Source organism: Meleagris gallopavo, chromosome 10 (assembly GCF_905368555.1).
Source record: "Meleagris gallopavo chromosome 10, MGAL_WU_HG_1.1, whole genome shotgun sequence".
Taxonomy (NCBI): Eukaryota; Metazoa; Chordata; class Aves; order Galliformes; family Phasianidae; genus Meleagris; species Meleagris gallopavo.
Genome location: NC_139413.1, coordinates 25,037,201 through 25,613,916, shown reverse-complemented (window position 1 = coordinate 25,613,916; position 576,716 = coordinate 25,037,201). Strand labels below are relative to the sequence as shown.

General features: G+C 43.1%; 6 protein-coding genes and 2 long non-coding RNA genes across 23 annotated transcripts; 5 read left to right on the top strand and 3 right to left on the bottom strand.

Annotated features, from left to right (window-relative positions):
- Positions 1–127,207: 127,207 nt before the first annotated feature.
- Positions 127,208–255,501, top strand: DAB1 (DAB adaptor protein 1). 5 transcript variants are annotated; one of them, XM_085231316.1, is made up of 15 exons: positions 127,208–127,612; positions 145,223–145,335; positions 162,874–163,073; positions 204,340–204,479; positions 206,285–206,383; positions 222,460–222,591; positions 223,339–223,458; positions 229,716–229,775; positions 236,532–236,588; positions 238,990–239,052; positions 240,155–240,263; positions 241,476–242,024; positions 242,839–242,966; positions 243,736–243,807; positions 252,147–255,501. In XM_085231316.1, the coding sequence occupies exons 3-15, from the start codon at positions 163,007–163,009 to the stop codon at positions 252,189–252,191; spliced, it is 1,641 nt and encodes a 546-aa protein (XP_085087442.1). In that variant the 5' UTR covers positions 127,208–127,612; positions 145,223–145,335; positions 162,874–163,006; the 3' UTR covers positions 252,192–255,501. The 5 variants fall into 5 exon arrangements, with proteins under 5 accessions (XP_085087442.1, XP_085087441.1, XP_085087444.1 ...); XM_085231315.1 differs by lacking the exon at positions 145,223–145,335; XM_085231318.1 differs by lacking the exon at positions 145,223–145,335 and having other exon boundaries at positions 127,209–127,612; positions 243,736–243,834.
- Positions 255,502–260,225: 4,724 nt separating this feature from the next.
- Positions 260,226–275,716, top strand: C8B (complement C8 beta chain). Its single transcript, XM_010716076.4, has 12 exons — positions 260,226–260,386; positions 261,576–261,714; positions 262,486–262,627; positions 262,993–263,134; positions 264,301–264,433; positions 265,048–265,245; positions 266,927–267,167; positions 268,367–268,495; positions 268,792–268,955; positions 270,600–270,753; positions 271,935–272,003; positions 273,464–275,716. The coding sequence occupies exons 1-12, from the start codon at positions 260,292–260,294 to the stop codon at positions 273,613–273,615; spliced, it is 1,758 nt and encodes a 585-aa protein (XP_010714378.2). The 5' UTR covers positions 260,226–260,291; the 3' UTR covers positions 273,616–275,716.
- A 3,200-nt stretch (positions 275,717–278,916) lies between these two features.
- Positions 278,917–297,091, bottom strand: C8A (complement C8 alpha chain). 2 transcript variants are annotated; one of them, XM_085231314.1, is made up of 12 exons: positions 296,872–297,091; positions 294,935–295,031; positions 294,162–294,306; positions 293,454–293,598; positions 291,737–291,926; positions 290,377–290,577; positions 288,885–289,125; positions 284,870–284,998; positions 283,935–284,104; positions 281,503–281,725; positions 279,982–280,181; positions 278,917–279,197 (listed from the first exon to the last, which is right to left on the bottom strand). In XM_085231314.1, the coding sequence occupies exons 1-11, from the start codon at positions 296,988–296,990 to the stop codon at positions 280,030–280,032; spliced, it is 1,812 nt and encodes a 603-aa protein (XP_085087440.1). In that variant the 5' UTR covers positions 296,991–297,091; the 3' UTR covers positions 278,917–279,197; positions 279,982–280,029. The 2 variants fall into 2 exon arrangements, with proteins under 2 accessions (XP_085087440.1, XP_010714379.2); XM_010716077.4 differs by lacking the exon at positions 278,917–279,197 and having other exon boundaries at positions 279,893–280,181; positions 296,872–297,090.
- Positions 297,092–302,325: 5,234 nt separating this feature from the next.
- Positions 302,326–322,754, top strand: FYB2 (FYN binding protein 2). 3 transcript variants are annotated; one of them, XM_085231853.1, is made up of 20 exons: positions 302,326–302,482; positions 305,181–305,850; positions 306,478–306,672; positions 308,002–308,035; positions 309,741–309,829; positions 310,587–310,615; positions 311,833–311,864; positions 312,756–312,831; positions 313,168–313,300; positions 315,183–315,300; positions 315,401–315,444; positions 315,743–315,806; positions 317,511–317,594; positions 318,019–318,047; positions 318,721–318,781; positions 319,311–319,403; positions 321,198–321,279; positions 321,851–322,007; positions 322,167–322,200; positions 322,639–322,754. In XM_085231853.1, exons 1-20 carry the CDS (start codon positions 302,474–302,476, stop codon positions 322,646–322,648), a joined length of 2,043 nt encoding a protein of 680 aa, XP_085087979.1. In that variant the 5' UTR covers positions 302,326–302,473; the 3' UTR covers positions 322,649–322,754. The 3 variants fall into 3 exon arrangements, with proteins under 3 accessions (XP_085087979.1, XP_010714382.2, XP_085087978.1); XM_010716080.4 differs by having other exon boundaries at positions 306,475–306,672; positions 315,404–315,444; XM_085231852.1 differs by having other exon boundaries at positions 306,475–306,672.
- A 5,901-nt stretch (positions 322,755–328,655) lies between these two features.
- Positions 328,656–346,615, bottom strand: PRKAA2 (protein kinase AMP-activated catalytic subunit alpha 2). The gene is given in 9 exon segments (NM_001303204.1): positions 328,656–330,270; positions 330,565–330,691; positions 332,296–332,797; positions 334,115–334,339; positions 336,435–336,522; positions 337,301–337,445; positions 338,853–338,946; positions 340,987–341,128; positions 346,486–346,615. Coding segments are annotated over 9 exon segments (1,659 nt in total). The 5' UTR covers positions 346,583–346,615; the 3' UTR covers positions 328,656–330,031.
- Positions 346,206–364,831, top strand: LOC104912434 (uncharacterized). 7 transcript variants are annotated; one of them, XR_014885280.1, is made up of 9 exons: positions 346,206–346,310; positions 346,503–346,625; positions 348,304–348,382; positions 348,602–348,662; positions 349,284–349,423; positions 350,176–358,929; positions 359,037–359,103; positions 361,922–363,027; positions 364,240–364,831. It is a non-coding gene; the product is annotated as an uncharacterized LOC104912434 (long non-coding RNA). The 7 variants fall into 7 exon arrangements; XR_014885279.1 differs by lacking the exon at positions 350,176–358,929; XR_014885282.1 differs by lacking the exons at positions 349,284–349,423; positions 350,176–358,929.
- A 1,861-nt stretch (positions 364,832–366,692) lies between these two features.
- PLPP3 (phospholipid phosphatase 3) lies at positions 366,693–410,026 on the top strand. The gene is made up of 6 exons (XM_085231854.1): positions 366,693–367,476; positions 390,126–390,283; positions 395,486–395,769; positions 396,513–396,570; positions 404,129–404,305; positions 408,255–410,026. The coding sequence occupies exons 1-6, from the start codon at positions 367,338–367,340 to the stop codon at positions 408,378–408,380; spliced, it is 942 nt and encodes a 313-aa protein (XP_085087980.1). The 5' UTR covers positions 366,693–367,337; the 3' UTR covers positions 408,381–410,026.
- On the bottom strand, positions 401,539–561,314 carry LOC104912435 (uncharacterized). 3 transcript variants are annotated; one of them, XR_014885285.1, is made up of 9 exons: positions 561,119–561,296; positions 517,099–517,177; positions 471,664–471,824; positions 464,322–464,434; positions 462,055–464,017; positions 456,427–456,509; positions 404,382–405,731; positions 403,106–403,139; positions 401,539–401,612 (listed from the first exon to the last, which is right to left on the bottom strand). It is a non-coding gene; the product is annotated as an uncharacterized LOC104912435 (long non-coding RNA). The 3 variants fall into 3 exon arrangements; XR_014885286.1 differs by lacking the exons at positions 401,539–401,612; positions 403,106–403,139; positions 404,382–405,731 and adding an exon at positions 450,985–455,667 and having other exon boundaries at positions 462,055–463,529; positions 561,119–561,314; XR_014885287.1 differs by lacking the exons at positions 401,539–401,612; positions 403,106–403,139; positions 404,382–405,731; ... (1 more) ...; positions 517,099–517,177; positions 561,119–561,296 and adding exons at positions 450,985–455,667; positions 469,809–470,133 and having other exon boundaries at positions 462,055–463,529.
- Between the last annotated feature and the right edge of the window lie 15,402 nt (positions 561,315–576,716).

Here is a 576,716-nt window from a genome sequence, read left to right as displayed (position 1 = left end):
TGTTGCCCAATGGTCAAAAAGTCATAGCCCTTGTTATTTTTCATTAACTGAAAGGGAAAACAAAATTTTAGGAAAAAAGATGTAAGTTCAACCTGTTCTCATAATAATTTGCATGTACATCTAAATGATGATTAATTTGAAACTAGTCATAATGATTTTTAATTGTTAGTATTAACTGCTTATTTTTTTTTCAAAATTGATTCACAAATAAATTTCAACAGATTTTTTCCTTCAAAAACCATTTTAATAAATCCCTCATTTTCCAAATGCATTCAAAATTTCCCCAAATTCCTGTTTTCCACAGCAGTTCTGCATTATTCTGTGGTATGTTTTCTGGGTCAGTATAGTCCCAATTGCTGCTAGGAGAGAAAAACATGACAGCCAACAGTCGTAGGCAATTTGGGCAATCTAACTCAAGCTTGTAAGTATAGGGAAGAGAAGCACTCTGCTAAATCAGAGTGAAAACATTCAATTATAAGGTTTGCTTCTGAATCTGCAGCTCCTGCTTCCTTCCTAAGGGGAAGGGCCTCTTTATTACAAGCTTCTTCCTCCTGCCTTCAGCCCACTGGCAATAGGAGCTGGATTTCTTTCTGTTTCAAAGTCCACTCTTGACAATGGGTGAGCTCAGGATACTTAGTGATTAATGACCCTTGTTAAGGCTTTGTTACTGACTGAGAGTTCAATTCATCTCTCTTCGCTGGAGCATTACATACCGTGCACTACCACTGGTGAAGATAGAGTCTTTTGCAATGAGGGTAAGTAGGTAAATTCTAGCTTTCAGACTACAGGTGGTAGATCCTTCCTTAGTATCTCTCAAGGGCAGAGCTGTGATATAGTCCTAGCTGTCTTGTCTGAGAAATAGCCCACCTAGGTTTGGTTCTGCTCAAGTACATGACTTCTGTGAGTAGCAAGTCTTGCTGTGATACTTCATATTTAGAACTTTGGAGGGACAAGAAAAAGGATTAGGCAGTTGCTGTGTAAAACTTCAAAAAATAAGAGAATAGCAACCCTTATTTCTTAGTTTTTATTCTATCTCTCTGCATCTTTATTGGTGTACAATTAATGAATATACTGATATTATGGTATAGCAGTGTACAATTAACAAATATACAGATGTTATGGTATAACAGAGAGCTTGGCTATGATGTTATTACACCAAAGCAGGAAACAGAAATGATAGATACACTCACCCATAACCTGGGCTCACATGGGAAACTCCAGAGAAGTGGATCTCCAGAAGAGATCCTTCTCCACTGGCAGTCAGCTCTTAAATGGGTGTAGGAGAGGTGCAGCCAGGCTCCACCCCTTCCAGCAGCACAGGTGAGTTGCCTTCACCTGTGCTCCCGTGGCTGACTTACTGCTTGCCTCAGGTGATCAGTCAGAGGCTCAGGCTGTGATTCAGCAGTCTCCATACAATGGGGTTACAATATTCAATGCTTGTATCTGCCTGGAGAGAGTTGAAATAAATAAAAAGAATCAGCAGCACTACAGCTACTTTTTTGCAGTAGAAAAATGGACTTCCCCGACTACTGAAAGTTATTCCTGGAGCAGTTTACTTACTATCCCTACAGACACAACTGCAGGAAGCGTGAGGTGGAATAGGAAAGAAAAGAAACTAGCGTGAAATGTGAGCCTTGCAGCAGGACAGGGTCACTGCTTTTCCTTTGCCATCTCTGCAAATGGGACAGCAGCTCCATCCGTCTGTTCAGCAGCTCATGTATGTATCCCAGGTTAGGCACTGGATGCCTTGAGAGCTTTTCATAGGTAACTCTTCCAGCAGCTATGCAATTTCTATACGGTTCCATGTGCAGAATTAACAACATTAACACTTACAGCCCTTCTTTCTTTAGAGCTTATGGCAACCGTGGGCTGCCCAAGGGAGGAACCAGTTTGATGAGGAGTCTGTGCTTCAGGTTAGCAGATTATCTGGGATGGCTTTAGTAAGATAACTTATGGGTTGCATGGCTTCCTGATAGCGTTGCCTGGCATGGCCTATGCGTGTTGCCACCCAGTAGATGTGAGTGACATCCTCCTGCCACAACACATCCCAGTCCTCATCACTTCTAGGTTTCTACCCCTCGTAGCTCAACTAGCAGCATGAGCTCCAGCTCGAGAAAAACAGTTTATGAGCTATTTTATTTGAGATATCGCCTAAAGTTACTTTTGAAAATGGCTGTTAGTCACCTTGTCACTTTGATGCTTCTCAAGACTGTGTTTCCTGTTCAATTTCTCACTTTGTCAGACAGTAGTAATTAAAGTTTAGCGTGCAGAATTTGAGCCAGAAAGGACTCTCTGCAAAAGATGTATGTGGGCACGGGGGATTAAATTTAGCAGCCTCGTACTTGTAAATATTTTATCACTTTATCTGTGAGATTATGGCCATGATACACAATGGGAGTTGGAGATGTGACTGAAGATGGAAATGTCTCTGTCTGCTGCTGAAGGTGTGCATTCACTGATGGGCAGAGGAAAGGAAGTTTTAACAGTTCAATAGCTAACGCTATTGAAAAAATTATCCCCAGAAACACTCAGCACTGGTCATAGCTCTTTTCTACCTCTCTCTTTTCTAAGTCTTAGGTCTTCAAGTACTACAGATACCTTGGTGTGCGAAGGGAGGGAAGGAAGAATCACTGGGCTTGCAATGGCTTTGGCAAACTGTACCAAAGCTTGATGAGCAGCTAGCCCTATAACGCTTGCCTGGTCCACGGGTTGTTCTGTGTGCATCATCAGGAGCAGATGTGAGTGAGCAGTGATGGAGAAATAACACAAAGTAATTTTTCCTACAATTTTACTGTTCTGAGAATGAGACAAGAAGCAGATCCAAAAATTGCTATCCAGTCCTGGGCTCATACAAGCCAGTGATGCTGTAGGTTGGTTGGATCAAGGGCCCAATCTGTCATATTGCACAGAAGAGGAATTTATGCTTACCAAAGCCTGCACTGCATTTAGAGAGCAAATTCTCTTCTGGATAGGTCCAGCATTATATGGAGAGCTGAATAAATGCAAAAGACTATGTATTTGGATTTCAGCATGCTTGTAGTTGAAGCTTTAGTTTGGGTAAATCTCTAATTAAAGCTAAAGGATGGAAGTACTTCTTCAGTAAGGATTTACACTCTTAATTCCGTTACTCATTCAATTGCATGATAGAAATGATAGATTAAGCTACCAGATAGTTTAGACTTCTGGCATATGGGTTGTTTGCTTTTTGCAGCTGAGCAGAGCGACAGCTCTGGGCTTGCCACTGTGCTGAGTGTTATAGATTGCATTTACAATTCCTCCATCATTCCGTATTTGCATGGATATTTCAGTGCCTCTGGACCTTTGCAGTTATCTCCCAGGATTGTCAATGGAGTCCCAAAACATTAACACATCCAATCAAGGTAATTGAAAGAGAGAGGCTTTATTAAAAAGAAATCTTGGCAAGGCCTGTAGCTTACATAAAAAGATTGGTCTACAGAATCTCTACATCTGATGCAAAGAAAAAGCCTCTTAGGTGCAATACAATGCAACTGTACAAAAAAATAGCTACTGCAACCAAGATCCTGCTCTGTCTGGTTAATCTGTGGCTTTACAGCAAATAGCAAGAATGTCTTGAATTGTTTAATTTTCTCCTCATTTTAAAGCATAAGTTCTGTGTAGAGTACAAAGTTATGCAGTACCATTCATAGGGCATATTTCTAGCAGCTTTCAGGGTCTTCACTTTGCATTTATACCATTTGTTTCTATTCAACATGAATCAATGGTTGCAAGAGCTGCATTAATGATACATAGCAACTATCTGAGTGAGTCAGTGAAAGCCAGTGAATTTATTCACCATAGATTTGCTAGTTGAAGTGTAGGTAATACAACTACATCTCTGATTCTGGTTCAGAGCAGTACAGCTGTGAAGCAAGTCCTCTCATTGTCCCCCTGATCCTGTGCTGATTCAATTCACACCAACTGCCCCAGGCATGCACCAAGCATCCCAGCCTCTAATGGGGAGAAAAGGTCTGAAACAGTGATAGGTTTTGAGCTATGTGCATGGTGGGCATGTTTGGTTGAGGGGAGCAGATTAAATTTAGTCTCAGCAAATGACTGAAAAAACCCCAACATATATCTATATATATAAATACATGTGCAATCTGCAGTATCTACATGTCTACTTAGTATATATTGTGTACAAATGGTGTAGACACAGAAGTGTCAGCACCCATTAAATCCCATTATTTGCTTCTGCTATATGTAATGACTTGCTAAATGGGGATATAGTCCTAAAATTATGCTGAGGATACCATCTGCTGTGGCTCTGGATAGCTAAGCCATGGTTACTTGAGGTTTCCAAGGACATTTACCATTTTGTTGGTGTGTTGGACTGAACTGGTGAGTAATGGCCACATCAGCTGCTGTATCTGTGTATCTCCTTTCTTCTCTTGAGGGCTTGTAAAAGATTCGGTAGGACAAAAACTGGACAAAATTGTGCTTTCAGTATTCTGTGCTGCAAAAGTCAAGAGCAGTGCACAGATAAGTGTGAAGTATGAGTATTGCCTCTCCTGCATCTCAACACCAACAGCTGTCCTCCAGTGGTTTTCTTGTATGTAGAACAACAGTTACAATTGTCCTGTGTCTTCCCTAGGATTTTAAAGGTTGTGAGATTGTATTTGTATTGAGGACCAAAGTAAGCAGACTTAGAAAAAGCAGCAGCTGGGGATCTTCCCCTGCTGAACATATCTGATGGGGTATCAGTGGGTGGAAAATCCAGGTCTGAAGCTTCCCACGAACTCCAGCTGTTTCCAGTCTTCAGTGTCTTGATGCCACATCCCATGGTAATGCTCATTGCCTTAGCAAAAAGAAGTCTGTCTTAACCTCTCAAATAAGACACATTCCCTTGTATTTACTACATCTTTCCAAAACATGTCACAAACTAATTTTCACTCTTCAGTGGTTGTACTAGCTTGTGTATCTAAGTGGTCACGCTTTCCAGTAATGGCTGGAAGATAAGCTGGTTGTTGCAGCTCTTGCAATGGGTCTTTGAGCTTAGCGGTGTGAACAATGTGTGTATGCATACCCACGTACATCATTAACCATGCTTTTTGCTGGCTGTGGTCAGTGGATAGGCTCTTTGCCAAAATACAGCTTGGAGATAATTGGGTGGTAGATGGAGAACAAAGCAGGGAAAGTAAGTATTACTGATGTAAACCTGTCCTTATCTTCTACCTAGGAGACATTAATGAGAACCTAACCAAAGTCTACCAGGTTACAAATGATACTGAGCAATGGATGAGCAGAAATGAAAACATTCTCACCTCTTTATTCACTGGTTTATATTACTAATGCCAGAAGGATATTTTAAGATTGTTTTATTTTTTTGCCACTTGTGCCTTTCCCTGTTTGTCTTTAAGGCTGATTACATAATTCACAGATTTCACATCCCATTTCTCATGTCTCAGTGCCTTGCTGCAGTGACATGTCTATCCAACAATCCAGAAAATTTTGTATAGGGAAGGTTTTTTTTCTAAGTATAGCACTTGCTTCTGACCATTCCTTTACCTTTTAAAACTTGTGCTTAAAATCTAAGCTTCAGACCCAAATGACTTGGAATTATACATTTAAAAACAGAAAAAAGCCCCAAACCTTTATTAAAGTTACCCTGGTGCTGCTGTGTCAGCATCAGCATGATTAACCTGCCATACCATAGAATGTGGGTGCTATAAAATGAACTTGCTCCAAGGCAGCTTTGATTTGCATGCTCAACACTTTCCAAGTGTTGCATTCATAAATCAGTATTTTTTGTGTGTGTCTGTTCTGGGGAGGTGTTTTTCCTTCATCCTCCCTTCTGTCCTACAGCCCACCATGCTTCTCGTGACTGTGGGAGAGCTGCACAGCGTGTAGGTTTGCACTCAGTGATACTGATTTCATTTCTTAGGTGCAAAGGAAGACTGACCTATTCCCAAGGCTTTCTAAAATTAATATGCACGTCAGTAATTGTTTGATGGAAAGAAAAAAAAAGGGGAAAAACCATAGAAAAGTGACCTGTCAGTACATTAGCAGAAGTGCAGTATGACAAAAGGGTTTCTGTCCATTGCAGCGTGCTGCATTCGTTGCACCTGAGTTCATATAAACAGAGCCGCTGGCAGAATACTTCTAAATTCCCTTTTCTTTCAAATGTGGCATTTCTTCCAGAGAGGTTGAGCTGCTGACATTTCAAACAGCCTTGCACTCCCTGATCTGCTTTCCAGCAAATGCTTTGCAGTGCTGGTTGTTTGGGGAGGGGAGTTTCGCTTTGCCCAAACACTGTTGATGCCAAGTTCGTTAAGCTTGCATACAGTTAATTGACTCATCGTTGGGGAATGGTGTTTCATTCTTCCCTTATTACAAGTGCTATGGCCTCATTGGGTGAGAAATAGATTTTCAGTTCCTGCAGACTTTCTCTGTGTCCCACAGGCAGACCCCAAACTTCAAGGGGGTTCTGAGTCTAAGAAAGTTGAATCAGGATCTTCTGTCTCCTTCACTGGGGATGGATGTGGAGCTTGGGGAACTGGTGGGCACGTGATCCTGAGCCAGAAGCCCAATGCATTTCATGCTCCTGCAAATGGGAGGAGACAGGAGAGGTGTCAGGCAATATGCAACTGATGAAAGAGTTGATGATATTTTAATATGTGGAATTTATTTTTAGCTTTAAGTACGGATTATGTATAACGCATATTTAAACCATTTCTCTTTGATTTCCCTCTGCAGCTGACAAGGTAAATAATTAAAAAGTGAAGCTGGCTATGGCTGACGAGACCTGGCTGATGCCACGTGGTTGTCTTGTGCAGAGAAAATTACATTAAGGAAAGACAGGTGTTAGATCTAATGTCAGCTTGTTGGAGTAAGGGCAGCTATGGCACCAAGGCAAATTGGGAAAAGGCTAAGGAAGGAGAGCAGGGCCAGAGGTGAAATAGGTGTAGAAGCCGTCACCTACATCATAGAAGATGATTGCAGCACACCCATCCTGATGAGTGCAGTGCACAGCGCTGAGCTGCATGTCCTGCATGGGATCAGGCTTGGAAACAGGGAGAAAAATGCCAGCCAGAGTCACTTCCCATCATCAGATGTAGATTTCAATAATAGTTCCATGTCAAATGATTTTCAATATTGTTATTTATAGAAGTACAAGAGAAGAGAGATTGGATAAGATGGCCTGATCAGGCTTGAAATAGGGTGTTTGGGTTTTTTTTCTTTCATTTTTTGATATTTCACTGGAGTTTCCCTTCGATTTTACTGCTTTTGCTGCCTTAATTCTTCACAGCAAAAGTTCCTCCACAGGATCTGCAGCTCTGCATATCAATACCAAAAGCACAGCATGGGAAACAGTCAGATAGTGCCAATATTTATTGCACAAAATATATGGATTTGCTTTGTTGTTTTTTTGTGAGTTTTTTTGGTTGTTCTAATATTACTCTCTTTTCTCCAGGCAAGAAAACAGTTCTCCCTTTGCCTCAGAAATGTGTGGAAACTCCTTGTCTTGCTGGTAGGGGATTTAAAACAGCCTCTATAATTTACATGATAATTATGTCATATTTTTTTACTTCCTGTGCAAGTTCCTCCTTGTTTGAGATTGTTCTGTCCTTTAGCAAATAGCACGCTTACCTTTTGCTCTATAGGGAGCTCTCTGCAGTCTTGAATAAGGAATCTAAGAGAAAAATGGCTCATCTGATGATTTCAAGGGATTACAGATCCAGGGGAAAAAAGCCTGGGGATGGGGCAAGGAGGAGAATTCCACATAGTGCTACAGGAGTTCAGATGTACTGCAGATATGCTGCCTTGTTCCCACACTTAAGCTGTGGTAGATGCAGATTTTGCTAAGAGCTGCAGTGTTTGTCCTGGCTGTGGATGAGATGGATCGCTCTGGCCTTTGCACAGCTCTGCTCTTCAACATCCAGCTTTTCCTGCTTGAAATACAAATGATAGAAATTAGTATATTAGCAGGAGACTGCAGAATGTAATTGTACGTTGAGTGAAATGTTTCTGATGGATGGACCGGGTGAAGTGACATCTCTTATTTATGGAGGGGAGAACACAGGTAGTTGATAGATTTGACAAGAGCGTAGTGGCAAACAAAATAACAGTAAGCCAGAATGAGAATGTATTTCCTAATGGCCTCCCTCGCAGCTGTATACACTGATTTAATCTCTCCAAAGCACTCTGTTGTTTATGAGGCCTGTGGGTACAATTTTATGCCTGACTGAAGAGGTTGCTAATAGCTGCCATATTTGTGTTTAAGGACCTGCAAAGGATTAAACTAAGTATTTTAAAGCAATGAGCCATAATAAAGTAATAATATATTGAAAATAATAAACAGCTTTTTATTCAATAATTGGCTGCAAAACTGGTGAACTTTAAATGACAAAACTACTAATTATAAATGCAATTGCTAATCATATATTCATTAGGGAATGCAAATTAGAACCATGGCATAAAGTCTCTATATGTGCCAGAGGCAACAAGTCACCGAGCAGAACTGTAGCCTCCTTTAAAAAAATGTATTACAAAATGGAAAACAAAATATTCACGTAGGAAAAAGTTGTGGCGATGACTCAGGATTGCTTTGTCAGGGGGTAAAGATCTTCTGAGAGAAGAGTCAGTGCCAAGGTGTGATGCTCCATGTTGGGGTGTTTTGTGTCTCGGTCCAAATGAAATGATGGCTCACAGTTAAGTGCACAGTTAAGAGCCCTGGGGAGGGCCTTTTCCAGTTTCCCATTCCATCCCAGTAAACACCTTCTCTTCTTTTCTCAGGATTAGGGTTAGGAAGGATTAGGAAGCACAGTTCTTATAGCACATAACGGTGATCAAGGTTCCCTCTCTTCTTGAAGCCTTTTTAATAGAGGAGGTCTGGTAGAGGTGATTTGAATAGATGATGAGAAGGAGGAGGGTTCTGAAATCCTCACCGATAGGTGAGGTGCTTTTCTTACAAAATGAAGTTGAAGCTTACAGGGGTCTGGACCAAGAAGATTCCTCAATGTATGCTCAGTAGGACCAGCCCACGTGAAGGTGTTAGGGAGCTATGTGGCTGAAAGATGGGCAGGCACACCCGGGTCTGAGTCTCCACTAGTAATTCTTGTCTCCCATTTCCACTAGTATCTGTATACACGGCTGGGCAGGCGTAAGTTCCTTTCTCAATGAAGACATAAAATACATAGGTAGGTTAATTAACTCTTAGGAGCCTTCAGCTTTCCTTAAATGATTTGTGTTCCTCAAGGAGCTCGCAGTGCCAAATCTATAAAGAGATGACAAAGACACAAAGGTTTTCTCTTCAGTAAACCACAGGTGCAAGAACAGCCCCAAAGGTGGCAGGATGCTGGATGCTGGCAGGTTTCAGAGCTGAGGGATTCACATCTGCCTGTAGATCTACAGGAGGGCTGAGCAGATTTTACAGTCATGAGCTGTGGGTGTTGAGCTCCCAGGGAAAATGGATTAGCTACTTAGGCACTCACATATAAATTTAAGGTCTTCTAACTTAAATATCCACATTAGAAATTCCTTAGGGGGAAAAACATTTTTCAAGCAAGACATGGTTGGAAGTAATCATTTTTATTCTGCATTCTATAGATTCTATCTGGGTTTTATTTTTTTATTTCTCTTACATCAGCAGGCTGTATTACATAGGCCTTTCCAGACAAGAGGGCAGTTACCAATTGAACAGCTTCTCCCCAGGTTTAGTGGAATCCCAATCCCTTTGCAGCCCCAGAACTGAGATCGGGCAGCCTTCAAAAACACACAGTCAGAAATCAGGCACAGTGCAGATGTTCCCGGATGAACTTTGGGCACAGATTCATGTGGGAGATTATATGAGATAATAGGAAAAATCTGTCTTGAAGATGTTTCCAGGGCAGCCTCTGTGTATCCATATTGCATGAGCGACAGCAGGAGCGGGTGGGTGGGAGGCTGTGGGGTCACCCATGTCCTCCTTGGGGGGGGAAGGCAGCCAGATGGAGCTGCTGAGAGACGGAGCTGCAGGAAGTTAATTTTTCATTAACCACAGGAGAAACCCAATTCTGCTTTATTTTTCAGTGTTTCTCTTTAGCTTTCAGAGAACCGGAAGAGAAACATGCAATTTGCTTGAGCACAGCATCAATTAATAGAGCTCAGCTGCGCTGAATTGCTTGGGAAGAATTTTCAGACATGGAGAAAAAAAAAACCAACACAACAACAAGTGAATAAAAAGTAACAATAACTTTATGAACATTGTGACTCACTAAAAGGCAGCTTACGGAGAGTGAAGGGCTGAAGTCTTTGAAGAAATTATTACTGCTGAAATTATTCAGCCCTGTTTATAAACTATAGAAAATGTCACTAGGTTGTTGTCTCAAGCCATCTTGCACTCTTCACTTGATCTTCTGAGACCTCTTATATCAAAGGGAACTCTTGGCTGAGTCTGTTAGCATGCTTAACCTCCCCCAAAAGCAGATAGAAGGGCTGGGTTTTCTTGCACCCAGTCGGGCTGAGGGATGAATTCTTGTAGCATACAGGAGTTGTTCATCTTTCCCATCACGTAACAATGGGGAATGTAAATTCTGAGCCTTCTGCAGTCACAGGGTTTGGTCTAGCAGGGTGGATCTGGATGGGTGCACCTTCTTGAACTTCTGTGCAGGAATCAGGATCAGTGCTTCTCCAAGAAGCAAGATTTGCTCAGTCTGTGCAGCTACAGAGAGGACAATGCTCCTCTGGGATTCCACCATCATCATCAAAGTATTTGAGAGGACAGGTGTTGCCTTAAAAGGATCACCCTTAGTTACAAAGCAGGAGCAAAACCCTGGTTCCCTGCTCACCAAGAGAATCACAGGCTAGGGAGCTGCTTGTTGGTTGAAGGGTTAATAGTGAATAGCTTGGGTAAGGGTACAGGCGCCATCAATCATGTGTCCTTGGCAAGAAAAGCAAGGAGCCATGTACACCTAACGACCCCCAGCCTTCCCCACCTTTTTTGGGAGGAGAAGGGGGGCATGGAGTCAGTTTTGGGCTGTGGGAAGTATGCAGTGCCCTGGATAATAGGGTTTGCATCAGCTGTGAGTGCTCAGCCACACCTGGGCAGCTCAAATGAGGAGGGAGGAACAGCTTTTAGGGAGGAAGGGCTTTCCCAGGTGCTCCTGGTGGTTTGATTTGGGGTGAGCGAGGTAGAAGAAACTGAGCTGTTGCTGCCTAATATTTGGGCAACAGACATTTCTTATTCTCTCTGACTAAATTAAGTAGATTGAATGTTGAGAGAGGGAGTAACTGCAATGGAAAAAGGTATGTTTCTCTTTGATTATGTACTCCTGTAGAGTGTAATTATATAGAAATACAAATGGAGAAAACAAGGTGAGATGTGTAATTCTGTTTATCTGGAGGAATTGTGGTGGTGTTTGCACTATGTGCCTGCATGGATCAGTTCTGCAACAGAAGCATTTACATCAGCAGCAGTTCAGTTGCTTTTTGGATATTGAGAGTTAAGTCCAGGAATAACAGATAACTTTCTTGTCCTGTAGTTGGGCTAGGTTTGGTGGTGATTTGGGGGTATCTTCACAATGAGACACAAAGCTGGGAGGTGAGGATCAAAATCCTATATTGTGGGGGTTAAAACTGCTGAAATTGGACAACCCAGCTCCACAGATTCTTCAGATTATTTTGTTCTGTATGTGTTATAACTCTCATCATGTGTTTTCTAAGGAGAGCATGTGGTTGCATTGGCCTTGGGTTGTGGCACATGGAGCTTGCTTCTGGTTTCTAGTTGTGCTGTTCCTTTCTGCTTTGCCCTACCGCCCCGTGGTGGTTCAGTGTCCCCAGGGAAGTGGATGTAGATGTCACCAAATGGCTCCCGTGCTCCTCAGCTGTGTGGCTTAACTTTTACTACAGTTATTTTAGTGATCGCTTGCCAAAATGTACAGACAAATGTGGTGGGAGTGTCACAGAAAGGATGGGCTCAATAACTGCTTGTAGAGAAAATGAAAGCAAATCCAGAGGCAGCCCTAGCAGTTCCCACCTCTATTTTTGCTGGCAGAGGGAACAAGAATGAAAACAAAGCAGGTTTATATGTGTTGATGTATAAGCAGTGGAGGTGTCCTGAAGGAAATGCCACCAATTAGCGTGAAAGCTGTTACCAATTTAAGACAAGATTTGGCCGTGCAAATCATGAGGTTTGAAGATGAAGCTATGAGTTCTTCTCCCAAATGGTTTTCCTGTCAAATACCCCTGGGATTTGTGAGATGGCTCAGACAGACCTGCAGTGGGCAACTGGGGTCTGCCAAAGCTGTTCCCTTTAGGCCAGTTTTGCTTCCAGCACGTGGTTACTGGGAATGAAGGAATGAGCAGTGCTGAGGGAAAAACACACTCACGTATGTGAAATAATGGGACGGTGCTGAAAAAACTCCTTCTGGGAGTGGAGCAGTGTGTGGCTGGGGCAGTTTTCCCTGTGTGCTGGGACAGCCAGGGATGGGTTTGAGGTCCTTTGCTTTGCATAAGCTGCACAATTCCCCCTCTCCCCATTCCTAATCTGAAACTGGAAGGGAGAAAAAGAAAGGGGGGGGATTGCCACACCATTGGTTAAAAGCTGCCACAACAATTCATGCTGCCTTAAAATCCTTCCCCTGAAGCGATGCTTTAATAAGATTCCTAGTTGGAAGTCAAACTCTGTCCAGTAATTCATTCTAAACTCTCATAATGCATTTATTAGTGTGGAAACCACAGAAGTGAAGTGGCTGAATTTGAGGTCCGTACTTAAAATTAGCAAAAATTCAATGCCATTCTGAGTTAATAAGGGAGGAAAATGAGCGCTGTAACATGCAGAGTGGTATCTTTTGTATTAGCAGAGCGCTAAATGAGCATTGTTTGAAATAACATTTTATTAAGTTTCCTTATAGTGGACACTCAGTCTGATTGAGGTTTTTTTTTAATCTCAGCTAAAGTTACTGAAATGAGGGATGTTCCATTATAAATTTCTTTAAAGATGGGGGTGTGATTTATCATATTACAGCTCTTGCATCAGATTAAATGCAACTTATGTCTTTTATTGAAATCTGGACTTCTTGTTTAGCATTTTTGCTTCAACAATACAAAAGCTCCTGATTCACAACCTTTTGCATAATAGATATATTAATGGGTTTCTGCATATTTTATTGCTTTGTATTATTATAAAAGCCATTAATCTATTTTCTTGATTATCAGTTATGGTAAAGACATCATAATTTTTCTCTGAATTGCATTGCTACCGATGGAGTTCAGGACTTTCCACACTGATTTCTCCAGCTGGACTCATTACACCTTCTTTTCTTCCCTTTTTGTGTTGAAAATTGTATTCAGCTGGAGACCTGGATTTATATAAAAACAGGAGGATAAATTCTGCTTTGGCATGCTTGCATCTTTTTTTCATTCAAGTAGATTAGAACTATGCGTGTGAATCTCAGGCCCTAATTGGGTTTCTAATAATAGAAACTTGCTATAAATACATGGCTCATGCAAATGATTCCTGCATGTTTGCACTGCAGATGTGACTTCTGCATACTTATTAATCTCTGGTGCTCCACGTGAGACATGTTTGATGATCAGTGGAGCGCCTGCTAGGAGGACTCAGGGTGTTCCCAGGAGTGATGCCAAGCTCCCAAATTGTCTTTGCTTTCGGGAACTGTTTTGGAGCTCTCTAAGACCTCGAGGAAACTTTATCCTGGAGAGATTTCAGGAGTGAGACCATCTCCTATGGCTGCCTCCAGTGGTGTGGTTTTAACTATACATAAAGCTTCATGTTCTGTCTTCTGTTATCTTTAAATTGACATGGTTCCCTTACTGAAGGGGAAAAACAGTATCTATGAGTATACATTTACTTACTTTTCTATTTGCTGTAAATCATATCAAGTCATATAACCTGGATATCTAAGCTGTTTGGTTTCTGGTTTATTTGTGGACAAGCTTGATGTTTCTTAGAGGGCTGTGAGGTTTCTGTGTGTGCGTTGGGGAATTCGTGCACGTATTGCAGCCTGATGTAAGTCACAGAGAACATGGCTTTGAGAAGGATCACTGTACTGGTTTGAGCAGTGGTTTGCATGAGAATGGAAAAACAGCTGTGGTACATACAGTGTGCTGCATTTGATGTCTACATCATGACTACATCATCAAGTGTTTCCATTTAGTCCTCAGTGGCTTTAGTTACTTTCACCACAAGATATTAGTGATTAGATATAAAGACTGCTGTTCTTGCACGTAAAAATGGATGGCAGAGACCTAATTTCTATGGTGCGGCAGCAAATGTTGGACCACAAACCACTAAAATCCCCTTTCAGCCTGCTCTGTGGGACCAAGTGATGCTCAGATCTTCCAGGGGCCCATGTCACTGCAGGGAGCAACCACGTTTCCAACTGTAAGTGCAGCCCTTAACAGCATGGCTTTAATTAACAAATCAGATAAATGTGATCTGGTGGAGTGGGCTTTTGTGGTACTCTGGTAGTTATTGATTTATGTTCCTGCAGTGACAGACAGCATTTTGATTTTTATGATCAGCAACAAGTTGTTGCCATGGTGACTTCATCACTGGGCGACATTCCCATAGCCTTCGTCCCAAAGAAAAACCCAGCAGGTTTGGAAACTCTTTAAAAATGATTACAGTAATAAATTTTTAAAGATAAGTTTTAGTTCTTGTCTACCTTCCTAGGGGGAATAATTTATGTTCCAGGAAGGTAATGCATGAATTTATCGAATCTTCTGTGGCAACTATCTCTACTGGGCTAAGTCTGATATTGCTGGACTTGCCTACTAAAGGAACTAGAAAGCTTCATTTTTGCTCTTTCCAACCCTTTGCTTACTCCTTTCATCTTACTTTCTTTCAAGGAGGAAAAAAAAAAAGTCCTACATGAAAACCCCACATCCAGCACTGCCCTCAACTGCACGCTTGCAAAACTATTTTTGAAGTCTGCAGGCTGCTTCTGCCACACATGAAGCCAGCAGCAGAGCTTGCAGAGTCAAGCTTTTGTCTTTATATGGTAAAAAGACAGGCACGTGTAATCTTTTCTATTTGCTGAGTACAGCTTGGTTACCTTGCTGTGTGGGAGATCTCCCCAAATCCAGATGAGAGGTGAGAAGGCTTATTCCAATAGCCCTACAAATTTTCTTAAACTCTGGTGGCTGCTTCTGTCTTTGCTATTGAATTTCCAGGTTATGCTCTCTTGCAGCAGCCATTTTTTATGCTGTGACCAAGATTGGGCTCCTTTTTTCCTAAATGTATTGAGTTTTACAGCATACCCATACTGCTGCTCTGTGGGGCTTACTTGGCCCCTATTTCCTGCCATAGACGTTGCTACAAGAATGTACAATTGGACCATGCACTTAATGCTTATTTTCTCCCCAGAGTGCTAAAATATGTTTTCATGAGCAAAGGGGGAAAACCTAAATGGCATACCTTCTTATTGTGAGGTTGGTTGGATTCTAGGCCAGGTTCTGGAGCCTCCATCATTGGAGCTGTGTAGGGAGGCATGGAGTTGTCACAGTTCCAACAGTCTCCTGTCATCCTGGGGTGCCCCATAAGGGCTGCTGAGCTCCTGGCTTGCCTTGCTTAGGTGGAAAGAACAAGTATCAGAACTGCTTCTTCAGAATTGGTTCAAAGGAGAGGCAGCGAGGAGAAGCCCATGCTGCTTACACCCAAGTGGTATCATTTACCATCAGTAGAGCATCAGCAGGTATCTGAACAATCTTCCTATTTTTCCTTCATCTAGCAAGATTTAAATATAATTAAAAGGGGACTGAGTGAAAACCAAGTTTGGTTTATCTGTGGGTGACCCAGGAAACCACATCTTTTTAATTTCATGCATCAGTGAGATGATACGTCATGCTTTGTACAGTGCGACAGCTTGCTACATTGCATAACTCAACGTGCTGATGCAACCAGGCATGCTAAATTAACCTGATAGTCAAACCAAGGGAATTCAAGACAACAAGCAGCTTCTTCTGCAGCTTGCATTGTTCAACAGACCTCAGTGCCCATCCTTCCTCCCAACTCTGTTCTCATCAGATTTATGCAAGAGGAGTATTTTGATGGCTATCATGGGGTAACAGTTATAAAACATGAATAACTCCAGAGTGGGCTGGGATGAACTGACACTGTTTCTCTGTGAGGGGCAGCTCAAACTGATGTGTTTTGCTTTGGCTTATGGGTTAGATTGGGAAGGTTCCCAGCTTGCTGGGCTTCTTGCAGGCACAGCTTTGCTGGACCTCCTATGGTCACCCCAGAAGCTGCTGGCAAGAGGCACATGGTCTCGCTGTGTCCAGATATAGTGCAGTGAGGAACTGCAGAGAGAACAAAAGGCTGATGCTGAGCTTGGATATCTTTAGAGTCAAAGGCCATGGCACGCCACAGGTAGGCTTGCACATCCAGTGCTTTGCTTGGGGCAAAATTTCTGTTTAATATCTGACATCTGTCAGCAGCTCCTTGCATGTTTGTGGGGGAAGTGAAATAGGAATTCTGCACAAGTTTCTCACATGGCTGTGAAAATGGGAAGCCCTGAGAAACTGTTCTTCCTGGCCGTGCTTGAAAACGTGTAAAACGGGGTGGGTTTTCTGTGCAGTCTTACTATCTGCTTGTGCTCATCATTGCAGTGTCTGAGAGCAGCTCAGGAAAGCCCTTGGCCACAGCCATGAGAGGCTTGTACCCACCTAAAGTGCAAGTCCAATACACTGGTGTTGAGTGACCTCTGTGAGGATTGGGTGAGGGATGGGATTATTGCAGTGCCTGGTATGGATTTTGCTAAGAGTGGTGTGATTTGAACTGCAGCAACTAGAATGTGATGTTGGATGCTGGATGCTTCTGTGTGATGAGCGGTGCACAAATGCTGCTGTTCTGCTTTGGAAGAAATCTCTTTGGAGCAGGAGCTGCTGCATGTTTGCGTAGCACCTGGTGCTCGGTGTTCAGTTCCTTCAGCTCTCCCTCTGATTTCCCTGTTTATTAAAAAAGAAAACGAACTGCCTGCAATCCATTTCTCACCTTCATCCCCATAGCAGCAAATAGGCTCCTCTGAAATAACAAGGATTAGTGCCTCTTGAAGAAGTAGAAGAGGGCCGTGACAGTTTGGAGTCCTTAGATATTGTTCTTGCTTGAGTTGCTTTGTGGTTCCTCAAAGTGTACGGTGCCCTCTGGCACAATATACATCTACACTGCATCACTAAGTGCTGAAACTTCACGTCTTAATTCTATGTGAGTGGCTTTCTCTCCAGGCTGTGATGGCTCTGTGGAGAGGGAGCCCGATAGCAGCACTCAGAAGGTTACTCATTATGCAGGAAAACGTTGATGGCATTTTAACAAATATCTTCACTAATGTCTCTTTATTTTTATTTTTGTCGTGTAGGATCACGTTTGAAGTAGATGCACTTTGAGGTTCAGTGAGGAAAAGCCTGTTTATTTGAAGCTGATGGAGATACTTGACTAGAGGATAACTGGGACGTAGGGCTCTGAGATAAATTACTCCACTTGTATTTTCTGTTTCTTTTTTTTTTTCTTTTTAATCTGGAGTGCACACAAACCATACAGCAATATTATCAACACTTTGCACTTTCCTTTGGATGTGTCTTAATATTATATAATCCTCTTTGCTACAGAATGGGGACTGAGCTAAGATGGAATTATATTTTAATATTTTAATGTAATTCCTTGTGAAACAAAAGGGGACTGTGTTCAGTAGCTGGCTGGATATATGGCAAATGGGAACTAGACAAGCTGTGTAACATCATGGCCAGTTTCTATGGCAACAAAAATGTCAGCTATCCTTTTGACTGATTCTATTAATCTGTGGTAGAGGCACTGATACTGACACATTCGGAATTTATTTAAACAAGAAGGTGAAAAGATAACCTCAGTGTAGCTTATAAACAAGGGGGAAGTTAAGTCACTAACATAATGCTATCTGACATGTATATAACAGTGTAACAGGCGAGCAAGACATTTCCAAGCCAGCCATTCTGCATTTTATCAGAGAAGTGATTAAGCTATTTACCAGGAGGAGTTGCCCACTATTGTTTTGTCTTCTGACAAAATTCCACATGTCCCTCCAGGGTGTGCAAAGCAGCATTTGCTGCACCCAAAAATGCTATCTTGTGTTAGTGCCAGCGCTGCTGAACCGTGTGGCCCTAAACCCACCAACCACATCAGTAGCCTCGGGAGTAGCAACTAATTTTTGGCCTGTTTTTGTGGGTTCCCCATTTCCATTTTATGGCTTCGGTCCCTGTTTCGTTCTTGTAGTCAGCTGCCTGATGGAGGATAACGTAGGTGCTCACAGCTTCAAAATGCACGTTCTGGGCACTGCAAAATGGAAAAAGCAGTAGTAAGGAAACAAGCTCCCTTCTCTGTTTGCTCTATGTGGGTCAAATATTTTCCTAGGGATACTTGGAAATGATTGTGCAGTGCTATTTCCCCTCAGTACTTTATCCTTTATTCTCTTGCTATTGAAATGGCTAAATGTTTTCCTACTTTTCAATGTACCATGACAATACAAACTGTACGGTGATGTTGGTGCACAAAATAAATACGGAAGCAGATACTTGTCATTATGATAAAACAACATCTTTTCATCTTTATCTTGGAATTACAGGCTCCTCAGGAAGATGACAGTGTCTTGTTATGGAAAATGAATTTTCGGTGGTAGAAAGATATCTCTTAACTTATTTTTGAATTCTTCCTGAATTGCCAGAGGCATATAGAAAAATTAGCTTCTTTCCCAATTCTTTTACTAGTTGTATTAAAATTCATAGTACAAAAAGCACCGTACAAAAATGCTGGTGTGTGACTGAAAAAGAAAAGCTGGAAAATGCATAGCCGAAGTTATTATAAGATTATTAGCTGTCTGCATTTTTTTAAAAAATAATAATAAAAAATAAAGTAAGCCCTCAACATCTTCATTGATTTCTTTTTACGCTTGTAATGTACTGAAAATAATTGAAAACAGTAAGGTTTTATATATATCTTTTTTCTGGTTTAAAAAAATAAATTGTCAAATTTTCTAATTAAAAAAAGTCCCATACAACACACCTCCTGGAAACTGAGTTTATGCAAAGCTTTTCAAATTTGGAAAAGCTTTCTGATGGCAGCAAGAACTCTCAGCCTTATGCCATGCTTCTGCTAAGCACAATCCTGTCCTTTCTGTTCCTATACCCTGTAGAGCTGCCTCTTGTACCCTGTGTGACCGCTGGCTTTGTTGAGCAGGTGTTGTATTAGATCGTTATCCTCAGCAGTTTAAGAACTGCAGAATTGCATAAATGCATTATGTTTTGAGCTTCTACTATGTGGGAGTGTAATCTTAAAAATATAATGAACTTAAAAAGATAAACGGGTAGTGATGGCATCTAATACACATCAAATAAGGCTTCTTCTACTTTCCAGTCTAAGAACAGCCATTAAGTGAAAGATGAGTTTAGTACCAACCTATGTATTTAGTGTCATCCAATTTGTAGAGTTCTGCTTCTGCAGCTCCCACAGGAATTCTTGCCTTTGCTGGTATTTCAGACTGCTGCAATGATACCAAGATAGGAAGAAGAGGTGAGATACGTAGGTCACGTCACTTGGTAGTACAGGAAATAAAGCAGATTTTCAGAATAAGACTGAATCTGGGAACTTGAAGCCTTATTGCTGTGCCCTCATACAGGGAATGCTAGGGCAGAGCAGCTTATAGAAATGCATCTCGCTCCCAAATGTTTTTTGTTTTTGAAAATCAGTTTGATTTTTTTTGTTACCCCCACCCTGATGTTTTATGAGATACTTAATTCCTCAAATGGATTGCACTAAAAAAAAACAAAAAACATTATTGGTGCTTTAATAGAGAAAGGTACTTAACATGGAGAAGCTAACACACTAGCAGTCCTGTGGAGCTTGGCCAAACCAGGCCTTTTCCAACAGCTACCTTGATTATTTTGCTTTTCTTTCCATTCTACGGGAAAGTTTAGCAAACTTTAGTTGGGAAGGTTTCTCTATTCCTGATGAAAGCCAAAGAGTGTGCCAAAGAGGTTTCTTTTCTCTCTTGGCACCCTCTCCCCTACTGGAGATCTTCCTTTGTATGCTTCAGAAAGCAGTCACTGGGACTCCAGCAGCCTTGGTGGTATCCAACCCCTGGGAATCCTCCTAGTTTACTTCTACAGGGAAGAATGTTACTTTGGACCTAAAAGTAGCCAAGAACAAAATTCTAAACCTCATAAACAAATCAGGTATACCTGATTTTCATCCTGTGTTGCTACAGCAAAAAAAAAGACTTCAAACAAAGTGAAATCTCATATGAGGGGAGAAGGTGAGAGAAGAAGAAAGTTCTAATTGCTAATGACTCTTGAGCAGGACTGACATCCCATAGGCCACAAACATACCACCTCATTCAGGTTGAAAGTCATGCCAGGGACAATTGCAAGAGGAATGCAATCTTTCCTTCTGAAGCCATTGACTTGGAAAACTTGCACGCACAAGAAGGCTGACCTTTTGAGAAGTCACAGGCATTAACTTTTGATTAAGTACTGTATTTAATTTCACTGAGCATCTAACCTGAGGGCAGGCTCTAGCTTAGTGTGCTTTGAAGTCAAATGCTTGGCTGGGCCTACCGTGATCAAAACACATTTTTGAGTCCTAGGTATTAGCAAGGGAAATATCTCTGGTGCAAAAGTAGATATATATTGAATTGTTTTAAGTCTTTTCTCTATGGGCTTGAAGGCCTTCTTTAGGATGTATCTCTTAGTGCTATAAAAATAAGGACATCTTGTTTTTCTTTGCCATCTTTTGTTTAACGATCCCATTTGTTATCTGGCAGAGAAGAGTGACCATCTCTGTATGCTGTGCTTGAACTGGTTCTGTGTTGGTGCATCTATATTTCCCTGGCTGCTTTGCCTTCTGCCCTCCAAAGATGAGTGTGGGTTTCACATGTTTATATATGTATGTGTGTGTGCATATTTATAATGATATATTTTAAGTATCTAGCATTGTACATGAAATCCAGGCATTCTTCATCAATAATGTAGTGGTGGCCTGCCAGATATCTGTCTGATGAACCAGATGTTCCTGGAGGAGCTGTTCAATAGAGCATGCCAAAGGACTGGAAATTGTGTTTCTGGCTCTTGGCAGACTTTGATGTGTGCCAAAAGTAGAGCCCTCAGGTATATTACAGCAAAAGGACTGATGTTTTTGGGGTCGTGGCAAAGCAGGATAGATCAGAGGTGAAAGGTAGTTCAAGCTGGTTGGATTAGCAGAGGGTTGGCCTGGTGTTATTAGCACGCTTCATACCTAATTAAGTGCTTTATTTGACACTTGAAAAAATTACAGATGCATAGATGGCTTGGTATGTACGCTCACCTCTACAGTCAGAACCACTTCATTGTGGGATGAAAGTTTGCTATCTGCTATTAACCACAGTTGGTTCCACATCTACTTATGCAACATCTGTTGGGTAAGCAAAATGGTATTTAGGAAGCTGAGACAGGGCTCTCTTGTCTTTTTCCCCATCCTTCTTTCTTGCTCACAGCTTTTTCTTCCCTAATGCTACCCAGCCGTTAAAAGCAATGTGAAAGAAGTTGTAGCTATGCCAGGCTGGAGACCTGCTTGAGTCCTGAGCTTCAGTTGACAGTGTTGGCATGGCCTCAGCACACAGGAAGATAAACCACATTGGTGTTATGGCTTGTAGCAGCCTAATCCTGCCTTGGAGGAAGAAATCCATTTTCTTCTTTTAAAAAAAAAAAAAAAAAAAAAAAAAATCCTGGTGCATAAGGGGAATGATTTAATGACCACGAAGCCTGCCTCAGTTGTTCTGTGCTGAAGTTCCCTCAGCCATTTGCATGTTCCTCTGGCTGCAGAGATCCCAGAGGCTGCATGCCATGAGTGGAGCCTGACGGGCTGCATTTCTATCAGCAACATATACATCCTAGCTAATGTGTGAGTTGAAGGAAGTCTTATTCTTGTGCAATATTTAGGAATGAAGGTACCATTGTGAGAGGATATTGGCTTTAGTTAGGCTGGACGTGCTGAATTCCTATCAGAAGTGTCTATTTGATATTAAATCATGCTGTACTATAGCCTCAACTAGTGCAAGCCATTGGGGCCATGTTGCAGACGTGCTGATTCACCCATCACTACGTGCAGCATTAATGTTCATCCTTGGTACCAGAATAAAACCATCCAGGACGACATAAGACTGCGATGCTGAACATTTCTAGGCAATTGCTGTTTTTGTCAAAACTGTCTGTAGCTTTTCTTCCTCAGCACAAGATGGTGAGTAATGAGCTATTGGAATAATGTCTGCCTGAGACATCCGTGGCCATATGGCAGTGTGGGAGGCGAGGATAAAACAGGGAGCAGTCACAAGTGTTTACTTTTGAAACATGGTTTAAAAAAAAAAAAAGGCAAGTTTTGTGCTGCAGCTTGGTTACACGTTGGACCAGGTACTGGAAACAGTAGTTTGTCATTATTTTTTCTATTTATTGAACATTAAAATCCCAGGCACATCAATATGTTTCGTATTAGTCTGCCTGATTGCTCTCTTTAGACCCATACCAGGAAACAATGGGACAAACTGGTATTTTCTTTTGGTGCAACCAGAATAAGTTCATCCACATCTACATTATTTTTGTGTGTACATCACTTTCAGTTGTAATGTAAGCTGGGTTTTGTTGCACTGGTGAAAACGTTGGTTGGGGAGGTTTGTAAAAACGCAGGCCTGAACTTACAGAACAGCTTCAGAGGTTTTGAGGGGTTGCTTTGAGAGCACCTCAAGATCCCCTGGTAAGCACTTGCAAAAAATTAAACTATTCAGCCCAAAGAGCTGAACAACTTCCACTGCTTCCAGGGGCAAGACACAGCTGCAGGAAGCAGAGTCCTTTGGAAAAATAGATGGGTTATTTTGGTAACTAAAGTGGTTTTGGAAGTAACAGTGCCTAAAAAAGAAAAGTCTCCCTCCGGAGATGAATCCTCCTTAGGGCTCATAGGGGACATGCTGATTTTTTATTTTTATTTTTTTTTTTTTTGACAAGTCCCAGTGTTGTCTTGCTGTGCAGCTGCAGAGCTTGCACCCACTCTGTCCCAAAGCAGAAGCCCCACATCTCAGCATTGACCCGTTGTCTGGGGATTCCCACATGACAGACATCTCAGAGGTAATCAGAAAGTATCTGTCAGGGAGGTGTTTGGAAACGAGTGCTCCTTAGATGATGTTTTGCTTCAACAAAGAAAACCTTGCGTGCTCAAGAGCATTTCATGTTTAAAATACATCTGTAGATTAATTAGATTGATGATCCTGTTTGGTAGGATGAAGGTGAACCTGTAGGTGAAGAGGAAACTTGCTGTATCGATACGGTCTGGCAGATGCCTCTGGGAATACAATATTGGCTGCTGAACAACACAAAGGGTACTCATTTTTAACAGGAAAAAGCACAAACAGCCCCAAACCCTCCTAAATCTGTAGGTCCTGTGTGTGCTGCTAGCACCAGAAAGCTGAAATGATTTCCTCCTGACTAATTTTATGAAAATGAAGTATTTTCTTCATCTTTGCTAAGCAGAAGCGTAGAGGAGGGGAAAAAAGAGATCTCAAACTTTGCTCAGAATGTGTGGGCTTCTGATTAGAGAGCTTTCTGTATTCTAATTGAATGTTGTCTTCTATTAGCATAATCTTGGGGTTATGGCTGGTCAGTATTAATGATAAGTGACAGAGATGCATTTCACAAACCCTGTTTCATCAGATGGGAATTATATCCTGTAAATGCAAGCCCAGATCATAATATTTCATCTTTGTGTTGATTTATCCTAGCCTTAGACTACTTGTATTGATTTGCTACTAGAAAACATATCATCTTGTGTGATCTACTAATTGCATGCATACGATAGAGCCATTGTACACAGTCAAATGCATAAATATATACATTATGATGACTGCCTGAAGTGTACAGAACTGAATTCTAAAATCAGGTTAAGAATAAAATTGCTTTATGGAGCAACCATATTTTCTATGTGCTTATATGTATAACATGTACATATATTAAAACAAGTTAAAGTTTATAAACATATGTGCTTTAAACTTCCAGGAACATATTGCTTAGAAAGCTATGCTTGTAATTGTTTGGAGGAGGAGTGATTATAATTCCTGCTTTTTGTGCACTCAGTGTTAAGTAGCTATGAATCAAAATGAGCATTTAGAGGATAAACTGGCTTTTTCCATCTAACAAGGATTAAAAAATATATATAATATATATAGTTCCGAGAGGGTGGCTTTGTTCTACCACCAACTAGGTAACTTCACTAAAATTAAACAGAAACAAAACCAGCATCCAACCCATCAGCTTTAGTGCTACATACAAATGTCTTCACAGCTATTTGCACTTGCAATGCTTCATTTGCCAACTCAAATGTGGCATTTGCAAATGCAGATTAGTTATGGGAATGCTGTTGGCTGCTGCTGCTTCCTCCTTTGAGATGTGGCTCTGACTGGACATTTCCTGCCCAGACTTGTAGTCAGCAAGCATATGGCCTGATAGATAGTTTGTGGAATAACTTGCTGTGAGTACTGCAAGTGTTCCAGAAATCTCGCAGGCGGAGATGCATGATTTTCATCATAAAATTCATCTGAAATGCCAAAGTTAAGATATTCGTTTGCTCGCTCATATTGTTGCATTCTGTAATGGTAGCACAGACGGAGATGGATGGTGAATTGCATTAAGAGATGGAAATCTCTGCCTGTATTAGCTTTTTGTTTGAAATGCAAACGTTTGGAGGGCTCTGTGCTACAAGCAAAACTATCACAGAATCGCAGAATTGCCGGGGTTGGAAGGGATCTCAAGGATCATGAAACTCAAACCCCCCTGCCACATACAGGGCCACCAACCTCCCCATTTCATACCAGCCCAGGCTGCCCAGGGCCCCATCCAACCTGGCCTTGAACACCTCCAGGGATGGATGGGGCATCCACAGCCTCTCTGGGCAGCTGTTCCAACACCTCACCGCTCTCTCTGTAAAGAACTTCCCCCTGACATCCAACTTAAATCTTCTCTCCCTCAACTGAAAACTATTTCCCCTTGTCCTGCAGTTATCAACCCTTCAAAGAGTTGATTCCCCTCCTGTTTTGTAGGCTCAATTTAGGTACTGAAAGACTGCTATGTGGTATTAATAAGTGGATTCCACTGTGCTAGCAAGAGAAGAATTGTCTGTCCATCTGAGTGTACAGTCCCTCACTTTGCGCTGTATGACGCTTCTGTTTGATCAAATTAACTCAGTGCCTGCCTTCACTAAGGGAACTAATTCTTCTTTGTACTTCTGAGCTGTGTCAAGTATTCTGGGAATCGGGCTCTGTTCAGTTTTCCCTTTTTCCTAGCTTATAGTAAATGGTTGTAGTGCACTGACTTCATACTTGCATATTTCCTCTCAGATCTTTTCCATAAACACTGCTGTAACTGGGGGTAGAATTCATCTGATGTAAGTCACTCCAGCAAATAGGCTTTGATTTCAGTTGCATAGCAGTGTGTATTTATTTATATATTGGCTAATCTGAATTCAGACTCTGCCCAAATACGATGTGCAATACTACAAAATGTGATGCAGGTGTGTGCCTGCTGGAGTGATTCACCATGTTCTCCTCCACGTGGCATGTCTCTGCTTTGATCCATCACAGGGCTCAGCTCAATGCTGCCTGCACAGCTGTGGGGAGACCACATGGAAAGGAAAAGGTTATTACATAAAAAAACATGTATTTTTTTTTCTGTATTTGACTTATGCACTTGATTTTTTTTCATGTAATCTCTTTGTTTTTCTCACCATGCCTCTGAACTGCTTCAGTTGGTAGTCTTTTCTGACTAATGGTGTCTGCTTGTTTGATCAGCCCATGGTTGATTCCTACTGAATATTTTCAGATAATGACATAGCACGAGGTGAAAATTAACTCCAGCTTCAAGTGGTTCAGCAGTTTAAAGTTGAAAAGCACTTCTGTTCTTTTTGCTGGGTGACTTCCAGTGATTGAGCTCATGTGAGATGACCAAGAGAATGGCATTTTTGCCTACAAAAGATGTTGCAGAAAGGTGGATCTTCTAATTGTTGGCCTTCTTCCTTTCCCAAATGAATTGGGGCACCCATATGCCTGCTTCACAATGGTTTCAGAGCCAGGTTTTTGATACCATGGTATCTGGGGTCCTGGAGTCCACTGAGATAACAGGTATTTCTAAATTAAATCCTTCTAGTCCTAAACAAAGCATAGTCAAACTCTGCATTTCTTTTTCAATAATCATGTCACAGAGTAGGAAGGGAGGAAAATTAGAACCTATTCAGTATTGTAAATAGAGCAGATTGTTATCCTAAGATGTTATCTACCTATAACAAGCAAAATAATTCAGCACGCGTAGAAGTCTCTATTCAGATTGATGAGCTAAAATAAAATCTGTTGATTAAGCTAATTGCACACCTCCAAAGATGAATATTACTATTTTCTTTGTTTTTTTTTTCCAAATAGGGAAGATACCTGATAAATATCCAGTTCTTCATATAAGGCTTCTTTTATGTTATATTCCTTTGTTGTCTTACTGTTTTTTTTTTTAATTGTGATCACTTTAGACGTGTCTTGCAAAACTAGTTTTTCTATCAGAAGCTCGTGTGCTTATGATGGGCTTTATTTTTCATCCTACTTTACTCTTGGAGTTCAAGCATCACATGAAGAAAATCTAGACGTAGGAAGATGATAAAACACCATCAGCTTCTTGTATCTTCTTGAAGTATTTTGTAATTCAGAATAAAATGGTTTTGTTTGCCTTTTCTTCTGCTGACCTACCTGTTAACGATGCCAGGGTTTCTAGAAAATTCAGTATTATTATCACACAAACAGCAGGTCAGTAAGGAACGTGCCAGCTCTCCCCATGTGCTTGTGGAAGGGAAGAAGGCATCACAATACTGGCTTTATTTACTTCTCTGACAATGTTCTCAGACATGATTTAATTATTGGGTGGTCCTGTTTGGAACCAGGGTTTGTACACTGATCCTTCCAGCTTGAGGTATGCCGTGATTCTTCTAGACTTGAATGAAAAGCATTGACTGTGGCACGCTACCATTCAGACAGACTTCTCTGTGATACATAGGTGTTTTATGCACCAAGATCCTTATTCCAAAAAGTCCTGAGTGGCTGGAATCCAGATTTGGTCTCCTTGAAGCACTGTGGACAACAACAGCATAGATGTTTCCTTGGCAAGTGAGTTGTTCATATGTGGTAAACTAATGGCATGGTGCTGCTTCTGTTGAAATCAGTTGTCATTGTAGTTAACCCATGTTAATGATACGATGGAGTTCACCCCAATTAAAAAGCTGCAAAGTTCTGGGAGAGGCTCTACTCCCAGAAAAGACAACAGAAGAATTTTTAATCTTGCTATCAAGTAGTTAGGTAAATTTTTATGGTGTTTGTCTATGTTAGATAGCCAGTTGTTTATATTAAACATATAGATTTTCTTTTTTTTATTATATTATTTTTTTAAAAGTGATATAAATGCTTGAATTATGAAGCAGTCAGACTTTGATCCCAGTTTTCATTGTGGTGACTCTACCTATGGAGGTATTTCTGACTTACTCTTTTTCAGTCAAGTTCAGTTGGTCTTTCCTTCTCTGTCAGCACAGATACAGAAAAGCTGTTACAAAAATGATCCCTTTAATCCTGCTCCGTTTTTATCTGCCGATTAGAATCGGGGTAATTTCAGCCCGTGTTGAAGGAGTTAATCTTCCTGATGGAGATGTGAAAAGTAGGAGCCATTTTAAATCTCAATACCACATGCTGCCTTAGGGATCACACTGTGCTAAAACCCAAGATAAAAAGGCCTGACAAAGATTATTGACGGTTTACCTTTTAATGAGCAGCATGGATTGATTTTTATTTCCCTCTGGGGCTGCTTGCTTTGCCCTGTTTCCACCCGTGATGTCATGATTAACAAAAACAACAACAACAACAAAATTAAGGCTTCATATCTGAATAAGTGTGGAGAAATAAAGAGTAGCCATGGCATTAAAAGGAAATCTGTGCCAAATCCTGCTGAACCTCCTAGAAACAGCCAGAGCACTCAAGTCAATAGTTGGTATGTTCTTCTTTAGAGGGAATGCACCTCTCCTAATGAAAAAAAAAAAAAACAAACAACCCTAATTCTTCATTTCTATTACGCAGAATTATACATTATTTATAATGTAAATCACCAGAAAAAAATTACAAGCTATCTAAATAAAGGCGGAATGCCTTCAAATACACATCTTTCAATATTACTGTTGAGAAGAACAATGATTTCTCTTATTTTACCAAACCCCCACTCCTCTAAAGCCAGCACTGAACGAACTGCCTCTGGCTACGTTCCCATAATTTAGTTCAAATCCTTAAGCTTCAAAAGAGAGCAGCTCTACAGACACAAAACTATCATCCAGAAAGCTCTTAAGCTCTGACATCATCTATTCTGTTCAAGTCCTTGCATACAGACCTTGCCAGAAAATGGAAATCCCTTTTTCACATGGGAGAAAGGGCATGTGCTTAAAAATAAAAAAAATAAAAAGCCCATCCTATATCAGCATGAAACCTTTTCACTGGGAGTGGGGGGAATGGAGAAAAACAAAAGGAGAAAAATGTTTTTTCCAGGCGTGGTCTTCCAGAATGAAACCCTGTTTTTGAAGAAAGGGATTGAGCAAAGCCAAAGCCTTCCAGGCAGGCAGATGGGAAGCCGTCATCACAGAACCGTTCTGCAAAGAGGAAACCTTCCCATGGAAACTTCCATTTCTAAGAGCAGGAAGTGTTTGGGGCCAGCTTGGACAACGTGTGGTAGCCCCGAAGCTAGAGGGGTTGGAAAGCCAGTTTATGTGAATTGAAGGAGCCTGATGAGAGAGATATAGAGGTAGAGATAGATATGTTCCTCAGAGCAGTGTTGGTTGGAAGGGTAGTTGTAAGTATGGTGGTTTAGAGCTGCACTTGTGCAGAGCTAGATGCTATCTGTCATCATTCCTTAATGCCCTTAGCCTGATGCAGGAGAGATGCTGTTGGATGAAAAGGGAGAGAAAGGAAATGTGAAATGGGAGACTGCAGGTTAAATTGCTTTAAGTGTCTCTAAAATCCTCAAAGTGTTTTATTTTCCCTTTAGAAGAAGAGTATGTTGAATAACTGCAGGCTATTCTCAGCAGCGTAAAATTTCAGTGTAGATTTCAGTTCTTTAAACCACGTTCTTACCTATCAAATTGGCAGGCTTGAGGAGTAGCTATTCTGCTGCAACTTCAAATCACTGCTTCAAAAATTGATCTGGGCTTAGGTATGTCTTTGCATGTCCATGCTTATTAGCTTCATGTTGTGATTAACTTAATGGGCTATGGAATTTTACATGTACTCTATGCAAATGCAACTGAAAAACCAATTATTGAAAAGTGAAAAATGAACTGTAGGAGACAGTCATTAGACTATAAGAATCCCCAGTTCCTTTAGAAACTGTATTTGGGTAATACGTGGTTTTAATGTTGAATTTCAAACCTGGGAAAAGCAATTGGCAATTATGTTTTTTTTTTTTTTTTTTTTTTTTTTTTTTTTTAAGGCTGTATGAAAACATTTTGACAGCTCTGCCTGCATGGGCTACTAAGACCCACTGGGCTTTACGAGTTGGAAAATTAGTCACGGCTTCAATAAAATGTAGTCCACTTAGTACCCTATTTTCAGCCTTCTTAGATGTGCAAGCATCAGGGAATTCGGGATGGGTGACTGGTGTGTAATCTGTCGTAGCTGAGCTGGGTTCAGCTGCAGCATCCATCTGCAGAGCTGCTCCCCTGGCTGCTGCTTTGTGGGATTGACATCCAGTGAGCGTGTTTGGTGCTGGTAGATGGCAATGAAAACGCTCGGCCGATCGGGTAATTTATGTGCCTGAGCCCACGTGGGCAGCCTGTGGCAGCATCTCTTGAGACGAGGAGTACATTAACACTGCTGTCCTCCTGCTAGGAGGTTATGGCCCAGATGGCACTGCTCGCTGGAAAATGATGCTGATGATTTTCACCCCTCTGCAATATCTCTGGTTTTGAAATATTTCCTATTCACATGCTGGAGGTGCTGCAGGTGGCTGTTGGTTTGCTTTCTGGCACTCGCAGGCCGGTGGTCCCAGCTTTGATTTAAAGGCTTTCCCATGGGACCTGCTGGAGGCCTGGCTCACAAACCACCTGCTCAAGTGCGTGAAAACACGATGTCCTGATCCTACAGCACATTGCTGACCCTAGGGAGGGATGTTAATGCAAGCATTTCCTTTGAGATGTTCAAAGCCAAGTTGGATGGGACCTTGGACAATCAGCTCTAGTGCCTACTCTACTGGGTGACAATCCTGCCCACATCACAAGGGTTGGAACTAGATGATCTTGGAGGTCCCTTCCAACCCAAGCCATTTTGTGGTTCTGTCCATGATTCTGTGGTTCAAGCTGTAGCGTTTTGTGATGCTTCCTCAGAGGGTGGAACCCCCAGGAAAGCCAAAAAAAAACCTGGCACAGGGCATTTGTGGTATGAGTAGTCAGCCCTTAGCTGTGTGCAGGCCAGTGCCCTTGTGCCATCTTCCTTCTTAGCTGGTGAACTCCAGCTGAATACAGATAAAATACCCTCTGTGTAAGAGAACAGGGAGAGTAAGAATACTCAAAACATAGAGAAAACATGCACCAAGAGTAAAACACGGTGATAAGGGAGGTTATGAAGCAAAGAGAAAGAATAAATATCTTCTGGAAAGCAGATGTGGAGACTGAAGGGAATGTGCATAAAAGATAGATGTAAATAATAAGGCATTTGTCAAATCCTTGAATGTAAAATGTCATGGCTTCAAGAACTTGTAAAGGTTATTTACTAACTGAGGCTGCAATGAGGCAGTGTTTAAGTACACTGATGGACGGCAGACGTGTGTATATATGCTTTGCTGGATAGGATTGGTTTGATTACTTAGTGCCTAAATTAAAAAAAAAAAAAAAAAAGTAATTCTCTGTTGCCAGGGAAATGGAAGATAAATGCCATAAGAAATCAATGTAAATTCCTCAGCTTTTAAAGGAAAGTAGAAATGAAGAAAGGTTTTTCTTTAAAAAATAAAAATCACACCAGTAATGACAAAGGTTTCAATGCATTTCAAAGCATTACCAGAAAACTTCAGAATGAGAATTAACAAAAGGACTTGGGATTGAGGAAAGCCACAGAGCTGTGCTGTTTTAAATGAAGGAAGGCTCTGACAAGTTTCTAAAGACCCTTCAGGAATGCATTTACTAGAGTGAAGTTCTAGAAGATTCTGCATTATATCTGACTTTGGAACAGGAGAGCCCAAGTAGTTCTCTAAGAGCCTAAATAAATCTCTTAAATCAGGATAGGTAGTATTCATTCAAAATTACACAGTTGCGTGTAGCATCCAATGCATTCTTCTTAGGAACTGATGTCAGTAGCTGAAAGGAAAACTTAAAATATATTAGGAGTGTGATGAAGAGATCTTCTGACCACGCAGCATTCACTGCCTCCTCCTCTGTTAGCAGAGGAGTCTTTGAGCTCTATTTCAGAGACTAGGACTTCTCTGTGGAGACTAGAAGTAATTTTGAGTTGTCAGCATAGAAACCACAGAAGGCATTGTAATGCCTCGTATGCTAATAACCTGGGAAAGGGAATTTGCAGCAGGTAGAAAAATATACATGTGTTCAGTGATACAGAAGTGGGAAACAAAGGCTTGGAGCAGAGAAGGCAGGCGACCTTTAGTACTTCTGAATACATCACATAAATTAGGAGTACAGGCAGATAAGCAGGCTGCACAATTTATGGTAAAGCAAGATAAGCCTATGGACAGATAAAGCATGAAATATACAAAGACGCAGGAAAAGAACCTCAGTGACTGTAAACTGACAAGACAGAAAAGAATCGGATGAGAAAGGCAGCTGGATGATGTTGCCTTCATCACAAACGCTATCATCAGCGCATTACGGTACGTTAAAGCAAACAGTGTGTTAAAGCACATAAAATGACATTTGAATCAGGTGGAATAATCTGACACTGAACAAATGACCAGGGACCACCTCAGCAGTCACACACACAGCTTTACTTGGCTCCCTTCAGCTCTCTGCCTAGGCAGCGTATGGAAGAAGGCAGCCAAGTTTTTCTTCTGAACTCCTGAACCATTTATATGTAGTGTCCTCGTGTTTACGTACGCTATATTGTTAGACATTGGTTTGAGCATGTTCATTAAAATTAACCAATTTGTTGTAATGGTGTTTGGTTACTTGCACGCAGCTGCTGCCATAGTCCTGCAAAGGGAGATGGTATCAAGAAGAAATGCTGTAATTACGCTCAAGACCTCTAGAATGAGATTCCTGCACTCGCTAAATGTAAATTCATCCCCTAGATAGTTTCTCTCAGCTATTTATCCTCTGAGAATCTATTAGCTGTTGCTATTTCTGTGCGAGTAGTAGGATGACTGTTTATAAAGAGCAGTGTGGATAAATCAATAACATTTGCAAATCTGATGAGCTAGGACGTGCTGCAGGTTGCTGCGACTGGGCTGCCACGTAGCATAGAAACAACTTGCTTTCCTCAGAATCTATTCACAAGTGCAAAGGTAATGTGACTTCTGCTCTTCTCAGGTGACGTTCTTTGTGCCTTTTGGTCAATCAGCTGCATATGATGGCACAACTTTGAGTAGGTTGAATTCCCCTCGTGGGTCTTCTCTCCTCTGTCCTTCTCTTCTGACAGATGATAAGGAGGCAGAGTCTTGGGCATGCAGAGGAGGTGGTTGCTGCATTGCTCTTGCTAGACATCTGCCTTGGGGCTTACTTGCCATGTGCTTCAGATCCTGAAAGCTGAATTGCTTTGGTTGATCAGTGATATGCAGCAGCTGCAAACTTGTCTGCATCTTGCCTTTCTTACTGGCTGGAAGCCATAGGTGCATGGGTGCATCCTTCAAACAGATTGTCCTTCTGTTTCCTTTGTGCAGGTGGTTTTTTTGGGAATCGTGACATAGTTACACAATGAGCTGGGTTCACATCTTTGCCAAGTTCTACTCACTACAAGAAAGTAGCATGCCCACAGAAGGGCAACAAAGCTAGTGGGGGATCTGGAGCTCAGGCCTTATAAGGAGCAGCTGAGGGAATTTTAGTCTGGGGAAGAGGAGGCTCAGGGGAGACATTATTGCTCTCTTCAACTTCCTGAAAGGACGTTGTGGTGAGATGGAGGTTGGACTCTTCTCCCAGGTAGCTAGTGATAGAATAAGAGTGAATGGCTTCAAGTTGTGCCAAGGGAGGTTCAGATTGAATATTAGGAACAAATTCTTCTCTGAAAGAGTGGTTAGGCACTGGAATGGGCTGCCCACGGAGGTGGTTGTGTCACCATCCCTGGGGGCGTTCAAGAAACGTTTAGCTGTTGTACTAAGTGACATGGTTTAGTGGGGAAATATTGGTGGTAGGTGGATGGTTGGAATAGATGAACTTGGAGGGCATTTCTTTCCTTAATGATTCCGTGATCTTAGAAGTGAATCAACCCCATTCAATTTTAAGCATGTGGATTAAACGATCAGATCTGTAAATTTTATTTCTGTAGGCAGCAATCCTTTTTTTTTTTTTTCTCTTTTTTCTTTTTTTCTTTTTTTGGATGCCTGACAATGTGGGTTAGTGGGAGAAGGTTGCTCACTGAAACAGAGATGGCATATGGATCTGATGTGACCCATGTTGTCTGTGCTGCTTTCAAATCTAAATCCAGTAGTTATGGGTTGTTTGAGACTTGGGCTGTGTTGCACTGAGGGTGAAGAGCACAGCAGCTGATTCCTAAATCCTTTATATGTGTGACGTAGCACATCTAAAATAACAACAGAACGTGCTCTGTAGCTCCTCTTTGTCACATACTTGGGATTTAATGACAGCTCCTAATCTCAGTGCATTGTAGGTGTTTGCTGGGTTAGAGCAGCAGTGGCTGTGTGCACTGCACTGGTTGCATTCGCCTCTGTGGCAACAGGAAGGGAGAAAGCTCTTTATTCACCAGAACATTAATGATTAGTTCCAAGCTGTAGAATTTGGAGCTGATCCAGCCTAGAACATCTCCAATATTTATAGTGTTTAGCAGCAGGATTTTCCAATTTATGAGTTTCTTGAGTCCACATTAGGGTTATGAAGTGTTGAAAGGAATTCTCAAACACTTACCTTGCCTTAAGAGGAATAATCAGTGCAGTACACAAAGAGGTTTTAATCTATGCACTTTGAGTAGTGGTTCGATAGTCCCTGAAGACGTCCCATTTAATTTGGAGTTAATTCCACCTTCATTGCTCCATGGATGTACTTGAGGTGCTCTGTGGTGTTTAATTTGGATTCTTTTGAATGCCAGATGCAGGGAATTAGAGTAATTATAGTGTGTAACTCAGCTTTTAAAGGCTGTTTCCTTTTTAGAGAGTAGACAGAGTATATAAACTGTTTTAAACATTTCAGTGAGTATTGATGTTCTGGTAGATTATCCAGCTGGAAATAGAATGCAAGGTCTTTGTGTTTCTCTATCCAAAGATAACATCACTTTTTCTGGCTATACTCCTAAGGAAAAAAATAAATAAATTCAAAGCTCTGCCTGGGAAAGAAAGAAAGAAAACAAACAAAAAAAAGCATGCATCTACACTTTGGGGGAAAATACAATCACCTTGATGGCAAAAATCATCATGTGGCAGTACCTGTTGTGCATTACCTTTGCTGTAGGGTCTAGAAACTTAATCGTGGACTTGCAGTCTGCTGTGATAAATACTTTTCAGGCAGAAACATAATGCTGGTGTCTGTTTTCAAGGAACCGTTCTATGCTACCTCCTATGAGCTGTTGGTAATGCATAGGGAGGAAACTGTTGCGTGCATATGCAAAAGAAAAACAACAACAGCAAAGAAAAAAACCCAAAAAAAACCAACAAACCCTTTTTCTTCTGAAAAATGACCTCTCTTTTTATGCTTACAAAAGCTCTATGTTAATTTTCCTCTGTGCTAGTGACTACCGTGGATGTTACCGCACTGTTTCCACTGGCTTGTTTCTGTGTCTACCCTGAAATTGTGCACTGTTTTCTATGGTACTGTCATTCCTGGTACCATCTAGCTCATAAAAATCCAAGGAAAGAAACAAACAAAACAAAACAAAAAAAAAAACAACAAGACAAACCCAAACGAACTACCACTGACTCAGAGTTGATTCAATTCTTGAGCCTTTCTGTAACTAAAGCGAGATGCAGAGCCTGGAGTTGTTGGCTGGGAGCATCCCAGAGCTTTCTGCACACTTAGTCAGCTCTCCCAGTGAGGAGCTAAAATAAAAGGAATATATGTACCACTAAACTTAAATTCCCTGTCAAAATGTGAAGCTGACCTCACGTGTGACTTACTTCAGAGCACCATGATTCACCGAGGCCAAGTATGGTAGTAGAGTTGCCTCCCACGAGGCACAGGCTGTGCTGAGCACCATCTCTGATGGGGGCTTCCTGTGCAGTGGCAGCAGTGGGAATTGTGTCTGACAGCTTAATATTTCAGTTTCAACTGGCCATACTTACAGTAATGAGGTTGTAATATGCTTTTTTTTTTTTTTTTTTTAACCTTGATTAATGAAATAATGAAACAAACATATGGTCTTGCAGTTTGCATCAGAAATTATTTTGGGTAGCAATCTTTAAATATTTTTTGGCAATAAAACAGCTTTCCCAAGGGAAAATGTGGAACTTCCCATAAAAGCACCACACTGCCAAGTCCTTCTTTCTGCTCTTCTACCCCCAAACAAGACATACCTCCTCTCATTCTCCATTTGGCTGCAAGCCTGGCTGATATTGCCACTGCTGGTCATGCTTGCTGTTACCCAAAGTGAAGGGTTGTACAGTAGAATCTCTCCTCTTCCTTGTTGTGTGAAGAGCTGATGTGTTGAGGTAGTCATTCTAGTTTTGATATATTTCTATATTTTTTAATTTTTATTATTCTTTGGATTTCCTGCAGTCATCAGTGATGCAAAAGGAAGAGGCTGATTTTTGAGCATCAGTTTTATACCAATTTAACTAGACTGAATAAACAACCAGCCGTTTCCCAAACATGGATGCTTATAGTAAAGCATGCAGCTACTGCACATTGGAGCTTGAGACTGTGGTGCTCATGAGTGTCTGTATGGTACTTTGGTCATCCCCATGGCCAGGGCTTTGTGCAGTGCAATATGCAGCCCTCATTTCCTCTTCCTGTAGAAATAGGATGTTCCAGTTAAGGAATGCAGTAATGAGCCTGTGGTCTGCGTCTGTATGTCCTTAAGGCAGGTTCCACATATGCTGCTTCCTCATTAGCATGTGAAACTCTGCCAAGGGGAGCGAGTGCGTGCCTGGGATCCTGAGTTCTGCATAGTGGCTGATTCCTCCTTCTCTTTCTTGCTCACAAAATCATTTCTGTAGCAACTCTGACGTGGACAATAGTGTTTGATGCGTGAGGCAACGGGTGGGTTTGTGTCCTGCTGTATCTGAAGGGGTTGTTTTCTTCAGAAGCAGGAGATCTACTATCAGGTGAAGAAACAAAGTCCAGTGATCTCAAATAATATCTTTGGCAACATTTCTGGAGCTGTATGTATATCATCTAAACCTTGAATGTGTCTTTGTGAGGGAAAACAAATCTAGCTTGAGTGCACCTCCAGCTAACCTTATTTTCTCTTGATGGAATTCCCTTGCTGGGAATTTTGCAGTATTTTCAGTGTAAAAGGTGTGCTTTGAAAATGGGACCTCTGACCCTGCTCTGTAATGCAGTGATTCCTGGAAGCTGTGTTTTGCTGAAAGCTTTTGCTTTTAGAGGAGAAAAAGAACAAGCAAGGGTGCTCTGTGGAGTCAATGAAAGAAAGAATTCCTTCAGTTTAGTGTTTTTTCTCACAGAGGAGAGAGAAGAATTTAGGGCTCAAAATCAGGGGGTAGAGTTGGAACTTGTGTGCAAGGGTGTAAGTTAGAAAAGCAGACCGTTGGTTCAGAAATTGATGCTTTATTTTGCACTAAGGGCTCAGCATACCAAAAACAAGCGTGGAGTCAGGAAGGTGTGCGGGGCACAGGCAGGCACCTCCATCTGCTTCCTTGGAAGAGGTGGTGTCAGAATGTCACCTGCAAAGACACCATAGGGAGCTGCTGTGCTCAGGGCTGGGATGATGGACGAGTCCCTTGGAAGAGCAGGGAGCTCCTTCAGGCTTCATGCAGTGGGAATGATGCAGGCTCTGGGCTTTCCTCCTCACAGAGCACTGGTTATTATGCCCTCAGCTTACAGTGCTAATGAGGAGAAAAAGCTACAGAGCACAGCCAGGTTGGCTGATGGCTTTGCCGGGAGTTAGAGGGCCACAGAGACGAGTCAGGTATCAAAGTTGCTTTGATTTTTCTAACTCATGCAAATGACAAAAGGCTTTTTCTTTGCTAATAATTGACTTCAGGTTTGGTTTTCTTTCAAGCAAGGAGCGTGCCTTTTCTTTCTCTTTGAGGATAACAAAGCAGCAGTGGAATTGCTTGGTCTATGGCAGCAAAGTGAAACAGAGCAGCAGGGTGAGAAAACCCCAATATTGGAGTTTCCATCTTTTAGCCAATGCTGCTTGACTTTGACTAAGAAGCCTTCTCATAAATCCCCATGTTTTTGTTTTGAATCCATTCTGTGGAAAGACTACATGATAAATTGGATGTAACAATTAAAAAAAGTCATCTCTGCCTCTGAAGTGATTTGTTTGTGCTACTGTTGCAGGAAAATTACTCTAAGTGCCTACAGCTGTATGTGAGGACTTATTCTAGAAGAGCCTGGTTTTCCCTTGGCTTCCAAGGATGGCCCCAGTGGTGCAGGACATGTGCAACCCCAGCAGTGTGGTGCTCTGGGGGGAGTGGGATCCAACGTCAGCAAGCGTGGAGTATCTTGAGTATTTAGGGAAAAAAGGGATTTGAGATTGGAGAGGTGGGGAAAAAACCACTCCCACAGTCTACCCAGTGCCCAGGCATTAAGTTCATCATGTACGGTGATTGCGAGAACAGGCTTCATTTAGATTATTAACATCTCTCAGAATGAAAAAAGCCTCTTCCATCAGTCACAGCTCCCGAAATATCACTAATTAGCGTCTGAGGAATACAGACTGCGTGGGAAGTTTGACATTCACCAGCCTGTTCAGCTGGGAGCCGTCTGAGGAGCCGCTCTTCCATGCCGGACATATGCAAGATTACCAGAAGAAAAAAAAAAAAAAAGAGAAAGACACAGTTAATTAACCAACAACAACATTACCGTAAAGCAACTGGGAGAGTTAATCACTGCCACTAAATCTTACTCTGTTTACCATCAATTAATATTTAGCCTTCTGGACTTGGAGCTCTTTTGTTCGTGTTCTTCGTGTCACGCAGCGCTGCTGTAAGTTGGGAGCTGTGGCTGGTGATGGTTTGCATCAGAACGCCCCATGGGATGTGGTGCTCAGCCTTCAGGGTGCTGCTCTACTAAAGAGATAATAGTACAGATTGGAGAGCTTTGGCTGAGTAATTAAATGCAAACACAAGATAATACAGTCCCTTTCAGAGGACTCGGAGACCTTCTCCTAAGTCGGTTCAACCTTGACCTGAGTGCTTGTATAAAAGATTAGAGATAAAGAGAGAGAGAATGGACTTGCCTTGTTTTTAAACTGTATTCTTTACAGGTGTGTAGAGATCTTTTTCACCAGGCATATGTGTCTGAATTTGACAAGGAATTTTGTATTTGCAAATGAAGTGGGATGTTAGGGTGGCATGTCCAAGGATAAAAGATAAGGGAAAGACTTCCTGCCATTTTGTGTAGCACACCAGTAAGAGCCAAGCATGACACAAACTGTATTTCTCATAAAGGGACCTCTAGCAATGGAATTACTGGCTTTATAACTCTGCTGGTGGCATGCACATCAAAGTCCCTCCAGCCCTGGGGTGTTGGAACCGTAGATCCTCTGCATCTTGAATTACAACTACTATGCAAGTGTACCTGGGCATGATGTGAGTGGCACATGTGGTGGATTGTAGTGGTGCTGTGGTTTTTCAGCCTCACCCACTTGGCTGAAAGCTGAGCTGCAAGATGCTCTCAGTGTCTCCAGGCTATGAGAATCAGAGAATTCCAAGGGTTCCCTTCTTGAAGAGGTCAACACACTGTAACCAGTCTTCAAGGATGCTGAAATCAGGGGCTGTGCCTGGGCTGTTGGAAACCAGCAGCTGCACGCCTTGCTATCTGGGAAGCACATTTCTATCCTATTTGTTAGGGTGGGAATTTAATTTGGGAAAAGACTTTCTTAAAATCATTTGAACTTTTTTGAGGTCACGAAGAGCAGAATGTTATGGGAAATACTGAGGGATTTGTGGGTTCTTGAGTCAGGACTGCATTCTTGTTTTGCTGTTTAGTTCTGGTTGTACTTCTCCTGAAGGGCTGAGCTGTGTGTTTAGCATTTGCTGAGCAGCGTGGAAACTTGTGATGTATGTGACTACACGTCTTGAGGAGAAATAGTGCTGTGGACATCATAAATTACCTCCTTTCAGTTATATTTCTGAAGCTCTCAGAACAACTGAGACTTGATCTTTTCTGACTGGAATTGAACCTTATGAATTGCAGATTACTATTATTTTTTTATCAGAACAAAAAAGGTTTCCATTTTCAGGACACTTGCATAGCTTTCTCACAGCTATTTCCTAATCTGTGGCTGTTGTCACCCTCGGACTGTTTAATTGGATGTTGCCAGCGAATGCACAGAATTATAGTGTTACCAACCATTGTAGCACATTACAAAGCTGAGTTCATCCAAGTGTCCAATGTTTTTTTCTCAGTAAGTTTGTCCCTGCAGAATTCTCTTTAAAGTTACATTTGTCCTTGACAGCGTGAGTGTAACAGAAGCAGTAGAAAGGACCAGATGTAGTGTTATGGAGCTTCTTTGTTCTTCCCTTCATGATAAAGCACAAAAATCCGATACAGTTTAACAAAACTCTAGTATCTGCTCCTAATTGCTGTAAGTAAAGCACGTGTGATCTAAATGTTAATCAGATTTCTGCATTTAATGAGGGAAAAAGCAGCTATTATATGAGAGATGTTCAGGAGCAGGAGCTGCTGGTTCGTGTTCCAATCAGGTGATTGTGCATTTGAATAGTATTTCCATTTAAATAGCTTTATCGCCCTGCTGATTCCTAAGCACTGAGTCAAAACAAAAACTAACAGCTAAATTGATATTATTACTAAGGAGGAATGAATAATAGGCAGTAAATCCATACCTGCTGGGAATCGTCAATGTGCTCATGGACTGTGGAGGTGTCAGGGTTTGCACCAACTTTATGAAACTGTTATATTTTACAGAGGTGCATTGCGGGGTTGTAATTCTGTCCTACTGAGTTCAAGTTGCGTTTCCATTAAATTCTCCTTCTGCTCATTTTACTATTGATTCTCATGAAAATGCTTGGTCATGCAGTGGGCTCCCGTCCCAATTCCCAGCGTTGGAAAGAGCCAACCCTTTCAAGCAGATGCAGTGAAATCCACAGAGGTCCTGCAGGACACACACTCATTTCCCCAAATCCCATTTGCAGTTAGAGCATTTCCTGGGACAACAGTGTGACTCTATTGCTTTGGCCACCCTGGAACCACCGTATCTCCTAATGCTCCTGAAAGGATTATACATAATCTTATCCTGTGAATGCAACAGCTGTAAGCCCAGATAAATTGCATTTCTCTAGGGATCGTGAGTTGGGACTCATTTTAACTGCAACCCAGTGAAATTACATCATCTATAACCTTAAATGGTATTTGTCTGACTGTGATTGGAGTTGATTCAATGGAAGAGCGACCTTAGGATGTACTGGCCTCTCTCTGTGTGTATGAAACAGGCATAAAACAGGCTGGTACATCATGATGCTGAAACCGAGCCACAAGTACTGATGTATTTGCAGTGGGACTGCTCTCCAAATGATGGTCATTGGGTGACTGTCGTGAAATACATGTTTTATTTTAAATTTGGCTGTTCTTCTAACGTGTGCAACTGTCATGCCAGGTTGGGTACAGATACAATTAGACATTATGAATGTTCAGAAATGCTCGTTCTGTCAGGCTGTGCTTTGCAGATGTCAAAAGCTAGATGAGGTTATATTATGATCACCAAGGCGTGCCTTCTGCGCAGCCTGGACCAGGGGATGTCACCCAGCCATCCTTCCACCAGGCTCAGAGCTCTCTGCCCCAGCCTTCAGAATTGCATTCAGACTTCCCTGGGGTGATGGAGAACACCCTGCTTACTGAAAATAAAATGGGGGAAACCAAATGGGAGCCCTTGGATAACATCCAGTTGTCAAGTGTAGTGTCTTAAAAAATAATGGTCAAAGAACAAGTGTTTCTTAGCCAGTTTCAAGTTTGTTGTCAGCAAAAGAGGTTTTTTTTTTTTTTTTTTTTTGCATTTTTCAGCTATTTTTTTTTCTAGTCAAAAGTCACAAAGGAGAAAGTAATGCCTGTGCTTTGTTAACAGTGTAGCCTCTAAGCATTGAAGGTGGGGACGATGCTCTTCATAAGTTGAGCAGGAAAGGATGCAGTGATTTCTGTAAGAAAAAGGCTGTGCCCCAGTGCTGCAATATGCCCTATACAATGCAGATAGACAGCTGCTATCTGTTGGGCAGTCTTCTATGAAATACCTTCTTGTCCTGTATGTATGTATATATATGTATGTATTCATGGAAAGGTCCAAGTGCAGAGCATGTAGGTTTAATAGAATCTCAGTTTATGGATGTGAAGGTGATGCTCAAAGAGGGTAAGTGCTTTGTATGAGGAAAAAGGTTCCCAAATTGGCTAAGTACTGATTCAATGTTTTTAATTAAAAAAAAAAATAAAATTCATCCTTCCTTTCTACTGCGCATATAATTATAATCATTACATGACAAATAGCAGACAGCCCTTTGAATGTTGGCTCCTAATGAATAAGGTTCTGTTCTTGAGAATGTGGTTGAAGTTGAAGGTTGCCCAAGGAGGCTGTGGATGCCCCATCCGTGGAGGCATTCAAGGCCAGGCTGAATGTGGCTCTGGGCAGCCTGGTCTGCTGGTTGGCGACCCTGCACATAGCACAGGGGGTGAAACTAGATGATCATTGTGGTCCTTTTCAACCCAGGCCATTCTGTGATTCAATGAGAGAGATATAGAGTGATGGGGCAAAAGTATTTTGACCATGTGCGTTGGGCTGTTTTTGCCACTGTGTATTTGGATTTCCATTTGAGTTACCGTTGGACTTGGTAGAGAGATGCACTTAGTTTCAACTTTACAACTTAACACCTGGAAATCAATTCTTATACACAGCTTCTTTCAAAATGTTAAGTGGAAAATATTTCTCTGACATCTACAGAAGCTATACTTTCAATGATGAAGATTGGAAATGTTTGCTAGAGATTAAATCAATGGTAAATCTAGATGAGATCTGATTGCAGGTTTGAAATCTGGGATAGGTGCTTTGTTATTCTCCCATTACTAATGATTGTATAAGTAAAGAAAGAAATCAATGGTGTGACCATACTGGGAAAGTGGAATAAAATGACTGAATGATTGACAAAAAGGACTTCAGAATACATCATCTGCAGGGATGCTGTGAGATGAGCATCTCAGAGTGAGGAACAATTGAAATGCTTGTATGACAGCTCTGCAGAATTCCCAAGCTGGGGATTTTCTACAGGTCTCACCCAGTTTGTCTGTGGGAATACTAGAATTTCCCCCTTCTGGTGTCAGGCTTAGAAAGGAAAAACCCCACACATAGAGTCGATAGTGCTGAATTGCTCTTAGTTTTATGTTGAAGTGACAATTTCTGCATGGTTTTAATGAGAGGCAACCCTGGGCCAGAAACTTCATTCTGGGGTGATTATTGAGCTCTGTGCTATTTTGTGTTGTGTTGGTCTTAAACCGTTTTCATTGCTGGCATCTGAGTGCTGTCCTGTAGTGCATTAGGCAGCAAGACCTGCATCTGTATTATAGTGTTTACCCTGTCGTCTTTCCCCAGGAAGAGAAATGTGAGCGATGGAGTGTTTTATTTTAATAGTGTTTTTGTTTGGTTGGTTTTGTTCTTGTGGAAGTTTGGTTTGTTTGTTTGTTTTTTCCTGAAGCAGGAGAAAGAGTTCTTAATGCATCAATTGCTGCTTATTTTCACTAAAGCAGGGAGAATTGAAAACAGTATCCTGCGTTTGAAGTGAATGGGTGTGAGTTCTCACCCAAGCTCTGCAGTTTTATTCCACAGCCTTATGCTTGCCTTCAAGAACATCTGCCTCCTGCCTGGATAAGCTTTAACTCATCATGCAGAAAGAGTTCCCAAAGGATGGCCCGTGGGCACAGTCAGACTGCAAAGTCATTCTCTGTAACTCACAGGAAGACTTTATAAATGAGATAGGGAGTTATGGCTCAGTTTTGGAAGACAGACACCAGCACAGCATTCCTGCTTCAGCCCAGGCTTTGAGGGTGGTCTGACTTATACCGTGGGTCAAATCAGGGGGTGCTGTGATAGGCAAGGACAAAATTATCCAAGGGTGATTTGCTATTTGCCATGGATATTCCTGGTTGGCATTTCACATTATTGTCCTAAAAGGATGGAGCTGAAGGAAAGCTCTGCCAACAGGTGATGAAGTAAGAGCCCATCACCATACAAGACCAAGAAAAATGGTACCTTGCGTCAGGAATAGAACACATTGACCTCTGTGGGTATGAATATTTGGCTGAAATGTGTTTCTCCATGATGTTGTGCTCTCTGGAGTGTGGTCTGGATGCAAGCTGTTGCTTCATCTATAAAATTATTTTGTTGTTTTGCCCATTTCTATACCGCTGTTGGAGAGCAGACCTTTGTGTGCTGCAAAAGCTGTGCCAGGTCAAAAACAACAACAACAACAACAACAAAAAAACAGCTTCACAAATCATTTCAAACATTGTGGTGCTAAAATTAAACAACTCAAGGGGTATTCAGGCACAAAAATGGGAAAAGGAGAGTTGAAAGGAATAAAGGAGAGGAGAGGAAGGAGTAAGCACATCCACTTATGTTCTTTGGTGCTGGTGGGGAAGGAAGAATTTGGGAATACAGTGTTTGTTTCTAAGTTTGCACGCTTGCCTACAAAGTTAATGTGTCTGGGTTTTATATTATTGGGCAGTAAGGTTCATTGCAGCTGGATATGAAGTTGAGAGGAGAGCGAACTAATTAATAGGATGTGGGAAAACACTAAAAATGAATTACTGAGCAAAAACCAGCTTGATATTTGATAGGGAGATGACTGGTCACTCTTCTGTTAACAAACTCAACCCATCAAGTAAAAAAAAGGATACAACTTCAGTATGTGAGGATAAGAGAGATTATTTATTTATTTGCACTTTGTAGAATGCCTGAAAGATGAACACAATAATAATGCTGTGATTATTGCTGAACACCAAGAGAACTCTTTAGTCCCACACAAAACCTTTAGCCAACCCAAATGGCTGGGTCAGTAGAAATTAAATCAGCCCTGAGCTCCAGATAATATCTGATTGTGGGTTGCTGGCTCGCTGGCTGGTTTATTTCTTGTTTCCTCATTATGACTGATTGCAGCCACTGCAGAAATCAATAGTCTGGACTTGTCTGGGAACTGAAACAGTATTAAGCAGACAGGCAGCGTCCTGCGAGAGCTTTCTTGGAGGCTTCACAAATCCTGGTGCCAGTACCTTCCAGGGGGAACTGAAGGGAGAAGGTGGAAAGCTCTGGTCAGTTAGGCAAAATAGTTCTTCGTAGGTTTGCAAATGGCATATATTTCATCATGGCCCTGTAATTCCTCCTTGGATGTCAGACAAAGCACATGGAAGTACAGCTGGGTGGAGGGAAATGCTCTTTGGTGACTCTGAGTTAGGGACAGCAACCCAAAGCTTGCTGAAAAGTTCAGTGCTATAGTTAAGCAGAGAAAAGAATCAATGATGATTTTTACTGAGAGGGAAGAGGCAGCTAGAAGATTTGAGTCTTTGTGTCTTTACTCTTTCTTCCGAGAGCAACAACCAAAATAAAGGACAAAACCTTGCTATGGTTCTCCAGTAAACTTTAAGAATCCAAATGTAGATCTTAAAAGGTTGTTTCATCCACCACATTCACAGTTTTAGTGTTTCTTTGTTCTTGTATCTTCTTTGATTTTGTGTGGGTGTGTGTGTGTGTGTGTGTGTGTGGTATTTGTGAATAGCAGCAAAGATGTTAAATTCTGTTAAAATGAAGAAGTAAAATCCACTCTAGAGAAAGTGTCTTATCATATGTTAGTTGATCACTAGCATATGCTTGAATAGATTTCGGTTTGTAATTCACAGATCTGCATATCCATAGATTTTTGGGCAGTGCTCACTATATCTCAACGTTTAACAACTTTCCAGACTGGGATGAGTGGAGGCTTCGTTTGTTCCAAATGATTTTCCACCCTCTTTCCTATTGCTTATTATTTATTCTGCTTTAATTTATGAACAAGATTAAGTGGGTAAACAACATCAGAACTACTTATTGCTGCACAGTCCAGTAAGCACAACGATGCCAGTTTCATATGCCAAGCAGTGCTGATTAGAGTTGTTATGCTAATATTCATTTGTTTGTTTTACCTTTACCACTTTGCTCACATACTTCACAAATTAGAGCATTATCTTTTTTTTTTCCTTAGTGTTTTTATCATCAAATGAAGGTAATTTACCATTTTTCCATTTGAATTGTAAAGCTAATTGAACTTAATGGCTTTAGAAAAATCAATAATTTCCTACTGTTATTGATATAATGAAGCACATGTAAGAGATTAGCCAATAAAGACACAAACCACTTAAATGAAGAATTCAACTCCACACTGAACTATTTAAATTCTCTGGGTGGACAATAGAGGGGAGATCCTTCTATGTGGGATAACAACAAGAATTTTGGTACATTAAAGTTATGATGCAAACAGTGCAAATCGTAGGCTGCTGCTGGGGGTTGCAGTGAAAAGGCTTTTGGGGAGGCTGGAGGAGAAAGAAATGAGAGAGAGTGCCCTTGGCCCCCAGTTTAAAAATGTGTATTTTATTGGAAGCCAGTGAGATAATCATATAGATCAGAAAGGACCATCAAGATCTCCACGTTCAACCACTAACCTGTCCTACCAAGTCCCACCGATAACCATGTTCTTCAGTGCCATATCTGTGCATTTTATAAACACCTTCGGGGGCAGGGATTCCAGCATCTCTGTGGACTGCCCATTCCCATTTTTGAGCTGCCCATTGCTGTGCTTGGCTGCCTCTTCCACAACAAAGTTCTTCTAACCCTAAACCCAACTGCAGACTGCAGTTTGTGTCCTCGTTCTGGCCACAGTTCAATGGCTCCTAGGAGAGCATAATAGAAACTCCAAACAAAATATTTTAAACCTTTAAAACTGGCACAAAACCATTAAATCTCCAAATGACAGAGGAGACATTAAGGACCCTGATTTAGGGTTCAGTGTAGTAAAAAGAGAATGGTAAATATGAAAGTAATGGCATTTAAATTACTGATTCATTAGAAAACAATTTTGTCACAGGATTTTACTGAATTTAGGATACTCAGGGATCAATAGCAATTCCCTTTATTTAAGACACTTCTGATGCTTACTGTGTGATTTAGTTATTCTTTTGGAAAGAGGTTGCTGTTTGTGAAAACGTTCTTTCTGAAATATTAGTGGAATTAAATGCATTTTTAATTACCCTGTAAAGCTCTGTTAGTTTGGCACTTGAAACTTCTGCATTAATTCATATGACAAATGGATATTTGAGTAAATAGAATAGAAAGCTTCAGTTGGATTTGTGAAACGGGAAAGGTAGAATGGAGTTTTTTTTATCTCCCAGTGTTAGGGGATGAAGAAGAGTGTGGGCTACCTAATGGGCTTCTTTAACTCAAAGAAGTCCTGAAAACTGGCAAATTTCAAATTATCCTGCTTCAGAATTCTGGCAGATAGGTGCCTTGGTGATGCTTCTGAGCAGCAGCCGGTTGTCCATGCTATGTCCAGTCCATTCTGCATGCCAGAACTGTCCTCCCACAGGGTGTGGGATCAGAGAAGCTACATCCCAGTATATTTAGATTGAACAGGAAAATATTCCCCATGAAGTAATCCAATTAAAGCCCCAGTGGCACTCGGGAGGATGGCTGTAGAAACACCAATTCAGGAGACAACAGATTTTATTGCAAACACCTGAAAGGTTCCAAGGAGTGTGAATGTATTTGTGGATATTTCCAGTCCTCAAACCTACATGTAGAGACAAAAAAATAAATTTAAATGAGTTGTTGACAATCAACAATAATCGCCTGAAGGTTGTATGTGTTGACCATATGATGTTGGGTAATTTTACCTCCAGGGTGTATGGTGAAGGATGTGATGTCCTGCCATGCAAAGTGCCTTTGTCTCAGATGGCAGCTGAGGTGCTCCTCCTCCATTGCTGCCCATACCAGTCACAGGTTGATGCTTACGGGTGTGGAAAAAAAATGAAAAAGAGCAGCAGGAGCAAACCCCTCCCCTTGAACGCTGTGAAAATTGTGGCTATTACCTTCCCAGCATCCTCTCAGCTAATGGCCTGAAACAGGACCAATATTTGATTTCTACTTGCTGTATTTACTTTATAAATAGATACTTCATGGGTCTCATTCTTTACTGAGATTGAATTAGTGGGTTAAATAGACAGGAATATTTCTTACCATGGCATACTGATCTCTTAGCATCTTGCACTGACCTGATAACAGGCTAGCAGCAGAGTAAACTTAATTATTTTTTTAAGCGAGAGACCGACAATAGAGGACACTGAATATTTCTGAAACCCAGATCTTCTTTTCTGTCATCAAAAAGCCTGGAAAATCTGAGAGGAGCGTGAATCCAAGGCGTATATCACTGCAATTATTGAAGGGTTTTCAGAGTGGCTTATCACCTCCCAGGCCTATTTACCTGATAAACTAAAGCCTTGTGCTTCAGAAGCCCCCCGCTCCCTTTCCCAGCACTGGAGCCACCTCTTAGCAAGGATGAATGGAGCATTAGGGCAGTGGCAGGAGGATTGTCCCCTTGGTCCTGTTGTTGCAATTTGCACATTAAAAAAAGAAAAAAGAAAAAAATCATCTTGATTTCATTATAAGCAATAACTGCATTTAAAAAAAAAAAAAAAAAAATCTTGAAAAGATGTCTGGAAGCTCTGCCTCCCCTGTTCTGCTCTCTGATCCCGGCTTCTCTGTGAATAAAGGGGATGGAGCCTCCGAAGCGTTCGTGGGTCAGGAGGATGCACTGTGCTAAAAGGACTGAGGCTGATCTTTGCCAGCCACCAAGGCACGAGATCGAGAACTAATTTCAGATGGCCTTTACCAGCCTTGGTGCAAACAGCAGTAAACTACAAGCGCAATAAATCCCCTTTTGGCTGTTGTTCACCACACAGTGCGGCAACAAAAAGCCATCTCTCACGAGAAGTATTTCTGCAGTGCTGTGATTTCCCTGTGCATCCTTCAGAGCCCACCATCCTGCCCACCAATGGGGCCTCAGTGCCCAAATCTGATCCCAAAACATCCTACAGATGCCACGTGCAAACGGAGCGAGTGATTCCAATCGGTTTGCTCCGGTTTTGTAAATGTTGTGTTCTGTGATTGCCCAGGGGCACTTCTAACACATGCTCTTTGATATCTGACAATTGCAAGCAAGGAAAGAGAATGCTTGTAGCACATGTAGCACAGCATTGGTTGTGCTGCACTGTCCATCCTGCTGTGTGCACCACAGTGCCTGCCCTGTTTGTGAGGGGATTCGGGTCTCTAAAAGAAAGGTTCTTTTTCAGAGGGATTTGGGAGACAGGGACGAATGGCAGGATGCAAATTCACAATGCTGTAAGTAGAAAAGCCCCACTGCATTCCCAGAAATTCAGTTACAGCAAAGTCTATCATTCAGGAGGTTTGTGTACAGATAGCATTACTTATCTCCCTCCTTAGATCAGCTCTGCAGTGCTCCGCTTCCTACAGCCCTCAACCCACAGTGGGGAGAGCCTCGTGCTGCTCTGTGTGCAGTGGGTCAGGCAGAGCCTTCTGCTGCCCTTTTCTCACCTAACCTCACTTTCTGATAACCCGTGCCTGCTCAGCGTGGTGTGTCCAGGCTGTGGTGGTGCCGGGATGGAGCTCTAAAGCTCATTGCCAGGCTTCGGGCACAGCTTTTATCACTAATTCCTCCTGCTGAAGGGGAATGAATGCCCTCATGGTTCACAGCAAGAATTAAAATTCACGTTAGCTTTCTTTAAGCTCAGAAGGCTCTGTTGTCAGCACATCCAGAGGTCCTGGTTTAGCTACTTCTTACTTCGTTAAATGAACCAGAAGTAGAGATATTCCTTTTAATGTTGATGTGCAAGGTTTAGAATTAAATGTCCCTGCTGGTTGCTGGGTACTTTCTGCGACTGCCAACCCCATGAACTCTTTAAACGTATGCTAATGAGCCCGGCTTGTTCCCATTCCTTCTGTATAATCCATGAAGGAAGAAAAGTCAATCTTAGTCTTACTGCCTAATGGCCTCTATATGTTGTAGTTAGCACAAAAACACTGCGAAGTGATGGAGATCAAGAGTTAAATGCATGAATTAAGCAGAGTCCCTCCAATGGCACTCCATTAGGAGAGAAACTGTCTCTAGGGAGACAAAACAAGATTTCTCTTTATATATACATTATGAGAGTCGCCCACTGATCCTCCAGGCATTCTGAAACATTACTGGCACCCTAGTGATGTGGACAGAATATAATTTATCAATATTGCTACAAGTTCCTACCTGCGATGTTGCTGGAATACAGATGGGCTGAAAGGAGCCTGCTTGTGGTATGGACCGTGTTTTCTATCCCATTGCCTGACTGCTCGGTGCTGGTAGAAGTCTAAAAGCTTTATTAATAGTAATTGTATTTATTTCAGCAAGTACTGTACTGCTTTTTATCTTCAACATTGCTTTTGAACGCTGCAGAAAGCCGCCTGCACTCCAGCTTTGTGATGATATTCCTACTGCTGTTGTGACGGATCACGGTGTCTTACGCAGCCATTGTGTAAAAGGAAGAGATTCACAGAGCTTGTCTCTTGCCTCAGGTCCCTTCAGCTCCATTTGGAATGTAGCAGCCAAAATCAGCTTCTTACCTGAAAGGCTTGGGCAGGATGTGGGCTGGTCTTCTCTGCTGCTTTGGACACGATCATCTGATCTCTGGCTAAAGCCTGTCACAGTTTATTTCTCTGTATTTATAGAGCTCTGATCTTCCTCCTCCTTCTCCTCTCACTTCAGGCATTTCTCCCATCATTGTCCATTGCTCTCTAGATGTGTTGCTCCTGTCACCCTGTGCCATCCCCAGTGCAGGCTGCGAGCTGCTGCTGATTGTGATGGGAAGCTGCACCACTTCCAGCCCGTCCCAGCTGGACCACTCCTGTACCTAACATATCCCCGGCAAAAGCACTTCTGCAGTGGTCTCTTGATTCCTCTTGCTGTAAAGAAGCACGACAAGTTTATTTTAGCATGTTTTATATATTGTTGACTGATATTATGCATCTTATGTCATTGTGCTCTTGTACAAATGACAGCAACGTTTCCAGCAGCATTGGTACCCACTGCGCTGTTTCACGGTGCCCAAATGATTGGCTTCAGTGTTTGTGCTCTTCTAGTTTTAGTGTGAGCAAAGAGATATGGATCCGGGACAGAAGGAAAGGTGTTTTTTTTGTTGTTGGAACTGTGTTTTACCATTTGAGTTGTTTGGATTGCATCTTGTTAGCATCCCTCAGTGGGTACTGTGTCATCTTTCAAGAAGGGCTCTACCATCAGCTGTGCTCTTCAGTAGTGTTTGCTGCCACTACCAAAACTGCGGAGTATCCTTTGGAGTGAGAAACATAAAGAATAAAAATACAGAGGGGGTAACCTTGGCAAATATTTCTTTTTCAAAGAAATCTGGAATTATGAGTCCGGACAGCCACAGTGATCTGGGCAGACATTTGTTTCTGTCACTCTTTCATGTTCCCCAGAAGCTTTCTCTGAGTTCTCTCATCTTCCACAGAACATTTTAGGATGTTTTAGCTCCTCTAATACATTATTCAGAAGAGATCTCTTCATTTGTATTCAGAGACCCATTTCACGTTCTTTGTCTTCCTTTATACACCTTAATATTTGCAAAGTTCTGCAGAATTGAGTGTGGATGTTTAGGATGGAGATGATAAATTGGCTTCAGGAATTACATGCTGTGGTTGCCTGTGATGGCTTTTCAAACAGGAAAAAATCCTTCCTCAGGTGCTATTTTTATCAGTAATTCCTTACCACAGGATCTAAATACTAGAGGGGATGAATCAGGAAAAGGTAAATTAAGTGTATATACCTTTCCTACCTGATACCACTCATTGGCCTGAGTCCATCCAACTCCAGCATCAGCTTTGTGAAGTTCTGAATTGCAGAAGACACCATGTTTGATTGTTCCTGAGGTTTTGTATAGGGTACATGGCCTATCTTTAAGCTTTAGGGTACCTATACCAGGAGTTGAGCTTCCAGATCCCATTGCTTTTACCCTGAAAATGTGCATACAGGTAGATTCACGTGGGGTGTCACTTCTGGTGCTCTCACACTGTGACTCCGCAAATGCATTTGTTCTGCAAGACGTGGGCCCTGATTTAATTTTGCAGTATTACCACGTTTCTGGGTTTTGCTCTGATATTAGTTCTTCATGTTCTGCTCTCCCACATCTTACATTGGTTTGATGCGAGCTTCATAATGGAAAAGCAATTGCTTAGGGAAATACGATGCCTATCAACTGTCCAATCATGGCTATCAGTTTATGGAATTAAACTAAGACTCTATCAGTATAAAGGCTCCATGAAGAATATGCGCTTCATAAAATTCATCTTGCAGAACGTGACTCATTTTGTCCGTAGCTCATTCTTCCTTCCTCGTGATGTGCTGAATAATAACAGTTAGCACTTGCGTCTGCAAATCAATACTCAGTGAGCTTTAGCTCACTACGTGGTGAAAGGTGTGTTACTGTATTAAACAGTAACCATTACCTTTCATGCCTACAAGTGATCGTCGTGTTCTGTATTTCTGTCAGATTTGACAATGATCACCTCCTGAAGCTTTAACAAAAGCCAAAAGTTCCCATGGTGCCTCTGGCAATTGCGCATTAGTCCGCATGGAAGCAGAAGATTACTTGCTGATTCCTGTTTGCTGATTCCATTATGTATGCTCCAGTACTTAACGTTTTCTTAATCCTTTAAAACAACATAGTTGGAAATATTCTTTCAAAACCATGCTATTTTGGTTCTATAAATACAAACAAACAAACAAAAAGCACCAACAAATTCCATGGAGTCTTTTGTAACCACAGGGGGTTCAAGATGAATGCTATCAGGAAACTTATTCTGGATTCTGGGCCGAGTGCTCCATGGTGAGCTGTTCCCTTCTGAGGGCATTCATTTTTCCTTCCATCAGTTTGAAGGGGTATGCTTGCAGTCTGGCCCTGCGAGAGTAATAGAGGTGATGAAGACAGCTTGGTGTTTTATTGTGCTCTAAAATCATTCCATTAAGATCTAGTCTCTTTTCCTGAGATGAATTTCTGTTTTTCTTTGCTGGGTTTGCAATCACTCAGCTGCAGGCTTCACCCGTCCCCATCCCAACAGCAGCCTGTGTTGTATCTTGGCCCTGTTAACATCAGGTTTCAGCCTCTTGTTAGGTGCAGCAAGGTTGGACTTCATCCTTGCTTGCAGAAGTGTGCATAGTACCACACTCTGTGCAACAGGTTTGTGAGAGTGGTGCTGTTCCGTGGCAGGTTGTGTCTCAGTGCAGAGCATTAGCAGGTCCCACTCCAATCCAACCCATGTATCTATCATGGGTATTGTCCCTACCAGCTACAGAACCTCGTCCCATCCCTGTGTAGCTCAAGGTGAGATGGGGACTGCAAGGCACAGAGCATTATTGCTCTTCAATGGCAGATGGGGAAAAGAAGAGCTGAGAGATTCAGCCCAAGGTTGCCCAGGAGGTCCCTGGGTCCAGGGACTGAATTCAGCTCTCTGAGGGCTGTGCCTTCATCACAAAACCCACCCTTACCTCCCTGCTTTTCTATTCTTTAATCGGCTGGGAAAATAAAATGCAAATTGATTTAATTAAAGGAGAGAGTAAATGTCTAATTTAAGCCTGGATTCATCCTATGGTTATGGAAATTTTTGAAGAATGGATAATAAACATCTGTAATTTCTTTTTCTCGACAGATGTGTTTGCATTTACACAGCTGTGCAAAAAATGATATTTATATATGTTGTGATGTATAATTTCAGCCTAGAAACAGATCTCATGTTGGACAACCGAGAGGTGCCATTTTCTGGCTCGTGAAATAATCCTATTCCTGGCAAAAAGTCGGTCATTCTTCTTCCCACAGACATGGTTTCTTCCTTTAAAGTGTCTCTGAACATTTTATACTTGATGAAGCAAATCCTCCAAAGGCTTCATTATTCTGATGGTAGCATCATCTGATTGAATATTTCAATCATAACCTCCTTTGGAGAATGTTAGCAGTTTACACTTGGGATTTTGGCAGCTTGTATTTGTGTGTGTTCCCGAGGTTTTGAGGAATGGGTGTGGGAAACTCAGATAATTTCAGATGCACAGAGTTCATTTGGGAGGTAGATGTTAATGTTTACTCTAGCTATTGATTGGAATACATTAGATTCCTTCCTTCCAATGTGAAAGAACAAATGTGGCCACCTCCAGCTCAGCAAAACAGGTAAGCATGTGCTTATTTCAAGCACATGAGCACTGCTGAGCAATGTTCCTACCATACACTACTAGTAAACTGCAAAGGCTCATGCAACAAAGTGGAACTTGCCACATCTTACTGCTTGAGATGCAGTCAAGACAATGCATGCTTACTGCTGCCAGAAGAGGTTTAGATTTATTAGTATTTTTGTGCTTGGCAGCAGCCTTGGCAGTCAAACTCCTAAAAGGATGCTGATTTTAGAGCCTTCAGAAGGACAACAACAGCATTCTGTAGCCCACAGCCTCCTCTCTGTGCCTTGCATCCCCTGGAGAGTGTATGGGAGATCTTGATACCCAGTTGTTGATTTGCAGAGGAGATCCCCAGGCTTACGTTGTTATGTCTGAGCTGCTGTGTAGCTGAAGATGTCTTGTTAAGGTTGTTCTGCTTATTTCAGGCTCACGTTAGGTTTTATGGACTTTAATGAATAGCAAGTAATAAATTTGCTGAAGAAATTGGGTTAGCCTGTGATTAACATTCAGAGTGATGCAGATGAGTGTACCAATGATGGGAACATGTGCTCACATCATGATGAAATGCAGATGAGAGGCCCTGGAGCAAGCCCAAGGATGTGGGCCAGCACAGTTTCATCTCTGTCAGCTTTAATCTGATCTAAAGTGAGTGTGCTACCGGCCTGCAAAAGGAATCTCAAACCCTGGAAAGACCTAAATCCAACTTTTGTTTTCTAATAGAGGCTATTAAGACATTTTCTTTACAATCAAAGCTCTACACCATAAAAAAGCAAGAGCACAGTATCTAAAAACAATATTTCTAGCAGTGGGGAAGAGAGGGGAAAGTGGTTGGTAGATCCCTCTTGATTGGGTTTAGCTTTTGTAGCATGCTGCTTTAGTGAGCAGGCATTTTTGTCAATTGAAACCCAGCTGAGCCCCATCGTCTCGTGGCATCGCCCTTGTAGAGAACAGAGGAAAACACCAACCCCCCCTTTTAAATGAAGTGCAAAATAACGCTAGAAAGGAAAGGAATAAATCAATTGTAAGTGGTAATCTATGAAGTTGGACAGAAAATGATGAGAAATGAAGCAACTGGTCATAGGAAATTGACCTTGAAAATGGTGTTTATCTTTCGGCCACGGTGGCAAGGCTGGGCTGCTTGTGGAGCTTTGTGCCTGGGGGGCAGGGTTGAGGGGGAAATGGAAAGGGGTATTTCTTTGCTTTGGGTCTCAGCTGGGTTTGGGGGAGTTTCTTTCAAGATCCCGTGCTCTGACAGGCTCAGCAGCAGCGTGACAGCATCTGGCAGGTTCCAGTTGTCCCTTTGTGCCAGTCTCATATTTTGCTGCCTTGAAAAACTGTGTATGTTTGGGACTGCTATTGCCAAGGAGAATGGTCGTGGCCATGTGATGGATGCATACGCAAAGAAAAGAGATGTTATTTTTACCTGGCTTTAATTTCCATATAAATAAACACGTTAGAGCAAGCAAAAGGACAAATGAGTAATATAAGTTCACCTCAGCTATTTTAAACTGTAACACCTACTTATACTAGAAGAGTGGTTATTGCAGTATTAGATATCTATCTTCTTTTTTCAGTAAAGGAACAGTAAAGTAAGGGTGTGGGATACAGAATATACTCCATTTTAACTGATACTCATCCATAAGATATCAGCGGGCAGGCTGAGGTTACAGTGCTTTGTATCCCCAAGCTGGGGCGGAGGGCCCACAGCCCTACAGATCAGAACAGAGTGGGTTGAAATGGGCTCATTTTGCCTCGGTCACTGTTGACACAGCCTGTCACACAGCTGTCTGCAGCTGGCCATGCTGTGGCCACTCCTGCAGTCAGGCAGCTGAATGTCTCCATGTCCCCAGCTGAAAAGTAGGGCTACAAGTCAGTAGGGACGGTGAGCAAAATAACCTGATAATAACAACTACTGTTTGTGCCACTCACACAGAAGTTTTCATTTTTCTGGAACGCTGCACACTTTGGCCAGTGTCAGTTTAAATCTGCACCATGTGAGCGGGCTATCTGGTTTGCTCAGCTGGTAATGGGATGGGTGACCCCCATCGCCAACCCAGATTCTGTTTAAGTCAGAAAGCAAATACACATAGAAAGGTCGGTGGGACACATGGGTGTAAGCGAGACCAGGCAGAAGCCCTGAGCTCCCTGTATTTTGTGTGTTGTGTGTTTTGACTTACAGATAGCATCTGCCTTGGCTCTATGTACATAAGGACTTACTTCCCAGGTGGGGCTGTGTGAGGTCTGGAAGTGCTCCAGCACATAGCCCAAGGCATTGCCCTTGGTTGTGAGCGATTCCTGATCTGTTTGGGGCAGGCTGGGGTTGGAAGAAGCGATGAGGGAAGCAGGGAGCCCAGCAGCCCTCAATGGGGAGCCTGTGTTGATCAAGGCCTGGTGACAATGAGCTGACTGTGTTACCACAGCACTCAATGGAAAATAACAAATAATAAATCTAGGCTGTGTTATCAGACTGTGCAAAAATTAAGTGTTTGGAAGTAAAGCCTCCTCCAGATATTTAAAATTCAGCAAGATTTTTTTTGTCCCGGGTCTTGAGATGTTAATGACTTTGACTAATTGTCAACACCACCAATTACTATGACTGATACCTTATCATTTCCCACAATGAGTAATGCTAATTAAAATTGATTGTGCTGCTGTTCTGGCACAGCAGCAAGTTTCCTTTTCATTTTTTTGTTTAAACATGAGCTCATTGTGCCGATTTGGTGAATTAAATAAGGAAAGCTCATTATTCTGATGTTTATTTTTGAGCAGGGGTTTTAAGCCACTTTGGAAGCCTTTTACAAGTGTCAAAGAAACAGAAGAGCTTGAATAAATTGTGTTTCTGGGGTACCAAAACATACACCTAATAATAATATTTAGCACTCTTATACCACAGTGCTTTCTACGTGATCCCATTTCTGTACAAACGGAACTACTCCTATTATCTCTGTAAGGTGGGTAAACACTATTACTTCTGTTTCGCAGATATTGAAGCTGAGACACAGGAGCTTTGATTCTCTAATAGCACTGCACTTCAAGCTATTCAATTAGATTACAGATAGCTGTCTTCCAGGAATCAAGAGACTGGTTATGTTGTAATTTCCAAGGCTGACTTCGTTGGATTTTGTACTGAATTGGCCTTTTATTTCATGCTCGTTTTTTGAGCGTGTGATATTCGTTCTTTCTCAAAGATAGGATCAGCTCTTCCTTGCTGCCAGCCTGCCCTATTCTGGCTTCTGCCCACCAGTTTGGCTTAACCATACACAGTGTGCAGCCAGGGGCAGGGACTGGATTTGTCCTCTTCCCTCATGAATTTGCTTCATCAGCTGGATCTCCCCATATGAGCAAGAGAGGTCACAGGCAGGAGGGATGGCTGACTTACAGCATGGGGTGGCACCTTGCAGGTTGTTGCATATTCTTGTGGAGTGCTGCAATTGTGCTTCGAGTTCAGTTCTTTATTTCATGTGAGATTTTCCATGGGGAATGTTTATGGGATAGGTTACCAATGGAAGATGCACTTGCTTTTTGAACTGTTTTACTGCTGTCTTCTTCTTAAGTGGCTGATTGCAGCAGCACAAGTCTATGACTTTATCCTTCTGGAGATCGATTTAATTGGAGCAATTGATCCTTGCCATGATCAGTAAGGAGTGAGTTAATGTGTGGCGGATATAAATGCATAGAATTGCCTCAGATATTCCTTACTTCCTCCCATGTAGTCTAGAAAATGCATCAACTACTTTATGGTCTTTTTTTTTTTTTTTTTTTTTAAGTTGTATATAAATATGCAGAACTATTTTAAAATAAGATATCCCTGAGGTTTTGACAGCACAGGAACTCATGTTTGCTTCCACAGAATCTTGTATGGTCAATTACAGAGCAGTATGTCAATCAAAATTGTTTATATTTATTGAGAAAAAGCTTGTAAATATCTGATGTTTGAAAGCAAGATAAAAAATACTTATATTACAAAAACATCAATAGCAAACAATTATATTTTAAAGGTATTTCTGTTCTGAATACCATTCTTCCTTATTTTCAGTGATATGACTTTCCTTTGAGCATTGGTTTCTCTTCTGATCTCTCTCCTGATAAGAGCTAGGAGCAACCTTATAAGTTTGCAGCACTCCTTATGCCACAACACTGTGATTGACTCCACTGCAAATCCTCCTTGCTGCAAAAAGAGGGGTGGTCCTGCCTTCCCCACATGGTTTGATTCTCCTTCCCCATCAGGCGAGGTAAAAAAAAATAGTGTTCTCAGCAATTTTTTCTATATGGTTATGAGAAAGATAACGTGACAGCATGTAGCAGGGGCTGAGTCGGGCCTTGTGCTTGGAGTCATGAGACAGGACCAGCCCCACAGCATCACAAGTGGATGCCAAGTTGAGCTGGCCCTTCAGCAAGGCCTCCTGCTGGGTCTCTAATGGAGCTCTCCTGAGTGTTTCACCTGAGTGATTTTTTTTGTTTTTAGTACTGGGAAAGCGCTAGGAAACAGAGCTGGAGAAGTGCAGAGTGTTCTCATTGGATGTAAGACCTCCTTTTTCTTTTTTTATTTTTAGCAATGAAAGAGCTGGGAAGAGTACCGGGTGTATTCAGCCCCCCGTTGCCATTGGCAGGAGAAGCTGTGAAATAACACACCAAATATGTCTTTTTGAAGCACATTGAACCTAATTCTCCTCTCATTTGTATTGATGTCTCTCTGTGGACTGCTCTCTGGTGTAGAAAAGAAAAGAGGAATCATGGCTGACTGCCTTCCGCAGTGCAACGAGGCGGACGTGGGGATGGGAGATTTTCCTTTCTCTTCTGTATCCAAATGTCCCCTGGAGTTTTGTTGCGGAAAGTTGGTTATAAAAATTGAGAGGGTGAGGAGAGGGGGAATATGTCATTTGGGTTGTGATTTGCTGTTAATTAAACTTCAGTGTGACACATCCTTTATGTCAGGGGATTCCTGATTCTCATCTCAGTGGCCTGGTAGAACGGAGGAGCATCTCCATTGAGATCAATGCTCATTATTATTTCCCTCATTATCATCATGATCCTCATCAGTATTTGTTCTACAACACTGGCTGTGGAACAGAAGCATAGGGAGAGATGACCCTTGCCTGTTCCTGTTGAAAATCTTTCATTTTTAACAGACACGAGGCTGGCAGGGAGAAGCAGCAGTGAATTCTTCACAGAGAATTAGATGCAACTACATGGAAGTCAAAAATCAACCTTTCTCTCCACCGTAAATGACATGATGAGATAATCACATTTCATTATCCTCGTCACAGTACAAGCACTCATACACAGGTTGAAAGCTACGGCACACAGGAGGGTGTTGGGTGTTATGAGACAGGTTTTGGGTGCGTGAGCAAGGATGGAGCTTAGAAGTAGATGGGGATGGAGTCTCCCCAAACAATAGGCAAGACACCAGGGGAGGTCAAATTGGAGTTGTTTCCTAGAGACTGCAGATAGCATGGGAGGTAAAGGCTGCAGTCTTGACCTGTTTCTGTTTGGTACCATAAATGGAGGAACTGTTCTTTCCCCTCAGCTGTAAAGGTGTTACTGTGAGGAAAACGTCAGTCCCAAGGGTTATGTGGAGGGGTGTGATTTTTGAGGATCACTCAGACAAGCAGCTGATAATCCCACAAACAACCTGTTCATGCCAGGACTTTCTCTAGTCTGGGATTAGGGAGCAAATGGAGCTGTTACTGTTTCTTGTATGGGTTACAAACACCTTGTTATATGCTGTCTATAGGAAAGCTACAGCTATCTCTTTGGGGAAGGCCACAGCTTAGAATGTAATGACTATTGAAAGCTTTGGGGGTTCCTGTGCATGATCAAAACTAGTCAGGATCAGCTTTGCTTCCAGCTTGATGAAAGAGGTGTTAATCCTGCAGCTCATAAAGAATTTAAGATTATAAATGTATGAACCGCAGCCTGGAAGATTAGAAGAACACTTAAATAAATGATAGAGGCTGGATTGACAGGAAGGGCATCATGCTGGGAGCAACTTTGCCCTCTTCTGGGCCCACCAGTTTCCAATTCATGAGCTCTCAGCTACTGCAAAGCACTGTGGTGATGATGGCTGCCAGAATCCAGTGGTACCCTTGGTGTCTCTGTCTGTGGACCGTGCCCAGAGGCCCTTGTTGCATCATTCAGGCAGTGTGCATGTAGCTCTCTATGGGATGCTGGTTTGACAGCAACCTTCAAAATACACCATTGGGCTGACAGGGATGTGCCAGGCAGGGGCAGAAATGAAATAACTGATGTTGGGGAGAGTGAGGGGAATGCTGGGCTTGTGTGTCCTTATGGAAAAGAGGTGGTTTTGATGTGTTTTCATGGCAATTCCAGAACACCAGCTGTGCCATGTGCTTTTTGTGTGGCAGTGGTTACCTTCCTTTCTAGGATTGCAGGAAGTTGCAAGCGTTTCTTAAGTAATGCTTTTTGTTAAGTGCTTGTGTAAGGGATAAGCTGTATTTCTGACTATCAAAGTATAGATGGGATCAGTTTAGAGAACAGAGAACAGTACTCATTTGTTTCAGGAAAAAAGCAGAATAGTTGTGTTTAGGGAGAGATTTGGGGCCGTTCTGGACCTGGGGAGGGTGGCAAGCTGCCTTCTCTCATGTGAGCATTCTAACCTGGTGTGTTTGCCTGGCACATGGGTTATGGGCCATGGCTCGGCCTTGCCAGAAACTGCCCATGACCATAGCAGTCATGTTTGATGTCTTCTGGCCCCAGGCCAGAGCATTGTCCCCTTTGGGGGAGATCTCAGCTGCTCTTTGCAGAGAGTTACATCTGAAGCTTTTTGTGCGTTCTCCCCAGCAGCCATTTTAAATGCACAAAGTATTTTCCTCTCGTGGAAAACCCTTTCACAGTGGTAGGTATATGTTGCATATTTTGTTGAAAGGCAGAGTGTTTCTGCATGTGCTGAGCAACTACTGGCACACGGCACTGGGTGTCAGGCTGGCTGCAAGACTTGTGTGCTCTAATTTGCCACTCTTAAGCCTTGCTCATAAGCACAGTCCTTCCTCTCAGACCTAGACACTCATTACAACTGATCAGAAGCAGCCACTGCTAGCCAGACTCATGAAAAAAAGCATATTTCTTACAAGGCAAATAACAGGATGTTGCATATTTTTCATGATTGACTCTGAATTCATAGTTAAATATATATATATATGGTTATCTCCTAAAAGATACGGATCCATCTCTCAACCTTTCTAATAAATTAGGAATTTGCATTGTTTCACTGGTTTGTCTGTGCCTTCCAGAATGTGCATTCACAGCACATTCTGCATGGGCATCAGCTCTGCTGTCCTGTTGCCTTCTCTTCCTTCCACCAAAAGTGCATCTCTTTCTTCCCCTTCCTACGGGCGATGAGGAATGTCTGCTCGATGGATAGAAAGAACAAAAATGCCTTCCTGTGACACCAGAAAGAAAATGATCCAGTGAGTTATAGACCGCCGAGCCTTTCATTTGTACCTGGTAAACTGGTTGAAATGATAAGAAAAAAGAAAACATTTGGAAGATGCTGATAAGATCAGGCTTATCCAGTAGAAAGGTTCTGTAGGATGTGGTTGGAAGTGATAGGAAAAGCCTAGACATGATGACCCAGCAGGTCACTTACAGGCTTTCACTCTTAATCTCTTAGAAGTCTTTGAACTTGTCAATAAGAAACGAAGAGAGAGGAACTGGTTTATCTCACTTATTTATGATATTGAAAGGTCCTTTGCAAAGCCTCTCGTAAAAATCAGTCGAAAATACAAGGCAGGTAGGTGAAAGGGAGAAAGTATAGCCATGAATCAAAAAGTGAAACAAAGATAGATATAACTGGGTAATTTTCGCCATGGCAGAGGGTTAAACCAGGGGTTCCTTGTGTGTTCCCAAGCCCTGTACCAGGTCTTTGGTCTGGGGAAAGGTATCCAGTGGGCAGCAAAAAGCCAATGAGGTTGGTCAAGTCTAGCGAAGACAAAGAGGAAGCTCAGAATGATCTGATCAAGCTGGTACATGTGACACAGTATCCAAAAAATGTTCAGTGTTAATGGATGGCATTACCCCAAATTGTGGTTTCTGCTTCAATTTTCAAACCAGAAACAAAACACAGTCTTCAGTACTGCAGTCCCGGTGGGAGAAGATCTTGTTGGGGCTGCTAATGGGATAAGTTATGACCTGTTTCTTTCACTGATAACCTCCCCATGAGGGTCTGCATTTCAAGAAAAACTGTACCAGTGGCTTCAGGCTTCGATTAATGATCCTGTTGCAGAAGTACAGAAGGGTGAAGCAAACACATATACAGCACTATCTGAAAAACAGCAGTGATCTGTGTCAGGGTAGTCCTATCAGTGAGGGAACCCAAATTAAGAGGCTTCACAAGCCAGCATGAATAATTTCACAAATTGCCACTGGGACTTAAGTTGGCTTTTCTCACTCCTTTTAGGCACTACATCTTATTTTTAATAGCCATGCCTGTGTCTTTGTCCCACAGAGAAATTTTGCATAGGAACTAAAAGAAAACCAAACACGTGGTCTGTTTGCTTTGCCTGCTGCTCTGACTGTTCCCCGTGCCATGGATTTAAAAGACCTCTGAACCTTTGAATTGCTGCATCCTCCTGGCTTCCTCACCCCTTCCTCCCTCCCCATTTTCCAGCCAGGTAAGAGACACAAGATGTCCCTGTCAAAGTAGAGGACAGAAGCTTGGCTGTTGGTAATTAGCAGGGAGAGCCTTTTAAGGAATTGAAATGTTGTGTTGTTATGATTTGGGAAACAAAAGCTGAATAAGAACTGCAACATTTAACTATGGAATTTTGCTTTATTTTTCTCTAATGCAGGCTAAGCTGCCTTACAGCAATCTTTTAAATGTAATGATTGAGACTATTATAGGAAATACTATACAAAGCAGCATTTTTTTTTCAGCCTAAATAATAAGTAGGGCAAGGTTTTAAATGAGGCTAGAGTAATGAATGCTGTACAATAATTTTGATGATAAATTTCCCCGGAGGATAAAGTGGAAGAACAGAAACAGGCTGTATTTAATCATGCAAAGTTAAAGGAATACAGACCAACAAATGTTTAGAGACGTGCAGATTTTCTAACCTTTTCTGAGATGCTCTTGACCCTTTTTACATGAGAATGTCAGAGATGTGTGTAATAATTTGGAGGAGGAGCTGATCACATGGGGTCAAGTGTGTTTATGACATGGTGCACAGAAATTCCTGCTTTTTTGCATTCTGGAGGGCTCAGAAAAGAGGACACTTGCTTTTCACAGCTGTCTCATCCCTCAGTGAACCTGACAAGCTTGCTTTGGGCAGATACAGCTGTTTGCTCTGCACAGACCCCCGTGCTGATGCTAGGGCTGGGCAGTCATTTTGTATGGTACAGGTTGGGATGTTTCACAGCATCACAGGGTTGGAAAGGACCTCAAGAATCATGAAGCTCCAACCCCCCTGCCACATGCAACCTCCACATTTAATACTAGACCAGGCTGCTCAGGGCCTCATCCAACCTGGCCTTGAACACTTCCAGGGATGGATGGGGCATCCACAGCCTCTCTGGGCAGCTGTTCCAACACCTCACCACTCTCTCTGTAAAGAACTTCCCCCTGACATCCAACCTAAATCTTCCCTCCCTCAACTTAACCACTTCCCCTTGTCCTGCAGTTATCAACCCTTTCAAAGAGTTGGTTCCCCTCCTGTTTGTCAGCTCCCTTTAGGTGCTGAAAGGCTACAATCAGGTCACCCCACAGCCTTCTTTTCTCCAGGCTAAACAGCCCAGCTCCCTCAGCCTGTCCTTGAAGGGGAGGTGCTCCAGCCCTCCGATCATCTTCTTGTACTGGGTGTCCCAGGCCTGGACACAGTACTCCAGGAGGAGCCTCAGGAGGGCAGTTTCGTTTTATGCATCTCAAAACGATGGCTCTTTTTGTGTTCTTTAGCTCAAACCTGTAGCACTATTCACTCTGCAGAGGAAAAAAGATTTCTGCCTGTCTGATCAATACGTAAAGCATATATTGATTTCCAGTTTAGGTGTTAACTTTTTAGCTCTTAGAAGCGCTCTTGGTATCAATTTTCACCTTGCCTGACGTTCATTATGTGCCGAACACTATGACAGTGAGTGAGGTAGGATCTGCTCTGGCAGGGCAACTCGTTTAGTGACTCCGGGACTGAGATGTGCAAAGATTTACTTGTCTTGTGTAAGCATTACGGGACATGAAATATCTGCATTTAAGGCAATGGCCTGAGAAGTGCGTTCATTCTGGCACGGCACTCGCTTCCTTTAGAGTTTCTTCACCTACCTAGTCTGTCCCTGAAATGATATCATAAACTAATTAATAGCACTGTTTATCACCTTCGTGTTGTTGTCTCGTCATAATTCACAGAAAATGAGCCAGAGGTCCGCAGCTCGGGTTGCTGGATGGCTGGGCTTTATTTAAGCAGTAAGACACACATGACAAGCGGTGCATTCCTATGTGATTATGCCTCCAGTAGCGTTAGGAGGCACAAGGTCAAAAGGCTCAGTGACTTTAACTACCTGAGAAGTGCCATGTAATCCTCTGCAAATGGGCTGTCTACAGTGTCTTATTGCTGTATTGGAGAGGGAATTATTTCTTTTTAGAGGCAGGCAGATGAATTACCTCTGTAATTGGCACAGGTGTGACATCACTGCCTGCCAATCAGAAATCTTTGTTCTCTTGGGTTTTAGCACCTTAATTTCAGGCTCGGGTCATGTGAAAAGAAATAAAATCATTAAAATGGTGTTTTATCCTCTGTGCTCTTGAGTCCCATCTGCTTGCTCCAGCGTGGGGAGCACCAGTAGTGCATGTGTTGTGCTGTGAGTGGCTCTGCATAGCACCACCAGGCACTGAGCAGTGACTGCCATGTCTTTGAGCTGATGGCACTGCCAGCACCACCAGACTTCTTGTGCCTGAACAGCTGCGGGGAGGACAGGGCAGGACTGAAGCAGGGTCTGGATGGCATCCAGCCTGAAGGCTCTTTTAGGGGGCAGAGAGCTCTCTACTTAGCCCTAAACTCCATATGTGTTGCTTAAGCTTATTGCAAGTGCATGTTTGTGTCTGAGAAAAAGCATCCTGAACACTGTTAAAACTCAGGAAGGTGAGCAATCAAGGAAGCATGGGGAGGGCAGACAGCAAGGTAAGCACTTCAGCCTGGCTGTGATCCCAAAATCAATGCGTAGCCATCAAATTCTTCCAGTCTAGCACCATCTTTTCCTTTCTTTTTATTGACAAACATAACCCCAAAATAATAAAATTCACCCTGATTTACAATTGCTGTTGATAATATAAGCGCATACGGCTTGCAGCTTTGCTAGACTGAGCAGATGAGGAGCAGACCAGGAGGAGGAGGATGTTTACTGTGGGGTTTTGGGAAGGGCTGCTGGCAGCTGCTGTCATTTTGCAGCTGCCTGTGGATGGTGCTGCAGTGCTCAGCCGCTCAGCCCCTTCAGCTTCAGCACAGATCTCAGGAAGGAATCTTTGGATGTGGCTCTGGGCAGCCTGGTCTGGTGGTTGGAGACCCTGCACATAGCAGGGGGGTTGAAACTCGATGATCATTGTGGTCCTTTTCAACCCAGGCCATGCTATGATTCTATGATAAGGGTCAGGGGTTTGCTGCAGCATCTTCATTTGGGGCCGTGAAGAGTCGCTGTTCAGCCATGGAGGGTTTTGGGGGCAAGGCAAAAGGAATCATCATCCTGTCAGAGGGCAAAAATTTAACAAATAGTTTTAAGGGCTTAAAATAAATCTGTCTTCATAACCCGACTGCAGTGCTTTTTTCCTTTGGTGTGTTATAGAGGTAATGATACCTTTACAGTGAACTCAATTAACCTTCTGTAGCGTTCCGTGTGACAGGGAATCCTAAATCTTCTTTTTTTATGAGTGCATGTGCAAGATTTGAGGCCACTTTGAACTTAGCATTAATAAATGCCATTTCCTAATTGGTGCCCATTTGTTTGTTTTGTTTTTTTTGTTTTGTTTTTTTTTTTACAGTGAGAAAGACATGGTGGTTGTGAGCAGAATCTAGCATTCATGGTTGGAAAGAGCTTTCCACACAGAAGTGAGGTAATTTTACTTCTTTTTTAATTATTAACCATGCAAATCTGTTGCTCATCTGTTGCCATTTGGGAGTTTCTGTTGCTTAATGATGTTATGAGATGATCTTAAGAGACTGAGCCCTGTCTTTCTGGGTGTAAATGGATGCTACCCATGAGAACCAGGTGACTCTGCTCTGCCTGAGAAATGATGCACACTGAGAACCCTTTGGAAATACCATAGAAAGAGGACCAGGTAGGAAAAGTGGTGTTCACAGCTCAGTTTTCCTGTAGAAAACTGTTCTTCTATTCCATGATACATCCTAGTAGGTGTGTGTCGCATCAGTGTACATTCCTGCCTTGCCTCTGAGATCTTAAACTGAAGGCATCCTGCACAGAGCAGAATGTTTTGTCTGGGGGAGGGGGGAATGTCAGCAAGAAATGAGAAAACAAGAGAAATGGATGATCCCCTGTAATGCATACCCTATAATATAATCATTGTTGTTTGATAAAAGAGACAATTCCAGCACCTCTCAGTGCCCCGCTAGGTATGTTTGGATTTATTATTCAAAAAGGCACAATCAGATCTCTTCATTCAGTTGACAAATGGGAGCTATTCAATTCAGTATCTGCCTCTTATTTATAGCGTGTGGTGGGGTGATTTATACGCTAGCTGCAGATCTTCCAAACAGTTTTAATTAGCAGCACTGGCTATTAGAGTTGAGAGTCCCGGAGCTTCTCAGTCAGATGTGTCCCCTTAATCCTGAATAGAAATCCTACTTTTTGCCGGGCAGTGCTTTTCTCTTTTCTTGTACTGCCTGCACAGGAGCATACCTGTGCTGCAGCAGCTGGGGGGATGCACTCATGCATGCAGCTCTGAGGTCGAGGGAGGTAATGCCATTTGTTGCCGTGCCCTGGGGAAACAGGGCGGTCCATAGGGCATTGCCACCAACATCACGCAGGGGTTGCAAAGGTCACCAGTGACTTCTGTTCTGAGAGCAAAGGAAGCATGGAAGATGCCTCAGCCTGAGGCTGCCTGTATGGGTGATGCTGGATCCTGCTCTGCATTTTTGGATGATGATGGAGCGGAGGAGGCAGGAACCCTCATCTGAGCACATCTTGTGGTTGGAGCAGCCGCTGCGCCAGTTTTCCTCTGTGTGTTGTCTGATGATATAAGTATTTCCCTCTGCTGTTTCCTTATCCTCAGAGCTGCTCTGATTTGTGGTCTAATTGGTACCCAGAGGTAGGAGCAGCGTGAGGTGAGCTAGGAAAGGCACGAGCTGGAGTCTCTATTATTTTCACGCATCTGGTAAGAATGTAATCCCTTTGAGACCTCTCCCTATCTGTCAAACCTGAGATGAACCAACAGGTTCAGAAGTTATTTGGGGAAGCAATGACTGACAGAACAATTGCACTGCTCTTGTGTTTTTTGTTTTTTGTTTTTTGTTTTTTGTTTTTTCCTGGGAAACCAGGCTAGAAAAGCACACAAAACAAAAAGAGCACTTTTGGTGTTTTGTGCGCTGCACGTAGCATGCAGAATGGCCTGTTGTTACACTTCCACTGATTCTTCTCTGGCATGAGCAATGCAGTCATCCTGTCTTTGGATGAAATAAGCCTTTGTACTGCTTGTCACCATTGCACTGTCTGTGTGTGTGTGTAACCTTGGTGTTTGCCACATCCCCAGTGCTGATGCAGGTGGGCAGTTCTGCTCAGGCACATTGGATTTTCTCCAGCAGCTCGATGCCAGGCAATGATACTTAGTCTGGTACACCTTAGGAAAATCCAAAATTCGAAGGAGATAAGGCTGAGAAAAGGTCTTTGTTGTCTGGTCAGCCCTATGTGGTGGTTAGGAGACTGATGGGAAACAAGGAAATAGGAGGTGAGGACATGAACTTCTGTAGAGAAGTGTTTCAGGAGAAGCTGAAAATGAGTGAGGTCAGGAGGAAGAGCAACCAGTGCATGGAGCAGCAGGTGAATGGCAATGGATCCTGCATCTGATGGGCTTTGCAGCCAGAACAGGAAAACAGCCCCAAATTATTCACGGGCCAACTTGCTATGCTGTGAAAAAGTCAAGGCCCTCTGGGTGAACACAACTAGAGTTTTATTTTTATTATTAATCTAGGATTGTCCCATTTAGGTATTTTTACTTCCTTTTCTGATGAAGCACGTTGTTTAAGGAAGCTTTCACGTTATTAAGATGTTTGGTCTTGTCTTTGAGCCAAATGAGTAGTAGTTGTTAAGCTGTCTTTGGATATTACGCTAAGTGCTTTTCTACTGCAATCTTCTTCATAGAGTGTAGAACTGAATGTGGTGGTGTAACCTCCTGGTGATCAGAAAGTGAAGAGCTTTCTGTGCATCTGTACTGTAGAATTGGCTTTGATGGATAGATTGGCCATTATACATTTCATCGTGTTTAAATTAAGCCTTAAATTAGTGAGATTTTTCTCTTAAAATTCCTCTTTCCCCAACACTTTGAAAACGATTTTTAGACATGAATTGAGAAGGAAAAGGAAAGAGAGAAGTTCTGTTCATAAACACTTAAATATTAAATAATGCATCAGTCAGTGGTACAGCCTGAACTCTGCCTGGGAAAGGTACTTTGAAATTACCAAAATATTAACATTGCAATTATTGAGCATGGATAATGGTCATGAATTATGGATCAGTCAGGTTAACACAGTCACAGCCGGCTGACAGAGAGAAGCACGATGGCCACGTGAGGGAAGATGACTGAGGATTTTAGTATTTCCATAGCTCCTCTCTGTGAAGGAGGTTTCTGGGAGCTGTGAGAGCCCACTGAGAGTTCATAGAATCATAGAATGGCCTGAGTTGAAAAGGATCACAATGGTCATCTAGTTTCAACCCCCCCTGCTATGTGCAGGTCACCAACCAGCAGACCAGGCTGCCCAGAGCCACATCCAGCCTGGCCTTGGATGCCTCCAGGGATGGAGCATCCACAACCTCCTTGGGCAACCTGTTCCAGTGACTCACCACTCTCTGTTGGTCCCCATGTCACTGGGGCCTCTCCATGTGCCAGCTCAGCTGGAAAATCAGTTTTGCTTTTCCTTCTTTACTTTGTCAGGGAGGGTTGTAGCATGTGTTTGACTTTCTTTTTCGAGTAAAATTTTGAGATTCGATGACCTTTGTTAATCAGGGAGGGTGTTGGTTTTTTGTATTTTTGTTTTTTTTTTTTTTTTTCTGAGGTTGAGGTCTGCAGGAAGATTTAATTGTATGTATACTGTTTACTTTTAGAAGTCTCTTAGTGAATTTGGGATTTCCCAGTTACCCTGGAAAGGTCGGAGTGGGGAGGCGGGAGCTGGGAGCAGCTGGGGGATGCAGAGCTGTGGGACAAACCATCTCAGAGCAGTTTCAGGAGGAGGGAGAAACCCATAGGAACACATAGCACTGGGGGATTGGGGCTTGCATTTGAGAGACTGGCCTCAAGCAATGCTGTAGACAGGACTGGAGCAGCTAAAGAGACAGCCTGCTGACTAACAGCATGCCATTGTACTATGCTCCCTTTTCCTTGCAGCGTTTTGCTGTTGCAAAAGCAGGTTTTTGTACTTTCAACAAAAAATCCCTTGGCCCTAAAATCATCTGAAGTCATACGTGGCTCTAAGGGGGCTGATACAGACCCCACAGGGAGGGAGAGGGCTCCCCATGCAGGTCTGCTTTATGTCACTGATAAATATGCTGGGTGGGGGATTTCACAGAGTAGCAAACCCCTGTGGGGATCTTTTCTCCTTGCAGCCTCTATAGCAATCATTGTGAGGACCTCATCGCTCAGAGTTCAACCCACAGAGGAAAAAGAGTTCATTGAGGAAAGGGCAGATGTCAGAAGGCAGGGACAGTGGATGTCACTGATGTCCTAAAGGCTGCAGTGTTTTGCTATAAAGAGTCCTCACCGAGGAAGGAAGGTCTTTCTCGAGATTTTTGCATGTTTTAGCCAGTCCCTTTCATGCTGGTTTAATGCCTTTTGCTGTATTCAGGAGTGGTTTTCACCTATGAGCCCTGGCATGCTGCATCTCAATGAAGATAACTCGGGTAGATGTCTCACAAATTAGTTTCAGTGCAGTGAAGTCTTTCGTTTCCTACTGTGCAGCTCTATTGTTCACCCCACTTAGTGTCTTCAGATGATGCAGCAGAGCCTGTTCTCAAACTTACTTTCAAATTTATATCAGGTTCTCGAGTGTAACTGCATTACTTGTTACAGGGGGGCACGTTTGGAGATGCTGAGTCACAGAGGCACATTGCGTGGCAGGTGTAAGTTTGCACAGCTTTTTTAGTGCTTATAAGGGGCAGAATCTTGAGCACTGTTAACCCTTCCTTGCATCATGCGTAGCTCACTTGGGATGTGAATTCAGATTTCAGTCTGGGGTCTGACTTCAGCCCAGGAGCTGCTAGGGCTTGTTTTGAGGCAGCAAAGTGCTGCTGATGTTCCTTCTCCCTGTGATTAAAGAAGAGAGCTTTCTCTTTAGCGAGTTCATCCCTCAAAAATTAATGGCAAAGTTATGGGCTAGAAACATTTCTGTCCAATTCAGAACACACAGAAAGTCTGAATATGAATGATTTAAAGACTTACAGGAAAGCATAAAGATGTAGAGGTGAATTTACTGCTTTGTTCAGTGCCACAGATGTGTGAGGGCTCTTCAGCATGAATTAAAGAAAGGTTCCAGTCATGAGATATTCAGTTTAATTCAGACCTTAGAACAGCTGGGGAGAAGACAGTAATGTATTTTTACCACCAGATAGAATTTTCCATACTGGATCACAGTTGTGATGAGTCTGGTCCAGTTCCTGTCTGGGCAGAGCTGTGTGATATGGGATAACAGGCAGCTTCGTAAGGGTTCACCTGGAGCAAACTCTGCTGGCAGTTGGCTCATATCCCAACCTGACTGTGAGAGCTGATAGTGAAAAAGCCCTGTTGGATGTGAACGAGGATGTTCTTCTGCCCTTCATCAGCCTCCAGGCATTAATGAATCACTGATGCCCACACCTTGCTCATGTCCACCAGCAGTGCGGTGTGTGTTTGCCAGCATCATTCATCCCCCCATCATGTCTTATTCATCCCCTCTATAGCTGAAGATGGTACCAATTCTCCTTTACAGCTAGCATTTAATCCATTTGGCTTCTTTTTTCTTTCATCTTCTTGAGGTTGAGTGTGTCTGCTTTTGGTCAAGGTTGTGGATACGCTTCCTGCCTCAGTGCTTGAAGTGTCATTTCTTGTTCCAGTCTCTCCAGATCTTCGCTTTGACTTTCCGACCACTTCTGTTTACAGACCTGCCACTTGCCTGGAGCTTTTGATTCTCATGGAAAATGCAGAGGAAATGAAGGTGACTGAGGAGAAGCTATTTCTGTGTTGGGTTTGTTGTAGGCTTCCGGGGGCTTTCTTCCTTGCTTACCTTTTTATCAGTTTAAGAACTTTCAGAAATGGTTCTGAAATAACCCCATTATGCAGCCAGTGATTCACACAGGCATCATTTACCAGAAGCTGGAGAACTGAAAGCTCTGGAAAGCAGGGCAAGCTGGGGTGGGACTGCCACAGAGCCAACAACCTCTGTGTCATTGGTCATTTGATGAGCAATAGGGGAAAGGCTCGGAGATCTAGCGTATAGCTTTGTGAAAAATGATGGAAAATTCAGCTTTTGGGGATCAAAAGAGAGCGCAGAAATGTCAGGTGGGGTTGAGCCACTCTTCCAGCTCTGGCTCTGCAGTGTGGTCATGCTGAGATGAAGATCCCATTTCCCAGGTGTTGTGTCCTGCCACTTATTCCCTGAAAAAGCAAGTAAACAGTAAGAAACGTGTAAGAAAGACGTTAAAAAATGCATTAAGCTCAAACAAGTGGAAAGGTCCAGAAGTCCCAGGGTGGTGTTACATTGGACAAATGACCAGATTGCATTGCACCTTCCTTCAAGAAGGGGAAGGTGATGTTTTTCCTTGTCTGCTTGTTGCACTGTGAGCAAAGTGTGGTTCTTAAAAAGCCTGGAGAGACAAAACTCAGGTTTTAGCCAAAGAAATTGTTCAAAAGCTTTGGGGTTTGGCCTCTGTGACAATGGGGTGAGGACTGCAGGAGTCCTCAGTAGCTGCTGCCTCGGTTGCTGTTAAAGATATGGAAATGTTTGGCAATGCTTTACTCAGAGGAATATCGGAAATGTCAGTTGGCAGAAGTCTTGGAACGGGAACATGCAGGGTGGGAATGATTTTGTTTATTTATAGTAAAATCCATAAGGAATAAAGGGGAAATTGTTATCTCTGACTTACTCTGTGGGTTTGCAAGTGCATGATTGATGGCACGTTAATATATTTAAGCTCCCTGCTTCAACAGTACCGCTGGGGAATCTGGCTGAGAAGTATTTGCCTGTCTAATCCCAAGTTTTATGCAGGCAAAGCACATTGTATCCACCACCATCATGTGGAGCGGGGTCCTGTGCCTGCAGGAGAGGGTTTGCTGGGCAGCACGTCTCTGTGCTGGGGAGAAGACGGAAGACACTTCAGCTTTGAATTCAGCACAACGTTGAATTTAAAACGTATAAAGAGGCCAAAAATCTGTCCCCATAGACTAGGGATTTTTATTTTTATTGTAATTTATTTTTTTCCACGCTCATACCTGGCCCAGCTGGCAGTGTAACCTTTCCCATAGGTGCTCAGGCTGCAGGCAGACAGATGTTGCAGCATCGTTGGCTGCAGATCCCGCGCTCCGTGCCCACACGCTGTGCCCAGATGGTCCTTTGTAGAAACTGCCTCCTAATGCCCATCCCACCTGTTGACACATACAGTCTGTCTCAGAAGAACAGCCGAGTTGCTGGGGAGAGGGAGACAAAAAGATGCAGCAGCACTTCTGGCTGTGAAACATGGCAAGCTGTGTTGTAGCGCATGGCAAGGAAGCCAACAATTACGGATCTCTCCAAAGCAGAAGGCTTTATATAAATAATACATTCTGGTAATTTACCAGATTGCAACGTGTGTGGAAATACACAGGATTTTCTTTCTTTCTTTCTTTTAAAGAAAAGAAGCTTCTGTCTTGAGGAAAAAACAAGTCAACGCCGCATTGGATTGGGTTGTCTTCCCACATGCTCAGCTTTAGGCAGAGAATAAAAAAGGGCAAAGAGAACAAATTGACTCTGGAAGCCTCCTCTGATGAGTCTGGCTTCAGTCCTTCCTTCCAGTGAATGTGGAGGTGAAATGGTGAGCTTCACGGCCCGCTGATTGCCAGCAATGGAAACTCCTGTAACGTAAAGCGCTTGTTACAGCTTTGTAAGAGGCTGTAATGTGCAGTTACAAAGCTAAGTGCTAGCTGAAGTTGACAGTCAGTTTGTGTGGTTCTTGTCAATGTGGAGCTGGAGAGCTGTGTGTGCATCAAAGAGTTTGTTAACTGATACATCACACGGACCTTTGAAGCTCTGTATGGAATAATACTGTTTCATGGAAAATATTTTGAAGCCAAGTGTTTTCCAAGCTCCAGAACGTGTTTTACTGGCTCTTCTGCAAAGGAAGTTGTCATTCAGTTGCATGGTTTATTTATTTTAGTTGGTTATTCGGTTTATTAAACATGTTTTATTTATAGAGCATGCTTTCTAGAGAGCCATTTTCAGGAAACCATGTGGGATGGTGCGTTTGCAGATGCTGGGCTGCCATTTGCATGCACCCTGGGTGAGGCCAAGGTGTGCTTCGTCCTCTTCCTCTGGACAGAGTGAGAGCTTGGAGATGGGCAGAAGGACAGAGCTCCCCTCTCCAGTGGTGCAACTGCAGCCAAGGTGCATGCCAGCACCTAAAACACATCTGCCAGAGCTAGAAGTCATGGTGATGTGAGCCGTGACAAGCTTACCAGCCTCTGCTGAGGGATAACTGGGCTGTATGCAGTGACATGGCTCACTGGGTTTGTAGGGATGGGTGGAGCAGGGCATAGGAAGCATTCAGCATCACCTGGAGAGATGAGTTTAGTGGCTGGAACAACTAACTCCAGCCATCATCCTTTTGAGCATAAGCACGGAAGGATCTCGCCAGTAACCTCGTGTCGTAAAAAAAGTGTGAATTCGTGTGTATGTGAATTTCTGCACCATCTGTTCCCTTTCCTCCAGCACTGAGTGAGATTTTTTTCTTCTTTGCTCAGTTCTGAGCAGGTATGTGTGATAGCAGTGTCTGCTATGACATAGTATACAGATTGCACATTTATTTCCATTAGAACATGTCACTATACAGTCGTAGGTGTTATCAGCGCAATGTAGGTAGAAATCTGCTATGACGATAAACAACCTCTTGCCTTTATCTCTTAATTAAATTGAAATCCCTAAGATGTCTGCATAGAATCATGGGCTCATGAAACCATTAATGGGATGGAAAAACCACCAAGATCATTTAGTCCAATCATCATTTCACTCAGAGGACGGTGTCACGCTGGAACAGGTTGCCTAAGGAGGTTGTGGATGCCCCATCCCTGGAGGCATTCAAGGCCAGGCTGGATGTGGCTCTGGCAGCGTGGTCTGGTGGTTGGTGACCCTGCATATAGCAGGGGAGTTGAAACTCAATGATCACAATGGTCCAAAGGCCATTATGGTACCAAGGCCATTCTGTAATTCTATGATTCTATAATCAACCCATGACTGCTCTAGGCCATGTCCTTCAGTGCCACATCCAAACTTTCCTTGAACATCTTTAGGGACGGTGACTCCACCACCTTTTTGGGCAGCCCATGCTGGTACCTCACCATGGTTGGAGGCACCAGAGGCCATCAGCAGCGTGCGTGGCTTCAGGATGGTCTGGTTTGTTCTGCAACTTGCTTTTTGTAAGCCTTGCTTGACAATTTCTCATCTTTCAGTTGCATTGCTTTCCCAGTCATTGCAACTGTGAACAGGAGCCCAAATGCCTCTTAATGTAATCATTGATCAAATCAGGATGCAAATGAGGTCCTAAAAATATATATAAAAAAGGGGAAAAAAAAATGCACGTATAGATGAAAACCTTTCAAATTAGAAAATTTTCGTAGCTCGGGCAATCATAGTTTATTAAAATCAGCTGTAAATTTTGTATGGCAGCATAATTCTGAGTTTCATGTCTTGGTGTTTGGAATAATTTTAATTAAGCAATAGATTTACAGTTTATTCCACCAGTAATACAATCTGCTTAGATTATGCACATTTTCTGTAGTTTTTCTGTTTATTACAGTATTCATTTAGCTGAGCAAATTTATAAAACTAATTCAAACAAGTACTTTTTTTGGTTCAAATTGTAAATGAAGAACAATGATCAACTGCAAAATGCTTGCAGAGAAAATAAGATCAGTTACAATGCTCTAGGTATTTTATAACTTAGTCTTTAAACTAAAAGCAATTATTTTTATAGCAGATTCTTGGCACAGTCTTACGTGTTTTCATATTTTGAGATGCCAAGAGATGAGGATTTGATTCATCAACGCATTCAAACATGTCTGACCTGAATGGTACAGTCAGTCCTCTGTAGATTCCTTGGGCTCATGTTTCAGAAATGGCTGGACCCCATGCTGACGCATTCAGTAGGGATTACAGATCTGGGTGTGATGGGGTCAGGCTTAGCCCTCCTCTTTGGCATCCTCCTGTCCCCAGGTTTGGCTGGCAGTCAAGCATTGGTACAATGCAGAGAGCTGGGGGTGCACACCATGGTTTGAGATCATTTGGTGACACATCAGTGCAGGTTTGAGCACCAATTACTGCATTTCAAGTGACAAATCTAGGGGGGAAAAAAGATGAACATTTAATACATTCCAGTACTTGAAAGGAGCTTACAAGCAGGAGGGGAACTGACTTTTTACACCTTCTGATAGTGATAGGACAAGGCAGAATGGCTTTAAAGTAAAAGAGGGGACATTTAGATTAGGTGTTAGGATAAATGCTTTACTCAGTGGGTGGTAAGGCACTGGAATGAATTACCCTGAGAGGTTGTGGATGCCCCACCTCTGGAGGCATTCAGAGCCAGGCTGGATGGGGCCCTGGGCAGCCTGATCTGGTGGCTGGCAATTGAACCCATGGCAAGGGGTTGGAGCTGGATGATTTTTAAGGTTCCCTCCAACCTAAGCCATTCTGTGATTCTATGATTATGAAGGCAAATGACTTATCCATAAATCAAACTGCTTCATTAAGGGAGAAACTCAGTCAGCTAAATACAGAGGTGAGACAGGTTAACTCGGCAGTCGTGCCACGAGATTTAGTGTCACGTATGATGGGACCTCAGCATGAGTCATTGTTACGGCTGCTGCTGCCCTCTCTCTTCTGGCAAGAATGGCATTTTTTGTTTCACCTTTCATGGCACTGACAGCAGTCTAAATGTTAGGAGAAATTCTCAGTCCCTGCTTTTGACAAAGATGCAATTAAAAACTTTTCTCAGTGTGTCTGCGATGCGTGGCTGCACCCTTTGCAGTAATAACCCCCCTGCACCTCTCTCTGTGTGTGACTCGTAGCAGCTAATACACAGGTAGGGATGTCGGGGTGCTCCTGGGACTGGCGAGCCATCCCCATTCCATTTCTGTCAGCTTGTTCACAGCTGCCAGCTTATTCTTTCCTTCCCCAGTGCTCTGGGAGCCTGTAAGTAACAGTGGTGATAAGCTGTGGCACAGCTGCAATGAGAGCTGAAAAAAAGTGCAGAAAGGTTTTGGTTGGCACGAAGTGCGATAGTTTTGGGGTTTTTTTTTTATGCCTTTGGATCTTATAAAATTGATGAAGACGTGGCAAAGATTTTAAATAACCATGGTGAAGGGTTCATGTGTTCTTCCAACTCCATATGGACTTAGTCTGTCTTGTGGTCTGTTCCCATGTGCAGACTCACCATGAGCAGAAACAGAGTGGTCAGTGAAAGGCAGCACGAACACCACTCCATTGTGTGTTTTTCTGACCGTTTGGAATGGTAGATGTGAGCACTGGTCTTCCAGTTCTTCCCCAAGGCCAGGGGGTGTGGCATTGCAGCTGCTATGCTTTTATTTCCCTCCTCTCCAACACTGATGAAAGCCACAGCCAGGGCATCCAGGTGCTGTTGTTGCCATACACTTTTGCATACAGCTCTTCTGCAAGGGTGGAATTGCCCCCAAGTGTATACTCCAGAGATAATACAGCCCAGGACCACAGCCAAGTGGCAGGAACACTGCTGCACATTTGGGATTTTGGGTTCCTGCAGCCTCCAGCTCTAAGTACTTTTGTTCTCATTCATGCAGCCAAATCCATCCCAGTCCCCTGCCTTTGGGTAGGTCACAGTGCACTGCTGCTTTTACACACCAATATGTTGCCACGTAGCGCCTAAAACCAGCCATCAAAACAGACAGTGGAGTCATGTCACTGTTCTATTAGTTCATATTTTTATAAAGCAGCAGGAATTCAGAATATAGCTCCTTTAATGTCTCATTCAAGCAGACAGTAACATTGAAATGTATTTTATTTGATGCCCAAGAGACGCATGCTAGCTTTTATAGTGACAATAGAAATCTACTTGTATTCCTAACTCTTCATGAGAAACATTGATAGCTTAATTCAAAGTAATGGCATTTGGGATTTCTGAATAGTACTCCCATCACGCCTCTCCTGGAGGAAATTCAGTGCCATGTGAAGATGGTGGTGCTGTCATTGTGGTCAAATTGCTAAGAGTTGTATTTGTGGTGGTCGTATGGCCAAAATCAGAGCTGGAGCGAGATCTGTGTGCCTTCTGGTTGGTACCATGGGGAGGGGATGAGCCATAGGTCCTGAGCAGGGGTGTGCTTTGGGAATGGCCACCACCCCATCCTCTCCCATTTGCATGGAGAGATGTTGTCACCCACCACGAGTCAGGGGATTGCGTGAGTTAGGCTGGCGAGGATGCTTAATAAGAAGAAATAAGGCTAGTTGTCCATTGAGTATGCTTTATCCATCTGACAGACCAAGTTTATTTGTTACATTTCTCGCTACGGTGGTGAATTACCCCACAGTAGTGAAGCCTTGGGCACAGGTGACCTTGTAGTCAATCTTGGCTGTTTCATTTTGCGAAGGGTTAAAGGGAAGCTCGTTTCATTTTTATAGGAGAACTCCGAGGTCTCTGTATTAGCTCTATAAGAAGTGGCAAGATTCTGCTATTACATTAAATATAAGACCTGCTATGTGTTAAAATAAAGTGGAAGGCTGTGTTAAATTGGCACAAGGCAGAAATTACCCTCATATTCTGAAAGTGGCACTGATACCGCACAGAAAATAGTCTATTTAGAGATCGTTCTGCTGATATTTTCCTGCACTGTATCTTTTTCTTGGAGGAAAACAAGCTCTTGGTGGCTGAGGAGTTCATTTTCTCCTGCTGCTGCTTTTTCCATTGAAGCCATCATAATCCTCCATTTGTGACATCAGAGTTCCTCGCTGGTGAGATAATTATGATTTCACAAACTGAAGATTATGACCTTCAAATGAGGAAGGCACAGCGGGGAGGACCAATTCCTAAGCAACAGCCATCAGATATTTGTGAAATATTTGCAAAAATGTCCTTGCAGCTTAAAAAAAAAAAAAACAAAACATGAGGGAAAGAGGGCAGGAGGGAAACATCCAAAAAATATTATTAGCAGAATGATTTGTCAGCCAGCTCTTTTTTTTTTTTTTCTTTTCTTTTTTTCCAAGAGTTTTCCATTTGGTGCCTATGATTCTCTAACCTGTCTCATTTAGCCTTAATGAACACGAGACATTTTTTTAGCGTGCCATATGTGCTGTGGTCCTTAAGAAAAACAAAATGCATCCAAATAACTTCTCCTTTGTGTTCCGGCTCTACCAATTTACATTTTGCACAGTCTGATGCCCATCTGCAATGTCTTTACTATCAGAAAAGGTAATAAGAAAGGGAAGGAAAAAATATAGGAGCACATTGAATGGCTGACACAAGATAACCTGGCTGGGAGAAAATCATTTTTGTCCCTGTGTGAATAAGCAGCACTGAAATAGATCCTGTGCCGTGGTCCAGCTGTCCAGAAATCTGATGGACCCGTGTGCTACGTCTGGGTGTGGGGCATGGCTGCTCTTGTTGGTAAGAGGCAGGTGAGGGGCCTGGGGCAGGGGAACCAGGAGCAGAGACACATCTGGAAGATGAGCGTGGTCTCTTAGCTTGGAATTCTGGCCATATGGGGGAGTTGTGCCTTGGCTGGATCCGTCTTTGTAGTTACAAGGTATTAAGCAACCCCAAAATCTCCCTTCTTCACATTTTGCTTAATCCTGGAAAGGTGGAGGGCCTTTAAAGGACATCTCTCTCAGTTTCCTCATCACATGTAAAGTCTATTTTTCACTGTAGTAGCCCAAGTCAGGTAATGCCCTGTATCTCTTCTCTGTAGTGGTACCCATTTAGAAACGTTTCATTTTGCTACTGGGAGCTGAAGGGGCTGTTGTAGCCCTGTAAGATCTGCAGTTACTTCATCCCAGATTTTATAGATTTGGAATTAACAAATTGGCTGCAGCAGTCAGAGTAGAACTTAAAAAGCACTTTCCAGCTTTTGTGGAAGACTGGACATGGATTTGACTAACAGACTTTACGTATAGCAAGTGATTTGAATGCCCCCCAAAGAAAACAATTCATCCAACCAACATTTTTTGTTTATGTGACACACCAAGGAGAAATTCTTGCTATTAATATTAATTTTCAATGGAGCCCTGAACACAAGCAGAGGTGGGAGGCAGGGGACAGCCACCTGCCTGGGGGCACAGACACATGGTTGTTTGGTTAGGGGTGACTCATAGAATCACAGAATGGCCTGGGTTAGAAAGGACCTCAAGGATCATAAAGCTCCAACCCCCCTGCAACATGCAGGGCCACCAACCTCCACTTTTAATACTAGACCAGGCTGCCCAGGGCCCCATCCAACCTGGCCTTGAACACCTCCAGGGATGGACGGGGCATCCACAGCCTCTCTGTTCCAGCATCTCACCACTCTCTCTGTAACGAACTTCCCCGACATCCAACCTAAATCTTCCCTCCTTGAAATCATTTCCCCTTGTCCTGCTATTATCTACCCCTTCAAAGAGTTGAATGGGGACAGCCTTAACATCGGATTTCATGTCAAGACGTCCTCTACATGGCCAAAGCCACCTTTCACTCTCTTCTCCTTCCCCTAAAATAGGGAAGTGCTATTTGTACACAGCTCTGAGATGCAGAGTAGGAGGCACTCCCAGTAGGGTTGGCGTATTGTGGTTATATGAGAGCGATCACAGCTCATGGCTGAGGCCTCAGATCCCCAAGTGTTTCATGAGGTCTGTTCTGAGAGGCACAGTAAGAAAGCTGTCTCCAGGAGCAAGATGGAGCCAATTTACAGTCAGAAACACAACTCCAGTCCAAATCTAGCAGTCCCACTCAGATCGGCAGTGAACTGCTTGTGAACGAGATACGCACTAATAACTATTCGTATAAAATATTTAGCAACTAATTTCTCGTTACAGATGCTTTGGGGAACACTGTAAGTTGCTTGCAGACAATTGAAAAATTAAAAAAAAAAAAAAAAAAAAAAGTATTGAATATATTATTCAGTGCACATGATTTGACCAGCTTTAGGAAATGCAGCGTTTAAACACAAGGACCCCGCCAAGCATCTGCAGAATGAAGTAACAGCAGCAGCATGCCAGATACTGCAGGAATGAGTATGTATATTGAAAAACAGAATTCACTTAGAATTACAGCTTGAAAACTTTGTGGTTTGGGTGAGAACTGAATGCAGAAGGTTTCCCTCCTGGAGCCCTCCCCTTATGATTTGCACTGCTCAGAGCAATGGAGCATGATTGGTTTTTTTCCTACTTAATGAGTAAAAACACAGTTTTCTCTTTCCATTTCAGTTTTGCTGAATGTGGATCTGTGGCAATGAACTGAAAAAAAAAAAAACATACAAAAGCAGCAGAACAAATAAGTACAGACAAATACATGGAGGAGTTCAATTATCATTTTCCCCGATTGGAACTGCCTTTTAACAACTACATCTTCTGACTGACAGCTTATTAATACTAATTACATTAGATATATGCAACATAACTAATGCGCTGGTACTTTCAATTATCTTCCCTTGTCTTCATCTTTTCCCCTGTTCTCCCACCCTCCCTTCCCATGCCCTGTGACTGCCACCTCTGGCTATGATTGGGGGCACATGGGTCAGGTTGTGCACAAGCACGAACCTTTCATGTCTCACACTGGGGAAAACAGCCCTAGCCCATGGCATGTGTTTGAGTGCACACCGGGGTGCAGCAAGATGGGTGCAGGCAGCCCTTGCTGCAGTGCTGGGTATAGGAGGAATTACCTGTGGATGTCTCGTCCCATCCAAGGATGGCATGACACCTTGGTCTGACTTCCACAGCCATTCTCATAGCTATTCTTGAGTGCAGTGCAAACCTAGTACTAGTCCCACTGAATATGCACTAGGTGTTCTGGTGGTCTGAGGCTGGAGCCACACTGATGGGACCCTTTCTGATGGACAGTGATTCTGTGCCCAGGTCTTTTCCTTGTACAAAGCCATGGCCACTTCCCCAGTTCCTTAATGAGACCAAAGTCCCCAACACTTGTCTCGCCTTTGTCTTTGTCTGGTGCTTTTTCATGTCTAATGAACTGTCAATCACTTATGCAAATGAGGGTAGAAGAGACTCTTAAAGGTTATTTATAATGCCTTAAAACATTATGAAATCAATCATTCTGGTTTTCACAGTTTCCCCTCTTTAGTGGCGTTTAGATCTCTAAATTTTACATTTTATTGTTGCAGCAGTTTATGTAAGAATACAAATAAGTTTTATTCCTATTATATACAATCTTACTGATGTCTAAAAAGTCTGTGGCAGTTGACATGGAAATCAAAGAGACTTTGATTAGGTTTTGCTGATCTGTAAATGAATGACATGCACATATGTCTTAAAAGATCCATTCAAAAAGCAGGCAGTAGTATCCTCTAGCAGTTACTCTTTAAAGAAAGAACCTGAGATGAACATTCATGTAATAACGTGTATTTAAAAGAACATCAAGAGTCATCATTGACTACTCTATGCAGAAAGTGAGTGGAAAGACCTCTCAGTGTTGGTTAAGTATTCACACTGAGCTATGGCTGGATATCCTGTAAAGGCTAAAAGATTGGGGCTGTATTCAGACACAAAATAAAATGGATGTCCTGGTAAGAAAGAAAAAGAAAAGAAAGATAAAATAGGAGTTGACAGTGATTTCCAATAGCAGGTCCTTGCCCAGCCATTGATAAGGTTTGCTCCAGTGATGGCAAGTGGTGAGTCAGACTTTGCCAAGCAAGCTTTGTGCTTGCTTTCTTTGAGGTGTCCTGAGTGGGGCTGGAAGACCATGCATGCAGACAGGATCCCAGCATCCCTACAGATTTATTTTAAAGATGTTTTCCAAAGGGCCATGTTACCATTGTGCTTTTACTGGTGCCTATAAGAAAGCAGTGATGGGTGTTTGAAGTACTTCAGACAATGGAAGGTGGCCCTGCTTGCATTCCTTCTGGCCCCACACTCCAGCACCTTGTGCTCACAGGTCTTCTCAGCAAGAAGGGAATCCAGATGGGCTCCAGGTAGTGACAAACCTAACACCTGTCCTGTGCAAGAAAAGCTTGTGATAGCTGGTTTAAATGAAGCTTTGGTGCTGTGGCCACAGAGGGCGGTGATGGCGTTTTCTGCAGGGTGGTACACAGCCCTTGAGCTTTTATACTGAGCTTAATTGATAGGTAGAGCTGTGCTTTTCCTGTGAGCTGAGATACTAGTTAAACGCAATAGTAGTTCTGCCCCAAAGAAGAAAGGTTAAAATTGAGCCTCCACTTTTTTTTTTTTTTTTTGTAATGTGTGGAGCTGGATGCTAATTAAAGATGAATCTTTTCCAGTCTCAGTGTTTTGAGCTCATTAAGCTTTTAGAGTGGTTTCCAGAGCATGAGCACCAGCCTGAACAGAGGAGTACAGTTCAGTGCTGAGGTCCTCGTTAGCTCTCCTTCCACTTTCAGCCTCAAAAAGCAAGCCTGATGTTTTCAATAGCAAGCCTGCTCATGTGGAGCTTCTGCGTTCTTCTGCACTTTTTGGATCAAAACGCTCACGGAAACCCAGTGTGTAGGAGATGATTGGCTCCAAAACTCCACAGCAGTGGGGAGGTGTGTTAGGAGGTTCTCATTGCTGGACCAGCAGCAACATTGGTCTTGCGTTTGCCTTGCCATGCTTTGTTAATTCACCTCCTTCCTTTCGTCTTTCAAAGTAAACGAGCGGCTATTTTAGCAATCTTGTGGTAAATCAGTAACGTTTATTGGAAAAAAAGCTCAGAAGATTACCTCGGTGCCCAGCTGTGATAATACTACCTACCTCACGAAATGCCGTAGGTGACTTTGGGAGATATAAAGCAAATTGAGGATTACATTAACTTCCTTCTGATTTGCTAAAATTATTAATCTGCTATCACCAACTCTCACGTAGTGAAGGGTTATTGCTTTGTTAAGGATAAATGCATAACTTTGATACGCATGCTAAGTGCTGCCTTCCAGTCAATAAACCGTGTTGTGATTGTATCTGTAGCAGAAGTTGGTAGGTGTCTCTTGTTTTTGACTGATGCTTTCTTTATCACAGTAACCTGCATTCATATTCAGCCGAAATAGTCAAAAGAGTTGGTTCTGCACACAATGTAATTTTGTAATATGACAGCTTTACCTTGAAGCTTCCTGATTTTATTTTGCTTTTTTTTATATTTTTTCTCCTTGCTGCGTGGCAGATCTCTGTTACAGCATCCAAAGCGAATCAGTGGCTGAGCTGCCAACACAGTCCCTCTTCCCAACGTTTTCTACTCTAGAAACTTGTTAGTAATTGCGGAGACCTAATGCTCTCTACTTGCAAATTGATGATTTTAGTGGTGTATCCATTTTATATAGCACTGATGTCAGTGTTGGAAAGTGGGGTGGTTGGCTCTGCTGCAGGCCTCTTTGAAAGGGTGCTGCTGGTTTAGTTTGCTCTGTTTTAAAGGAAACCATTTCCAGGGAAGTGCTCAAGCAGTTTCATTTGCAGTTGTTTCTGCCACTTCAGTGTTGGTTTCTGACTTTTCCCAGCACCCCCTGGTCCCAGGGCCTGTGTGAAGACTGCAGGGCTTGTCATTAGCAAGAGGGAAGCAGCCATATTTCTTCTTCTTGCAGTTCAGTGTGGTGTGTTGGTCTGCACCCACCTCTCATATCTGCTTTGTCCCAGTGAGGTCTGGTAGAAGACCTGCTACAGCCTGCTGTGTTGCAGCAGGACATGCCATCTGGAAAATTTAAGAGCTATAAAACTTAACAATAGAGGAGCTCTGATAATGAGTTTAACAAATAATCAGCTGTAGTACTTCTTTGTTTCATAAAAGGTCAACGGCTGATGAACTTGCTATGCCACAATTAGGAGCTCATTAGCAAGCAATACTGAAGGTTAACAAATACCTGAAGGGGAGGTTTGTAGGAGTACTTCATGAAATACTGAAATCAGAGGAATGAGAGTTGGGAAATGGAAGTTTGATTCCCTGATGGGCTGTATGTGTTCTGCAGACTGTGGGGACAAGGTAGAATCTGGTCAGGACTAAAGCTCACTTTATTTGCTATGGTTTGTGTCCACAACTGCTATGCTTCACTGTGTCAGTGAAAACGGTTCTTTTATTTTGCCAAGCTGCAGATCTGTATTTTTGGGAACATGAACATGTTCTCTTTGATTTTGCAAGAGGACTGCTTCTCAGAAGGTTACTTCTTTTGTTTTAGTCCTTTTAATTTCCAGTCTCTTTGGGGAAATAGTAATCCTAGAAAAGATGGCAAAAAGCATTTCCTTGCCTGCTCACAAAACAACAGGTGATGCCTTCTATGAAGTTAATTACTCCATCAGGAAAGGGTTTCTAGGAAATTTTTGATGTTTTATATATGCCTATTTGAAGATGTCATTTTCTGTGGTTAACTCTGCCTTGCCCCTTTAACTCTCTCTAACACATAAAACCGTAGGACAAAGAAAGGTGTTTTTACCCTTGTCCTGAGAAGAACCTGTTGGCAAATGCTAATGAGCTTCTAACAAATGAGAAGGCTGGTTATCATGGGGGAGAATTAATCTTTGACATGAGTAAGAGTACCTATGCCAAATTACAGGCTACGATATCCATCTGCTTGCTGTTAGCCAGCAATATGGATTTATGGTGACATTTTGGAGAAGGAGTAAGAAAGCATATGAACAACTGTCTTGGTTCATTAGCCCTTTATCGGTAAAACATGGTGCTCAGTGATACTACAGGTGTAGAAAAAGACAACCGTTCAGCTGAAATTGGAACAGCCATTGTGTTTACAAGGCTGTGTAGGGCAACCCCAAGGACAAGCTCACAGAGCAAGGGGCTACTGCTTTGTTCCTTAACCATGAGATTGTTATTCTGGTTGCTACTCAAGGGGCTCAGCCAGGAGTAGCTCTAGGAGCTGGTTGGGGATGCTGGGGTACATCTTTGAATGTTTGAATGCTGGGAAATTCATCTGTGTTTTTCTCATAAGTATTAATTTTTAATCCATTCTGTTGGGCTGTTCCATGGATATGGTCACATGGGCCTCTGACTGATTTGCAGTTAAGCATCTCAGAGTCAAAATCTTAAAGCCTTCTAAGCCTAACTCTTTTCACATGGGAGAACCTTTGGAAATGCACTTTAGGTTTATGACACTGGCTTTGCTTAATTTAATTTACTGTTTGCTTAGCCAATTATTAAGAATACCAGATGTAGGAGACAATAGCTTCAGCTGAAATATCATTTCACAGGCGTGTTAAACTTATGGAATATGCTCTTCATATGTGAAGGTGTGGAATGTCCCCCATCTACACCCAAAAAGAAAAGAGGCAGAAGAGAAGCAAACATCAGATGCCTATCATCACTGCTTCTGAGGTCGATCAGCTGTATTTCCTATGTGCTGGGGCAAGAACTACCTAGAATACTCATTTGGGCCTATATTATTAAAGAAAGATTAAAAATTAAACTTGCAGTAATGTAAGAACTTGAACTTCAAACTCCCAGGTGCTAGTGGAATGCTAATATGATCTTGGCAGTACCTGATAAAGTCAATCTGTCTTCCATTCCCTTGTTAATTTTTAATCATTTCTACAGTGGAGAGGAGCTGTAGTAGGTGAGAGTAGGTAAAGCCTGCCTTACCACAGATGCTAGTTCTCAGTATGGAATGGGGAACATCATGAACTAATCTTCTATTATTATTTATAATTCTGAATTATACCCTGTGTTTGTTTATCCAAGGTTTGGTATGTAGGTGTATTCTCTGAACTTACATCCATGGGTAATAGTACAGAAAAATATCTGCTGGTGTGTACATGTTCTCAGCACATCATCAAGCTTTGCTGTTAATGGAAACAAGATTTGCAGTGCTAACTGGGAAAAATGATTGATGTGATCAAGGACAGAAACACTTCCAGTTCCACTTTTGGAGTGATTCAGTGGTATATCTTGAGATATTTCCCTGATAAATTACATCAGTAAATTTTAACTTTAAAGACATTATTTTTAAGATTAAATTATATTTGTATTTTTCTTTTTTTTTTTTTTTAAATATTTCTGTTGCTCTGCACCAGCACTTATAAAGCATGGGAAGAGGTAAAGATTAATGCCCTGTGTCTGCACAGCACTTAACATTTGCTGAATTTTATCATCATTGTAAAGGGAGGGAACACAGAGGTTTTAAAGCATGTCTCTATTACGTGGACAGGCCTGAATGATAGTGCTGACATGATGACAAGCCCAGCTTCAAACTGTGTTTCAGAAAGGGCCATGTAGCAAAAACTAAACAAGATCTTCCTATGCTTGCTCTTGCCACCATCTCTGCTAGTTGCCAGCTGTAGCTGACTTTTAGTGCAGCGGTTACCTGGAAAAATGATGAATTCCAAGGTTTTTCCCAAGTCAGGGCGTGAAGGTAAATTCTGTCTGGTCTCTTCAACCACCCCACGTCTGTCTGCTCTGTGCCCTTTAGGGGAACCAATTCTGTCTGGCAGTTTTGGAGGTGACAGCTCTGTGCAAGCAATTAGCAGAAATGCAAATCGACATGAGGATGTTTCTTAATACTTTGTGCTTGGAGCTGTGCTAAACTTAGCAGCTATGAATAAACAGCATCCACCTTTCCCTCCATGAAAGGACAATGTGTCTGCTGCCTTTTGGGATTTACCTGCTGCATTTACTGTCTCAGTGCAGCCAACCCCAAGCGTTCAATAATGTGAGCAGGCCCTCAAAAATTGCTGAGATTAATAACTGTAGAATGTTTTTCATTCCTGAGCCTTGAAGGTGTACTTAGCTAATATCTTTAAGCTTTTCTTTGCAACTGAAAGGCTAGGAAATTACTCGTGGTTAATGAAAGTGAGATTCTCATGTAATCACCTTATTTCAGGAGTAAGGCTTTTAAATAAACTCCAAGTGGCTCATGATAAAATAGCAAGAACTGGCAACATTGAAATATGATCTCATATCATTAAACCATTCTCTCTTAATTAGTTTTTATTTGCAGTATTGACAGCTAATCTCCTCTATTACACGTGCATGACTTGCAGTGGATGGCATAGTGGAGGATGTGTATAGCTGGAGACATAATTTGGTCTTCTCTACATGAGATTTTCAAAGCGCCCAAGATTTTTTGGGTAAAATTAAGGTATCTTTATATAAGATGTGCGCGCAAAACCTGTAGTTCTAGAAGTGACCTGGATTTCTCCTGGTTAAGACATCAAGAGAGAATTATGGATCAGTGACTACATGCAGCCCAGTGGCCTTGGCTGAAAATGTGCAGGAGGTGAGATAATTGTGCCTGTCCTTCAACATATCCAATTTTTAAAACCAACAGAATATGTATGTGTGTATATATTTATATCTATATGTATATTAGATTCAATAATGTGACATTTGATGATGTTCACTAATTCAAGGGAGACTGATTTATGCGTGTTTAATCTTCACTAATGATGGCTCCAGGGCAAGAAATGAAAATAAGTTCAGTTAATAATATGTGTATATATTATTAACACCTTTACTGATGAAGGTGGTTCTCCTCCTGGTAGGCAAATGTACAAGCAAGATCCAGATGACTCAGGGCCTGTCAGAACCTCTCTCTAACTTCCCAACTGTAGAGAATAGGAATATGTCAACAGTAACAATTCTCAGATGATCAACTGTCATTCCAAACTGGTGTGAAAACTGTAAATAAATACAATAGGCAGCCCAATCCCATCTGGCTCACAGTGCTCTATAAAAACAAAATGATTTGCATTGCTGTTGTACCCTAATTGTAGCTGGCTTCTCTTCCTGCCATACAGATATTAAGAAGGATGCAATCCTTGAATTCAGTCTACGTGCTAACAGGCAAAACTTATTGTGAATATTAATGTGTCTGGTCTAATCATTCTGCTATTTTTTTGTGTAATTTACTCCATCAGGGAGTTGGAATTCCCTCCTAGCTCTTGCAGATTCAAGCATTTGTGCAAAATCCTCCAGTCCTGAGATTTACTGTGGATTACCTACAAATATTTGAATACATTAGTGCAGTCCTTTAAGTGCATTCCCCTTATTTACATACTGAACAAATAACAAGCAACTTGACTGACAGCAAGATAATTCCATCAAGGAGCTCGTGTCCTGAGAAACCACTGAAAGAAAGCATTACAAAGCCCGTGCTTTTGGTGGAGCTCCACACTGGAATTACAGCTCTATTACCCGTGTTTCATTCATTTTTAACATTTAAAAATAAAGTTGATCACTAGAAGCTGAGCAAACACTGGGTTCATCTAATGGAGACAAGGGAAGGCTTATTACAGTTGGGTTTATATTATGGAGACAAGGGAAAGCTTACTGCAGTTGGGTTTGTATTATGGGGACATGCTAAGGCTTACTGCCATTGCTGATGGAGGTCTTCAGAGCTTAGTTCAAACCAACAAATCTGGGCTCAGGACAGGCTGTTCTCTGTTGGGGGCTATGTCATGAGCCTTGCCTGCTGGCACTGATTTATGGGACTCCTGCACTTGTGCTCAATTGCAGATGATCGTGGTACACAGGCTGTGAATTGATGAAGACTAGCTTGGGCTTGGTTTCTGTTCTGAATCTTCCTCCCAGAATCAAGGGACACTCAGGAGATAATAAAATCAAAAACTCTAAGACTTGCAGACTTACCTCTGTAGTGAGAGAGATGGGTTCCTGCCGATCCCAGAGGAGAAGCCCTAACAGTTTCCACGGAATAGTCAATTATCTGTTTCATTGCACAAGCCAATACCTTTTCTCAAAAAGATGTATTAGACTGTTTAGCCATTCAAGTGATCCATCTGGCTGAGCATTCTTAGCTGCTCTTTAACTTGATTTATCAGGCCCAGAAGCTGTGTCCTTGATAGCTCCTGGGACTGGCTGGGGGCTGTCCATGCTTCCGTGTCGTGGTTGTAGGGTCTGATGACCTTCACTCACAAGCAGAAGCACACTCTGTGCCATCATACTGCTTGGTCAGGACAGCATTATTACATGATAACATGAGACTGTGCTGTGACAATGGGATTTAAAATTTGCCGTGCAGATGAGGCCAAAGCGCAACGCAAGGAAGATGCCGGGCAGCAGATAAGGCACAGGCATCTTCTCCAGTCCTAATGGAGTCTGGCTTAAACCCCACGGCACGGGATTGTACGTGCCCTTTAAATCTCTGTGTGTAAAATGCACATTACAACTGCAATATTCACACTATCCTCATTTCTTTTGGGTATCACCTCCAGCACAGTTAAAAGGTGTTGGTGATGGAGTAACTCGCTTTTCTGGGGTTCTCATTGTGCTTCCCCTGCCCTTCTTGTTTCAGCAGGGCACAGCTATAGGATGCCCATAATTAGGAACAGGACCCAGCTACGAGATGTCTGCATTCGTAAGCAGGACCCAGTTATAGGATACTCATATTTAGGAGCATGTTTACATCCTCAAAGTGCATTTCAAGGCAGAAAACATTTACTGTAACATAAGCACGTTAAATCAATGGTGTGAGATTTTAATTACTAAAAACTCCAGGCTAAATCCTACATATTTTCTTCTGGGCTATCATCCAGCTTTACAGCACAAGTGCTTTAAATGTGAATTATTAAATTAAGTAAAGCTTTGGTTCCCACTCGCTGTTTTTTAAAACTGAAAAATGCCACTTGGCAATGCTTTATTGTTCTTTTTCCTCTCTTTAAGATCGCAGCAAAGTTTATGTGTGAATGCAGTTTGGAGCAAGCGGAGTTATTTTTTATATATTTAATTTAATCCAAACCAGATTGTCTGCTCCACTACCATTCATTAAATGAACTGTCTACGAGTGTGATTTACAGTGCGACGCGGCCGTGTGAACGTCTGTGTATTTAATAACTGCACAGTAATAGCTTATTGGCAGGAGTGGTAATTTGATTGTGGAGTTTTATCTTATTTTTGAATTTCTGGACCGTGAAACCCTGCTGTCTGACACACTTTTCCATTGGTTAGTCTCCTGAGATGCGTGTACAACTTTGCTCCTTACTGGAGACCCAGTGTGTATTTTTTTCTTGGGCTCTGAACCACAGCACCAACTGTGCTGTGATTGGTATTGGCATGCCAAAGTATTGGCATTTAGGGAGCTCAGACCTTGGAGAAGATAAAGTCTTCTTGTATTGCATAAGGGCAAGAATTTTCAAGGATCATTTTAGGCGTAATCTGTTGTGTTCTGTATTTAACTTCCTGAGCTTTTCTATCGATTTGAAGTCAAAACTCTCTTAATTAACGCACTTAAGGAACAAAATCAGTAATTGTTATTCCACACAGAGATGTGTAAGTGTGCTCCACTGCTGGTGTGCAGGTTCAGCAGGTCAGCACCCACACCAGCCCTGCAGATAGGGCAGTCAGGTTTGCAGAAAGTATTGAGAGAGAGAGGTTCAGAACAAAGTGCTGCTGCTCAGAGAGGCCGCTCTGTGCCTGGCTGATGTGGTTATGGGTAGGGAGCCAGCAGTATTGTCTGATAGGAAATTAGCATTGAGCTACATTTTTATATCATCGTAGCTGCAGGGAGTGATGTCTGGCAGTAAGTTCAGCTCCTACCCACCCACCCTGTCTTTTCTTCCTGCTGAAAAATGTACGGCTTGATGGAACAAAATATTTTGAGTACCCCTAATCAGCTATAATACTGCCTTCAGAGTTAGTCATCAGTGTAACGGCTTCATAAGGGGTTCTGGGGCCCAAATAATAGCAAACCCCTCCTCTGATGTGACAACAGAGGCATCAGCTGTCATCTCCTCACATCAGTAAGGCAGGTTTTTTAATTCACTTGTCATTATTTTAGTGTCTCTCTGCCTAGTGCAATGCTTTTGTCCCCATAAATACATGTCTGAGTCAACCTATTATTCATCCTGGCTCAGAGCTGAAATCCTTGCCTTTAAGGCTGGCTCTGCTGCTGAAATCACACTGATTGAAGATTTTAATTGTTTTAAATCTTCTGTAAGTTGTTTCCTTTAAGCTTTTGATCCCGTTCGTTGTCTGACATGGTTGGGCAGCAGAAATCTGATGCTAAAATAATTTATTGTTTTTCTTCTGTAGAAAATAGATCTTTGGTAATTCCGGGGCCTTTAGGCAACTTGATATTACAAAGGGATGGTCACAAAGCAGTTACAAATGGGCAGTAAGGTGATGCATGAAGCTACCCAAAACTAGATTCCTATATGGGGAATTGCAGTTTAGAACAAAATGGTACAGTGAAGGGGACTCTTCTGTCCCTACAGCAGTGACAGCCAAAGTAAATGGGTCAATGCAACGACTTTGGAAATCAACAGATACCCTTCAGTTAACAGTGGATAACAATTACTTCTATTTTCATATTTTTCATAAGGGAAGAAAAAGTGGGAGAGATTTGCGTCAGCTTTTCCAGCAATAATGAGAATGGAGGGTCAGGGCTTGAGGAGTCATTGGAAGCATTTCAGTAAAAGAATGTTGAAGGAATGTTTGAAAAAATTCTGAATAGGAAATAACATTGAATAAGTGTGATTTTGCTTGCATGTCTTGCAACAATTTTCACATTGCTGTTTTGTTCAGATGCCTGTTAGTGCTTCAGATCATATTTAAACATTAATCCTCATATGTATTCATAGCACATTCTTATGTGATCTCTTTTTGTGATATTATGTGATCAAAATTATCTTTCATTGTCTGAAGCTGAAGCACTTCTGTGTTATTACTGCAAATCTTTTGATTACTTGACTTATTTCTCCATTTTAATTTCACTGCAAATGCTGAAATAGGAGTTTGGTACACAGGATGCAGGAGGCTCCTACCTGGAGCAGCTCTGAAGTTTTGCAAACAAAACAGTGGCAGAAGGTATGTCAGGAAAGTGCTCTCAAAGATGCTGTTTGCTTTAGCTTTAAAATCAAAGCCTCTGCTTTCCTTTTTGCTTCCTTGTCCTCACCTTTGAACAGCTGCTCTTTGGACTCAGAGAGGACCAGCAGCCTACAGATATGGTGTGCAGTGGGTTCCACTCAGCCTCTTCAGAATGGATTTTGGCATCCATGGTAGAGAGCAAAGCTATCTGCACAAGGCATAGTCATGATAGTGTATGCTCAGCTGTGTTGGCCATTGCCGGTGTTCACTTCTTCCCTACGCATCATCCAGCCCTTCAGAAACTGCTGAAATAGTTCATTTAGTCCTCATCTTTGAGCTGGCAAACACTCTTTTGTTGACACAGCTGGGAAGCCTAGACCTGCTTCTGCATGCGCTGCATGCTGTAGGTACCTGGTCCCAGCTCATATTTGGTATTTGTCCCCACCCTGGGCAGCATTTCCTTCTTCTGGCATGCAGGCATAGATCTGTAACTGGTCACACAATGAATCCATTGAAAAAAAAAAAAATAAAAAGGAGGAAAAGGACAAACTAAACACAGAGTGGATGGATGGGTTTTGCTCCTGTGCTGTTGATAAACGTGCTCTGTACTCACTCCGAAAGGCTGTTGTATATGCTTATGCTGTTGGTGCCAAAAGCCAAATCGTTCCTCCCCACTTCTCCATATCTCATCTGTTTAGGTCTCTCAGATGTTCTTATCTTAACAGAATTTTGCCTTACAACCCAGATATTGAACCGCAGGGCTCTTGCACAGGCTGGGCAATGCTTCAGTATGCATATTATGGTACTGCATTGTCATATGTTACTATAAATAGCTCTTACAAAGAGTCCATATTTCTGCAGAGATTTGCCTGTCAGCTCCTAACAATGGTAGTCGTTCACAATGGGAAAATAGAATACCAGCTCCATCAACCTTTGACAGACTAATAGGGGTTATTTGACTTTCAATTTTTCATTATCGCGTTTGGCAGCCACAGTCGTCATGCTGAGAAATGCAAACTGATCCTCACTGCAACAGGAGAGTGTGGAAGAAGCTTCTGCTCTTCCTCAAGTGCTTGCAGTGCTGTGAGATATGGCTGCTGATAAGACAGGACATAAACCCAGCCTGTAATGGTCAGAGATCCCAGCATCGGCCTTTTGTTCCTCGTGTCATAGATGGAGTAGAGCTGAATGCTCTTGTACTGCTGCCAGTCCCTCATACCTCCAAATATGATAGAAGGGCATAATGCAATGGAACGTACACCACTGATCAGGACTGTGGCATGATCTGATGCACATCACTTTCTTTTTGGCCATTGCAGCTCTTCAGTAAGTGCTTTTCGTTCACTTTCGTGGTGTGCTGTATGCTGGTGTAGAAATGGCTTCTTTGTGGAAGTGACACTGTCACAAGGCGATTGCTCTGGGCAAAAGGTGAATCACTCAATAAACATTTCAAATTCAGCTCAAATTTGCCTCCGGCAGAAAATTCCACATGGGAGTTGGGAGCACAAAAGCTTGCACTTTTTCTGTGCTGTGAAAGACATCTTTCTACACCAAGATAGCTGTCTGGGTGTAAAATCAAGCAGCAATGAAAGACGATGATCTATTCGAGGTCACTGCTTTTACCACAAAGCAATTAGTCAAGACCAGCTTTATAGCCCTTTGCAGAACCCAAACTGGCAGTTCAGAAGCAGAAATAAAACACCAACCTTCTTCCTGGGGATGGTGCAGGCTGTGTATCACACATTTCAGTGTGTGGGTGTCTAAGACCTACCAAGCAGTTGGTTGTCAAATCTGGAACAGAGGTTGAGCAAGGAAATATATCACAAGTAGAATTATCTAGCAGGCTTTGATCATGCAGTTGAAAAGGGGTTAAACTGGAAGCACACCTATAGTGTGGCTCCTGCAGAAGTTCTGTTTGTTGGTGATACCCAGAGTACAGATGCTCAGCAGCATTTGAACAAAAATATCTGAAAATGTATTTTCAAGTAGACAGTGCTCCTCTAATTGCTTAATGCTAAGCACCAGGGTTAGGAAGGTCTTCTTGCATGAATATCTGCATAACTCAGCAAAGCTCAGGGTGGCTGCTCCAAGGACCTTCATTCATCATTGTGCTCTAAACCCCAATACCTTTATATTGAAGGGCCATCCAACATATCTAAATATAAATGCCTGCACAAGTCTGTTAGTTCGGAGCGTGGCCCAGAACTGGCTTACACTGATTACTTTTCACACACTGGAACAGGTTGCCCAAGGAGGTTGTGGATGCTCCATCCCTGGAGGCATCCAAGGCCAGGCTGGATGTGGCTCTGGGCAGCCTGGTCTGGTTGTTGGCGACCTTGCACATAGCAGGGGCATTGACACTAGATGATCATTATGATCCTTTTCAACCCAGGCCATTCTACGGATCTATGACAAGATACAGGGATTATGCTTAAAAATCACAAATTACAGAAAAACAGCTTTAGTGGGGAGCCACAGTGTAAGGTGCTCAAAGGCCATGCTTGTATCCAGACAACAGTGGGGTAGCTTAGTCCCAAAGATTAGAAGATGAAAATTTCTTTGTTTCCTTCCGACTCAGACACAAAAGCTGTAAGAATTAATTGAACTCATGAAATCTATTGATTTTCTGTAGCTTTTATTAAAAAAAAAAAAAAAAAAAGTGCTTTTGTGCGCCGTGAAAGGTACAACTATCACTAAATTGTGTGCAATAAACCAACGAAACTCCACTCCATTGAGAAACCCATAGATGCATTAATCTCCTAATTCTGTTTTGGAGCACACAGACTTTTATTATGTTACTGAAACTTCTGAGATAGTTCTCCTGTGCCATCGTTATCATTTCAAGGAAGAGCTCCTCCATTGGCCCTGCAGAAAATGGCTCAGCAAGAGATGCTGGCCCATGGGAGGCAGCTGTTGGAGGACCCAGGCTCTCAGGAAGGAGGTTTTCACTTCTGCAGCTAAAATCTGCTCTGCATCAAGGCTGTCCATGCTTCATGATCAAATGCTGGAGGAATGAAAGTGACACTCTTGTTCTTCATCTCCATGTGAACACCCACGAGCACATCAGGAAAATGAATTTTGCTTGAGAAGATTTGAAGGATTCAGGTTGAGAATTGGCAGCATTCTACAGGAAGTTTTTTATCCCTGTCCTCCCTGCTGATAGTTCAGGGGAAGGAAAGCTGCTTTCACCAAAGCAATACTTAGTCCTCTCCACTTGGGCCTCAGATTCCAGTGTATTTACAACATCAGTTAATTACCACTGCTCATAATAGAAATGTAACCAAAGAGTTCACTCTGGGGCTCATTCTTCCATATTCCTTCAGATGGTATGTGGTAGATCTACAACACTTCTAACAGACTGGTACACAAGCCTTAGTTTTCATCTTTAAGCACAATTACATTTAATACAACACAAATTCTATTTTAACACCAGACCAAAATCCAAAGACAGCGATGTATGTTTTTTACCCGAGGTTATCAAATCTTAAAGTATTTTTCTTACGTGTATTGCCATCTGAAATGCAACGTTATGGTGATGGTGTCACTTAAACACTACTTGAAGGCACTCACGGTTCTTTCATTGATGAGGTTCTGGGCTGTGTTATATCTACTGAACGAATTGGTTGGTGACCCAGCCTACAGCAGGAGGGTTGGAACTGGATGATCTTTGAGTTCCCTTCCAACCCAGCCATTCTTTGATTCTAGGAAGACGGGTAAATATATCCCATTTGTACGAGCTGAAAACGTTTTTAGTCTTTAAGCAGTTGTGTGCATGATGATATATAATGATCAAATTCCTTCCTGTCTTTTGCTTTAATTAAAAAGGTTTTTAAAGCATAACAGCTAGATTTGGTTTTCCAGATCATCATGTGCACACCAGTTTTTGTTTTCTGCTTGTTGGTATTTGTTAGGTACCTTAGCTAATGATTGGAAAGTGCTTTGCAAATGAAAAGCACAAGAATACTTGGTTGCTTGGCTATGACATGATGAACCTCTTAAAAGCTACTTCCACAATGCATACTTGTCAGGCACAGAGAGGAGTTCCACAGGCAGTTTAGGTGTTGTGTAAAAAATAATTCAGCCTTTTATTTAAGGTTTTCCAGCTTGTATCTCCATTGCTCTTGGTCAAAGATTGCTCTTTCTTTCAATTTAATGTAAAATATCGGAAGGGCTTCAGTTGTATTATATTCTGTTCCATTCCCATTCCTGTCTCCATTCTTGCTAAGATTAACAGTATTTCTTCTGCAGTTCTCTAAAGACTCCTCTGAGTACAGACTTATCACTCTCATTACACGTAGTAAGAAATGTGCATTTCTATGAGGAGCAAACAGACTTCACTTATGTTTTACCACTCCTGAAGGGATATGGGGTGTGTGTGTGTATCCCCATCACAGGAAGCATCAGCCTTTCAGGACTGCAGTAATTGGAGTCTGTTTTTAAACATTCCCTCTTGGAGTCATTTAAACATATGGAGCCTTTCCCATTTCTCACTCTGCTGTTGGCAGCAGTGCTGTTGCAGTTTTCAAAAGTTGCCCCTTTTCAGGCATGGCAGGTTGTGTCATAGTTGAAAAGCATGACAATAGTGAGCAATTGTCTTGATTAGATGGATACCAGAGAGTCAAAGGCTTAATGAGGTGCTCTGGTGTGTAATCATCATCCCTAATGGATACTTGTTTAGAGTGCATTATTCAGCTAGGATATATAGCATTGTGCACTCTCTGCCTGTAAATAATATTTGCAGCAGTGAAGAATTTGTTGACCAGCTGAAAGAGCTTCCAATGGAAACCTTAAAAGTCTTGTTTGTTTTACATCAGAGCACGCATCAGTCCGTGCAGCACCAATGAACCAGAGGCATTTTCTGAGAGTATGAAGGCTCTTTCTGGTTTTTAGCTCCTGCTTTCCAAAACAGAGCTCCCCTGGCTGCAAAAGCACAGTGTTCTTTGCTCCTAGGATCCAGTTTATCCTTAATCCTAATTAGGATTTAGGACACATTCAATATCTCTACTGTGGAGCACATCATGTTTGCTTGTGTTGATCTTATCAGGTTGCTTTGAATCAATACCTTCTTCACTTCATTATTTACCATTCTCCTAATCTTTGTCAGTCATTTGACATTTTTATCAAATAATGTTTTCGTATTTTCTTCTGGCTTGTTGATAAAAATGTTGTATAGCTCGGGGTCAATTACAGAGGGTCCTTGCAGAATCTCATTAGAAACACACACCACTCGGTGATTCCTGTGCAGAGTGATTGAGAGGAAGTGAAATCAAATGAATTGATTAGCGAAGTGATATAGGAAACAGTGGCAATTAGGAAACTGCCACATTATACCGTGCTGTGATGATAGATTTTAATGGCAAACCATTTGGTGGCATTGTCTTTTAAAGAGAATTTTGACTATCTCAATAGAGAAAACAATGTCATGTTGTAATACGCATCCTCCAGGCTGCTAGTTTTAAGGTGTAATTTTTATGTTGAAGGAAATTTCAGTATTGACAAGGTGATAGTTTTTAAAAGGTCGTGGTTTCCTACTTTTCTTTCTGTCCTTGCTTTCACCCTGAAGAGCCATTGTGCCCACCTACCTGCAGCAGGAGGGGTACCTGGACAGCAGGTACATCCCCACGTGCCCTGTTCTTCCAATGCAGTTTGCAATGGGTGATGATGGTGAGTTACCTTCCTAGATATGGAGATGTCTTAGTGCTGCTCGTGGAGGGGGAAGCTCAGTGCACGCTGCTGGACGTGTGCTGAGCCCCTTTGTTCATGGAGGCTGGTGGGCTGCATCTGGGAAGGCCAACATCATTGCATTTACATCTAAAACTTTGCCTATTTCAGTCATGTAGATTATGGGATGTGATTTATCACGCTCTGTAGCGTCAAGCCAAACTCTACCAACAAAGCTTTGTCGCCTCAAGACTAATGAGGTTGTAAAACTCGATCCATAAAATCAGAATAATAGTATTCCCTTGCATTGCAAGATTGCTGCAAGCACGTGTATATTTTGCACTCATATGGTCTAGTGTTACTTGCTACACAGAGATCAAAACTTCATTTATTAACACAAAGAATCAGAATTTATACTGTACAAGGTTGCAGTTAAATCCCAAGATTTTCCAGCTGCATCTTGCTATGTAAATAGAGAAGAACTGTGATACAGTTCGTTACATACCGAGAATGATGTAACATCGGTTATTGGTGAAATCATTATTTGTCTTCTCATGTAGCTATCTGCTGTGGTTTCTTTCATATGTTCCCATTTGTTTAATTAAATTACATTTGTTCTTTTCTGAGCCCTTTCTGTCCCTGCTTGTTGCGGACATTTATTAATAGTGTCACTTGGTTGATAGTCTGCTAATTTTAATCTTGTCTGAATTTGATGATCTATTTACACTTCAGAGCCTTTTCCTTGGATTCAGAAGGACCTGCTCTTTCTTTGCACTGCCGCACAAGGCAAGTCATCATGTGTAGTGTGTGTAGGTGCCGTAGTGGCACTAATTAACTGGGAAGCAGCGCAGCAGAGGATGGCAAACCTTGCAGCCAAGCACAGCCCTTTTGTATGCAGAGTGCCGCAGCCAACCCATACAAGTGGTCTGAAAGGGGGAATTCCTTTCTCAAGGCATTATCCACTGAGCAAAAGGCAAGCAAGGGCACGCATCCACAATGCTGTAGGTTGCTTTAGGTTGCTTTAGGTTGCTTTAGGTTTTAAAGCATTGATCCCTAGTACTGTAGGTTTTGGAAATCCCATGATAATGCAGTGCAACTACTTGAGCCACGCAGCCACTTCTGGACATGTTCGGTGCACTTCAGTGTAACAGCATCATCTCAATGTTTGAATGGGTTCTGACAGCTCTCAGGTGCCTTCTGTTTTTCCAGGCATCAGCTCTCAGTCTCTCTTCTTGCTTTGGTGTTAATGTGGTTCTCTACAGTATGTGCTTCCTGGTGTTACTCTTAAAAATCTATTGTTCTTCCTGATCCCTACCTGAAAGGCACATACTTCACTCTCTCACCCAGACTCCTCTCTAGGGTCTTGGGATTTAAGTACCTTATAGCCCAAGGTATTGTTGTCCAATTAATAAAAATGTGGTTGTCACACTGTGCTGAACAGAGGGAGAAGAAAACAGATCTCTATAACCCTGTCTATTCAAAGAGATAATATGTAATTAATAAGAAACGCCCTTACAGCGTGGCTCCTTCTGTCTCACAATGGAAGCATGGGGTGAGGATCACACACAATCACCTTTCCTCATTTTCTCTAACGAGGGTGAAATTCTGCTGTCAGGCATATTTTCCAGTTTAAGCCATGATGTGCAGCAGATTGTTATGCGTGATTATAATGCCTAATAAATTTCCCACCATCCCATTTAGTTTCCTGGCTGGTAGAAGTCTGGGATTAAGCATAGTCCTGGAGGGTAGCAAGATGCTGTGCATCCCCCTTGAATTCTGTGTTAAGAATGGGGACATTACCTCATGCCAGGTAATGGGGTGGAGGCAGACTCCAGAATGGGAGCCCACATCCCACAGGCACATGGGTCACTGAGCTGGACTTGTGAGGCTGAAGCAGCCAAACTGGGAATCACTAAATGCTCTGCCCAGTTCAACACAAACTGGTTTGAGAGGGAGTTTCCAAATGCACTTTCTTGTCCAGCAGGTAATGCCAGCCTCCAGGGCTCTAAATTCTCACCTTGTGGTCATTCAAATGCATTTGGTTTGCTATAAACAAGGCAACTTTCTCTGTCTGCTTTGTTCCATGGTTCTCATTTTACTTAGGCATTTCAAAGAGTGTCAGCAGGACAAGGGAGGTTCTCCTCCCCTTTGCTTTGCCTAGTGAGGCCACAACTGTGTCCAGTTCTGGGCTTCCCAGTTCAAGAAAGGCAGGGAACTGCTGGAGAGAGTCCAGTGAAAGGCCATAGGAGGACTCGTCCTCTCTGGAGAGATTCAAACCCTCCTGGACATGTAGGGGTGTTGGACTGGGGGAGCTCAGGAGATCTGTTCCAACCCCTATGGATCTGTGACCTGATAAGCTGTTGAACGTCAGTGCATGTTCAAGTAGACATCTGCAGTATCTACTAGAGCTTTAGCCAGGGCCACATTACTCTCATATAATTAATCTGAAATGAATTCTCATAGCAAAATACATGACTTAAGACTTGTGGATGCTGTATTATCTGGCTTCTCCTTGAACAGTGTAATGTTGCTTTTCATCGTGTGGAATAAAATCTTTTGTGGTTATCAAAAAGGCTTCCTTGTATGAACAACCTATCTGCATTGGGTGTTTTGACTGCAGTCCTTGTGGGGACATCACTGTCAAGAAGGCGGTGACACAGTGATAATCTGAGGGAGCACATCTACCTGCTAAATGTGAAAGTTAAGGGAAAATTGTAAGAATAACAAGTATTTTGATATTTATACAACATAAACTCTTTCAAAGTCACTGCGGAGTTTTGGGCTTCTTTTAACTCCTTGACTTGTGAAAATGTTAATTGACTATCTCAGAGGGTGACTAATAAGTTTCTGGACGATAGCGTGTCGTTAAATTGCTTATCTTTGTTAAAGATAGGGATCCATAATGCTAACAAGGCACAGACCACAGCTGATATTTTTTCCTACAGCATTCTCAGTGTGGACATGCTGCTGTGTGCTACCTCAGTGGCACGGCGCTATCAGATTGTTTATCTCGAGGGACCCGTCGGCAAGACAGGCATTTTCCATTATTGCTTTCCTAGTGTTAAATTTGATTTGTTCTCTTACCCAGTTCTTGCTGTACAGACTAATCATGCCCTGATATATTTCTCTCTCTCTCTTTTTTTTTTTTTCTTTTGGTTGCACCACCGTTTGGAAACTCCATGTGATCTATCCAGAGACAGGCTGGCACAATGCCACTAAAAGGCTGCAGCCATTCAAACCACCATTTATCTTCTTCTCCCTCTGTCTTTCTTTTCAGATTGCTTAAAAGATCAGCAAAATCATAGAATCATAGAATGATCTGGGTTGAAAAGGACCACAATGATCATCTAGTTTCAACCCCCTGCTATGTGCAGGGTTGCCAACAACCAGACCAGGCTGCCCAGAGCCACATCCAGCCTGGCCCTGCAGGCATGGGGCATCCACAACCTCCTTGGGTAACTTGTTCCAGTGCTTCACCACCTTCCACATGAAAACCTTCCTCCTGTAGGGGAGGAATAGGAAAGCGTTGTGATAAGAATTACTGTTCAGTACAACAAGGAAAAAAATACAATTAACAAGTCCACGTGGCTGTATTTGTGGCCAGCACTCATGATCCACACGCTGATATCAGAGTAATTTGAATGACCCCCTTGGTACAAGGTCACTCTTCCCATGACTTTCTTGTGATTGCACGCTACATGTGAATTTCTGAAATACAATTTCTTATCTCTATATATACATTACTGAAACGTATCCTTCCTTATTATTTCATGTCCTTATTAGATTCAATCAGTTTCTGGTCCCTTTGTTCTTTTCTATACTGACATACCGTTTTCTTGTTGAGATGCATTAATCTTTTCTGAAAGATCGTAGTTAACACTGTGAATGCTGCTGAAATTGCTAAAATATAAACTCAGAAATGTGAACGTCCTGAAAGCATTATACAGAGCCTTTCGCGTGGGTCATTTTTGTTTTTAAGGGCTCAAGATGGACCAGGGTGCAGCTTAGGGCAAATCATGGAATGGCAACATCACTAACAGGGCTTCGATCTAACAAGTCTTCTTTTTGACAGAGAGAAGCTATTAGCTTTGAGACAGAGGGGAAGTAATCAAATATTGAGGTCTTTTGTTTTCATTAACAAGAACAGACGAATAAAAAATAGATAGTGGAATATTCCTTCTGATTTGCTTCAGGAGTAAGTGAGGCATAGCTATTCATCCTTCTTCATTTTCTTTAAAAGATGAAAATCAGGAGCAGTGCCGTCCTCCCGGAGCATGCTCCAGTTTGTTGTGCTAGGAACATTTCTCTGTCAGCTTGAAGTGCCCATACAAAGCACTTTGTCTCTCTCTGTCTCTCTTTTATTTATATGAATGGTTTTCCAGCAGAAATAAGTGCTTAAGTGCTAACTTTTTTCCCCCTCTTGAAGACAAGATGAACTGCGTGTCAGTACATACAAACAGTGGATGAGAAACAAACAGAATTTGTTTCAGAGGGGTTTTCATTTACACATTCTCAGAGCTCGATGTGCAAGTGCCTTTAAAAACAGCGTAGACACGCCGCCTTTTGTACTCCAAATGAAGACTGAAGTCCTTTGCTTTCCAGGAGAGCCATTTGAATGGGAGAAACGACAATTATACATTGATCCCGCTACAGGAGGGTGTTTGATGAAGATATCCTGATCCTGTCCTAGAGGTGGAGATACAGGGACAAGCAGAAAGGTTTTTGCAGGGCAGCGTGCCAGAGGGCAATGGAGAGCGAGGAGCCCAGCCCAGCCCTCCCATGCCACAGATGAGACAGCCACATTCTGTACAGCAGCCTGCACTACAGTGTAGGAATTTATTCAGGCTCTGCTGGGACATATATTGCAATATGATAACCATTTGCATGGACAATTGTCCCACAGGCTGTCATTGAATGATCCTAAAGTATGGCTTGTCTGCTCAGCAGAGAAACTGCAAATGAACTCTATTTTTTTTTTTACATCCCTTTTGTTCCAGAGACCTTTTTAAGTGGAGAAATCATCCTTATGATGTCAGTGGGGAAAGATTAACCCAGCACATTCTTTCCGAGGGTGAAAAAAAACACTGAAAATTGCCTCAAGAAAATTACATACTATGTCCTGTTAAAGAGCCGTTGATGTCTAGGGGGTTGGAAAAGAAATGCATTGAAATTTCAAACATATTGAACGATTTTTTCCCGGTGTTTAAAGGAATGAGTGTACACTAATTATTTTCTTACTCAGATTGGCTTTTCTAGGTTTGGTCCAAAATTTCTCGCTTGTGTGAAAATGTAAGCATTGCAGAAACATAGCATTATTTTTCTTTCTGCAAGATATCCCGGACAATTTCTCTTCTTGGTCACATGAATATTGCAGTGGCCAGAAGTTTCTAATAGAGCCAAAGTGTATTTCATATATGGCTTCACGATTCATATCAACACTGCCTTGCACTCAGAAGCAAATCGGATGCATTGCATTAGAAGACTGACCAGAATAAGCCATTATTGGCTTGGGCTATCTGGTAGAGGTTTTAAATCTACTATTCATGGGAAAGGGTGGGAGAAACCTTGGAATAAATGTATTTTAAATGTCTGCCACTGATGTTATTTTCTGATAAGCTGACCTTCATGCTAAGAAATGATGGAAGATTGGCAGCCCTTTGCTTTCTCTTGGACTGAAACAAATATCGCCAAGATAGAGCTTGGTACATTTGAAATGCATTTGACTAGAGAGTTGATGAAGAATGGGGTAATTTCTTTAAATTCCAAACCCTTGCACCATGAAAAATATGCTTCCCTCTGTGAGGAGCAGCGGCCTTTCCATAACGAGTAGCATGAGGATTGGATCTGCTCTTCATGGACCGAACTTACCAGGTTGGATCTTCATTGGCCCCGTTGGCTCTGGAGCAAGGACAACCAGATGCCAATGGAGCACTTCTGTTACTTTAAAAGGTGCTGTTCTGCAGCTGAGATACACCAACCGGTCTTGTGCATCCTTCTAGCCCTCTGCAAAGCCATGTGAAACAGATTTCTGGGCTGAAGTCTCTTGTACTTCATGTTGACATAGGCGAGGAGAGCGAGCATGGCTGCCTCTGCTGCTGCTTCCTTTGGATAAGGCAGTAACTTAAGCTGCACTAATTGCAGCTGACTTCTTTAAGCCAGTTTACACACGATTGTTACACAGTCGTTACAGATGTGATTCTAATCTTCTCTTCAGACCCTCCATGGCAAGTTCTCTAGTAAAGCAAGATGCTCTAGTGTAACAATCTAGATGTGGAGATAGTCAGTTACTGCCTTTAATTGTGTTAGTACAACCCATCCATTGAGTTCAGCAAATGCAGGGTGAGCTCTGCCCCAGCACATTTTGATGTGGGCTGCTGATTAGCCCACAATACATATTTCACTTTAGCACCAATAGCATCTTAACCTCACTTAAAAAGAGTAATGACAAAACAGCCCAATTATCTGCTTCCAGAGAAAAAGTCCATTACTGAGGGGGAACCAAAATTACCCTTTCTATTCAAACAGCCCAGTTCTCCATTACATTTGCATTAAAAAAGGCCCTGAGATTAGGTTGCCTTTGTGCTAGGCAGTGTACCAGCACATAACAAGAAATAGGTCCTGGCCCAAAGAGGTTACAGTGTAAATTAGTCAGAAGAGAAGAGAAAGGCAGTGCTTTTTTTTTTTTTTTTCTTTCTTTTTTCCCTAGGGGGAAATGAAGCATGGAATGAGTTACATAGCAGAAGTACATAGACTTAACTGTGAATGGGTTGGAAAAGTCCAGGTCCATGTGTTATGCTGCTGAAAGGAAAGCACTCAGTATTTTGCTTATTTTGCTTCTAAAAGCAGGATTCTGGCAGGCTCCAACGATAGGGGAACACAAGACTTACTTGAAGTCTGTTGAGGCTTCTACATGGAGGTAGCATTCTAATAAGCATAAGACCAGAATGTGGCACCCACAGTATTCTTCTAGCCCAGTTTCCCTTACTGGGAAGCCCCAAAACCCTGGGGTCCTGTGGGCTGGTCCTAGGAGTGCCCAAGGCAGTGGGTGCTGGAGGCACTGATTCCCAAGCAGGAGAGCTAATGAGCTTTTGGGAAACAAGAGCATTGAAGACATTGAAGACACCGAAGTAAGTGTTTAAGACAATAAACCAATGTTTTCCCGTGTGAATCTGTTTCGTCAGAAATTTTCTGATGGGCACTGCTAAAAGCAGCACCTCTGCCTCTGTTTATCAAGGGAAGGTCCTAAGGGGTAAGCAGTAAGGTGAAGATAGGGAGAAGATGGTGTTGGCCTTCCAGCTGTGCCCTGCTCCCAGAGCTTCTTCTGGGTCTTTTTGTGCTGGGCAGTTCAAAGGAGAGCTGCCTGCAGCTCCTGGCCCTTCCCTTCCTTTCTCTTTCTCCTTTTCTTTCATCTCCCCTTTTCCTCCACACCTCTTTTCTCTCCCTTCTTTTTTCTGGCTGAATTTTTCTGCCTTACATCAGCTTCCTCTTGCTGGGAGGATAATGAAGCCCTGAAGTAATCATTCATTTCAACACCTCCATATCTTTGTCTGTAGGTAGAGGTCATTTTTCTGACCCTCAAGAATGAATTCTACATCCTCATCAAATCTCACTTTTTTACTTAAAGTACAGCCGTTGGTCTCCTCTTTTATTTTCAGCTACTCATATATTTTTCCCCTGCAAAATCCATGGGTAGAATCTCGTTTCTATGAATTTATTGGCAAACAAGCCAACATCTCACCTCCCGTGTTAGGGAAGAGACCTTTCACCACTGCTGCAGGATGAACTGCCCTCCGCCAAGAGCTCTGAAGAGCTTGGAGCACAGCCAGATGGGGAAACAAGGTTGTTATTGGCATGATTTTAATCATAATAGACAATTAGCAAAGCTTAATTATACTGAGACAGAAAATCAGAGCAAGTGGCAGTAATGAATTTTCCCAGTAAATCTCCTGTGCTTCAAAATAAAACTAGCTGACCTATAAATACAATGAAATTAGAAGAGGTGCTTACCCGTACGGCTTAGCTCTGTGCCTCTCGCTGATGGTTCTGCTCTGAGTCCCTGCTTAAATATCTTTCTCTTGAGTAGTAATAATCCCAGGAACAGTATTACGTTCTAGCCATTTAGATGACAGCATTGTCATAAGTGGCAAGAGGAAGGTGCTTTTTTTTTTTCCCTATAGCTGAACTTGGTAGTATTAGAAGTTAATAGGATTACAGAGGCACGGATTTTTAACATGCTGCTCTGAGCTAAAATAAATATTATTTAGAATTTAAGAAGTGGGTTATTTTTTTTAAGGTTATGGAAATCTTGAGTATTTCCAGAGGAATTTCTTGTTAAAATGAAAATACTGAATTGAGTGCTGTCGGCCTTAGAAGATTTCAGAGAGGGTTTCTCTGTTGGTAGCCTATAGGTCTGGTGGTCAGTGGGGAGGGAAAGCATCTGGCTTAAATCAAGAGTGCAATTTAAATCATTAAAACTTTTCATAGCCCTGTAATAACGGAGCATATAAAACAAAGAAGCTTCTGGTGAAAGCCAAGGAGCCCCTGTGAGCAGTTTTATGTCTCACATCTGTACCTGGAAGCTGAGCTTTGTAGCAGTGTGAGTGGCTTTGCTCTTTACCTGGGGATCAGAATGCATCCCCTGACCACAGCCACAGTGAGTCGCAATGCTGTGAGCAGTGGACTCCAAGCTCTGCCCATGGCCAAGGGTAGGGCTCAGCCCTGCTTGTCACCCCGTGTGATTTTCTGGCAGTCCTGAGGATTTGCCAGTGCTTTTACCTCTGCAGATCAGCTTTTCTGTTGAGCTCGGATGCAGATCTCCATGGCAAGTCCCCTGCAATAAAGTCAGCACCAACTTACATTGAACTTTGGTATTCTGATGCAAGAATTCTCACACCCAGGGCTTTAGCGTGGAACTCTCCTCAATGTGCCTTTCCTCAGCCTCACATCCAGACCATTAAAACAGATGTGACTGAAGATCTGCTCATGCAGAGATCCTAATTTTGACTGGCAAATCATATTTCCCCAAACAGAGGAGGAAACCTGAGAAAGCATCGCTTTCCAAATCATCTTCAAAACCCAATTAGCTCACTGCATCATCTGTAACTATTCCTGTTAGGCACTCAGAGCCTAAGCCAGGATGCAGAGCGGGATTCTTTTTTTGGGGAAGGCTGCACTGTGAGTAGTGACAAACAACTCATTGCCTGTGGGAAAAATCCCTTAAAACTGAAAGAAAAACGCTTTAGCATTTCAAATAGCTAATGCTGTGAGATCAAGTGAAGTGCTTTGCTTTAGGAAGTGAAATGAATCTGTTTGACGGGATATTTCATTAATCGGTTTTAAGTTTTAGCAGTTGAGTTTTACATTTCCATTAATATTGTAGTATCATAGGAATTTGAGATAATATTATGGGGATTATTACACGCGAGTCACTAATAGCAGGGAAGATGTAAAAATTCATTACCACCATTGAATTTTAGAACGAAGTTAAGTCAACCCAGTTATGTGTGATTTGTGTGCAGAGCTGGATAAGGAGCTCGGGGCCTTTCATCTGCATGTTGTTGTGTTACCGAGCCAGCAGGGTTTCTGTTGTGACAGCATTCAACCAACTTTTGCTCCACGTTACACCACTGTAAATCCTATGGAGGTACCTTGGATTGAGAATGGTCTGGAAGCAGCCTTGTCTTATGCAGTGCATTGCAAGTGCTTCCCATCCGGAATTAAGAACACAGAGAAAATGAACCAAGTCCCAGTTTTATTACTTGCTTAGGGCAAAATCATGCAATTAGCAGAAGGGCAGGTTGATAGGTGAAAAGGAGCAGCTTGCATTGCTATCTTTTCTGTGATCCCTCTTCAGGGGTTGAATTTCTGGAACCAGAGTTAATGCTGAGATTATAACAGAAAGAGGCAAACATGTATTTGGCTCTGAACACCATGCTTACCTGGAATGTCACAGCCTCACTGATATCCATGCAGGCACATCGCTATTCCACCAGCAGAACAACTGCCCACCATTTGCTCTGTCTGCTAAATTCAGCCCCTCTGAATTAAAGTACTGTATAGGCACCAATTCCTTTTCTTTCTATTAAGTTTCCTTATCCATACAAAGCTGTTATGATATAGAATAGAATCACAGAATCATAGAATGGCCTGGGTTGAATAGGACCACAATGATCATCCAGTTCCAACCCCCTGCTGTGTGCAGGGTGACCAACCAGCAGACCAGGCTGCCCAGAGCCACATCCAGCCTGGCCTTGAATGCCTGCAGGGATGGGGCATCCACAGCCTCCTTGGGCAATTGTTCCAGTGCTTCACCACCCTCTGTGTGAAAAACTTCCTCCCAAAGAAAACATTTACTCACAGGGAAGCCCATGCCCTGGCCTTGCTGTTGTGTTGGTGAAGTGCTTTTCCCCTCTACAGACTCAATGATATGAGTGCTTGGAATCAATGCCCCCCCATACGCTGAGTGCTGTAGGTGTGCCTGCCTCCAGCTGGCTTTGTGCGGTGGGGAATTCTCAAGCAGCAGAGAGGCTTCTGTGGCAGCAGGAAAGTGGGAATATGGTTTTTTGTTTGTTTTGTAATAAGCATCCTAAAATCTTTATGACCTTTTCTTTGTAGACTCTAGCACCTTTGTGGTTTGGACTGCTTGCTTAGGAGCCAGGCACTGATTTTGAATGCCCGAGCTGACCTTTTTATTGGCTTTGTATCAATAAAATGGGATAACCCATTCTCTCTTCAGGCAGTTAACAAACACCTGTGGGAAACTCGTTCTCCGTAATGCTGAGTGCCTGCCTGCTAACCTTGATTTACACAAGTGCACACAGGGGGAGAGCACCCTACTACTTAGACGTGCTAAAAGTCATCCAGATGCTGCAGTAGAGGACAATTGACTGAGTGAGTGATCAGACACACAGCCGTGCAGGCAGCTCAGCACTGGGGCTGGAGGAAGGACTGATGGGGCTGAACAATGTCACTCAGCTTCTCTCAGAATCACATAGCCAAGGAAGAAGCAATGGCCAGAAGTGTTTCTGCAGCAGTAGATTTTGTGCAACGCATTCCTCCAAGCTGCACTGAGAGGTCTTAGCTTCAGTAAACCTTTCATCTGGGCGCAGGAGGGACTTTGTGCATCTGTAGTAGTTAAGGAAACGAATGCAAAAGCATCGCTGGGGTTAAAGGAAGATCAATGGGGGGATGCAGTGGACCATTTATTCTTTTTTTTTTTTTTCTTTTTTCTGTTTTTGTCAATGGTTAGTAACTTTAATTCACACAGAAGAAACTCACTGTGAAATACTGGTGCCTGTAAGTGCCAGACTCCTGTCAGGCTGTAGTTAGCACCTCAGGATTTCCATTTTTAGGAAAGAAAAGAACTCTAGCAAACATAAGAACAGTAGCAAACTCCTCCCGTGCTTTTATGTTTATTGGGGGCTGTGGGACAGAGAGTTCTGTGGGTTAATTATGCACTGCACAAAAAAAAAGGAATTTCCTTTCAAGTTTTTTCCTTTTTTTTTGGTCTGAATTCCACAGAACTGATTAAGGAAATGGCTAAATGCCTGTGCTGTACCATTCATTTCCTGCCCTCCCATTCCCCCTCTAAACCAAACAAGCTCAATAATATAAGCTCAACCATTTGGGAGCTGCATTGGGCTGTCCCTAAAGGTGGGCACATCTCATCCCAGCTCAGGTCAATGCCTGCTGCTGCACAGGGCTGTTATCTCTCCCCTTGGATGCAGTTCCCCTCTGCCATCCCTCCATTCTGCCAAAATAAACCCAGGTTAACACAGGTGGAACCATGCTGACCCACAACAGACATTGCAGCCACAGCCTGCGTGGGTCAGGGCTGCAAGCTGTGAAACCAGGCAGCTTATTTTTAGCATATTCCCAGGCTGACTTATCAGCGAAGCACTTTGAGGTAACAACTTTGTCGTGTTTGATGATTGTTCATTTTGAAAGATGTCATTTTCAGAATTTCTGGAAGTTTCAGAGCAGCCCCCTGGGAGATCCGTTCCATGCCAAAATGTCATTTCACATTCTGAACTACATACTCCCTCGTACTTTCGCTTTATAAATGTTTCACAGCACCTGCATTTTTTATCGTTGCACTTTTATGTGACCTATGAGTTCCTCGTAGCTAACCTCTGAGGGAAGTAAGTCATATTTTTTTTTAAATTGGCTTTTTCCTCTGTCAGGAGATAAAACCTCCACCCAATTATTTCTCCCCCGTGCATAGATATTTGTATTAATATTTTAGCATGTTTATGGAGTCACTCAAAGATCCGAGTTAAGATTAAAACAAGTGCGGCCTTAGAAATGAATGTTTTGTTTTCCTTTTTTCCTATTAGTCGTTGTAATCAGGCCTTATTTCTTCAGTAGTAGATCAATCTCCAGGTATTTTCTGCAAGTCATCAAACTTCATCCTCAGGCTGTAACTACGTGTGAAATTCTGCCTGATTGCTCTGCTGGCAGCCAACATAAAACAACCCAAGCTAATACTCGTGTTGCCATCCCATGTGCAACGAGCTCCACCGGATCATTAATGGGGTTTCCTTTCACAGAACTGTCATTAAGAGGAAGGGCAGTGAATTCTTTCAGCATTGGTTTAGTGGGGAAATATTGGTTGTAGGTGGATGAATCTGCAACCTTGGAGATTCTGTGATTCTGTGATTCCTACAAAGGCTTGTAGCATGGGTATGTAAACATCAAGTGCCAATACGAAGCTCTAAAAATAAAAATAATTATTAATCATGACACAAAATGAGATGAATAGCATGTAGACATAGGTAACATCTAGATGAAGCAGCTCGTTCCCCAGCCCTGGTGAGATGGGGTTGAGGATGGTCTGGGGTTGGGGCTGGAGCTCTAAGCTGCCCTCCTGCAGCCCTCATGAAGGAGGACTCAGTCATGGGCACAGATTTGCTCAGTTGCTTTTGATCTCTACTTTTTAAAGCTCTCCCATTTTGTAAGAATAAATATTTATGGAGCTAAAGGGGAGGGGAATGAGAGACCAAATGCTCAGACTGGAATGAGGACTGACTCAAACCTGGATTTCTCTTATCTTAGTCTCTTTCATGGATTTGATCAGAAATTTCACCCTAGGTGTATTAAATCTTTGCAAAAAAAAAAAAAAAAAAGTGTTTTAGGGCAAATTGATGTTTTTAATGGAACAGGTCGTGCTGGTCAGAGTGCAGTTGCAAACTGGGAAGGAGGGACTTTTCCCATTAATGTGCTGGTCACACAATGATGCTGAGGTCGTAAATTCTTGTTTTCAGGGGCTGTCTGTACTCTGCAGCTGGAAAGCCAAGCCTGCTAATTTCACCTGTTTGGGTTTTGCATTTTGTTTTCTCCGCAAATAACTTTTTCAGGATTTATTGATTCCCAGAGTTCTGTCTTGGGTTTCTGCTTCCTACCGAGTGGTGCATACGATGGTAATAATAAGATCTGATGGTTATGTCTTTTCTTACAGCTACAAAGTCATGAATTCCAGGGTAGTATTTCTACCTCACAGCAAGCTTCAGTGCAGCAGTGGTAATGCCTCTGGGCAGCCTTGGGCTGCTGTGTTAGGAGGAACGCTGGGTGCCCCCCGCAGTGCTGATTTAAGCTCTAAAGTTAAAATTATTTTTTAGGGCCAAAGATACAGAAAATCTCTAAGATTAACCCTCCCCACAGAGCTGACACGCAGGTGTCCCACCAAACTTTTTCAGGCAGCACTGGCTAAAAGGGTCCAAAAGAGCAAATAACCGATTGCTTCACATCAAAGATGAGTCCTGGAAGATATTTCTCCATAATTTAACTGTCAAGAGGAAGAGACTCTGGTCTCAGAGGCAAATAGGGCCTGTGGAAGAATATGTTATTTTTATGATGCTAATGGAAACTACAGCCCTGAACTGTCATCCTAGCTTCATTTCCCACTCTGGCTAGATGAGGGAGATGCGTGCTCCTGCCCACCGCTCCTTGCACAGTTCCCCTCTGCACTAAGGATGTTTCCATAACCAGCAATGCTGAATGATTTCCAAGATCATAGCACATGGCCAAGGAAATCAAGAAAAACATTTGTCAATGCCTGAAAAGTAGACTCCCAAGTGCTAGTGTAGTGGATAGTGATACACGAGAAAGGTGCATTATTTCCAACAGCACGCAAGGCTTTGTGTAAGGCTGTAGCAAGAGCCCTGACTGGAAAATGACAAAGTTGTCTTGATGATGTCTCTCCATCAAAAACAGATCTGAAATAACAAAAGGCAACAGGATTTGCTTTGAGTGAGCATTCTTGTTTACTTTAAGTTTAAACAACATCTTTGTAAACAGTGAAGAAATTTTGCAAGACACGAATACTGAAGGAAGTGAGAAATGGTTGTTTCTGTTGAAAAATTAATTTAATTTGCATTCTGTTTGAAAATGAATCGTTAAGTTAGCATATATGTTTAAAATGCAGTTACCAGGACCCAAATCAGAGGGTGTAGTTTACTATGTTTGTATGAAGTATTTATAATCTAAGAAATAATTCAGAGTATATAGCTCAAGAAAACTAACGAGAAACAGGCAACAGGAATCGGCAAAATTCATACAGAGTTTGCAGTGAACTTATGACTACAAGGGGAAGCTTGCGCATTTTGAGCAATTATTATATACATTTACCTAAAATTTATGCTTTCCTACAAATCCATTTACAGTCAAAGTTGGTTTAACCCACTTTAGCCTTTTGTTTTCACTTTTCAGAATGAAGTCTGCATAATGCTAGCAAGCCACAGGACTTAAGAGCCAATTAACTGTGTACCTCATAAATGTGGCCAGAATTTACCCAATGTTGGCTTTGTCTTGCTTGTTTTTACAGTTCGGTATGCATAAACCTGTAGGTACTAAAGCTGCCCTTGGAAGAGTCCATGCTCTTGCCCAACCATGGGCCGTGGTGGCTCCTGCATCCAGCCTTGCTCTAACTTCACCCCTAGGGCCCTGTATTGCCATTTCAGCTTTCTCACCATGCTTTTCTCGACTTCTCTACCCCATCTCCTTTTGTTTTCATCTCGTTAGGTTACCCAATAACACTCTTTTTCAACATTCAGAAAACATAAACTGGAATAAGAGTTGTTGCTATCACAACATGTATTCCAGGATCCCTTTCAGCCAAAGGCTGTATTGGCTGTGTATGGGATTGATGGGTTCCTCAGGATGCAGGGCCTCCTGACCTCCTTTTTTACTATATCTAATAGGACAAACTCCAATTTTTCCCACAGTGTATGGCCTGAGGGTTATGGGTTTAAAAAAGAAGAGTAGCACCAAATCTCTCAATGCCATCATTTACAAAGTGTGTAGACAGGTGGAGAACATCAGCCCAGAACCCATGCCTTTGATTTTATAGCAAATATTTGAGAATGCTAGTTAAAGACTTCCTTCCCAAATACTTAAAGGGATATAGAATATCTGAAGTGATGATTAATATGTATGAAAATACGTAATAAATCCAGCGCTAAAGATAAGGCTTTTTTTTCCCCCACTTGATCTTTTAATGGAGACATAAGTTAATAATTTCTGTTACTGAAATATAAACATACTTAGCAAGCTCTTATTCAGCAGGCTTTATAGCTTCAAACTTAATAGTTTTTTAAAATCTTCTAAGTACATTCAGATTCCATTCTTTATGAGCTGCAGCTTCTTGTGTCCTGAGAAGAAACCTAAAAAGACCACACAAATCACTCGTTCTGAAAGGATTCAGGTAGAAAAACTGAGCAAAGAGTAGTATGGCTCCCTTACGACTGCAGGAAATAATACCCATTTAATTTTCAAAGGCGGAAAAAAAAATTGGCAGACTTCACTAGAATACATCCTTTAGAAGCTATTACAGAGCTATCTCACCAAAGAGACTATTTTTAATTATGCTTATGGGATAAGAAATATAAACAAGAAAACAGTTTGATCAGACTGGGAGGACTCTTCCACAGTTGATTCTGTTGTGAGATAATCCAATGGGAACTCATTTTCCTGCTGTGTAAGTTATGTTTATTGTACATTATCCCCACGCTCTATCATGTACCTCATATATTTTGCTTTATGGGACAAATCAGATAACAGTTTAAGGCTGAGTGGTAGCTGACTATATATATTCCTAGCTAGTTAAACCGCTGGTTGTCAATAGGCATCTTTCATGTGAAAGGCAATTTCAAGGGGATGAGATTCCATCTAAGAGAAGTACTTCAAGTACAGTTTTATACTTGCTCACACGCAGTATTTCATAGCTATCTGTGCAGAAGATAGATGTGAAAAATACAATTACTGAAAATCCCTCTGCCTGTTTCTGTCCTGGGATTTTTTATTTATTTATTTATTTATTTGGCTCAGAGAAGGATTTCAAATGATTGCCCTTACACAAAAATGATAACATGAAATATATATATTTATAAAAGCAGTCTTGTCTACTCTTCATTTTCATGTTGCTGGGCAGGATTTTATAGTGCATGTGCAAATGTTTGTTTATATTTGACACCCCACAAGCAGTGCGATAATTACCAATTTTTGCTGGATCAATTCCAGCGAAGAGATAATAATAGATTTTGGTTACTTATGGCTTGTAAATTGAAAATAATTCATTGCAAGTCAAAAATATAAATCCAATATCCTTATGGCTTTTCTGCACGTGTTTAATTGGATGTTGAGAAACCAACAAATGTATTTACAGAATAAAAAGGTTGTCTCATAAAGAGAAAATTGGCTGAAAGAACTTAATCTTTTAATCCGTGCCTATAGTGACTTAGAAAATGCGAGACTGTGATGTTTCAAAACTGATTTTGTTTACTATACTGATATAAAATTATACTGATAGTATTAACTTTTGTTAATACTTCTCCCTCCTGGCTATTGGTATATGCAATGTCTTTCATTTCCTGTTCCTCTCATTAAGGGATGAAAACAGTGCAATGCCTATTCCAGTTCTACTGCCTTGAGACACAGAGTCATAGAATCACATGAATCACAGAATGGCCTGGGTTGGGAGGAACCTCAACGATCATGAAGCTGAAACCCTTCTGCCACACGCAGGGCCACCAACCTCCACATTCAATACCAAACCAGGCTGCCCAGGGCCCCATCCAACCTGGCCTTGAACACCTCCAGGGATGGACGGGGCATCCACAGCCTCTCTATGCAGCCTGCTCCAGCACCTCACCACTCTCCTGCCTTCCAGAACAATAGTAGTAACAAACTTGCCACCAGATCCATGAGAGGAAGCCACTTCAGAATTAACTGCACACTCCGTAGGGGTTCCTCTGTGTGCTCTACCACCACTGACTCATCCAAATCCAAGCTTATGGCATGCCTTGAGGTGGCTGGAAGCTCTCCCATACCCATCAGAGAAATGGAGATACAGGGCAATACAAGACAGAATTCTGTATTTAGGCTGTCAGAGCTGCCCAAGTATGAAAAAAGAGTCAATGAATTGCAAGCATGACATTCTCGTGTTTCCTTGGAAAAAGATTTTCTAGTAACATAACCAGTATCTATTTTTGTGCTGTTGGAAGGTGTTAGTTACGCTGGTCCATCAGCAATGTTTTGCAGCATGCATTTCCAGTACCACAGATATATTCTCCTTGTGAGCTTTTTCTATAACCCCATGTTGCTCTCTGCTCTATAATTGTACTGATCCATAGTATACTGGTTATTTTCCCCAGCTGACCTTTTCTTTCCACTGACATTTGCAAAACGTGACCGAAAATAGATTAAATAGATGTTAACCACAAAACTTTTTCACTGTTCTTCTATCAAAAATAAAAGACTACAACTACTTTCTGAACCTGCAGAATAGGAAGAAAAATGCAAAAAAGTTCAGTTATTTGCTTTTGCTAAGCTACCTCCAAATGCACTTAGAGGCATTGACCACTTGCTTAATTTTATGTGCTGATTTACACAAATCTATTCTAAGTAATGAGGAGCCCAGCTGGTACAAATCATTACCAAATGCCTTTCATAGCCACCTTTAGCTGGAGAACATTTGTTCTGTTTTAACAGAGAACAAATTGTTTCAAATCATACTGGAGTCTCTCCAAAGTATTGAACACAATTTTATCAACTGTTTGGAAAGGAGAAATTAATTTACACCCTCCTCTACTGCCAGATGTGTGCTCTGACAGGTTGTGGTACAGCAGATCCCAGTCTCCAACTGCCCCCCAGCTTTTGGGTGGAGAAGACATTTCCTTGCTGGGTAAAGCAACCTTGGCAGCAAAAGCTGCTCAACAACCTATTTATTAGTATCTGTACTCCTCCCCTGCTGTTATATTAATATAATGAATTGTTCACAGGTGCTTCAAATGAGGTTTAGATGATCACTGGGAGCTTTGTTACTCAAACAAGCCAAATTGAAAGGAGCAGATGCAGTAGGAACAGTTCCCTAGCAAAAGTATATGGTATAACTTAATGAAGGTCATTCTGCACATTTTGGCCTTGATGACCCCAAGAACAATAACACTTTCATTATTTTACTGTTTCTAGACAGAAAGGCGATTGCTTCCTGCCCACTTGCCTTGATTTTTTTGGATGCCTTTATTACATCATTGGGAGCCGTTAATTGCATTTAATCCTACTCCCTTTTAGCTGAAATTAGATAGTTCCCAAAAGATTGTTGTTAAACTGTGCTCTAAGTCATGTTTGAGCTTTAACATTCCTCTTTGTGGTGATGTTTAAATCACAGTGAGAATTCAAACATGAGCCTAGATGAATATAGAGTAAAATGGACATTCTTGGCTGGAAATGCAGACCACATATAAGAGAGGAGCTGGAGATCGTGTCAGATGTCTGGCTTGAGAGCTTCCTACAGCTAATATTTGTACTGTCCAAAACTCGTGTTTTTCTCCTCTTCACCTGCTTTGTGACAAACATGGAGAAACTAATAAAGTGCCATTTTTCCAAAACGGTGTGTGCACACAGTTAGCATTATGAACACTGATTAACTGGTCTGCAAGGTCTCTTCAAAGGTTGTGACCAATGCTAAAGAGCTGCAGTATCTGGAAAAGGAGCAGTGCACTATATAGGAGTGATTCTGAACTGAAGGCATCATACTCACATAGACAGAGGCCTGCATCCTTCCTGCTTGGCTTTGCATAGATTTCCCAGTGATTCCAGCAGAAAGCTCAATTATTCTAAAAGCCCCTGTACAATCAATGAATATACTGATGTTATGGAATAGTGGTGTACAATTAACAAATATACAGCTGCAAAGGTATAACAGAGAGCTTAGCTATGATGTTATTACACCAAAGCAGGAAACAGAAATAATAGGTACATTCACCCATAACCTGGGCTCACATAGAACACTTCAGTAGAGTGGATCTCCAGAAGAGATCCTTCCTAACTGGCAGTCAGCTCTTAAATGGGTGTAGGAGAGGTGCAGCCAGGCTCCACCCCTTCCAGCAGCACAGGTGAGTTGCCTTCACCTGTGCTCCCATGGCTGACTCACTGCTCGCCTTAGGTGATCAATCAGAGGTTCAGGCCATGATTCAGCAGCTCCATACAGACCCAAAGCTCCTTATTGTAGGGACAGGGAGAAAGATGTTTTCTTACCATGTTTTTTGTCTGTGTTTCATTTTTGCCTTTTTGACACAAGGCTATTCTCTTTCTTTATGTCATTCACTGCTCATCTTAAAGGGATTCCAGTCCCAGCTGAAGCTTCCAGAGGCTATAATAATTGCAATAAATGTGAAGGCTACTGTACCCAAATAGCTGCTTAACACCCCCTCCCCCAAACAGAAAAGAAAAGTGGCTTTCATTCCCTTGCTTATGATGTTTAAAGGGAATGCACTAAGGTCATCGTGGGCATCAAAGGCCCATCTTTGCATCGCTTGACTGTCTTCTTGCCAAGTCCTCTAACGTGTATGCTCTGATAGTTCAGTGACAGATATCACCAAGGAGAAAGGACAGCGTTTTTAACCTTGAGTACACATTGCAGGAGAAAATTACATAGAAAAACCATGTACAACACCTGTGCAATGAGCCGAAAAAAGGATCTTCATTGGGCTTTTCATCTAGAGGGAGCTTTGGAAGGAGCTGCCAAACGTGGTTGTTTTTTTAAGATGCAGTACAAGTGGGCAGTGATGGAAGTGCCAACGGGATGCCATTCTTGCCTGGAAGTATTACTGATGAGAGTTGAACTTATACTGTACAATGTGGGCACAATACTCTTTGCTCTTCTCAGAAAAGCCAGAATTTTTGTTCATTCTGCAGCAGTGTGCCTCCTTCCTTGCTCCTGCAAGATATAGTGCATTCATGGAGTTCAAGATTATATACATCCTAACTCCTGAGTGGGTTTTAATGTGGAAGATGCATATTTGGATGGTTTTCTGGCTTGTGCATCGCTAGTCATTGTTTATAAAGTTTACTCTGGGCTCCTGGGGTAGGTCTGTCTTTCATTTTATTGGGCTTTATGGCAGAGTCCACAGAGTGGAGCAAGAAGTAATTGTTGAATTCAACCGTGAAAACTACCATTGCTGTGTTTGCCTGTGACATCTGTTATATCCTGTTGTGCATGTGATGAGGGGTAGATTTTGTTTCATGTTGAAATCTGTTGGTGGGTTTGAATAGTATCTAAAATGGTTGATGGTTCATCAAAACGCATACAAAGCACTTGCTTCCTGGATCAGTGCAAAATGATCTTCTAAAGGTGTAACAAATTAGAGTTCCACAGAGAGGGGGGTTCAATTTCCAGTTGCTATTCTGGAGGCCAAGCAATGAGTAGCTGTGTCAGCTGTGTCAGCAAAAATCCCCATGGATTAGAAAAAGAAGATGTTAATAGACTAGGAAAAATGGGAAGACGGATTTATGGCTACTTGGATAAACATATTAGCAACTTTGACTGTTGTTTATTGGTACCATTTAATTTCAGCGTATTTTCTCATGAGCTTAACTTTCTCCAACCCAAGTCATTGTGCCCTCCTGGGAAATTCCATATTGCACATATATACAGACAATAACACGCAGGACTGGAGCATACGAGACTACAGATCTAAAGTTAGCAGAAGGGCACGAGGCTGAGGAAGCTGTATGCTTCCCTTCTCTCATCCAATATGCACCCTTGCATATGTGTTCCTGGTCATGCTGTGAGTTTTACAGCTCTTTCTTCCTCATCAACAGACCAGATGGATCTAGTCTAGCTTCCACCCACTCCTGAGCTGTATTATTTATTGACATTTCTCAGTCCCAAACACTTCTATTTCAGCAGACAAACTATTCAGTTGAATGCTATAGATTTTTAGTAATCCATTATCCATTTAATCAAATTTGGAAAGATTCTCTTCCTTGCAAAAGACCACATCTGCAGTGTATTCAAAGGCCAGAATGAACATGTTACAAGCTCAAAAGCCTTGCTTATTAAACAACATGGATTTTAATCTGCTCTGAAAGCTGACATACATCTTGGTGAGTTTCTTCAAATTTATGTTGAGGAAATAAACCCCAATGTATGGGAAGATATACATGAGAAATGAAGGAATCAGGAAGGAATGGGCTATTTGATTTAACAATAGCTTGCATTTCTTCTCATTCTTTTCATAACTGTGATTTGATGTAACTTCTCCGGATACCTATGCTTCTGTTTCTGTTGCTAGAGGTTGGCACACAGATTCAAATCTCTGATGCACAATATATGTAAAAGTAAGCCTTCTGAAAGTTGCAGCAGGGCCTCCTTAGCATCTAAAGTTGGAATTTGACCCTCAGATCAAGTATAAAAGGTGCCATGATATTTTTCTGATTTGAATGTTGCTCTGATTTGGAGAGATACCACCTTAAAAATTGCTTTGCTACATAAATGCCAGAGAAATGATAAATCTGAAAAACTGTTGCCCCTTCTCTGTGTATGCTGCATGGTCACAAACTGAGCCTTAAACATAGGTCTTTTTGAAATCCTGGTTGTTAATGATCTTTTAAAATGTCATATTTTTGTAGCAGTGGATGAAGAAGACTCCAAAACTGAGAGGTACAGGTTCTGTCTTGGCTCTGTCATAATTTCCTATTGAATATAAATAAGAAAAGTAGGAAATAAAAGTAAGGTAGGCATTTAGGAACATAAACTGTGCCACTACGCAGTTTTCTGATACCAATAAATAATGTGCGTTTGAGGTGAGCTGTTAAACCTGTGTTTTTTCTCAAGCTAATGTTATAATCTCTTTTAAGTGAAGGATTATATTTTGAGGCAAACAGTAAAAACCTGTTTAGAAATGAAGCCCTGATCTAGTTGACATCTATAAATTTATTATAAAATCTAAATGCTTCAAATATCCTTCACTTCAATTGTAATTTTAAGATTCATATTATTGCGCTGAGTTGCTAAGCTGGCACTTGCAATTTATATTTCTACCTGGAAAGCCTGAAGAGGAAAAAAAATACGAATACCAAATGTCAGAAAACATGATTTGTCAAGTTTTGAAATGCGTATGAAAACATCAGCTTAGGCAAATATGTTGGGATGAGCCCTGGCGTGCTGCCCAGACCTTTCGCAAACCTGTGCTGTGCAGTGCATGGGGATGGGGAGACCCAGGGTGTAGCATTTGCTGGACAAAGAGCAAACCAACATCCCAGGGACTACTTTTTACTTCTGCATTAACTCCTCGGTGTGTCGCAGGGGTACCAGAAGACAGGAGATCTTGTGTTTGAACTGCAGGCATTAGCCCTGCTGGTTGCTAACACCTGTGTCCTCGGGTTGTTGGTGAAGCAGCCTCATGTTCCTTAGTTCCTTAGGTGCAACACAGCCCGGAGCCTGCAGGGCTAGCTGGGTGTGGGGATGGACCTATTGGACTCAGTCCCATTGCTGCTCAGCACAAAGGAGCCATAGCCAAGCAGTCTGTAATTAGCAAAAGAGGGAATACATCTGCGTTTTGAAGTGCCAGTGTTGGTTCAGAGGTGGCAAAAGGAGATGTCTGTGATTTGGTACCCAGGAGGTGAGCTGGATGCTCAGAATGTAGTGAGAGGCTAAAAAGAAAAGTCAGAAATGTGGGCAGTAAAAGCAAATAAATATACCGGTTCCTATTTAAACAATAGATTTCTAAGTGTTTTATTCTTAAAAGGTAAATGATTAAGGATTGATTTCATAGTTTCAAAGGTAGTTGTACGTAGTAGTGGGTTCAACTGACTCGGAAAAGGGCAAAGCAGCTTTCAAAGGAAATTGTTAGGAATCTTTTCTAGCACCAAACAGAAATACCACATTAAATCTTATTTAAAGGTGCCTTGTTCAGCTATCACTCATAATACCATGCTGAGGGCATTTTTCTGGATGAGTCTGAGGTTAAGAAAAATACCTATTGAACAACTAATGCCTCTTACCTCAGCACTCGAGTTTTCCTCAGAGGTCTTCCATCCAATTACTGACCAGATCCAGTGATATTTAACTTATCAGATCTGACAAGAGCTGAACCCAGGGTAGAACGACTACTTAAACATTTATTTGTGTCAATGACACGTTTAAAACTCTCTGCTCTGTCTAAATATTTAAAGGAAAATATAAAGAGGAAAATGTAATGTGACATAGGAGGAAATGAAAAACAACCGTACTTGTTGAGGACATTCAGTGCACACAATTGCTGTCTTTTGAATAGCTGTTATTTTGGCAGAAATTGAGGGGAACGCAGCCCTAAATATCATGTTTATCTGTCTCTTTCTAACAAAAAAGATTTTTACAATGGGAAGCGAGTCTTTTGCTGTCAAATTCACAGAACATGACAACAGCCAAGATCTCTAGGAACCTCAAAGACTGAAGGTTTTGATTGTAAAGCTAACACCTGAAAATAAAGAAATGATGAAGATAAATGTATGCTTAGATAGAAGAAGTTTCAGTATTGCTCAAATTCAAGGAGTTTAAGTGTGTCGACTGGTTGTTCAAGTAGGCTATATAGAATCATAGAATGGGTTGGAAGGGACTCCAAGGATCGTCAAGTTCCAATCCCCCTGCTGCAGGCAGAGCAACCAACCTCCGTATCTACTACTAGATCAGGCTGCCCAGGGCCCCATCCAACCTGGACACCTGGAAATACGTATCTGTGTTGTTTATAGGCCGCACAAAGCATTTCATCACAGGGCCCTTTGGGGCATTGAGATCAAGCTGTGCGTGTGTGCGGTGATGGGGATCTCAGCAGTGTGTTATGGATCCTTTCCACATTCCCCCTTCCTGCCCAGATGGATGTCAGGGAGGGGGAAACTGCAAAGGGAAATGGTAGGCACCCAACGTTCTCTCTGTCACTGGATGATGTGGCAGACTCCTCGCTCCTCTACAGAAAATAGAAATCTTCTCAAGATGTGTATCACGATTAATAGAAATTTACTTGGGAGGGAAGGGAAAGATATCACAAATTACTAAAGTTGTTCGCTTCCTACCTTCCATTTTGTTTCAATTTTATATAAAGCAAAAAATAAATCTTAAGCAATGCAGCTGAAGGCACAGAGCAACACAAAAGGGAAAAAAGTATAGGAGAGAATTTCAAGCAAATCTTCAAAGCTGCCACCCCTCTGCCCCTTTTACTCTCTAATTCTGCATGAAGCCAAATTTCAAAGTTCTTTTTAAAGCATTTCTCATGGGTAGGTAAATTTTCCATAGGAGGTACAGATTTTCCATAGTAGATATCCTTTACTGTCAGTTTACACATACAAAACCATTGTTAGTGCTTTCTGAAGTAATACAGAACACGTGGGCTTTTAGCAGATAGAGGATGCTGAAAATTTTCTTCATACCCAAACTTTTCCTAGAAAGGAGATTAAATTCAGAGGTTTCTCTGTGTGGATCATCAGTGATGTCTGGAGGGGATGACAGAACAAAGGAAACTCGGAATGCATGCGTATATCATGTTCTTAGCGACAAGCTCTCTGTTGGAATCTGACACAATGTTTGCAAAAGCAAACCCATTCTAAATTAGTTTGCAGTTAATTGGCTGTGAAGGGAAATGCACCTTGCCAAAGAGGATTTGAAATATGAAGCAGTTTGGATTTGTGAAGAAGTAGATCTCTGTACTTGAAGAATCACAGGCTCTTTCATGGGCATCTCAGCAGTAATATGCTTCTTAATCTGCCGTGCCTCCACAAATTTCCTAATTTGGCAAGGTGGACATCTACTTATTGCCTTTTGCTTAGAGGCTGATTTTAGAGGGGTAGTTGTAAACCGTATGTTGGAGCTGTTCATTTGCAATTGAGGAAGGAGGTTTCATTATGGAGATTTCAGAGGTGTTTTCACAGAATCGTGTGAATCACAGAATGGCCTGGATTGGAAAGGACCTCAAGGATGATGAAGCTCCAACCCATTGCCACATGCAGGGACACCAACCTCCACATTTAATACCAGCCCAGGCTGCCCAGGGCCCCATCCAACTTGGCCTTGAACACCTCCAAGGATGGACAGGGCATCCACAGCCTCTCTGGGCAGCTGTTCCAACACCTCACCACTCTCAGAGCAAGGAACTTCCCCCTGACATCCAACCTAAATCTTCCCTCCTTCAACTTGAAATATTTTCAAGGGGAGTTTTCAAGAGCTTTTGAATATGTGGTGGAGAATGACAGGGTCTGGCAGATATAATGTAAAGATCTTTTTCCTATTTTCCTGTCTCAAAATCAAGTAGTCACATCTATAGCAGTGGTTAGTATGTTGTATGTCCCTTTCAGTCTCTGTGGTCTTTCCAAAACAAAAGTGGAGAAAGTCTCATGGTAGATATGGTATATAGGTGTGGTAGAGATTGACAGATAAAAAGCACTGGTTGACTTACCCAGGGTCACACAACTGGTCAGTGACAGGGCTGGAATTTGAACCAGGTCCCTGAAAACTTTTGGCATGTCTAACTATACCATCATGCAAGCTTTGTTGAAAAGTATGAGAGAAAGAACTCCTTCAGTGACCAGCCCATGATGCAGAAGGAGGGTGCAGAGTTCCATCTTCAGAAGCCAGTGGTGGGTGTCTGGCTCTTTCAAGACTTCAATTTCATTTGCAGTATTTCTGTGTGCTGGCTTTTAACAGATGTCTGTGACTTTTCAGGATCATACATCTGTTTCACCAGATTGCACTGTATGGTCAGGAATTATCATAACCATTCTCCGATATGAAAAACCTCACTGCCAGAAGATAGAGGGCTTCTTATTTTCTGTGAAGCAGCACTACCATTTTTCTGCATAGATCTTTTTGAAGAGCAAGAGCAGCATTCAGCAGTGTACTCTGTTCAGTGACCCATTAGCCTAGTAAGTATCTTTAAGAAAATATCCCTTACAGGAGATCTTTAATGGAATAAGAGAGCTGAAATAGAGAACTGTGTTTCCTTCCATTTGATAAAATGCAGGATGAATGCCAAATCACAGCTAATTCTGCTAAATGGCTAAGGAACTAACTGTGTGACTACAATGGTATGAGGGGCTACGTAACTACTGGTAACTACCATTACTACTGACAATGCAGCAGGTATTATTTTCTGCCACTGCCTAATTGCTTTAGAGGAATTTATTAAAACTGGAAGCACTATTGTGTCAGGAGCTATTCACATGGAGTATCTCGAGAGCCATCAAGATGATCCTGCTGTGGGCTACAACATGTATGAGTAAAAGCAAAGAGTGGTTTTGTGAGGAAGCTGTCATTTTGAAAACTCAGTTGGCAAGGGACGGTCTGTACATTGTTCTGTATCTTAATGAGACATTAACAACAGAAAGGATGGCAGATTCTCATCAGATATTTCAAAACTCACTGCAAGAATCACGCTTGGAAAAGTGCAACAAATATCTTTTGTTCCTTGAGCCTTTGCAAGCATGACCTACAGTTCCTTAACTAACATCTCCCTAAACTTATTTGTCATATTGTTCACTAGTCCCTTGTAATCACAACTCAAGATACGTGAATTAGTTTAATGAAAATAACCCCCCATTTTCTGTCTCAGAGAATGCCCAATTCTCATTAATACTAATGGCTGTTACACACACGTGCTGACAGTAACCTCACAGGTTTTATGGCTTAGTGATTTACCAATTATGCAGGCTGGTGTTAGCTTTATGGCGTGGATACTGCCTTAACGTTTCACATGATAAACACACAGGCTTGCATCTGGACAAAATGCAGTGGATTAAATAAAAGAAAACTTTCTCCTTGCCCAGCTTAAAATTTGCATAACTGGAGCAGATTTTAGGAAGGGAAACTATCTTTCACCAAATGCTCCTTATTTGAAACTGCTCTGAAAGGAAACCAGCTCCATTCTCAGTTTGTGTGGTGCTGATTAACCAACATGTGAGGTGGAAGCAAGAAGTGTTGTGAGCACCCTCTTCTTAGGGAGTCAGAAAACTCCCTAACTATGATATGATTCTATGATATGACTCCATTAGGAAGTTCTCTTGTGACTTCTCTCATCACCAGGCAGATGTTCTTGCCTAGTGCAGTACTCCTTACTGCAGCTTACTAGCAACCGCAGACCTTACTGTAAACTGGATAATAAACCAAATTACTTCAAATCCAGCTGTATGGGGATCAGTAGTTGGGATTTTGGATGTATTTTGAGATATTTCTTTGAATAATTTGCTCAATGCTCTCAGTTGTATCTTTGAACTCATATCTGTCTCCACTAATAAGTACTGGAACCCTTGGCTAGCTTGTGATCCTGTTAGCTCAAATCTCATCAAGAGCTAAGAAGGTGATACTACTTTCCTTTCAGTAAGTGCTAAGGGACTGAGTGCTGCTGAGGTTCCTGTTGGAAAATAGTCCAAGAGAACCACTTATTGTGGTTCCTATCTGTAGCTATTCCATGGTTCCTGAAAATGATGTGTTCATCCTACAGTAGGGGTTTTATCCCTCTGTTTGTGATGGTCTAGCAGTACCTCATCACACAGGAGAACATAGGAATGTTGTGTTTAAGTGTTAAGACAAAACAAAAGAAGTCTGTGGAAATCTCCACACCACATTTCTTGCTCTTGCTTATGTTTTTTTCAGTAGACAGGAGGAACTCTGACCACATAAATGTTCCCATATGAGAATCTGTGTTGCAAAGTTATGGCCTAAAAATATTGTACATCAAAACATAGCAGACTGCTTAACTCCTGCATAATGGAGGAACTCAATGAAGAACTGCAGCTCATATTACTTTTCAGGTCTGTTTTACTTTCATAGTTTTTTTTTTTGTTTTTTTTTCTTTCCTTTTTTTTTTAAAGCAGGAAATTGCATAGTATAATTACAAGTTCATTTGCATTCATATTACAAGCTGTGAGCAAGTACGTTCTTTTATATTTAAAAAATATTGTTAGCAAGTGTGACTTGCATCCACAAATTTCCAACATGGGAATGGAGTTTATGCTTACTGCAAGCCCCTTCTCTTGTTCACCAATAGCCAGCACCCTTCCTGTTAAAAGCAGGACATCAGGGAGGTCAGCAGCGTGAAAAATGCAACTTCGTTTTACAGTGCAACAGGCAAGGATGGAGAGCAGCTCAATGATTGCTTCCCCAACACAAAACGTGCCTTTTGAGAATTGAAGTTCACAAACATTTTGTCTGTCTTAATGCTTACAGACAAGCATGGCCAAATGTCATCCAGAGGATGCTGTTATTTCCTAATGGAAAACTGTCTTCTGTTTGTTGACTTCTTCTTCAGTCTCTTGTCTCTTTGAGATGACAAAATTCACTCCGGTGGAAAACATTGCTGCAACCATTTTACTCCAGGGACTTAGATTATTTAAATCCACATTAGAATAAGTGGATTCCATTGATAAGCTTGCCTTTCATTTCTTTAATGAATGGAATTGAAGAAAACAGTTCTATAGTAGAAGTCTTGACTCCACTACATGCTTCTATAAATGTGGTATGATTTCTGAAATGCATTTTTTTTTACATTTAAAGGTTGTTAGATGACTGTACCTGTTACGCTTAACGCCTAATGCGTTAAGGAAAAAATAACTGAGGAAAATAAATGGGAGTGCTCTCAGATCTGCGTGCGTTGAGCCTCATGGATGGGCATTCTGCCCTGCTAAGCAATTCGCCATGTCAGTGCAGACCTCTCACCTGCCAGCTGGAGGGAAGTCAGCCTGTAAGCATCTTTCTGCCTGGTGAGCATCGTGCTGATCACTGACTGATCATAGAATGGCTCGGATTGGAAGGGACTCCAAGGATCAGGAAGCTCCAACCCCCCTGCTGCAGGCAGGGCCACCAGCCTCCACATTTAATACTAGCCCAGGCTGCCAGGGCCCCATCCAACCTGGCCTTGAACACCTGATGGCCATCTCAAGGAGCAGTACTGGTGTACTCCTCATGATGTCTTGCTGGTACCTTCCAATGAAGTTGGAGCCATCTCCTCAACACCCAGGCCCTCGAGGTGAATCGCATCGATCTGGCAGCTACAAAAAGCTTTTCTTTCAGTAATTTACCTCAGTTAGCTGGAGTTGAGCAGCTTTTATGCCTCGATTGGAGATAATACTAGTGAAATAGCAATAACCAATGTACTTCTCTTCTGCATGTAAATCCTTTCAGGAAGTGCATGACAGCCTCCCTTTTCCATGGTCTCCGTTTGTAAAGAAGCTGTTATCACAGAATAAGTTTAATGGGTCGTGAATTTTGCGTTGAAAGGAGCGTCTCCCTCTGACTTCTGATCTGCCTGCAATAGACCTACTGGCTCGGCAGCAAGTGCGTTAGGCTAAATATGCTTCCTCCATTGACTCTGAAGGTAACAGCCCTAAATGCCTCATTAAATTTTCACGGGTGACTGAGAGAAGCCATGAGAAAAACACCACGCTAGCAGCGGGGTGACAGCGGGGCGTTCGGACCCCTCCCCACAGCGAACCCCACGGCCGGGGGCAAAGCGGCCGCGGAGCCCCGAGGGACGGCCGGGTTCCACGCGTGGGCAGGGGCCGCCCCCCGTCCCCAGCCCTGCGAGGGGGGGGAGGGGGAGGAGGAGGAGACCGACCCCCGGCAGCAGCCTTCCTCCGCCGCACGCCTTCCTATCCCCTCCCTCTGGCCTCAGCGCCGCGCTGGCGGGGCCGGAGAGGGCAGACGGCGCGGGAAGGCGGCTCTCCCAGCATGGATGAGCCATGTGTATCCTAAGGAATAACAGCAGCTGCTGCGCCCACGATGGGGAGCAGAGGAATGCGCGGAGGAGAGGGCTCGCTGGGGCAGGTGAGGAAGCGGCTCTCAGCGCGGATGCCGGGTGGGTCGTTCTCGGGGGCGAGAGCAGCCGGAGGGGCCCTTTCCCTGCCGGGGAAAGGCAGGGGCTCTCCGGTGGAAGTTTTTTTCGCCACCCGGAGGAGGAAAGGGGCTGAAATCTCTGCAAGTCGCGGCAACTTGAGGGTTTCCCCCGAGTCTCAGGGGCAGAAGCGGCTGTTTTCAGCTCCTCCAGCCCCGGACGCGCTGCGCTGCGATGCTGTGCGGGGTTCCCCACTCCGCTGCCACCCCCAGCCGGGTCGGGGCCGCTCCGCGGGTCGTTGCCGCCCCCCAGCTGGGAGCATCGATCTCGCTCCGCTGCTGGCTTCGCCCCGGCCCCGCGGGCTGTCAGCCCCCCGAGCACCGGGCACGGCTCCGCGGCGCTGTGCTCGGGCTGCGCCGTCGCTGCTCTCCCCGTGAAGGCGCAGTCGGGGTGGGAAACGCCGCTCTGAGGCGCGGAGGGGAAATGGCGCCTGGAGCTGAGGGGCCGCTGCCCCCCAGACCATCCCCAGAACCACCAGCTTTGCTCCCGGCAGCGGGCGGGCAGCGGAGCACGAAGGGCTTTAACCAGCGAGCAGACGGCTGCGGGGCTGGGACAGCCGCACGGGGAGCTGAGCGGCCGCTTCTCCTCTGGGTGCTGTCCGCGGTGGTCTTCTCAATCCTAAATACCCAAGGAATGGCCCGGCAGTGCGATGGAGAGCACCCGACAGAGCTTATTCCCACCCCTCCCCCAGGTGATGGGGTGCTTTTAATTCCACTGCCAACTTCTGTTGTGCTGTGCGGCTCCAAGTGAAGTTAGCATTGAGGTCTTTCCCCAAAAGTAGTTGTGAAAGCGGAGTCCTTGGAACTCTTTGCCGTTTGTCTGCGTTCTGAATGCACGTCTGAATCACTTAATCATGTTTATTGTTTTCAACCACTCAAACGGAATAAAAATTACTTATCGTTGATGGAGCTTGTCCCGCAAGCTGTCTCACAGTATGTTTCCGTTGCGAGATGCAGCACTGTGCAAACTACGGACCGTGGTATTGTTTATTGTTCTTCCTTTCTCCACCCCTACCCCCCACAGCGCCGGTATCAATCTGTTCCTCTCCGTTCCACTCAAAAATAATGGGAGTTTTCACCAGTAAGTTCAATATTCCGACTTTTGTCTGAGATTTTTATCTTTTGTATTCACTCCTCAGCTAATTTTCATCAAGCTGACGTATAAAGGAGTGAAGGCATTAAGCTAAAGGGCACTTTCCAACTCTTGAAATGGGGCTGTAGGTAGAATTAGTGCTGGCTTCACGGCCATTGTTTATTTCCATCCCAACCCCACCGTTCCCTGCCCCTTTGTCATTTTCACTTTGTTCATTACGCCTTCTAACACACCATTCACTTTGGTCTACAAGTTCAGATTTATGGTCTGTGGGGTTTGATATAGATGCTGCTCTTGGGCTGTGCCTCATAGGAGATTTTGCTGCACTTTAACAGTATCTCAGCACAGTGATGGAGGACACCATCATGTTTTCTTGTAGGATTACCTTCGGGACTTCGGAGCCTGCACACATCAGTGGTTTCATCTTAGGAGGATTGAAATTGATTTTTTTTTTTATTATTTTTAGTTCAGCCAGTGAAAGACCCCATGTGTATGTCCTTTGACCCGTGGCCTCACATGATGAAGTGACACCAACAGTGGAGGATGTTGAGTTGTGGTTCATGCTGTAGGGCCTCCCAAGTAGTGATACCAGCATGAACACACTGTGCTGGTGGTCAGCCTGCCTGGTACTGAGAGCAGAGCACCATTGTTAGGTATGCATTGGAAGATCCCTGTATGCATATATTGAAACAATTTTAAGCCATGAACCTCATGATTACTTATTAATCCTTTTGTAAGGCCCACCCGAGGTTCTTGCTTCAAGTACAATGCAGGAAGGTTGTCTTTCCTTCTGATCCCTAGTCCTGACAGGCCTCTTTGCTTTTAAATAATTTGGATTTCCAGTCCCGCAAGATGTTTGTATTGAATTAGAAGCAGCCAAGCTACTTGGTTAAATAGTGGTTTGATGAGAGAACTTCTGTTTTTACAACTGTGTTTACTTTTCAAAGTGATAGCAAATATAGGAAGGAAGACCAAGATTTTCTAGACTTTATAGTTCAAATAAACTTTCCCAGTCAATATTTAGACAAGGTCTTGATGGTTAAAGTTAACTGTGCAAGTCAATGTTTAGTCAAGGTAATGACTTGGTTTTTACAAACACTACCCAAGCATTCCTGCAAAATTAATCAGAGTTGCAGGATCACAGTACGTTTGATCAGCCAGTTACTTAAGAATAAAATACATTATGACTTGGTCTCAGGTGTCCTGTGCTAGCTAATATTTCAGCAGTGCTTGCCACCAACCCTTTGTGGCCTCATTCTTACAGCGCTAGTTCTACCTGTAAAGCATGTATGTCTGCACAGAGGATTTGTGGGATAAAATGAATCCTGTGCTATCTTCTTTTTATAGGCAGGGAAATAAGGCAGAGTTATGCTGACTACCGTCTCTTGAAAAGAACTGTAAAGCTGTGCAGTACAGCAGCAGCAGCCTTCATGTTTGTAGTTCCAAGCAGGTGTTTTGGGTGGTTTGCAGAATAAGGTGGGCATTGCTGATAACGAAGTCATTGGATAAAATCTGAAAATAGTTTTGGTGCCTGGGACAAAAATGATGTAATTAAATGCTGACCTTGGTATGCAGAATGCAATACTGAGGTGTATTGTGGTGTGGGAAAGAGCTGGAGGTCTCTGCTGCGATTCTTCCTTTCTTGAGGTTGAATGAAGATCTTCATTCTTCTTGCTTTGGTCTCTTCAGCTGACACTAAAACAACAGTCTGGACTTCATTTGTTCCAGATTTTTTTTCCTTCTCTCTTTCTTCCTTTTTTTTTTTTTTTTTCCCTTTTTTTATTAATTGAACTACTTGCAAATGCATTCCATGCAATTACATGGGTATTAGAGTAGATATTCATTAGGATTTTACTAATCTAAACCTCAAGTGCTGTTCTGCAAATTTGCCAGCTTTTGTAAGGGTGTGCTTGACTTCACCAGTAGCAGTGTTTTATTATGAGTATTTTGATACAGTAGAATGAAAAGCATATATTCCAAATCAAGTAATTAATCAGATTTAAATGTTTTCATTTGCATGCTTTGGCTTGATACATAGAGAAAATGCAACCCTGTACTTTGCACGTAACAGTGGGTTTTGCCCCAGTCTAGCCACAGTGGAATTATATTTCATGGCCCTGATTTAGGATTAAATCCACAAGTCAATCTTCTGTTCCTGTCTAAAAGCAGCAAAATTATTCCAACTTGAGAAAAGTTAGTAAACCCATTAGTGTGAACCAGACAAAAGCAGGGGATTTGCCTCAAGATGTGTACCCTTCTGAAGAATGGAAGCAGAGAGAGACTTGTTGGCTTTTCTTTTAATGTGTGTGTGACTTTAGGAGGTGTTGGGATGAAGCTGGTGCTCAGGATGACCAGCTGTGTGCCTGTGCAGGTGTGGGGTCTGTTGGCATCATGTCCCCAGCTGTGGGGATCTGGTTATCAAGTCCTTTAGACTCAGCTGCATGCTCTCACCAGATCTATCTGCAGCAGGACTGCTGAAGGGCTGTGTTGTGTCTTGCTCTTAGTCATAAAACCATAGAATGGCCTGGGTTGAAAAGGACCACAATGATCATCTAGTTGCTACTCCACTGCTGTGTGCAGGGTCATCAGCCAGCAGACCACGCTGCCCAGAGCCACATCCAGCCTGGCCTTGAATGCCTCCAGGGATGGGGCATCCACAACTTCCTTGGGCAACCTGTTCCAGTGCCTCACCACCCTCTGTATGAAAAACTTCCTCCTAATATCTAACCTAAATTTCCCCTGTCTCAGTTTAAAACCATTCCCCCTTGTCCTGTCAATATCAACACATGTAAGCAGTCATTCCCCCTCCTGTTTATTTAGAGTCACTGGCATGAACTGATGGCAGCACCTCGGAGGTGTGAAGGTTTAGTTAGGTTGCTCTTGGAATCAGAAAGCAGGGTAACCACAGCATGTCTTAGAAGCGCTGTGTTCTGGCACAGGAGGAGTGCCACAGGGCAAGCTTGGGCAGAGCTTCCAGCCTGTCATCCCTTATCCTTTCCATGGATGGTGCTTCTCCCATCATTCCATTATTGCTGGTGTAACGAGGATCCATAAACTGTTACTTTTCTTCAAGGTAAAAAAAAAATAAAAAAATTGAGCAGTGTAATACCTAAGTACACAAAAGCACTGTTACGTATTTTTTCCCTATATACACATATATTTTTCCTTATATACATATTATATATATACACACGCAAATATTTAATAACTGCTGCTTTTTACAGAGCTTGCTCAAGTCTTTGGATATTGCCAAGCAGTTGCAATGAGACACTGAGAGCTTTTTTTTTTCCCTAGCAAATTGTGATTACTCTTGTGAGTAGAAGAACATCAGTTTCTTGAGAGTCTTTGCAATTCCCCAAGCCCAAAGGCAAATGAATAGAAATTTAGTGGACCACCTAGTTCTTGACATCGAATTCTCCAAAGAGGACTCTGACCTAATTTATATTGTATTGAATCAAATAATCCTATCATGCATGTGTGCTTGCCATTTTGTTTTCCTTTAGCAGGCATATTGCTGTCTTGCAAAATGTTCAGATTTAGCAGTTAGGCAGCGTCCCTGTGGTTCTAGGAGGTGCTTTCAGGAGTAGCTACTGGAAAATTACACGTAGAGGACAGTTGTGAAAAAGCAGATCATCAAGATGTAACACTGAGACTGCTGGAATTATTCATACCTGAATGTGAGCGTATCATTGTGTAGTGCTGAGGGCAATCAGGATCCCTCCACTACAAAACCTTCCCATTACTATTAAGGATGGAGCCACAATCTCACCAGAGTGGTTTTTGTAGCAAAAAAAAAAAAAAACCAAAAAACACAATGTAAAGATCTTTGTCATCTGTGTGATAGGGCAACTGGCAGCGTGATTGCTGCATTTCTTCTTTGCAGAGCTGCTGCTGACAAGTGATACTGAGTGTTTGTTGAAGCCAGCATGCTTTGAAGTTAATTAGGAGCTGATTAGTATCCAGGCACTGGAGTTGTGGCCCGCTGAAGCAATTCCTTGTGTTTCAATTCCTTTTCTGGTGTTGTTCTCCAGGTAATAGGACCCATCAGTCTATCTGTGCTAAGTCCCAAGATATGCTTTTGAAGTTTATCAGGTATATTCATGCTGTAAAAAAAAAAAAAAAAAAAAAAAAAAGGCTTTTAAACCTATCCAGCTGTAGGAAAGCTGTGGCCCTGCAGAAATTGAAGATCATAGCAGTAGTTACCTGAAGACTGTTCTTTGCTTTCAGAGCAGGAATCCCAGCTGCAGGACTCTTTTATGCTTATTCAGTAGATTTCAGGGAGGTTTTCTGCTAAAAAGTCCATCTCCTCTCTTTTTAAATGCAGTGTTTAAAGCCTTCTGGCTTTCCAGTTAAGAGGTTTTTGCCCTCTGCTTTCATTTTGGGACAGCCGAGCTTTAACACTCTTTTAGAAGGAGTGAGTGATTAGCGAGTTAATAGCTTTGACAGTCACCAGATGACTCTCCTTGTTCTAGCTCCCTGTAAAATAAGAAAGGCCTTAATTCTTTTATTGCTGTGGAACAAATTGTATGATGTTACACTTCTCTTGAACAGTGTGTGGTCAACGTGGGTGAGAGAGAGAGCAGAATAATGCACTGTATGATGTTCTTAGTCCATGTAAATGATACTTGAAACCAAGAGAGGTTCTTCAACTGTTACTTTTAGAGCAGTTTTTTGCTAGGTTTTCCTTCCTGGCTATCTGCAAGACTCACAGCATGCTTAAGCAGGAAGAAAACTCACAGTCTGAAGGTTACAAAATGTAAAAATAATTTTAAAATGGGGAAAAAAATGCATATTGAAGAACAATGGGTGTTATGGTTATTAGTTGTTATCACTTTTAAGCAGTACTAAACAATTTGAAATGAATGCTACCGCTAAGCATGAGGAATTTCAAAGCTGCAGTGAATTCTGAGGTGTCACTGCACTGAAGTCATGGAATAATGTCTTTTTGCTTGTATTCGGTCATCTGGTGCCACATCTGCTCTCATGCCAACTGCTATTGGTTAAAGGTTCACTTGCTAATGCACAACATGGAGTAGTTTCTTAAACACGTCACTTTGTTGTACCTACAGAAAAGATGTCAGTGAGTCAGGACATCAACATGAGATTATTGAAACTTCTAGCTCTGCATTTAGAATTTGGAGATGGGGAGGCTTAAAATGTGCTCATTTGGGAAACCAGGCACGCTACTGTGCATCCAATTGGTGCAGTCAATATTTCTGATTGTTCTTTTACCCAATTGACTTCAAATCTGCTGAGAGATTGGTTACTTGAAGAGTAGCACCAATCATAGTGGACATTTCTCAACCTAGAGGATTATTGTTATTATTATTATCATTAATTTAGTATCGCTATCTTGTAGTACTTGAAGTGGCTGAGGAGAAAACCTGTAATTGATGGCTGGATGAAAAAAGTCTTATTTGTGTTCACAGCTACCTGAGATGCAGCAGTTAAACTATACAAAAGCAGAAAAGAAAGAGAGTTGATTAAACTTGATTAAACTTCATTGGGTGTATTCAGATGCCTTTTGTAGTTCCCAAGATCAGGGCAGAATGGAGCTATCCCAGCTGACAGGACTCTGCTCCTGCAGATGCAGACTGTGTTGGTAATTTGACAGCATTTACCAGCTCAGTTAAACATGTGTAGTTTGCTTGTGGCTGTGGTGATGTGGGAGACTCTTTGCTTCCTCTATCTGTTAGATTTTGAAGTTAACAGTGATGGGCTGCTGTACAGCATTAGCTTGCACTGCAGGATATTGCTGCCATTGAGGACTCAGGGCAGAAATTTCCAACTGAGCTATGTGATGAAGCCAAGCATAAGGGTAATTATGGAGGAATAAAAATAAAAAGTGAAAAAAAATATTAAAAAATTAAACTTCAATGCAACCCAGCTGATACGCATGGAATTGCATTGTTTAATCAACAGTCAATGCAGTGAATATTAATATTTCAATTAGCCCATTCATTCCTTTATGTAATAATATGCACAGTCAAGCTATTTCTTTGTTGCTGTCTTTTATGTCAGTTTTCTTCAAGCCTTAAAGCATATTAGCAGATTGAAACCTTCCAACAGCAAGAACAGATGATCTGATGGTGTTTCTGTCCCAGCTGTACCACCAACATCAAGGTTCTTACCATTTGGGGACTTTGCTCCTTTCTTTATAAAAAAAGTTCTCTCATTTTAGGGTTTTCATCCCTAAATGCACAAACACTTATAAATCTGGTCAGTGTGCACCAGTAATTCTGACGACTTCATTCAGAAATGCTCAAGGCTCTGGTTATGGTTTTTAAAGCACCTGGTAGTTGATTGCAATGCAGGCTCCCCTTTTAATTGTGCTGTAATTAATACAAAGCAAATCAACAGGAAGTGGTACTTCACACAGCGTGCTGGCAGTTGTGCTCAAGTTTAAAAGCAGTGGAATATGGCAGCAAATTTAATAAAGGTCATTTTATGAATGTTTTTTTTTGGCTGCTGAAGTAATCAGTTGGTGGCTTCAGGACAGTTTTTGCCCACCGTTCCTGTGTAACACCTTCCATGTATTCAATCCTGATTCTCTTCCTTCTGAAAACAAGAGAAATAAAATGTTTGAGGAGTCCTAAAAAGGATAACAAATTGAATTGACCACTTGCTGTTCCAGGCACTCAGATTTTATGACCCTTACTTCCCCAGCCATAGAGCTATTCACAAGCGTTATGTGACAGTTACAGCTGATGAAATTTGGTAAAGTTTCTTTTTAAATCAGAAGAGCTATACTGATTTACATCAGATGAGGGCTTGTCCACTGTTGCTATGTTACGTTTGTGGCAAATGCTAATTGATTTTGATGCATACAGATCCTCAAAGAAGTGAGAATTGTTATTGAATGAATCCCGCTGTGCCAGGCTCTAGTTTCTGGATTTTTAGTGCAGAGTGATCCTGGAGAGGACATGAAATCCTCTTTATGCCGTGAAACAAGAGTGGAAAAAAAAATCCTCCCAGCCTCAGCCATAGAGCAGTTCACAGGCATTGGCACTCCCAGTTTTGGGGCTGACAATGAACAGCAAGCGGTTTTCATAAGGAGCTCTGTGTGCAGCTCTGTTTCCTGCAGCAGGACTCCTGATCCAGCAAACTACTTCTGTGTGCTTGCCCTGAATGACTGTAACATTACTTGTGCTTTGTACGCTCCCTTCATTTCTTAATGTGCTGGGCTGGGCTCTTGGCTGAGATGGAGAGATGGCAGAGAGGGACTGTCCTCAGGATGGGTAGGTCCCTCACCATGCAGTGCAGAAGAAGCCTCATTTGTTAGCTTAAATGAGCCCACTCCTCGTGACTAAAATTTAGGTGAGAAAGGCCCACTTCTAGTTGATGAGGATCCTCCAGCTGCCTTGCTATTTCCAGATAGCAAAAATCCAGATTAGCAATCCTGTGCACTTAACATGAACCAGCAGTGTGCTCTTGCAGCTTGGAAAGCAAATGGTATCAGAAGAGGGGTGGCCAGCAGGGAGAGGGAGGTGATTGTTCCTTTCTACTCTTGTGAGGCCCCATCTGGAATACTGTGTCCAGGTCTGGAGCCGCCAGTACAAGAAAAACAGAGAGCTGTTGGAGAGGGTACAGAGATCACTAAGATGATCAGAGGGCTGGAGCACCTCCCCTATGAAGACAGGTTGAGGGAGCTGGGCTTGTTCAGCCTGGAGAAAAGAAGGCTGCGGGGTGACTTAACTGCAGCCTTTCAGTACCTAAAGGGAGCCTACAAACAGAAGGGGAGTCAACTATTTGAAAGGGTAGATAACAGCTGGACAAGGGGAAATGGTTTTAAGTTGAGGGAGGGAAGATTTAGATTGGATGTCAGGGGGAAATTCTTTATTATGAGAGTGGTGAGGTGCTGGAACAGCTGCCCAGAGAGGCTGTGGATGCCTCGTCCATCCCTGGAGGTGTTCAAGGCAAGGTTGGATGGGGCCCTGGGCAGCCTGGGCTGGTATCAAATGGGGAAGTTGGTGTCCCTGCATGTGGTGGGGGGTTGGAGCTTCATCATCCTTGAGGTCCCTTCCAACCCTGGCCATTCTGTGATTCTGTGCACCAGGCCCTGGTGCTACAGTTTTCCTCCGTTCAAAAGCAGCTTGGAAATGGCCTGCAAACACTGCAAGAGGCTGATTTTGCTAATCAGTAATTTAGATGGAACTTTTTGGCAGAGAAGTGGTACAGGTAGGCATCACAACAAATGAGGTGCAGACATTTGTTTTGCAGGTCCAGTGACACAATAAGAATTATCTTGATTAGTGCAGTGCTGATTTTCTTCATTGTGGCTGGAAACGTGTGCACAATTTGCGTGTAGACAATGAGCAGAGCAAATATAATATCAGTGGTAATGTCTGTAATGGACTTCTGCTGTGACTTTTTCCCCCTCCTCCTTTTGATGGATTAAATTGCATTACTGTAGTGATTTATTTTTCTTAGAGGAGTACTGTTCTGTTGAATGATGGCAGATGTATTTCATTTTCAAGTGTGGATGGATGTTTTTATGAGAGAGAGCAACATTGGATTTTTCCAAGGTTGTCCACGGTTTGATTTGTTAGGAGAAACAGGCAGCAAGAAAGCTGCAGGAATTGTGCTGGTTCTGTGAAATTAGGATATGTACTGCTTCTTTTCCCCCATAATCATTCAGAGGATCACTGTAGGATTACTGCTTATTCAGACAATTCTAGAAAAAACATACAAGCTGGAACAGTGATCTCAGAATTTCTTTCAATGCCAGACATGAATGTTAGAGGTGTTGGGGAAAGAGCACTTTCAATCTAAGTTATAAAGAACAGTAACAGAGGTCATTTGCAATAGCTCTCTAGTTCATAAAGTGCTCAAAAGTTCTGCCTGGAGCTAAGGAAGGTGGTGGTACAGGTCTCAAAATGGGCTGAAGGACTTCTGTTGGACTGCATCTTTAGCATTTGTGTTTCACTGCATGAGACAAGAGATTAATGTACAGTATGACATCTGCATCTGGAGCCCTTAGCAGAGTCCTGATTGTTCCTGTAAGAAGTTGGCTACACTGAATGCATTAGAGCACGGGGATAAAGAGAATGAATGGTGTATTCAGATGTACTTTAGTTTGCAAATGTGACAAAACTGCAAAAAGTGGGGAAAACATTGTCCGCTTAAATTGCAAGTAAGGATGCTGATGTCTAAAGGAACAGTTCCAATACTTGACAATTACTGATTACTGAGCGCTTTTAGGAGGAGCTTTTAGCAGAAGACAAGCACAGGAATTGCAAAGGAATACAGGGAACAGGGAGTAGAATTCTCATTTAGATGACAAACGTGTAACTAGCAGTGCTTCTTAATGCATCTCCATTGCAGTGAGGTAAGGGGAACTTCTCCATGTATTTGTATTACCAATGTCTGGTTTTATGGTTTCTTATTAATGTACCACATTTGGAAACTCTTTCCTTTGTCACCCAGCAGTAATCTTACCAACTCTCCCAGCTCCCCATAACATTTGTTGTAGCCTTAAAATCAATGCTACACTGTGACAGAATCACCCTACAGTATCAGTTACAGGGATAACGTTATTGCCAATGGCTTTAGTTTCTATTCACGATTAACTGTGTGTTTAGGAACTTGTGAAACAGTCTGATGGCTCCTTAAGGAGCTGCATCCTGTTTACAACACAAGAACTTCGATGTTTCTAGCATTCAAAAGCAAGACACAGTTCCGAGTTCCTGCCATTAGGATTCAGCTCTGTAGAGGAATCTGTTATGTTTAACATCAGAAATTACACTTGCCCTTAGTCTTTATGCCACAGAAAACTGACATTCTCCTGTTCTTGTTCAACACTTCACGCTGTTGTGTAGCTGTAAATCTCACAGGCGGGGATGTTGCACCCTGGGGATTTGGTTTTTCCTTGTACTGAGGCAAGCACTAAAAGCTCTCGCTCTGCACAGAAGCCTGCAGGTCTGCCAGCTCTGCATTTACTTCTGGCTTCGATGCTTTCTTATGTATAGCACGTGAATGGAAAAATTGAACTCCACTTTCCCAAATGGCCATCACAGCTTTCTAATTAGACTCTTGATTTATTTATTTTTTTTTCTTTTGTGACAGGTTTGAAGTGTCTCGCATTAGCATTAACACTTAAATTGATGAAGTGTAAAACTAGTGAAATAGTTTCCCAGTGAAATAGTTTCTTTCCTACGGATAAAGGTTGGGGGAACTGGAGAAGAAAAGGCTCTGGGGAGACCTCATTGTGGCCTTCCAATATTTAAAAGGAGCGTATAAACAGGAGGGGGAATGGCTGTTTATGAGGGTGGATAGTGGTAGGACAAGGCGGAATGGTCTTAAACTGAGACAGGAGGTTTAGCTTGGATATTAGGAGGAAGTTGTTCACTCAGAGGGTGGTGAAGCACTGGAACAGGTTGCCCAAGGAGGCTGTGGATGCCCCCATCCCTAGAGGCATTCAAGGCCAGGCTGGATGTGGCTCTGGGCAGCCTGGTCTGCTGGTTGGAGACCCTGCACATAGCAGGGGGTTGGAACTGGATGAGCACTGTGGTCCTTTTCAACCCAGGCCATTCTATGATTCTGTGAAATATGTCACAATGAAGGGAAGCGAATGCATTATCAACTTTATTTCCTAATTTATGCCTTCTTGGAAAATTTGCCGAATGAGATAGAACATCACTGTGTCATTTAAAGTCAGAGCAGTCATTACAGCCCATTTACTGGGACAACTTCTGTAGGAAGGGGTGTGCATGTCTCAGCTCCTCCTGCAGGAGAGATGGCACTGTAAAGTGATTTCAGTATAGAGGGGAGTCGACAAACAGTGCAAAATCTGCCACAGTTGTGCAATTTAGGTAGTTGTGTTCTTTTTTTTTTAGGATTAATGAATAAAAACATCCGAACAGATCCATGATGTGAAGGCTTTCTCCCACTTTCAAAACCCCGAATGCTTTTCAAGTGCAAGTTTGTAATGGTCTTTTAACATGGTAAAAACACAGTGTTTCCTTTTAGTCTAATTGTTGGAAGTGGTTCAACCCATTCCTCTTCCCTCATGTCCTGAAAACCACTCCAAAACCTAAACTGTCACAGTCTAGTGAAGTTGCAAGCAACTGCAAGAAGCCTTTGGGATTGGGAAGCACTCAGCAGCTTGAGCAGTGGTCACTTATTCCCAGACCTTGAGGTTGGAGATTGAAGAGGTAACTGGAAAAAAAGTACAGTGAACAAATTGTGTACACACCATGTACACTTTGTCTGATCATTTTGAAGATACATGAATAAAAACAGCATTACTCTTCTTGAGCCCTCAGTAGAGAATTCGAGACATGCAAAGACAAAGTTGATAAGCGGAGATGTAATTTGTGTTTTTAAGGATAATGTGCACAGAGGGTCACAGAAATGCTGTACATTTAGTGATATCCAGGTTACAAAGGAAGCTTGTAGTTCATGGAATTATATCTATGAGCCTTTTAATATACTTAGGTTGTTCTTTATCTCCTACAGAGCATTGCAGAATATGTTTCCCTGGAGGTGTCTGAAGTAAGGCTAGAAAAATCCTACCTGATCTTTAATAATCCCTCACACGCATGGTAATACTTCAGAATTGTACTATCATTGTATAATTTACACTTAAATCCTTTCGTCTCTGTGCTCCCGCCCTCACACACAAAAAAAATCCTTTGGTGTTATAGGGAGGCAATGATTGCATACTTGGAATGCCTTGGCCTTGTTGCTGGTGTAGACTCACCTGCTTTAATTGATTTATTATGTCGTAGTGTTTTTTTTTTCCAGGGAGTAGGACTGAAAAATGCATTTCTCCTACTGTAGTTAATAGATTCAGGAAGTAATTTGCAGATCAGGAAACAATGGATCTCATATAATAAAAGCACTGCCTAGGTAATTCATAAGGAAGATAAACTTGTATTGTTAAGCTTGCACGTTCTACCCTTTCTTGTAGGCCGTATATTGCCCTCCTGTGCTTTCCACCATTAAGCAATAATGCTGTTGCATTAGTGGAAAAGCACTGCTGCTTTGACTGGCTTTCATAACCATGCACAAAATCAAATAATGTGCTTTACTGAGTTATGAAGAGCTGTGTTATTTGTTTATAACCACTCACTTAGTTATTGCTCTCTGTGCTGCATGTTACAATTTAATCACTGCTCTGCATCTCTTGAGCTCATGCAGGCTGGCGTGAAGCAGCAAGGGGACAAAGCACAATGACTGGCAGCCAAGTGTTTCCATCAGTCAAGACGCTGATTTATTTCTTTGAGGAGGAGTGTAAAGGAAATGAGAATGGCTGTTTTTGTAACTGAGGCACTGAACAGTCATCAGTTAAGCTGCGGAGGTCATCTATAAGAGTTGAAATAGTTCTTGAGGAAGATAAAAACACTGGAGCGTGTCTTGTCGTCTGCACGCCACGCAGTCTTTGTGAAGCTTGGGATGTCCTGTAAGGGCAGCATAAAGGATAAGTCTGGAATCCGTTTAGTTACAGGGTTTTCATTGCAAAAGAAGTTATATGAAGAATTCAAATGCAGCGTGTTAGGAATTCTTCGTCACCTACCTAGCTAATATATGCAGCTGCAAAGTTTTTAGCTGTGTTCAGGGTGATTTATGTGCTGATATTGCAGAATGTTTAAAGTTGAATGCTCCTTGGCTAACAAATAAATCCTGTTTGGAATAGGGCAGGTAGTGTGAATGTCTGTGAGAAGTGATTGATTTTGGAATACAAATTATAAGTTCTAGAGCAAAAATGAGAACGAAAACATTGGTTGAATATTATATAAAAATATTCATGTGCATGTCTGAAATAGATACATTCAAGTTTTTGTGGCCAATTTTGACATAATAGAAATCACATAATTATACATTTCTTCTCTATTTTCGCCCTAGGCTTAACTTTGTCCTTTCATAACAATTTTTTTTCACTTACCTCGAAATTTTAATCTGAAAAATGTCCTTTTTTTTGCAGTCAAAGCGATATTCTGTAGCAAACTTGACAGCACTAGATGGTGTTTTTAGGGCATCTTTTGCCCAATTCTGTATTCCATCTGAATGCATATAGAATCAGAAAAAGCAAGGGGGAGCTTAGGATGATGTTAGATCTTTGTAAGCCTTTAAATCTCTGGAGACCACTGAAAATCTGTGCTCAACTGGAAGGTCTCCTACCTATCAAGAGATGGCTTAGGGAGGTATTCCCTAGAAAGCCTACCTTGTGTTTCATGTTCTTTTTCTAACTGAAATCTTAAGGTTTTCAAACAATTTCATTAAACGTAGTCACATTTTCCTCAGACTTGAGTGCATACATTAAAATAAAAATAGTCTACTTGAAGTAAAGCTTTTGGTGCTGACAGTAGAGAAACTTTTCTTGACCTCCAGGAAAACTGCATGGCTGAAGCTGCTATGGTGGGGAGAGGCAAGGCAATGAGCCTGCTGCTCAGAGCAGGAATGTTCCAACTTGCTGCAGGATGCACTCTAAGGAAGTTGTCTGTGGTATGAGGTGAGATGTGTCTGTGGTACGAGGTGATGAGCATGGTTCTTGTTGCAGTGGTTGGCTGGAAAATCTTGCGATGCAGATTTCTGGGTGATTTAGGCATGTTGCTGCATCCAGATCTACTTATGTTTATTTGGATGGCATTCATTAAGGCACCTCTTCGGTCTATTTGTGTCTTTTTTTTCCTCAAGAGCTTTGCAAAATGTGTTGGTGGATGTATGCTTGTGATAATCCTGGAAAAAGAAGGAAGGAATTGTGCTCTGGACAGGTAGCAGAGCTCCTGCAGTATTTCTTTTCCTCCTGTCCTTTTTCTGAGCTGACAGTCCGTTTAGTCTGAATACGGATTTGTTCTTAATGTGTTGAACTGTGTTATTTAGCCCACTGCTGCAAGCCAAATTGTTATCCCCAGGGATAAAATTGCTAACTTGATTTAACAGGGCTTTGTTAATCTGGAAATTCATTTCTATCTTCTGGATCTTTCCACTACAGGTTCTTTGTGTTTATTAAGTATGATTTTGACAAAAAGACACAAATGTACATTAATAGCAACTATTTAGCTAGCTCTTGTATGCCCAGGAGAAAGCTGTCGAGAAGAACCTTGTCTTATAAGATGCAGTTAGGACCTGCATTAAGCCCTGCAGTGCCTGTGTTTGCACTGCATCGATCCCTTCGAAGTGAGACTCTGAAGGAGCAGCTCTCTATTAGCACCTTGGCTGCGAGTAATTACTGAAATGTGGAACAGAATATCTGAGTGCTTTATTCATAATCTGCTTTGTGGCTGCATTCCTCGCTGCTGCACGTTTTGAATACTGTTTTCTAGAGTGACCAGTTGAATACACAACCAAGCACTGGCAAAAAGGATCTGCAGTGGTTAAAACTACTGCAAGGTGTGCTTGCCAGGGGAAACATCAGAACAGTCCCTGAAAGATTATGTGCAAGGATTATATGAAAGAGAGGATTTGCAAGTCTGGAATGTGCTTTTCCTACAGTATCTATTTCCATTTTCTTTCAGTTCTTGGTTATTTCACATTTTGTTATAATCTCAGAGATAGAGATCAGATTTGAGATTTGCAGTCTGTACTGCTTGAAGTGATTCTTGATGGTGTTTGGAGTATTTGCAAGGTTTTAGCAGCTGATGAAATGCAGATGAGTACATAAAACAAGTAGTAGCATTTATAATTTATATTGCAGAGCCATTCCCCAGAATTATAGAAGTAGATTGAGCCCCTCTATTTCCTTCAGTTTTCTCCAGTGGTGCTAGGGAGTGTATGAAACAGGAGAACATATCCTTGTTACAGAATGCTTAATAAAAGTGACAACAGATGTTTTCAGAAGTGGAAATATCAGAACAATGGGGACTCTTCGGTTATCAGCTGGTCGGTGGTGTCCATACTCAGATGTTGATATCTTCCATTTCTTTCTCCTTTTTTAGATCTCATCATAAGAGATGTATTTCAGATGAAACTTTAGCAGCAAAGAATCACTTCTGTAAGGATGTCTGGCACCCAGGAAGGGGTGTTGCTGTAGATAAGGAGAGTCAAAAAGTTTTGTAAGCACAAGTCATACAGGTGCTTTAAGAATATGATGTGATAAAATGGTTAATCCTGACGTTCTCCCACATTAACAAGAGATCTGATGGAAGGCGTCTCTAAACTAGCTTTTGAGGTTGAATTTTGGGTGGATTAGGAATGGAGGGAAGCTGAGATGTGCGCTAAGGAAAACATGACTGCTGTAGTGAAAGGACATGAGGTAGTCTGACCTATATTGCCATGTTTGCCCATAGTTCATCTGTTTCTTTTCTGTTAGTTTCAAAGGATGACTTTCTAGTCATGAGCTCAATGGATCCATTCAGTGTTTGTGTTTGCAAATGATCATTGTGCCACGACAGTTGCAACATTAAATAAATAAATAAAGCTGATATATTACGTGCCTTTGAGTACTAAATTGGTTGCAATTACCTGCATAAAAAGAGTTGTTTTATTAATTAATTGACTTGGAGAAAAAAAGGCTGGTGACCCTCTGAAGGAATATCAATAACTGAAACATTAATTATGCAAACAAGGACTCTCTTTACTCTTCATTATTCATGGCTTAACATGAAAATTGCCTTTTAAGAGAATGCTTCGTTTGTATATTTCCATGTGTTTGATTTGCCTGGACGTAGGCTTTGGGATGCGGCCTTATGGCAGCACTGGGGCAGGGCCGCGGCCTTCGTCCCCTCACAAAGCTCACTGAGTTTTGCTGATGCAATTACTGTGCTTCGTTGATGAAGGAGGAGGAGAAAGGAGCAGGAAGGCATCTGGGGAGGTTTTGGGGATTTTGTTGTGGTGCAGGTGATTTTTACAGACTAGGAGAATGCTTTCCCCACAAAGGGCTCTGCCTGCCTCCTTCTGAAGTTTCTGAGAGCATTGGCAAGTTCCGATTAAGGATTCCTGTTGCATTTTATTCCTTCTCATATCCTTTAAGACAAGCAGTCAAAAGTTGCCAGGGCTCCTTCTCACTCAGGTGTCCAACATTAACATGCCTGCAAGAGGACAGGGAGGAAGAGCTGCCCTTTCTTTTCCAGCAGCTGAAAGGCTGTGCTGCGAGTAATCGTCTTTCAGTTTTCAATATGCATACAAAAAGTAGTAGCTCCGCAGTGCCAGAAAATCCTTCACTCCCCAAAGATTCAATCGTACCTTTTTGTAAGTATCAGGCTTTAAGATATCCTCTTTTTAGTGCCTTGGAACTTGCTATGCCCACAGCAGGAAGGGCTGATGAAGAAATACATCCCCCCCTTCCCTTGTAGCGTGATGAATTGTGGAAGTCCTGATTGAAAATTCTAATCACAGCCTTGCAGTCCTTCAGATCACAACCCTTGACAGTTGATTCACTCCTTTTCATGCCTGCTGCCTCTCGCTGCTTCTGGTGCCTCTTATGCATGAGTCTATCATTAGCGCACAAAGCATGATGGATTGGTTGGGGTACCTCTATCCTTAGAACCTGGGAAATGCTTCTCTTTCAGAATCAAAGAACCTGTGTGTGACATCGTCATGAATGAGAGAAGAAAGTAATACAGTATTGGATGTGCCTGTTTGCTGCCACTATTTAGAGAGAAAATGATGCATTATGGGGAATGTAAGTATATGGCCTGTTGTGTTTTTTTTCTCTCTCCTGGCAAACGACGCAGAAAATCGTGGATCTTAATGTGTAAGCTGAGTCTGGCAAATGCATTGAAGTTGTAATGCTTCTCTGAAATAGTAACTGTAAACACAAAATTTTACTTAAAAATCAGCCTTTTCATGAAGCATTGGAACTTTTGGTGTGAACTGATGACCAAAATGGTTAGGAATAATTGGCTTTGATACTGGCCAAGGCCTCGCATCGTTTTTGTGGGTTCTTCTCCAGAGATGCCTTTGACAGGAAACTTCTGCAAATATTTGCATCTGCAAATACAAAAGTTCAATTTGCAAATGCTTTTATTTGTCTATGTGACTTGGCATTTAATGATTCAGTGAACAAGACAGTTAAGTTCTGGCTCCAGCGAGAGATTGATAGGAACAATTTTCAAATGTGGTATCAAAACAAAGTGAAAATATGTCATGTTCAACTACAGAGCTCTGATGCGTCATGTGGTCCTCTAATAAATGAAGTAGCTCTACAAAACTGACAGATCTGCAAGAGAATGTTTTTAAATCTATGATGATTAATTTTCAAGATGAACTCCAATAAAAAATACGTTAGTAGATACTTAAAGAAGGTGAGGAAAGGCAGCTTTCTGAAATGAAAACAAGCAGGTAATGATAAGGCTGCCTTCCCTTTTATATCACGCTTTCTAATATTTCTACAGTGTGTAAATTGATATTCTGACTGCTGCAGCTGGCAATAACAGCTACTCGTGGAAGTGTAACATCTCATGGAAGTTCCACTTCTTGGATTTGTACTGTTGCTTTCTACTGGCAATGCCAGAAAGCAAAGCTGAAGATTTTCTGCCAGAACTGATGATTCCCTCAGAGCCATCAAAGTAAAACAGAACTGAGCCCAGCGAGAAGGCAAAAGTAGCTCTGTGTTTCTAGAAAGAAAAACTAACTCAAGTTCGTTCATCTTGAGTATTTGCATTAAGGCATTTAGAATATTGTTCAATAATTAACTGGTGTATTTAAACATAGGTAGTATTGGGCTTAAATATGCCTTGATACCATTTATACTTAGCAAGAAGTCAACCATACCTGCCAAGTGCTTAAGTTTTATTTGTATTGATTCATGTTTATTTTTGGCTGCAGGGTTCCTTGCTTCACTTCTTCCCATTTCATTGTGTTTGCACAGATGCCTTGGCAATTGACAGGTGCAGAATAGCTTTAATGCACCCATTAGTACAAGGTAGTTGGTGGAAAACATGATTTAATGTAATGATGAAGGAATTATACACTGGGACAGATCCTGGGTTACTGTATGCAGTGCTATTCTGTAAAGTTTTGTTGCAGTTTTTAGCAGAGCTACATATCATGAACAAGGTCCCTGTTGGTCCCTGTCAGGTCCTTATCCTACTGTGCACAGAGAAAACAAGGTGGATCTGAAGAGCTTAAAGACCTAAATGTAAAATGGGAGGAGGAAAAAAGTACCAAAACAAATGAAACATACACACGTGTATGGTATATGTGCTTGTTGCCTCTAGTGTGCTTCAAAATGGCTTTCAAATGCAAGTTGGTTGTTTTGGTCTTCAGTCCTTAACACCAGGATTCAATTACGACCACTGAGGTCCCCAAAGAATAACCAACATCATGATGAAACTGCATGCTCTTTTCCTCCAGCTAATGCCAATATCTGTACTGGGGGAAAAAAAATTAATCTGTTCTTTGCAGCTGCTTACAGCTGTGTGTTTTATCAGTAGCCGTGGAAGGGGAATACCTGTATTTTGTGCTAGTCTAGAGTGCATGCAGCTTTTCAGATGGAATCAATACTTTTACAGGGAGTATCTTTCATCAGCACATGTTCAGTAGAGATCGGCGTTAATTAGTTTCTTGAAATTAAAATACGTATGGATTTCCAGAATGAGAAATACACTAGCTGAGATTGTCAAATGACCGTAAGAAATTCAGCTATGCATCTGTCATTTATGTGCTCTGTTCTCTATGTTGGAATCCCAGTGCCTACAATACGTGTCAGATTACGTACTGTACTTCACTGAACGACTGCATAGCCTATCTATGTAATGCTTACTAATGGCAGAGTATTGTGGAGTGTTATGCAGTGGTTCTACATGAACTTGTTTACACTTTGGGCCCACTGAGTGCTCTGTTCCTGCTTTGGGATTGCCAATTATAGCATTAGCTGTGTTAGGGGACACTGGCAAACTGGGGTACAAACTGGATCACAGACTCGTTTCATGCACTGTATGGCTGTTAGCTGGAACAAGGTACAGTCACTGCCAAGACAAAGCAATGAGATTAGTAACCTGTAGGTGAGTGGATCTAGAACACCTTGACCATTCATTCTCACCAAATCCAAGTTTCTTTCATAATCTTATTTGTTTAAGAAAAGATAATTTTCTGAAAGACTATCATGGTCATGACTAATCAGTTATACTGATTTACAGCAGCATTTACAGTTGGGGGAAATTCAAAGTTTCTTAGGTATAAATATTCACTTGCATATGATGTCTTGTGAATGTGTTGTTTAGTCATTCGGATGTCTGTTAGCGCCTGGCATGAAATGATCAGAAAAGTGTATTCATTACTGTCAATAACAGTTGGATTGTATCTCTTTAGCAGTTTCTGATGAGTTTAACTATGAAATAATCTGTATTTATTCATCATTTGAGCTGATAAAGCTGTATAAGTTTGGGAAGTTAGTTCTGAGAACACTTGGAAGAAGATGTTTCATAAAATTGAGCATCTTCTGAAAATACACTAGTTTGTGCATCGCATGTCTTGCCTTTTGGTGGTCCTATGGAGAGATTCTGCCAAGTGCTTGGTCGGGGGAAGTTCTTTACAGAGAGAGTGGTGAGGTGCTGGAACAGGCTGCATAGAGAGGTTGTGGATGCCCCGTCCCTGGAGGTGTTCAAGGCCAGGCTGGATGGGACCCTGGGAAGCCTGGGTTAGTATGAAATGTGGAGGTTGGTGTCCCTGCATGTGGCAGTGGGTTGGAGCTTCATGATCCTTGAGGTCCCTTCCAACCCGGGCCATTCTGTGATTCTGTAGGTTCTGTTTTGAGATTTAAGAAAGGTGCTATATATGTCCTTCTTACAAAATGAGATGCTGTTTGTGGTCATTGTAATGCAAGCATATAACTTGGAAGCACAGAGTAGAAAATGCCTTTAAAGCAAGGTTGGTATTTGAAATTAATTTTCTGGATCCTTTAAAGAAGTGCCTAATTTATGCCCGCCTCAGAGAATAGCATTTTGACATTTAGAAATGGGCTCTTGACTTATTCTGTTTTTCTAGCTGTGACCTGCATGTCCTGGATGTCAAATCTGGAACTTGAAGTTTGAAGCTGGAGTCCATCTGTGCATGCAAAAAATTTGTATTTAGTACTTTGGTAGCAATACCACTCACACTACAGAATAGTTCCCATCTGTGATGTGAGTAACTGTTATCCATACAGCTGTTAGGTTGTTAAATTAGATTGCATTTGTTGGTTAATAGCATATTAGAAAATATTCAGGTTAGAGTCGTTGTGAGTTACAGACCTTGTAAAATCTCCTGATGATAACAAAAATTAAGACTGAAATTACTTGGCTTGGTTTTGGCTGTATGTTTTTTCTTCGTAATGAAGGCTGTGGCTCATACATGCCTCTGTACTTTCTCAGATGGACATTTGCACTTGAAAGTCTTGTGAAGGGACTGTGCCTGCTGAGAAAGCTGACTGTGTAAGCTCAGTGCATGCACTTAGCTGTAATCGCTGGAAAAATGACAAGAGCCACGGAAACCAAATTCCTGTCCAGTTCTGCCATGTTGTCGGAGGTTGGACTGGATGGTCTTAGAGGTCTTTTCCAACCTTAATGATTCTATGATTCTGTGTGCTAATGAATCATTTTTGCAATAAACAGTTCAGTCTTCTGGCTTGCTTTTTAACTTCTATCTCAACAAATATGTGCAGACTGATCAGGAGTCAGACTGTATGCTAAACCATGATTTGTACTTTCCTGAGAGCATGGCTTTCTATGTTGGCCATTTTACAGTCCAATACTAGGTTGTATTAAATATTAAAAAAATGATAATATTTTAAGCAGTAATCAATTTGACTTGTCTGAAATGGTCTGGACTTCCATTTTAACATCTAGTGGCGAAGTGGAAAGGCTGTGCAAATGTTTGGTACTTTCATTAATGGGGTATTAAGCCTTGAAAGTCATCCGGAGCCTTTGTCTCTGTTAGAGCATTCTCTGTGCTGTGAATCTTCCCTAATAGTTGAACCAAATGAACTAAAATAGCCTTTGGACTATTTGTTGCACTGTGTTGTTGGGGGAAAAAAAATAAAAAATAAAAATTAATCCTGTGTCATTTTGCATTTGCTGTCTGTGAATCAAACTGTGAAAACTAATTTAAAAACTTTCACACTTGGCTTGAATGAGGACTGTCAGTGCTTGGAGAATGTTAAATTGAATGCAATTAGTTCGAAGTGGGCAAGCTTAGTATACCCATCAGCCTCGGAGTGCCCAGCTTTAATGACTGCTCTGAGAAACGAACACTGAAGTTACAGAAAAGAGTTTAAAGGCATTAAGTTGCTGTTAAAAAAGTAGCCTGTATAGAACAGAGGTTTGATAACAAAGCAGCTTGCACGCTGAGGGGTAAGGAGGTTGGGAGGCCCTGTGGAAAGTTAGATAGAACAGTGTGCTGCTTTGGTGAAACAACAGATAAACCTGCTTAAAAATTTTAAAGGCATTTCTCCTTTTTCTTTTCACATCTTCTCCCTCCAACAGCCTTTTATTTTTTGTTTTCTTCTTTCTTTTTGGAGGAGATCACCTGCAGAGTTTTATTTTCAGGTGCTGAGCGAGCTCTCAGCTCAAGTTGTTCCCTAAGGATTTTAGTAAAGTGACCACCGAATTTCCCAACAGAGCCCCTGATGGTAAATTGAAAAGAACCAAGTCTGCAAATTAGCATTTACGTGCCATCCATTCTTATGTGGGCGACGCAAGTTGTGTAGACAAAAGCAATATTTTCAGTTAATGAACCTCACCATAAGCACTGTTCACATTTAACATATTTACAGGGGGTAGCATCCAGTCAAAAATTCCCATTAATTCTTTTTGCATGAATTTTGCGTGCATGAGTGCATACATTTATGTGTGCATCTGTATATATCTGTAAACTATTAGAGCCACGCAGTGTTAAAGCATATATAGTAACTCAGAAGGAAGCACTGAAGAAGTTTCATTATGCATGCAAATATATTCAGCAGAAAACTTAAAATAACTATTTAATGGGGAGAAAAAGAAAAATTATACTGTTTGACATGAGGAATCTATTTTGAACTGTAGTGTATGCACAGTCTGTTTTCTGCCCTTCCTTTCTCGAAATTGTTGCCTGAAATATTATGGTGGAACGCAAAGGCTGTGCTTTAATCTTCATTTGCCTTTTTGCTGAATACTGCCAGGGTAGTTTTAAATAGAGAGTAAAATTGGAAGTTGGCAATATTTAGCACTGAATTCCTATAGAAATGGCAGTCAGGATATGACTTTGGAGTAATAAGTAGAATTAGATGAAATCACACATCTTAATGATGATTTTAAAATAATTTCACGAACACGTAAATGACATTTCTGCCTTAATTTGGTTATATATGGGCAGCAGGGGGAAGGTTTGTAATAGTCCTATAGATACAAAGCTGTGAATGAACTTCTTCAATCTGTTTACCCAAATGTTCTTTAATGGATAAGAGTAGAAAGAAATTAGCTGGGAGTTAATTATTGAGCTCTAAACAGAGTTGTTCTTCAAATAATGCTCTGAAAGCTCTGAACTGCCTTGTGTTTTAGTGCTGAATGGATGGGCAACGGGTTACTTTCTGCCATAAAACTGTGGGTCTCTGCTGGGGCCCTCAAGGTTCGCGTGTTCACAGAATCACTCAACTGTAGGAGTATGTAGAATTATAGAGTCGTTAGAGTTGAAAGGGACTCTTATAGGCTGTCTGGTCCCACTCCCTGCAATGAATAGGGACACCCCCAGCTCCATCAGGTGCTCAGGGCTCCATTCAGCCTGACCTTGAGTGTCTCCAGGGATGGGGCACCCACCAGCTCTCTGGGCAACCTGTGCCAGCACCTCATCACCCTTATTGTAAATAACTTCTTCCCTTATAACCAATTTAAATCAAAAGGGTTAGAGAGGACCTCTAGATTGTCTAGTCCAATCCTTTCAAATATCCTTTCAAAGTCATTAATCTGATGAAAATATCATGGGGGAAAACAACCTACAATTATCCAAAACACAGGTGGATACGCTTTCCTGTTCCTGGCTGTGTTTGCAGGTGTTCTTAACTTATCTTCTTGAGCCTTTTATCATCATCTCGGACAAAGTTAAGAGATTTTGAGCTATCCTCCTTACACGCAACTAAACTGGCTTGGAATTTGGGGTTTTGGAGTTTGGGACCAGCACTGTGCTGCTCTGCTGTCTTGGCATTGCTGCCTGTGCAGACCAACTCAGCAGTGTGTGGTTTGTGGAGAGGAGCTGAGAAAGCAAGACAGAAAGTTTTCTTGGCTGAATATCAGATCCCCTAATGAAAGTCTTTGGCTCAAAGATGTACCACTGTGTTTTTGTGTTTTAGTTTATTTAGTTTATTCAGCTGTTTATAATAACAGAAATTCTTTGAGCGCTCAGGGCCTCAGGACTGTTTTGTTTTGTTGGTTTTGTTTTTAATACTTTTTGATACTGCTGAGATACAAAGAGACCAGAAAGTCACAGCTAGAGCTGGATGTCCTCTTTTCTTTCCTATCCTTTTCTTCCAGAGTCTTGTTGAGAGATCCTCACCTCTGCTAAATACTTACCATGTATTGCTAAGTAACTTGCAGAGGGAAGTGCTGAAAGAATGCAGCTTGCAAGCCAAGTTTAAGAGGCACTGCAATATGGTTGTGGTACACCCACACGTCCTCTTTTTACTCTATGTTATAATACACATACATAAAGTGTAAATTACCATTGCATAGTCACATGCATCAGTGAAGAAATGCTGAAATTAATGTTGTTGATTGCAGAGTTGTGAGTGAGTGGTGGTGCAATCATGTGGTAACTTTTCTTTCCGCTTTGTGCAAAGGAACTGATCTATGCTTGGGATAAATCAGAACTGCATGGGAAAGGCAGCCACTGTCTGCAGGAAACTCTGTTGCATCCTGAGCGAAGTGGGAGGAGGAAGATATGATCTTTACGACAAGGAGGAATGGTTTTAAACTGAGACTGGAGAGGTGTAGGTTAGATATTAGGAAGAAGTTTTTCCCACAGAGGGTGGTGAGGCACTGGAACAGATTGCCCAAGGAGGCTGTGGATGCCCCATCCCTGCAGGCATTCAAGGCCAGGCTGGATGTGGCTCTGGGCAGCCTGGGCTGCTGGTTGGTCACCCTGCACATAGCATGGAGTTGGGACTGGATGATCATTGTGGTCCCTTTCAACCCAGGCTATTGTAGGATTGTATGATCTCATGCCTGAGGGCAGCAGAGTGTGGTGTTGGAGATTGAACTGTATGAGTGCATCTGCTATGCGGCATGAGAGATTGCAGCTCCAGTAGATACACTTTGATTTTGTCTTTGGCTTTATTACAAGGCACTAGACTGTTATTATTGTGGGTGTAGTGATTAATCTTTTTTTTTTTTTTTTTTTTTTTTTAAATTAAAGAATACGATGCATCATGGGCCTTTTAAAATCCAAGTAGGATGAAGAATTCACTGCAGATGATACTGTGGAAAAGCTTTGCAAGAGAAGAGCAATCAAGTAGGGGTAATTAGAGTTACTGTTTAAATATGCAGAATGGAAAAAGCGTATCTGGAAAAGCAGAGTGAAGTTTATAACAGCGGAAGACTAATGTAAGAATGATTTGTAAGCAATAAAATTACATCTCCCTGACTTTGTGAGTACAAAATAATAAGCATTATGGAATAATAGAAGCTGTAATAGGTTATAAACTTAGTGATATGTGATTTTACCATTAGATTTTACCTGAAGGGAATAGATTGTCTTAACGCTGATTGTAGCCGAGCTAAGTAAGAATTACAGGTATTTAGGATGTGTGCAGTAAGGGAGGAGAATGATTGCTCAGATAATCTGCTAGCGGCTAATTCAGAATAATGATGTGAAGCTGGACTTTGCTCACTGGTTTAACATCTTCCTTCTGTTCAGCCTGAGTGTTTGAAAGACTTTGGAGGGTGGAGATGTGAGTCCTACTGCTTGGTTTGGTGAAGAATGGAAGAATATACCCTTAAGCACAAACCTTCCTTGGGTGGTGGGTAGGATGGCCTTCAAGTTCTTCATCATCTCTAATTTCTGCAATGCTGTCACTACTGTCATTAATTAACCTCAGTTGGTGGTGCAAGCATTGCACATCTTCCAAAACTGCCATTGTTACTACCTGCTATTGAGTTGTGGAAGCAGAAAGAAACCAAAGCAAACTTTCACGTGAGTAGAGGTGCTTAACCCAAAGGTCCTGGCCAACTTCCAGGTGAAGTAATTAACTTCTACCTTCTTGAATTCCCTCCTCTTTTAATTGAATTAGATATTCTTCACCTTTTGGCTTTAAGCTCAGTTGCTAAAACAGCAAAGTTTTTCACTGCAGCAATCTTTATTTCATATTAAATTATATTATCCCTCTAGACTGTTTTAATTGTACCAGGTGTTTCAGGAAAGCAGTACACAAGGTCAGCCAAAATCTCACCTGCTTTTAATTGATTTTCTTTGCTGTGCTGAAAGGCACTCATTTGCTGGCACTCCTGATTGCTCTCTCGCCTTACAGGGCTTGTAGAGGCTGTGTAATCAAAGAGGGTTTAAAATTGTAGATTTCCACTGCATCCAGGAAGCCCTCTCTTTGCCTGCTTGTGACATCCATCTCCTGTGTGTTGTTGGTGAGCTCCAGGGCATCACTAGGAGGTTAGGCTTCATGTGTGCTCAGGTGCTCTGCTGGTCACTGAGGATGCTTCCTGCACTGCAGAAACAACTTGTAAACAAGGGGATCTGTGCTGCCTCTCCCCTGATTACAGCTTAGTTTGTAGTGTGCCAGGAACTTCTGTTCAGGCACTGGAGCCTAAATAATTGATTTCTTACCGTGTGCCATTGCACTGCATTTTGAAACCCAGGCTCTGTGGTTGATGTGTGCTGTAATTCTGCAGTGATTTTAATTAATGAGTGCAGATATCCTAAAGATGTATGAAATATAAGAGTGAATACATGGTTTAATTCCGAGAAGTTAATATGTGGACGATACAAATCTTTGATATGGATAAAATTCAGATTAGTTCACTTAACGGTTCACCTGGCCCTAATGATACCTAAATTTAGAACTTGCAAGCACCACTGCCTGTAATCAGAATATGTTTTACCCTGCATAAAATAGAATTACTTCAGTCAATTCGCATTAGCCAAGTCTGAATTTTGTGTCTGTTTGGATTTAGTTGCTCTCTGCTGATGACAGAGCTCTGTTTGGCTTTTTGTTTGACCTGGGCATGTGCATCTTTCTTAGTCCTATCAATCTTACGTTGTTCAGTGTACTCCAGATACTGAAAATCCAAGGTTCGTGGACCTTTATTAGGCTATAAAGTGCATTTCTTGTACCTCTAACATTTACTTCTGGGCATTAGGATTTTTTTTTTTTCCCCAAATGATAGCCTGGTACAGGATTTTGTTGGAGCTTCCTACTCTAACCTCTCTGAAAATTCTTGAAAGAAGAGAAGTAAAGCACAAGAAGATACGCAAGTATGTCTTTGTGGAAAAGTCCTGAAAAGAAGTAGTGTAATGAACAGATCTGAGTCTTTTTTCTTCTCCCAGCTGAAGAGTACATACCTTGCAAGCAATTGCACAGAAATCTTTTTAAAAAGGAGAATCCCACACATGCTATGGCCAATAAATGTGCTTTCTGCAGCAGCCTATCCCCTTTCTCTGTATTAATTCCACAGGATCTCAATGAACTGACATAAAGCTTTTATATCATGGGCTTGATTCTGTTGATACGCAAAGAGGGAGGGTAAAAACAGCATCCTGTCTTCCATCCTTCTGGATTAAGCATGATGACAGCTGCACAACGATGCAGACCACAGAAGAGGGACAGGGACAGGCAGCATGGAGAAGGAAGGATGCAAGAAGTGGATTCTTGGAAATTGTTTTCTTTCTATTGACTTAGTGCATCTCCTTGTATTTCAGTTCAGGCTTGCTGTCTGCCAGAGGAATTCCTTGAATTCATTTGCGCCATCCCTTACTATGGAATACAACACAGTAGTGTCTGCACTATACGAGACCAGTTCATGTTAGATAAAGGCATAGGTTTGCTGTTGCTCCAGCTTGGCTTTTTTCCTTTCTTTTTTTTTTTCTTTTTAGCTAATCTATTTTTCATGTGTCTTATGCTTTTTTTTTTCCTTGAATTGAGAAGAATGCATTCAATTTACCAGTAAGAGATGCATGGGTTTTGCACTGCATACTTGTTTTCTTGATGATGTATTAAGCAATGGATCCTGAAAAGCTGCTGGCGTGAAGGTTTGCAGTTTTACACCAGTGATTTTTACTGTGTTTTATGGATAGCCCTTAAATGCCTTGCAGGTCAACTGTTTTTGAAATGGATAAAAGTGTGCTAATTCCTTCAAGGTAAATCAGAAGGATTATGACATCTAGGAAGAAGAAACTGCCAGACGGTTCATGAGCAATAGAACCAGGGCTGACCCAATAGCATCTCTAAAGCTTCCAACAGAATTGCCTGAGGAGGCTGCCAAGAAGCCAGATGCTGCTGCTGGAAAAATACCTTCTGTAGCTTGGCATTTGTCCTGTAATTGCTTCCAAGAGAGAGTAAACTATAGCATGACAATGGAAGGTGAATGGCTCCTCTCTGCATGCGACTTGGGTAATTTTTAAAAATGTTTAAAAAATAAGCATGATACTCAAGTAGGTGTAGTTTACTCATCTAGCTACTTAACTCCCCCAGCTGAATAATAGCAAGAACATCTCTCATTTTTTAATATTTTCTTTTCCTTTTTTTTTTTCTTCCCCTGACATTTTAGCCTGGCAGTGGTTGATATTTCTTTTCAGTAATTCCTTTGGCAGGATCTCTAAATGATCACTTAGGCTTTGATTCTTCCAGTGTGTGATGTGGCCGTGCAGGCCACATACGTGAAATCATCGGGTTAGGGTTTTGTATTTTGTTCTATTTTTGTTCATTTGTATATTTTCCAGCAGTGAAACTTCTCCATTAAAACCTAGTAGCCGTCCTCAAGTACATTGGTCTGGAATTGCCTGTTGCCCACCTTAGCTGTCAAATGGAATTATCTTTGTGAACAACCCTGCTGGTATGAGGGCTTGAGCGTTTATATGGGATTGTCAAAAGTATTTCTGTAACTAAGGCTCATTTACTGGGATATTTATGATCCTGCTATCTTACAGTTGTTGAACATCAGCGTAACACCAATTTTTTGCCTGGATGTGCAAATTCATGCTCGCGGTCCCAGAAAGCTTTTTGCTTTTTCCCCTTTTCTCTGCAAGTGAACTTTGGTAGAAGTCTGGTCACTAGACCTGGTGTAATAAATCAGAAGTCCATTTATAGCGAGGTGAAGTCCTTTGATTAGTTTTCCTCTTACTTAACTGTCAGGGACAAGGGCTGAGTGCTGACAAATGGCAGTGAGGAAAGATTCTGGCAGAGGAGTTTTTGTTGCTGACAGAAAGGAAGTTTGCTTTACTGTGGTGTCATGTCAGGAAGCATTCAGGAAATTGAAGAACACGATGTATAGGTTAACTTATGGGACTGAGCAAATGTAAAAGGAACCTGGAAGAGTTGGTGTGAATTCATGTCCTCTAGGAGGGCCAGTGCAAAGCATTGCTTCAAGATCTGCTTTAGAGTTCAAAGTATAGCTTGACTTAGACCTTTGTTGTGTTATGTTTTTTTTTAAATGAACGAGGAGTTGGGTCCCGGTTTGGTATTCCTTGCAATAGTAAGAAAGTGATCTTGAAATTAAAAGAGAAAGCTAAATTAAGATATTCCTGTAAAGGACAGGAGATGAGTAAGCTGCCTTCAACTTACCGTGCAACTTTAAATCCTGCTGAGCTGTCCAGGATGTAAGGCATTTAATTCCGTAACCTTTTCTTCCAATTAGAAGCACGGATTCTGATTGCAAGGAATTTGCATTTAAATATAAAATGTGGTGTCTGTGACATTGCCGTTACCTTCTCCCTGGTGATGTTCCTGACTGCATACTTCCCAGCTTCCTTCGGTGTGATGATTGCACCACTGTGCTTTAGTAATCATTTAACAGCTCTAATTACAGAATACTGTGATCCCAACTGTGTACTTTGTCCTTTTTCCGTTCTCAGTCTTCACTCTGTTTCTTTGGTGTCGAGAGGATCACAAAAGAGCCGTTCTCCTGCTTTGCAAAAATAAACTCCAAAGACCCTGCTTTGGTAATGTACAGATTTGCATTTTCACGTTGCTTTAGAGCTAATGGCAGAATGGTTTAGACCAATAGGGGTTGGTTGGTTTGATGTCGTTTACATCAGTCACGCCAGCATAACTTCACTGACACTAATGCAGATCCACCAGTAGAAAATTGGTGTAACTCCAACTCCATTAAAACCCATGGAGTTACGCCAATAGAAATCAAATGCAATGCTATCGATTTTGTGCTGGTGTGGCTTTATGGGCTGTAATAGAGGCAAGGCAGCTTTCTGGTGGTGGAGGTCAGAATGCAGCCAGGCTATGCCTGGATGGTGTCTGAGCACTTACGAGCTTGGGTTCTTGCTTGCTCTTACCCAGTGTTATCAGAAATTCTTTATTTTCTCTGCTTCAGGGTCAACAAAGGAGTATGTGCGCAGAGGAAAGTCTGAATGAGGGGACAGCTGTTAGCAAACCCCATGGAAGGGGTGGTAGGTGCTGTGTCCTAGAGCTGAAGTTAGTGCTGGGCTGTTGGAAAGTCAGGCTGAGAGCAACTTTCAGTTTGAAAGTGCTGAAAGAAAAAGTACCAATATTTTTTTCTTGGTTTTCTTGGTGCAAATCTCTTTGGTGCCTTTTCTCTTTGCATCTTTAAAAGTATCTGAATATCCTTCCTTGGAGAAATGGTGAACTGACATTGTGTAGTTTGTTACGAGCACCAAAGTTTGAAAGCGTATCTCTCAAACTCTCTTACAGAAGTCTCTTTTGCTTTGCACTTATTTTCAAGAATGCTATCTGTGATATAAAATAGAAACTGTTATATTCGATGGAACTCCTAGTAATTTGCCATTCAAAATGTTTATGAAATCAGTTCATTCGTGTGAACAGTGTCTATTTCATCCAGTCAGCATTTTCTAAGAGAAGGAAATTTGCAGCACTTCTGGTGAATAAGCTGTGAAGTGAAGTGCGGTATTTGCCACTACAAGGAGTGATTTCCAGGAGGAATTTCAGTAATTATTCCTGCTGTCATTGGAATACTAATAAACATTTCACTTTGGAAATATGCTGTAGGTCACTTTTTTGGCAAGATGCTGTTCTTGTTGTAAATCAGTGGTGCTGCTCTCACCATCTGAGGAGTGCATAGCATGCCTGGAAGATGCCCTAGAGACAGAGTAATGAGGCATTGTAAACCACAAAGAGCATAATAAACTGATATGGGCCACACTTGCCAGAAGGTTATTTTGAAAACAGGGGTTTGAAGAACTGGAGATTTGAGGAACTCATCTTGTTGGGGGGGGAAACCCAAGGATGGAAAACCTCCTGCAGCAGCGCAGAGCTGGTATGGTGTGCCGTCCGTGGGCAGGTCTCCATGTGAGGCTCTGTGCTCAGATGCTGAGCCTTTGAGTAACAGTTCTGTCCCTGGATAGCAGTGCTTCACACTTCAGCTGTTTTCAGTTTCCAAGAGTCTTTTAAAAATAATTTCGTTACTTATATTTTGCCCTTTCAGTATTTCAACTTTTGCTTTACACTTGCAAAGTATGTGCGTTCATATTCCTTTCCAGGTGATTATAGGGATGCTTTAGAGGAAAGGAAAGGAATTTCAAAGCTGCAGGCGTCTGAAAGAGCTGAGGATGGCAGTAGGATTTCTGTCAAACCCTGTGTGGGAGGTGCCAACCTCTCGTGAAGGACCTGCTGGATCCCACTCTGGGGCCATGGAGAACCTAAATACCTAGAGAATGCCAGGGCTTAGTTACAAAACCTACCTAAGGCTGCTTTTCCTTTACATAAGCAGATTGAAGCTGCTTTTAGGAGGGGGAAATTCTGAAGTTTTGAAGCCCTGAAGCCAGAGGGAAGCATTCAGATCATGCTATGTGACCTCTTGTCCCTTGGGCCGGGGGAAGCCTAACCCAAAGGCTCTCTGGGAGCTCAGTGGAGCGTGGCCAAGAAGACAAAGAATTGTGCAGAAATTGTGGTTTTACACACACACACACACAGCTGAGGAATGGGAGGTTCAACCTGTGCTAATCCTGACTGCAAAGGGAATCCACAGAAGTATTTCTTCACTGAGGCTTTAGGTCTTACGTTGGCATAGGAGTAATACAGAATGAAGGCTTAAGACTTCTCTTGGAATTAAAAGCCAGTTAATTCCAAAATGCGCCGATTGTGTTCCTGCTGTATCCACTTAATAAGGGAATAGAGAATGTCAGTATTTTGTTAAAACGAAGAGCTTGGAATCCTCTTTAGGAAAAGCTGAGGCATGCACATAGCATTGTAGTAGCTGGAACAGGAGCGAGGCACACAAGAAGATCATTAAGGGTGACTACATTTAAGATTAGAGCTTTTTAATATTATTGTTATTATTATTAAAAATGCTGCTAACAAAATTTTGCCTTCAGAACAGGGAAATGTGGCAGAGCTGCCCGAAGCTTGTGGCATCTCGTTGCTAGAACACATGCTGCAGTACTCGCCACAGTTGGGAGGCTGTAGTATTTAACAGCAGTGACCTAGATTGGAGGAGACAATAAAAGCTGTTGCGATGAGGAGCAGATTGACTGCCGTTCTCATCTGGGTAATAAACAACTGAAATATGGACAGGGTATGGAAGTTTACTAACGTAGCTTACATAAAGGCCTATACTTTGGGAGGAATTGTCGCTGTAGCAAATTCAGTTTGAACTGTAGCTTGATCTGACAGATGTTTATGTGTTCCTGTTACAAAGATGTCTATTGCTTTATTCAAGGATCTCTGAGCCCGGGAGAGTATGACCTGATTAGGTTTTAAAGTAAATCAATATGTGAACCTGTCCAAAAATAGACACACATTTATTTTTTAAAATATTACTCAGTGGGAGAGCCTCGAGGGGGTATAGCTTTTCTGGAGAGTTTCAAATGAGATAGCACTCATACGTTGTTGTCTTAAAATATTCAGTGCCGTTCAGATATTATTGCTCCAGCTATTCTGTTGATAGCAGCTGACAAGAGGAGATGAAATTCTTGGTGCTTTGTACCGAAACACAGCCTCTAAGACTCTGAAACTTGCTTAACTCTTGACCCTGTGGGTAGTTTGTATTTCTTTTAAATTTTTTCTTTCTTCTGATTTTATTATAAAGGGACCTATTAGAAATATTTTCCTTTTGTCAGGCGGTTCCTCTTAGTGCTTCGTGCCAGCTAACCTTTAGGAAAACATAAAACCCAAACTCCAGAAAAATAAACTGTCAATCCAGCTGTGACTTGAGAGATGCTTTAAGTAAGTGCCACTGAGCTGGAAAGGCTGATGCATCCCTACTGTGCTGTAAAGCTGAAATGGGGTTGTGCAGGGGGAGGGGATGGGGATGTGGGCAGCAGGGGACATCTGTTCTCTCCCTGTTTGCTGGGGGATTGCAAGGATTGGTGCAGAGCTGGCTCCTGCAGAGGGGTCTCACAACCCCCTGCCTGGGGACTCATTGCCTTCCTCCATTTCTCCTCGGTCAACCTTCACTTGCATTTCCATTTCTGCTGTTTTCTTAACTAACAACACCAACAATAAATGTTTTTAGTTTATTAAAGCACTCTGAGAAGGTGTATATAGCAAGCACTCCAGCTTAGATTTGTATGTTGATTGGTTTTTTTCTTCCTCCTTTTTGCTCTTCTGTACTTCCTCAGACTCCACAGAGGAGAAATGCGGAATTTTGTATTTCGAAATCAGTTCAGCAGATTTGGAAAAGCTATCTCTGAATATTCTATAACAGGCATACAGATTTGAAGAGCTTATTAAAGAAAACCCCTGACACACTTCAGCTATATTAAATCACTTCACATAGTGCGTGGCAATGTAATGTTACTGAAGCATTTTAAAATGTGAAAAGAGGCTGGATTTGAAAGTACGAGTGGCTTCATGGCCCTTGCTGTGGAAAGTGATTTAAACTGTCCAAGTTATTTCAATTTTTAAGTGCATTACTTCCTTAAATTACTGAGAAGTGCCATTAGCAAATGTATTTAACTGCCGTTAATCTCTGGCCAGCTAACCAGCCGATATGCTGGGTTAATTTCTTTATTAAATGCTTATTTAATAACCGGGCACCTGTTCAGACAGTGCAGATGGACTTCACTGTAATTGCACTAATAATGGAGAATGTTTTCTCCAAAAGAAGGACAAGATGAAGTGTTCAATGAGGGAGCATCGTGAGAAATGGCTTTGGAACAGTGTGGTCTGCCCTGAGCAGGCTAACAGAGCAGGCAGCTCGTTGTTCTGAGCAGGAAGAGCTGGAGCAATGCTTTAGTCTTCACTGAGTTGTTTAACCCTTGCTTATTGCTTGCTGATGCAGCCTAAGCTTCCCCAGCACAAATCTGCAGTCACTGCTGGGGCTTCACGACCAAAGCATTTCTGCATCTCATCAACACTAAACATAGCTTTCCCCAAATGCTACCATTTCGCCCCTTGTAAGTAGTCCTATTGCATTTAAATAGTGTGTAAATTGTAATTTGAATTAACTGTCTTTTCAAAGATGCGTATTTACAGATAGGTATTTGAAGGAATAAGTGCTAGGAGAGTGTAAGGAATTTCAAGTTTGCTAAACAGAGGCAGATTCTTTCATATCTGAAACATGCACATTATCAGAAGCAAGATGTATTGTGTGTTCAGTACGACAGATGTGTACGTTTTTCATTTGACTTTGTTCAAGTAATAGAATGGAAGTATTGAAAGAGCATTTGAGGAGTACAGATGTGAGTTTAATATCTGGCAAGATGTTTTCACCTTGTAATTGCGGCGTTTAAGAATTGAGATGCAGAATTTGTTGCTGTTGGTGACATTGCCATTTACTTCCCGGAATGTAATCCTTGGCCTCCAGCTGCTGACTGGGAAGGATGGAGCTTTGTGTACCTCAGGTGTTATCTCTCACCCTTGGAGACATCTCCAACAGCTGTAAATGCCCATGTTTAATCATTTACTAATGCAGACTGTGGAATCAGGCATTCTCTGTCTGTAGATAGAGAATTTCTAGGTTGGAAAAGGCAACTGAGGTCATCAAGTCCAACCATCAACCCATCGTCATCATGCTTACTAACCATGTCCCTCAGTAAGCTTGCAATGCCTTTTTTATTATTACTATTATTCATGTTTTAAACTCAGAAAATGACTGTTACTTTTTGTTTCCTTTAACAGCACTCGAAGGGTCTGAATGAGATGAACTGTTTGGGTTATAGTATCTGAAAGGCTCAATTATTCTCTTGGAGACATATTCTAAATGAGCCTGACCGAGATACTGGATCTGTGTGAAGAGGACTAAGGATATAGGATGTCAACTGAGACAGAACTTCAAGTGGCTGTTAAAACCAGCACAAAGAAAGACTCCAAAAAGAAAGGTAGTGTCTGGTTTCTCTTTATCCTTATGTATCTCCTACCACCTTTTATGCATCTATGTTCTTCTGTTGTCTATGCACTCCATGGAAGTAAAAGTTGTTAAGTCGAGTGGAAGTCTTGCCTGGTCTGAGAACATAAAATGCCAGTGAATCAAATCCTATATTGCTAAAATATGTTTAAATTGTAAGAAGGAAATTCTGTGTTACCCTCCACTACTTTTTACTTCACTTGCAATTGTTTCACAAATGGAAACATGGCTAAAAAAATTACTTTTAGCAAACGATAGCTGTTTTTCTTTGTTGATAAATACATTTTCTTCTAAAGTCTTTGTTTCTACTTCGTTTTGAACTAACCAGAGCTTAAATGGGCTTTTTGTTGCTGAAGTTTCAGTCTTGCTGACATTCTGTGAAGTTACAGAAAACTCAGTAGCAGTCTATAGGGAGATCAGTCCAGTAAAGGAAATAGAAACAAGGAGAAGAAAGACCCAGAGAATTAAGGAGAAGATACGAATAAACGTGTGGCTGGGTGATTTCAGATTTATAACATAAATTTATATTAGATTCTAGGGCACTTATTTGGACTGATAAGCATGAGATGTGTGTTTGTATGAGCTCCTGAATAGGAGTTCTGTAAGACTTTGGTGGAGATTTTTATTCTTATATTTCTTATATTTCTGTTGGTGTTTTTATTGCTCTTCTTTTTTAAATACCACTGAACTTGGAAACCAAGGCCTTGGATTCCAGTGGCAATTTATGTTGTTTATTGTAGCTGTTCTTTATTTTTAACCTACAATGACGTTGAGATTGAAGCTGAATTTAATGTGCATTACTAAAGCTTAAAGGAAAAGTAGTAAAACAGCAAAACCAATTCAATAATCAAAAACAGTTTTCATACTTGAGATAAAAAGATTGAAACCTGTGTGTATTGCAAATTAAAATCATGCTAGGTATCTGATAAATAACTTGTTTGACTTCTGGGCAGCTATACCATTTACTGTGGTGATTCTGCCAAGCTGGTGGAGTCCTTTGTGATTGGGATATCAGAGATCTTGATATTAGACTATTGTAAAAGCCACAGCAATGGAGTGGTTTAAAGATGTTCTTCAGTGGATGGCTTAGGGTCCTTATTGCTGTAGGCCTCAACTCACATGGAAGAAGTGGTTCATTTGAGATAAAAAGAAGCTGTAGTTTAGGAAGACATAAATAGGGGAACTTTGATGTAGACGGGAATGTGATCTGAGGGAGAAGCTCATCAAGGCAAGTAGAGAAAGTAAAGCTGATAAATTTGAAAATATCAGTTTTTTATGATACAGATAACGTCTTTTTGATGTGGGTCTCCTACGTTATTTCTTCTGCTGGAGGGTGAAAGTTTAGCAAAGAGCAAACAGCTGTTATAGCAACTCGATGTTTGTTAATAAAATATTCAATATCTGTCTTCTAAATCATTTTCATAGATCATAATAACAGAATGCTGTGCACAAAATCTGATTCTAGCCCTCACATGGAAAACCTGAGAATTACCTTTGCTGCTGAGGAAAAGCACAAAATACATTCTGTGGCAGCAATCAGAGCTCCCTGCTGCATGCAGAAGTGTCTAGAAGGGACAGTTTGCAGCAGTGCATCACCAGAAATGATCACGCTCAGTGCTGTGGGCACGTCTGCTCACATCCAGCCCTCTGGAAGCCTCGCTGTACGTGGAGTGCTTCGGACAGATGAGGTGTTCAGTTCTGACAGCGTTTGCTGTTCCAATCGCATGCAGTGAAAAGTCAAAAGAAACTTGGTATGTTCATTTGTTTGTTGCTGGGTTGTGTGTGTTTGTGTATAGTTCAACAAATGAGCTCTCTGTAAAGTGTGAATGATGGATGTGTGGCAAGCAGGAGGCTTCTTTCCCGAGTTCATTACTGCAAGCAGCAGCAGGTAGCAAGCACTGGCATGAGGTTTCTTGTGTCTCTCATCAGTGACTTTGATTATTCAACAGAGCTGAGTACTCCCAAGAAATTGCTCTCTGCTTTATAAACAGAAGTTTCAGCTCTGATGTATTTTCAGTGGATCAGGTTTTGTACTTCTGCAAGAGCCGTACAGCTAATTCTGTTCAACAGGTGGGAGGGAGGATCTTCCTACCCTTCATTTCTGCCTATCTGGAGGTTCTCCTGCCAGCTGCAGTAACAGCACTGCACTGAGACAGAGCAGTGAGTTTCATAAGAGTTTCCTTGTGGAATGACTCCTACAGGTGTATCCTGTGCTGAAGATCTGTGCTGCAGATGGGGCGTGTGGCACTAATGCTCCTGCATGGATATGGATTTTATGGGATCTTACTTTCAGAACAAAGGTCTCTTTCTGGAGTTATATGCAAAGCAATTCTCTTACAAGTGATTATTTAAAACATTTCTCATTTGACGTGATGTTTTTTACAGCCATAGGTCTTAAAATCCTTCCTGCAAGTCTCTGGTCTTTCTGTTATCATCAGAGCTGGTTTGTAAGGCAGTTTTCTGCTCTATTAGTAAGAGAATTCCTAGAGTTAGGACAAAAACTGACATGCGAAATCATCTCGGAAGCTGCTCTTTAAGTAAAATCCAGCTGTAAAACTCCAGTGTTCTATAGAGAAGTTCAATACTAACAGATAACATCAAACTGTAATTTTTCAATCATAGTATTATCACCATGGGTAATCTTAAAAATAGGTTGTTGAAAGCCAAGTCCTTATTTTGCCTTATATTGACCTGACTGATGAATAAATGCTCCAGAATTTGATGGGCACTGGCAAAGATAGTTGCTCGTGTTCTCAGCACACAGCAGGAATTTAACTGACTGGAAGGTGTTGCTTTTTGCTCCGTGTATTGTCAAGGTGTTGAGCAGCTGGGGACCCATGTTTTGCTGTGACCTGCACAGCCCTCCTTCCTACACTTCACTCCATCTTATGAGCTTACAGTGCACTCGATGTTATTAGAGGAGATTATATTGCTGCCAACCCCAACCTCCAGCACTAATCTTCGTGCCACTCTCGCCTGATATCTGCTGGTAGCTGTGTTGTAACCACGGCTTTTAAGAACTTGGTCAAATTCTAAAAGGCGTCCTGAAGAGGTTTTATGCTGCTCTGTGAAATGAAATCATGCAAAATCCTCAGGAGATTTAGAAAGCTCTGGTCTCGGACTTTCTTGGTGATTCCTTTTGGTGTGTGATCTTTGCCAGAAATCATGGATTCTTTAAGAAGAATAACAAATAACATTCTAGTTAGTTTGTTTTTTGTTTATGCCATCTGGTTCATTGAGTGGGTGAGTAAATATCACGTGTTTGAAGCATTCCTGTTGGGAAAAAAGAAGTCCTTATTAGCCAGAGCATTTAGATACATAAAACATGGTTATATTGTAGTACATGAGGGGGTAAAGGCCATTTTATAAACATGTACAGATTAATGAATCAAATTGAAAACAAATTGCCTTAAGCCTATTGGAATTAAAATTGATTTAGAAGCTTCTTCAGGGGAAACGTGATGCATTGATGGTGAATCCACACTGATGACTACAATACGCGATCTGCTCGCAGAAAATTAGACAGGAAAGCTAAAGAGGAAGGTTTGTAAGGGAGCATGCCAGGCTGCCAAATTTGAACTCAGTCTATTTCTGCTTGTGGCAAGCCAGGAAACTTTTCTAGGCATTTGGTTTCGTGCTGTTGCACTCGGATTCTGTAATTGTTCTATTGGAAGCTTAAGAATGTATTTATTTCTTTCTTTGCAAAGTCAACTCTTACTGCAGTCTCTGTATGGACTCTTTAGCAAGACTTGAGGCAGTACTGAAAATGGCAAGGTCTTCTGAAAATAGAAGCAGATAAGTCAGGCCTCTTGACAACCACTGTAGCAATCTTTGATGCTAAGGATCCCCGTGGGCAAAATTCCCTTATTTAATAGGTTTCTACTGCAGTGCACTGGAAGCACGTGTCATCTGGCAGCAGATTCCAAAGAGGTATGCTGCCAAGTTGGGGATTGCCTTCACCAGCCAGTAAGACGTGCAGGCTGGAGGGGCTGGGATGCAGTGCAGCTCTGCTGGAGCTCCTTACAGCCATCACATTGTACTGAATGAATATACAGGTTCCGCAGCTGTGCTTGAGGAGGGAAGGAGTGAGTGGGCTTTACTCAATGCACTTCCCAATGCCAGGTAAGGAATGACCCTGCTTGCCCTGCCAGTAACAGGGGATGCTTCCTGCAGTGCTCTCTTGGAGCTGGAAGATGTGAGTTTGATCCTATTGAAATCAGGGTTGCAAAAGGGCATAAGCATCCTGCTTTAGTGTGTGACTACTAATTAGAAGGGAGTGCAGGGGCTTCAGGACCACTCCCGTGTGTCAGATCAGGCTGCTGGCTAATCACATCCATTTCACAGATCCTTTAAACTCTAATGAGGGACTGAAGTCTATCTAGCCATCTGAAGGAAACCCTTTACATCCCCAGAAGCAAAACTGTAGTCATACTAAGATCAAACAGGACATTCCTACTTAGTTTAGAAGCCTCTGGGGATAAGGAGCCCTTAAACAAGGTTATGTTCTGTCTTTATCAGTTTTGATCATAGGTGTCTATTGCAGCCCAAGTCTTCCTTGGGGTTTCTTAGACCTCATTTGAATCTTGTCTTTAGCCTAATCACTATGAAATTTGAAGTTTCTGGTTGACATGAAAGTTACATTTTTGCCATACCTAGAAATCTTGACGCAGTCTTTGCAGGTTTGTTTCGAGACTGACACTTTGCTTTTCATCAATAAGCTTTATGAACGAGGGCAGTCGATTCATTTTATTTCTTTATTTTCCTGCATTGCAATCAACTAACAACAATTAAAGCATCGTCACTGTAATGAGGCGTTCCCAGCTGTCAGACTGTTTTGAGTTCATTTATTGTTCCGATCACATAGCGAAGATTCATGGAATCCAGCAAAATTCAAACTTGATATGAAGAGTAATGAAAGAGGAGCACAGTCAGGAGCTCATTTCATCGACGGGGAGTGGATTTGCTTTGTTTCCTCGCAGTAGTTGTATGAGTTCTTCAATAATTTATAGATCAAGTAACTGCAACATTAATTGATACACTAATTGAGTCCACATGCCTGCCTTTAACAAATCTCTTTTGTGAAGTGGTTGCTGACAATATTAATTGCACATCTTTTGAGTCTTGTTATAAGTTATGAATTCATTCTCAAGTTGAAAGAGGGTGGGAAAATCATTAATTTTGACATTGTGTAGTTGTAATTAACACGAGTTATCCAATAACCTATCATAAATTAGAGAGCTCGTGAATTCTATTTTAAATACCATGTTCAAACAAAGGGGGATCCGTGGTTGTGTTAATTGAAATGTTCTTAGAGGGAGATGGATGTTGCCCCTTGCTGCAATTACAATGTTTACTGTTATTTTTAATTGAGAGACGGGTCTGCCTAAATTAAGGTTGGAGATCTCCAACTCTGCTGTTCCTCCATAGAGGAATCAATAATCTGTTGAGTGTAAGAATAACGTTTCCTGAGAGCTCCCATTACCTCACCATTTCTTTCAATATTTTAACAGTCATCAAAGCATTTCAATTGAAACCAGCAATTAGGAGCTTAACGCAACGCAGTCATTAAACGTAGGTGGGTGTTACAGCGCTCCAAGGTTGTCTGTAGAGCTGGAAATCTGCTGGTGATGGGATCACCCACGGATCCAGCTCTGCCAGTGCTGTGCATTACTGCACTGTGATGCTACACACAGTTCAACTCTATGTACTGGATTTTGCCTGACATTGAATTAAAATAAGGGAGCAAGGAGCAGGGAATGGCATTTCCAAACGGGTAAAGAAGTTGGTTTTCAGAGAGACTTTTTTTTCCCCTGTCTGCAGTCATTGAAAAGACTCCAGGAGAAGTTTGTGTTGGGACCTTTGTGAATGAACTGTTCAGAGAAGGAAATTCTATCGTGTAATGAGTGCAGCTGAGGAGGAATGACTTAATTCACCCAGATTAGTAGCTACAATGCCTCTAGAGGTTTGGATTAGTAGAGGTTTGCTAATACAGCTCACATGGAAGTACTCTACAGGGATAAGTATGTTGATGATGATAATGCTTTTATATCATTCTGTGTGCAAAAGCATTTGCTTGCTTAATACATACTAATGAATAGTATTTCTGTCAGCATGTTACGTTATGTGTATTTGAACATTACTGCTTTTCTAAAGGACTGTGCCTTTTCCAGTGATGGTATGGGAAGAACTGCAAGTTATGATGTAAAAGTCACAGTGCTGCTCTTTAAAATCCGGGTTAGAGGTGTATGATGGCTCGTTGGCATCTTTCCTTCTAATAATAGCAGCAGTGAGGCCAAAGCTTTAAACTAACCTGAGATTTGGAGACAGCCACATTTCAGTTCTGTAGTTTGTTCCCCGTTGCTGTCTGTACAACCTGTGCACGCCACTTTTGATACCTTTGGAGCCACATTTCTTCTCGTTGGCTATCCTTGAGCAAGCTGCTTGTTCCTTGGCACTATTTTCTCTTTCTGGTGGTGCAGATTGGTGGAGTTTTCTCTCACTTGTGATATAGACAAAGTGTTTATCCTGTTCTTACTGCCCAGGCTGGAGCACCAATCAACAGAGCTTATAGTTTATTCGCAAGTTTACTGCAGTACTGTTGGCTTTTCCCAATTCCTTTTATTTATGCTGTTGTGCAGTGCAGAAGGGCAGTGTTGCCAATGTGCTGCCCATTATTATTCTGAGAAGAACAGAGTAGCTTTTACTTCCATTTCTTGGAAACAGCATCGCTCATTGCTGCAAAATAGCACTGAAAATAGGACAAGTAGGGCAAATTACCATTTGTTTGCTGTGTTGTGAAGCAGTGCTTCCTTGCTCCATGTATATCAAGTGGAGATGTGAGCAGTGTGTGGTCTCTCTGGGCTTTGTGTTTGCTTGTGATACATGTATTATGAAGGAAAACAAGCTGTTGCTCCATCAGCACAGAGATCTGTGTGTGTAGAACCAAAAATGTTAACACAGTCATGTTTCTAGGATCTTCTATTGGAGGGAACTGAATCTGCTGGGGCATGGGGATTCATCCTGTTTGAGCCGTGTACGAGGCAGCTGTGGTTTGCTGTATCCATTGGAGCTTCCCAAATAGTACCAGTGTACTCTGCAAATAACAGGAGGAGAAGCTTTTATTGGAGTCAGCTTGCTTTTAATGTCCAACCGCATTTGAACTACTAGCAAATGCTGAATATGATCTGTGATCTACAGCTTCTTCTGATTCTTTCAGTTTGGTTTGAATAGCTGTGTAACCAAAAGGATCGCTCAGGAGGGAAAATGAATTTAAATGTAAGCCTTCTGAGTTTAGCTGTTAATTTAATTTTTGAGCATAAAACTGCCATCAAAATAAGAAGAGGGTAATACTCAAATGTGACAGTAATGTGGACTAGCACGTTGGTAATACAGGCTGGATGTGGCTCTGGGCAGCCTGGTCTGCTGGTTGGCAACCCTGCATATAGAAGGGGGTTGAAACTAGATGATCATTGTGGCCGTTTTCAACCCAGGCCATTCTATAATCCTATGATTCTAATTAGGTTGAAGGCAAAAACGTCAGAGAAGTTTACTCAATTAATCCTTTTCCTTGTACTTTGTGTAGCCTATATGAATTATACACTGAGAACAAATGTACAAAATCACATAAAGTGAGCTAAACGCATTGGGAAACTGGATGTACTTTACATGTTGACTTGGCTTAAGTTTAATGTTGATTATGTATATGTGTTTAATGATTGCTGTGGTTGCTGGTATAAGGATGTTTATGAATTGCCATCATTTTATTTTTTTTAAGCGCACAGACTCTGAAATATCTCTTTAAATATAATGTGTTATCAGCACTTCTCAGTGGAACTGGATGTGGAAGAGCATAGCCTCTGCTGTAGTGAGCATGTCAAAGAAATGGCAATTCTAAAGAGATACTAGAAGATCAAAATGAAAGCTACCTACAGAGTTCTTTATCTGTCTCCCCTATTTTCTTTCTCTTTGCTAGGCTGTAACTAAAGCGATATGCTATACCTATACCTCTGTATTTAATTGCATAAAGAAATGTTGAGGCTATAAGGTTAAGCGCTGAAATTCTAAGGAAGGACAGGCTCAAAGCTCCCTAATTTAACATCCCTTCAGGATATACATTTTCATACAATTTTTAATGAGCTGATCTCATAGTGTCATTTCCTGGAGACCTTTGCCCTGCTCAGCGAATGGAAGGACAGTGGTCAGGCGATGCGCTCCATTTGCTGCCTTCTCTGCTCCTCTGTCAAGATGTAGCTCTGAGCTTTTTCACGATGCTCCAACCCCGATCTGGACACATGGGCCTTGATAAGAGCACCAGAAGATAAAAATTCTTTAAATCTTAGCAATGTTCTTTTCTTATATATTTCTTATTAAGGAAAAAAAAAAAAAAAAACAAAAAAAAAAACCTGATAACAGGTTGCTAAGAAGGCAACCTGATAGATTTTACTAAAGGTCACATCACAGGGATGTTAAAAGGAACAGCGAAATTTTTCTGGAATAAGAGAAATACAGTCACAATAGAAAATGGTCACAATAATTCAGCTGGCGTTGCTTCAGTGAAGTATGTAGCTAGGTGTAAAAAGGAAGCCACTTGGGTTCAGGTAAGAAATAAGGCCTTGGAATTTCAAATTCAGGAATTATGCTTGGTTGGTTGTTTTTTTTTTCCTGCTAACGGGAGAGCTTTTCATAGGCAGGTATTATTTTCTAATAATAACTAAGAAAACCTCCCATTCCTAGGGATGGCAGAAGAACTTTATCCTCAGGCATGATTCTGGAGTGAAGTCCCCTAGCACACTATTTTCTTCCTTCATTTGCTTTTGCAGCTCCTTTCTGCTTTTTGAGAATAGGAAAAATCTGAATATTTTAAGTGAATTTTAAGCTTTTTTAGTCGCTCTTAGCTGGAAGAAGGGAACAATAAATTTAAATAGGCTGAATGGCTGGAAATCAGCAGTGGGCTTCAGAGGAGCATCGTCAGAGCAGCATTCAAGAGAGATTACTTTGGCAGCACTTTATGAAAAAATCAGAGCTGACCAGGCACAAGTGATGAAGAGAGCAGAGATTGAGGTCACAGCAGTTGTGAAGATGTGGATGCTGAACGTTGTCACAGGGTTAGAGAGGGAAGAACCAGTTTTAGTGATACTAAGTGGTTTTATTAGGAGTTACCAAGTTCTGCTTAAAGTGTCTACACGTTCTGTGCTTTGTACCTCAACTGTATGTACATACCTTAACAAGGCCCAGGAGAATGCAGATTGATTTCCTTTCCCTTTTACTTAGAACCACCTAATTGGCTTGGGTTGGAAAGGACCTCAAAGATCATAGAATCAGAGAATCATAGAATGGTCTGGGTTGAAAAGGACCTCAAAGATCATCTCATTTCAACCCCCCTGCTATGTGCAGGGTTGCCAACCAGCAGACCAGGCTGCCCAGAGCCACATCCAGCCTGGCCTTGAATGCCTGCAGGGATGGGGCATCCACAACCTCCTTGGGCAACCTGTTCCAGTGCATAATCCAGTTCCAGCAAGTCCTTCCTCACTGGGCAACTGTTAGGTCATCCCACTGCTGCTGGACTGCTCAGTGAATGAAACAAAAGAAAATTTGGTGTTCCAAAACATACTGAGAGGAGATCTAAGAATCCAACAGCCCCTTTAATGTATGTTCACGTATTTTTTTAATGTAGGGGTATTTATGGAGCAATGAGGATATGGGGTGGGGTAGGGTTATTCTGAAAGCAGCAAACCTTCACTGTGTTCAGAAGCATTAAGGATGTTAGATTTATTTCATCAGTCATTGATATCAAATTATCCCATAACCACTTTCAGGGACATGGTCATTTTAACAAATAAAGAAAAAGCAAATATATATCTCCTATATTTGAGCAGCTAGATAGCTCTCCACAGTAATTCCTTAATTCAGTAATTCCTAATATCGTATTCAATGCATAAACTGCCAACATACCGCAAAGATTGTGAGGATCAAAAAGGAGTTTTTTTAATCTTACGGTAGAACCAATTATTTAGGGCTAAGTGTCTCTAGAGCAATTGGATACTGGAATTATATTAAGTGAAATAATGGTGTGTTTATATGAAATACTTTATGTATTTCTATTGAACTCCCCTAGTCTTAAGACAAAAGGTAATCTTTTGAAAAAGACTTTGAGGGAAGATCTGAATCCTTTTCATAATGAAGCAATCAATGTAAAGATGCCATAAGAATTTCATAAACTTTCTATACTATAAAAATTGTGCTTTCCTGCTGCCTGATAATCATCTGTTAAGATAGCCAGATACAAAGATACTACTGTTAACAAGTAACCTATCTTGGTAGTTCTTTGGTACTGTCAGCCAGATTTATAGTAAGACTTTTGCAATGGAGGAACATGGAAACCTTGTTAATTTCCAAAATCAACTATTTTTCAGTGTATTGAATGAGAAAGCTCATTTATGTCATGACAAAACTCTGTCTTCTGTAGTGATTTATCAGGCCCTTGACATCTTTCTGTGTTAGCTGGAAGTCAGTGGTGCGACCCTTCTCTCCTTTGTAGTGGCCTCTGCAGCTTCTTTCGGACTGTGGGGGATGGATGCAAGGCAAAACACAGCTTTTTATCTCTGTCAGTTTACTATTTAAGGTCAACAAAGTGTGGAGTAAACATCTGAATGAATTTTTGTGTGGCTGAAATTCAGAAGACAGAATGCTTGGAGCAAGGATGGTGGAGTTTCTTCTTGCCAACAGCTCTACACAAGAGAGCTCCTTGGAAAACACAAAAGAATAAGGCAGAGCTACAGTCAGAATTACCAAAGAGGACTTCTTATGTTTTATTAAAAAATATTAAAATTGCATGCCATGTGTTAGATGTGGTTCTCTCCCAGTGGATTGCAGAGGAATGCACTAGTGAATTTTTGAAGAGAGGAGTGGGAGATACCCAAGGTGCAGGTTTGTTGTTGCTTTCAGAAATGTGGAGATAACTTGAGAAATTCCACTTTAAACTTGTGAATTTACTGCCCATCAGATGAACTCCTTCTCTGCTGGGATCAGTCTTGCATATTTCGTCCTCTCTTCATACTCCTCTCCAGCAGATAGGTGTCAGTCATTGCAACATCATCTGTAGCTGATGCCTTATAACCTCTGCATGCAAGATTGTGTCATTTCTGTTACCACACTAATTATATCCAAACATAGTTGGTTTTTTCAAAGCAGATGCTGTTTGGAGGAGACTGAATTCTCTGAGGTTAGTAATGAAATTTCCATTTGAAGTAACCCAGTTCAAAGGGAAAAATTTCCCCTTTAGGTTTAGACCAAAGGTTCTAAAAGCCTGAGATGTGAAAACAGAAAGGCAGTAGCTATAAACGCCTTTCAAATTATGTCTCTTTAGACTTGCTGAAATGTGTGGCTAAGCTTCTTTCTTGCTTCTTTAAAATATTCAAGGTTATTGGCCTGCATTAAACTCTAAACCCCTTAAATACCATCTTAGTAACCAAGTTATTCAGAACTGACAAGCTGAAAAGATTTAAAAATGGTGGCCTGTGTGGAAAGTAACAGACCTGAAAGATAGAAGTGGACATTTTTTTTTCCTAAAAAAAAAAAAATATATATATGTATATGTATGCATTTTATGCACAAAATTAAATGATTTTAATTGCCAGTAGTAGCTGTATAGTGCAGCCAATTCCCTATGGCCGATGCTGAGTACCCTGCAATAACAGTATTTAGTCAGCTAGAATTTTATGTTTTAAAAAAAATGCTGATGTGACCAAGGCAACAAATTCAGAGAATATTGCCTTTCAGAGCTCTTTCTGACAGGTTTTAGAGTTGGATTTTAATTTGATCTGTTGTGTGTAAGGTGCTTTGAGGTATGAGATTTCCATGTGCCAGAATTTTGGTTATGAAGAGGTGTTAACTTACTAGTTTACTCACTTTGAGCCTAATAGTAATATTAATGCTCAGTCATAATTCTGGGGAGAAGGATTCTTTTTTTCCTTGAAAATTTCAGTGTTGAATCTGGAATGGCTGTGGTGACAGCATTCCTCTGAATGGTGAAGTTTCATTTCCCAGCATAGAAAGGGAACTCGAGCACAGGGTGGTGCAAAGGCTGGCACAGACAGATGGGAAGGGCGTGCCAATGGGTTTATCAGGCCATTGTACACTGCAGATCTTTGTTTTGTATATCAGGTGGAGGTGTGGCTAAAGCTTCACATGACTCTTCTTTATCGTGCTTAACCTTTATACCAAAAGCATTTTTATTCGTGTAGCTGGTAAGTATGAAAGGAGATTGGAGCAGGAAACCATGGCGGAACTCCGTAAATTCTGTAATCATGGTATTAACCTACTTCAGAGACTTAGGATCACCCACTTGGTGAGGGCCATTAAGGATGTTTTCATCACTCCTTTGCTGCCTGATTATGAAACCAAATCTCGTTCGCTTTATTTGTGTCTTAAGTCAAAGTCCACTGGGGAAACGATCGTTCAGTCTTTGCTGTGTGTGGACGGCACAGCTAACACAAGAGCAAGGAGCCTTCTAAACCAAGGACTGCCTATGGAGCCTGTCTGAGCTGGCCCCACATTGCTCAGAGCGTATTCACAAGGCTGCATTTCTACCATGCATTTCTACCATGCATTTCTACCATGCATTTCTACCATCTCCTCAAAAAGAGCACCAAGTGGGAGCTGTTTCGAGACAGCCCAGCTTTCTTTTGCTGATAATTTCCAGTCTGAAGAGATAGCAGCCTGCTGGCAGCTTTTAGCCTCATTGGTGATAGTAGGAAGTGGGCAATTGCAGCAAAGAAAAGGAAATTGATACCTTTGCAGCTTAAACATTTTGTTCTGAGCTGTGTTCTAATTATAAAACGTTGCTTCATGTGAATGAAACATTCCTTTAGCTGATTTCAATTAAGTTTTGTTTTAAAAAGGAAGTGTGGGTTTTAATAAGGCTCAAAATGCATAAAAGTACTTTGTTTTGACTTTAGTGAAACCCTCTTTGTTTCACTAATGTTTTTTTTTTTTTCTGCGATGCACATTCAGAAATGCTGAATAAGAGTGAAATATTTCAGTTTGATGAAAACATGATGTCAAGATGGAAGTGGCATGAATTGTACCATGCAAACATTGTGGGCTTAATATGAGAGTGAAAGCTGAGAAGGATGTAGTTGGTTATAAGCAAAAACAAAGCAAAAGATAGCCTTATTTAAGGCAGTTATAGTTGTCTGAAAAAATAAAAGCCACAGGGTAGAAAGTATGTAGGAATTGCAGTGAGTTTAAAAGTATTTGCTTAAAATACTGTGATGTGCTGCGAAATAGACCAAAAGTTTTACTCTGTAGTAGCTCTGTGTTGAACAGGAGGATGGGTATGAAGCAGGAGACTGCATGGGTCTGGCAATATAGCATCAATTATCTGGTATCCCATAAAAATCTGTGTGAATTGGGTTCTGCTGTCCAAACTGCTCCATGGATGTCAGCTTTCCAGATATTGCAGTGCCCCATCCCAGATGTTTGCAGGAGAAGGGCCAGCTCTGGGTGCTCACAGCTCTCACAGAAGAGGTCAGTTTGGGTAGGGATATGCTGACTTATTGCTCAGACAGTATTCTTGACAGCTCCCATTTGTTTTGCCAGTTAAGTGGAAAATCTGACCTGCAAATTGGAAACATTTAGTGAGATAGTGAAATAGATGTGTTCTAAATATATAAGAACCTGCCTGCAAGCAGCAGGAATCTTTAGTCTTCACCTCGGGTGAGTTAGAGCTTGAGAGATAAAGATCTCTGCTGTAGGCTAGATTGCTCTGTGGTGAATAAAAACGATGCTCTGCAATCGGTTTTAAATTGACTTTTGAAGTAGTGTATTCAATGGGAGACGTTCTGATGAATCTGTGCTGCATGGGTCCTGCTGAGGTGCTGCAGTGCTCATAGGACTCCAGGCTGAAGTGTGGTGAGATAACACATAGGCAGGAAACCTACACCAAATATCAGTATATGAACGTAGGATGCACATTTGGAATATTATTGTTGCGTCGTTGGGACTGTAAGGTAAAAATATTGGTTGTTTTTTTTGTGTTGGCCTCTGCATCCTGATCAGGACTAGCTGAAATGTGAGGAGAAAGAATAAAAAGTTAATGTCATGTAAAAATAGGAGTTGAGGTTGTTTCACGCTCCTTTTATGCTCCTGGTAATGGATCTGAATGTTTTGTTTTGCAACGTATGGCTGTAAACTTCTGGTTGAGGGAGAGGTGGCAAAATTCACAGGAAGGCATGATGCAGGAGGAGCAGGTACACATTTAGCAGCAAGCAGATGCTACACGGCAACACACAAGCCTTGTTATTTTGTCAGTGAGTGAATGCACGGAGCTTATGGAGTGCCAGTCAACTGGGATTTCTCTAGAATTTTGATGGAGTTGGAATGAAATGGCTGCTGAGGAGAATGGGAAAGCTACCTGAGAAATCAGAGTGCTGTGAGATTGGGTGCTGTGTGAACCCCGCTTGCTCTGTGCGGATGGAAGATCTCCACTGCCACATAACTGTCCCTGTGCACTACAATAAACCTTCATCTCACTTTTTAGAGCTATTTTTAATCCCTCCATCTCCAACAAGACCATACAACTTCCTGTAGGAGCAGGCAGGACTGTAGAAATATCTCCATCTCCTGCAGGTGAACTATGTGGTGTGACGTCATGAAAGCACGAAAATATTCTCTGTATTTCCTAAGTTCTCCCCCCCGCCCTTCATTTGGATTTCATGAATCCAGCCTGCAGCACAGCATCCACAGCCCATTGCTCCCCAGTTTTCCTTTCTGAGTTAACACTGAGAGAATGTGAGAGAAGTGTGTTGATGGCATTGCAGCAAACACCAGAAGGCTGCAGGGGCAGCTGCTGCACCTGCACAGATTTGAAGGCGTCAGAGTCTTAAAACACACTTTGGATTCTGACAAAGTGAATGAAATTGAGAATTCTGCCCAAGGCAGATCATAGAATTGCCTGGGTTGAAAAGGACCACAATGATCATCTAGTTCCAACCCCCTCCTATATGCAGGGTCGCCAACCAGCAGACCAGGCTGCCCAGAGCCACATCCAGCCTGGCCTTGAGTGCCTCCAGGAATGGGGCATCCACAGCCTCCTTGGGTAACCTGTTCCAGTGCCTCACCACCCTCTGTGTGATAGAAAGGAACTATGGGTTTGAACAGTTCTTGTTAGAAAAAAAGTAATGACTTGGGCAGAAAATTCTCACTTTTTTTTCAGAAGGCGCAGAGAAATGACTGCAAACTTTTCTGAGGTTTCCTTTTTACGTTTCTTCCATTTTTCTGCTGCTGTGTAGCAAGTATAGGCTGTATCATGCTTGAGTTTTAAGAAACTTCTGACAGTCTCTTACTTGACTTGCCTTCCCTTGAGGAAAACTGTCATGCTATGCTGAAAATAGATACAGCTGCCCCATAATTTCAGGTATTTCCTTAAATATTTTTCTTATTATCGGAGCATATCAAGCCCTAATGCTGACTTTTTGTGTGCTGAGTGATTGCTTTGAAAATATCTAATAATATTTAATTGTCACTTGATGCTTACATCCTCCTGTATGCCAAGCATTCCTTGTAGTCTCAATGCACCCAAATGAGATGCACCGGATTGTAATGCTTGTTGGCTAGGACATCATCTCTACAAGAGGTCCAAATATGTGAATACTCATGAGTGTTAAGAATGTGATGTGTTTGATAGGTTTCCTGAACTCATGATGGTCTGGATCCACATCAATTTTTTTTTTCTTTTTCTTTTTGAATTGGATTTAGTGGAATGTTCTTGAAAAGGATCTGTTCTTCCTTGCCCCACAGCTGCCCAACAGTGGCTTGGAGAGTATGGGAACTTCAATGTTTGTGCATGCACAGGCAGGAGATGTCTCTGGTACAGCTATTATTACCTTCTTAATTAATTAACCATAACTCTCAATCAAAATCTGCAGTTTGTGTTGCTGTTGTTTTCTCTCCCTGAGATTAGATGACCTGAAATACAGCATTTCAAGTAAATTGTCTTTCAGTGCCTTTGCAATTTGATTTGTTTCACTCTAATTACTGCTCTTTGGCATCATTATAATCTTCTTTCCGTTTCTGTCTAAATACAATTGTTTCTGCAGTGTTTTTCTAGAGACTGCAGGTAGACAGCAGAGACAGTGATGCCGAATAGAAAATGACAGCACACCAGCAGCCTCACAGGGATGGGAGGCAATGGTTAGCACAGCTCAGGAAAGGAGCCAAAGTTTAACTTCTATGGATTGCTGGAAGGGGGCATTTTGTAATCATGAAACAAAACATCGCATGATTATCGAATTTAGAACTTAAACACTGGCCAGACACCAATCGCATCAATATATTCATTTTAAGTGAGGAAATAGATCATTTTCCTGAAATGACAACAGCTACAGTAAAGTGCAACATTTATTTTCATTTGCTGTGTCCTTGGACCTCCTATTGCTGGGATTTTCTCCACCGTCTTGCTAAAACTCCTTTACAAGAACACCCAGGAAATGTTGGTGGCCAAGTACAGTGGTTGTGTCCTGAGTCCTTGAGGCCTTCTGCACGGCTGGCTTGCCCTCCATCTCTTTCCTCGTCCTTCACATATATTCTGACACCATGAGACCTCTCCGATCCTACTTGAGATTTCATCTGGTCTGAGATTTGCTTTGGAAAAAATGGACTATCTGCAAATTCTTCCATAATATACCTTCTGTGGAGGTTTCCAGAATTAACCTATTATTTACAGTAAGCCTCCTCTTATTACTGTGGAATTGAAAATAACCTACCTAAAAGATCTTGACAATAGTTCCTCTTAGTTGAGCTCATGCTGAGAATGGCTTAACAACAGCCGTGATTTGTAACAATTTGAAGTGCAGCTTTATGCACCCTTCCCTTTCTTTTGCACGTTGTCTAGGAAGCCAGGGAAGGTGTGGAGGCTTAAACAAGTTCATAGAGTCATAGAATGGCCTGGGTTGAAAAGGACCACAATGATCATCTGGTTCCAACCCCCTGCTATGTGCAGGGTCGCCAACCAGCAGACCAGGCTGCCCAGAGCCACATCCAGCTTGGCCTTGAATGCCTGCAGGGATGGGGCATCCACAACCTCCTTGGGCAACCTGTTCCAGTGCATCACCACCAAGTTCTCTGCTTCTTTGTTATTTGTTCTGTGTTTGTGTAGTTGTGATGATCTAATGCATGAATGGCTGAAGGATTTGGATTCAGCATAGAAAGTTCTGATTGGGATTGGGAGCTGGATGCAGAGAAACAAAATTGGGAGCAACGAGATGTCACCTGCAGAAAAATGAAGATTTGGAAAAAGGTCAAGTACATCAGACCTAAGTGATTGCATGTATTGGGAATACCACCTGCCTTTTTTCTGAGATCTGAGGAGTTTGATCTCTGTTAAGGTCGCAATTTGGAGTCTGTGGCTTGTGACATTGGTGTTTTTCCATTCCGTGTGGGTAAGATGATGTCTGCAGGATTGTTTTCTTGTTTTGTTCTCACTGTTGTGGTAAACTGTGAAATAATGAAGAATGTTGAAGGGGTTGAGGAGGTACATTTTTACAGAAAGCTGTAATACAAGCAGAGAGGTTGGAGAAGTTTCAGTCTAGCCCCTGCTTTACAAGGATAATAACATTGTGCCTAATAAAAGAACAGGAGCTGCTAATGCATACTTAGAGTTTTCCATTGCTGGGTGTATTCATGGTATGTTTGAACAAAGAACTCGTAAAGATGCTATATACAAATCTATAAATACTGTCTGTGCTGATGGAGCTCTGCCTTTTTATCCTAAATCTCAAAGTACTTTACTAACTCAAAAAATAAATGCAGGAGTCACAGCACACTGCCTGGAAATCATGGGTGTATTCTGCCTATTGTGAGCAGTGCTTTTTTAAAGTTTTAATTTTAGAGCTACTTTGAAAAACCAGAAATGAACCTGCGCACATCGGTGATAGGCAATGAATGCAAAAATAATAAAGCAATCAGCCACCACAGAAATGCTGCCACCTCAAGAAATGACAGCAATTTACTGTACACAGCAATGCAATGCAGCATCATTCTTCATTTTAATATTTGATTTCCAAGATTTGTGTTTCTGATATTTATGACAGGTGTAAATCTTTGGTATCCAGAGGGTGTAAAATTAGAGACTCTACCTAAAGTGAGGCTTTAGTGCTGCTTTGCTACCTCATTATGGCCTTCCAAAATTGAAGGGAACATATAAAAAGGAGGGGGAAGCGACTGTTTGCGAGTGTAGGACAAGAGAGAATGGTTTTAAACTGAGACAGGGGAGGTTTAGGTTAGATATTAGGAAGAAGTTTTTCTCACAAGGGACGGTGAGCCACTGGAACAGGTTGCCCAAGGGGGCTGTGGATGCCCCATCCCTGGAGGCATTCAAGGCCAGGCTGGATGTGGCTCTGGGCAGCCTGGTCTGCTGGTTGGCGACCCTGCACATAGCAGGGGGTTGGAAGTAGATGATCATTGTGGTCCTTTTCAACCCAGACCATTCCATAATTCTATATCCTAAACAGCATCAGAGCCAATGGTAGGAAGTTGTGCTTCCTTCCTATGCATGAGTCTCCCATATGAGAACGTCTTTAGGTTGTTCTTTCTGATGGTGCATTAGCAAGTTCTGCAGGAGGAAATGCTGTCTTCTGTACCAAATGATAGCAACAAAACTGCATTTTGTCCTCAGTAGAGGTATAATTCTCAGGTTGTTGGTGTGTTTTCGTGTTTCAGTGCTGGAGAGCTGCACTCTGTGACTATGAAAAACCACCTTTGTTGCCTCTCAATGAACTAAGAAGATTTTCATTGACTTTCTCATCTCTAGATTGAGTAAAGCTGTGTTTGACCTCACTGTCACTTAGTTTCACTGTTGTGAAATTCAATCTACTTTTATTTTCCCATGTTCCTGCTTTCGTACATGTGAATGTGAGGATATGCTTCTGTAGAGAGCTTTCAAGATCTCCTTTTGCTTTCCAGTGAAACCTGTCCTTGGGGCTTTTAGTCCCAAAGCAGAGCTTGAGAATCACTTCTTTTGTTGGTTGTTGTCTATTATCAAGGTTATCAACTGACCAGGGGTGACAGCAAGAGAAGATAATAGTTCTGTGTTAGCTGAGTCCTGCTTTCTCCTATGTGGCTTATTTAACATCTAATAATGAGATTAAGCAGGTCTCACAACTTTTCCATTGGCAAGAACATGCATTCATTTGAATTATTCCTCTCTGTCTGGCTTCCTTCTTCATAGAACCTGTGGGAATCTTTCATATTGTGTTAAATTGCATTGCAATTAGTGGTTAAAATTATTTAAGAGACAGCAATTCGGAAGTCGTGTATCCTTAGGAAACCAGCTTACAAAACTAAGAATGGGTAAGGGATGAATGACAGAGGAAGAAAAATGCAGTAAAAAAAAAAAGCAAACAACACCACAATAAAAGTCTTTGCCTTGTAAGCTGCAGTTTCACAGCAGAAATGTGGAATTGATGGTGCCTGATGATGAACAGCCATAGCCATATATTTCTCTTCTCCAGGAGCATAATGAAGGTCTTAGCTTAGAAGACAAACCACAATGACATTACTTAAAGGTACCCTAGGGAACTTTCCTATACGTAGGGCAAAATATATAACTCTATATTTACTTTTACATACAACTGTATATTTAGATTTCCATTTGAGCCAGTGCACTGGTTGGGAAAATCATGGTAAATACTTGCTGTTAAGAAAATAAAGTGAAAAAAACATTATCCTTCTTTAGCTCAAATGAGCTCTATGTTGTTCAGTCAGATAATACTCACCTTGGAGACACTTTCCACCTGAAAGAAATACAACAAACTGATGTCAAGGAATGCAGGAATATCTGTAGGTTTGATGGCTTCAGAGGATGGCTGGAACCATCAGAAGAGCTGAAGATGAATGCTATAAACTTTTTGATGCAATCATCGGTGACATTGTTTGCAGATACCACTTGCATTCAAATAATTGCCTTAAGTGAATCTAAACAACAGCAGAAAATGAATTTCATATAAATTTTTATTACTGTGAGAATTGAGGGTTCTTGAGAAATCAGAGTTAGGAGCTGGGCTATTGAGACGTAGGTAGGTGTTCTAGGTAAGTAGAAAGGTCCAACTGCAAGGCAGGAAGTTGTTCTTAATCTCTGCGCTATAAAAGCTGATGGTTTCTTCTTTTCTTTTCCCAGTGACCGTACAGTGAAGTTGTGTTTGCCCATTGACAAAATTGCCATTATGCTACAGAAAAATAGCCAAAAAGATGGTAGGCAGGGGAAAGACATGAGACCTTGGGTTAGATTAGGGGGAGGTAAGGTCATCTCTGGACACTTTGTGCCCTGGGCAAGTGGACTGCGCTGAAATGGAGATGAGTACAAGCAGCAAGACTACAGTCAGTGAATGAGAGTTACAGGTTGTTGTAAATTGAAGGACACCAGCATTTGGATGGGAGCTTCTGCAGCTGCTGCAGAAGTCACTGCGCTTCTCTCTGTGTAGCACACCTCTGTGATTCTGCACCTTCAAGTCGACACGTGGGACTTCATTTATTTATTTATTTATTTATTAGCGTCTCATTACCGTTTTCTTCTCCTCCACCGTCATTTTCATCAGCCAGCATTGTTGGGTGCAGCTCTGAAATGCTGAGCGTTGATTTCAGCACGGTGAGCAGCTGCGTGCTCGGCGTGGTGCAGGAGAGGAGCCTCAAAAATCACGTGGAATTCAGCACTCGGAGCAGAGGCACGCTTTGACCTTCACTGGTTAACCTTGTCAGTCAGTAGATCTGCACCGATTTGCTATTAATAAGCTGACCTGCAGATCCTATTTAGAAACACAGATGTGCTAAAAGTAAAGTAGCGGTGCATGCTGTGGTGTGCAGGTGCGTAGGTTGCTCCAAAAGTAATGCTTCCTATTTATATCCCTGGAAACTACTACAGATATAAAGAGCACGGTAATGCTATTTGATTGAGCAAATTCTCAGCTACAAAACACTATTTTTATCATAGATACCACCTTTAGCTGTGCGTTTTTGCCAGTGCTGAATGAGAGCCAGGACTGGCAGTCAGGGCTCAGAGCTACCAGCCGTGCCCCAAGCAGGCTGCTGCATGATGGGAAACATGGGAGGCAATTTGGAGAGGGTTTAATTTAAACCCAAGCATTCATGGCAGCCCTGAGCCTGGATAGGCTCTATGCAGATGTGTTGACTTCTGTCTGCTGAGAAAATAGTGCTAGCATCAAAACTGTGAGCAGGAGGCCTCTTCTACCCCTCCTGTGTTTGGTTCTTTGGTCTTCTATTCCCTCTTTTTTTATATCTGCTTCTTCTCACATTGAAGAATTCTTTACTGGATCTAAAACCTCAAGACTTGAAGTGCATGCAGTTGTAATTTTACCTCCTCATATGTACTTAGGAGGATGTAATCCTACTGCTAGCTAACAATACAATAGTAGTGATGACACATTTTCCCGTGCAGGGTTGTAAGTGATATTTATTTATGAAAGATGGGGAAAAGGATGGATATTTGACTTGTTTCAATGAAAGTAGCAAGGTTCCACTTAGTACATTAACCCCATCATTTGAATTTGTGTCCTTCTGTCTCTAGGTCTTAAGACTAAAAAGAGATCAGGGAGACCAAAAAAAGTCCCTTGATATTCTGTTGTGCTGAAATGACAGGCAGGCAGTCTCGCTTTATACAATGCTGTCTTCCTGCGTAGAGCAATTAGTGTTAATATGGTAATGATAATCATTTCTATAAATTATTCTTAATTAACTATTTATACAATAAGATACTTAAGGATCCGTGTTTAATGGTTCTGTGGGTTTTTCCCCTGCTGATTGTTTTCCCTATATATTTCTTTTCTGCTCAGCATTAACCATGTGATACCCAGACTTTGCATTTGATTTAGATGATCAGTAATTAACACAGAATGCTGCAGAGATTATCTGGTAACAAGTGGGTTCCTTCCTTTGGTTGTGCTATCATTGCCAACAGCTATTTTTTTCAGTATTAAAATCAAGCTCTCTATACCCTGTATTTTGGGGCCAGCAATCCAGAACATAGAATCATTAAGATTTGAAAAAGATCATGAAGTCATACCATCAACCCACCCCTACTGTGCCCACTAACCATGTCCCTCAGTTCCACGTCTCCACGGTTCATGAACACCTCTGGGAATGGTGACCTCACCAGCTCCCAACATGGCGGGTCATCCCACTGTTTTCAGCATGTGGCAATACACCCCTCTGCCCTTCGGTTCATAGACTCATTAAGGTTGGAAAAGATCACTAAGAAGATCATCTAGACTGCTGCCATCATTGGCTTCTTTTCCTTGTGCACACACAAAGCATATACTAATACTTTATGTGCATAATCAGCCCAACTTCCTGTATGCTGCCTAATATAAAGTGTGTGTTTTCCTTTTTACTATGGTTTATGTTTATAGCACGCACTGCATTGTTTTATGCGTGCAATGTGCTTATTGAATGTGTGCTTTAGTCAGAGGGATTTTATATTCCATTCTTAGCATCGTTAGTGCTGTTTTCCTAACCAATTTTCATCAGGCTGTAGTTCAGTTTAATTCACTTCGTTATTTTGCAAAGCAGTTCCTATCTGTTGGACTTTCCTTCTGTTTCTTTTAAAAACACCAGTATCCCAAAACAGTGAGAACCTCAGTATTTTTAGCTTTGTTTCTCTTTTTTTTCTGACATGCTGGGAGCATCATTGTGTTAACATGCAGATGTAATATAACATGCCCCCATCCCTGGAGGCATTCAGGGCCAGGCTGGATGTGGCTCTGGGCAGCCTGGTCTGGTGGTTGGCGACCCTGCACATAACAGGGGGGTTGAAACTAAATGATCATTGTGGTCCTTTTCAACCCAGGCCATTCTATGATTATGTGATCATAGGATTTCTGTAAGGCAGCCAATCAGTTAAAGCCAACTACTGATAGCTTTACGAGTCAATTAGCACCTCAATTAATCAGTAGTCAAATTAATACTGAAGTAGGCATATGAGGACCTCATCCTTTGTTTGCATTTAGTGAAGGTGCTTTTGCATTGTGTTAATTTGCATTGTGTGCAGAGTGAGTGTAATTTTCAGTTCTCTTATTTTTAGACCTTTCTAAAATTCAGGATCAAGGATCTTAGGGAAAGTGGTTTGCTTCAGGTCATCTAAAGAATATAGAAAGTTCAGTCAAGTGCTAGGATTTATTCTAATTAGCACTGATTAACTTTATGTTCTATCTGTTCACTTACGAGGTAGGCATTTCTTTCACTTTTTTGGTTTATTTTCATATATATGCAGCTTAGGACTTTTGATGTAAATAAATGTGACTGCATGACTAGAGCAGAAAAAATAACTTTAGCCTAATCAAGCCTAAATTGTCTGCATTAATAAGACCTGCAATAATTAAGATATTTTGCAAAAGTGATAAGCTATTCACATTCAATCCATTGCATCCTTAGATTTTCACTACATAAGCTTTTCTTTCAAAGGCTGAAAGAAATGTCGGAAAGAAATATTTACGCTAGTGGTGAGCTCTGATATATATGAGAACAAATAATTGGAACTTCAAGACATGATATTTTGGGAAAAAGAACAGATAATTACTATTTATTTGTTGTCCCCTCAGCTGCAGCATGTCAAGAAAAAAGTAGCTAATATAAATTATGCTTCCTTTAGTGCTGATTACTGTGGGAACGCTTCATCAGAAGTAGTTTTCACTGCTGCAAAACCATTCATCCAAATGCTCTTGGTGATCAAATGAAATGAGATGAGAGCCAGAAGGTGTGTGCTGGTCCTGGCCATACAGCCAGAGAAGGCAAGTCCTCAGCTGACCCAATATGTTACCCAGAACCCATTGTGGTGTTACTTTGGAGTATACTGAAGTGTATTTGGACTATACTGAAAGCTTAGGACCATATCTCTCAATAATACTGCTCCTGTCTCTGTTCTGGTTTTTAGGAGTATTCTTGATGGTGTTTTAGCACTTGTACTGTATATATGTGCTATACCATCACGTCTTCCTTTGGTTCTTGGGGTAGGGCACAATTAGGGTAAGTCTGAGTTTATCCTGTTTATTGAAAGCAAGCTGGGTGGGTTAGGTTGGTTGTCTGTTGGAATATAGACTTTTATTAAAATTTATGGAAAAATAAACAGGTAAATTCTTCTTGAAATCAAGATGGATTAAATTACAATCAGAAAGATATCTCCGCTCTCATAAGCCCATCACGATCTAGCTATCATCTCCAGCCTTTCCAGGACGGTTTATTGGCTCAACCTGTTTCCCACATTATTACTCTAGACAAAGATCTTCGTGGAGGGAAGGAAAAGAGTTCCTTCTTTCTTTTAAATTTTGTTGCCACCGAAAAGATGAGATGATTATGATGATTGTGCTACTGCCCTTTTATAAAGTGATTACAGGAGTAGGAGGTAAGAAAACCACCAGGATCATTAGTTCTTTAAATTTTTTATTGTATTCTTTATAGCTACTTATAAGAAAAAGCACTGAATATCTTAGCTATTATGTTTCAAAAATCAGTAGTTTTTGTGGCGAGTTTTATGTCACTGATAATATAATTTAAAAAATAAAAAACCCTTGACCACTTCATATAATTAGAAGCTTTTTATTTACTCGTTTGCAGAATGCCCACTAACACCCGACTGTCTGCCCACACCTATCCCTTTTTCAAGGCAAAATGTCTTTACTACTGTAAGCAGATAAATTAATCATAACTGGGTTGTTCTACAGAAGACACTCCTTGGGATAAGGAAGGTCTGATTTTTTTTTTTTTAATTTTTTAATTTTTTTTTTTTTCAAATGAGGGAACTTAAATTACTTAGGGGACTACTTAGCTTCCACTGCAATTAGATTAATGTAGGAGGAATCTTGATTTATTTCCAGAGATGAGTATATGTTTCTAGGTCAGTGACTCTATTTAGAACAAAAGATCGTAAGGTTTTCTAAAATAAATCAAGCGTAGTGTTAGGTGTGTTACTTCCCACTTGAATTGTGGTTTAGTTTTCATCTGATTATCTTTTGCCCTTTTCTTGAGAAGTGGCTTGAGACTATAGGTGTTAAAGTTCAGAAGTAATAAATGGATTAGGAAAGAGAGGGAATGGTAATAAAATGATCTTTGTTTGCTTTATCAGTGGGCTGATGCCAATCACTCAGAACCAGTACTGTAAGCCAGGAAGGGGAAGACACTTGAAAGTTTATTTCTGCAAAAATAAGTGGGCAAGTGAGGTATGTAAGAGTAAATGAGGGCTGGGTTTGGAGAGAGCAGAATGAGGCTGCTTTTCATAGGGTGTGTGATTTGGACTGTAGCTTTGGGTCAGGTGCTCAAAGTTCAGAAAGCAGTTGGGCAAAGTCAATTAATTGTGTGTGTGTGTGTGTGTGTGTGTGTGTGTGTGTGTGTGTGTGTATCAGAGGCTGCCCTCTCTGGATTTCAGGGATTGTGTCACTGCTGTCCTGGTCAGGATGGACCACGTGGGCCACCTAGGAATTAACTTCTTGGAAAGAAAATGATACTCCAAAGTCCAGGTTCATCCCACCAAACTTAAGGGACTTTAAGCTGATGCGTTCTACAGAGGATCTTGATTGCCTTAGCATCCCTCTCAGAAAGTGCATCTCCAAAGCTTAACTTGGGTTTTGGCTGATACTTGGGGATCTTGACATAGGGATGGAGGTTCTGCTTGAGGAGAGTGCTCTGCCACTAATACAGTTCAACAAACTGTGATTATTAATAGGGATGTGCAACATGCTCTGAAGAGAAACGGATGCTTTAAACTGATTGGAAGGTGAATTTAGGGAAGCTGAAGATCACAAATTTCAGACCATGACACCTTCTGTATGAATAAAGCAGAAATTTCTGGATTTGTCCCCTTTTAACAACTTGGAGACTGTGCCATAGAGGATGCCATTTCCATCGAAAGAAACAAGATTGAATGTGCAGTACGTTGCACTGTGTGCGCTGCTGGTTTGTTAATGCGTCTGTTGACATGCTTCAAAATAGAATCATTACAATTTTACCTTTAGGAGAAGTCAAAAATCGAAGAATTACTTGAACATTTTTTTGAATATACGGGATGCAGTGCGAGGCTGAAAATTAAGTAATGTTTCTTGTTGAAAAATATCCCCCTGGTGAACTGCTAAATGTAAATTTTGAGGGAGTTGTATGTCTCTTTGCTAGTTAAAAAAGAATTTTCTTTCCCAGTAGATGCTCAGTGTATGAACTTTCTTCCTGACACCTAATCCACACAGGGGGATTTATGGTAAATGTTGGGTTAAAAAGCAACCCCACCCAATAAAAGCACCCCAACCATTCCTCCCCTGAAAATCCTTTGCTTAGTCCTTCAACACCAACTGTGAATCTTTCTGTTCCCTACCTGCTGCCACTTAAAACCACTTCTGAGTGCAGTTTCAAGGATTGATGACCAAGCTAATTATACCAAACAGAATGTGAATTTACAGCCCAATGGGTAATTATTTTGTATGGGCCATGTATTGTACTCTAGATGTAAACAGTCACTGGCAATTGTCATCCACAATAAAATGGAGAGTATTCTAAGGAATGTTCTGTGTTGCAGCTCAGAAGCAGAGAGCTCTCTGTTGTGATTCAGCTTCCCAAGTTGTTTTTTTTTTATAAGGTGACCTGTTATGTATAAACATAGTTTATCCTCACTGATAATAATGCATATGGAATTGTCATCTGAATACTAATCTTGAAATATAGTTTGGGCTGCTTTTGTATTCATGATAGATTTTATGAACCTTTTTCATTGCTGGTGATGTCAGCAGAATCTTTCTATTGAATTATGGATTAGACATTTAATCAAGGTCTGCACACCATTACACAAGTCTCTTCTCTGTTTTCTTCTGAAAAAATGAGATTTGAAAAAAAAAAAAAAAAGATTCACAATGGAATTGAGTGAACTCCTGATGAATAAAATTCAACTTTGCATCTCGTATCTCTGTCTAACAACAAGCAGACAGAAACCAAGGGATGCATGTCCAATGATCTTTTCTACTGAAAGCCAATGGTACTTTCAATGTCAGGAAGGAAAGAAGGCAAAACTCAGAATCATTTCTGTCAACTCTGATGCAGTATTTTGGAGTTTTTCATGCAGGTGTTAGTTTTAAAGCATATGCTTGTCCTGGTATTTCTTTTCTCAGCATCTTGAATCACAGTTGAGAAGCGACTGCATGGCCAGCTTAGGACCACCAGGCTCTGTGGTTCAGTAATTACATCTGTTTTTCTTTCAAATTGTTTTTGTCCAACTGCCTTTTAAAACCATTTCTGTGAGTTGCTAGGATACATTTCTATAAATGGAAACTGTTTACACAGTCTCAACATGATGAATCTTTGTATTTCACTTATTTCTTGCCAAGGCTTCATTGTAAGGCACTGCTGAAGTTTACCAAGCTCTAGAAATTGTCATATAATCCCGTTTCTTTGTTTGTTATAATCAGAGAAATACACAGCTGATTAAATGAGTCTTGTTTTGTCTACTGTTATTAACTCTTTTGAGCTCTGTGGTGCCATTATTCTCCAGTATTCTTCAGTCAGCTCAATCCTGACTAAGTCACTTTGCCAGCCAATGAACAAATCTTACTGCACAAAGTAAAACTGACAAGTCGACCTTTTCTCCACTTGTGCATTTACGCACTGTGTTTTAAAAATGAAACTCATGGTATTTTAGGCTGCTTACGAGCTTGGGAAGATATTGGTAGCCATCAGTTCTTGGATTTTGTGAAAAGAAATGTGTTTTACTGGCTCACGTGTAGAATCCTTGGAATGTGCTGCAGTGCTGATCTTCTGGTACTATAGAGCATGTGTGTCCAACCCACTCGTTTTATGGTTTTGTTGCCCTCATTTTTTTATGTTTTAATGAAAAATATCAATGAAAATAAAGTTTTGTTACTTACACACTTTTTGTCATATATTTTATATGTGGTCCAAGACGATTCCTATTTTCTCAGCGCAGCCAAAGGGTTGGACACCCATGCTCTAGAATTTGCCTTTGAATTCCAAGTGGGTTCGTGTTTCCCACGTCAGCACAGTTGGACCTTAGTTGAAAGGTGGAGCAGTTGGATTCTCCTGGGATATTCTATTCAGGTGGCCATTGCCTAATTTTTGAGATTTGTGAAAAGATAAAATCTGATCACTTAAAACCAAGTCAAACTCAAAAAATATGGTTCTAAGGATCAAGCTTTTCTTATCTTACCCCATCTGCTGTAACTCCTTGTGCTATGCTAATGTTAGGTTTCCTAAAATATGAAGGATTTCTTTTATATACCAGTAATTTTTAACCATAAAATCTGTATGGTAGAAATATTTTTTCGACATCTGAATTCCTATTTTGATCTGACATTTCTGGCTCAGTTTTGATGTTTTTAATGTCAAATAGATTTTATTTTTGTTGTATCGTGTAGGAGAGTGACTGAAGAAAAGCACTGGCATTTAAATTTTAAAAGAATTTTTCTTAAATGGTAATTCTGAGATTAGTTTTATTTGTGACTGTTGTGATTCTTTCAAGCCAGTCCAATAGGCAGTTAGGTAATTGCTGTGGGTAGAATCAACGATCAGATTACATTGAACGCTTGCAGACTACCAAAAAGGTCTAAGGGAAAGCTATTAAGATGAAACAAAATATAGCATTTAAATCGTTGATGAGAAGCAGCCTCACAAAGGGAACGCAGATCGTGGTTTGATTACCCCTGCAGAAGGACATTTTGAAAATTAATATTAGGACATTGATAATTGAAAGCATTTAATAAGAATGAATGCCCTCCTTTTATCTATGATTAGAAAGATCTTTGACAAAACATAGCTGTGTGTGTATGTGGCACCTCAAGCAAATATGGGAAGTAATGTGCTCAGGTCTTTGTATAGCTCCTGAAAGTGTCAGAGAAGTAAACTTTCAAGGGCAGTGTACAGCTTCTTAATGATTCACAGTGGCCAAAACCTTGCATTTAATAGCTGCGTGGTTGATGAATTACAGAGTTCCATCATCTAATAATTGTTTCACATGCAACATTTCTATCTTTCTATCATGGTTGTTTAAAGGCAACCTGAAGGTTTGTTAATATTCAAAGGTGAAAGAGGATCAAAAGGGCATGTATATCTTTCTCAATTGGCCAGGGACAAATTCTTAACTGCAGAGAGTTAAAGCCATTCCTTCCTGGAGAGTTTTTTCCTGCAATAGACCTGAAAGCCTCAAATCTGCTGTTTGTTCCTGTCTTTATATGACCAAATGGTCACAGGTGGCCATGGGTGGGTAATGGACTTTTCCATCTCTGCGTTACTGCAGGAGTCTTATCTGCAGCTTTTCATCCCAGGTTGGTGTCATTCCAAATCTAACTGGAACTAGAGTTTCCTTGAGAAACCAGACCAAAAAGAGGAAATAGAAACACTTCTGTTAATGCCTCGTATGTTACAAAGAAAATATATGATCTGTGAATCTGGATTACCGGAGTGTTTGAAGCTGTGGTAACCCAGTTGTTAGCAACCATAATTTAGATGTAACTTTTTTTTTCAAACGTAAGTATGACTTATTTGGAGTATGTTGAATTAGAAAACTCATGAATAAATATTCTGACATAATCAGAATTATATGGCTAGAAATTGACCTACTTTGCATGACAGATGCTTGAGAATCCCCTAGCTAATAGCACACTAACCTGGCATAGCAATGCCTTATCTTATAATTCACTAAGCTTCATACAGACATTAAACTATTTGACACTTTTTTATTTTTCATGGAGATTAGACATGGTCAATTTTGTTTGTAAATGAATAACTGATAGGCAAGTTGTTGAGAAGGCGTTGGGTTGCAGTCCAAAAGAGGACTCGTGCATCACTCAATCTGTGCTTTTAGCATGGCCTCACAAAATGCAGCCTGGACAGTTTTATGGTGCCAGTGATCAAACAACTGGAGTCTCACAACGAGCAGACAGAAGATGCTCCTCTGAAGATAATCAGAACTGCACAAGAAATAATACTAATGTTTTAGAAGTCTGGCGATATTTTAATGATGTAAATAGATTCTATTTTTCTCCCCGAGGCTGTTCTTAATGCCTACGTTGATTTCAGCAGGCTGATTTTATCTGCGTGTCCTTAAAGTTAATAGGACAAGAATTTTGCACAGGTTAAGTTAATATAAAACTCCTTCTTTGGAGTTTATATGGATTTTTATTTTTTCAATCATCTTCCTTTATTTTAAAATACCAGTGCAGGCGATGAAGTCGTTTAGGTTCACTTTGCATAGAATATAGTTTTCAGGCTCCATAAATTTTTGTTGTTCAGTTCTAGTACAATAAATGGTAGTGCATTTATTGCTTTTTCTTTTTAATGGGAGAAAGGTAACTATCTGGGCCCCATTTCCGTGAAGAAAACCTTCTCCTCTTTTGTATAATTCATGCAATGAAGAAATCAATCAAATCAATCAAAATCAACATCATTAGCTCCTCTTCTCTCTTCTCAGTTGTTTTCTCCACTTTGAAGGAGCTTCTGTAGACAAAATCAACTTTGTTCATGCTTCTTTTCCCACAGCCTTCAGAGGACTGTGACTTTGCTTTCCCATAATGAACTTTTATTACCACAGAGGTAGTAGAAATACTAATTATAATTTTGGCAAATATATTCTCTGTCAGGCCTTCAGTGAGGACAAACTGAGGTACAAGTCCTGCTCTCTAGCTTGGTTTATTCCAACAACATAAAACTTCCTATAAGAAGGTCAAACTGCGCCTTTGACACACAGACATCTCTCAGCAAGATAAGATGTGGCCATCTTTTAGGTCACCTGTCGGCAGATAGAGCCTTGGGAGCACTAAGGAGGCAGCAGCAAAGCAGAGAACCTTAGCAGAGAAGCTTAGCTTTGGAATGATGGTGGTTTCCCGCTCTTGTGTAGATACTGTAGATACTGATTTTTAGGAGCAGCACATTTGTTAAACTGTGTGACTTTGTAGAAATTCTGGTAGCACAAAGCAGTTGAATTTGGCCTTTTGCCTGTTTCCACTTGCACACCACCAAGACTTTTTGGATTCAACCATCATGGCCGAGGTTGGCAGGAACCTCACGCCCTCACAACCCAACCTGCTCTTGAAAAATGACCGCAGCTTTTCTAAGTTGAATGATTTCCTTTCCTGTTACTTGAAGTGGGTTTTGTTGTTACTGGGGGTTGTTGTTGTATTTTTATCACTTTTCTGCTAATTCTTTAATTCTTAATTTCCTGAGCAACAACCTCAAATCTAGATGGTTGTTTCCTGAGCAGTGTGGTTCCAGAAACAAAAGCTCTCCTGGTGTGTTGATCCTCCATGGCACCATGCACGTGAGAGGCACAAACCCCAGTACCTTACCTCTGGAATCTGTTCTGGCACAGGGGTGTTTCACTTCTTATTAACTTTTTGCCATAGGGTGATTGCCTGCAGTAGTCTTTTCATTTCTGCCTCCTGCTGCCACTTTGACAATAGGAACAGCAGCAGGAGGCAAAAATGAAAGGACCAGATTGAAAGAAGCACTTTGCCACTGTTGTAATTTTGAAATTGATGGTGTTTTTTAGCCCAAAGTCTCAGGAATAAAGCTGCTTTTCTCTTTGCCTCCTATTGTTTTTCCAACAGGGAGAGACATTCTCTGATGTTGCAGAGGCAGTGGGAAGCCAAAATGAAAATAATTTTCTCCCTGAAACGTTGGATTGCATAAAAGTGAACAATTTCAAGAGGGAAATAGCATTATGTTTTCTTGTTGACTGCCATGTGGTGAATACTGGTATTTCCGTTTGCCCATGGAAAATAAATAGCAGCTGCTTTTCTTACTGAATTAATGTCATCATAGAATATTTCCTGTAAATCTACTGACTGTGCATTTTTAACATGTCATTTTTATGCTTTCCCTTTTTCTGCACTAGAGAAGGCTTTGTAATGTGGGTATCTAATTTCCCCCAGAGGCCATGTGCAGTCTCTAATGGCATGGCCTTGGACTCAGCTTTTTCAGCCAGAGTTATTGGTCTACACAGTGCAGAACTGTACATTATACCCATACCGTTGGGATGACCAATAAACCCAGACATAATCGTCAGTATTACTTTATGCCATAGCAAGTAAAGTGCAGAGTAGTCCTGTAGATTGACACTGATGTCACAGCATGGAACAGGTTGCCCAGAGGGGTGGTGAAAGCCCCATCCTTGGAGACTTTCAGGGACAGGCTGGACCAGGCTCTGAGCAACCTGATTGAGCTGTATACTGAGGGGTGTCGGACTATATAGCATTTAAAGATCCCTTTCTACTCAAAAGATTCTGTGATTATATGGCACGCAATGTGGTTTTTCTGCTGGAGTCTTTGCTCGGTGGGATGGAGACCTAAGTGTTGTTTGGGTGACAGAAAGTAGATGATGGACCATTGAATATCAGTCAACAGTGTGCTCAAGTGGCCTAGAAGGTCAACAACATTCTTGCTTGTGTCAGAAACAGAGTGGCTAGCAGGAGTAAGGAAGGACTTCTCCTCTTCTTGGCACTGAGGAGCTGTGCCTTGAACACTGTGTTCAGTTTTGGGCCTCTGATTCCAAGGAAGTCATTGAGGAGCTGGAGCCTGCCCAAAGAAGGGCAGCGATGCTGGTGAAGGATCTGGAGAACAAGTCTTGGGTAGAGCAGCTGAGTGTACTGGGATGTTTTAGACTAGAGTAGAGGAAATCCAGGGGAGATTTTACAGTTCTCTACAACTACCTGTTGTTGGATGTAGTGCGGTGGGGATTGGTTTCTTCTGTGAAGCAACGGGTGATAGGATGAGAGGGCAAGTAATGCCAGGGGAGGTTTAGATTGGATATTAGGGAACAGTTCCTTTATGAAAGGGGTGTGAAGCATTGGAACAGGCTGCCCAGGAAAGTAGCTGAGTTACCATCCTTGGAGGTGTTTAAAAGACATGTAGATGCGGTGCTTGGTTTCATGTTTTAGTGGAGGAGCTAAGTTTAAGGTTGGACTTGATGACCTTATGCCTCTTCCAACCTAAATGATTCTATGATTCTGTGGGATGGGTTGAGCTTCCTCTAGCAGACCATGGAGGAGAGGCCCTTGTGCTGCCTCTGAGACTGATGTTCCCAGGGAAGCACCGAAAGCTCTGCTTTTGGTGACACATCGTTTGCAAAGGTGAGCCAGGTCAGTCAGGGGACAGGAGCAGGGACTCTCTGCAGAGCAATCTGCAGATATTCAGCCCTCTACATTGACCTATTTCTGTGGGTGCACATAGTGCTCATGCATCACGAGACCACGCTGTGGACAAGAGGCTGAAGTGTAGATCAGTGACTTTAGTTGTTTGGGCTCCTGCTCTTTTCTTTAGTGACTTTAATGTATGTGATTGAATAAATTGGTCTCTTATTGAATATGTGAGAAATTTGGGAGGGCTAATCAGAGCGTAACCTTTTCTTAGCTTGCTTTTTTTACAGTCTTGGAGAATTAACATTTATCTTAGGGCAGCACAAGTATTTGGCCTTTGTAGGAAGCGAACTGATTCTCCATGCTTTTTCTCTCGTCATACATAACAAAAACAAAATTCTTGGATAGACTCGTCAACAGAATGCATTAGTATGCTTTGAAGTGTAAATTGTGAATATATGTGTCTCGATGTGACTTTGGGGCACTGGGTGTAAGTGCGTGCATGTCTGTGTCCTGGATTTGTTACAGTCTAATTAAAATTGTTCCTGCAAATCACATTCTTAAAATCAGATACAGGTAGATCCTTAACAGGGACTTGGGTTTTTTTGGTTCCGGTAGGGTTAAAGAGAGTCAGGTGAATTCAGCAGCTCCGCAAATCTTGCTGCCTCTTCACACACACACACAAATGTTCATTTAGAGGCTGATCTTTAAAAGGTCTTTTTTTTTTTTTTTTTTTTTTTACTGGCTTTGCCTACATTTCAGCTGTCACAGGGAAGTTTGGAAGAAGAGGCAATTGAAATTCACATTACACTTCTACTACCAGTTCAGATTTGGTTGGGAAATGACACATGGTTTCTCAGCACCTGTTGAAATGGCCTCTCCTTGCTACTCTGAAGTTCCTTTATGGGAATGTTTGGCAGCAGCTTCTGTCTGCTGGCTGCTTTGGTTGGCCATATTAATGCAGCCGTGATGTGTCCCTTTCTTTTCAAAGCATCTGGGCTTTTACTACACACCTGTAAAACTGTTGCTTGTTAACGCTAATTAAAAATTACTGTAAAACCGATCACAGCAATGCAGAGATGGAGCAAATATTTTCAGTCACCTTTAATCAAAGTTGTTTGTCCCAGAAAGATGCAATTCCATACTGAGATGGTTAAGGGATGAACTGGTTGATGACCCTGTGTTCCCAAGGGCTACATTTACTTGACGTTTTGATGTCTACTTGATTTAAACATTTGCCTGAGCTTGAAATACTCTGTGAACAAAGTTGGTGAGCTGCGTTCTGTATTTTAAGAAAGAAAAGCCACAGAAAACTCTCTTCTCCCATCCCCTCCAGTTGTGCTACAATCCTAATTTTTATTTTGATTACTTAAGCAGAAAATGGACCACCAACTTTTCTTTGCTTCACTTTTGTCCATTCCCTAGAGCTCGCTGAGCAAGGCTACTACCTGAAAATGAAGTTTTATTGCAGTGTCGTATTTCAGTTTATAGCAGGGGTTTCAGCTGCTTCTGCAGCCTGTGGAAAGGCACCTTACAAAATGGCTTTTGGAGATTTATGAAGACTTGCACAGCATGGAGGCTGAAAGGAAGTTTAATTACATTCAGCTTTTGGTCATTTCTGTGTCTGACGATGTGTCCATACACTGTCATCTCAAAGACCATCTAAGAAAATAAAATTGATCAGTGAGCCTTCTGGCTAAATCTAAAACGAGTGCTTTGTCATCTGCCCATGGAGCGTGTGTGCTCAGTCACTGTCAGCTCCAGCGTGCTCGCCCCAACCTTTCTAGCACTGAGATTTGTCCAAAAGTTTAATCAAACGTTATTTTATTCCGAGGCCTTCTCTGTAAATAATTGAATTCTTCTCTTGACATATTCACATGTAATTCCTTGCACTATAAAGAAATAATTTAATCTATTCCACTCAACCATTTTGCTTTAGAGACAGTAAAATGTCCATCTTGTTTTGTACTAGCTCGTGTAGATACAGCACGTTAAGATAAAAACTTGGCAGGCACAGTTGCTGTCACCTTGTGAATGACATCTCAGCTCATAAAGCTCTGATCAGAGACGGCAAATACTATGGAAACACCTTATTTATTTATATAGTAAATTTGGTTCTGCGAGTGGGGCTGTGTAGGTGTCTTTGAGTACTGTAATTCACAGGCTAATGGTGCCAGGAGCCATAAAGTCTCTCAGTTGGAGGTTACAGTGAATAGCAGTGCTGAACAATTGGGAAATACTGCTGAGATGATAGTCTGAGTGATGATTGAGTTTTCCTGGAGAGCCCTTATCTGTGCTTAAAATTGTAGGCAATGTTTTTAAATTTAACCGTAATAGGAGTTCATTGAGCCTGTAGAGTGGTTTCCATTTCACCTCTTTAAATGGTTTGTCATTTTCCCAAAAAATATTCTCTGTGTTTGCACTTGAGACAAATGTTAGCGTTGCTGTTGAAATTGGGCATTTTACCTTTTTCTGAGTGGAAGCACCAGCAGAACAGCAGGGAGGTTTCCCTCTCCATGCCCAGTGAGGAGGCTCGTGGGTCCCACCAGCACTGCCGGACAGGGCAGCTCACAGGAGGAGGTGGGATTTTGGACAGAAGGAGGCTTAAAACCTAGCTTGATGAGGCCTTATGTTCTTATACCTTGCAACATCACTTTCTTAATGAAATACTTCCCAAGACGGTTCCGAAGTTGTCCATTCAACATAAAACTAGAATCATAGAATCTTCAAGGTTGGAAAAGGCCTTCAAGATCCACAAGCCCAATTGATCCCACCGTGCCCTCTGACCACATCCCTCAGTGCCACATCCCCACAGTTCTGAAACATTTCCAGGGATGGTGACCACACACTCCCTGGGAAGCATCACTGCTCTTTTGGAAAACAAGTACTGCATTCAAGGCACTGCAGACCTTTAACAGTATCGCTCTGGAGTGGTGAAAGGACAAGTTTCCCTCCATCACATTCAACTTGCATTGCAACCAAGAGTTTTCTACAGGATTCTACATAGAAAAGAGATGCTTAAGTGAAATTTACAAGTGGGAAGAGGATTTGGGCGTGTATTTTTTTAGTTTAAACGTCCGATGTAGAATTGCTGCTGTTACATTGCGAAGAAACACCTTGTGTTCCCAAGGTGCTGCGATCTCACCATCAAGTCCCAGTTTCTTTTTGAGTGCTGTGCATTGGAACTGTGGTTCAGTGCAACCATTGAGAATAATGTGCCATCAAGGAGAGGGACCTGTCTGAGCTGCTCATGGCTCTTTTGTGAACTGCTTCTCAGTGACTGCTGTACTGAAAGGTACTTATAATTATGTGTGAATATTTTCTCTTTAACACCTACTTATGCACTTTTTTTTTTTTCTCTTCCTGGGGAAATCTGTAGTTGATTAAAATTACCATGAATTTTCTTTGGTAATTGCTACCAAATGAAGCTGCGTACAGTGTGCGTACGCATATGTGCAAATACAAAGAAGTATGGATAAATATATACGTGGAAATAGGGGCACAGCTAATGGGAAACATCTCACTAAGCAATTAATTCACGGCTCTCCAGCCTGTGCCATGTCTTGGAGGTCACTCTGCACTGCAGTGTTTTGTGTTCTCCTCTGCACCGGTGCTATAAAAATGCTAATTGTCCCCGTGAAGATGTAGGCTGTTTATAAGCACGGGTGTGATTGTTTTGCAGCCCTGTGAGATCTAAGGCGGTGTTATTTCAGGTTTATAATTTGAATGTGTGATGAATACAACTTTGACAGTTTATTAGTTAGAAAAGGAAAAAGAATAACAGACACTGGTGTGTCGTTCTTCAGCGAATTGATTGCCAGGAGCATGTTATTGACTTTGGTGATAATATCATTATATATTTTACGGTCATAAAATCAAGAAATTCAGATTATACCCTGAGGGCTTCACACATTTAAATAAAGGATATAGCCATTTCCAGGGCTATTGGTTTAGATTGCTGGATGCTGTGAAGAATACGTAGTATGTTAGAAGAGAATGCAGGAAAAGCAACAGTGCACTTATTGTTGCGATGCCCTGGTTTATTTTCTTTTTTGCTTGTGATATTCCCTTACTTACAAGTCCCCTGGATTGCTCAACGTGTTGGCATATTACTGCACTGCTGGCTCAATGCTCTGTGGGGCTGAGAGCTGTTACAGCCTGGTCCTGGACTTGTATTGAGGTGAAGGTGAGTCATCTTCAGGCACTCTGCCCAGGCTGCTCAGAGCTGGACTTTCTGCCTCATTTTCCTCTCGGATTACATAAGAGGGCTAGTTTACAGTCACATCTTGGGATTGAGTGTACTTGAGGTACTTAGGTTGAGTACTTTGGGTTTGGGGTTCAAGTCTGTCTATAGCTTGGTGAAGGCATCTTAAGGCATCTTACCTTGGATGAAAACGAATATATTTAAAACCTCATTTATTACTTTTACAGTAGATTTATTGAGATCGATAAAGTACCCTAAACCTGTTGCAATGGGAAACCTCTCTGCTTCAGCTGCCAACACAGGACCACATTGCATCACAGCACTCTGGGGATTTGTGGCGATTTAGGATTGCACAAATCCAAGTGCAAAGCTGCAACCCTGCAACAAAGGCCATGTTTGCCACTTAGCAGGGAGTGGCTGCGGCTGGAATGCGTGTGGCTTCAAGGGGAGCAGTGACATATAGAGGAGTAGATACAATAATCTCCATATGCCGCAAACAAAACATTTATTTGCCTATGACAACAGTGGCATGCTTACTAATTAAAAGTCACTACCTTTCTAAATTGAGTTTGTGTGACATTGGTGTTAGTGTTCTTTTTGCTTTTGCATTCATTTCTCCGTGCGGGGCCTGAGCATCAATTCTGGTTTCCTTCTGGATGGTAAGATGCTTGTGTTTGGTTGCAAACAAGTGCCTGGGATGTTTGGTTCATGAAAAGTAATTTGTGAAGGAGTTCAAGAGCAGATCATTGGACAATAACCATTGGTCTTGAAGGTAACGAAGTGTAATCCATTTTAGGATGGGCTAATCTGTTGGTCATCTGATGAAGATCCCTTCCTGTACAGGGGATGGTGGGCAACTGAGATACACATGAACTTCTCACCCGCTGTGGCTTCAATAAGTCCGGGGTCTGCGTAGTCAAAAAAAAAAAAAAAAAGCACCCTAAAATGGAAACCTAAGGAAATACACGTTTATAGAAATAAGTACCTGTCATTAAACACGTGTTCTAATTTTGCTCTAAACTGTTGTCTAGTAATGAATGGTGGAAAGCTTTCCGGTGCAAACTGCAGCACCAGGATTTGGAAAGCCAGTGTGAACGTGGATGGAGGAGATGTGGCCATACAGCGAGGAGAGAGACGAGTTGCAGATGGCTGGTTCGTAGCAGAGGGCAGTGCGTATGTGCATCTCTAGGCTTTACATGGGACATATGCTCAAGGGTTTTTATGGCTGAATTTGTAGTCTCTAGTAATTTGCAGTTTCCACCACAGTTTAAAATATCGACATCGTTTTCAGGTTGATGATTTTTCCAGTCATTTATCCCCAAACCACTCTATCCTACTTAATCTGGGTCATAATTAACGCGAGGCTTGTGCGTAGGCAAACACAGCCATACGTTGCGTTTGAATGGGCTATTAATGTCATAGATTTACTTTCATTCTGAAAAATAGATCATAGGTTGGAATAAGTATAAATGTTCAAATAACTGGGTGAATGCACGCTCGTTATCATGACTCAGGAAGCACTCTGCAATGCTTACGTGCACAGAGTCACAGCGATATTACTATTAGCTAACAGCTGCCTTCTGCTATAATGAAGACGTAAGGCTGAAAATTGTTGGCAAGAAAGCTGCTGGAATTGAATTTTATTTACTGCGAATCAACAGGATATCTTTGCAAATGTAGGAGACATACAGGAAAAGTCCACTGTGATCGTTGTAGTTTGTCGTGTCTCCAGATGTTCTCCCTCCTGCCCAACATCGGGGGCTGAAAGAGGAAAGGGTTTTTTCATCAATTCTGGCTGGCAGTGCCAACATCTGCCTTGGCGTTCCCCCGAGGCGAGCTGTTAACGTTACTTCAAGTTTCAGATTTATCATTTGTGCCTCATTTGTGGCGTTTTGTTTCTTAATTTTATTTAGTTATTTATTCTTTAAAAACCATGTGAGAGCATGAAGTTTCAACCTGCTGTTTATTTCCTTCTGAGGGAGCAGGAGTGAGAATAAATCAAAGGAGACAGTCGGGTGGCCCCTGAACTAGCACAGCATCCCTTCTCAGCTGCCTTATTTTTAGGAATTATAAATAAGGCATTAAGACATTGCTCTGGGCAGATCCTTGTCATTGAATGAAATGGTATTTGTGTGCTCAAACATACTCAAAGACCTCAACATGCTTGAAATAGCATGTTTAACAAACATTTAGCCCTTTCTTAGTTCACAGCATGGACTGTGCTGTGTGCTGGGTGAAAGAGAGACGAATGAAGCTCTTCATTTGGAAGTATTCTTTCTTGGTCGTGTATGCTATCTATATTTTCCTATGGTGAGAATATGGTAGAATTTCAGTTCCATAGTTTTGAGCCAAGTTTGTTCATCCTCTTTGGTGTGTGTGTAAAGCTAGCAAAGATTTTTGACCTGCTGGCAAAGATTTTTTAAACAGAAATGCAAAACAAAAGAGCTTTTTCCTCCTAACTTTGTCCTACTTATCAAAAACTATTTGTGCCAAAGCAGATTTTTGTTGTTGTTGTTGTTGTTCCTTTGAGTAGTATTTTTTGTGTGCTTCAATCTGACTGTCCAATTAGGAATAAGTTTGAAGAACGTTTAGGACCCAAAATTCTCAAATGCAGTTGTCTAGAACTAGCTTCTTGTTCCTCTTTTACAATACCTAGAAGTACAAGGTGAGCTCTGTGGCTGGAGCTCCTAGCTGCTGGAAGTATACATTCATGCAACATTGGTCTGTGTTTGGACCAAGTATTTGGCCTCCTTGAATCCCTGGAGGCATTCAAGGCCAGGCTGGGTGTGGCTCTGGGCAGCCTGGTCTGCTGGTTGGTGACCCTGCACATAGCAGGGGGTTGAAACGAGATGATCATTGTGGTCCTTTTGAACCCAGGCCATTCTATGATTCAGGTATTTTGCTGGAATCCATTGGGGGCCAAAAATGTCCAATTCTTCAGGATATCCCAGTTCTGCATGCTTGTTTGTGCTGCGGGTATTTGGCTTTAGCTGCTTGCTTGCTTGCAATTATTTGCAGCTCGCTGCTGCTTTTTGTTTCAGATTCTAGCAACAAAATCCAAAGACAGCAGACAAAAACATCTTTAATCACGTTTAGGAAGACTGATTACACAAAATAAATCCCTCTGCAGACACTTGCTGGGGGTGAGGAACCAAAGCTTGATAAGTGCTCTTATTCCTACAGTCAAACTGCCTTTCATGCGTCGCTGTAGTGCCGTGGTTTTGTACTCATCTGGTCTGCGCATAGTAGTTTATGTACGCTGACCCTATCAGCGCTGTCCTTTATTAACCTGTGATTGCTTTTTTATTAAGAAACATCTCATGCCATTTTTTAGCTTCTCAGGTTGAGCGTATGAGAGCGTGCGCTGCTAGTGATGGCCCTTTTTATGTGTCTACCAACAGAAAGAATAGAACAAGGAGCTGGTATTTATTGTGTGGGTTTTAGAGCGGCAGTATTCTTTAAGGAAATAACATTGTTTGTTTTTTTATTATTGAAATGATAATAGCCTGAGTATTGCTGATACGGTTAGATAAGTTATAATGAGGGAATAGCAGCATGTTTCTGTTAGAGTTTTGTCTGCAAAATGAAGAATTCTCAAGTGTGTTGGGATTAAAACAACCCGGGAAGATCAGAAGTGTTCAGATTTGTCAGGTCTGATTCGGGCTTATCTCTTATTTCCGTAAACCTAATTTGTGTGCAAATTTTGTGCAAGAGATTTTGTATGGCAACAATTCCACTGTGAATTCGTGTGAGGCAGTAAGGTCAAAAGGTTTTATTGAACTTGTACATTTCTTCTAATTTTATTCAAATGTTCCCACATTGAGGTAGGAGCTGGATCTGATTTACTACTTAATTGGGAGTTTTTATTCATTTATTTGCCTGCAAATGTCACTGTTTCCCTTATGTCTTTTCAGGTCAGGATCGCAGTGAAGCCACTTTAATAAAGAGGTTTAAAGGTGACGGTGTCCGATACAAAGCAAAGCTGATTGGGATCGATGAGGTTTCAGCCGCACGGGGAGACAAGTTATGCCAGGACTCCATGATGAAGCTCAAGGTGCAGTGCAACCTTCAATGTTTAATGTTTGGGAGGCATGGGGAGAGCATTTCAGCTTGAACTTTTGCTCATTCTCCATTCGTGACACCGAGTCACGCTCTGGTTAATTATGTATTGAAATCAGTCAATTTTACATGAACTCCTTGGCTGGTACTGCTTATCCCAGTTTAATTTTAATACATTGTCTCAAAGTTCAGTAGTTATTCATGATTGACACCGCTGCAATTTGTCCGCAAATTGCAAACAACACAGCTGCAAATTGAGTGGTTTTATTATGCAAAAGGAGAGGTGAAAGAATATAAGGAATAATAATACTATCAAATTGTTGTGTATGACATTGTTAATGAACTCCAGCCTTCCCTTTAACAATTACCTTCTGCTGGGGTGGGCAGGAAGAGGGGAATAATGGTTTGGGCTGTAAGGTACAGATATGGAACAGCGGGGTTAAGGAGTTACAAAATAAGGAGGTTGGGCCCTGAGAGGACAGGGAATGGGTTCCAGTCCTGTGGAGCAGGCAAGTGTAGTTGGCTGCTCATGAATAAGCAGCAAAGGGTGGCATGCATCTTACACTGCAACAATCTGAAAGAGAGATGTGGTCAGTAATTTAGAAATCAAGAATTAAGTGGTTCAAAAAGATGCACTACAAACTTAACTTTGGCTGCCACAGTATTTCTATCTTTCTGATGGCTTACTGGATATTTCACAACATTCCATAGTTCCTAGTAGCAATCAGGGAGACTTAGCACTGTCCTGCTGGGCGAGCCTTTGTATTTCTTTCCTCCGTGGAATATTATTTCCACACCTCCAAGATGCCAGAGACCTGTTTGTGTAATGGTGAGGTGGTTCTGAGTAGTATTTTGAGATGATGGAAACAGGGAAGGGAGCATTAGAAGTTCATGTTGATATGTTAGGCAGCATAGCAAGCTGGGAGTACCAGAAACCTAGTGTGTAACAGCAGGAGTTCTAAGGTCAGGAATCATTTTTGGGATGTCTTTTGTCAAGTCAGTTGTTTTCTTTTATATTCATGTCTGTGCAAGGGAAACGATGACCTCTAGTAGGCCTCAAAACATTTTGGAACATTTTTATGTGCTGTTTAATTTGCTTAATGTTTCATCTTATATACTGTTACTGATTAAGGCAGCAGGGCTCCCGAGAAGGTGGAAATGGGGTTTCTTTTATGGTTAGGCTGTGGAAGTATAATGAATGAATTGTGTATCAGCAAGTTCACTTACAAAGGCAAAGCCAGAGATTATGAGCAAAACTAACCCTGTATGCCAGGTTGTTTTTGTTTTTGTTTTTTTTTTACAGTAGAGGTGTAGTTTGCTTCTTCTTCTGTAAAAAAAAACTCAGTTTGCTTACTCCAGGTAAGTGCGTACACATGAAGTGAGCTTAAGTCATGGGAATTTTTTCCCCACTGATTGTTCATTGTGGCTTTTGTTGTTGTTGTTGTTGCCTTTAAAAAAAAAAAAAAAAGCAAGAAAAAGAGAAAACAGAATGGCTTACAGCTGGAAGAAGTGCGCTAGAAATGAACTTCGACTTTCAAGAAAACAGATTTCACAGAGGATTAGCTAATACAGGGATTGAAAGTGGGAGCACGTTTGCAGTGATCTCTGGGTAGCATAAGAGGGATGTGGTGCCTTTAGAAAAGGGAACAGACCAAAAGTAAAGAGGTACTATTCCTGGAGAGCCCATAAGTATTCTTTGAAAAGTGATGAATTGTCAACATATGCTTTGCTGTGGGCACCTGTCAGAAAACAAAACCAGGAAAATAATGAAACCAGCCCAAGTGTTTTTTATTTCAATAGGGAATTGTTGCTGCGGCTCGTTCGAAAGGAGAGCATAAACAAAAAATCTTCTTAACAGTCTCCTTTGGTGGAATCAAAATCTTCGACGAAAAGACAGGGGTAAGTAAAACAGCCATACAGTGGCACAAAATTGAATCTCTTCATGGATGTTCCTTTAAAAGCATTTCCTCTCTGGGCAGTAATATCTCACCAGTGTAGGCACACATAAAACTTCTGACAAGCTTGATAAAGGGTTGTCATATATCAGAACAAGCCATTAGATGACTGAGTTGTAAAGTGTAGCATGGGGATGTGGTTTATTGTAAAGCTTTGTCCCGGCTACTTCTGGAGAACAATTTACTTGAGTACATGAATGCTCCTTATGTGCATCAACACTCACAGCTCTGAGGCCAGAAAGTGGCAGGGAGTGATTTGTTTTCCTTCTGCCAGATCCCAAAATTGCTTCTTGGAAATACCAGTGGTCCATTTGCAGGCTGGTAATGTCACACATAGGGGGTTCCTCATCCATCGTGGGCCCCACCACTCCTCCAGGTGCTGCTTTAGGCTGCTCAGCAGCACAGGGCAATGACTTCTGAGAGTCTTCTGACAAAGGTTTAGGATTCAGGTTGGCTTGGATTGGGCTACATGTGACATGGGAAGCTGAGGTGAGCTGTGGGCAAACCCAGGTGAGTGAAGCTTGTTTTCCTAATGGAAAAGACAAAGAGGAAGGGCAGCAGGAGCTGCACATGCTTCATTGGGGTTTGCAGAATAATTTGATTTAGAGAGGGCCTTTTCCCTGATCTGTTTTATGTCCAGCAGGCCATGTGAGTTACCATTGTGCCTTGACTAACAATACACAGAAATCCAAGAGCCACTGCTGCTGCAGTCTACAGCTATCCCGTAGTTCAGATTACGGTTGCTTGTAGCTTCAGTGTCAGGAACCCAGGCAAGAGATCTATTAAATCTGTGATTCTATGACATTTCTGTTAGCAGCAACATTGGTCTTTTGTAAGATACGCAGTAAACGTGAGAATTGGTATATTTTAAACGTAATTGTTAGAAAAAATATGTATATTGTATACGATCCGAGATCTACGGTGTATTTTACTTTGGGGATGCACTTTGAGGCTGCCAAGCAGCCACTTTCCTGGCAACATTGGGTCAAGCAAGAAGCAGACTACACTGTCTGGTGCAGTTTTTTGCCACAGAATTAACATGTTTGGTTATTTTTAACTGCTTTGAAAGAAGAAAGCTAAGCAAAACATTATACTGCTTAGATATAAAGGCACAACACGCAAACTGTTTTAATCCTAATTAAGAAGATTTTTATAGCTGTTTAAGCTCTGCCTTGAATTTTAAAAGGCTCTTGATTTAATCTTTTGAAAGATTAACTATTTAACACGATGCCAGAAATAAAACCCTACTGATGATAGATGAAATTATCTTTGCCAGTTAATTTATATTATTAGAAAATCAATGTCATTGAGCTCACTGACACATAATACAAGTAGTTAGTAATGAAGAGCTCGTTTGGAATGTGCTGTGTACTGCATGTGTAAAGTAATCATATAAAAGCAGTGTTTAAGAGAACATTGCTGAGATTACAGCCTGTGCCTAGAAGATAGGAAGTGTCAGAATTGGGGCTGGCAGAGCAGTCATGGTTGAGTCCTCCAGCATGTAGACATTACGATAGTATTTAACTACATGATGGCATGCCTTCTTTTTTCCTTTTGTCAGAGAATACCAGCTTCACTCAGTGCATGGAGCAAAGTTTTCACTCCACAAACAATATATCCACTATCTTGTTTTCTTTTTCTTTTGTGTGCAGACCGGTGCCTCACCGCACCCTATGCAAAGGGCAATAAGGCAGCTGTTACTTTGCTTTTAGTCTTCTCTTGGGAACATAAAAAAGAAGAAAGAGGCAGACCTGTCCTGTGGCACTTATCTCTGAGTGTTTCACAAACGTTGGATTTATTTTCATAAAAGTGGCACTGAGAAAAGGGATGCGTTTAGAAATAAAGCTGTCGTTCAGCCAGATTGCCTCTCCTGCAGCGTTCCTGCTCACTCACATCTGCAGCTAGTGAGGTGGGGACATGACAAGTCTCCTTCGAAGATTTCATAACTCTGACACCCTGTACTCTAAATCTGACATAACTATATCATCCTCAGAGCAGCGCTGTCACTCACTCACTGAGCCATAGACGGAAAGCTTTAAATCCACCTTCCAGATGTCTGCCCCTGAGCTGCTGGAGTGATGTACGGGACTATTGGGTTGTCACTTTTGAAATAGGACTGTGACAAAGGGATGTGGGGTGCTTTCTCCAGCAGGTTTAATGTGACTTTTTGAAAGCAGGAGCGTCGTGCTTTTCATTTCCATGCTTTTAAAGCTGGCTTGCATGGGCTTCTTTGCCATCTCCTCAAAGTCACCGTACCATCAGCTTCATCCCCAGACAAAATAAGTTCAATGCAATTAGGCAGTGATAATCCCATTCTCAATGCAGAGGTGAAAGGGAGAATCTCCAGTAGGTCAAACTGGACATGTATGTATAAGGAAGGGAAAGGGAACTGCAAAAAGGTCACAGTTTGTGCTCATAGATCTATTGGCCACATAATAGTTTGTAAAGTTTGGAGTCCGATGCTGAGATCTGTGCAACAGAGAATAAAATATGCCCTTAATGTGTAACAGCCTGGGTAATCTTGCATTTGCTTTCTCCTTTCACTGCCCTCCAACCCCCTGCCAAGGCTTCTTCCCTTAGTTGTGTTTTTCTGCAATTTTGGGATTCCCAGAATGCTGTTTTGGGTCACAGTGCTCTTTTACTGTTTGTTTAGAAAGGCTGCCTACCTCTCTAGGATGCCCTTTCCTAGCTTTTATCATTACCTATTGGTGTCATGTCTTCCACAATGGCAGTCTGATGAGATATGAAAGAGAGAAAAATATTCTGAAAAAATATAGGCCTCTCTATGTTTGCTATCTTGTGTGCTACTATTGGATTTTAATTTATCACAATAAAAAATCAATTTGTAGCTCAAAACTAGCAAATTTTTAAAAATTGGCAATGTCATAGCTGACTTCATACAGATGACTTAGGAGAATTGCTCCATAATTCATTACAGATGAAGGGCTGTAGTCGGGCTATTCCTGAAAATCATAAGCATGATTTTCTTCTCCTGCACTTTATAGCTCTAATAGGTTCCAGACCTAATATTCATCAAAAAGTATTGATTTTAATCATACCATTTTTCCAGCCGTCAGGAATTCTGCCCTTTGAGTAAATTTATCCATGAAGAAGGTTAGGTTGAAAATGGAATAACATTTGGGAAGATTTTATTTAAGAAGGCTACGAGGAGGATTTGCTGTGAGTTTGCACCACAGACACGAGGCTGTGTAATGCATCTTCAGCACTGCGAAAGCAACAAAATCCCTAACTCCACATAGCAGGATATGCAAATTTTTTAAAGGCCCATCATTGTTCATTAGCTATTTATGAGTATTATTTTGTTAATCACACACATCAGGCTATCTTGCTGTGATAGCTTAGTGATGCTTCATTAGACACGCATGACTAATATGGTCTTCGTAAAGAGGCTGTAATTGTCTCATTGTTTATTAATGTTACAATAAATCTTTGTTTACTGTAGGTTACTTTCCAAAATGTGTTTAAAAACAATACTTTAATTGTATAAAATAGTAAGGAAAGCATTTTCTTCTAAATTCATGTAACGAGGTATACTTTTACATTCATGCTCTAACTGCAAAATTCTGTTGATGTTAATGGAAAGCCCAGACACTGTGGAAGAGAAATATGACGAAGGCAAAAATATATTGTTAAGCTTTAAGTCAGGAATTATTTCTGTTAAAGTAAAATTCTGTGTCAGCTCAGGGATAGACAGATTACTTGAACACGCTGCAATATATATCTCCATGCAAACTATTATTACTGGTGAAATACCCAGATTCTTCTGTCATCCAAAAAGCGTGATAGACCTGTATCAGTACCTCATTTGTCTGAAACAGCATAAAACTATGGATTGTGACCCAATCTATTAAGATGTCAACCATTTCACCCACTCCACTTATTTTGTCACCCAAAGAGTGAGTTTCATTTTCATGATTTCTTAGGCACTTTGGAGAGGTTAGTTGTTCAGTGACACCGACCCACATCTTGATGAAAATACAGGGCTTGGGCCCAGTCTGTATTGTAAAATTCCTATGTTACGTGCTGCAAAGAAGTATTGCAGTGTGGTGCTCATGTTTTATGAATTTAATCCATAGCCATTTTCTTCAGGCTTTCAGTATGAAGCTGAGAAAGGAAAATGGTGTATGTATATCATGTTGGCCATCTACTCTCACTCTTCTTCCTGCTGGCCTCAGATAGTTCTCTTCTGGTGAGTTTATGTTACAGCTGTGACATGACCCAATCACGGGTTTAGATTTCTACATCTTGCCCATCTTGCTGACCTTTTAAGCTCTCTTGACCTTCTACTGCAGAGGCTTTTTCAGGTTGTTGCTGAGGCTTCTGTAAAGCATTTTCCAGGTTGATCAGAGGCAGTGACAGTTTTGTGTCTGATATCCCCAGTACTTCTCCATTTGATGAGAATGGCAGTGTTAATTATGCTGATAGATTGCTAACAGGACAACTAAAGTTGGCTGAAAGAAAATTCTAGCAAGATGAAAATTCTCACTGTTGGCTGAAGATATCTCATTTAAAATGTACCAAAGGTACTTCTTGACTTTACTGGAAATCTGTTGGTTCTGGCATTTTTGACCAGAAATCGAGGTATGATTATGGATCTCTAATTACTCCTTGAAGCACATGTGCTGGAGCAGATGAAATGTCAAACTGTCAAGTCTCTTTCACTGAGCATCTCTGAATATTTAAAAATAGAAATAAAGGAAGGAATTCTTTTTATCTGCTTTGTACTCGCTCTGCAGTGAGCTGCAGAGATGGTAATGATTAGTTCATCAGATTCTTGTGTTTGCTGGAGCATGGTGATGTGCAGAAAGTTGTGAAGGTCCCTCCTGGAGCTCTCTCTGGATCCAGGACAGAACATGCCAGGATTAGCTTTCATTCCTTTCATTTCTTTAAAACTGGTCTTCCCAAAGTCCCTGTGGCTTCTTTGCAGCTGATCTCATTGGCATCGCTTTTAAGTCCTTCCTCCTGGCCTCCATGTCTCTCATCTTTGGATTCTAATCCTGTGCTTCTAATTTCACTCTGTGTCCTGCAGTTTTCATCTGGTATTCTCTGCACTCTGTCCTGATCCTTTTTTTTTCCTCCTGCTGTATTTTTATCAATATTATTCCCTTTGCAAATAGAAATGTGGTTATTGTGTCATGCCAAGTGATTCCAGTGCTGAATGTTGACCTGCCTCCAGCCTTCTCCTCCTACATTTACCCATCAGTTCAAGCTTAGCAGGGTTGAAACGGGCATTTTAATCCCGATTCCCAAAGGTCTCCCACTGACCTCCTTTCTGAGTTCTGAGGAAAGCATCAGCACCATCTATTATTCAGCCTATAAGCTCCACAGCCTTTTTGACTCAATCTTGTTTTCGATTGCAACATCCAGAGTAACTGCAGATCTTTCAGATTCCTCATAAGTGCTTGGAAATACCACACTTATTGTCATGCTTTCAGTTAAAACACGGTTCTGCCTCTCTTCATCTTATGTCTCAATTATTACCCTTTTCTCTGTCCTTGACAATTGACTTTTATTTTTGAAATCCATCGTGGCTGCCAAAATTGCTGCCCCAGCTTATTCTTTTGATCATGTCACGGTTCTCTTTGCATTCCTAGGCTGAATCTGCCTGCTCTGTTTTATCAACCCGTAGCTTGTCTGTGTTTGTTTCCAGGCTCTCAATGGCTCCCCTTTCTCCTCATCCCCTTCCAAGGAGCCACTCTACAGAGCCAGCTTTCATCGGTCATTTATTCAGTTCTCAAATAAACAACCCTGAGTCTCTTCCCATCCTATTCATCATACTTGGGGGAATTCTTTGTAGATATCCATGCTGTACTCCCTGATTTTATTTCAAATCTTTACTTAAAGCACTCCTGTGCTAGAAACTCACTCAACTCCATGCTCCTGAGCCTGCTGTTATCCTGTTGACCAAAGTCAAATTTTTTCGTGTATGCTTGGAAGTCTGGCTAGTTGAAATCCTGTCCGATTGCCTCACAGTTTCCTTTCTACATGTAAATATGAATGTTAGATGTGGCATTTATTGTTTTTCTTGTGATAAATAAAACTAATTAGGAAATAGCAAAGTAGGGAACTTAAAAACCTGGCATATTATTCTTATAATGTATTTACAGACTTGTGATACTTTAAAAGGGAAACAATAATATATTTTAAAAGTAATGTTTGACAGTTAGCAAAACGTAAATGTCAGAAGAGCCTACTTCTACAATTACATCTCTTATTGACTATTGTAATTCATTTCTTATTGGCCTTCCCAACCGTGCCCTAGACAGTTTAGAAAGTTTAGAGTGCTCCAAAGGGATTTTTAATAGCCATGAGCTCGTGGAGATATGTTCTCTACGAACACAATTTGCCATGAAATCCTTATGTATAAGAAGTTTCATCACAGTGAAATTAAGAACCCTGAAGACAAAACTCTGGTGTGACTTCGCACATGAATAAATCTCAGTGTTTTCAGGTTTGAACATTGCAATGCCCTAATCAGCACCTGGGATCAGCCTTCTTGTAGTGGGTGTCCATAGGAGTTGCCTTTAATGTTTTAACACGAACTGGCGTGAAGATAAAATGAAGCTATTCTAGGCATTTGATTCAAACTGAAAGTATTTGTGGGAATTTGTTGTAGCTGTATTTTACTATGAAAAAGATAAACACTTGATTGCTTTCAAAAAGGCAGAAAATTAGATTTTGTGACTTAGTGGTGGTCTCACTTAGCTATATGTGGCCCCCTATTGTTTAAGCCAAGTGTCCAGAAGTAGATTAAAGGAAGGGAGAGACTTCTGTGTGCTCTGTTATGGGGTTATGGGGAACCTCACTGTATGTATATCCCAATAGCCAATTGGCCTGCTTTGCTTATGGGGGTGGATATCTGTCTATTGTGGTAGCAGTTACTATATAAACACTTCCAATATCATCTGTTTTTAATGTTTTACCATGCTTAAACAGAACTTGAGGTGAATTTTACTAAAACTTTCGAGTCAACAAAAAACCTTTTGTTCTCATGGATCCTATTTCATAGTAGAGCTCTATTGCATCCTTCCACTGAAGTATTATTCCATAGCAAAAAACTCAAAAGTGTGGAGTTACACATATTATTTGTTTTTTGCATGTAATATCAATGACCTTCTTTAATTCAGATATAAAAGCCACAAGGTATCCTCGCTGATACAACCACATTCTTTTTTTTCCAGATGCAATTTTGGTAGAAAAGCAGCCAAAATGCATTTACTTGGGGAGGATTGCTTGCAAGTACTGGCATTTTTAAGCCAGGTTAATGCATTACACACCAGAAAAAAATTGCAGGCCCATTTTCAGTACACACAGAATTATAATGGCTGAATTCAAACTGCTCGGTGGAGGATTTAGCAAGAGAAATGCTGACACGATAATAGGGCAGGCTGCTGGGATGCACAGAAACTTCCCTGGAGAGCAGTGGGGGACCTCTAGCAGGTGCCATAACAGAAAGTTCCATCTCCCTTTGAAACCCTGTGTTTCCTCCCCTTCGAGGTGGCTGGGAAGCATTACACCCCAGGTGTGCTGATGATTTTTCTTCCTATTCAGTGCATTTCATCTAGTAGGCTGCTCTGCAATTTTCTGTTTGTCCCAGTAATAGCAGTACTACCAGTGATGCTCCTGAATTTCTGCACTAACTTGCAGGTTGTTTAACCTCTCCTATGGGCTGCTGTCAAATGCATGGGAGACAGATGGCCTTAGCTGTCAGCGTAATGGGATAGGAAGCTACAGGAAGGTTTACTTTTAAAGTTAGCTCGAGTTTTCAAGATGGTAGTAATAGATCGCTATTGGCAATAAAATCAGTGGATAATGTTCTGCCCTCAGGATCACATTGTGTTTACAGGGAATGCAGCAAGAGCTTTGTTCAGTCTGACAGTCGCGGGGACAGGTAAATGCTTTCCTTCCTCTGAGTTATGTAGGATGCTGCTATTTGTCAGCAGTGACCAAACACACATACCTGGCTTTTGTTCCTTTTTACCCTTTATGGTTCCCATCCTAATTCTGCGCCATTGTGCTCCCAGCAAAGCAAGCAGCTACATTCTTGTAGATTTTGAAGGGAATGTTGTTGAGCACCTTGAAATTTCAAGAAAATGAGAAGTGTTTGGAAGTATTTTGATGTGTACAGCATGTGAGAATGTGACCTGTGCGTGCACAAGGCTTAGTGCTGGGCAGGACAGAGAATGAAGGCATGAGAAGGTTTGGGTTGAGTTAAGAGAAGGGAAGCAGGAGACACGTGCACAGAAGTTGTAAGAAGGCAGTAGAGAGAAGAGCAGGGGGAGTGGAGCCATTCTTTGTGCTGGGCCAAGGCTGAGTGCAGGCTGTTAAATCCAAGTTTGCTTTTGAAGATTTCAGTTGGGAAAAGGCTTCTTTGCAGGACAGCAAGCATGGAAGAAACAGCTCTGGGCATGGGAATGTGCAAGTGGGAGCTTGAGGCTCGCTTTTGGATGGTGCCAGGGCAGAACTAGTAAAAAGCTCTACTGCTTGAATTGAAACTTGGAATTCTTGTAACACAATGGGCTCAGCACTGCTGAGTGTGGCTCCAGAAATTCCTGCTTCTGGATATTGCAGGAAAAGTAGCCCCAAATCAAGCCAAAAGTTACTTGAAAGTTCTTTGTTCTTTTTTAGAGTCTCTTTGAGGTTTGCCTTTTAGATTTTATTTCATTTTTATCTTCAGGGCTCCAGTAATACACACATTCGTGTTGTGGATGTTTTATATCCTTGGTTAAGTGCCTGTTGTGGGACCTGAACAAAATGAAGGATTGGCACATTTATGGGATCGTGTGAAGTTGGTTTATTCCTGCAGTTGTAACTCTTGGAAAAAGGTATCCTCTGTTTTGCTGTAAAAAGACTGAGTATAAAACAGCATGAAGTGTCTGAATGATTCTTACAAGCAGGGTAGGTGAGTAGTGGTACTGTTTCTGAGTTCCAAAGATCATAGCTCTAGAACCAAACATGTTGGCCACCAGAAGTTTGAGTCACAAGAAATGAAGAGTGGAGCCAAGTTAACTTTGTCTAGTTCTGTACTGAGCCATTTGAAACCAATCCATGCTAAATGCAGGTGGGATTTCTTGTTTGTATGCTTTGGTTTATTTCTGATTATGAAATCGCTTTAATATTTGAAAGACACAAAACATTGTGGCTTGTGATATTCTCAGCTTTTATTGCTTTCATTTCTCTTGGTTCAAGAACTTGACATTATACGTAGTTCATGAGTTTATAGAGTTGTTTCCTATTCTCGTTCTTCTGCTTACACATGCTTTCTGTCATCCTTCTTTAAATCTTACTAAATTGGTGTGAATATCTGATGGGCAGATAGATAAGTATAAAGTAAATTCCTCTTGTCTTTTTACCCTGTTCCAGAGAAGTTTGTGGCATTTCTTAGGGTTGAAGAAAGTTGCTGTTTGATGGCTTTCCAAAACAACTTGAATTTTAGTACTGCCAGTATTAGTGGGATTTTTGTGATCGTTGTAAGCTCTCCATTATAGAGTTTGTGTGACAAATCTTGAACATCTGAGGTTGGTTTTTAGCAATGAGCTTTTCAAATCATGGCCTCATGGCACGCTCTCAAGAAGAGAGCTAGTCATAATGCTCACTAAATCTAAATCACTTTAGACCTGAGGCAGTTAAAGCCAAAAAAATATCTCCAAAGCTACTAGAAGTTGTATGAAAAAATGTCTTGTGCTGTTCATATAAATCAAAAGCATTTCAGGAGGTGAAGGATGTTGGTGTGAAGGAACAAAAGAACTTTGTAAAAGTAGAGGTCTCTCAGAAGGGATTCACAGGCTGTAAAGATGAATGCAGCAAAAATACTGGGAGGTTCAGTAGCACTGGAGCAAAGTGACTGTCTTATTACTGAATATTGTTCTCCCTCAAATTCAAGATTTTATCAGTAACAACCTTATGAACTTCAGAGCATAGCAGGAAAGAACACAAGGCATGGTCAGAGGTGCTGTGCTTAGGCTGTGTGCCAGCTTTGGCTTGGAAATAAAGAGTCAAAGTTGGTGTACTTATGGCTATTTTGATCAACTGTTTTCCATAAGGCAATGAGGTGGGTGCTAACGGAGAATACAATTAGACAGATGTGTTACAGCCTTGGAAACACAGCAGTGGCCACGGGACCAGCTGCCATCTAAAGAATGAAATAATATTGCTTTAAACAAGCATAGTTATTTGGATACCACGCTGAAATAGTGAAATGGGAAGGTAAAGCAGTGTGTTACAGTCTGTAGATTGTGTCAAGCAGTTAAGGTGTAGGTGCGTACTGCATTACTGAGCTGACTGGCCCAAAGGAGATGTTGACTTTGGTATCAGAGATTGGGTTTGCTGTTTCTTGGTATCCCTGTGCAAATCCTTCTTTGTTGTGGAAATTATTACAAGACTCATGGGATGTCCAACAGCGCAGGTTTAGTGTAGCACAGTTGCTTTTTAAAAGCTCTAAGAAATGTTTCCTTGCCCTTTAGGATTTTCTTTGTCCTAAAACAATATTTGCAAGTGCATGCTTTAAATGTAGCTGGGGATTAATAGTAATTGGACAAGGGCTTTAGATTTAGCTACCTAGTTTTATTCCTGGTACACTAAGAAATTGAAAAGCTTTTGATGTGAAGATACACATTTGGCCATGTATGCATTCCAGTTTTTTGTTCCTTCCCTACGTTCATACATCTAATAAATGAATCTTCTGCATGAGCAACTTAGCATTTGCTTTTGAAGACAATGAACAATAACTAAATTCATATCTGGTCTTTGTCAGACATTATTACAAATTATGAGAACCAGACAGAAGTTTATTACCTTAGTGGTGTTCTCTTTCACAAATTAGGCTCTTGGAATATCGAACTCGCTCAATATTGTAGATCCATTCATCACAATTAGATTGCTGCACTGGCAAAGTAAAGTCCTGCTAACTTAATTGACTAACTAGTATACGCTGTGGATGTGGAGTGAGGACAATTTCCAGGCAATTTCTGAGCATTGTGGAACGTGCGTGTTGCAAAAGGCACAAACAAGGGCACCCACGTTTGCTCTCTCTACGAATTTTCTACTCCTACTCCCCAGCTTCCCTACAGGCAATTGCAGGATACTTTTTGTTAGGCAAAGGAAATGTTAAGGATTAGTTCAGATTTCACAGAAGACCAAAGCACCCTTTTATGTCATCCTCCTGTGGCTGACCAACCAGACTGTTGCCTTGGGTACCTTTACCAAGTTCTTGCTCTTGTACGGGCTGAACTGCAGCGCCCAGACTGAGCTCTGCCCAGCACTTCACTTGAAGACTTGCTCGTCTTTAGACATACAATTGGCAAGTAATCTGTTTTTGCTCCACTCTCCTAGACTGCAGGAAGATAATGGCTCTTAAGAGTTTTTATTATTATTATTAAGAGGAAATTAAACTTACACACCTTCACACAGACCAGGCTTTGAACTGCATTTAATCTGAAAGTGGCTATTCATGCCATGTATTTTTATTGCAAAGCTTGTGCTCTGAAATGCCTGTTAAGAGTTGGCCCTTGGAAGAGCCTTTCTTTGGGTTATTGTCTGCAATATCAATGTGTGCAGAAGAAGCACAGGGATTAGAGAGACTTATTTCTATTTATTTCCACATGAGGAGTCCATTCAGGCTCAGAGAACACTCCAGAGCTTATATTTTCCTTTCTAGCTCCTGTTCTTGTATTTTGAGGCAGAAAGTCCCTAACTTATTGTTCAGCCCAAGCTCCATGAGTGGCTTTGTGTAAAGGATTTAGGGCTCGACCATTCATATTTGTCTGTATAGCACTTTACATGCATTCAGTCTTTCAGCAGAAGAGTTCAGTCACATTCACACTCAAATTCCAGCCTCCAAAACTTCCTGCAGTGTGTGCTGCGATACCCCTTCAGTCTGTTGTTCTTGTCCAAATATTATTTTGGGATTCATCTTTGGAAAATGGGCCAAAAGGATAACAGCCCTGAAGAACATCTGCCCAGTGGAGATAGAAGAGACCACAGCAGCAGCAGCAGCAGCACTGTGATTTACAGCAGCCAACTGGGAAATAAGCATTAATGACAAATTCACAGGGGAGAAGCTAGACCCTGACTGCTTGGGTTTGGCTACCAAGGACAACAACCTGCAAGTTCTGCCTCTGTGTTGTTGCTTTGGCAACTCTCACAACACTGGTGAAATGTTTTTATACTGCATGTCGATACAAATCCAGCATTTCTGGGAGCAATGAGATGAAATTCATCTCAGAAGTGCTCGCATGTTTTACAATTCATTGTTTTCACTTAATGTGTTGCAGTATATCGTGGTAAATGTGCTATTACACTTTTAGCTTGCTAAGCTTCTTGTTAAGGCATCACTGTAATTTTCCTTGTTAGATTCAGGTTTTAGTGTTTGTTCAGTTGTCTTCCTAAAGGTATAGGATGTGTTTTCTTAAAACACATCTGAGCAAACATTTTGTGAATTGGAGTTTGGGCGAGATAGACAGCAGCATAACCAAAACTAAGGTCTGTGAAGTTATTTTACTATGAATTTTGCAGTTTGGTGGGTAACTGGTGTTTGGGGAGCTTGATGTGACATTCAGAATATACTAGTTCAGATGGCTGAGAAGTGGATAGATGGGAATGCAGTCATAGAATCACAGAATGTCTTGGGTTGGAATAGACCTTAAAGACCATCCAGCTCCTGGGCTGGTTGCCTCCCAGCAGACCAGGCTGCCCAGGGCCCCATCCGACCTGGCCTTACACACCTCCAGGGGCGGAGTATCCACAGCTTCTTTGGGCAAACACAGAGGATGCTTCACCATGACTGTCCACATCCTTGCATTGGTAGCCTGGAAATCCTAAGGCTCCTCATTTAGTATTTCAAGGTTGAGGCTTTACAGGTCTGATCCCTGTGAAACTTGTCCTTCTGGACACACCAGTACGTGCTGCATGCTTCCTGCATTCAGTGGGGCAGCGTGTGCAGGAGGCTTTGCAGCTCACAGGGTATTTTTTGTTGTGGCTCTTAACAGTGTGCCCCAGGCTTCACTAAATAGACAACCTCATTAAAAGAGGAATAGCGATAGTAAAGCAGTGACTTTCTCATGCCATCTAACTCACATATTTGACATGATTGCTGGGCCCTCCAAGTACTTAATTGATTGACTTAATTGATTTAGTGGCACTGGAGGCTATGGCATGGAAATAAAGGGACAAGATGAGGATAAGGGGTGAAAAAATTTATGATAGGTGCCAAGCAGCCTGAGGGAAATTAGAAATGCTACAGATCTCAGAAGTAGCTAAATCAATTCCATGTGATGTGCAGGGAGGGGCGGGAGGGAGAGGAGAAGAAGCAAGAGATGGAGTGGCAAAGGGGAGAGAAAATACTCTTGGGCTGCAGGGACCGGGCCAAGCACGAGGGGCTGACACATTAGGGATGGTGCCTGTGGTTGCTGCCCATATTGCTGCCTAGGAAGTATTTCAGACTTCCTTCTTTAACAGCAAGAAATGGCATCTGAACATATGAATAAAATGTAATATAGACATCAGGTTTAGCCTGAAAAGAACAACTGTTGCAGCACATGACTTAGTTAGCTGATACGAGGCTTTGTCAGTGCTTGCATTTTAAGATCATAAATGTTTTCAATAGTGACTAAAGTCACACGAGACCTAAAATAATTTGGAAGCTGTGTACAGAGAATTTATTTAACAACTGAAGCTTAATTGTTAAATTACTTTCTAATCTGCGCAATATTTAATTGACTGTATTGAACCGCGGTACAAATTAAGTCTTCTCTGTAATGTGTTCTGCCATACTGCAGCCCTCCACCAATCCCACACCTCACTGAAGGCGTGCTAAATGGCTCATAGCAGCACTCAGCAAAGGTGCCATAAAAACATCAAATAGTTTGTGATGGACTCCACCAGCATGTGCATATAGGGGTGTCATAAACATCCCTGAGCTATGAAATGCTCCTTTATGGGCTCTTGACCCACTAGAGACAGGATTAAGTGGTAAAACCCTAAAGACAAAAGAGCCAGAGGAGCTGGGGTGGGAGGGGCTTTGCAAAAATGATGCAGTCCTGACCTGGTGTTTTACAGTGGTGAGTCTGTACCAACTGCAACAGGTGTCATTCCTGCTTAATGACGAGCAAAGAGTCAGACACTCGTAAAATAATATTTGGAAGAAAGTGCTGGAAAATGTAAAAAGGACACAGTCCATGAATCAAGCTCTGAAAGCACAGATTCAAAGGAGTGCTTGTACCTTCATTGTGGTACAAGCGTGTATGCAACGTTACGTTTTATGTGTATGTTCCAAGCCAGTATTCCTCAAACAAATAGAAAACCCTGCCTGCTCCATTCAGTGAAGCAGGATGATGTTGCAGTCACCTTTATTTAATTTGTGCAGTCTATGAGGTATCGTTACAAGCGTAACAATTTTCCAATAGTTAATGAGGGTTCCCGAATAAATCGGAGCATCTCCATCTGCTGTCTTACATTGTGGGCGATCTTTTGCCATGGTAGAATGGTCTTCAAATTTAATTCCACGAGGAAGGAATCTGATCACAGTTTAATTTCAGCGCAAAACGCTGTCTCGCAATCAATAAAGCAATGTCAAAGAACTTAGATTTAATAGGAGCCGGAGATAACGTTCCCTTGTCATATGCAGAATAGAGAGATGGGAACATTTCATTTCATTGTAAGAGATAGAATGCAAGCGTGCTTTCAGAGGAACCTAGTAAATCAATACCAGTGTTTTATCTAAGGAAGATCCCATCATTAATTTTGAACTCTTAACACGTTGTGAAAGTCTGGAGCACACCTTTAACTTAGCCATGTTCAGCCCAAAGTCAGCATCAAGCTTCCATTTCCCTAAGAACAAGCAGTCTCAATCTCAGGAAGCTAGGAGTCATTTAATGAGGAATGAAAGTAACATATGTCCCGTCTGCTGTTTTTATATGTAGTCAGCTTCCTCTTATGTGCTGCCTTCCCATTGAAACTCCTGTGCCTGTTCTGCGGGAGCCACATTACCTGTCACTGCCTCACGTGCACATGGCCCTCTCTCCTCCATATGCACACATCCTCTCTGGTTTTGAGTTTTAAAATGTTTTTTAAACTCTAAAAATAACCAGTTGTTTAGAGATTGCCTGGATACCACCCTGCTTCTCAAAAAGTGCTTTTCTCCAAACCAGCAGGAATCTGGACCTCAAAAGAAATCTCTGCGGCTTTGCCTGCTCTCAGAAATATCCCCGGATGAGTGGGGAGCAGGGTGATACATCAGAGGGTGGGAATTCAAACTAATGGGTTGAGTTAGAGAAACTTTTCAAGGACGTTATTCTGAGTAGAACCGCTTCAACATTACTTTGGTAATGAAATGGTAATTATATCAGAGTGAGAAGGATGCTAGTACTTGGTGTTGCTGTCTGGCCAAAACACGCTTCATAGGATTATAGAATCGTTAAGGCTGGAAAAGTGCACTAAGATCATCTGGTCCAGCCATCGATCCATCACCACCAAGCTTACTGTGCTTTTTTGGAGTTCTTTTACTGCTTTAAGTGAAACCTCACCTGCTGCTTAGTGCTGTAGAGATAAAGCGACCCTGCTGTCAGTTTGCAGAGATTGGATCTCTCACCCTTCATCCTGCAGTCTGTCCTCAGAGTTGCTCTGTGGGAAGCTACAAGTAGCTGCTGTGCTCTCTTCCTATTCCTACCAACAGGGATTCTGTACCTACGGTGCTGCTTACCTTTTAATTAGGTAGTGGTATGTGTTAATTGAATTATATCTCACCAGAAGATACAAAGAAAAATATTCAGTTGATGCTTTTTTATCAAATTATTAAAAGTAAGTCACGTTTGGCCAGACTTTGAAAAGGGAATAGGCATAAATAGTTCAGATGTTAATTGATTTTGACACCAGGGAATGCTTGTGTTTTTAATTCCATAGGTGCATTGAGATGCAGGTGAAGCACCGATGGAAGGAAACGATACAGATTTAATGGAACATTTTGATGGGTATTTCTTGCTGTGTTTTCTTCCTTTTTAATAGCTACTACAGCACCACCACGCAGTTCATGAGATATCGTACATCGCAAAGGATATCACAGACCACCGAGCGTTTGGATATGTGTGTGGGAAGGAGGGAAATCATCGATTTGTGGCAATAAAAACAGCCCAGGCAGTAAGTATCAGATAATTGTCATTTTCTTCATCGTAGTTCATAGAATCATATCACAGAATCATAGAATGGCCTGGGTTGAAAAGGACCACAATGATCATCTACTTCCAACCCCCTGTTATGTGCAGGGTCGCCAACCAGCAGACCAGGCTGCCCAGAGCCACATCCAGCCTGGTCTTGAATGCCTCCAGGGATGGGGCATCCACAGCCTCCTTGGGCAACCTGTTCTAGTGCTTCATCACCCTCTGTGTGAAAAACTTCCTCCTAATATCTAACCTAAACCTCTCTCGTCTCAGTTTAAAACCATTCCCCCTTGTCCTATCACTATCCACCCTCCTAAACAGTTGTACTCCCTCCTGTTTATACACTTCCTTCAAGTACTGGAAGGCCACAATGAGGTCTCCCTGGAGCCTTCTCTTCTCCAAGCTAAACAAGCCCGGTTTCCTCAACTTTTCCTCATAGGAGAGGTGCTCCAGCCCTTTGGTCCTCCTCTGGACCTGTTCCAAGAACTCAGTTGAAAGGCCGTGTTCATAACCAGCTGTTCAAGAAGCCCATCTTGTATTCTTTCTGTCTTTGGAGACTGTTTAGATGTTCTTAAATGGTCAATTAATGAAACCATTTTGGGAAAAAAGAAAAGAAGTAATATATTTCATTATTTACATTATTCTTGATGTATTCTTTTTTTCCAGTGATTACTTACAATTTTCCTTTCCTCTATAGAAACCTTTCACACTGCTTCTATTTCCGTAGGCTGAACCTGTGATTCTGGACTTGCGAGATCTGTTTCAGCTCATCTATGAACTGAAACAAAGGGAAGAAATGGAAAAAAAGGCGCAAAAGGACAAGCAGTGTGAACAGGCGGTATACCAGGTACATGCATAAGCTTAGACTACCACCAAAAAAAATGTTTGAAGTATCCCCAAGAATTCCTCCAAAGAGGCCCCCTCAGCCTTTGTTGACAGTGGTAGGTTTGAATGAAAAATGTGTATCTAAGAGCTCAGAAGTAGGATTAAACAGCGATGAAAGAGGTCACCTGGGGTAAGATGAACATGCTTAGCGACTTGAAATGTCCTGCTCATTTCCAAGACAGAGTTTCTTCTAGTTGAAAACTTAAATGAAGGCCACTGTGTTGCAAGTTGTGCTTTTAACATCTTGTACTTTAGAGATGATTCATTAAACTTCTGAATGTGTGCATTTGGGTCAAATCAAATAAGGTGCAGGTTGCTAAACTCTCATGAAACAAGAATAGTGTTACTTTGTAGAATAACTTGACTTTATCTGCATACTAAAGAAAGAGAACTATATACTTACCTGCACATTTTGCTTAGTTCTTTGCTGTCCTTTAGTATCTGAATACAGTTCTTTTATCTCTGCCGTTTATGTTCTTTGCTTTTACTGCCTGTCCTCTTACTTTGCTGTAGACAATTTTGGAAGAAGATGTAGAAGACCCTGTATACCAGGTAATTTCTGAAGCTGCACGACCTGGGAGTTTCAGAAATGACTAGATATATGTTATCTTCAAACACAGCCAAAGCCTTTCACAAAATGTTTTGAAATGTACTGAGATAGATTTCACGAGAGACTACATTTTACAGAAAGTAGCACGTTTAGGGATTAAGATGTAATAGCACAGCATTTCTGCATAGAAATATTAGATTGAATCTTTCCTAAAATGTACTTTTTGAATCCAGATTTGAAGTTTCCAACTGAGATTTGTCATTATTTCCTTATTTTTTTAACACGCAATCTAACAGAAAAGAGTTCCTTCGAAAATAAGGAAGTTGACACCTCATTTTTATAGCAATAAATTAACATCTTGTTGTTGGCTTCTATGCAGCCAGAATTTCATTCAGAGAGTGAATATTTGTTAAAAAGAAACACAGAGGAATTAATGTTATAATGCTCTCCCTTGTTGGCATTTTGGGTTATGATTTAATAATAAATCTGTAGTTTAAGTCTTGTTTCATCCAAGCAAAATGCCTGGGAGTAAAGATAATTATCAGAAATATGTCAATATATTCATGTCCAATATCCTGCTGAGTGTGAAGAAGAAAAAGATGTAATTTCATTCTCGTGTTTTTGTGCTTAGATTTGTGTTTTGTGGAGATTTTGTGTTCTTCCACTTAAAAATACCAGTTGGAGGCACACTGAAAGAAACCAATTCAAGCATTAGTGACTATTGAGCACTGTCTAAGGTGTTTCAAGGAAGATGAGAAGAATTAGGATGCCCTAAATTATGGTTCAGCTTTTATAATGTCAGGAGTTTTACTTTATGTGTTCCTCACAATAAAACAAGAAGCTGAAGATGAAAAGTGTTGTGACAGCCTTTCACCATGTGGTATGTTGCACGAGCTCCAGCCTATTCTCCCAGTTTGGATTTTGCTTTTTTCTTCATAGATAATAAATACGTAGGGAAATAATTGCCATTATGTAAAAGAAGCAAAATTCACGTTGACTTCAGAAAATTAATACTGGACCACAGGCGGTATCCCTAGTGAGAAAGAATTAGGAAGCTGCTCTAATGATCATTAGAGGAGATTTAGGTCTATTCTCTGCTGGTTTATGAAATATGAAACAACCTTACTCTGTGCTTTCCAACAAACCAGTTGTCTGGTTCCATTCAGCCTTTACTTTGAACTTGTTTCTTTAATGCCTGCCTGTGTTTTTATGTGGAATTCCAAATTGCCTTTTTCCCTCTGTTTCATCTTTGACTTTTCCTCTCTGGCTGCTGGTGTAATAGTACATTGTGTTTGAGGCTGGACATGAGCCAATCCGTGAGCCTGAAACAGAAGAAAACATTTATCAGGTATAAAATCACTGCTTCTGTGTTTTCATTGCAACAGTTGCGAGCATTTAGTAAAACACATTTCATATATAATTCACTTTTATTAGTTTTCATTCATCGCAAAAAATGTCTGACATTTCATTCTTATGACCTTACATGAATAATCTGCCAGTCTCCGTGTATTTATTTGTTTGTCTGTTCAGCTTCTGCAGGTTTTATTAACTTTGTCTGTAAGTTTTGCCAAATTATGAAGGGTCTTAAACCTTGAGCACACCATATAAAGTGATTATTGGTGGGTTCTCTTTTCTCCTTTTAATTCATAGAAACTTTTTACAGCTGGTCTAAGAAACTGATAGTGAAATCTCATAGAGACCATCTAAGCAATTCTTAGGCATTTTATTGGTACTTTTCTTCATTTTTGGCTAAGCAAGGATAACAACTGAGCAAAACATAAGAGTTATCAATGGATATCTCCCATACTGGGGAAAATATTTTCATTGTGTATGTATTACGTTAGAGCTCAAGCTTGTGTTCTTCACAAAAGGATTGCATTGAAAGCAATATAAAATAATCTTTAGTTGTTCAATTTCTCCACAAGGGATCAGTGCAGGATTTATTAAAATATAATGTAATTCATTCCGTATCACATACTAGGAACAAATCTGGAGATAGACAGAAATCTCTCTATGCTGTAAGAAAACAAAAGATTTGAGGAAATCTTTTGGTGTAGAGGGAAAGGAGATCCAGGAATTTAATGTGATTAAACATTTCATCTGGCTGTTTCTCCTATTAGCAGTGGTTGATCTGCTAATAGGAGAAGCTTTTTTGAGGTAGACAGGAGCAGGGAAACAACAAAAATGAGGAAAAGTTTTTTTAAGTAATGAGAAGAGGTAGGAAGATAATAGAATCAAATAAGCAGGTAGAGTAGCTGTAAAACAGAATAGAAAGAAGCTAAATTGGGAAAGGGAAATGCAAATGAAAAATTAGAAAACAACAATCTTGTAGACACCATTACAGGGTCATTAAGGTGAAGTTTGCATAACCTGTTTCTGTAGATTTCGTGGCATCCCTGCCGTGCAAAATAATGTACGCATTACATCCATAGAGCAAAGCATTCAGAGCTCTCAAGGTGAGAGCATGCCTAAGGTTGAATATTTTCTACCACATAGTGCTGAAAGGTTGGGTATTTTCAGAAAAACTGTCCCTTATAAAATGGCTACTTGAATTTTGTGCTAGAAACAAAGCTCCAATGATAACAGCATTCAGACATAACAACATTTTGATAGTTCTTCATCGGAGCACAAACAAAGCTTGTAGGGAGGTTGTGAAGAAGTATCAGTGAAAGGAAGCACAAATGAGGTTGTCAGTCCAAGGGTTTGCAGATCTAAAGCTGACTGGTGGATGTGGAAGAAGTAGGATGTATATCTTGAGGAGCTGGCTAGAGAAAAGGAACTCACCTAGAGAATAGAAGCACTCATTGGATGTTTACGTAAAATGGAAATATAAGATGGGAAACAGATAGTGAGTTACTCATCTCAAGGTTACTGGCCTGTAAGTCACCAGAGAGTTGCTCAAGGTTTCATTTGACAGTCTTGGGATGTGAAGTGTTTTCTCCCACAGAAAATACGCAGAAGTGCGCTGAAAATACCTGTGATAAATAATACACCACAATCTAGGTGTATGCAGTCTAGCGTTGTCCTGCTCTTTATTTACTGCAGGCAATACCTTGGAAAGAGCAAATACTGAGATTAGATACCAGCAGGTCTTATTCTGTGATCTATCACAACGGGCAGATGCTGAAGTATAGCTGCCAGAGACTTGCCCAGAGCCACTGGCTCCCAAGTTCCCACATACCTCATGGCTTGCTATAAATCTGGGATTCCACATCTTATGCTGAGATCACCAGAAAAATTGTTTCTCTTAGAAGATCTTGATGAATGTAGAACCATCCAGGTTTTTATTAAAAGTGAAATTGGAAAAGGTCCTCTTTGTTGCTTTGTTTTTCGCTTGGTACCAATCCTCAGTTGCCTCATAGCTCCTCACCTCAGCCTGGCAAAATCTGTCATCTGGTTCTGCTCTGTTTTTTCAACCAAGAGCTGGTACTCAAAAAGTTCTATTCTCCCATGGTAAAAGAGATTCCTGCCCAGTGAGTAGCTGAAGATGGAAGATATATACTGAATGTGATAATCTCTAATTTTGTTTAATGTAGTAGAGGTCACAACTTCCTTTCTTCTCTCTCTGTCTATCACCTTTCTTGGATATGTTATCCCAAAAGCTACATCTGTTTGCTCTTTTAATCCTGTCTCTCTACATAATGTATTAGTTAGAATCATTTAAGTTGGAAAATACCTTCAAGGTCATCAAGGCAACCATCAAGAATTAATCACTGAGCTTGAATTGATCACTGAGCATCCACCTATCCTTTCTCTCGTGTCAGATTTCTTAATGGCATCTCTTTGCCTGTCTGTTTTATTATAGTGAGATGGGGATGGGATTTCGCTATGCATTTTTGTAATGTTTATGTTGAGCACTGCTCTGTATGGAGGGGTAAGATCTCTGCTGCAAAGAGTTGACAATCTAAGGCCAGGGTTTTGAGTTGTGGTGTTCACGTTCCTGTAAGATGCAAGTACATCAAACTGGTTTGCAAACTGTCCTAGAGGCAGAGCTGTCAGCAGCGCTGGTGCTTCTAGCACTATGCTGATATGGCCAAGCAAAGAGAAAAGCAGGGACTACTGAGAAGAAAAAGAAGAGAACGACTGCAGGGGAAGCTTTCCAGGGAGAAAATAAAAATTCCATACTGGTTCTAGTTTATGAATAGTTAATCTCACAGCATTTGTTCTCTCTTCAAGGAAGACTAAGCATTCCAGTAACTTATGAAATAGAGTATTCATGGTTTTGCACAGTCGCCTAGCAGTCTGTGAAGAGAGAGCCTTTTTCTATTAGACTGAATTGTTCCTTTCTCACCAGTCTCGCATACCTCGTATGATACATGGCTTTAGTGGAAAAGACCAGTACTTTCAGAAAACTGAGGGAAACAAGTCATTCCTGGGCCAGGAACAGAAAAGAAGTCTTAAAAATGTGCCTGTAATAATAAATTGCATTCTGTTTCTGTGAGGGTTCTGTATTCATGCCTCTTGATTGCTCTTGAATAGATTCTTCCATGTGCACTGTGTTAAAGATTGAACACTTAAATGTGAGCATGCAGGTCCTAGGACAGTAGAGAGACCTCTGGATATAGAAACTAAGAAATAATTATGCAGTTCTGTGAATAAACAGTTCCTTCAGCTTTCCCTAAAATAGATCTGTGCTCATATCAAAACTCCAAGGTATTTATTGTCTTAGAAAACAAAAGGATCTGTCAAATCTATAGGATTATTTCTGCTGTTAACCTGTGAGGTTTCATAAATGTTTGAGCCATAACCTTAGGTTGAGTGCCTTTGTTCAGTGGAAAAGCAGCGCTGATTTACTTAGAGCATGTGTGTCTATTTAGAGCCTCTGTTTTTTTTTACTGTTCCTTTAGCTTGTGTCATTTACAATAGGCATTTAGTGCTTTTAGGAAGGAGAAGAAATACAGTCACAAATTATAAATATGTAAAACAGCAGTCCTTAGGCATGCTAAACCCAGTATTACAGAGCAAATGAATTCACACGACTAGGATGTAAATGCCCACGGTGTAAATTATGACTGTTGACTCACTTAGTTTATTTAATTGTATCATCATCGTCCCTAGCCACAAGAGAGGCTGTTGACTCCAGCTCCCTGGCTGTCAGTGGCTGTGCAGCCTCAAACCCTGGCAGGCCATAATTCTTTACAGAATTGCAGATTTGTGACCAACTATCACTTAGAGCAGCCCATGGGACCCAATCACTGCAGGGATACATGTGGCTTCACTTGACTTAGATTATTAAAAGAATTGGAAGGGAGATATCGAATGCCATAGGCCAAACATCTCTCTCTCTGATTGCACTGCTGCTCTGGATCTCTTTTACAGAGGAAGATGACATTCTGACCTGATCATAACTCCCATGTCCATCTTCTAACTCCCAAGTAAAATGATTAAGCAACCACTTTTGTAGGAAAGAGATCCAAATGCACCTGAATTTCATGCAGCTGGACTAAACTGAGAATGAAAATCTCATCTCTGAGCACTACTGAGTTTTAGGTTTTTAAAAATTCAGCTAGATGTTCTATTTCTTCAGTGCCATCTTCATCAACATCGCTGCTTGAATGTCAAGGATACCATCCTTAAGCAACTGCCTTGTATTTAAATATCAGTTGCAGACTTTGACTTTTCATCAAACCTGCTGGAAGAGTGACCATAGTGTCTGTTTGCTGTTGCAGGTTCCTACCAGCCAAAAGAAGGAAGGTGTTTATGATGTGCCAAAAAGTCAACCTGTAAGTGTAAGTATCTTCATTATTTATATGCAGGGAAGAAGGTATGTTTCTTAGCTTCTGTGACCTTTATTGTTGCTTGTAGTGTTTGCCACATCCCTTAGGATGTGAATTTCGTCAGTGATCTACTATTGTTGTTTCAAAGTAACCAAGGCTGGTAATGTCTCTTATATCCATCTCATTCATTACTTGAATCTCCTCCTTTTTGTCTTTTCTGGTTGATTCTTACGCAAGTCACCATTTATAAAAGTGATGTCTAGTTAAGAGTTGACAGAGAGCCTTCTGCATGTTAATGCGTGGATTTTTGCTGCTTGGATCAAAAGAGTTATTCCATTACCCAAAGCTATATAAGGCTTGTCACCCTTTCTCACTGCTACAGTCACAAAACACATGCCAACTGGACGTGGCTGTGTTTTCTCCCCATGCACTCCCTGAGGTTTCCTCCCAAACGGTTGTGTTATTTCTGTAGTGCTTGAAGTACCTAACAGGCTGAGTATCAATAGAGATGGTAGACTGAATTCTTTCTGCTTTGTGCCTTGCATGGACAGTTGATTTTGCTCGAAAAGGAGGGTAATGCACTGTTCTGTCCAAATGGCACCATTCCCTTTCTGCATCTGAGCATCTAGAAGTGGTGAAACATTTATCCTCTGAACATATAAGGAATGGTAACAAGCTGGTGAGAGAAGTGGAATGACAGATGTCTTAGCAAGAAAACATACATTTGCTGAAGGGTGGGTTGTGTTGTTTCGTGTACATTTGTGTAAATGAAACAATATCTTGATAAAATGTAGATTGTGTTGGTTACACAGAAATTGCGTATTTCAGAGGATCTGTGTGTGAAAAATGGAGGAAAAGGTCAGGATTTCAGTCTGCTGTAAGCATGGCAGAAATGCCTGTGTTCGGGAGAGGGAAAGAGAGGGGCTCATTTCACACAAGGATGTGGTAAATTGCACAGCTTGGGCTGAGCACAGAGACTGAGATGCCAAATAAAAAAGATAAATGCTGGGGAGGGGCTGGATGGGGGTCTGAATTGTGACACTTCTGAGGTTTGCACAAACAAACAAAACTTGCCATAAATATTTCATGATAATCCACTAGGAGGAGGGAGCCATCATCTTGTTGGCTGGGAAAATGTAGGAAGATAACTCACATTGCATAGCTAATTAAAGGTATTCATGGACCAGGAATAGCTGTAGATTTTTCACTCATTTCTCACATAGCTCAGTGTTAGAGTTTTTCCTCTGTGTGTTTCTTGTGACTTTTTTATTATTCCTTCCGTGATGTTTCAGATTTACTCTGGGTATAGTCTGTAATTTAGGTCATTGCAGTATAACTGTGTGTAGTGTACACTTGAAATCATGCCTGCAGACACTTTGGTTTTAGACTGTCCTGATAAAGAGCATAGCTGTGAGATATAAGGCATATGGAACCGACCCTGTAATCATCAAATGTATTAAATGTGTCATCTCTATGGAGTGTGTTGCAGACTTAATTTTTTTGTTATTTCATGGCTATATTAAAGCTGTTTAGACCTCTTCCTCCGAACAAGTTTCTACTTTAATTTATAAAAAGAAAAACGAGAAGAGGGAGAAACACGTAGCAGAGATTTTATTTCCCCTTTTTATAGTAATATGTATTAAAAAAAAAAAAGAGGAAAGAAAAGAAAAGCAGAGATCGCTCTTAAAATTAGCAATTTAATATTCCACTGCCCATCTGATTTATTGCTCACCCTTCCGTGTGTGAGACTCTCTGTCATTGAGACACTTACCATATATTTTTTTTTCAATTTATAGCTGTCCTTATTATATAAACCTCTAAAATTCAATCTGAGGGCAAATAATCTAGCTCATCTACCTGGTTTAAACTTATAAGGACACTTCCTTTATTAGGAGGTCTTGCTTTCATTAATTTCATAATGGATGAGGGAAGAGAGAAACTTTTTGTAGCTCCTAATAGGTTTCAGGCATCATGAATTCTCTCTCCTGACAATAAATGCAGCACTTAATAAAAATGCAGCAAGTTTTGCTCAGGTTCAGGCTGAATTACCCACGTTCCCTAGATAGAGATTGATTTTCCATCTTGGGATTGTTTTTCTCCGATGTGTTCTCAGGCAAATTATCCATAGCTTCAGCACATCAAGGTGGGGGCATGGAGCTGGTCATCTTGGTGCCATCCACCTTTGGCTCTCTGTGAAGAGGAGAGAAATAGGCACCTCTAGGGATGTCCTCCTGTCTTGTGAGGTGTCCCTCTCAAGTGGAGGTGAGAGTATGTCCAGATATGTCCAGCTGTTATTCCCTTGTGGCTCTGGAAGAGCCTTAAAGGATGTGAAGGAATGATAAGGAACTGACTTTCGATAGTTACGCTTAGTTGGGATGAGTTCTACTATAATGTTGAGCATAAAAGGCAGAATGCAGCTCAGCTTCAAACACACTCTTCTCTAAGAATCCAGTTTTCTTCCTATATCTGTATTTCCCTTCTTCTGTATTGACTCTTCTTGTACTCATTCTCATTTCCTCTTTGTTTCTTCCTTAGATAAATTCTTATATTCTCAATTCAATGGGGGTAGGCATCAAGCAAACAAAGAAAGCAAGCTTATCCCAAAGAGCTTGTGTTAAGTGGTACATGCTCCACTTAAAAATTGTACTTCTGTAAGGGAAATTAACTGTTCTAAAAAAGTGAAATGTTTAATGAGCTCTTTTTGTTGTAATTTCCCATCGTCTCCCCCTTTATACATACACATCAAGTTCTACCTGTCATGGTGTTTTATTAGAGTCAGACTGTAAATACCCTTCACTGAGACTGTCAGTCACATCACAATAAAACCTTCTCATCAAAATGTCTAAACTCTCTGCTTACCATTTTATGAAGGCTTTCAAACAACTCGTCTTAACTGCTGTATAAAGATTCAAAGCGTTGCAGCTGAAGCCTCACAGTGCAGGCAGCCATTTAGCTGTACCATCTACATGGGAAATATTCCCAAATGAGCACAGAGCAGGCAGGGAGTAGTTGGCTGTCTTAGGGCAAAGGGGTGGGAAGACCAACAGCCTACCCAGAAGGATGCTCACCACGACCTCTAGTTGAAGATGAAGCTGGGCTGGACCAGAGCCCACCCAAGTCTTGGGGCCACAAGGACCCTGGCCCTCCTGCCAAAACGAGGAGCTGTGTTTGGGAGAGCTGTGTTTTATTTCTGGCTAGGAACACATTGACATTTGCAGATTTTTCAGATCCTATGTCAAAAGAAGCGTGCCTGGAAGGCATCATCTGGAAGCTATGGGCACGCCATCTCCAGGAGCTCTCACAGAAGGTCTGGCCCTGGAGTAATGGCATCTCAAAATGTCTGGCAATAGAGCAGCTCAGAGCAGCTTTCCAGATGATTCTGATCCTCTAACAAGTGACTTTTTTCAGTGGCAGTTGGTGTGGAAGAAAGCTTTGTAACCATGCCTTTCCCATAAGTTTGCATCAGTATCCTTACTTTACAAACTGATGATGTTGACTTCAGCCTCTGCCATCAGCTTTTGGGATCCGATTTTCATACAGGAGAAGAAAGAGAGTGCACATACCCAACCTCTGACCATCCGTGCCTGCAAAGCCTTCCCTTTCTGCTTACCTTTGCTGAAAGACTCCTGCAGTCAAATGCCTGACTTAACTGCATTCAGCCCAATCCCATGTCCAAGGCTTAACACTGGGCATGGATTTTTATCAGGCACAGCTAACTGTGGCAACATTTGAAAATACATTAGTTTGTTAGGATAATGTTTTGAGTCTTGCATTTCTCTGATGTCTGGGGAGGCATTTAGAGCAGTGGATATGCATACGCATCTTTGGAGTAGTCGTGGTATCAACTGTTCTGATTTTGTACAGCACTGGGTGCATTGAGATGCGTGGAGCTGGCATTAGGTGCCAGTCAAGGTCCGTCCCCTTTCTGTATTTGTAAGATCATAATATCATAGAATGGTTTGAGTTGGAAGGGACCTTTAAGATCGTGTAGTTCCAACACAATAGGCAGGGACACCTCCCTCTAGACCAGCTTGCTCACAGCTCCATCCAGCCTGGCCTTGAGTGCTTCCAGGGAGGGAAAAGTTGAAGAGTTTTCACTACCATTTCCTATAAAAGGAAATACCTGAGGTACACGGGGAATTCAGAATTAAGTTAAGAGAAAATAAACATATGATTAAGTGCGTGTTTTGATCACATCAAGAGATCCTTAATTTGAAGGAGGCTATTGAGCAGCAGTGAGACAGTTCGTCAGTGCGTTGTCTGTAATCGGGAGCACTTCTTTGTTGAGTTATCACACCGCTCCATTAATCCCACAGCAGTTTTGTGGGATGACAGTGTGCCTGTTGGATATTAGCAGGTCCCAACCTACTGGCTGCGGTTTCACTGATTATTGGTTTAGTCACAGTTCTGCTGTGCTCCTTCGTTAGAGTTCTAATTGTGTTTTTTAGAATGAATTGTAGTTAATTAGCAAGCAGCTTGCAGCTCGTGGAGCTCGTGTAATATTAGCATTCCTTGTGTATAAAGATGTGCAAGTAACCAAAGCCTTGATGACCTAGAACAATGGTTTTAACCATCAGAAAAAAATACTTGATATAGCCAAAATATTTACATTTTCAACTAAAATGAAAAATATATGTATCTTCAGGATCCATGTTAACCATTGACTCGTCATTAAACTTTCCACGTGAAATGCACATAGGGCTCAAAAGCACAGGGCAGCAGCATGGTCAGGAGATCCCTCTGTTATCTGCTGGGCCAAGTGGAGGGCAGGAAATGTGTACAAATCCCTCTGCTGTGAGAGGATCTGAATAGCTAATACCCAGCTCAAAGGTTAATTGCTAATTGCTGGTTAATCAGTATATTTAGTATCCTACATACTCTTTTTAACTTGCTGAGATCTGTATCAGAGTGCAAGATAATTACTGTGGGTATTTTTTATTTTTTTTTTTTTTTTTTAGCACCATGTTTGCTTCATTCTCTGGAATTTCAGAGCCACGCTTTAAGAGACTGCTTTTATCATCTCATCTGCAAAAGTCTAGCAATAGTAATCGGGTTTTTTTCCTGCTGTAAGTTAGCACTGGACCGTTCCTTTCGTAGAACCAGGCTGACTATTCTGGCTCTTGCAGATGTAGAACTGAAGATAAAAAAAATATGCTTCCCACTCTTAGATTTCCCTTTTAAACTCCAAACATTGCTTAGAAAAAAGCTGTTTTTCAGAGTACTTGGCAGTCAGACAGGATGCTGCAGTGGAGGTGGATCATTTTTGGTTCAGGTTTATGAAAGCTGTAGTTCACTTATCTCTTAGTGCTTCTTTACTCCTGTGCTGTTGTGTTGTTTTTTTTTTTCCCAGCTCTTGGATTATGTGTTTTTTTTTTTTACTGAGCAGTGAAAAGTGTTACGAGGAATTTCATTACTGGCTGGAGCGCTTTAAAAAAGCTTGCTGCTGCTTTAAGGAGCCAGATTTACATAGTTCATGTTTAGAAGATTTACAGTATGTCTCACATGCCTGTATGGGAAGATGGAGCTTTCATTACAGGTTTCATGTCGCCCAGATACAAGGATTAATGCTCGCTCCTCCGCCTCGCTCAGCGCGGATGGCAGCACGCTGCTCTGCTGCCTGAGCTTGTGTGAAGGAGACACATTTTGGGGTAATGAAAGAGAGAAAGTCCAGAGGAACCCACAGAAGGCAAGATCGGGGGTTGGAGTGTCTTAAGAGGCTCCTGGTTGTTTAATATCATCACAGGCTTGGATTGGAAGGGACCCCAAAGCCCCTCTAGATCCACCCCTGCAGATGCGAGATGCAGTCCCACCTGGTAACGGCGTGCCTGCATTGTGCAGGGTCTCTCTGCAGCACAAGTGGGAATTTCCAGCAGTCCAAGCCTGCATGCGTGCTGCCTCCCTGCTGCGTTCCCAGAGCCAACGAGGACTGGGATGAGATGCTGGGGGGGACATTCTGAGCTATTTCGAAGGCTTTTGGAGCTTATTTTGAAATGGGTTTGCAGGGTGGTGATTCCTGTGAAGCTTCTCAGTTGCCTAATGTTTGATTTTTTCAAGGATTTGATTGTTAAGATTCTTTCTTAGGGAAGTTCTCTATTGCTTCAATACGTGTTGTCTGAGATTTGGCATTCTGAGGCCACTTAGGTTGTGATTTGCCTTAAATATGTCAGTGGGTAGAGACCTGTGTGAGTGTGTGGGCACACAGACAGCTGGCTCACAGATTCACACAGACATACAAAAAGAATTTAAATGCAACTTGATTTGTGTAAGTAATAACTGTGGCAAGAAAACCTGCATCATAAATGCTGTTACACTGATGTTAGTTCTTCTAGGCAAGAGGAAAGTGTGCTTTTCCACAAATTTGCTGTTAGAGTTTTGATTCACAACCGTATTTTTTTCCTCTGAGCATCTTAAGCCCTTCCTTTCCCCAAACCATTGAGAAGTTCCATTAATGTCATCAGAACCAGACTTCATCGCGTATGCTAATTGCTGAATTAAGAAACATCTGAAGAAGTAAATAGTTGGGATGCAAGCATTGGCATTGTTGTATCCATCAGAAGATTTAGCACAGATAAATTGTGTTTTTCCCCCATCTTGCAGCATTTGAGCTCATTTTGACTGTGTGATTTCTTATCTGTATTCAATGCAAGATGGAAAGGGTTTTTCATTTCAATAGTGGAGTCATAATTACGGAGGTTATCATTTTCATGCTCAGAAATTCATGTCATTTTCATAAATCATTCATTTCATTTCATAAATCATGCTTTGCAGCTGGAGAATGGAAACTTATTGCTGGACATTGATGAAAATCTTGGTTCAGTCACTCAGGTAAGGTTGTGACACTAAAAATGTTTTAAGGAGATATAGATGAAATCAGCTGTAGGAATAGTGCCATCTAAAAATGTTTTGCTTGGGATTAACTTTGCTGGAACTTAGCTAATATATCAGATGTGAATAATTTAAGAAAGTCTAACGGGTGCATTTGGTTGTGTAATGAGACTGAAATCACAAAAGTAAAAGTTGGTGGCCAGAATCCCACCGCCTGCAGATGGATAACACTGTGTTTGTGGGGACAGCTCTACAAAAAGCTCAGCAGTGATACAGGGATTAAAAAAAAGCAGATTTAGGGGTGATGCTGAGCGAGTCGTTTGGAGGGGTGGGGAGAAAGTGGCCTCTTTTGAGGTATGGTGTCTCCTGGCCTCTTGAATCAGCAGCGCCAACGCAAGGCTTGGAGCAGCTTCAGAAGAGTGCTGCCCTTGTCATCATTCCAATCTGTGGGCATTGTAACTAGTGTGTGTGCCCACACTCTGGGTTGTTTGTTTTTTTGTAGTATTCAAGCAGGATTTTGGCCATACACTCTAGAATTGGTTTGCCCATGGTTTTCTTCGTTATTCCTTCCTCCATTTCCACGCAGATACTTAGTGTGATATATAGGCTCATATGAAGAAAATGCACTGTTATATGACTAAAGCAATGTGATCTATTTAATATATGGCATGATGTGAGAAAATATGAAATAATTCATCCCTAGGTATGTTTTTAGACATAAAGCTGAGAGTTATCCAAGCTGCTATATAGATTCCAGCTGAAACTGATTGTAGCATTGCTTTTGTAAGGGGGAACAGAGATTGGATTGCAAAAATGTATGAACCTTTGGAACTATTATATATTGAACGATAGTCTTATTTCTTAGAAGAGCATTTATAATAAAAGTGTGGGGTAAAAAGCTCTCTGGGTGTTTTTTCCCCTTTGTTATGCTCTGAAGCTGTGAAGACTGATCAGCTAGCATGGTGTTTAATGTAAGGGCTCAGTGTTGGCTAGATTTGCAGGTCGAGACTCAAGTTAATATCAAGCGTATGTGAAAGGATGTTGCAGAGAGCTGAGATTTGATGAACCGAGTTAATATTGCTACTAAATCCCATTTAGACCAAAAATTCTGGATTCCCATCTGTGTGGGTATGATTGAGTACAGTGCGAAGGAGAAGGAAAGCCCACAAGCAAAAGAAAGGTGATAAAGAATTAGTCCTTGAGCTGCCACCATGGCATTCCTGTATATCCATCCTGCTAAGGGCTGTAGATAGGTTTAGGTTGCCCATGGAGCTCTGAGGTTTGGTGGCCCTAGACTCCAGTTGAGATGATCTGGGGGGAAAGCACCCAGCCAGGGGGGACATCCCTAGGTGTACGACTGCTTCTGCTGCCTTCCACCAAGGTCTCAACGTGAGCACACACAGACCCTGTGGTTATTTCTGTCCTAGTTCACTCATGAGCAGTTTTAAAGACTGGCCACGTTTTGTAGCTCTGCCCGTACTGAAAACACCCATTACCTTAATCATCAGTGTTCGTTAGAATAATGGCCAGAGGTTGAGTGCTGGAATCAGGCTGTCCTGAAATTGACTCTTTGAAAGTGGAGCCTCTCTGAGCGTTATATCCCTATAGGGGTCCTTCAGATTGTTGTATTAACCTTAATTAATATCTTACTCTAATTTCCAGTTAAAATATGAGGACTTCCATGCCAGTCATTTGGCAGAGTGAAGTATTTGCAGCCAGTCAAGGTGCTCCTTATTATGAAAGTGCTTTTTCCCCTCTGGTCCAGTTACATGAGACTTGTACGGGTGACCTATTTTGAGATCAAACTGAAGGATGCCCTTAGAAAACACTTCCAACATGAGTTATATGTAGAGTTACAAACTTATAATAACCCAGTTGTGCATCCTCCTTCAAGTCCACTTATCCAGGTCACACCTGTCCCATGGGCAAGGGGAAATCAGGCAGCACTCTCAAAGTCCTTCCCTTCTGTATCCTTCTGTCACTTCCACAGCCTGCTGCCGTGTTTTAAGACCTTGATTTGGGGATTTGGAAAAGGAGCCAGGGAACAGAGCTGGCGGTAAATTGTGCTTGGTTTTCAGTGATGTTAAGGGCAGAGCAATAATGCATCCAGTCCCATTCAGAGTAGTTTTCTCATGCTTCATTCGTTTTTTAGGGAGGAGAGTTCCCCATAGTATCATTTTTTAGCATCAGCTGCCATCTAGTTAGGTCCATGGGCAATGTAAAAATCCTACAGCTCGAGTCCATGTGTTTCTTCTATATGGAACTGGACATTTGAAGCCTATATGGCTCTTTTGGTTTTGTATTGATGGCTGTTACTAGTTAACTTTACGAGTTGTTGTAAATTAACTTGCTCTTTCTTTTCCTCAAAAGGCAAATGGAGATGTTTTTTTTATCTTTGCAGGCTGTTACCCAACTAGAGCTTTTTGGGGACATGTCCACTCCTCCCGATGTAACCTCTCCCCCAGTAAGTATCCAGGGAAACTGGATGGGGTGTTTTCCTACATCCTATTTTCAGCACATTTATGGAGCATGTTTACAATTCAGGTCATTGGCCATTGCAGTAGGGAGGATTTCAAAGTAGTTTTTATGTTCCAAGAAAATAAAAGTGAAGCAAATTGAATGTGGAATCACTGGTTCTTGAAGAAGTGCAAAAATATCTTCAATTTTTATTTATCTGATATAGGGCTAGGTGTCACATAAGATATAATCTGAACTGCAGATCTCCTTCCCTGGTGTTTATCAGAGCTGCATGCTTCACTGCTCTCTGTCTTGAGCTCCCTGTCTCTTTCCTGTGCTGCAGCAAGATCCAGTTACAGCTGATATATCACAACTCCTTGATTCCACCAAGCACATAGCCCAGAACTGCTATTAAAGACTAAAGAGTAAAGAGAGGGAGGGCTGAATGTGTTTTGAGAGGAATAAAAGCATTCTCAACAGGCTTTTTTGCATCATAAGATGAAAACACAGTCATTTTCCTATGGCATTTTTGAACCTTATGTTAAACTGTAGGGGAGTATGAATATACTGAGAAAATGAAAGTGCTCTGAAGTCACCAGGCTCAGATCTCCAAGGTGTTCTGGAGGATGTCTGGGAGTAGATACTCAAAGTCCTGTCTCCTTGCCCTTAGCTTGCTCAATTAGATTGTGTTTCTCCTTTAATGTGGACCAATGGCTCTGGTCCTGTTGGTTGATTGGAAGCACTGTTATATCTTGCAGATATTTCATTTACCTTTACTGTTTTTCTACATTAATGCCTAAGTCTGTAGCTTATACAGGCTGTCACCTAATGGCTAGAATCACAAGTCTATATATTGGTATTTGTGTATGATTTAGTCCAGACAAAGGACTATTTTTATTTTCCTGTGGCAAATTCTCTCTCTTTTTCTTTTTCTCCTTTCTCCAGCACATTCTAATACTCTTTATTTCTATCGCTTTTCTCCTTCTACATCTTTCCGTTCTTTTTTCTTTCACTTTCTTCCCTCTAAAACTGTGAGCTTCAGAGGAGCAGCAGCGAGTATATGCTGCAGCTGATATGTATCATTTCATTTTATTCCTGTCCCATTGCAGACTCCTGCTACTCCAGGTGATGCCTTTATCCCATCTTCATCCCAGTCACTTCCTGCTAGTACAGACATGTTTGGTTCTGTACCTTTCAGCACTGCTGCCGTACCCTCAGGTAAGAAATCTATCAGAAATATGGGTTTGGCTCAAATTTGGTCACCAGTTCTCAGCTCCGACTTGCATTTCAATCCTCAGGGCACTGTTTTTGTCCACTGGAAGTGGGAAGGATTTTGAGGACAGTGCTGCAGGGAAAGGCAAAATGATTCTTTAACAAGCCAAAAATACGTGATTGTGAATTTAGCAAGATTATTAAAAGCAAAACCCAAAAATGTCACTGGAAGTTCAACAGCAGTTTAGCCATCTGTATAACATACCTTCTAAGTACAGCTGCAAGAGAGAGAAAAGCGGCTGATTTAGCCCTGGTTTCTTTGCAATTGCAGTGAATACCTTGTGCTGTCTTTGGTAAGCAGAGAATGAGACATGAAGGATTTGATTACATTTCAAAAGTACTCCACTTATGTAAACCCTGGTGTTTCCCATAGACTTTTCTGTGTTCCTCAAAGTGCTCAAAATTCAAAAACCGTGTAACGTTCTGCACAGACATGCAAGGAATTGGGTTTTGACTGCTGATCTCTCCCTGGGATACCCAGAGCGCTGCAAAACAGCACTCAACTCCATTTAGGAAGAAGGAGGAGTGCCTTGAATCATTCAACAGTGACTCCTAATTGGTTAACTCCTTATCGGATGGGCTGTGCTGCAGTATCAGATTAGCCACCACATCTCAGAAAGGTTATGCGGATGGTGAAGCATCTGGGGATAATGTCAGGTCACTGCTTAGATGAGGTGACAGTGGGAGCGGGATAGAAGGACGCCTAGGGAATCTTTCATAGCCATCCATACACATATGAGTTCCTGTTCCTTCTTTCATCACTCATTAACTTGGAATCACAAAGCTGGGGGGTTTTTTGCCTTGCAAGGTCCACTTAAAATCAGCCACTGATTGAAACTTTACTTAGTTTTTGGTTGTGGCACATGACTGAGGTCCATGCAGATGTCTTCACAGACACATGTGAGTAGTCACTAAGGAAGAGAGGAGCATTTTGTTCAGAAAAGGAGGATTATGGCCAATATACTCCAACCTATGTTTTTGTATATATGTGCTTGTAATGTGAATTCAAACATGCATTTCCGTTTTCTTTTCAAGGAAAAGCTGAAGCTCTGGGATCACTAATATAGCTCGCATATTTCTGATTTATTGTGTGGCCTTTTCTGCATGCTCCTGACATTACTGGAATTCTTATTTTTCTGCTTTCTTTATTCTTTGAAGGTTATGTTGCCATGGGAGCTGTTTTGCCCTCATTCTGGGGACAGCAACCACTTGTTCAACAGCAGTTGGCCATGGGTGCTCAGCCTCCAGTTGCTCAGGTGATGCAGGGAGGACAGCCGATAGCGTGGGGCCAACCCGGTATTTTTCCTCCTGCCCAGCAGCCGTGGCCGTCTGTAGCTGGTCAGTTCCAACCAACTGCCTTCATGCCAACACAAACTGTTTTGCCTTTACAAGCAGCCATGTTTCAAGGTACCATTGCTCCTATAGCTACTGTTCCACCCACAAGCGATTCCAACAGATCAAGTCCGCAAACAGACAGGCCCAGGCAGAAAATGGGAAAAGAAATGTTTAAAGATTTCCAGATGGCTCAGCCTCCACCAGTGCCATCAAGAAAACCAGATCAGCCTTCCCTCAGTTGTACCTCAGAGGCCTTCTCAAGTTACTTTAACAAAGTTGGGATGGCACAGGAAGCAGATGATTGTGATGACTTTGACATCTCTCAGTTAAATTTGACTCCTGTGACTTCCACGACACCATCAACAAACTCACGTGAGTGTTCGTATCATTTATGCCATAACTTTCCTCAAATGTGACTGCTCCTCAAAGCATTTAACTTTTCATATAGTAAATTGCAACACAGATGTGGACTGAGAACCTTCATGCATGGTCTGGCTTATTAAATGCGTTCCAGCCATAAAGAAAAGTGTTACAGAGACCATTGAAATCAACAGCCCCAGTAGCTGCAGCCTGAAATTTAATTGCTAATAAGACAGTAATATATGCTCTGTGCTAGGGATGTGCCAGCTGGTTGGGAAATGCCGGTAACATTCAACCTTATAAATGATTTTTCTACATCCCATTCAAGGCATACTTTGCACAAAGTAGGAGATGGGTATTTATTCTAATTGCTTGATGTGTTGGACATGTGGGGAAATTCACTGAGCAGCTGTAAAATGAGCTTAGCATGGCCATAGTATGGAGATGGGGGATTTTGCAGATTGCTGAAAAGGAATTCAGGAGGCGTTTACCAGCGGCCAGTCAGAAACCTTGTGTTTTGCTTATCTGCCATAGGGCAGGCGACTCACGCATTCCTAATGTGATGTAGCAGTGTCTCCTTGGTTCCTAAAGACATGAGCCAGATGCAGCCAAACTTAATTTGGAAGCCACTGAATGAAATCAGACCTACAGAATCGATAATGACTTCTCTGTTTAAATTTACATCTTACAGCTCTTTGCTGAAAATGGTTTTCAGGGGTAATGTAAGTTGAGGGCTCTAGAGCATGAGCAAATTTTGTGCTGCTGTGTCTCTGTGAACAAATGAAGAGATATATATTCTATTGCTGTCACCTTAATCTTTGTTTAGCTCCAACCCCTGCACCCAGACAGAGTTCTCCATCGAAATCATCAGCATCTCATACCAGCGATCCTGCTGCAGATGACCTCTTTGAAGAGGGGTTTGAAAGCCCAAGCAAAAGTGAGGAGCAGGAGGCTGTGAGTAGCAATAAGGCTTCTAAATACTGATGAGCAATTTTTAGCTAGAAAAATGCTGTTTGGTAGTGTCAGAGATCACTGTTCTAGTAGGACTGGGTGGTATTTAAGGGGGAGCTGCATTTGCAGGTTTGATTTTGACAGCTGGGAACATCAGCATGGCATTTCTGTTGATGTGTCCTAATACTGCATGCAAGGAACCAAACTCAGAGTTCATATCTGAAGTTTATACACATTAACTGTATCCAGTGTACCAACATTCACATAGTGATGTAAGGGAGTCCGAGGTAAAATGACATGAGTGCTGAGGATGCAGAAAGAAATGCGAGAGGTTGTGTGTTAAAAAATGATGGTTGATGTTGTCTTCCACATTCTGGCATCCCAGTTGCTTCCCTCGTTGCATTCCTCAATGTTCTGGCCCTTGGTATTTCTTTGCCTTAGACTCAGTGGACCAAAGCAAGAAATATTATCAAAATGAAGTGACTTTGAATCACAAGGTATCTTAGGCAGATAAGAGCCTAAGTGAGCCAAAGGCAAGAAGGAGTCTATACAAAAAAGGACCAAAGTACAAAATGACACGTATGGTCCTTTCCTGCCTGCATCAGCTGTAGAAAAGCATTATGGCTTTGAGAACATATCAATGGTGAGGTCTCACTTTCTGGTTTTCATGAGATAGGATGTACTTGTTATGCCCACAGCATGAAAATAACCTCATGTTGACTTTTCACTTTCTATTGTTGAGAAAAAAAGGTGTTATGTTCTTGTATTCTAGCCTGATGAGTCTCAGGCCTCATCCAACAGTGATCCATTTGGTGAGCCAACTGGTGATACTATAAGTCCACAGGTCGGTAGCTAGATAGCGCAGGTTGGGGTAGGTATCTGTCCTTTTTTTCTCTACACCCTGAGGTGCTCACTTATTCTTCCACCAGTGCCTACCATTGCTTTCATGGATGCATGGTTTGCTTTTTTTCCTTTTCATTTCTTCCTTTTTTTCCTCTCCATTATCCACGGTGTATTCCTCATACTTGGTGGTTTGCATGGCTTTTGCCATTCACTATGTGTTGCAACTTATGCGAATGTGTGTGTTTCAGCTGCCTGCATGCTTTGAAGAAATGTAGACTTATTTTACTTTGTGTTCGAATTCAAAGGGGGAGTAGGGAATCTGAACCACTACCAATATATTGTATTATGCAGAACAATTTTTTATTAAACCCATTCTGGCCTTTAGTCAGTCGTAACGTATCAAATGGGATAAGACATCTCTCCCATAGACGTAACAAACATTAAATAAAATTATGTTATGATACGGGAATACCTCCACTCAAAATCAATGTGATAATCAGTAGAAGCAGCACATGTATTATCTACATGTAAAAATTATTGAAATGGGTTTGCGTATTTTTACCCCCAATTGCAAATTAAAAGCATCTGAAAGTTACGATCACTGATATTAGCATTGGCAGACCAATGTTTTCAAAATTATTCTTCAAACATTATTCACTGAAACTTAGACAGAGGGGAAAGATGATCTTTTCATCTTTTGTGCTACAGAACACATTGGAAAATGTGGCTGCTAGTGGATGTTCTGTGATTTGTTTCAATACAATATATATGTTCTACCAAAGAGACAGTAAAACTGCAAAGTGTTATGAGTGCTGAGCATTGTTATTCCATCCAAATACTCTCCGGTGTTACTATTTGAAGGATATGTTTCATTATCTTCTCCCTGTCTGCCATTTGTGTTTTGTATTACCCAAATACGTGACCTTATACTGTTTCTGTGCTTCAGCACAGAGCTCCTGGAGCAAATCCATAACAGTGGTAGAACCCTTTTTATTTTTCTACAGAAATCGCTCTGTGTTTACCAGTGACTTATCTGCCCTGAGCCTGCATAATCGGTTTCAACTCAAACTTAATAGTTTCATTAGGAGCCACTTTGTGCACTTAAATGTGGTTAAGAAAAAATGTCTTACAATAACTTAGCTTTGATCCACTTGGGAGTAATAAGATTATCTCTTAATAATATGTAGTGCTGAGAGGAGGCATCTCTCCCTTCTTCTGCTTCACCAACACAAAGCTCAGCTCTTGGGGGCTGAAGCAAAAGCAGTGTTAAGCCTTGTGCTTCCATGAGTCTAAAAATGACAGCGTAAAGATAGAGTCAAGCTGGGCAGGCTGCTTAGCAAGAACATCCATTGGTTATTTTACACCAACATGAGCTGCTTGTACAGACTGATGGTGCCACATAGCACCATTTGCCTTTGTCTGACTCTACCAGCCCTGGCGCAGCCAGCTGTCCCAGCCTCAGGACTTCTTTCTTAGATCAAGAAAGAGGATTTGTCTTTTAGCTGAATCCCACACTCTGCAGACCTACGTGCTCTTGTTTATTATGGTTCATCATCGTCAGGATAATTCAGGAATTCATCACAAGGAGAATAATGATAAAATCTCTTTCTAATTTTCTGCCGCTGAGATAATTAGCATCATTTGTGAGCTAACCACACTCATTTACCTATCAGCAGTTCTGGAAGTAGCTGGAAGCAGTAGCTGAAGGCTGTTGCTGCGTAGTGCTGTGTAAGGCAGTCAAATGAGGGACCCCTTTTGTTCTGTATGTATATAAAACTTACTGAAATATTTTGTTTTACCTGGAAAGTAAAAGTTTGTATGTTGTCAGTCACTCCATATTTTTTCTATAGTTACTGTTAGTCCTTGTACAATCTGGCATAAATTAGATATAATTATCCAAAATATATTCCAGGAATTGTTAAATAATGCTACTAATTATCATATTACAGTAACTCCTAAAAGCTGTAGGCAGGAACAGGATGCTGAAGAAGAATATCTCCCCAGTGAAGTTACACTGGCATCATTGTACCTCAGTACTGTGCCATCCAGCAGCAGGCTGTAGGAAATCCACTTGCTAAAACCAGCCCATCTAGTTCTGAAGCCTGCTATCATTACAGTGATGGAAAATCTAATCTCCGTGGAGAATTATCAGCTCAGGACTTATTACTGCATTATGTACTGAGCCCCTCATTTGGGGAGAAACATAATGGAGAGAAGCATGTAGTACAAAAGAATCACAGTCTGCCTAGAAGCCACTTCTGTGTGCTAGATGGAGCTTACTTCCCTCTATCAGAACATGGTTCTTCACACCAACAACAGCACAGCATACAACTCAGATGAATGGACTCTCAGCAGCAAGACACAGCACTGTGTTCAGAAAGTTCAAATACACTTTCTGGGGTTTCTGTGAAATCAGCTGTGCCCATGCAGTATCTTCACTTACTTCATCTTGATGTATTCAGAGTACTCGCATGCCTAGTATTTTGTGCCCTGCTCTTTCAGTATACCTTAGCAATTTGGTTTCTTGGGTTCCTTCTGATGCCCCATGTTCCCATTTAGATGCAGTTCAGCATCTTCCAATAACTGTCTTCGTTTCTCTGTATTTCACCTCTTCCTTTTGTGATCTTAACACTCTCAAAATCCTCATCCTACCAGTAGGCATTCTTACAGACAGCTCTGCTACAAATGGCCATGTGTTCTTTGTAGGTAAATGTGACATTTTATGGATCAGTTACATATTTGTCCCTTTATGTTTGGAGATAAGGAGCAGCCAGGCCTGATTTTCAGTACATCAACTATCTGCAGAACTGTTCACAGTAAGATTTGTATCTAGTTGTCTTCCTTTTGTACAGGAGTAGTGTGGAGAATGAGTAGAGTGAACAGTAAATAGTAAGTCTGCCATCTTCAGCTGATGTACACTTAATCCCTGCTGCTATCTTTAGACTGTGCAGTGGATAACTGTGGTTAAAAGAGAGAGTGGAAAGAGCCAGTGTGCCCTGAATACTGCGATCGGTTGTCAGAAATGCTGCCTCACTCCTTATGGACAATACAAACTGATTCCTGAAGGCAAATTAGCAACAGAGTGAAAGTTCTGAAAGGGAATAAAAGGATATTTGGTAATGAAATTAACCCAATAAAAGTAATTCCAAATGCTGGAATACATATAGCTCTATAGATATGCTTCCCAGTCCAACGCTTGCTCTGGCAGTCATTCATGAGAGATTCTCAGGAAACCTTCAAAACATTTGTGGCTAGAACATATCTTCCTCAAAAGCTTGTTTGGTTGTTCTTTGAAATGTGTGCAGACAGTTGTAAGCCCTCAAAGTGTGTCACACCCTTCATGATGCTATCAGCACTGTCAGGAGAGCAACAGTGCATTTGAATATTTGTCTATCAGCTTTTGGTGGGACTTGGGTGGCCCGCTGCCATCTCCCATCTCGGACCATGTGCCGTTCTTTGTGATGAATGTTCCTAATAATTTCAGTCAGCTCCAGAATAGGCTGCTGAAAGTCTTTATCTAGGCTGTGACCATGCAGTTGGCAGAAATGTAACAACTCAAGGACAAAATACTGGCTTCGTCAGAGAATTCAGACAACCTCAGGAGGTCGTACAAAGCTGCTTCTGCAACCTGCTACTACTTTCTGGCCCCTTTCCGTTGCACTGGGAATCTGGGTGTGCTCAGACATCACAGGCTGTATTTGTAGGATCTGTTGCCATCATTCATCTGTCTCAGTAGGAACTGAATGGAGTTCAGAGAGAAATTCACGATGACTTTAAGTGACCTGTACTCGCCGTAGGCTCTAGAGCTGTTATTCTGCAAAAAGACACAGCAGCAAGCAGAATTAGGAACCTTAGAGAGAAATTAATAGGTTGTGCACTTGGAATGGATCACAGTATAGGAAGCACTGCTTCATTCCGGAGAGATCCTGAAATTATCATTTCAGGCCCTGTTTTTTGTGCTTGTTTATTCATCATCACATTCCCAAGGAACATGAATATGACAAGAAACAGAGAAATCCAGACTAAGGAGCAGAGACATCGTACAAACGTGCCTTCCTCTCACTCCTATGATTCTCTCACTTGACCCCTCCTCCTGTCTATTTTAATATGACCAGTTCTTGCACTGGTTTCTCAGCTCTTCCAGTGTCTCCAGACCCACCTGAAGTAGCCTGGTACCTTCCATTTCTCCACTTTCTTCCTCTGAACAAGAGACAACATACTAGTGGCCTGTGTGCTTGCTTATTGACAATACAGCAATTCAGTTAGGGAACAAATTCTCTGAGCTTTCTGTGTAATGAGGTCATTAAAAGTTCCCCATCTTCTGCACAGCAACTGGTATTCAGGACTCTTGTGGTAATTTAGTGTCTGAAACTTCACTACAATTTGCTTCAGATTGGCTATTGGATTCAGGAATCGTTAAGGAGAATTGACAGAAAAATAAATGGAAAGTATAATTTGATGGCTCTTGTTTTCTTAGGAAGGGAACCCCAAAATGATGGGAGTGTTTCTCTACTATAATTCACTATTTTTCCATATCCAGACTTTAGCAGAGTTCATCTCTTGTTAATAGTTCTCAACTGTTGTTTTGTTCTTGTTTGGTTTTTTTTTTCCAGTTTGTGAATGCATAGCATCCTTCTTGATGCTAGAATTACAGACTTTTTAACTACTAGATACTTGAGACTAAGAGATATTCCTGGGCAGGTTTGTAGTAAGAACACAGACACCTTCCAGCCACAATCCCTAACTGGCAGGTTGCTATATTTCTGTGGCTAATAGAGGCTAATTATATTAAAAACAGGCAACATTGAGCCACGGGTTGTTAATGGGTGAGTAGGAGTTACTGGTGTTACCACCAAAAGATATTTAAATATTGCTTGCCGAATGTACTATGTCCTACTTTATTAAATCAGCATGCAATTGAGAAGATGCATTGCACTCCTGCTTCCCTTCACTTGCATCCCCAGCACAAGGTTCTCGTTTTGGCTGGCGTTTTAGCACTCTTATTTCATGAAACTCAATCATTTGAGCCTGCCCTTTCTGATCAGTCAGCCAGGAGTAAAAGCAGTGCTGAGAATCTATTGCAAAGGGCAAAGAAATCTCTGCAGGCCTCACCTCTACAATTCAGTACAACTTGCCTGGAGCTTTGCACATAGCAGGGTGCCTTGCAATGATGAAAGGACTACCCGTGTAAAAAGAACTGCTCCCTAACCAAGTCCTGTGTTACATTTTGTGAGCCAGCTCACTGACACAAGCCCAAATAGATACTGAATCTGTCGGAGATTTCTCCCATGTCTGCTGAGGGCCAGATGTTAATACCTTTAGATTGGATGCAACTTCACTTGTAGTGAGTACATAATGTTATTCAAAACCATTAGGAACCTCGTTATCTCATGCAGTAGTATAGGCTACCACAAGTCCCTACTGCTTACTACAGCGTTGTTTGTTGTGCAAAATGTTCCTTAAAATTGGAACAACTAACAGATTTTAAACATGATGTATCTCTGGAATATGTAAATGCATCGTACGAAAGGAAAAATTTCTCCTCAACAGTTCCTGCAGTGAGATTCAAGAGAGTTCTTAACTCAGCATTGCACAGCATACTTCTAGATACCTAAACATTTGGGTGTTTTAACTTGAGGCAGTGTACACTTGGACTTCTCCTGTCCAACCTGCCTCTTCAGTCAGGTATCTGTCTGTGATTTCGTATCCTCATTCTTCAGTATTTCCTAATTTAAATGCTGCTCTTCAGCACAGGAGCCATGTCAGTATGTGAGGGTGTAGGTGAACGCTGCTCTGGAAGGAGCCTCCAAACACAAATGAAAACATTTGCTTTTTAAGCATCTACCAGAAATTGCATAACCCAAAGTTGATGGAACCCTTCAAGTGTAATTTAACAGCAAAACCAGATGCTGCCACTTGTCTTCTTATTTCATCCCTGCAGGCTGATGAATGTACGTCAGGAGTGCTTTGGGGCCAATCATAGAGAATTGAAAACACTCAATTGGAAGCCTTGTATGCCATCTTATCTAATCTTTTTTTTTTCTTTTTTTTTTTTTTCTCTGAAAAAGACCCTTTTTTTTTGGTTTGCTGGTTTACTTCCCTTTGAATCTGTTCCTAATGCAGTAATAGAAGTAGAAAGCAGAAGATGTCAGTGAAACAGCTCTGCTAACACTTTGGTTCTCCTGCCTTTTAGTTACATTTCCTGTGGCTTTTCTGTGGAGGGCATAAAAAGAAGGCAAGTGGGTATTTCTGCTTCCAAAACCTTCCCAAACAATCCTTGTGAAAGCCCTCCTGCCTGTCACTGGAGGAGACTGTTTGGGGAGTCAACAGGTCTCAACTCTCCTTCTGTTTCTCCTCTGGCTTTTACTGCTCTTTTTGCTCTATGGAGGGTCACTATCAGTTCTTCACAGATGCTATTTGCAATGTTGAGCTGCAGTCAAGATTCACTGATGAATTATCTCAGAATAATATTAGAAGACAAGTCTGATACACTAAGAAGAAAAATCAGGCATCTAAATGGGAAAATTACCAAAAAAAATACGTAAGAACATGATTTTCACTCAAAATACTCAAAAAAAAAAAAAAAAGTTAAATCATTGAGAAATGAAGGCTGTTGCCACATGAAGTGTATGTTCAGATAAATATTGGGCATTTACAAAAGGTGGGGGCACGTAATTTGAGTCTCCATCATGGACTGTTGAAAGTGCCAATAGCCAACAATGAACTCCTCTTCCAGTGATGCCAGGTGACCCTTGGGACACCTGTTCTTTCCATGTGTCTGTGTACTTTACAGACATTAGAGGACGTCTCTAGAAAACACATGTGGTGTTTCAAAAGGCCTTTATTTTCCCTAAGGAACTCAAAAAAACAACATCCTTTGTTCCCCTTTTCTTCTCTTTCCTTGTTGCTTCCCTTTGCAGTCACCTCAGGCTCAGCACATGCCTGAAGAGTGGTCTGGTCTGTGTCAGCTTTCCACATTAATTAGTACAGATTTTCTCAGAACTGGCAGTGATAGATCATTCTGCTAGCTTCGTGTCTGCAGTACATGAAAATTGGCATAGGTGGGCTCAGCACACATGATGTGAGATGCAGTTATTTACTCTCACTCATCTCTTCTGATTACCTTTGGTTTTTCAAGGTCATCAGATGTATTTGCCTCTTGCTGTGGATAATTTCAGCAGCCTTTATTTAATCATTCAGAGAGATTTTGCTCATTCTCTTTTAATGCTCATAGTGTTCTCAGGGCTTCTTGTAGGTAAGAAACAGGGAAGAAGTATCTCTGCAGGCTGCAAAAATGGAGCATCTTCAACAGCAGCAATTACCAATCAGTGCCACCTCCTACCAGATGTTTCTGTGATCTGCAGTGCCCAGTGCTTTGCCAGCCTTCAAAGGGTTTTGCCTAAAGTCAGCTTTTGCTGGTACTGCTGTACATGAGTTGATTTGAACTTGGTTAAATTCAACTCTGTGGCATGGTATTTGAATATTTATTGAGCTGTGGAGAGTTAATGCAGTATGGCATTAATTAGCCTTTTTGCCTGTCTTGTTCTTAAATGTCATTTTTAGTTTAATAAATTCGTTTCTGGAAATGAAGGAGAGTGAATTGCAGGCTCCATGGCTGGTTTGCCTCACTCTGCAGCCAGGATTGCGAAAGCACCAGGTGTCAGCTCTGAAGTAGCACTGAAAATACAGCTGCTTTCCTCAACATCTAGGAAATTCCTAAGAAAAACCACCATCCTTTCCTCCCTGCTTTAACAACTGTACTAATGGCTATGCAGATCCCTAAGCAAGCTGTTCAGAGCCAGCTTTTCTCGTTCTTCATAGGCAGCACACACCACATAGCTCTGAAAATACTGCTATTTTCAATCCCGTCGCAGCTTCGTTAGCTCAGCTTTCAGCAGCAGCTTCTGCTTGCAGTTGTTTTCCTACCTGAGCTGTGTGAAATCCGTGGCTGAGTACCATAGCTGTGCTGTTGGGTGGGATGCTCAGCCCGACGTAGCAGCCTTTTGTGCCAGCTGCATTTCTGGCCCGTAAACTTCAAAACACCCAGTTGTACAAAAATCATTTCATTTCTCCATGTGTCTATGCCCAGCAATACCTCCTGAGGATCGGTGCACAGCCAATAAGGAAGAGGAAATTGATTGTAAGCATGCCTTTCCTGAAACAATGTCATATTTCCTTCACAACCCAACTGGGGTGCCGCGATCGCTCAAAACAGCACAGAAAACAAACACTTCCTTTGGGTTTTACTCACGAGGTATTGCTGTCCTCAAGCAGATGTTGTGAAAATGTTCTCAAAATGTCTGGAGACATCTCCGCTTATTTTATTTTTATCATCCCCAGGAAGCAGAACCTCTCTACGCCCAGATCAACAGACCTAAGAAATAGCATTGGTACGGGCTTGCGGTGCTCCGAGACTGGAATGAAACCCAACCACCTGGCAGGCCTTTGGCTCTCTTGCTTTTTTCCGATTGATTTTGTCTGGCAAGGATAGATGATTGCCCTCCTGGACTGGCTCTATGAGCGTTCCTGACAATTTTTGGCAACCGATGGCAGATCCCTATGGCAGCACAAAGTGACAGCTCCCTGCTTAGCGCACCAGGAGTCCGGCCCTGTCCCCACAGCTCATGGGTATCCAGACTAGGAAATCTCACTCCTCGCTCTTCTTTTCAACATTTCTTGTCTTGTGTATGCCACATATAAATAATGAGCATTCCTTTTCTTTTGAGCAAAAAAGCAGAATCTGTATGTAGCAGTGGCATCATCATTCAACAGCCTTTTGGGCACAAGTCGGCACTTTTTATGTCACGGTGACATGTTTTTCATCATCATTTACATCAGGCTGATCCTGACTTTTTTTTTTTTTTTTTCCTTGTGTAGGCATATTTAAACAACAACAACAGAAAAATACTGGCAGTGTCATTTTTTTTGTATTTCTTATTCTGTAGTTTTGTATGAGTGACAGATCCAAGAGCAAAACGCCTCCTGCGGAAATGATTCTTAACTTGAAACCACAGAATAAAACTCTGTTGTTTATCCATCCGGACTGAAAATGTTGCCAAATGTACCTTTAAGTTCTAGTGCATCATGAGGAAGAAATGCTGCTTTTCTGTTTGAATACTCATGTTGTGGGTAGAGAAAAGACATGGAATCCCACCGATGGAAGAGACGGAAGATTCAGTATTTCCTAGGAAACTCTAAACAAAGTACAGAAAAGGAATATTTTTATTTCTTCAGTATCTTGCTGCTGTAATGCTATGCAGACAAGTGTTTTCTTCTCTGTGTGCCATTTTTGATGAAAAAAAAAAAAATCATTTGCCAAATAATACTGGTATGATTCTGGTTTAGGAAGTTGGATGAAACGGACTTTAAAAATGGGACAAAGGTGGCATGGATTTTGGAATAACGAACTGATTCTGTGATCAAATTGTTCATCTTTATCACTTTTTGTACATCAGAAAAAAATCAAATGGGATTTTTATTTTATAACTTGAAAAAAAAAATCTTACTGTTAAACTCTTTAATTGTTTAAGGGGAAATGGCTTTAAGGAGTTTGAATGAAAATTGCCAGGTTTTTTTTGTTTGCTTTTTTGTTGGTTTTTTTTTTAATGTAAATATAAATGTTATGAGAATTCTTTTACTAATGCCATTACACAGTAGAGAAGGTAGCAAGTTGCAGTGCTTGGGAGGTGTGGCAAACCCAGTTTGTGGTTCTCACATCACATACGTTTTCTCACGTGCTTACGATAATGGGCTGAAGCTCAAGAGCATTTGCAGAAGGCAGTCAGCTTGTCAGCAACTATTGAAATTAATGGGAACACATGATTTTATGGTGTAGCTTCTTCACACAGGCATACTCTACTTAAGAGAAATCACATTTTCATTGGCATTCCATTATGATTCCAGAACCTCTGCATAGAAGTCATCGAGCTGTTTACACACAGAATGAAAGAATTTAAAACTTCCGTTTTTTTACATTTATGAAGCAGAAGTGCAGTGTTTGGGTTCATATGTTTAGCACATGATTTTCATAAAGAATCTATATATTTTTGCCCTACAGAGAATTGTTATACAGGTCAAATGTGTTTTCCTGATGTTCCTATGCAGTTACAGTATATTGAATTTAGTGGTTTAACACTAAGAAGAAAAAGAAAAAAAAGAAAAAAAAAAGAAGTAAAAAAAGAAAAAAACAGAAAAAAAATAGAAAAAGTAAAAAAAGGTTAAAGAAATTAAATGATTAATCTGTTTTTAGGGTTATTGTGCAGATTTTGTTTTTAAATTGACACATTAGGATTTGCATTTTTGTCATGGTTAAAATAGGCCTGGAGTTATAAATATTTTACTTTCCTTCATCTCTATGATAAGATAAAAATGGTTTAGAATGGCAGAATAATTACCTGGGGTGGCAATTGTTGATATGTACAACCAAATCTCACACCATGATTCCAATCTTTTATTTTGAATTAGAGAAATTAGAGCAAAGTGCGTTGCAGAATGTATGTGAATGAAAAAATTAGCTGTGAATAGACCCACTGAACCTGCAGAGAAGAAGACTTTTATTCCCATTCACAGTCGTTTGATGCTTATCCCTTAGACATGTGCAAACAGTTCTGTAGCAATCTTATTTTCCCATGAGAAGGAAGGTTGGTTTTCTAATTGGAGAAAATGAACTAAAACCTGGTGGGTTGAGTGTTTCAGGATTAAAAGCAGAGGTAAAAACTGTTTCTGAAGGACATTTGAAGCCTATTTTCCTAATTTGCACTGTGGTGCTACTTACTTCCTCAGCAGCTCTTTTTGGTTTTGTCCTCCATACGGAACTGAGAAGAGAATTTTGATTCATCGTAGACATTTGAGGCTCAGTCTGGTTAATGCATTTCCAGTTATGGGGTAAAACGTTGAAAGAAAAAGAAGAGATTTACGCCTCAGAGGATCCATTGACATGGTATTGGTAGGAAGCAGATCATTTCTGTAGTTCTTGCAACAAATAGTTGCAGAGGGAACGAGGCTGGGATTGTAGCGTTTCATGGGAGACAGCTGGGCCATCCCCATGGGCTACTGTCATACCATTACTAACACTGATAAATCAATTCTGACTTGTTGTGTCATGCAGTTAGATCGTCTTTGTCACGATTGGGATGTTGAGTTGAGAGGAATGTGCGGCCTCTGCACTGTACCAGTCTTGTAGATAACTCGGATATCCAGCTTGTGCAATTGTTGAATCCCTCGTCCTTCACTAGCACTAAATTTGTCACTTTAAATTAAAAAACCAGGGAATCCCACCAGCCATCCTGTTGTCATCCCCCGTAGATTCTTGATCTTTACCTGTCATGAAGAGATAGATCGTAGTCATTCAAGTGTCTGACAAAACCTTTCATCTAATAACGTACTGGGCACCTTCTTTGCAAAAATGTTTACTCCGTGGTTTTCATTCATTTTTATTTCTGCATTCTGACACATATTTTTTTAATAAAGATGAGAAAGATAAAATGACTGTTGCAGTACATTTCTAAACCTACTTTAACTTTACCTCAGATAATGACCATTTGTTAACATATACGGACACATTATTTTTAACTTTATGTATAATGCATTCAGCAACAACAACAACAAAAAAAAACCAACAAATTTTTAGAAATTTTCCATTAATTTCTGTAACACACCATGTAATACTGTTATGAATAAAAACATTTTAAAAAGGTGTCATTTCAATAAGTTTGTTTCATAGCTTTTGCTCTCCTTTGAAAATCCTGCCATTTGTACAGCACATGGATATCTATCCTAGCCAATAGTTTTGATGGCTATGAACATCTTGGATAGGAGAAAAAGAAGCGCCTCACTTTGGGTAAAACCTAATCTCAGACAGCCCAGGTGTTGCTTTTCTTGCAGAGGTGAGGAATAATAACATTTTTGCTTAGTAAGGTAAATATGGAAGATTTGCCTTGAAGTTTCAATATGCAACATGTCTATATGCACGAAGAGAGAGAACTGTAAGTATGCACATGTATTTTTTTGCATTTCTTCTTCTTTCTGGCCCATCCCTTTTCCCATCTGCCCCAGTTGTCCAACAGGTCATGCTGCTGCATTCATTAAGGGCTAATGCAACCTAAGCAGAGTTGGAGTTTGTTGATTGTATGTAAAAATACCCAACTCAAATGTAACTAGTTGAAGAAACAATCCCAATTTACCTAAAGATAATGAAGGCCATGATCTCTGCAGTGATGAGAACATGTTTAGCAATCAATTCTCAGGATCAGCCTGCAGTTTTGCAGAAGCAAGGACTCAAACAGACCTCTTTTTCCCATGGCAGCATCTTCTGGGAAAGCAGTTGTGTAGGCTGGGAGCACACAACCACAACTGGTGTACACTGGATTGAAGGTGACGTTTCTTCCTTCTTTTTCCTATTTCCTTCTTTGTTTATTTTCTTTCTAAAGAACTCCTGTCCTGTCAGGTTCATATTTACTAGTTTATGGGCAAATACAAACTCAGTCCTCAGTCAGAAGAATATCATTTCAAAGCAGTGATAGGAGGTGAAGGGAATGACTGTTGTCATTTGTGCTCCAGAGTTTTGTCTGTAGTTGTCTCCCTAAGCCAACGTGGGAAACATACAGTGGTAAATGAACGAAGTGGAATTCCATATAACTACTAAAAAGTGCATTTTTGGATTGAATGTGTGAGTCTGAGCCATATATTCTGCTTGAGCATCTGTACTGTATTACTAATACTGTCCGTATGTTGCATGCCATGCTTGTGGCTTCGTATTCTTTTCCTACATGGGAAACCAGTTGGCTTTTATTCTGTTCCTGGCTGTGCTCTCATGGTACTATGACAAATAACATCATAAGTTATTTTGTGAACTCTCTTGGGATGAGGTCTTCCACAAGCTGGTCTTCTCAGGCACATTCACTATTTAGGATCAGGCCCATCAAGAGCCTTTTTTGAATGCCAAGGATAAAGCAGAGAGCTGGTGTGGGGAACCAAAAAAAGTGATTATTTTTTTCCCTTTCTTCATTTACTGTATCGAAGTGTGTGGAAACCAAATTATACATTTCAGCATGACATTGAGGAATATGAGGAGATATCCTGGTACGATTTCCTGATTACTGTACTGTTTCTGTCTCTTTCTAAAATTATCCTACAAGAGGCAGGAAATAGCGGGTCTATTAGTGAAACAATTGTCCAGCTATTAGTTTTTAGAGCTTTAAATAGTCTTATCTCAATGCACGTATTTGCCATGTGGCTAATCTATCACCCCTAAAATGTTTTATCAGCACCTGAAAAATCTCTGCAAGAAGAATAGCTTCAAATGTTACCCAATCAAGTGGCTTTCAGATATAGAGTGTGTTTTTTTTTTAAAGGTCTTTTAAGACCTGATGCAATTTGCCAGCTTTTCAGTCCCATTTCATAGCTCCCGCAGCACCACTTATATGAATAGTTCTAAGCAGAATAGAATGGATATCACAGTAGATTAAAAGAAAAACATGTTAACAGGCAGCAAATCAATGTCCATTCAGCCCCAGACATTTGTGAAAATAAAGGGTTATGAAGAATTATCGCCAGGTACCAGCAGAGTAAAGCTTCTGTGGCATTCCTGTGTTCCTTAACAGCAGGTGGTTGATGGGGGCTTGAGAAGGGCTCTATGTCGAAGCATGTCGTATTAGAAATAAGCAGATACTGTAAGCTGCTGCAATTTATTGTGAATTTTCTATTATTTGGCATATTTAGATTATGAGTCAAATTTTTTCTTCAAAAAAACTGCTGAGTTTCTAGTTTGAAAGTGAGTTTGAGTGTGCATTATCTTGAAATCTGATGGAAATGGACTGGAGACAAGGGATGTGGGCATGATGGTTTTTCTTCCATTGCCTACTTGATGCTGTATCCACTGCCTTGAAGTCTTCACAAGACCCTAGAATTGGAGCTTTTGGTGTAGATGTACCTGTAACTAGTTCAGACTGAGTCACTGTTTTTAGTCAATCAAAAGGCAGTAAAGGACAATAAACTCAACAAGGTGATTTGTTTGTATCCAGGGTTTCTTGGATTCCAGCTTCACTGCCAGAAAATGGCTGTGTTAGTAACAAAAATGGCAATGCAACAAAGTCAGTTGTAAGTGAATGCTGTAAGTGTCCCTTTGGCTCTGTTATTTGTAAACTTTGTCATGTATTTGCCACGTTATGCTCCTCCCCATTAAAATCTATGGGAGAGCCCCCTCTGGAATGAGCCAGCTGTGTTCTGCAGGAGGAAATATATTGTGAGTTATGAAGCAGGGAGCAAAAAGATTTTCTCGGAGAAGGAGAAATGGAAGCTCTTTCTGACCACTAACTGCAGCATAAACAGCTTCTTGCTCCCATCTGACCTTCCCGACGGAGGGCCTTTCATCACCGATATGTTTCAGAGCTTTTCTTTGGGCAGAAAGCTGCCATTTAAAAAGAATTGCCTTTGGTGAAGCTGTATGGGTTTTATTTACAGGAGCGAGGGGTTACAAACTGAACCCTGGTGTTATGAACCTTGCAAAGGATACATTGCACTTGAGAGCTCAGTGTTCATGATGGACACTTAGCGAGTCTTCATTTTCAAATGTGATAAAACCCATGTTCAGTGACTTAGAGCTCCATGAGGGCTAAGTGCTTTGAGATTTAAAAAACAGCTCAGCAGGCAGCCTGGCTGTTACAGCCAGCAGTGAGGAAGGAACTGAATTGTGGAGAGAGGATGTGGGCAGTGTTAGAAGGTGACATTGCCCCACAGATCAACGGAGGTGGGAAACCAGCGTTGGTTGTCCTCTTGGAATTTGGGAAGTCTGCTTGTGCCATTCAATTTTCATTGAAGAAAAATATGTTAACACGCAGGAAATTCCTCCTTGGTCCCTGCTGTGATTTTAACCTAATGTCTTTCTGCTAATTGAGGAACAGAGATGAGCAGCATGGCAGCAAGCAGGAATAATCTCTATGCACTGCGAGACACGGTTCATAGTAAAATCAAGAGTGTGCTGTGTGCTTATGATCACAGCTTCTCTTTTGCTGCTGTAGAAATATTGGATGTGCACTACATTTCTGAGCTAGCAAAATCCTGTGGATGGGGAGGTCTTTCCTGTAAGTGATGATGAGGGTTTTTTTTTGTTGTTTGTAAATAATTAACAGTTAAGTCAATTGTGTCAAAGGTTAAGCTAGCTGTATCAGATAGGCACATCTTGCTTTAATCTGGGGGCAAAGTCATTTAACACAAAAAAATAAGGTCAAAAAGGCAAGCAAAAAGCTTTGCTTGCTCTCAGCCATCTTTCCTACTGGTTCACTCTCCATGTGTGGAGATGAAAGAGCTGTTGGTCACTGACTGCCTGTTCAGTGGTGAGAAACCTCAGCCTGCAATCTTTCTCTTCTGATGAACGTCCTACAAGGGATCAGTTTGCATCCTTCCCTCTGTTAGATCATCATCACCAAGTTGCCAAACTAAAAGCCACTTGTTTGTTTGTCAGAGTTGGTGCCACCTGTGAGATCGGTGTGATACATTAAGATGTGTGACAGTTGCCTGGGTCATTACATTGAGATTGGTTTTGAATTGTGTCAGTGAATATGATTGATTTTATACACGGCATCCATCATTCCCATAATGAGCAAATTCAAACAGATTTATTCCTTGTGTCATTGAAGCACTGAGCCTTGGCCCAGAGTGCTCAGTGTTCTCCTCGAGAACATCTGCTTTCCCAGAAAGCACAACAGAATGTAATATTTTGTGCAAGCAAATGCTGGTTTGGAGAGTTTTTCTGCCTCTGTGATGCTCGTGGCAGGTTAAAACAAATGAGGGCAATAAGAGGAAGGCAGTTCTGCCTCAAGAATCAAAGAGAGCTGTGAAGCAGCAGGACTGAAGGCTGCCTTAACAGACAAACGAAGAAAAAATTGGTGAGCTTTTGAAGATCGTCATCCAGAAGCATGGCTTGGTGAGTTCTCAAATGCATGGCTTGGTGACTTCTCTGTCCTGGCTATGCTATTGAAGTCAGTACCCCATCAAGCCTCTTGCCTGTGCCCTCAGGACTTTTGGCATTCTGAGGAAGGGCCCAAATTTTAGTCTGAAAGAAAACTAAGCTGCCGTGCAGGCAGAGGAATTCCCAGCCTTCCTCCGAGAGACAAACCAGTGTTCAAAAGCAGAAATAAATACTTAATTTTGCAGTTTGTTCCTAGAGAGCTGACTTCATTTCCCTTATTGCTTCCTTCTTGCCAAGTCTTGAGTATTCCATTTCATTCGTTGAAATATTCATTTGTTTCTGCCTCCTGAAAGAAGTGTTAAAAATGAAAGTTGAAATTGCTTCTGGCCAGCTCCTTGCTTTCTTTCCCTTTGCCTGCAGAAAGCTGTGCACTAACAATTACACAGTTTACCTTGCACCTCTGCCAAGTGCTGGCTCATCTGCTCTTTACTGCCTGGGGGAACGACCCAGTTTGTTTCCAAATCCTCCAGTACAGAACTGAAGCTGTGCTGGTTTTGACCCGCTGATGGGATGGTGGCATGATGACTGTGGCATGGATGGCGTTTACTCCGTGCCCCATCAAACTGCTGCTGCTTTGTGCTGCACTCTGCTTCCTGAATGTTCATTGCTTCAGGTAAGTGAGCATTTTCAAAGAGATGTCCTTGGGGTGATAGGATAAATAGTGAAAATCAGTACCAACGTTCTGCTTTGGCTTTGTATGGAAAGTAATTGCTGTCGTGAGCTATTTCTTTGTTTGCAATGAATAGCAAAAACAGTGTTCTGAAGTGAATGTAATGCAGCGTGTCTGACTGTGGATAAGTCATATGATGAATTTAATAGAACAGATTGCCCTGGTCATGTTGTAAGGTGTAGTTGTGCTTGCAGTGTGCAACCTCCTAACATTCAGGCTACCCAACAGTGTGCTGGAAAGGAGGTTTCATTGTCTTTGAGTATGTAAATGGTAAAAATCTGGTCGTACTTGCATCTTGCTCTTTCAGCTTAACAGTTTTTTTGCTTTTTCACAGGGCTGCAGTTGACCAGTGTCTAATATTACCTATCTAATGAAATTATTTCCACTGTTCTCTGAACTTTGAGTTTTGATTTCATGCCTTTGTGAGGTGATGAGTTTTTTGTAATTCCTTTATTCCATGTGATTTTTAACATGCAGTAACGGGAGCCCCTTGTCAGGCACTAGATCATGCTCAAAGCTTCAGCTGGTGGTATCCCTTGTACTGGAGGAACTGGGACACGATGGGAGCAACTTGTTTGTCAAACTGGGCATAAAAGGAAACTTACTGTCTATGTTTTCCCTCTTAGATAGGCAGTACAAGGAAGCATTTATCTGGGATGAGCATTTAATCATAAATAGTCAATCTGGCTGAAAGATGAGGCAACATTTTGGCTACAGCATCATGGAAACCATGGAGACAGCTCTTGCAGCGGGGCGAGAATGGCTGGGGGAAGAGTGGAGGCTCACAACTGGGGTTCATGTTAATTATGGGGATGAATGTGATGAGTGATTTAATGTCTCTCTACTGTGTACTGACAATAGTGTCTAAGGCTAATGGTTTTGCCCAGCTTGAGAAAAGATCGTCTGCTTGGCAAGGGGAGGCCCTTAAGCCTAACTGTCAAAAGTGCAGAGTGCATGCAAGACCTTTGCATTGTGATTGATGTTTGTGGAGTGCCTGCTTGAGATGTGGCCCAGGTTGTTGGGATGTTGGTTGTGTTTCCCTTGATGGTTATAGAGTTTTGGGTGGCCAAGCCTTTCTGGCCTCACAGCTCAATAGCTCTACACTCTGAAGCTCTCATGTCGTTGAACACAGCAGTGGAACAGAATCCCTTGGGCTGACCAGCACCAGCAGCAGACAGGCCCGGTCTGCACGTGACCCACCCCAGCCCCGTGACTGCGTGCTCTCCCCTTGGTCCTCGTGGAGCAAGTGTGATCCCTGCCAGAAAAAAAGGGTGAGTGCCTGAGGAGCCCCATCCTCACTAATGGTCCCCTGCGGGATCCAGAGGCACGCGGTGGATTAAGATGCTTTTCCTTGTCTGCCCATGAGCGTTCCCTACTCAAGAAGTCACATCAAACAAAGGTAATGACCCCAGGAGTGTGAAACATCAAAATCCCCATTGCTGGAGGGACCTCTGCTAATGAGCTGGAGAAGCCATTCCCAGGCTTAACCAGGGATAAGTGGTGATGTAGGCTGGGAAGAACGAAGCTTCGTTTCAAAGAGTTAATCTCAAAAGCTGGGGAAAAAGAAGGAGGGCTAACATATTGGATGGAGTAATTGACTGCTTCACAGCAGTGTTGTGGGCGGAAAAAATCCCTAATGATACAGAGGGCCAAGTAAATACACTGACAGAAAATAACAAGGGATGTTGTTACCAGCGCTAATTGAAAGAGAGGAGATGTAACCGAATCCTTCCTCACTCTTGCAAATGCTCACACTATGCTGTCAGGCACATTTAAACAAACTGTCAGATAAAAGCAAACTTTCTGTCATCCCTTCCAATTCCCAATCCTTGCTTAGTAAAATTAAAACTATCCCAGATTAGAAATGTTTGAAATGAGGTACGTTACCAGCATAACTCTTCTTTGCCTCCACTTTTTAATCACATTGCTCTTAGATCTCCACCAGCACAACATTTCTTCTTTTTTTTTTTTTTTTAACTAGGGAATCAAAAAAATTCACCATTTCTGTGCACTTGAGTCAATATTTTTTTATTTCATCACAGTACAGATTTGCCCGCCTGGAACAACCTTCTCAGTTCAATGGAGAGCCGTGTGATTACTCTGACAACGAAAGCGAAGACTGTGTTACCAATAATCCTTGCAGAAATAAAGTCAGATGTGAAGGTTTTTTGTGTGCAGTTACAGGTAAGGGCTTATTGAGGGAGGAATGATGGTGTGTATGTGATGTCTCTGAACCCTCCACACTAAACTTTCTCCTTCTACAAGAGTTGGCAGGGCTGTGGGATAGAAGCTAGTCCCTGTCCATCCATTGCTGTTTTACGTTTGCATCTGTGAGTTTGAGTAACTATTAACCAACATCAGTCAGTTCACAGCAGGCTTTGAGCAAACTTGGAATATGGTGATTAGAAATGAGTCTGCATGAACCTTATGTTGCATTATTTTATTGTATCGTATTTCTATACTCTGTGTTAGGGGACTGTGATTTTGCAGTATTGCCTGTAAGCATGATAATAAATAGTTTTCTGAGCAATGTTCTCACTGGTTCCTAGGGAGATGCATTGCACGGAGGCTGCTTTGTAATGGAGATGATGACTGTGGAGACCAGTCAGATGAAAAAAACTGCAAAAAAGTTTTTAGAAAATGTGACCAGAAGATGGAGCAATACTGGGGAATAGAGAATCTGGCAAAAGGGTAAGTTGGTGATCTTTATGATATATATTTATCATATATATATATATATATATATGATATAGATATTTTCTTACCAAAGGGTAATGGCTTCAGACATATACATGGAACAGAGAAAAGCATTAGCAATTGCTGTATCCAGGAGTTCCAGTCAGACTGCCTTTGAGGTCTTATGGAGTCCATGAGTCTATCCAGGAGAGCTTTGTATTGCCAAAACTTGGGAGTGAAGAGTGAGGTGCAAATCCAAACACTTCTTTCATGTCTCCATAGAGAGCCCGTGAGTGGGAATGATTCAATCTTCCAGTTATTTTGCATGAGTGATTTAAGCTAGCACGTTGTATTGCCTAAAATCTGTGCTTTTCTGTGGATTTGTGTTTTTGCACAATGTATTGGTTTTGGTGGGTCAAAACGTTGTGGATTTCTTCCATGAAACTGGAAGGTGGTGGAACTTCTGTCCTATGCTTGGGTGGGTAGGGTTACAACCACCCAGCCTGGTGGGGATTCTAATCTGTGTCTGGATTGATCCAGCTTTTACTGGCTAAGACTGTGGCAACTTCTTGTAACGTCATAGTGTGTGAAAAGAGTCTTTTCTTACTCTGCAGGAAAAAAAATAATGCTTTTTACTTTGAAAAAAATAAGAAAAGAAATCATACTGGAGGAAAAAATGATAATTTCCTACTTAGTCTCAGGAGATATGGCTGCTGTGCATGTCATTGCTAATGCTTTGTACTTCTGAGTTTAATCAAAATTAAAAATAATGTCGGACAATTACAAGAACATGCTTCTCATCTCTTTGAAGCTGCAATTGCTCAGTAATTTGCTTTTAGTGGACTTCCCTCCTTTTCAGTTTGTTCTAAAATCAGAGTTAATATTTGACAGCTTCAGTGTCATTACCGTGCAAGTCTCTCTCCCCAAAAGAAGGAGAGGCAGATCTAGCAGAAGCCTTGCTCGTTAGGCATTCAGTTTTTCTCTGGAGGAATGGGGTTGATCAACCGGTGGAGGAGGCAGAGCTTTCTGTTGGGGTTTCAGAATAAAAACATTTGCAACAAAAGCCATCAGCCAAAAAAAAAAAAAACAAAAAAACCCTTTCGCATTTCTTATCCAAGCTATTTGCTGTGTAGCACCGAATCAGTCCTAAACAATATTCTGCTATTATGCTTCATGTGCAGGTTAAATATCATCACAAAAAACTTGGAAGGATTAGTTCTTGATCACAAGTACTATGCTGGGGGATGTTCTCCCCATTACATTGCGGACATGAGATTCAGAAAACCATACAATGTAGAAAGCTATACACCAGAGGTATGTGTCATATCCTTCTGTAGATAAACATACATATATTCCACTAAATTTGCTGCATAATACTGATAAAACTTCATTACTAAATGGTTTTATAAAGAATTACAAAACTCCTGAGATGAAATGGGCCCAGAATGAGTTTAGCCCAACTTCCAGAATGTCATCATACTGCATGCACTAAATGGACTTGGAGCAGCGCCCGTGCATTAAGATCCACGTGCACTGGCATAGATGGCAAATTTCCCATGGACCTTCCTATTACAGAATCTGAGCATGATAGTTTTTGAGTGTTGTCTATTAGGAAACCATTTCCTCTAAGGGTTTCTACTCTCATCGATGCCCGTGTTTCACTTTCTCTGCATCAGATTGACATATTAAGTAATAGGCTCAGATCCTCACAGTATGGAGGAGATGGTAGCTTTTCTACTGCTGTAAATCAGCTCTTCCTGAAGAAGTAGTGTTAATAATAACAGTGCTTTGCAATTATACAAGGCTTTTCATCTTCAAAGTGCAAGCATTAATTCACAATTATATTTGTAGCTGCTCTCCCTTCCCGTGCTTCAGGTGTACATTCACTGTGCAGAAAATAAAATGTATTGTTTTTGCTTTCTGTTTAGACCAAAGGCAAATATGAATTTACAATGACTGAATATGACTCCTACTCAAATTATGAAAGCAGTGTCCTGAAGGCAGAAGCTTCGCAGTCAAGCTTCAGCATTGGTATAAGCATACTCAGTCTGTTTGAAATTGGTTACAACAATAATGACAACAGGTTCAAGAAGTTCATTCAAAGGATGAAAAGATTTTCTTCAACAGTAAGCCCTGCTCTACTTAAATCTCTTCTAACATGTTTTCTGTATCTGTGTGTGTATTGATTTCATCCCCATCGTCAGGTCGGCAGCCACGACTGCGATAAATGAAGTCTCTCCCTCTGATTGGATTTTGCAGTTTTTATTGGTCAAACGTTTACTGAGGGTGCAACACCTTGGTTTGTGTTTGCAAAACCTGGGAGCTTTTCCATTTACAGATCTGCCTGGAGTCAGGTTGCCTAACACTTACAGTCAGCCACAGTTGCACGCAGTCTGTCCAGTCAGTGCTGGCCATCCACATTTGGGTGTTTGTATTGAAATCACAATGAAAATAAGAAGCAGTGCAAAGTGCAGACACTCTCTCCTCCCTACAGCAATCTCACTAGTAGATGCACAAACAGGACTGCAAGCAGAGTTTCCATGCTGCACACCAGCAGTGGGATGCTAGGCATGTTGGCTCTCCAGCCATTAAGATGTTCATACAGCATCGGACCCAGAAATCACAAACCAACACTCACAGTTTTGTTTTGCCTATTTGGATGTTTTTCTTTCATCAAAAGAGTGTGAACTAGGATGCGGATGACAGCATGCACAGATGTGTGCAGCACTGGTACTGATGTCTGGGCGATAGGAGATGGATGGGTGCAACCAACATGAAATCCTGCACGGATCAAGCTGTGGTTTAGCTAATGAAGCCCAGAGTTCCCCTGCCCTGTGGTGAGGTACGCTGAGTAAGAGGGTAACATTGAGGACAAAAAGGATTTTCTGCAGTTCTGGGATTTCTGTAACTGTAAGCAGTCCAGACAACCGTCAGTGTGTGGACAGCTGCCCAATGCCATCACACGTGAAGGGCTGTTCCTCTTTTAGGTGGGTTCAGCAAGGCAGGAGCTGCAACTTAGTTGAATGGTAATTCAAGCAGCAACGCCACACTACTCTACTATAGGGCAGCCTTGACAATAATGCGGAATGAAAACTGCTGGCAGGCCTTCTGTGAGCTTAACTATAAACTAACAGATGCCATTTGACTTGGGTTGATGCGATCTATTCGCTGAATACATCATTCATCAGATGAGGACACACACAATACAAAATAAGGACGGCACCATCACTTCCAGTCTCGTCTTCAGAGATGTGGTCACAGCTGTGATCTGATGCACACTTTAAGCTGGCTGGAAATGCTTTGATCTGTAACTCATAGGGCTGTTTTATGAGATTCATTCGGAGCTAGTGTGCAACATCATTTGATTTCTTCTTTTCATCTGTTATTGCTGTAAACAAAACTAGCTCTTGTCAGTGGTTTAATAGTACTGCTGATCTATGTCTCTCCCCTCAGTATACAGTGCACTCGGCAATGGCAGAGCATTCCTTGTTGCTATTAAACTTGCACTTGCTTCCTGCAAAGTGACATTTCCCATGACAAGATCAGAGGTGTATGAGAAGCATTTGTAATAGATATTCAGGAAGAACGCCAGTGCTAAGTCTTGGTTTTATTATTTAAGCTATAGTCTTCTATATTGAAATGCCCTTGATGTGTTTGTCGTGCTGGTCCAAACAACTTGGCACAAAATCCTTGAGACACGACAGATAACTTCTTTAACAGAAAGGGAGATGTAATATATGCCCATGCATACCTATTTTTATAAATACCTATAAATATGTGTTTCTTGTGTTTCTGCGTGCCATGTAGTCCAGCAAATTCCTCCACGCCCGTTCTGAGCTGACCGTGGCTGTTTACAAGCTGAAGACCAGGGCCCTGATGCTGCATTATGAGTTTCTGCAGAGACTCCATCAGCTCCCATTGGAGTACAGCTATGGGGAGTACAGAGAGCTGTACCGAGACTATGGGACGCATTACATCACTGAGGCTACTGTTGGTGGCATCTATGAATATACTTTAGTCCTGAACAGCAACGAGCTCCAGAAGGCAGGTACGTGCATCTGAAGCTTGTGAAAGGCTTTTGGGCCAGACCTAGCTTTTCAATGGGAAACCCCTCTGCATGAGATCTAAGGAAAGAAGAGATTGTGCTAGAAGGAGCCAGCAGCATCTCCAAGAAAAATAGGGGATTAAAAGTGTTTCACAGCACTGAGTAAATGGGACTGCTTTTCAAAGCATGCTCAGCATCACGGGCTCCATCTAGCTCTCGAGCTGTGGATGCTGCCAGTTCACAGAAAGGGCCCTGTGGCAAGTGTTTCAAACTACATATTCTGGGGGCTGACATGATGTTGAGATGAATGAGAGCTGTGTAGCTTAACACTTCTGCTAGCTTTGAAACCTTTGCCTGAGTTCTTTTTCTGTTGCCTTTCAAATGATGGTTCTGAAGCACCTTTAGCCTCGAGAGCTTTTCCAGCATGTAAGAAACAGTAAATAATTTGCTGGGTGACTCTTGTGCCTGACATTGCTCTTGCTCTTTGACTTCGACTTCCTTTTTTTTTTTGCAAGAAATGATGATTGTTGCATGGGATAGAAAGAGCTGTGTGACATTAATCAATAGCTGCACTCTCTTATTTATTCATTGGCATGGAAGTGAGGAACTGCCTTCATTGTCTATTTGTGAAAGCATTTAATGGACTGCTGTGTGCAACACTCGGTCTGTTTGCTCTTCTGCTGGCTTGGAGGTTGCTGGCTTTTGCTGTAGGCAGATATGTCCCAAAGGGACAGACTTTAGATTCAGAATTTACATGAAGAGACTTCCATAAAACAGAAGGCTCTTCTGGCAGGAAAGAACTAGAGACATGAGCTAGCAAATGGGGAGAAAAGCTACTTGAAGCATTACCCCTAACAGATCTGGCTTGTGATGGAGGGGACGAGTGGTACACAGTCCTTTGGCACAGATGTTTTAAGTCACAGATCAGGCTCCCACCTGCTGCTGCTCCACATATCTCAGTGCAGCTGAGCTGTTGTTACAACCCTCTCCTTTCAGTATCCACTTGGCATTTGCACCTTGTTTTATATTTCTTGAACCATGGACTTCATTTCATACCGATCTGCTAATTATCCCAAAGAAGGCTTCATCTTGTCATTTTTTTCTCTCGTATATTTTTTTTCAACTTTTATTTTCTGCATATAAGGACATGGGAAAAAGAATGTTTTATTGAAACACCGCAATGTTTTGTTGTGCATTTAAAGGTTTTTCTATGAGTGACGTCCAGAAATGCGCACAGCACGGCTTTAAAGTCGGTGGAACAATTAAAGCTGTCTCTCTGATTCTTGGAATAAACGTAGAAGGCTGTAAATCCCTTTTAAAAGAGATTGGAGGTGAGTGTGAAACATTTGTGTGATTTCATTTCTAACCAATGTCGTTGCGAAAAGAACATCTCATAACGTTACCTGGTGGATGGATTTCCTCCCTGATGGTGAAGAGGAGCTTTGGGCAGCGGAAGCACCTGCAGGCATTATTGCTGCATGCTGGAGGGATGGGGATGGAAGAAGAGGTTGGGAGTGTTGCTGCAAGGGAGCAGGAAGGGCACAGGACATGCAGTAGAGGAGACCATGCATCAGGTACGAAGCACCTTTCTCTTCAGCTCCCACTCTCTAAACGTGTTTTTTTGCAGACAGCACCTCCAAAAAGCAGTATGTGGAAGACTTCATCGCCCTTGTTCGTGGGGGAGCAAGTGAACACATTACAGCACTGGCTAACAAAGGCCTGCCGACAGCCTCACTGATGCAGGAGTGGGGGGATGCTGTGCAGTACAACCCTGAGATCATAAAGCTGAAGGTACTGTGTCCATTGCTGTGTTCAGCCTCACTTAGCTCAGTGTCTTTGAAAGCAGTGTGTTCAGATAAATGAGAATTATTTTTTTCTAAAGGGCCATTTTTTGGGCTATGAATAGAACCACACTGGTATCGTTGCTCTGAGAATGGGTGCTCAGAAAAATCAAAGTTGTGATGCATTAAAAAGAGCAATGTTGTTGAAAGTGAGAGAAGTCAACAGCTTTTCCTCCTTCAAACTTGGCTATGCCAATGTGATCTCTTACTACCTACCCAGTAGGCCATCCATTTTCTGCTTTGCCAGTGTATCCCTTATCTAAAGCATGACTGGCAACATATACTTTATAAGGACTTCTTTTTCTTGAAATTTGAACAGTGGCTGGGAGATGCCCTGGTGCCTGTCTGGTGCTCGCTGCAGTGGATTTGCCTTCCCCAAGCCCCTGGTGCCCTGTGGGTGAACCTTCCAGAAAGGTGCTAGGAAGTCTCCCACAAGGAGACAATGTAAACGCAATGCTCTGTGCTTCCAGAAAGTTCTCCCACAACAAACTGTGATGTCCTTTGCCTTGCCTGGCATCAGTGGCCAGGCTGCCCAGTGATTTGATTTGGTATCTCTAAGCCTTCATTTACCTACTGGTATCCCTTTGGGGCTCAGAGATCAAAAGTATCAGCAGACTGTGACTAAATGTCAGCTTGGGAATGCTTAGTTAGGGAAAACTAGAGCAAAACAGTCCATAAATCATCTGCAGAAGGGCCTTGGCAGGTCACTCTCAGTGTATTTCCATGTTTGTATGAGCTGAAGTCCAAAAGTGAAGTATGGATCACAGATAATTGATGAGGAAAGAATGTACAGCAGCAAGAGATGAACATTCTTTATTGATGCTTTCTCTTCTTTCTAGTAACTTGAGACTGTAATAGCAGCTCGGGGATCGTTCATGCTATTGCTGTATGGCTGTGGCAGGTATCCCTGTAGCAGGGTTGGGAATTTGGGATGGGTCCACTGGTGAGACAGCCAATCTGTAGGGCACATTGAACTTCCCCTTGCTCTCTGAAAAAGAAATTAGCAGGCCAAAGTCTCCTTGATTCCTACAGCAAATTCACTGTGCTGTGCATCCCATATCCTTTACCACTGATCCCATCTGCAGTGCCTGCATTTGAAGATCACAGTCTTCTCTTTTTTGAAGGCTGTGAAACCTGTATTTTGGCTTCATAAAGAGAAAAATCAGCCTTGAAATGCAGAGGTGATTATACTTAAAGTGCAAACATGAATGCCTGAGGATGAGGAATGAGGGAGATTTCTCTGGTTGGCCTTGGGGGATCCTTTTTAAACTGGAGCAAGGGAAAGTAGTTTTGAGTAAATTAACAAAATATCAACATCAGGAAAATGGTAAGACAGCATTTAATGGAACTTTCCAACCAGCTGTCGGGCTTTTGAATCTCCTTCTGCATTTACAATTTTGTTGGTGTTGCAAACCAAGACCCCTGCAAGTGTTCCTGCCTGTGCTGCCATGCTGTTTACTAGGTTTAAAGAAATACTAATGGGAAACCTGGGGTATGTATAAGGCCCTCTTTTCCCTCACCAGCCGTGCTCCCACTGAGCCACAACATCCGTGAGCATGTTGAGTGTTGAGTGCTGCTTCTTCCATCCCTTTAGGTACAGCCGCTGTATCAGCTGGTGACTCCAACTGACTTCGCTAATGCAATGACAATAAAAGAAAATCTGCGCCGGGCTCTTGATGAGTTTCAGCTGGAGACCAGTTCCTGTCGCTGTGCCCCATGCCAGGGCAATGGGATCCCAGTTTTGAAAGGTAGGAGGGTGTCCTACACCACTTCTCTAGCCTCTTGCAGCAGTGAGCAGGGAATCTTTGGGAGGAAGGAAGAGCAAGTCATCAGTTCTTCAGTTGTTCCTGTCATATTCTTTCAAAATGGGTTTTTGGAAGATCATAGAAATGCAGAATAGTTTGGGTTGGAAGGGACCTTTAAATCATCTTGTTCCAACCCTACTGTTATAGGAAGAGACACCTCCCACTGATTGGTCCCTATTTGTAGAATGCCTCTCTTTAGTCAACATAGTAGAGTCACAGGATGCACCTTTTTAATGGAAGGATTTATCTGCAACAGTTCCATGCAAAATTTTGCTCCTATCTCAATTAAATATTTAAAAAAACCCACCTCCATATCTCCTCCTTTGCTTTTGAGTTTGCTTCCATCATCCCAGAGAAGTGTCTACTGTCTCAGCATCAATTAGTGCTTGTTAAAGTGTTTTGAAGAAGACCACATAAGTGCCAAGCACAGTGAGCACCATCACCTCCCCATATTTCTAATAGAAGCTGTCCTCCTTTGTAAGCAGGCTGTGATTTAAAAATGAGGGGGGAAAATAATCTAACTGAAGGAAAGCCACTGCCTAAACAGAGATGTACATGTGATGAGGGTTTCTACCAGAAGGACCATTTTTTTCAAGTGCCTAATTCCAATCTGCATGTGCAAAAGTCTTGATGAGAATCGTTATCATCTAAATGTGTCTAAGGCAGAATGACTGCTTCAGGTACCAGCGAGTTGATTGTAGCACTTAAGGATTCATCTCATAATTAACCTTGGTTCAATAACTTCTCAGGATCAAGATCAGTTGGCTTTCATGTAGGGTCTTCTCAACGAGAGGCTTTTAATGACCATTATTTTCTCAAGTGGGAGTTCTCATCTGGTCCTGGGAGGTCTGAGTGGCGTTAGGCAAGTGTTTCCTCTGCGTAAGATGCACACTTTGTTCCTATCCAATCCTGCCATGAAATCTCTGCAGAGGGGCAGGAGACTTGCTGTGACAGAAGCGTAGTGCCATTTCTCTGCTTTATTGTTGCTTTATGCTTTCCCCACTAGAGAAGCAAGCTGACTTGATTTCACCACCTATCCCTTCTCTTGCAGCACCCAAGAGGTGTCTGCAGGGAAACACGACATGATTGAAGTCTGTAACCCCACCATCTCTGCTCTCTTTCAGGAACACAGTGTGAGTGCATCTGTCCCCTCAGCCACCGCGGCACTGCCTGTGAGATCCCCAGCAGGACAGGTGAGTGGGACCCGCAGGGCTGCTTGTACTCCTGTCTCCACTCCATCCAGCCAAGGCATGGGATTAGGGACCTGCAAAGGGGGCAAATCTCATTGCCTGCATGCTCTTAAATTTCATTTTCTTTTCTTTGCGCACACACTGAGTTTTCACAGTGGTGAGGCACTGGAACAGGTTGCCCAAGGAGGTTGTGGATACCCCATCCCTGGAGGCATTCAGGGCCAAGCTGGATGTGGCTCTGGGCAGCCTGGTCTGCTGGTTGGCGGCCCTGCACACAGCAGGGGGATTGACACTAGATGGTCTCTGTGGTCCTTTTCAATCCAGGCCATTGTATGATTCTATAAACTCCTGCCCAATTTACAATCCGCATCAGGCCTCGGATCTCCTCCAGCAGTTCAGTTTCCCAAGTTCTTCCCTTTGATGCAGCCCATACATTGCAAACTGTTTTTCTTTTGATATGTTGCCATGCATTTTAATCTTAAAATCTTATTATGTTGTTTTGAAGCATTCTTGGTCGCTTTGTGTTGGCGCTGTCTCCTGACTGATGTTCTAACTCCTTCTAGTTTAGGATGGCCTGTGAATTTAATCATTTTGTTTACTTCTTCCAGCTCATTAATCTAGATACTAAATAATACTGGATCTCAGGCAGCCAGAGCTCTGGCACCATCCCACACTTTGCTGCACTGCATTTATCACCGCTCTTTGTTTACAGTCTTTTATCCAGTTTTCATTCTGCTTACTGTGTCCTACCAAAGCCAGGCTGAAATGCATTGTAAGCCAAGATTACACCAAGCAAAGGGTCAATTTTGGAGGTGTTTCTAAGCCAATCTGTTCAACCTTAAACTGTGGAGTCACTTACACCTTGTTTCGGTCTGCTTAGCACACATGTAATCACATCTGACTCTCCCATAGACTCACATCCATCCACTTGTCAGCATGAAACTTCCCTTCTCACTCCCCTTTCCGTCTTTTCTGTGTTGCTACTGTGTTCAGCTCCGTGATTCTCAGGGTTTTGAATTTCTGTCACTCACGTGCTCAGGGTCCAGAAGAAGACATTGTAATAGGAAAAGCAGTGGGTAGAAAGCTGAATATTCAAGCTGTTGTTCACTGAAGGAGAACGTGCCGGCATTATCCCTCAAAATGTGACAAGAGTTTAGTTGTTCTTTCCCTTAGTTGGGTTGGGTTAGGTCAGGGAGAGGAATGCCCTATAACCAAAAATAAATCTGATTGATACATTTTTCTTGTCCTCCATGTGCAAAATGTAGTTTGAACAAACACCAGAAATGCTGAACAGAGATGTAAAAGTACATAAAAGTATTGCTGCTAATGACTCAAGTGTGTTGGTGTTGGTGTGGATGGGGCAGAGCTGTTTGTATTTAAATATGATTCATTGAATCTGACAGCTCTCCCCATGGAAAGAGCTGCTTTATTCTGACAGTCCTCTCTGGCTTTTTATTTTCCAGATGCTGCTATTAATGGAAACTGGGGTTGCTGGGCCAGCTGGTCTCCGTGCTCAGGAGGTCAACGAACAAGGAGGCGGCAGTGCAACAACCCGGCACCTCGGAATGGCGGCTCATCGTGTTCAGGGCCAGATGCTGAAACAGTTACTTGCTAGAGGGAAAATCATTAAGAACTCAGTGTACATACAGTGACCAGCTTCCAAACTGAGTGGGAAGGTGTTACTTGACTAGCTTGCTAAGTTGGCTCTGCTCTGCTTGTCTCACCCCAGTGTGTTCAGAAGGCATTGGTAGCATCGCAGCTTTGGATGTGCTTTGCAGTTGTCCCATGCTCTGATTATGCTTACTGTTCTCCATAGTTTTTCTGTGTCTTTATGGCTAAATAGGGACAAGCTGCATCTCCTGCCTTATTTGGTGGAGATTGTTGCGTGATTTTAAGTTCTGTTGCTTTATTTTTGAAGGTTCCTTTGAGATAAGAAAAGACTGATCTTACAGCAGAATGTGCACTAATATGCAGCTTCTGTGAAGACAGCTGTGTCATGTGGAGTGAAATACAGCATATTAAAGTCTAAATCTCAATGAGCACCATAGTATCTAGTGTGACATTCAAAGCCACTTCCCCAGTTTCCCTACTTATGGTATTTAAACTGTTTGTCGTATTAGAAGTTGTCTTGAAGGAGTGAAAACCAAATTGCGAAGCGCAGTCTGGTGACAGTGAGGTATTGTTATGTAACTGCACAGCAGTGGTACTCTCACTGCACAGACAAGCTTCCTCCTGTGCATTCAGAAGTAGAACAGGCACGCTGAGTGCACCCTGATACACTCAGATACTCTTTCCTTGGAGAGGTCAGGGAAGGACAAAGGGATGCTACTGGGATGGAGAATGGGAAAGCAGCTCTCTTGCTGCTGCTGCCTGGTGAGGCTTTGGGAAGGCAGCAGAGATGACTGCTCGCAGGTTAGGTTATCAGCGATGGAGAGGGTTTGCTATGAAATGAGACAAAGCAAAATGTGTGGTTTGCCCTTTGTTACCATCCCTAAAGCCATGCACCACAATCCAGGTCCTACAAAAGAGGAACTTATGTCTCTGTGCACTGTTTTGTGACTCAACTGAGAACAAACGATCTGGGGACTTTCCTCCTGCAGCTTGCTTGGTAGTTAATGATTTTTACACAGACATTTGTTGGGGCATGCTATAAAATAACAAGAGAAGCTTTGCTTTGGGAAAACAGTGCAACCAGTGCAAAGTCATTTGTGAGTGCTGTGAGTCTTCTAACATCAGCAAGGTCAAACACTCTTAGGAAGGCTTCTAAGGATACTGATGATGATGGGTTGATATCACCAGTTTCTCTTCTTTCAGACTGATGTTGTCTAAATGCAATTCTTGTAAGAACATCTCAGGCTCTCTGACATCTAAACAATGGAACATGCATTTAGTTTTAGCCCTCATGCCGCCTCCACACTTATCGACAAGGTTTGTGTGACAGCTTTAAGAAAGGAAGAGCACATTGCATATGTGCATATGTAAAAGCAGCTCCCTCTGTATCATAATGGGCTACATTTGTAATTGGGCTGCCAACCCACAACATTTCCTCATCCACTGTGTAACTGTTATGTCTTTTGTGTGGTAGGAATTTGCCAAGTGGCTCATTCAGGGTCATGGTCACTGCTAATGCTATCTGCATTTTTCTTTGTGGTTTTTAAAGGGGCACTGTGGAAGCAGTGCAGCAGAGGAGCCCAGTCACCAGCTTGCGTTGGTTCATGGGCACCAACGAGTGAGAGCACGCACTGCAGTGCTGCTGCTTCCCCTTCTGATTGAGGAACTTTCTCAGATAAATAGAGTGGCTTTTGTAAACATGACCCCCACTCCATCACAGTGGAGTAAGCACTCTGACCTGTGGTCATGGTGCTGCTGCAAGCAGAGCAAAATACAGCAATCCAAAGCTTGCTCTCTATCAGGAAAGCCCAGATTTTTTTGAAGTGGAAATGCTTGAGTTTATATATTTGGATTTGGGTTGGGTGTGTGTTTTTTTGTTTTTTTTTTTTTTTTTTTTTGGAGGAAGAAAGGCTTGGCAGTCTTCAAGATGAGCAGGACAGCCTACCTGGTGTACCATCTCAGTAGCGGTTGCATATTGAGCCTATAGGCTCTAGGAGCCTCCCCTAAAGGACATAACTTTATCTTGTCCTTGTGATTTTGTGCTTTGATTTAACTAGCTAACAATTTACGATGACCTGGAGGGTAATAAAAAATTCTGTGCTGAAGGTTTTATTGTTTCATTTTGATATGCATTAAATTTTGGTACTATCTTTTACTGGGGTTTCTCACTTCCACTTTCTGTGCAAGTTGACATTAATAACCCAGGTATGAAAACAAGAAGGCTGCAGACATAACACGTGCATGTTCTCTGCTGGTTAAGCCCATTTTGCTGGCTAAGGCTCTTGTCTCAATGGGCTTTATTGCATCTCATATTGTATTCCTGCCCTGGACCAGATGTGCTGTATTAATATGGGTTTCTTTACGTTGGAACTAGATGATTTAAAGGTCTGTTCCAACCCAAACTATTCTAAGACTGTAGGATTCCTTAAACCTGTGGTAGTTCCGTATCATTGCTTTTGTCACCTGTGTCTCAGCACAAGTGCCATACTGACTGGTTGCCACAGCTATTGCTATTTGCATGCGAAAAATAAACTCAGTAAATAGGGAAAATGTATCTTTTCCACCTCCTTCCTGAACACGTTGCTGCTGCGATGTGTGATGGATCCAGTCAACATGGCTTGGGAAGTTCCTGAAATAGTATTTTTGGTAAGTTCTAATTGTCATGTCGTGACACTAGGAAGAATTTTCTTACAGAGAGGAAGCGTTCAATCATAGGAACAGGCTGCCCGGGGGCAGTGGTGGGGTCTTCCAGGAGGTATTGAAGACATGTGGACATGGCACTAAGGATCATGGTTTTGTGAAGGGTCTCAGTGTAAGACAGATGGTTGGATTTGATGATCATGAAGGTCTTTTCCAACCTACATGGTTTTGTGACCCTGTGATGCTGTGTCCAACTTTCCCAGCACAAAACCAGCCTGATTCTTACTGCACCTAACATCAGAAATGGGTCAGACTGATTTCCAGCTGGAATTTGTTCCCTTGTGAAGCTGGGATATGGTCCAGGCTGTCATCAGGTTGGCTCATGGTCCAGCAGCTGATCCGTGAGCCCTTGCATTGACATGGTAGGAGAGCTGGGTGACTTGCAGCACTCTTGACATTGTCCCCACCCAGACCTCTGAGGGCATATAAACCTACTTTACAGAGAAAGTAATGGACACAGATAGAGAGACTGCATAGAAAGTGACCCAGCAAGTCCACATAGAGGTGATAACAGTCCCCAGATTGCCAACTTGAGTTCTTCTGCAGTACTCATAGTACAGCCCAATAAGCACCAAAGCAAACCACCAGCTTTCAGGTCAAATTATGCCTGCAGATTTCTCTTCCTTTTATATCCTATTTTAACACCCTCTGGTTGTGTAAATCAACAACACTAGAGAGGAAGACAGTAATTATTACCATTATGTACTATCATTATTAGCACTTAGACTCTCACTGTGCTGGACACAATACAGCAGCACAACAAATGCCAGCCTCCCCCCATACTCCCCAGTATCTGGCATTTCTTTTGTTTTTAGTCTACTGGCTTTTGTCATTTCTGTTGTCTTTTGCATTTTTGGGGTAGATTTGATGTTTTGCTTCTTCCTGAGGCAGTGCCTTAACACTGTATGGAGGGGAAGGCGACAATCTCAGAGCTGCTCCCAGTGGGCAGTCCTCAGCTGCTGTGAAATAGAGGGATGGGAGGGACCCATCCATTGGGGCAGCCAGCATGACATTGACCCCGAGGTGGGAAACAGCTCTGTCTCAGGCACTGCCCTTATCTCCTCTCCTGTTAGCTGGTTATCTAGAGCCTGCACCTTGCAACCTCAGGTGTACTGTCATCAATCATTTGCTGTTTTCTGTTGCGTACTGGTTCTTCTCTGCCCTTCCTTTGTTAATAACCCAGTTTGCCTATATCCATAAAAATATCTGATTGTGATACCATTTATCCAAAGCACCAGACATCCATCATGTACTTACGAGAGAGATAAACAAGGTCTCCTGGGAAATATGCCGCAAGAAATATATAGGATAAATAACTATATCAAATGTATGTCAGTGTGCAAGAGGGGAAAATCCATTCATCGAAGCCAGGGTGGAACCATAGTGTTTTATTGTACCCTCTGAGCTTTTAGTTTAAGTAAGAAATGTACATTTTTGCTGCTTATCTCATCTAGCACAGCTCTCATGCTGGCCACTTCAGCAGGAGAAATATTAGCTTCTTTGAGTGGCACTGTAAATGTGTAATTGCTCGTAATCTTTTTTATTTCTTTTCTCTCTCTCTCTCTCTTTTTTTTTTTTTTTTTTTTTTTTAATTTAAACAGACCTTATGGGCAGTTTCTCCCTGGACTGCAGTTCCCTTCTCCGAGCTCTGGGGAGGAAGATGCCTGAGTCCTGGGTGAGCAGAGGAAAGGGGCTGCTGCCCAACCCTTCTTGGTGTTGGTTCACATTCAGTTCTTTCATTACTTGGATTTCTCTGGTTGTGGTGACTTTCCAGCCTTATAGAAATGCCTCCAAAGGTGAGGCTGCAGGTCATCTTCCCCAAGGCCTCCACTCTCCAGCCTCTTAGGCAGCAAATCTTTCCCTTCATTAATTTCTCCCCCCTGGCCGCAGAGGCTCACTGCAGTACCTTGACTCTCATTTGCTCTTGGGTTTTGTCCCAGGCAAGCTGTGCACAGGTGAGAATCACCCATGAACCAAAATGGTTTTGGATGTAAGAGCCCTGTCGTATGTTTCTACATAATCACTGAGTCGCTGTATCATTAAGGTTGGAAGAGACCTCTAATATCACACAATCATAGAATGGTTTGGGTTGGAAGGGACCTTTAAGATCATGTAGTTCCAACCCCCTGCTATAGGCAGGGACACCTCCCTCTAGACCAGGTTGCTCACAGCCCCATCCAGCCTGGCCTTGGGTGCTTCCAGGGAGGGGGTATCTACAACTTCACTGGGCAACCTGTGCCAGCATCTCCCCACCCTCACAGTAAAGAATTTCTTTATCCAAGTCTTTAAGTCCAAGTCAAATGCAACCATCAGCCCATCACCCCTCTGCCCACTGACCATGTCCTGCATAATGTTCCAGCCCCATGCCAACGACTGTTGATAGAACCAGAGTGGGAAAATGCTGCTTTGCTCACACTCCTCCGTGCTGCCTTAATCACACCAGTATCAGTCGATGCTTCATGCTGCTGCATTTTCTCAGCATAGAAGACATCAGATCCAAACCCTGGGGAGCAAATCTATCTCTGGATGAGTGCAGGCTTTACCTGGGAAAGCAGACTTGGCAAAAAGGCCACCGTTTTGTCACACATTTATCCACATCTTAGAAATGTGTCATAGTAATTTTTCACTGAAAAATCAAATCTTGGTGTTTGAGACAACATGGTTTGTTATTTTCTTATACAAAGAAAAAAAAAAGGAAATAAAAAAGGCTGCAGTTTCACTTTCAAGCAAAATAGAAGCGATTAAAAAAAAAAATCATCTTTTGGCAAATGTGCACACAAAAGAAAATATGGAGCCAGATCTTCAGGTAGCATAAATCAGCTGCAGTGAAGGAGCTACACTGATTTACATCAGCTACATGTCAGCCTCTAAATCACCACCGACACACTGTTGAAAAACAAGCATTTCCAAGCATCAGAGCTAGAGCTGAGCAATTTCTTTCACTAAACCACGATTCCTTTCTACTCCTACTTCCCATTCAAATGTATGTGGAAGTGCTCCTTTGTGCTTTGAGGTTTTGTTGCTGTTCATAATGCTTGATTCCTTCTCAGGGCTTTTTTCCCCCCTCCCTTCTTTCCCTGCAATGCAAAGCACAGTGAAATGAAGTGCCACTTGCCTTCTGTCCTCCCTGGGTTTTGTGGCAGTTCATTAAGAGGGCTGAGCTGTGGGCTCTGGATGCAGTTCAATACCACATGTATTCTTGTGCTGAGATTTATGCCTTACGTTCAGAAAAGATCTTTAAATCAAGCAGCTCGGTAGCAACTTCCCTGTCTCTGGATACCCAGAGTGCCCATGTGCCAATCATCCCATCACTGGTGCAAGAGGAGCAGTCTGCCCCTATGTGAGCATCCTCTAAAGAATGGTTTCCTTCCGGCCTCTCTGTTACTTTATTTATTGATGTAAGAATCACTTTGAGCTGAAATTTCACAATGGCTCTTTGAACGTCTTTGGGCTTAAGCTTCCTCCATGCAGCTCAGCATATGGCTTTGCTGAAGACACAGCCCTGTCCAGTATGTAAGAATCTGACGGTGCCAACTTATAAAAGTTTCATGGTACACATGTCAATACCAAATGCATAAAAATGCAAGGATCGCGAGCTTTTAATTTGTTTTCCAAGGGCAAACACAGGCATTTTTGCAAGTAAACAGTTCTAACGTGTTGTATTTCATACCTGCAGTGCTTAGAGCCTTGAGCTCATGCCTATGGAGCCATGCTGGGTTCAGCAGGAGGAGCTCTGCTCATCTCTCCCCACGCAGGGTGCCCCTCCGTGCTGCGGGGCTGGGTTGGTGCATTGCCGGCTGCGGTGCCGTGAGCCCGACTGGCATGGGGTCCAGGATGACCAGCAGCTCCAGTGCCCATCTGTCTCTGTGGCTGGAAAAGCATAGGATGTAAATTATAATGTTTGTCTCACCTGAAGAGCAGCAGTTTGACTTCCCAAAGGGCTGCCAGCAGCTCTCTGTGCTAATTCCCCCACCTCCAAGCAAGGCAGAGGGACAAATATCCCCTAGACTCACTGTTGTGGAGCTGTCCCAAAAAGCCCACCTGTCCCTGTGCAGAAGGGTCAGTTTGAGGCTTTTTCTTCACAGTACAAACTGAGATGTCAGGTGTGTTCGATACTATAGATTATAGCAGTGCTTCTGAATGATGGGAGTGCTTGATGGCTGTCATTTACTGTCGTGTTTTATTTACTCAGCTGGCCTTCATCTCTGGCTTGGGCACTTTATTAATCTGAACAGTAAAAATGGATCTGTGTGCTCTTAGAGCTGGATGAAAAGCTGGGCTTCCCATCTTCTGAAACATTCTCCTTTAGGAGGGAAAAAAGTAAAATTAAAAAAAAAAATTGCTCCTAAATGAGTCTTGAAACTAAAAATCTGCTTCATTTCCTGAGCTGGAAGTCCTGTTCTGTCCCCTCTTCATTGCTAAAAACAAGGAGCCACTATCTCTGAAGGTGTTCAAGAACCATGTAGACATGGCACTGAGGGACATGGTCAATGGGTACATTGGGGGTGCGTTGGGGTTGGGCTTGGGGATCTGAGAGGGCTTTTCCAGCCTTAATGATGCTGTGATGCTCAGAGCAATTTATGTGAGCACAATGGGTTTCTTGGATTTGGAGACAACCCAACCTGAGGTTGCTGGTTTTCTTAAAAAAAAAAAATATGTGCCACTTTTGAGTCATTGAGCCACTGCTTTTTAGTTCGGTTTTATAAATCATCTACTGCACTTTGCTTGTACTCCTTATCACAGATCTGATTTTCCAGTGGAGAGGTTCTAATTACCAGCAGGTTGTTGAAGACCTGGAGCTCTGTTGGGTAGAACTGCCCTGTTTACCAGCGTGTGTCAGCAGAGGAGAGGACTCGTGGTAGCCCTACAGCTCCTCACTGGAAATAAAGGGACAGCATGAGCTCTGCAACCTGGGGCAGTGAGAGGACCCAAGGGAATGGCATGGAGCTGCGTCAAGGTATGGTTGGGTGGGGGTGAGGGAAAGGCACTGCCCCAAGCTGCCAGAGTTCAGGAAGTGCTGGGACACCCCTCTCAACCATAGGGTTCAGGTGATTCCATATGGAGCCAGGAATTGGGCTCAGTGATCTTTGTGGGATATTCCCCCCAACTCAGGATATTCTGTGATCCTGTGTTGGTTTACTACGTGCACGGACAGCTCTGTCCCCTCTATGGGAGCACACTGGGACCTCACCTTGGTGCTCAGTCTGCTCACAGGCAGGGCCACTGTATCCAGACCGACACTGGCATGAGCACTCATCTCCCACCAGGACAGGTTCGCCATTGTTCTGGCACGGCCCACAGCGACAGGCATTGAATTCCAGCAGGTATTCATCCAAAGCCTGCTTCAGGTGCTGCCGTTTGGTTTCCATGTTGCCAGCATCACTTCTGCGGAGGATTTCATGGATAGGTTGCAGCTGCACAGGGTGGAGATAAAGAATGGAGGTTGGGGATTTCAGCTGTGCACAAACTCAGGTGCTGCAGAGAGCAGGGAGATTGCTGGGTAAAGGCAAGGCTGAGAAAAAGCTCATTTGTCTTCCTCGACAGCTGCATGGATGTGATGCAAACGTTACCACCACTGATAGTGCCTAGTGAGAAACCACTGGTCCAAAACCCTTCCATCTTAGAGGTCTGTGTGGGAATGGCTTCTTTTGACATGCTTTGGTTTTTCAGTGTGGATCCAAATGATAAATCAGAACAGCCCAGTAAGCCCGTTGTTTGATTGATTTCTTACTGCTGCCACAGTGTCAGGTTCTTGCACGCCTTTCGCTTTTTTGAACCAAAACATTTAGGTGAGAGCTTCAGACAGCGGGTATCATCAAAACTAAACAGTGAGAATTTTATCTGCCTACATCTTGCTCTTTGATACTGTGAAATAATGCTAAGGCATCTACAGCTTTAAAAGCATAGCAAGCTTTTGTATTTCCAGTAGCAAAATGCAGTTCTTGTATATGATTAATCAAAATATCCAGATGTAGACAGCTGTAATTGTAACCCACCTTCTGCTTTGAATCTACTCCATAGGATTGATGGATTAGCCAAAGGGCAGCAGGCTCATACATGGGAGGCAGGGCTCTGCCTTTTGAAATACCCTGAGTGGCTGTTTGGGGTGTGTTACATATTCAGCTATGTTTAGAAAATTGGTCAATTAGAAATCTCAGCCCTTCCAGTTTCACCAGTAACAAAAGGGACCTTTAAAGCAACAAGCTCAAGGCCGATGCAAGGACGCATATCTATATGCCTAGCATGCATCTGGCTGAGAACTGGTGGGCACCAGTCCAGGATAGTCCTTGGGCATCATCTCATTGCACAAGACACACGGGGCGAGGAGGATCAGAAAGGCTTTGGGAAGAGCTCTTAGTCAAATTTGTACAAATTCGTTTAACAAATGAGCGCGAGCTACAGATAAGCACTGCTATAGTGGACATAGGCACTTATTGGCAGCATGAAACACTGCTGGTTGCACAACGATGGCTGAGCTCTCAAAGCAGCCAGCAGAGAGGTCAGCATGTGTTTTACTGGAAAACTGCAGTAAGTTTTGCCCAGAGTTGATGGGAATTGGTGAAGAAAGGTGAATAACCTGAAGCATGCATTCAGCTATGACAGAAAGCACTTGCTCTTTAGCTGGCCTTTCTGTTACCAGGGTGCTGCCCAGAAGGCTTTGCAGATTCCCACTTTCCTGACAATAATGCAAATAATTCCCAGTTCCGCCTACCTACTTCTCTTTCACTGTTTGGCCCTCTTGCTGTACTTCTTTCTAATGACAGCAAGGATGGCTATGGCAGTGCGTCCATGCTGTGACCCTGGTCCTTCCTTCACACTAGGAAGCCCTGTAGGATGCCTCGGGTGAACTTTCCATTTTACAGAGCATCCAATAAAATGGGAGGATGAGAACTTTGCTGATTTTTATGGCCACGAACCCTCCCTGCAGAGCATGGGAAGAGATAGGACCCCACTGAGAAAGTGGTTTTTCCTGCTCTAACTCCTGGAAGCACCCATAGCAATACATTTTTCACCCAGAGGGTGATGACACACTGGAGCAGGTTGCCCAAGAAGGTTGTGGATGCCCCATTCCTGGAGGCATTCAAGGCCAGGCTGGATGTGGCTCTGGCAGCCTGGTCTGCTGGTTGGCAACCCTGCACATAGTAGGGGGTTGAAACTGATGATCATTGTGGTCCTTTTCAACCCAGGCCATTCTGTGATTCTGTGATTAAATACCCACCCTGGTGTGCAGAGGTTCGCTAGAACCACTGTGGCTCTGAAGCAGGCAGAATGTGAACTGTTTCCCATGAATATCCTGCCTCTACAGGAGGCCAGGAGCATTAGTGAGAATAATAGGGGTGGATGCAACCATGGGGAGCCACTCACTGGGAAGCTGTTTGGGGACACATCACAAACTTAACTCGGCACTAATCCAGCATTAAGCTCCTTGTCTGCCTCCCTGCTGATGCTGCCAGCAGGAGATGTACTCCCCATTGTGAAATGAATAAGAGGTTACTAGATCAGTGGCCCATTACATTTAATCTTGTTCTGTGATGGGATCACAATAAAAATACGAAATGATCTGCTCGGCTACACTTTCATTCGTTATAGTGGCAGAATTTCTTCAACTGTAGAAAGCCTTACCTCAAAATCAATAATAGCTGGATTATATTTTAATGACCTTCCCCAGAGCCGATACGTGTTGCTATCCCAACTGCTTAAGGGCTGTGCACTGTAAGAGGTATCTCCACCCTTAATCCGGACAATGATATCTTCCATGACTGGACTGTTGCTCCCAGCATCTGAGAAATCAGCTAACATACATATATTTAGTTACCACATCTACACCAGAAACTGCAGAGTTCAATCATCATAGGGACTCTCAGTGAGTAGTACCAGTGCTGGACTCCCAAAATTAAAGGATGCTCCATTTCTTTCTGCACTGGCAGAGCGAACCCTCTCCATTGTCATAAAGTGGTTGGTGACAAGTTAAGCATTGACAAATGCCCTAAGCTGTTAAGACCTAAGGAGGCTGCACATCTCCAGCCTTTATGTCTGCTTAGCATGGATGCAGATCTCCTTGTCTATCAGTGGGGTTTTCTGCTTATTATGATCAGTTTTGACTTATTCAATAGACACCATTGTTGCTCTCTCTTGGTCTGGCATTGACCCCATGGGTCACAACAAAGTCTCCTGCATGTTTGGTGACAAATGGGACATCTACAGAGGGACTGGAGCCACTTCCAAGGGAGCATGGGGGCTTGGATCTGATTTTTACATCTCCCTGGTTCATCCCTGCCCACCCTGGGGTGGCTGAAGGGACTGGAGCTCTCCAGTCATCCACTCACTCTACTTACATTTCTGTCCAGATGCTACTACTTCAATTTCTTTCAAGAGGCACCCACTCCTGGAGAGGGGGACCCAAGTATGCTTTTGACCCACCTTGGGTCTGAGCTGTGTCTTGGGCTGGCACCAGAACACCCTCTATACCTTGTAACCCTACCTTAACCCACAGGCCCAGTGACAAAGGAACGGAGCCATGGACTGTATCTTAGCAGACCACTATCCCATCACCATACCAGCATTCAGAAGCTGTTTCTTTGCGCAGACAGAGAGTGACACAGATGTTTCCCAGTGCAGCATAAGCTTTCTGGCTGACATGCCCAGTGAGAGGCCAAAACAGGTGGTTACCTCTTCAAAGCTGATGTCTGCGAAGCAACAATGCAAACAGTAAATGCAGTGGTTAGTACTGAGTGGAGGGTTTTCATTTTCCCACTTGTGTATTTCATGTCAATGAGGAAAATAGTCAGCTAATTACATTGCCTGTTACTCAGGATTATTTCAGGCAGAGAACAGCCTTCAGCCTCACAGTGGCAAAGCCAAGCATTTATTGGGTTGTATTGGGCCATATTAGGTGAATAAGGAGACTTCCTTACCGGTAAGTAGTTTCCTTCTTATTAAATAAACAGAATATCTAAACACAAGCCTTACAAGCATGTATTTCTTTCTTTGGCTTATTTATTTAAATGGAAAAGATTTTGTAGTTTTTGTTTGTGGGTTTATTGTTCGGTTGTTTGGTTGGTTTTTTTTTTGGTGTTGGTTCTTTTTGTTCCCCCGACTAACTTATAAATAGAGTAAAGCTGGGAACAGCAGCTGAAATCAACAGGTTGTTACTAATTTTCCCAAACTAAGGATCTGACCAATGTATAAGCAGCACCTTCAGCAGTCACTTGCTAAAGCTCTGTCTGCTGAAAGCTGCAAAAGCCTTGCTGCATGCTGCTGCTATAGTGCTGCCACATACATCATCCAAATATGTAACTGGAGACCCATGAAGTGACTGCAGAGGGGAGAAGCAGACTAATGAGGTGGTTTCACTAAGGTAAGCAATGTGCATATTTCATATGGTATAGTTTTATGTGTATGCTTCAGTCTGCTGCAAATGTAAGGCTGTCTTTTGGATTAGTTAAGAAATCTTTTTATTTCAATTAATGTGAGGATTGTAAGAAATAAGTAACTTTCACGATGCTCCTTTTGTCAGACATCCTGCTCTTCTTGGCAGGATTTGTGCATTGTGACTTAATGGTTTAATGATTGAGTAAGTCTCCAGTTAAGCCTGACCTAGAGCACTGAGCTTGCCTTGTACTAGGGAGCAGCACACTCTCTTGCTTGCCTTTAAAACATGAGTAAAAACTATTGTGTTCTTCTTCTACCCCATATGTCTTAATGGGGAGGTGGAGGGTTGTGCAGAGTGTGGAGTTGCTCGGTGTCTTCATGTACGTGCTCAGTGCCCTAGGAAAGGGACTTCAAGTCCTGTGCCTGAAGTGACATTCCTGTGAAACACTCTAAAGGCTTCATGGGGAATTACATCTCCATGCAAAATGGAGCCCTTGAGGAAGATCAAATGGATAATACACAGTTACTTGTAGTAAAGTGTTCGACAGTTGTAAGTGCAGTGGGTAAAGTTCACTCACCCAAAGCACCGTGCGTGATTGCTCATCTTAGTGTTGGAGGGCTGTAAAATTAAACTTGAGGAATGCCCTGGTTAATTGATTTGCTATGGTTCCTGTTGAGTAATTATGTACAGCGAGGGTCTGTCAATACAATTTGCTATTGGTTGCAGCAAGATCGGGTCTTGATAAATGCAAAGTAGTTATCATTGCAAAAAGATGGTCATAGAAAATATTGGCACTTGAGGGAGGAGCCCTGATAGTTTTTTATGTTATGTAATTTGCAATAGTTGAATGTGCTCAAGATTTACTGCTTTGTTTTGAATTAATCAGAATGTATGAAGACTTTCTAATTTACTCTGCGCGTAATGTTTCTCCCATAAATGTTCTTGTAATGTGGGAACACATTACGCTATTTTCAGCTAAATAATAGAGTCATAACAATCTATTTTTAAAAAAGCAATGAAAAATATTGATGGCAGAGTAACAAGGGACCTTACTCTGACAAAAGCATTTGTTTAGTTCACTTGTGGCCATGTTCATAGAAGGAATCCATTGCAGCCTGAAAGCTAGTGATGGGTCTGGCTGCAAAACTGCAGTCCTGAGCTCTGCACAAGTTGGTTGTGGTCTGTTTGTGTGTGTCTTAATTCAGAAGGTGACTTCATTATCAAAATTCAGGTTTCTCAGGTGCTTGAAATCTAGCTCATGCCTATGTCTAGTTGGCTCAGTGACCACCAGATATTTCTCATTTAAGCAGAGCTCAGCCAAGGGATTTTATTTCCTGGGCATGACTGGCTCAGTCACCTGTCCACAAAAACAAAAGGATCGTTTTCTCTTCTAAAGCATTTAATGTGTATCTTCCTGGGCTAGTTGGACTGTCAGGATGTATGGGTGGATCTAAAGCAGGAGTTGTGCTGCTCAGCCCTGCAGGAACTCAGCTTCAAACTCATTTTTGGAAGCCCTGGTTTTCAAGATTTGAGAGCTTATACCCTGATCCTGACCATCCCTCAAGGGAGTTGAATAAATCCTCTTGCAAATACAGCCTTCAAGCAAGCATAGCAGTGATCACCAATAGAGAGGCCGTTTTTTTCCTCATGGCTTTGCACAGTGGCTTATCAGTCACTGCAGGTGGTCCTTCTGGGTCTACATCATATGATGCAGAGTGCTGTTGATTTGATAAATGTGGCCTTTCTAGCAGAATCAGAGTTAGATGGAAATTACACAAATGTGCCCCATTAGAATGAAAATTACATCTCTACTGGGGCACATTTTCGTCTTTTGCTGAACTTCAGCATCCTTCTTCCCTAAAAGAGGGCATCTTGTAGCAATAAATATACTCCTCAGATACATAATAAGCACGAGAAAGTAAAATAATAGCCCTCCATCCACATGTGCTTGATTAATTCTTCCTCTGAATTTGGCAGTCTGTTTCCTGACAACTTGCTTGCCAAGACTGTGTTCGCTTCTACGTCCCTCATTCTACAAAGTGAATAAATAATTTGAAGAGGCATCATGTTTCCAAACATTGCCAGTTGAGGAATTCAGAGAAAAATCTCTAAACGGGTAATTTCTTGCAGGAAGATGGCATGGTTAGTGCTAGCTATGCAGTATGTAGTTATTCTAGTGCTGGTGGTACCAAACCATTTCAGACTGGAGAGCAGAACCATGCAAACTGATGTAACTTCAGCAATTTGCACCTGCTGTCCAAATCCAAGTTTATTTTGACCTGAATTCCCATAGGGGCATAGGTACCCTCAGCAGAGGAGAGTGGTGATGTTTAGGCAAAGCTGGATCTGTTGCACGATTGTCACCTTTGCAAAAGTTGGCCATCTGTTTAGTGTACTCCATGGTACCATGTTACTGTTGTTCTGCATCTATGTTTTTGATTAGGTAGAGTGCTAGGCTTTGGCTCTCTGGTAATGGCTATTTCTACAGTCTAGGTATCTGCAGTGGATATTTCATTCAATGAGATTTAGAGGCACAGCTCTCCAGCCTCTTAAGCTCTAATTTGTTGAGAACTGGAGCTGACAGAGCTCTGGTATTCTTTGGATATGAGACTAGCCAGAGTAAGATGGCTGAGGTATTGCCAAGTGCAATGGGTTATTTCCATTTGCACAGAATTGAAGCCCTCGTTTTTAGGATGCAAAAGTGTCAGTGGGCTCTCATTCTTTACTTTGGATGAGTTTGCAGTCCTTAAGCATCCATAAGGTGGCCAGAACTAAGAACCTAGGCAATAGGAGAAGTTTAGAGAAGACTAGCAAGTTACACTGGAAAAAGAGAGAAAAAGATATTCAGATTGCTTATTGAACTACAAAAAAACTTCACCTGGATTCTTCTAAAATGAGATCAGGAAGAACATTTTGTGACAATAAAGCTTCTCCTCTGCTATGCATCAAGTAGTATCTTGTGAAGAACACGTGGGTACTCATACCCCAGCCCTGCTGCATTTTGGGGATTTTTGGTGGGTATATGTCTATCTTGTGATGAGAAATAGGCTCTCTTTTCCAACCTGGCTGCTTAATGAGCACCTCCACCCACCCAGGAGCCACCAGATGGTGGACTGGACCTATTCCGTGATCTCCAGGTTGTTAAATGCCTGGTTTAGAGCAGAAAGCTGTGAGCAGAGAAGTGCTTGTGTCGTTCTAACCTTTCCGTCTCATTTCTTCTTTGTTAACAACGAGGATGTACTCCAGGTCGCCTCCCATAGTGCCAGATGTCATGAAATGGGTGCCATAGTCGTTGATGAATTTGGCATACATGCCATAGTTGTAGGTATCTGGAAGTTCCCGCAGGGAGATGAGCATGTCTTCATCCAAAACTACGTTGTTCCTTCTCATCTTGAAACGGGCTGTCTGCACCTTGGTCGCAATTCTAATGAATCCAACGTTCTGCAAGTAGAAAGGAGCTGACGATCAGTATTCATAGAGGGGCTGGGGGATAGAAGGTCATTCCTTGTTCTCCAGTTTGCAGAGAAAAACCTGACTATGACTGCCAGTAGGTGTTGCAGGCTTGAAAGCAGTCCAAATTAAAATGAAGTCAGTGGTAATTTTAATTTTTTTTTTTCAATGTCTCGTTCTTGTGTGGCTATGTGAGGTGGAGGGCAGCATAATGGTTTGGATGGTTTGGATTTTTTTTTTATGTGCAAATATAGTCAGAGCTGAGCTCTACAAGGTTCTTTCTCATCTTCTATTTCTGCTGTTTCTATTTTTGTTATTCCCTTTTGTACTTTGACAACCTTGATGAGGCTACAGGAGGATACCCTGTCTGGGAGGGGAGTATTTACTAACCTAACAACATATTGGATCTAACAACATATCCATGGCTCCTCTTCCAGACCAATCATTGCCTCAGATACAATGCCAATGCAACAGAAACAGCCCCTTAAATGATTCCTCCCATAACAGATCATTGTTCAGCTGCAAGTGAATCTAGACAAGTGCTCAGTAAATGCTCTAGTGGTGCCAATTTCAAGCAGATTAAGGGCTTCACACTCAGAACGCTATCAAAATAATTATTCTTTATAGTTTGCTATCAACAGCCAGGAAAGGAAACAAGGCATAGTGTATGTGGGAGATACTAGCATTCATGTTATTAGATAGGGGGGGAAAAATTGTCACAGCTAAACCAAAGTGAAACGTGCTTGTGAGAAATAAGCCTTATTATTGGAAGCTCTGATTTTCGTCACATTGCTTGAACCTCTCTTCAAGAATAGTGCATTTGCCTATCATAAGGCAGCTTATAATAATTAGAACAAGATATATTTTTTAATGGAGATCATTCCCCAGGGACTACTGTTTTGATCAACATTTTGGTATTTCTTCTTCCCTCATTGTTATCTCTTGTATTTTTTTTTTTATATGTGCTTAATGTAGCCATGAAACAGGATGGGGTGGGGTGACATGTTGTGGTACTTGGTAATTCAATTCCATTCTTCCTCTCTGTTTTCTGAAATGTAATAGGAACAACAAACAGGCTTACTAATGATATATATTTGCAATTACATGAACAAATTAAGGTAGAGTTGCTATGTGTTCAAAAAAAAAAAAAGTAATTAATAAGCAGGCAGAAGTTACAACCAGACCATGCGATGCACAGATGAGATGGCTGGAGTGTACGCACTGCTGATTTTTATTTTTTACCTTTGCAGTATATTCTGTGAAATTCTTCAGGGATCCTTTGCCACGTGATAAGGTGAAGCCGAGGTTCAGTTTGAAATCTATTTTTTGAGGCCCAATCCCGATGGTAAAGCCCCCTCCTTTGAATTTATTACTTTTGAGGGCATCAATCAGATCTTTTGAATCGTCGTAAAACTCAGAAGAGAATCCAGAATCAGCATGAGCCTAAAGTGGAAAGAGCACACATTAATTTCTCGGGCATTTCCCTTTTTAATCCTTCCCTATTTCTTCAAGGAGTTGGTCATACCTCTGTTGAATCCAGTGATGCTCCTGATGGTGTCAACGCTGCCTCATCAATGAGAGCAGAATAAAGAATGGAGCCACATGCCATTTCATTTGGAAGTGTGTGGGAAATGCAGATAAAGCCACACTTTCACAGCTTCATCTATCCACATGCAGGGGAATGGCTTGTGTTTAACCACCAAAAGAAATGCCATAACAGGCATTTATAAATTATAAAAACTCTCCTTCCGTATCCTTACAGCTTTACCAAATTCTGACTGTTTTGAGTGATTTTTTTTTTTTTTTCTTTCACTCCTGCCTGCTTCAGGAGGAATTTACTTAGAAAAAAGATTCAACTGCAGTAATCTGGCCACTTATGAGGGCAAAGTTAGAAAATAAACATTGTTCTGCCCATGTTTTAGAGAAGTGACCTTTTCCATGACAGCTCTGCTTTGCTGGCGTGTGGAACTCAGCAGCCCTGCTGAGCTCAGGCTGTGCCACTTGCTGTCTCTATAAAAAGCCAGATAAATTACAAACACTGAAAAAAGACATCTCCATGGGTTATGAGTGTCTTCCTAGACTCCAGTGTCTATGAAGACAGTGTGTATATGGGACATGCAGATAAGGAGGGGAATATTGCCCTTTTTTGAGCTGGTGGCTATAGTATCACCTTCAGAATTCAGACTAATGTTTCTTTTAGCCGTTCCAAGGACTTAAGTGCTTCCAAGGATTGAATTGCTAGCATTGTTCTCATTTTACTTATGGTCAGCTTCATCCCTGGAGAGGCAAGTTTCTTCTGCAAGCTCTACAGGTCATTAATAGCAAAACTCAGAATTTAGAGAGGAAAAAAGAATTATCTTGGCTTTGTCTAGGGTAGAATAAGAAGTGGGGATGCCTGGATGATAAAGCACATCAGTGCCTTGATGTGCCATAAAACTGCTCTTATATCACCAGTTGTCTATTGTCTTGGGACAGCTGGAGGAAGGTAATTTGAAAGACAACGTGCAGTGAATTGTCTCCTCTGATATAATGTGCATCTTTGCAACAAGTTTGGCTTTTTAGCTAAGGAAATATTGCCAATTTTGACCATCCGAGTACTTACTAGGAATTGGTATATGTGGAAGTTGTAAGGCTTGAGGAAATACTTCTCATCATCTCCATAGTACAGGCGTTCACACGTGGCATCATACCTCAGTGCCCTCCACTCCCCATTGTAGACAGATTCGCAGTGGCCTCCCAGAAATTTAGGATCATATGTGTACTTTTTCTCCTCTTGTGTTAAGATGTTGTATCTTTCAAAAGAAATACCATTCAGAAAGTTATCTTTAACTCCTGTTCTCTTTTTCTAGCAGATTCTGTCGCATTTCTGTCCTCTTCTATACATGCTACAGTGCCACATGTATCCATCCTTATATCCACCTTGGACCTTAAGCAGCAAGCATCACCTGAAAGCTGAGTCTGCTCTCTCTGTGCTCTCTCCTTCCCAAAGCTAACTGAAGGCAAATAGCCATTTTATTTCTAAGACGCTGGTTTGGACTCAGATGTGAGAGATAGAAGTCAGTGAAGTTATACAATCCATCCCTGTGAGTACAGTTGTGGAAGTCCCAAGTACTGGGATTCCTCCAGTCCCAGTGAACCTTTCACGACCTGGTGCATCTCAAAATATTTCCTGGCTTCACTGTAATTGTTGCCTATCTTAATTTCATCTCCTGCCTTTAGTAGTGGTCACATTTTTATTTATTTATTTATTTTTTTCTCAGCGAGTTAGTACCCTCCCTGGACTTGAAGTCTCCTATTGGTTTGCTAAGTTAATCCCTTATTTCCTTACACCTCCCTGTTCCTGCTCCCAAGCCATCACAGTGCTGCCCTTTGAATTACTGGGAATATTAAGTAACAGGTGGGATTTCAGTGGCTCAAAATGAAAGCATTATTCAAACTAGACAGCAGCATTGCTCCTCACAACAGGGAATCATCAGTAAGAACAAGACAGTGCTATTGCTTTTGTGCGCATGAGTTCTGCAGAGGAAACAAATCAAAGCAGTATTGAATGCAGTGCTCAGTGCAAATTAACATAGGTCACAAAGAACTTTGGATACGCCCATGCTCTGAGCATTTTTCTCATTGACTCCAGAGCCGTCGGGTCAAACAGGTTGGAGAATTGCCCAGTGAATGGCTACGCTGTCATATTGTAGCTCATGTTCTCCAGATGGTACTAAGTAGCATCATGCTTAAAACACAAGATCTAGGGCAAAAGTGCCACAATAGACGACTTGACTTAAAATTCATTCTAGATTTTTTTTTTCTTCATATTCTGTAACAAAAAGAAAAAAGAAAAAAGAAAAAGAAAAAACAGAATAATTTTTTTTTTCATGCATAGAAGTACTTTCTCCGGCTTATCATCATCTGGTGCTCAGGCTTTCTGCTCTGACTCTGTGCTTCAAAGTCCTAAATCTTGGAATCAGGTATTCTCTCTGGATGCAAGTCTCCGCAGAATGCTGCATTTCCAGTATCTACTCTTTCCTTCAGTATTCGCTCTTACGAACTGGAGAAAGCTGTAAGTTAACTGGACCCAGAGAGTAGTAAAAAAAGTACAGAGTGGCTGAGGCTCTGGTAGTAAACCTGAGAAGAACTGGAAAGAAAAGCTGTACTGAACCCTCCAGCCTTCAACACTGCTACCCATGGTAACATAGGGCTGGTACTCCCCTTTGGGTTTTGCATGGTGTGGTATCAGTCCATGGAGCACTGCTCTTATTAAGGAAGGGCAATATAAACGGTCCTGTTGTGATTGCTGAAGTGGCAGCTATTGATTAATTACTCACCCTCGTGCTGCTTTTTCAGACCCTGGGATGGGGAACAGATTGTCACAGGGGCGTTCAGTATCTTCTTCTTCACAGTCATTCTCATCAGACCCATCTCTGCAGTCTGTATTGCCATTGCACACGAGATGCCGTTTAATACAGCGACCTGGAGTGCACACAGAATTGTTTTTCCACCTTCAGGAACCCTTTTTACATTTACTTTGCTATTTGGCAACTATATTTCAGTGCCACAAGAAGCCATGCTGTGTGCTAAACACTACACTCTTCCATCAGGATCTTATAGCAATGATTATTGCTCAAGAATAAATGTTTGCAGGAACTGCAGCTTGAAAGAGCTTTTGTTTTGGGTGTGAGGAGAAAGCCTTGATGCAGCACTCATGGAGAGAGCTGGTGCTGCAGATGAAGCTATGGATGAAGCAATGCTTTAGCTGAGAGCTGGATGAGAGGGAATGGCTTTAAGTTGCACCCTGGGAGGTCCACGTTGGGTTAAATGAAAAACTTCTCTGAAAGAGTGATCAAGTACTGGCACAGGCTGCCCAAGTAGGGTGATGGAGTCTCTATCCCTGGAGGTGTTCAAGAACTGTGGGGATGTGACACTGAGAGATGTGGTTAATGGGCAATACTGGTAATAGTTGAAACGTGACACGAATGGATTTCTGCTCTGCCCACCCAAAACCTTTGGCTGGAGTTGGAGTCCAATTCACTCACCGCTCTCCTTGCACTGGAAGTCATTCCCACAGCTTGGAGATCTGGCACAGCTCTTCCCAGCACTGCAGCTTTGCTCATCCCAGAGGGGCCCCTCGCAGCGCTGCCCTCCAAACATTGCTGGCTGCAGCAACGTCCGGTGCCGGTGCTGCACAAGAAAGAAACATCTAATTTGTTTCCCTCGGATGGATGCAGATTTTAATTACAGCACTGATCCTGAGATGTTTCTAATGGGTTATTAATGAGGATTGCTGCTTTTAAACCTGGGGGATGAGAAGAGCCAAATCATTTCCAGATTAAAAGCACGAGAACAAAAATATAGGGATATGAACTCATTAGAAAGCAAAACTATGTCAGGTATTTGAAAATGAAGACTTGAATTATGAGGGCGTCTGGAATGATATCAGAATTTTAGAACAGGAATAGATAAATGAAGGTTGCTTTGAATTTCTTCTCATTAGAATATTTGCATTAAGAACCAGGGGATCCATAATTAATTCTGAAATTGAAAAGGAAGAAAGTCTTGGCCAAATATTCTGGCCTGGTTCTTCCACCTTTTGCTTTGATTTGGTGTTCTGCAGCTCTGCTGCCTTAAATTTATTGCCAGTTTACACCAAAGCAAGAGCCTCTCTATGAGAGGAGCACCTCCATCGTGTTTGGGTGAGTTTACAGATGCTTCAGGATGATGAATATGTATCATATGTATAATTAATGTGTGTACATCCTCAACACATGCACATCTGAAGATAAATGAATACATTACAGTGGAGCCTTACTTTTCTCCCTTGGCAAGGGAAGCAATCAGTCCATTCCGACCACTGGCTCAGCTGACAGTCGACAGGAGCTGGAGAACTAACATCTCTGCTGCTTCTTCTAAAGAGAGGGAGAGACAGTGTTCTGAGGGCTTTGAAGATGAGCTTTATGAATAAGATCTGTGTGTTCTTCCAATAGGAACTTATTTTGTATGAAATGAGAAGGCCATCAGTGCCAGCTTCCTTCCTGAGAGAAGGCAACCAACCCTTTCCAATAGGCTTTCTCCTGAGGAGCACATCACAAAATCTGGGAATAGTCATTCTTGCCACCTTGGTCTGAAATCTATTGATTTCGCTTCTCTTTAACACAGTTCTGAACCTATGGTCAGTATTTTGGCAAACAGGTTTGACCTCAGGCTCAGATGCTGTGTGTGGTCGTGGGAATGGCTGCAGCAGTGGCACTGGGTGGCAAGGCACAGAGCTGTTTTGACCATGAGGATTTGTTGGCTGATGATTTCTAAAAGGAAATGCATGCCTTCTGTATGCTGGGGAGGGGGAGATTAAAGGAAGATATAAAAATGGAAAGTGGCAGAAGTAATGCATCACAGTAGTCTTTGGATCAGAGTCTCTGCACATACACTGAATAGTGCTTTATAACAGCAAGAAAATATTTGTCTTGCCACCCAGCCCAGTCTTTGTGATCTCTGTGTTTCTGCCTCAAATCCTACAACCTTTATTTTTATAATGTGTTTCTTTGTCTTGAGAAGAAATCCCTGGTGTAATGATGTGACTCTGAGTTTGCCGCAGCCTTCAAAGCATTTTGAGGGGTTATTCTGAGTCAAAACATTATTATCGTGATGTTAGTGATTAACTAATGAGCAGTCTGTTTCACTTATGAGACTGCAGTCCAAAGAGAAACACTGATAATTAGTGGAGCTGGGAGCACTTTGGAGATTAATCAGCGAGCCCACTAAATTGGCACCATGGTTAGGGTTAGGGATGATGGGTGATGGGAGGGATCAAACCTGCTGCACCCTAAGGAGAACAGGGAGCCTGAAGAAAGACCCTGTGCTGGAGATGGTGCTGCTGTCGATGCCTTCTGGCTCTGTCAGGAGGATTTGTGGGCTGTGTTCTTCAGCACTTCACCAAGTGCTTAATTGGTTCACCTTCGATCGGATTTTACATTTACCTCTTCATTATTCTGCCTTGTTTGATAAGTTCATCAAACATCAAAAATCTCGTCTTTGTTCATTTTCAGGAAGGATTATCAGAATAAGCCTTCATAATTAAGTGTATCACTACCATGATTTTCTTTCCTTTCTGCCTTCTCCTTGTCTCCACGTTCCAATTATCACTGATACCCTTTTTGATCCTTCTAAATCATATTTGCCTTTAGAACAAGCCTGAAATTAATAGCTGTAGGAAAAAAAAAAAAAATGGTTCTGCCATCATAACACTGTAGCTTTAGGAAAAGTAACTTGTTTACTTTCTTCCTTCAAAGCCTAAGTGACGCTCCTATAGGTTAATAATTGTTCAGAGGGGAAAAAATAGAGAAACAGGAATCTGGCTTGGATTGGAATCGGGTCAAATGCAAAATAATTACTGTGAAGAAAGTTATGAACAATATTCCCTTGTAAATTTTCCTGTAAAAAAAAAAGGAAATTCAATCCAAGTGACCAAAAATGATACGGCGTCTTTAGTAAGAAAGTTTAAAGAAGGCTCAATTGCCACCTGTGAAAGAAAAACCATCGTGCAAACAGTACATATAAGAAGGAATTACGATGCTGAGCTCGTGCTTGGAGAACAGCCTATATATATATATATGTATATATATATTTTGTTTTCCTGGTAGCTGTTTACAGAGAGAGCAGTGTGCACATGCCGCGAGTCGGGACGGAATTGATGGGCTGACTGACTGGCCCCTAATTCCTGTGTGCAAAGCTGGATGGAAGCAAGCTTACCTCTGGGCAGGCACCGCCGCCGGCTCCCCGCATGCTGCAGCCATGGCCCAACGTGCTGTTATAGACAGCGAGCATATAGTGAGAATCAAGGGAGAAACCTGGCACAGGCTCCACCACATTGTTTTTCCATATGTAAATGTTTGCTTTAAATTAGCTGCAAGCAAATTCTTGAGGCTTCAGGAGTCTGTGGGGCTGGTGCTGCTGGAAAAAGTCTGGAGCCCATCGAGCTCTGAAACATGCTGGTAAATCATTGACAATGGCACTGACCAAATTGCAGAGAATTGGGACGTATCCAGGGGCCATTCCCCTTTTGGAAATACCCAATTTTATGATAAGAGAATATAGCAAACAGTCTGACTGTTTCCACATGATAGTCAGTGAAGCCCTACTGGGGCAGTTCCAGTTCACTTGAAGGAGGAAACTCATTTCCAGTTTTGGTTCATCTACTCTGCCCAGGGAGAGGTTTTCCAGCATGGAATTGAAGGTTAATTCAGAATTATGTTATCAGTAGCATATGCCATTTGGATACACCATTGCCTATTGAGCTTTTGTCTACTGCCATCCCCATAATGTATCATCTTGTGTCCAAAGATGACAAGAAGTTATCATAGAATCATAGAATAGCCTGGGTTAAGAATGACCATAAAGATTCTTCTCAGTTTAAATCCTCCTGCTATGTGCAGGGTCACCAACCAGCAGACCAGGCTGCCAGAGCCACATCCAGCCTGACCTTGAATGCCTGCAGGGATGGAGCATCCACAACCTCCTTGGGCAATCTGTTCCAGTGCTTCACCACCCTCTGAGTGAAAAACTTCCTCCTAATATCTAACCTAAAATTCCCCTGTCTCAGTTTAAAATCATTCCCCCTTATCCTATCACTATCCACCTGGAGCAGAACAGCTTTTACATGTTCTTATACAGGCACTGCAGCACAAGAGCCTAAATTTTTTTTTTTTAAAGTGATTTGGGACAAGAGAGATGTTTCCTAAGTCTGAAATATGTCCTCTCCCAACTGCTGTGTGATCCCATCTGTCAACTAATGCTTGTAGCTGGTTGGTGTCTCAGCATGGAACTGGTGGATGTGCACGTGCACAGGTATAAGACAGTAACATCACACGAAGCAGGAACACTGTGGGTTACTCATTATTAAGAAAACTGTCATAAGATAAGAATACTTGGCTTTTATGTGTCAGAAGAAATTAAAAATAGCCACTGAAAATCCTCTTGGTCATGCTCTAGCCCAAGTTGCCCCATACCTGTTGCCTCAAGGTTGCACGTCGCTTTCAAAATTATCCTCTGAGGAGTACTGGGCAGGCACAAAAAATGCACAAGAAATCTGTAACATTATCAGATATTAATAAAAATTAAAGTTTTCTAGGGAGGCTTTAGTATTTGAACAAGCACCCATATCTCCCAGCTTTTCTTTTGCTTAAGTAGGCTGAGGTACTTCATGCATAAATGAAGTGTCTCCAGCAGATGATTGCAAGCTTTAACTTCAATAAATTTGAGAGAAAGTGTAATTATTGTAGGAGAATCTGGTCTTGAGCTATTATAGCTATTAACCAGACAGTGAATTGTCTTCTGCCCACAGAAGACTGGGAGAGAAGTGTCACTCTGTGTATTTCCCAAATTAATTGCAAAGCACATTTCAATAGCTGGCATTGTAAATCATCAAAATAAAAAGACCTCTTACCATGTTATTTTAATATAATTAGAGCTCAGAATAGTCCTGGGGCTTGTCTTCACTAAACAAGAAGAAATGTAGCACATGGGTAAACTGTGTAGTCAACTGAAATGAAAATTGCCTTTTTGTGACCTTCAAGAGTATGTTAATGTAATCCTTACCTACTAATGTACTTCTGATGAGTTCGGAAAGTCTTTGTCCTTTCTTTGCCTACACAGGAAGAACTCAACTAAAGTTTTAGTCTTTGTATCAAACCTAAATTGCTTTTGCTGGGAGAAAGGCAGGGGACTGACTGAGGTGTGCCCTACTGTTGTCCCCTTGTTCTACATTGCACCCTTTTGTGTCACTGGGACAGGAGGACAGGGGAAGGTTTTAGCAGTGCTTACAAAGGTCAGGTGGGGTTGGACTCCATTGTCCATCCTGTGCATCATTATCCATCCTGGCATTGGTCCGATCTGTCTTCCTTCCAAATTTCTACCATCCCTCAATACAGCGGGCTGTCTTGCACCATCAAACTCCTCCCCAGCGCTCAGCAGGGCTGTTGAAGTGTTATATCTTTTCTGATACTGGCATCAGAAAATAGGCCATATATATATATATAAAGAAAGTTATTTGTGGACTGTCTCCCAGATAAAGTGCCAGGCTGCTTTGTGCAATCAGGCACAGCAACAATTCCTCGCTGGTGAGTGAGGTCGTTGGAGGGGAGGCACTGGAGAGATTTAAGCTGCAAACAATGCAGTCCGCATTAGAGGTGGAATTAAAAAGCCGTTCTCAAAGGTGTTGTGTTCCAAAAACTATATATATACATAAATTATAGTTCCATTTATAACATTATGAATTCAGCTTGACTATAACGCATGTTATCGCATTGCATAATGCAGTGTTGGATTCCTGTTTCTGAGCCTGGATTAACACTCGAAATCTCTGGCTGGAGGTGCCGTTGATAGCTGCTCCATCTTATTCTGGAGGATGGGAAATAGGGGATGGCAGCAGGCTGGGACCTGCAGCACTGCAAGAGGAGTCAAAGGCAGGGTGAGCAAGCATCAGGCACTTCATGGCCATTCCTGCTGCTGCAGAAGAACTCTGCTACCAACATCTCCTCAGAAGACAAGCAACTCCTCATTTAAAATCCTCATTCACGGAAAATCAGGGTCACAGGAGCTCAGCATGTAGCTGGACATGCTGCCATACATCTCACACCCAGGTTGCAGGAGCACATCACTTCCTCGCCAAACGCAGCACAGGACTTTGATCCACTTCAGTGTATTAACTGCAGCAAGGGGAGTTAATTTCTGCCTGCAAAATGCATTGATCTGCTAAACAGCATCTGAATAGCACTTCTGGTGGTGTGTCTGTTTGCATGAGTCTGGCTCTAAGGTGGTTATATTACAAGAATCTTGTTCAGTGATTTAGCCTTCTGATATGCAACATTTTAGTTTTAGTATATCCATATATCCATACAATTGTAGAATATTCTCATTTGGAAGGTGCCCACTCAGATCTGCTGAGTGGGAGTCAGATACTCAGAAGAATTAACCTTTTATATGCCAATATTCCATTTTTTGTAGGGCATTATTCACGCAATACCGTAAGTTCAAATAGGGTTGGTGACCATCTAATGACAGAGTCCTGCTCTATATTGTGGTGGGTGCCCCATCCCTGGAGACACCCAAGGTCAGGCTGGGTGGGCTCTGAGCAACTGATGGAGCTGTGGGTTTCCCTGTTCAGTGCAGGGCAGTTGAACTAGATGGCCTTTAAAGATCCCTTCCAACTCAATTCTATGATTCTGTCATTCTGTTCTGCACACTGTGCCCACAATGCTGTACTCAGTTCCCTGCTGTCGTGCTTTAGGAGATGTGACTGGCACCTGCCACGTGCCGTTTGCTTTCATGGTTCCCTAGGCATGAGTGTGGAGCAGCTTTTCTTTTGGAGTTAAGGTTGTTTTGTTTTGTTTTGTTTTTAATACAGAGATTGTTGCAAGGTGCAGATGTTCGGTAAGGTGAGATCAAGAGACTGTGCTCAGGGATTGGAGCTCTGCCCTTACAAGCCCTGCCATTTCACACTGACTTTGGACTGGTGGTGAGGCAGTGCTTTGAGAGAGGCCAACAGTGCTCCGTGTCACTGTGTGCTGGTGGAACAGGCATCCCAGTTACTGACTCAATGGCTGTGAGATGTGTAGGAATGGTCCTTTTAAGGACCAGATGGCCACCACAGCCCCATTGCCAGCGCTCATGGCTCTCAGTGGGTCTGGAGCTGCACTTAAACACAGGGACAAATCTGTGACTTACAGCACTTAAAAAGAAGCACGCACTGAAGTGTTTGTGGGATTGGAGACAACGGTAAAACTTGAACACGAGAAAACAGTTAAATTCACTTTCTTGATTGCTATAGGTGAGCTTGACACAGAACTTGAGAATTAGCCCCACAGGCACATACGTTGGCCTCACCTGAGCTGCACTTCATCCCGTCCCAGAGAAGAAAGTGAGCACAGAGATTGATAATACTGCATTTTCTTCGGTTTCTCGTTGATGGCCGTGATGGAGGCACTAGCGGTCCTCTCTCCCCCTCTGCTGGAGCCCTGCGATAGCTGCTCCTGGCAGCAAGGCTGAGATGCGTGGGGAGGGCTTCCCGGGCACAGAATAAGGCCAAATCATATATACCCTTGTGTATACGTGTACAAATCATAAATACCCTTGTGAAATCCAGAAGTAAAAAAATAAAAAGTAAAAGGATTAGCCCAGACCTGTATAATGCATTTATAATGTATAGTGAGTTCTACTGGTCACAAAGGAGCTGAAAAGAAAGAAGGGGAAATGCATTTATTTGCTGAATGCTGAGCTCCCATCCCATGGACTGTTATCTAAGATGCTAATCGATTTACTGCAAAACAGAAATCCAAACCATAACATTCTAATTTAGAAAAATATGACTAAGTTTCTTGTCCTGGGAAGATGCTCCAATTAGGCAGTGTTTGGCTGCAAGAAGAGAAGTGGCAGGAGGGGACAAGGCTATCCAACGGATTCATTGCATTTCTTCTGGTGTCCTGGCAGGACTTAGAGTCCTGTTTTGCTGTCTCCAGATGTCTCTGCCTGGTTTCTCTATGCAAGCCCTGTCCTTTTCCGCAAGACACTGGCTCTGAAGTCACAACCTCCTCATTCCCCAGAACTGCTTTAATTTAGGGCCCCCATTGCACAGCTTATAAATCCTCCCCAGCTTGCTGTGCACAAAGCCACCATTCATTCTGAGCACTCTGTGACACCAAGCTGGGCCAGGGGGACTTTCCTGCCAGCACACTGCTCCGTGGGATCCCTCTTTCTTCCCTGAGACCACCATGCAGCAGCAGAGCTTTTCATGTGGGGTAAGCAAGACTCACTCTTTGAGTCATGTCTCCAATGACCAAGTTTTGTGGATTTTGGTGTTTCCCCCCCCCCCCCCCCCCCTTCTCAGCAAAAAAGGGCAGTGAGGCACTGGCACAGGTTGTGCAGAGAGGTGGTGGATGCCCAAGGTCAGGCTGGATGGGGATCTGAGCACCTGACGGAGCCATAGGTGTCCCTGTTCAGTGCAGGGGCATGGGACCAGATGGCCTTTAAGAGTCCCTTCCACCTCAAACCATTCTATGATTCTGTATTTGGTCAGTTCTCAAGAGATGAAGTCTAGAGCTGCGTGCAATCCTGCTGGCTGCTCCTTTCCAGCGCTGGAGACAAAGGTGAAACCGAAAGCTGGACAGAGGACTTCAAACTGCCCAACCCACTGTTTGCAGAATGCAAAGCTTCGTTCAGCTGGACGGCTGATAAGATGAGTGGGAAGGGCTGAGCAGCAGCCCAGCCCAGGTGAGGCTCTTCCCACACCGGGGGCAGAGCTGAGGTCCAGGTGTGTGTGTTCAGGCTCACTGGGCAGCAGAAGGGTAGTGAATGGGCCATGGATGTGGTGAGTACAGAGTTGCTCCTTTTGTTCCTTCCACAGTATTGGGTGAGCTACAAGGAGTGCTTGCTGCTCTGTTTTCCTCCATTAATGTGTAGAGTTCCGGCTTGTGCCTCCGTCAGCAGCAGGTGGAAGGTTAACCCCATTAGGTGGGTGTTCCCAATGCTGTGTCTGCTCTCTGTGAGACTGCACAGGGATATTTTCCTTCCCCAGAGTAGGGTGCAGAGGGGCTCCTGGTACTGCTTTTAGTTTTCCAGTTATGCTCTGAGATGAGCTGCAGTTGCTTCATCTTAGCGTACTGGAATGTAGAGGTAGGTTTTAATTTTTGCAATTGTTTGGAAGCCAGGGAGTTAATGAACAGTCAGTGCCTGCAGCGTGGGCATGGCTCCAGGTGTGTGGGCAGAGGGCAGTGCTGGTTATACATTGATTCATGGGAGCTCCCACAGTGATGGGGACAGGGGGGATGAAGGTAGCATGGGGGCAAGTAGCCTTTCTCTCTGCTGCCCCACATCTCATAGGGTCTCTCTCCCTGGGTCTGTTGTTTTTAGGAAAGCAGAAAACCCAGAGCTCTTCTGGTCAGTCCTTGTGTCAGTGCAGACCTCCAACTTCTGCTCCTTCAGAAAAATGTCCTTATTGAAACCCTAAGCTGGGCTTTATTCTGCTTCCTAGAATGATATTAATGCTAGAAGATTGTTTTATTTATAGGGAGAAAATATGGAAAGTTTAGCTGTTCCCTGACTCTGTAATGCTCAGAGCTTTCCGGCCAGGAAAAGTTTGTTTCCTTTTTGTTCTCTCCCTCTCTCAACTTGCATGCTCCTTTGCCAAATGTGTTATTATTCCTGGTGAATTATTTGGCCAGATGTAGCAGTAATGCACGCTGTGAACCCTCTCAATTTATTAGCAGATTCTCCTCACTTTGCCCACTTCTCTCATCCAAACTGTACAATTCCTCCCAGGGCTGGAAAGCACCCTGCAGAGACCTGGAAAACTCACTGCACCTCAGCTATGTGCAGAAATTGGGGATCACAGAATCATGGAATGACTTGGGTTGGAAGGTACCTCAAAGATCATCCAGCCCAACACCCCTGCTGTGGCTTGGTTGTCACGTACCAGATCAGGCTGCCCGTGGTCTCATCCAACCTGGCTTTGGGCACCTTCAGGGATGGGGCACCCATAGGAATGCTGTAGGATGCATCAAGAAGTGATAGCCCTCCTTTTAACTAGCTGCCACGTTGAGGAAAGAGGAATAACAAGTTGATAGAGGAAAGGGAACTTTGTCGCAATGAACGCCTGGCCAAAAATCCCATTTTACAATGCCATTTTTTTCTCTTGCTCAGAGTGCTGGGCACGGGCACACAGGTACTTTTTCCTTTCTGTTTTCTCTGTCTCACCAGTGTGGAACTACATGTTACAGGAACAAAAGAAAACTGGTGAGGGGAGGTAAACAGCACTGAACTCTTCAACTGTGGCTCAAGCACGTGCAGAAGCTCAGTGCTATTGCATTAGGGCACCACGCCGCTTTATTTCCTGTCTGATGTTGCTGCAGAGATCTGGTGCACGTGGGGTTTGTTTTAAACCCTCTTCATCCTCCCTGAGCCTCTGAAAGCTCCCATTCCCCATGGGCTCACTGCTGTGTTATGTCTGAGCAGCTCACGCGGCATCGCGTTGCTGACCGCTAATATGAAATATAATTGGAGCAATTCAGCCCGTTCCTCCCCCCCCCAAGGGCTGGCTCTTTACATCATGCACTGCCCTGTGAAAGTAATAAAGTTAGTGAAAGGGGTTATTCAAGAGAAATTGTCAGTGTTTAATAAATCGCGCAATTAAATGCAATAAAACCTCAGTATACTATTCATCTGTTCTGCCTTAACACTTAAGGCTGAGGCTTTTTTCAGAATAACGAAGTTCTGTCCTAGATAATTTTTTCCAATTTCCTCATTGGACAGGTCCTCATGAAGCCCTGCAGTCCTCCGTGCTGAACTAAGCTGCTGGAGTAGTGCACCTAATGTAATCATGGCATATAAAAAGTTATAGAGCAGTTCAAGGGCTTAAGTAGCTCATAAATTGTTCTTCATATTTTCTCCTTAGTTCAGTTTGTGGCTGAGTTTAAGCCACAGAATTGCAGGCAAATCCCACAGACTCCTTCCTGTAGAATGGAACAGCTGAAAGGAGGTTGTAGAAAGGTGGGGGTCTGCCTCTGCTCCTGAGTAACAGTGATAGGAAGAGTGGTGATGGCCTCGAGTTGCATCAGCGGAGACTCAGGTTAAATCATAGGAAAAATGTATTGTCTAAAAGGGCACTGGCTGCCCAGAGAGGTGGTGGGGTCACCGTCACTGGGGGTGTTCAAGAAACATGGGGATGCAGCACTGAGAGACACAGTCAGTGGGCATGGTGGTGTGGGTTGGGTTTGGGGATTTTGGGGGTCTTTTCCAACCTAAATGATTCTGTGTCTGGGAAGAAGGGTGGAACAAAATGCCCATTACAGACCATTTCAAAATGTGGTGTCGTTGATTAGTTATCTGAGTTCAAAATCATATATGGCTGTGGAATTGGTGACTGTCTGGGAGAGGAATTGAATGCCTTACTCCATGCTCATCATTGTGAGCAGAATACGTAGCCTCTTTTTCTCTGAAACAATCACACAAATTGCCTGTTGCTACTCTATAAGCATCTGCTTTGTGCTCTCCTGTCTTTCCCTGCCCAGGAAGGTGTGACTGATTTCAGAGCCCTCCGAGCCAAATTTCAGCACGACTCCAGCCTTGCCACCAAGACAGTGCAGCCCTGCCAGAAGCCTTCCCCCAGATTGGTGTCCAGAGGTAATGGCATGCCCAACAGTAAGGCGGATGTGCTGGTACCCGGACCCCACAGTGAACCTCCCTGTCCTGCATCCCAGCTCTCTGCCATTGCCCAGAGGGCCAAGATGGGTCACACAGAGCCAATGGAGCACAATGAAGAGCGCAAAGAAAATATCTCGGTGAAAGGGCTGAGCTCTCCCAAAAGCAGTTCTCCAAAGTATCCGGTGTCCTGTTGCACCGAGCAGCAAGCATCAGTCCAAGCAGGCCCTGAGGATGCTCCGCTCCTGAACTCTTTCCACCATGCGCTACGGATGTGGCAGAACACTTTATCTGGTGGTGAGAAAGCAAGTACTGAGCTGCCAGCCCTGCGACCAATGAACCTCTACGTGCAGCCCAGCCCAGGGCAGAGGGTGCTGCGTGCTCCTGCCGCATCAAACGTCAGCAAGGTGCCTCCAGTTGGCAGCCATCCTACACCAGCCCGACCTGCTCAGGGGCTGGCTTCTGCCCAGGCAGCCCAGGGAGATGGGAAAGCTGCTGGGAGCTCTGCAGCAACTATCTTGCAACCTCAGTGCCAGAAAGGTAAAGTTAGCTATAATTTTTACATTATATATGTGTGTGTGTATATATGCATAGATAGATATAGATATAAGCACGTACAGGTGCTCAGAAACCCAACAGGTGGAACTGAAGGCTAGTAGAAGTTGGAACCCTCAAAGCATGATGCTGAACTAGCCCATGGGAATACTCCTGTTCTTCTCTGAGATAAGGGAGGGTTCCTGGGCTCTGCTGTGTTTTTCCAAAACCTTGCACTAAGAAATTGTTCAAATTCTGAGAGTAGAATAAAGGGTGAGAAAAGGGAGCATCTATACAATCATTGAGTTGTTAAGGTTGGAGAAGAACTCTAAGATCACCAGGTCCAACCTATTCCCACCATGCCCACTGACCTCGTCCCTCACTGCTACATTTCCACGGCTCTTGAACACCTCCACAGATGGTGACTTCACCAATTCTCCAGGTAGAATCTGTAGAAATCTGTAAAAGTGGCCATTTATCTTTGCTTTTACACTGCAGTAGAATGGTAGGAGCCCTGTTGTGTAATGCGAGTGTGACCTCAGGATGAGGCAGTGATGGTGAGAGGCACTTATGCGACAGCTAACAGTACTGCAAGGAGGGGTAATTGCTGCCTGTGTTTTTTCTCTGGAGCAGAGTCAAATCCTCCCCACTGTCAGCCGGGAGCGGGGACACAGCTGGACAGCCCAGGCAGCAAACCACCCAAGATAAGACCTCTTCCTTCAGCTGCATCCCTGGGTCCTGCCCCTCGAAAGCCCTCGAGACCCCCAAAAGTTGATCTCAGCTCTTTCCGAAGCATGGTACCTTCAGTTCACAGGCAAAATGAAACAAGTAAGAGACAATACAGGATCATAAAGGTTGGAAAAGACCTCTCAGATCACCAAGTCTAAACCTAACCCAGCTCACCATGCCCACTATGTCCCCCAGTGCCACATCCCCACAGTTCTTGAACACTTCCAGGGATGGTGACCTTGCCACTCCCTAGGCAGCCTATGCCCATGCATCACTGCTCTTTTAGAGAAGAAATTTTTCCTATTATGCAACCTGAACTTCCTCTGATGCAGCTTGAGGCTATTTCCTCTCATCCTATTGCTGTTACCTGAAAGCAGAGGCTGATCCCCACCTTGCTACAACTTCCTTTCAGGGACTCGTAGGGAGCCATAAGGTCGTCTTCTATTATTTTCAGCTGAGTGGGGGAAAATAAATTAAAATATGTGATTTATTGATATCTATTAGGCACGTGGAAATATGAAGCTTTAATTCATTTCTCATATCTTCCTCAGACATGAAAGAGACCCCATCAGTTGCAATGAAACTGGTTTTTGTCCCTGATTTGGGGAAAGGATCTGTTCTGTGCTGGCTGGCTCACTCCATGCAGCTCTTCCCCAGCTGCAACTCCAACGTGCTGTGAACACCTTGTAGCTAGCCGTCACACTGCAGCACGCTGATCTTATCACCCCACCTCAGTGCAAAATGCCTTCACTCCAGAGCACACAGCTGTGGGAAGGCACAATAAAATCAGTAGAAACCGGTCTGCTAATCCCCTGCTTGTGTTTTTAAATACAACTGAGGGCAACGTCATTAAGTGTTCCAACAACAAGTGATGCGAAGGTTCAGTTTCCCATAATAAAACCCCATTGATGTAGGGTAATGGAATATTTTGGGCTGCTTATTAAGCAGCTAAATGCTGTTTCTTTATAGATAGAGGCTTAATCATAGCCAGGTCTTCAGGCACAAATTTGCTGAATTCAAAGGGAGCTGTGTTTCTATGATGGGCTCAGCTAAAACCTCATTGGCTTTCCTGTGGCTGTGCTCACTGATCTGTGCTGAGCTTAGTAAAAATTAAAGGAAAAGAAAGAGGTTCTCACTGCAACTCTTTTCTAATGTACCTGCCTTTTCTAAGTGTGTAAACGGCACAGAGGAAAGTAGTTATTTCAGTGCCATCATTTGCATGCCCTATTGATATTGCTCAGTTATTGATCTCTGGAAGACCTGAAGTTGTTGCCTGGAAACGTGAAATAATGCCATTAGCACAGCCACATCCCCTGGCAATCCCATTTCACGCCTGTCCCTGTGTGCTGCCTCGAGGAAAGGCCTCTCTGTTTCTGCAGGAGAGCAGTGTTGCCTGCAAGCACTAATCCTCCGTGTGTTTGTGTGCAGCTGCTGAGGAAGAGGATTACCTGATCCCTGAAAGGTGAGTGTATGGTGAGCATCCCCATCCCCTGGTGCTGCTGCACTTCGTATTACGGCTCTGATTTGTCATAAGGTGCTCCTGGTTCTGCCCCAAAAGAAGCTCTGGTTGGTAGGGAAGTATTCATGTTCCCATTGAATGCATGAGTATACTGTGAAAATGGGAAACGGAGTGGCTGAACCAGACAATAAGTGACAAATTCTTAAAACACCTTTTGGTGTTTTCAGGACAAGGGGAAATGGCTTTAAGTTGAAGGAGTGAAGGATGTTTTAAGTTGAAGGAGATTGGATGTCAGGGGTAAGTTCTTTACTATGAGAGTGGTGAGGTTCTGGAACAGACTGTCCAGGGAGGTTGTGTGTGTCCCTGGAGGTGTTCAAGGATGGGGCCCTGGGCAGCCTGGTCTCAAATGGGGAGGTTGGTGGCCCTGCCTGTGGCGAGGGAGTTGGAGCTTCATGATCCTTGATGTCCTTTCCAACCCGGGCCATTCTGTGGTTCCCAAGCAATGAGCTCTTTTGGCTAACGGCACATGAAGTTGTGCTCTTCAATCGGGAGATGTCCCCACCAGCCCTGACCTACGTTGTGATTAACTTTCAGCCTTTGCTTGTCAAGGGAGAACTGGTCAAAAAATAACCAGCCCTCTAGCTGTCATGCACCACAAGGAAGCTGTCCCAGTAATATATTACACTGAGATTAGCTATCTTGCTTGGGTACTTGTGATACGGTCTTTACAATAGGTCACTTGTTAAATATTAACCATGTAGTACCAGGTACGTGGTTTAATTGCATAGCAGCAAAATAATGGGAACAATTCTCATCCCTGAAGCCCAGAAGTGGGAGCCTCACTTGTAATAAAATCCCAGTGAGACTCTGGTGCTGCCACCTGGGCCAGTTGGTCCCAGGCTCCTTTCCCATGTTTGGGGATAAACACTGCTGTCAGCAATGCCAGGCAGGGACCCACCAGCCCACTCAATGCAGCCCAGCTGTATTATGGGTCTGGTGGAGAGCCAGGATACGTATAAACATCAGCCTGGTCTTCAGCCAAGCTGCTGGGGAAATATTCTGCTCCACGGCTGGGGTATTTATCTTTGCACCCATTCTAGGATGGTGCTAATTTGAATTGCCACAAGAGGGAAATGGGAAAAAGGAAACTGGAGGGACGTGGGCTGGGGAGACAATGTTGAGTCTGTGTGGTGTATGCCATGCTGGCATGCAGTCTGTCATTGGCTTTAGACAAGGATCTTTGTATTACTCTCTGATATCTGTTTTTTTTCCTGCCTAAGCAAGAAACATCCTGCTGAACAACGCAACTGGGTTGCTATTTATTTTGAAGTAGCTGCAAGAGGTTTGAAAGATGTGGCACTCAGATTTCCTTGGGCTTTTTGTTCCCTTTCAACCTGAGGGATCGCTGTCGGCAGACCGTAATCCCAATGCAAAGTCCCCTGATGTGTTTTGAGCCCTATAACTACACCCCGTATTCATCAAGGAAAAGCAGTGCAGGGTCACAGGGAGGCTCAGTTGAGCCTTGCATTGATGCAGGTCTCCCTTCCCTCTGAGGAATTCCTGATTTCACTTTGCTGTTTTGTGGGCTCGGTATCAAAGCACTTGAAGTTCTCGTCCTTAAGATGAATAAATTTTTTTAGACTACTGAAAGGGCCAGGAAAAAAAAAAAACGACCAACCTTGTTCTCTCTTTTATCTTGTCCTCTCAGCACTCAATGTGAAGAGCAGCATAATTACGAGAAAACCCTGATGTACCTGAATCAGTCTGAGGACACCACAACCTTGTGTGCCATTGAAGGTACTCTGCAATACAAGACTTTTAAAGGAATTACATGCTGTTTGGGCCACAGCCTTAAAAAGGGGAATAATACAGCTGCTTCAGTTTGGAAAAGCAGTTGAACATTGGTTGGGGTGAGAAAAAATGACTGCCTGTATCGTCCCGTGGCTCGTGGACAGAGGGACAGACTCTGAGGTACTGACCAAAAATAAATTTGGATTTTCGTTATGAGATGATTCTCATATGGTAAAATTGCCATGAGGAGAATTAATAAGATATTGCCTATGGGGAAGAGAAAGTAGAGAAAATAGTGATGCAGACCTCAATTTTTTTCTTGGGAATGGGTATTTTTAACATAAGGATCACTTCCATCTCCACCACTACTTTCTCCCAGTATAATAATCTCTATCAGAATTGCCACTGTTCTATTTTCACTTTTTAAAAAATTTGCTGCTTTTGGAGGGTGTTAGTTTTTGCCTTGTTCATTGTTTTAATCTTCCATTGGAATGGGAGAAAAGCAGCCTCCTTGGGGAAACTCACCATAGCCCTTTTGGGTTTGCCTCAAGGGCTATGAAAACTGTGGCCAACCAAACTTGTTGCTTGCAATCCTCTGAACATAAGCCAAAGCTAAATAGCAAACTGAGGGACCGTGGTTGGTGGGACTTGGTGAATGTGTGCCTAGATGCTGAGCATGGAATAAATCTGGGGTTTGCAACTTGTAGTACAGTGATGTACAGTCAATTAAAAACTAATACCTGTTCATAATTATCTTTTTTAGTACCTAAGGTAGAACCTCAAGAGCACAAGGTGAGTCTCTTCACAGCCTGTTTTGGCATTCTAGGCTTGAGTATACCGTACGTTTCTTCCTTAAAACTTTTGCTATTTGTATTTCCTCTATGCTGAGTGTTTCTGTATGCGTGCTGTCTGTGAAGACTCTCAAAGAATAAATAAGAAATTGCAGAGAGGACATGAAGATTAATGAGGTTTCCAAACACAGCTGGGGAGAGAGTCAGTCCCCTTGACTTCCTCTGCAAACATGTAAGGAAGTGGTAAAGTCATCTGGACCTTGGTGGCAGACCAAGTAATTGTCAAGCACTGGTATCAAGATCATAAATTTTGAATGCAAAATCCACTGAATTTGCTCTGGAAGCTTCTGCCAAAGGCGAGTTGGTGCTGGTAATCCCTCTGTGAAGGCATAAAAGCAATATTGAGCTTCCTGATCATGGAAGTGCACTTTGAGCTTTGGCTTATAAGTGAGGGCAACGTCTGTGGGGACAACCATACGGATTCTGGTCCTCTGCTGCACGGATGGCTTGCTGCAAACTGCAGCTTGACTCTTCTCATGTTACCCTAGCTACAAAACCAGTGGTACTGGAGGTGTCCTGCAGGATGATGCTTTGCACAGGGCAAGAATTGTCTCCAGGGAAGCCCTGTGTGGCTGCACAGCTCACAGTGGGTAACTGGGCTGAGAGAGCATCACCTCATGCAGGCAGATGATTGGGTGTTGGTTCTGGCTCTGCTGAAAGGGGAAAACAGCTCTTTGGAAAGTGTCAAACCCCACTTTCAAATGCTGACATGCAAAGCAATCAAATCGTCTAGCAAGCAGCACAGGCTTCCAAATTCTCTTATCTACGCATGATTTGCAGAGAGATTCTGTGGCTCATCTGTAGCCTTCTTTTACAGAAGGCTGGAAAATCTTTATTTTCAAGTAATAGAAAAAAAACTCTCCCTCCTCTTCTGTAAGCTCTCCAACCTGTGATTGCTTTCATGCTGACAAGTTAGCTTCATTGGCCTCATCCCTTGCACCGTTACACTATTTCCATGCACTTTGTCAATATGTATATCTTCTGTCCTGTAGACTAGAGGAAACATCCTTGCCTGATGGCTATTCCAAATGTAAAAACTTTATGAGTTTTCTGAAGAAATATTTCTTTAAATAGTAAATGACAGTTTAGGTACCATGTAGAAGCTTGACTTTCTGCAAAAAGCACAGGGGCTGAAGACTTTCCTCTTCTTTATTCTAGAAACAGAAGAGTTTTCTCTTTGGTGAATCCAGGTAATTTCCTTTCCTTTCTCTTAAACTGCTTCTAACCCATAGCTAATCCAGATTGAAGTTGGGATATTGTAACACCTGGGAAACAGACTGAAGTTTCATAAATTTTGTGACCAGGAAAAAGATAAATGATCATGTCCTTTGGTGTCAGCACTCAAGATTTCTTAGCTTGTTTTCCTTCTAAAGCGTATCTGGAGGAAGCTGAGTCTCTTTCCTCTGGCAAAAAAAAAAAAATAAATATATATATATATATATAATAATCATATTGTCTCTTCATACTGAAGCCTGAACTTTAGGAATGGAGAGGTATGGAGTTCTCAGAATGGGAAACCCAGTTCTAGGTCTGAAGCTGTAAGGCAAGGTCCACACCAAATGTCACCCTGCTAGTGACCTATTTCAGACTCCCTGTGATGTTAATTATTGACACTGGTTGAAGGCTGCATTGCTGGTGGGACTTGAAGAAGCATGAGATAAAAGGGGGTTTTCCCATTTCAGTGGGAAACATTAAGGTGCTTTGGGGAGAAAGATATCACGTCTGGTTCTGTTAATATATCTTCTCTAAATCACATGTAGCATGGCAGGAGGCAAGTCTTGAGAGCCAGGTATCACTGTGGGATCGCATGGATCTAGCTTGTCCATTGGTGCTATGAGAGAACAGTCATCTCAGCTTGTCTCTTCTGCAAGAGTGATTGCTATTACCCTGAATAACCAGTGGCCAAATCCAAACCTAAGACTGAGATCTGCCCTGATGATACCAATGGTGTTTATGGGCACCTACGTCATTCAAAGGGAAAATGAGCTGCCTACTGTGACACGGTCATTAAGCAATCTGTATGGCAGTAACTTCACTTAATGTCTCTGTTGTGACATCTCTCCCATTTCTGAAATTTGCAGTCCCAAAAGAGCTATAGAAGAGGATGAAAAAGAAGGAAAAACAAGTCTTGAAAGGGAGAAACAGGAAGTGAAGAAGGTATTCAACATATTCTTGAGAATATATTATGTCCTCACATTTTCTCCTTTTACCCTCTTTTGTGATGAAGAAATTGAAATATTTGATTTTTTAACTACTTGGGTTTTCTTTTTATCTCTTCCTTTGTTTGCCCGTTACTCAACCAGAACTGCCTAAAAGGCATGTAATGCTGCCAGAAATCACATATGGCTATTGGAAATCCCTCATGGAAAGCGGTGTGAAACCCTTCTAAGTCTACAGAAAGATATTTTATTTGCTTATATGTATGTTGTATTAACTTATATCAGAAAACTGTATCTGAAGACTCGATCAACTGAATCAGATGTCTGATCTCAGCCAGGTGGAAATGAATACATAATTCTCAGTGGCCAAGTCAGCAAAGGTGACAGAGGTGGGATGAAGGTGTCGCGTATGAGGCAGGATGTGACCAGCACCCCCCAAAGGCTGGCAAAAGACAGAGCAAAACCCTGTGAGTATCTCGTTTGGCTGTCGTGTATTTCTTCAATGTTCAGTCCCATCTGTTGCCCAAATGTCTCTTCCATATGGGAAAAGATGTTAAAATTGAATGCGACTCTTGAACCAATTTAGTTAAACCAGGGCAAAAGGTTGCATGTGCATTTGTATTCTGGTCTGAATCATTTATTTTGGTTTTGCAAATAGCTTCCTAAGTTGGTTAACCATCTGCGTAACTCAAATCGAGGTGTTTGTTTTCCTAACAGATTGCCCTTATCCAAGGGAGCTGAAATCCACCTCCTCTGCTTCTCATAATTTATTGAGTCTCAGAAGAGCATTTGGCTGAGGCTTGCGGTGGAAGCACATGTGAGCACGAGGAGAGCCTGGCGTCTCCCCCTGTCCCTCATTAGGATGGAGTATGGTTCCTGGTTCCATCTTCTCTGTGGTTCCAGTGAGCCTCCTTTTACAGTTATGGCATCTGACCTCAGTCTTCCCCTGTCAAGATGCTCTGAGGTTGGTGCACAGCTCTGGATGCTGAGCTGCACAGTTCAAGCCAGCCATGATTGTAAATGCTATTCTGTAGCTTCAGGTATAAGTGCATGGGCTGTATTCAGCAGTGGTCAGGCACTGGAATGGGCTGCCCAGGGAGGTGGTGGAGTCACTGACCCTGGAGGTGTTCAAGGAACATTTGGATGTTGTGTTCAGGGGTATGGTTTAGTGAGAACTATTGATGATAGATGGATGGTTGGACTGGATAATCTTGTAGGTCTTTTCCAACCTTGGTGTTTCTGTGATTCTGCTAAGACTTGACTCTGCCCCTGCAAGATGTTAATGTGAAAGAAAGAAAAGCAGCTATGCTGGGCGATGTGGACAGAGCAGAGGTGTGGTGGAGAAGGTGCAAATTGGCTGTGGCTGTTATTGGTGTGGTTCTGGGGATTTACTTCATTTTTATTATAAACTGCTTCACAGTAATTTGGTTGGTGTCTGTTTCTGTAAGCAGTGTTGCTGGTTGGTTGACCTTGGATGGCTGGAAGCAGTTTCTGATGGGCAGTTTTCAAGAAGCGCTAATGGTGGGCCTCCTGTTATTGCTCCACCAGAAGCTGGCTCTGGGAGCTTGTTTCCCCTCCTTTCATCCTTCTCATCTTCAAGGAGAATTGCTCTCTTAGTGGCTTGTTTGGCAGAAATTTCTGTGATTCACTAGAGCATTCTGTGGTGTTGTATGTTTCTGGTGAGACATACTGTGTGCCCTTGTGTTCATCTAGAAACAGTATCTGCTCTTATGTTGGTGGCTGCATTTCTTTATTATTCTAACTCTTTTAAATACATCAAAGATTTATTATTGCCACTGAAAAAAGTCCTTGAGGAATAAGTCTTGCATAACCTCGTGAGTTTCAGCTCTCATGCTTTGTTTCCGTGGAATATCTCCTGGTGGAAGACTTTTCTGTGAGACTCTCCCTCCTCCTGTCCTTCCCAGCATATCTACAGGTATATTCTCAATGGATTGGCCCATTATTTGTCTCAGCATTGCTACCAACTATGCTAAGCTCTCCTACAATCGCTTCTGCAAACATCCATTAATTCTCTCCTGGGATATTTTTAGCTGAGGAGCAATCTTCTCAAAGCTGCCATAACTGAGAATACTGATGGATATTTTGTATTTCTTTAATATACTGCAAAACTTTTATCTTCAAGTTTTAAAATGGTAAATTTTTCTGAAGTATTTTAACATTCTTCTGAAAGTAGTCCTGAGTAGTGGCTTTTCTGGACTCCTAGAATGGAAAGTATACCTGAAAGCTCTCATTTACTGTGGCATTGCCTATCAACCTTAACAGTTGCCCATGACCTGAGAAAAGTTGCACAGAAAAGCTCCTAAAACAGAGGTTCTTCCTTATTTGCAGTGTACTATGGTGCTCCTGAACCAACTGAAGACAGACCAACCTCGAACCCAAACCATCATCAGTTCTTGCTGACCCCAGAGGATGTGTACGATGATGTTGAGGGACTTCAAGACAGACTGTGAGTATGGAATGAACTCTTCACTAAAGCTGAAATGAAATGTCTTTTATAAATTGTGCTGCCATAAATACCCATGTAATACTTCTTTCTTGCCTCCAAGCAGCCGTGCATCAGATGCCTCAAGTCCATCTGCTTCAGACAACAGTAAGTGCAGCACATGGGGCTGCTTTTAATTTGGATGGTGCCTGGGAGATGACATGAATACCTCCATCTAACTTTCAACATCCATGATGTCTCCTCATGACAAAGTCTGATAGCTTTGAATTCCCATTTAAACCAGTGGGGAGCAATGTTTGTATCTAGTGTGGAATTCATGTGAGCAGCTTTGAAGCCTCTGTATGGGTAATATGTAAAAGCCCGGATTAATTTTACCCGCCAAAACTCAACTCATTGCTACTGACTGTGACTTGTGATAATGGTGTGCCTTGGTTTTAAATTTCAGGAAGCAACTATGAAGAAACATATGAAGATGTTGAGGCTGGGAGTGATAATCCAGCAAAAGAGGAGTAAGTTGCAGTTTACTAGCCTGAATTTCAAACTTGATCTTGCATGCCAGGTACTGGCTCGAAGCCTTATTTTCCTAATGCAACTGCGAAGAGTTGCTGTATGGGTGGATTTATTTCTCTTTTCTCCCTCTTTTCCCTTTGGCTGACATTTAGGAAACAAAATAACAGTTACCAAATTTATGTCCCTAAGCAGGGAGGCCTTCCTATGAGAGCCTGTAACACTCTCCATCCAATGGAACAATTCCTCTTCTAGAGCCTTGCTTGCATGAAATACGCAGGGCAATCTGACCCTCCTCTTGCACAAAAAGGTTGTTCAGCTGTAGCTGAAAAATGGCATCTCCTCACATGCCAAAATGCTCAAGAGACAAACAGAGACATTGTCCTTATAAAAAGGACAACAAATATTATGGATCACAAACGATTGGAAAGCTGAAAGGAGCCCAGGCTGTGAGCTAATGCCTGCATCTGATATGCTCTATGTTACTTGCAACCTGCTCCTTTTTACAGGGCTTCTCGTGATATTTGCTTCCAGAAGGTGTGTTATAAAAGCAATGAGTTTAGCAGCTTCAGGTTTATATGTTGCCAGGGTTTCCTTAGTGGATTAAGAGGTGAAACTTGAAGTTAGTTGTGTTTTCACTTATTTGCTCTGTGAGGTTCCCTACCCTTGCAGATTTCCTGCATCCCTTTGAACGAAATAGAGACAGCCTCTGGGAATGGCACATGGGCTGCGGATGCTGCACACAATTACTGTGAGTGCATCTGGTGGCTGTGTTCTAAGGAGCAACGTGGGAGGAATAATAAGGTGTTTCAGCACATCTGCTTTTCCCCTATGAATGTGGGACTCATACTGGTGTGCATCTGGATTCGAGTCTAGTGTGTGCCAGAGAAGGGGGGAAAAACTATAGGAAACTTGAAACCCTGGAGGTGATGGGACAGTTATTAAAAGGTGACAGCATCACTTCTCCACAGATGATAATTCTTGGGGAAATGGAGGAGCAGTGCATCTTGCTGGAGCTTGCAAAGGAATTTTACAAGAGAGCTGGGGCCGAGACCAAGTTCGCAGGGTTCAGAACTCAGTATCTGAACCTCCCAAACCACTCTTAACAAAATCTTTACGTATATATAAAATGTTTTTAATAGTACTTGTGAGTGGGTAATGTCCCCATGTGAGTATCTTGGTTCTATGTTTCTCTTTCCATTGAAAATCACTACAAATTTGCAACCTTTCATAAGCTTGAGAGAGAAATGCATGCAGTGGAATGTCTGAATGAAGGGTGTATAGGAAAGAAATGCGTGATGAGGGGGGACATAGAACAACCTTCTAGATGTCCTCCTTTAATGTGAGTTGTGGTTGGCCAGGAAATTTTTGTCCTTTTCATTGTGGATTTTTTTAACTCCAAATACATCTGGGTCAGAAAAGGACAGGAAACAGACTTCACCTCTTCTGTATTTCAGCACCAGTTAACATAGATAAATTCGAAGCTAAACAAAAGATTTCATCTTGGACATCATAATTTGATCACCTTTTCCTTCATCTTTACCCATCCATTTTAGCCATTGTTCATCCTCATTATGCTGTTAGGCTTAAAATGCATTGCTGGAGGAGGTTCTGAGCTTCAGGTTCTCGAGGGATATGAGTGTTGCAACTCACATACTTCAGTACCCAGTGCCTCTCTAATTAAAAAACTTTTCTATTTTGGACAGAGCAGAAAAACAAAAGAGATTTGGAAAGCTGTTTAAGATAGAAAAATTGAAACTGAAAAATACCAGGTTCAAGGAAAACTTAAGGTAAGCAGGCTTTGGTTGCTCAGCCCTTTGCCCCTCTAAATCTGAGGGATTTGCCCCATTGTATCTGCAGTAATTTGAGAGCAGGAATAAGGAGCACGGCCTTACCTGGGAAACAACGCTCAAACTGCTTCTGTCAACTCATGGAGATTTGCTACAGCAGATGTGGCCAATGATCCATCTATGTGGCTTCCTTTCCAGAAACCTGCAGAAGCTGGTCTGACAGCAGCATCCCCTGGCACAACTTAAGATCCTTACCTCTCTCTTTTGACAAATACTGTTGGTGTCAGGGACCCTGTGCATCCAGAACTGTTCTGCATTGCTTTAGCAGCAAGCATGGTGTGCCACCAGTGTTTCAGTACTCACAGCATTATGGGCGATGCTGATGTGAAAGCTGGTTTCTAACAGCCTTTTCCTCTATCTTCAGGTTGTTTTCCATGTCGGTGCCAAATTTGGGTAAGCAGCATACATGTCTGGCACTTGGGAATGTGTGTGTGTGTGTGTGGGAAATGGTGAGTTGCATGGTGGAGAAGATTTTATGCATTGTGCCTCTGAAAATAATGTGTCAGTGTTCATCTGAAGGCTTAACATGGGATTGCACTGCAATTAAGGGTGGTTTTTGTTGTTGATTTTGTTGTGTTTTTTTTTTTTTTCTTCTTCTTTTCTGGAAGATCCTTCAGATTTTAATGTATCCTGTGAGGCAATGTGGGAAGCAGTCCTTGCTGAACAACAGCAACTGCATTCCAGCAGCTTTCTGCAAAGCTTCAGTGCTTCCCAGGCAGTAATTGCCCATTGAAGGGACTAAGTCATGCCTTCTGTACATGGGGTGGGCAAACCAACTGTCCCATGCACAAGCCTGAGGATGGCAATAGAGTGAGCATCCCACATCCCTGGGGTGGGAACTCTGTCTGGGATAGTGCAGCTGGGGCTTTGAAAACCCAAGCACCTTGCCTTGTGCTGGAGTCGTGGCCGATCTTTGGAGCTGTGGGATCTTCCTTTTGCATTGCCTTTACCCCCTTGAGTTGAATGACTTGCAGCACCCTCAGTTCTCTTCTGCAATAAATCGCTTCGAGTGCTGGATCCAGAATGACCTTTCCCAATAACTTTTTCTGCTGCCTTTGGATGCCAGCGGATGTCTCCCAGGAGGACACAGTGTACGACGATGCTGAGACCGAGCAAAAAGACCCCAGGTGAGGAGGGCTTCTACCAGCACTGGCCAAGGAGATGAGTTTTCTGGGGACCCTATAGTGCTGTGAGGGTCAGGAGCGGGTCAGGACCCTCTCCTCTGGAGACAGTCCAGATGCACTCTGCTTGTGTGTTTAATTTGGCAAGAAACATCCCCCCCCCAAATGCTTCTTTGACATTACATAGTGCCAGAGATGTGAAAAGGAGTGAGCTGCTCGCTGCCACACGGCAAAGTTGGGATCGTTTTTCTAAGGAAGGAAAAGCCCAGCTCCCAGTGCTGATAATCAGTGAAGTCCTGGCGAGCTCCTTGTCAGAAAAATTGCTGTTAATGGAAACAGCATGTCTCGTGCCTGCCTGCCAGATGATGGTGGAGGCAGCATGTGCCTCTGCAAAGCGAGCGCATGTTTGCGTCTGGGTGGGAGCTGGGGGGAGGCAGGGAAAAATCATGGCTTTGTGCAGCCTGGGTTTGGGGAGGGGATGCATCCTGCTTGCAAAACCTGAATTAGTGCAGTGCTTTTCCCTCCCTCCTCTCAGAGAGAAGGATGACAAGCACAAATCGTGGATGCCAAAATTCCTGATGGCAAAAGAAGCGAAGGACCGGCGGAGAAGCAGTGATGATGTGGAAAGGTCTTTATTGGTGTTATATGTTTCTCCCATGTTTAATGCTGTACGGGGCGAATCGTGCTGCATTTCTCTGAAGCCATTTGCAGGAGCAGGATGCCTTTGCTTAAGCAAATGTTTAGTATTTGGCTGCTGCTCCAAGGCCCTTTTAGGAAACTTTATGAAGTGTCCTGAATTCAGAATAAACTCTTGGATCTGAGCTGTATGCAAGTGAGGGGTGCCTTGTGGGTCTTATCCTGGAGCTGTACCTGTTCTTCCCACTTAGCTGAGACAACAGGGTGTAATTGCTGGGCGCTGGGCTGCTTTTTTGGTGTGCTCAGTTCCATTCCCCTTCCACTTTTCCCTTGATTGAATATTCAATCTTCAATCACGAATCAACTGTTGCCATTTTGGCAAGACCCTTCGTTTTAGAGGACCCCCACACAGTCTGCATGTCTCCTTGCCCTTAATTTAAAGTATTGAATTCTTTTCAATTCTATTTTTCCCAGCCAGAATTACCACATTGCCTCTTGTTGTACCATTTAGGCTTGAAAACAAGCAAAACCAAGACTTTTTGTTACTAGTGCTGCAAAGACTCTCATAGGAAGCAGGCGATTTCATTTCTCTTTTAGATCAGATAAATATGCACTGCAACAAGGGTTTTTTTTTTTCTTCTTTTTTTTTTTTTTTTTTTTTTGTGACCCGGTCCCTGGGACTTCAAACACATAGAAGTCAGTGATATATTTTCTGGGCTCTTACCACAGAGTTCCTGTGTGGGGCTGCTGAAACACTGCTTGTTGTGTAGCATAGGGCCGTGTGTATGATTGTACAGAGCACCAGGAAGCTGACGCGATTTCATCAGCTCCTTAGAGAGCACAGGTCCTCCGGCCTGAATCTGCCAATGGCAAATCTCTTAACAGCTTAGAAATCCTTGATTTCAACTCTTGCTTCCTCTTCCTCTTACAATTTAGAGCATGAAAGTTAGCCAACTGCGACTGACTTACTGCAAGTTGCTTTTTCTCCCTCCCATCTTAGTTTTAAAATGAATGCCACAGCTGCAAGCTCTGTGTATAGAACAGAAAGAGTGGCATCTCCATTTCCGTGGCTTTTGCTCTCCTTCACATAGTTTTAAGAGCCTGTTTTAATTTTACAGTGCCATATAAAATTCTGCTTCGGTTATATCCTGCTCCACGAGCTAAAAAAGCAACAGAAATAGGCAGGACTTTTGAACCCCTCTTCATAAATGGCTCACAATAAAGGTTACCTGGGGACCCTTCGTATCTGAGTAATAAAAAAAAAAAAAAAAAACAGAACAAAATGAATTGTTGGGGGCAAACTCAATTGTCTATGAAAACTCAATGATTTGAAAACTTTGATGAAGTGTTTATTTGTTCTCATGCCATTTACAGGGAGCATTTAAAAGGAGATACCAAATGGCTCAAGTTATGCTCACCAACACGTTTGAGTCACTTACTCACCCCTTTATGAAAAACAGTGATAGGAGTGGTTACCATTTTGGCAAGACCCTTCGTTTTAGAGGACTCCCACACAGTCTGCATGTCCCCTTGCCCTTAATTTAAAGTACTGAATTCTTTTCAATTCTATTTTTCCCAGCCAGAATTACCACACTGCCTCTTGTTGTACCATTTAGGCTTGAAAACAAGCAAAACCAAGACTTTTTGTTACTGGTGCTTTGCTTTCATAAGTGTTCATTGCAGCCAAGCCTGGAGCAAGACTCTGGGTTGCGTTTCCCACTGTTTCCCAATGCCAGGGATTATTTAAACAATGCTCAGAAGTGTGTGTTTCTCTCTCTCGATGCAGAAGCATCTTTAAATTCAAGAAGAGCAATGCAGAAAAAAATAAGATGGAAAAAGAAGAGAAGATATTTAGAGAAACTTTTCTGGTACGTGTCTGTTTTTGAGCACTTGCTGTGCCAGCAGAGGAAGGATGGTCTGTGTCACGTTTAAGAGAAGCATGGTGAAAATTTGTCTTTATCTACACTGGCAGAGATGTCCAACTAGCCTGCTGCATCATCTCCTCATCTAGGATCTCCATCAGCGATATTGCCAGGCTTTTCATAGAACCATAGAATGGTTTAAGATGGAAGGGACACTTAGAGGCCATCTAGCCCAACTCCCCTGCAATGAACAGGGGCACCCTCAGCTCCATCAGGTGCTCAGAGCCCATCCAGCCTGGGCTTGAGTGTCTTTGGTGATGGGGCAGCCAGCACCTCTCTGTGCAATGTGCTTCAGTGCCTCACTAGCCTTATTCTAAAAGACCTCTTCCTTATATCCAGTCTAAATCTGCCCTCTTTTCATTTGAAGCCATTTTCCCCTTGTTCTATCACAACAGATAGAACTCTCTTCTTGCCCCGAGCAAAGCCTCACAACCTGTTCCCTCCACCCTTCCTCCCTGCCCTTAGAGACATCGCATGCCAGTGTGGAGTAACATCTGTCCGTGTTCTCTGCCTACAGTACGACAAGGAGATCACAGTCATCAACACAGCAACCGCTGCATGCTCCATCCCCAGCAAGAGGAGAGCCGACCTCCCGCTCACAGCTGGAGAACAGCTGGATGTCATCGATGTCACCGAGGGCAGCGCGGTGATATGCCGCAATTCAGAGGGCAGATGTAAGTCTGTAGGAGCTCTCTGGCACAGGTAGTCAGTGTTCAATCTGGTTCTAAGGAGCAAATTGACTTGGTAAATAATATTACGTGCTTTATGCTGAGCCGTTGCTGCTATATTTGCTCAGGAATTTACTAATTTGCTTTTTTCCCCCCTTTTCTCAGATGGGTACGTCCTAGTGGAGTACTTGAACTTCAGGTAAACTTGGATTTTATTTATTGCAATGCGCTTTTTAAGGGCTCTTCCAACCTAAACCATTCGATGATTCGATTTCTTCTTCTATATACGGATATTTGAGATATAGAGGAATGTGATTTAGACTTCTGAAGCCACGGGAACGCTGATGTAGACAGTATTAAATGTTAAATAAGTATTTCTTGGTTTAGTCTGTTATTACAGTTACATGGATTTGCAGTCATGACCTATATAGTTTGGAGATCATTCACGGCCTTCAGATATGCCATATTAATTCGTATCTGCTGCAAACACGATCCACTCCGTGTGCATCGCCTTGCCAAAACACACCCCTAAGCTCCCTGCTACAACAGCATTTCTTTGCATGCCCATGGGTGATTGCTACAAATGAACCTCTTATTGCCAAAGTGCCTGTTGCTATGAAATTTCTTTTTATGACAGGCAGTACTGACCGCCCTGGAGCATCCCCAAAGTGCTGTTCCGAGCCTGGGAGAGCCCATGTTTGTCAATGTGGGGAGCTGATGCCTATGTAAATAAAGCTTTATTTTTTACACTTACTCTGGTAAGCATGCAAGAGGCACTTTTTTTATTTTATTTTATTTTATTTTTTTATTTTGAACATCTCTGATTTTTCTCAACATCAGTTACTTCGAGGGTTGCTCTCTTTCTACCTCTCTGTTTACCTCTGGAATGGCTACGAAATTTGCATGAGGGGTCTTGTGCAGTTTAGTTGCTCCATGTCCATCTCTTACTGTCCATTTTTAAGTGCTGGAATTACATGGTTTCCAATCACACAACATAGAGTTTCCTTTTGTCTTGAAAGTATTGGGGCAACAGGTATTTATTACATTCTTGCTGTATGAAGTATATAAAATAGTGGAAAAGTTGGCTAGTTCCTTTCCAAAATAAAGATGGGGGGAAGAAATGAAAAAGTAAATAAAGACTTCAGTAGAAACGTACTTTATTTTTGCAAGCTAACATAGGCATCCAGGCCATGTGAAGGCTGCCTTCTGGCTTCCCCACTGCACAGCAGCAGGTATGCACCCAACAGTTGTCCCTGTGTTCGGAATGCTGAGTGCTTATTTTAAGTAAAATGCTCCTAAAAGTAGGAGGAGAAATATAAACTGCTGATGGTTTCTCCTCGGTGTATATCCAGTGAATACCTTTTCAAAAGAAGAAAGGGGAAAAAAAAAAAAAGTGAACTCTGTTTTCCAGTAAGGTTTTTACGTGGCTTTTGGCAGAAAGGGACATGAACATAGCTGTGCTATGCAGCCCCTCCCCAGCCCCCTATCGGTGCGCTCATAAATAACCCTGAAAATGTAGGTGGCTTAATTAGAAATTATTAAATGTTCCAGGCTTAAGAAAACACGGCAAAATAAAAACGCTGTTTGCCACATGGCCATTTCAAAGCTGGCATCGAAGGCATCAGAAAAACAGAGCAAATATTTAACGTTTACTTTCAAGTCTATACAGGCATTCTTATTTATTTTACCATGTGGTTACTATTAAGTGTATTGGCCTCCATCCATCCTTGAGAGAGGAGGAAAAAAAAAAGAAAAGAAAAAAGAAATAAAACAACCCCCTTCAAACATGCACAGCTTTGCACACTAGCCAGCCTAAATATTTAGATTTCTCCAGGGGAGATGGAGAGCTGGGGGGCTGAGGGGTGTGCTTGGCCACGGAGCTGCTGGGGATGTGTGTCCTTCTTCCCCAGCCTCCCAGGGCCCTGTCCTGATAGCAACCAAGTAGATGTTAGCTCACTGGGGGGCTCTCCTCCGTGATCATGTTTAGGGCTGATCCCATTGGGAAAACTCCCGATTGCCTTTTCGCCCCCCTCCCCATCCAACGCTACCTCTGTTAATGATGCTGCATGTGCTGCAAGTCTCTTCCCTCGTGGTGAAGCATAAACATTTGCACTGGTGTTGGCTGCAGCCAGCAGTTTCCTTGACGCAAGGAAGCCTTGCAATGCACTCATGCTGTGTTTTTCTTCATGGATAGATTCCAGCACTCGTACGGAGAGAAATCATTTGATATGGGTTGACTTAAGACAATACCAAATGCTTTGCATTCAGCAATTTGGATTAGATTTCCTTGATTAAACCACAGATTGGATATACTTAGGTCAAGATGCTGTTTAGGAAATTGAAGTCTTCCTTTTTTTTTTTTTTTTTTTTAATAGCCTTTCTACTCTATCCTGAACAAATCAAAACTTAAAGTAATTTGTGTGTGCATTGTAAACCCTGCTCCTCCGCATCCCTTCTCAAAATGAAAATCACCGTGCTAACATTTCCAATTTGCTCAATCCAAGGGAGAACTGGAATTTCATCAAGCTGGTTGTAGCAAAAAATTGTGATTAGAGAAGAGTGCAGATAGGGATGATGCTGGAGTGCTCGCTGCAGCTTTGTGCTTTAATGGGATTTGCATCCATTTGCATCACAGGCATACATGAACAAGTCCTAAATCATCTTCCAAGTTCTTTTTTCTGTAATGAAGGATTATTCTTGCAAAACATCTTGAAAATATTTCAGTGCTATGTCAGTCAGGTCCGTCAGCTCCACTGGATGCTTGCTAAAACTTTTGAAAACCTTTGGGCCTGGCTCAGGATGTGTATTCTGGCTCAGGGAAGCTGCTTTTGTTACGCTTTTATGTATTTTAACTCTCTTTCCTGTCCTTCTGTCCAGCTCCGTTAGTAGAAAGAATTGAATACTTTTGTCTCTTTTTATCTGTGAGTTTATTAAAGTGCAAATGTCAACCACAGAGACAGCTATCACATGCAGTGTAGTACACTGAGAACCACTTTCCACACCATCAACAGAAGGTAAAAGGCTTCTTTGTGATTATCTAATGCACAGTTACTTGCACAAAGGAAAAACTGAACCCAGGCTCTGTGCCCTTCCACCATGGCTATAGCTGGACATAAGTGTCAATTTCAGTGACTTGATCAACGCTTTCCCTATCAGCTGAGAAAGTGCTGAGAAAGATGGAGGAGTCATGGACCTCAGTATTTTTCTGAGCTTCATATCAGTGATATGTCTGAGGAGATGTTGCTGCTCAGAGCTTTTACAGTTCAGTATCTTAACAGAAGAAAAATCATAAATGCTCTTTGTAGTACAAACAACCAAAACATTGCAATGGGCCAATCTGGTTCCTACCCTGTGGAGGTGAGGATTGTCTGCCCTTGGCTGCTGGGACGTGGCACTACAGTCATCCTGGGATTCAGTTTTGCTTTGAACTTGAAAAAAACAAACCACAAATGCACTGAGGTACAAAATGCATGAATAGAACATGATACAAAATACACAAACATGCTTTCAGCAACGAGAATATATATTACCATGTCTACAGTGCCTACTTCACAGCTTAGTGAGATGAGGATAAATATCTCAAATTAAAAAAGTGTAGAGATGAGTCTTACAAATTAACTTTGATTTTGTCTTTAAATTAAGGCAGCTTCAGCAGGAATTTCAAGACTTTTTGTTGGAAACAGACTGCTTTTGTAACTTTATTCGTGCTTTGCAGCCAGAGATCTGGTGGACTGCCCAGTTCTCCTAATTCTGATTCTCAAATCTAGCAAAGACACGTGCACTGTGTGCACACAGGATCAGTTCTGCTGCAAAAGTCAGTGTTTGGTCGAAATCTGAAAACAGTTCATCTTTCAGGCATGGAAGAGAGGAGAAGCTCTGAAAATAGCTCTCTACAGCTCCCTGAAAGTCAGCTGTGGCAGGGTGAAGGTCAACTTCTTCACCTGCATAACGATAGGATGAGAGGGAATGGCCTCAAGTTGTGCCAGGGGAGGATCAGATTGGATATTAGGAAATATTTCTTCTCCAGTCAGGTGCTGGAATGGGCTGCACAGAGAGGTGGTTGAGTCACCATCCCTGGAGGTGTTCAGGAAAATTCTAGATGTTGTACTAAGAGACATGGTTTAGTGGGAATATTGGTAGGTGAATGATTGGATGATCTTGGTGATCCTTGGTGATTCTATGAACCACTAAACCCATGTCTGAGAGATGGACTGAAAATTCAGAATTATAGGAGGTTGTTTCCATAAATAAAAGATGAAGAGAAATTCACGCAGAAGGGCTCAGAAAGCCAAAGGAAAGCACGAAGTGGAGAGCCCATGCCAAAGTAGGACCCGAAGAAAGACCATAACAGCTTCACAAAAAATGGATCCTAAGACATTCCAGTAAAAACACTACAGAAGCTGGAGCAGGGATTTGTATGGCTCATTGGAAGAGGATTAATGGGAGATTCTTTTTCTCCCCTTCCTGTGAACCAATAAAAGGGTGAAGCTAAAAACTGCACAGCAAATGGTACTTCAAGTATTTAGGCACACAGCCTGCAGGTCTCACCAGTTTGACTGTGAGCTGTGAGGTTCGTGCACCATGGGAACCTGCAGCTTCCAGGAGCCCTAATGTGTGGGAAAGGCACGAGTTCATGTCCTGTGCTGGAGTCTCTTCCTTCTACACAGATGCACAAAAGAAGACTGATGATAAGGAGCAGAAAAATGAAAGGGAGTAGACAGAACAGTTATTTTGTTCGAACTTCATCTATTCTGATACGAATTGGCATTATAATCACACACAAAAAAAAAAATATGTACATACCACAGTTACAAACCAGTTGCTGCTTCTTTTGTACAACCCTGCCCACATCCCTGTGCTTGGATGCACGATCAGGACACATGTGCTGACTGTGCATTTCAGACCTATGAAAGAAGAAAACTCCCCCTGCCTCTCTGCCTGCACAGCCCCTGGAAGCCAAACAGCCCCTCATTTCTAGTGCATAAATATGTTTGCCAACAGTACAATACAAGCTGTTTCTGAATTAACCCATCCAGAAGCTGGAGGTTAACGCTGAACTCTATCCTTTGCATTTCGTCACTCTCTTAGTTGGGCTGAAGCAATGTTGGGGTGAATCTGTGGCTTGCAAAGCACAGCTGTCAGTGGTTTGCGAGGAATTGCACTTGGAAGAATTCAAGTTTGTTTAGTTCCAATATATCTCATACACCCTGGTTTTCCTGGCGGTTGTGCATGTACCAGTAACTCAAAAAAACAGACCACAGTGTAACAGTGTACAAATGAGACTTTTACTCCAAAAAGCATAATTGGAGGTTGATAGCTTCGTAGCAGCTGAGAACCAGAAAACAGCCTATCCCAAGATAAAAAATAAAAATAAAAAGAGTGAAACTTCTCGAAACATCTATTGGAGTGGACACGGGTAAGGCTGTTTAATGCACAGCTTAATCTGAGCTGTTCATCAAGGAGGTCCTGGGCAGGAGCACATAGTGACCACCTGGCATGGCTTGACTCCTTGCTGCAGTGCTTCTGGTGGCATTTGTCTGGAATCCCAAGGCACTCTTGTTGCCTTGGCAGGATGGTTTTACAAATCCATATATTTGTTAGTGTTTGTACAGGTCTGAGAAGACCCATTTCTTGTGTTCAAGAAACGTTTAGATGTTGTACTAAGGGACATGTAAACCATGAGGAAATATAAGGGGTAGATGGATGGTTGGACTAGATGATCTCGCAGGTCTTTTTCAACCTCGGTGATTCTATGATTCTAAAACTCAAAGTGCCCCAAGGTTTTATCCCCCACTCAGAAATCCCACCTGCCTACAGGAAGGAAATATTCCTTTCTTGGGGGATGTGCTGCTGTTGAACATCACTAGTCCTGCTGGGGAGGACAAGGGTGATTTTAAGGCAAGACATCCTTACATGCTCCACACAAATACATTATCAGCAGGGCCACACTTGTTACCAGGACAAGCACCTTGGCAAGATGCTAAATTATGAGTGATGACTTAAACAGCGTTTCATATTGAAATATGTTTCATAGCAGGGGTACTCCCAAATTTCTGACTGTTTTCCTGGCCACTCGGCTACCCTCTCCTGCTCCTTTCCAAAGGGGCTGATCTCCAGCACCCAAAGCAGCCCATGCTGCTCGCCTGGCTGGGCTGACATTTCAGTGCTGATCTGAAAGCTGCTAAGGAGCTGGACACTGCTCAGATTTGGTTCTAAGTTGTTCTTTTGTATGCAAGAGTCTGGATTCTCCATTCTTGCTCCTACTAGAGCACAGGAGATGCACACTGCCTGATGCCTACCAGGTACACTACCAAAGCTGTCCTCCACCCAACGGTATTTATTTCATAACAATAATATAATAAAAACCCATTACAAAACCTAGGATTAATACAAAGATTTCCAGTGTTTCCTTTAAAAACGAGATTGTTCTGCTGTTTGTAATCCAAACACTGCTGAGTTGGATTCTGCATACAAGAACTCAACAGCAAAACTGATGCTTTTTTTGGCAGGTTTCTACTTTGTGCGGCTTCTGATAAAACTGAAGCTGGAAATACACACTAGTGAGAATCGAAATGTCATCTGTAACAAAAGTAAGGCAATATTGTGTTCTTAAAAAAAGGGGACTTCACACTGAAAATGTCCACTTATCTGCCAGTAGATGGCAAAAATATCCCGTAGTTGTCTTCAGTACCTAAGACAATTAGTACAAAAGGTTTCACGTGTCATTCTCCTCCTTGCTGCTTATAGAAACTTTCAGAAAGTATAAATTAAAGTGCAACTGTACAAAAAAACAATCCTTAGCAAAAAACTTCTAGGGACATAAAAACTATCAAAATGATGGGTTCAGGGTTGTTTCTGAAGTTGAACGACTGCATACCTGGGACCAGCAACGTTGCTAATGTTCTCCTTTGGTTTTGTTTCTTAAAGCAAAACCAAAAAAGGAAGAAAATAACCCTCCCAGGATTTTTTGGCAAAGTTTTCGTAAAGCGTTTGTTCCTTGACTGATCACACTATTAAGTTCCTTTGCAATCAAATGGAATTAAATACTGTAGCAAAGCCAAGCAGACGCCAACGTTGTCCATTAGATTAAGCCTATGCAATGAGAAGTAATAATTCTTTTAAACAAAGGATTTGTCACACATGCACTAGAGTTTACCCTCAAATAACAAGAATTTTAACCTGAAAAATCCTCATAGTTTGTCTTAAAATATAAAACCCTATTCTTCGGACAGCCAGCAGCAAAGAAACAGTGAAATGCTTGTGATATCCCTGCCTTCTTCATGTCACAGCAAGGTCCCAACCTGTTCTGCATCAGGACAGCAGGATCCTTGGCAGGTGAAGGCAGGCAGCTTTGGCAGAGATTTTGGGGTGGTGACACGGGCAAAATCTTCCTATGGGAAAGGTGAGAGGTAAGTGCACCGAAGCCATGATGCAACGCTGGATCTGGGGGACTCAGCAGCATCCTGCCCCATGTCTGCAATGGGAGCTTTGCACATGCCACCCCTCACCCTTCTTTACTAGGGGAAAAAGAACAGAGGGTGGGATGGTACTTGCAGCAGCTGCTTGTTTTAGGGTGAAAGCATTGCCAGAGGTTCAGCCCTGTCCTCCCCCTGCTTGGGGCTGTATGGGAGGTACAACCTGAACCGATGTGTGTGCCGTGGAAAAAAATGCTTGCCTATGGCTCTGTGAATTCAGGATCAACCAGGAGGGAGTTCTCTACCAAAAGTCAATGATATGTTTGCTACTTTACAGCCCTGCCCACGTATCCCATTGGGTTCAGGATAAAAAAGCTCATATATATTTCACTCTGGTCTAACGAGTGAAACGAAGTCATTCCTGATTTCCTCAATGCCTCGTTTGAGGGGCTGTGTCCTTTGAGTGCACTTAGGATCTTTTAACAGAGGAACTGGTTCTGCGCCGCAGGCTGTGGAGCGGTGAGGAGAAGGAAGGAAGCAGAAGAACAACAGAACGGCCACGTTGGAGCTGGTCCTCACAGTGCAATGCCATGTGCTGGGAGTCCGGAGCCCGGCTCAGCGAGCCAGAGCCATGATCAAACTGGCACACATCTCGAAGAAGTCCATGGTGTGGCTGCCCAGGCGTGGGGGCACTGAGGAGATGCTGCCCACGAAGGAGCCGCTCAGGGACCCCATCAGTGACTGGCACTCAGTGGCTGCTGCAGCATCAATGCTCAATCTTGGCCGGTGCAAGCCAGCTGCTGAGCACGAGCGCTGCGGGGTGGATGAGCCGGACCTCTGCTCCATCACCTCGTCTTTAAGGCAATAGGAAAAGCAAGAAATAATTGTAACAGCATTAGTTTGGTATCCCTTTACTAAGGAACTAGTAACAGTGGAGACGAATGGATCAGAAGGGATTTAGAAGTTGGACTCAGCGATCCTTGTGGATTCCTTCCAACTTGGAATATTTTATGATCATAACTGACTTGAAGCAGCATCACATGCTACAAAAGCATTCAGGAACTGAAAGAATTATTATTTTTCCTCAAAACTTCCAAGCTTGCTGTTTAATGTGTTCTACATCTCACAGTGCATCAATTCCTGCTTACCGTCAATGCTTTTGAAGTCCAGGAGGTAGCTGCGGTTGTCCACCTGGTACAGTTGCAGACTCATTTTCACATAATTGCCCGTCACCGGGTTCTTCCGACGCACTCTGAGATGGTAGGAGTTCACCACCTGCAATGGGCAACCAGCTTTAGGGAATACTATTCAAGGCAAGAAGAACAACATTCCTTTCCTTTTGTTATTTTCTTAAAGACACAGATTTTAGAAAGAACATTTCTTTGAAAATTAAGCAAACGGCTCCCTCTCCTATTTCCTCTTACAGTTGTGTTTGGAAAACAATTCTTGGGGCTCTGATTCACCAGCCCTGAAGGCAGATGAAGCTGTTGCAGCCTCTCCTCCAGGCACCAAACCAATATTATTGTTCCCTCAACAGCAACAAAGGCCAAATGAGCCAGAATCCACTCCCAGACCCATATACCAGGACCATGCTTGGGAAAGCCAGGCGGGATGGATGGTAGGGAATCATAGCCTCTCCCATCAGCACAACTAAACAGTGTTCGTCAATCAGTCTTGAGCTGTGCCACGCATTTTCCCTCACCACTTCCCACCCCACAATCTGCTGCATCTCATTCACAGCGAGATCCTTTCTCTGTGCTATATTTATGAAGTGGTGGCACAGATGGAAGAGCTAAGAGTCACGCCTGAAGTTATTCTTAGGATGGGAAAGATTGCTGTGAAACCTCCTCATATAAAATAAGCTTCACCGCCTACATAAAGGCAGTTGGTTGTATCAGTCTGTGGAGCTGTACCAGAAATACGTTAGGTTTGTTAGCTCTCCATAAAACCATTCAGCCAACAAATGTCTGGCTCTTGTAGGCACACGCATCTGGAGACAGTCCATCTCCTCGATGGTGCCATGAAATCAGGTTCTGGGTGCTACTAATCTTTAAATACATAACAATGCTATCAAAATAAGGAGGATATGTGAGACTTTAAAGATGCACAGGCACAAAATTTGGGCATTTCCCAAGGGCTGAGGATATTCACACATTCACACAGCAAAAACCCTCTGGACATGGAGTAAGGAGGATATTGTCTCCGGCGATGAATATCTGAGCAGAAATTCTCCTTTCTTGGTGCTGATGCTTGCACAAGGCTGTTGTGAAAGGCCAGGAGAGCTCGTATACCTATAACTGCACTGAGTTTTAGAGAAGAGCTGAGAATGTTTTACCTGTGATGGTAATTGGTGAGTGATCTTCCTGTTCTCATCTCAGTCCATGAGCTTTTCTCATTGAATTTTTTCCCTAGTTCTTTTGAAGAGGGAGATTGAGAGAACAGCACGGTAGATCTTAGCTGCCCATCAGTGTGAAACCACCACATAAGTAGGAGCAAAGAGACATGTACTGTGCCATTTCAGGACATGCAACTACTATGACCCAAGCAGAAATAACAGGAGATGCTTTTCTTGGGAGCACTCGAGATGACCTCGCAGGGAATTAGCCACTAAAATTAGAAATGTGACCAGCTCCTCTTATCCCTGCAGCTAAACAAGACAGAATTATCTTTCCAGACAGAGGCTTAGGGCATTCAGGAAAAAAAAAAAAAAAAACCACGCTTATTCACACCACAAATAAATGGCACAGATACAGAACATCTTGTGGGCATTTGTTTGGAAACAGCTGAGGCTGTAACCATATATAGACTGACCTGCCTGATCAACTCAAGTCATAATAAAAAAAATACCACTGAAAACCTCCCCAAAGCACATTTCCTACCTTCCACTCAAAATCCAACTGCTTCATAGCTCGGTACACCTCGGCCATAATGTCATAGGGCTTGCTCTGGCTGCGGATCCCCAGGTGCCACTTGGCCTTTTTGACAGTCAGAGGTTTGGGCTTGGTGGTGTTGAGTGCATCCAAAGGGCAACGTGCCTTGGGGCTGTCTGCTACCAAGGGTGGCATCCGCTCGGGGTGAGGCTTCACACCGGGAGGGATGTGCATGGTGTCGTCCATGAAGGAGCCAGTTGGGGGGCTGGAGGCTAGGTAGAACTCGCTGGCTTGGTTCATGATCCTCCGGTTGTCGATGACAAGGTGGTAGGCGACCGCGAGTTGGTCCTGGGGGTCACCGCTGTACAGACTGTTCATCACTTCTGACTCGGTGCACTCAAACTTCTCACAGACCTCCCGAACCGCGTCGTCATCGATGACGGTGGCATCGTAGGAAGGGTCCTCTGGGAAGAGGTAGCTGGGCAGCTCCTCCTTAAACCACTCGTGTTCCCTGGGGAAAGGCAGAGAGGGGCCACCATCAGACACAGCACTTCATAGAGGAATCAGAGACTATCCTTTGAGGAGCTGTAGCCAGCACAAGGCCTCCCCTCAGCCTTCTCTGCTCCGGGCTGAACAAACTATGGGACCTCAGCCACTCCTCATACACCTTGCCCTTCAGACCTTTCACCATCTTTGCAGCCATCTTTTGGATGCTCTCTAATATCTTCACGTCCTTCTTATATTTCAAAGCTACCCAGGCCCACAACTCCCACCGGTTTACAATGAAGTCAATGGTAATTAAGTAAATGCCAGGGCAAGCCTCGGCTATAGGTGCCACCTATCAGTTGGTAATCTTGCCATGCATGCTGTTGCTCTAACATATAATTAAATCTCCTACTCTTCAGGGCTCGTGAAGTTTAAAAGGCATTTATAATTCAGATCCTATTTGAATGGTTAAATTCAGGCCATCAATTGCAAAAGTATTATCAGCCCATGATGTTCTGTAAGTACTTGTGATGTTTATGCATATGCTCAGCACACCAGTTACATGTAATCACAGAACCATAGGGGTTGGAAGTGACCTCTGGAGGTCATCCAGTCCAACCCCCTGCTAAAGCACATTATAGTAACGACTACTATAAATTCCACAAAATGCAGATGGGGCTCCACTTTCACAAAATCAATATTTTTAAAATTACTGTTTGTGAAAGTTTCAAAGCTGTGTTACCAGTCGTGAACACTTCATGATATCTGAAGGAACAAATATCTGCTTAAGTGCCCAACTGTTCCCTTTCATGGGCAGTGCTGTCATTGACTACACAAGAAATGCATCATTTAAAGACATTTCCTGACATTTTAAACTGTCTGACATTTTAGCTAGTAATTCTTGTGTTCCTCTTCCTTTCTCATTGGATAGACAGTAAGTGCAACGACTACACTTTTATTCTAAACTGGTATCCAAAGGCAGATGTACTTGAAATAAAGTATTGAGAAATGGCTGGTGAATATCGAGTTCTTAGGATTATTGTGTGAGAGAGCTGGTTTTGTTAAGCACTATTAACAGATCTTTGAGGCTACTTTATGATGCATTGAGATAGCATAATCTGCATATAAGTTGCAGAAAGCTACCTATTGCCAATTTTCACTTGTATTGGTGAAGCCGCCGAGAAATGAAGTCACCAAGCCCAGGTTCATCATCACCCACCACCAGCTGGCAGCACTCGCCTCACCATCAGCACAGAAGGGTGCAGGAGGGCTCCTTAAATCCCTTAGGACCAAACCCAGTTGGATTAACTGACAGCTCCTACAAACCACTCTGTGGGCTGACCTGATGTCCTTGATGGTTGCGCGCTTGAGAGGGTCAACCTGCAGCATGTGCATGAGCAGAGTGGCAACGGAGCGGTTGAGGTACTCAGGGATGTAAAACACACCTCCACGGATCTTCTTGAAGAGGGTGGGCACATGCTCATCATCAAAGGGCAAAGTGCCACAGAGGAGGGCATAGAGGATGACGCCGCAGCTCCAGATGTCCACCTCTGGACCAGCATACAGCCTGTGTGAAGCAAGGGAGGAGAAATGGGTCACAACCCTTCCCGTTCTCCTCTGCACCCTTGGGCTGCCTAAGCCAAAAACCCACCCGAGGGTGATGGAGAATGACGCAGAGCTGCTTTTTGTTGATCGTGCTCCTTCGTGATGCATGGAACAGGAAAATGAACACCTCCACCAGACCCACCAAAAAGCCCAAACCTGCATTTCCAGGAGCTCTGCCAGGCTGCTTGCTTCCTTGCCCCTGAGGCTGGGGGACTCAGCCAGCAGTTTCTATTCATTCGGAGGCAGATTAAACAGCAGCAGATACTATATCTCTTGAGTGTTTATTTTCAGTTGAAGTTTGTGTGCTGGTATGCAAGAGCTCCAGCTTCCGACAAGCTGTTAATGTGCTTCCTGGCATCACCAAGTCAGGATACCCCAAATATATGGGTTTTGCTGCTGCTTGCCTGCTTGATTTGTTGGTTCATTGCTTTTTGCTGAAGCTGCTGATTTCTAGGATATCTGGGAGATACTCTTGGACCGGTAAAAACCAATACAGAGGTCCGTTCATGAAATCTAATCATCCTGCACTTGCTCCTCTTAAAAAGCTCTGCTGCATGCACACCTGGTGTACAAAAAGCATGCACACTGTCATTCTTTGAATGCTACCTAAGTAACAAAATACCATTTCTGCTCTCATGTTTGAGACTTGCCCCACTGAGAACAGTGACAGCAGCAAAGTCAGGGCATTCTGCTAATCCAGTCAGCTCCAAGTCCCACTGGTCTATGCCTGATTTCAACAGATAGGATGATGCCTATTTTTTGGCTGATAGCCACATTGTTTGAACTGTGCTTGGACTTTTAAGCCCAAATGAGGTGCACTTTTATGATGCCGAAACACAAGGTGTCACATCCTGGATCTGCTCTGGGAGCAGCTCAGCTATATCCACCTCCAGCACATTTACCCCTGGTGGAGATGGCAGGTTGTTCCTCTCTGTCTCCTATATGAACTGAAAAAAAAATAAGTGATTTTGGCCTGTATTAAAAAAAAACATGGGAATAATATTTTTTTGAGTCACTGTAGAGTTTCTGGCTTTGTGCCCTTCTTGACAATGAGGATTTACTTGCTTTCATATGTAGAACTGTAGATACAACAGGCTTTTTGGATGCTGGTCTAGTTCCAACACATGTGCCTGTGTAAACAGGCATAAAAATGTTATCATCACAACATTAAACAAAACGTTGGATTTTTATAGGCAAAGACATACTGGATTATGGAAACTAGCACTCATGCAAAGAATGGTTCAAAAGGATGGAGTGGATGCTAAGGAGATGGGCAGTTCAAAGGACCATGCAGAGGACTGTAAATTCAAAAATCCATATTTGTAAACTCCATTATGCTTATACAGAGAGAGTTAGGAAAATCAATGTAATTTAGGCTCTCAACAGTAAAACACGGGAGGTGGCATGACTGTATCAATGGGGAGAGACTGAATTCAGCCCTAGAGCCTGGTTCAGAATGCCCCGTATCAAACAGCTGCTGCAGCCTGGCAGGATGCAGCTGAGAGATGCCACTGCTCTGCAGTTCTGTCAGTTCAATTCATCAGTTCAAGACAAAGCTACCACCACTGAACCTGCTGTCATGAAAATAAGCCTGAAAGTTATGGAACCTGAAGACAAGGATGTTCAATACAAGAGTCTAGCAATGTAGGGAAGTGATTAAACAGAATACTGATTGCTCACTTGATGAGTGGTTTTCCCCATTCCCACTGTGTTTTATATAGGTGGGCAGGAGAGAAAGGGGTGGAAAAGCCTATCTTTCTGAAACCTCGGTATCTGCATCCAAAGAGTAATTTTCATCCCCTTTAATTAGCAATGTACACAGTAAACATCTGCTGTTAATAATTCCTCCAAAGTAAACATCTTTAGCAAAGCATGTTTTGCTGCTACAGCCATTGAGAAATACAAAAAGCAAGAAGACCTTCAGATATTTCCAGTAGACTCACCCAAACACAAAACACTGGCTGGAAACATTCAGTTGCTTTACTACAAGCAGGTTCCAAACTCAAGAGGAAATTTAAAGACCACGCACACACATGATTGGAAGCAGCATGTCCTACCTTCCAGAAATGACTTCAGGGGCCGCATAATTTGGGGAACCGCAGCTGGTGCGTAGAAATTCACCATCAGACATCATGTTGGACAATCCTAAAAACAAGGTGTTGCCTATGTATTGACATCCAGCCAGAGAGAAGAGATCGTGCAAGAGGAGGGAGAAATCTGATGTAATCTAAGTAGACACCTTTGAGCTGCTTTGCTATTATAGCTCTTATTTTCTTTCCAAACAAGTAGCATTGACTCCAAACTAACTTTGCTTCTCTGACTTGCAAACCTCAGAACTTTCTTTCTTTACCATAGAAGAAAAGAGACATAATTCTCTTAGGAGAACATAATGGTTGTGAAATGTGTAAATTTTCAAAAGGATTTATCACTGCTAGACAGCACTGAACAGAACAGGGTTGGAAACTCAGCTTTTATGTCGGGTTTCAATCTGTAATGCCACTTACAGACTCTTGTTACTGTTCATTTCTGAAATGAAGTGAGGCCAAAGGCACACGGCCATACTAAGGAGAACACACATGAAAATAAACACATGCAGCCAACTCACTGTGAAATTAACTGCGCCGAGTCTGTCTTAAACATAAATTAGCTAAAGCCTTCTATTAGGTGATTATACTGAAACACAGCGAAGATTTGCAAATGACCTTCCTTCTCCATTATTAATGCGAGCACAGAAGCAGCCTACAATAAGTAATCCCTGCTTTTGCTAAGAGGCCAGTGTTTATAACTGTGGGCTTTTCAGGTAGAGAAACTGCAAGTGGTTATGAAAACAGACTCTGGGTTTTGTAAGGCGTGCTACGCAGACACGCTCCAGCAAGCGGCTTGGAGCTGGCTGCATTTCTGGAATGCTGTTGGGGTCACATACCAAAATCGGCTATCTTCGCATTCATGTGTGCGTCCAGCAGCACGTTCTCTGGTTTCAGGTCCCTGTGGACAACCATGTGTCGGTGACAGTAATCCACTGCGGAGAGAATCTGCTGGAAAAGGCGTCGAGCCTCCGCCTCTTCAACCTACAGATGCAAGGGGAAACAGTTCTGAAGGCATGTGGGGCCGGGCAGGGGAGGTTTGCCTTAGCAAGGAGCCAAAAGTGTTCCACGGTGTGGAGATAAAATTAGAGCATGCTTGTGACCGTGCTGGAACCAGGAGCAGCAAATAAAGTAGATTTCCCCCTGTCGAATAGATTTCCCCCTCGTAAGTGAGTGTTTTCAAATGATGTAGCCCAGAGCTGACGGTAATGAGGTGAAATTAGAAAATAAATTTGGCTGAGCCATCAAGGAGAGCCTACTGGTGCCACCTATCAGGCACTGGTTTCCCAGTGGGACCACTTCTATTGCATATTGTATGCAGAATCACAGAATTATTATGGTTGGGAAAGACCTTAAAGATGATCTAGTCCAACCATCAACCCATCACCACCATGGCCATTAACCATGTCAAAACACCACAGAGGTTAGCATGGGGAACAGTTCTTCATGGACGAGTGGAGAAGGTTGCTTTGGGGAAAAAAAAAAAGCCAAAAGTGGAACATAGCAATGATACTACAGACAGAAAAACTACATATAAAATGATCAGGAGACTGATTGTTTTGTTTTTCCCTGTGTGAAAAATAGTTTCTGAACATGAGAGTTCAGATGGGATGCAAATCGGTCACTGAAAAGATCCAAATGAGCAAGATGAGCTGGAAATAAGAACTGTATGTAGAAAAGTAAATGGAGTTAGGCTCCATCAACCAGTGCACTAATCTAAGACAATTACTGACTTTTTGTAGTATAGAGAAGATATATACACTGGGCTGATCCCTCACCTGAAGCACGATTCTGGATGTCCTTTTTAGCCCCCTGATTGCTTCCTACCCACGAGAATGTCCACAATAACCATAATATCATGTTTCAAGTGCTCAGCCTACTCCTCTGATGACTTATACCCAGTAAGAATACTGACATTTGAAAATGCTGCTCAGACAAGCCACATCCTTAAAAAGTCTTCAAAAGGCCTGATGAGGAGCCAAAGGGGAGTCTGGAGGAGGAGAATGACTGGGATGGAGACCACACTGAGTGCTCCCCTGCTCCAATGCCCTGCATGCACATAAATCTGCTGCTGAACCAGGGGCTTGGATAGGCAACCTATAGCTAAAAAATAAAAAGATACGGTGGTTTTCCAAATGTCTTCACTAAGCAACACATTAACTTTGGATATTTTGGTTTGCATATCGAAATACATCATGGAACATTGCAAAAAAAAAAAAAAAAGGCACACAACTTATGTGTGAGTACGAGACTCTCCAGATGGGATTGCTGTGAAGCAACTTCTATTTTGGGCCTAAACCTTAGCTATCTTCCCTTTAGCAGCCGTTTTACTTCTGAACATCATCCTCTTCCCACATAAGAGTTTGGGGCTGACGTGGTAGTGGCACTTACACGTCCATGCTTACAGATGTAATCAAATAATTCACCACCGGATACATATTCCATGACCATGAAGAAGTCCGTTGGCGTGCTGATGACCTGGTACCTTCAAAAACACAAAGAAAAAATATATTAATAAAAAAGGGAAAGGCTTTGAAACAGATTATTATCTTCAAGTCAACTCTTAACATAAGCACATGCTTGGATCTTGTGTTTATAACCATTTTCCATTTCTGAAAAGCCATCTCTTATTTCAAGGGGCACGTCAGGATAATCTTTCACTTGTCTATGAAAGGATCTCTTTCACAGATTCACCCTTTTGCTTCAGGCTTTTAAATAATCCTCTGGAATCTCTGCCAGATAACCCTATTGCATTTAAGACTGTCCTGACATTCAAGTTTCCATTTTGGCTAAGATGCAACAACGTCTTCAGAAGTCAAAACTTCATTAAAATGGGAGTGGGAACGGAGTATATTTGGTTTCCTTCATACTGAAGATATAAAAAAGGAAATCTAGACACTAGGTGGAGCTAACCTTGGAAAGGCATAGAAACAAAGATGAGCACCCCAAAAGATTAACATCATTCTTCAAACATTAAGCTCCTCTATATTCTAGAATGATAAATGTGAGGGAAAGCAAAAGAATATCCTCCTTGATGTGCAAATTTACCCTCCACCTCCGCTAAATGATCCCCGAGTGCTACAAACACACTTCAGTTTCCCATCCGGCGTAACCTGACGGCAATGAGCTGAGGTCAAAGCAGCTGTAGCAATGCATAGCAGCACCAGCTGAGACTCCCTGTTGATTTATTTCAGAGACACGGTTTGCTTTTGTTATTTTATTTATTCATTTTTCACAGCAGATAAATAGACTTCATTTTCAGAGGTGATCAAATGAACTGGTGATAGTCCCACTAAAGATCAATAGGATCGACTTAACTTTTCTAAAGAGTTTCGCACTCATCTAAGTTAACAGCACTACCATTTCTTGTATATATATGTAAAGTGATGGGACACCACAAGGGTTTGAAAGAGGAGCCTCATGTGCCATAGACTCCTCTTCACCTCTTTGTCGGTGCATTTCAGGGCTGAAGTATTTATCGTAGGAGACTGATCAACTGAATTTAATTTCCAGGCTTTAATGGTCTGTTTGATGAATGTGTGTGCAGACTGGAAGGATGCTGGATGAGCAGCTGAGGACTCTTGCTGCTTTTTTCATGAAATAATACCAATCTGTTCTCCAATAAATCCACGGAACTCTGAAGTTACTCTAAAGTCAACAGTTGCTGCATGGTTAGTTATTTAACTTAGGGAGAATTTGTTTTCCCTTGCCTCTAAGTCCCAGGTATTTGCTATATCTCATGCCAGTTTTAAGGCTGACCTAAATGTCAACTTATCCTTACAGTTACCATTCAACAGCTTTCTTTTATAGAAATGCCAAAGATATTATCGAGTGCCTCATTAATGTGGACTGGCTGCACAAACCAGGGATTGAGATGGAACCCCAGAGGCAGGAGCGCAGGTGCTGATTTACAACTTAAATTCAGGTTCATCAGAATGGCAATGTTGAAAACTTACGTCTGAATAATAAATAAAAAAATATGTGTTCCTTTAAGCTCTGGATAATCAGGCCATGAAAACATAAATCCTACTGACTTCAGGCCAAGGCTTCACTCTAAGAGCCTGCCCAAGCTGTTATTCCTCAGGCACAATTCTCCATCACTTCAAGTCGTGAGATACTGACCCAAAAAAGGAGAATCATAGAGACTCCTCGTAACATCTCAATGCAGGAAAGCACAGATCCTCTCTGTGCACCTTTATAATGACTCCTGAATGGAAAAGTGGATGTTTGGGCAGGCTTAGCTGAGCAAAACTTGGCACAAGGACAAGTCTCATAGTCGCTATCTATAATGGCCCGAACTCCAATAGGAAAAACACCTTCTACAGTTCCTCAATGTGTGGATTGTGCCCCAACACAAGGTAGCAGGAGGACATTCAAAAAGCAGCATTTTGGCTTCAACATGCAAAAACCTGACCACACATCTACTGTTCCGTACAACTATAAGACATCTCTTGAAAACAAGTCAACTTGTGAAGTCTTTGCAGATAGAGGAGTAAGCTGAACGTGTGGCAGAACACGTACTTACAGTTTGATAATATGAGGGTGCCGGAAGAGTTTTAGGTTTTGAATTTCTCGTTTGATCTTCCCAACCACATCCAGGCTGCGTATTTTCTGTCTGTTTAGGATTTTTACTGCTACTTTGTGCCCCGTCAACTGGTGTTCGCCAACTAATGGAAAGAAGGCATTGCAAAGTCATTACGCAGAGAAGCAAGATACATACGGGAGATTTAAGATACTGAGATGGATGATTTAAAATCAAAAGAAGGCAATAAACAATAGAAATTGGGGTGTTTTAAGTATAGTCTGGATATCAGGACTTTATTTTCCTTACTTTTCCTGTAGGTACAGTTTCTACATTCCTTGAGTCCTATTCTATGCAGTAAAGGTAGATTCAAACACCCAGGAAAGCAACAAGTTTACAGAAAGCAAAATGATGCACCATTTCGTACAATGCCTCAACTATAAGTGCAGAAATGAGTGCACAATGTATAAATGACTTCAAAACCAGACTGGGGTCATTTATACAAGGGAAATCCCAATGGACATACTCAATGTGGCAATTTGGGAAAAAGAATAATTAAATCATAGAATCATAGAATGGTTTGGGTTGGGAGGGACCTATAAGATCACCTAGTTCCAAAACTTTGTTTCTCTTCGCTTTATTATTTTCCCGTTGCAGTGTAGGAAAAAAAGAAAAGAGGGGACTTATTGGTAAAAAAAATGCTTAAATAAATATGACAGAGTAAGTGGAGGTGGCCATACCCCAAAGTAATTTGCAAGGATTTATAGCACAAAAAGGTCATGTTGATCAGAGACAAATATATTTAAATGGTGGGGAGAACCTCCACCATAATGCATGGGTTGAGTGAATCCCCAATAAACCCTGCCTTAAAACAAGACCATCACACCTCTTTAAAAAAATGATACAGGGATTTTCCCTGCCCAGAATAGGACTGCAGGATTTGCATTACTAAAATGAATTTCTATTTATACTTTCTCAAGCATGCTTCTCGTTTTGATGACAAGCTGCAGGAACACCACGCTGGAGTGTAACAGCTCCAGCAAATTCTGCCTTAAGAAAAGACACAAACTTCAATATGTGCTTTTATGACATGCACTTGGTGTGCTCAGGTGCTGATGTGTGTAGGGACAAACGGTGACCACAAGCCAGGAGAAGCACCACTGTCACTGGTGGAATCACACTAGTTTTTAATGCTAATGCAAAATGAATTCAGAATCTGACTTATTTGCTATCAACAGCCTGTGTAAGAAAATGCTCTGTGTGTAGCAAGTAAAATTTATAATGAAGTTAACAGCAGAAACTGCTTGTAAACAGATAGTTTACATCTGAACAGGTGGTTACATCTAAAAGGGTGCTGCCCTCTCTCAGGATCTCCAAATGGATATTAAAAAAAGTAACACAGGGATGGCTTTCTAAGGCAGCAGAGAAAACCTGCTCGCAGCATGCATTTAGGCTCTCTAATTACGAATGCTACGCCGTCACTAATAACACAGAACAGAAGCTGTTAACAATTATGAGCAAATTCTGTTATTAGATTATTAGACTCAGTAATTTCAGAGCCTCTAAGGAGCTGATGAGAAGCAATGCATGTAAAGCAGGCGGCCGGGGAAGGCAGGAGGCAACGCCAGCACTGCTCAGGGCACGCGAGGTCACTATTATTAGCCGCGAGATAAGACCTGCCAGAGATTCTTTCCTCAATAAGAGCATCCTAAAAATAAAACACTTTTTACTGCTCTTGAAAATAAAAGCGCTACTTTGCATGCCCATTTCATCCCTTCATAATACTCAGACTAGCAGATGAAATGGGAATAAACTAAGCTTCGCCGTTCGGATGCAATTTAGGGATTAACGGAGGGCTGAAGTAGGCAGATAATTCCTCCTGGGTGGTAGAAGGAGAGCACTGAAAATAGTGCAAGGAGGCATTTTCCCTGGTGATCCTTGGGGAGGGGAGAGCGGGGCAAGTTGGGGAGGCATGGGTGCCAGGGGTACAGCAACCCGCTCAGGCTTTATAGGGGTCCAAAGCACACAGCCTTGCAAGGAATTCTCCCCATCTTGTTGTGCTTTGGCTAGCAGTAGCCTTGTGAAGAGCATTCATCTCTCTTTGCTGAGGTGGTCGTGGCTTTGCACAGGAGAGGCTGGCGAAGGCAGAACAGGGAGTGTTGGGCAACTTCAGCCAACATCTCCCAGACTTTGGATCTGGCTGACCTCCGTGGCTGGGACTGCAGTAAGCTGCATTTTGCCAGCTGCACATGGTTCATTCAATCCTGTTCAAGAATTGGAGCACTAAGGCAACAGGGAAACTGAGGAACAGCAAAGTGACTTATGGCAGAACTAGGAAGAAGATCTTGATCCCTTCCATCTTTCCAACTCTTCCTGCCCTTACCACAGCACAAGCTCTGAAAAATTCGTACTGTACTCTTGGAAGAAAAAACAAAGGTCATGCCTGGAGTGAGTAATTACTGTTTTTAATCCCACTGCCCAATAGTTCATCCTCTTTCCATCCATGACAAACAACGTGCAATTCTGTGAAGGTTTTTCTAGCTCAAACACACCAATAATTAAAACCAAACAGGCTATTTTGTAATCCACCTTTTGCTTACAGTAAGCATTAGATCCGGATATATTCTCATTCCAGTCCCTACTGGCTTGTTAAGTCTACTTGAGTGTCTTGAGAGAGGGATGAAAAGACAACATAATTTGCTATGTGATGGGAGTCCTTTAAACCTTTGGCTCTTTGGAGACAACATTTCCTTTTGCTCACATTCTCTAACCCAGCACACACTGGTGGGAGAAGAAGCACTGGGAGGTTGCATGGGCTTGGCCAAGGCAATCCCATCTCTGCCACATGGAGCAGGGAGAGGATGCACGTGCTCCTCTGTGTCAACAGGACCGTCCTCTCCTGGTACCCAGGTTGGGCAATGGTGATGTCAGGTATGGGTAAGGAAGCCTGCTCCTTCCTTCTCACTTGCTGCCTGGATTAAAGCCTGAGGGGAGGAGGGAAGGCTGAGTAGGCAGTATTAGAAAAGGGATTTGAGCATGTGTCTTGTCTTCTAGTGACAAGTACTCCAGTCAGCTTCCCCGCAGCTTAGAATCAGCAAACTCAGCTCCATTGGGACAGGCAGAGGGGATGGATTTGACACTGAGGTGAAAGCACTGCACATTGGACAGAGACTGTAAACTCCAAAAATTGACACCAAGCAGACACAGTGTGAGCATCCTTAGCTCCTACTGCATCTGCTTGTGCATGGGACTGCCTGCATTATTCCGGCACTGGAGGCTGCTGGAGAAACAAGGGAAGAGATTCAACAGGATGAGTTTCTAACAGAAGACCCTCTGTGTTTTGTTATTTTTATAAGAGAGGAGAAAAAAGATGAGAGATTTATCCTAGAGTAAGCTGAGATAATCATTAAAGTCCTCTGGCAGATAGCTTTTTTGCAGCAGATACCTATGAAGTCTCCTTCTGAGTGCGTGGAATCAGAATCATTAAGGATGGAAAAGACATCTAAAATCCCCAAATCCAACCATCAACCCATCCCCACAATGCCCACTGCCCGTGTCCCTCAGTGCCACATCTACCTTGTGTGTTTGCTGCAGCTCAGGAAGCACGAGCAGCTCAGCTTTTTCTAAATGCTTTGCAAGAATTATTAGAAGTTTAGGAAAGGGAAAGCAAAATCCTTCCCTATCAGCTGTGCTGGCCCTTAGCTTAGCCTGAAGTTAAAAATGAAATCAATCCAAAGCATATATTTAGCAATGACATGTTCGTTCTGTCCCCACGCCACTTGCTCAGATGCTGTATCACCCTTCCTTTCCCCTTTCTTTCATCCATTCAGCCTCTTTCAGTTGATCATCCCCCACTGCAATGTTTGTCTTTCAGCAGCAATTTCCAGAAAAATGGGTACTGACCGTTACTTGAGCCCAAGCAATGGAGACAAACATCACCCAAAAACTGCTTGTCGTGCAATGGCAGTGGTTGGGATAGAGCTCTACGTGGGGTGGGATGCACCTGGTGCACGCACAGCAGTGATGTGTCCCACCTGCTCCTTCCACTGCCGGGAGGGGAGGTGACATCCTTTCCCTCATTGCTTCTTAGAATCATAGAAAGGCTTAAATTGGAAGGGATCTTAAAGATCATTTAGTTCCACCCCCCCCTGCTATAGTCTGGCTGCCATCTATTAGATCAGACTGCCCCATCCAACCTGGCCTTGGCCACCTCCAGGGATGGGGCATCTGCAATAAGAAATACACTGCTGATGGCACCGGCCTGCTTAATGCAAATTTACCATCTATAATAGACACAAAGCTTGGAGCAATCAGGAAAAGAAGTCTGTTCACCTCTCCCATGTTTCCTGCCAAACACGATGAGCGCACGTTAAAGCTCATTAGGTTAAAACAGTGCTATTCTGCATTTCTCCTGTCAAACTCTAACTGGTTTTACAGGGGAAGATATACACATAGAAAGGCTGCTAAGCCACAATGGATGGAGTTTGGAAATCTTTTTATGTTATTTTATACGTCCTTTGGAAGTCTGATCTTAACCAATTGGGTGATATATGGGGTTGAGGGGGAGGGAGAAATGTTCATGCTACTCCTGAAGGGTCCTTAAGGAAATCAGGCTGTTGTTAGTAGGCTTCATTTGGTCTGCAAGAAAAAAAAAAAATCACCTTTGGAGCAGTTTTTGAGGTCTGTTGGTATACAGGAGTGATTTGAATGGTCCTTTCTTTCAGAAGTGTTTATTCTGATAATTCTTTAGTTGGTAAATTCGCGGTTTGGGATTAAACATGGCAATATATTTTTAGGAGCCTGATTAATGGCCACAGGTGGATTTAGCTGCAGTGATTAAGGTGTTTTCTCTGCCCTGCTGTCAGTTTGGGGTTATTTAGATACAGCTGAGCAAGATGGGGTTCTGCTCTGCCCCCAGCCCTGCTCTCTGCTGGGAATCACAGCTCCTCACTCTGCTCTGATCACACGTTTGTGTAGAGGTGTTTTGTTGTTTTGTTTTTTTTGTAGGTTTTTTTTTTTTTTTTTTAATATCATGGCTTGGAGGGAAAATGTGCACATAACGGTAGAATTAAAAGGAATAGAAATCTTTGCATCAGGAAAAGCAAAGCCAGTGCCTGGCTTGGGTGCCAGAGCCGTGAACCAGAGACATCCATCCCCGTTCGGCCCCATCGCTGAGCCCCCCCAGTGGGTGGGGGCGGCAGAGGAACCTCCTCACCCTCCACCCCCACCCCGCAGGTCCTAAGCGTTCTTCAAATGGCAACGGAAAGCCACGGCCCGGGCACCCACCCCCCGCATCACCTTCCTGCCGCCGTGGGAGGAAAGTTTCGGTGGGTGCTGCCCTGGGGGGAACCTCCAGGAACTGCCCAGGACCCCCTCACCCCTCCCCCCCCTTCCCTGGGAAGGGGTCACCTCCTCCCTCCCGCCCCACCGCCGCGCCCCGCGGATGATGCTCGGCACGGAGGGGTTCCCCCCCCGCCCTCCCCTCAGCCCTCGGTACTCAGCCCTTGACTTTGCCGAAGGTGCCGACCCCCAGCGTATCCCCCAGCACGTAGTGGCCGATCTTCACCCTCCCGTCGTGCTTCTGCTGCTTCTCGGCCATCTTCGCCCCCCGGCGGAGGACCACAATGCGCAGGGCCGGCACGGTACAGCACGACACGGCTCGGGTCGGAACGGCACGGCTCGGATCGGGCGTGCGCAGCGGGGAGCGGCGGGCCGGGCCGTGCAGGGTGCACGGGGGCGGGGAAGGGCACGATCCGGGGCTGGGGGTTGTTTTTAGGGATGGGGGATGGAGAGGGGGGCACCTCCACGAGAAGCACCCGCTTCAGGGTGACCGTGGCCCCTGGGTTTGGCACCTGCTTGGGAGCGACACTGCGCGCTTTCGGGGTGGAGCCTCCGAGGAAGGACGCTGCCTCTAGGGTGCACCCTGCATTGGGGTGGGGACGCTGTCCTTGGGGTGCCTCCGCCTTCTGGGGGGTGGGGTCTGTATAGGGGTGAAGAAGGTGGCAGCCTCCTGATGGTACCCCCAGCTTGGGGGGCACCTGTTCAGAGGATGCCACACCTGCCTGAGGATGAATCCATCTGCCCTGGGGGTGAGGGGTGTTCTCCTGTTGGCACACCTTCTTGGACTGATTCTTCCTTATGGCATAGCTTGGGGTTACACTCAGCTTATGGTGAAACTTTGCACGGGGTGACCCCTGAGAGGCCAGTTGCATCCAGTTGATAGGACACAGCCCCACAGCAGGGATGCTGCTTGGGCTTGGAGATGGGCAGGTGGAAGGGAGGTGGCACTGTGGGTGCCTCCTCGCTGCCCTTAGCCCTGAGCTGCAGAGATGGAGATGCTGTGTGTGGGGGTAGGCAGATGTGTGTGGTTGTTTTGGGGTGATGGTGGTGCCCACTGTTTGCAGCTGTAAGGATGTGGTGGTGCCTGAGTGTTTGCACTTGGCGAAGCAGCATCAGAAGCCCCATGGGTTCGTAGCTGTGGTAGTACAAAAAAGCAAAACAGATTCACAGGGAAGAAAACATGAATACATCAATAGTGCAGCCAGCTGAAACCATCTCCACACCCTGGCAGTGCTGTCAGCTTTTGCTTCTCATGGGCTAACAGCTCATCCTAATGATGGAATTATCCATTCCTTTGCATTCCAGCCATGGGACAGCCCACAGTCTGCTGCTGTAATGTTGTAAATTAGATAATAACACAGCTTTGTTAAGTGAGCTGATTCTTCTTGCTGTAGTTTCTGTCTCATTAGAAACGAGAAGGAAAAAAAAAGAAAAAAGAAAAAAGAAAACTTGTCCTGAAGGAAACACCTATTCAACAGTCCCAGCTCTCCCCTGTAATGAAAATTTCCCCTTTTACTTGTTAAGACAGCTGTAACCCCAAAAGAAAGGCAATCCGCACTCTAAAATAATAGAGCTGTTTGAGGAACTGGAATGGGAATATGTGTTTAAACAATAGCTGTGTGATAAAATAATGACCAGCCTGTGCAACTGTACTGCCATAAATAATAAAAAAGACAATTTAATTCAACAAACCATTAATATAAATAAAAATAGCAATCTCAGGGTAGAAACAAGAAAGTTGCTGTGATATAAAACCACGCGTGGTGCAATGAAACCATATCAGCTCCATCAGAGCAAGAGATGTGCATCAAGGCATAAGAGAAGTTACAAATAACAATATGACTGCCTTATCTAAAGTGCACTATCTCCTGGAAAGCCGATGAAAACCCAGCAGGGTCTGCAGGCAGCTGCAGGCATGTCCATCCATGCAAGCCTCTGCTGAGCAAAATCTCAGCGCCTCTCTCTGCTCTTTGCACACAGGAGCTTGTGGGGTTTGTTTGATCTCTGCTTCCAGTCTTGGCAAGCCCTGACTGCCTGAACGAGGTACCACAACAAATAGGTGAGAGCACGGATGGTGTTGTTTTGGTGGTTGAGCTCACATGTTGAACAGGAGCTGCTGGATGGTGATGAGCTGTTTTGCCTTCTTGTTTGTTTCCTAAATGTTGGTGACTAAATCTCAAGAGCAGACTGATGCTCTGTGAGCATTTAGCCTATTGGACACACAGACATTGGTAAATAGAAATACTGAGTTAATACTAATCAAGCTTGTGCTCTACAGGATATGCTTTCCGGGCTTGATGTTTCCAGGATCCCACTGCTCAGTGCAGACGTGGCACCAGGTAGGTGAGCCAAGAGCCCAGCGTGCAGCAGGAACAGAGCCCTGTGCCACAGGTGGGGGCATCTCCTTCATTTTCCTCTGACGTTAAATACATTTCTGTGAGCACATATATTTTGTGCATATATATCTGTGTTCTTACCCATCTCATCTATGCACCTGGAGTTGTGCTCGCCAGCAGGAGCGATGCTGGGGAGGGGCAATGTTGCTAGGAGATGGAGGCTCCGGTGCCTGGTGAAGTGGTGTCTTTATTTTTGGTGTCAATCACATGAAATAGCATTTGGCTGTGGAGCAGGACAGGGATCTCTTCCCTTTGCTCGGTGAATGATGCAGAAAAGAAATGTAGACTGGGCAGCTCAGCTGGAAGTGGGTCAGGATGCTGCCCTTTCTGGTTCAGGATGCCTTCTCCAGCTCAACGTGACCAAAAAAAGATGAGGAATGCCATGCGTCTATTTATACAGAAGCTCAGGTTTGGGGCCATGCCATCTAACCCTTGTAAGTGCCCTAAATCTGTGGATTTTCAGCAGGATTTGATTTCCCAGGCTGTTTGGAGGAGATAATTAATGAGATAATGCAGCAGTGGGTGAACTGTGACACGCGAAATGCTTTATTTTGAATGTTTCAGGAACTACGTGCATCAGAGGCTTTAGATTTGTAACCAAGCAATTTCCATTTGTGTTATGTAACTGATGTTATTTATCAAACCCCATGCCGTGGCCAAGAGCAGATGTTGGACTGCAGCATTGAAAATGAACTTTTCTGGAGGTTAGTTATTCATAAACAAGCCTGTGATTGGTTTGTTGTGATGTAAGCATGTTCCAAAAATGTAGTGCACATGGGCCCAAAATCTGTGATGGCTTTTTTTTTTTTTTTTTTTTTTTTTTTGGTATTAAGAGAAATCTGGATGGTATGGCAATATATGATGTTCCACTGGGGATGTGTGATGGAAACTCTATCTGAGTCAGGGAGCAATGAGTGTGATATTTCTGTCATTCCCAACAAAGCACTATCATAAAACCATTTCCCCTTGTCCTGCTATTATCTACCCTTTCAAAGAGTTGACTTCCCTCCTCTTTATAGACTCCCTTTAGATATTGAACTCTTTTAGAGAGGAAAGTTCTGAAAAGAAGCTGCTTAAACCCTTAAAAGTTGAATTCAGAAGTCAAATGAGTGATGAGATACCCCATCCCACTAGAAGTCAATAGCAATCAGTAGCTGTTATTTTTTTGTATGTGCTGTGGTGGTCTATTTGGAAGTTTGGGATCATTTTTAAGGCAGATTAATGCACGAGTCCTTCTCCTGAAGTCATGGAGTTGAGCTTTTATGCTGCATCTATGACTGCAAAGCACAATATGGATTTGGGTTGACCTCTACAGAGAGGAAATCACAGTCTCTCCCTCCCTTCCTTTACAAGTGGAAGGCAGAACTGTTCCAAATCCTGGAAGCATAGAGGGAAAGCAGTGACCGTGTGAGCTCATAGCATTTCTCAGCACCTTGCCAACTATGTTTTCTTTTAGGGCCTAATCTGCGAGAGCTGGCAGACTTTCTCTTGGCTTTGCCTAATTAAATCAGCTGGGAAAGGGCATGCTGATGAGGAGGAGCTCTCAATGTGTCCTCACCATTACTTTGCACCATTCAGTTTGCACCAGTGAGGATGTTCTCCCTGGACCGATTCAGGAAGATCTCAGGATTTGGCTACATGGTCCATCTACCCTTTTTTGACCTCACTATTAAATGTTGTCGTGGGTCCATTCCAACTTGGGATATTCCATGGTTCTATGATTCACAGCCTCACAGAATCATTCCACTACCTCCTTGCCTTTTTGTATTTTTGCTTTGTATCAGTCAGGATGGAACAATATGTTCCCCACATCCACAATGGGCAGGACAAGAATAGGGCTAAAATTAAACCACACACAGATGGTATTAAATGAAGAAATGCTTGAAACGAGGCTTGGTGAAGCATCAGAATGTTATTTGGATGGGGCTGTGGAGTGCAGATGTTCCTGCCTGGGGCAGAGGGATGCTTCGAGGTCATCGAGTGACTGCTTCACATCCCAACCCGGGCCTGATTTGGGCTCAGCCCCTCTGGGATGCCGGGCAAGCTGTTAAGGGCTACGTGCAATTAGAAACAGAGATGGAGGTGAGCTGAAAAAATCCTGATTCAAGCTTCTCACTCAGCTGCTGCCAAGTCCAAATGTTTAGGTGGCTTTTGCTTTATTTTTGTTACTTTTAAGCTCCCCAGCTGGGAATCTGCCAGAAGTCAGAAAACTGGTTTTAACCCAAACAGCCCCATTTGGGGCTGACACAGCTCAGAGCCCAAGCTTTAGGTTTCGTGGGCAATATTGGTGGTAGATGGATCATTGGACTGGATGATCTTGGTGGTCTTTTCCAACCTTAATGGTTCTAAGTGTGGGTGCTCCCCTGTGCCTCAGTGCTGGCAGCATCTTTGGCACCTCGTGGCTCCTGCAGCTTGGGTTGGAGCTTTGTTAGAGGAACTGAATTCTAATTCCCTTTTATTTCCAGTCATGGATAGGCATCCTCTTCAATTTCAAAATAAATCTAGATCATTTCTTTTTGGATGGAGCCATAAATCTTTGCACTTCAATTCCCCATCCTCACAACTCCTTCCTACTACCAGCCAATGTCTCTATGGGTATTTCAGCCTGGAAGCTCTTTGACCTGCTCTGAAACTTAAGTATTCTTGAAGGCCATGACACACAGTGGCAGGCTGCTGGCATGGTGGGTTGGCTGCTCCTCAGAGACGTTTGTCCTTGCAGTTGTCTGCACACCACAGCACATAGCACTGTTTGTGTGTGTGTTTAATACAAGTGTTGTTTCCCATAAATGCCTCTTTCTGGGCCCGGAGAATTGCTCTCACCCTCTCTCACCTCAGTGGCCAACTGAAAAAGGTCTCCTTCACTCAACTGGGGGAAAGGGGGAGGATTTATGAATTGGAGAGATGCATTCCTGATGTGGAATGGGCACACTCTGCGTTTCCAACCCCCTCTGCTCCTTAAAAGCACCATTTGTGTGGCAAATAGCCAAGGGTTTTATGAATGCAGCTCTTGCTTTCTCCAGCTGCTAGAAACCTTTCTCGAATATGAATTAAAATAAAAGCCTCACTAGACACTTTTAGCACTCATAATTCTGCTATTTCTGGTTTGTGGCGCGGAGTTCTTGCATCAGAAATCATGGTTGGAGAGGCTTGAGTGGCTTCTTTCAAATATTATTAAAAGGAAAGATGGATGACTTCAATCTACAAGGGCCTGGATGTGATTGTGTACCCAGATTTGACATTTCCCTAGTTATTATGGCAGTGAAATCCCATCTCTGCAATCTTTATATAGACTTACCCTTCAGGTACCATTCGGGGGTGTTCTTGAGGAATTGGTACGCCCCGGGTTTGGTGCTCTAATAAATCAACTAGCAGGGAGAAGACAAGATCAGGACCGCAATCCATGCATGGGAATATCTTAAGAGATTTTAGGCAAACATTTGTCATTGCATCACAGGAGCAAGAGAAAGAGGAAACCATGGTAACAGCCGTGGGTTGGTGGAGCTGGGAGTTTGCAGTTTGCAGAGGGGAGAGGGATGAGCGGTGGCAATTTGTCACCAGGCAAGCATGGGACAAGGGGATGCTCCTGGTGGGTGTGCTCACAGCACTGTGGAGGAAAGCGGTGTTTTTTGAGGGAGAAGGATTTGGAGTGCTTGTAGTTGGTGATTCTGTGCAAGGATCAGCCCTGTGTACAAGGATTTTGGGTACTTCCCTGCCAAGCAGATTTTTGCCTTGCAGGCAGCCAGCAGTGAGAGGAAAAAATCTGGGGAAATGCAAAATCTCACCCACTGGGACTGTGAAGGTGAATCATGAAAATGAGGGTGGGAATTCAGTTACATGTAGGTTGTGGGGCCATTAAGGCAGAGTGCATGCAGGTTACAGCCTCTCATATCTTCCTGGACTTATGCTCAACAAGGACAGGTGAAACAGCAACTCTGCCTTATAAATGTGTATGACATGGGAACAGGATGCCTCGATTTCTTTGCAGAAGCAGTAGAGATTATTCTGAATCCCAATCAGATCAGAAATAAGTAACATCACCTCCCAGAGACCACAGGGTATCCGAACGGCATTTGACACCTTTGCGTGCCAGCAATGCTTTTTGGTGGGGTCATCTTCTGAGATGAAAAGTTCAGTGTCTGCAGTGGTTGTGCAGAGGCTCCCACAGATGGATGCTTGGAGGTAATTACGAGGCACTCAGGCACTTTTTTTTGTCTGTGAGATGGAGGCATGTCGGAGGCTTGGGCAGCATTGTTCATGTAGGTCACCAAGCTTAACAAGGCAGCAATGAACTGCTGCACTCATTTGGGGAAAGGATGTAATTATCTAGAGGTTTTGATGGGCAATAATTGCTAAAGGCTTTGGTACGTGAACAAGTTGCCATTGTGAAAGAAGTTCTCAGCCATCGACTGCTCCACGGGAGCTCCACAGTGCCCAGCTTACACTGGTGCAGATGGACAGTGAGCTGCCTTGGGTTATCTTGCTTTCATAAACATGTAAGGCCTTTTACAGGGGCAGTAACTGTAGATCTGCTGAAGTGGGATAACATTTTGCAGTGCAGCAACACAACTGCGTGCCAAAGCCCTACAAGCAGGTTGAGGGCATGTAAGTTCTCCAAATTACAGCACTCGTAACACTTACTCCTCTTCAACCTGCATGTCTTGCTGCTGTGTATGAAGTCTTAATGAATTTAGAGCCTCACCAAAGGGGCATTACTCATATTTTACTGATCAGAAGATAAACTCCAAATAACACATAATAAAGGGTGTTTTCTCTGATTCCCAGGCTTCTGAGTTAAACTCCAGCCAATGCTTTCTTTAATAACTCAGCAACGTATTGGGAAAATAAACCTGAATCTGGCCATCCATGTTAAAAACAAACAAACCCCAAATCTCTTTTATAAGAAATAACAACCTTTTGGCTATATTTTGTGTGTCTAAGTAACCACCTCATAACACACTAATGATTGCTAGACATAAGCAGCAACACTACTGTATAGCAAAGATATTACTGTATTGCTTAGGGTTTACTGCATGTTAGTGCATCAATATAATTGTACAGTCTGTTTGGCAAGACTGCTTTTATAAGCAGGAATATAATTTTACTAATGTCTTATTTCTAGTTTGTGAATTAATGTAGTTTTCCAGCTTGTTCCAATATATGTACTGAAAGCAGTAGGTTCTTTTTTTCTATGAACTTCAGTGTATGCTGTATCAAGTACTTATGGATCAACTTCAGAAACAGGATATTATAATGATAGTGAAAATATTTTCTGACCAACTTACATGGTATAGGAGGTGATGGAGTCACCATCCCTGGAGGTTTTCAAGAAAACTGTGATGTTACATTGAGAGACATGGTTTAATGGATGGTTAGACTGGATGATCTTAGTTGGCTTTCCAGCCTTAATGATTCTTTGATTCATCCTACAGTAGCAATTTTGTGCCATTCTAGTACATTGTGTAATGAACATTACTTTCACAGCTGGCCTCCCCATCAGTTTTTCCCCCTGGTGCCTAGAGATTAGAACTCCTAATCTGTTTTTATCATTTCTGAGGATCAACCCCCCTGTGTTTTGTTGCGAAGCACTTCCAGTCTGAGTGTACCCTCTCAAATGTGAGCCTTGGGGCTGGATGGCCGTGGGAGCCATACTTGCATCCTTCCAGAAATCTTTGAAGACCTGTTCCAAGATGATAACATTAGTTTTTCTCAAGCAACTTGAGTAGAAATCAAAATATCTTGGCTAAGTTTGCTAGGTCAAGAGGAAAGATCTGGGATAAGCAGATGGAGGTGGAATCTCATGATTTTCCCAATTACACCACTGTGTATCGCTGCGACCCAGCGACGGCGCTGGCAAAGCTGCACCAGCAACAAAATGGGGTCTCATATATCTCTGGTTGTCATAGCTGGGCTGCGATGGAGTGTCTGAGAAGTGGAAAACAGCAGCTGAATTTGGGTCTTGTGGAAACGGAGCCCCACTACATTGTGAGACCATCTGAGCTGCACATGTTCAGCGAAGGCACTTCCATTTGGCTGTTATCTCAGAATGGGGGAAATGTGGAAGATAAATCTGAAGGTTTTTCCAGACAAAGGGAACTTATCGAGTAATATTGAAACAGCCGGCTCGGAGCCAAGCTAGGATTTGGCCCTTATTTTGAGCTGAGTAGATAGAAACTGTGGCCAAGGATCAGCTGGAAAACCACTTAACCTCTCTTGAGATTGAACAGCAGCTTTTGCTGAGAAAGTCCGGTTTGAAATACAAGCATGAGAGAAATGGAGAGCAATGATTTGTACGATGATTGACAGCATGTCATGTGGGACAACCTACAAGCACACCTCCTGAAGGTTGTGCCATGTATGAGCATGCACTATGAGCAGCTAGAAAATATAAGAGGTTAAGAGGAAAAAATGCAGTTTCTGATCTTTTTCACCTCTTTTACTGTACCTTTCCTTTACCCTGCATGTCTCAAATCCTGCTTCAGGCCCAAGGTTTGCTAGGGCCAGTGAAGGCAGAGGGATTATTTCAATAGAATTCATGCATCCTAATGCTAAGGACTTTTTTATTTATTGAGTTTCTCAGTGGTGCATTGCAGTTCTCTGTCCTCCAGTTCATGCTCTCTTATCCTTCATTTGACCATATATTTTATCAGCCTTTATTCTTCAGAAATGCTTGTAGGGCCATCAGGCTTTCCCGTGTTCTTGTGTGTAAAGGCATGGGAAGCAGACAGTTCCATTGCTGAGCTAGGATGTTTTTGTTGGATATTTCACTATATGTCTACAATGATTTCTGAATTAATTAAGAAGCAGTATTCATTTCAATTGTATTCTCCCTGTGTGATGGATGCTGCTTTTCCTCCTTTTTAAGTTGACCTGAGCTAAGATAGGATCAGAGTGTCGTCGTCTAATGGCTACTTTAGCAATTTAGGGCATCTTGTAGCTATTGTAAAAATGATTCCCCTCAGGTGGCTTAAATGAGCTGGTTTTCTGTACTGTGCCTAAGGGGAAGAAATAAAAAATAGATCCATATCATGTTTAGCTGTGCAGCATGACTAGGGATGGCTAGATTTTTGTACTGAATTGCATATGTATCTTTCTTGTCTCGCGGAATAGCTATGGTATCCATGTAGGCTTTGGATTTCTCTCTTTGGTCAGCAGTAGCCAGCACCTTAAATAGGGTCATGATGAAGGATGCTCTTCGATCTCCATGTAAAGTACATTTTCAGCCAGGCCCCTCAAATCCCATTCTACTCCAGCTGTGATGCAGAGGTCTTTGGTCTGCCTTTAACAGAGCACTATCTGTTAGATCAGCTTTCCAAAATAAAACCCTACTGAAACAGAACACACTGCAAAGACCATTTTCAATGGCAAAAGTGAGACTCATCACTTACACATGACTGGAAGACATTAGAGTATTAAAAATCTGCAAACTTATACTTAGGATTCCTTGATGCTTCCCAGTTATTTCTAACTGATGTATCATCTGATGTACATCTCTCTCCATGAAGTGCAGAGTACCTGAAAGAGTAGAGCTCCTACAGTCTTCATTCATGCAGTGTTTTACCAACTTTTGGAGTTGAGAACTCTAAATTTTGAGTCAATAGTTTGAGATAAGGACTAAAGAAAACTTAAGGATCTTTCACAAAGAAATTGGAGCTGCAAACCTCTGGCAGGTTGTCTTTTCTATCCTGTATGGAATGCGCACACTTTTTGAAACAGCACTTGTCTTTGCCTAGCACCAAACAGTGGGATTTTGAGCCATGGCTTGGGATCCCTAAGCACTATGCACAGCAGTTGGTTAATAAGGGCACCGACATTGTTTTCTGACATGTAATGCTACTATTACTTCAAATATTTTGCTAATATTCTTTAATCTCTCCTTGTGATTGTCCCCTTCTGCATTTTCAGTTATCAACGTTTCTAAATGAAGGAATGTTGAAGCATGGAAGATTAGATAAGGAAACATTTAACATCAAGAAACTCTTTGCTCAGGGGGAGGGCTTTGAACAGGACTGTTGTATTGATTTGTTACACCAGAGCCTGTGTTTTATCAGCAACACATAAATCAAATGGCACCGTGCACAACAATGTACATACAGTTTTTAATAGAGAAAGGGAACCCGTTCTCTGAAGTGCTTCTGCTTGCTGTCTGACACGAGAGAATGAAGAGTGAGTCTTTTTTTTTTTTTTTTTTTTGTAAATGGAGAATGATGGAGTAGGTCTATGAGAAAAAAGACTGAGCTCATTTCAAATCCAAGGGAAGCTGCTCTGCTCCTGTCTCCCAATGATTCATGAGCTGTCATGCATTACAGATGGATTCAGCCCGCTCTGACAAAACCCATGACCTGAGCACTTCTAAAAACCATGGCACCCCAGGCAGGGTCGTGCATGCAGGACCGGGAGAGAAAGCAGGAATGTGGCTCAGAGAAGGGACAGCCTATTAAGCTGCTGTGTAGCAGTGGCAGCAAAGTGTCTCAGAAGGAAACAAAAGGACTGTGAGCTGCGATGCTCCTTCCTGTTTCTGAGATTTCATTTTATCCTAAAACAACACCTCATCGATTTAAGCCAAGCTTTACTATGACAGGTCAAAACCAACATAAAACCATAGTACCTTTTCGTATAGGTTTATCTTATGTTAAACTCTGTTACTCGTCCCAGGTGGAGGATGCCTCGTTGCTTGTGTGTTGGATGACACTGGGCAATGTCTGCCAGCATCTCCAGCTGTGCAGAAGCTCTGTTTTCCCCCCACCTTATATCCAGACACGCATTTTGGGCCCCCCGTATCTCTTCTCTCTCCTGCAGAATAGTGTTGAAGCAGGGGAGGCAAGGGTGTAAATGGGACTACTTGTAGTGTGCAAGAAACCAAGCAGAGTGTAAATGAGATACCTATTGAAGCTTCAAGCTTGGCATTGCTCAGGGAGCCCAACACAAACCTTCCTCCTCCATGGGGAGGATGTGCAGCCTCCTGCCCTGCATCCTTATGGCTTGGTTTGCCCTCCAGCCCCCAATCTGGGGTCATTGCAGTTATTTCACAGGCAGCACCATCCAGCGGGGCTTAAATACACAGCAAGGATGAGCCTTGCCTGCTAAGATCATCTCTTCCCCCATTAAAGTAAATTAAATTTGAATGGGTAGGAAGGAGAGCAAAATATGGCACAGTGCCCAGGCAAATTCAGCTCGCTCTGTGCCGTAATGCTGTTCTGCAGCTACCAAACTAGACCTGACTTGCATCCTGCCTGAGTCTGGTGAGCAGACATGCCCTAAAGGTATGTCTACGCTGTAGGACAGAGTTGAGACCTGGACTTGGCGAGGCAAACCTGAGCTCTTGGCCAGCAGGGGTGTGATGTGAGATGTGTGTCCTTGGCTCTGGGATGGGATGAGGAGGAGGAACAGAGAGGTATCCAACCTCAGAAAGTCTTGTGATGCATTTGAGGATTGAGGTTGGATGGTAGAAGGGCATTTTGGGCTGGCACATGCTGTGCTCATTGATGGGATGCTCGTCCCATGGAGATCGTGCAGGAGGTCTTGGCCAGGTTCATTTGTGTGAGGGCATGTAACTAGAAAATTATAAAAATAGCAGGAACAAGTAGAACTTGCTTCTAGTGAAAAAAAATGAAAGACATTGCAATACATACTAAATTCCTTTCTTTTTCTTTCTTTCTTCATTCCTTGTCTTCTGGTTGCAAGTCATTTTTCTGCTTCTCAAGTACCAGGCTCTTCTGTGCTTGCTTTGTGGCAGGGGGGTTGGAGATTCATGATCCTTCAGGTCCCTTCCAACCCTGTGATTCTGTGATTCTGTTCTGTGATTCTGTCTCTAATCTACCACCTCTCATAATACATGAGGGAAGTACTTCTACAACCTGAATGATTCCATGATTCTATTTAGTGATGGGACAAAGGTAAGTCAAGTTGGTGGCTGGACTTGATGACCTCAAAGTTGTTTTCCAACCTAAATGATCCCATGATTTCCACTCTGCCGTCCCGCAGGGTTTTTTTTTTTCTCTGAGCTGAGCAGCAGGCCACGGGACAGGGAATGATGGCAAGGAAATGGAGAGTGAAGGCACTGTGCCCATGTCAAGGTATGAGGATGCCCCAGTGGTTGTGTTTGCTCACAGCCTGTTTTTCCACTGAATGCTGCCAGCCTCCAGGCTGCTTGAACACCAGATGCTGCTTGCGTTGCTGTCTTTTCATCTGCCATCCCTTGGTGTCCCCTGAGGTGTGCAGGCTGGGGATAGCTGCAGGTGACTGGAAATGCTGCTGGAAAACAACCCCTTGTGAGGGAATTAACTCTTGCTTTTATTTATTTTTCTGGTGTGAATACAGCTCTGAGGATGCAGGAGAGCTTTGCTGATGTTCCTTCAGAGTTTTGAAATAGTTTTCTTCCCCAAAGGTATGTACCTGGAAGAAATAGCTGCTCCCAAGCACCAGGTAATGCTGAATTACTACAGACTCCTGTTTGTTTGCCTGTTCCTTTTACCTACAATTATGTCGAAATTGCCATCGTGTAAGCAGCAGGCTGTATGAATAGCTTTATTATTTATTATTGTTAGACCTAGATGTGTGTTTTTCTTTAGATCGTATCTGCACAAGAAGGCAGAGTAATAACAGTCTTTTGGCTGCCAGAGCACTAGCCAGCTTTAATTTCTAAAGACCATGAAGCTTCTGAAGCACGGTGCTGTTTATTGCTTTCTTTGTCCAATCAGTCACAGTGGAGATGGCTCTGCTTTTTCCAGCTGAGTTCTTGTGAGGGTGGGTAGACATATTGTGCTTGTGCTCCTTGGCTGGCATCAGCAAAAAGTCTCTTGTTACAGCCCCAGTGCCAGGCTATTTTAAGCTGCAGGATTCCCCTTTTATGGAATTATTTTTCATGTGAGTTTAACTCCGGTGCTCATCGGCACTCTTTTCTGTTTCGTTCATATGAGACACGAAAGCCAATTTGGGATAGCCAGATGATAGCTATCTGAATGTTGGAAACATGACCAGAAATGGATCAAGAAGGGGGAAGAAGAGATCATGCCTTCTTTCCAAGGTCCTCTATCACGAGCTGAGGGGATCGGCTTCTTTCACTGCTGCATCTCAGTATTTCGAAACAATCCCAGGGTTTTGAAAGAGAAGGGTTTTGACATTTACTGTTTGGTGTTGGCAGGGCTGGATAAGGGAGATAAAGTGGCCTGTGACAGAGCACCAAGCTATCTGTGATCTGTTGTGCAACGACCGTCAGCGAATCTGCGTCTTCGTGTGTTTAAAGTGTATTTCCTGACATTTACTAGCAATTTTAAAGGGATTTACTCTTTGCTGTTTCATAATCTCTGGTTCAGAGTAAATTTGCAGATTTCGAAGATCAGAAGAGACTATTAATGCCATAGTCTGGGTCTCTGGATAGCTCATCCACCTAACTTCATCCCCTTCTGCACTGAGCCCAATATTTTGTGTTTAGCTATCTTTCAGAAAGGCATTCAGGCATGATATGAAAGCAGAAAGATCAACCACTAACCCAACAGTTTGTTCCAACATGCGATCATTATCACTATTTAAAATAAAATGGGTAATTTACTCTTCATTTTTCTTTGTGTGCCTTTGGCTAGAAGACTTATGCCTGAACATCCATATAAAAGCAAATATTTCCTTAGCTCTTCCAAAAAAAAAAAAAAAAAGCAAAAGATAGAGTAGATATATATTGCAGTGAATCTGCATGGCTTTACAGAGAAAACAGAGCAGCATCCTTTAGTGGTTTGATGCTGTGGTCTGCAGGCAGCCTGCATGCCTTTGTACAGTCATTTGGGCTGCATTAAGGTCCATACCATAGCTTGAACATAATTTCTTCCAGTGCTGTTTCCTCTTTGTATGCATTTCCTCTTACCAGGCTGCCCAAGGAGGTGGTGGACTCACCATTTCTGGAGATGTCCAAGAACTGTGGGGATGTGGCACTGAGGGACATGGTTAATGGGCATGGAGGGTGGGTTGGGCTTGGGGATCTCAGAGGTCTTATCCAACCTGAATGGTTCTGTAATTCTGTGATTCAGCCTTTTGAAAACCAGTGTCCAAAGTAAATTAAAGTGATAGAGAAAAGTGAAGCAAGAGGGAAAGGTTGTACACTTAGGGGGGAAAAAAAAAGGGCATTTAACCGTGTTCATGGAAATGTGTGAAAAATGGAAGCAAGCCTGGCTTGACCATTGGCTGCTTAGAGATATATTGCAAGATAATTTGGGAAGATGTTGTAGACAGAGAGTGTGGACCAAATGGTTCACCTTGAATGAGTAATGTGAGTGCTGTCATTTTGTAATGTGATGCAAACCCAAAGTGTGGATGCCACCACTCCCAGTTTTTGGCTCTTATCGTTGTATCAAACAACCTCAGTGAAAGTATGCAGAAAACAAACAGGGGAGAAAATCCTTTTCAGAGGTATAAAACAATCTTCTATTGTAAGGAGTTTGATCATTACTGGCGAGGCTTTCAAAGAAAACAGCACTGAGATCCTCTTGATGAATAGGAACATTAATATATTAGGTATGTATTATGTAAATCCATACTTCAGTGGAGTGTTAGATAAGATAAATGGGAGCAAAGAGCAGGCTTTGAAGGTTGCTGGTTTTGTGTGCACTGTGCCCATCCAAGGCTCGGCACGAGGCTTGCAGCCCAGGGGGAGGGGGCTTCCTAACAATGAACAATTATTGAATGAATTATCGTGACAGAGACTGGCAAGCAGATAAGCCCAGGGATCTGTGCATTGTATCCAAATATCTGGCCTGGCCTTCGCAAGTCATGTGGGGCAGCAGTGAGAGGGACTGCAGTGGAAGCTCTGCCCACCGTGTCTCCATCTTCACGATACACAGCCCTACAACGTAGGACTGCTGCGGGAACTGATGAACCCCACCATTGCTCTGTGCGTGTGTTCTGCTTCAGATGGACAGGAGCTTAACAGTTCAGACTGCCCAGAGAGGCTGTGGATGCTCCATCCCTGGAGCTGTTGAAGGCCAAGTTGGATGGGACCCTGGGCAACCTGGTCTGGTACCAGATCTGGAGGTTGATGGCCCTGCCTGTGGCAGGAGGGTTGGAACTTGACAATCTTCAGGGTTCATTCCAACCCAAGCCATTCTATGATTCTATGATTCAACACCTTCTGCTGAAAGCTATCGTAGGGACCAAAAATTGGTTTGGTCTAGACATGGAAAAAACAATACATACCTTTTATTTTCTTCTCCTTTCAGATGGATGCTGCGCACTTTCAAGTGGGTTATTTAGAAGGTTTGTGACCAGAAATCAAACCAGGCTGAAAAAAAATGTAGATCTACCTGTTTACATCATAAACCACAAACGCATTTGCATCCTGCAACAAACACCTGGGCCACATCCAGTGGAGACATTCCCAGTGTGTTAACTACTGCCAGGTAACTGGTAAACAGTTCGGGGCTGCAGTCTGGAGTGGAGACCTTTCCTCTGAGGCTGCTGCTTATAACGGGGCTTTCATTGAGATCCTGACCCCGAAGCGTCATTAAAACATGGCACATTCTTGACTTTCAAACAAACTGCTGGGAGGTGGCCAGCATGGAGCACAGAGCTGGGTTTTAGAGGGGCTGGAGCTGCACAGTGATGTGCCACCCCTTTCATTAGCTGTTGCTGACTGTGAAAATGCCTTCCCGGATAGGAATTGCACATAAAGGTGAATTATACAGGCAGCTCTCTAAGGCTCTGCTAGTAAACACATGAAAGGAACAGAGGAAATATGTGAAAATGCTGTTACAGTGAACTCCCTTTTAATGCCACCAGCTGGGGGGGAGTGAGTATTATTCAGGACTGAGGTCTTCTCGTAATTAACGCGTGTATTTCGGAATTAAGTGCTGCTTTGATTTCGCCGCACAGGATGGCTCGGGTTGATCCGTGAACACGGCTATGGGTGCTACGGGATGGCCGTGCTGATGTCTATAGGGCAGATGCCGTCGGAGGGCAGCAGATGGTGCTGTTCGTCTCCTTTTTGAGGACGAGGAACCCGCAGCCTCCGAGAGATGCTGGTCCAGGGGCTCCGCATCCCAAATCGGGTTCCTGTGGTCTTTGCCACACCTTCGAGTGAAGTAACCCGGCGTCCTTTCCTCCACTTTGTGCATTTTGGATGAGTTTTTCCAGGCTTTTTTTTTTTTTTTTTCTTTTTTTTTTCCTTCTAACCGTGTCTTTTGTATTTCTTTCTTTGAACAGCGCTGGAATCCTGTAACCACAGCACATCAAGATGATGGGAGCTCAATTAAATTAAGGAGAAACACCAAGATTGTGAAACTTGGCGGTAGGACAAGAGCTGGTTGCAACACGGGTTGGACTTTAGGTTTGTTGGCAAATCAAATGCATCTGACACTGGTGATTGGGATGCCAGGAACAGTTCCCTGACCGCTGATCTACCCTGTGGGTCAGCAGGGCACGTTCTTGAGGGCTGACCCTCCTGGCCTGCACAAATCTGCATGTCCAGTTTCCCGAACGGCAGAAAATTCTACATTAAGATGACATTTGTCAGCTAATTTTTTTAAATAAATTAACTGGGTACTTATGAGGCTTAGACTTGCAGTATCGTAGAATCGTTAAGGTTGGAAAAGACCACTGAGACCAGCAAGTTCAACTGCCAACCCATCCCCACCGTGCCCACCAACTACATCCCTCTGTGCCACAATCTGTCTTCTCAGTGGCACCAGGGAGGGCAGTATTAGGCTCCTTTTGGATCCCACTTGTATCTATCTAGCTCCCTTACTGCAGGGACAGACCCAAGCCCAACCTTGGCAAACATTTCCTACCAGGGCAGCCACCATTGTGCAGGTTGGATGAGGAGTTGCACCAGTGGGTGCAAGGAAACCCTAAAACCCTCAGAGGCCAGGGCTCGCAATGCCCCACATCCCTCCTTGCTGCTCAGCCCCTCTGCTGATGTTCTGCAGGAGAGCAGCAGCTGATGGTGCTAAAAATACCTCTGGGCAGGGTAGCAGTGCTTCAGCTCTGGGCTTCCCAGAAGAGTGCTGGTATTTCAACCTTGTGACTCCAGCTCGGGCCACCTGATGGGCAGCACGCAACTTTGCTCTGATTTCCCCATTTGGTAGGGAACAATCTCAGTAACGGGTGGATAAGTCAGCAAACAGCATAGTTTGCTTTCTTATTTTAGGTCTCCCATAGACATAGACATGAATGACTCTGAAATACAGGCAGCACCTGGTCCTTCCCCGCTGTCACATTGTCGCTTTGATGGAAAAGCAAAGCAGATTCCTATATAAAACCCCTCTGTAGGTCTGAGGAGGCAGCAGTAAAGAACCATACGGGTGCCAAACATCCAACCACTCTGCAACCTCACTTTGCCCATTGCACCTGGGGCAAAACGAGAGGAATTCCCCAAATCTGCAAGCACTCCCCCCCAAAATACCCCAGACACCAGCTGAGAGCACCAGCTGTCACTGGAGTGCTCTGTTCCCAAACCAGATCCTGCTGGCACATCCCTCTGAGACATTCTACAGAAGAAAAAGTAAAACCAGGAACTTTTTGACTTCTTTTTTTTTTGCAGAAGTGTGACCTTTTGACCTGAATCACGATGAGTGGTTATGAGGAAGAGCTGCTCTCACTTCTAAATTATTGCCATGCAATGAGCAGATTTCCATGGGGTGGCTGAAGTCGTGTCCTGAGATACGAGGGATACAAGCATCCCATTCCTGCTCTACTTTGTACTACAAGACTGGTCTTAGAGGAGCTTATTCTCTTAAAATGTCCTGACTGGCTGAATAAAACACAATTTCTGTTTTAATATTGTTGGGTTGTGAAACATTGCAATAGAGGCACAAATGTGGGCAAGAACGAGTTTTACTGCAGACGTTTTATCTTCTGATAGATTGTCCCAGTCCTGCATTCCTCATTCCCTGGGCGTTTGGTCCAGCTCAGATTGGAAGACGGTGAAGATCTTGGGAGATCTCCAACAACGTGGGGCAAAATTCACTGATAACAGAAATGCAATGGCTTTGGTTGATCTGTATAAAGAAAAAAAAAATAACAGTCCGTCGTGAGAATGCAGAGTTAGATTGAGAAGAAAAGCTGAGCCCTAAAAGGGAGGCTGGTGCGTGGTGTATTCAATAATTGCATTATGAATAAACAATTAAGTATTACCAATGAATCTCTTGCATTTTATTGACCCAGGCACAGAAGCTGCTTTTTGGCACTGATGACTTGCTCAGTTCACGCTTGACAATGGGGAATTGTAGTGGCTGTTCCCTTAAGAAATCGTCCAAGATTGGGACTTATTTGTGCGCCATTGCTTGCATCAATTAACAGCACAATCTTTTTGTTATGAAAACGCAAACATTAGTAGCCTAAGGAGCCTTGTAAATGCAAATATAAAACTTTAATTTCAGTAACTCCCACTTTCCCTTCAAGTACAATAAAGGCTCTTTTTTTTTTTTTTTTTCATTTGCTGTTACAACGACAGGTCTTTATTATTATTATTTTTATTATATTTTTTTATTATTATTATTCCTCTTCACTTTAAAATTGAGTTTAACCCAGGGGATTTCAATAGGGATCGTTTTCCATCAGCAGATCTGGGGTGGCTGCAGTCAGTGCTGGGAGCTCTGAGCTCCTTGGGGCAGGTCAGTGCCAACCGTGGGGAGGGGAGCAGGGCTGGGCATTGGGGCCAACCCTGGGCAGGGCATAATTCCCACGTGAGGATTCTTTCCACTTGCTCCAGGCAGCTGGAGAGCCTAAATTTGGCACCCATGTTTCTGCTGCAGGAATGAGAAGGAGAGAGAGACCTTGAGATGTGCCCTTGGCCACGGCCGCAATTTGGTGACCATTGCCACAGGGAATGATTTGGGGTGAAAACTGATGGTTTTACTGCGATGTGGTATGAAAGAGAGAGCTGTCTTCTCGAAAGCAATGTGGGAGATGGCACCTGATGACACCGTGATGAAAGAATTGGACAAAAAACCCAACGTCTGCTTTCCCCTTTCTATTTTACGCCACACATATACAAGTAAAATAATAAAACAGCCTCTTTGCTTTCTTCCTCCCATGTTGGCCCAAATGTGCCCGGGAATGTGTCTAAACAGATTCCTGGAAAACCTGCCCTCAGCAAGGTTCAGTCTGCAGCTCCTCAGGTTCCCCAGCATGCAAAGGGGAGCTATGTGGCAAAAGAAGAAGAGAAGAGGTCAGAAGCTGACCTGAACGCATCCTTGGGCACCCACAGGCTTTACCAACTGCCTCTGCATCCCTGCTTGGAGCTGGCAAAATGGCCAACCCACCTGCAGCTGAGGTTCATGGAAAACACATCATTAGCATCTTTGGCAATTTCTAATTAGACCAAAGGGGCAATTAGCCAAGGTATCATCCCTCACCTTGCCTCTAGCATTCTCATTACCCTTGTTTCACAAAGGTGGTGCTGCTGCAGGGGGACGAGGCTGCTATAACTCAATGGTGGTACTCAGCCTTCACCAAACCATCCACTGATGGTTGGATTAGACAGCCTTAGCAGCCTTTTTCCAATCTTAATGATTCCATGATCCTTCAGCCCCAACAGGCCTTGTGATGGGCATTGGGGTCCCTGGGTACCCCGCGTGCTGCATCCCCTGCAAAAGGATCTCAGCACAGGGAGCAGAGCTGAAGGACAGGGGAGGAAAGCAAGAAAAAGAAGGGGAAAAAAAAGTTATTTGCCACCACTTTGCGCCATAATCACCTTCTGAGTCCTCCCTTGCAGAACTGGTTGCTTTTCCTTCCCTCTCTCCCTCCTGTTGCACTGTTGTGCCTTACGATGGAGCTAGAGGCTCCCTCCTCCTTCGGCTCCGCGAAAAACTTTTAGTTCCTGACTCTCTCTCTCGCTCTCTTTTATTTTTTTTAAAACTTCCCTCAGGAAAAAAATGTGGACTTAATTATCTATGTAAAATGTCAGATGTAGGGAAGCAGGAAAGGGGCCGTGCTTACTTGGATATCCCATCCGAGGCGAAGTGACTGGGTTTTGTTGGGTTGGTGTTTTTTTTTTTTCCCCCTCTTTTTTTTTTTTTTTTTTTTTTGCTAAGGGGTGGAAAGGACTTCGCGAAATAAAAGTGCAGCACCAAAGCCGGTGGTTCCCAGAGCGGCCGGGGCGGGCGCGGCGGGAGCCCCCAACGCAGCGCAGCGCGGAGCCCACCTGCCCCCGGCAGCGCGCAGCGCTCCGCACCTTTTACCTCCGCGTAACCCATCCGCGCTCCTCTCTATTTTTATCCCTCCCCTCAACTTTTCCTCCAGGACTTTTTCCACCGCCTTGGGACACCCGCAAAATCTCCCCCTTCTCCTCGCCGCTCCTGGTTGTTGTTTTCTTTTTTTGTTGGTGTTGTCTGTATTTTTTTTTTTTGGTGATTTTTTTTTTTTTTTTTTTTTTTAGGGGGGGTGATTTTCTACTCATTTTGGTTTTGTTTTGGTACTTTTTTTTCCAAACTTTTTTTTTCCCAAACTTTTTTTTTTTTTTTTTTTTTTTTTTTTCCCCGCGGTGTCGGTGTTGGGAAGACCCCGCCCGCGTTTCTCGTCCCGTGCCCCAGCGGAGAGGCCGGGAGAGCGGGCAGCACCTCCCCGGCGCACCGCGTGCGGGCTCGGCGCGGCGCGGCCCGGCACAGCACGGCACGGCTCGGGCGTTCGCCCCCGATAATGCAGAGCTACAAGTACGACAAGGCGATCGCGCCGGAGAGCAAGAATGGGGGCAGCCCGGCGCTGAACAACAACCCGGCCAAAGGCAGCAGCAAGAAAGTCCTGCTCATCTGTCTCGACTTCCTCTGCCTCGTCATGGGTGAGCTGCCGCGGCGCTGCTCCGTGCCCCTTCTCCCTTCTTTCCTTTCCTCTCCCCGGGTTTCTCGCTTCGGGACCGGCTGGGGAGAGCCGCACCGCTCCGCTCGGCGAACAAAAGGGGCACGGAGCGGATCCGAGGACCCTCCCCGCTGGGAGCAGCCCCCCGCCTCGCTGCTTAACGCAAACAACCCACCGCACAACGCTACTTTTTTTCTCCTCTTTCTTTTTTTTTTTTTTTTTTCTGTTTCTCTTCGTATCGTTCTCTTAGTTACTTTTAGTTACTTATCTTTTCCCCCCTCCTCGCCGCTGTTCTCCTCTCTTGCAAAGTAAAGGACGGCTTTGTGGGGGGTGGGAGGCGCAGCCATACGGGCTCGGGGTGCCCCGGGAGCGGCCCCCGGCCCGCGGCTCAGCGCTGCAGCTCCAGGTGGAGGCAGTGCGCTGCTCTCCGCGTTGCGGAAAGAGGGGGAACTTTTTCCCCTCTCAGCTCCATCTCCGTGCTGTAGCAGCGGGTCCGGCTTTCCTCGCGCGGTGTCGGTTTAAAGGCTTTGCTTTGAAGCGCTCGCGGGCATCCCCTGGTCACACCGGTGGAGTTTGGAAGAAACTCCCCCCGCTTGGCTTTTGGAAGTGGCACCGGCATGCACGGGAACTGCCAGCAGGCCGTCTCCGAGAGGTGTTTTGCACGCCAAAACATCCACCGTTGGAGCTGGCTGCAATGCTGAATGTTTAATTGACAGATGCAGGCAGGGGAAATCAACCGGCTTCCAACAAAGAGATTAATAGCATGGCAGCACGTGAGTTTAATGCTCCAGACGCCACAGTCTTTAAAACAATTGTTTCTGCTTAGAGGCCGGTTTTTAAGGATTGTCAGTCTGATTTAATCTTTATGTAGTTTATTGATCATCTGGTGTGTATTATGAGGCACTAATATATGAAGAAGAGAGGCATGGTTTTCTCTTCATATTCCCACAAGGATAGAGGCCAGCACAGAAAGCTTCATCATTGTGTATCTGGAAACCAATGAAAATATTTGATATCCTACATATTTTTAGGAAGAAGTTTTTCACCCAGAGGGTGGTGAGGCACTGGAACAGGTTGCCCAAGGAGGTTGTGGATGCCCCATCCCTGGAGGCATTCAAGGCCAGGCTGGATGTGGCTCTGGGCAGCCTGGGCTGCTGTTGGCGACCCTGCACACAGCAGGGGGGTTGAAACGAGGTGATCATTGTGGTCCTTTTCAATTCAGGCCATTCTATGATATATACACATGAAGCTACTGTAAGGAGAAGCACAGCAAGCTTGACTTACCTCACTTATTAAAACAGAAGGTTGCATTCCTAGTAAAACAACTGCTAGGAGTCAGAACTTTAAAACTTTTGTTTACCCAAGTTTTCTTGACTTTAGGCATTCCTGGCACACAAATGCTATTTAAATAGGTAAAGGGGTTTTTTTTTGTGTTGTTTTTTTTTTCCTTTTCCTTCTCCAGACTAAGAGACTGAAATGAAAAAAAAGTAATTAATTGCCATGTGTTATTCTACTTGAGATAGTTTTGGTAAACAGAACTTATCAAGCATTACTGGAAGGTATTGTTAGGGAGTAATGTGATACAGCAAAAGCTGTGATTGTTGCTTTGTTTCACGTTACTGCAGGTGGAAATGAGAGAGTAAACACAAGGGTTGTGTTTTGGGGTGAGGAGCATTTGAAAGTAAGAGCAGGAATTCAACAGCTGAAGCCAAGAGTTCAAATCTGGCTAATGACACACAGGTGAGGAGCCCTGGTGGGCTGTGATAAGGGTGGTGGTTGTGTGATGGAGAACCCATGGGCTGTGTTTGAGGATGGGCTGTTCAAATATACCCAGAGCAACAGCAGCAGACCTGTTGGTGGGTATCTTTGCATGGGTAGCTGTGACATCCAGCTGCCCCGCTTGCAGTGGGCTTGGCTTGCTCTTTGCTCTGCATTTCTCTCAGGAAAATGACGAGTTTGCAGTTTTCCAAGTGCTTGGTTCCCATTTTTCTTCCTTCCTGAGCTTGTCACAATGAAAACACTTTGGAGGTGAGGAAAGAAAAATAAATGCTCCAGCTGAAGCGTGTAAGAGAAAGGTGGATGGATTCTAGTTGGGGGGTATTTACATCCTCAGTAAAGAAATGGAGTTCTAGGTGAGATGATGAGAAGTAGAATTGGGTGAAATGACCTTAAAGAGGTGGATGTACTTGGCAGAGATCTTCTGCTGGTGCACGTACGCATGGCCAATGGCCTCCTGTGCAGTTCAGTTACACCTCTTGAGTGGTTGCCCAAAGACGTTCAGAGTAACAGGGGAACAGAAGGCTATTCTCACTTGAGGGCCGCTTTAGGAAACATTAAAACCAATCATTTGATTTGCAGAGGGCTATGACTCCGCATTGGCTTTTGCTGTAGTTATTCTGCTGTAATTCTGCCCCCCAGATCAGTATTCTGTAGGGAAAAATGGAAAGAATAAGCTATGGCAGAAATGCCTTTGAGAAATGACACATGCTTTTTGTGAGGCAGCAGATGCATACCAACTCTTCTTTGTTTACATACAAATTTAAACAAATTACCCAGGAGACAATTATCATAAACATCTAAGAAAGTCAGAATAAGTAAAGCAGTGCTATCAGGAGCTTCCTTCAGCTGTAATTTGGTGAGAGTGTTAGAAAGATCCACTTTGTCTCTGCTCATTAACTACAGTGGTTATCTTGATAGCAAATTCATGAGGGGAAGATCTGTATCTTTGCTCCTTGGGGATCACTGGAGCAGCTAGGGAGCCATGGGCAGGAGTTTGTTGCTTTGGTAGCTGACAGTGGAGTGGGTTGGCTGAAGATCTGCTGATGGAGACCCCATATTTCCTCTGCGTTTCCAGCTCGGGTTGGGCTGGCAGAGAGTTAAGTGTTTCCAAATGCCCCACTCTTAACGAGTGCACTTGGCATGCAAATGTGCCAAGCATCCCTATTGGCAAATCCCTGCTTCCTTGTGCCATGAACCAGAGATTTCATCACAGATCCGGTGAACCTCCCTGAAAATTTGTGTCAGAGTTCACCTGGGCAAAAGAGGCATAAAAGGACTGAGTGTGCAGGGAGGGAAAATAACTTTCTCCATCTGCTTCCTCCTCTTGGGAGGGCTCTGTTTAGAGAATTAGAGGATGCTTCCTGAGATTGTTAGGGCTGCAGTAGGGCCTGGTTGTGTGGTAGAGTCATCTTGTCCTGTTCATGGCTCACTGTTCACTTCAGCACGTCTGAAAATGGGGCTGAACCGGCCCTCTGTAAGCCAGAGGAGCTGGGGAGCAGCAGAAGTAAGAGGTGTGTTGGGAGACCCCACCTTCAGTTGGCCATTCTCTGCATGGAGAGCTCAACCAGCTCTCCAGCTCTCCAACCTTTCTGCATGGGACAGGGGCCAGGTAAGGATATCCTCCTCCCCTGACCCATTAGGTGTGGGATGTTTGGAGGCTGTTCCCACGGAAGTAGCATCTGGGGTTAAATGTGCTCCTCTTGGACCTGCTGTTTTTTCACATGAGGCCAACAGTGAGCAGCCACCTGTGCTCTGCTGGTGGCCTGCAAGCTGAAGGGTTTCATGCCAGCAGAGGGGAGGGCTGTGTCAGCAAGGCCATAGGGCACACTGGGGTCTCCAGTAGCTCATGTTTTTGCAGCTTGCACAGGTATGACAACTCCCAAAACGTCCTGCTTGTGCAATAAAATAGTGGGATTTCATCTGGCTTGCCCCTTTCCTGTGGAAATCAGGCTTATGCATGTCTTTAAGGCTGCTGAGATGTAAACTGCAGGTGACTTACTGTGGGTCTCATTTTCTGCCTTAAATAGTTTTCTCTTTGCTGCCAATCCCAGTTACTCTGCATAACAAAAGTTCTGCTGCCTTCAGGAGGTTTAGAAGCAGCATATTGATGGGCCTCTTACACCCTCAGTATCTCTTCAGCTTTCACACTCATTTGGCATCTCTTCTGTAGTGAGCTTGATGCTACAATGAACTTTGCATGTAAATATTTACACTAGCGGGACCTTGAAATGTTTATGTAAGTGGGAATATAATCTTGTAATTTGGGATAACAGTTTAGGCTACTCTTAACTCTCCCCTCCTGTGTAGAAAATTGTGTTGTCCAGCTTGCAGGAGCAAATAAAAGGATTGGAGCTCCACCTGATCCCCCGCTACGCCATCACAAAAATCAGTGCAAACAGGCCTGGCTTTGTCATTTAATTGTAAGGAGTGGGAGGAATTAAAGATGAGGAATGAGGTTAGAGTTCTTTGGGTGCTGTAAAGCTGAATTTGATGAGCTAAGCAACTTTCCTTTGTTTGGGTTGTTTTTTGTTGTTTTGTTTTTAAGACTGCCCTGCCGTGCAGGGCTCACCGATGTGTAGGTAACATCATCCTAGACATGCCTGGAGAAACCGCTGATTCAGCAGTTTCTTATTTTCATCCGAGGACACAAAGCTATGAGAGCACTAAACCAGCCAGGCAGTCCCAACGCCTCGGTGTTGTCTTCCACGGGCTGGGGAGGACTGGCCCCATACCGCACGCAAGGAGCTGTGTGGGTGGAGGGCCGTCACTGTGCTTGGAGCATCCCTAGATCAGGTTTGGTTGTTTGTGTTTACATATCACTTATGTTAATCCTGCTAGGATCTCTTTGTGGCGGCGTGCTCCCTGTGAAGCAGCAGGATTGGCAGCTGCCTTGGAAGTGCTCTGGTAAAGGGAGGCTTGCAGAGGTAGCATCTTAGTGAGGGGTTGTGTGGTGGGATCCCACCGTGCCTTGGTTGAGATGCTCTTCTGAGTGTTTGGAAAAGATCTTATTCGACCAGCAATCAAAATGGAAGCATGATAGCCATCATCAGTTTTTGCCCCTTTCTTGAGAAACCAAACTAAAAGCCAAAGATGGCTGGAAGGAAAGATGGAGATGTTTAAAACATTTCTCTCAAAACGTGTTGTGTAGGCTTTATAAAACCTGGAGGAAAAAAAAACAACGCAGCTATCAAGAGGAGGTTATTAGTGACAATTATAGCTGAGGTGTTAATTGCAGAACAAGGAAGTGCTATACCTATGGCAGACTGAGTCCTTGGGGGTATAAATCTGCTTACTTTTCTGAGTTGGTGGAATTTGGCCACGCTGAAGATGTGTCTTCAGGAAAGCAGAACTATGTGCAACTGCTTCATGGCCAGGAGAGCTTTGGATCTTGTGTACTTGCTGCTGAGACAGGAGGAGATGGGATCACAATTACAGCAGATGACATTTTTAATCCATATCTGTTTGTAGTGAGCACAGAAAATAATATAAACATCACTCCTAGATCAAACAGATTATTTTTATACCCTTTAAATCTCCATTTAATATGCATGCCTTTCTGAGGCTGTTCTGGTCTGACTTTGTTTGTCTGGATACAGGTTGATGGCGCATCCTCCAGTTGTCTGTGCCTCCGTGTGCAGCCCGGAGATGGTTTGCATACCACAGCTGGGGAACCTGTGCTGCATGGGCACTGCCTTGCAAACCAGGGCTCCTCTTCAGTGTGAGCATCTGAGATGGGAAAGCTGTTTGCATGCCTCTACCTCTGTCTGAAATGAGTTAAAAGAGAGGGGAGGGAGGGGGGGGGGGGGAAGCTTAGCCCTGCTCTGTAGCTTGCTGTGGAGGAGCAGACTCCGTCCTCTCCATTTCATTCATACAATGCTCCTGCTTCATCCATGGTAATCCAGGAGGGACCGTTGTGGTCGCCCGGTCTGCCTCTACCACGAACAAGGCCATGCCTGTTGCAAGCAGCGTGGGGAGAGGCAGCAGCCTCTGAGTCCTCCCACCCAGCCTCAACACAGCCAGCACTGAGAGCCACAGCTTCCCCAGCCCCACGCATCCCTGGGGGGGTTCATGGTGACCCCTCCCCTTGTGCTTTCCTTCTGGATGCCAGCTAGGCTTTGAGAGCCAGCACTGTTTGTTTTGTTTGAATTTCTTCTTTTATTTTGTCCTGTCTTAGGGCCCTGACTGCTGCAGTGGCATTGGGTTTTCAATAGCTCATGTTACACTTCTCAAAAAAAGTGAGTGTGGCTTGAGCGAATAATGCCTCAAGAAAGCAGTAAATAAAATAATCCAGTGTTTATGCTGTATTAGTGATGTCTGAAGTCGGTTTTCTAAATCCATTATTATATTTTTTGGATGGCAGAACTGTGGGATCCCTCATACAGCAGAACCAACAGCCCTCAGTTTTGCTCTCTTGTGATACTTGCCTTGCAGAAGTGCCATCTCCTCAATTTTAGCAGGTGAAAAGCTCCTGTGACCATAGGCAGGGCTACTGGAGCAGCTGATGGAAGGTTGTGCTAACGAATCCCTTCTTGCTTTTCAGCTGCACGCAATGCTTTAGCTGCAGCTGTGGTGTCATGACCAGCAAGAGCTGCTTCTCAAGTTAGACCTGAGTAGAAAGAATGCTGCCAAAAAGGAGGAATTTCAAGTGTCTTCATAATACTTGATGACACAAACCACTGGAGAACTTGTCTTAAGCCTAAGTTTGAAAATTAGGTAGGTCTCATGGCTCTCTAATTGTCAAAATCATATAATGGTAGAATTGCCAGGGTTGGAAAGGACTATAATGATCATCTAGTTTCAACCCCCCCAGAAATACTTTCTAACTCTGTACTTTCTAGTTGGTCACGTAAGTGGGCTTGTTTTTCACATGTGTTGAATGTTTAGAAGACAGAAGGTTGAAAACTGACTCTCTGCATTGAGTAACTTAATTCCAAGGCTTGTGATGTTCTGAAAATGCCCATACTCTTTATGCCATGTGTTCTTGTACCAGTATTGCCTATAGTTTATGCCTATATTTGAGGTTGACTTGTCAGAGCATATGGTGTCCTCAGTCAGGAGCTTCTGGGCTGCCAGCCAGAGCCCAAAGGAAGCTGCAGTTGGTCTGACAGAGTTGATGACACTACATCAGTAGAGAATATGCTTAATCCTGTAGTACTTTCCCATCATTTTTTTATCCCTTGCCCAAAAAAGTCCTGAAAGCTGCACTGACTGCATTACAGAGAAGCTTGGGAGATGCATCCAGTCTTCCTGCTAACACACACAGGTAGGTTTAGCTTGCAGTGCCCGAGAGGTTGAAATAACACTGCTCTAGCTCAGGTAAAGCTGAGCAAACTCAGCCCTTGCCCTGAACGCTGCAGGTAGCTGTGGTATGCAAGTATTGTTTGGGAGTGTTTGGGGACAGGCTGCTCTTCTAGGGACTGTTTCAGCTTTGCTGGTTGGAGGAGCTGAGCACAGCACGATGCTTCCTTCCACGAGGTTAAACAGAAGAAGTGAAAGTCCCTGGTTTGTGGTTTTGGGCAGATGTCCCTCTTGACACAAATGATGATCCCTCTGAGGGCTTGCTTCTCCCCACAGTGACAGGGTTGTAGCTGGCTGCCGTGCAGAGGAAGCAACAAGCTGCACTCCCTGTAATTAGCTTTCAACTGGTTTTACTGTAAATTAGTCAGAACGACAGTCATTTTTGAAAGCTTTCACAGCATTGCCTTCATATGATGGTGCATGTGTTGGAGGCAGGCGCCGCAAGCAGGCATTAATTCCACTGCCATTAATTCAGCGCGTGCTTATTCAAAGCTGAGACATCTTTGCATGCCTCAAAATGAACCACTGAATTTGAAAGCTGGTGGAGACAAATGGGGTCTGAACTTCCTATCTTCCTGACAGTTATTTACCACCTCTGTTCTGGGCCGGTTTGATGCTCTGCTCTGTGGGCCCAGCCCTGCTCTCCTTTCCCACTGGCACTGACTGCCATGTCTTTGCTGCAGCCCCTGCAGTGGCCGTGGCAACCAATCCTGCACCCCAAGCATTTTGGCATGGGGGATTCTTAAGGGTTTCCGAGGCTTTTTGTTGAGCCCACCCCTCTTTCAAGTGATCGTTTCCAAAGGGTTAGCCAAAAATCTCTCTTGAAAACTCTGGTTTGCAGGTCTGTTTAGTGAACACCGGGTGAGTTTATTTTCTGAATGGTGCTCCTGGGCTATTTTGGATGCTGGCAAGCTGCTGGCAGGCAGCGTATCTCTGAAGTCGATAGCTGTGAACTGGTGTGCTGCTATCAGGTTTCTCAAGCGGCTCTTTGATCACTGATCGGATGACCCTGGGTTTTAGCAGAGCTTTCTGCTCCTTTCCTTTCCTGGGTTTCTCCCCGGGGCTTCAAAGGCCCAAAGGAATCATCCTGTGCAGAGGTGGGAGCCTGCTGTCATGGCCAGGGAGGTGTGTGCCTCCTGATGCGTGGAGGAATGGAGGTGAGGAGAGAGCCACAGTGAGGGCACCCCCAGCTGCCCATAGGGTTTGCTGAGCTACCAGCATACATCTCGATGACTTCAGGCATTTCCTGATAATTTCAGCTTCATGGTCTATGCCCTGAGCTGGGCACTGAGGCTCTGACCTTCGGTGATGCACTGCTGGGGAGGAAGGAGGGCTGTGGGCCCTAAGGCTGGACCAAACCCTGGCCCTAGGGCAGGTGTGTGAACCCATCCCCAAGACTTCCACCTCCTTTCCTGTGGGAGCATAGTTGGGTGGCCCCGTTGCATGCTTCCCCCCTCCTGCAGAAAGGGAAATGGCCTTGGAGGGCTGCTGCAGCCCTTCCTGAAACCAAAGCCTTCTATGTTAGGCCTGGCTTTTTTCTTTTTCCCTAGCGAAGCTTGCAGCATCAGTGACAACCTCTTAAAATAATCCTTCCCCCACCCCCTCATAATCCAGAATGGGTATTTTTCTGCCTTACACTCCCCGTTTCTTGGCCCTCCCTGCAGCTTTAGCATGCAGCAGTCATTCCGCTGCAGTTCCCACAAAGCAGCAGAAAACCAAGGTAACAGCAACATTTTGAGTGAAGGGGATGAAATGTGGAATAGGTTCAGCGTATTTCTTTGTCATTGTTGGAGTCCTATTCAGTCTGGAGCTGAATAGGAGGCTGATTAGCATGTGGAAGCATTTCTAAAGCACTGGTCTGGGAGGCTTGTTGTATTTTGTTGGGGTTTTTTTTTCCTTAAAGGAGAAGTTTTGTGGCATTTGTTTTTCTTACTGAGCTGGCAGTGAGTCTTTGTGAAATGCAAAACCATGGAAATAGCATTTTAGTGCCTGTTTTGATAAATCACTACATGCATGGGTACGAAAAAGTTTTCCAGCGCCTAAAGCTCCTGCAGGGTGCCACGTTTTTTCAAGTGGTCGGATGAGTGGGATAGAATTTGACCATGGGACGCATCTGGATTGTGGATATAGCATAAGAGACTTTGCTTTTGCTCTCACTGAAGTCATCTGCAAAACTGGACTGGCTTTATGAACGTAGAAATGAGTCTGCGGGCTGAAAATCCACCTGCTTGAATGCTCAGCATTTTGCTTTCATGGGAAAGATATAATGCTGAAATGGATATATATATATATATATTTGTGTGTGTGTGTATATATATATATATGTGTGTATATATGTGTATATATACATATATATGTATATATATGTATATATATATGTATATATACATATATATGTGTATATATATATATGTATATATATGTATGTGTGTATTATATATATTTTTTAAAAGCTTGCTGTAAGTGAGAAACAACTTTTTCCTAGCTATATTCTTCAGGTTCTGCATATGAGGTTTCAGAGAGAGAAAGGTTTGTTTTCTTTTTGGTGTTGGTGGAGTTTCTTGCATGGAGGGGAATTCTGCTGCACCGTGCCTTGCTTTTTGGCTGAATGCTGGCACAGTCACCATAACACGGTGCTGGCACACTGGGAGAGCTCTTGGGGGAGTTGCTGCAAGGCCTGGTATGCTTGGCTCCAAGTAACTGGAATTACTGCCTCATAACTATTCATGCTGCAGGGCCTCAGCTCTCAACAGGGGTCCTGTGGGTGCACTGTGTCTCCTCATCCTTGGGGCATTGCAGGAATTTTTCGGGTGCTTGCAAACCTCAAGGGAGATGGGGCTGAGATGCACGCTGGGCCTGTATGAGTTCAACACAATTCTCCCCTGAAGCTTGCAGACAGAGTGGGCTAATGAAGGAAAATGCTATTAACTTCCCATTGAGAATCTGCTGCAGCTCACTGCTGTGTCTTAACGTAGCCTAATGAAGGCAGATTAAAGCTGTTGTTTAATTAAGGAGAACTTAGCTCCTCTGGTCACAATTCACGATTAAAGGACCTTTTGAAGTAATTCTGCAATATATTTTCATTTTTTTTTTTCTCCCCTCCTCTCTCCAGTAACATGAAGGAAGTTTCTACTGCTATACATGCCCCAGCACCAAGTCTTTGAATGCTATTAGAGGGCCACAAACCTGCTGGCAAATCTGGCCGCTGCCAAGGCATCTGAACATTAAAAAGCCCTGCAGAGGGGTGGGAGGGAGTTCAATCTCAGGATATGCTGATTTGGAAAGGGAATCCAAACAAAGAGGCTTTTCAGCAGAGGCTGAGGCTTGGCTTCTCTCAAGGGCAGTTTGGGCTTGGGGAAGCATCCGGGAGGCAGCGAGCAGTGCGGGAGTGCATGAGCTGGATGCAGCATGGTGTAAGGTTTCCCAGCACAGCACGGTTTTGTGTTACAGGCTGGGGAGCTGCCTGTAAGTGCTCCTCTCCCTTCTTTTTCTTTTTTTTTTTTTTTTTTTTCCCCCTTTTATTTCTGTTGGAAACAAAGGGGAGATTTAGGCTTTTGAATATTTTCCTTTTATTAAAAATAATAACAAAGGTTCATTGCCCTTGACCTACCTCCCCTGCAGGTTTAGTGATGCCTCTCGCTGGAGAGGGACCTACTTGACCTATTGGTTTTCTTGGTTTTCCTGACCTGGAGAAACCATGTGGGGGGCCAGGCTCCTCATAAGGAACCATCTGGCTCAGATAAGGAGAAAAGAAGTGAGATGGATGCCAAGGTAGCTTCTTCATAACCAAGTGAGGTTTGCATTCAATGGGCTGCCCGCTGTCACTGTGCTGAGAGCAGGGTAGACCATGGCCTGTGGAAGCCCTGTCCCACATGATGGCACTTCTGAGTGCCACCGTGCTCTTGATAAATGAGAGGGAAAAACAAAGCGAGGAGGAGGTGCTACCAAGCATCTTAACCAACCAGTTGGGTTTTTTTTATAGGAACCAGATGGTTTCAATAGAGGAGAGCTGAACTTCTTGTGACCCTTCCCCACAGACGCTGTTTGTTGTTTTGGAACTGTGGCCAGGACAAAACCATGTCCCAGAACCTGCAGTGAGGGTGAGAGCTTGGTGCCTTCTTCTCCCATCCCATCATGCATCCTCCCTGTTGTCCATTGCTTCCGTGCCTTCAATGCTGATGGCCATGAAAGACTTGGGGCTTTCCACCAGTTCCCTGCTTAAAGAAATAAGCAAGAATACAAACTGGAGAAAACCAAAACATCTAAAAGCAGAGTGTAAGGAAGCAATAAAATGTCAGGCCACATTTTCCCTTCTAGTTGATTAAAAATCTTCCTGATAAGCAAGGAAGCTTTCATGGCTGAATGAGAGCTGTATCATGTCAAATGCAGTGAGAGCTTTATTAGGAGGATGAAGCAGTCCAAGCGCTGGGTTATAAGTGCTGGCAGCTCATCCTGCCCTGAGTTATCCTGCAGGACTGGAGGCACTTTGCAATGATATGAGGGAATAAGTGTGATGGGGAAATGGCTTATCCAATGAAAAGAAGGAAATGTAAGAGGAGTATGGCAATAGGGGTGTCTGGAGGGATGGTGACAGACATGAGCATAAGTATGCTTGAAAACTGTGAGGAAAAATTAATATAGAAGCTGGCTGTTACATAAATGTTGAAGAGCCAAATTTATTGAATTACTGCCAATGAGGGCCTCTGGGTATTATATGTATATCCATAATGCATCCAAACCAGTATTTCTGAATATATAGTTGTCCTGAGGCTGGTGTAGCATTGCTCCCAGGGGTATCAGGGCTGGCCAGTTCTGCAAATTCTCTCAACTGTCCAACTTCATTTTTGGTCAGCAGCATCAAACCTCCAGTAATGTGAAGTAAGGATCCACAGGGCTCCTGGGCAGTGAGGCAGCTCAGGAACAAGCCAGTATCCTCGTTGTCTTTCCTTTCATCCCTTTCTTTGGAAACAAATTGCAAAACGTGACTTCAGATACATGTTGAAGTCCTGTGCTTGACTAGCTTGCTTGCTTAGGAAGTGTCATAGTGGTCCCCCAGTCATTGTTCCACAGCCTGTGAGTTGAGTGCAGCACCCACTGAAACCAGTAACAATTTCTTACTGACTGGGAGTCCAGAGGAGGCATCCAAGAGACAAAAGACAAGTCTGAGTCTGGATGGGAGATGGATTTTCGAGTCTCTGAGTGCTTCGTGGACAGTAAGTGACAGATGAATCTGCTGACGTGCCTTCTTGCTGCAGGAGCTTTGCTGCCCATCTCAGGATCGCTCGTTTCACGGTGCTTCTGGGGATAGGAACCACTGAGATGCTGCATACCAGGTACAGGGGGGATTCAGTGGACTTGCCTTGGCTTTTGGAAAGTGGAACATCAAATAGGAGAAGGAAATGAGGGCTAGATTTTTTGCTCTCAATCAGAAAACCAGTGGTGGTGGCGGCAAATTAGCGTGCATGGGGATGCACTCTCTGGAGTGAAAGGTTCTGCTGGCAGGGATCCGCTCCAACTCAGTGCTGAGATGCTCTACTGGCCCCATGGCTACCCCTTGAGAATTTGGTGCCCACAGTTGGTGCTTGGAGATCAAATACAGGACAAGAATTAAAAAGCAGGAAAATAAAAGGTTAGCTTCCGTGCTGTTGTGTTTGACTTCCCAGGGTTTTAATTGCCAAGAGCTGCTCTGAGAGCCAGCTGGCTGCGAAGTGATACAGATCTCAAGTAAGAGAAGGGCTTTTTTGGTCCCACGATCCACTAACTGCTGTATTTTCCTCTATAGGAGGAATGTATATTATTTTTCCTGAAAGTGAATGATCGTCTTCATGTTGCTGATTGCTCAGCTTCTCTGGTTGCTGTTGAGGTCCCTGCTGTCACTAATCCACTACCTACAGTAAGAGAGTGAGGGGGGAAAAAAAAAAAAGCAGCTTAAAGAAAAACTAAAGGAATGCATGCATTATCTGACATGCCGGTTGTATAAATCTCAACATCAGCTACCTGTGAAACATCCAGCAGCACGTTAATGGGTACCCCTCAGTAGATTAGGATTTGGCATCAGGTCTGCATGTAATTACAAGCCACACACAGAAGGACACAGGCAGCTAATGAACTCCTGCCAAACTCCAGCTCCGCTTCTGCGGCTTTTGAAGTTCCGTGGTCTTTCAGCGTTTTGTATAGCAAGCACTGAAAGGCATCAAATCGCTCCTTTGACAGCATTTAGAAAAGGCTGGTTTGTTGAATAAGTGAGTCCCTGCAAATGCTGATCTGAGAACTGGAGCGTCTATAGGCGCCGTTCTCACCAGAGCAGTAAATAGGCTGGAGATTGAGGACACCCCCTACAAGTTGCTGAGCTCCAGCCTCAGTGGAAGGAGCCAGCAGGCTCTGGTTGCCATGATGGGCTGCAAGAAAAGGAACTATTTCCATTTAAAAACCTCCTTCAAAACAAGCCCGCCAGTGGTATGGGGAGAAATAGGCTTTTTCCCAAGCATCAAAGTGCTTAGAAAGGAAGCTGTGCAAAGGGGATTGTGGCATTTTGCGTGGACCTGAGGTTGTGGTGGAGATGGGAAAGGGGATTTTGGAGGGTGTCTGCAGGTTTTTGTGATGCTGGGCAGTGGGTGCCTGGCTTGGGTGGTTGTGGGTGCATTTCTGTAGTGTTTTGTGGTCAGACCCGTGCCCTCCTGCTCCTCTTTTCATCATGCCTGATGTGACAAAGGGAGTTGCTGCTGAAGGAAGAAACAATTTCCATGAAAACCTGTGATTTTCAGGGAAACATACCAGGCGGGTTTCATGGCAGTACCATGGTGAGGAGGAATAATGCAGCTTGGCACAAAGCTCTTCAAGGGGAGAAAGGGAGGAAAAAAAAAAAAAAAAAAAAAAAAAGATAAGGAAACAGTGGAGTCTTTGTCAAAATTAACTGCAATAAAGAAAAAGAGACTGCTGTTCCCTTGGGCTCCTTTAATCTTTTTTCCCCAATTTATTCACACGTTCATTGACAGCGGGGCTGGGCATTGTTTATGGGGGGGGTTGGAAAGGGAAATGGGGAGTTACCCATTTTGGGGTTTTAAAGAACACTGTACACTTTGTGTCCTCAGAGTCCATGTCAATAGCAGCTTGGCTGTAGCCTGCACCATTCGGATCCAGCCCGATTTGTGCCGTAAGGGAGCAGGTCTGTGTGGTGTCACTTGGCCACAAAGCAGCTGTCAGAGGGAGGTAATTGATTCCCACCCTTGCTAGCAGCGTGGTGTGGGCATCTCTGCTGCAGGTGACTGCTGCCATGAAGGTATCCCATTCCCAGCTGGTTTTCACTGAAATTATTCAACCCATGCAGCTTCTGCAGCCTACAAGGTATTTCTTCCATATAATGTGGAAGTACAGGAGAGAGAGAGAGAGAGAAAAAAAAGAGAAGCCTGCACCTCTTTAACTCATCGATGCACAAGAACAGCCTTATGGGGTTCTGTTATAGGGACCACCAATGTCAAACTTCTGTTGCTTGAAGGACCCTTGAGCCGTTTCCAGCTGCGCTCGTGCTTTTCTTTTTACTTTCTTTCATCACTGTATACTGTATGTTACATTCTGGAAACTGTACCAGCAGGATCATGACTACCGAAGGGGAAAAGTTTCATTTCCAGTTAATCAAGGGAATTGTGTAATACCATTTTCTCCTGGGTAACTTCAAGAAAAAAGGAGAAAGGAGGAAGAAAAAGAAAAAGGAGGGAGTATTATATAAAGCAAGTATATTAAGAGGAAATAAATTATGAATTAAAAGTGATTAGTGAACTTTTAAGGAAGAGGTCAGAAGTGTGTTTCGGACTACAAACTTCTTAAGCTTTCAGTGCTTGTCTTTGGTTACAGAGTTATAACCCTGTGTTATTTGTGCAGGTGGCTGCTGCTGCAAATCCAAAGCAGGATTTTGCATTTACAATAGGTACATTGACAGAACGGGGTCACAAAGCTACTTGAGGCCTCCTCGGGCAAAGGAGAAGCAGCTCCCGAAAACGTGCTCAATTATGGGTGCAGTTCTGGGCCAGGATGCTCCAGACAAGCAGGGAGGAAGCTCAGGAAGTTTAGCAGAAGAGATTTGTTTTGTTTTTCCTTTAAGAGGCCTTTACGTTGATCAGGTGGGCTGGTTTAATTTCTGCATTTTTCTCCTTTCATTGTTGTTTTAAAAAATAATAGCATTCAGCATTGCTTGGGCTGCTTTTTTATATTTCCACCCTCTGGATTGTCATGGTTGTGCAAGGAAGAGTGCCTTATACCTGGTACTGTCTGGCAGCACTAAGCTGAGGTAAGGAGTCTGTGCTCAGTATTTCATACATTAATGCAAGATGCACAGCCCACAGAATTTTCCTTATGAGTAGGGGCAGCTAGAGTTGACTGGACTTGTTAGAGAGGGAAAAACTGAGGGGCTCCTGTGGGTAGAGCACATGAACTGGGCCAGCGTGAGCCCTTCCTCAAAGGGAGATCCAGGGAAGCCATGCTGAGACAGAATTCCTTCCAAACCCCACTGACCAGCAGAGGAAGCAAGGCTTGCTTTGTTTATAATTGAAAACGTAATAGTCACCACAGTGTGTTTTTCACGTGGTCCATTTGCCCTGGGTGTTGCAGAGTCCGTGGATGTGTTTTTAATTTTTTCCCTCTCTATTCAAGTTGGGTCATCCTAAGTCAGGCTTGTATCTGCCAGACCTTCCACAGCACTTGGATGTACTGAGGTGCCTCAGAAGATCCCGATGCCTTGGGGTTTTTGTGGCATTTTATTCCTTGTTCTATTCAGTGTGATGGTAGCTTTGTTTTCATCAAGTTTGATTGGCGCTGGGTCTGGGTTTCCACTTGTAATGTCTCTTATATCCACCTCTCCAACTTCTGCGGGTCGACCAGTTTGACTTAGGTGTGTTTTACCCCACAAATGCAGAATTGTATATGTATCTAGATACTGTGGCTTGGATAAACCCTTTTGTTCTTATTAACACATTTTTAGGTATTAAAAATATACGCACACTTTGTATTAAAGCTCTTTTAATACATCAGCTCATGCCAGACTGCCAGAAGGAACAATTTAACATGCTACTTAGAATTCCTTTCTCTGCTGTTTTCTTTGTACGTGTTGTTTACTTCTGGAAATGACAGCAGGTATTATCTAAAAGAGCAATATTCCTCCCAGCAAAAGCAATGGCAGTGCTCCCAGTCATCCGGAGCCTTTGGAGAGCGTGTATGCAGGTCTGGCACAGTGAGCTCCGGCCGTGCAAGGAAGCATTTCCTGCAGAGGTTTAGAATCCAGAGGAATTTGTGGTGCGTGAGAATAATTTGACATTTGGTTTAAAGTTTCTGTGACCAAGAGAACTTTCCTCTTAATGTTCTGCAGAATGGTTGGGTCAGTGAGCGCGCTCTGGGTTGTACTCACCATGAAAGATGGGATGGGTTATGTTGCTGAATGATGGCTTTGGTCTCAAGATAGAGATACCTGTAAGATATCTGGTCACAATCCTTCCATCACTGATGCTTCCTTTTAGAGGCATTTTTCAGATACTCCATGCTACCGTTGGGGTCATAAATATTATAGTTATCCATACTATGGTACAGTTATCAGTACTGAAGGTGAATGTTCTCTGCTTTCTTCATTTGCCATTGCTCTTGTAGGTGTAAGAAGGCATTGCCCCAACATTCCTGAAGAACCAGTTCTTACTAAAGAGCTGTTGGGGGGAGGTCAACAAAAAGTCTAGAAGATACCATCACCTAGGTTGAAATGGACAGTAAACCTGAGTAGTAGCTAGTAAACCTAAAAATGGTTTCCTTTAGAGTCCAATGAATTGGCTGAAATATAAATAACAATAAAGAAGTGAATGGAAATGTTACCCTTTTGAGGAAGGGCACCAGGCAGGTTGATACAGGCAACATCAAAAGTTAATATAGGTTGCCTGGGAGAACCTACTGCAAGTAGAGAAAACTAGAAGCCTGATTCTGGCAGAAATCAACCCCTTGCGTCCTGGGATTTCTCCAAACAGGTCAAATCAGTGAAATGCTATATATGCTGATCCTTGTTTATAGATGTTTTTTAAGCAGGTACTTGCTCTACGGTAAAGTCTAGGGTTTGTTTGCATGTTTAGAGAATCTTCTATCCTCATGTGTTTCTATGTAGCTGAGAGTAGTGGAACTGTAATAGAGTTGAATGGGAATCTATTTTGACAACAAAGACATTAGATATGTTTCCAAAATAGAGGCAGACTGCCCAGAGCAGTCTTCTGGACTGCTGGAACCAAGGCGTAATAAACAATTAAGACTGAGAAGATAATGAAATATGAAGCAGGAGGTACTCTATCTACTGGCTTCCAGTGGATATATGAGCATTAAGTATCCAGGTTTAGTCAAAAAACATTGTGAAGGAGGCACTTCAGTGATGCTGTTCAAGACTTTAGGAAATACCAGTGTAATGCATCAGGATTCTTCTAGCTGTTGTTGGACCATGCATCAGATCCCTTGAGATTCAGTTTTTGTTGACCAAACTCCTACTCTTCCTTACCCCACTCTTTCTGTTGGTGCTGGTACACTCAGACCATATAGTGACTGTCAGGATGTTACCCAAATGATAGAAATGTGGAAATATTTCTATTCTTTGTGTTATCAAATGTTATCAATGTGTACATGTCAACTGGCTTCAAGAGTGGTTTACTCTTGCAGCAGCTGCCAAAGCTGAGGTGCATTTACTTTTTTTTCCTGTAGTGATGCAATTCTCCTTAACAGCTGGAGAAGCCAACTTTAAAACTCCTAATTTTTATGCACTCTAACACTTGTACAGGTACTGTCAACCAAATAAGGTTTATATCTACCCAAGATCAACCACTGCTTCAAAAGGAAAGCCAGTTTCTTGCTGGAATGCAAATATTTATATGGTACATCTTGAATGAGGAATTAGATGCCCCACTCAGCCTTGCCAAATTCTTTAATGATCTTTTTTACTTATTAAGCTAGACTTTTAATCTGCCAAAACCTTAAAAACATGCCCAGAACCTGGACATTGGCAGCCAAACCCATCACAGAGTGCTTGCTAGAAATTACGCTGCTTTGTTGAGCTGGCCAGCAACATTCTACTGATCTGCCGTGTTTAAAGAATGAAGATTTTTACTTTCTGAGATATTTGGGGGGTGAGGGGTAACGAGTCTCCATCAAAATGTACTGAGAAGGTGTTTAATTTAGTGCAAAGGTAAAGCTTGGGCTGGGAAGATGAGAGCTGCATGGTTGGGTCACTGCAGAAACAGCACTTCCCCTCCTGTTCCTTCCATGACTTTTTCAAATGGGTGGCCAAGGAATGCTTATTCCTCTATTTTTTATTTTTTTTTCCTGTTAAATCTGCACTAGTGTTAAGTTTTCAAAGGCTTCAAGATTTAAATTGCTGTACCCAACACTGAGCCCTTTCTTCTGCCTTTGATTTTTCTGCACTTTTCAAGCTGGTCAGAGAGTACTTTGGGGTTTTGCAAGGCATTTTGTTTGGGCTCAGGGTGAGATTTTAGCTTTCTGCCAGCCTTCCCAGGATTATTGCCTATTAGCTGCCTGTTGATAAAGGTGCTGATCAAGGAAAGGAATATTTTCCCCTTGGTGCTAGGTTTTCCAAACTCAATTGCCTTTATTAAATGGGAAGATAAATAAATTCAAACCCTCCAATATTAGTGTAGGACACCAGCGGTTTGAGGTCACAGAGTCACTTGGACTTCCTCCCAACAAAAGCAACATCATTTTTCAATGTCCAGCCCCACGGTGTCCTGTGGTGCCTTGTACAATTCGTTAGTGTCCACACCTGCATTGGGCTGCCCTCCATGCAGACCCATGGCAAAACTCCTGTGGGTTTGGATGGAGCAGGAGCAGCCCCCAGGAGATTTCTGTTATGCTCATGGTTTGGAGTCTCGTTTGATCTCCTGCAGTGTAGTTAGATAAAAGCATGTAGCTGGGATTTCCTTGTTCTGTTATTAAAGCAGAAATTCCCCTTTAAATAAAGGAGGAAAAAACCTTCCTTTACTTTGTTGAGGGCTGTTACAACTCAGAAAGGTGATCTCAGCTCCATTTACCTTTTTACCTTTTTTGCATTGATTTAAGCAAATCCCTTTGTTATCCTATAGTTTGGTTTTCTTTGTGTTTAAAATAGGGATAATGGTGCACCTCTGGTTACCCAGTTCTGTATGAATATGCCAGTGGCCTCAGCGAATTAGGGGATGGCCCAATGGCTGCTGTAATTTCTCAGCATGGTGATAGCAGTACTAAGGAGGACTTGAAGCCCTTCTGCAGTATTATTAAAGATCTTGCAGCAGATCTGAGAACTGTTGCCTAGTAGCCACTGAGTGGCCAAATAGGACCATTTTTTTGGAGAAAGGGGACCATCCAAAAATGAGTGTAGCACCTTTTCCTGCCTCGTAGGACTGTTGATCTGTTCAGTGCAAATCACTATTCATTGCCACCTTGTGAGACATACCTTGTTTATTCTCAGGAGTTCTGTTCCATGACTGGGAGTGGAAAATGGTAGAGGTTGGAAAACCAGCACCATTACAGGGAGTGCAGATGCTGAACTGTAGATGCAGGTCACCACAGCCAGGCTGCATAACATTTATTTCTCTATTAAAACATTAAACTAGTTTATATTGGGGCATCAGAAGTCACGAGGACAAACCTAATCTCCATGGTATAGCCCTATGTCACTTCTTACTTTTCTAAGGGTGTGTGGGCCATACCCCACTTCTAGCTGCCTTTGTCTCCCAGTGTGAATAACATCTCTGTGGTGTTTTGCTGAGGCATCTTTCAGATATCTTGCTCCACAGTTAATTTTGTGTTCTTCCAGACTTCACTCCCTTCATGTTTTCTGCAAAACCCATTCTCTACTTGCCTTTTGGCACTCCTTCAGTCTTCTCTGTACTGAAAGCCCCTTGCCAGAAAAAAAAAAATGTGGATGGTGACCTAGTCCAGTAGGCAAGCCATGCTCCAACAATAATCTCTTGGAAGAAGAACCATCTTGAGCATAATTTACTGTCCAGCATGGGCTGGGGTCTTCTGTTGTTTGGGTAATTACTGCTGCAAGAACAGCCTCTCGCCCTGCCCTCAAAATCAAAGGCACGTTGTGCCTTCTAAGTAATATCCGTTCAGTTCTGGAGTGTGTTTATGTTTCTCATGTTGAAAAAGGGGAGGGGAAAAGAAAAAAAGAAAAAAAAAAAAAGGGGGAATCTGAGGTTACCGTTTTGCTGGAAAAATGTCAAGACTCGATTGGCAATATCCCACTAAACCACAGGTTTGTAGGAGAGAAAACAAAACCATTGGATTTTCTAAACTATGCCTATGTGCACTTAAAGAAAATGTATACCATATAGGTCAGTTATACTCTTATTATAGTTGTGGCAAACCTACATGTAATTGAAATGCGGAAATACTACCCCATGCTGTTCAATGAATGAAGGGAAAACAAATCTTTATTATTCCTGGGTTCACATAATGTATAGGAACACTATTGTCTTTTTTTTTTTTTAATTTTTTATTTTATTTTAAGCCAGTTTTAGCTTTCAGATGTATTTTATTGTCTGTGGGAACATGTGTTTTACAGACCTGTCATGTGAAAGCTATTAACAAGAGGAACTGGAGAAATAACAATAAGCCACGTAACCGTGGCACGTCTACTCCCCGAGTTCAACTGTTAGGCTGCTGCTTCAAGTGCATGTGAAATTGGATCTCACCGAGTGCCGTTAGTTCTTCTGCTGCAATTTTTCACTGGGAAAATAAGGATTCTTTAAGTGGCCTATTAATATCGTATTGCTGGCATCAGAGGTGCTTTTCGGGGCCAAGCTGGCTGTGCCTCAGAACAGTTAAATAGCGGAATGAAGATCAACTGGATTCACGTGAGGTGTCTGATTTTATTTACCAAATCTGAGCTGGATGAGCAGGTCTGACACCTTTATTTGCCGTTTCACATCTGCTGGAAACTGTGCTGCCCTGCTTACGGTTAACCCATTCCCAGAAGTTTTGGAGATGGTCAGAAGGGAGTCCTGAGCCATGGCTCTGGCTGCTCCAAAAGGGCTTCAGGTCTGTGTGTGTTGGTCCCCTCTCAGTCAGACTGGGCAAATCGGTGACTGGGGCTGTCCTTCATTTTTAAAGACTGACAAAACCCCCTAATAATTCTAGTAAATCTTTTAATGTAGAGTAACAGGAGCCAAAATGGATTGCACAGATGAAAGAGAAAATTTGTTCCTGTTGAGATGGAGAATGTTATTTTGATGACATGCTAACTCCTCATACAGTGCCTTTGCAAATCACATTGAGCAGACAATATCACTGAAAATGTAGACAGATATTGATCAGAACCAACCAGTGCTTCATTATTTATTTTTTTTTAAATAAGGAAAGCCTGTCTGACCTCTCAGACATATGACAATGTGAACAAACAAAGGGAAACTTAAGCAAGTTGGTGATCAGTAAATACACCTATGTGCTTTTAGCAGGATGTGGGCACGAGTTCTGCTGTTTTGGCTAAAAGTTTGAACCACTGTGCATCGTCACCTAAATGACATCCTCTGCTTTCCTTCAGCTGTGCCTCATTGTTTTTCTGCTTTGCCTTGGCCCAATCCTTGACATGCTTGTGCTGTGACATGTTAGGTGCTTTGCCTGGCTTTCACTCTGAGTGGGAGGAGAATTGTGTTTTGTGATCTATTCTGAATGAGATTTGGGAATTTGGGGCTTGTTTAGATGGGGATGTATCGCTTCTCTTGGTGATGGGCTTAACAGCAAAGATGGGGAAACTGAGGCATGGGCAATGAATGTGTGTGCCCTCCACAAGGCAACTGGGAAATACCCCAGTTGCCGTCTTTTGAGGCTTGAGGCAATGCTGTGTTCCTCCAAAATAATAAGAATATGGGGTTTCACTCACACAGCAGTCGTGAGGTCTCCCTTCGTATGTCTTAATCATTGGCCGCAGGTTTTTGAGCCCATTTGCTTTGTGCCTGCTGCAGAGCTCCAGTTGAGCTGAGCAGTTGCAGGTACAAATATACATCTACATCTACCCTGTAAATAGAGAGGAAGTAGCAGAGGGGGGCTTCAAAAGCCTAGAAGTAATATGGATCGAGTTTAGTGGGACTGGTCAGGTAGGAAGCACTGGGCTGCTACCCGATCCCTCAGTGTTTGTTTGCACAGCTCGTCCTGCCTGGGGGCAGCAAACATCAGCCCTCCGCAGAGAAAAGTGCCAGATTTGTTTTCATGGCTTTATGCAGAGGGATTGCTGTTGGGGTCCATTCCTGTAAGTTAATATTTGCAATGCATGAGGTTTAACTGAAACCAGGCAGTGCAGACATCTGATAACCATAATAGGGGAGATGCTTTTTTCCCTACAAGACTCGAGGGGAAAAAAAAAAAAAGAAAACCACCCAAATTCTCTTCAGAAAGATAGCAATACAAAAAGAAAAGCATCAGGACCAGTACCTGGTCATTCACAAGCGTTTTTCTGCTTTCGGTTTCATTTTATTTTATTTTGTCTTACCAGATGGTTGTTCCTATTTGCCTTATATCACTGATGGTCTTGGTTTTTTGTCTCCTTTCTAGCTGGGCTGCCCTTCCTCATCATTGAAACAAGCACAATCCAGCCCTATCAGCGGGGCTTCTACTGCGACGATGACAGCATCAGGTACCCACTGAAATCAATGGAGACAATCAACGACGCAGTGCTGTGTGCTGCAGGCATCCTCATTGCCATCCTTGCCGTAAGTACCATCTCTAAAGTCTCTTCTTCTGCCCCTTGGGCGTCTCCAACACCTTTCTGTTCCACCTTAGCTGATGGCACCAACGTGGGTTTGCCTGGAATGCTGAATCAGACTGTCAAGTTGGGGTGGTTATGAGAGCTTTCCAAGCTCAGAAGCTCAGTAGAGCTGTGAGCTTGTCAAAGGAAAGATGCTAAAAAGCCTGTATGTTGTGGAGATCATCTTCAGAAGTCAAAGTTTCTGGATTTCATGGAAAGCAGAGCAAAACAGATGCAGTGTGTTGTTCCCCACCAGCACCTTTGGGGTTTAACATGGTTTTGCGGATGTGTCCATGCTATGCATTGTAGTGTGAATCTCCTTGGTGATTATCTGACTTCCATGTAAGCAGTAAACATTTGCAAATGAAAGCTTGTAATGAGAGGAATGAGATTACTCTTGAAACTGGTAAACAGGCTCAAAGCTGTTTGGGCAAGTCTGGGAGCTCTGCAAGAGCTTTTTCACCCTGAGGTAGGAGTTCAGAGCAGATGCAAGAAGAATCAGTGAGGACTTGGCATGGTTTGTTCCTATTCAAATAACTCTTGATATTTGCCTATTTTATGAGGATAAAAAGTAGTAATAGAAAGATGTGTCTTTTCAGCTAACCAGTACCTGGAAAAGTTTCACAGGTTAGTATTAGACTTAAAGAGATTGTATAATACTGGCATATTAAAAAGACAATTAAAACCTAGTGCAGGCAGCATATTCCCAGAACCCTCACTGTAAAAAGTAGTGACTATGCCACCTTCCCAATGTCTTCTCCTTTCTTTTTCTCTTGCCAGCTTTCCTAGAGCTGTGCTAGGAGATGATTGCCCAGTGAGAGCTTTATTATTTCAGCCAAAAAACTGAATTCAGCCTATGGAGCTGAGCCTCCTTCCACCAGCACATGTCTCGTGCTCAGGCAGGACCTGTCTCCTGGCTTGCAGTCAAACACTTCCATCTGCAGATGAAATTCCCCAGTGTTACTTCATGAAAAGTACCTACGTTTTCCTTGCTTGCCAGCACAGCTCAGGTGCTTTCCCAGAGATGCTGCCACCTTCTCACTCCTTCATCTGGGAGTGCTGGAGAGGGAGAAGTCAGATGCACTTGTTTCCCCCCCTCTCCCGGCTTTCATCCTGTCTTGCAGGAGCAGTGTCGTGGCTGATGGATTTTAGCATGCTATGGTACCTGCTTTGGTAATAACCCATCTCAGCCTCACTGCTTTGAGTGGTGAAAAGGATAGAATAGAATAGAATAGTTCAGTTAGAAGTGACCATCCAAAATAATCAAGTCCCATTAATGTTTCCCGGAATAGCCTGGCTGTGTTGACCTTGGGTTCTCATGGAGCGCTGATGTTCCTATCCGTGGTGGCCATCAGAAGGGCCCATCCCATTCCTCTTGTTCTGATATCAGTGGGCTGTAGGCTTGCTTGCAGGCAGTGGAGGGATGTGCTGCACATCTGCCAATTTGTGCTCACATCTCCATCGTTCCCTGACCAAATAAATTTACTTGCAACAGAGGTCCCCAAAACTGCCTACTTCTCATCCCCCTCCTCCTCAAAACAACCCCCAAAAGGTGACAACTCCCTGATTCCATAAATACAGCAGAGTTTTACCCTGCAGGTGAATTAGCCCCCAAGTGTGGAAAAGCCATAAAAATGAAATGAGAAAGCCTTTCATTTTCGCATTACTGCCCGAGCTATCGTCATGCTGGCTGCATGCAGAGTGTGCTTCAGATCAGTAATGAGGCGGTGGCAAATACAGGAGTTGGAACAGAAACTGGAAACCTAATCAGCTGCCTATGTGATCCATCAGCTTTCTGCCACGAAATAGCAGGTCAATTAAAAGAAAAAGAAAATCCCCAAAGAGTTAGATGTTTCTACACTGGTTTCACTGTGCCCACAACAAATGTAACTTAATAAGGTAAATTTAAAAGCTCCGTTATTTGCTGGTGAGTGAAACAAAAGCCTAACGAGGAATCGAAGAAACAGACTTCAGTGCTGTGGCAGCACGCATGGAAAATTCGAGTCAGTCTGACCTCTTTTTCAGATGTAGCCCAGATACCAGAATTATTGTAGCATAATAGGAATTCCTTCCAAATCCACAAAGCACTGACTCTGCTGCTTTTTTTTTTTTTTCCTCAAAACTTTTTGCCTTGAAAAGTGAGGACAGTGGGTGGGAGGATGGCATTTTGGGTGGCAATGCCAGAATTTCACATCTTTTCTTTTATGTGGTGTGATGGACAGCCTAACCCCGAGTAAGGTCCAGGTCATGTTCTAAATGGTTTGAGGACACTTGGGCAACTTATGAAGTAAATGCAGAGGTGAAGACCTTTGCTGCCATCAGGGCATGAGAGGATATGGATCTAGTTTTAATACCTATATGCTTACTGATTTAATAATTCCCTGGATGACCTGAAGATGCAGGCTGTGTGCTCCCATCTCCTACTCTTCCTGCTGGAGAATTGTTAATTTGATCATCTTGGGTGGAAAAAAAAAATGGGTTGATGGTCATTGGGATGGAAAATACCGTTTTCCTCCTCGCTGCTGCTGTGCAGCCCCCGCCCCACACCTGACAGGTTGTGAGTACCTATGGGAAAATACCAAAGACAATGTGTAACTCAGATCTCCCAGGAAATTCAGCCAGATCAGCTGATTGTTTCACAGTTAAAGGCTTCGATGCGATTAAGACACGGAGAACGATACTGCAAAGATCTAAGGGATTAGAAAGGCTCTATAAGTAATTACGGGCTAATTGGGCTGCTGCTGATAAATTATGATAATGGTAAAATGGACAGAAAAACTGAAAACGTGGAAAAGGCCACACAATTTACAATCTGCTACGAGTATGCAATTACCAAGACCACCAAAGGTGAGAGAAAAGTATTAATCCCCAGACTTCTGTTGGTCCCTGCTTAAAATGGTCACGTGCCTTTGTGAGGCCAGGAGCCTGGGCTTTACGTGGATTTGTTTTGTGAGCTGGGTGCAATGGCACATCTGCCAGGATCGGATGTCACCCTTCGGTCAGCTCGTCTCCCCTCTGCGAAATCTGGGAGTTTAAAGCCTTGTCACAATCTTCTTTGCATATTTAGGCTTTTGGGAGGCTGCGGATAGCAGCTGTGGTGCAATAGAGGCCCTGTGCCCGTGAGGTTTTGGCACTAGCATGGGAGTGAGCCCAGGGAGATGCACCACGCGAGAGCAATAGTCTCCAAATGGCCTTGGGTCCAACAGTGTCAATGGTGTTCATCCATCCGGGATGCCCCAATGTTGCCTCCTGTGGAAGACAATTAGACATTCTAGCATTTTCTGTGGTTCTCATGCAAGGTGATTTCCTGGCTCCCAGCTTGGACTTGAAGGTAGAATGGAGATGAAGACTGTGAAAATAATGGTTTGGGGTCCTTGAGGATTGAAATGACACTGGAGCTGGTTAGCTGCAGTTCTCCAGGCAACACTTGGTCATGACCAGGCTTCCAAGAGTAGATGTTGGCTTTTACGTGTAAGCCCAGGGTGATGGCGCAGCTGCCTGATATATTTCTGTGCCTGGCTGCTGAAAGCTCTGGCTTGGTCTTTATTTTTTATTATTATCCTTGTATCTCTTCTTGATAAAGCCTGCTTAGCTGTGATTTCAGATGTCTTAGGTCAACCTTTTGTTTTTTTTCAAGCCATGGTTTGGGTGAGTTTAAACAATGATACAGCTTCATCTCCTCTCGGTCTAATTGCCATACTTTTCCAGTTTATTAGTTTCCAAACATTGTGCCAAGCTTTTTTAAAAGGTAAGCAGGGGAGCCTTGTCTCCTGCACACTGCTGGCAGGCTGCCACGCCAGCAGGAATATTGCTGCCTGCTCCAGAAAGGGATTAACATGAAGGCATTTTTCCTGATGGTTGAATCTACGTATCGCAGTCCTTGTGACTAGAGCAGAGAGGGGCAGAGACGAGGGGGCAGCCAAAAAAATAAAAGCACATACAAAAAAACAACAGCCCCAAAGCCTGCCTTGCTTTATTGGTCAGGTATAAAAACATTTAAAGTAATGAATGAAATCCTAAAGCTGTAAATCTGGAGCTCAAAAGCTAGATGTGTAACGTGGCGGAGAACAATTTAAGCCTCTTTGGGAGAGGTAAGAAGTTTTGGACTTGGTTTCACCACCTGGTTTTCATTAAGCTGTCTTTAAGGGTTTGGGATTGTGAGAAGCTGACGCTCTGCTCTGTGACAGTGATTTATGGCCATATTGTCAAAGCCTTTGGTGGCACCACAAGTGCATCATTTGCTGCCGTGCAACTGCAGAACCTCTTGAAATCCCCAGTGATACCTGGCATTTATGAAGGCTTTGCATGGTTGAAATGGAGGCTGCTGGCAGCGAATCTGGGTCCAGATTCTAGAAAGCACAGTGTTTTCTGAGTTTTACCTTATTATATTTGTGTATTTCAGAAAGAAAGGTTTGGAAGTTGTTCCCCACCCCACCGTCACTTAGATAAAGGAGCAGTGAACGTGGCTTCTCCTTCACACACAATCACTGATTATGTATCTGTGTTAACAGAATCGTGGAAATAAAAATGTATAGATCTGGGGCACAATTTCACTTATGCAAAGATACACCAATGCACTAAGCCTAAATCTGAATTTTTTTCTTGTAATTTCTCCATAAACAAGACTTCGTGGAGTGCAATTTACAATCTCTTTCCGGGAGACAGTAAAAAGGGGAAGATGAAGAGCACCAGCAGGGGCTCTGAGCTGTACTTTGCTCACTGTGAAAACAAATTATTGGTTGGAGATGCTTGGAGGTGTCTGTAGCGGGCTGGGTGAGGTGTGAGCTTGAGGAAGAGGAGGCACTGATCTATCTCAGAGCATCGCGTAGCTGAAGCATGCTCTAGGTTGCCTGAGCTACACTTCATCTGGTGTAAGCAGCAAGGATGCAGACAGAGTGTGCATGGACAGTGCAGTCCCACCAGCTGAGACCATCACTGGCTGTCAGGAAGGGATTTACAGATAAATATGCTCTGTCCAGATTTGCCGCCTTTGTGAGATGCAGCTCTGGCTTTAAGCTGACAAATCGTTCACCAGCCTGTTGTAAGAATTAATTTGTCTCTCCTGGTTTGGTTTGCAATCTGGCACGTCTTCATCTTGCTGTCTCAGCCAGTTTTGGAAAGCATCTTTCCTGCTCTCTAACCTCTCTCTGTTCCTTGTCCCCTACAGATCATCACAGGAGAGCTCTACCGAATCCACTACCTAAAGGAGAAGTCACACTCATTTATCCAGAACCCTTACGTGGCAGCTCTCTACAAGCAAGTGGGCTGCTTTGTTTTTGGCTGTGCCATCAGCCAGTCCTTCACAGACATTGCCAAAGTGTCCGTTGGGCGCTTGCGGCCACATTTCCTTGAGGTTTGCGACCTGGATTTCTCCACCATCAACTGCGCAAATGGGGTTTACATCCAGAACTACACCTGCAGGGGAAGTGACAGCAAGGTCCAGGAAGCCAGGTGAGAGCACTCGTCTTCTTGCCGATGCCAATATTATGCCTCACGCTATGTATTCTTCTGGCAGGGTTTTTCTGCCAGCAATAGGTGGCTTTGCTGCTGCTGTCTCTGGGAAGGCTGTAATTCCATCTGCCAGCAACAGGCGGTTTCCCTTGGGAGTCACAGGGTTCAGCTGAATAAAATTCCTTTTCCTTTTTCTTTACTCCTACACCATTGTTTCATGAGAGTTTACTCAATGTGGGAATTCACCATCAGAGCTGAGTGGATGTAAGCAATCCAGCCCGTGGTGCAGCAGGGACAGCTTTTCTTCTCAGCAGGAGAGGCTACCAGCACCTCCCTTTCACACTCTTCATCAAACCCATCACACGCCCAATTTTGACATTTTTAGGAGAGTGCTGTAATTAAGCAACTGGGGAAGTGCTTGCTTTTCATTTATTTACAGTTTCCTGGCTATTTCAGGCGAGACGATGAGTTATCGTGCTGTCCTGGAAATAACTGTGCTGTCCCACGAATAGACCAGGAAGGGACAAACAATGTATGCATCCTGTCCGTCCATTCATTTTCAGCCTGAGGAGCGAGCGGGGCGGATAACAGGGTTTTAATAACTCAAAAAATGGGGGTTGTGATTCCCTCTGCTTTGGCACCCTGGTGGTAGCAATGGGCAGGTTATCATATTTTACATAATGTTACAGTGTTGTATAAGAATGCTATGGTGATTGGTTCTTAGCACCTGCTTTGTTTTGCAGGAAATCCTTTTTCTCTGGGCATGCATCCTTCTCCCTCTACACCATGCTGTATTTGGTGGTAAGTGACCTCGGTAGATTCAACCTCAGTTCCCCATTCAAGGTGTTCACCCACATTCAGTAGCAGTAGTGACATGATGAGGATTGGGGAATCTAAAGATTTTAAGAGTCTAAATGTGCCAGTGGTGGAAAAAAATACCACTCTTGGACTCCGTGGCGTTATTTGGGATGGAGACTCCCAGTTACAGTTGGGCTGTGCATCTTCTGAATGCAGCCAAGTCTGCAATTAAATCTGAGTCCTATAAACCCTGTGGATGACTTGAGCTATTTTGCTCACCCCTAACTGTGATTTCCATTGGGGACCATTTGGAGGGTACCGAAATATTGCATTGGTCCTGGGGGTGGATGCACTGTTGTGACTCTATTAGGCATGAAGGGGGGGCAGAGCAGGTGAAGCAGCTTGCCTGACCGGATCCAGAACAGAGGGCTGGGCCGTGTTTCCCCTTGTTGGTGACAAATGGCTTCTGCCCTTCCTGTGTGGGGCTGGGGCTGCTGTGGCGTGCCAAGGTGCTTCCTGGCAGGGCTGCTCCCTGTACCACTCCCCAGTCCCCACCAAAGACCCTGCATGAAGGTTTTGGGGTTGGGGGGGGGGGGGTGATTTGGATAGTGATTTGTGCTTAAAAATAATAGTAAGTAGAAAGTCTTCAGATTCCATTCAAGGTCTGTACCCTTCATCTCCCATAAGCTCAGATTGGCAAGCAAAGAAACAGCGCTGTGCTTGTAAAAACATTAAACATGAACTCTTATTTATCTCTGAGCAGTGCTTCCCCCCATCTCTTTACTTTCCCTTCTGAAAAGATAAATTACCACTGCTCCCTCTTGGCTTTTAATCCTTGGATTTGCCCTCCTTGGGCTGGCAGCTGTTTCTTTAATTTAATTACTAAGCTTTCCAGGCAGTGTAAGGGGTGGGGGGAGGGTATTAAATTCTTCCTTTGTTCCCCCTACGTTTTTTCCCCCGCTCTTGAAACACTTTGGATTTTTTGGGAAACATTTCATCCCTTTCCTCCTCCCAGCCGACTTACAATAATGAGGTTGAAGCACAGCCAGGTGATGGGCTGTGGGAGAAGCTGGCTGCTCCCACTGCATTCCCCTTACCAGAAACCAGCACGGGGAGGATGAAGCAGAAAATAAAACAGAAACCAGCTCCCTGCCACAGCTTCTTTATTATTTTTTTTTTTTTTTCCCCTCCCCACTGACAAAAAATCACTGCTTGCACAAAAATAGCCCTTCCTTCTGCACTGAGCACCCATCGAATGGCTCAGCTCCACTTGCACGACCTGCAACGCAGTGGAAGGCGATGTGGGTGAGCATCCCTCAGTGCTGGAGCTGACGTGGTGATGCTTTGCAGGAGGCTCAGCCCTCCTGTCCTGCCTGTGCAAAACTTTCCGAGCTGAGTTTGGAAATCATCACTTGCTCTGCTTCAGGAGAGGCAGTATTTATTTAGAGTGTTCTGCAGGCAGGCAGATAAGTTGACTTTCAAGCCCGGCATATGGAAACAGCAAGTATTGCCAGTCCACATTTAGTTAGTGGCGTTTATTTCCCCAAATACGTAGCAAATATTACATATTGCTTTTTAAGATTTAGACCTTCTTGGAAGCCCTGCCTGATCCCTCACCTGTTGGCCAGCATCATGCCCTGCAGCATCTGAAACCAGATATGGTTTAGTAGCTTGTGGTAGCAATGGTAATGGGAGGGGATGGTTGGACTAGATGATCTTGTAGGTCCTTTCCAACCTTGTGATTCTAAGATTCTATGATCTTTCAGAGTAGGGGACAAATGTGGGCTTCCTCAGCAGTGCTCAGCCCCATCCCATGATCCTGCCTGTTTGCTTTGGCCAGAGCTGCTGGAACTTGACCTGTTTACTGAAGGGCACCATACAGACTGCTCTGCTTCACCAATTTGGGTTTTTTGGTGCATTTTTTTTTCTTTCTGAAAAGCCAGCATTTGGTTTTAGTAAATAGAGTTACATCAGGATGATGGCCAGTTCCTAGTTTGTTCTGTAGGGCTTGGTTTTAGGGTCTGTTCTCTTTGAATGTTTTCATAAGTGCCTTGGATGTAGGACTAGAAGGTGTTTTGAGCAAGTTTGCTGATGATCCTAAATTGAAAGGGTTTTTGTTGACTCTGTCAAGTGTAGTGAGGCTTTGCACAGGAATCTAGACAAATTAGAGAGCTGGGTAATCACCAACCTCGTGAAATTGAAGAGCAAGTGCCAGATTCTGCACTTGGGAAGAGGCAACCTTGGTTATATGTACAGACTGGGAAATGAGATGCTGAGGAGCAGCCCTACTGAAAGAGATCTGGGGGTCTTGGTTGACAGCAAGTTGAACATGAGTCAGTAGTGTGTCCTGGAGCAAGGAAGGCCAACTGTATCAGCTGGTCAGGGAAGTGATTGTCCTGCTCTACGCTGCATTGGTGTGACCTCATCTTGAGTACTGTGTTGAGTTTTGGGCTGTCTGGGGAAGTGGTCATGGCACTTAGCTTGCCAGAGTTCAAGAAGTGCCTGGATGATGCACTCAGACATAGGGTTTGATTTTTTTTGGGGGGTGGTTCTGTGTGGAGCCATGAATTGGACTTGATGATCCTTATGGGTTCCCTTCCAACTTGGGATATTCTAAGATTTGGAACAAGCAAGATGCTAAATGGGAATACAGGAGGAGGGCATTGGTGACATTGGGCATGCTGGAGACTCCATAACTGCAGCATGCATTCAACACATGGAAAAACCCATGGCTCATCTTCTAATGCAGCTTTGCACCAGTGCCTGCTGCCTGATTTTCTTTCAACTTTGCAACAGGCTTAGAAAGTGCCCCTCTGTGACTCTTGGGGCTGTGCCTTGGAGCAAAAAGCCATCTCTGATCTCTTTCGCTTGTCCCCATGTGGGAGCACTGGAGCTGTTGGCAACCAGCAGCCTCTGCTCTTTTCCTCATCTGTTCCAGTTATCCATCTCCGTGGAGGGGTTTTTTTTCCCCTAAGACAGATTTTTCTTTTATATTTTACTGGTTTAGGCTCTGTCTGACCAGCTGTTCAGTTGTGCTGTGGCTTAAAAACTCAGGGGAAAAATTACACCCAACATTCGGACACAAATTTAAGGGAGAAAAGAGCAACTTGGGACGCAGACAGCATTATGCAGTATGTATCAGGGTGAGGAAATGGCTTGCCTGGTAGCACCCTGTGCTGTCACTCTGGCTCTTTGACCACCACCAAAAAAATCCCATTGCAAAAAGAAGCTTTGGAGCTCAGATAGAAAATCCCTCATGTTGGAGAGGCTGATTTATATATATATATATAAGTGATTTATATATATATATATTATATATATATATATATAAGTGATTTATATATTTAAATATATATATTATATAGTGATTTATATATTTATTATATATATATATATATATATAAAGTGATTATATTAGCCCAGGGTTTTTTTGTTTGTTTGATTTTATTTTATTTTTTTTAAGTGCAAACTAAACCCTGCTGTCTTGCCCAGCTGAGTGAATTTTTTTTTAGCAGTTAGAGATGGCAGAGCTTTGGTGTGGCAGCAGGTTGGTGATGGTGCTATGGGAACTGGCTGGGAGCTTTGCAAACTGTGGCATTGGTTGTGGTAAAGGCACTTTGAAGGCATTTGCAGGGCTGAGTGCGTGCTGCGGAGGTTCAGCTGTGTCCTAAGTGCAACATCCAAGTTCTGTATTAAACAATACTTCATTTTTTCAAGGATAAGTCACTTCCTGGCATTGCTTTTGCAGTTCATTCTGCCTGATGATGTTTTTAAGTTCTTCATCCCACCTAACGGATTTTGTGGGTTTGGAAAACTTTAGTTGGTTCATTAAAAGATATTACATCACTCCACACTTGAAATCAAGCTGCGTTCAAAATGCGGTGTCCATACTTGAGCAGAAAGATATTTTCATTGGAGGTGTGCTGTGCGTATGTATATGCTCATCAGTGATGTGTGGGTATGCGTAATCCCCTGCTCCAAAACAGATTTATGGTGGATAGTGTATTGGATGCCCTGGTGGGATACAGGTTTGATACAAGTAGGATCTAACTGGAGACCCCAAGAATGCTAGGAAATGCTGTTGTGGGGAGAAATAACCCCAGAAATGTGGGGAGAAATGCAGAGTCCATCATTGCTGGAGTATGTTATGTCTGCAAAGGATGCTCATGGCTGGGCAGGAGCAGCGGGGCAGTTCCCATGGCGTTCCCATTTCCTGACACAGTGGCAAGTGCCCTGTTTTAGCATCGAGCCCTGTGGCCAGCCTATGCATTTGGTTTGGTTATGGGATCCCAATAGGGAACTGAGTCCATACCAACTCCTGGAAGGTTTTGGGGGAAGAAATCCCATGGAAAGGCACTTGCTACATAGCCAAAGCTTCTGAGAGTTGGTTATAAACACTGAGGATTCAGGGCTGTTTCTTGCAGCCTTCTTGTCACCAAGAGTTCCAAATTAACATCAGGCCTTTGTATAGAAACTTAGAAGGGGAAATTATGCTTGGGTAATCCTCTTTGTCTTAATTTTCCTTGTTTTGTTGCTCCTTGGCTGAGTGAGCCCATAATTCACATTTATAATAGGCTGAGGAAGGAGGTCTGTAATAGCTCACTACATGCACAGCTCCAGACCTGACCCACACCTTGGGTTTGTGTATCTGTGTTTGGGGGACTACTGGGGCTTTGCACGCCTGTCCAACACCTGAGATCATAATGCTGAATTGTTTTACAGCAAGAAATTTCCTGAAATCACAGCCAGCCACTTGGAAGATGAACAAAAACTAAATTGTATCGCTCTGTATTGACTGATTCTGGAGAAAACGAGTAGCTTATGTATTTATTGAGTGTCAGTGGGGGAAGCTGAAGCCTTCAGGTCAGAGTGGGTTTCACTGTGGTCTATTGGTTTATAAAGAAAATTACAGGTGTTGCTGATTTTTGTCTGGGCAACTATGGCTTTGCTGAGGGGCAGAGAAGGCTCCAATGCCCTTGTGCTGCTGAGTGATGATGTGAACGTGTGAAGATGGTTGTAGACTTGGACTCAAGCTTAGCGATGACCTAAGTAAGGGAGTAAAGTGGATTTCTGTCAGAGTCCAGGGCTGAGGTGTGACCCGCATTGCTGGACTGATGGCGATTCTCAACAGGGTGGGAGAGGCAACCAGCTCTTCCATTTGATGCTGGGAGGTCTTGGCCCTCCTGTCCTTGCACCTGGTGCTAAAAGCTGGATTCTGCAGTTCTTCCTGATGACTTTGCCCAGACGAGGCTGGGTGTTACACAGGGGTGAGTTTAGGTTTGAGGGCTTTTGCCCCATATTGCTCTGGGTACAGATGGGGCTGGAGAAGGAGGTAACTGCAGGTCAGGAACAAACCCGGCCGCTTCCCAGAAAGAAGCCTTAGAGTGACTAAGGGACGTGGTTGATGGAATTCAGACTTGTGGTGGGGAGAGTGTGAACAGGATGGGATGTCTGGGTGGCAGAAAGCCCCGCAAGGCTGGAGATGATGTTCTCAGCCTACGTCCCATACCAACTCCTCCCCAGCGGGCTGTGTGTGGCTGTGGGTTGTCCCCCCCAAGACTTGGAAGTCCCCTGGCAGGAGAAGAGCAAAGTGATGTCCTTCAAGCCATCTGCTCTGTAGTAACAGCCCCTGCCAGAAGCCAGGCAGTAGATGGGAGCTCCAAACAACTCAGGTTCTACGTGACCTCACTTCACTTCATCCACCCCTTCTCTAGGCTGTTCCTGTGGCTGCTGCTCCTGCCTTCTGCTGCCTTGTAATGAGCTGTGGAGGAGATGAGCCAGGCTGTGTTTTGCTCCTGCACCCCTCTTAGGAAGGGCTCCATCCAGCCCCCTGTTCTCATCCAAATCTAGCAGACTTTAGCTTCCAGATGGTCAAAGAAGCAGATTTTCAGAGAAATGTGACTGGGTGCTTTGGTGTCTCCCAGCGCATGCAGTAAAGTGCTGCTCTACCTTCATAAATGCTAAAGCATATGCACAAGCTGCACAACCCAGGCTCGTGTTGTGGAAGGAGTGAATCAGTACACAAACAAACCCTTGCACCATTTTAGTGCAATTCCCTATGCAAACAGGACTGAGGTGACCCCACCATCTGCATCTGTCTGTCTGCCTGGCAGCCTCCAGATCCTGTTAACTTTTGAACTCCTGGGCTGGTTTCAGTGAGGTTCAGTGGGGATGTGTGCAAGTGGCATGCAAGTGGGGGAATGGATGTTGCAGTGGAAACACATGTTTTGCTCCGATGGTTTCTGACCTCTTTGGCCAGTGCCTGGAGCAGGTGGTAACAGAGCCAGAGGACTCTGGGGCAGAGGCTGGGCAGTTCTGTGATTGTTTCTAAAGAAAATGTAAAATCACAATATAATCTAGTTGATGCCATTTTGACCAAAGCACAGATCTCACTCAGGTTCAGTGTTTTCCCTTGTTTTATAGAACTTTTTTTTTTAACTAATTCACCCTCCAAATACTGCCAACTTTGTATGTTCAAATTCAGTGCTTTTCATTGCTAATTTTTAATTGATACTTTGCTTTTTCAACCATTACTTACCTACTTAGTCCAAGCTTGGGGGTTTGATTGAGAGCTGTGCATAAAGGACAAGTGTCAGATGATCCAGCAGCAAATCCCTTTCTTAAAGGGTTTGATGGGACAAAGCTTAAAGTAAGACCATAGAATCATACAATAGTATTAGGAGATATTAGGTTTCGAGCTTCCCTGGTAGAACTAAGAGTAACAGTTGATAAGATAAAATACTCAGAGCTATTTTTGCTCTACAACATCATATTGGAAACTGAGTTTTGCACTGCACCCTGGACCTGGAAGTATTCCTGAGCCTAACCCATGACAATAGTGGAATATGTATATCATTAGAAATGATACTCAACAAATGCTTGTTTGGTTTTCTTTTTGAGACTTTTAAAGAGATTGAAGAGTCATCTTGGTCCCAGGCACAGAAATCACCTTCAAAAAGCAGAGAACTGGCCCAGTGCAGGGGTATTCAGCCCAGGAGGCTGCAGACATACGGGGTGCTGTAGATAGACCCAAGTGTTACAGCTCATCCCAATGCATTGCTTGGACCAGTTTGCATGGTATAGAGAGTGTGCAATGGGGATGTGGCCCTGTTCCCAGGCTCTGAGTGGTTTGCAGAAATATTCCCCGGAATTATAATGCCTGTTAGCCAGCACCAAGCTGTTTTGGTACTGCTCTCTTCCATGCTAATTGGCTAACAACAGTTTGGGTAATTTGGAGCATCTGCTCCGTTCCAAAGACACGATGTTTCATTTCCCCTGAAGAGCCTGGTGCATATTCTTTCCAAACAAGGGGTAAATATAATGTTTATGCAACAGCCAAACACACTAAATCCACTAATGCAGTGCTTCCCCTGTATCATCTTTCCGTTAATTCTGCTTCAGTAGGTAAATGGTGGTGTTAAGTTATTTGTGGTTTCAGGGAACCCAGCAAAAGCATCGCTCCCTTCTGTATTAAAGCAGTGCAAGCTGCCCTACATCCTCCCTGCTGCAGATGAAGCCTCAAATTAACGCAACCTTTTTGTTTCTCCTCTCTTCCCTACAGTTCTATCTGCAGGCCAGGTTCACGTGGAAGGGTGCCCGCCTGCTCCGTCCCCTGCTGCAATTCACACTTATCATGATGGCATTTTACACCGGCCTGTCCCGTGTGTCAGACCACAAGCATCACCCCACCGACGTGCTGGCAGGCTTTGCACAGGGAGCCCTGGTGGCTTACTGCGTGGTAAGTCCTGCTCCAGCAGGGGCAATTGTATGGGAGGGGGCACGCTGCTAGGGGTCACCAGCACTGCTGCACCTACCTCCTGCCACAGTAACTCCTTCCTCTTGTGTTGGGGTGTTTGATGTTGTTGTTGAAGACTGTTGACAAAAGCTGTTCCCGCTTGTCTGTGGCAGCCTGGGCTGTTCTCATGCAATTTACTTTCAGAGGAGTGCCCTGATTGCAAGCTCCATAACTGGAAGTGACAGATGGGAATGCTTGGGGCCGGGGGGCAACTGCTTTCAGGGCTGCTGCCTTGTGCAGAAACAAAGGGGCTGGGGTCATTCACATCTCTGTACCAACTCCCCAAACCAAAGTTTTAACAGCCTGCTGCTGTCTGGTTTTTTATTATTATTTGAACTGATGTAAAAGTAAAGCAAACCTGGAGGCAAGTTTTGTTAAAGTTTTGTTTTGCGAGGAGAAAAACAAGGTTATTCACGTCCTTTCCACTCATTGGCGACAATCCAAAGCCAAGTCAAAAAATGGCATTGCTGGGAAGGTTTTTGAAGCATTATTAACCTGCTGAGCAGTGGTTGTTGGGTTTGGCCATTGCCTAGTGCCAGTGTCCCATTCAGGAAGCCAGCAGAGAGATGTGCTGCTGCTTACTGCCTGCTAGAAGTGCCATTACAGTTCCTTTATCTTTCATAGAAATATCACCAGGGTTTTTGCACACATCCTGGGAATCTTTTCCTCTCCAGGATATGCTGTAGGTGCAGACATCAAGAGACATCACTGGGTCTAGTTACCAGGGAGTGGTCACCTCTCCGTGTGTCTCTGTTGGGAAGTGGGATAACAGCGGTGTTTAAGGCATAGGGCAATGGCTGGCCGGATCATGGTGTCAGGAAGGCAGCAGTTCTCCGGATGCTAAGTGCAGACATCCTTGTGCTTCCTGGCTGGGACAAGCAGCAGATCTGGCCTTTTCCCCCAACAGATGGAGTCTGTGCTGGGAAGGGGAGGCAACAGCAGGCTGGGGTGGCTTTCCTGTGCTGAGGCATCGGAAGCAGCTGCCTGGGAGCTTCATGGATGGACGTGGATCTGTTGGCACTGCTCTTCCCAGTTTGCTTGTTTCCGTGCTTTTTGGAGGCAGCATTTGGGAAAACCTCACTGCAGGCTCCCTGGGTGGATGGAGATCACAGTGGTGTCCTGAGGGTGCTTGTCCCTACCTTTGGGTTTGTGTGATTGTGCGGAGGATGCTCTGAAGCGGAGGCAGGGACCTGCTGCTCTTCCCATTCCCACAGCAAGGCCTTCAGGAGCACGTCTGATGATGGCTGTTAAAACACCATAGTTATCAGGCTATAATTTCTGCTAGAAACCAATTGTGGGTTTCACCTCCGAGGACTGCCAGAACTTAAATCCAGGTTGTGCTGCTGCAGACGCGTTGGTCCTCCAGTGCCTGAAATAACAAGCAGAAGACATTAGTGTCAAGCACTTCCAGCTGATGAAACATTCGGACTCAGTTCCAGGGTGAAATATGATGAAGACTGCTTAAATGGAAATAGTTTTTATGCTTGCATTGTAGGCAACCTGCTATGTGCCGCGTAGTTTGTCTCTTCTGATGGAGGGAGAAAAGGGCAGGCATTGGAAGGACGTGCTCCTGATACTGCTCTGATCTGCTTGGATGGTTGTTTTAACCCCTCTGTCTGTGATTAACGACTTCTTCAGTATACCAAAAAGGAATATGAAATGTTAAGTGGCAATATAACATCTTGAATTGCTCGGTATAACAGGCGCTTGGTCTTCTGCTGTCAAGTTTTCTTTATGGGTGGAGAGCACCTTCTACAGGAAATGGAACTAATCCAAGTGAAAAACTTTGCACGTTTATTAGTCCTTTTTTGTGTAAAACATCTCAAACATCGGGAGGATTTAACACTGCTTCAACCCCAAAAGATCACGTTTCATAATTCCTATAAGTATTTGTATAACCTCCAGCCACATTGAAGTGAAATGCAGTTTAAGAAGAAATGAAAACTCTTACCCGATCTCTGAATTACACTCTGAAAAGCAGTGAGCAGCACAGCAAAAGCTGAAATATGCAGGACGACACTCTCCCATATCTCATTCCTGTCCAAAACAAGGACCAGACTCAGCCATCCCCATATGCTTCTTGCACAGAGCCATCTCCTCCTGTAAATCAATTTGTCATGGCCATGTCAGTGCAGAAATTGGACATCGTTTTGATTGAATCCAGCTCTCTGAGGTGGGCATACAAACAAACTGGCACCAGAAACACGCCGAGCCGGCTGAGCAGAGGTTTTACGCTTATTAAAGCTGAGCAGATAACCATTGCCAGAGCAATTCAAGATGCCTTTACACTGAGATGCTGCAGCAAGAGGCCAGATCCAGGCTTGTGATCCGCTCTAGGTCCCGCTGGATTCCGCGATGGAGCTGGAGATGCAGATACTGTGACTTGGATGCCCCCTAAGTGACTTTGTCAGCTCTGTTATATGGCCAGATACCAACAAGTCCCTGAGAAAAGAGCTGTTTTGTCCGTCAGCTCCTTCCGTGCATTTCCATGAAGCAATAAAAGCTCAACAACAACAGTTGTGCTTCCTGACTCTGCAGTTACGGCTGTAGGAGTGAATTGCCATTTATAGCAGAGTCTGTGTCTATTCAGCTCAGTTTCTTATCTGCCTGTGCTGATACAGACTTGCAGAAGTTGTTTCCAAGGACAACTGGAGTTGTTGTGCGTAGCTAGAAAACACGGAGAGGCAGAGGAACATCTTAGTTTCTTCCCCATATTACCAACCCAGAGGCATCAATCTGATATCATTCATTTGAACAACATGGGTTTTTTTTCCCCTGATTTAGCTTGTTGTTTAGAAGTTGCATGTGAGACTTGTGGGAGAAAAGTCAAATATGCTGTTAATTCCTATGACTTCCCAGCACTATGTGTTGCTCTTCCCAGAGCTTTGGCTTTGCTTGCTCATACCTTGCTCTGAATTACCGGTGCTTGACAGTGCCCAAGGGATGAAGCCAGCGAATTCGGCAGAAGCATGACCTAAGTTTGGAAATTCGGTACCAGCTAACAAAAAGAAAAGCCCTCATTGCCTTTCATCACCTCTGGAGCATCTGCATTGTCTGACTCCTTTTCCTCCTGGTGTGGGGCTGGGGTTTGGCACGGGAGAAAGTGCCCTGGTGCGACGGTGCTGATAAGCTTTGTGCAGTGGCTGCCAAAGGAGGATGTGGAAGTTTCCTCCCAGCACTTTGTTTCTTATTGTGTTGCTGCCTCCCGAAATTGCCAAATGCTGGCTTTTTCACATCCGGGAGAAGGCTGACATCACAGGATATTTAGGAAATAGTTGTTGGGAACGGCTCCTCCTCTCTTCCCTGTGGGGTGGGGAAAGGGACAAGAGGAGAGCGTTGCTTGCCATGGGTTTATTGCATGTAGCTTCTAGCATGGCATGGATTTGAAGGCTTTTCAGGCCTACCTGATGTCTGCCTGAATGTGTTGTTTCACACTGATCCCAACCCTAAAACAGCAGCATGAGTCAGGCTGACTGGAGACCTTTGTTTTTTTGTGACTGTGAGCTGTGTATCTGTTTCCTGGCTTTTCACCCCATTCACAGAGGTTGGGGTATCGCTCTCACCAATGCGATAAATGAAATGTATCCATCATCAATTTTGAACCATCCATTTCTGAAGGTTGGTGGCCCCGTCTGTGGCAAGGGGGTTGGACCTCGATGATCGTTGGGTTCCCTTCCAAGCCATTCTATGGTTCATCATATTTTTACGCTGTTTTTTGCTGTCTGAACCTTTTTCCATCTTGTAAGGAAAAGTGGTAGCAGGTGCTTGAGATCAGAGGCTCTCTGTAGGAATTCAATAGCACAACAGGTGTTTGAACCTAAATAACTGTGTGTTCTGTTGAATGAACCATCACCCAGTGGGGCTAAGCTTACCTTCCCTCTTGTTCCGACAGGTGTTTTATGTCTCTGACCTCTTCAAGCCCAAGCCCAAGACCTGCCTGCCTCCACCCCCCATCCGGAAGGAGATCCTCTCACCTGTGGACATCATCGAACGCAATAACCATCACAACATGGTGTAGGCCTTTGAGCAATCGGATTGGTGTTGTATTTTATTTTTTGTTTTTTGCAAAAATGACTGCTGACAGCAACTACCTGCTGCTCTCAAATCTCATCAGACAGTAGAATGTAGGGAGAGACTTTCTTGCCCGACCGGTAAAGTCTTACTCTGTGGTCTTTTTCAACTCGCGACATTTGGAGGAAAGGAGTGGTGGTGATCAAGTAAAAGCAACAGTGAGAAACAAACACCCAGCAAAAAGCCGAGCAAGCAAAGAGGTGCTGGAGTTCTGGATGTGCAATTGGTTTGAGTGTTCATGTTGTAGTGAACGCCAAATTGTTCATAGCATAAAGAACACTAAGGGATTTTGGAAAGCTGGCCATCTTGGGTTTTTTTTTTTTAATTATTATTTTTGATGATGAAGATTTCTACTGCAGGCAAGAAAATAAACAACTCACAAATTATATAGCACTACATACGAGCAACAGCACTGAGTCAAGATCTGGGATTGGTTTGTAAGAGTTGCTATTTTTTCTTATTTTGGATGCTAGTATGTTTCTGCCTCCTCTTTTCCATACTGTGACTTAGCATAGAAGGAGCTTGCCCAGCCAAGGATCTCCAGAGGGTCTCTGTTCAAACCACGCACCTTTCACAAGCAGTCCTGAGATGAACGGCGAGGCTGAACAAATGTACCCTCGGATCACAAACTCACATTTCTTCCTTCCTGCTCGCTTCCTGGCGAGGCTTCATCCTGAGCCAACCGAGCGTGCGCAGCAGCTGCAAATGGCCCTAAAATGGAAAAGAGCATCTTCTGCTTCCCGGTCCTCCCCCCTCTGAATGGCAGCAGGCGTTCTGCACGCTCACGGCTTGGGTAGCGGCGGCTTGGCTGGAGACCTGTTCGCACTTCGACCTCAGGGCTGAGTCCTGGGGAACCTTGAATTCTGCCCTTTTGGGACGGGCTGCTGGGCGGCACGTCCCAGCCTGGGTGTCAGTCCGTTTGTACATCCCCCTCCCTCCCCCCATTTCTCCCATTGGCATCCTGGTGCTCTGCTTGGTGACACCAGTGGGAAGCCAGCTGTGCCTCTACCCGGTGTGATTTGTAGGATTTTTTTTTTTTTTTTTTTTTGCCCAGAAACCACAAGTTTTTGGCTTGCAGATCTTTCACAGAGCGCATTTGCAAAGGGATCACACAAAGCATGCAGAATGGCCATTTGCACATCCTTCTTACAGAATCCGTCCTATCATTTCAACTACAGCAAGCTATGATTTTTTTTATATATAAATATTATATAAATAATGTATAAAACCTTAAAAATTAACTATGTAAAATATTATTTCTGAAACAATTTTAGATATATCCACTATGACTATAAACTGTGTCCTGACCTGTGTTATTTACATTTTGCTGCTTAAAGAAGCATTGAATTAATTTTTTTATAGTCGACTAAAATATTGTAGTTCTGTGGTAGTAATATTTTAATGAAAATAACTACAATTAGAGACATTTGTATAAAAAAAATCATATTAAATTGTCTGTATTTTTGTAATGTTCCATTTTGTAAAGAGAAGAATATTCAAAGACTTTTGTAGAATACAAAATGAAAGTTTGTATCTGCGAAATTATTGCTGTATAAATGTGCTTTTTAAATAAAAGCTCATAACACAACTAAATAGCCCAGTGTGCCTTGCATCCTGTTTTGGGTTTGAGCCCCTAGGGGTTCTGCTGGGAAAATGGGGGTCACCCTGTGGGACTTAGTACACGGTGGGCAGTTAGATGCAAGGGACCCAATGCCACTGTAATGGATGTGAGAAGGACCCACCAGCTCCTGGCTGGGAAGGATGTGATGGATGCAGTCGTTGGTTGTGGTGCTTGTGGTGATGCTGAGGCTTTGAGCACATCTCTTTTTGTTGATTGCATCTCTTACTCTTTACCAATATTCCAAGCTTTAAGGAAATATTATCTAAGAACAGAAAGCCTGAAGCCCCTTAACCTGATCTGAGCATCCTTGAAAGCTTACAGCTGTGCCAATGCCTCTCCATGAAGAACAGATGCTTTGCAGCTGGACAAAAATCCTTGCAAGCTCAATGGGTTGTGAAGATGTAGGCGGAAGGGGAAAAGAGAAATTTCAATTTTTTCCCCTCCTACAGGAGATGAGAAGAACAGAAACTCCTCCTTGGTGACACCCTTGGTCAGAGCCACATTTCGGCCACTCCTTGGGTGAACCACATAGGCAAGATAAGGCGGTGCTGAAATGATTTGCAAGAATGCATGACAGGAAGCAAATACCACATCAAACTGAAAATAACCAGCAGGTGGAAATTAAGCAGGCAGAGCACAGCTAGCACTTGCTGTTATTATCGTAATTAGTAGTACTGTTTTATTACATGTGGAAAAAGTCAGAAAATCTCCACCTGTCCTAAATGTAAAGTAGGAGCTTCGGTGGTGATGGGTGTATGAAAATGGGTGTATAGGTGGATGGGGGGCAGGAGGGCTGAGGGGAGCACTGAGCAGCATGGGAGGTGATCAGATGCTGGGGGTTTACCCGTTGTTTCCCCTATGTCCCATCCACCTCAGCTCTTTTCTCTCCATGGACTGTTCAGGGTTTGTCCTGTGGCTCCAGGAGCTGCCACCTCTGATGAGGAGGAGCAGGTGATGGGGTGTATTTATTGCCATCGCTTCCTGCAAGGCAGGAAGGAAGTGAAAGAGAAATGGGTGAAATGGAAAACAAAACCAAATCATATCAGCACTAGGATCTGAAAGCAACCACTTCTGCAGGCGAGCTCTGAGCATCCGTGCATGCACCTTGCAGGGTTAGATCCTTGACAGGAAGTGAGCAGCCACAGGCCTGCAGCTGGCTGGCACGGGCAGCACTGGGGTTTTGGTGCTGCATCTCTCCTGGGGAGTTGGATGGATGGATGGACTCAGACACGTTTATGCAAACCAGGTGCACTGCTGGAGCCTGAGGCTGGCTGCCAATTGTGGCCTTCAGTGCTGTAAAACTGGGCTCTGCTCCGGCAGATACAAATCGTGCTGTGCAGCACCCAGCACATCTGCCTTTGATGCTGGCAGGCCCTTTCTGCACAAGCAGCCCTTCCAGTCAAACCTGTCTTTTTTTGCACAGGGACCGGTTGGGCGTGTTTTCACCCCATTCATGCGTGCACCTGACTGCCATGGAAGCAGATCTTTTGTTCCAGGTAAGAAAGGTTTACGCAAGCCCCAGGTTCAGCCATCTTTCCGTGTGCCCAAACAGCCTCACTCAGCAAGAATGTTTGGCAGCCTGCAGCTGTTGAAGCTGTTGAACTTCTGCTCCATGATTTTCGGTTAGGAGGTTTTTCAATAAGAAGAGGGAGGGACTAGATCCGTGCTGCAAGCAGAGACCTGCAGCTCTGCTTCAAGCCTGCCTTGGTCCGGGTGTCTGAAGGCTTCATCCAGCTGTGTGCAGCTGGAAGACAAGCAGGACTGAGCTCCTGCAGCCTCACTGGGGTTCAGACTCACCTCTAGAAGCTAGATCAAGTTTTATGCATGAAGTGAACCACTCCTGTAAACAGGAGCTGGGCAGCTTCTCATGGACCTGGACACCTTCACATGGATCTGGTCACCTCCTCATGAACCTAGTCAACTCCTCATGGATCTGGGCACCTTCTCATGGATCCAAGCTGCTGCTTGGCTCCTCCAAGCCTCCATGTGCTCATTCTCAGGCTGCCTGGTGATGCTCCTGGCACAGCCCTATGCCCAACCTTCTCACCAAGCCTAAAGACAAACTTCCACCTTCACTGAAGGAAGCAGGTCGAAAACAACTCCCTGTTGATTCAGCGAGGGAAAACACACACACACACACACACACACAAACCAACCACAAAACCCAATGACTTTCAACTATCACCTTCACGCCACCCCCACTGGCACCAGCTGGCGTGGGAGTGCCTGCATGAGCTTGTCTGAAGTTCTGATTTCCTCGGGGCACAGACTACACCTATGCTGTGTTTGGGTAGCACTGATCAGACTGGTTGTGACAGAGACCTGCCCAGTCCTATCTGTAGCTAGAAGGGAGCGAAGTCAGGAGGAAAATCTCCCGGAGTCCTTCGGGTTCCTTCGAAAGTCCCGTTCTGCCGGTTCCTGCCCTGCTCAAGAGCCGCCGACTGCAACCGCAGCAGTAGCTCACAGGCAGCCCTGCTTTTAATATATAGTGGTGGGGCCGTGCTGAACCTTTCATTTTTGTGCTTTCCCCAGAATAGAACAATCTCGTGTTGATGTTTTGTTTTTTTCCATCGCTCACCAAGTGACTCTCGGCGCTGTTTTGGTGCACGTGAAGTGGAAGGCTGCCAGGTAGTAGCAAAGGCATGAATTCTGCAGGGTTTGATCTCGTTGTATGCTGAGGATTCATAACCAGCAGAACAATGGGTTGTTGTGGAAGAAAAACACTTTTTGGTGTTCCCAAGTGTCAGCAGAAATTTGAGGAGAAGCACGAAAACTCCAACATATAGAGAATCACAGAATCATCAAGGTTGGAAAAGACCTCTAAGAACACTCGGTCTGAACATCAACCCATCACCACCATGCCCACTAACCATATCCCTAAATGCACATACACACACACAGATGGATGGAATAAATAGGAACTGCTAGCAATTCAGCTGTTCACAGAGTCTTTAAAGCAATTAAAGCAACAGTATACCTTGAAACAATGTGACTTCCCTTACAAAGCCATTGCTTTGTGCAGGAACCAGTGTGACCATCTTGGCTTTCCACCCAAACTTTGACATCTCCATCTCCAGGTGTGTGGCATGAGCGCGTGCCAGCTGAGGCCATTCAGAGATATAAATTAATTGAAGGAGCGTTTAATTCATGCTAGGCTGAGTTGTTCCCTAAAGAAACCTCACAAATGGAACAGGAAGAACTGTGCTGTTTTAATAAGGCACTCAGAAATAAAATAAAATCTAAGAAAAGAAACTCTTTTCATCCGACAGAGGAAGGGAGCCAGATCTCTTGTGAGCGCACCATTATATCAAAGGGCCCTGCCCGCTACACAAGTGCCTAATTTGCTTCTTTTCAAGGAAATTTCAATGAAGGCAAATGAATTATGTTGCTCCAGCCTCCCAGGGCTTGTCTGAACAAGACAGATTATTAATGTTTAATATGAGGTAAACTTTAATCCATTTCATTAAACTGTGTAGATATTCTTAGTTCAGTTTTAAGCAGGATTAGTCCTGTCTACCTCAAGTCAAGTAAACACAAGTACAACTTCGACTGCTATAAGCCTTGCTCAAATTAAAGCAAGAATGGCTACCAAGGCTTAGGGGGAAAAAAACCTATTGGAGCTTTTCCTTAAAACAAACAAACAAAAAAAATGGGCATTGCTTTGATATTTTTTCTTTTCAAAGTATTTCTTGCCATGGGAAAATAATATGAACTAGAAAAAGTCTATGAAAGTTTTCCTCATAAATGATGAGACAATAGCAGCTGGAAAAACACTGCTTAATTGAAGAGAGGCAGATCCTTTCAGCAGAGCCAGCCAGGGGTCCTTGGAGCGGATGCAGAGTCAAGCCCGGGCTAATTGGGCATGGCACTTCCATGGCACATCCAGCTCACTGGTTCCTGAGACTGTCAGCATCAATGGTACACCACTCAACCAATGCTCAGGCCAGTGGGACATCGATGACCTATCCCACATCTCTAGTGTTTGGCCTTACAACCCTTGGCTAAGGCACTGTATGGCCTTTAGGAAGACATCCAGGCTTGATGCAAAGGTGTCAAATTGTGTAGGATTTACTACATCCCTTGACCAGTTGTCCCACTGGCTCCTTGGCCTCACTGTTACAAATGTGTTGTTAATTCCCTTATTTTTCGTTATTAATTGACAGTATTCCCATGTCTCTCATTGTTTTTCTTTATCAAAAAAGCTCATTCTCACTAAATCACACCATTTCCCCAGTTTGCTTTTCGTGGGATTTGCTCATAAATAATGCTTTCTAAGTTTAAAGCTTGTTCAGTTTTTACTCAGGCTTCTCCAAAAATGTCAGAAAGGCTGCAAATTAACACAAAATTGGTGGGGAAATGAATAGCTGAGGACCAATTCTAGCTTTTTTTAGAAGCAATTAGATAGGAGCACCTTTTGCCTGTAGGTCAGATTTAATCTGATGCTCTCAAAGAGGAGAGATCCCTTATCAGGTCCTGACCCCTTGGAGGCCCTGGGAGAATCACATCTTGATAGTATTCACCCTGCTCATGCCTTCTGTCAGGGAGCTGATCTGCTTGCCCTCTGAAGGAAGGATGGCCATAGTTGCAGAAAAGATCTCTTTTCAAGATGAGTATTAGCAATATAAGATTAGATGTAAGGTTATATTGCCCCAGGGGAGGTTCAGGTTGGATATTAGGAAAAATTTCTTCTCCAAATGAGTGGTAATGCATTAGCACAGCTGCCCAGGGAGGTGGTGGAGTCACCATCCCTGGACGTGTCCCAGAACCATAGGGATGTGGCAATTGTGAACATGGTCAGTGGGCATGGTGGGGTGGCTTGGGTTTGGATTTGGCAATCTGAGAGGGCTTCTCCAACCTTAATGATTCTGTGTTTCCATGATTTCCGTGACAATGTGTAAGATGCATTTCTTTAAGAAATGTAGGTGAGTTGATGGCACTTTCAAGCATGGAGTCACTAAGTCACTTCTTAGTCACTTTACATTCAGCATAAGCCAGATGTGATGCTGTTAGGTGTGTGAACTATGCCACCACGAGCTAAGATATGTGTGGTGAAAGACTTGTAGAGGCTTGGAGATGGTTCCTCAGTGCGACGTGAAACTGTTTTGTTAGGATGTCTTGCAAAGATGGTTTTCTCATGGGCCAACATGCACCTTAAAGCTCACACAGCAGAAACACCGATAATCATTTCCAAAGGAAATCCAAATCCAAAGGAGCTGCACAGGAAGCAGAAGTTACCTCTACGCCACGTTCTCTCAGTGCAGCTTATGCAGATGTGATCTTGCTGTAAGCAAAGAGCAGCACACGAGGCTGATAACGGGTATCTGCACAGACACCGACGAACGTGAGCTGAACAAAGGGCTGCATAACTCTTTCCACCCACTGTGTGCTAAACAGGCCAGCAGGGCAAGGCGAGGGATGCTGGGTGGAGGGTTACACTTTCAGCCCTGTTTATGAAGGACAAAGCATTCAAATGACTGTGTGCCTCCTCCTTGTCTGAGCTGGCACTGACAACAGGAAGGCAATTGTATGTCTAAGATTTGAATAAGGCAGGCACGCTCACTGGAAGCATTAAGCCATGCATGTCTTATCCTGCAAAGAGAGCAGCTCCCGCAGAAGTGGGCCCAGGCAAGGAACCAGCAGGTGGATTAACTGTTCAGGAAAGAGCATGGAAAGCAGCTTTCTCGCAGAGCAGGTCTCCATACAAATACAAACAACGTGGATTAGTGCTTAAGCTACTGAAACAGGGCTGTCCAGGAGAAGATATTAGCACGTAGCGGTGCAGCCATCGATGGGCGACAACTCTGCAATCAGCCAGAGGGTTTGGTGGGGATGGGCTGCTTGGAGCCAACCTGCCCAATTACCTGTTGTGCTTTATTGGAAATGTGAGACAACAATTTCCAGCGCAGGGCCTGTAATGAGCTTCCAGTTTGTCTCAAGATGCTTTCTCCCAGCTTTATCTTTATGAGCAGCTATTTTAGCAAAAGTACTAAAGAAGAGGGAAAAATGGCATGGACTTGGCTCTGCTTGTCCCTGCACACAGTTCTGCAAGGCTTGCAGAATGGGCAAGGAGAGATGCTTTGGGTGGACCATGTCCATACACTGGCTAATAATCTCTACATGTTTAAGAGTGTTTTCTTTAGTACCTAAGACAAATATTAAAAAAAATATATATATCATTATTTTTATCTAATCAATGCAGCAAGGCTTGCTCTTGGGCAGAAGGAGCAGCAGGATGAGCTCCATTTTGTTGATGAGGGGATGGCCATGCAAAGCATGTGTACACCTTAACCTAGGAGCTATTGCCTGGAGCTCAGGAGAATGAAGTGCCCCTGGCATAGCTGTCAGGTTCAGCAGCAGAACATGCCTCTCTCCTTCCCCTGGGCAAATTTCTCCCCAGTTTTCAGCGGATGCTAGAAATGATGCGGCCATCCCTGTGCCTAACCCTGTAGGGAAAGGGATACTTGCTGTAATGAGCCATTTTCTTTCCCTAGAGCAGTGCAACACAGGGAGGTGCAGGTTTTAACAGGAGGAGTCTAAAAACTCTCTAGGTGAGTGTCCCGAACACGTTCTTATGGCAGCAGGATTTCCAGGAATACTGCTTTCCTTACCCCAAAACTTCTGTTGCCTGACATTGCTCAACATTAGAACAAACATGGGCTAAGCTCAAGTGAGAACCAACGGCTGGGGCTCAACAGCCACATGGTTTACATTAAGGAGCTGCTTGAGGAGCCTATGTGGCTTAGTGCAGAAATCATCGGGTTTGTCTCCTTGCAGATCACAGGTCCAGAACAGCCTGTGGCCTTAAGAGGTGAAAGCAGCCCAAGCTCAGCTCTCCCAAGTGTTCCCATCCCAGAGTCTGTGATGTGAAATGGCAGCTGCATGGGTTGCACTGGAACAGATTACCCGTAGAAGTCATGAGTGCCCTTTCCCTGAAGGTGTTCAAAGCCAGGTTGCATGGGGCCTTGGGCAGTCTGATCTGGTGGGAGGCGACCAGCCCATGGCAGGGGTCTGAACTGGATGGGATTTGAGGTCCCTTCCAACCCAAGCCATTCTATAACTCAATGATTCTGTGATTCTATGACTCTATGAAAAGCCCTGGGGAACAGCTCACAGGCTGCAACCATCCCAGCCCTGCTCTCAGTCTGTCCATGGGTCTCTCCCTCCACCCACGGCCTCCAAGAGCAAGCACTGCCTCTTCCTGAAACAGGGGAAAAGTGATGGAAATAGCGATGAACTGTGAGCCTGAGGATCTAGCACACAAATAGCGAAGGAAAGAGATAAATACTGCAACAGTCTTTAAATATCCAAGGAGGAAACCAGCCAGGAGCCAGTTTGGCTACAGGGAGATGAGCTGGAAGCTAATGACAGATGATCCCGATATTCCCAAGAGGTTTACTGACCATCATTTCTACAAAAGACTTTGAATGGGACGTCCTAGAGATTTTCTTGGGAGGACTGCTGAAAGCCTTTAATACCGCCTATTCAGGTAATCATGATTACAAGGGGCTGGGGAGGAAGCCAGGCCTGATGTATGACATGCCAAAGCCTTTGAGAGCAGTAAACAAGAGTAGGGGAATGGTTGTTTTGCCAGCACACAGCACACTCAGTACACAGGAAACGCTAAGAACTACGAGGACGACTCCACACAGGAGTTCCCAGTCCTATATTTAAGAGCAAATAAAATGATGGGAGGACCCCACAAATTACAGACAGCTCCAAATAACCACGGAGCTCTTGTCTCGGCTGTGGGAAGACGCCAAGGACGCTGATAGCAGAGCTGTGTTGCACAAGGGTGGGGTGCTGTGTCCCCCATGCTGAGCATCCCTGCCCCAGGCTGCAGGGGAAGGTGGAGGATAATTATGGAATAACCTGTCGATGGAGGAAGTGGCTTCCCAACCTCTCTCTATTCAGGGCTCGAGTTATGCTCAAAAGCAGGCAGATTTACAGCCTTCCCATGGTTGTGTTGTTTCCTCCTTCTGCCCAGATTAATTTAATAAATGAGAGGTAGGAAAAGAGGCTGAAAAACAAAGGCCCTGCAGTGATGTTGTGTCACGTCGTTAAATCAGGGGGCTTTTTGCTTAAGAGGAGTTGTCTGACCCATAATTACAGCTAAACTCCCGTTTGGAAAATGGCTTTCAGCCTATTGAGACTTCTGTAATTTTAACAGGATGCAGCACTCAAGTCCTCACCCTCTGTTTCAGGGGGCAGCATAAAATGATTATAATACACTAAATAGCAGCTGCTTTTCAGGCTGGAAGGGGCTTTTCATTGCTGTGTTATTCTGCTCTACACAAAGGCTCTTTCTGAAATTAAATACTCACTGTAAATGTCAAGCAATATTGGATTCTCATTCCTGAGGTCTGCACATAATTTGTTGTAGCAAAACATGGGCTGAAAAACTAACCTGGCTTGTATGGCAGAGTATCGACTGCGAATTTCCAAACCCCAGCACTGACTGGTAGGGCTCAGAAGATTATCAAAGGCAAAGGTAATTGCAGTGTTCCAAAACACAGGTTAACCAAGCTTGCAATATTTACAGTTCACCAAGACACCAAGATCCAGTTGGGTGTATAGAGAATGTGACTGCATGTTTAAACACATTGACTCATCGCCCTTTCGATCCTAACCAATCATGAATCTATACCCCAGTGGCGAGGTCACCAGGCAGCTTCTTTAGTGATAATAATAATTACGCTTCTTGCATTTACCCCACGTTTTTCGTTTGTAGATCACAGGAGGCTTCATCAAAGCAGGCTGCAATCATCACTGCCCATCATTACCAGCAGAGAAAATGAGGTGCAGGGGAGGTAAACACCTTGCTTGTCACAGAGTTGGCATCAGGGAGGGGATGGTGGGAACCGGAAACCCCGTGGTCCCTATTGGAAGGACTATAGTTAGGGACCATGGGTGAGCAGGAGATTGGCCAAAACTTTTCTTTTTGTATGGAATCATAAAATTGTTAGAGTTGGAAGGGACCCTTAAAGGCCATCTGGTCCCACTCCTTGCAATGAACAGGGACACCCCCAGTTCCATCAGTGCTCAGAGCCCCATTCAGCCTGATGTTGGGTGTCTGCAGGGACGGGGCACCACCGCCTCTCCAGGCAACCTGTGCCAGTGCCTCACTGCCCTTCTTAAAAACTTCTTTATATCCAATCTAAATCTCCCCTCTTTCAGTTTGAAACCTTTCCCTTTGTCCTTTCACAACAAATCTTGCAAAAGAGTCTGTCCCCTTCCTTCTTATAGCTTCCCCCCATAGATACTGAAAGGCTGTGTTCTGTTCATCCAAACAGAACACAGAGCAGTCGCCACCTCCCACACCATCATTCCCACTCTTTAACCATTTCTCCAAAGAGTATTTCAGTTGCTCACAACCCCTCTCATCTGGACTGTGAACAGTTGTGGGGCAAGAAAGGAACTCTCTTCCTATCTACTAGCTTTGGAAGGTGCTGTTGGCCTCACATCCACTTCCAGGCAAGCAGGGCTACATTTTGACATCTCAGCAAATTTTTCTGCCTGTCCTCACATGGGAAATTTCCATCTGCCTATATTTAAGCCTTGAGTGGCCCCTTTCTGTTGTTCCCTCTAACACGAGGGCTGCAAAGAAAAAAGAGGGAACACAAAAAGGCGAGCTTGCAAAACCATCCTCCACTGTGTCCTCTGAAGAAAGGCATTAATGCTGCATTATCCAATTTTCTTTTCACATCACTTCTAATCAGACTCCAGTTTCATTCCAAAATTTAGCTGTGGGAAAAAATAGCATGTTTTTTTTTTTTTTTTAAATTAAGAAATATTGTCTTCTTGAATACAAAAAACAATAAGAAAAATTAGTTTAACTAATATTTAATCTGAAGTGGTTTACAATGCATGAAGTCCTTTGTGCTTTGCATTTTGCAATGCTCTGTGCTTCTGCCTGTAGTTGTGCAGAGTTTCTGCAAAAATAACCCAGCAAGAGTTATTTCAGTTTTTTGATTCACTATTTGGTGTCAGAAAGGAGTTGAGATCTCAAAGATGGAAAGAGAGAAATTATTTCTCATAATTTTTCAAGTCTGCATTTTGATTTAATGCTTTCTGAATCAACTCCATGAAAGCTTTTATTGCTCTTGTTGTCCTGGCTTATACACTAAATATACACATAGACTGAAAAGCGAGTCGTTTGCAAATAAGGGCATTTGACAATTTCTTTAGGCTGGCCTCTATTCATTCAATTCTGTTGTTGAGGAGAGGAAGGAGAACCATGTGCTGTTCTTTGCTGCCCAAGACTCCCAAGGATGGAAAGAGAAATTAAACCATGGTGCGGAGGTACAAAAGTTCCCAATAAAAACATTCCAGTGGGAATTTGTCAGGAGTCTTTTTTTTTCTAATGGAATCCATCAGAATACCAGTTCACTATGGAGAGGACAGGATGCCCAAAGAAGCAGCGGATGCCCCATCCCTGGAGGTGCCCAAGACCAAGTTGGATGGGGCCCTGGGCAGCCTGCTCTGGTGGGGAACAACCAGCCCATGGCAGGGAGTCCATATTGGATGGCCTTTGAGGTCCATTCCAACCCAACCATTTTATGATGAGTCTACAATTCTAACACAGTCATGCAAAGCAACCACAGCGTTTTAGGATCGGATATGGAGGCAAGACATGGAATTGGAGGCATATTTCCTTGGGGAGCAGAGGGGCTGAGGGCACTGTGGCTGGCTGCACTCAAGAAAACCTTCCTTTCACTTCCAGGCAGATAAACCCGTCTGCGCACATCGCACATCACAGCTGATTCAGGCACAGCTGGCGTGCTGGGAGCTGAAGGAAATTTATTTCTCTTGGCCGATGACCCACTCTCTTCAAGAGCTGCATTTTCCAAGCGCTCCTTGCCTGGCTGCAACATTTGTAGCTCTAACAATTATTATTATTTTATTATTAGGCTAAGAGCTAATGTATGGGGCTAATATACAGCCAGTAGCCTGTAGACTCTTCAGCAAGTCTGTTTTGGTGACACTTGAAGGAGACTTTATAGATGGGCTGTTCCAACCCAGCTCAACCCTAATCTGGCATTTAGCTGCGGCTTGCAGAATATAATGGCTGAATGCATTTAGCCCATGCCCACAATAACTCTCTTTGACTGCAAAAGAAGTTCCAATAAACATGTCATTCAGATGCGAATGCATTCCAGTAAAAAATTAGTGAGCTGATGCTATGAATAACCTGCAGAGCTATCGTGCATTTCCAATCGCCCTCCCATAGACGGTACCGAGATGATTAACACCAGATCGGCCATGATATTTATATTGCTCGGATCATGGTGTGTCATAAGCAAACGCAAAATTGCATACTGCATTGTAACAGCAGGGATGGGAAGAGCCACGTAATGAGCTGGGTTTATAGGGAAAAACAAATGGGATTGTAACACAATCCTGGAAACAAGGGAGTGCTTCCAGCCGGGGTGAGGAGTGGGACAGCAGCGCGTGAGAGCGGTGCTGGGAGTGACTTTGGTGAAATGAAGTGATTTATAGAAACAGAGGGCGGGTTGGTGTGCTGTATTTTTCTTGCAGCGGTTTCGAGTGATACAGCATGGATTTGGACAGCACATCCCCAGACCTGGCCAGTCTGTTTTGTAAAATGAATTCTTTTTGTTTGCTTGCTCGGGCTAAAGAGACCCATTGCAAATCTGAGTTCGTTTGCAGCTCTCACCTTCTCCACTATTTTATTAATCACGAGGCCCCTGCAACTCTCCCCCTGCAACAGGAGAGCCTTCCCCCCACCTGCGGCCCCTCTCTTCTGTCAGATCTCTTGTCACTACGGCTCTACACAGTAATGGGAAACATGTGTCCTTCCCCAGCATTCACAGCCTCACCCCGAGGAGCCCTGCAATGAAGGCCAGGAGCAGCAGTTGGGTGTTTCTGCAGATGCCAAGGGTCTTATGTGGAGGGGGCACATGGGGCAACAGTGCTCAGTTCCCCTGGAGAGAAACCAAGGGTCATGCTGTGTGCAAGGAAGAGGCTCTGCAACCAGAGGGCAGTGGGCATGGAACAACTCCCCAGGGCAGTGGGCATGGCCCCAAGCTGTCAGAGCTCAAGACAATGCCAAAACCCCAAGGGTTTGGGTTTTGGGTGGTCCTGTGTGGAGCCAGGAATTGGACTCAGTAGTCATTATGGGTCCCTTCCAACTCAGGATGTTCTGTGATTCTGTGATCAACTTTAAAATAAAAATCGGGCACCTTAATGCTGTATGCATAGTGCATAATACAAATCTTATATGTTATATTGCACATCTTGTATAAATTACACATCTTGTATAATACAAATGGGCCACATTCCTCATTGTTTTTCCTTCTGGATATTCTGATCTGTACAAAGAAAATCCTATATAGAAACCAGCACAGCTCCTCAGGGTACCAGGCCCAGAGCATGATTAATGCCAACCCCAGCCATAAAACCTGCTCAAGACCTCAACAACTTCTGTCACTTTCCCGGGGGTGGGGGATGCCTGGAATTGTAGAATCATAAAGGTAAGAAAAGACCTCTGAGATCTCCAAGCCCAAACCCAACCCACACGTCCATGATCACTGACCATGTCCCTCAGTGCCACATCCCCACGGTTCTGGAGGAGCACCTGCAGGGACAGTGACTCCACCACCTCCCCGAGCTGGTGGCCAACTTTGTTTCAAGAAAAAAATCAGGACTGGGCTAGGGTGTATTGTTTCCCTGTGAGTTCAATTGCAAAGGTCACTGCTCCTCTTCCCCACATCGGGGTCTCCCTCTCTGCAGCTCTGTTGTTTGTTCAAGGCTTCAGGAATTAAAATCTCATTTCAAGGGTTATGAGTAGACCACAGCAGCGATGCACTGCAGAGGATTATCAGCAGCAGGAGAGCTTTTCCCTATCAGCTCTTCAGCTGCAGTGATGCACAAATTCTGTATGCCTTGCACTGAATTTTCTTGCCTATAAAAGGTTTTTTTTTTTTTTCCCTAGTAATTAGGGTCTCCATTATGCTTGTGGAATAGATTTATCATGATAAGTTGCACAAGATTATATTGTTACAGGGAATTGCCACCACCTCAGCAGTAATTTAAAGAGAAGGAAAAACAAAGTTGAAAAATACAAAAATAACTACAATAAATAACTACAGCTTGGAGTACAGTGAGAGGAAAAACAGCCCTGGCAGGGAAGCAGAGAGATGTTCTCCTCAGGTGTAAAGATTCATTTATGGAGACAGCAATGCAGAAAATCACCATATGAAAGAGTCAAGCTGTAGGAAAGCCATTTTCTTTATGGCAAAGGCAGGGGCTGATGGCTGCCAGGGGGTTTAAGGTTTCTAGATTTGGAGTTCACTTGAAAGGAACATCATTTTTAGAAATGAACATCAAGTTTCAGTCCTAGTTTTTGCAAAGACAGTGGCAGATGCTGCACTTCCCAGAAGTACCTTCTGGCAGCAGGACCCTGGAACTGAAAGAGCCCCACACCACTCGGTGCTTTGCAAACATGAACATCATTGATTAAAGGCAGGGCAGGAATGTTATCTTTCCTGGCCTCTTGCATAACAGAAGCTAGATAATTAAATTTTATAATCTTTGCATCAAGCCTGTAATTCCCTGATTGCATTAGAGTATGACTTTGAGAAAAAGCCCTGACCCGATGGCCCCAAGAAGCGCTCACCTCCCCAGCAAGAGCTGCAGTCACCCATTAAGTGTCACAAATAGACCGGGTTTAATGTTTCCATCTCCCATCCAGCCTGATCTTATCTGGGCCCAGCTTGCAGCCATAGCATTGCTTCTGCTGTCTCGGCAAAGACAGATTTGCCACCAGTGACCCCTTCCCTGCTATGAGCCCAGCTGCTAGTGATGAAGCCACTTCACTCCCTCATCCTTGGGGTGCTCAAAGAATGAATCTACTGAGATGCTCACCCCACAACAAGGTGTTCCAGCATCAGCTTTCAGGAGGGTTTTCCTGAACTCCCACTAATTCACCATTCTCAAAGCTCAGCCTCCACGTCAGGCCCCAGCCAGGCATGTTCCCAGCAGTGCTATATACAGTAGCAGCCACTCTTGCTCACTCATAACGCCAGCCTCTGCCTCTCTTCTATTATTCTATATCATTATGTTGATGTAATAAATGTGCAGAGGAGCTCCAGGCTTTGGCCGTCTCCTTTGTTTAAAACACTCTACCACGTTCTCCCAACTGGATATTACCATATGATTATATACATGCCAGAGAAATAACTCCTGATGTCAGTGCTGCTTTTATACTGCAGCTCTGCCCTCCTGTCCTCCTGTTTGCATTTCCCATCCCACATTCACACGCTCCCATTACATGGCTAGCCTATATTTTACTCCCTCTGTTCTTTCTGCAGCTCCTCTTGGTAAGGGAAGTCTTGATTATATGTTATGGCCAAATAACTTAAAGCAAAGACAAAAAAAAAAAAAAAAAAAAAAAAAAGAATGTGGAAGAACCAAGTGAGGTCTAAATGAAGTCAGAGCACACTGGTCAGGAGGGAGGTTCCGGTGGCACCTCCCCTTGGTCTGCTCTGGCTCCGTGTGCCCATAAGGACTCAGCAGATACTTAACCTCTAGGGGGAAACCCCAGCCTTCCAAGCCAACCCAAAGTGCTGGTGTGGGCCAGAATGTTATAAACGGGCTGCAGACATGGGGCTCTGGGAAGGTTCCTGCCTATTTCCAGCACTGGCAAAATTCACGAGCAGGGAAGTCGTATATACGTAAGACAAGGAAAACACTGTTTCCTTCTTCGGCAGGAAACAGAAGTTATTCTCAGAACTTCAGCAAAAGAACAAGAAATTAAATAAAGCGCTGGCAGCCTAAATTTGCTTTATTCCTGTGGTTTTATAATCTCTGAGTCAAAATAAACACATTTTTAATCTTGGGAGAATTATTAGGGTAATAATGGGGGGTAGTTATTTACAGGCTCCAATGGAATTGTTCAGCGAATCATGTGAAGTGAAACAGTGGATTCAGGGCAAGAAAATTCACATTTATGCAACAGTCTGGTTAGATTCTTTTGTTAGTGGGCACCCAGATGCCGCAATACAAGATTGGGCAAATCTTTGGGTGATCCCAGCTGGAATTTTCCTGAGAGAAGAGCTATGACCAATATTGCAACACCCGATTTCTTTCAGTTAAGAGTTTTAATGAATTTTAATGGTGTTTTCCCTTAAGTCTGGGGTGGGCTCTCATGGGTGGTGATGGCTCAGGGCTGAAGACTCATGTCCTGGTCACAGTAGGGTACTAATTTACATTGCTCTGTGATATCCAACAAGGCTGATTAAATGCAAATGAGAATTTTGTGTCTTCATACTTTGAAGTGCCTACCATCTCCTCCATTAACAAATAATTCAGAGTTTAACAAGAGGGAAGATTTTCTTAAAGGGAAATGGGAAAGCAGAACACAAGGTGTGATTGGTGGCTGGACTGAAGTGGTATCACTGCCAACTCCAGCCCTCCTTGCTTGGGCTGTTGTCCATACAAAATCTTTCTTGCTGTAAGAAATGACAGAAGAAATTTTCACTTCTCAGCTCAAGGTTCAGGCAGAACTACTTCATTGCTTCCTTCCAAGATGGCAAAGGAAGCTGAAGGCATCACAAGCCAACAGACGGCACCTAATTACCTTCTCCATCTTCTCTTTTGGCCAGAGCAGTTGTGTCTGACCACAGCAGTGCCCTATAGGCAGTGTGTTAGTTCCCTGCTTGCTTCTCCCAGCTTACACCTTTCCTGTGAAATTCAATGCTATTGCAAAGTCAGCTCTTCTTCAGCTGAATTCCTGCCTATCACTTTGTTTGCCTACATGCCTAAAACATGAGGTAGTTCAGGCATGTAGACATATATATATGTTTATCAGAGGCACCACATTGTTCTTAGGGTTATGTCTACAAGAGTAAGAGTTCTATGGGGATAAACAAGAGGCAGTTACAAGAAATAGCTACTACAGCTAGTCACAAGGGAAACTACTAGAGGTAGTTACAAGGGTATTTAGTGAAGGTAGCTAGAAGGCTCTTGGCACTTTATGTGTGAAAAGTGCAGGAAGAGGAGCTGGTATGTGGACATCAAGATGGAATGATGCAATAACTGCAAGTCCCAAAGCTTTTTGCAAAGCTCCTACCTTTCACTAAAGCAGAGACAAAAGCAGACAGGAGAAGGGTGAGAAAATCTCTAATTGCTGATTCCCTTCAAAAGCAACGTGGGCCACAGAGGAACACTTCACCATGCATGAAGCAATTCCTTAGGCTGCTGCTTAAAGGGTAGAGGTTAAACTCTGAAGAAAGCTCGTAGTTTTTATAAGCAAGGCTCACATTTCCCTTCTGGAAATATATATATGGGAACCCACTCAAGCATGAAGTTTAAGACAAGCACGAGAAGACCACTGAAGCCTTGTTATCTTTGCTTTTGTTCTGCTTTCCCGGTGCTTTTTTAATCCCCTTACCGGTACGGCCTTGGAACACACTCCCTTTTCCAGGCCAACATTTCACAGGGCCGCAGGGCTTTTTGTTCTCACCCCTCTCCCTGTTTGTTGTGCTGTCCCTGGGGTGTGCTTCTGCTCTTCGAGGGGGCCAGCAGCCGAAAGGAAGAGGCAGAGGATGTGAACTCCCATGTTTGAGCACAAAGAGAGAGAGGGACCCATTCTTTTCTATCCTCAATGTTCCTCAGCAGGCAGAGAGAGCTCCTTGAGATAAAGACTAAAATATTCACAAAGGGGTAGGGCAGAGTGGATGTAAGTTGGGTTTCTCCCTCCTGAACCCCACAGTGAGAGTGCGTGCAGACTTTGCAGTTGTTTCCTTCTCAGCACAGAGATGCGTTCTTCAGATCCATGTGGGAGTTGCTTATGTGACTTCCAGGCATAAAAGTCATTGGCTCCAGTAAAGCTGCTTCACATACAGTGGCAAGGAACACAAACATTTCAGTGGCAATGGCAAGTGGGAGAGAGCCACAACCATCACCAGGCACATAGGACTGGAAGGGACCACCTACGTCATAGGGCTCAGTCAGGAACTCCTCACAAACACCTTCCCCAGGCTGGTCAGGCAAAGCTACTTGGTTTCTTCTGTTATTCTCACAGCTGTTACCCCTTGCAAGCTAGATCTTACAGATGATCTGTACTATAAACGCTATTGTTAGGAAAAGAAGGAGAAAATTACTTTCAGTGATGATAGTTCCTTTATATGCCCATGTAGCTGTGGAGAGCATGTAAGCCATAGGTACTGAGAAAGAGCAGGAAAAAGTCTCTTTGTTTTTTATGTGCCAGCACACCCATCATATCATGAACCTATTCTTAGCAATAGCTTGAAAAGAGGTATTTCAGAGGTATGTCCTTTAGCTAACATGGTATAGGGGTGAGTCTGCCAGTGTGGCAGCCTTGTCTCAGCGCTGGTCTTGGGATAACAGTGGTGGGACCTCAGGGTCCTTAAAACTCAACTTGAGTTTATTGCAGGTCAACATGAGCACGCAGACAATTACTGCAGAGCAGCCACCACACAAACAGTAAGCACAGCAACTGCCTGGTGGGAACCTGCCTGAGATGCCGTACCCACAGCCAGGGTGAGTGGTGGTTATCTCCAGGTCACGCATTCAGGAAGCCACAAGGACGCCACAAATATTGTGTGAGTGGGAGCTGCTGGTGGGGCTATCAGAGCTTCTCAGGTCAGCAGGACATTCAGAGAGTTGCTGGCACCAGGACAAAGCAGAAAGAAATGAAGATAGAGCCAAAAATCCTGGTGAGAAGGTTCAAAGTCTGGCCAGCGCCATCAGCCCTTGTCAGCAAGGGGAGACCTTAGTTGAAGTCATGCCTGTGCTAAGCTCGCCCTTAAATCTTAAATCCTCACTGCTTCTTCTTGTCAATACACATTGGCGAGCCCCATCTCCCCCTGTATCTCTCCTATATCTTTGGCGACCGAGGTTAGAATTACATCTGCAGTGCTTTGTTTATGGGTGAAAGAGCCCAAGGATGGTGCATGGCAACTGCTGAGTCACGGCCTGAACCACTGATTGAGCACCTGGGGAAAGGATCCAGTCAGCTCTGGGAGCACAGGTGAAGGCAATTCACCTGTGTGACTGGGAGGGGTGGAGCCTGGCTGCACCTCTCTTAGACCTCATTGAAGGGCTGACTGCCACTGCGGAAGGATCTCTTCCTGGAGATTTCTCCTTGGTGATGCCTTCCTTTGCAAAACTAGAATCTTCTGATACAGGTGAGCAATCTTTTTCCTACCCTTTTTAGCACCTTTCTATTGTGCCAGTCCTTCTGTCATTGCATTTTCTTGTAATGCCTTTCCTATGATCTATTTAATTGCTACAGATGAGCATGTAATTGTAATTGTCTGCAGATGCCTTTTTGCCAACTTCTTTGCACAGACCAGACATTCCTGCCCTGTAGAATATGCCTTGCTGAGGCTGGATTTATCCCCAAAGCCTTTGGGGTCTTTTGCTTCGTGTTTAAATATTTCTTCATCTAAGAACATATCTCTATCCATGGAGGAGCTCACCAGCAAATAATGACAGCAACAGTAATAAAATCACCACCCGCATCTGGGTTGTCTTGAGGGTAAAAACTAATGATGATGTGGCTGCACAACCATAAAATCAACAGCAGCCTTCTGAAAAAAAAAAAAAAATCCAGAAGGCGATGACTTTGCTGGAGCGCCAATCATCTTCAAGGGTTAAAGTAGTGAGCTGACAAAAGCTTTAATGTTTTTACAGCACACAGACATCTAACATACAATACAGGACACTTTGTTCTATTGATGTCTAAAAAAGCTTAATGGAGAAACAGGCTGTTAAAATACAGGATACTTTATAGGTTAGCTCTTCTCTATACTTCATCATCTGGCATTTGCCAAGTTAGCAGAGCATCAGACTTCAAGTCACATTTATGCTTCTTTTAGAGCAGTTTTTTTCCATTAAAAGCTCAGCTAAGAGACATACATACTAATGAAAAGGATCATTCATTCTTGTCACACAATTTGTCCTCAGAAAAGTTGCAAATCCTGCATATCATTTTTTTATAATTGAGGGGAAATAGAACAGCTTTTATGCAGTTAGACAACTGTCCACAGTCTATCCCAAGAAAGAAGAAATGCCCTAAAAATGGAAAGCAGGTGGGTTTTCTTTGCATCAAGTTGCTTCTTCTGTACAAGAACAAGAAAGCTACATCCTTCTGTTTAAGAAAAAAAAGTCATATAATTGGTACATCTTCTAAAACGGTCCTGTGAGCTGGACATATGCTGGAAGTAGGTCTAGTGCCCATATTGGCTGTGTATGTCTTCTAAGTGGACTGATAAAAGTTTCATACTTTCCTACCCACCACTGCAGCCTTGGCATCCCAACTTTCCTTTCCATAACTACTATCATGGGAAGCTATAGAAATTGCTTTGGTGTTGCTGTTGGCTTGGGTGCTCCAAAGCTAAAGAACACAGAGAGCATCTTCAGAGATGCTCATGGGGAAAGGTGGACAGAAGAGAGGATTGTCTTTGGCTAAAAAGAGATGCCTGAGGATATAAGGGGTCTTCTACAACCCAGAAGCCTCCTTGGTGAGAATATAGTCGGCAAAAACGAACAACTCTGCCATCTCCTTCTTATAGGCAGGTGGCTCCCAGCCAAGCCCACAGTCACACTATTATTTTAGACATTGGTTATCAGCAAGGCACACAAAAAAGCTGGGCTAGGAGTGCAACTTTCAGAAGAAACAATACTGATAAACCTGGAAATACCCTCAGACCTCCTGTGACACAGGAACAGTGAGTTATTTGCTGTGCTAGGCAATGGAGGAATAAAAGCAGACAGGGTCATTCCATTTTGCTATTTTCCCTCCCACCTTTATTCTTTACAGCCTGTCACTGATTCCCTTTTCTCCTTCTCCTCCTCTATTAAAACAAAACATCTGCTGCTGTTTTAAGACACGACTGGCTTTTGCAAGCTGTTATGGACAAAGATAGCACTTGGCAGGGAGGGGAGCTGAACAAGAGCCATAGCAGGTGAAGGATTTTAATTCCCCTATTACTGTAATCAGCTGCCATGGCTGCGGGAGGCAGTAGTAATGATTTCCAAACCCAAAAGCCTGGCTAAGGGCAAGCGTTCACGTGGTCAGGGAGTACTGGAGGGTTGGACACGGGCTTGGCCCCCATCTATAGGGCTCTGCAGAGCTCAGCTGGTGACTAGTCGCTGCATCACTCCTTTCTGATTAAATTCCCATTAAGTTTGAAATAATAATACGTCCTTAGTGGAATAAGAAACTCTGGAAGAAGAAGAAGAAAAAAATCTTTGCTGGTTTTTTTTGGCCAGTGGTGAACTAAGGGCCAGCTCTGAGGAAGCATGTGAGAATGGCTCTGTGATCATGCTTTTCTTCTGGTACAGCGTGGGACTAGTCTTTGCATTGGCTATGACCACAAGATCCCAATTCAGTGGCAAACCAAGACCCTTTATATGATTATGACAATGAAAAGAATTCTGGGCAATGTATGCAAACTACTACGTGCAGACTAGAAGGTACAGAAGCACCCAAATCTTTCAGCAGACAATTTCTCAAAGGGGGTTGTATTGTGACTGTTGAGTCGCAGCCTGAACCACTGATTGAGCACCTGGGGAAAGGACCTGGTCAGCCCTGGGAGCACAGCTGAAGGCAATGTGACTGGGAAGGGTGGAACCTGGCTGCATCTCTCTTAGACCTCATTTAAGGGCTGATTGCCCCTGGGGAAGGGTCTCTGATTGGATATTCCTCCTATGGGTGGTTTCCCTTGCTAGCCCAGATCTTCAGAGACAGGTGAGTACTTTCCTTTTTCCTTTGTAACACCTTTCTATTGCACTGGTTCCCTTGTCATTACATCTCATTTAGCAGCATTCCATTGCATTGATCTTTCTGATTGTTACAGGGGTTGATCAGAACAACTTGCACATTTGTGTCCAGGATCTTTGGTCTAATGTCTTTTTCTTCCTGCTATTTAACTGTTACATTTATCTGTCTACTGTCTACCCTGTGCAAGAGCTGAACAGAGAGTACACCAGGTATTTTGGTATCCCCAGCCAGACCAGACTTGAAGGAACAGATAGAGGTAAGTCTATGCCACTGAATACTGAACCAAGAAGCACCCCATCCATCCTTATTACCACTAAGATCTGCCTGCATACTCAAGGACCAGTAATTATCAAATTAGCAATATTAATTCTTGGCTTATGCTGCTTCTCCTTCAGGTCCTGCAGTCCACTGATCAATGGGGAGGGAATATCAGTTTGTGTCCTGCTCAGATATCGTATCTGCACTGAAATAGACAAGAAAAGCCTAGAATTCTTGTCGGTGCTAATGCTACTGATATTTCTTGCTAAATGTGAGACACATAGGTGTTCAAGGCCAGGCTGGATGGGGGCCTTGGGCAACCATGCTCACATCAGTAGAGTTGGAAGTGGATGATTTTACGGTCCCTTTCAAAGCAATCATTCTATGATTTCACCTGGTGAGCTGCCTGGTGAAGCGCATCATGGTCCTGCAGGAGATGGAGGAACCTCTAAAACTATTGCTATCTTTGTGTAATAACAGGATGTCCAGATAATAACAGCAGGCTACTTGATGCTTGGGTGCAACATGCGAATATAGACAGTAGAAGTGTGAAAGTTTTGGCAGGTGCTCACTTCTGTTTGTAGTTGCTCAGGAATGGGATGTGGCTTTTCTACTCAAAGCTAATTCACATCTAAGTCAGGTTACCTAGGAAAAGATCAGGAGAAAAGGAAAAAGAGGAGGCCATAAATCATTGTAAGGAGATCAGATAGAATTCCTCAGGACCATGAATTTGGGGCCAAATGTTGGAATGTAGCGTGTAATGAACTTGCTTATCACCCTGGTGCTGTATCCAGGAGTTACTAATGGGCTCTGGAGTGCTGTGACAGTAACCTGAGCTTGAGGAGCAGCCTAATAAAAAGAGGCTCCCTGCTTTTAGGCAGCCTCAGCACTGCTTCCCAAAAAGACAACGTTGGATGGCTGCAGTTCCCAGTGTATTTCTTCCATCTCGTGCCTAGAAAGATGCAAACAGCTCCAGTGATAATTGGGCTCAGATTATTAAGGTATTAGAGAGATAAAGCTTCTTGAAGCCCTGCAAAACTCCAACTGGCACACACTGAGGGGCTGCTAACACCTCCCTTGGCAACATGCAGGTAGGGGATAGGAGGAGCCAAACTAATTATCTTTTGTAATCCAGTTGGAATTAAGCGACAGTGATCAAGTGCTTTGTAATGGACTTCCTGAATTCTCATACAAATGGAGGAAGTGACAACCCCTTGATCAGATTTCTGTTCATTTTGTCTGCTTCCCGACTTGCGTTACGCATTTTTCCCCTTTGCTATCTTCTCCAACCTTGGTTTAGCAGGACTAAGGAACAAATACTGCACCAGAATATGAGAGTAGTGGGTTGGAAGTGACCTGGGAGCTTCCAAGGGTCCCCAGAACGGCTCAGGTTGGATGGGACCTCAAGGATCATCCAGTTCCAATCCCCCTGCAGCAGGAAATGATTTACAGAGTATCCTTCACCAGAAATTGTCAGTGCAGAAGGGGCTTCTAATACACTAGAAGGCAGTTCTGGGGTGGCCAGCCCCTGGTCTCCCCACTGTCCAGGGTAATCTGGCTGGGATCTCCTAGCAACAGCAAAAAATGTTGGGCTTTCCCTATGCCATAGAGAGGGTCTAGCCCTACTGGTGACATGGGTCCCTCCTCAGTAGCAGAAATGTGGTGTTCAACAGTGCTGGACAAACTGGAGCCTTTTGAGTCCCACATCCCTCAGGCCATGCCTGGGAGGACATGGCTTTATTTCTGGAAGGCGTCAGTAGAGTTATATAGCCTCAGCATAATTGTTTTACAAAACCACGCTGGGGATCTATCCCTGCCTCATGATGGGCTTGCAAAACCCTCCAATAGTATTTGCACTGAAAAGGGTCTGTGACCTTGTTGTGGAGCAGCATTGTGTTGCCACAGTCAGAAGCTCTGGCAGACAAACCCTTGTAAGCTTATGAACTCCCTGTTTCCCACCCAGTAAGTCAGCCATGAACATCCCCAGAAGACTCATGTTGTAAAGTCAGTGTAAAACAAAAAAGAGACCACAGATTACAGCCCATGGGAGCTTCAGACCACGCCAAAGGCAAGCTCCAACAGACCCTATAGCCATAGAAGGGCATACTGAGAGCTGTTTTACAGCATCCTGCCCTTGGTTTCAAGTGCTGGCTTTGGAACTACTGTCTGGCAGTCTGTTTGGACTCTACCTCTGGCATCAGGGTTGGCATGAGGGGAAGTAATGCTCAGAGATCTCTAAGCTCCTGAGGGAGCTTTGTAAGTGTGGGGATGAGATCTTCTGCCCCAGCTCCTGTGCCCTGGAGCCTGCCAGCCCACAAAGAGCCACCACTGCTATTCACTAATGTGGGTTCACCCACGGTCAGGCACTCAGCTCTGTGTTACTCCTAGTCCTTTACTAACTTTAACTTCATCTTTCCCTCAGTGTGTAAGCCCTGTAAGCCCTTTCTTTCTTTCTGCCTGAACCAGGAAGACCTAAAGATTTAGCAAAGCATTCAGGCTACAAGTCAGTGGTTTTTTTGTCACTTACTTGTCTAAATAACACATAAAAGGCTCCCACTTCTCAGACCAGGCTCTCCATGAAATGTGTAGAACAGGAGAGGTGCAAATGAAAACCTTGGTGGCAGTAGGTGCTGTTTTTCCAAACATTCCCCATCAGTAAGCAGGCAGCCCCCCAGCACAGCACAATCCCACTGAGATCTTTAAGCTGTATTTCTAGGATTTCTCTAAACCAGGGGCCTCAAGCTTTTAAACACAAAGGGAGCTGGGGAATGGTTTCCTTAGCAAAAGATTTGAGCAAATCAGTGCTTTTTGACTCACTTTTTTTTTTTTTCCCCCCTCCTATGGACATCTGCTGGGGTCTGTATTTTTTGAATCATGGGGGTGAAGGGGGCTGAGGGGGGAGGAGAGGTCTGCAGACAAGGCAAGCACAACTTATTCTGGAAAGGTTCCCGGATGCTATAAATGGGAGCCCCCTCACAGTGCAGCTCATCTGAAGGAAAATGAAAATATCAGGCATCCAAGAAGCATATGTGCAGATGGCTTAGAGCCCAGCCTCCTTACTAGGGTTCTGCATTAAATAAAATGCACCGGGTCATGTTGCTACAGATATAAGAGATTACTAGGTGCAATGTGCGCTTCTCTGTGAAACTGCAGGTTTTTCAAACAATTGGAAATTCAGACCTTGTTTATGGATCAAGCAAATGGCTTCAGTCAAGCAGAACAGCCCCCTTTTTTTGGCTCAGGCTGGGGTCAGGAGGCTCATACTCTGCAAGACTTCACTGCAGACACAGCTCAGAAGGAGAGTAGTCTCAACACCAGTGTGAGAAGCAGCATCCAAGAGGGCTATTGACTACGACCTGTATTTTTGAAGGACGATATGAATCAATCCAGAGCCTTGGCAAGACCCCGCAGTTGGGGCTTGTGCTTTCAGCCAATGTCAATTATGTCATTACTGAGCCTGCAGAAGCTATTACTAATGTTACTTTTACAGTTCACTGCCGACCAGAGAAAAGAGTTTTTCACACTGTTGTCGTTTTGTTGGAGCAAGACTATACGAATCACAGATGGCTTCCTTGCCAGATGTAGCCTCGCAGGACAGCAATTTGGGGTTTACAAGAGGTTTAATGAAAACTTGGCATTTTCCCAACTTTTGGCAAATACTCTTGGGCTGTCATCTCATACAAGCAAGTTGAGAGCCTAAAAAAAAGTAAAAAAAAAAATTAAGTCGAATGACTTGTTCTCTCACCAAACATGGAGGCAAAGAGTTTTTACCTGAGAAACAAAAACCAAGTGAGTAAACTAATACTCTATTGCGTTGGGCCTAAGCTCATGATCACTGCAGTTATTGAAAGGCTCTCCTGAATGCTGGATCTGTTCCCACATATTCACTGTTGCTTTGGAGGGGTCCAATGCATTTCAGCTGACACTATGTTGAACATGGAGGGGGGAGGAGTGACATCCAGGTATATCAAAAACCACATCATCCTTTCTTTGATGTTTACTGCTCATATTTCAGTGATCGTTTTGCTGCTTTGTCCTGAAAGGAGATTTTGCTTTTTAGCTTTTCTGCTTGGTTTCTGTTTCCTTGATGGTATGAGCAGCTCATTTCAATTGTTCTGAAAGAAATTCTCAGCTGTGTGCTGTCAGATAGATAGATAACATCACCTGTACTCAACAACATACTCAAAAGGTGCAGAACCAACCAACATCTTCAGCACCAAACTGGAAACTTTTCACGTTTCACTTTTTAGGATGATGATATCCCCTTTTTCTGCTTGTGGATATTTACATTCAGCAAAACTTGGCATAGTGCAACGCCATTTTAAGCTTAACTCTGCTTATACCACCACTTCTGATTCCCACTACCCCAGAGTGATATTCATCTTTGTCCAAACTGCCAAATGGAGTCAGCTGCAGTGATTTGGCCACGAAGTTTCTTCAGTTATGATTTGGATGAGAAATGATTTCCTAGGTCCCAGTAGTCTCAAAATGCTGTCTTGAGTGCAATGTGTGGGAAGAAAAATGCCAGGAGCTGCCCCAGTGAGACAGAGCACCATTGACAAGAACGCACTGGGGCCATTCAAAATATCAGTGCCAACAAACAAATCTCAAAACATTAGCCACACTGAGTCTCAAGGTAACGAGCCACTCCATGTGGGCCTTTACTAGTCTCCCATAACCAACCACCTCTGCCTTAACCTGCCTGCTGGTCTTAAAATGCCTTCAACCTGAGCAATCCATTTTTTAATCGCCACTGGTGTGCAAACAAGATTGAACTCTCTGGAGAAAGGAGGAAGTAGCACTTCACATCCATGTGGCAAAGAAATTAAGAAACCAGCTGGAGAAATGTAATCATGGAGATGTCATCCTTTTTTCTACTGGCTGAGGTTTGGATGTAGAGCTGACATTCAACCCTCCTCAGCGCTCCTGTGGATCCAGACTTCTCGAGGATCACTCTTCAACAGTTTTTCTCCTGACTTCTGCCTATGTGAGGTGTTCAGGGACTTTACAGAAATGATTTTTATTTCCCAAGACGCAAATTGAATCAACATCCCTAAGATAAAGCACAAGAATCATGGATTTCCCTCTTTCTGCATCGGTGACTGTGTGATTGAGTCGTAATTTCCTTAAGGGAAAGCCGTAAATCTCCCTCCCATTCCTCTCTCTCTAAAAAAAAAAAAGTGTCAGTCTTTCTCAAACAAGGTTTCTAACAATCTCCCCTTTTCTAGATGAACTTTGTATAGGATCAGAGGAAGTCAGTTGGCTTTTGATTACTAGTCTTTACAAAGTGCCACTTATCACTCCATAATGCACTCATCTGAGAGGGTGATCGTTAATTAATACTACAACCACATAAATAATATGCTGTTTTATGCAACAGAAGACATATCCTTGTACAGTAGTAATCCTAATAGTAGCCATCCCTGAAATGTATTTAACTTAAAGTTATCCCATCCTGCATAGATAGGGTTTTTTTTTTTCCACTCCTGCAAAGCCATGAGAATCTTTATACCCATGGTACATGACTTCAACTCCTGTTCTGCAAATGCTTCTCTGTAGGCGTCCCAGAGATTCAGTCCTCACTGAGTTTTGGGTAGCACTGAGTTCAAAGGAAAGTGCTGAAATTCTGAAGAAAAAAAACCTCAAACTTAGTAGTGTGGGAGAAAGATTTAATTCCTTCTTACACTGTTAAAGAAAAAAAAAAATCACGTGGTCCCTTAGCTCAGGCAGATTTCATCTCACTGTCCTCAACTCCATCTGTACTCAGTGAAAAGACTGAGATATCTACAGTGTATTTTAGGCATCTACACTCCTGAGGAGCCTGTGTCTTCTCATTGACTGCAATGGGCACTAGCTAACGTAGGTTGGTAGGTGAGGTAGCTCCTATCCCTGTATCAAGTTGTGTTTTCCTTCTTCCTTCCACAAAATAGAAATGAACACCTGAAAAATCTGCTGTAAGGACTCAGACCTCGAAGAGAGGAAAGTGGTTAAATGAGCCAGCAAGGCGGTCATGGCAAATACCTACATTCAAGTGTTCATGGTTGGTAATGTATAACATTCCCTAGTAAAATCACAGCGTTATTAATTTTTCTGGCTCTGGAATAGTAAAAGCAAGAGGAGAAATCTGGCCCAATGATCCATCATCTTAGGCTTTGAAATAGAGCCAGCTTCGGTGAAATTTGAGTGAGCCCTTAGAAACACAAGGAGACCTAAAGCAACAAGTGCATTTCACTGAGCTATGATATCATCCTGTATTCATTTCTAGAAGGGAAGCTGTTTATTGGATGCGTAGGAAAGAAAACAGCAGAACAGTGCATGCATTTAAATATTCAAAGCAGCCCCAGCAAAGAACTTAAAACCTGAAGTCATTTCCTTGATGAGCTTCAGATATTATTTGTCATCCACACCGAACCAGAAGAAGAGGAGAAATAAAAGGAAAAGGAAAGTCTGTTGCAACCTTAGTGGCTGGAAAGGAAGGTGCAGAGCTGTGATGGGCAGCAGCGAGCTGGAAACTGCCAAGCCAGCCAGTGAGGATGTCTTGATCTGCCCCAGGCTGCCTCTGAGCACCCAGAGGGACAAAATTCATTGCAGGGAGTCAAGGAGGTTTGGCAAAGCCCTGGTACAACCTGGGAGCAACTCATGTTGCCTAGCCATCAGAGTCCTGAGATGCTTGTCAGAGCCTCTAACCAAGTCCCAAACCCCTTTATGGTTAGTGGGCAGGAGAGATGGAGTCAGCAGTCTTCACTGACCTACTCAAGAGCATCTAGGGCATCCATGCACATGTAAGAAGACACAAAAAGCAATCAGCACATGCATCTCTCCTGCCTCCAAAGAGGAACAGTTCCTCTAGGAAGTCATGCAAGGTATAAGAGTGTCCACAGGGGTTGGAGAAAGCATGTGGCATAGGATGACAGAGGCTAAAAAAAGACCATAAATATCATCTAGTCCATCCATCAACCCATCACCACACAAAACATGTCATTGATGCCCTGTTATCAGGGCTCCAAGCACACTGATTCAGAGCTCAGAAAGACATTGACATGCCAGGTTCTGGAAACTGTACATTTCCCCCACCCAGTAAAAGTGACTCAAGCCATGTCTGTTTCATAAGACAGCAGAATATCTAAGAAAGGACTGCCATTTTTTGCATTTTTGCCAATGAAAAGCAGCACTTACAGAACCATAGATTCATTTGAGTTGGGAGGGACCCTTAAATGTCATTTAGCCCATCTCTCCTGCAATGAACACAGCTCCATCAGAAGCTCAGAGCCCCATCATGCCTGACCTTGGGTGTCTCTAGGGATAGGGTATTTCATACTCCTGCTCAGGTATGCTTCTCTAGTGTTTGTAAAAATACAGGTAATAATAATAATAATGAACATTATATGAGGTATTTCTCCTTGCTGAAATTTGGACTAAGGAGCAAGAGATGCAGTTCATAAGCGATGCAGCACTGTTAGTGCACAGCTCTGAATGAGTAAATCATTGCCTGATGCCAAGTGACATGGAATATTTAGGTGTCAGCCTGATGCTGAGTTCTTCCCTCCATGCAGGGAAGAACTCAGCACCTTGCTGAGTTCTTCCCTCCATGCAGGGAAGAACTCAGCACCTTGCTGAGCTTCCAGAAGCATTCTGCACCAGGCAGTCTGCAGGCACCAACATAAAGCAACAGATGCTGCCAGACAGCGATATGTAGTGGCCACACAAAGCTGCAGAGGTGTGAATATTCCCCGGATGCTCCTCAGGCTTACATCAGCTCATTGCAGCTTTCTGTAGCCTGCACAATAAAGGGAAACTTTCTTTTTTAAGGGACTATTAATCTGTTAGTGTCAGAAGTAGCTGGCATGACCCCACAGTCACCTGTCTCACACTGACCATCCTGTGATGCTCAGTGGAGCAGCATCTCATTTTCACCAAGCGTGGCAAAGACTGGCTTCTTCCCTGCTATAAAATATCTTTTTTAGTATTGTAATTTTAAAATAACAAAGTGCAATTGCTCAGCAGGATGAGCTTCGGCACTAACCACAAGCACAGGGCTGGCTGGAGGAAGCAGCAAGCTGGGAGGCGTTACCAGGTTGTTAGTGCTAAAAGCAAAGAATTGCAAGGAAAATACTGCCTCCCCCCTTGTGCCAACCTCTGGTTAGCCTTCCCAGGCGCATTTTCCAACAGCAGCACGAAATCAGCAAGGCCCATCCAGCCATTTTTGTATAAAGGGGAGGATTTTCCACAAGTCATCACGAGCCCTAATCACATTGCCATAATGAAAACCTGCTGAGCTCTCTATCGCTGTTCAGAGCCAAATGAAGACAGATTGAGGCAGATGTGGTGGGGTCACAAAGTAGACTTGTTGTGACAGAGAAGCATGGGGGAAGCAGTGTCTTTGTCTTCTCCCATTCTGCTTTCACCACCACCACCACCCTTTCTCACCACGTATTGTGCCTTAACCCCACGCAGACACTTCCCTGCCTTGACCTCAGCAGAGCAATGCTTTTTGCTGGATGGTCGTTCCCCCTTCCAAGTTTATTCCTTCTGAATTTAGTTTCCGTTTTTTCAAATTTATTTTCACTTTTCCTTCTTTTTCTTTCTCTGGTGAAGAGGACAGGTTTCCTGCTCATCCTCTATTAGAGATCCTTCAGTTTGCAGCCAGACCATGGCCACTGAAGCACTCCAGGCATCCCAAGGCCATGCCTCTCCCTCCTCTCACTGAGCCTCATGGTGTTTTCCCACAGATGAGAACTCCCCATGCTCTGCTTTGGCTTCTCTGTCGATAACCTTTCCTAACTGGCTCTGGGATTCATCAGGTCAAGGAGGTTTTCTTCATACACAGCTTAATACCCTGCTTGGGCCACTGACAATTCATCTCAGCCTGACATCTGATGAACTTCCAGAGACCCACACGGACCAGAGGGGAATTAGGTGGCCTTTTAATGGTGGGGTAGGCAGAAACATAATGAGATCAGGGTGAGATATGTCAAAAGCCAACTTCAGCAACAAAAACAACTACTCTGAACCCAAACAGAACTTGTCCATACCATAACACAAAGTTCATCCAAGTGAGGTGCTGAAGGACTGAGCACCACATTTTTCTTCAGCTTATCAACAAGGAAGATTTCAGACAACCTTCCTTCACAGATGTAGACAAAGCTTGGACCCATTTGTTGCTCCCAACAAGACAGACACTCAGGGCTACATCAGATTGCAGAAAAACATAACAACAAAGACCATGCTTCACCCCAGATACTGATGCTTCAGAAAGGACAGTGCTGTTTTCAAGGCAGAAGGCAGTAGCCTAGAGTTCAGTTACATTGTACAAGTGATTAACGAGTTGTTTAGGGAGCAGAAAGAAACAAGGAGCCTGAGAAAGGTCTCCTCTCCATAGCTGCCTTATAACACTAAAAAAAAAAAAAAAAAAAAAAAAAAAGGAGGCCAATTCAGTAAACACAGACACTGTGTATTTTTTGAGTATTTAAGAAGCATTTGAGGTATACTGCACATGCAAGGGGAATGACCCAACGACTCATGAATGTTGAGGGCAAGCAGGCATGCTTGACTGCTTCCTGGACTTATCAGCCAGCAGTATAACAACTAGTACATCAGCAATGCTAACACCAATCCCAAAGAAGCCGAACACAATGAGATGCATTTCTTGTTTAACACAAGCAGCAGAAGATACAGTTGCTTCAAACCTAAGAAAGCCAAGTTCCAGTAATAAAAAAAAAAAAAAAAAAAGAAAGAAAGAATCACTTACCCTTTTCCAAGGATCCAGGTTCACCAAACACTCCAAAAGAAACAATATCCAAGTAGAGATCTTTCCCTCACAGCTGCCAGCCCTTAAATGAGGTTAGGGAGGGGTGGACCCTTCTGGTTGCACAGGTGAATTGCTTCCACCTGTGCTCCCAGGGCTGGCTACTCCCCTTCACCAGGTGTTCAATCACTGGTTCAGGCCACGACCTAATAGTTCCCATACAGTATTACATGCATGTAAAAAGCAGGATTCAAAGTTGTGCAGGTTTTGTGCCGCAGACACCGAGGCTTTTCCCCTATCTCCCAATTGTACTACAGAGGTGAGTAAAGGAAGGAGGTAGTTGGTCCCAAATGAGGCAGAGCTTCTCAGTTTCGAGGTTCACAGCACTAGGGATGAGAAGGCCAGTTAACAGCCCAGCTCTCTTTTGGAAATCAGATAAAACATGTGCCCAGTACCATTGGCCTCTGATTGCTGAGTGGGGGGCAGGAACCTCTTAGGACCTGGTTCCTTTCTTTCTATGAGCTCCCATGGGATGTTTTCTTACTGGAAATTGGTGCGCAGATCTCAAATGTGGAACCCTACTATCCATTTTTTTGCAAAGCGTGTTTTTCACCACACTGCTCTCCCTCACTCCTTCCACTCAGCACACACATTCAGCACATGCTGAAATGTATAAATAAACCAGCATTTTGCTGGGTCAGCCCTCTGCTGGCAATCTCCTTGCACTTTGTCACCAGAGGCCACAACTCTACTCAAAGGGACCATTTGGTCTTGGCAGGACTCGGTCACTTACTCGCTCACTCCTTGGTGCCAAAGCACCACAAGAGCAGCTCCTCAATTGCTCTTGGCTTCCCCTCTGAATGAGTGCTGAGCTGCAGGGACAGCTCACGCTGCAGAAAATGAAAAGGGGAAAAAAAGAACTGCTTGCCAGCATCCAGAAAAAGAGAAGAGATGCATGTTGTCAGGTCCGAGTGGACCATGGGCCATAGAAAAAATTGCAGGGGCTGTTTCACAGTATCACAGAATCATTAAGGCTGAAAAGACCATAAAATCATCTATTCCAACCATCAGCCCATGTCTGTGACTGCTTCAAACCATGTGACTCAGTGCAACGTCTCCCACCACTGGCTTCCACATGGGTTTTACGATTCTCTTGCACGAGAGTGGAGATAAATACAGCTTGCTTGCCATGATGGAGAAAGGCACTTTATGCATTTCCCTAAAAATGTGGCCTCTGCATTTAAAGATGGAGGTTGAAATCCGGGAAACGGATGGGTGGTTTCAGATGCACGGCCTCAGCGATGGTTTTTATTCTGAGGACAGCACTCCCCAAAGAATCATTCAAATCCCAAAGCCGGACACTGCTCTGGAAAGCATCAGAAGTCTTGCGTGGCATTTCAGAGGCAAGTCCAAAACCATTTCTGTTTTGTAAACAGGAAGTCGCATTGTCTGGAGAGGATATTTTCCCCCTTCAATAGCTGCATGCAGCCTTCTTACATAACCCCTTTTTACAGCATTTCAAGACTGAAAAGTTCATTTCCCTCTCATAAGCACATAGGAGAATGCAGCTGCCACCCAGACATCCTCTAAATGGGACCACATGTAAGCCACTTAGTCTCCAAAAATGAAAGGAAAACACAGTGCTGTCATCGCTGCACGGCACCGTCAATCAGAGCTGTTCATAATGCACTCTGCCATGGACGTCCCATACCATGCTCATTATAAGCTTAGGCTTAATGCACGATATTAAAGCAGAATATTACAAATGTTAGGAACTCTAGATGAGCAAATGAGGACAAGTAGAAACAAAGAAGTTCAGAGCCAGCCTCTTTCCTGGCCTTGAGGGTCGGTGAGGACAAATTACTGCTCAATGGAAACATCTTCTGCAGCTTCACCCTAACCACGTTGGTCACGTTGTATGGTCTGGGAAGATCCCAATGGGATGGGCTGCAAGGGCAGACCATCCATGGACATGGACTCTACCAAGATCTATTTGATGAATCATTTAAAAAAAAAAAAAAATCAAAGAAATGTTGCGAATATATCCATTAATTTGTGTGGAACAATTTCTTTGCTACAACATCTCCAAGAGGAAGAAGGCTCATTAAGAAACGTGTGGGAAGTCACCTCCACTCATTCTAGCATGCCTTGGCTGGAAAAGCAATTGGGGTCTTATACAAAGCAGCTGTCACATGCTAAATTATTTGTTGTGCTTCATATGCATCCAAATATAAAACAAGGGCTGTATAAGCTGAGTAAATAAACAGACTTGCTAATCTCTGATGAAGAGGTCTGTGTTGTTTTACTGACACTTTTTACCATATACTCCAGGGTCATTTGCCAGACTGGGAATAAATGGCATCTGTTTCTATAATCCAGGCTTGATTTCCTCTTTCTTACAAAGATGTTTCACTCCTGGCTTCTGGGGTGCAAAAAAAACCAACCAACCAACCAAACAACCAAACAAACAACAACAACAACAAAAAAAAACAGAAAAAAATACAGTGGAAATTTACCCACAAAATGTCCTAAGTGTATCTGAAAATGTTGGGCCTGATTCTGATTGTTATTCCATTTTTCTGCCATCGTGACAAGGCAGACAGTTTTACTCCCTGGATCATATTTATGTTCAGCTAGAAAGCACCGAGATATTTGTCACAAATCTGCTAAATCTCAGCAGAGCTAATTTAAGTAAATCAGCTGCTTTAAACATGCAATCCATCTATTATTAAACACCGAGCACAGTTCAGTGGGAGGATTTAACAAGAAGTGATTTCGGAGAAGGCAAAATGCCATTTGTGGGAAGAGGAAAACCACCCAATTCAGAAGTCAGTTTGTTCACCAATCACACGGAATTTACACCAATCTACACAACTTGACGTTGCTCGAGTTCCTGTGTCAGTGCTGCTGGGAAAGGCAAGTGGAGCCTAACGAGCTGCCTTTGCGGAGATGTTGGGCTCTGCCCTTTCAACAAACACACTTTGTCATTTCTTGATGCCCTTCCAAACTAAAGAGCCATGAGACCTCCCCATTGCTTCCCATGGAAGATCGGAATTGAGAAATGGTTTTGTTTGTTAAACTCAGTCCTGTAAATACTTACGAAAAATATAAATAACGTATAAGAAAACATATAAACATATATTCAAACAAACAAAACCCCTTAAAAACAGCTAGGAGAATGCTAAAGTTAATATACCAGGGTGTCTGCTCTCCACAGGAATGCTTACTGCCACCTGAAGTCAGTGGGACTCCCCAAAATACATTATGGGGAGAAGCAAAGGGGAGATGGATGACTGCTGGACTCGATGGTAAATGCACAGCAGTGCTCAGGCAGGAGGCAGGAGCTGTGGGAACAGCAATCACCCACACCAAAGCAGGCTCGGGTTGGATTTCCATAGTGGATGGGAGGCACATCTCTGGAAAATGTGGCACGCTTCTGGATCCATGCAAAACCCTTCCTTGTTATTAATTTTGTAAACCCTTTATTATACTTTCATTAAATGATACCTCTCTTAAAATGCCCTTTCATGCTGAAGGCTACGCATGGTGTCCACAGCTCTCAGTGCCACTTCAGGTACAAATTTTAGGTCTTCCTGCAACTTCTGGTAGGGAAAAGAGAAGAGTAAAACCAGAGACAGAGAAGCTGTGGCTCGCCTGCATGCTGAAGGTCAGGTGATGGTGGATATTTGTGGTTCAGTCCTGCTGTTACTGAAATAAATGGCAGTGATGTCTGCGGGACTGATGCAGGGATGGTATTAGAGTCGTGTCTAACAGCATTAATTAGGGGTGGTTGGCAGAGAAGTGAATCCCCAACGGTAGGATTATTTAGTGGTAGAGCAATGTGGGATCATGCCTTCTGTTCCTGGACTGCTCTCATCCTGCATTGAATCCTGGGTCATGACCTCCCCAAAATGCTGTTCTTCTGCATAATAAGACCTAAGGGATGCAAGTGGCTGGCTTCCTGCAGCAGTGTAAATGGGGATTTTTCATGTATGGAGATAGAAAAAAAGCCTTGTGCATTTTGCAGATTGATCTTTGAAGATAGGTCATGTCTAGGAATTTATTGGGCTTTTAGGGTTCTTTTGCAATGGTGTTTCATAGCAAGATAGATCCTCATCTGCTCCCAGTCACACATAATTAATTGCACAGTAACATACCACAGGAGGTAGGTTTCTACTTGCTGTTGGCTCCTTGCCTTGTATTTTTCTTTTACCTGATATAATTTCAGATATGATCCCAACTATTATGTATACTTCCGTGCATAGATTGGGTTTTTCACATTACCATAAAAGCATCTCACCTTGATGAATCCCAAGAGCTTTACTCTTAGCACTTGCACCCACATGAGTGCTCTGCCAGGCAGAGAAACTTAAGCAGGGCTGGTCAGGAGCTGGACTCTATGATCCATGTGGGTCCCTACCAACTCAGAATATTCCATGATTCTATGACCCACAGCTCCAGTGGCTCAGCAGCAATTTCCTTCCCATGAATGGCAAACCCAGGTAACAGCTGAACTTCAAAGCCATGGCATGGGCTCATTAAGCCTTGGCTATTTCTCATACCCAGCCAGGAACTCGGGACAGCATGGCTGGGATCTCCTTCAGTTTTGGTTAATAACTCACTGACAGATGCTGAGACTCAACGCTACGGAGACAAAAGACACAAGTCTGTGAAGCTCATCTGTCACTCAACAGCTCCTATGACGAATTTTGGTTTTGAAGGGTTTATTTATTTTGAATGCAGTATTGCACAATGTGTGTATTTACTCCTGGGTATTTATCCCTACAATATAGCAGTCATTTGCAAACGTAGAATTATAACTTTTTTTTTTTGCCCTCTTTTCGGCGGTTTGACTTTTTTAACAGACACTTAAATATTCTCTAATGGAGATGCAAATCCCCTTGCAATTCATCTAAACTGGATTTCCTACACTACATTTCACAGACCTCTTGGATATAATCCATGGACACCCATGGGTCTGCAGTGCACAGGTCAAAAAGCACTGATTTATTTATTTGTGAACCATCGCACAGTACTGTGTGCATTGCTCTCCATGTTGCTTGTGCCTGGTACATGGATCACAAGGCTGTCACGTGCTAAGGCTTCATGTAAATGCTCCATGAACAGACTCAGCTTTATTTTGAAAGCAAGTTCATAATTTGTTGCCCTCTGCAAGGCTCTCCTTGACCTCAGTGCCCTCATGCAGGGGAATAAATAATACAGTTTCAGAAACCCAGGTGGTTTTTTATATCTTCCTGGTATTGCACATGAGGGGTTTCATCAGGATTTGGAAACTCTCAGAGTTTGGGCTGGTTTTCATTGCATTAGCCAAGGACTATTGTCTTTGTGCACATGTGAGGCCCGTTTCTCCCAGCACTGGAGAAGCCCTCCTTTATCCTAATGTTTGCCAAGGGAGACTGGGACCTGTTGCAACAGCCCCAGATGCTCAGAGTCAGTCCAGCCCTGAAACAAGACACACTCTCCTATCTTCAGGACTAATCATTCAGAGAGCAATTATGTTAAAGACCTCATTCTACAAACACTTATTCCCTCGTTGTATTTCTAATGTCATACTTGGCTCCATTTTCTTTCACTTGCGAAATCTCCTGCTCCTGCTCCCTCTCTGTGTTCCAATTCATTACAACCCTGCAAGGACAGGGCTGTGGGTAGGTACCGATGCTGTGATGTTTGGCAATTGCTTATCTCACGACCTTTGGCAATTTATCTGAGCTAGAATATCCTGTTTATCATACCTATGCTGTACTGCAAGTGGGATAGCTATGAAGGCAACAGAGAAATACTTCTAGGTCTGAGCAGCCCCATGTGAGGGACATGGTTAGTGGGCATGGTGGAGATGGGTTGATGGTTGGACTAGATAGCCTTAGTGAACTTTTCCAACCTTAATGATTCTGTGATTCTGCTGAGTTGCTTGAATTGAAACTAAAAAATGACTACGTAGACATCGCAAATTCATTTTCAGATTTATCCTGGTTTTACACTACGCCCATATCAAGCTTAGTTCAATTCAGCAAACAAACAGATTTGAATAAAATAAAACCTGAGCTAGAGTTCTCTCTCAGATGAAGTGTCCAATTCTTTTCAAAGATGTGTAGACGTTGGGAAAGAAAGTGGAAATAATGAGCTACTATAAATAACACCAGTTCTTCCAATATTTCCATCACAGCCAGCCAAAGCCTGGAGGTGCAGGATAAGTCTTGAGAAAATCTACCCTGGTCACAAACACATTGACAATCAGCTCTTGAGTTGATTGGAAAAGCCACAAAGTGTTTGCTTGGAGTTTCTTATTGTTTGTTTGTTTAAGAAAGCAACTACAACCAAACAGAAAAATATGTATTTAAAACAGTATTAAGGTGAGGCCAAGACAAGAGGTGCTGTAACCCCTTGCATGGTCAAGATAAGATCCCAAAAGTCTCCATCTAAAATAAAGAGGATGCTATGTAATGCAGAAAAAAGCTAATGCTGGCACATAATAGGACCAGTGTAGAGAGCAAGGAAGGAACTGGGAGCTGAGAAGGTTTACAGATTGGGATAACCATCCCAGAAATGGTCCAAAGACATTTTGATGTGCCAAATGACATCTATGAAAAGCAGACACCACTTGGGGCACACAAAGCAGAGTTTCATTTGTCACAGATGTCACCTATCTGTCACACCACTGCATGCATCATTTCTGCTGTGCCGGGGGTTGGCAAACCTCAGCCACAGTGAATGGTCCAACTTTGTAATCTGGACCTCAGGGGAGATCTGGAGAGAGTTCAGCAGGGAATGAGGAGAGCTCTAGAAAACGTGATTTCTGCTGCAAGCCAGCCAGCACCGAGCTCATGTCATCCTGAGCAGAGAGGACTAAGGGGGAAGACATGATATTATAACTCAAATATTTAAGCAGAGAGGAAAGGAATAAACTGGTTCTGAGTCCGCTGGGGAATGAGGCAAGAAATCACAGCTTCATCTGCAGAGAAAGAGATTTAGGGTAAAGGTAGAGATGTTCTGAGTGGATTTTCAGGGATTTGCCAATGCTGCTTGGTGTGAATGCAGCTGCTTGGAGCCCCTCAGCCCCACTGGAATGGACCAGAGAGCTTGGCACCACCGTACAGCACGACCTGGTGAGCTTCTTTCCAGCCCTATTTTCAGTGATCTTGTAATAACACCAAAATTACATGCTGACAGTATAAGAGCTGGGATTATTTGCTTTAGGATTAATGTAATTAGGCTAAGTATGAATCAGATGGTTTAGCTATTTGTAGTTGGAGCACACAGGACAGATGCAATGGCCTCGCTCTGTCAGTGACGTTTGTGCAGACACTGACTGATGCTTCCTTTCCCCTAAATCAGACAGGGCAGGTGGGACTATGACACTTTAAAGCCCACTGGGTAGTGCCAAACTGAGTTTTGCTTATACAACCACAGCATTTCTGGTATCATACATTTACCATCTTAATTAGCATCCATAAATGCTGACAAATGCTGGATTTACTAGGAAGCCTTGAGTGCCAGCTTAACGTAATGCTGACGTATCAACATATGACTTCTGAGATGTGATCTCTCCTAGAGCTCTCTGTTTCAATATCACACAAGCTAACAAAGCTCTTGGAATCATAAAGTCACAGAGTTATAGAATGGCTTAGGTTGGAAAGGACCTTAAGGGTCATCCAGTTCCAATCCCTGTCACGGACATCTTCACATCTCCTGCATCACACAGGAGACCTGCAATATCAAGCCCATCTGCAGGAACACAACAGTGCCACGAAACCCAGTGTCGGATGGAAATCTTCAAGTGATGAAGAATCAGCCACATTGCTTGGGAGAGTCCTGACGGATTGCTGCACTCACAGCTCAAACATACCAAGCTTCTGGCTGGAAGTATTGCCACTCCAGCTGCTGCTCATACCTGGGCTTCCCTTTAACTGAGAGATTATCAAATAACAGCTAGGAGAAGCTGCTTACTCCATGTGGTGCACACAGCAAGCAGCTACCAAGGCAGGATATTTCAGGTGGGAAGACATAGAGGAGGACACACATGCATTCCCCTTTCTTCAAAGAGCAAAATTCCTACAGAAATTTTCAAATCAGTCAAGATTCTGGAATTCACCAAAATGAGAGAAAAAAGAACTTTTTTTTTTTTTTTTTTTTTTTAAGAAAATTCTGGGCAGGCTTTTCTCCTGACTTCAAACTCGTCTGAAATTGCAGCTGGAGATGAGACCATGTGATCCCAGAACCCGTGGAGCAATTTAGCAGAACGCCTGTGTGACCCCTGGCTGCAGCAGTGCCATCTGTGGCCTATTACTGGGGATTTCGTACCAGCTGGGCAGCAGGAGCTCATCTGAAATCCACCCCAGCTCAGGAGATGATGAGCTATATAGCTACTGCTTGTATTTGTCTTATAAAAGTAATAATGTTGTGTTCTGTTGCCATTAAGGTCTGATATTAAACACGTTAATTTCCTAGCAGACCCAAAGCAAGAGGTAGGAAGGCCATTTATTTTTAATGAACTGAAAACTGTTGTGATCTCATTCATCCACCCATGAAATCCACTGACTGACAAGGTCCCATTTCTGGGCAGCGGGGTTAAATGTGCTTCAGACAAAAGCCAGATTTTCCTTTCCTCTGCATGCCATGGGCAGGATCAAAGGAGCAGGGAAATGGACATTAAAGCCCTTATAATCAGGGACACAGAATCCAACCCAGCATGGGCCAGCCCCCTTGCAGGCTCATAGAAATGCCACTGTGCATTTTTGCATGGGAACACTGGGAGCTCTGAGAGAGCAAACTGGGCAAGTAAATAAGGTTGGGGAGTAAGCACTGCATGGCCTGGGCTCATCTGTCATCACCTGGAGCTTCTCCTTGGAAGCTACCTGGGAGCAGATATCCCTCACACCTTTGATGCTCCCTCAGTTTCAAAAAAGTGGTTTTCTTAATAAGCCTGTAATATCTCTGGGATGCAGCAGATGGTGCTAGCATAGATAACCCTAGAAACAGAACGATGGGCAAACAGATCTTGGGGGAAAAGGGAAAGCAAGATTTACAATTTGATTACAACTCTTTTTAGAAACGTTCGTAACATGCCAGAAAAAGTTGTCATTAATCACATTCCTTCTCAGCTGGGAGAATGCTGTAGTGATGGCAGCACAGCCAGCAACCCGTGCCATTTTGGCAACAGACAAGTGGATGGGCGGTGAGGCCATTCCCCTTGACTTCCTATGTGAACCCCTGGATCTGGCTTGGAGCTGAGGATGAAGGTGGCCTTCAGAGAAGCTGGACAGGCATTTCTCCTCTTGCACTGACCTTTGTTCGTGTGTTTCAGAATACCTTTCTCGTGTGACCCCCTCAAGTGGCCTTGAAGGGATGGGAAATAAAGACGGCTGATGCCTCCCAAAAAACAGCAAAGCGAGAATAGCTTGTTTTCCAAGCACATATGAGTTCATTTGCATTTATTTTTAACCAGATTAACATCCAGCTAATGTGGATGTCAACTAATTGGAATGCAATTTTGGGAATTACGGAGGAATTCAGCACTGCTGATATAAACCAAATGTGATGGTGTTGGAAAGCATATGAAATTTATCTACATGGTCTTGGTGTCATCAGCACGCTCTGCCATTTGCCTAGGTTAACTCTTAGGCAATCTGAGTGGAAAGAAATACTTCCATGATTCCCATATAACTAATAAGATGCAGTGCATTGGCTGACTTGGGGTTTAAAACAAATAATAGGGAGTTTATTACTCAGATCTTCCTTCTTCTAATAGAAATTATCAATGACACTATATATGTAAAGCATTTTTCTTCTTGGAATGATTGTTTCACTTGTCACTGTTTCAATTCCAAAGGTTATTGTGCATAATGTTTAGTGAAAGCATAAACACAACTATAAGAATGCTGTTCGTATTCTGCATCTACACTAAGCATGTTTGATGTAATTAAAGAAGGTGATTAGTCAGGAAAGGACTTAAACATCCTCCAGAGTGTCCCAAGAAAGGAAAGCAATTAAATACCTGCTTCACGCCCTGCTTCCAGGGTGTTTTCCTTATCAAACGTCACAAAGAAAAAGCATTGCCCCTTTAAATGGCTGAGATCCAATGTCCTGCTCAGTGTTGAAATTCTGCCTCCAGGAAACACAGACAGGGAAGCATCAAAGCAGAGAGGACGAGTTGTTCTTTAATCAAAATATTGTGAAACTGTGGTTCTGTCAATGGTTTGCTGTTCGGATTTTGTAGATACGTAGGATGATTGGGAAGCTTCAAAGAAAGATGTCAACCAAATGTTTTTCAGAATCACATGCGAGGCAGAAGGAAATGTGCTTCCTAAAGGTCGCACTGGCAGATGAACTTCTTTCTGCAATCATTAAAGTTGTAAAGTCCCCCCTCCCTGCACACACATGAAAGATGATAGGATCAGCATGCCAGCCAGAACCAGATTTGGGAATCAGACATTTCCCTTCCAAGCAGCAGTGTGTTGATCTTGCTGGGGGAAAGCATAGCATGGGCAAAAATTCACTTAGGAATGGTGAGGCAGCCAGAGGATTTCACATCTCTTTCCAACAGAGATGCATTCACTTGACTGCATTTTCCCATCCACAAAACTGTCCAACTTTAAATGTGGGGAGTCCTTTACACCAGATGAAGGCAACTTGAGTGATGAGTTTGGGCAAGTGATAAGTTAGAGGAATGATAAAATAATAATAATAGAATCATAGAATCATTAAAGTTGGAAAAGATCACTGAGATCACGTAGTCCAACCAGCAACCCATCATCACCATGTGCACTAAGCCACGCCACTAACATAATGGTAGATTTTGGACTCATCCATCTCATGCGTAGGGTTTCTAAAGGTTATGCAGTAATTGTAGCAGGCTGCTACTCAGACTAAGAGAAAGAATAAGGATTGGACTGTAACTCCTAGTTTCTCAGTTCAGACCAACCTTAAGTTCTATTTCATGGCCTTCAGAAATGGACAAAGATGATCTTTGGATGGTGGCATTAGGAAAATAACTTAGATTCACCCTCCTTTTTCTGATCATTCTTATCCTCCTTGAATTCTTAGAAAGCTTGACTTACTGTGGTATTGCAATATATTTAGCATAAGCTTAAAATCGAGGTTACTATTATTGGTAATTTATACTTAACAGCCTCCTTGGAATTGCAGACCCTTGGGGAGATACTTCTGCATCGCAGAGCTGCTGAGCTGTAGCACTCCACGCATGAGATCTGACATGGGATGTTTACTCTTGTCTTGCAATTAGCAACTGAGCCGTTCCCTATTAAATCCCATGAACAACTACTGGGATTAAAAAGTCTTTTATCACTGCTTAATTCCATAACTTTTGGAAACAGAAACCCCACGTGTTTTTTCAATAAGCACTTCTCCTCCTGACAGCGCTACATCTTTCACAAACACAGTGAGAATAACCTCTGGACTTTGCCTGCAGCAGTGAAGTATGAAATTTTGAATTCCATGGGTCACTGTTTCTGCTGCAGCCAGATGTGGATAAAAGGCAAAGGGTGGTTTATTGTTGTTTTTTCAAGAAACAGAGAAAGGTTTGTACTAAGGTACACCCTCTGTCCTAAAAACAAGTGGCTAACATGTGGCTTGAATATTGCCAATTGCCATTTCAAAAGATGAAACTTAAAAAACAAAATATTTTGAGTTTAAATATTCTGTCTTCAGCTAATAAAGTATATTATGAGCTTAAATTGGATTTGGGAAAACACACAGGAGAGCTGCAACCTTGATGCTGAGCTGTGAGTTAGTGACATGACTATTGGTGCCATTGGTCCTGTCCTGGTGGTTTTATTGGCATCAGTGAGTTATGGTGAATATGAAAGGAAAATACAGAATGGCTGCAAAAAGTAATTTTTGTTCTGAATCGATTGGGTTATTAATTGGAAACAAATTAATAGATGAATTCAATCCCCATCCACACTGATGGATTAGTCCATAAGAGCATTTTATACAAACTCTTTTGGGGACTGAAGCATGTTTAAAAAATAGCAAAGCTTAATTACTCTGCTTTATATACTGCCACTGAGTTTACCATCAAGCTACAGCATGGATCTCTACACTAAAGGTTGATGGATTTTAAATGTCAGTAGCTGTGGCTCCTGCATACTCAGTTTTTTCCCCGTAATGATGGAAAAGGTTTGATTCTTCCTTGTTGTCTTGTTGCTGCCTAACTTGTCATGGTTAATAAGACCACCAGCACTGTGGAAACACACATCAGGAAAACTCAAGCTGGTTCTCAAAGGCCAACAGCCAGATTTGAGCAGGATCGTACCCTCAAGACTTTATCCAAAATTCCTTACGGTGTCTTTGCACTTACAGATCAGTGCTGCACTAATTTTGTAATGTAGCCAGCTGCCTGCATGGGAAAAATATTTTGGAAAAGGAAAAGAAAAATGTCCAACTTTCCATTTGTAAGTGCTGAGAAAATCCATCTCTTCTCCAAACTGTAGGATCTCTTTGCTTGTGCCCTTCTAAAGATTTCCACCTCATATTGCACACAGAATATCAGGAGGCAGTTGGACCCACAGATTTAGCAGGAAACTGGATGGCTGAGTTAGGATGGGTCATTTTTTATTACTATGCTGAAAGTAAGGTCAGATGAGTGTTAAATCAGAGTACAGCCAACCATGGGCTGGGATCACCTCTTTGGACTCACCGCTACGTGCTGCACGGGCTGGTTCTGCTCCAAATAAAGCCTTTAGAGCAGGAACTGTACCAAGAAGGATCATGGAAATTCAGCCCCAGTTCTGATAGTTTGATGATCTCAATCACTGAAACGCTTTGAGGAGCAGATATTTTCATCCCTTTCTAATTTGCAGCTGAGACCTAAGGCAATTTTTGTACCGAAAACTTTGGAGTTCCTTCAATATTTTGAGCCACGGCACAACCACTCATGTTCTCACTTTAGTCATTTGAAGTCTCCCTGTGAAACAGCTGGCCTCTGATGTGCGAGATACCTGCTTCCCACTATTTGGCTTCCGACAGCAAGAAGATGACTTACGGCCATGAACTATCCCTTAATTTAACACATCAAAACCATGCAAAAATAAACAAAACAGAGTGAAGAACACATGTAGATCATGAACTCACATTCTGCACCTTGCACTTTTGCCCAGAGCACATGTTTTTGCAGCTTATCTCCCTGGGTATCTGCAATGATGCCTTCTCCTGTGTTTGTTTTCTTTGTGTGGGGATACTTGGCAAGGAACTGCTTCTCTGGGAGAAAAAGCAGTTTCTGCTTCTCTGTGGCCATGGACCAAACAAAGACTGTAACTGGACATTTAACCACAGGCTTGCTGCAAAACCTGTCTGGATAAGAAATATGGCTCGCGTTGATCTCAGTGTGCTTTGAGGAAAGTTCTATCCAGAGCACTTTGTCCTTTTTTGCTCTGTTTCCTACCTTCATTTAAATCACTGTTGGCTTTCATTTCCCTCTCTTTAATCTCAGAAAGCCCTTCTGTGGCCTTAAAACATAATTTAATGTCGCAGCAGCAATTTAGCTTGAGTTTTGCCTCTGCTTCTGGGATGTGAGGTATGTCTTGTACTGGTCAGAAAGGGGGAAAAACACGTCCATGAGTGAAGCCTTTGGCCACTGGGATTTATCACGTAGTTTGATGTTTGGCTGTTGTTTTCAAGTCTCTCTGCTGAGAAGGACTAAAATATTAGTGAGATGCTTCCTACTGAAAACACCCTATTAATTCCTCTCTTTATTTCCATGGAATGCTTTTTGTTCTGCTGTTTTTACGTGAAGAGATACTGAGGTAAGTCATTCAAGGTCCCTATATGAGAGAAGGTAATAATAGTACTTCCCTCTTTGGGGAAAAAAAAAAAAAAAAAAAAAAGCTATTTGTCAAGGCATAGCTCAGAAACACTTTTGATCAGAAATTTCCCCTATGAGCTCTGAGTCTTGCTGGATCCAATGACTCATGATTTTGCAGTTGGAAAAGAGCTATGGTGATGCTCAGCTTCAAGGCAAATCCATGAGCCTATAACATTCTCTTGGAAAAACTTCTGACTCATTTCTAAATCTACTTACAGAGTTCTTCAGACCTGAATAAATGACATTTAATAAAAAAGAAAGAGGAAATCAGACCCAAATTCTGCTGGCCAGAGAATAGACATAATCCTTCCCCATGGGTCGAGGGGATTGGAACATGCTTCCCAGGGAGGTAATGGAGTCACCATCCCCGGAGATGTTCAAGAAAAGGGTGTCACATTGAGTGACAGGTTCTAAAGCAGTCACAGACATGGCCTGATGACTGGACTAGATGATCTTATTGGTCTTTTCAACTTTAATGATTCTATGGGTTGCATTATAGTTGGTAGAGGTCTGAGCAACACTACCCCTCACCGGTTTCAAGCAGCCAAGTCTTCAGCTGGTTTTGCAGAGCCCCAACGCTGCTTGGAAAAACATCCTTTGTCAGCAGAGATCTGCCCACACAGATCTTATGAACATAGAAACGTGTACATACAGCCAAGAAGATGTTACAGGCAGTGAATTCCTACTGCTGATAATTAATGAAAATACAGCTTTTTGTGCATCGCTTCCCTTCCTCACGATGAATAGAAAGAAAGGGTCAAATCCAAAGCTAATGGTTGGTCAGACATCCTGTTTGGCGAGGGTTAAGATCAGGTCTCGTGGAGTCAGGAAAGAGAAAGGCCCCAAGTGTCCTCGAAATTTCCATATGACATTTAGGTATCAATGACGGCATTGTTCTGGAGCAAGAGCTCATTTTCTAAGAAAGTCAGCTTGCTCCTTGAGGACTGCTCCCTGCAGCTGAGGATGCCAGGCTGCTCCTTGGCAAGAAGCACGTTAATTCCTTTAAGAAACGCTCAAATTAAATGTGCTACAAATCAACATTTCTTTACTCACGTTAAGATACATCGGCATTATCCCACCAAAGATACTGACCCCGAAATACTTAATGATGCCAATGTTTCAAAGGAAAATTTTCCATGTGTAGAATTTTTAAGGCTTTTTGTGTTTTTGTAGTTTATTTTTCTTTTGAAAAAGATTCAAAAAATTCACAATCTCTCTCTCTTTTTTTTTTTTCCTAAGGGATTATCTGCTAATCTTACCCTGTTACAAAATATATTCATAATCCTCACAGCAGTTACTTAGCAAGTCTTAAACCTGTCATTAAAATACCTTCTCTTGTTACTACAATCAGCAGTCTTAATCCACTGTGAGCCTCTCATTTTTTTTTCTTCTCCCACTTTGTTCCCAAATGGCTTAAACCAAGGTATGACAGGTAGCAAACAATCCCCGATCTAATTACTTGGAAGAAACAAATCAGGGGAAGGAGCATGTTTGTGTGGCAAATTCCTGACAGTTTGGAAGCCAGAGGCCCTAGGAATGTGCCCGGAGAAAATTGTAAACCCACTCCAAAGCTGTGGGTTTGAGAAGTGTGAATATGTCCCTGGAAGGCATTGATGGGCGGAGGTGATGCCAAAAGAGGGGGCAGCCATGAGCAGATCTCAACATGCAGTGCCATCCCTGGGGTAAGGACAAGGGAGTGTGGTCCTGAATGGGAGGATGTGCAAGGGCTCGATCCAGCAAAGCATGCACTGGCCTTTACCTGGGTGTGTTCAGCAGGCTGGCATCATCCAAATGGCTCCTGGCACCAGATTCTCTGTGAAATCCCAGACTGGACTATGGATGCTCGCAAGGAAAAAGAACAGGAAAAAAGAGCCTGAATTAGAGATGAGCAGAGGAAATGCAACAGCTTGGAAGTATGCAGTGCTGGGAAGGGAAGAAATAAGGAGACATTTAGTCAGCGCTTCAACCAGCCCTGGCACGAAGCACAAGTTACATGTGTCAGACAGCTCCCACTCATTTGAAGCTCAGAGCTTGCTCAATACCTGACTCCAGTCCAAAAGTCCATCTCCAGAGAGGGTATCCATAACTTCTCACTGGGAAGGTTGGAGACCCCAAGGTGTCTTGGGAGCTGCCGAGTAACAGCAGCACCGGTGTGAGATCAACTATTGCCTGTACAAAACCTCTCTGCACAAAGCTGGGATTTTTTAGGGGCATTAAGTACGTGAACTTTTCAATCTTAAACAATGCCACAATGTCCACCTTGGGAATAAGGCACTATGATCCTTCTTGGAGATCATGTGTTGAAGTTGTCTTTTTAATAGGGAGATATTAATGTAATGAAGGAAAGCATTGTGGCTTGGAACAACTGGGCTTTTCTAACTGCTTGCCTAAATGTGGGTGATTGATGACCAAAATGCATCCTTGCTGAATGGCACTGAGAGCCTTGTCTGGAGGTATTCTGTGATATTTTCTTTTTTCTCATTTTTGTAAGAGATTTGTTGTGAACAAAGATCCGTTGATAAAAGGCTGTAACAGGCAATAATACAGATCTCATTTTACATATCTGACGGTGACAATGTTACTTTGGTACTGCTTGTTTGTTGGTTTTTTTTTTGTTTTTTTTTTGCAGTAGGATCTGAAAATGCTAGAAAAAATAGTTTGTGCTTTTGAGACTGAAGCCACTCAAATATCTTAATGAGATTGTTGGAAAATGCAGCTTCATCCAAACCAAAACATCTCACAGTGAAATAGTCCCATTAATAATATTTCCATGGGAAAGTTTTCAGAGTTTCTGGGGTCAATTTATAAGCAGAGAAGATCTAAATGAGAACCCTGATCTCAATCTGAAAACAGATGTTTCAATGGCAAAAATAACAAGAAAACTGTTTCCATTTCGGTGGAGCATTTGACTATTTTGGTTCTTATTCCACACCAGAATGAAAACACATTTCCAATTCTCAGAAACCTTTGTGGTACTTTGGTTCTTGTTCCACACCAGAATGAAAACACATTTCCAGATCTCAGAAACCTTTGTGGAGGTCCTGATCTTTGGCTGCCTTTGACAGAAGTTTCATGGCCTGCTGAAGAAGCTGCTGCTATGGTGGCCCTTGGTTGCTCTTGCCACACCGTGGTCACCTGCTACATGCTTGGACTTTGATGAAATATATATATATTTCCTTTAGACCTGGGAGTATCCATCTGGGAGAGATGCAGTGATCTGGTTAGCATGGGAAGCAGAACACCATTCCCCTCTAAAACGTAAACTGTGGTGATCAGAAGTACAAGTGAAAGCTGAAGCCAAAGGTTAGAAGACTCAGTAAGAGATGTCCTCACTGCCCAGTAGCTACTTTCCATGTCCTTATTGCTCCAAATCATGTTATTGTTCAACACAGAGCAGAACAGCACGCAGGTCTGTGGCTCATCCATCAGCAGTGCCTTGGGGACTTGGCTGGTAGGCTGTACACAGACAGGATGGATGGACAGGTCTTTAACTGGGGCTCCAGATCTCTTCTGAGCAAAACAACTGCTTTTTAGTGTCTTGCCAACACAGCGTGGCAACTGCTCCATGTCAGCAGTCCATGTGGTGGAAAAGAAAGAACAACATTTTGGCGTCTGTTCTACTCGCTAGGACTTCCCTGCCCACCAGCAACACGTGTGCATAATGATTTCCTTCACCAAACAGGTACTGCTCCAACCAGAACAAGGTTCCCTTGCACTGATCCAACTGTCTTACTTCCAGGCAATTTTTTTTCCTCCTCAGCCAACACGTTGGCTTTTATCATTCAGCAGGCCACGGGACTGTTTTCCCTAACATCCCCTTAAGAAGGATGTATTTTTCAAAATACTGCCATTCCATTCACTAAAACGGGTTTTGATGTGGCTACTTCAAATCAAAACCATCAGCTTTCCTCTCCCCACGCCCACCGACTTAAAATCTGCCCCCAACGCCAGTGGTTCAGAACTATCCAAATAAAGTAGTTGCTTTAAGGACTGTTTGCTTTTCCTCTCAGGCTCCTTCTCCCGACGTTATATTGTTTGTGGAAAAAGAGTTCTTTGGGTGGGTCACTTAGTGTCGTGGCTAAGAAGCTGTACTTGATGTCTGGTTCTGCGTAGAAGAAAAACATGTCAGAACAGTCTTGAAAATAGAGTTTTCTTTTTTCCTCCATGTCAGGATGTTACCTTTTTCCCTCCATGAAACAGCTCATTCCCATGAAAAACAGCGTCGCGAGGACACGTGCTGGGGTGGCTCCAAAACACAGCAAACATAACCCTCTTTTCATAGCAGGAAAACAAATTACTTTCTGAATAAAGCCTCCCATGCAGCTCTACATGTTAACGTTGCTTGAGCACTTACTCCTGAATATCTTTATATTAGGCAAACATGCTTCGTTATTCTTAAGCAATTCTGCCTGCCAAATTGCAATCCCTTAAATTACTGTTACACGGGGTTTTGTCGACGATGTCATCTTCCTCCTCCATATCCCCTCCCCAGCTTTTTACTTTAAAGCAGATTCTCTGACCAACCACTCCTCCAACACACTTACACAGAGTGGCATGCACACCGTGAGCCAAAAATGGCATTAATGCATTTCTCTTCTGCGGCTTTGGAATGACGTGGATGCACGTTGCCTCGGAGAATGCTCTGTTTTCTATTCCTGTGTTTGATACTGTGCAGCTGGGAAGCCACATTTCACAGGTGGTTGGTGAGCTTATTAGATTATTCATGACTGTTTTTATTTCGTTTCTTTTTTTTATTATTATTATTTTAAAGCAATTAAAAACATGTGTCTAAGGAGGCCTGCGATGATTAGAAGCACTGTTGACATCTATTTCCCAGTTACCTTTTGCTGTTTTCACTTGGGCTGTACAGAGCCCAGTGCTGGTACCCATACGAGCACAGCTTGCACATCATAGCTCTGAGCCCACACCAGCCAAAGGAGCTGCAACTGCCTGCTATTCTTGTTGGAAATTATTTGTTTTTAAAATAAGACAACATTTGTTGAAGGTTTATCCGGGATCATTTGGTGAGAAATTTCTGCTGGGAATAAGCAGCAATCACAGTAATAATTACAATAATGGTGATGAATGTTTTGAGTCATTTTGTCTGCTGATGATCTGGGGGCAGTGACAAATTCTAGACATGAAGCAATTCATTTGAGGCTGAGTTCCCAATCTATGGTGATCTTGAAACAAAAAGAAGGGTAGTAAGTGTCAAAGGATTCACTAATGGGGAGAAGCTGAGCCAGTAGATGAGGCCAGACCAGGCCCCACTAATGCAAATCAGGCTGAACTGCAACGGTGCAACACAGAGCTCTGCAAGCCTCTGCTGGGACCATCCCAGCCATGTGTGATCCAGACCTCAGCTCTGCATCTTCTCCAGAGGAGGACTCCAGTAGCACCCACGTGGGCTGCTCAGCTTCTGCTTCTCAGAGGACTGAGTTTGCTGAGGTGTTGAGCTTTGACTGGCTTGCATTCAAGCTGTATGTTACCCTATCGGATAGGCAGACCCCCAAAAGCTGAGCTGATTTTCTAAGAGGAACTCCTAGCAACAGAAAGCATGGCACTGTTGTAAGTTGTGAATAGGATTTGTATAATCCTTTTGTTTCAAAAAATAGGATTCATATTTCCTTAAAACTGGACCTTTAAAGGATTTGTGCATGGAATGGAAGGGTTGACGTGGCACTAAGGACGTGGTTAGTGGGCATGGTGGGTGGGTTGATGGTTGAACTGAATGATTCTGAAGGTCCTTTCCAATCTTAATGATGCTATGAGAAGGAGTACTAAGATTAATATTGGAAAAAGTAGCAGTGACAGGTGGCACCCACAGCGCTGTGGATGTACTCCCTTCTGAACATACAGCTTTGTTGAAAGCAAAGACACAACACTCAGTAGCCTTCAAAACCCCTTGATCTCCTGTTTTCAGCACAGATTGCAGGAGTAAATCCACCAGCATTGTACGGAGGAGTGCCAAGTTAGCCCTATAGACAGAGCAGACCCTGCCAGCTCAGAAATCCCTTCCTTTTCTCCAACTCTTCTGCTGTTAAATAATTCAGTTGCTGAAAAGCTTTGTTTTGAAATGCCCCTGGCTTATTAGTATCCCTCGTGCATCACAGTTTTCTGCATTGTCTCCTTCTCTGCTTTCAGGTCATTTCTTATACACAGGAAACGAGAACAGGATGGCAAAGTTTGCATGAAATATCTCTTCTTGCCTGGGAGAAAACACAGACTGCTGACTCAGGCCATGCTCACAAACACTCTAAACTCTGCAAAATACATAGCCCCAGCACTCCTCCAGCTGCACGCATTCTCATCCTGTTTGCCATGACACGTCTGCACAATCAGCCACTTTGGAAGTCACCTATCTTGAAGAGCTGCTCTTCAGAATATCAGAGGGAAAGTAACTTACCAACTTTTAGGAAGGCAGAGGGTGGTTGGGGTTGAATATGTACAACCAGTGCAAGCCAGAGCTGCAACAGGCACTGCCTGTGTGGCAAACGTCCCTCTCATCATGCCTGCTGGGTACACATGGAGATTGCCACGAGCCCTGCTCCTCGGTGACCTTTCACTTGCAGGAGGAAATGAACTTCTCTGCCTCATCCTGACATCTGCAAGCAAGCTGAGGCTTATTTGAAACATTTCAGTAGGGATGATCGCATGGGACAGGCAGAGCTGTACTTCCCAGTTTGCCCACAGGTCTCACCTCTAATCATTTTGTGGAGACCAATGTCACATCTGTCTTGTCAGGGAGGGTGGATGAGTAAAGGAGAGGCCAAATTGACTCAGCTATTTTTTCACCCCTTTAAAAGCTCTTCAAATTTGTCCCAATTCCTACTTTCCAAGTGAGAAGCTAGAGCTCTCACTACATTAAGTAGCCACGGAAACACCTATGGAAAAGAAGCAACCTCACAGCTAACTTAAATGGAAGCAAGGCAACAAATCTGGCTTTAACCAAGGCAATCTGAAGTTATTCTGGAATTTCATTTTGCAAAAACACTGGTCTTCTTGCTCCAAATTTACCCACCTTCCCAGCTGAAGGCCTGTTCCTGCTGGCTCAGGCACTTTTCTACTTGTGACTCTGGTGTTCTGAGCGATTTCCCAGAGTGGAGAGGTGGGCTGTGCTCACAGGGTTGTCTGTGATGCTCCACACAGTCAACGGAGGTCACTGACAACATCGCTCTGAAGAATGAACCAAATTTCCTGACAAGGCTGGGATCCAGCAGATTGCATCCAGCCCACCTGCACCCCATCTCACCCATACCCTGCCTGGATCTACAACCACTACTGATGCCCTTAGAGATACTGGGAATAAAACTCCAGTTAGCCTCACTAAGATCAGACTCTGTTCAACTTGGAATTACTTTGATCCCACTGTCGTGGGCTGTCATACCTTCTTGGTCCAGAGGTTCCATCCCACTGCTCTCTCTTCCTTTACTTTTACTGGAGGTGGAGATGCCTTGCTGCTTGGATAGTTAATCAGCCCTGGAAGGTGCAATTAAATAACAGCATGCTATGCCACCTGAAGTCTCTCAGGATTAAGATGGGGTTTTGATCGTCTAATGTAAGAAATGCATTTGGTTTTGTGGGTTGGATTCCTGCTGGTGAGATGAGAAAAGCATCCTTCTGCCAACAGCCTTGCCAGGTTTTATCTCTTTTCCTCCACTTCTGGCTTATTAATGCTAGATCCTTTTTGATTAGCTGAGCTGCTGGTGTGGCTTGTGCTTCCCTTCTCACCTGCACAGATTGCTTTTGCAAATGGTGTGATCTCTTCCTCTGGTGCCACTGCAGAGATCGTTCTGCATGAGCATGATCCCCTCCCGGCTGCGCCATGCTGATTTTCCTGGAGCACAATGCTGCTGTTCCAAGGCTTTACTGCGGCCCTGATGGGTTGGTTTGAGCTGCAGGGAGCTGTCAGCAAACTGCATGCTCCTCTCGAGTTTCACTCCTCCATCGCTCTTCTTTTGCAACTTGAGCTCTTTATTTTTCTTGTGCAGGATCTGATGATATCTGGGCACAGTCCGGTTCAAGCCGGGGCCTCAGCAAAGTTGCCTCACTTCAGAGAGTTGGGAAAAGATGTGACTCTCCTATTTCACCCAAACTGAGCAGTTGGTGGTAGAAAATACAGGGAAAAAAGCTTTCTCTTCCCTGTTCTCCCCTCCTCCCCATGAGCACTGCTGCATACCCATACTTTCCCAAGTGCTTTCTCTGCTCTTTTTCATAGAATCAATGAAGCAAGTCACTCCTTGGGGTTTATATCCCTTGAGGAAAAGGCAGAGCAGCTTGCAGAGCCAAATCCAACTCTCTGTTCCTTTGTGGCCAGCATGGCAAACGGTGGGAATGGGATTTTGCAGCCCAAACTTTGCAGCCTTTTACATCGCTGCCTGAGCTGACACCTTTCCTTTGAAATGGAGAACGTGGCAGCGGTTTGCATCCAGTATCTTGAGCCTTAATCCAACTTCTGCAAGGGATTCAAGATTTTTGTGGGCAGTTTCTTTTTTTTATTATTATTATTATTATTCCTCCCCTGACCCACTTTGCCGCTGTGCTTGGATAAATAATTTCTGCAGAGTAGGAAGTGCAGCCAAAGTAAGTAGCTTAATGTCTTTTCTTGGTAAAAAAAATCATAAAATTATCAGTCTCGGATTCACTTCAGCAGTAAATTAAAACTATCACAAACAAAAGCTGCACAAAATGGAGTGGTGAGTGCCTTCCTGCATTACTTATGGTCATGCAATAAAGCTGTGTTTTCAGCCAGTGCACAAAAGCGAAGCTGGTGTGAAATCTGGAAGCGGTTTTCACCCAGGCATCACCCAGTGGCCTCATCCATCTTGTATGATTGATTCATCCTGTGCTGTCCTTGTGGGCCTGAAAGGAAAACAGTGATAGGAGATGCCATAGCACATTATTTTCGGACATATCACAGGCTGGAATATCTCAGAGCTTATTTCTTCTTATTGATAGGATGAGAGGGAATGGCTTCAAGTTGTGCCAGGGGAGGTTCAGGTTGAATATTAGGAAATACATCTTATCCAAAAGCGTGGTCAGGTGTTGGAATGGGCTGCCCAGGGAGATGGTTGAGTAATTGACTCTGATGGTCAAGAAACATTTGGATGTTGTGCTAAGGGATATGGTTTAGTGGGGAAATACTGGTGGTGGATTTATTGTTGGACTAGATGATTTTGGAGTTCTTTCCTACCTTGGTGATTCAGTGAAGTGAGTTGGTCCCATGAACACCCCCATGAGTACAGCTCTCAGTAGGCTTTGCCCACTCCGCAGGAGGAGTGATAGGCTCCTCATCGAGCACACAGCATCTCTTCCACAGCTAAATGATTGAGCATATTCTTACCTGAGGACTATGTGAAGAGAAAATCAATTGGATTCAGCCATGTCTATTGCTCCTCTGAGCACCTTCATCCAGCTTTGAGCATCCCTGTTCATTGCAGGGCAGTTGGATCAGATGGCCTTTGAAGGTCCCTTCCAACTCAAACAATTATGAAAAGGATGAAGTACAGAGGCACTCAGTGCCTTCCTTCCCCTTATGGCCCTTTCACTGCCTTTTTCCGTTTAGTCCTTAGGTGGTGGTGTTACAAGGTTAGTTTTTTTTCCCTTTTGAATGCCAGAAATGGTCACCAGATTCTCTCATCCCCTGACGATTACCTGATTGTTTCTGCACACGCTGCCAGGAGGTTCCCATCTGTAGATCTTAAGAAGCCCAAAGTTATGCCTTTCTGTGCTGGCTCCAGACAATCAGGTAAAGTTTTGTCCATGCCCTGAGGACACATAATAAAATAAGATAAAAACAGAGAAATTCAGATAAACTAGAAGAGAAACATAACCTCAAACTATGCTTGGTTAATGTGAACAGAGCTGACATTATCACTTATCGTTAAATTTCATCTCATTCTCCATGCTGTCTCACCTTGTCTGTATGGCACTAACAACAATTACAGCATTTTTTAGCACCTTAAGCCAATCTGGAAAGGAAATTTCATTTCTTCTCAACCACACTGGTGGTTTAAATGTTCTCCCCCGTAATGGAAAAGGCTGTGAAGCACTTACTCATCTACCCCAATAAAAGCCTTTCTGGGGATGAAAGGCTTCATGTTTTCCAATAGTCACCAGAGGAACCAGCTAGAATTTCACACAAAATTTTAATTCATCATATATATTTAAATCCTGGAGACCTGATCTGGATAGGATGGTGTATCTATCGTATATCATGCATGTACCGATCAACAATCACGCAGATCTTGACGGAGATTATTTTGCACTCAGCAATTTCCCGCAGCCACATATTGATGTAATGACACATGGATATACTGATACACTGCACATCACCTCAAGAATCATCTACCCACTATCCTGGTGCTGCCAGTGCGTCAGCAGAGATCAACAACCTGAGAGACCTTCCACATCCTCCTGAATGTGTGGGACACACAGGGGCTAACAGAACCTCCTTTATCCATAGGGTTTTGCACTGTCCCCATGGAGTCCATTGCATTTTGGCTCTCTGGGGATGGAGTTTGCAGTCCCTGGATGCAGGTAATGCTTGGCAGCAGCAGGCAGGTGCACCACATAGCAGGCTGCAGTCCTCTTCCTTCCCACGGTTGCATGCTCACTGCTCCATTGGCACAGATTTATTTCCATGATCGATTTGTAGGAAGAAAAGAGCCAGATAAGAAATATGTTTTTAATAGTAATGTCACCAGTGAATGCTGAGGATCTTGATATCAGCCATTAAGTAAAAGCAGGGGTGGAATGAGCATCATTTGTCTGTTGCCAGCTTCTCCCAACTGGCTTTCATTTAGACGAGAAAAAAAAATATCTCATCACTGCTATCCAGGTAACAGTGAAATATATTTGTTGTCAGCAACAGGTCAGAATGCAGAGATACATTATTCTCAGCAAGCTGGCTTTCTGAGCTAAACGCTGGATGCTTTTCCTCAATTATTCACATATGTTTTCTGGTTTAATAATAACCAACGTGCTGTCCTCTAAAGAAAGCTTGCAATGTGCTGTCTGCATGATCTCCAACCAGAACCCGTGCATCTACTCAGCCATTTCTTGTTCCACAAGTGCCGAGCCACAGAAGTGACATCAACAAAGGTATCAGGATAGAGTGCATCAAGTTAAAATATAAAAATAAAATTACCCACCACAAGATTGCAAGGAAAGCTTTAATGTCACAGCTTTGGCAGAGAGACTTGAATAAGAACCCAAGCAGCATGTTGGTCACAGTGTAATAGCTAACTGATGTTCTCCCCCTGCACAAAGGCACTCCATCATTCAGCATATTTAGAATTGTCTGCCACTATGTTCTAGCACAACACACTGCATTCCACTGCAGAATAACATGTATGTAGCCCTACATGATGAATGGTCACACTTGCTGCTTAGCAAGTGCTCGGTGGCTTTGATGTTCGGTTTTGTTTGGTGCGTGACAGCAGCATTGCCCCAGTAAACAAGTGTGTGCTCTGGTCCGAACATACATATTGCTTCTGTTACACAACAGAGCTGCATGGCAGATGTCTGTCCTTCCCTCTTGTTCTCTTTCTTCCTTCCAACATTTGCCTCGGCCCTTCTGCAAAGCAGATTACTTTCCTGCCCACGTAGGCCTGCACTGTTTTTCTATCATTGTGGCTGATACATTTTCTCACCCCTTGAATTCTGTGTGGGTGCAAGAGGTTGTTCACCTTCAGAACAGCAAAGGTAAAAGCAAAACAGCAAGCACATGAGCTGAGCTGGGGTGACGATTCTGTGTACGCTGCTGTGGGGTTACCATGCAAACAGCAATCAGAGCCATGGGCAGCTCCTACAGCTGATCTATAGTATCATAGAATCACAGAATCATTATGGTAAAAAAGACCTCTGAGACCACCCGGTCCAATCCCAACCCACCCACCCATGCAGACTGACCACGTCCCTCAGTGCCACATCCCCATGGTTCTGGAACACCTCCAGGGATGGTGAAGAGGTAAATCCCCTGCTCACATCATCATTCATGTCTTGTTTCCTGGCAGCAGAGAGGTGCCAGCCCAGGAGACATCACCGTGATGGGTGACACTGTGCTCGGGGCATTGCAAAGCCTCACATCAGGCTATGGATCCAGGACCTGGGCTGCTCTCCAGTGGGGGTTTCAGTTTCTGATAGAAAAAACAAACGCTTCGAAAACACAGATGGTGTTCATGTAACCAAATCCCGCGTCCTCTCTGGAAAAAGTTCAGTGGGAGATTTCTGACCATCACCAAACACTGCTGCCAGCCATGGTAGCTCAGTGATCCCCCAGAAATGAAAGACTAAGGAGCTCCAGGTTCCCTTCCTCCCATGCATCCCCTCTTGGTGGTGCTGGGCAGCCCTGCATTGAGTCCTGGCCCTCCAGGGATCACATTCAAGTGTAACGCAGTAAAGCCTCATATGATTTCCATATGTCCCTCTGCCCGAATATTTTGCAACTGATTCACATTGAAAAAAAGAAAAAAACCAACTTATAAACACATTATCCTGACAGGAACAATTTTTGAAGTAGCGGGACATACGATGGCAGAGACTTTGAAAGGAGGTTGTTATTATCCAGTAGCATTTTTCACTGGATGTCTACGAAATTTATGTCAATGAGTCACATCTTTTGAAGAGAAAGAATGAGAAGTGCCCTGTAGGACAGGTGAGCTCCTCCCTGAGCCTCCCCATGGCTATTAAGCTGTGTGCAGCCCTGCCAGCAAGGCGATTAGCTGAACAAGCCACAAATCCATATGCCTGGGATGGGAAAGAAAATGATCCAAACTTCGACATATGGGTTTTGCTACAGCTGCAGCCACAAATGCTGACTCCTTTGCTGGAGGATGCAGAGCGGCCAGATGGAAAGGAAACCAACCCCACTGCCTCTGCCATGACAGCACAGCTCTGGGGTGATGTGGCTCTTGTGAGATTCTAGGATTGTGCATGGGATGCAAAAGCCCCGGTCACAACCTCCACTCTGACTATTTTATGGCCCCACCTCAAACATAACATGGATTTCTTCTGGATGTTCCACTCTTGGCTGGATGTATTAATGTGGGTTTATTCGACCCCTCCCAAGGTCATACCCCATGTTCTTCCTGAGAAAAACAGACAGTTACCCTTTGCACCTGATTTCAAATCACCTCTTCAAAGCATGATGTTTCAAAGGCAACTACCTGCAGTGCCCAGATTGGAATCATCCCCAGATGGCAGCCCTAGCATTATATTTAAAATCAAAACAGAGCCACAGCTGAACGACAGAGCCAGCCCCAAACCCCATACAACCACCCTAGAAGGACAGACAGGTCCCAGAAGCTCATAGAATCACAGGGGTTGGAAGGGACCTCAAGAGAACATTGAGTCCAACCCCCCTGCTAAAGCAAGTACCCTACAGCAGGTTGCACAGGTAGGCATCCAGCCAAGTCTTGAATATTTCCATAGAAGGAGACTCCATCACCTCACTGGGCAACGTGTTCCAGTGCTCCATCATCCTTACTGTATAGAAGTCCATCTGTATGTCCTGCAGATCTCTTGGCTTCCCATAAAGAGTGTTGAAGTGAATCCATGATAAAAGCCGTTCTTTACATCTCTCTATTGCTTCCCACCTCATGGAAGTGCATCCCTTCCTTTAAACTAGGAATCAGAAAGATGACTAAGGCTAATGGAAGAATAATACTGCATTAACTGTATCTGAGAGTGGCTGGGGAGATGGTGTGTTTTCAGTGTGAAGGCTGGTTCAGCTTCTTGTGAATTTGTAGTAAATCAGCACTTCATAATAAGAACAAATGTTCCATTCTCGCTTTAAAATTACTATGGTTAGAAGCTTGTAATGTGTAGTTTTCATGCAGGGGTTACATGATGGGAACTTAAATCTGTTGCATTTTCATCTGTAATTTAAAACGTGTCATTTTGATCGATGAATTAGTAAAGGAACCCAGGATAATTTTGAAACTACGAGCTTAGTCAAGTTGCCTGACCTTGCAAATAACCTTTTCAGTTTCAAGGCCTTTAATAGCTTAACTATTAGCTAATCTCCTGGGAAACTTTTTTCCCTGGGCAAAACTAGAATGGAAATATAACACCAGTAATAAGGTTTCCATCTTTCTTCTATCTTGATCTTTTTAATTAATTGCCACTCAGTAAAAACACAGACTGGGAGGCAGGGGATACAAACCCTTGCAAGGGGAGGGCAGGAATTAACTGCAGACCGTTTCCATCCTTTACCTGCCTTTCTTGCATAGATTCCTTAGGTGCTGAAATATATTAGCAATCGTTAAGGTCCAATTACTGCTTGAGTGCTTGACACTTTGGGCTAAAAGCTGTGAAATAGATCACTTTGTCATGGGAAAAAAAGCCACTCAGTGCCTAAAAGGAACAAACATTCAAAAGCCCTGAATGCTTTGCAGAGCACCTCAACCAGCCCCTGAGAGCTTTTGTATTGCAGACCTTTTGGAGCTTGTTCTTAGGTTTTGTGGATTGCTCCTGGGGAAGGGCAATGGCTTTTCCAAGGGCGAGCAGGGATTGCAAATATTTGGTTTGTTAGAAGCAAAGCAAAGGCTGAAGAGGACCAGGTGGAAGTTCACTGCCCAGCTGACACGTGGACTGACATTTAGTCCAAAAAAGGCCTTGAGTTCTTGTGCATCTTATTTAGTTTACTTTTCCAAAGTTTCTGGTACCATTGTATCTGACCTTCTAAAACAAGTTCTGTGTTGAATAGGTGGTTTTCCCTATCTCCTTACCTAGTAGATGAAGGGCTTCTCGTTTATTTTAGGTATACCCTTTCTCATGCTATTTGGGGAAAAAAGAAAATCCATTTTCCAGGCTCCACGGTGACCACTTGCCATTACTATCTGCCAGGCCAGGTTGATCCCCCTCCCGACTGGGGCAGGGAAGCAGTGTGCCAGGCACCCAGCAGGACCTGGGTTGTGCTTCTGGTGCTACTCATTTCACTCTGTTTCACACTATTAACCTTATTAACTTCTGCTATTCCAGTAATAAGAAACCAGAGGCATGGAACTGAAAGGAAAAGTCCTTTCAAATTACAAATATGAAGTTTCTGGGTTTTTTTGGGGGGGGGGATGGGGAGGGGAAGTGCTTTTATTTATTTATTTATTTGCAAGGGAAGAGTATAGTGAAATCCTCACTTACCCACAAGCATCTTTTGCTGGGATGAAGATCATCCACCACTCAGCCAAAGGCACAGTTGGCGTAGCCATAACGTGGTTCCTGACGGAGCCGTGGAGTTTTGGTGTGCAGATCCATGGAGGTTCCCCACAAGCTTATCTGTAGCTCCTACAATTTATTCTGCAGCTCTGTGCTTCAAGCTTTTTGGCTACGTGAGGGAAGGTAAGCCCTATCTCTGCACCAGCATCTGCTCTGGCACCATCCGTCTGCACTATTGATCTCCAAACATCTCCTTCTCCGTTGAGAATGTGCAGATCCAAGCTGTGTGTGATTGACTGCATGCAGGATCCTGCTCTGCAGGCTCTGTTTTGAGTGAAAATGAGCTTCGTCCTTGCTCGGTGACTGGTGCTGCTTGGTGACCTTTGAACCAGCACTTAAGCCCCCAGAGCACAGAAATTAGACCTCAGTCTGGAAGGACCTCTGCTCCAACAGATGACCTGTTATTTTATCTTGAACAGCAGCAGCCGGAGGAGCGTTGGCACATGGCTTTTAGAGCTAATCACTCACTGCTTTGAGGAGAGCAGGAATTTCATTCCCTCCCCCATCAGCAACCTGGGACTTTATTGCACGTCTGGATCCTTTCAGGCTGATCCTTCCTTAACGTGTTCTATTTATTTCCCTTGGGCCCACACTTGTGACACAATGACTGGACCTCTCCAGCACATGAAGTGGAAGCTGTTCACCAGAGCTCATTGAACCTAATCCCTTCCCTACTACAAATCCTTGTTGCTCCTCTCCCAGAGCCCACCTGCAGTGTGTTTCATCCTTCTGGGATCTCCACACCAAGCCTGAAGTCTCCCATGTCCAAATATAGTCTTCCTGACTCTTCCACAACCATCATCCATCCTTTCAGACGTACAGAAGGCAATCCAAAGAAGAGGTGCAAAGGAAAAGGTCCCCAGCCCCCTTTCTTTCCTGTCAAGCATACCAGCAAAGCTGGGATCTATGACCAAATTAAACAAGGAATCTCAATTTGGGCTGGTGAGTCAGATCCTGAATTGGCTCCTCCAAGTGGGTGCTGATGGCAGGCTTGCTCCAGACCTTCTGACACTACCGTGGGATCAAAGCTTGGAAGCTCCCTGAAGTCAGGATAAGACTCCAGATCTCCAAGCAGATCTTGGCATGGCCTTCTAGTCTGCTGGTTGCAATATCAGATGCAGTTAGTGCAGGAGATGTGCAATATCTCAGGAGACAGAAGAAATGAACCTGTCTTGTTTGTCCAGAGGATCTCTAAGTGGTGTATTCCCAGTATGTCAGCTGTCACCTCTTTCTCACACCAACCACCTTTACAGCAAACCTACATCTCAGGTCTCCATGGGTTTATCCCCAGATCATTTGCACCACATGTGAGTACCTGGTCCAAACACTGGATGCACACACGGCTTTCTTGGAGGTCTGTGAGCTAATGGCCCTGTACCTGTCCTCCCAGCAAGCCACTCTGCAACCCACAGAAAAGCCATTTAGCAAAATGACTGGACTGAAAAGCTCCTGTCTGGTTTGGGACATTGCAATTGCAGAAGAGAATTCATGGCATCTTGCAGAGGACTGCGTTCAAAGTAAATAATATTATTTTAGAAAACAAAATTCATTTTGCAGCCCGAGACCAACTGCAACAGGATACGAAGCAGGGGAAAAAAAGTAAAAAAGCCTTGCCCCTAGGGCTATTTATTATTTATACACCACTGTGCCTAGATAAACTGCCCCTTGAAAGAGTAGGACGAAAATAATTCTGCAATGTGGAAACAAACTACCTATTTAAAGTGATTTTATGCCTGAATGGCCTCATTATAAAAACAGTCTGTGTGCAATAACTTTTTACCTTTTTCTACATTATCCAATGAACTGCTTTTTGTCACTCTCACCAGTTCAGCACTTTCATGCAACCACCTTGGTGGAAAGCCTCCGTGGTTTCCTTAGAAACGTCTTCCTTCCTGGATGTTGACCGACGGTGGTGGAGGCAGCAAAAGCCCTGGAGAGGCCCTGTTCAAACAGGAAAGAGCAGACAGTTTAATGACCAGCTTTGCAGCTCTATTCGTCCATGGTTTACAGTAGTTGGGAGCTATAAAAAATCATAACGAAAGTTTCTTTATTTTACGGCCAGCTTGGTGTTGGTGTTTTCGACAAACTATGGTGGGATGCAAGCCAAACCTGGAGCTCATGGGCTATTGTTGGACAGCAATAGGAAGATGGTTGGCTTGCAAAATGCTGGTGCTTGGGAGATGGCTTCTGTGCCCAAACAGACTTTGACATTTGAAAAAGAGACATTCTCGTGAGCTTACAGGTATATTCATAAGTCAGTGGCACAAGGAAGGTACTATGAGAGGCTATAAATAATGTCACCTTTCAAGTGTTTTGCTGTACTTTTATATGAATGCTCTGCAATGTCCATGCAGGAAAAAAAGCTAGAGTCTAACAGAGCAGGAGACAGTTGGGGCAAATGCTTCTCAGGGCAGGTTGTTACAGCATCAGGCTTATCTGCATCTTCGCTTGTGGCCAAACACTTGTTTCCAGCTCAGGCATAGGGTTGGAAAGGCATAGGTTGCTCATTAAGGTTGGAAAAAGCCACTAGGATCATCAAGTCCAACCGCAGCCCATCCCCACCATGCCCACACAGCCACATCCCTCAGTGCCACATCTACCATTTCTTGAAAACCTCCAAGGGACAGTGACTCCACCACCTGCACTGATTGCTGCCATTGGCAGTAATGGAGATGTTAGCAAAGTTGGAGGAGGCTTCTGGGTGAACCTTATGTGAAAGGACACGGTGAGAACTTTCTTCCTTGTACTTCCTACAAAATCTGCCCATCTAAGACATGAATGAGAGCAGTCTGGTCTGGGATCCACCCGTGAGTCCATTTAGTGTGCCCTTACAGATGCACTGACGTTGATAAGTTACTTATGTCTCAGTGTTTTTTCCAACCTTAAGATTCTATGATTCTACATCTTAGTGCACTTGCACTGCTGCTCAATCCATAGAGAAATTTTTGTTGCAAGGGCTGGGCATAAACAGGGAAGATAAAGAGGCACAAAAGGAAGAACTGTAATTAACAGCAAAAATAAATTATTCAGATGCATTTCTCTTGATATTTTTATGGAAAGCAGGTTTCTCAAGCCAAACAGGAAGGACAACAAACAATCAACCATAGGCAGCTAATTCACAGGCTTTTAGAAGTCAGCTTATCAACCAGGGATCCAGGGACAGGAACTGATGAAGCACAAATCTCCAGGGAAACAGCTGAGGTTTCCAAAAAACACAAATGCATAAAAGCCTAAGATGTACATTTATAAATAAACCCAGGAAAGAGCAGACACCTGATTCCCAGGCTGGGAGTTATGAGCTGGTGCCCACAATCTTAAGGGCAAAAACACCACGTGTAGGTTAAATCAGAAAATGTAAGGCTCTTGAGGGATGCTGAGTTCTGCTTGGAGATGGCCTGCTGTGGGCTGAGCTGTTCCATTCACTTCCAAACATTTCCCAGCCTTCAGATAGTTTATGTTTTCAGTGACATGGTAATGGATAGGGTTTTATACCTACAGGCAAGAGTTAAATGGCCTCTTGGTGATGTGTAAATTAGCGAGTAGACAGTTGCTCCAGAGAGAAATGGCAAACAAATATTTATTAGTTGTTCCAAAGAACCGCAGCCATAAAACTCTGCCTTTCGACTGCAGAAGTGTTTGTGTTTTCACTGAAACCAATGCTAAAGGTGATGGTTTTATTCCTGACTGAGGTAACATCTGTAACTCCGTGATTTACTGCCTTCAGGTAATAAGGAAAAAAGCAAAATACACAGAATGTGTTTTATTTTATAGTGCTCTTAGAGCATGCTAGGAAGATGCCAGGAAGGAATTTACATGTCACTTTATTTGAGCAAAATTACTGTTGATTTCACTAGAATATCTGATTTTGGGACTGCTGTGATCCTATCAGAGCAATCACTGACATCCTGGGCAAAGAGCTTGGGCTGAGTGACAATGTAGTGGGGCAGAAGGTGTAACTACAATGATAACAGGGACAGTATGAGCACTGGAGTGCATTACAGGGGTTAATACCAATTAATCAATAATCCAATCCTTTTTAACAACTCCATTAATAGCCTGAGGTAATGGACACAAACTGAATAAATGGGAAATGCCATTTATAGGAGAAAAAATAGCTTTTCAAAAGTGAGGGTAGTTGAACACTTGTCCAGGTCTCCATCCTCCATCTACCTACTAAGCTATTTAAGTCATCATCTAAACTAAAACAAAACTTGGTTAGGCACTTAATTGCCAAGCATGGTATTCAGAAGTACAGAGTGGTAATTCAGAAATAAGACTTCAGCCTCAGCAGGGACCGCAAGTAAGGTAAAGCACTGTCCAACAGGAGTGAAGTTATCAGAATTTAAGGATACAGCTAAATTAATGCAGTCTCATAATGGATGACTTAAACATCTACATACATAGCACATATACACTTCAAAAATTACAGAGATCTCTAATAAGGCCCATGCTGGACAATTGAGCCAATTGGTATTATGTGGATAATTCAATATGAATTTTTTTCTTGAATTTTAGAATGACAGTGGAACGTACTGTGACTTGGTTGAGGCCAGCCTACAGGAGAAGTTGTGTCTAAACCCACATAGAGATGGGAGCTTAGACAGAAAGGCACCAGACACTGATGAAGGATAAGGAAATGATGGAAGCTGTCATTCAGCAAGGAACCTGGGCATGTGCCAGAGCTGAAAGTACAGCATTTACTTCAGTTTACCTGCAATGTGTGCTTATACAAATGAATGGCCTGAGCATATACAAGGAGGGATATAGAATAGGTACAGAGTGTGCTGTTTTCTTGTTCCCACTCAGGAATAACAGCAACTGCTCTTGATCTGCAGTTTAGTATGAATTTACAAAGATCATGCCATGTACTCTTCAGCCCAGCCTTTGAAATAACGTATGTTTCAGTGACCCCAGCATCCTGAGTCAGCTTAGTTAAGGAAATATGCACTGAGAGGTCATAAAAGAGGCCAGGCACTCTACAGCTCTGCAGAGACACATCAGTGCCTGGAGACAGGCATCGTTCAGGCTCCGGTTTCAAACCATTTCTCTCATCTCCAAGGACAGAACCCTCCAAAATGGGCGCTCTATAAAATAGCCTCCAAATGTTTGGCTTGAGGATTGAAACAAAATCGGGGAGGATATTCCGGTGATATCAAAACACAAAAGAAAGTTCAGTAATGATTACACTCTGCAAGAACTGCCCTGGTCTCCTGGGAAGATGGGTTCAAGCGTTAGGTGAGGAAAACATGTGGCCATAGTTCATTTACAGTGAGCAACACTCATGCTTTTCTGTATGCACATGTGGATAGCAGCTAAGGTATTTCACCACTCTGGTCATGCTAATTTACCTTCCAGCTGAAACTGTGACCAAAAAATGCCACCCCCAAGGGAAAACCTCTTTTTTTTTTCTTTTTTTTTTTTTTCTGGGAAGACATGAATTAGCACAAATTAAAACCCTATTTGCATAATTCACCCAAAATCCCAGCTGAAATGCTTTTGCAATCTTAATGGCACCATTTGTTCCTCGTTTGGTTGCGCAAGGCTCCTGAATCAAGTTAAGGAGGAAAAGTCACTGTATGACTTCTCCACGAGCCACCAAAGGTTGGGAGGTTGCTCACAAGAGCTCCGGGTTGTGTCACCATGCAGCTGGTCCCAGCTGCATCTCTGGGCAACACATTCCCTGTTCTCCTTTAGGACACGTGAGCATGAACTTGAAAAAGACCTGTGTGTCACCCAAGTGCCTTCGAGAAAGAATTTACAAAATGAAGAGAAAAAGAGGGGGAGGAAGAAAAAGAACTCCGGGATGAATGTAGATGAGCTGTTATTAATAATGAAAATTGTGTTATTGACTCCTCCAAATTAGCTTTGATTTGGCTGGGGTAGGAGGGGAAAGCTGTGAAGATAACTGTAGTAGATTAAAGGGACTCACTGCAGTCTGCACAGCGAGCTGTGACATGTAAGATAAATCCCTATGGATTCTCTGCACGTTTACACTACTTCCAGATAAAATAACTGGACTGCCATCACGGAGTGACTCCCCTCTTTGGGAGTGCCAAATCTGGAGCTGAGCAACTCAATTTGTTCCCTGACAGTCCGACCAGCTTCACATGGCCCCTAATCCCCCAGACTACTTTCCTCTGCGAAGACTACCACTTCATTACTACGGAAGGTGAATTTTATAGCAGCACCAAGGTTCACTCTCATATGTTATCTTTGCCTGGAGAATAGGACTTTTGACATAAACCTGGAAGGTAGTTCAAAGCCTTACAGCATAAACACACATCCATTTTTTGTACTTTAGGAATAGGTAATGTAAGAGTTGAAAGGTGAAGGTTATGGCAGTTCGTGTTTATTTCACCAAGAGCCAAGAGATGGGAAACATCTGGCACTTACACACCATGCAAGTCTTAAAAACAAAGAGACCTAGACTTTAGTCCGGCTGAGCAAGCACTGGGATAAAAGCTAATGACAGGCTGCTTATTTAAAGGGATCATAATACAGAACAGCCATGTAGGGAACCAAGCAGGATCGGGGAGAGGGAATATGAGGGTAGAATTTAGCTTTGTATTTTCAAGTTAAGGGTCAAAGCCTGATTTCAGTTACATCCCAGTGTCAATCCTCTCCTCCAGGCCTTACACAGCATCTAGGGCCATCCAGATTCCACCCTTCCCTGGTATCTAACACAGCCAAATATCCAAAGCAGAAGTGTTACTGATGTTTTTCACGTCTGATGAGGCAGAAGGCCTTGGGTCCAGAGGCTTTCCTGCAGGTGGAAGGAGAGATTAGAGCACAGAAGAAGTAACTCAGAGGGATGAGTTATCATGTTAATGTGAAAATCTCATTGGTATTGTTTGGGAATGATGGAAGAGCTCAAGAACATCGTGTTGGCCTCCTTGGAGCAGATCTTTACCTGCTTTGTGTCTTCTTGAAAAGACTTGGCAAAAAAACAAAGTTTTTTTTGTAGAGTAGGGCTCCCTGCTTTACAAAAATCCCAGGTGGAACATTATTTATTGTGGCTACTCCTCTCCAGAAGGTATCCCTAATGATCTCTTATATTTTTTTTTTACCAAATACCAAAGGTAAAATGATCTCTTCTGCAGGGGTTTACCCATAAACTGAAGAGATGTGACTTCCAACATCTCCTCTGGCCTTGCTCCTGCCTCAGCGGATGTGGATGGGCTGTGGGTCAACCCTGCACACATCCCAGTAGTTAGACCAAAGATTCAAGTCCCGCCACAGGAAAATCCATGCAGAAGGGAAAAAGAGAATGATTTGTTCATGATGTGTTACCTCGTGTTCTTTCTCAGCCAAGAATACAGATATGACAGCCATCCTACTTCATTCACACTCTCCTTCCCAGTGCTCCCGTGGCCATGTAAGAGCCTTGGAGCCAAGGAGAGCTCCATTTATTGGCAAGGTAAGATTCCAGTCCCAGCCCCACAGCAACATTGGGAATTGATATTTAACATGTCTCCAGAGTAATGAGGAAATGCGACCTCCTCCTTCTAGGCTTTTACAGCTAGGCAGTGAAAATTGAGCCTTCTCAACTTCATAGCACACAAGGATAGAGTCCTCTGTAACATTCTCGTTTTTCAAGATAAAAGACCTCTCAAAAGGCATACAATGAAGCAGCAAAAAACCTCTTGATCCATAACAAGTGATAAGGAAATGATAGTTACTTCCCTAGAAAGACTCAGATTTTCCAAGGGTATCTACATGACTGGAGCTCAAACGCTAATTCTAATTAAGGCTGTGGTTTGCACCCAACTGTAAGATAGGTGGTATTATACCATGTGACAGATGGGCATCATGCTGCTAGAACATAGACAAGCTCTGATTAATTGTTTGCATTCGTCAAAAGAAAAGTAAAATAAAATAAATAACGATAATAAAACACCCATATAACAGCAGTTTTTTTTTTTCAACAGCTCAGTATTATCCTAGCTTGGTGTTGGAGCAGCTATCTTCTGCCTTTGCACAGCAGGGGAGCAGCAAGCACAGAAGTATAAAGCTGGTATAAATTCCATATCATGTCCCTTGGCTAATTTGACAAAACACAATCATGTGTCCATGCCTGATCCACATTAGATTTATAGTCCTGGGCAAGCTGGTAGTGCACAGATCTGGAATTAATAACCCCGGAACCACAGGCTAAATCTATTAGCTGGAAACAGTTATGTGATTCTTAATCCTATTTAGTGTCAGAGCAGATGACTGCAAACAAGAATGAGCAGAAATTGCATGTTTTTGTCTGGCTATGCTTGCTCTGGATCTGAGATTCTGGAGCATTAAAGGTACCCCAGACACAAATGTTAAAACTGATATTTTGGGGTCAGTTCATCAGAATTGAACCTAGGTGTGCAACGGCCCAAACCACGAAGATGCGTCCTGTGGAAAATAGACTCTTTTTACTTGAAAGGTGCATATATTGCATGCAAAAAAAAAATAATCTACATCTGTGAATCCACCATTAGAGCTGGATAAAAGCACATATGTTCAATGTAGTTTGAAAGCGCGGTACAGATTGTGAACAGTATTCCCAGAAAACTTAATGAAAGACTTGTACTGCAAGAGTCTACCATAAAAACTCAGATCCCTTCCTTAAAGTGATTTACCTATGCTAAATATCTGAAAATCATAATCATGCTGTTTTCCCAGCAATTAGATATTTTTATATACTACATTTCCTTATTAATAATAGAACCCTTTAAAAAGAATATTTTAAAGAGCCATCCCCTTACAAACACATTATTAAATTACAGTTTATAGCTCTCACAGTGGGGTAAATTATGGTTCTTTTATTAAAAACAAAAAACAACAACAACAAAACTGTAAAGACTGAAGTTTTACCAACATGTTGCTCACTGCCAATTGTTGGCCGGGCCGACGAATGCTGCAAAGATGCAGGTTGCATCTCACAGAGGTCCTCTGTGCACCAAGAGGGGATTTGTGTTTGGTTTCCCAAGCACAAGGGTAGCACAGACACACATCCAAGCTCAACTCCACGCTTCTGCCTTCTAACATCACCCCCAGGGAGGTGGTGGAGTCATCATCCCTGGAGGAGCTCATGAGAAAGGTGGATGTACACAGAAGGAGTTTACATGGAGTGGGCATGGGTTGATGGTTGGACTGGATGATCTTACTGATCTTTCCAACCTTAGTGATTCTATGATTCTGTGATCACTGCTGCAGCTGTATCTTCTCTGTTAGTTTCTCAAAAGTCTACAGATAGGAAGATGCATGCCTCAGAGTTCTAAATTTTAAAGAAAACTATATTAGATCACACATAGGCTATTAATAAAAAATAGATTAACTTTATTAATATCTACCACTAGTATTTATTCAATAATTTTTCAAACATTTAGTAAGTTAGAGACTTATTGCTGGCCCACTAGGAGCTCCTCACTCAAAGCACTTGCACGTGCTTACCAAACTGTAAACCTTAATGACTATACCAGCACCAACCAGGCTGCAAAAAGATGCAGTAAATATGTGATCTCGTGCCACTAGCACATCCATATCAAAGGCAAATGTGCCTTTATTAGTGGTGAGGCCCTGGCACTGCTGCCCAGACAAGTGTGGTTGCTCCATCCATGGAGGTATCCAAGGCCATGGACAGCCTGAGCTGGTGTGGGGCAGCCAGCCCATGGCATGGGGCTGGAACTGGACAGGTTTTAAGGTCTTTTCCAACCCAAGTTCTTCTGCAATTCTATGTACCTACGATTCAGGACCCATTCTCTGCATTGCTCTCCTTGGAACTACAAGTTAAACATCAGGAAGAGGAAAATCAAATCCCAGATCTTAAACAGAACGCTTTTGAGTCTATAGCACATTTCCCCACCCCTGTAGCTTGTGCCTGCAGTTGATAGCTATCTGCTTTTGCCATTGTGTTTGCTGATGCTCAGTTGCACCGTGAGAACAGCCATGAAGCTCTGAGCGTCGCGCTGGGGCTGATCCTGCAGGGAGCTCCGTGTCTCCTGCTCCAAGCAACCCCTGCACACAGCATTTGGAACTGGAACAGGAAATTAAGGACTGTAGGAAAGCAACCTTTGGCCCTTCATTCGCTTTTTAATAAAATCATTAATTGAAACATACTCCCTGCCAGACATTATGGGAAATTGCTTTAATGATACTTTTAAGCAAAATACATTCACTCAGCTGCAGGCATGGCTCACTCAATAGCTTCAGCTTCCTTATTTATGCATTTGCAGTATGAAAATGGTTTGAATTATAAAGCCAGGCTAGAAAGTCTTGCATGAACCCAGCCATGGTAACAACTAGGGACCACATTCTGTCAGTTATATAGTTCTGTAACATGTAAAGCACAGTTTAAAAGTTTTGCTAGAAAAGCTCAGTAGGTTGAGCCAAAGACCAACAGCAACAACAGAAAAGAATAAAGGAAGAAGAGAGAGTTGTGCCCAATATCTGCACTTTGAACAAAACAGATGCCATTAAATGCCCACGATGAGGGTTCTCAGCAAAACAAACCCATCTGCCCACAGCAAGAACTACCAGGCTTAGCATCTTAAGAATTACAAGAGAGTCTTGTTAAACCTCATTACTCAGTTACAGAGGTAAGATTTTGAAAGACTGAATAACGTTTATGAAGTGCAAAATTTGCTCTTGCATATTTTGACTCTTTTTTTCCCCGTGGTGCAGCAGAATGTTAATCGACAAACCTGGTAGTCGGTTTTCTACAATCAATAAATCCTAAGTCCAAGTCACGGTAGCTTTTATGTCCGTATGCTGTAAAAGTAAATTTACATCATATGTCAAACATTACACATAAAGACAAAAACAATGCTGATTTCTAGTCCTAAAAGATATATGTGCAGCCATAAAAGCAGCAAGCTGTGTCCTGAGTGCAGCTGGATGATCATGCTCTGACCAAATGGCGTTTTGTGAAAGACTTGAGATTCGTTGCACTCAGCTGTTTCCCAGAGCTGCATCTGCTCCAGGGAGCTTTTAGGAGACGTGGGAAGAATACTGAGTTTTTGCTGGTCCTGGGAAACCCCATTCTCCTGCTTCCTGGGCTGTGGAGCAGCCAACAGTCATGCCACATTCCCAAAGGTGTTGGATTGCCAAGAGTGGAGCCCAATAGAGTCGGGCAGCCTGGTCCGGTCCATCTCCAGAGGGAGATGACAAAGGAAAGATCCAGCTGTGCTAATCAATCACAGGATGAACAGACACCAACATGAGATCATAAGAAAGGCAGACTGGATCCTGGCAGGACATAGGAAGGAGGGGAAGCCTTTTCAAAAGGTGTTAGAGGTCACTGGGGACCCCCAGCGCAGCCTCCAGACCAGGAAAATCCCAGAAGAAATCCTAGAAAAGGGCAACTAGAACCACCAGGCAACAGGTGGCTTCTCATAGAGGAAACCGAAAGCCTGTGGTACCTCCAACCTACTGAAATGAAATCTGAGAAGGACACAATACCTAGAAACACATTGAAGAGTAGAACCATTAAGGTTGGAAAAGACCCCTACAGTCACCCAGTCCAAACAGCAACCCACGCCTGTGACTGCTTGGAACCATGTCACTCAGTGTGACATCCACCCTGTAGTGCAAAGGAAAAAAGGAACCAACCAACCAAATGACAACAGAGTGTTTTAATTTAAAGAGCAAATGTGGCACAAGGAGTTGGAGTATAACCTCTGCCCATAATTACATAAACATGCAAGGAGCTCTGCTGGCTAGGGGAAAGCCTGATCAGTTTTAGGGCTGATGCTATCTCCTCAGAAATCCCCCCAGCATGCTGGAGGCAGCAGAACTCCTCTTGCAGTGGCCATAGGGATTTAATTTTTTTTCCATAAGTAAAGATATATTGTTACTCATCTTTCTAACTCCAGGAGCCTGCGCTTTGGGGACTGGGGAACATAACAGAAATGGAAAAGGTGGGACCAGTAGAAAAGATGGGTTAATGGGATCTGCTAATGGGAACATCCTCTGTGAAAAATGCACTACTTCCGGAGAGCACGCAGCCAACTAGAGCATTAACAGAACATTTTCCACTGTTTCCAGTGACATGACATTAGTTAGTTGGGTGGACTCCTCTCTTTGGCTAGTTGTGTCCCCGTTCTTGGCTGGAAACCTCCACAGATGAGTAAGGAAAGGAACGCCACCTATTCCCACAAGACAAGAGCTGCAGTCTTTAACAAAGAGAGCCCCTGTGTGTCTTTCTAATGGAAGGAACTTGTTAGAAAATCCCTAATGAGAATTAATTTATTTCTGAAGTAAATTTATCTAATATCTCACCAGCTTGCTGTGGAGCAACTGGGTGGAGGCAGTTAAAACTGGATTTTATGCTGGGTCTGGTTAATTTAATCTGCCACCTGATGAGTTCCAGAAAGTATTTTTATGCCTTTGCTGGTTTACACTTTGAGAAGAAGTGATCCTCATATATTCACAATGTACAATTAGGGCTTACAGCACAAGTGCAGATATCATGAACTCACTGCCTTACTTTCTCCCAGCCACACTGAGCAGAGATTGTTCTAACAGACAGCTTCCTCCTGGACCCCACAGGCATTTGGAACTGCTGCTAATCCAACTGTCTTTGCATCAGAGATGGAGGTGACTTAAGAAGCTGTCCTGCTACACCTGTGCTACTTGTTAGCAGAAATAGCAGTGCTGCCTTATGGGGATGGTGAGGGATGCTAAGGGCAAGGAGTGAAGTATCCAAGCCTTGTGGCATTGACATCACAGCACCGTCCAGGGGAGATGGGGAGATACCCAGCTGCAGCAGCTACATTTGGACAGCTTTCAGCATGGCAGGCCTGCTCTGGACCTGTTGACATTGAATACTCCCACTCACTTTTATCAGCTTTGGCTCACATCCTTGCCATCTGGCTCGTGCCTCTTCATTTATAATGTCATGCATGTCAGAGGCAGCCTCCCAGGGCAAATACGCCAACTCATCTCCTTGCTCAAAGAAGCCATTTAGCTGTGATCATAATCTGTGATTTCATTGCTAGACCCTATTTGCCTTCGCTGTTAGACTCTGGGGATGGAATTTTTGCTTCTTTGGCACAGCTTAAACATTGTGCTGAGGAAATTTATCTCTGTCTTTATCTCATGCATACCTATATAATAAGCATGTATGTAATGAATACTAAGTACAGAGGTGTTATGGGCTTCCTTTGTATTGCTCTGGTGCTATAAATAGTCCTCAAAAGTGGGAATAACTGATCTGTGCCAACTCTAAGCCCTCTTGATATAGCCCAAGTACTGTAAGGGAGTTTTATTACAAACAGAACATTTCAGAACAATTAATCTTTCTGATACAAGACACACATACCAGTATCAAATGACCCCGTATGCATTTCTGTTTGAAAGGGGCAAAGGAAAGACGGGCAAAAAAATGGAGTCAAAAGAAGGAGCTAAGATGTAGAATCCTGCCAGGAACATACAGATGATTTTTCTCCTCACTCATACAATTCAGAACACAATTTCCCTGTAAAGTAAGTGCACAGAATATCCAAGCTGACAGGCTCTCAGCTACATATGCAACAGTGGTGCACAGGGATGGAGTGCTGGACAATGTCTTCTGCTGTTAACCACCAAGTATGGTCCCAAAATGTAAGTGTTGAGCTCCTGGCTCTGCAGCAGCAGGCGTGCAGCCTATCAGGCTGCTAATAGGCACCCGTCTCTGTGTGCTGGTGCATCCTTTAAGAAACCCAAACAATTACAAACACAAGCACATTTTGGCTGTAGAAGGACACACTGTGGTGAGATGGGCAAGAAATGTGTGCAAGGCAGGAAGTTTGGTGCCATGATCCTAATTTCAGTGGATGCATCTCTGCACTCCACAACTTTTGCAGAAGCATCATGAATCGGCACCCAGCACGTCTAGTTGGAGGAGCTATGGGCCATGAGATGCCACTTTTGATATTACTCGCTGCTCTCCATTCCTATCCCACTCATGGTTCCTGAACATTAGTCTTGCCCTGCCTCAACCAAGCAGTTCATTTCTGCTCCAAAATGCAGCTTTGGAATAGTCCCAGTGCAGCAACAACAGATGCAAAATGGCCCTGAGTCCTCAAACAGAGCTCTGGGTCACCTTAAGAATGAAAACTAATTTCTGCCTTTTCCAATTGTCTCAACTATTTTTCTCCTCTGCCATCTGAAGGCTCACAAAACCAAGCCAAGCACATCTTCTGTAAACAAAGGTTGAAAGAGCTTTGTTTGGCAATGGTGCAATGTGAAATTACATGTTACATACAAAATTAAAAACAAACAAACAAACAGAAATTGGAGTGGCTGGTGAGAATAATGCTTTTCTTCTCTGACTAATACAAAAGGCTTTGTTGGAGCCAGCATCTATAAACAGCCTTAACCTCTGAAATCCTGCACTCATGAGTGGCAGAAGTGAGTGATCCTCATGTGTGCCATGAGACGTGGGCTGGAGGCTGGGAGGAAATTTGATTTCTTCATTCAGGACACTACCCGATGATGGCTGCATATAATATCACCTGTGCCATGGCTGTGTCAGTGTAGAGGGAAGACATCACTGTCTTTTATTGTAGTAAACCTGCTGGTGGACCAGGCAACCTAGTTCCAATGATGGATGGCCCTGCCTGCAATCCAGATCCAGGCTGGGCTCACAACCAGCCATACAATTCGGGAGTGTGGTTTGAATTATCCATGCTAATTTCTGCTTTCTTCTTTGCAGGAACTTCTGCTGCTGATGGCCACAGGCCTACATTTTATCACTGAGCTGCGAGGAGACATAAATAGTCTCAGTATAGCTGAATCTGTTGGAGGAACCACATGAAAATCCCAAGAAACTGGGGCTTGGACAGCTCTCCCTTAGACTTTAGTAACAATTGTTGTATATAGGGTGGTTGCTTTGCTTTGTTTAAATTTATGATGATTTTAATGGGAAAGAAAAATCGAGTGCCTGACTTCTCAGCTTTCTTTAAGGATTTAGAAGGACTTTTTCAATACTAGAGATTAGGACTAACCACACATTTCTCCCCAGGCCCATTGGACTCCTTCTATCATATGATGCCACACCTAAAATGTGCTCTGAGCACACCAAGGATATCTCACACCTCATCAAGTTGGTCCCTGGTGCTAAACACCATTACAACAGGGCAGATTGTCATCACATAGAACAGCATACAAAGCTCCAAATCTTTCCTGCAAGGCCATAAAACAGCCTCATTTACAAAAGTGGACAAGTTCAAGTTGAAGTTATCAGGGATGACGGCACAAGCGGTATCCTGTACGTCAGACCCAGAGCTGAATGACCCCTCTCTTCCTCTCACCAAAGAAACAATTGGTGAGGATGTGTCAGATTTTATCTCTGATTTGAATTTCTAGTTGGGGACATAGGAAATTTTACAATAAAAATAATGTCCTTTCAGGGGTGTGTTACATTTTCCTGACAAAGTCTTCATTTTAAAAAATGGGGCAGTAAAGAGAATAACATCAAAATAATGACAAAATTCAACTAACCAGGCAGTTCTAAGCATTTGTTATCAAAGAGATACTGAGCTTTTTGTCTCCAAAGGCCAATTCATGAATGAATTTCCTTGCAGCAGGGGAGCACAGTACACATTGGCTTATACCCCTTGCCTGGATGAGATAAGCCTCACCTTTCATCTCTGTCCCTGGACAGAAGGTCCCCCCAGTGGTCCCCTGCTCAGTATCAAAGCACTAACAACATGCCACACCATGAGGTTCCCCAGGACCACGATCTGGCCATGACATCTTATAGAAACCAGTAGTTGCTCTTGCATCAGCATGGACATCTGGGGGTGCCTAGAGCACTTTCACATGTCAAAAGTGGGATTCAGCCTGGTGGAAGATATTGTCTTTATGCCCCCTTTAAACAAGAAGAGCTCCCCCAGAATAGAGTAAAATGAAAAACAAAAACCAGAGCAAAAGATCATGAGAATATCTTTGTCCCTCAATGCAGAACAGTCAGATTGTCTATCTTATAAGTGCATACATTTTAAGCAGAGAGGCAATGCCCTTCCCCATTGTAATAGATGAACAGCAGCTTCTTACCTTTTTTCTTTCTTTCTTAAGGAAATTATCACAGAGTAGCAAGCTATGCAACTCCAAGGCCAAGTTACTAAGAGCCTTTACAACTCTTTCTATTAGGAAGTAACCAAATAAACGTAACAAGATTATGACGTGTTTGATCACTCTTGCCCAACTGTCTTTATGTTACTTTTTAAGTGGATTTAGAATTCACACGACTATAGCACTGTCTGAAAAGCAGGCAATAGAAGCTCTTGCTGTTCACAGGATAGAGACAGAAGAGGCCCTTCACACATCCTTGAAAGAGCTCTCTGGTGCTCTTCTGGCTTTCAAGCTAAGAGTGCAGTGAGGTCTCACGTGTGGCCTTGTGAGCCCTGCAGGAACAACCCATAACATGCCCAGAATGTTGATGTTTTTCCCACTCAGAGAAAGTGAGTTGAAAGGTCAATCCCATCAACTCAACACATGAAGTCTGATAGCCTTTTTCTGGTGACTGCCATCACCACCCAACTGGACTTCATGCAGAACAGCTCTTCTGGCAGTAGGAATTCAACCAGGAAGGAAAGAAGGCAATCAGCATCCCCATAGCCACCCACAGTAAGGCCTTCATCTACAACCAACCAGAGGGGGTTGTGTCTACCTTCCTTTCTGCACCTGCACCACTGCCACCATGGCTCATGATAGCCATGGGCTTTGTCCCATCTCGTTGCTATCCTCCACAAAGTGAGTGCAGTTGTATCCAGAAAGATGCTGTGAAGTATGATGAGCAGTAGCATTGCATAAAACATTTCACCTTGTACAATTAGCTTCCCATTATTCATGATCATATTTCTGAAAGAATTTCCATTTGTCTACTCCCATATATATAATTTTTTTTTAAAGAAAAGCTTTGTGACCATCCAGCCCCATAGTGAAGCAACGCTTATTGTTCCTCAGTTAGAAGAGGCTTCATGACACATGTGGCCTAAAGAGCTGTTATAAATTCTAATTCTTCCTGCAAATATCACACCAGTCCCACAAATGGCTTTCTCTCTCTCTGGTTAGGAAGGAAAACATCAATGCAAAATTCATTGGTCATTGGGCAGCATATCATAGCTGGAATTTTCCAACAAGCTTTGGCCTCCAGCAGGGCCAAACCTTCAAAAGAAGATCCTCACAGTGCAGAATAAATGTTTACGTTTTCAGAAGACAGGTAAAGATTAGGCACTGTCTGGGAAGAGATTCCACTTCGTATTGCTTCCGAGTTCGATTTTTGCACTTGAATCTTGCCCTTGTGCCTGGGTGAGCTTGGAGAGGCACATGATGCTCTGTGGCTCTGAAGGTCCTGATGGAGGGTCCTGGAGACGTTCAAGAAAAGGGCAGATTTTGCACTGAGGGACATGATTTAATGAGCATGGTGGGGATGGGTTGTTTGTTGGACAAGATGATCTTAGTGGTCTTTTCCAGCTCCAAAGATTCTATGATTTTATGAGAACAGACACAGCTGATGTATGGGGTAGCAGTGGTAGTTACTGTCCCTGGAGGCACTGCAAATAAGGTGTGGTCTGGCCATATCCTGCTTGGATGGAGCAGGCAAGGAGAGACATAGGGTGCGTCCCATCTCTCCAGAGGACTCCTTGGATCAGAATTACCCATCAGGTTTACCCTATGGAGCCTTGAAAATGCTTACACCCCAGAAAGATGCACACACAGATTGTACCGTACTGCCGGCTGTAACACAAGCAAAACAAGAAATCAAAGACACTGCAGATTTTACTGTTCTTTTTAAGTTCTCCTCCAGCAAATACGGTGCCCATATTTTACAAGTCTACAACACAATAACCTACCACCACCACTTTAACGACCAAGAAGTTGCAGAGTTGATCTATAAACTGATGTTGCCATTTAATGTGGTTTCCAATTAACTGTAAAATTTATGGCTGTAACTAACACCCTCCCCCCGCCCTTCTCTCTTTTTGTTCTCCTCAAAAACAAGCTGCTCCACAGCTCCAAAAGGCAAGAGGCAGAAAATCAATGCGTAACCTGAAGTGAGCTAATTAGGATCATATTCACACACTGTGGATCTGAGGCCTTCTGGTCAATTAGGCAGAGATTAATTAATGTCTAACTCTGGATGGATGAATACCACCAAAAGGAAGGCACAGAAATATTCAGAGCCACTCTTCTTGCACAGCCTCTTTGATGCAGCCCAGCAAAGCTGCTGAGCAGAGTGTGGACCCTCTGGGGTCTCTCCTCTGTGGGCTCTCCCTGCTCCATCCCTTGTAAACCTCTCAGCTCTATTTGGGCAGCCTTGTCTCCACTGTCTCTCACCTCAGCTAGAGAAGCAAAACCATCGGTATGGGCATCCCTCCCCTTGATCGTGCTGATAATCCCATGCCCTTCCAAATAGTCAACGGGATTTATAGAGGCTTCCTCCCTTCAGGCCCACTGCATGGGGGAGGAATTTTGTCCCAGATGAAGGTAATGTAGGAAAATCTTCTCGGCCCAGCTTAAGCTCACTGTTGTGAAAGCTTGGAATAAAACCCAGCAGCCTGATCCCAAAGCCCATTAGCCTTTGGAAAGCATCCCTATGATGTCAGTGGAGTTTGGAACCACTTTTTGATGCTTTCTGGTAAAGGCTAATGGAAAAAAAATCTCCAGGTTTAATTGGGATGAGGTCTGGTGGTAAAGAAAATGTTTTTTGATGAACGCCACCTTTGCAGGGGGTACACATGCTTGAGGTCTGTTGATATTTCCTATAGAAAGCTCCCACATCATGTCTGTCTATTTCTCTGCGGGATGTGATTTTTATTTTTGAAGGGGGGAGGAATCAATTTTCTGACCTCATGTGAGATCACATTTAAGGTTTTAATCTTTGTAGCAGCTTCCTAATGGGAAGGAGGTTCCAGTTTGAGATCTTATCTGGATATTCAATCAAAACTTTGGCCTCAGCTCCCCCACCACCACCTCTGTACTACAAGCACGCCTGTCTGTGAGCAACAGACACTCACTGCCTCCAGGAGAAGGAGGGAGGTTCCTTGTGGGGATGGAGAGAGCAGCAATGAGGGATGCAAAACACCTGCAAGCCTTCCCCAAGTGATGCAAAGAGATTGGTGATAAGAGATCGGTGATAAGAGGTGCCTTCAGCAACCTTCAATACCCTCAGCATAATGCTTGTAGCACTCATTTAAGCACAAACTTGCTTAATAGTGCTATACTTTTTGTTATATAGCAAAGAAAAAGAAAAGCAAAGGGGCAGGTTTGGATGCAATTTGTGCTTTCAAAAGCAGGCATAAGCCAACGGGTAATGAATTTGCCATCAGAGAACCATGGTGTTTGCACCATAGCTCTATAGACATCAGTGGAGGTGGGCATGGACAGCTGCCATCTGAGGGGAAAAAGAAATTAGGAAGTATAATAATAAAGGAAAATGGAATAGATAATGAATAACAGGATAGAAGTACCTGGTTTGGGACATTCAAAAGCTTAAGATTTATCTTTTTTTTTCCCCTTAACTTAGTATATAGTGCACTATGTTTGTTGGTGAGGACACAAGTGGCTCCATGCCATGTAATTGTTGTAAGACACTGCTGTGCAAGTCAGCAGGCAGAGAACTGCTGCTTCCTCCTGGGGCTGGAGGGGGAAACACCAGGAATCTATAAGAATTGTAGCACTCTGGCTACACTGATGGAATACCACACTGCTGGTCACTGCATAACCAGGAGCCCATAGCACAGAAACAACTGAAGAGCAACTGCTGCTTATCTCTGTGAATCCACTCTGCATATTTTACAGCAGGGAGAGCTCAGCTCTAGTTTAACAGACCAGCTGGTCAGCTGTGCTATTTATATGTTCACCACCAAGCTTTCATTAATGTTAACACGTGTTAATGGACTGCACGTATTATTTTGGGAGACTAAACGTGAGATATATTTAATTTCCTTAAATATCAAATATGGGTCAAGCAAAATAAACCATGGACCATATCCTTTAAAAAAAAAAAGCGTCAGTTTAACAGAATTCATAAAGAGCAATGTCTGATCATATTTACAGCATTTATAGGTTTGGAAATCTCTGAAGAAATTTGAGGAAACCTAAGGCTTGCCTTTATACACGGAATGAAATTCCTCTTGGTAGTGCATATATATTCCACAGGTCTCTACCAAAAAAAAAAAAAAAAAAAAAAAAAGTCCCTTTTAACTATATATAAATATTCCACAATCTTTTAGAAAATCTCCAATTTGAAGGTGATGCTTAAAACAGGCTTTTAAAAAAAATTTAATTTTTTTTAATGCCATTTGCAGATCCTATAGTTTTCCTCCCCTCTCCTAAAAACATCAGTATTTCCAAACAGCCACACAAAAGCTTTGGAAACAGAGTCCATGTGTTGTTTAAAAAAGAAAAAAAAAAAGTGCTCAACTATGAACTACACCGAGCTAAATCAAACTGCAGCTACAAACAAACCTACTTCTCACCTCATCTTGTTCCTTAAGATTTAATGGAAAACTGGCATGAAGTGTAGTGAGAGAAAAAATACCTGCCACAAAAAAAATAAATCTGTCATACTCGGGAAAATCTATTCATCAAAGGAGGAAAAAATACAATGACACTGTGAGAAGTTTATGGAATAAGTCTGTAACTGATTTGGCTCCAATATTGAATCTCTTTCTGCTACCTTGCAGTGCGATAGTGTTCACCCTGCATAACATGAACATGACAATTGGTTTCTAGCAGAAAATGTATTGCTTAATCAGGATATTGCCCACGTGGTAGGACAAGGCCAACGTCATTGCATTGCTTCTGATTCTGGCCAGAGAGACAGATGCTCAGGGAGGTGAATTGGATTCGCAGCACTCAGCCGCATTGACCAACAACTGACCAGCCACTGACCAGCACTGCCAGAAAGCTTGGCCATGATATACCTCTGTACACTGGTATTCTGGTTAAATGCAATCTTACTTTGTCCTGGGAACAGCTCCTGGCATCACAACTTCATAGAGAATCATGGAATCATAGATCTTAAAGATCATTGAGCTCCAACTGCTGCTGTGGGTTGGTTGGCACCCAGCAGATCTGGCTGCCCAGGACCCCGTCTAACCTAGCATTGAAGGTCTCCCAGGATGAGGCCCCCACAGCTTTTCTGGGCAGCCTGTTCCATAAGAAAATGTGTCAAGAGCAGTGCTCTCAGCTCTGCTCCATCACCAGAATACAAACTTCATCCTTCTTGCACTCCAATGTGATGCCAACAAGCCTTCCAAGAAAGGCAGGGGGCAGCTGAGAGGGAGCTGGCATGGCAAGGAGGCTTGTTCTTGGGTGTGAGGCTGTGTCCTGCTCCAACACAGCAGCTGCACGACAACAGCATCCATCCAGCCCTGGGAACCATGAGGAGCACCCATCCTGAAACCTTCCCCTCTTGAGTGACAGCTTGATGAGCTTGGCATGAGGAGTTTGGCCTTTGAAGAAGCAATTACACTGCTGTTCAAGAGGAAGAAAAAAAAAAAATAGCTCCAGATTGTGCTGTGTGTGTTTACACAGCTCTGGAGAGACAAGCAGGCGCTCTCAGGGCTGGGCTCAGCCGCAGGGAAGCTGTATGTCAAACAGTTCCTTATTCACCGGAGATCCTGAAAGGATGTTTGTTGGAGCAGGCAGAAGGGTGGGAGCTTCTAAAGTGACACATTTTGCTCTGGCACTGGGATGCAGGATGCCGTTGCTGCAAGGAGGAACAGCCTGAAGATTTATCTCTCTGGGCTACTGGGAGCTTGCTGCTGCTGCAAGTGCCACAATTGCCATTTGCTCTCCACCCCTCCCACGGCTTCCCAGCTGCTGTCTCCTTTGCAGCAGCCCCGATGGTGATGACTTATGTCATATAAATAACATATGTTGGCACAATCATCTTTCCCCACTCCTTAATTCACCATTCCTCAATGAGCTTTGTGAATGCAATGGGAATGTGAAGGATAACAAGCAAGCTGAGGGTGCAAGCTGCTTCCCTCAATGAGCATCTTTGCATGCCTCCATGGTGCTGGGCACCTGGGACTCCTCAGGGCATGGTGTAACCCTAAAGCATCCTACATGGCTATTTTAAAGCAATGCATCCATCTTTTGCTTTTCTGTGCTGTGTGCTTGCTCTGAGATGGATGCTTTGCCTGCATCTTGTCCCTCTGTCCTTGTTGTGTCTGCATTTGTATGCTGCATTGTTATAATTCCAGCCACCAGCAAGATGGGCCATCAGAGCTTTTCCTACATGCTCCTGGCCCTGCACAGCCAGAGGTGCACCAGGGGGATGCTCAAAGGCCCTGGCTCTGTATTACCCCCATGTCCTCACTGTGCAACCTGGAGCAAACTGTTTCAGCTGTTTTCCCATTGATACTGCTTATTTTTCAGAGTGAAGCTGACATTAAATACAGATGGAGCACCAAGTGTGGGGCCATGCCACGATTACAAGCTAATGTAATACAAATTGCATTGCAATATGCAATACATTGTTTTGAATCCAAGTTGCAGGCAAATATTTGTATATAGATAAGCTGACACTTTGTTTAGTACATGTACTCTCATTTCCAGTAAAACCTCTCATAAAGACGTATGAAGTGAATTTATTGCTTCACTTCAAAGCAAGGACATGGTGCCGCTTTGAAGGGGCACTTGAAGTGTTAAATCCACATCTATGATGCTTTAATACATTTTTTGTACTTTTTTTTTTTTAAGTTGTTTTAATATTATTGTGCCACTCTGTTAAAAGGCCATAAAGTATTTTAAAGAGCAATAAAAGTAAACACAAAAAGCTAAAAAGCTCATTCTTCTCTCCCCAGCCCACTGAGTGAGGAAGAGACAGAAGATTTAGGCATAACAAAATTCATGGCAGCTGTGTAAATAAAATAAATGAGCACAGTGTTTTTCTGTTGACGGTGATCCTGAACATCTTGCTATCTGGGTCTTGTTTAGTAGGAGCCCAAGGCAGGACATGGGAAGGAAGCAGAAGTACTGATGGAGAGGACAAAACAGAGGACAAGGTTTGCATTCCCTGCAAAAGAACAGGAATCACAATGGAAAAATCAAGGAGAAAGACTTCCAAGGCCTTCATCCAGCAAGCATGAGTGAGATAAAGGGTGCTACTGCAAGTAGCGTTAACAAGGATGTATTCTTGGTCAAGACAAACTTGGCTTTGGCAGAACTGATCCCACTGGGAGAGCCCCATTTTTTACTCCCTAGCTATCATTTGCTTCCTACAAACCACAGAGCTTAGCTCTGTGCTGGGTACCTGCTGTACGCTCATGGTTCACTGAGGTTTTAGGAAAGAGGGCTTAAGGAAAGCACAGCTGCGTGGTTCTACTTGGCCCACCCACTGACTTCATGGAGGATGAAGGTCTGATCCAGCTGCAAGAATGAGGCTCAAGTGAGGATGAACATGCTAAGACAGTGCTTCGTGAATCCGAATAGCGACTGTTGGTGTTACTAAAAATAGGGACAAAAAACCTTGCCAAGATGGGTTTATCACAGTGAAATTAGATTCTAAATGTCGATGTTCTCTGCAGAAATTTATAGCCGTTCCCATAAATGAAAATCATGGCTTTTTGAGCCAATATCCCTCTTTTTTGTAGAATATCCCCTGTGAAAGCACTCTTCTCCAAGCTCAGGGAGCACAACAGTAGCACAACACCTTCCAAGGCTGGTTCTCTTCTCTGAGGCACCAAGAAGCTTGCAAAGACACTGACAGTGCACAGCCCTCCTGCCTTAGGGGAATATTCAAAAATCAAAAAGAAGCAGGGTTTATAGTAAAATCTGAATTTGCAGCTCAGTCTACAGGCACAAGCCCAAGCCTTGTTTTATTGCTTGGGATGAACCCTATCAAACAGTTTGTGTTCAGGGTTTCAGCAATAGTTACACATCAAAACCACACAAATTTCCACGTCTGTGAAAGTTTTTGAAGAGGTCAGGCACGTCGTAGAGAGATTGAACAAAACTTTCCTTGTCCTGAGGACTGTTCCACCAATGTGTAAATGCAGTGTTTCACACACAACAGCCACTAAGGGATGACAAAGGTGGCAACGACTTTGCCTCAAAAGCAAAAAGATGTGAAAGAAAGGTGAAAGAAATCTGGGAGAACTTTGGAGAAGGTTAGGTGGAGAAAAACATGACTAATAATCAGGTTGGGCCAACAGCTAATCGCTGATCACAGAATCACAGAATCACTGTGATCATCATCATCAGCTGATGAGCATCATGGAGGCTCCTTCCAGAGCTGGAGGCCTGCAGGCTTATGTTATATGGCTTTTCTGAGAGAGCTATGAAGGATTCTGCCCTCAGCATATTCATCTAAAATGACTGCCCTGCAGGGCCTCCACTACCCCATTACGCCCCAACCAGCCCCACAGCAGTCAAGATGCACTGGGAACTTCTGGTAAGGCCACTGCAGCCTGCAATTACAGCACACAGACCGGTGTGCTCCGTGAGCACAGCACTTGGCAATGCTTTTCTGGAAGTGACTTCACATGGTCTGAGTCCTTCACGTAGGATTTGGTGGTATTTATTTATTTTTCCCAGCGTTTTCTTGTCTTAAACAACACATGTGCAGCTGTGAAGGCAGATGACTCCCCTTGCTCAGCAGACTTCTTCCTGAGAGCCTTCTTTCAATGCTCTCCGTTGTAACGATCTGGATTTTGCATTTCCGCTGTCGGACTGATGAGCAGAGTCCCAGGGCCTGGAGCCACTACAATGAGAAGGGGGCAGGAATTACAGCCAGGTTGCCAGCCCAGCTCACTCGTCGTTGATTTATTTCCCTCCATGATCTCCATATGGCTGCAGTCCAGGTGCGAGCCCACGTCCTCCTGGAATTCTACACATCGTTTCGAGGTCTTTACTCATCATTTACTAGCCGGCTCTCTCTGAGTTCTCAGCACCATTTCCAGGAGTGAGATGCTCTCATTGTGCTCCATGGGGACTTGGACGTTGTTTTCTGGAAGAATAGGAATACTGAAAATGTGAACGTCCTCCAAGTTACTCACTTCAGAGTGTCTGTAAGGTCTGCATATGGAAAATTATTTGTCATTTCCTTGCAGACGCTATTTTCAAAGGAGAGATATAACAGTCTGGCAACAGCACAGCACCATGATTTAATGGTTTGTTTATCTCCCAGCCCAGCTCTGCTGTGTAAGTACAGGAATGTAGCCATGTCCCATCTTCCGATCCTTTTTTGTTAACGAGTACACAGTTCTGGTCTAATAAGGCTTGATCATCAAACAAGATCCACGGACATGGATGAACTCTGGCTGCCCAGGAACATGGGAGCTGTATGGAAGTAACTGATCCTGCTGAGATCATCTGTATTCAGGGCTTCATCCAATGGGATGAAAAGAATCACGAAAATGGTCCCCTTCACTCCTGTTAGTGATGTAAGTGAAGGAAGGGGCTTGAAGAGAGTTTCTTTGTGACTCACACGTTTTCTCCATTTCTTCTGTCCTCAACAGCCCTTGGGTACTACACCCATCCATATCACATTTGCACTCGGGCTTGGCACTCGGCTAACACAGATAAAAAGGCGCATTGCAAACCAGCCCTGGACCCCGGCAAATCAGCACAGGATACCGGTTTCATTTCCTTCTCCAGCTCAGGTGCATGGTTTTAGGATCCTCTGGAGTGGTTAGAGCCTTCTCTGATTTTAGCCATATTTTATAAGAAACAAAATATTTTATTTTCTATGTTTTGGAAGGAGAAAAGTTACAAGGCACTCGGTCTTCTAAGGGCTAGAACGCACTTCGATTCAATGGAGTTCAGCCTCAACAGCTACACTGAGCATCAGATTTGCCTTGAATAGGAGCTGAAGTACCTCTAAATTCTGGCTGCAGAAAAAACATGGACATATTTAAGCTGCTTACAGGAGAAGTCAAATTAAATCTTTGGAATGGGAACCAGACATTTCAGAGCTGAGACAGAAAATCATTAGGAGTAAATATAGAAGACCATGAAGTCCAGAACTGTGAGTGGAAGAAGTTAAATGACCTCCTGAAGCCCTGGCAGGCCAACAACCTCCTCCACCAAAACATTAAAAATGTCTCTTCACAAAATTTTGAAAAAAAGAAAATAGTGCTTTTTAGGGCTTGAGAGAGGTCTGCCTTCAGGAATTTCTTTGTCCACTTGCCCAAAAGTCTCAGTATCAGTTACAGCCTTTGAAACACTCAAAGCTTTCTGGGGTCTCTTAGCCAGCAGATTCCCTCTCTCTGCTTCCAAGGATTATTTTTTCTCCATTAGAATACAAGTTTTGGACAATTTTCTTCTCATCGTGCACAAGTGTAACAGATGATCTCTCACTGAATTATTTTAGAAATGCATTTATGGAGTCCGTTGTCTGGAATAAAGAAGCTCCATCTTTTCTAGTCAATTATCAAACATAATTCAAAGGATCCAACACATGAAAGAGTGACTTTGCAAATGAGAAAAACCTTCACCAGTCAACCTGGACACTATTATGCACATGGCCCGTGCTAATAATTTGCTCTGTATCTCTCCCAAGTTCCTCTTGCACACAGAGGATAGGAAACTCTCACTAACACCAGATGCTGCTGCAGCTCAGGTGACAAATCTTGCACCTTTTGGTCACCCAGATCCCACGCCTGCTTCTCACTGAGGACAGGCCCATTCTCAGTGCAGCTGATGCCATATGCTGTTCTGCTGCTGCTCGCTGACCTGTTGGCACTTTTGGAAAAGTGATGGCTTTCTGCTAAATGATCATGGTAGAAGAGAAGGGTGCTGTCCATATGCAAGTTCTATAGGTGCACCATTCGTGTCCTGTCTCATCATTAGGAACTGACCTGAATGTGGTCTGTCTGCTGTTTTAGCCATTTCCTTGGTACATGGACATGCAATGAGATTCCTTTTCTAGGTGAGTTGCAGACAAGGAGTAGGAGCCTCATCATGCTGAAGCATCGCTGCTGTATAAGCTTCACCCATTGTGTTGGAGTGAGGCAAGGGAGAGTTGCTGTTAGGTTTTATTTACAAAGAAAGGCAAGAGAAATCACAAACCCAGCAATGGTTAGCATGGAAAATATACTGCCCTGATTCAACCAAATACTTAAGCAAATAGTGAGTCTGCATTTAGAATTTATGCTCAGGAGACTGGCCCTTGACAGTGAACATATTGGGCAATTCAGCCTCCCAGTGCTGCTCAGGACATTCTTCTTAGCTTATAAGGAATCTTTATTGAAGCAGTACACAATGATAAGCACTAATGGAAGAATCATTCCTCTCTCACAACTTTAAAGCAAAAAAAAACCCAAACATTAATTCCTTTTGCAGTGTGAATTCCTGGAAGAGTACAAACTGAGAGATGAGAACCTGGGGAAGGGTGTCAAAAATAAGAAGTAAGCTGTGTAGTGCATCTTTACCTTTAGAGAAGCAGTATGTCCTGGTGGATAAGCATTGGTCTGCCGCTCCTCATAGCTTGTCTGGCTCAACCATCCCAACCTCAGCTAACATCCCAGAGAAGCAATGGATGTCTCATTCCCGGAGGTGTTCAACACCAGGTTGGATGAAGCCCTGAGCTGCTTGATCTATTGCCTGACTGAATGGTTGGCAACCCTGCCCGAGGCAAAGGATTGGAACTAGATGATCTTTGAAGTCCCTTCCAACCCAAGCCTTTCTATTATTCCATGATCCTAACAACCCATGGGCTGATATCCCATATCCCTCCTTGTTGTCACAGAATCACAGAATGGCCAGGGTTGGAAGGGACCTCAAGGACCATGAATCTCCAACCTCCCTACCACATGCAGGGCTACCAACCTCCCCATTTAATTGTTGTCCTCTGTCTCAATTCTGCACTCAGTGGTTTCAACCTCCCTGCCATGCTGCTTCCCTCTTCTGCTAGATCCACCAAGACTGTCCTGAGGAGGCCAAAGAGAGCATGGGGGGCAAGGGCAGGAAGAAAAGAGAGAAGGGGCTGTTTGCCACGAGAAAGGCAATTAACCACAGCCCCAGATAAGAGTGAAATATTCCGTCTGTCTTTGTTTTAATGTCATTGATCTAAACCAGAGACACAACGATTTCCAGTGCAGAAGTTTACGGACAAAATTCCTGTTTGCTGGTGGAAGTTGCTGCCTGTACTTCAGAGCATGCCCTATTGGTGCAGTTTATCTTTTGGGAAGCGAAAGACTTCAAGGAGATTGCTTTAACAAGGGGTTAGTAAACTTCACAGTTGTCTGCAATACTTTATTGGAGCTTGGAGGGACAGTTCCAACATCTGTTCGGAGGAGCAAACAAACAGCTTTGCCACGTTGGATGGAGCTGACTCACAGACTCTGTGAAGGAGGTGATCAATGGGCTTAAATTACATTTTGAAAGCACAGAGTTGTGTCTAGAGCTGACTTTTAAGGCAAATAAGAGCACGAGGTGAGCCACCATGCCATCAGCCCCGGCCCTCTCCATCACAGAAAGAAGGGTCAGTGATCGCATCACAGAAAGAAGGGTCAGTGATGGTTGCTTTTCTGAATAAACTTTCTGGGTCAGGGCAATGATTAATACAGCAGAGATCTGGGAAAATATACCTCTGTAAACAGCAGTGCTTTATAGCTGTGAAAGGAACTGTGTGTACTGAGAACTCTCTGCCTGTATCTGAGCTCCACATGCAGAAACAAGACAAGAACTGGGAATTTTCTCACTTGCAGGAAAGTAATTAAAAGCTTTCATTTATACAATACCTTTCATTTAATCCATATTTCCCTAGAATGAAGGGACAGAATACAGACTGTGATAGGAAATTAAATGTAAGAGGAAACAGAGGAGGAGTCAGTGAGATTTCTTATGTACGTAGCACAATGAAATACACTAGAAAAGCTGAATTTTGCTATCGGTCACCAAAGAGAAACTTTAAAATACAGATCCTGCCTGCCACTGATTTCCAGTATAATGTTACTATAAGGATGCTGCACAAATATATAACCACAGGAATACAGATATTTAATACTGACAAATTGGTTTCACCCAAGTGAAGCAGTGAAATATGCTGGGTGCAGAGGAGTTGGTAACACTATCTGCTATCCAAGTGCCAGACCTGCCAGCAGATGGGAACTTGAGCTCCATGAGGACTTCAGGTCAGCAGAAGAAGCTCATAAGTGTAACCTAATAGTGCAGTATAGGCAGGAATGATATTCACTATACAAAGGGCAATTTCATGGTTATCTCCCTTGGAGAGCTGATGGGATTTGGAAGCTGAACAGCTACTTGTGTCTTTGGAAACATCTCTTGCAGTGCTTAGACAGAATGGCGACAGGGTTTTAAAAAACAATCTCTACAAAACAGGCAAAGGTGGAAGCTGTTTTATCCAAGACTAGCTAAGTCCATCGTGCAAACAACAAAAAATTCTTAAGTGTTCACCGTTCACCAATGGAACACCGTGGCATTGGCTAGCTACTCTTACCAGAGTTCATGATATCAGAGAATGCTGTGTATAGACCAATGGAAACACCTTTTAAAATCTCATAAGCCCTTGAGTGGAATGCAACATGCTCTGCATTTGAGGATGCTCCAAAAGTCACTGACATCGTCATCAGGAATATGTGAAGCTACATCATTCATATAGAGCAACCAATACAGCTCTGTGCACAGGGCCTTAGCATCACTCTTGTGCCACAGAATAAATTGTATGACAAGAAGAAAACCTGCATTTCTCTTTGCAGTGGGACTTTTGCTCCCTGCCCTGATAGGAACCAGGCGTGCAAAGTCCTTTTTTCCTGTAAATACTCTCTTTTTCAATAGATTTCATAACATGCAGTAATCTTATTATGCTAGGTAAGTTATTCTTGCAGAGAAAACAGAGCTTTTCCTTCTAGAAGTTTGCTTCTTTCAGAGGTCTTTCATCCCTCTAAGGAAAAAACAAGGCCTGGGCAGTGGTGGCAAGTGTTCTACGAAATTCGGAGCCAATTCATTCTTCATGCTGCCTTTGGTGCCAGGGGCTTCATTCTTCTGTGGCTCCCCTGGATGGGGGAACACCTCCTAGACCCTTACAGATGGTGTTCTCCAGTGCTCAGGGCCGTATGGCTCTCAGCCCTGCACCCTGCCCTAGGAGAAGATGAGGAGAGGGAAAGAACAAGGAGAAGAAAGAGAAGAAGGAAGAGGAGATAATTGCAGGGGAGTTGCAGTAGATGACCTTAAAAGGTTCCTTCCAACTCAAACAATTCTATGATTCTATGATTCTATCTGTGCTGGGAAAATATTAACCCCGAAGTTTTAGACTGTGATCCCAAATCCTTCTGAAAATTGAACAATTGGCTTAATAACAGGAAGTTGGGAGCTGGCAAATTACTGTTCTTATAATCAGAACAGGACGTCAAGAGTAGGAGCTGTGCTTTGGCAGTGATAACTAATTTCCATGTCTCATTAAAACAACATGGCTTATTCATATGGTTTAAGGCTGTTTTTCTGTTCAAAGGATAACGGAGCAGGTGCCCCTGTTATGAGGCACTAATCCATTTTGGCGGAGTGATTTGCAGTGGTGGAGGAAGTGGATTACTCAAGCTGCCTGGGTAAACATGGTACCAGTTCTGTATCCTTCTGATACTGAGCCCTTCTGGGAAAACACATGAAAGCATCATCTTTCTGGTGCCCCCTGGCCAAGCCTGGACTGACTGTCCTGGCAGCTTTCTCACTATTCAGATGTCCACAATTGTTCTTCTCAGAAGAGACCCAACATTTTGGAGTGGCTATCAATGAGAAGTCACCAGAAGGATAGAGGTGGATCTGTGCTATCAAGATCCAGGCTGGATCTGGCCCAGCCCCAGCTCATTTCCCATGTATGCATGTTGTGTGACCAACACCAAAAATATCTGAGGCATTTCTTAGAGCTGGGGCCATATACGGACAAGTCAGGTCTACAGAGATCTTTCTCCTCTGTCTGCTGGTTAAGTCCCAACAGAAGAACTGTTCTTGCAGAAGGAAAACCTATAAAGATGAGTGGCATGGTTAGTGGGCATGGCAGGATGACTTGATGACTTTAGAGATCTTTTCTGACCTATGTGATTCTATGAAAAGCAGATTCCTTGAGCAACTGTGGCTTCTCCCAGCAGCAGCTCCCCTTAGTGGAAGCCCTTCTTCCTACCTGGCTGCAGCCCCTGCCAGGCATTGTGCTGGGATGCAATGGGCAGCAAGCTCACACAGCACAGCTCCCAGGCTGTTTTGCAAGCCTAGCACAAAGGTCTGAGCAGACACAAAAAGAGATAAGCCAGGAGTGAGACCAAAAGCCTGCATTTCAAAAGGTGTGTATCATAGTCATCCCACAACAGCACTAACACTGGTTTTCAGAAACAGAATCTTGGAGGGGATAAGGATGTATTTTGACTGAGTGGGGTTTGAAGGTTGCTGTGAGGCTGTCTTTGCTATGGACCAGAATCAATTATTTGGCTGCAAAACAAGAGCCAAGGCAGCGCTGGCTGCTGCTGGCTACCCTGCAGAAGGGTCAGGAAGAAAGAGAAAATTAAGGAAAGGTAGAAACTTTCCTATGTTACCTTATATTTGGAAGACAAATATCTGTACTCTGAATGGAGAATGTATATAAGTAGTCTGTACTGGCATCCAATCAATAGAAAGCATTAGAAAAAATCTGGCACAATATTCTACTGAATAGGGATTTATTCCTTTGCATGATGCTTGAGGATAGGTATAGACCAAGAGTTAGTCTTCATCAGGAAGTTCTACATCAAGATCCAAAACTGAATTTTGGACTGAGCAATGTGGGGGCAAGGAGGGAGTCACAGAATGCCAAGTTTTTCCAGGTTTTGATATGAAAAAAGTGCAAAAGGGAATCTGCTCCCTGAGGTCCAGCACCTTTTGCTAGATGATGTACAGACTGTAGGCTGTGAAATATCCTGCCTGCTTTTATCTTGGGTGGAGCAATAAAGGAAGGAAAGTCACAATAGGTCTCCTCCCTTTATCAAAATAGCCCATGCCTATCTAAGAATCAAGGATAATTTAATAACATAGACTCTTCGGGATTTGCACTGCTGCCAGAAGCCAACAAGGGACACGGTGAATACGTGCACTTGAATGTCATCCAAGCATTTTATACCCTTTGATTCGGACAAAGTGTCTGTGTAGCATCCCTTCAATCAGCTCCCCTGCATTCTCACAAAATGCGTAAAAACAGCACTCTGTTTTTAAAGCCTTGCTTCCCTTTTCTATCCAGTTTCTATATCCTAGGCATCCTTCAACGCTGTCCTCTCAAGGAGAACCCAGTGCTTTCCAGCCCTGCAGCCTCTGAGTGCCCATCACAGTTGGGAACAGCACCTTCTGCATGTCCCAGTGGTCCCAGTGTGGATGTGTCATAGCCTGATGTCAGGTTATTCCATGGACAAGTGTCCCTTTGGGGTTTGCATTTCCTATTTTTGCAGCAGCTCAAAAGATGTCCATGTCGACTGCCTCACTTGCACTCGGTCACATATTACTCACACGTATTTTCTGGTGCTGAGTATTTATGCATTTCCTGCATGTAAAAATAACAGCACAGAATTTTTCTTCTCCAAGGAGAGAGGAAGAAGGAAAATTTGACTTGCTTCAGATTCCTAAGGAAAACAGAAAAATCTGGAGGTGATCAGAAAAAGAACTGTAGGATTGATTGACCACAGCCAAAACAGAAAGGAATACATTGCTCTTTCTTTCTGAAAGTCTTGGCTGCTTAGATAACAGCGTGATAGGTTGGACTCCGAGTGACACCTACCAGCAGGCAGAGCTAAACTTGATGGCAAAGTAATCCAGCATCCAGACAGCAACAGGCACACAGGCTGGTAGTGCTTTAAGGGAGACAGCATCCCAAGAAGGGGAGAGAAAGGAGTAATACTCCTTTTACCGTGATTTATGCAACTGATATGAAATATTTGTTATACATTTCCTTTGGGATGTATTTCAGTTCTAAACCTGTGATACCAGCTGATAATGAGTTACACATTTATTCTGAAACAGAGCAGACCAACACTAATTGGAAGCACGTTCTGTTTGACTAAGCAGGTACCACAACTCCAAAATATTCACCATGATTGAGCAGGACTTTACAACGATATTAATCAAAGCTGTTTTTCTACGCTGAGAAAAAGACACTGGAGTAGTGACACGGAACAAAACAGCAATCAGCCAGGACCAGCCAAGAGCTTTCTTTCCTAGCACTGCTACATTTTCATATACATATAAATATATATATGAAGGCTTCAACCGGGGCTAGTAAATATTTCATTGTCAGATGACAACTTCAACTGATTCCAGGAAATGTCAATATTTCCCTCCCATGGAAAGGCGATCCTTTTTGTAAGAAAAGGTGATTTAACTTATAAGCCCCACTTCCCATTGAGGAACGGCCATTCTGGGAATTCACGGGCGCTTTTTGCACATGTTCTTTCTGCACTCTCTGGCATTCATGTTGCGTCTAGTAACACTGACTTGTGCTGTGGCCCACCCACAACCGTGTCATGTTGCTGGAGAGCACCACATCCCATATGCAGATGAAGAAATGGAGATATGAGGCTGTGGCAGCTGCTGCTACAAAGGCAACTGACAGCCTGACAACAGTTTTCATCACCATCATTGGCATGATGTTATCCTGCACTATCATGCAAGCAAGGCTGAGGCTGCAGGCTGCAATGTGGGGTACAAAGACACATGAGGAGACTATTATACCTCTTGGGATGGGATTTAATGTTATCCATAGCAGGTCTGCTGTCATAGTCGTTATGCAGGAAATTAATTCACGTTCGCAGCCAAGAAAGGGAGGGAAGGGGACAGCCCTGTAGATGGCACATTAAGTGTAGAAAACTGGGTCAGCACTGTAAGAGTTTGGACAACCTAGATTCTTTATGACACAGGAGGATCTGCATTTTATCCCCCAACTATTTATAAAGCTGAATTTATAGAAATGATATTAATCATAGCATGGCTGAGGTTGAACGGAACCTTAAAGATCATCCAGTTCCAACCCCTAAAACTGAGTGTGGATGATGTAGGAATCCTTTCTGTGGACAGAAATATATTCAGAGAACTACTCAATGAGCATCACTGCATATAGACACTTGGAAAATCAGGAAATGACCTGAGTGAGACTTCTGGTGGCAGATCTTACAGTTTCATCCAGTGCCCTGAACTGTGCATTGAAGTGACCCAACACGGATGCTGAAATGTTGTTTTCATGGTGGTGTTCAATGTGAGGAACCATTGTCTGATTTCAAGCTGCAGCTGGCTTTTTCCAGTTGTCACATCATGCCAAACACTTGGGGAAAAGAATAAAAGGGCATTCTCAAATGATTTTGTTTTACATTTCAGGTGTCGAGGTGTCGCCCACTGTTCCTTTCTCCAGATACGAGAAAAAAATGCATAGGTGTTTTTTTTTTTTTCTTTTTTTTTTCCTGCTTCTAATCCCAGCTATGGGATGATTTTATGTACCTGGCAATCGTTGCTGTGGTATCTAATAAGCTGCTGTTGAGAGTTCACAATTGGCTGGAATTATTTCAATCACAGTTCTGCAGAAGAGTTCAGCAAAGTTTCATGAGGGTACTTCAACGTTAAACTTTCCTACCTGGCCAAGTTACAAAATGGGCCCTTCTCTCATACCGGGAGGAGATTTAATAAACCAGAGAAACCTCTCTGTGCTCAGGTTGGAAGAAGCCAACACAGAGGGGATCGAGGAGAAGCCAGGGCAAAGATCAGCAGTGCAAACATGCTGTAATGTTAAGTAAATGGAGAAAATACTCTGTATAGAATACACAAGTTGAAAAAGACCTCCAAGATCATCTAGTCAACCCATCCCCCGCACGCCCAGCAACTATGTCCCTCAGTGCCACATCTCCACACTTCTTGAATATCTCCAGGGATGGTAACCCCACCACAACCCTGAGCAGCCTGTGTCAGTACCTCACCACTCCTTCTGAGAAGAAATTTTTCCTTATAACCAACCTGTCACAACTGGGTGCAGCATGGATCTACAACAATGAATCCATTGGCTGTAATTATCAGGTTGCTTGGTACTGCTGGGCTGGTTCCATGTTTTTAAGAAACACAGAGTGATCTCCAGCAGGGGAATGTTCCACGAAGAAGCACAGCAAGGACATCCTGCACTCCACCATGGCTTTTTCCAAGAAAAACAACCAGCAGCCCCAACCAAACCCCAAACAACGTAAACCTCAGGAACGTAAACAAAAATGAAGAGGAGAAAGAAGCCTTTGGAACTTTGGGAGAGCAGGGGAGGAGCAGCCCAACTGAAGACACTGTAGGCCCAGCAGAAGTCCAGCCTGCTATTTGCTCATTGCACCACAGCAAACATGTGGCCTAGCTGTGATGAAACTGTCCGCGGGAGCAAGAGATCTGGCTGGCGAGAGCAAAACAACATTCCTGTTCCCAAAAATGGGAGGTTTTTTGTGAACTTAAGCACCAGAAGGTTGTAGCTTTCCATTCAAAAGCCAATAAAGACGTTTAGCTTGATGGTTTAAGCACTCCCCAAAGAAGAAAGATAGTGAATGGCTGTTCCCTTGGACAATGGATGCAAATCCATGGCTTAGAATATCTATTTCTAGATATGGCAGAAGGAAGGGATGCCATCCAGAGGGACCTTAATAAACTTGAAAGGTGGGTCCAAGTGAACATAATGAGGTTCAACAGAGCAAAGCTCAAGGTTTTGCACTAGGGCCAAAAAAATCCCAGATATGTGTACAGGCTGGGAGAAAACTCCTTGAGAGTAGCCCTGCTGAGAAAGACTTAGGGGTCCTGTAGATGAAAAACTTTCCATGAGACAGCAGTGTGCACTTGCAGCCCAGAAGGCCAATGGTATCCTGGGCTCCATCAGAAGAGAAGTGGCTGGCAGGGACAGGGCGGTGATTGCCCCTCTCTACTCTGGTCTCCTGGGACCCCATCTGGAGTATTGCATCCAGGTCTGGGACCCCCAGCACAGGAAAGATGTGGAGCTTTTGGAGAGGGTCAGAGAAGGGCCATGAAGATGATCAGAAGGCTGGTGCACTTCTCCTATGAGGACAGGCTGAAGGAGATGGGCTCATTCAGTCTGGTGAAGAGAAAGCTATGGAGAGACTTCATTACAGCCTTTCAATATGTTAGGGAAGATTATAAACAGGAGGGAATTTTTTTTTTTGCATGGGTTGGTGGTGATAGAACAAGGGGGAATGGTTTTAAACTAAAGGAGGAAAGATTTAGATTAGATATGAGGGGAAGATTCTCACTGAGAGGGTGGTGAAGTACTGGAACAGGCTACCCACATGGGTTGTGGATGCCCCATCCCTGGAGGTGTTCCAAGGACAGGTTGGATGGGGCTCTGGGCAATCTGATCTAGTACTTAATCTAGTAGTTGGCAACCCTGCCTGCAGCAGGGGGTTGGAACTTGATGATGCTTGAGTTCCCTTCCAACACAAGCCATTATATGATTCCATTATTCTATGATTCAGATGCTACAAAAAGCCACTCCAAAAAAGAAACTCTCTCATTGAGACACCAGTGGTGGTGAGTTTATGGCTGTAAGAGCAGCTGGCATCAGAATAGAAGTCTCCAGGAAAAACAGAGTTGTCTCAAGTACTGTGCCTTTAAACGAGCTCCTCTCTTCCAGATGATTTTAATAAGCCCAGGCACATGTGTTGTAACCCCTTGATGCAGTACAATATGAATAACCAAATAAAAGATCTCTCCAGATTTTAAGATTTACTGTTTGCAATGGGAAAAGGCCAACCAGATGACATCATTATACTTCAAATGTGAATTACTGCCAAGTTTGGTAATACTAAACTGGAGAAATTGATCCTCTCTGTTTTTGCAGAAAAACGGTTTTTGGCTTCAGTGCTGATTTCTTCTTTTGTTATTTATGTAACTGTAACACTTGTGTTTAGCAAACTTTAATTTTACTTAAAACTGGAGCCAGAGTACCTTATCTTACAGGTTATTTGTTTTCAGCCATCTGCTTTGCTGGAAATAATTGAGTTTGACAATTTATGGGTTAAAGAGTCAATGGATTGTGTTGGATAATTCACCAAGAGCCAAACTCTAGCTCAGGCAAAGCTCTAGCTGGCTTCAGTGGGAGTCTGCCTGATGAGGCTGTCAGGATCCTGGTCCCTGTCTGGAAGATGTTCCGTTGTTTGCCTCTGAGGAAGAAAAATCCATTCGTATGTAACAGTAACACCCTTTTCATGTAGCACATCTGGATTTCTGGAAGTATAAAAAGCTGTGATACTCCAGCCAGTATAATCACAGAGTCACAGAATCACAGAACTGCAGGGGTTGGAAGGGACCTCTGGGGATCATGGAGTCCAACTGCCTGCTAAAGAAGGTTCCTGACAGTAGAGCAGAGAGAGGAGGAGGATCCTTTGCCTTTGCCTTGCTGGCCACGCTCTTTGTAATGCACTCTAGAATACCATTGGTCTTCTTGGCCATGAGGAACACTGCTGGCTCATGGCCAGCCTTTTCTGCAGAGCTCCTTTCCAGCAGATCAATCCTTAGCCTGTACTGATGCATGCAGTTATTCTTCTCCAGGTAAAGGACTCTACGCTTGTCCTTGTTGAACCTCATCAGACTCCTCTCCACCCAACTCTCCAGGTCTCGCTGAATGGCAGCACAGCTCCTGGTGAGCCAGCCATTCCTCCCACCTTCACATGAGTGAACTTGTTGAGGGTGCACTCTATCTCTTCCTCCAGGTCACTGACGATGTTGGACAAGACCAGACCCAATATACTGACCCCTGAGGAACAGCACTAGCTACAGGTCTACAATATTCTTAAAATATGTATTATATCTGTGTGATATGCTCCTTCAGGGAGTTCTCAGTTCTCATGGTATTTTCAAGCCCTTTGAACGAGGTCCATGGAACATTGCTCATTTCACTGCACAGCTGAACAGATAGAGTCCCAAAGAGGTTAAGCCACTTGCCCAAGACTGCAAAGTGATTCACAGGCAGAGATGAAACCAAAAACCACAAAGCTCTTTTTTCCCACACCCCTGCACACCACTTCTTTCAAACTGTTGGTGATGTGAATAACAACAGTTGCAAAGCTTTGTGTTGCAGACAACTCTGGTGATTCATTTTTTTATCAAGAGCTTATTAAAATCTCCTTGTTTTCCACTGCAGAAAAGGATTCTGAAATTTCATGTTGCAGCAATGTTTTCAGATAAATCTACACCCTTCAGGCCAGGAAAATGTTCTATTTTTACAGCATACATAAGCATATTTTTTAAAGCAGCCATGTATACACAAAATTATGTTGGATCTATTTCCCTCAGAGAGGAAGCTCCAAGACATACAATTACTATTATTCTTAAAAACGTGCAGCATGACACCCATGGAACGGTTGGTTCACCAATTACAACAGAATAAATCTTAGTGAAGGCACAGTGCTGCGAAGGTGACAGCATGACTTGCCTAATTGAGCCCTAGGTGTCAATTCCCCATCCCGGTGCCAATGCTCAGTGCCAGGGGCAGAGCATCCGATGGGTCCTGCTGCTTTTTGGGCCTGTGCACCATGAGTGCACCACAGCACTGCTTTTTCTTGTTGGCATCTGTTGCCAAGAGGTAAATCTCCCACTGATAGACATGGGATGTTTTTACTTTAGCTGCAGTGGAAATACATGCACGTCTGAATCAATCCAGAAGTCAGATATTGTAAAAAGTGGCCTTCAACAATGACCTTGCCCTACTTTATCCTACTACGAATTTGCTGAGGTTTTAGCCAAAAGCTGCTCTTCTGCCAATCCCTCCCACACACAGGCTTGTAGTCACAGCTTTAACAAGGATTGGCACACTTGGAAACAATCTTCGTGTTGCAGAATAATGTTGTGCATTATTTGGTGCACATCAGTACGAGCACCAGGGATTCACCATGATTCCACCCATCAGTTTTGCACTATAGTTCTGCATTGGGATTTTGTCCCTGTGAGGGTGGGGGCTGGAGCTCAATGATCTTTAAGGTTCCTTCCAACCTAAGCCATTCTATGCTTCTATGACCTTCCCACATCAGGCCCACAAGCCCCGGCCCATCAGGGAAGCGATGACAAGAGCCTGGTGGCCATGATGGTGGGTAGAGATCCTGGAGCGTGCTCACAGCATGTGAGCATCAGCAAGGAGCAGAGGACGGGGCCAAAAAAAGCACAGGAACTGAGCAACTCCAAAGGGAAGGCCGCGTGCGGGTTGGCTCTGGCAGCACGAAGAGCCTTTCCGCCTCTTTGATTCCCAGTGCAGGGGGGAAGTGGGGCTTCGCACAGCCCACGAAGAAACTGCCCCACATCACTGCCAGCACTAACTTCAGCCAGGCAGTTCTCCCACCAGCCAGATGGAGAAAGAAAAGAGGGATGAAACACTTTTTTAAGCGCTAAGCCTTGTATTTTGGCGAGCTGCTTCAGCTCTGGTTACAGTGCAAACCATCATTTGAGTTCAAACCTAAGGAGGATTTTGTAGGACTGGCTTTGAGGAGGTGTGGGGTGGGACGGTTCACACACTTCATTTGGACCAGTGCTGGCCTCGCACCAATTACAGTCACAGTGGTTGGCATCTGGGCAGCTGCAGGTGAAGCAGCACTGCTCTGCCAGATCCTCTTGGCCTCAGCAGATGGTTTCCCTGTCCCAGGGAGGTTTGTATGACACAAAACACGCTCTGTTGTCCAAACCAGACCTGGATAGAAAGTTTTCAGGTATAACCAACTCCTGGGCATGGAATGAAGTACAAATATTTGCTGTTGCCTTTTTAAAAATGGTGGGTTTTTTTCCACCCAGTTACACAGCCATGCTTGACTGATGTGGTGGCCGATGAAGTTGTGAGCTGGGGAAAGCAAGAAATCATAGAACCACAGAATCATGCAATGGCTTGGGTTGGAAGTGACATTAAAAATCATCTAATTCCAAACCCTGCTGAGGGCTGGTTGCCACCCAGATGCCCAGGGACCCATCCAGCCTGGCCTTGAATGCCTCCAGGGTGTTCAGGTCCCTGCTCTGGCACCCCTAGGTGCTCTGCTAGTTGAATAGATCTAGCTTGATAGATATGGGAATATTGCAGGCTGACAGCAGTTTGCTTCAACCAGAGAGTGTGAATGCAATTAAGTGTTTCACAGCACACCGTGGGCTTGGCAGAAATGTCCGCGCAAGTCAAAAGAAGAAGAAACATATAAAATATCAAATTCCTACATCCAAATGAAGTGGAACAAAACACCAGAAAGGAAGAATTAAAGAATTAATGCACAACCTGTAGTTAACGGTCCCTACATTAAGGGACATCAGGGCCATGATTTTCCCCCATAGACTCAATCTCAATGGGACACAATGTGGTGCATGCAGAGAAGCTGAAGAAAAGGCAGGACACCCAGTATCCCAAGCCAAAGTCCTCATGCACTTACATTCCAGCTATTGTACAACAGGAAGGCAAATCTTAGAGTAAATGAGGCAGGAGGGTCTTTCCAACCAGGCAGATGCTCCAAGCTACCATTGTATTTGCTTTTATGACAGCTTTCGGATTCATTTTCTTTTACAAATAATCATGGCTGGTTGCCCAACTTTCAACGTTGGTCGGGTGGTGTCCTGCATTTCAGCAGAAGCCTTGCATTTAGTGGTGTCCAACTAAAACATGTAATGCGGTCAGAAATGTGTTTCCCCTTGTTCAAAGAGAAGCAGCAGAGGAAAACTGGAGGAGGTTCTGGTCTCTCTTTCCCCTCACTACTGGATGGCTCAAAAAATGAAAGAGAATCTGTTTCTGTGTGAGTGTATCCCCTTGGACTATTTTTGAAACACATTATCTAGAGCTGTGCAAAGAATGAGTCTATTTTTTTTTTTTTTTAATTTAGCTGCCAAGCCAGAAAAAAAAAAATCTGAAAAAAACGTTCATTTCAGATTTGCTGATCTCTTTCATATGACTATAAATTAACAGTTCTGTTAAAATTTTCAGATTTGGGTTGCCATTTTCATAGTCTTTAAGGAAAAAAAAAAATTGAAGTCAGGCAAAAAAAAAAAAAAAGCCATCTCCAAATTAAAGGGAGAACAACATTTGTTTTAAAAATCAAAACAAATTAATACAAAACAAAATAAGTTACAGTTATTCCATTTTCACCCTGGCTTGCAGATGAAACTATCTGGAAGCACCCAGCATTCAGGGCTAGTAGAGGAGCTCCAGTAAAATCTCACTAGCTTGGAATTTAAAAAAGAAAGGAAACTTGACCTGAATGCAAAACCCTTCAGAAATACAATTTCCTTCTTGGGGCACACACAAATCAGGCACAGATGCAGCAATGTCTCCTTGCCTTCCAGGTGGGGAGCAGCAACTGATTGCAATGCGTTTTCCTAGCTCACCTAAATTGCAAAAAAAGTCTTCATCTATCTGCATGACAACCAAATGCCATCTGCCTCTCTTGGAGCTATTTTTCTTGTTGCCCAAGCGGTGCATCTTAGAGAAAAATGGGAAAAATAGAACGAATCCCAAAATCAAATTATTCTGAATCACTGCCAGCTCACCCAATGAGGATTTCTTGGAAGTTAACAACATCAGCAATGACTCAGCTACCTCCTAATTTTCTCTGAAGACGTCACAGCCCATAGTGAACTGCTTTGTATAAATTCCACTGAGGTGCTCAGGAGGAAGGGTGCATCCTTTCGGCATTTTAAAGGTGCCAGAATAGGATCTGGGGAAATGAAGCTGGTGTGTGACGCAGCTCAATCACTGCAGCTCCAGTGATCAGGGATTGGGCTTGAGGGATGACAACACGAGAGTCTTTTCTCCAAATTGTCCCTATTTACTCATCAGTGTCCAAGCCCTCGTCAGTGTACCAATGATCTGAAACATCTTTCACTTGGGTGAGGTTAGAGTTAAATCATTCTAACACATTTTTCCTGTCGGCAGTTGCATGCAGCCAGAAATGGATATCTAAAGAGAGTGCATATGAAGAGACTAACCACAATTGGTGTTAATTTGGAAGTGTTAGGTTTGAGGGTCCATGAAATTAAAGTTCCCTGAATAGATCTCAGTTGTGGCACCAAGTCAAAGCAGAGTTTGTGCCGAGTGTGTGAACTGGAGGGATTTGAGCTAAGGATCATGATGACACTAAGACACCAAAAAACACATAAATGGCTATGGAAAAAAAAATCCTCCTCTTTTTCCACATTATTTCAGTATGTATCTTAATGGAATTTTGGATGAAATTCAGCTAATGCTTGGAAAGGTTTGGACTGTTTTACTCTCTTAACCATATGTCTGTACTGCAGTCATTCCCTGCTAGATTTAAGGTATCTACAAACCAGTAATGGAGTCTAATCATGTGTGTCAAGAAAGGGACAAACCCAGCAGTGTATGACCAACACAATAATGTTTTTTTTCATTTTTCTCTAATATCCTGGTATGCTAACATGATTATTGCCCACAGACACAGTCTTTATTTTAAGAAAAGCTTGGAGTGGGTCACACATTCCTCTTCCTCTCGTTGAGAAAACATTTATGCTTATTATATGGTTGGGTAGCTGCTCAAATGCCCATGCAACGTGTCTGAGGAGCGCTGGCAAGTTGGAAAAGGAAGCCCAAAGTCTCCTGAGGGCAAGCATGACACTCTGTCCAAGAATACACTGGGGAGGTTTAGCAGGGCACCTGACAAATTGCCAAGCTGGGTGGGCAGAGGTTGGTGCAGCAAGATGCCCTGGGTAATCACCTCCAACTTCCAATGTCCTACAGAGGTGGCTGTTACAACCCCAGCAGTGGCCACGGCTGTGCAAATGGGCATGGAAAGGTCAAAGTGGGCAGGAGAAGTGGGCAGCCCCCACTTAACCCAGGGTGCCTTTTCTGTTTGGAGAAGAAGAGAGGATCCTCTTAATGTCTTGTGCCTTCCTGGAGGATCCTGGTATGTCCCTCCTTTGCTTTAACTGTCCTTTTCAATTTACAATAAGTTAAGATTACTATTATTATTATTATTATTATTAAAATAACATTTGATCAGCCCAGGGAGGCATGTTACAACGAGCTGGAAACATCCCGAATCTCACACAACCTTTTACCCTCTCATCTGTGCATTTTCACCAGCTGAATAAGAGGGGAAATACTCACACAATTGCAAGTTTCTATGTATGGAGTGATGGTGGATACCCACGCTACTGGGTCCTGTGCCAGTTAGCTGAGGCATAGCATGGTGAGTCCAGCTCATCCACACAGTGCACAGCATTTCGTCATCTCAGCCCTTTCCCTCTAATAAGGGGTTGTGATTTAGTAGTGTCGTTTGGTCTCCATTTATAAACAGAACACATTGCAATGTGAAAATCTGGTCGTAATCTTCCCGCGTGATTTGTAGGGGCACAGCACTTCAGCATTAAGCAAAGGGAACGGGACAAATATTTCTGTTGGGTCATGTCCTTCTGTTAAACACCACTGAGAGAGGCAGCTCAGTGGTGTCTTTGTGCTCCTGGTGGCACTGTGCTGGGAGGACCTGAGCTCTGCTGCTTTGGGGTCAGTGGCAGCATCACTGCATCCGAGTTTCAACAAAAGGACCTACAGACTGTTTTGCCACTCCACCCAGAGCAGCTGCTATCTGCATTTCAGAAGATCCTGCTCCACAAAGTTACTTCTATTACTTCTCAACAAAGAAAACAAACTTGACAGTTCTTTTCAGCATCTGTAGCATCTACGTCCCTGATTCCTCTCTCATTGCCACTGTTCATCTAACTGTGAACTCGGAGTCATGGGTTATCAGATACCTTCACCATGTCACTGCTGGCCTTCACATGCACTGCCTCCTAGGATGGTGCCATGAGGATGCTCAGGCTTTAATGCTGGACATGTTACAAGGGGACCAAAATGCTTCCCATGTGAATGACCACTGCATCAGCAGAAAATGTGCTGGAAGACACATTTCAGAGCAACAGCTTTAGTTCAGGAGATAACAGGGGAGCAGCTTCCATCTGCAAAACACAATGTAATCCATCTGCTCTCTTTGACATCTCTTTGCTGCCTTTTGCAAAACGTATTTCCCAGTGTCTCTGTGCTTTCCAAATACACTGTGACTTCTTTCCAGGTACAGCAAAGCTGTGAATTCCATTTAGACATTATAGCAGTTCTCTTATTTTGATGGTCTCCCACTTTGGTAGCTTTAGCAGGGTTTAATGAATGGAGTTCTTGCTGGGAAGAGTAAAACAGATGTTTTGTTTTGTTTTCCTTTTCCAGCAAACAGTGAAGTTATTTCTGCAGAATAACACAAGAAGAGTGCAAGATCCTGCCAAATCTCAGAGCACTAACCTGTGGCCTTAGCAGAGTGTGCGTTTCCATTTAACCCACTAGCAGCCAGAAAAATTAATATTTAGAGGAAACATGACTAAAACTGGCAGATGTGATGAACGAGACAGATCTTTTAAAATGGATTCACCTTTCCCCAACTTCAGCCATATACGAAGATGTCTGCGTGGTGGACGGCCAACTTGGGGTCCCTCATGAGTCGTGAAGAGGAAAAGGTGTATTTAAGTGTGAAGGCCACTGCAGGGTGAGGTGGTTGAAGTTCTTTAGGAGTCTACTTCTCTTTGCTCACTCTAAGGTTGCCTAGATCCTATTTTGACATCAGAGCAAACACTGGGTCAGGTGAAACATGCTGTTTTCAGGTCAATGAGTAGGTTGTGTGCTGGAAAAAAATTTTCTGCCTGATCAACCCAGATTTGGCTGGAGCAAAGCGTGCCAACTCCTCCAAACCATGGAGAGTGACACAAGAACGTAGTGGTATCTCTCCATGATGAGTGGGGTGATAACGTAAAACATGACAAAAAGAACAAAAAGAACAATGTCTGAGCTTTGGTAGGAATGAAATATAATAAAGCTCAGTAAGTCATTGCCTTTCTTGGTAAAGTACCGTGTGCAACTATAAATTGTCTGTGTGATTATACAGGTGACAGAAGATGTATTGGTCTCTGATCGCCAAACTGATTTAATGCATGAATCTGTAACAACATTGTTTGTTTAAATTTATGACACCGGGCTGGAATGAAGCCTCTCAGATGTTTAAGATGTGATTTTACTTGCTGTAAGTACGCTCCTTTGTTCTATGCCTGCATTCCTTCACTACCAAACCCTCCAAATAGGTCTAAACCAAAGAAATTTGAGTTAGAATCAGGGTTTCCTAATCTAATTTTAAGCATCTATTTAATATCTCCTTAGAGGACCAAATACTGATGATTTCTCCATTTTAACATCTTTGGTTTAGCCTGTAACAAAGCTGAAATTGCATTTCCTATCAGAGCAGTTGTAGCTGCTACATGGATATCAGGTGATGGTGAGAGAAAGAGAAGGGGCTTTGTTCTTTAGGAACACAAAGGGATACCACAGTGATGCAGAGAGGAAGTGGCCACCCCATAAAATGTCTGGGCTCTCTTTGCCTTGCTGACTTCCCTCTGCAAATGGAAGAAAGAGTCCTTCTTCGCAACTGGGCTCACCTTTCTTTTTCACCAGAAGAATGTACATGAAAATGCAGGGCTTACCACCAAGAATAGGTGCTCATTTAAGCTCTTCAAGTAAGCAGTCATTTCAGGTTTCCAAAGGCCCAGAGGGAGCTCAGCTTTACTCTTAGAAAAGGGCCACTTTTTCGAGCAAAATTTCTTTTAATTTTTCAAGCAAAAATCTTCTTAATCACCATTTCTTTCAAAGCTTAAAAAGATAGGCAAGGCTTCTCGGATAAACCAAGCAACCAAATTATATTCCTTAGCAGGGAAGACCCTGATATTGAATTGTCTCTTGCCAAACAGCATTCAGTCTTGCAGGCTGTGGGCTAAATGAGCAAAGATTTCCATGGAAAAATGACCTAGGAACCTTCTCTCCCTGAGCTTTCTGTAGGGCTGTCCATTAGAAGATGGGAAAACACTACAAAAGCAGTTCCCAGGAATACTCACTTTAATGCCTTGCTGGATGTGCTTACGTTCGTTTTAAATTTCTCTTTCCAGTAATGAACACATTTACTGACAAGAACAATTATAGAAGAAAAAAAAAAAAAAAAAAGAAGAAATTATATAATGCAAATATTCACATTGGAAAGTTGGCACCAAAGGATATGTTCCTTTGATCACAGAATAAAGTTGTACTACTTCCTCATGTAAATCTAATAGCTAATAAAGAGGGGATGGCATCCATTTCTTTGATGCTATTTGCATCTTACGAAGAGATCTTTAGGGGCAAGGGTATGGTTGGACTAGATGGTCTTAGTGGTCTTTTCCAACTCTAATGATTCTATGATTCTACATATCAGCCATGCTCTGTGAGACCACCACAGCTGGAAAAAAGCACACACAGGCAGCAGTGCACAGCTATTCTGAATGCAAAGTGGTGGGGGCTTTGATCCAACTGAAAGCTGGTTAATCAACACTGCACTATCTAATGCGCCAGGAGAGTTCTGCTGCTACATAAGAACTCCTGCACTAGTCAGTACGTCTCTGCTGATTCAAACGGAAATATAGCTATTTGTGGTCATTTTGATTATTCACCTGAATAGGAAAGAAAATATCCCACTAAACCAACCAAAAAAAAAGCCAGAAGTGCAATCCAATTACAACAATCATCACAAGGAATAAAACTTAAGACTTCAACACCTCAGAAATACTCTTAAGGGTGATCCAGATTTATACCTTTTTAATACGGCCACAGTGGTGACCCCTCAAAAAAGTAAAAAATAATTACATTTAAACAGAGCTAGGATACGAGAAAATCTGTGCTGACTGTGCACTGTATTTGTGTTCTGATGTCTTTGTGTTCAGTGGGTTGATGGTTGACCTGATCTTAGTGGTCTTTCCAACCTGAATGATTCTATGATTCTATGAACTCATTGATAGGAAGCACAACAGGCTGTTCAGCACCAGAAGTGGCCCCAAGTTATGGGCTTCATCAGCAGCCTTCTTGGCTTTATGCAAAGAGATGGCGATGAAGGAGAGCAGTGGTTGAGAGGGAAGATTAGTAACTATTCCGTAGAGCAGTTTAAGTTCTCTTCCTTTTCCTATTTCAAAAGTGATTATCTTAAATGCAACAAAGTGAAAAGAGGTTAAATCCACTCATTTCAAAGGGCACTTTTGCAAAGATACTGAAGAATACATAACAGCAATTTACGAGCTCCACTTCTTACTTATAGCCAACTATTTTCGTGTAGGATTCATATATTGGGATTTTTTCAAGTGCTTTATTCTAAGCTACAGAGAGGAAAATAATCTTTTAGATTAATAGACTTCCTCTTCAAATATTTATGCCTGACCTGAAAATCTGCCAGCATTTTCTCCCGTAACAGATGATCAGCTACGTTTCTTCAGTTCTTACCTTATCTTTCTGCTGAGCCGGGGGCAGAAGAGGAGGTGTTGTGCAGTGGTTTGTCATGCTGCAGCAGCAAAAGGCCAAGCTAAAGGGAAAAGAAAATACTTCTGTGCCAAACTGAAGGTATTCACTGCCCACCTTCCATTTTCCAAGCCCAACAGTCCAGTGTGCAACTGTTCTCCTGCTATTGCCTGTCCAGAACCTCCCTGCTTCTGAGCTAGCGGCAATGGGAAAATCACACAACTGGTTTTCCATTTTTTTTCTCCTTTGTACTGCAGAGCTGGTAATTCTGAGGAATCTTAGGCTTTAACCTTTTCACCTCCATCAGATGGTTTTCAACCACTTTACAATGCTCTCAGAATGCAAAGACACAATCCTGAATAGGAAATTGTGCATGATCCCAATGTTTGCTCCAAAGGGAACTCCGTACACAATGCAGAAAGCCTGTGCGTCTTTTTAGCAGTACTGAATTTCCTCAGATTTCCTCAAGATTACCTGAGACTCCAGCAATCTTTTACCTCCCCCATCTCCTCCACATCGTTGTGTTTTCCTCCAGAGTTTGGGGTTTTGTGGCAGCAAAGTCTTCAGAAGCAGAGTTGGTTTCCCTCAAAGAAACCAACAGCTCAGAAGCTGATGGGGATGGCTACATTTCTTTTCAACATTTGGATAAACTCTGACTCAACTTATTATTTTTTTTTTTCAGCGTTTTTACAATGCAATTATTTGGAAAACAGAACAACGTATTGTACCGAGAACATTTGAAAACAGAGATTGAGCAATAAGAACATTATAGGACTTGATTTCAAAGGAATGCATGCAGCAATTATTCCAGGCTGCATTAAATTACAAAAATTGAGAAAAGCTGTGACCTAGATATTTCTTCTCCTGAAATATTTTTCATTTCAAGAGTCTTTCTTTTTTTTTTTTTTTTCCATGGCCCATTTTGTAATGAAAGGAGCATTATTTTGTTGGTAAGGTTTTTATCTTCCCAAACCCATTATGCTATATTAACAGGTTGCAGGGGATAGCTAAACACAACAGAGACATACGTAGTCCCAACAGAGCAGACCAACCGATTTTGAAACGAAGATACTGTGCAAACCACTGGAAGTTATACAAAACAGACAGGAGAACTATTTAAGAGAGGAAACCTGATACGAATCCAGGGCTGGAATTGAAAGGCTGAAAAGCTCAAAGAGCAAAACTCAAGTATAAAATGTTATCTGTGCAGGAGGGGATTAGTTATGAGCTGAATTATATTAAAACACAACCTATGTTAAGGAAAAGTTACCATACACATCTTTTATTCATAGGAAAAACACAGCCATTTTTCATGGATTCAGTACTAGAAGAGCAGCACTGTACACAACAAATAGAAGAATAGCTTCACATTGAGTGCAACGAATGGACTTCCTCGTGTAATTGAATGCTTCAGGACAGGAGAAAGGACAGGCAGAATTCAGGATCCTGCCAGGAGCGCTCAGAACAGTGTGTAAACTGAATGAAAAATACCAAACACGAGGACATAGTAGTTGGAATGACTGCTCTGATTCAGAGTCACGATGGGATGGGAAAAATATATGGTAATATATTATTTTAATCTGCTCCCAAATAGTGTTTACCAACACGGGCCACAAGTTCATCTGTGGAAGCATTGCAGGGTTAATGGCTGCTGCCTTGAAGATTTCAATAAATTGTTATTTACCAAAATGTCACCACAATAACCTCAAATAGTACTCCGCACATGAACTGCTTTATCTGAACTGATTTATCACTTATCATTAATAGTTCTCTTCCAAGTTCTCCTGCATCCTGTTAGAAAATGTTTGCAAATGTTTAATTGCATCGTCATGGGTCAAAAGCAATTTTCCTCGGGACTTTATTACCCCTTTGAAGTATCAGCTTGAAGAAACACTGCTCTTCACGTCACACCTAACCAGACCAGGGTCCAGCAGAAATACTGCTGTGCATTTTAGATGAAGACATTCAGATGGGCCCCGATAGAGGCTTCAAGGCAGGCCACCAGTGCTCCCTTTCCAGAGTTAGATGTGATCTTGGCCATTACCTCAGTGAACTCAGGGCATGAGCTCACGGCAGATTCCACCCTGCCCACCTCTGAGGTACACATGGAAGAGCGAGCTGCTCAAGAACTAATTCCCAAAATCCTGGGAAGGATGAGAAGGATGCTGCTGATGAAACCCTAATATTTCTAAGACTTCTGGACTTAAGGCATCTGTGTGCCATTGAGATGCATGTGGGTACGACATGCTGGGCTCAGACAGAACGTGGCAACGTCACTGCGTGGCAAATGGGAACCTGTTGCAACTTTCACTGAAGGGAAAACCAACCTGACTATGGAGTCCATTTCCTGAGATCAGAAGATCTGAGTCCTGAGCCCTCAGCTTCCCCAGAGATTGACAGGAATAGGTAGGAAATGTTTTCCTACATCCTGAATAATCACTTTGCCCACTCAAAATAGATTTTCAATACAAATATGTCCTACATGGGCTGAAAGTACTTACATTTGAAAGAGCTATTCATGTCTATTAAGTCAGACAAATGATTGAAATTTAACATTAGAAGCGCAGCTCCACACCTTGTACCATTTATTGACAGGAAATTAGGAACAATTAGATCTCTGTAAAGCACAGCAAAACCATGATTGCCAAAGGTCAGACTTCAGGAAAACCCTGCAGAAAGCTCAACAGCAGAATGTCTGTCCAGGTACGTTTCTTTCCACTTATTTTGTACACATGGTTTCAGCAACAATCAGGTAAAATGGACAAAACCAGATTTCCCCCACCAGCTGTAATAAATTCGATCCATTTTTCTCCCCTGCTGCTATAAACAAGCAGAAACGTTGCACAGAGCAGACACACTCTGGTCTTTTACGGGCATTATTGTGCTCTGGAACGGAAAGAGGACTGGCAAAGATTGCTTGCAAGTACAGGAATGAAAGCAGGAGAATTAATTTTCCGCAAGTTGCTATGTGTATTTCTTGAGTTTTAATATGTGTGCATACAGAAAGCTCACAATGAAACACCTTTTGTAAATATTATAAGCCTTTGCCTGGAATTCTGGCAATGAGCTGCCAGCAGATAAACTTTTGCTGTTACTTTATGTAAATGGATAGCCTTGAAAACACACACGCACACACAAAACAGTAAAAATTCACAATTCCTCTTTCAAAACAGACTGAATTTCTGATTTCTAATACATGTTAGGTTAAAAATAAAGATTTTTTTTTCCTAAACGTTATACCCAACTCAATCCAATTTTGAATAATTTTCAGTTCGGGTTCTGAGGATTTTCAGCTCTCAAACACATACTGACATTGAGAAGATCAGATAAGCAGATAGATATGTGGATTAGATAAATAGACAGATAGATGATAGATAGATAGATAGATAGATAGATAGATAGATAGATAGATAGATTCAGTTTTTCCCTCTAACCTCCAGTTTTGGCTATCACTTTAGCCAAACAGCATACACCAAAGCATAGAGGAACATTCTCCTGATACTCCCAGCTATGGGCTGAAGAAATTGAGCCTGAAATTGTATGAGAAAATGTTGAGACAAATGAGCTTTGGCTAGCTCAGCTGTGAATGTCTGGATGCTTATTTAAAGTGAAGCGACCCCAATCTGCAAAGCACTGGATGTTCACTCGTCACTAATGTTTAATAGTCACTCTGAGACAGGGTGAAATAGCCAAGAAAGGGTTATGGGTTCCTTGTTTGCAATGAGAACTTAAGATGGGAAAGGGGAAAGTCTCTGGTGTTTGTAGGCCATGATGGTTGGAGAAATTGCTTTTCTTTGGTGTCATGCTGGAGTTTTGATATCTGGACAATAGACTATGCCCAAAGGGAGAGAGCTGTGTCAGCTATCATGGTGGGTTGGTGTCTTCGTAGGCAACTCAACATCCAGCACTGTGGTCTGTCCCTGCTCCTTCTCCATCCATGGAGAAGTGGTGCCCTATGGAGGAGGAGGTTGAATAAGAGATCTCTCCATCTCCTCATCCTGCACAGGCAGGACAATCCCACTCCATCTCCTTTGCCACCCCTTTGTCCCCAAGGTGTTTTCTCCTCTACATGCTGGACCACCTTCATGCAGCCATGAGCAAAGCTGAAGGGGCAGATACAGCCTCTGAACAGTTCTCTAGGAAAAGCTGATTTGGGGGATGATGGAGGGTGAGTGTGATGGAGGAGGACAAGGAAAATTTGTGGTCTGGGAAGTCAGGGAACCTTTTCTGATTCTGGTCCCTCAGCCAAGTGCAGCTGAGATAAGTATGTCCTTTTACAAGCAATTATTTTAAAGTGTGCCCAGAGGACACAATAGTCAGCCTTTATTGGATATGTAATACACACTGTGACAGTATATGGTGCTATTGCAGGCCAAAATTACAATTCTGGGACCTTTCAGCCTGCAGCTGCTCAGTAAAACAAAGGAAATACCCCCAAAAGAAAGAAAAAGGGAGGAGGGTTAATAAGCTTTTAAGCAAAATTCAAAACATAGATTATATAACTTCCTTCATTTCAGAGCTTTTCTGTGCCTTTAGGGGCAGCTGGGGGAAATATGAAAGAACATCTTCCCTAGAGTTTTCCGTGGTGAGAGCTGGGGAAAGCAACCCCCACCTGTGAATGATCCAAGGTGGGGGAAGTGGGAGTGAGTCCCCAGAGTGACCAGAGCTGGTGGTTGCCCTTGCGTAGTAATATCAGGACTGCAACATCTCTGTCTATTTCTTTGGGTAGATTTCTAGACACTGAGCCACAAATTAATCTTACACATTCATTACCACGTAGTTGGCCATGGAGCCAGAGGAGAAGCATCTGGCAGCCTAAGCCTCTTGCTCACTGGGGCAGATGAAGGTTGTCTTTTGGGAAAGGTTTGCAGCCAATCCTGGAAGTCAAGTGGAACAAGACAGTGCTCTGGGAACAGAGAGAGGCAGCTAAGGACACAAGCTGTGGGAGATCTGTCCCACCACAGGAACCACAGAGCAGATTTGCTCTTTCATGGTGCTTATTTCCTTCATGCCACTGACCTTAACCTGTTTAGGAACTGACATATTGTTCTGCGCTCTAAATCATTTCCCAAGAATAACTTTTTTGTTAGTTCACTTTCTGCTCAAAAAGTTATTTTGGTTTTGTTGTTATATTCCAGAAATGAGGTTAAGTGTTTCCCATCTAGAGCAGAGAGCATGTAGATGTTGGCAGGGCAACCTCAAGACAAATTAGGATCTGACCAAGCACTCCTGCAACCAGAGCAACTGACACAACGGGCCACCAGAGTGTGTGACAGAGATCTCAGATAAGGCATACAAAATCTAATAAGAAAAACAGTGAAGCACAGAGAGGGGGTTGTTAGGCATCCTTGGATGCTCTGGGCATGCTCCTTTGCAACCTGCACGATGTATAGTATTAATACAGCCTCAAGAAGCAATATCACTGTCAACTACTATCCAAGTTTAACACAAACTCTCTTTGGCTCCCTGGTTCTAGCAATTTTATCAACATCTGATCTCCTTTGACATGAGAATTGGCTTCTGTCTCTACAACATTTTGTCTAGACTCGATGTTTACATCAGACTTACCCAGATTGGCACCGTTTGCTTGGCAACCTTTTTGTGTGTGTACACGTGCATGCTCATTGCAGCCTTGTTTACGCAGTTTCCCACTGAGTTTGTAACCAAAAATAAGCACAGAATTAAATGTGAGCAATACCCAGGACACTAAATGCATTTTATAGGGTTTGCCTCTGAAGTAAAGGATATGAACTTACTGTCAGTCATTTACAAAGTCCCCAAATCAAATCCAGATCATCAGACGACAATGATTGTTTGGGCGAGCTAAATTTCTTCTGCTTTTCACCATTGGAACAATTACCAAAACCTCAGTCATGTTCAATATGTAAAATGGTAGCAAAACCCAAGCCTCAAAGAAAATGTCAAGACAAGGTTTTCTATACACACATATTCTAGCCTGGGGCTAGCCAGAGTCATGAAACGCTGCAGAGTTCAGTGGCCTTTGGATAAAATCTATAATGATGGAGGATTTCCATAGTTCATGATAACTGCAAGCTGTTCTTCCATCTAGGAATCAGCACCTAAAGTTTAGTTTCTTCTTCAAATGCTGAGGAAATGTCATTTTTAATGAGAGGATATATAGAGTCATAGATTTGAATGCCAGAAAGCATTGTTACAAGTGCCCAGCTGCCCTCCTACAAAAGTCCTGACTGTAATATTAATTCCAAGGGCATCCATGACTTCAGGTATGTGTCTTCCTCTATCATCACTCTTTCTTTGTCTTGAGCAAAAAGAACAAAAAATTCGTCATAACCATAAAACCAATATTTGGTCTACATCACTACCCAGATCTTTAAAAGACAAACAACATGAACATTTAAGGTATGACTAAAGCTCAGCCAGAGAGCAAAAGAGTTCATGGGAAACTGCAATGTTTGCTTTCACCCAAAAGCTCCCAAAACTTCACATTTTGTTCTCATTTCTGTTAGTACTAATCGCTCTAATCAAGTTAACTATCAAGATATTGTGTAGTCCTGGATTCTTCTTTCTTTTAAGTGTCTCTTACTGGTCATGTTCCCACGACACGCGTTGGTTGATGCTTGGCTGTTCACTGTTCAAAATGGGACTTCACAAAAGGACTACGATGAAAGTTTTTTCCAGACAGAAAGGAACAGCACAAAGAGAGGCAAGAAGGTTTTCTGCTGCATTTTGTATTGTTTTGAATTGATTTTGCTCTCAAGAGACAGGAAAGATACAGAATACTTTGATTTATTTAGCAAAACGATTGTTTTCGATGGGCTGAGCCTTCTGAAATAACACCAAATGCTTAAAAAGGCAGGGCTTGCAGCAGCTCCCTACCATTTGGAACAAGCTTCTCCATAGAGGTTCTGTTGATTTTCTCAGATTCATTTGTCCTTCTAGCCATCAGATCCACATGACCTGCCTGGCTGATGGCAGATCTCCAGCAAGACAGCTTGAATGGCACACACAAGTAACATGCGTATTCCTGGCTGCAGAAAAACAGCTCCTCAGCCAATATAATAAGTACAAAACACAGCTGAGCTGATACGGAACAACGTGTGGATGTCAATTTTCAGCCAATAGTGAGGTGTCGGGACACAATTGTTTGGCAAGGCCTTTGCCCTTTATGTGTCCAAAACAGCGTGTCAGTGCCTTTGTACGAGGAACGGCGCTGGATGTTACGGGAAGAATTCCTTGTTGCTTTATGTTAGCTCCAAAAAACTGCTAAACCTTCAGAAATTAGAAGTGAATCACAGGCCATTTCTATTGCAAAATCTCAAGTGATAACCCTTGATCATTCAAATCTCCTATTTCACATGTAATCTCATCTTACGAGCTGTGGTGTGATATTCCTCTTACGTCTATGGAGTAAGAAGCGATGACTCACACCTTTTCCCAGTTGTTGCATGGACAGCCCTTCCTATGGAGCCCTGTGATATATATCTGATTATGATGATAAGAGGTTCATGGCTACATTTTAGCTCATTGTGTATTTTCCAGACCATATTCTGGAAATGAAATAAGTAGAAATCCCAGCTTGTTCAGTTGGTCATAAAATGAAGCACGTTATGAGCATCAGTGGAAAACATACAGGCTAAGCTTGTTAGAAGTATAAACTTACAAACCTACAAAGGAAATTCAATGTCAAAATTAATGCTCAGGCCCTGGAGAAAACCTTGCTGGTGTCAAGATATGCAAAATAACTGAATACGTTTACCCAGGTTCTTGCACAATCTTACATCTAATTAGAGAGGCCTGAGGCAGAGCGTGTCAATGCAGAGATGGAAATGTGGGGCTGAGGATGGGCTGCTAACCCTCACACTGCTGCTGAGTGCAAGGATATGTTTCCATGGCACTCCAGCATTTTCTTCACTGGCATTAATAAAGACCTAAAAGGAGGTCGGAAAATATTTTTTTTTTGTGTAGAATCAGATGGGAAGCAGGTATGGTTGACAAGTGATTCTGCAATGGAAACCTGACAGCTGTTGCACACAGAAATCCCCTTCTATTCAATTGGCAGCTAATTTGAGGGAACAGAGGGGGTAAGGGGAAATGAGGAAACATGGTAGATTAAGCATTATGATTCCAGGAATGGCTATTCCCAGGTTGTCTATTTTAAGCTAGCCAGACTTCTCAGGAAGCCTTGACAGTTTCCAAAACCTTGTGAGCAGCCATCTCACAAAGCAAAGCATGGTGTCATTCTCATCCCACCATGCTACCAGATAAGCTCTTCCAGAAACCTCCTTCTGAAATTCCTTAGACAGAAAAGTGACAGGTTTTCTTGAATCATGCCACGGCGTTTGGACAACAACAATCATCGTGAATGATCTCCTGAGCAATGAGTTCCATGAGCTAATTATAAGACGCCTGAGGAGTTATTTCCTGGTATTCTTTCACTTTCCAACAGCTGTTGATGTTATTGTTTAACTCATTATTAGTTTCAAGCATGCAGCATCAAGGGGCTATCTGGCCTCTGCTTGGATGGAAGCACTTTTCCCTCTTGGGAGTTTTCAGTGTTAGTCCATCTCAGGCAAGAAAAGTGGATAGCTGTGATTTTAGCACCCTGTAAAACATCGGATTACAGCAAAAGTGTAAATCAAGGAAAAGTGAAATGGAGAGTATTTCCCACAAGGAGTTCCTCACGTGGACAGTCAGTAGGATGGTCACTTATGCCTAAAAGAAGTAAAATAATCACACTCCCCAAACTTCCTGGGCTCTAAGTCATCCCGCTAAATATGATTAGCATTTGAGTCATTCAAAAAGCAAGACGTTCTCTGCGTTGTAAGGGCTTATTCACAAAGTCAGCTAAAAGTGATAGATACTGCACTAATTCAATCCAGAGAGGGAGGGAAAAAGGAGTTATGAAAACTTGGCTTAGGCCAAAGAGCAGAGAAGAAGTTAAAGGAAGAGCGGCATTTTTGAGGGAAAGGCAAATTGAAGGAATGAAGTTTTGAAATTCCTGTCTTTCCTGCCTCCCCTGCAAGCAGGAGAATCTAACGTCTGCTGGCTGTGTAGGGAACAAAGCAGAGCTTGAAGTTAAAGCTTCACTGCTCCATGTCTCAGCCTGAGCTTCACCTCTCGTGCGCACACAAAAAAAGTTTTCAGTTTGCTCAAAGACTGAGTTTGGTTTGGTTAAAAAAAAAAGGCTCTGAAGAAGCACAGGGTCACGCTGGCACTCAGCACTGTGCCACTGGGATGTCAGAGGACTCAGCTGAGCGCTGAGCATCTCCTCACCGTGCTCATGGGAAAGGCAGAGCTCTGCACGCCAGCTCTCACAGCACTGAGCTAAACCACCTGCTGGCCTCACTCCCTGATGCAATCTCTCTTCCCAAATATGTGCATCCTGTGCCTACTGAGTTACAGACAGAGATGGGCTTCCCCAGCTGATGAGATGACACAGCCTGTGAGCAGCCATCGCTACAGAGAAGGGGCAGGAGGAGATGCCATCCATCCTGCACGAGTTCTGCTGAGCCACGCAGCTCCGCACCAAATCCCACATCAAACTTCTAGAATGCCTCAAACAATTAGCAGCATGAAGTTAACCGCACGTCAAACATTTCACGGCGTATATCCAAACTTTATTTAGAGAAGCAAAATGCTGGAGGAAGATTTGTTTTCGATAAATGGCCTGACATATTTGTTTACCCATCTCCCTCCCTGAGAACTTCCAGCATTCAGTATCCCAGGCTGAGCTCAGCACCACTCCAGTTACACCCCATTTGCTGCTAGTTTCTTCCAAGTTTTCTATCCAGGACAAGAAAATGGACAACCTGGTTAAACTGCCATCAGAAACGTCTTTATTAAGACACTCCGAGAGCATCTGGCTGTGCACAAGACCAACTTTGCACTCACAAATGCACTTTGTGTCTTTTGTTGTAAAGGTCTGACTCCTTTTCCTGAAGCTGTTAAATATCGCCCTTTGAGCTTAATTAAACGAGACAGAAGCCAAAATCAAGAGGCCTCCACTTCGGAGACAGCCGTGACACTCGCTGATTTTTAACCACAAAACACGGCCCTCTTTTCTTTCCTCTCTTTTTTTTTTTTTTTTTTAAGTTCTTAACATTACCTTCACAATTTCTTTTCTCCCAAAGTAGCTGAAGTTCCCAGAGCATGAGAAGCCTCAGAATCCCCATCAGTACATTGAGGCCCCCTCCCTCAATTTTCAAAACAAAACTCTGTATCTCTAGGGAGTTAAATTTCTCTCATTTGACACCTACCTCTCATTTGACCTACCTTGCCCTGAGATAAGAAATGAATGCCATCAATAACAGTCTACTATATGAACACCTATTAGTAGATTTAGGGATGAGGGAGGCTGTAATAAATGCTGTCACCTTATGCCTAACCCAAGCACAAATAAACCTTGTCCTCTTCTCACCTTCTGGCATGAATCTGATCCTGAATGAGTTTCTCCATCAGGTCCCCATAAGGATCTATGAGGAAGGCACCCAATCATGGCTTCTACTGATGAAGAATCCCATGTTCCACCTCCAAATCAAATATTTTTAAGGTATCTTATTGTGTTTCTAACACAGATTTTTCAAGACTCTGTATCTTTTTGTATCGCTTCAATGTGCAACGAAGATCCCATTACCAAATTCTTTTTCTCCAAATCTCAAGTGGATTGGACAAGACCGTTTTATGTTAAACTTAAGCTTATTGATCAATCTATAATTGACACCGAAGAAAAAAGCAACGTGTCATGTTTGCCTACTCATTTATCCCCAGCAATATTCAATCCAAAATCAAATAATGATGCTGTAGCAACATGCAGAACAGAAATTTTCCTGGTTGAAAGAATCACCATTTCATTAACTCTGAAACTAACACAAAATAAAAAGTTCCTTGGATGTTCTCTGACACTGAAGCTGCATTTTCTTACAATCAGTGGGAGCCTTTCCACCCCCATTAGTGGGCATTTTATCAAGTTCCAATTTTTTCTGCAAGTGAAGCTGGACTCAAATCTCCAAATCCACAATGGTTTGAACTTTACAGCTTATATAAGACAAAAGCAGCCAAACAAACAAACAAACCAAACCAAACCAAACCAAACCAAACAAATAAGCGTATGGAAAAGAAACAGGGAAGTAAGATTTCCCCAAACAGCATTCACAGATAATAATGTAACATTGTGATTGCTTTCATTTTTTAATGTATTTCCATGACAAAACAAAGGAAAATGTATGATTTATCCAACGAAGCAGTTTCCATCACGGGAAGTTAATTTTTTTTTTCCCATCCTTTCTAAAATGACTGCCTTCTGCTATAAGGACATTAGCAGGAAGAAATCCCAGACAGAAGAGGTGGGTGTAAGGACACGTAAGGTTGTAAGGAAGTGAAACGATTCCTTCTGGTCTGAAAGTTCTCTGGTGAGCAGCCTGTCATCTGTCAGAGATTGCCAAATCTGAAGTTGCACTGGGGCTGATTGGAAGAGGCTGTTGGCTGATTGGGCTGAAATGACAATGCCAAATATCCATCCCTAGTGGAATTTGTCATATCTGATGAGATCAGATTGTTTTGGTATTTTTTTCCCAGGTTAGGAGTGAGAGGTTTTTGTTGTTTTTTTTTTTTGGAGGAATTTCCACCCTAGAATTAGGGCCAGTTAGCCAAGCCCTTGGCCATCAGGCAAAGCCAAGCTCACCCTGCCCACGTCCCACTCGCTGGAAAGTGGCAGCAAGCCTTGGTCAATGGGAGATTAAAAAGTGATCTGAAGTGAAGGAAGGACCACCCTTGATGCGGTGCTTCAAGTTAAACTAAAGAAGAAATATCTGCTATAAACAACATAATATATGTGAACTTCACTTGGACTTAAAACCAGGCTCCGGAAAATACTAGTGGGAGAAGAAACACCAACAAATCAAATGTGGCAGAGGATAAAGGCAGATTTCAGAGAGCTGTGACCAAGAAGGCAGGCTCTTATGGAAAGCCAGACAGAGCACGGCCGTCCATGAGCTCACATGTAACATTTGAAAAGCCAAATAAGACCATGAAATTCACACAGGGCCATCAGAAATGGAAGATGTATTACACTCAGAGAAACACGTTCCACCAGCAAGACCGAAAAAGCCCTTAAGATTATCATGCAGGTTGGTCCAGACTCCCTGGCAGGATTTCCACAGAGCAGCAGGAGTGATGGAGTGGTGCTCTGATAAATCACAAACAACTGCTGCACTGCTGGATGCTGAGGAATGAGGTTCATCAGGGACCAGTCAGCATCTGTCTGGGACAGAAAGATGTTGAGATGTGAGGCTGTGACATCTAGAGTCTGACCAAGACTTTTCAATGCAAGGTTGGACATTGGCAGTGAGCTCTGCATGGGGTTAGATAGAGGAAAGATGCTGGGAATTGTGCTCTTGAAGATTTCCTTTGGGGAAATCATTCTACTATCTTGGTGGAGCTCAGTATTTCTGGACAGGCTTCCTCGCTAGCTGCTATTTCTGACCCGCTTTCAGTTAAGCACAGAAGACAGAGAAAATGGTCTTGGATTCAGTGATCACAACTTTAAGTGTGACTTTGGCTTCGATATCAAAAAGGAAATGGAACTATAGGAGCCAAAGGGACTCCAAGACTCAATGACTGCCACAATGAAGGAGGCTGGAATTTCTGTTGAGGAGCAACACCAAAAACACCTTCAAATATATACTTCTGAGGAAGGACTCCTCACTGATTTACATGGATGTCTTACTATGGCAAAATAGTAGGAGTCTACATTCAGTGGGACACAAGAGCAGTGAAGGAAGCATCTCTGAGGCTGGGGAGAGGAGAGGTAAAAGGAGAACTGTCAAATTACCCTATCTAGACTTTTATTTTTAATGTGGAAAAATGCCTCAGATGTTTTCCAGCCACAAACATTTAGACCATGGAGAAGGAAAAAGGGTTGTGGTGCAGTAAAAACAGAGCAAAAATAGGAGAACCAAGGATTGCTCCAAGCAGTTCAGCAAAGATCTGCTGCAGGGCATGGGGTCAAGGCAGGACTGAAGGTGGAAACGGTGGAGCTGGGAGAAAATTGCAGCCATAGCTTCATGGGGGGAAATCAGAGGGACTGGGAATCCTCCATCCCGGGGTCTGAAAAGAACAGGCATAAAGAATTTCAAGTCAGAAGCACAGATTTGTAATACGTAGCAACTGCGTTTAGGGAAAGAAATAAGAGAAAAGAGCAATTTAGGCACCAGCAGACTGCTGAATCTGAACTGACAGCACGGGGAGCTTTCTAAAGCAGTTTTTCAAGAAAAATTAGACTTTGTGAATCAGGCTCTGCCTCTGCTCCTGTTTCTTCCAAGAAACGGGTCCCAGTTCTCTCCTGGCAGGACGTGAGTCACTCCGACCACCCTCAGTGAAAGTCTGCTGTGTCCGTGTGGGAAGCAGAAAGCCCCCAGCACACAGCATGGGTGTTGCTTTCCCGGGCATCGTTTGGGTAGCATACTTTGAGCTGCCACTCGTTTTTGGCAAATGACTAATAGCGACTTGCAAAAGTTGCTACTGTGTTTTCCATCACAGCTGCTCTGGGGATATGTTTCTGGCACACAGAGCACTGCTACCATCATGACAAAAACAATTATGCTAGTTAAAAAAAAAAAAAAAAAAGCAGGCCAAAAAGAGATAGAAGGTTATTGTCAGAGCAAGGGCAGGGAGAACTACTGGGATGGGTTGACTACAAAACAGCTTGAGAGAGGTGTTGCCTTATCACAACATCAGGAGGTATGCTGACTCGGCTATGATGGGTGATAATCATGACAAAATCTGCTCTAGAGATGGCCTTGGGAGATGGAAACTGGGGGGAGAAATCAGCAGGGAGCAGGGAAGAAAAAAAGAAACAAAAATTAAGCTTCAAGCAATAGAACAAAAAAGCTTCTGTATTAAACCACCAGACATTGGTGTAAATTACTACTGAGTGGGGAAAATAACTCCATGAAAACAAGGCAGAGACGGTCTTGTAGTGTGAGCATATATAATACCAGCAGCACGGGGAGGATTAGAGCAGTGAAACAATCCAGAAAGGATGCCTGGACCTCATCCCAAGGCAGAGCAGGCAGCTAGAACTGCAGCTCTGCACCCTATTTCTCACCATACAGCACCTTTCATAAACCCACCAAGCATCTCTATAAATCTCAGAGGTGTTTTATGCCTGTGTGTGCTCTGACTGCCAGAAACCTGCCCTCTTCTGTACGGAAAATGCAGGATCCTTTCAGATCCGCAGCACCATTTTGTGTTGTGTATCAAAGTGCATTTATGGAACGACTTTGGCTGAGACCCCTATAGACCTCCCACCCCTCCACGTCCCACAGCCAGAGCCTGCTCTCCTGAGTATCTCCAGCTTGGCAAGGAACTGAACAGGACAGACAATAAATAGCTGCAGGTTTAGGAAAGAGAAGATAGAGATTTTGTGATAGAGCAGTCAGAGAGTGAGACATAACTGAAATGTCAGAATGAATAACCTGCCTGGCTCGGGAGCATGGAAAATGTACTTAGGGCAGGACTTATGCAACATGGGAGATGTTTATCGGTCCTGTTTGTGAAGTTGTTGGGTTTTTTTTCCTCTGAAATTGGAACTGAGAGCTGAAGAGGGAAGCGCTGGGGTGAGAAAGGAGAGCAAACAGGGGCTCCTCCTTTCTTGGGTTCTTATTTCAAAAGCATGGCATGGACACAACGGTCCTGGAAACGATTTAGAAGGAGCCTGTGGTTTGCTCCCCTCGGATTATTTTCAAGGGAGATTCAGATATGACAATAGTGAGGGAAAAGGGGTAGACCCTCTCCCACCCCACAGCTCCGTGGTATTAACATCGATAGTCAGGGCTCAGCATGGGAGCGGGGCATCCAGCATGCCTCTCTGACATGGGATATTGCCTCAGCCTCCACTCTCTGCTCTCAGCAACACCTTAATAAATGCCTTTTGCAGAGGACTGAAACCAATCCCAAATGCTGCTGCCTGTCCATGTGGAGAGGAGATGACAGCTGAGAAGTTCGAGTGAAATCAGGAACAGTTCCTAAGAAATACTCGTGGGTGGCAGGGTGATGTAACCCGTTAGGTAGCTCCCAGCATTTCTGAGCTTAGCCCTCCATTAACTTCCCATTTAAAAACCATTGCAACACATGATTGCTGTGTACTGGACTGGGCACTGCCCCACAGGCTGCCCCAGTGCACTGGAGCTGCATGGAGTGCCCAGAGCCAGAACCACTCTGCTTGGAGAAATGACTCAGCGCCTGACCAGAGAATGCTTTCCAGAGCACGGGACAACAGCTGAAACCTTGAGTGGTCTTGCAACATCCGACCTTTTGGCAGGGTGAAGCAATCACCCACACAAAATGGTTTTCAACTCAGCTCAGCACAAGTCTGGCTTCAGAGCCCTCCAGGAACCAGGAGCACAGTTGGCCGCTCCATGGTTTATGGAGGACTGAGACCCAGAGTAGAGTGGCCATGGGTGGATGTTCTCCTTCCACACCAACAGGACAGGAATCATGGATACAGGAGGTGTGCATTTTTGGCAGTTACGTTCAATTTGGTTGAACTTTTTCCTTTGCAAGGCTGGAAAATCTTAATGCTCTATGGAGCAAAGAAACAAAATGAGAAAGTGAGTGTATGTACTTAGTGGGAAGGAAGGTGATTTTCCAAAAATTTTCAAGCAAAAACCTTTGGAGATACTATGGTACATTTCTATTACTTGAAAGAGACATTAAAAATGAACATTTCAGCATTCAAAGCAGCTCACTCCTAGCAGGTGTTTTATGATGTCAGCGGAGCCAAGTGAAGAAAACATCTCGCCTGCACAGATGCAATTATCTCTTTGAACTGAAAACACAAACTTCAGAGAAAACAGTAAATCGCTTAACTTCCAAAATATTTAAGTTATTTTGAGCATTTGACCAGTAGGAGGGAGCAAAGCAGGGACAAAACCACTTGCACAGTGCTTCCAAATGTACATATACTGTTCACGCTTTTCATAGCTGAATGGTTAACAACAAAGACAATTACATTCTTGCTACAGCTGATTAAACAGTTGATCCCACAGACCCCAGGCCTTCTCAGACACGGTTGTTTGCTGCAAAGCATAACCAGCAAAACAAAAACAAGGCTGGAGCTGAGATGTTCATCCATCACGGCTCCGGTTCAGGACAGCAATTCTAGCCAGAGTCATGCACAAATACAAAATGCATCCTGTTTTTGGTAAAACCAATATAGTTTAACCAGCACTTAGGGAGGCTGGGAAAGTGGAGGTGTGTTTACTTTTGTAGCTGAACTAAGACTGAATCGTCCATTTGCCAGATGTCACCACTGAGCCAAAGCCACCAAGCGCCACACACAGGGGATCCCTCTTTGGTTCATGGGTTAATGTCCCAGTATTTGATCCCTGTTTTATCAGCTGTTTCTGTAAGATCCACTGGCCCAGCTGGGCAGCTGTAGTTGATGGTTCAAAGGTGCAGATGGCTCTGCACTGGGAAAAGCTCAGATTCCTGTTGAGCCTGTACCATAAACACATCACCCAAGAGTCTAGATCCCACCAGCAGCTCCTTCCCTGGAGAATCATGACATACTACAGTGAATTATCTGCCTTCTATAGAAATAAGTCACATAGTATTTTAACGATCTACCATCTCAGCAGGAATAGACTCATTCCTTGCTGACTTCTTGCTATTTCCTCTCAAACTATTTGACATTCAGCTTTGTTTATCCTTTTTGGAAGCACTGAATGTTGTCTTCCTAACAGGCCTTTGCAAGAAATGATTGCATTTGTATTGGCAAACTTTTTTCAAGATATTACTAAATCTCCAGTCCTTTCCCTGTGGGATGACAAATGCTGGATAAATAAGAAGAAAGCTGGCTTCTGACCACTTTTTGCAAAAGAGGAAAAAAATGTGCTTTACTATGTGGCATAATAGATAGTATTTCCACATAGTTAGACAGCAGTTCTTTCTGTGGAAAAGAAATACTGCAGCCTTTCACATTTTAGCCCAAGTAAAGCATTCATTCCAGAACAGAAACTCTCAAAATGTTCTAGAAGTGAGTCCATATTTGATATTCAACATTCACCAATCGTTTCCTTTTCTTTTAAAAACGGCCATTCCATTAGACTTTCTGGTTGTTTTGTGGTTTGTTTGGTTTTGTTTTTTGTTTTTTTTGTCTTACAGCAAATCTTAGACCTGAACACAGTCGACCTTTTCTGTTGCATTCAGTGGTAGGCACACTACAAGAAACGTTCCTCCATATTTCCATATTGATACAAAAAGGCTCCAGATGCAAAAACTCTACAAACTAAAAGCACTGCAAATATGTCTGCATTAAGGGTGCACTGCAAGCTTTCATTCCAAGCTATCTTCACACCCCTGGTGCAGTGGATCTCTTTTGGTCCGTAAAACACTGCAGAAGACAAGCAACACTGGCATGGAGCTTACAGATCACATGGCCCTACTGTGTGACATGACTAGGATTTACATCCAAGTGCTAATGGTCATCCACCATCTAAGGACATGTTCTGGTTTACCTGAAACCAAAGAGAAAGTCTCAGGTTCTACTGTCCTGGTGCTCCTCCATAGCTAAGTGCCTCTGAAGCTGTAGCTCCATTTTGTATTTAGTTAATGGAAACCAACTGGAAAGATTCCCACAGACTCCAAAGGGCTGTGCCCCTGTGTGTAGAACACAAGTGAAATAAACCTTCCTGTTAAACCATCAGAGTTCATGGGCAGAGCCATTCCACAGCCCTAACCCCCTGTTTAGATGGTACTGCTCCTCTCTCAGAAAGGAACAGGAGGAGTTAAACCCAGGACTGAAGACTGGGCTGCCTCCAAACCAACACTTCCAAGCACACAAAAAGTGACAGTCTGAGCATGGGCCCCAAGGGTGGCCAGAACAAGGCACCCTAATCCTGCAGCAGCTAAATCCTCCCCTTCCAACTCTAGGAGGATGTGGCTACATAGGTAGTAAGGAATTTGCAGGCAAGAAAAGGCTGCCTAGCTCATTAGAGAGCAAGGATGAGAGTGAACAAATAAGTGTACTCGGGAAGGCTGGATTTTGCTGCCTGAGTTACATCTCTGTACACTCATCCCGGTTCACAGCTAGAGAGCCCTGAAGCTCTTGGAACCTTCTGCTACAGCTTTCTATCCAAATACTCCACGTGGACTCACTTGTAAATGGCAAGAGATTAGAGAACTTCCAGTCGTCATCACTTATTCACGAAAAGTTTGGAAAAAAAGTCTTGCTTTCCTCAGAGAAAAAAAAGATCAAATCTTGAGAGAAAGGGGGGAAAAAAGAAATATGTTTATAGTGTGCATTACCTAGAAAAATAATTCATATGATGAATCTTTATCTTAAAAGCCCTGGACTAAACACAAATAAATGAATCATTCAAATTATTGTGGAAACAGCCATGTTTCATGTTATTTATGTTTAATGTTCCTTTTAGGGTTAGGTTTTTGGGTTTTTTTTCTTATAAAGAAAGGCAGTTTTCTTAGTATTGCCATGAATACCGATGTCAAACTCTATTTTAACAGTGCTCAGTGATGCACGAACATCCCAGAGGCAGAATTTTAAAAACACTATAACCATTTGTTAAAGGGTAACCCAGACAAGTTGTACAGTTTCTTCTTCCCCTGCAAGCTTTATAACAACAGGACAAAATATGGTTTCATACGGATAGGTTCTGAGCCAAACCCTGCTAAAACTAACAGGAATCTTTTCATTGACTGAACTGTTCATTATCTGAACTTTGGAGCAGAACTACACCAGTCTTTCTTCAGTCTTTGTGGCCAAAATTATTGGTAAGATTGCAGGAAGTCAAAGTATTTATTAAAGAGCTCGTGGTTTTCCAACTGGAATGGTACATTGCAGTTGCCCTTTAGAGACCTTTCAGCTGTCACCTTTTAAGTCAGGGAGGAAAAACGCATCTCAGACCTGAGCAATCCTCTGCCAGGCTGCAGATGGAGAACATGGCTGCTTGGAGGTAACTGGCTTTGTCAGGGAGGCAGTGGGAAATGAGAGTAAAATTTCTCCTGTGATCATTTATATATCTTGAGATTGGGAATCAGATGGTTGCATGGGCATGCAACACTAGGAAGAAATGCAAAGAGCAAAGAGATGTAAGAACAGAAGGAAAGCAGGAGATTGTTCCTTCATCTTTGAATTAGGATGTAGCTGACCAAGCTTTCAGATAGCTCCAAAACACTCTGATACTCCCTCATGTCTTTAGCTCCATATTTTTTTACATGAGTAAACTACACATTTAAAATTAGAGCATCACCGTGAAGCCTGCTGTAAGCTTCTCCCTTGACCTTCTCTTTACTCTGAAAGCAACAACATTCCTTTTTGTACCTGGTTTGGGTTTTGATGGAGTTACAGATTTCATTAATAAAATAATGAAATTCCTGTGCAGCTCTATTTAGGAAATCAGACTAATAAATACATACTCATTTTCTCAGCACCGCATGGAGCCCAATCATAACTTTCAGGAACAGCACGTTTCCCTTCATCAAGGCTGCAACCTCATTCAGCTGGATCCTCTCTCAAGCAGGATACCTGGGGAAATTTGGCTCCAGACATATTCCCCTTCAATCCTATACCATGGTGTTTCCATCCTCATCACTGTACAATTAATTATCAAGGAAGAAATACTTCCCTTCTTTAATATACCTCTTCTCACCTTGCTTTTTTTTGTTTGTTTGCTACAAGAAACCAACAACTCATCCTGCTTGCCTCCTGCCCACTGCCCCTCGCACCAACTGCCCATCGTGCACAAAGAATGGATGGAGGTTACCTGCCAGAAAGGGACAGAGTTTCACTCTTAAGTGTTAAAGCATCTCTTCTTCAAGTGATTTCCCTCAAACCCTCATCTAAATGGAATACCTGTGCAAAAACAAAAAAAAAAGAAAAAAAGAAAAGAAAAAAAAAAGCACGGTGCAGGTGGTTAATCCTGGGAAAAGAGAGGCTCTCTGTGTGGACCCAATGCGATGCTCAGTGGCACTGGTGGACTAACACCAGCCACAGTCCCAACCCCTCATTTCCTTGCACAGATTAGGCCGCTTCATTTAAGCAAGCCCTTTGAGTGAACAGGTGCAGGCACAATTAGCCTCATTAGCCAGCTGTAAAATGAGTGGCGTGCTAAATTTCTCTTTTTGAGTGCATACCAGAGAGATGACATGCATGTGCCCAAGCATATGCTGAGGATCTCTGGGAGATCTGTGTTACCGATCCCTGGTCTTCAGGGAGGTGTGAGTATTAGAGCCAGCCTTGGGATCTGTCTGTTCTCTTGTATCAAGGATGTACTGTAATGTAGGATATGAGTAATGAAAACCCAAGAGTATCTGCTAGTGCTCTTCAGTTTCTAGCTTTCTTGCCTAAAGACTCAAGATGTGAGTGGAAATTACATTATTGTTATGAACAATAACAACAGAATGGAAAACCCAACAGCGATGACAAGAGTAACCCAAACTATGTCGGGCTTGTAACAGGCAAGCTAGAAGCAACTTGGAGCACAGTCTGTTGAGAATAAAATGTCAGCAGCATTTAGGCATGTGTCTTACCTGGCCTCAAGCCTGGCAAGGGACTTACGCATGCATAACTTCAAGCATGCAGCTCATGTATGTAATTGAATGAGAGAATTTTGTGAGTTTAAAATTACATGTATTTAGGAACATGGCTGACTATGAGGGTATACTCTTGTATTTATGTTGCAGCTTCAGATTTTTCATAATTACATTACCTCTCCTGCTCTCTTCAATATTTCCATCTTTCCTCAGAGTCAGGGAAAGTCACTCTTTCACAGTTTGTTAATCAGTTTATGTTAACACAATCTTCGTGGTGTTTGCCTTGGCAGCATGCCTTAAGCAAAAATTATTTAATGATCTGAGCATTAATTGAAGATTAAGGGCTAGTATTGTCTGCACTTGGGCCTCCCATTGAACAGGAATCCAACAGAGCTGAATACTTCCAATCCCTTGCAAGAATCAGGAGCCAAATTACTAAGAAATTACAAGATCCGGCAGGCTGGTGATGCCTTTGTGGTGCTGCTTTGTGCAGATTTCACATGACATTTAGGTTTGTATAAACGTTTTGCCAAGGAAAACAGAAAAGTTTTGCCCTAGTGCCCTCTGCATGTATGTACAAAGGCTGCAAGGCTGGTGCAGAGAGATGACAAAATGGCCAAAGTCACTTATTCCTTGTGGTTGCTCCTATGGCTGAAGAATTCAGTTTGTCCAGCATCCCCACATGGGATTGCATTGGGACTGGGTGCATGGATTGTCAGCAAAAAAAGCTCCTGAAGACGGACGTACCAATTTCACCCTGCATCTCTGATTCACCTGTGCAGCTCCTCCAAGGGAGGATCTGCCCACATTTTCCCTTGCGCCCCAATCAGGCACTGTGGGCTCCATCTTTTCCACGGTGTTATTAGAATTCTTATTCTCCAACTACTTGTTTCATTTCACTTTTTTTTTTTTTTTTTAAGGCAAAAGCAGGCTTTAAAAAATCCATTAAAAAAGACTCAGCAATAAAAGTGTTTTAGGAAGTGGAAGTGATGGCTTACTGATTCTTTTCCATATAGCAGGAAGACGTGTGGTTCCAAAGAAAATCAAAATAGAGACGAAAAAAGAAAGCTTCAAGAAAATGGTAAAAAGAAAATAAATTAAATAAAATAAAAATCCCAGTCTCCCCAATTAGTTAAATAGGGGAAATGAATGCCACCTGGGCTGCAGCAGATATTGGACTGTTTGGATTTTCCAGAAGAGGAAAAGAAATTCACTTTTCTCTCCCTGTGTTCCTACTTTTCATCTGTCTTAATTTGCTCACATTATTTTGTCAGACGTCTGCCCAGCTCCAAGTCAAATAACCTTCCTCCTCCCACCTTCTGCAGGATAAAACAGAGCCAAGCAGGGGAATACAGAGCTTATATCTGAACTATCTTGGCACAGAGGATGTATAAACCCAAGCTTAAGCCTCATTCTCAGTCCTAGTTTGAAGGTCATCCCTGCAAAAACCCGTTGAAATAATTTGGATAGCTGAAAATATCCTTATAAATATCCCACTGGTTATGTCCAGCTAAATAGAAAAGGAAAGAACATCACCATAAAGAAATGAATAGTACATCCACAGAGCCCAGATTTTGACCAAACTGTGAATGCATTATACTGCTTTTGCTACGCGAAGAACAAGTAGCTCTAGCACTGATATGTTCAATAAACATACACGAAGAAAGAGTTCGTCTGGCAGGGGTGGTGGTGGAGTAAGAGCTAATACATCTTCTTGCCAAGGCCCAAAGCTTTGTGCCTGCATGTCTATACATGTATACACAGATAAAGCGTGCATGGGAATTTGTCACAGGTTTGCGTTCTACCTTGCGACAAGGATTTAGCAGCTCAAGTGGAAAGCAAAAACAAAACCCCATGCAGGAGTGAAGCCTGACTTAAAGACCAGAACAAAATTCTGCCTTTCCTTCTGGAAAGACTCTTGAAGATACAAAAAAAAAAGGAGAAAAAAAGGTAGTAAGAATCAGAGGCATCTGGCAAGGTCAAGGAATAAAGCCAGTGTCAGAGGCAGAAGGAGATGCTTCATTGGAGCTTGAATGCCTGAAAGCTACTTTTGCAGATAATAAAAGGAAAAAGTGGTTACTTTTGGAGGGAGAATTAGTTCTCTGAAGCAATAGAAGCCTTTGCCTAAAGCACATAGCATGGTTAGCCAGGTGCTCGGTGCTAAGGGTTTAAGTTTCCTTTAAAGAAGTGAATGAATTCATGCAGGGCTCTGGGATGTAGGTGGGAAGGGGAAGGAGGTAGGGTAAAGGAGGAGGGGAAAAAAAAGTAGGAAAAACATCATGAGAAATATCACAGTAGCAAAGAGAGCTGAAAAAGTCAAGGATAACTAAAGAAGCACATGAAGCATGACCTTGAAATGAGACTGATGAAGTGAGCTTTTTGGGTTGAGTGCTGGCTGGAAAAGAGGGCTTGGACCACTGCCCAAGGAAACTGCCTCCTGCTATTTAATTCCTAATGAGTTCAGGGAACAAGGATTTTGCACAGTCTTTGAAATAAACAGGATTGTGTTAAAGAAATACTTGAGACCATCATTAATTTCTACTTCTAGTGGAAACAAGCCATGAGACCCCACATCCTGGCTAATCACTTGGGTCAAAAAAAGTAACATAATGTGAATTTCAGCACCATATATTATTTTGTAGGATGAAATAATTCTACACGTCCGTTTCATGCCTGCATCGTGGGTCTTCTGAAGAGAAGGCTCATTGCAAATTAATTATTACACAGGTTACAATTCCTACCTTCCTGTAGGAATTCAGCATTTCTTTTCTTATTCTCCCCTCCTCCTGTGCCAATTTCTCCATCCCTATAATCGTTCTTCCTGTTTATGCAATTCCATATGCACAGTGGCTACTAAAAGTCAGCTGTTCAAACTGTTTACTACAAATATTTACACTGCGGCCATTAGTGAAATCTGTATCTCTGAAGGGATGATGGATGGCAGCGGGTTTGATCCGAGAGACCCCGCAGGATAAACAGGGAGGGAGCAGGGGAATGTCACACTGGGGGCTGGGAATGCTGCCTCCCATCCCCTAAATGGGAGAAGAAATTTCTCCGCTTGGGACATCTGCCCAGAAACAGGGCATGCAGAAATTAGGCCAGGCCCTGCCTGATGCTGAGGGATGCTGACGTGTGCTGGCTCAGGTGCTCCCGGCGCTCCAGCACAGAGCTTTCAGCCATGGCAGCAGGGAAAGCTGCAGCCACCACAGCCTATGGATCCACCCCTCCCCCAGGAGGCACCTCCAAGGGCCGTGGATGTAGGGCACAGAGATGTTATCGCATCACTGCACCTGGGGCCAGCATGGCACAGCTCATGCATCCCAACCCATCACTCCGTGCTGCTCACCACCACCACTTCTCTCCATTGCTACCAGGTGTCATTTCCAATACTTCACCTGTGCTCCCTCTGCACGCTCTGGCTGTGCTTTTAGGGATGTGGCACATTTTGGATGCTCTTTTCTCCTGGGGGCTGGGCTGGATTATTAGCCATCCACTGCCCTTTGGGAACAATGGCTCTCAAGTGCCCCAGTTTTGCACGTTTTTGTCCTAGATGGTCTTCCAAAAGAAACCATAGAGGCAAGGCATGAAACAGATACACTGAAAAATAAGAAAATGAAATCCCTTCCGATTGCTGCACTATTTGCAAAGAGCAAAAAATGAGCAGGTATTTGATATTAATCAAATATTTGCTATTTTAATGCTTCAGGCTTTCTTCAGCAATAACAGGAGTTTTTCCACCTGTGCTTTCAGAGAAGAGGCACCTAATGCAAACAGTCACACACTTCTTTCAGCCAAATCTGAAATCCTAACTGCACAAGTGAGAATCAGGAAGGTGACATTCCCTGGAAACCTCCAAATAGACAAATGAGGGTATCTTGGGACGGCCTTGCTCCACGGTCTCAGTCAGAGCTAGAAGTCTAATTTGAAAATCAGGATAGCACTCAATCTTAAAGTACGTGCTCAAGTTCCATGTTTTAAACCTCAGCATGTATTTAAATGCTGTTTGCAGGGACAGACTATCCTGATGATCCAGCTGATATACGTCATGGAGTATGTCCTATGGGGAAATAACTTGGCAATTTATTCTGCGTTTAAGAGAGGATTTGTGTGCACATGAAAAACACTGTGTGACTTATGCCTAGGCAATGTGATGCATTGGGAAACATTTCATGCGTTATTAAATCCTTCTCAGATTCAGAATTCTGCCTCCTCTACTGCTGGTTTAATTCCTAGACAAACGGAAAATGCTCGGGGAAACCACCAGGCCAATATGGATGGGCAAGCATCCCCAAAGACAGCATTTTCCCCAAACAACAGGCCGGGAGACAAATCAAAAGCAGACATGGGGACAGAGACCAGCACGGGGTCATTTGAGTCAAGAAGATGCCCACCATGCCCACTAATCATGTCCCTCAGTGCCACATCCCCATGGTTCTTGAACACCTCCAGGGACAGTGATTCCATCACCCCCTTGGTCATCCTGCGCCAATGCCTGACCATCCTTCCTGAGAAGAAACATTCCCTAATATGCAACCTGAGGAATCCCACTGAGGAATTAGGACTATGGAGGATTCTGAGAGAAGGAACAGCTAATGGCTGTTCTAGGCAGGTCACAGCTCCGTGGACATTTGTGGCTGTAGGAGGAAGCAATCCATGGGCTGTCCCCAAAGGTGGGAGACAAGTGACCCAGGGCCACTCAGAAGCTCCACACTGTGGAACTGGGGACCAGCTCATGAAGCCCAGCATCTCCCTACCCAGAGGAACCACGTCCTGGTGTTGTTCCCACCATACTCCTTTCTTGAATGCAGCCTTTCATTTTGCAGAAGCGCCTTCATTCACACACCAGAACTAATCTCAATGCAGGTAGTTTTCCACTTGTAGCTCAATCTTCTTTGTGGGAAACTTTATTTTTGGACAAGCATATAAATGCTCAGCCCAATTAGCCATTGCTACAAATGGTCTCTTAAAGCAGCCAGGGTAGGATCAGCTATTCCCGTTTATTCCACACTGCACCTCCCAGGCTCTACACAGCCCTTCGCTGCATTTCATGAGAAATGGATGGGATCCTATGCTATCATCTTTGATTTTTCTCTGTAAGGTATTCTATTTCTCCTGAAGCCCCAGAGCTCAGGCTTGGACGTGTTTATGACATGGCTTGATGTTAATGTGAATTTTCCGTGCCCCACAGTTGCATTCTTGCTTCTCATTCCCCCACGTTACTCCACTCTGTTCTACCACTCATATTTTTCTTTTCCCTACCTTTCAGTTTTATGGCAAAAGTCACCATTTGGAGCAACGGGTAGAAAGCTCAGAGCAGAAAGCCATTTGTCTTTTGCTCAGGATGCCATAGCATCTCCATCTCACCCATCCTCCCCAGCTGGAGCACCACCAAGGAGAGATGCTCCCTCATCAAGCGATTACACTGAAATTAATTCACTTCAATACAGCTGACCTGAAGGTCACATCAGAAAGCACTGATAACACCTTCAAACAGGTTTGGAGGCTCCACTATGGCCACCCTCCTCATCACAGAGACTGTCGGGGAAACCAAGGGCAGCCTCCCACCACTTCCAGTAGCCCTGGCCAACCTGCCTCTATTTCCCTCCCTCAAACAAAAGCTGGAGGACCTCACAATGAGTGCCATTGAAGAGATAAGCGTGCTCCCCTCCACTGTTTGCTTTTGAGTGGCATTTCCTCCACCAGGAATGTGCCCCACAACAAGGTATTTATACCTGCCTGCAACACAAGCTCGTTTTTCAGCAGAGCCTGCTGTGCATACCACACAGAGGTGTTGGGAGGATTAATTACTCAGTGTTTGCAGAGGGCTTTGAAGATAAAATGTGCCAAGTAATTATTATGTGTTTTACTGATTTGGGCATGTATGGACACTTTTTTTTTTTTTTAATGGTTGGTTGGTTTTGTTGACTGGCAATCCAGGACAAAGCTATGTTTCTTGTGGAGTTTCTTTTTTAAAAATATTTTTAACGGGCTTTTTTAATTGCAGTATTTACTTTAGTCACCTATTAAACAGCTAATTACTTGTGATCCTGTTTAGATTTGTGTTTAGCACAGACAACAATTACATCTTTTCTCCCACAACTGCAGTATTACAAGCTGGGCTCACTCAATTTTTTGCCGTGTAAACTGTGAGGACTTTCTGACTGCAACAACTTATTTTCCCCATTATCCTCTATGAGGGGGAACTGGTCTCAATAAAGGCTTCTCTGGGTTGCCCCCAACAAAGGGAATATGAAAAAAAGCTGCATTCGATGATGTATAAACACAATAAATCTTCTGCCTAAGTTAAAGGAGTAAGCAGGACAGCAGTGTGGGTGGAGAGGCCAAGACAACAGGGAGGCACAGCACATGGTAATTCATGGAGAGCAACACAAGAGAGCCAACCAGCACCTTCCTGTCGGTTTGATGTCCTTTGTGGTATGTAAACCACCACTTCCACGTCCACAAACACCCCATTAAAGAGAAAGACCTCATTAAACAGAATTTGACAGATCGCTTCTATTTTACTTCCTCGCCGTTTAACGCCAGGGTTAAGTTCCTCTGCAGCACACAGGTGTTTGTGCAAGGCTGAACTGAGCTCCGAAACTGCCAACACTGACAACCAGACAGAAAGAGCTGTCCCCTCTGGTCTGGTGCCCTTAACCCAGTTTTGTGCTGCATAAACTAAGAAAGGAGAAGTTTAGGTTAGATATTAGGAGGAAGTTTTTCACCCAGAGGGTGGTGAGGCACTGGAACAGGTTGCCCAAGGAGGCTGTGGATGCTCCATCCCTGGAGGCATTCAGGGCCAGGCTGGATGTGGCTCTGGGCAGCCTGGTCTGCTGGTTGGAGACCTGCACATAGCAGGGGGTTGGAAGTAGATGATCATTGTGGTCCTTTTCAACCCAGGCCATTCTGTGATTCTATGGTTTGTAGTGAGGGGTTCAAAACTGAACACAGTACTTGAGATGCAGCCTCACCATTTCTGAGCCCATCTGACACTGAAAGGACTACTTGTCCTACAGGTTGAACTGAAGAGTTTCCCAAGAATGGAACATGAACACGCAACCTCTTTTTGCTAGCTTTTCATTTCTCCTCCATAGGCTTTGTTTTCCCCTATGCAGGCTGCCGAGGAAGCAGCTGCGCTCAGAGGTGCAAAGGAAGAGGTCAGGGTGAGGAGGTGAAAAGGAATTCCTGCTGTCTGCTGTTATCCTCCCCTACTTGCACCTGAGCCAGCCACTTCAGCTCTTGTTTTCTATTGTGGAACTCATACAGACTCAGCCTCATCCAAATGTGATGCCATCTGGAGGCCAGGTGGCTCCAGGAGGAGAAACTGCCACGCACGGAGACAAAGCTGGCACCTCAGGGTACTTTGCAGGGAGCCCAGGGCTCTGTGTTTGTTTCTCACCGGTCTACAGCAGTGCTGTGCATTGCCATAACTCTGGGTTTTGCCTCAGAAACACACAGCAGGTGCAGCACTGTGGAGGCTGCACACAAGGAGAAAAATCCCTCCAGCCCTGCTTGTCTGGAGGCCCAGCTGAGGACAAGACAATCCCATCAATTACTGCATACACTAAAATCTTTACGAGCGCTGCAGCCCCTCCAGGAGCCCTGCCATCAGGTTAATGGTGCTCCACATCCCAAACCCCAAAGGGCAGCCCAGATAAGGGCTATCAAGTTTTTCCAGGCACAGTACTCAAAGTAACAGAAAAACAACTGTCTCATTGTTTGGAGCATCCCTAAATACTGCCAGTAAAGATCTGGTCAACTTTCCACAGTCTGCGGCTTTGGAGATTTTTCCATCGGGGTGATTTATTTCATCAAAACAGCTCTCAGGCCACCAGCTGTTAAAGCACTTGTGGAAAGGGCCGACTCAGTGCTCATTATTCACTGTAGGTTTCCTCTAATAGAATCAAACTGGTTAATAAGTGCTAATGCCAGTAACGCCGTCCTCTGTATTTTGACCTAAATTCTCCTCTGGCTCCCAAGGGGGTGAGAGTGCAGCACTACTTCCTCCAGTGCATGGGATGGGCAACCTATGCAAGCAGTCCTCATCTGCTGCATTTTGAGGGCATTGTGAGGTCCAGGTTCTGCTGTATCAGGCACTGTGCATCGTTCTACCCAAACACACTGACCCCAAAAAATCAGTGCTGTTATTTTAACAAAAAGTGGCACAGACAGTTTTCTTTGCTCAGTAATTGTACAGCCAGCTTATGTGCACAGTAAGAAAGATAATACTACTGTGAAATTAAGACTTTTTTTTGCCTTTTTTTTTTTTTTCCTTTTCCCCAGGAATAATCAGATCTGCATAAACACTTCAAAGGTCATCATATTTTTGCCAGGTTCATTTGTCATGTTAGATTCAAGTCAAATGGTTCGTTTAGTTCCTTTCATTGCTACATAATCCCACTTGCAGTTTTAGGCATGTGAATCATGTGTGTGTAAATAGCACTGCAACAAAAGCAGCACACACAAACAAGCGTAGGGCAGAGGAAGGTGGGCCAGGAAGGAGAACTGGGGTGAAACAGGGTGACTTTACTCCAGCTGTTCCCAAAGTACACACGCTGCCCAGGGAGTCAGCCCTGGAGTACTGCTGATGGAGGTGGCCATCCTTAGGTTTTAGTGTTAAATGCAAACATAGGGAAGAGCTAAGTGGTTCAGCAGGGAGAATTGGGATGAAACTGTGACACTATTCCAGCTGCTCAATCCCAATCAAAGCCAAGGAGCTGGCCGTGGAGTACAGCTGGTGGAGATGGCCATCCTTAGGTTTCAGGGTTAACACTCTGGGGTTCTGGAAGCATTACAATCATCTCCCAGCTGACTCCTGCACCACACCACCTCTGTCTGTGCTCTCCAGAAGAGTTTAGGCAGCCAAGGGGAGGAAGGAAGGAAGGAATACAGGCTGCTTCAGCCACTGAGCTAATGGGTTTCAATGCGCAATTAGTATCATTCTTGAAAATCCATGTCATGTCAACACTAAATGTGTTTAACTTCTGTTTCCTCGTTATTCTGAACCTCATTTTTTTTCTGCTACATTAAGGAGATATTATTTTTTCCCCCATAGAAAGCCTTCCTCATGTGAATGTTCACAGGTCATTAAGAGATGACTAAAAATCTCCCAGCCTTTTCTTTGCACGCTAAACCTTTGCCTGAGGAAGGACGAGCATCCACTGCGCAGTTGACAGTTCTGACAAAATCTGATGCACTGAGCAGAGCTTAACAAATCCCCCCTCTTGTCTTGGGTAGCACAGATCTTTAGTACTACTTATGCACGCTAGCAATTAAATTAATTAAAGACTAATTTTCCTGTATTGGTAATAGTAATTTGATGGGACTTCAGACTTCCCTGAAAATCCCAAACAGCCCAAGGGAGCTAATTTCAGAGATTAGTCAGCACATGTCCTCATTGTTAGTGCTGGGAAAAATCAGCTACCTTGAGAGGCAGAGTCCACTTTGAGTTGTTTGGCAGAGATTCCCTCTCTACCCATTCCCACCTGCACCCCAGGCACGAGGCCACAGTGCTGTGCTCAGGGCACTGCAGCACCCCAACTGGGAGAGCCAGGGAAATGCATTTAGCTGCCAGATGCAGGCTGTTGTGGCCCAAATTCCACATTACATGATGCTTTTGCTCTCTCAAGCCATTTTGAGTTGCAAGCCAGCACAACTGCAAAGTTTTGAGTGGTGATGCACATTCTTTCACTTGCCTTGAGACAGACAGACAAACTTAGGAAACGCCACAGAAATCAACTCTGCAAAGAAAATGCAGCTTTCAAGAGTCAGATAATGGCAAACAGAAGGTTGAACTTTTCCCCTCGTGTGCATATGCATCATGATTCATTGCATGCTCCTCTTATGCTATTCCACAGCTATTGCAGCATGCCATAATTTGTCTCAAGAGGCAAACAGTAGTTTGCAGAGCTGCATACTTGTCTCTGAGCAGCAGGGCAAGGCTGAGCTCACAGCACATCCCCTGCACTGTGCCCTGAGTGCTATAGCTAACAGCAAGCTTGCTGGCATCAGGGAGAAACAAGAGCAGGGCTGCTCTCTAAAGGAAAAACCAAGCAGCAGCTTAGGAACAAGGAAGGAGCAGGCAGTCCTGCTGCACAGCTCAGGCAGGATGGACAGAAAATGGCTGAGCTCAAGTGGAGCCCATCAAAGGGTCCGGGTGAGGATGGTGAAGGCTGCTGGTGCTGCAGGACACTAAGCTGGTGGCAATGAAGCATGACTACCTGGTTTCTACCTTCATGCATCTCAAATCCAGCAGCCAGTGGCTGAGCTGTGCAAGGTTTTGACCCTTAAGAAGCACTGGTAGGTTTGAGTCACTGCTGCCAGCATCCTAGGAGGAGTTCATTGTCCCCAAAGCACAGCTCAGAAAGAGCCCAGCTGGAGGAGGGAAGCTAGAAGTCACAGCTTTAGATCCATGAATTCATATCACACTGAATCCACAGTCACATTGGGTTGGATGCCCCAGCATGATGAACATCTCTGCAACGGTCCCTGAGCAAAGCCCCTTCATCCAACCACCGTGATGACACTGCCACAGTCAGCACAACCTCAACCCAGCCAGGCCTGCTGCCCACAGGGTGCATGCTGCACACTGAGCAATCAGCAAATCCCATGCTGATGAGCCCCAGGAGATGGGCAGAGATCAGCCCTGGGACCAGCGGCGCTGGGAAGCATGGACCTCTACATTCAGAAAGATCTCACCACAGGAGGAACACAGCTTAAATCTTGCAAGCAATAAAAAGTAATGGGAAACAGATGCTGCTGTACCTTAGATTAGAATCTATGTTTAGATTTCCAAGATAATTTTTATCTCCTATACTTCAACTAATGTAATGCTGATATGATAAATGGATTTTTTACGCAGTCTGAAAACAGCGCGATTGCTTCAAAATGCAACCTGATCTGGGGCTGTCTGCAGCAGAAGATGGGGAGGGAATGGGGCTGGCCTCTTCTTAACTCACGTGAACCCTATTTTTTTGAAAGCTACATTTGCTCCATAAGTGGTCTGGCATACTTTACTATCCCACGCTGAGCGACATGGTCTACAGCGGTCACAGGCACGCATTGATGGTTGGACCAGATGATCTTAGTTGTCTTTCCAACCTTACTGACCCCTGGCTTTCACCTCTCCTCATAACACCTATTGAGGCTGAGTTTCCTGTCACTTTATGTCTGCCTTTTCCCACCTCTTTTTCACTGTTCCATTGAAGCCATGGCCACCGAGGGTGGATACAGCCTTTTCTTGGGTTGCTGTCAACAGGGCCAGTGGCAAAAAGAAAAAAGAAGGGGAAGAGTAAAGGAGAGAGATTTTTTTTCTAAATTATTTTTATTATTATTTTCCAGCCTGAAAATTCTTGGCAGCATAAACCTCATCAGTTCCTTCTCGCGTTGTAAGAGAAGATTATGTAATATTTACAGTGATATTAATGCAATCAATCAGCGTCAGCAAGTGGGGATGTAGGAGCCAGCTATGCACATGACAGAAAAGTGGGGAAAAGGAAAGCACAAAGGGGTCCCTGTAATGGCTGGGGAGGGATGCCAAATACTTTCACTGCTTTCCAAGCTAATGGTATACAAATAACAATCAGCTTTGGCCCAGTTCATTAAAAATAATTAACTTGACTGCTCGATGACTTCCCCGCAGATTCAAGATGCCCACCAGTGCCCAGGCACGCGCGTAAACACCTTTCCTCCTCCCATTCAACTGGGAAGACTTTGCCCAGCCCTGTTCCAGTTCAGTCCCAAATGATGTAAAAGGAACCCTTGTTGGATCTTGGGTTACTGGGAATGGCAAAAGCGTAATGGATCAAGAACCCACACTGAACAGAAGGGCTTTGCCACTGCCCTGTGGCTGAAAAGAGGCCCATTCTTCCCGAGGCATGTGCCTTGCAGCCATCAAGCAAAGGACTTCACGGTCCTGAAAGTCACACAAATAGCTACTTCGTTCACTTTTCCTGTTTTTTTGCTTTGGTGGAAACATTAGAGTCCAGAGGGGATTGTTTCCAGAGCTTGACTTCTGCATGGCTGCTGGAGAAATCCTTGCAGGGAAGGGGCACCTCTGTGCCATAGGGTGGTGATGGAAAGTGGGATGTGTAGCTTGCACAGAGCTGGGGGCATGCTGAGGAGCTACAGCTGGGAGGTGTGCTCTGCTCCCTGCCTACCAGGCTGGAAACACACTCAGGAATTGCTAAACCCTATCTCAGAACGAGCCTTTCCTAAATAACAGTTACTGAGGTTTGGACTTCAGGTTGCAGTTTGGCAGAGGTCAAGTCTTGTGATTCAGATCTTGATGTGGTGTTTCTCAAGCTCTGAGGATGCTGGGACCAGGAGGCATCACTGCTTTAATGGATGGGCTCTTCTCCTCAGTAGAAATGGGCAAATTAGTTTAGAAGAATAGATCTTACATACAAAACAAGATGAATACTACCTTCGTAAGAGACCAGAACGGATGTATTAACTTTGTTTTCTTCATTTTAAGACATCTGTGTAGCTGTCAGAATACCACAAAGGCTGGGTCCCCCACATCAGTACAAGAGCTACTCATTAGAAATGGAAACATTACTTGAGAAACCTCAGCAAGGATCCCAATACAATTAAGAAGAACTCAAATGATGGTGTGAGTAGATGTCTACAACCATGCAGCAGCATTAACTACAGATGACTTGGTTGTCTAAGAATTCAGCTTTTCTGCTGCAGTAAAGAAAACCTATTTATGCGTCATAGAGGGAGAAGAAACCTGCTGCTTTTAAAATCAATCACTACAGTAAAAGAACAGGAGGAAAGTACCAGATTCTTTCCCGTAAGTGTCTGTTATCCCAAACACACACCAGAAGTGTGTTTCGGTCAGAGGTACCCAGGAAAGGCCTTTTTCCACAGCCTCCTGCCAAAAACCACCATGATGAAGCTCCCACACCTCCTGTGACACCAACCTTGTTTGAAAGGGAGGGGACAGCACAGCCGCAGAGCATCTGCTGCTCCATTCCCAACCATGTGCAGATGGAAATTAGGTGAAAACAGAGGCCCTCTTTAACCCCAAGTTTGGAAAGAGCTGGTGGCTCGGCCACGATTGAGAAATGCCTGTTCTCCAGAGAAAAATCAGCACACGGGAGGCAGTCCGTTTTCCAAGAGCAAACCTCCCCAAACGGTCTGGCAGTAACAGCCAGTCATCTTTGAGCAGGCAGTCAACATGCAATCATTTTGGGCTCCTTTCCATTTAGGAGTATGACTCCTGGGGAAAGTTTGACATCAGCTCCTGCCCTGGTCAGAGAGTGCAAAATCCATCTGAAGCCAAGTTTGTTGCATTTTTGACTCCTGAGCCATGCTCCCCATTCCCCTCTGACCCAGAGAGCTGAATTTCTAGTGACATGAGCAGGAATTCCTACAATAAAACCCTTGTGCACAGAAAGAAGAGCAAACTGCTTTGACCACTGAGCAACCACAACCACGAACCACTTCCATTTACTCCAGCCTTCTCCTCCAACTTTAGGTTTCCTCGTATACATTTGGAAGCTTCCTTCTGGGTGAAGTTCAGTGCTTTCTGAGAAAGATGGCTCCTTTTGGCTTTTACAGGGGCCTATTCCTCACACCTGGTGTCTACCAGGTACCCTGGAGATCTCCATCACTGGGACAACTAAACAAGTTAATTAATTAGCTGGCTGATACTTTATCTCTGTGTATACTACACTTTAGAGAGATTTCTCTTCCACTGGACAGATCAGAGCAAGAATTAACCTTGTGTGCAGGGAAGAGACTGATCTTCACAATCTGGCCACATCTTTCTCAATGCCAAACTGACCTACGACTAATATATGATAGGAAAGCAACCTGAAAACATACACACTCACTTTAGAGGCTCAGAGAATGAAGCAGCAGTCATTTTCTTGGGCTGCGGTGATACTCACAGCTTTCCCTGCAAGTCCCAATGAGGCAAAAGTTATGCAATGCTCAGACTGTACGTTTATCCACACTCGTGATGCTGCAGCAATCTGGTTGCTCAGCTAGAGTCTGCAGCCAAAGTACGTTAAGAAATGAGCCTGCAAGTTGAACGTATGCTATCAGTGAAATCTCATTTCATAGTTTTCACTTGCTGTTTCAGAACAAGAGGGGAACACACATGGGGCTATTCTTCGGACAGGAGCAACAAAGCCCTGAAATCAATGACATATTCAGTAATGCCACAGTACAAAAGCATTCCATTTTGATCTACCCAGCTAGGGTTTATGAAAGGAATCATTAACAAAAATAGTTACAACAAGATGATGGCCATCCCCCCAACCATCGTGCTGCAGGCTAACATGGATTAAGAGTGACTGAGCCATGGCTGAGCTCAGCATGAAAGACTGCCCATCAAGAGCTGCTCATCCCAGCCCAGGAGGACCCTGGGCTTGGCCAGCAGTCCTGGCTAATGCTGGGCCCATCCTGTTTGATTATAAACACAGAGCAGCACTTGGCTGCTGCTCTCATCTGGCTTTCCATTTGTGCTGATAACACACATATTTGTAAAGGCGATGCTAATTGCTGTACTAGATTTATTAGCATGAATATTATCCATCCCTTCCTTTCACCCCCCCATCTCCAGCTCCATTCATCATTTTTACGAGAGGCTGAGCGATCCGACACGGAGACCACACCTCCCTGCTTTCTGGGGATGGCAATACGAACATGGCCTTAATGATCACCCATAGATTGAAGAGCTCTATACAAATGGTGGGTGAGCAGCCGAGCTGGGCTCTGGGAGGCTGTATGCTTTCTCCCAAGCAACAAAAAGTGCCAGCAATGTGGCATCTACTTGTGAGTGGGGCAATGAGAACAGAGAGCTTTTGGGGCGGGATCCAAACCACATCCTCCCATCAAACCCCACTAAAATGGTTGGGTGTGTAGGATGGAGCTATATAAAGCTGTGAGGATAACAGCCGCTGTTTGGTGCCAGGCTTGGAGCTGAACCGGTTGTACAGGAGGAAAGTTACAGGCCTCCGGTGGTACGTAAACGGTGTTCCTGCATGCAGCAGAAAGCACACGCCTGGTGTCTGCGTGGATCCTCACAAACTGCATCTTTAAATGTAAGCAGCGGCGGTGCCAAACAATTACGATGTTTATAGAAACTGATGGCCTACATCTGTTTAAAATACTACTCAGTGTTTAGACTGATGGAATAGAAAACATTCTGCAAAGAGTAAGCATAAATTGTATGGTTTTATGGACTTTTTTTTTTTCCAAGTGCTCACACTACATTGATTAACTACACAGATTCATTAGCACTGCGAGCGCTGCAGAGTGAACGCATGTCATAAACCTGCCTTCCTGTGATAGAGAGTCAACCAAATGTAAGGAGGTTCTTCCAGAGGATAAACTCTGTTTGGGACAAGGCTGAGGTAAGGATGTAGGCTCATATCCCAGCACCTTCAGAGCCTTCCTTCTGCATCTTAAAGCAACCAGAGACTGTTCAGCAATAACCAAACCCCAGGACTTACTGGGATTTGGCAAACTGTCTTTGGCAAGAGCTGCCCAAGCAATATGGACAAAATGACAATACCCAATTTCTCACATACACGCACCCAAAGGCTTCCCCACATGGTCATCCTCAGCATGCTGTTCTTTGGGTATGGACTGCTGCTTTTCCACCTCAATAGCCACAGCAGACTTTCTTCATTAGCAGCTTGAAATCTTGCTGCAAGTCTCCCCACTTTGGGCGATGCTGTTTCGAAACAAAGGACCCCATTCATCACAGAAGCCTTTGGAGTTCACTTTCTAATATATTTTTTTTTTTGTTTGTCTTAGGGGGGTGGTGGTGTAAGTTTTATGGGCAAAACACACAGATACCCCAGAAGGGACACCCTGCTCTGGAGCTCATTATAACCACGTCCCCTTGGGCATGGCTCCTGTGCAGCAAATGGGAAGGTCTCTGTTATACTGAGAACAAATGTATGACATAAAAAACCCAGCTCCACAGCTTTCCCATAGTTAATTTCCAGGGTTATTATGTTGTATAGCATAGTAAAAGACTTGCAGTTTCCATTCTTCTTTTCCTTCCACCCAATCCCTTGTATTTTTAAGACTACTTATGTCACACACACAAGGCTCCAGCACAAAAAGGCAGCCACATCAAACACAGCATTGCAAACAAGCAGCCTCCACCTCTTCCAAGCTCTCATTTTTATCTCTGTCTGTGCACTACAAATTAAGATGCAAATTATGTAAATAAGAAGCACGTGTAAATTAGAAGTCATTCTCCCGGGCACTGGCTACTCCTAGGCGCTGCAAGACTTCAGATTGGAACTGTGGCTACAGATATCTCTAGATGAAGAACTACATCCTTCAGAGTAAATCCCTGGACAGAGAGGCAACTCCAGAGCAGCTCTGCAGATGAGCAAGAGGAACCATTGCTCTTCCTGCTCAGTCCCAAGACATCAAGTACACCCAGCTTAAGGTGGTCAGATTCAAGCAAGAAGCTGGATGGGACTGCACATTCCTTCTGGGGAAGCCCTCTGCAGCATCAAGATGCTGTTAGCACTCCACCTGCAGCTAAGCTACTTCAAAAGCTTTATGCATGCCCGGTTCCATGGCTTAGATGCATCCCACCTCCCGGGCAGTGACTTTGGCTGCACGGGGCCCTGCGCAGTGTTTCAGCATTACTGCCTCTCCCTAGTCCTGGAACAGAGCTGTGTAAAACACGCAGACATTTTCATCACTTAACTTACGGCTGCCCTGCGGGAATCTGCATAAGATTACCCAGTGCTCTTTAAATCAGTCCCAGAACAATCATTTCCAGCAGAGTTGTTCTTTCCTCTGTAAGCAAACCCCCTTTTTCAGACCAGCTTGGCTGTTACACCAGAGCAACGTCTGTTTATACCAACTACAGAGGTTGTTCTTTCCACCAGGATGGATGGATTGGCTTCTCCTCAAATCCACCCAATAGTTTCAGCCCAGCTGCATGGCCACTTTCAGACATCTGACGTGATCCCCACCTCACAGAGCTTTCCAAGTTGCCTGGTAACAGTAGGGATGGGTCTGAGGCTTGCAAGGATATTCACTGTGACTGTGCACAAGAGCAAGGCCAAGCCACCACTGCCCTCTACATGGGAACTGTCTTAGGCACATCTCTGGTCAATGCTGAAGGACTTCAGTAGTTTCCAAGACCAGCTCTATTTGAAGCTACACGGCACTGCTGCCTCTGCAATGGTTCACATCAAGCCCAGAGCTCTGAGGTAACAAGTTGGCCCTATACAGCTGATGGCTAGACTTGCTACAGACCAATATTTCTATAGGAGCAGACTCTGAGGCTGCTCACACCAGTATTTATCTGGAGGAAATCCCAGCCACAAGCCCTGCAGGATCAGGGGAATCACAGTGTTACCTATAAAGAGCCATTCCTCACCCTTCCAAATCCACACTCCAAACAGTAGGATGCAAATGGGAGGATTTCTCATAAGCTAAACTACTCCTTCAGGAAATGGCACCATTTAGCACTTGTTTCATGACTTTATTTCACCCCGTTTCTTCCGTACCCCTATCCCAAGCTCTGCAGATGGCAATAGCAACATGTTATCTCCGTAGGCAAATCCCTTGATTTTTAAGAGGAGTCCTGTGCACTTCTGCCAGGGTGACCTGGAGGCAGAGGTCCTGCAACACCTCCTGCCTGGTCCCCAGCACAGCCACCACCTCCTCTCTCCAGCATTATCCCACAAATCACAGTGGCACCAGATTAAGCCTTTGGCTGTATTATTTCTTGAGGTTGACTCATCACAAATGTTGACAGTAAGGATCAGCTGTTAAGTAACAAGGCAGAAAACCAATTCCTTTCCATATATTCAATAAAGTCCTGTTGCTTCCTTCAATGGAAAGCATACCGCACCACATTATTAACAGGCCCAAGAGGAAATCACTCTTCGGATTTGGAAAGTCAACATTAATGGGTTCAGACTGCAATAGAGGACATGCTCATTTTGCAATTGAGTTACTTGCTCTGATACGCTCTTGATGCTATTTTCCTGGCAAATTGTGATTGCTAATAAATTGCAATAACTTTGGGTTTACGTTATGAGTCACAGAAGATTACACTGGGCAGTAATGATGCTCCTAAAGCAGAGGTCTCTCCAGTGAAATATCTTGCATATGGAAGCAATTCAGAATTTACAGATTCAGAGAACGAAGCCTACATGTTACTGATGAAGAAACCATATTTTGATAAGATAATAGGCAGGAACACAATCTAACAGGCATATTCCTTAAAGAGAAAAGAACACAAAGCTCCTAACACCTTCTAGTAGCTCAGGCTTCACCCAAAGTCTTTTGAAGCAAATAGATTAAATCCTACAGGCTTCCACAGGGCTGAAGATCAAGTCTTCACCCTTCCTCACAACAGGAACATGCTCCGGGTCAGCTCACACCATCCCAGAACACTTTATCCTACAATATCCCAGCCTCCTGCTTATTATGAGCTGAAATCTGTTTATTTCCTTTCATATTTAACTCTCCTTCAGTGTCTCATTTTGAATCCCTCCCCCAGGGCAGCTAAAGCGGGAGTTTTAATTTTATTGCTGTTAGTTCAACTTCTTTTATATATATATTATTATTATTTTTAAAAGCACTGTTTACTCAGAGCAGCCCCGCTCCCCCCGGTTTGTCTTTTTCTTCCCAGGCATTTCCTAGCTGCTGTGCTCAGGCTCCACCTCATCATGTAAATCCAATTTAATTTGCACAGTTCTGCTTGACTGGGGCTGTTTTCTAATAAGTTCAAGCTCCATGAAAAATTCCAACCAGGTGATACACTCAGAGCCAGCAGCTTCTTCTACTGCTGTGTGCCATGAGGATCTTCACAACACGCCCCAAGAGGAGGCAGGTGGCTTTCAAGGCTGTTTGGCCTTTTATTTCTAATACTGACTTTGAGTCCCAACAGTTAAACCTTGTTTTCCTTTATGTCCCATTTCTGCCTCAAAACCCATTTTGCCCCCAGGTTATTGATACAATTGGGAAACTTACTGCGTTTACTTTTTTGAGAAAGCAGTTTGTTTTTTAAGGCACTGATTTTAAACCAAGACTGCACCCGTGCTCATACCAAGTGTTCTAACAATGGATTTCTCCATCCTGCATTTTGATGGGGAGTTGTCTCCAAAAACCTCTAGAGGACAGATGGTAGCACACAGGAAACCAAGTGTTTACGATGAAGGATAAGTTGTACTTTATGGTTTCACTTCCTTTGCTTCTCAGTGGGTGAAATTCTGTGAACGCTCAATAGACTAAAGAGCAAACACCCTCTGCACAAGAGGGAGACGGTTGAGTCTAGGAGGACCAGATCAAAACCCGGAGCTAGATCCAACTATAAGCAGAGCCTGGATGGTTTTGGAGCAGCTCCTACAAGCAGAAGTCTTCGCTTCATGCCTCGTGTTTTAATGCATGCTTGTGCCATCCCACAAAACTCATTTTTGGCCGCAGACTCAGCCCTGAGCACAGCTTAAGCAACATTCACGACCACTGAGCAGCCACTGCTCAGCACTGGATCCCCTGTGAAACCCCTCCAAAAATAGCAGTGCTGCAGCCCTCAGCCTACCTGGGGTACAAGAGGCCAGCTGGGGGGTCAGGCAGCATTTCATCCGCTTTCCCCTGTGAGAAAGAGAGCCTCCAGCTTTTGTTCCCCTTAGTCAAGAAAACTGAAAAAATACTCCTCCAAGGGCTTTGTAAATAAATACAGGATGCCATGACAGCTCAGGTGATTTATTGGCACTTAACATTATGAGGGTGATAGAGAGCACTGCAATAGTTAAGTACCACGGTCATGGCCATTATAAACATTTTTTTAGAGGGGTTTATTGCAGAGCTGTAAAAGTAAGCTCTAGGCTAGGAGCTGGCATGCGAGTTCTCTCTACCTTTGAAGTATTTATTGACATTAGAAATTTGGGATGGGGGGAGAAAAAAAAAATAAAAAAAATCAATTTGGAAACTTTGAACAGCAAGGTTTAAAAGCAAGCAGATAAGAGGAGGGGGAAGGAGGAAAGGGAGCAGTGCTGCCAGGACAAGGAATGGTCAGCAAATGGCTTGCCAGGGAGAACTTGTTGGTTCACCTTTTTTCATGCACGTGACTCACACAGCAGTGGTTTCTAAAATGTTTCTGTCTTTCAAAATATTTGCCCAGCCATTTCCATGCAGTTATGGGTGTGTGACTTACAGATTCTTGCAGCAGGCAGGCAAGTCACCTCCAGGCACAGCTTGCCATCAAGCACTGCTGGGAGGGCTGCAGCTCACACCTGGCCCCCACTTTCCATTCAGGAGTAGAAATTTGTGCCCAAGCAGCTCAGCTGCACCAAGTTACACGTTGGCAAGAGTGAGACCAGTGCACTTGAAAGGCCTGTTCCAGGCAGGATGATTGCTTTACCATTCCGAGGAGGACTTGCCAGATGCAAGCACTTCCCATTTCAAGTCCAGAAGACACCATCTTGAGCCTCCTCTAAAACAGAGGCCGTTCTGTCTTTTGGTTAAATGCCCATATTGCAGCAGCATCGTCCCTGCTCATCAATTTCCTCAAGCCACCTACTCAGCATTGCTGTACCAACACCAGAGCACACAGGACATCTCCAAGAAGACCCATGCTACCTTTACTTTTGAAGCTGGCTGTGGAAGAGGACTGCATGGAAAACACCTAGGAATGGATTTACTGCCCAGGACAGTAAGGGAAACGTGGCACTGAGCAACATGGTTTAATGGCCATAGTGGTGATGAGTTGATGGTTGGATACGATGACCTTACTGGCCTTTTCCAACCTCCACAGCACAACTCCAGTTTACAACATCCTTCTTCAGATTACTGCTATAAGAGAAGCAATCAGGACACTCAGCTTGGAATATCTCAAGCCAAACCCACTAGTTATAGTGAAGATTAAGCCTGTCTAGAACAACAGCTGAGGAGGACCCCATGCTATTTTTATATCTGCCTCTTTCACAGCTAATTTCACCCCCAAATCCTCCCACACGCTGAATGATGGGTGGGATGGATGAGGCCAGTACAAAACAGATGTTCAACTAATTTGCTTCCACATGTCATTAAATATTTCACATGTAGGGAAAGGATAAAAGCAAGAAGATTAAATATGGATGTCCTAAGTCTAATTAACATCCCTGCTGGTAAGCTGGGTGTGTTTTATCTTTAAAAGAGAGTGACACCAGCTTCCTTTGTAACATGGTTGAATCCCAGGGGAAAGCGATCAGAAATAACACATTGATGTCATTAAGAATTGTTTATTATTACTGTTACAAAGCTTGGGTAAATCCACTCATTATAAGACCAACACAACTTTCGTGAATGAGTTAAAGTCTTTTTTAAGGTCTTGAATCAGACTTTGAGTATTAAAAACTTGGATATGGGTGAGATGCTCTTAAGGAATTTTGACAAGGGCATTTGATCAACCCCCCAGAAATAAAAAAAAAATAAAAATCAATGCATCAAACTGTCATCACTGTGAAATGCTCATGCCTCAAACTTTCCAGTTCAGCAAGGTTATAAAATACTAAGGCTTTCTATACATTTAATAGTGCGAGGTAAAACATAATTATAACATAAAAATGGTATAAAATAAAGAAAACTTATGTTTTATAAGCTCACCACGCTGGAAAATTTGAGGCACAATAATCTTCTCTACAGCGGTCCCCATATTGCTGTTCCAAGTTCCTCACACCTTGTAATATAATTAAGCATCCTCCTGAATGCTTTGTCACACTTGAATTTCACAGACTATCATCAGAAACGGCCAACCAGGCTTCAATCCCCACAGCCAACCCAATGCTTGGTGGCTTGGAAATCAATTTGTTCTGAGAGCAAATATGAGAAGCGAGCCCTAGGGGTAGCTTTGGCTCTGCAAGCCAACTGCATACAGAGAAAAGGGAGAGAAAGGGACAGAAATATTTTCTTCCCAGATGCAAATGTGCAGGCAGGTGCCAAAGACTTCTAACTACATGACTTTGTATTTGGCCCGGTGACAAAATAAACCCCTGGGTAGGAAGATACAGTAGTTCTAAGCAATAGGTTAGGTTTCAATTTAAGCATGGCCTAAATAAGTTCTTTATCAGAGGGAGCAGCATTAATATATATTTTTAATAAAATGTTGGCCTTGAGGTCATGTGTCTGAGCTGTTTTCTTTTTCTTATGTTCTAACAGTGCTTTCAGATGTTCATATCCTGCAGCTGCAGTTCCTGTGTAAGCATGGCTCACATTGCCAAACCTGTGGCAAACGGATATTAGCACCTAATGGCTGCTTGTTGCAAATGGGCTATTCTTTGGCACAAAAACCTGTGCATCTCTGAACATCTGGGCTGAAGAGAGCAACGAAGTAAATCAAACCGAGTCAACCTCATGGTTCACTCCGTGACTGGTCCCCTGGTAATTACTGGGGATTAGTAACGTGGTAGACACTCCTCGGCTCAGTGGTCGGCTGATTGATTGCAAGAGGTATGCATGTCAAAACTGCCCTAGTTATGAGTGTAAAGCTCATAAAGGAAAAGGAAGCTCAGAAGACGGAGTATAGAACAGATAATTCTGCACCATAAGGGCACCCTTATCCTTTCTCCTTGTTGTTTTTCTTTCTTCCTTTCCTTGTTCTGCAGGAAGAATTATCTAAGCTGAACACAGTTGCATCTCATGACGCATGGTCATAATCAAGTCTTCAATTCTCAGGGGCCACGTGGGCGCTGATGTTGACCTGGGAACAACCGATGAAAGGCAGAAAAAGACAGGAAGGGCATGCTGTCCTGCTCAGATGAGGTAAAGACTGATGGTTTCAGCAAGGAACACGCTAGCTGGAGCATGTCCCAACCCTGGTTCCCAGCTGAAACTACGTACAGACTTTTTCCATGTCGCTTCTCTACAAGATTTACCTTCCCTTGTAAGAAGATTGTCAAAGAACCACCACAATGGGCTTCACTAGGGCCCAACCTCTACACTGGATGTTTCCCTTCTTAATTCAGCTGAGCCAGGAGGGTTCTTGTACTTTTAGACCCTATCTATTGCATCTCTTAGCTCCCAGAGTGTGTGGATGCAGGGCTGCTGATCCAGCTGCAAATGCCTGGGCCAGATTGGGCGGACCATGACAATTTAGGATGGATAAAAATAACCTGTAGCATATCCAGGGCTGACTCTTAAGTGTTAGGGAGGGCAATGAGGAATGATACTCAGATTTTGGAAAACTGAGTGGAACGTTCCAGCTCTTTTCAAAATATACAGTGGAAATAGCTGGGCTCAGAGAAAAGGACGATAGCCAGGGCAACAGGAGAAACGGCAGCAAGTCCTAGTGCTGGCAGTGCTGGAGAAGTTGAGAGCTGACTCAGAAAGCAAGTTTCTTTCAAGCTGCCAATCGTCACGTCCTCGCCTGGCCTCTATTAATGCATTTCAGTAGTGCCCTGAAAGCCACGTCCCCAGCTACGGGTCAAGCCAAAGAGAATAAGCTCAAACAAGGGGCAAACAGCAAAAGAAAAGTTCTCCAGACACTTACTGTGGGCCAGAGGTGAGGTGATGTGTGATTGTTATTGCAGGCTGGGAGGTGTGGTGTGCTTGGCAGCTGCTGTTTCCATCTGCTCGCATAAGCTGGATGGAGGAAGGCAGAGGCAACTTCAGTCAGGTCACTGCCTCTAGCAAGCCAATGGACAGTAGGACAGTCTCTCCTGGGTGACAACCATGCATAAAAGGAGAAATAAAGTCAGCACTTGTCCAGTGAGAACACCAAGTTCTGCAGCGTGGGCATCACCATGAGCTGACTCCAGAAAGAACTGGTGATGCTATTAACCAAGTGAGCACTGACTCTTCCCCACATTCGCAGTTCACTTTTACTACTTGTGATCATCAGGCAGAAAAGCATAAATAAAGCCTGCTTAACACGATGGTCATTTTTCAAGCAGGAAGTGACACTGGTTGACACCCAGCTATTAATTTGACATGGGGCAGTAAAATTATTTGATCCTCCTGGCAGAATTTTATAGGAATTAAGCAGCCTTAAGATTTATGGCCAACATAGTGCTTTCATGGTAAAGCTAGGTATTAAAAAAAAAAAAAAAAAAAGAGGAACATCATTTCTTTTTGCAAAGGGATTTTTTTGCCCATGGAAACAGTCACTCAGGAAACACTTGCCTTCCCATAAACTTCCTTCCCCCATCTCCCAAATTACAAAATTTCTCTCAAATTACTAGCAGCACACACACAAAAAAAAAATCTTGAAAGAAGCAGAGAGAAAGGAATGATTTTTAGTGGTTTGTGAACTTAACTCCCAGAAACAAAGCCTATGCTACAGCCAGAGTGATGGTGGCCACAGTTCAAGTCTCAAGGGATGGTTTTTAAACCAGCTGTCAGATGAAAGCCTAGCTGGTCATGAAAGCACCGTGATGAACACCTTTAACTAGGGTGAAGGTAGCACTAGAGAGGTTGTAAGCTGCTCATCATAGCCATATTATGCCTAACTCCAACCTCAATCATAGCTCCCACCACAGGCAATAGAGGTCAGAGATGATGAGCACCTGCAGGCTACAGGCACTTGGACATCAACTGAAGACCAGCAGGAGACTCTCACTGTGCTCCAACCCTTGATCACATCATCCCTGCACTGTACTGCAAAGCTTGGTCGACACACACAATATCACTTCAGTTAAGTGAATATTTAACATGTACTGGGACTCTCTCCCCAACTACAAGTCTGCAGCTCACACTCTGATTGTGGGTGTTTTAGAATAACAAATAGAGCTGTGAGCACGAGGGGAAGCATGCACGGAGAGGAACTCTGCCAAGTAGAAATTGCACATTTTTACTTGCATCAGGCTCCTGACCCAGATGGCAGCAGAGCAGGGTTGTGCTATCCCCCACCTCCCACTGGCCACTGCTGTGCAATTTTCCCTCCAACCAGGGGGAAAAAACGGAGGGTGGGCAGAAGCATGCAGAGATCCTTATCACACTGCAGTCAGTAATACCACATCAACCAACATGCCTGATGTATTATACCACCTCGTGAGATGAGCCAAGTGACCCAAGCTTGTGCCTGCAGCCTCCACCAACTCCCAGCCAGCATCACCTCTCATGTGGAGGCCAGCTCCCTGCACACTGCATTGCTCAAGCACTCAGCCTCCATGCTCATTTTCCCAGAACTTTTTGTTTGAAATACAACAGGAAGGTCTTCTGAGCACCCAGGCTGACATGAGTGAAACCTGGATGCTTGTACAGTTTGTCTCAACCAAAGCACTGAGAGTCAGCAGATGAGGGATGGTGCTAGATTAGGAGCACCTGGGAAAGGACAAGCTGTTGGAAGGAGCAACAGACTCCATTTCAGTTCTTTCAGCTCACAATAGAATCATTAAGGTTGGAAAATATAACCAATATCCTCAAGTCCAACCCTAACCCACCCTACCATGCTCATTAATCATGTCACTCAGTGTCACATCTCCATGGTCTTTAAACACCGCCACAGATTGCAACTCCACCACTCCCTGGACAGTTTGTTCCAATGAACTATGGAACTTATTACTACTCCTTCTGTGATTATTTTTTTTTTCCTTAAGATCCAAGCTCAACCTCCCTCACAGCGACTTAAAACCCTTACCATCAGGCCCCACCACCAGAGGGGCACAACTGTGAGCTACCTTTACCACAACCAGTATCCAAGCTGGCATACAACAGTGACAGCACTAAGAAGGTGAGAGCAGACAATGTTATGGCCGTGGCTGTGCGTTACTGAGCTCAGGTGGCTTCTGGCTTATATCCCAGCACTCTGAGCAGTGTGGAGCCAGTCCTGACCCACAGACAGAGCCAAAAGCCCATTGCTGCTCTCCTGCCTGCATTGCCTCCAGTACACTTCACAGCCTCAGCTGGAATTCCTGCACGCACCAACCTGCAGTGAGAGGGCCTCGGCACCAGTGAGATTTATGTGCTCCACAGCAGGAGATTTTGGGGAGCAGATGTAGCGAGAGAGGTGAGGCAGGGTCATGTTGGAAATACACAGCAGAGGCAAGAAGTTACCCTAGTCAAACTAAATTCTCACTCAAGAGCAAAACCACCACACCATCTTTCGTCTTGAAGAGATTTTCCATGCCCTAACAAGCCTGGTGAAGGACTTACAGACATCTGCGTTCTCTTGCCTGAGCTAGGACCTCATGATTTGGCAGAATGCCATGGAAAAAAAAAAATAGATGTCCAAGAGTTATGAAAATAAAGGTATTTATCTTCATTGTTAGAAAAAGAGACTGAGCCTTTTATTTCTCTCTCTTGGAGGATTAAGCTCACAGATTTACAAAGAACTGGTTGATTACCAAAATAAATACATCACCATGCCAATTTATAGGACACAAATGTAGGAAACCCATCCAACCAAATCAGGCAAAGTGTAATTCATGTGAGAGCCCTCAGCATGTGCAAAGGGCACAGTGCATGTAGAATAAAGTACATAGGAAAAACATGCTAGAAACCTCTATCTGCAGGAACAATTCCCAGTGCAGCGTACAATGGAGCTATAAAATAAATGGCTTGGCTCTCCACTGGAAGCAAAACCCAACTGTTCTCAATGAGAAGGAGGATCATGTATCTTTATAATGAGAATTCAGTCATTTTTAAATGTTGGCTTTGCTCGTATCACCACCAAATCTGTCTGCAGAGCTGACAGGCTGCAGACTTCATTTGGATTTCTAACTGTGATTATGTATGGCAGTGATGGATACCCTAGGGTTTTCAGGAGTTTAGGGGCTGGCTTTTGTTTTTCAGTTGTTCAGTGCTTGGAACTGAGGGGGATGTTGGGGTCATTGTCCAATGAGGCCTAGAGAGCTCTAGCTTCACTTTAATAGTTCTGATAACAGAGAGAGATGAAAGCAGGCTCCAAACAAGTTCTTCATGCTGGCAAAGCTGCCCCTTCTGCAATGAAACCCAGTAGAGCTTCTACTTCCAGTGCTTGGTGGAGCAGAGCACATGCACTGAGGCTGAACACATCCCTGCCCAATGAGGCATAAGCACCATCCTGTGCAGCAAAGGTGATCTGCAGAGCACAAGAACATCTGCTTGCTTTGTTCAAAACCCACAGCCACGTTAATGGCCAGGAACACATTCAGGATGCAAAGGGAACCTCCCTGCATTTGCAACATGAAGCATTTGGTGAATAAACCTACAGAGTAGCCTGATTTAGGGCACTGTTAGGCTGCTTCACTATTTGGACATGCACTGGACAGAAGTTAAATACATCCAAATCAGTGAACTGATGGCATCCATCTGGTCAGAAACACATTCTTCACAAGTGGATGCAGAGCAGCTCAAGGAGCTGGTTTGGATCAGCAGCCCAAGGACAGACATGCCCAGCTGAGCCAGCCTGGAGGGCTGGGTCACAGCAGACAGGATCTGCTCTGTGTTTCGTAGCACCAAATGGTCCCAACACAACTGCTCTGTACAGGGGCTGCAATCCATAGGGCTCACCAGTCCTGGAGGCTTAGGGAAGTGATCTCGACAGCCAACAACACTGCTCATCCAATCCTTTGCCCTAGAGCCAACTTGGCTGGAGTCTTGCTTATCCCTGACCATTCAGCCCTGCCCTGCTTCTTTCTTTGGACGGTCAAGTGTCTAAGTGCCTTGCTTCTGCATTTTAAAATATGTCTATATATTTACATTTACACAGAAGCAATGAGACCAGCCCCTCTGTCCAGCCACGCTGCTTTGCTTCTGCTGCTTGCTCACCTTGCTGGTGCAGATGACTAGCAGCACTCTTTCAGGATGCTCTTGTGAGCAAGGGTGCCCTCTGCTTTTGTATTCTCTCGCTATCGAGAATACATACTCAGAACAAAAGCACCAGCAGTACAATGCAGAGAGAGGGATGGTCCCCAGGCCCTCTCCTTTCCAAGAGAAAGGAACAGGTCAGCAAGGAAATGCCAAGACAAAAACTACTATCTAGTCTCCAGACAGCAGAAAGGCAGCTCAAAGGACATGATTTAGGGAGCACAGTGATGATGGGTAGACTAGATGATCTTGAAGGTCTGCTCCAACCTTAATGACTGAAGATTCTTCAGACATCATCACAGTCCTTGCAGCAAAGGGAATTCTCCTCTTCATGCACGTATGTAAGAGGACACATACAATGCTTCAGAAGCTCCCATCCCTGCCACAAATATCATCCTGATGCTGCACTGATAGGAAATTCCCAAAAGCACATCAGTAGCACTAGTTGCCTCGCACCTATATTGCTCTTGCTGCCCCAGCTCATCAATCTGCTTTGGTTTCCTGTGGCTGTGTGACATAGATTAGCTGCAAATGTTTTATAATGCGCAGCACCAAGCCACACAGGCTCCCAACCCTCCCAGCAGCGTGCCAGCCCCTCCAGCCCTGAGCTCATACCAGCTCAGGGCATCTGCACACAGACCTTGAGGCTGAAATGAGAAGAGCTGTCCGAGTTGATGGTTTCAGAGAACTCTAAGTCTCCATGCAACGTGAGCTGTGAAATATATGAACTCCCAGGCTTTACATGAGCCTTGCTCTTCTGTGCAATATCATATGGCTTTCAGATTCGTCTGCCCTGTCCACCTCTCCCATGTGTTTCTGATAATTGCTTGCAGATGGAGGGTTTTCTCATTTGCCCTCAGAAGAGACCTGCTGTTGTTCCCTCTTCTTAGATGAGGCTAGGGCCATACACATCATTTTTATTGGTGTATTTTATTGCCCCTACTTCTTTACAGCACATGCCACCAGTCTCCCTATCCCTGTACGTTCCCTTCCAGGTCGCTGTTTGCCATTGCCTCTCTGTTAGGTCTCCTCATTCCCCGTGTTCGTTCCTCAGCCGAAACGTTACAGGGGCCCCCCAATTAAGAGAATGCCTTATAAATCTCTCTGCCTCCAAATCAGATCCAGAGCCTGGCTGGGGAGACAAATCTGGAGACAGCGGGTGGATCTGGCATTCCTCACTCTGCAGACATGCTCAAGCACCACTCTGCTCCATACACTGCCTGGGTGAGACCTGGGTTCACACATCCCACAGTTGCTTCAAGAGGTGGGGAGATCTGAACACCACCCTCTTCGGCTCCCAAAAGCATCCTTGCATAGAGCAGAGTTCCAAAACAGGGTGCTGATCCTGTGGTATCTCATCTAGGGCTTCCTGCCAGGACATGTAGCTCTTGAGGCCTCCTGTGGTGGGGCGAGTGGGCAGCAATCTCATTCCCAAGAAGCCTGGTGTTTCAGCATCATCTCAGAGAGGCAGCCAGGAGACCCTCGAGCCAAGGGTGCAAGTTGCATTTAGATGTCCTTTTGTCAAAGCTCCCCAAAACAACCCAAAAGCCAGGATAGAGGTTCTTCCTACAAAGCCCCACCTGGATGCAGCTCAATGCCCAGTTCCATGCTAATGCCCACCCTCAGCACCCCGGCCCTGGAGGAAGTACCTCAGAGCTTTCCTTGGATTAGGGCTCATGGGTTGATCTGTGCTCTTTCAATTGATGCCACATGGGCAGGGTGGAGATACTAACCCAAGACTTATGCATTACTTTGCCCAAATTGTGCGTCAAAAGCAGTAGGTCAGAACACAACCCTCAAGTCTCAAAGTAACACCGGCTCCCTCAGCAAAAACCCGTGCGGCTTGGAGACACCACAATTCAAAAGCACGAAGGATAATAGTGGCTTGAGAAGAAAACACACTAAATCACCACTATATTTTGTCCATGCTTGCCCACAGTCCTGACTTTTGATCAATACTGTGCCTGCCCCAGGACTTAAGCTCAGCCTCTAGTGGTGTCTCTGCATTACAGTTGCACACAATAATTTCCTCAGTGCACACATTGCTGGAAACACGGTGCCAGAATTCCCCAATACAAAATCCTTCCTTGGGTCAGTGCCCAGTGCTCTGAAAAGGCAGTCAACATCTGGAAGCAGTGATACTGCACATCTGTGAGACCCTCACAATTACAGGATGGAGAAAGAACCACCTATAGGTTTACTTACATCAGTAATTAAATCCTAAATAGAAGGATGCTAGATGCACACACCTTTCCTAACACACTAATGCTTGAACTATCACACAACCCATATACAACACTGCTTGCAGTAAACAGACCTTGAGGTAGAAGTGGAGGGGGATTTCACCTGCACATCTCTCTCTTTCAGAGATTCAGGTTCTCCTACTAATCAAGTCCTGGTTTCCCAGCACAGGAGTCATATTTAGCAGAACCAAAGAAAGGGACTACACAGCCCTCTCTGTTACAGCCCCATCACATTTCCCAGCCCACACCATGGCAGAGGGGCTCTGCTCACATCCCACACGGCAGCTCCAGCCTGGCCACATCATCACACTCATATATGCACATCACTTCACATGCATGAGAAATCCCATTTGGAACCAGGGAGGCCAATGGTGTGCTTGATGCTAAATGCTTGTTGCACTGTGGTTTCAGGAATCAGGAACAGGGGTTTCAGCAAGTCAACAAAAGCCAAGGGTGTCTGAGTCAAGGAGAACGTAATGGATTCACGTTAGCTGCTGTTCAGTCCCTGCTGTATTTGTGTACTGACACCTCCTGCTTGGCTTGAGGAGTACGAGAATCCAAAGAGGCATTGCTTAAATATGTTTTTCTACTCTGTTTACATTCTTTATGCAAAATTCTCCCCTTGAGAGACAAGATAAAGAAGCACAATCAACCCACCCTCTGCAGGAGCTTGGAGAAACATTTTGCTGAACAGAAAGAACATCTAGACCAACACCAGTACCAGAAGCTACCTGTACGTGTTAGAAGAGCCATCCTTCTAAATATAATAGGCACATTACAGACAGATAACAATTTGCACAAATAATAACACACGCAAGCATAACCTGAAACGAGGTAATAATAATGCATTCTGTCACTTCTCTCTTTGATCCAAGACCTAGGCTCATTCCAGATAAGTCAGCACAGGTAAATACTGCTGTATGTTTCCAATGACCCCAATCAAAAGCTTTTGCAAAAAAAAAAAAAAAAAAAAAAAAGGCTCATAAGACTGCAGTTCAGTAGCTTTCAGGAATGCCTTTTGGAGAGCATGGGGCAATTTTTTTTTTTTTTTATCACTAATGAATAAACCTATTATGTGGACACCCTATATCGAAACGCTGAGAGATCTGGGTTCAAAAGGAGGTTTTTGTTTTGCTGTAAATCCTATTTGTGGCTTAGGGTGCAGCCGATACGCCGTTAGCTTTTATTTCATTGATAATTCTGTGATTGTAGTTGAAACTTTGCAACTTAATGAGCTGATGTTATTACTCATACTGTGTGGCCATCTGGAACCAGTTTGGTCAGAGAGCCCAAAGCACCGAGAGCCACCTGTGATGCATTAAGTCTCAGCCCAGTACCAGCACCGTGGATTTGAGAAGCCAGGCCTGCATAAATACTAACCTGTGAGAATGTAATTGGAGAAGTGATATTTAAGAACTTACAGTTTGCCAGAAACGCTCATTCTCAGGGGAACGTATGGGGAGGCTTAAAGTTTAAAGCCAAGGGGTTTTTAGTTTCAACATTGTGAATTGAGAAAATCATTGCATATGGATGTCATTGGAGTGTCCAAACCACTGGGTCTACCCAAACAGGGTGAGCTGTGCCAGCGCTTCAGAACCACCGCTCCCTCCCAGCACCTGAGCCCCACGCTGCACGTGGTCCTCATTACTGAGGTCCCATCTCCAGACACCACTCCAAAGGGGCAGAAGGAATAAGGGGGGTGCGTGCTTTATCATCACAAAGAACCGAAAAAAATCACCGCAGAGGTCACAGGTAAACAGTCACTAACACTCAGCAGATTGAAAAGGCACAAAACAGCACCTCTGAACCTCCCACAAAATGCTCTGCTGGATACTGTGACTGGAAACAAGCTGCGTTCAGTCCAAAAATATAAGGTGAATTGAACGCATTACCTGCAAGCCATGCCTCCTCTAAGCCCAAGCTGCTGGTAGCCATGATGTGGTAGAGGCTGCGTTTGCAGAGACCTAAATGAGCATGGTTCCTTTCTCCTCATTAGCCCATTGATTTACACCACCTGGGATGAGACTCTGCACAGCTTTCAGAGGTGTGGGTAAAATGCCGTACAATTAAATGCAGTTTTTTCTTGATTTTTTAAAACCTTTGGGGACATTTCGATCGGAATAAAAATATTGGGGATTGCCTACATGTTACCTAAAGCCCCTGGTTAAGTTAAAGATACTGAAAACTGTGATGATTTAAGGCAGGAGGGCAAGTCCTGGAAGAACAGAATGGCTCAGCCCTTGCAAGGCTTTCAGTTTATTTTGATTCTCCTGTTTGCTCTGTACAATAGGACTTTCCAGAGCAAGTTCAAATGAATGTCCTTTCTTCCAATGTAACACAGGACAGAGAACTCGACCAGTTCTCCATATTGTTTCTCTTTGTTCAGCTATAGATGTTCCCCTCTGTGCAAACACCCCTGCACACAAGCATGCAGAAATACAGAAATACTTCCCCAAGAGCCCTATGATAAATATGACTGTTAATAACAAGAAAATGAGCTTTCTTTAAACTGATCTTCCTCTTCCCCAAGAGCTGGCTCCTTTTTTGCACAATGTCAAAGAGGTTGATGCAATCTTTGGGGCAAGAGGATTTGCTGTGGGTAACTCGGAGCACAGCTGATGAGGTTCACTTTGTGTTGGTTTGGCAGCCAGGAGTGCACTTTGTCAACTCTTACTTTGCAGCAAGTGACCGGTTTTTACCAGAGAGCAATTAAAAAGACAGAAAACAAAACATCTGAAGAAAAGCAGTCTGAGTCTGTAGCCCGTTTTCTAGCAGCGTGGCAGCATGTGCAAAGGGTAAATCAAGGTTATATTCTCAATGAGAAAGAAGGGTTAGTGAAGACTTTGCAGTAGACTCATGCAAATTACTTCTCCTAGGGCTGCAAACCACAGCAGTGCAAATGCTGGAGCAGGTGCAAGCAGGAAACCAAAGCCATAAAGAAGCATATTCTGTGCTCAGCAATACTCACAATGGGGTCCAGAAGGCCAGCCAGAACGGAGAATGTTCCTGTAAATGAATGATTTAAAAAAAAATAAAATAAAAAAAAATCTTTAAAAAGCATAGAATTGATGGATTTGGGAAATAAAAAATACTTCTTGCTTTTCCCCAGCTGTACTAGTAAAATGTATGGAAACCTCTTCAGAAACCCACTCTAGATGAGTGGAGAATGGCATTATTGGAATAAAAAAGACGAAATGCCCTTTTTTTAAATTGACTCCCCCATACGCAAACCATGGGGCCATTTTCCTTTGAGATTCAAGACCTTTCCAAACCACAGTTAGACTTGGAGGCTGGTAGGACTTTAAGAGATCTAATGAAGACTGCTTGAACAAGAGGCCACATTTCCAAAAGTGCACAGTCCCAGTGGCTGCTGCCTAAAGCAAGAATGAAGCCCCAAAAGTATCCAGACCATCTCATTTACACAGAATTCTTCATCTTAGACGTACAAGAAACCATCTCTAATAGGAAACCAAACCGGTGGACTTCTACACATCACCTCTTCTGCACAATCAGGTTATCATTTTGTCTTGGGGGAGAGCCTGAAATATTTCATGGGAGCATAAAAATATTCGCACGCATACGTGCATACATACATACACATACATAATCACACAAGGTATTTCTGTGAAAATAACATTTTGTTCAGCATTTTACCCACGCAAAATACATTGGAAGGGCTCAGCATCATCCAAAGCAGAATGATCACATCCATCTGTCTTGTCTGGAATTAGTTTGTCTTTTATTTATTATTTTTTTAAAGCATTTTGGTGACAGGAATGAATCTATTTCAGATAAAGGATGGAAGTACCTTTCTTTCTCTGCGTAATCCTGAAGTGCTTTGAAATTCACCAACAGTCATAAAAAAAAAGGGCTAAAGAGAATTTTTTCTGATCTGGTTTTGATATAAATGATGCAGCGCAATATAAAAGAGCATTTACTGAAAGCCATGATAACAGCGAAAACGTGAAGAGGTTTGAATTTAAACCCCAAAGTGTGGTGGATATAAGAACCAGGAGTTGGGGAGAGGTCATGCATTCCTCACGTGTAGATGCTTCCCAATCACATCCTTGCCTGGGAAATAACCCAGTCTTCTCCTTTTCCTACCCCTGTGGTCAGGTAGGGGATGTGCCATGTGCTGAGGTCTCTTGTTGCCCAGCCGTCCCGATGAAGGACAGGGGTTGTCCCCTGGCTGTGTTGACCATCGTCCCTAAGATCCACCACAGGACATGGGCTCAAAGCCAAACTATGAAAGAAGGACTCAATTTCCATGTGGATGTGTGAGAGGCAGATCTGGTGGCTGCTTGCTTTTCTTTGCTCCGTGTCAGAATATACTACAATACATATCTGTCTTGTGTGCAGACATAAATCCTTTTTTGTGGGACAGCGGACGCTTATTTCTTCATGATCTTTCAAATTCCCTGTGTTTTTAATAAATTTCAGCAGATCTTTCAGTATTTTGTGGTGGGGCTTTGAGTAATTCTGAGCTTAAAACTGTCGAAGGAATTTTTCTCCGCAATACATCTTCATGAGTTGACTTCCTGTGGACATTCTTGAGTGAGAACTCCATCAGAAATGCTAGTTACTGTTAAGTTGTGTAAAGATTAGGATGGGAGGATAAAAACCCACAAAAATTGTAAAGGCTTCACAAATGAATTCGTAAAAGTTGCTGAAAATTCCCTCGTATTTTCTGGGAAATTATTTTTCAAAAAATAAAAATCAGTGTTCTACCTTTTCCCTGAAACATATTTGTGGCTTGGACTTTGCTAGAAATCTCTCTTGCCAAAGGTTCATTTGCTTTGAATGTGCATAAATCCACTTACATGGAGGCAACAGGAAAAAATGTTCTCTTCTCCTATGACTGCTGCATGCCATTGGAAACCTTGGGCATCCACCCTGCCTTTGGGCCTTCAGAGGAGTCCCACTTCCTCTCTACTCTTGATTTCAAGGTGTTTTTTTTTTGTTCCTTTGGAAGTTTCCATTTTCTCTTCACAAATGCAATGGGCTGAGATGTCAAGAATCTGGGATGGGCATCCCACCCAAAACTGTGGTGAATATCCCACCAATGACTGCCATGGAATGACATGTCAAGAATCTGGGATGGGTGTCCCACCCACGACCCAGTGCTGGTGCCAGAACCATCACCTTGCTGCTAATGACAGCTCCTGCACCGTGTGGACCCCCACCATAACAGCAGCAACAGAGCTCATTTCAATGGCTCTCAGCAGGTGCTCAGCCTCCCTCAGGACAGGAATGCTCAAGCATAACCTACAGCAGTTGTGTTCCCAGCAAGCTCAGGTGCTGTTTGCCTCCGCTCTTTCATGTAAACCATTTGGACTTGTTCTAGGAATTGCAAAAATGCCTTGCCACATCATTTCCATTTTATTCACAACCAAAGCCCAGAAGTGTGGGCACATGGGCGCTGCTCTGCAATCAGTCCCATATTTGGCTGTCAGAATAAAATTCAACCTACACTTCATGCCTACTAGGAAAAAAAAATAAGAAAACCCATCTAGATTAACTGGCTTGCACGGTGTCCCACAAGTTTTCATTCACAGCTTTTGCTGCCAGCGTTGAGCCATTACGAACTGAATGGTTCAAAGCTTTGTTTCTCCAGAGGCTTTTCCCTTCACATAAAATGTGTGTTATTGCAATGCATCCACGGGGCACCGTGCCAGCTGCCGTCAGCCATCTGCACACAGCAGAGCACGAAACTCACTTGGATTGTGCTTAGCCAAGAGAAGGGGAAGGAAGTTCATTCGTGGACCACATGGTTGTAAGTGGAGGTGCATGAGCTGCACTTGCTATGTACCCCACTCAGCATCATAGCAGAACTCCAGCAGCATCTCAGCCTGTAACAGCCACAGCCCCAGATCAAGCCTGTCCCACACACTGCTGTCATTCTTGATTGCTGATATAAAGCTGATAGAAGTCCGTAAAATGCAACAGCAACCGTGTCCCACACTGCAGATCGGTCAATAATTACCCCAGTAAATATTGCTGCTCATTGCTGCTATGCACTGTGCTTCCTCTACCAGTAACTCATACTCCCACTTGAAACAAATTACATATCATTTAGAAAAACAGCATTCCACGTGTACAGACACACACGTCTGTGTAAATATTTAGAGAATATTTGAATCCTCAAAAACAGGACAAAGTACTGAGAGCATTAGCAATCATTCCTATTGCTTGCCAACCCCCAAGCACTGAGTTGTGGCCTTTCTCTGTTGCAAAGCAGCGTTTCTTCTCACTGCAGCCCCCTCAGCTCATCATGGGATGGGCATCCCTGCACAGCGTTGTACTCTGCTTGATGCTTGATTGGACTTTCAAAACAGCAGGTGTGCAAGATCCAACCCAGCATCAACCGGTGGAGACCAGAGGCTCCATCCAGTCAAAGAAAACAAAACTAAGCCAAAACACTCTCTTTCATGGCTTGCAGCTGGTCGTTAAATGGCCGAAGCCCTCCCTAACCTGGGGGCTACGGGTCTTCTGCAAGCGGCGGATGGGTGGGAGAGGGCGTCTCCGTGGAAGTGCTTATCAAGTGGAAGGAAGTTATAATAAAATTTACTGCAGTTCCACAAAGTACCACTGTTTGTGCGTTATTAATCACTTACACAGGTCCCCGTCGGAGGAAATGGCAGCCTTGACAGTGATTTATGCGCTATTTAGATAACCCGAGGGGAGTGCGTTACGAGCTCCGTGCCCGTGCTGTCATCCAAACGCCCAGGGTTCCCCTGGAGCTCCTCTTTCGCCATCAAAGCCACCGCCTGCCTTATCAGGGCCACCGCCAAAACAGGCGCTTTCCAAACCCATCGCAGTTCCTCCCCTCGCCGCGACATCAAACGGACCTCCTGCCTGCAGGCACAGGGACAGCACTCGCCTCCATTCCAGAGCGTGGAAAATGGGGAAATGCTGCTGCTTCTCTGCAGGTCCCCAGCCCATGCCACCACATCAGGACAAGGATTTTGCCCTCAAATCTCTCCTTCCATCCTGACTTTTTTCCCTTTCCGATATGGAAGTTTTTTGTGTCCTTGAAAAATCCAAGTCCCTGTTTCCAGGAGAGCTGAAGGAAGCAGTGCAAGGGCTATAGTAGCAACACGCTTGTCTTTGTGCCAGCAAATGGGATGTTTTTCTTGCCCCTAATCTCTTCTGTGTATTGCATTTCCTCTCTGTTTCATAAATGAACAAATTTACTGCAATCATTAGAGTTTTACTCCAAAATTAAAGGCAGGCTAAGACAAAGCTAGGTACGTATTAACTTTGACTTTGCTTTTGTTAACTCAGATGTTTCTTAATCCAAACCACATTCTCTGCAAAGCCTGGTGATTTTAGGCACCTTGAAAAAAAAAAAAAAAGGAGTTAACCTTCCATTAAATATCAACCTTTCTTTATCATAAACAACCCGGTCTGGATCAATGGTGTTGACATTTGCTTTCGCAAATGCAAGTGTTTGTTTCTGTCATTTTATAAACAGAGGTAATGTCTCTGTGGCCTTTTCATTTTAGTTGACATTGAGAAAAATCAAATACAAACCGTGACCCAGAAAGCTTTGGTAGAGAGCTCATTCTTCTGGACTGGCTCCTTCCAAAACGAAGGAAGCTCTGGGAATCCAGCAGAGCCCATGGACCAAAGTGCCTGAAATTCAGAATTTTTCTTAGAAACGGTTGGACTTGGTGATTTTAAAGGTCTTTTCCAACCTCGATGACATCGTGATTCTATGAAATCCATTTGGAAAACCAGAGCTGACATCTTGGCCTCTGAAGCTCAAAATGCTGTCACATGCTGGGGGTCATACACTGGGTGGGGAAGATGCCCTTGCTTCTTCTGCCTGGGTGATAGAAACCCTCACTGCCAAGAAGCGGCGGAGCTTGGAGATGAGTGTTGCAGAGAAATAGGCCATCGTGACCTGTCAATCCCAATCCCAATCCCACTCCTTCCCACTTTTCCCCACCATTCCATGCTGGAGCTCCATTCACCCCCGCTGCAATCTGAAATGAGCATTAGGGCTGCTGCAAGAAGGGCTTGGCTGCCCACGAGACCTGAGATGACTCCTCCAAACCAGAGCCATGGCACCTCTGTTTGCTTCAACCCAAAGCTCCCACACTGGCCACAGTGCTAAAATTAAATCACTGCTATTTAAACCAGCGAGCAAGACTTACTTCTCAATGACCAGTTCAAGTCGTACCAGCTAAAATAAATTGATTTGTTCTGTTGTTTTCCTCAGCTTATTTTAACCCTCCTATGGGCAAGTTATGAAATGGTGGTAGCACATTTATTTACTCAAAGTACCCATCCAGAAGGAGCAGACCACTAAAAACCCACAACTTTACTCGTGAAGCAATCGCTCTCCTCACAGAGGTGCTGGGTTCATGCTCATAACAACGGCAGGGAACGAAGAAGAGTCTAAATAAGATGAAGAGAGAGGATTCAGTAACAAACACAGCTCGCTTTTCCAAAACAGACATGCAACCGCCGCACAAAAATGCTGTCTGTGCCACACGTCTCAGCTGGACGACACGAGGAATGTCAGGAATCTCATTTCTACAGTCCTGTCTATGGGGAAAAGGCAGCCTTTAAGAAATATTCAATGCTATGATCCTGCAGTTATATAAATCACAGCTGACGCAGCCCAAACACAGCGAACGTCGGAGCTGCAGGAAACGTGGCGAGATGTGCTCGGATCTGTTCCCGTCAGCCTGTGCCTCTCTCAGGACAGTTTATTTGAGGTCCTCAGTGTGCTTTAGAATCACCACAAACAACTCTTCAAACCCACATGCTGGAGGAAGGGGTTGGTGCCTGAGTCCTTATTTCAGTGTGAAAAATGTTTAGCTCTCTTTCCTGAGCGTGTGACAAGCCTGAACAGAGCTGTGCGCTGCAATGGAGAAAATCTGTGGCAGTGATAGATTCTACCTGTCAACATCCTTGGGGACAGCAGCTTCCTCCTATTCTGAATCAGCGTTTCTAAACAGCCTTATGGACCTGAAAGCCCTTTCTGAAGAGACTGAAGCTGGGTGGTCTGCGTGGTGGTGGGGTCACTGTCCATGGAGGACAGTGGAGGAACAGAGGGGATGTGGCACCGAGGGACGTGGTCAGTGGGCATGGTGGGGTGGGTTGGGG

What these genes read in the sequence shown, in the direction of transcription:
- DAB1 (XM_085231315.1), top strand. Translation starts at nt 163,007, where the DNA reads ATGTCAACTGAGACAGAACTTCAAGTGGCTGTTAAAACCAGCACAAAG. An exon ending in CACTGCTGCCGTACCCTCAG is followed by an intron (nt 240,264 to 241,475) that starts GTAAGAAATCTA and finishes TATTCTTTGAAG; the next exon opens with GTTATGTTGCCATGGGAGCT. An exon ending in AAAGTGAGGAGCAGGAGGCT is followed by an intron (nt 242,967 to 243,735) that starts GTGAGTAGCAAT and finishes CTTGTATTCTAG; the next exon opens with CCTGATGAGTCTCAGGCCTC.
- C8B (XM_010716076.4), top strand. Translation starts at nt 260,292, where the DNA reads ATGATGACTGTGGCATGGATGGCGTTTACTCCGTGCCCCATCAAACTG. An exon ending in TGAAAAGATTTTCTTCAACA is followed by an intron (nt 265,246 to 266,926) that starts GTAAGCCCTGCT and finishes CGTGCCATGTAG; the next exon opens with TCCAGCAAATTCCTCCACGC. An exon ending in TGGGATCCCAGTTTTGAAAG is followed by an intron (nt 270,754 to 271,934) that starts GTAGGAGGGTGT and finishes GCTCTCTTTCAG; the next exon opens with GAACACAGTGTGAGTGCATC.
- C8A (XM_085231314.1), bottom strand. Translation starts at nt 296,990, where the DNA reads ATGTGGTGGAGCCTGTGCCAGGTTTCTCCCTTGATTCTCACTATATGC. An exon ending in CTTCCAGTGCAAGGAGAGCG is followed by an intron (nt 293,599 to 294,161) that starts GTGAGTGAATTG and finishes TGTGCACTCCAG; the next exon opens with GTCGCTGTATTAAACGGCAT. An exon ending in AGAAGAAATGAGACGGAAAG is followed by an intron (nt 284,999 to 288,884) that starts GTTAGAACGACA and finishes GTTGCTTCGCAG; the next exon opens with ACATCAGCTTTGAAGAGGTA.
- FYB2 (XM_085231852.1), top strand. An exon ending in GAGGGACTTCAAGACAGACT is followed by an intron (nt 315,301 to 315,400) that starts GTGAGTATGGAA and finishes CTTGCCTCCAAG; the next exon opens with CAGCCGTGCATCAGATGCCT. An exon ending in GATAATCCAGCAAAAGAGGA is followed by an intron (nt 315,807 to 317,510) that starts GTAAGTTGCAGT and finishes TATTTTGGACAG; the next exon opens with AGCAGAAAAACAAAAGAGAT.
- PLPP3 (XM_085231854.1), top strand. Translation starts at nt 367,338, where the DNA reads ATGCAGAGCTACAAGTACGACAAGGCGATCGCGCCGGAGAGCAAGAAT. An exon ending in TCCTCATTGCCATCCTTGCC is followed by an intron (nt 390,284 to 395,485) that starts GTAAGTACCATC and finishes TGTCCCCTACAG; the next exon opens with ATCATCACAGGAGAGCTCTA. An exon ending in ACACCATGCTGTATTTGGTG is followed by an intron (nt 396,571 to 404,128) that starts GTAAGTGACCTC and finishes TCTTCCCTACAG; the next exon opens with TTCTATCTGCAGGCCAGGTT.